Source organism: Lepidochelys kempii, chromosome 5, assembly GCF_965140285.1.
Source record: "Lepidochelys kempii isolate rLepKem1 chromosome 5, rLepKem1.hap1, whole genome shotgun sequence".
Classification (NCBI taxonomy): Eukaryota; Metazoa; Chordata; order Testudines; family Cheloniidae; genus Lepidochelys; species Lepidochelys kempii.
In genome coordinates, this window is record NC_136384.1 from 109,593,161 (window position 1) to 110,169,876 (window position 576,716).

At 41.3% G+C, this 576,716-nt stretch overlaps 5 protein-coding genes and 1 long non-coding RNA gene across 23 annotated transcripts in view; 3 read left to right on the forward strand and 3 right to left on the reverse strand.

The window, feature by feature from the left end:
• The first annotated feature begins 21,210 nt into the window (after positions 1-21,210).
• LOC140912105 (uncharacterized) lies at positions 21,211-27,638 on the forward strand. Its single transcript, XM_073346262.2, has 2 exons — positions 21,211-21,470; positions 26,915-27,638. The coding sequence occupies exons 1-2, from the start codon at positions 21,251-21,253 to the stop codon at positions 27,514-27,516; spliced, it is 822 nt and encodes a 273-aa protein (XP_073202363.1). The 5' UTR covers positions 21,211-21,250; the 3' UTR covers positions 27,517-27,638.
• Positions 27,639-40,555: 12,917 nt separating this feature from the next.
• TTC39B (tetratricopeptide repeat domain 39B) lies at positions 40,556-221,823 on the reverse strand. Of its 8 annotated transcripts, XM_073345443.2 has the most exons (22): positions 221,356-221,823; positions 208,612-208,765; positions 190,056-190,289; positions 131,704-131,738; positions 87,873-87,977; positions 86,222-86,350; positions 82,821-82,952; positions 80,033-80,109; positions 77,517-77,584; positions 75,533-75,597; positions 75,276-75,381; positions 73,736-73,801; positions 71,722-71,830; positions 69,584-69,651; positions 69,430-69,489; positions 68,336-68,497; positions 67,090-67,181; positions 66,301-66,421; positions 65,210-65,321; positions 54,004-54,121; positions 46,576-46,692; positions 40,556-45,372 (listed from the first exon to the last, which is right to left on the reverse strand). In XM_073345443.2, exons 5-22 carry the CDS (start codon positions 87,965-87,967, stop codon positions 45,276-45,278), a joined length of 1,794 nt encoding a protein of 597 aa, XP_073201544.1. In that variant the 5' UTR covers positions 87,968-87,977; positions 131,704-131,738; positions 190,056-190,289; positions 208,612-208,765; positions 221,356-221,823; the 3' UTR covers positions 40,556-45,275. The 8 variants fall into 8 exon arrangements, with proteins under 8 accessions (XP_073201544.1, XP_073201545.1, XP_073201543.1 ...); XM_073345444.2 differs by lacking the exon at positions 208,612-208,765; XM_073345442.2 differs by lacking the exons at positions 190,056-190,289; positions 208,612-208,765; positions 221,356-221,823 and adding an exon at positions 182,488-182,728.
• LOC144930567 (uncharacterized) lies at positions 174,040-179,022 on the reverse strand. Its single transcript, XR_013635847.1, has 2 exons — positions 176,506-179,022; positions 174,040-175,468 (listed from the first exon to the last, which is right to left on the reverse strand). It is a non-coding gene; the product is annotated as an uncharacterized LOC144930567 (long non-coding RNA).
• Positions 221,533-262,674, forward strand: SNAPC3 (small nuclear RNA activating complex polypeptide 3). The gene is made up of 9 exons (XM_073345461.2): positions 221,533-221,802; positions 234,659-234,736; positions 237,428-237,512; positions 238,887-238,991; positions 239,650-239,799; positions 241,900-241,982; positions 243,528-243,692; positions 244,475-244,582; positions 247,098-262,674. The coding sequence occupies exons 1-9, from the start codon at positions 221,573-221,575 to the stop codon at positions 247,243-247,245; spliced, it is 1,152 nt and encodes a 383-aa protein (XP_073201562.1). The 5' UTR covers positions 221,533-221,572; the 3' UTR covers positions 247,246-262,674.
• Positions 262,675-266,720: 4,046 nt separating this feature from the next.
• PSIP1 (PC4 and SRSF1 interacting protein 1) lies at positions 266,721-332,321 on the reverse strand. Of its 10 annotated transcripts, none has more exons than XM_073345451.2 (17): positions 332,222-332,321; positions 331,244-331,385; positions 329,689-329,765; positions 322,809-322,947; positions 311,644-311,760; positions 306,802-306,906; positions 304,524-304,586; positions 296,905-297,028; positions 293,249-293,324; positions 291,690-291,918; positions 290,901-291,019; positions 287,694-287,749; positions 285,205-285,275; positions 277,903-278,004; positions 277,404-277,623; positions 274,301-274,412; positions 266,729-267,652 (listed from the first exon to the last, which is right to left on the reverse strand). In XM_073345451.2, the coding sequence occupies exons 2-17, from the start codon at positions 331,313-331,315 to the stop codon at positions 267,589-267,591; spliced, it is 1,746 nt and encodes a 581-aa protein (XP_073201552.2). In that variant the 5' UTR covers positions 331,316-331,385; positions 332,222-332,321; the 3' UTR covers positions 266,729-267,588. The 10 variants fall into 10 exon arrangements, with proteins under 10 accessions (XP_073201561.2, XP_073201556.1, XP_073201558.2 ...); XM_073345452.2 differs by having other exon boundaries at positions 332,167-332,272; XM_073345454.2 differs by lacking the exon at positions 266,729-267,652 and adding an exon at positions 269,003-269,027.
• Positions 332,322-342,205: 9,884 nt separating this feature from the next.
• Positions 342,206-576,716, forward strand: part of CCDC171 (coiled-coil domain containing 171) — a 235,024-nt gene continuing 513 nt past the window's right edge. The window contains exons 1-28 of one of the 2 annotated variants that reach the window (XM_073345441.1): positions 342,206-342,336; positions 343,335-343,459; positions 349,085-349,262; positions 359,891-360,029; positions 364,180-364,354; positions 370,824-371,014; positions 382,829-382,975; positions 396,349-396,441; positions 397,664-397,824; positions 403,503-403,641; positions 413,672-413,774; positions 423,106-423,212; positions 423,686-423,718; positions 428,532-428,621; positions 431,401-431,601; positions 441,154-441,321; positions 443,189-443,377; positions 449,391-449,895; positions 453,150-453,266; positions 471,883-472,109; positions 472,743-472,925; positions 474,826-475,011; positions 495,255-495,400; positions 496,710-496,764; positions 514,119-514,250; positions 541,224-541,376; positions 572,352-572,464; positions 573,445-576,716. The exon at positions 573,445-576,716 is cut by the window's right edge and continues 513 nt beyond it. In XM_073345441.1, coding sequence (XP_073201542.1) covers positions 349,216-349,262; positions 359,891-360,029; positions 364,180-364,354; positions 370,824-371,014; positions 382,829-382,975; positions 396,349-396,441; positions 397,664-397,824; positions 403,503-403,641; positions 413,672-413,774; positions 423,106-423,212; positions 423,686-423,718; positions 428,532-428,621; positions 431,401-431,601; positions 441,154-441,321; positions 443,189-443,377; positions 449,391-449,895; positions 453,150-453,266; positions 471,883-472,109; positions 472,743-472,925; positions 474,826-475,011; positions 495,255-495,400; positions 496,710-496,764; positions 514,119-514,250; positions 541,224-541,376; positions 572,352-572,464; positions 573,445-573,457 — 3,813 coding nt within the window. In that variant the 5' untranslated portion in view covers positions 342,206-342,336; positions 343,335-343,459; positions 349,085-349,215 and the 3' untranslated portion in view covers positions 573,458-576,716. Of the gene's footprint in view, positions 342,337-343,334; positions 343,460-349,084; positions 349,263-359,890; positions 360,030-364,179; positions 364,355-370,823; positions 371,015-382,828; positions 382,976-396,348; positions 396,442-397,663; positions 397,825-403,502; positions 403,642-413,671; positions 413,775-423,105; positions 423,213-423,685; positions 423,719-428,531; positions 428,622-431,400; positions 431,602-441,153; positions 441,322-443,188; positions 443,378-449,390; positions 449,896-453,149; positions 453,267-471,882; positions 472,110-472,742; positions 472,926-474,825; positions 475,012-495,254; positions 495,401-496,709; positions 496,765-514,118; positions 514,251-541,223; positions 541,377-572,351 lie in introns of both variants that reach the window. The other variant, XM_073345440.1, reaches the window with a different exon arrangement.

Below are 576,716 nucleotides of genomic sequence, written 5' to 3' on the forward strand. Positions count from 1 at the left end.
GGGCAAGCATTCTTGGATGACTAAAGCACAGCCAGACAAAGGAACTTTCATTACTTTCTGCTTGCTGACGTGCCCATAAAAATCCTGGATACCTTGACTTGACCTGGAAAGCCCCATTTGCGACTGAAAATGAGAACTGGTTTCCTTCCTTTGTAAAATTGCAGAAGAAATGAATGATTTGCCTTCTGTATTCCTCCTTTTCATTCCATCATGTTAGGTCCAGCTCATATGGCCAGTCAGGAGGAATGCACTGGGTTAAATATGTTAATGTGTCCCCACCCCATCCGCAGGCCTTGCAACAGCCATATTTTCTTCACAGAAAACCAAATGTGAGATCTAGGTAGTCCTTGGACAATCACCTTAAAAAGTTTTTCTTTGCCTGACCCTAAACTAACCTATTCTATTTAGTAATTTATACTGTACCATCTAATTGCTTTGGAAACAACATTTGGTACTAGACCTTTGTTAGGAGATAGACACAATTAACTATGAATAGTCCTGGGTAGATCATTACTAAATAAATCCTACAGTTCTGTTACTTCAGTGATCTATCTCAAATCCAACCAACTGATAAAGTTCTTACATTAAATCATTGCTTCTCTTTTGCTTCACAGCTCATACAAACATCAAGGGCTAAATGCAGCGGAGCAACACCAGGGGAGAAACTGTCTTTATGTATTTACTCTCTGCCTATAGTAGATCCTACCGATACATCCGTGCAGGCCAAGTACTAATACAATGAAATATGTCAAATACAATTTCAACATCAACCCAACTAATATTACTTGTAAAAATACAAGCAAAAAGTCAATACACAAGAAATATAAAGTTCTTTTTTATGAGAAGTGTATCTTATTTTTGCAAGCAATGAGGCCATGAGCTCAACAGAGACACCTGCAGGCACATTCCACAAACCCTAAACTATGCCAAGAAACAATGATGACACAACTGGAGATTATAAGGGATGGACATCAGGGCCATCCCAGCCTTACTGTCAGCTGCAATTATAGCCTGCTTTCTCTTAATTGTTATAATCAGGGAAGCCTGGAAATATCAGCAAAGTTGATGATCAAGTAGAACTTTTTTTAAGAAACACATTTCTGGGATGGAGGGGTTGTTTCTTTTTTGTTTTAAAAAAGAGTTAGTGTTGGTGAGAGAAGAATGACCTTATTTCAATGTACCTCAACCCTCACATGAAAGGACAAAAGCATAGCTCAATCTCCATGTCAATTCAAAATCTTCAGTTTCTCTATAAGGTTTCCAATTAAAATCAGTTAAGGTGGTGGTGAGTTTTGCCCCCCAAAGCTCTTCTAGCTCAGGGAATATTGATCCTTTCAGTTATTGTGAAACCTGGAGCTTTAGACACAAAACTCCCAAACTTATTTGGATGAATGAGCAAATGGTGTAAATAAATTATTAAATAAAGACATGAAGCCCAATTCCCGATTACACTGTTGTTTATGCTGATGTAGGTCCATTTACTTCAGTGAAGTTACACTGATGTAAAACCAGCAGAGCATCAGGCCTGTCACTGTATAAAAGCGCAAATGAAGGAATGAGTGGTACAAGTTTTACATAGAGTTGCTCTTTACAGCTTGAACATCAGTTCATCATGATTTATATTATTAAAGAAATGTTTTTCTTCATAGATTAAATGGGATCTCCTTCTAACCTGACTAACATTCAGGCAGAAGAGCAGGTGGCTGCATTCAGACAGAAAAATATTTGGGGTAACAAAAATCATTAATCTCTTTATTTTGAATTCAACTGCAGGCAGATATTTTCCATTTTGCCAAGCACAGTAAAATAAAAACCTAAAATAAAAACAAAACAGTTGACCTTGATACACAAGCACAAACCTGCTTGTTATGGCCTTCAAATTCTTGTAATATTATGATCCAAGTGTGTCAAATGCACCAAACAAATTCAGCCTCACCACCTGTTCCGGAAAAATATGCACATACCAAATTAAAAAAAGAAATGTGCAGAGATTCTCAGTATGGATTACATGGGATTCTTTTCAAACATGTTTCATATTACACATGGATTGAATCAAAGACCATAAAAAGTCCCCCTGCGCTACTACCAGAATTTCCTGTTTCCAGTTTCTGTTCAGCCCAGGTTAAGCCTGATGGTCTTTATAAACCCTTAAAGATTTGTAGGGAGAGATCCAGTTAGATTATAGGCAACATATGCAACCGGCAATTTGTTAAACTCAAACTTTCTTTAATCTCTGCCAAAAACTAGGGTTTGCATTTGCAAACCAATGTGGCTTATCTGAGTTCACATGCAACTCACAAAGAGATTCCATTGTGTACAGGGATAATGCAGATTACCTCAATTTGTTGCAGTTACATACACAAATGTAAGGAGATGAGGAAACTGAACTCAAACATTTTATTTTTTAAAAGACAATCATAGAAAGGTATTGCTTAGTATGAGAGGACCCTTAGCAAAGTACAGGTCTTCATCAGCTTCATGGAGGGTAGGTCCATCAATGGCTATTAGCCAGGATGGGCAGGGATGGTGTCCCTAGCCTCTGTTTGCCAGAAGCTGGGAATGAGTGACGGGGAATGGATCACTTGATGATTACCTGTTCTGTCCATTCCCTCCGGGGCACCTGCATTGGCCACTGTCGGAAGACAGGATACTGGGCTAGATGGACCTTTGGCCTGGCCCAGTATGGCCGTTCTTATGTTGCAGGTTCTTATGTCCTTATGCTGCAGGTTTGGGCAATAAAGCAGAGCTCACTGGCATGGCTCTAGACCAGGGGTGGGCAAACTTTTTGGCCTGAGGGCCACATCGGGGTTCCAAAACTGTATGGAGGGCTGGGTAGGGAAGGCTGTGCCTCCCCAAACAGCCTGGCCCCTGCCCCCTATCTGCCCCCTCTCACTTCCCACCCCCGACTGCCCCCCTCAGAACTCCCGACCCATCCACACACACCCCGCCGCTCTTTGTCCCCTGACCGCCCCCTCCCGGGACCCCCCACCCCTAACCACCCCCTGGGACCCCACCCCTCGTCCAACCCCCCCTGCTCCCTGTCACCTGACTGCCCTGACCCCTATCTGCACCCCTACCCCCTGACAGGCCCCTCCAGGACTCCAACACCTATCCAACCCCCCTGTTCCCCATTCCCTGACCACCACCACCCCCCCCACCCAGAACCTCCACCCCATCCAACCGTGGCCTGCTCCCTGTCCCCTGGGACCCCCTGCCCCTTATCCAACCCTCCCGCTCCCCACCTCCTTACCATGCTGCTCATAAGCAGGAGCTCACAGCCGCACCGCCCGGCCAGAGCCAGCCCCACCGCCACACTGCCCGGCAGGAGCTCGCAGCCCCGCTGCCCAGAGAGCTGGTGGCACAGCGAGCTGAGGCTGCAGGGGACGGGGGACAGTCGGGGAGGAGCCGGGGGCTAGCCTCCCCGGCTGGGAGCTCAAGGGCCAGGCAGGAAGGTCCTGCAGGCCGGATGTGGGTCTACTCTAGTCCCTGGCTGTTGCCTTTAGAAAATGTATAAAATATCCATCTGCTATAAATAAAACCAATAAAAACCTGTTAATTCATAAATTCTTATTATTTGTATTATGGTGGTGCCTAGAAGTCCTAGCTGAGCTTAGGACCTCATTGTGCTAGGCACTGTATAAACATACAGTAAGAAACAGTCCCTGCCTTGAAGTCTAAGTAGAGAAGACGGACAAAGGAATTATTATCATCATTCCCATTTTACAAAAGGAGGAAACGGCCCAAGGTCACACAGGAACCCTATGTCAGACCAAGGAATTGAACCCTTGTTCAATGTATCCCAGTCCAGTGCTATAACCACAAGATTATCATCCATAAACTGATACTATTTGAACTTTGCCCTTATGCAGCAATTAAATTTTTGATGCAATAAATGTTTCAGTGGCTGAATTTTAGAGCAAGTTAAACCAGTAGATCATGTTATTGCTATAAAAGAGAATTAACCCAATAGTCTTAACCTGCTCATTTCATTAAAATGGTTAGTTGGACTAGACAAGACATAATTGACAGACAAAATCATACAGTCATATGCAAGGGAAGAAGATGAAGTTCACATTAAGACAATGCAGCCTCTCTATTTTGTTGTACATAATATTTAAATTTAAAATAATTTGCCTGACTTTTATGTCAATAAACCATATATTTAATAGGGTTTTTGAAAAAGGTTGAAGGCATTTTTCTTGAGATGATGGCCTCATGGTTAAAAGGAGCATTTTTTGTAGTTGATTCACTTATCAGCTGGGTTGAGTTGAATTAATGTGTGCCTGTTCAATGTTTGTTTTTTTAATGCTGCTGAGTGTATTAAACCATTGGAAGATTAAGTAAATGTCAGAGAGTCTAGGGAGCTTATACAAACATTTTCTATTACTTAAATCTAAGGAAATAAAATTAATAATAAATGCATAGCAAATGTTTAACTCTTAATATATAGATTTCTACACAATTTTAAGATTTCTTCCTTATTAAGAATGTTTTTAAACCCTCGCTCTCTCCTTTCTGTTTGTTTTCTATATCCCTGTGAAACACATCGCTCAGATCTCTCCAGTACTTTAGGCATCTCTCAGATACTTAACCTGGGTTGATTCCCAACTCGCACTCCCTTTTTTAAACCACAATCTTGTTTTCACATCTTGCTATGTATTTCAGCACCAGCCTGCCCCCTCCTAGGCATCTTCAGTGACCCCTTGCCTCTCAGGAAGACACACTGATTGTTTCCCTAATCCTCCAGAATACATGTACTGTATTACTCAAATAACTGAACAATGCAGAAGCTATTACAGTGAACTCATATCTGGGCTCAGACTTTTGTGCCTCACTTGGGGAAGCGGACAAAGGGCCGGCCCATCCTTCATTCAGCAAGGGCTCTGAGTCATCGGCTTCATAACAGAATACTTTTAAAACAACACAATAATCTCAGAGAAGGATTTCTACTTTCTTCTTCCCCCCTCCAAGACTTTTCCTTTGAAGTTCTTTTAGAACCGCTTCCATTAAGGGATGGGACTGAATTAAAACCCTAGATTTTCAAATACTCCCACAGTTCGGAGAATTTTAGAGCCAGCTCTGGATTCTATACACGTGGCACAGACATTTCTCTACCCCTGTTGGAAGACAGTGTTATCTAATAGCAATTAAAGCAGGGACCGAGGACTCCTGGGTTCTATTCCTGAGTGCCACTAACTCCACTCTATGACCATAGGCAGGCCTTGCCGTTTCTTTGTGCCGTAATATATCCATTTTGTACAGGTACAAAGCTGAACAGCTTCAGCACCAGCTGTGCAGCATAATGCGAGAGAGTGTGAGAGTGATGGACGAGCCAGTGCAGCACTGAAATCCATCAGAGGTGGCAAAGTCTGTGAGAGGGAGCGGTGCCAGCAGTGAGTGGAGCAGACCTTATTCGTGATGAACAAAAGGAAAGAACCAAGATGCAAGCACTTTCTATTGAAGGTGCATGCTTATGTAACAGTATTTAGATGTACACACAGATAAATATATGTGTGTGCCCTCTCTCCCCCTTCAAAGTGCACTAGTTTCCATCTCTTTCGTCTCACATGCTACCTTTTCCCCCTCAATCACACTGTATCGCTAATGCACACTAATGGGTGGGACCATAGGTCTTGGACCTGGGTGCTCAGACCACAGCCAGCAGCTCACCTGAATAACTATTGAAGGTGGTCAGCAAAGGTCTAACTTGCAAAGGACCCCACCTACAAAGATCCTGACTGGGGAAGGTGTCCAGCCCCACCAATTAGCTGGAAAGCTGTTTAAACCAGAAAGAGGCACAGAAACTTGTCCAAGCAAGTAGAGGAATCCTTAGATGGCTGATAATATAGACCTGCCTGCCTCCTGAGCACTGCCTTCCTGCCTGTTCCTCCTGTCCTCCTTATCCCAGACCCCTGCCTGTTCCCATTTCCTGCCTCGCTCCAGATCCCAGCTCCTATGCCCTACCCATGATGCTGAGATTGGCTTTGACCCCTGGCTTGGCATCTTCCACTGGCTCTGACCTCAGCTCCAGACACCTGACTCTAACCACTAGACCTGACTAACCATGCCCCAGTTCCTACAGCTACCCGTTCCTCCCTTGGAGTTGCCAGAGTCCTCATCCTTCAGCCATATATTTGCTGTGCCACTTTTCTTTCTTCTCCACCCCCTCCCGTACCCTCTCCCCAGTGACAGATATGGTTATTTCCAGCAGTATCCTTGAAAGACCTTCTTGTATTAAGTTTGGTATTATTGTGGGCCAGGATTATATGTAATCTCTCTAGGGGAGGAGATGTGACAGATGTGAAATTTGGGAATTTAAAAGATTATACTGAAAATGTGCCAGACAAATATGGTCTTTTGAGACAATGAGCGTTAAGTGGATTTCCCAGAGAATATCTAGGGAGAAGTTAATGCAAGTTCCCCCAGTGACAGCTATGCAAAACCCCAGCCTTTTGAAGCTATGTTCTGAGGAGAGAGTCATTGTCTGCTGATTATCTGTTACAGAAGGCCAAGATCAAGGGCCTGAGCTGTATAAAAAAGTGGCTGAGATGCCCAGCTATTGTTCTGGTTCTGGATCTTAGACAGACATGAACTTTTAACCACAGGGAACGCCTAGTTGTGGGTTTTGAAGAACTAAACCTACCAGAGCTCCAGGTTGTAGTTGGGGGTGACCTCTGGTAAACTTTCTTCAATGCGCGTAAGAACTTTTATTGTTTTCTCTTTGTTTTCTCTGTAATGCGTCTACTATAAGAATAAATGTGCTTGCTTAGAAGGAGCTGGTAGTAACTTATAACTGGCAATACACTAGTCATAGCCCTCAAAGAGAAAGCAAAGCATAGAAAATGTCCTTTTAGGGTACATGTGCACTTCAATAGAAAACCCACAGCACAGCTGCAGGGGGCTTCAGTCAGCTGATTTCCCCTTTTGCAGGGTCTCAGAGCTCAAGCCTCAGCCCAAGCAAGAATATCTACACTTCAGTTTTTAGCCCCACAAGCCTGAGTCCATTGATCCAGGCTCTGAGGCTTGCTGCAATAGAGATGGGATGATTTAACTGGGAATTGGTCCTGCTTCGAGCAGGGGGTTGGACTAGATGACCTTCTGGGGTCCCTTCCAACCTGATATTCTATGATTCTATGTACCCTTAGGCAATCTGGCTTGCTGGGGGTATCAAACTGTAAGACAAGGAGCTGTCCAGCTTTAAAATCCCTGGTCAAGAGGGAGTGAGATGTTGGTCTCTGCCTAAGAGATGCAGCAGCTGGGAGTCAGAATTCTAAAGTGGGAGCCCTTGGTGAACCATGGAGGGGTATTGTGATGTTTTCTGATTAAAATATGACCATATAGATCATTGTTGCAACCACTGGTATATATTTACAGCAAATCTTGTAGAAAGGTTGTCAAGTGAGGTGTCTATGAAAAAGTTATGATTTGCTCGTTATAATTATGCTGTGTGCATGTATCCTTTTTGTATCTGAAGTTATAAGTATTGGCTCTATACCTGGATTTCAAATGTTTGCTCCTGGGGTAACGCCCACAAGGTAGTTAGCCAGCATATCTTGGAGGGACTATTCAATTGAGTGGCCCATCAAAAGAACATTTAACTGATAATGGACCCTGGGAGACGCCCATCTACACTTAATGGAATTTCCTGCTGTGACTCTGGAATACAGCCACATGTGACTTGCCCATGTGACTCCAGACTCCATCTTGTTGCTGTGATTTTCCACAGTAAGAACAATGGGATGCCCTCCACAGGGCAAAAGCTATAAAAGGCCCTGGAAACCCCTCCATTTTGTCTTCAGTCCTGCTTCTTACCTCTGGAGGAACTTTGCTACAAACTGAAGCTCTGAACAAAGGACTGAATGACCCATCCAAGCTGTGGCTGTATTCCAGAGACTTGACTTAAGCCAGCAGTTTATTTCATCACTGCTATAAGCCTGAACCAAGAACTTTGCAATTACTGTATGTTTTTGATTCTTTTAACCAATTTTAACTCTCACCTTTCTTTCTTTCTTAAACCTTTAGATTTTAGATACTAAAGGATTGGCATCAGCATGATTTTTGGGTAAGATCTAAGTTTTGGGTTGTGTTTGCCCTATTTCTCAGCAGTTTGTCTTGAATTTGGCATCCTAGGTTGTGACCCACTAAGGCACGGTTACAGGAATACTTGTGCAATTGCCCTGAACTGTGACAACCCCGTCCACCCTTCTTTGCAGTTTTCTTTCCTATAGCCTTTCTTCAGCCCTTCTGGCCTTGCTGGCTACTTCACCCACATCCCCTGGCTGTTTCAGCTCTTGCCTTGCTGGCTGCTTCAGCTCTCACTTGCACCTGTTAGCAGCTATCCTAGCAGGAAACTGAGGCAGCAGGAAACTGTGGGGAACAGCAGGAAGGCTGTAGAGGCACAGGAGGGCACTGAGGTGGGGCAGTACTGCCTGAGGAAGTGCTGGGAGATGTGGGGGTCAGAGAAGCCTGAGGAGGATACAAGGGATTTGGGCACAGAGAGGGGGTCTTTGAGGTTAAGGATAACATGTGGGATTGGAAGCAATTAAGAGGAACATAAAGAGCAGGGATTGTAGGGGAATGTGCAGAGTAGGAAAGAGGCTGAAGAGGTGCAGGAGACAAGCAAATAGGGAATGGCAGAGGGAGAATATGAGGATAGAATACAGGGAAAAGGAGGGGAAATGTGGGGTGCAGGTGATCAAAGGGAGCAGGGTGGGGACAATTGACTTTGGGAGATCATGGACTGTGAGTGGAGAAGGCGATAGGCAAGGGAAAGAGATGGGACAGCGATGGGGAGGAGATGGAAAGGGATGGAATAACCTCCCCAAGCTCGGGGTCTAGGTTAAGATTAGGAGAGTCCCCCTCTGAACAGACTATTGGGAGGTTTGAATTTTGCATGAGCATTTCAGGTGGAATTTAGAACCTGAGATGATCACATACATATGGGGCAGGGGGAGGCAGATATCCCCATTATGGCTCAAAACTTAGACAATAAATTGAAAGATTCCATGTCTTATTTTGTTAAGATCTCATGATTTTTGGACTCTAAGGGTTGGCAATACTGGTAAACTGAGGCACAGGGTGATTAATGACTTGCCTATGGACATACAGCATGTCAGAAATAGAACATGCCTCAAATTGTAATTCCCAATCATTGTTCTAACCTATAGACCACGCTGCCTTGGAAGTCAAACTATCCTTAAAACTTTCCCTCTTGGTCTGCTTACACTACACTAGTAAGTAAGCAATTCTTCTCTCACACACCCAGTAATGTTCCCTCACAGGGTTTACTTAGCCTGCCCTAGAGAGGCTTTGACCTTTGTCTAAAACTAAATAAATTCAAAATTAATCCCTAACAGCTGCAATAACTGTAACAGCAGCTGAGTTCTCCTCCCCACTTCTATAGCTCACCACTACCTTTAAATTCTAGTCTTAAAATACTTCTCGTACCATTTGCCTCGGCCGCTTCATTTCCCTGTGCTCCTGTTATTTTTTAAACTGTGAGAAGTATTTTGGGATATAACATATATAAAAGATGCTATATAAAATAAAGTTACTATGTATTATACTGTGTAATAACAAACATTTCCAGAACATCTGGTTATATTTTTATCATCCTACCACATCCCCATAAGCCTGGAACGTTCGCATTTATTGGCTTCACAGAAAAACTAACTCAATTTAAGAAAAATGTTGTCATCCACCCAGGAAAGTGAAAAGAAAACAAAAAATTCCCAAGACACAATCTTTCACATTGATATTTATGTTGCTTCTCTGCTTGGAGCTTGGTTCTGCAAACGCTTAGACACATGCGTTATTTTACTTATGTGAGAGTTCTTGCAGGAGTGGGCCTTTAGGCTGAGTCTTAAAGACTGTTTTTCTGTGGTTTGACCAGTGCCAAGAATACAGTCAGCACTTAGCAAATGATAAAATAAATAAATAACATTCTAGAGGCTAGTTTTATACAGAAAAAAATAGAATTTTCTTAGCTTATGTTTTAATTAGGAATTATTCTGTAATATCACAAACAAAAGCAGAGTTTCAGGAATCCGGTCTCAGTGGCTTGTTAGTAAAGAACAAAATATTATCTGTTATTTTCTTAACAGCCTCAAAGAGCACAGCATAGGAAAAAGTAAACAAGTCAAGTGTGTGGTTATTTAAAAAGGGCACATTTTATATGGCAGCATAGAAAAGAAAATGATGGAATCAGGGGCAATAATGGTTCTTTTTGTAAGCAAAAGAAAACAGTATTAGGAGCTAGTCCATGTTGAGTTTTTGGAGCATGCACTGTTTTAACTGGGGATGGAGATTCTGCAAAGTAAAACAGCCCAGCTAGAGCTTGTGAAGCTTGCCATCTACTGAGGAAAGCACAGCATAGCAACATCTGAGACAAACAACAGGAAAAGTCCCAGAAAACGTAGTGGAAGTGTCGTACTCCATAGCCCTGTTGAGTTTTTGGAGATTGTGGCCATGCAAACCTCTGAGCTGCGTCAGACAGCTGCCAACTGTTTTTAAATCACCCAGCCACAGAAATGTTTCTCTCTCCCCTTCCCCGCTCCCCCAGATGCAAAACTTCCTTCCAACATAACACTGTGCTCAGAGCACGACACCTTGCACAAACCACTGGCACGACTGAGCTGGTTCAAAAGACTATTTGTATCACCACCTTCTCCCCCTCCCCCCCAGTAATGAGCACCCAGCAGCAGACATTGGACTGCCCTTGGTTTTTGAAAAGTCTATGCCTAGCAATATACTCTGTTAGCAGTATCTGTGCTCCATGAAATTTACAGTATATAGAGAACACGGAGTGCACCTTTCTAAGTGAAAGTGATGCCTCAGGGTAGAATGGAACCTGGGACCTCTGGATCTGAACAGGGGGTTCTCTACTGCCTGATCTGAAAGTCCCAGCTTTGTTAGCCCAAAGGCTGTATAAAGGCAGATTCATGAACCTCTGTGTGGTCCAGAAGGCCACCCAAGTGGCATAGGAAGGTGCACTATGTGTTTGGCAGATATAAAATCTAGATTTGACTTAAGCAAAATAAGAATGGAAATGTTTTAAACAATAAATAGTTCTTATTAGTAAAAGATGCTGTGGATGGAATACAGAACTCAGTCCAAGTTACTAGGACTACTTTATATTTTTTTATATTTTATTAGCTCAGCAAATAGACTGATTAGCCACACAAAATCTGATGGCAATTTCACACCACCTTCCATGCAGAAGGTATTATTTCCTCCGTATGCTTAGTTTCCCCAAACCTTTCCCTCAAATTCTTTCTTTCCCCTGCAAACAATATTTACCAATTTCTTTGTTAGTGTTGTCAGTTAACAGCCTGTGTAGGTTGCAAACAGAATGTGGCTTTGGTTCTCCCTACATTCTATTAGCACATGTACAGCAGCTATTCATATTCTGTTCTGTTTGGGAGCAAGCCAGTTTGTGAAAGTTCAGCACGTGCCTGCTTCTCCTTTCTTTACTGTAAGGGCTTTCATATGCCTCCCTTCCTGTTAGTGTTCTTAAAGGAACCCTTTATTTCACCCTTACTGAACGGGCCTTTCCTATGTTTAAGCTGAAATTCTAGATTGCATCCTTGATTTGGGTGAAATCTACAGCTGGATTTGTAGAGGGTCTGCTCAAGGCCACCTGTTCCATTTGAGCCTTGTGGTGAGCCTGGGTGATATGCATATTACTTGGCTGCACACTAGGTCCTTCACGCTCCCTACATGTCATAGATGGAGGGCTCCATATTACCTCAGAATAGATCAGTGCAGAAGCGATAACGTGGGTCAGAGTCGCATGGGCCCACAGGATCTGCATGTACATGAAACAAGTAGACCAAAACACTCTCACAGGGAGTGCAAATGGACAGTGGCTGGTGCACAGACTGGAAGAGTGGTTGTAGCCAAGTTACTATTGAGTTACTCCCAGTCAAGCAAGATTTACTCCTACAGTAAGAGCTGATATACCTGCTGCTTGGTACCCAGTTTGCAATGGTTTATTAAGGCCCTATTTACTGAAAACCTGTCTGAGCAAATCCTTTTAAGATCAGCCCCTAATCTAATAGCAGTGGTCTTTAAAAGATGATAGTCAGTGCTAAGTAATTAGATAGATTTGTACACAGTGTAATTATTTGGCTTTTTTCCTGATGGGCTAAATCAAATCAAGGAAAAATATATTATGTTTCTAAAGTGAATTTTCAAACAAACAATCTAAAATTGGAAGTAATTTGTCACTGAATGTTCTATAAAAACAGGCACTTCTCCAGCTGGTCTAGTGCTTCATTACATCATATTTTATTTGCAGGCCATTTTTTTATTTCTTCTTTCTAAAACAACTTTGCTAATTCCCTTCAATCTTGTAGGAGGCAGCCAGATGCAGTGCACAGAGCAGTTGTCCTAAAGTCAAGACAGACAAATTCTTTTCTTGCTCCTACCATTGATTCACTCTATCACTATGGTCAAGTCACTAAAGACAAATTTTCCAAAGTAGCCCCTAATTCTAAGTCCTGTTTTTGAGTGCTCAACTTGAAACACCTGGTGTAAGGACTGATTTTCAGAGGTACTTGCAAATGCAGCTTTCTATTTTGAGGGCTTGAGTGGGACTTATGTGGTGCAGACCCTCTCCACAGGGGTGAATTTCACACTCCATGTGTCCCACTTCAAGCTACCCCTAAATGGCCGTATTCTAAGTAGAGATGGATCCTAACTGGAATGCCAGATCTAGAGCTGCTGAATAATTGAAAAAAAAATCAGACTATTTTTTGAAAATAAATATCACAAAATTCATCAGAAATTATTTTGCAGCTATTATTCAACCAGCTCTACCCATATTTGAAATTACTCCCTCCGCTGTCTCTTCTGCCTCCCCCCGACACCCTTCCCAGCCTTTGGGGAAGTTCAGCCAGATCCAGATACGTATTTTGTGTGTTGGTTCTGCTTCTATAAGAAACCTGAACCAGGATCCAAAATCTGAACTTGTGGAAAGTTCAGACCCAATCTTGACATCTCAAGTCTCTCTCTCATAATACATAGAAAACTCCATGTACTAGAGATTAGTTTGCTTTTAATAGTCTCTAGATTAATGGGCATCTTTGTACCATACATATAATGCTCTCCGTTCATGTAATTGCTAATATTTTCTACAATATCCTGCCCTCACACTGGATGTTGCTGCTTGTAGCAGGCTGATGCCCTTAAGCCAGCTTCTCTCAGTTAGCCCCTTTAAATTAGCTGTACTCAAGCGAGCAGGGAAGTCTTTCAAGCAGAACATAACTCAAACACACATGGATAACAAAGTCCTTTCCTCTCAGGCATCCCTGCTGGGGTGCAGTCTCTTAGGGTTCACCTACACGGCAATAAAGGACCTACAGCACGGTCATCGCTGGCCCGGACCAACTGACTTGAACTTGCGGGGCTGTAACATTGCGGCGTGTACATTTCCCCACCCCCCAGAGCCCAGTGCCACATTGAACTCCTCCAATACAATTTTATAGCCTTGCAGCCTTCAGCCCTGTGAGCCTGAGCTGGCTGCCCTTGGCTTGGAGACCCAGTGCCACCGATTTTTTAAATCACAGCGTAGATGTACCATCAATCTTCCCCTCCACTATCTGGAAGCAAAGAGTCAAACCCCCTCAGTCAAGATTGGATTTTTATTTTAAAAAAAAATTAAGAGATTCAATTCATTAGTTCAAAAGGAATTATTTGAGGGCAGCTCAATGGTGTTGTGCAGGAAGTCAAACTAGATGATCACTTTATATGCTTCACTTCATCCCACACCTTGTCCACGTGAGCTGAAAGAAAGGGGAGTCTTGTACTATTCTGCACTGCACCACCAGGCCTCTCCTCTCCTGTACTAAAATAAAACAAACAAAACAGTAACCTGGGTTTTTCCAGCTACTAACTATTACCCCAGGACCACTTCCACTCTCACATTACCTGCCTCTAACTGTTGTCCATCCCTCCCCCCTATTTCTCCCTAGGGTTGCCAATTTTGGTTGGACGTATTCCTGGAGATTTCATCACATGACATAATCTTTAATTAAAGACTCATCTTTAATTCCTGGAGAACCCAGGGCAATCCTGGAGGATTGGCAATCCTATTTCTCCCCCACCAAATCCCTTCTATATGCAGCCAGGAAGACAATAAAAATTTTGCAGCTGGACAGCTTTCGTAATCAGTTATTTGCTCTTTTCTGTATGGGTACAATTTCTCTACAACATGGAGTACTCTGGATTCCCCAGTTAATCAGAACATATTCTCAGTAGCACTGACATGTTTCTCTACTTCAGTTATTCTTTCATATCCTACATAAGAACATAAGAATGGCCTTGCTGGGTCAGTCCAAGGGTCCATATAGCCAAGCATCCTGTCTTCCGACAGTGGCCAGTACCAGGTGCCCCAGAGGGAATGAACAGAACAAGTAATCAAGTGATCCATCCCCTGTTGCTCATTCCCAGCTTCTGACAAACAGAGGCTAGGGACACCATCCCTGCTCATCTTGGGTTAATAGCCATTGATGGACCTATCCTCCATGAGTTTATCTAGTTCTTTTTTGAACCCTGTTATACTCTTGACCTTCACAACATCCTATGGCAAGCAATTCCACAGGTTGATTGTGTGTTGTATGAAGAAATGCTTCCTTTTATTTGTTTTAAACCTGCTGCCTATTAATTTCATTTGGTGACCCCTAGTTCTAGTTCTTGAGAAGTAGTAAATAACACTTCCTTATCTAATTTCACTACACCAGTCATGATTTTATAGACCTCTATCATATCTCCCCAAAGCCATCTCTTTTCCAAGCTGAAAAGTCACAGTCTTATTAATCTCTCCACGTATGGAAGCCATTCTATACCCCTAATCATTTTTGTTGCCCTTCTCTGAACCTTTTCCAATTCCAATATATCTTTTTTGAGATGGGGCGACCACATTTGCACACAGTATTCAAGATGTGGGCATACCATGGATTTATATAGAGGCAACATGATATTTTCTGTCCTATTATATATTCCTTTCTTAATTATTCCCAGCATTCTGTTCGCTTTTTTGACTGCCACTGCACATTGAGTGGATGTTTCAGAGAACTATCCACAATGACTCCAAGATCTCTTTAGAATCTTAGAATATCAGGGTTGGAAGGGACCTCAGGAGGTCAACTAGTGCAACCCCCTGCTCAAAGCAGGACTGATCCCCAATTAAATCATCCTAGCCAGGGCTTTGTCAAGCCTGACCTTAAAAACTTCTAAGGAAGGAGATTCCACCACCTCCCTAGGTAACGCATTCCAGTGTTTCACCACCCTCCTAGTGAAAAAGTTTTTCCTAATATCCAACCTAAATCCCCCCCACTGCAACTTGAGACCATTACTCCTTGTCCTGTCATCCGCTACCACTGAGAATAGTCTAGATCCATCTTCTTTGGAACCACCTTTCAAGTAGTTGAAAGCAGCTATCAAATCTCCCCTCATTCTTCTCTTCTGTAGACTAAACAATCCCAGTTCCCTCAGCCTCTCCTCGTAAGTCATGTGTTCCAGTCCCCTAATCATTTTTGTTGCCCTCCGCTGGACTCTCTCCAATTTATCCACATCCTTCCTGTAATATGGGGCCCAAAACTGGACACAGTACTCCAGATGAGGCCTCATCAATGTCGAATAGAGGGGAACGATCACGTCCCTCGATCTGCTGGCAATGCCCCTACTTATACATCCCAAAATGCCATTGGCCTTCTTGGCTACAAGGGCACACTGTTGACTCATATCCAGCTTCTTGTCCACTTTAACTCCTTTTCTGCAGAACTGCTGCCTAGCCATTCGGTCCCTAGTCTGTAGCGGTGCATGGGATTCTTGCGTCCTAAGTGCAGGACTCTGCACTTGTCCTTGTTGGACCTCATCAGATTTCTTTTGGCCCAATCCTCCAATTTGTCTAGGTCCCTCTGTATCCTATCCCTACCCTCCAGCGTATCTACCACTCCTCCCAGTTTAATGTCGTCTGCAAACTTGCTGAGGGTGCAATCCACACCATCCTCCAGATCATTAATGAAGATATTGAACAAAACCAGCCCCAGGACCGACCCTTGGGGCACTTCGCTTGATACTGGCTGCCAACTAGACATGGAGCCATTGATCACTACCCGTTGAGCCCGACAATCTAGCCAATTTTCTATCCACCTTATAGTGCATTCATCCAGCCCATACTTCTTTAACTTGCTGACAAGAATACTGTGGGAGACAGTGTCAAAAGCTTTGCTAAAGTCAAGAAACACCACGTCCACTGCTTTCCCTTCATCCACAAAACCAGTTATCTTTCTTGAGTGGTAAGAGCTAATTTAGACCCCATCATTTTATATGTATAGTTGGGATTATGCTTTCCAATGTGCATTACTTTGCATTTATCAACATTAAATTTCATCTGCCATTTTGTTGCCCAGTCACCCAGTTTTGAGAGATCCTTTTGTAGCTCTTCGCAGTCTGACCGTGTCTTAACTATCTTTAGCAATTTTGTATCATCTGCAAATTTTACCACCTCACTGTTTACCCCTTTTTCCAGACCATTTATGAATATGTTGAATAGGACTGGTCCCAGAACAGACCCCTGCGGGACACCACTATTCACCTCTCTCCATTCTGAAAACTGACCATTTATACCTATCCTTTGTTTTTTATCTTTTAACCAGTTACCAATCCATAAGAGCACCTTCCCTCTTATCCCGTGGCAGCTTACTTTGTGTAAGAGCCTTTGGTGAGGGACCTTGTCAAAGGCTTTCTAAAAATCTAAGTACACTATATCCACTGGATCCCCTTGGTCCACATGCTTGTTGATCCCTCAAAGAATTCTAGTAGATTGGTGAGGCATGATTTCCCTTTACTAAAACCATGTTGACTCTTCCTCAACAAATTAGGTTCATCTATGTGTCTGACAATATTGTTCTTTATTATAGTTTCAACCAGTTTGCCCAGTACTGAAGTCAGGTTTACAGGCCTGTAATTGCTGGGATCACCTCTGGAGCCCTTTTTAAAAATTGGTGTCACATTAGCTATCCTCCAGTCATCTGGTACAGAAGTTGATTTAAATCAGGGGTCGGCAACCTTTGGCACCCAGCCCATCAGGGTAAAGCCACTGGCGGGCCGGGCCAGTTTGTTTATCTGGAGCATCCGCTCTTTTTTGGTTCTCTCACTATGTTTTTTAATTTGGGGTATACATTTAAGTTGAGCCTCTATTATGATGTCTTTAAAAAGTTTCCACACAGCTTGCAGAGATTTCACTTTTGACACTGTACCCTTTAATTTATGTTTAACTAACCTCCTCATTTTTGTGTAGTTCCCCTTTCTGAAATTAAATGCTACAGCGTTGGGCCGCTGTGGTGTTTTTCCTGCCACAGGGATATTAAATTTAACTCTATTATGGTCACTATTACCAAGTGGTCCAGCTATATTCACTTCTTGGACCAGATCCTGTGCTCCACTTAGGACTAAATCAAGAATTTTCTCTCCTCTGGTGGGTTCCAGGGCCAGCTGCTCCAAGAAGCAGTCACTGAAGGTGTCAAGAAACTTTATCTCTGCATCCCGTCCTGAGGTGACATGTACCCAGTCAATGTAGGGATAATTGAAATCCCCCATTATTATTATTGAGTTTTTTATTTTAATAGCATCTCTAATCTCCCTGAGCATTTCACAGGTGATTGGTAATATATCCCTACCGCTATATTCTTATTATTAGAGCATGGAATTTCTATCCATAGAGAGTCTATAGTACAAAGTTTGATTCATTTAAGATTTTTACTTCCTTTGATTCTACGCTTTCTTTCACAGATAATGCCACTCCCCCACTAACATGGCCTGTTCTGTCCTTCAAATATATTTTGTACCCTGGAATTACTGTGTCGCATTGATGATCCTCATTCCACCAAGTTTCTGTGATGCCTATTTTATCAATATCCTCATTTAATACGAGGCACCCCAGTTCACCCATTTTATTATTTAGACTTCTAGCACTGGTATGTAAGCACTTTAAAAACTTGTCTCCTTTTAGCTGTCTGCCATCACACAATGTAATTGAATGGGACTCTTTTTTATTTGACTGTTTCTCATCAGACCCTGACTGTATTTTAGCATTTTCTTGTCCTCACTAGGACATAAAGATATCCTGAGAGATAACTCCTACAGCATTTAGTGTTAGTATCCCCAGTTTCATTTCACAAAGAACAAAATTCTTTTTTCTCTGGGATTTCACAGTTCTCCTTTGTTGTTTGTTGATAAGGCGAGGAGAGGTCCTGGCAGCCATCAGTATTCCCTGGAGTGCAGAGTCATTCTTTTCCATGAAATGTTGTTTTGATTGTGGAGTTTTCTGCATTGCTTTCCTCTCCTTCCTGTCCTTCTTTGTAAACAACTTAACATTTTTATACACATACACACACTTTATAAAGAACTTCATGTCCTACAACCCATCCAGATTTCTTAAGTCTTTCAAAAGGCTGCAGATGTTACTCTCAGTAATTGAGAGATGAGAGTTCAAAGCTCAGTACATTGCCAGATTAAAAGCTACTTTAAATTGGAGTTAAATTATTGATTTGTTCTCAATCTAAGGGCAAAAACATTACAGGGATGTTGTAAATTATCCCCCAAAAAAGCCGTACAAATCCTGGATATTTAGATTTAAGCTTCCACTTAAAAGAGAGTGGTTTTGGCCCCAGGTTAGATTAAATTGATTTTTAAAGACAAGTTAGATTTTTTTTCCTGCTTTGTTTCTCTTATCACTCCAGAGTGGTGTTACAGTTTGCTGTGCATTTCCAAGTCTTAACGTGTTTGGATTTCTTTTAACTTCAGCTCTGAATTCTTGAATTTAGAATGCTTGTTTAGTTCAACACTTTAAAAAAAAATTGGATCAATGGTAATTTTTTGCAGTTATTCTTCATAGCTGAAAGTTTCTTCTTCAAAGATGAAACTGAAAGGACTAAAGAATAATGTTCTTCAGCAGAGAATTCCATGAAGAACTGCTCCTCTAGCAAAATTGCTGCCAAGTCTCAATGAGACTTGTTACAGGTAAACAGATCATGAGAGGGATACTTCTATGGACAGCAAAGAGAAGTTGTCAGACTACCCAGGGAAGGGTCAGATTGGGGACTTTATTTCTAGAGGTATGAGATTTTCCTTTCTCTATTCCTAAGAAAAGGAAAGCCTGCTTCATTGGGCTTTGGAAAGGATTTAATTAAGGTATGTTATGCAAACCATTTATTGTGTTTTTACGACTATTCTCTTTCTCTTTGTAATACATCTTGTTTTCAAGACAATTGCTGTTGTACTGTGTGACTCCATGCAGAAATCTACAAGAGATGAGAATCCCAGAAACGGGTAAGAGATGTGGAGCATGACCTCCCTCCCCCATTTTCTCAGTCAGAGGGGGCATGCCAAGGTGTTCTTTCTCATTAAATTTACCACAAAGGGCTGCAGGTGGTGAATACAAGAGAGAAGCCTAAAGACCCAGGAGGAGACATGTGTGGACAGGGGTGAGGGTGACACCTATACAAAGAATCTTCAATGAGAGATTCTCTAACATCTCCTCCAACATTCTGTTTGATTTAAGGATACTTTTTAAATCCTTGGTCAGTTTTTGAATACCATGAAGAAATGGCCAATGACTAGACCCCTGAGATAGTATGAACTCCTACCTTGTGGTCATTCTGCAAAAGGCCTACAAAGTATTAAACCTTATTTTTACTACTGTCAAAATGGCTGACTTACAAGAGCTTCAAAAAAAAGTCAGTGAAATTGAAATCTGAATTTTTAGTCATAGAGGTTTTCACTATGTTCCCTTCTCTTCTGTGTTTGCTTTTCACAAAGATTCAGGAATGACCGCATAAGCAACCAATTTTAAGTCAACGTTGCAGACTATTAATAAAAAGCTAAAGCTAGTTTTGTAGATGCAAATATTTGCACCAGACGTCCGATTCTAAATTATGGTCATCCAGTCAAAGAGCAGAAGTGTATTACATGCCCTAGACATCTAATCAAAACAGCTCAGTTTGAATTTCAGATCTGGAATATTTACAAAAACTGCTCATGAATAAGCCAGCCGCAGACCAAGAATTTGTTTCAGAAATTATTTGGCAAATTATTTTGAACAGCAAATAACTTTGAAATAATGAAGAAAATCATGGACAATATGGAAACAGAAAAAGCCACAAAATGCATCTGTTTGATTTATCGCTCCAGGAGATGCCCCCAAGGTGTGTGTGCTGACTTACTGTTTGTGAACAAGTCGCACCAATTGTGAAAAGTGAAATTCTCATTTAAAAAAATCCTCTTAAATGTTTAATCTAGGTTGTTAGCAAAACAGTTAAATACATGTGGTTTGATGGTGCAACTGCTACTTTTGAAGTTTATTGTTCAAAATTCTTTGGCCCGTCCATTCCCCCCAACCCTCCCCGCCAAAAAAGCCTAAGAGAAAAGTTATGTTATACTGAAACTAGAGGAGAGTAAACAGGGAACTGAATGATTCAGGGACTAAGTCAAAGGCCTTTTACTTTTGTGACAATAATTAAGAGTCCCAGCTCTAGTACAAAGTGAAATCGATTGAGTGGTCTGAGGTTCTGACCCCCGGTGGGTAGCAGCTAGCTGTACAAACAATGCATAATATTCTGGAAGGATTTAGGACAACTGGCAGTTTGTGCTCACTAAAGACATGGCACTGAGGTGGAATGCAGAATAAACCACCTCTCATGTGTGCAGAGGGTGGTCTTCCCAAGTCAAGGTTAATGGCATTCATGCAGGGAGTGTGGGAAAGCATGCATTACTGCTACCGTTGCCACAAATGGCCTGTGAATAGATTAAGGGACTTCCGTTTCCATAACAACGAGTCACTTAATCTAAATGAACAAAACTGTATTTAAAAAACAGAAACAAAAATTCTATACATCATCTTAACAACATACAAAATGCTTTTGTCCCAACAGCAAACCAGGGAGAAAGAAAGAGAGGGAATGTGTGTATGTAGTAAACACACATCCTCCAAATGAAGTCTTCTAGGGCTTTCTGTTTACCAGTAATTAGTTTTCAGGACAGTGCCAATGGCACCAAGTCCTTGCAAGTAATTAACTGCAGTTTTCTGGCTGAGTATTATTACCCCTCTGCAATTATAGCTAGAAGACAAAACACAAGGAGCCAGCAAAAGGCTACATTCTGTTTTTTCGCTAAAACTTTGTTTACTCACAGACCCACCATGAGCATTGTTTCTCTGTTTTTAGGACTCATCTGTGGATTGCTGTTGATGTTTTGTTCTTACTTCCCAGGGGCAGGGAAATGCCAGTTTATCTGGGGAAGAGATGAACAGTTAAGCAAGGCCATCCTGGAAATGCTACATATCAATAAGTTATCCATACCTCTCAGGACCAAACCTCACCACTACATGAAGTTAGTCTATCATCTACGAAATCCACCAGCCTTAAACAGTGAAGGGACTCTTGTGCAGAGTTTCAGGAGAATCCAAGGTAGGAAACTGACCACTATTTATTTGTGATTTACATCATATATTGAATAACTTTAAACATTACCATGATAAACAATTCCTAAGCGGAAAAAAATATTGCCATTTTGAAATGCTTTCCTTTTAAAAACAGGGTTATCCAATAGATTTTCTTTTTTTTTTTCCTTCTTCTTCATATCATTAATGACATTGCTTTTATAAACCTATTACTTTACAATTTCAATATCTGCTTTATATATTTTATAAGACACAGCATTTGTTTTGAAGGATCTTTCTGCAGTCTCCAAGGCCAGAGTTAAATAAAAAGGGCTAGGGCATCATTTTCTTTCAAGTGACTGCTTTGAGGAAAGAGCAGTTAAGAAATGAGATGCTACCTTAACTCCCAACCAGCTAAACTTCCGTCACCAGTTGAAATTACCTGCACATGTCAGTCTTATGGAGCACTATTTATCTATTGCCAAGACAAACCACATCAAAAAAAGTCCTTACTCACATTACTAACAACAGTTGATATTTTAAAAAACGAGTTTTTAAAAATCTCATTTACTTGTCACTATTTATCCAGTTTGTTTACTTTGTGCTTGTCATGTTGCTTGGGCAGTGAAACCAGAACGGCATGTGTATGTTGAGAATATAACTATTAAGGCTGATGGTTCAGAAGTCTGGAGATTTTATGCAAGTAACTTAACACCCTAATTTGCACACTTGATGACTATATCTAATCTTGTTACATGGAAGACAGCAAATGGCATGATTACCAGACAGAAGCCTGGCAAGGTTACAGCATAAAAAAAAGTTTCAGGAATACAGAAATCGCTTCAGAGTGGTTCTGGCATCTCCCTGGGTCCGTGTCTAGATAATTCTGGGGCTTATTTGGCTACTTCTTGTCCTGGGCCAAGTAAAGGTCTGTGGTTGGAGTTACCACTACCCCTTGGTCCTGGCTGTTGCTTGCCCTGTGCTGGAACTAGATGCTTTCTGCCATCAACTGGGGGATGCTCTGGTTGGGATGCTGGCCCTCAGCTGAGTCTCACTCTTGCTGCTCTTTGTCCCTTGCTTCCTGGCTATAGGGCGTGGAGGGTGGCTCAAGCCCTGGCTGTGGCTCCTGCTTCCTGTGACAGCTTACAGGCCCCTGTACTCGGAGATACTGGGCAGTGCTCTACCCACCTATTTCTCTAGCTATAAGTCTATGGCCATGGTGGATTATGCTGTAGAGTACGTTTCTAGGGTTAGAGCCCTGGAGGACTCCAGACAGAAATCCCATGCAGAGAAGCCCTAACCAAAGAGACACGGCTAAGAGTGTCTCCTCAGGTCTCTAAATTAGGATTGACCTCCTGGGCTAAATACAAACATAGTGCTACCTGGAACGGGTAGGCTGGAGTGGGGCTAGCTCCCACACTACAAGTGCCAATGTCCCAAAAGGGCACGGACATCTGGCGTGGAGGTAGGGGTAGGCTCCAGGTCTCCTGCACACATGCTGTTGTCAGCAGTGGGTGGCAGGAGACAGCAAGCACTGCTCCATTTTAGAGCAGCTGTTAAAAGCACCGCTGAGCATCCTATGCCTCATTGTTCTGGGGTATTGTGCTCTGAACCAGTAAGGGCCCTCAGGCACCCTAGGTAAATAAATGCTGTAGAGATGAGATCTGAGTGAATAATCTAAGACAGGTGGGAACCATCTGAACTTAACCTGAGTCATAGCATACCTGGGAAAAGAGAAATGGGATATTTACAGTGCCACATGTCTTGGGCTTCCACACGGATGGGTGAATGACATGGATGAGGGAAGAAGGTGAATTATCTGGCAAGGAGAGTCACACATCATCCACAGTCTTCCACATAGTGATTGGTGTGGGCCCTCTTCAGTTTTGGACCTGGCCAAACTGACTAGTCTGGGTCCAGATAGTGCATCAGTCCTAGAAACTGGGTGGGCTTCTTCTAATCTATGGTATCAGATTGGACTCTGATGACCTATAAAAGGACATCCTTTGTGCTGGTGAGGCGGAACATAGTGTCTACAGTGTAAGACTAAGGTCCTGTCCACACCAGGAGCAGAACTGTGCTCTGAAGCTATTTATTTCCTACAAACTCTCTTCCATTCCTGCTGTTGTATCCTAGAAGTTAACTAACTAATGCTCCAACAGTCCATCCCCATCCTGCTCAGGGTCCAGTGCACTGGTTAGTCCTGGGAGAATGCATTTTAAGTAGGGCTATCGCGCGATAAAAAAAATTAATCGCGATTAATCGTGTGATTAACAGTGCAATTAATCGCAATTAATTTTTTTAAACGACACTAGAATACCATTTATTTTAAATATTTTGGATGTTTACTACATTTTCAAATATATTAATTTCAATTACAACACAGAATCCAAAGTGTACAGTGCTCACTTTTTATTTATTTTTGATTACAAATATTTGCACTGTAAAAAACAAAAGAAATAGTATTTTTCAGTTCACCTAATACAAGTACTGTAGTGAAATCTCTTTATCATGAAAGTTGAACTTACAAATGTAGAATTATGTACAAAAAAACTGCATTCAAAAATAAAACAATGTAAAACTTTAGAGCCTACAACTACACTCAGTCCTACTTCTTGTTCAGCCAGTCTCAAAGAGAAACAAGTTTGGTTACAATTTACAGGAAATAATGCTGCCTGCTTCTTGTTTACAATGTCACCTGAAAGTGAGAACAGGCGTTCTCAAGGCACTGTTGTATCCAGCATTGCAAGATATTTGCGTGCCAAATGCGCTAAAGATTCATATGTCCCTTCATTCTTCAACTGCCATTCCAGAAGACATGCATCCATGCTGATGATGGGTTCTGCTTGATAACGATCCAAAGCAGCGTGGACTGATGCATGCTGATTTTCATCATCTGAGTCAGGTGCCATTCACATCGGTACCTTCTTTGCGTTTTGTCAAATCTGCTGTGAAAGTGTTCTTAAAATGAACAACATGTGCTGGGTCACCATATTTACAACATGAAATATATGTCAGAATGTGGGTGAAACAGAGCAGGAGGCATACAATTCTCCCCCAAGGAGTACAGTCACAAATTTCACTGACGCATTATTTTTTTACGAGCTTCATCAGCCTGGAAGCATGTCCTCTGGAATGGTGGCCAAAGCATGGAAGGGGCATACGAATGTTTAGTATATCTGGCATGTAAATACCTTGCAACACTGGCTACAAAAGTGCCATGTGAACGCCTGTTCTCACTTTCAGATGACATTGTAAATAAGAAGCAGGCAGCAGTATCTCCCGTCAATGGAAACAAACTTGTTTGTCTTAGCGATTGGCAGAATAAGAAGTAGGACTGAGTGGACTGGTAGGCTCTAAAGTTTTACATTGTTTTGTTTTGAGTGCAGTTATGTAACCAAAAAAAATCTGCATTGGTAAGTTACACTTTCAAGATAAAGAGATTGCACTTCAGTACTTGTATGAGGTGAACTGAAGGTGGGAGGAGGTATTGTTTCATATTCTCTGTGTATATATAAAGTCTGCTGCAGTTTCCACGGTATGCATCCGATGAGGTGAGCTGTAGCTCATGAAAGCTTATGCTCAAATAAATTGGTTAGTCTCTAAGGTGCCACAAGTCCTCCTTTTCTTTTTGCGAATACAGACTAACACGGCTGTTACTCTGAAACCTGTCACTATTTCTTTTGTTTATCATTTTTACAGTGCATATATTTGTAATAAAAATAATAACAAAGTGAGCTCTGTGCACTTTGTATTCTGTGTTGTAATTGAAATCAATATTGAAAATGTAGAAAAACATCCACAAATATTTAATAAATTTCAGTCGGTATTCTATTGTTATAAGTGCGATTAATTGTGATTAATTTTTTGAGTTAATCGCATGAGTTAACTGCGATTAATTGACAGCCCTAATTTTAAGCAATGTGTCCTTTGACTTTCCATGCCCAACTGACAATAAGATGCTACTTTTAATTGGCGATCAGATAAGAAACAAATATTCTCCCCCATCTGGGACGATTTAGCAGATTTATTTAGAGCCAAACTCAGCCTGCAGATGTGTGTGCCAGTTGTACTGATCTTGATGGAGCTGGCGTGCATATAGCTGAGTGTGGAATTTGGTTCTCAGGAACCTAAGGCACAGATATAACAGCCAGTTTGTACGAAACAAGATCATCTTAGCTTATCTTAAACAAATAAGCATATGAAATAAAACAGAGAAGAAAAACTATTAGCGAGCAAGAGAGTTGCAGGGAAAACAGACAGAAGAGTTTAGTGAAACCCACTCGGGACCTTAGACCTTGGCTGACATCCAAAGTACTGTCTTAAATGAAATAAAAATTAGGCATACACTGACGTGGTTGGAAATCTCTGTTAAAAAATAATAATAAAAGGAATAAATCTGAGGAATAAAAGGAATAAATCTGAGCTGGCAGCAAAACCAGGCTGCACATCTCTCTCCAGAACGGTTGAACCAGTGAGATCATTAGCAAGGTAAGACCATTACAGCAATGCCATGTTTCATTAAGAGCCTGTAAACATTTCTGTTTTATCAATTGAGTGTCAGGGAGGTACAATTCAGCCATTAAAAACAAACAAAATATGTTGCAAGTTGAAACTTAAGCCCATGCAAACAAATTTGTGACTTCAAACAATTCTTTTAATAGACGTGTTTACAAATATTCACAAAGGTCATACTAAAGTTACTAAAAAGAAATAAAATATCGTCTGGAAATTTACTGATTTCAAGGTCATAGCATGTTTCTAAATAAATACAGATTTTTTTATTTGAAGTTACATTTTGAATCAATATTTTTAAAGTTTTACAAGGGTCAGGCCAGATTCACTGGTACACCCTGACTTTAAGCCACTCGAGTGCCTTAAAATAGGTTTGTGGTGACTTACTGTCATGAGATCAGTGCAAATCAACCAGAGCATACTTGGGTACCTGGCCCTTGGATTTCATAATATAGTTTTACTCTGTTCCCGCACGCTTCAATAATTAATTGGTTTTGTAAAATGCACCTACTGAGAATTTCTAGGTACACACACAGAAAGAAAATCACAGTTTAAAGTAAGTGAACTGACACAACGTCAACAACAAAAATCTCATGATACAACAAAACTCAGTCCTCTCTCCCTTAAACAAGAAACTCATCTCCCCTCCCTGCTCTTTCTCAAAAGACAAAGTTTCTCTTTCAACAAATCAGCCTCTTAGTGAAGCAAAACACAAATAGGTCTTTCACAATGCCCTGAATATCAACAAACTTGGGTTCTGTTGAATTATTGGGGAAAGAAAATTCCAGAGCCAAGGGCCCTCATCCTCTCCTTCATCTCCCTCCTTGCCCTCCTGTCTACCCACCCTCTCTGCTCCACTGAAACCACTACCACCACCACTGCCTCAGTTTCCCCTTTAGCTTCCTTATCTACATGTTCCATGAATGAAATAAAATTTTACATTTATTGTTCTCCTAGATCCAGATTTTGGCATTCCAGGATGGCTGTGGTTTAATATTTCTTACCTGAAACCTTCCATGAGGCTTGCAGAATTAGTTCTTCTCCGGAAGACTCTACACCCAGAATCGCTGACAGTCAATGTTACTGTGCACAGTATCTCCGTGGTCCAGGGAAATATCACAGAAAGCAAAGCCTTAGATGAAAAAGTGCTGATGTTAGATGAGCTACCACCATCTGGTTATGATGTCTTTAACATTTCAGCCATTTTGAATGAGACCACCTCAGATGTCATAGGCTTTCGGCTACGATTTACGGATGACAGTGGCAGCTTGGTTCTCCATGAAGCTCTGACTAAGAGCCTGTACTGTTTGAACAGATGCACCCAGAGTGAGCCCTTACTGGTGGCTTATCGCTTCCTGGTGACCGAGCTATATGGTGGAACTAAACAGCAGGCCACTAGAGAATGCCAACACTGCGCTACAGAGAGAAGGAGAAACTTGCCAGAAGATTCCAGGCTACAACAGTGCAGCCGTCAACAACACTATGTGAACTTTCAGACAATGCAACTGAGCCACTGGATTCTGGAGCCTCCTGGCTTCTTCACAAGTTTTTGCAAGTAGCCACTTTTTAAATCTCTTCAATGAAGTAGGAACGTGCAAGAGTTCCAGTAACTGTTGGCTATGGGAAGTCCACTCAAATGATTGGAAAGTCAGTGTGTACCAGGTATGTCCAGCAGCACATTTGCTGGATATACCTGTTACATTTGGCATTTAGAGTAGGAATTGGGGGTTAAAATGCCACATCTTTTCACCTTGAGAGAACTGGGTTCAGATTTGGTCACAACAGTTCAGTAATATGCTCTCAGTGTGGGGCCAAATGGGCAAATATAGATGTCTTAATGAACCCACTGTTTAGCAGAGTTGTCAGTGTTTAGAAACCAAACACTGGAACAGCATGGGTGTGACAGCAGTGAAGTTCTGATCCGGCTTTAGTCAAGCATCCACCTACTAGCTGAAACACAGAGTACATGGTATGATTTACTCAAGCGGCATAATTTCTGAGATATAGTGGTTAATGTAGCCACAAAGTGACATGGTTTATAGAGTGACTGGACATACCAGTTTTGTCTTTACTTTTCTGCAGTAAATCTGTTAAAACTCTTACCTAGGCACATGCATTGTCCTGCAGTAGCGAAAGGGATCAATGAGGTCTAATACTAATCCTATTCATTGCACTCACTTACTGGAAGATAAGAAAAGCAGAAGCTGCCTCTCAGATTTAACGAGAGTATCACAGACTATGCTTAAGCACCTAAATATAGTTCCATTTTATCTGTCCTTAGTCAAAAGACCAAGTGAGTTCACTTCTCTTAACCCAGAATGTTTTAGCTGTCCTTATGTATCTAATCCTAGGTCAATATATGAGCAATGTAGTATAGTTTGTCATAACTGAAACTCTATATTTTTGTGAGGCAAATTCTTCCACTTCAAGGCAGCTGGGGAGAGGGAGGGAGGGAGGGTATGAGGTTCAAGTCACTGGTCAGTCCAATGGAAAGAATTTGACTTTAGGGATGAATGTGAGCCTTTAGTCTACACTTTCAAAAAGTTATTCTCTTGCCCTTACAAATGCTATTTATAAGACTACTTCAGTAAGACAATAATGTCCTCCATTTGGTATATTGGCTAAAACCCTTGAATCATATTATTGAATCTCATGTTATAAAAATACATTCAGCTGCAGCAGAAACTAATATGACTTTTAAAAAACTAACTATGTATTTGTGGATAATCTAAGCACTATACCCAGATGTACAGACACTCTTTCCCCAACCTATGTATTATATATATATTTTTAATACTAGCTTTGATAAAATGTTTAAATCTTTTTTTTAAGAGGAGAATGCTCTTACGAAGAATCTGAAGAGCTCTCTGAAGCACATCGGGGTGTAATAAATAAAACAGAAAATTGGATGAGGTAATACATTAAATAGGACATAGATACCTATAGCCTTAATAAAAACAACACGTAGCCCAATTCTACAGCTGCTGCGTGGAAGCACGTCTCAATGAAATTAAGAATTGGGTTTATGACATTTACAAATACCAGTCTGCTTGAATAACAGTAGCACAACACAGGGAGAAAAAGTGTTAACTGGCCCCAGAAATAGCTTTAACCTCTAGCTGGAATTTTCAAAGGGGCTCAAGACAGACAAGTGCCCAACTCCTATTGAAAGTTAATTGAAGCTGGACACCTAACACCCATAGTTCCTTTTCAAAAACCAGGCTTCAATATTGATCATTCAGAAAATAATTGACATGTGTTTGGACAAACATTACTGAGAGCTGGTAAGAACCAGCAAAGCAACTGGATTTTTTTTTAAAGTAAAGTAATGAGAAACATGTGGGCTTTCCTTAAGTGAAGTGCCATTCACAGTAGAAATGGACACAAACTTCTCAAAGTTTGCGGGGATTCAGTCCACATTTTGGGGTGTGTGGATCTGGAGGGGTTTGTTCAGGTTCAGTTCTAATTCATACATAGGAACCGACTTCCGATTTTCCGGGGTGGGGTGCTCTCTACCAAAACCCGCCCCCACTCCACCCTTTCCCCCAAGGCCCCACCCCGTCCCACCTCTTCCCGCCCCCTCCCCCTGAGGATGCCCCATAGAGAACTGGTGCCTTCCCATACTGGGGGGTATGATCTAAAGGAGAAGTCATGTGTTCCCCCCACATGTTCCACCACTCTCCCTGGGGCCACCATGCTCTCCCCACCATGTTACCTGCAGGGATGGGCGCTCTGTCCTTCGGCTGTGCCTGCCCACCCCCGCCTCTCTCCCTGGCAGGGGAGAGCCACTTCTAATGCCTCCCAGTCACTGCTCTGCAGCCCGGCAGCTGCTTGAGAGAGCAGGGATGGGGAGGTGGCTTCCACTCCCTGCCCAGGCTCAGCTGCCCAGGACCGCGGCTGAGCATGCCAGAAACCTTCCCCGGGCGGGGGTGGGTGGGGTGGTTCCAACTCGCCAGGCTGTGATCTGGGGTTTTGGGGGGTGGGAGGGAGCAGGGGAACGATTCATAACTTTCCTTGCTTCTCCAACTGGCAGACCTTTTTTTTTTTTTTTAAGTAGGTCCTGTAGTGTACAGTAATGTGTGGAAGTAGCAACAGAAATTTCAGGCGAGCTCCTCAGCTAGTGTAACTGGCATAATGCCACTGATGGAATTACACCAATTTAGAGGCCAGATTTTTAGCTGGTGTAATTGCTTGTTTCAGCTCTATAATTTGATATGGCAAATTTGGATCAATATAGTATCTTGAGATTATTTCCCCTCAAAGAAAACTAATTTCAGATGTGTTTGGTTTTTTGCTTGCAGTTCCCACTGTGTGCCCCAGAAGCGATCCTCCATTAACGTGATGTACTTATCTCATTCAGAAGACCTTGTGATTGAAAGGCTGAAGGATCTGCGAGTAGAAAGTTGTGCATGTAATCAGATGTTTTGATAAAGTCTAGGTCTCTAGTCATCCCTAAAGATTTGAAGTCTTTGTCACTACAGAACGGGAACTTTATAGTTTCAGGGTGCTAAAATGGAACCCTATAATCTTTGAGATGCCCTGTTCCTCTGTAAAGAGCCAGTTAGATGTGTAGATATCATAGTCTGTACAGCAGATGATACCCAACAAACTAAATGTATCAAAGAATGGCTTGAGATTGCATATAAATTACAGCTAAATGGTTTAACCAAGGAGACCTTCAAATTCACAATACAACATTGTCACTACATCATATTGAGATTACCTTTTGCCTGGATTACTGTGGCATGCCATTGAGAATAAATATATTCCTGGTGACCTTTATCAGTATTTGTTCCAGGTGGAAGAAAAGGACCATGTTCAGGCTTTTTCCACATTAAATTTGAAAACCTCATTATGTATGGGGGAGTAACCACTATCCCATGAATAACTGAAAGAGGACAGGGTACAGCATGTTTTAATATAAAGTGTCATTGTTAAAGTACATCCTTACCACAGGGCCCCCTTTGCAGTGTTGTGCCTTGCAGCAGCCACTTAGCTTCAGTTTCCCAGCTGATCTGCTGCTCCACCCAACCTACCCCATCTTCTGTATCAAAAAGGCTTAGCCCTGAGGCAAGGTCACTTACAGTTCTGACCCTTCTGGCAAACAAGCATGAGCAACACAAACTTTTAAAAACTCTTCCCTTTTCTCCAGGGGAATCTGCTAAACCCTATTCTCCCCTGTCCCCAGCCCACCTTCTCTCCCACAGCAAAAGCAGCAGCCACCTCCTTTCCCTCCTACCGTCTAGCCCTAACTACTCTCCTCTGCTACAGGTGCCTTCATTTAGGCTGATTGAGCTTTCAGTAGCCCATTAATTCTGTCCAGTGATTTACATGTACAGATTCCCCAGACTATAGGGCCTGATACTGCATCACTTAACACATTGGGAACTCTTCCTATGAATTGAGTCTATTCCTTGCTAGGCAACTCGTTATTAACTCAATTGGGAACTCTGCTTTTCTATGGTCGATTTTCATAACTAAACTGTGACATGTCTGAGATGTGTTAACAATGTATACTGTGTATCAGACTTTGTTTAGATGAAATACCTTAAGAGGTATTAAGAAAAAGGAGTGGATTTTTTTTCTGGTGGGGGGTGTCACTTAACTCTGAATATCAGGATAATGTTCCTGTTCATTCCAGAGTTCACTGTAATCCTTTGTAATTACTTACACATAATATTTTTACAAAAACAGGAACAAAACCCAGGGACAATGTGGCTGATGTTTTTCCTTTGTCATAGCTGTAGCTCCTCTGACAACAGAAAGGTATTTTTTAAATTAAAGGTTGATTTAGAAAACAAATATAGTCTGATTGGTGTCTGTGCAAGACTGCAAATGACATTTTAGAGATTTGAATGCTGAAGAACCAGGCAGACTTTTAAAAACAAAAACATTCAACTTGTAAACCAGAAGTTAATCTTTTTCAGGAGTATAATAAGATGGTTAAAATGAATGCAGCCATAATAAAATAATTTTATATTTATATAGTGCCTTTCATCCTAAAGGATTCACTAACAGTTTATAAACTATGGGTCTATCCTGACAACACGTAAGCACAAAAGTAATTTTTACTCACATGTGCAATATCATTGAAGTCAATTGACCAAACAACAAAAGGCACAAGGGCCCCCTTCCTTTGTTAGATGCTATAAGCAAATTTAAAAAACATGAAAACTCATTCACACTGACCTATAAATCTGAATGTTTAGATTGATAGAGAGATATGATTTACAATAACATTCAAACAAAATACTGCTTTTTGGAATGGAGACAATTTATTACATGTTAAACTTTAAAAATACAATTTACTGTAATTACATCAGCTTGTATAGGTGTATTCAAGTTAAAAATAAAAGCTACTGGAGACTAGAATAAAAGTTAAATGTCAAGACCCAAATAGGTAGTTCTTTACAGATGACAGATACAATTTAACAGAAAGTGAGTTCGAAGTACTGTGGATATAAACAGCATAATAAATGTAAAACATGACTAATGTTTTATGCTAATATTTGTAGGAGACTCTTATTTGATTGCTGTCCTGAACTGATAGAATATTCTAACATCAACCTATCTCTAGTTTTTGCTACTGGATTAAGAGATTTTTCTATTTAAATTGCTGCTAGTGACATCCATATACTAAAACATACATATTTTAAAATAACTAAATGGCTTTAATTTTTCTAGCAATTTTGTTTAATTCTGCAAATCTTATTCATTTTTTGGTAAGAGGGTGGAGCATAGAAAGGAGAAAAGCACAGGATAAGGTGTTTAATGTTCCATGACTGTGTTACAAAGGCCACTTCCTAAGGGGCCATTTACACTGGAGAGATGTATACTGGCTGTGATTGGTGCTTATAAAAATCACATTGATTAGGCCCGCTCTGAGCAGGATTACATGATAATGTTAAAAATGCCAGTTGCAGTCAGCAGCCCATCTACATTAAGACTCCCAATATAGCTAAAATCAGTGAAGCTGAGCCAATGTGAGCAAGTGGGAAAATTTATCCACTGTAGATGGCCCGTATTTGCAGATCTAGATTTTACAGGGAGGGTGACAGGCAAGCGATAGGGTGGGGCTTACTGTGTACATTAATCTGCATGCATAGGTCCCAATCCACAGCCTGAACTAAACAAGACATCTTTTAAAAAATAAACATGCCAATTCCTGCCAAAAATATAATCGTTACCAACAAATAGTAAAGAAAATTGTTTTTAAATTAAACTTTTTCATTTTAATTAGAGAAAAACTAAAATCATTTCTAATTATAATTTTCTTAAAATATTTTTCTGAAAGAGGAACTGTCTCTTTCTGCGAACTCTTCCTCTTTGTGCTCCGGGTGGCTTAGTGAGAAGTCTTCTCACCTGGTGGGGTCTTTAGAGTTCCTTGTGCTCAGATGAGTTTAGGGAACCTTTAAAGGCCCATCACATGTTTAGCCCTGATTTTACAAGTAGGTCCACACAGGCAGAGAGGTCTGCTCAGGCTGAACTCCTTGCAGGCCTTAGAGGGACAATAAAATAGCCCTTCAGTAAATCCTAAATCCTTGTTCTCACCCTAGTTGGAAATCCCAGTAGAGAAGAGTCAAGCTTACCTATCAACCACCATCAAAGCCCCACCACCCTTTCCCCACAGTTGTCAAGAGACAACTCTCAAAACAAGTTAGGACTCTGTGAGCTTTTAGACTCCATAACACATTTTGGTTGCTTTTAGATTATTTTAATGGCATAAGTACCACAGCAGCTGTTCTTGTTTTCCTTTCATTTGTCCCCTATAGAAGCACAATCCTGTTATTCACAAACCCCTCCCTGTACAACAGGCCATGGCTTCCCCAATCTAGCTGTGCTGGTAGAAGACCTACTTTCATCTGCTGTTTTTAAGAGGCAGGAGGTAGACACCTGCTTTCCTCTTTGAGTTGCATCTTTTCCTCTTGCCCAGATACCCACTACTCTCCTCTCTCATTTCTCTTTTATGTCCCTCTTCTCCTTCCCTTCTGAGGTTTTTCCCATCCTTTGTCACCATTCCCTTTGGCCCCATGTGCCGAGGTTCTACCAGCTCTCACTTCCTGACATCAGTGCCTGGGTGTTATAGTAACATCTACCCAAATATTTGCTCCCTTCTGTTTCAGCCCCCCTCATTTCTCTCTACTTCCACCCCACTTCCTTTCACCACTTGTCCTCATTTTTTCCCTTTTTTTTTCCTGCCCCCTCTACAGTGTTCCCTTTCTTCCCTCCTAAATTGGGCTAACTGCTGCAGCTGGCAAGGACCAATGGACGGTTCCCTCTGCCACTGCAGCGAGGCATAAAAGCCAACAGTGGACAGTGAGAGCTAGGAAGAGGATGAGACATCTGAAGCCTCCAGTACAGCCTTGCAAGCAGACACTGAAGTTCTGAATACTCAGAACAAAGAGGCAGATAACTGGGACTCTGTCAAAACTCAGGGGAGTTCCAGCCAAATTGAGGCAGGTAGCAAATATGCTTCTCTGGAGAAGGGAACTCAGGTGATGGCCATTTCTTTCCCCGCTATCCCTGAGCCACTTGGCCAAAAAGCTCAGTGGCAACTCATTTATTTCCACTGACTTTTAACTCTCCTGGGGAGAGCCAGCAATGGGTTGTTTATCTCTCCTCTCATCCCTTTTCTTGGGCAGCAGGTGTAGAACTCAAGCACCGAATTAGGGAGAGCAAGGACAGCGCTGGTGGCCTCCACAGCTGTCTAGAGCATTCGCTATTGTTCTCAAATATCAATTGAGTATCAAAAGTATCTCAGGAGCAGCTTTTATGAATAGAGTCGTTAAACTCATGCATTCAGTGGGTATCCAGGAGAAGAATATATTTTAGGAGTGGAGGAAGAAATTCAAAGAAATTTTGAATGGGTTTGGAGTCATTTTAAGGAAATAAGTACATTACATTTGCATATATTCAAAATCTACAAAGCACTACTGGGCTATGATTGACCCAGGCTTTGTATTGGGACACCAGGCCATTCTCTAGAGGCGAATGACTCTTAACCATGCAACTCAAGAAGGAGGCAGGCAAATATGAACCAATGGAGCAAGGCAGGCAAATATGGACCAATGGAGCAAGGCAGCCTTTTAAGCTTTGTCTGCATGAGGAAATGTTACCCCCCAAAAATTACTACTAGCAGTTGAACTGGTGTTAACACCTGCACACAGCCTTAGACTCTCCTTTTGTATTTGAAATATATCTAAAGCATCAATTAAATGTGCAGGCAGGCTTCCCTTCAAAATCAATGGGAGCTGTGTACATACATCCAAAGGCAGGAGAGGTAATTGGCATAATCGTTGTGGTGTCAGCATTGAGCAGAAAGGATTTGAGGTCTATTATAGAGTGAACACGAAAACATTAACATCAGTATCACATGCTCTGCTACAAGACGTATATCAAATAGTTCTTAAAATAAATCACAGGCTTAATTCAGGTTGGTTTGAAAAAAAGTGCATTCTTCACACAAAAATATAAAAGTCAGAATAAACGGACACTTTCACCTAATAAATTTACCTAAAGCATCACAGTTGGTATGTGCACGGAGTGTGATGACACGTGGCCAGATTCTGATTGGCATGGATCCAGAAATGCCACTTATTTCAATGCAGCTATTCCTCATTTACACAAATGTAACTGAGATGTGAAGCCAGTCTATTTATTAGAAATATCCCGAGTCTTTATGTCACTAACTTCTCTTCCAAAGACCCCCAAAGTCGCTGCTGTTCAGCAACAATACTCACTATACCTGTTATAGATTCTTCTGCTCACAAACAAACATCAATGAATAAATAGATTTCTAGCAAATTTGTTGTCCTGTCTCCCCAAGTAAATTGACTAGACGGTTGATTATAAAGTCTCAGTCATAGATAATTGCATAATACAGTATTTCATTGCTTGTTTCTCCATCCACTTTGTCTAAAATCTGTTTATTTGAATTGCCATTAAGAATCAAGTCAGAAAGTATACTATTTATTAGTCTATTAAATAGTGCCCTTTTTTACAAATTACTATCAGTTGTAGATATTGCCCCATTAATCCCAGTACAAATGTAACTTCATTCAGCCTTCCTCTCTCCACATAACTCTGATTAAGAATACAGTTTAAACACCTACTGTATGGAAGACTAGCATCAAAAGCCCCTTATGTTATGAGAATAATCCTATTTTATTATCAATTCGACAATCATGCAAGTGATGTTTATAGAGGTAAACCCCAAAACTACAGAATCCTTGTGAAACAGAAAAGTGAAAAGAGAACTTGCTTGGAAAATGGAAAACTTAATAGGCTGTCTGCAAAATACAAGGGAAAACACTTTCCCCTTTGGCTTTCACAGGAATCAGTACTTGAACTTTATTTACATGTCAATTTGTATTCTACGCATAGAGATCAAATGTAAACAATTTTTAAATTCCCCCTCTGACCAAACCAATGGAATAATGGATACTTCATGAAAAATAAAACCCCTGAGATCTATTTCTGAAGTGAAGGGTGGCAAGGGGAAATGGAAGTTTTTAATATTATCACATACAAAAAGAATGCAAATTGAATTAGACCATAAAAAGTTTGGATAAGGCCTTTTACAACAACTGCTCTGTCAAAAAAATAAATCTGGATATGGAATTTTTACATAATCTACTTTAAACCATGCATAGGCACCTCTGCACTAGGATGAACGTTATCCATAGAAAAATGGCATATTTTTAATTGAAGCTGAGGTCTACACATACCAATGAATGATCACTGCACTGAAATTTTTATCCTGTTTTTACGAGAACATTCCCTTTAAAATTTTTTGAAACCTTTTTTGGCTAGGGGAGACATGTACCGGCTCATCTTTTTAAAAATATGAATGTGTTAAAGGAACACGGCAATTGTATGAATAATAATATAATTCTTTGCTCTTCTATAGCACCTTTAATTCCTAGCATCTCACAGTGCTTTAAAAACATCACTCAATTAAGCCTCAACAAGTAAACTCAACCCCGTTTTACAGACAGGGAGCTATCTGACTCCCATCCCATAGCATCTTAGCATCTTACAATCTTTAATGTATTTATTCTCACAACATTCCTGTGTAATAGGGAAATGCTATTACTCCTATTTTACAGATGAGGAGCTGAGGCACCGAGAGACTCAGTGATTTGGCCAAGGTCACACAGGAAGCCTGTGGCAAAGCAATGACTTATAAATAAATAGCTTCCAAGAGAATGAGGGATCATTTTGATCTAGTCTGAACTTCTGTATAACACGGGCCACAGAACTTCCTCAAAATAATTCCTGCGGTATATCTTTTAGAAAAACATCCAATATTGATTTTAAAATTGCCAGTGATGGAGAATCCAACCAACCCTTGCTAAACTGTTCCAATGGTTAACTACCCTCACTGTTAAAAATTTATTCCTTATTTCCAGTCTGCACTTGTCTAGCTCCAACCTACAGCCATTGCATTATGTTATACTCGTCTCTGCTAGACTGAAGAGTTCATTATTAAATATTTGTTCCCTGCTTAGGTATTTATAGACTATTAAGCAAGTCACCCCTTATCCTTCTCTTTGTTACACTAAATTGATTGAGCTCCTGGAGTCTTTCACTATAAGCTGTGTTTTCTAATTGTTTAACCATTCTTGTGGCTTTTCTCTGAACCCTCTCCAATTTACTTACATCCATCTTGAACCAGTATTCCAGCATTGGTGCACCAGTGCCAAATACAGAGGTAAAATAACCTCTCTATTCGTACTTAAGATTCTCATTTATGCATCCAAAGATAGCATTGCTCATTTGCCCACAGCATTGCATTGGGAGTTAATGTTTAGCTGATTATCCATCATAACTGCCACCTCTTTTTTCGGAGACATTGTTTCCCAGGATAGAGTTCCCCATCCTGTAAATATGGCCTACATTCTTTGTTCCTAGATGTATACATTTACATTTAGCTGTATTGTTTGTTTGTGCCCAGTTCATCAAGTGATCCAGATCCCTCGCTCTGAATCAGTGACCTGTCCTCTTCATTATTTACCATCTCCCAATTTTGTGTCATCTGCAACTTATATTAGTGATGTTTTTATGCTTTCTTCAAGATCATTGATGAATATTGTAAAAGTGAAGGGCCAAGAACTGATCCCTGTGGTACTCCACTGGAAACACATCCACTCACTAATTCTCCATTTATGATTACATGTTGAGATCTATCAGTTAGCCAGCTTTTAGTCCTTTTAATGTGTGGTATGTAGGGCTGTCAAGCAATTAAAAATTAATTTCTATTAATTGCATGATTAAAAATTGTGATTAATTGCACTGTTAAACAATAATAAAATATCATTATTTAAATATTTTTGGCTGTTTTCTACATTTTCAAATATATTGATTTCAATTACAATACAGAATACAAAGTGTACAGTGCGCACTGTACAAAAGAAACAAGAAATAGTATTTTTCAGTTCATCTACTACAACTACTGTAGTGCAATCTCTTTATCATGCAAGTTGAATTTACAAATGTAGAATTATGTACAAAAATAACTGCACTCAAAAATAAAACATGTAAAACTTTAGAGCCTACAACTCCACTCAGTCCTATTTCGTGGTCAGCCAATCGCTCAAATAAGTTTGTATACATTTCCAGGAGTTAAATTAGCTGCCCACTTCCTGTTTACAATGTCATCTGAAAGATAGAACAGGAGTTTGCATGACAATGTTGTAGCTGCCGTCAAAAGTTATTTATGTGCCAGATGTGCTAAAGATTGATATGTTCCTTCATGCTTCAACCACTATTCCAGAGGACATGCGGCCATGCTGATGACAGGTTCTGCTTGATAACAATCCAAAGAAGTGCAGAGCGATGCATTTTCATTATCTGATTCAGATGCCACCAGCAGATGGTTGATTTCTTTTGGAGTGGTTCGGGTTCTGTAGTTTCCACATTGGAGTGTTGCTCTTTTAAGACTTCTTAAAGTATGCTCCACAACTCGTCCATCTCAGATTTTGGAAGGCACTTCAGATTCTTAAAACTTGGGTTGAATGCTGTAGCTATCTTTAGAAATCTCACATTGGTACCTTCTTTGAGTTTTATCAGATCTGCAGTGAAAGTGTTCTTAAAACAAACAACATATGCTGGGTCATCATCCGAGACTGCTATAACGTGAAATATATGGCAGAATGCGAGTAAAACAGAGCGGAAGACATACAATTCTCCGTTAAGGTGTTCAGTCACAAATTTAATTAATAGAATATTTTTAATGAGCATCATCAGCATGGAAGCACGTCCTCTGGAATGGTGGCCAAAGCATGAAGGGACATACTAATGTTTAGCATATCTGGCACATAAATACCTTGCAATGCCAGCTACAAAAGTGCCATGAAAATGCGTGTTCTCACCTTCAGGAGACACTGTAAATAAGAAGCAGCAGCATTATCTCCCATAAATGTAATCAAACTTGTTTGTCTTAGCGATTGGCTGAACAAGAAGTAGGACTGAATGGACTTGTAGGCTCTAAAGTTTTACATTGTTTTGTTTTTGAGTGCAGTTATGTCACAAAAAAAAATCTACATTTGTAAATTGCACTTTCACGATAAAGAAATTATTAGGTTTTTTTGAGTTAATTATGTGAGTTCACTGCGATTAATCGACAGCCCTAGTGCTATGTTACCTTTATATAGTTCTAGTTTTTTAATCAAAATGTTGTGCGGTACTAAGTTAAACACCTTCCAGAAGTCTAAACATATTACATCAACTCTAATATTTTTATCAACCAAACTTGTCATCTAATCAAAAAGGATATCAAGTTGATTTTGCAGGATCTTTTTCCATAAGTGTATGTTGATTGACATTAATTATATTACCCTAGTTTAATTTTTTATTAACTGAGTCCTGTATCAGCTGCTCCATTATCTTGCCAGGGATCAGTGTAACACGAGCAGGCTTATAATTACCCAATCATCCTGTTTATCTTTTTTTTAGGTTTTGGCACAACATTAGCTTTCTTCCAGTCTTCTGGAACTTCCCCAGTGTTCTAAGAGTTATTGAAAAAGATTCTCCTCAGCCAGCTCTTTTAACACTCTTGGACCTGTTGATTTTAAGAAGTCTAACTTTAGTACCTACTGTTTAACATTCTCCTGATATACTAGTGTAATGGAAAGTGTGTTATAATCATCATAGGCTATGACTACATCATTTGTTTTCCCCCCAAATACAGACCCAAATGAAGGTGTCCTGAGTCTCAGGTTAGTGCCCTAACCATTGGACCATCCTTCCTCCCTCTGAGGCACAGTATGCTGAGATGTTGTAATGACTGATGTTCTATCAATGAAAACAGATTAGAGAGATACATATGACATCAGTTGCACGTGTGGCAAAGCTAGAAAGTAAACCCAGATCTGATTCCTAATTTTTATGCCTTAATCATTTTATGATGCTTCCTCTCTTCCTTTCAATGTAATATAAAAGATTACAAGGAGTAAATCATGTCAAAAATATCTTAAACATAAAAAGGAACATATAACAGTAGCTGCCATCTTGACACTCTGCTAAGTTAACAAACAAAAATTCTGAAAACTAATAGAACTTTACTTGTCTGAAAGTCTCCCGCCTTTCTCTTGCATCCAGATACTGAGTAACATTTCTTATGACTCAGGGACTACCTGCTGGGAAGTATCATTAAAATCATAGCTGTCACTGAAACACCAGCATTTTGCATAGTTATGGAGATAATGAACCACACTATGTATAATTTAAAACTTTTGAACATTTATTTTTCTAAAAATATATATTGTCGAAGCCAAATTCTGATTCCATATGTGTGTGAAAAAGGTAGAATTTGGCTATTGTTTTATAAGGCAAGGACCTAAAGGAGTCCGGTGCCTAATTCTTATTGAATTTAAGCTCCTTTGAAGATCCTAGCCTAAATTATTTAGCTATCTAAACTATTATCATTAATCAGTAAAGTTTTCCCTTAATTGCACATTTCATAGGAATTCTTTGAAATCTAAATCTACAGTAACTGACGGATTAAGTCTTTTTAAAGAAGCACTTTGGTTTTTTTTTACATTCAATATCTCCTCTCCTAAACATGTTTTTTCTCTAGAACATGCACCTTAGTAGGTAGTGTTGGTAAGTAGGAGTTGTGAGCCTGAATTGATGTTTTCAGTGTTGTCTCTGTGCATCAATTTTCTATACTGCCAACGCCCAGCTGTTAGTTTCTAATGCACAACTAATGTCCTGGGCCAAATTCTGCTCTCTGTTACATCAATATGAATCTTGAATAACTCCACAGAAGTCAGAATATGACCTACTATGTCAGCGTGAATTAGTTTATTTCTATATATTTTCAATACCAAAGATACTTCACCTTCTTTCACCATTCTTGTTCAAACATCTTGAACATGTGCAAACCCCAATATTTTCAAAAGCAAATAAAGAGCACCACCAGTGCAAATATAAACAATCTTTGTTGAACTATGAAGTATAAGAGTTTACAGTAACAAATTACATTAACAGTCAAGACCAGTAGAAAAATAGATGCACTGCATAATTTGGATTTCTGTTACATATATAGGAAATTATTATTTTTATCTTTATGCTTGAGTTGGCAAAATGTTCTGAAAACATGCAACAAAATTAATTTTTATATATTTTTCTGGCCATGAGGTATAAATACAGTTGCTGCCCACATACATTACAGCAACATATATAAACATAATTCCTTAATAAGCTTTTTGCTAAAATGTATTTTCTCTTCTTACAGTTTCCATTTAAAAAGTGGTAATCCAGTGCTTAAAAATTATAATACAATATATATAAACAACCCTTCACCGACAGAACGAACACTCAAACAGAAAGCGTAAACACAGTATTTTCACTAATAATTTCAATGCGAAAAATTCCCTACTGAGGTGAAACTTTACCTTATTATTTTGCTCATGCTGACGAACTCTCTCTTCTTTAAAAAAAAAAATCACACATCTGCTGTCCCTTTAAGGATGAAGATTACTTTATTCATAATGTTACCATTAATGCTGAGCCCTGCTGTCTAAACGTAGGGCCTAATTGTGTTCTAGGATGTGAGTATATATCTCCTACTGTGAATGGAAGCTGTGTCTTTGGAATACATCTCAACTTTGCTCAGAGACATTAAAGTCCCAAATTACTATTCAAGAATACCATTGGCATGAGCATTTGAGGGGAAGATCTTGAAAATAATGAGACTAAAACAGTATTATAATTAAGGCCCCACACAGACTTTTCATCATGATTCTCTTATAAATGAACCTCATAGCCTAATTTGGGGAAAATGTACTTAATAACAATGGAATCACAATGGCCTGCATAGTGCCAACTCAACTGGAAGCATTTACGTTTTCTACTATCAATGGGTAAAAATGAACTGTCTAAAATGAAGCTAGGAAGACCTGCTCCTTCAAGATTCTAAAACAACAAGCTAAGAATTTAGCAAGCGACAATATGTAAATGGCAGTTGTATTAGAGACTAAGGGCATCAAAAAGTACAAAATTGTCTTTATATGCCTATTCTGTGTGTGCATGCAATATGGCTGCCTCCAACAAGAGACTATTAAAAAAAGAAGCTATTTTAATCAAAAACATCATAATCATAATTACAGTGGTGGAAAAAATCTTTTGGTCATGTTGACTTTGGAAGGCTTCACTGAAGAAACTGGGGAAGCTTTCTTGTATTCCTGCAACTGATATTATTACTAATGGGACGTTTGTGCCTAATGTTCTGGAACAGGATATCATCATATTATACACTAAACATTTCAAGAAATGTCCTCCTTCCTGATGTAGCACACTTTTTGATAATTGCAACTTCTGACCTGGGCAACAGCACCAAGGATTACACTATGTTCAATGTAAATTCTCCATAAACTGTACCTATTGAAAACTTCCCAATCTCCATCCTGAGATGCCGTACTCACTTTGCGCAGTTCTCTTTAGTTAGCTATCTAATTGGTTTGCCATAAAGAACATGCCCATGCTTTCCCAGCATTGTTCTCACTTTCAAACAAAAGTTAAGAGATCATGCTTGTCTGAGACTGTTCTGTAGTGCAAATTAAATTGCAGATAATAATGTATAAGCAGCTTGCAGTTCTTTTAAAATGGATTGTCTTATTCTAATTTCCCATCACTTTTGCAGCTGATTGTGAAAAATCACGAGTGTAAATGAGGTATGGTAAATGAGAGTAGGGGAATAGAGGTTCAGTTAACAGCCATTATGAATACTCTCAATCTGAGTTGTTAATAAGTAGCAGAATTTAGCCCTGGTGTAATTTAGCTGAAATCAACAGAGTTACACAGCAATGACCGTGGTACAGTATGTTTCAAGGTAACAGAATGCATTCTGGTAGTAACTACCATTACCATTTTTGGGGTATGATCTGAAAACACCTACATGCATAGTTTTACTAAATTCATACATGTGAATAAAGTTACTCATGTTTACAGGTTCAGACTCTAAGGGCCTGAACCGAAGAGTCCACTGAAGTCAATGGAAGTCTTTCCATTCACTGATTTCAAAAGGCTTTGGATCAGGCCTCACATCTAAGGCCAAGCTCTTAGAGCCACGCTATTTGCTCAGATAGAGGATTCTTTACTGTTGCTGCAGCTCTGAAAATTCCTTTGTAAAGAATACATACATTTATGTTTAACTAAAACTTTACTAACACCCTTAGTTCTTTTAAGAAGGTCTACGAGGAGAAAACTACATCTTAAAAAAATCTTCTATTAAGTCTAACTATAAAATTTATATTAATTACTTACTTTTAATTAAACTTCTAAATGAATCTTTCATTGCCATTAAAAACCACTAACTGAAGAGGTGTAAATTTGAAAAAAGTCTTTTCACCTTGGTTATTTTCTTTCTTCTCCCTAACATTAAGTCACATACAGTGACTTTATTTGTGTATTCATATACTTTGACTGAAACCCAACAAGAGTGGGAAGGACTCCCTGCAATCACTTATTTGGAATGAAACACAGTATTGCAAGGCAACCATAACTGTGGCTGTGCCTAATTTTGTCTTGAAGGAGATTTGTAAAAATATTTCACTGAAGACAAAATTAGTGTTCTTGAGGTGAATTTAAGTCCTTCATAGTTATTTGACTAAAATTATTGTTTCTTTGATACACACATTTCCGTTCCAGATGCTTGCCCAATATGTGACTGAGGCTACTAGTAAGCCAACAAATTTGTTCCAAGGGCACAAAGGTCCTAATAAGTGCATTGCAGAAAATCAAGTTCCCATGGAATGCTGAAACTATGACATAAAATCATCAAACAGCTTCACTGCAGAAACAACATTAGTTTTCACATTAAAAAAATAAAGTGTTTGAATTAGACTTTATTGCACCAGCAACTGGCTTTTAAAATATACCCCATTCAAGTTAAACATTAAATTATTTTATCAAACAAAATATAAGATCTTTCTTTAACGTATCACACAGAGATAAGATATATGCACCTTAAGTAAGGCTAAGTTTTTGTCATGGATATTTTTAGTAAAAGTCAAGGACAGGTCACGGGCAATAAACAAAAATTAATGGAAGCCCGTGACCTGTCCCTGACTTTCACTAAAAATATCCCTGACAAAAGCGGTAGGTGGGTTTAGTATCCACCCCTGCTGGGGCTCCTGGGTCCTGCACTGATGCAGTAAGTGGGAGCTCTGGGATCCCCCGCCACTGTGGGGAGTGGGAGCTGCAGGGTCCCCTCACCCCGGGGCAGCTGGGTGCTCATGGGGTCCTCTGCCACCCATCATGGCTGGGAGATGCAGGGTCCCCCAGCCGCTCACCATGGCTGGGCAGCTTCGGGGGGTCTCCTGCCGCCCACCACAGCTGGGTAGCTGCAGGGTCTGCGGGCCGCCAACCGCAGCTGGGCAGCTGCTGGGAGTCCCCCACTACCTGCCACAGCTGGGCAGCTGCATGGTCGGCTGGCTGAGGAGTCCCCGCTGCCTGCTGTGGCTGGGCAGCTGCTGGGAGTCTCCGCTGCCCGCGGCTGGGCAACCGCAGAGTGCCCCCACCAGTTCGGGAGCTGGGGGGGAGGGGGCTGGGAGCTCCAACCCGGGGCAGAAAATATCAGAGATAAATGGAAGTCATGGATTCTGTGACTTCCATAACCTCCATGATATAATCGTAGCTTTAACCATAAGAAAAAACAGCCTAAAAGGACGACAAACATCAAATCACAGATGATAGAAAATATAATAATTAGTTGTTTCTTTTTCATTCTGTCATTTACATGATTTTTTAAAAACATTCAACCAAGATCATGTAGACACTTGAATTCATGGAAAAAGATCACCCTTCAGCTAAGTCAAGGCGTTGAAGCTGGAGTCACTTTCAGGCTGTCAAGTGCTGCATGAATCCTGAAGTGTAACCTGGACTCCATGGAGTATTCTTTGTAGTTGTTTCTGCAAACACCAAAATTACTTCATCAGCCAAAAAAAAAAAAAAAAAGAACAATAACCCCTCACCATAAAACCCCATCCATCATTTAATCTCTCAGTTCTCTGCTGTCTTCCCTTCACTTTATATTATCCTTTACAACAGCTCTCAGGCCTTTAGAAAAGATGAGTCATGCCCAACACGAAGATGTGAACAAAAAAAACGTATGGAAAAATAGCATATTAGTACACCACTGTCAGCTGAAAAAAAAGTGTGGCCAGCCTCAAAACACAGCACTCAAAGTGTCAGTGTAATTGTACAGAAACCAATCCAAAGTACCCAGCAGGGTACAGGAAATGGCATTATGGGAATCCAAAACCTTTTTAGCTAATGGTGAAATTGATCTTTAGGTCTGAAAGGTTTTTAGGAGGCTGCCATTGACATATACAGTACTTCCAATACCATTTAGACACCGTTAACTTTTTTATAAAAATGTTAAGGGGCAAGTGCTGCCCTCAGCCTACAGACTGAGTGAATGGGCTGTGCTCTGAGAAGATCTGCTCTCTACCTCCCTGCTCTGGGGGATTCCTGGGGAGTGGGGAGGTAGTGGGGAGAAGAGGAAATCGGCAGTGGATAGATAGATACACGTAGCCACAGATCCCGTAGCTGCTCCACCCCATCCTCACTCAGCCCATGAACTCTTCCACTGCACCATATAGGGAGGCTCATTAAGCTGTTCTTTGTGTCACACAGGAGGTACGGATTACATACACTGGCTCTCCAACTCTCCCCGCCCTCCATGCAGCAAAGTCACACCTTTTTTTTGCTTTCTCTAGGGCCCTCAGCACCCATAAAAGTTTGAGTGGGAAGGAGACAGGATTTGCCCTTAATACTGTACCCCAGCCAGTGTGGTTCAATTCAGCATACCATGTGTGAAACATATGGCAGAGTAGAAGTACTATATCAAAGAACTGGTACACTTTAAAAATTCAACTCTATTGAAAAACATTTTCTAAGTCTTGAATATAGAGTTATAATAAATAGTTTATCATTTTGCCAAGTTGCTAGTGCAGTTGTGTAGAAACTGTAATGTTGCTTCAGCTGAATTTTGTAAAATTATTTAAAAAGAGATAGAGAGAGGAAGAATGAGAGATTCCTTTATTGCTCGGAGTGCCTCAGTTACTCTGAGTCTTAACGAGTGCACAGAGACAAACATGAACTCTACTTACTTTGCAGTTTCTATATATCTTATTGCTTTCTCTCTCTGGTCCTGCTGTTTGTATAGAAGTCCCAACTCATACAGAGTGAATGGCACCAAATAGTTATCATATTTTATCTGCTTCTCACTAAGAAAACAGAGAGATATGAAATTGGTTAAATATAACAAACATATGTTTTCCTGAAGTCATATGATTATTAATTTAAATGCAGAGCATACGCCTACCTAAATTCATATTTGACCACTTGCCTGATTTCCAAAAGTGACGAGCATTGAATAGCTTCCATTGACTTCAGTAGGAGTTTCAGTATTTTTTAATATCAGGCAAGCACCTAATAATGGTTTTAGAAATCTAAATTTAGGCTTTAGTTTTGAAAACCAAGGCCCTAGTGGCTAAAAATTTTTCTGTGGCTTAGTCAAGACAGTACAGATAGTAGATTCCTCCTCACTCAATCTGATAGGCAAGAAGACAACCAATCGTCATTTAGGACTACAATCACCCATCAATGAATTGATCCCTCCAACTGGATCAATCCAAAGATCACCAGGGTTCACCAGCAAATTACGTCAATTAAAACACACAGGCAGAAAACTAGAACATTAGTGGCACAAAATCCTCTTCACATCTGTGACGGGGTGTACTGGCCCCATACTGGAGCGGAAGGGGATAAAGCAGCTGCAGTGTAAAAGGGAACGCCTAGCTCAGTCTGGGCTGGCTGCCGAGGAGGAAGGATGCACCTTGCTGGCTCCAGCCAAGGATCAGCCAGGATCCCAGACCGCGGGAGCAGGAGACGCCGAAGCCCAGGTACTTGCGGATGCCCCAGGGAGATTGCAGTCGCCATCTGAGGAATCCAGAGACTCCGAAGACACCCTGACTTCAACTGCAGGAGTCATGGTAGGAGGTAGCCCTGGGAGGGACTAGCCAGTGTCCTGGCAGCAGTCGGCGTGTTTCGGGTGAATTCTCTGCCAACTTAGTGGTGAACCCATTTGCCACTACCAGGGCCCTAGGCTGGGACCCAGTGGAGCAAGGAGGGCCAAGGTCCCCCTACCTGGACACCTCCTTTGGAAGGCAGCCCACGGAACCACCTCCCACTGACTCTGGCCATTAGGCCGTGCTTCCCTGCAGTGCAGTGGAATCCTATTGACTCTGGCCAGTGGGCCGTGCTTCCCCGCAGCCAAGGGGAGCCCTATTGACTCTGGCCATTAGGCCATACTTCCCTGCAGTCCCTGGGAATCATATTAGCTTTAACGGTGGACCTGCCCCACCCTTGCTCTGGTGTACTGGCCCTGCAACAACATCTATCTTTCAATAACAAAAGAATTTTTATTTGACTACTCTACTGCAATACAAGAAGCAGCGAGAACCCTCTACTCCACTGCCACCATCAAAGCTGGCTGACAAAATCATGGCTGGCAGAGCTTTTTGGTGTAGTGAACTGGCTAAATTAACCTAAACTGCATACTGCATACTCTGGACCCAAGGACTGAACCCTGGGACAATTCTCACCCTATGTTGCAACTCCCATCTTCTCATGTACTGTAATATTTATACTGCTTTCTATATTTTTCACTCCATGCATCTCATGAAGTGGGTTTTAGCCCATGAAAGCTTATGCCCAAATACATTTGTTAGTCTCTAAGGTGCCACAAGGACTCCTCATTGTTTTCACTGACAGAAGAAACCTGGAAATGGACCAGATGGCACTGATCACTCCTCCAATCCTGACAAAGCTCAGACCCGGAACAGACAATGAAATACTACAAGCCTAAGGAATATTCCAGATACTACTGGTGAAACACAAAAGTGCCCCTCTGTCACAGTCTGGCTGGCCCTTTAAGGGAAGAAGGGATCAACTTTGTGCATATAATGGAGACTTAATTAGAATGACCTACCCCAATTGCAGGGGATTGGAACGATGATTTAAAAAAGCCAAACTGTGAACTCAGTCTGGGGAGAAGCCCCAGGAGAGAGGGGCAATTGGAGTTTACCTTCTCTGGGAAGTGTTTGGTAAAGGCAGGATGGAGAGAACCACAGGGAGCAGACCAGGCTCCTGTGGAGGGCCTTAGGATATGACCAGTAAGAAGCCAGGGAGATCCCTGAAGGAAGCTGCTGGAGTCCCCAAGGAAGGTAGGCAGTGGAGAAACCTTCTGGGAAGAAGCAGCCTACAAGAACACTGCAGGGCCCAGGAGTAAGAGCAGAGAACTTCAGGGTAGCACAAGAGGGGTAGAAGAATTATTGGTTTGGATGTTTATTTCCATTTACAGTTAGATTTTTGTTAGCTCAAAAGGTGACTGACCTTAAGAGGTGGCCTGGCCACGGAAGATGCAGACAGAAACAAGACAGCACAGGGCCGAAGAAGTGGTCAATAGGGGGCATTAGAGCTGAAGCTTCCTGCAATGCCCCACACTGACACCAGGGAGTATACCTGTGTGAGTACAACTGCTTATACCCTGCTGGTTGGTGAAAGCCAGCAAAGGACAACTGTGCCCACTACTAATGGAAATCATCAACATTTCCTTACTAAAAAAAGGTTTTGTATTCATCAAAAATACATTTATTGAAACAACAGAAGAAACCTGAGAATTAATCCCTCAAACCCTTTTAAAGTATCTCTCGGAGGAGAGGTTAATGGTCTCCTGGCAAGGTTATGCAACCACTCGATAATGTATTGATCCATTTCTGGGAGGAAAAAATTGGGGTACCTCTTCCTCAGAGTCCAAAGCTGCCTCGAGAAAATCCTCTTTCCCCATGGGAGAGCGTCTCTCCCTTGATGGGGTGTGGTTTTGCTTTTCACAGCCCCGGAGTCCATCTCAGCTATTCTTTAATTTTGCTGTTGCTTTGGTGAGAGCCTCTGCCTATATGACAGGTTTCAGAGTAACAGCCGTGTTAGTCTGTATTTGCAAAAAGAAAAGGAGTACTTGTGGCACCTTAGAGACTAACCAATTTATTTGAGCATGAGCTTTCGTGAGCTACAGCTCACTTCATCCGATGAAGTGAGCTGTAGCTCACGAAAGCTCATGCTCAAATAAACTGGTTAGTCTCTAAGGTGCCACAAGTACTCCTTTTCTTTCTGCCTATATGGATGACCTTCACTTTCCCTTTAGGCAAGTTAAACAGCTGTTTGACAGTCAACACTTCAGAAATGGTTTCAACTACTGCCTTGCTCTGCTAAGGTTGTGGAAATTTCCTCTCCGTGAGAGCAGTAAGAGACCACAAGGACCACACTGGAAAGGTCTACTTCAAGAGATACAACTGATGTGTATGGGTGTGTCCCTTTCATTTTTTCCCTTTCTTTTTCTTCTGACTTCTCTGGATGAGAGACAAACAACATCCTGACATCGCCATGGAGGTTGCTGTGAGCTAGGCAGCAATCAAATGGAAGAAGCAAAGGAGGGAGCCCTAAAGAATGGGAAAATCCTGGACAGAGACTGGTTATCGGCAAGTGAAGAGAAACCCAGTGTCCTTGCTGTTGTAAACTTAACCACAGAACCAGATGCATTATTGTCTGGGTAATTCAAATGTTTAAGAAAATTAATTTCTTTTTCATAATGGATGAAGATGATCCGTAAAGACACATCAGTTAATCATCATAACACTCCTTTAAGGTATCCAACATATCTAAAGGGCACCAGATAAGTGCAAATTATTATGATTAGCTCACTAAGTCATAGAAAATTATAAAATGGCTTTAGAACTGTCCTTCTAGATTAATGTATTTTAAAAACAGCTGCTAATTGCTCTTTGGACTTTATATATTACCAATATGTTCACACTAAAATCACCACTACCACACAAATTCTAAATTCATTTTCCACAGCTTTGATTTATTTTGTACATCTTTACAAAGCAAGCAACATAACTGAAAAAAGGAAATCAAATGTACATTCCTCTCCCCCCTTTAACTAACCACATTTTATTTTATGGAGACTGTTAGGAGATGCTGCAGATCAGTGGTTCTCAAGCTTTCTGGACTACTGTACCCCTTTCAGGAGTCTGATTTGTCTTGCATACCCCCAACTTATACCTCACTTAAAAATTACTTGCTTACAAAATCAGACATAAAAATACAAAAGTGTCACAGCCACACTATTGCTGAAAAATTGCTTATTTTCTAACATATGTGATGAAGCGGGACTGTTCTTAATGTTTCCTCTGAATAGTGTGGAGGTGCCTCAGTTTCCCCTATGCAGTTCTTAAGTATCTAGGTGGTGGGATAAGGGTGTATGATCGTTGAAGAGCCCTAGAGGGCAGGTATGCACAGGGGTCTGGACACAGAGAATGGCCAACACCCTGTTTCCTGGCAACTGATGGCCTGGGCCCTTCCTCCTGCAAGTTGAGAGCTAAAGGGTTGGAGAACAAAGGAATCAGGTGACCTCCTGGCCCGGAAAGGGACAAAGCCCAGAGGAGGAGGGGCTGAGAAGGAAGCAGTTTGGGGCTGGCTGGGGACATGGAGTGAAGTGCAGACGTGGTTGTCTGGCTCACTGCCCCCCAAAATGGACCCAGCTGTTCTCTGTACCTACAAGCTCTGTGTTAGACCATGTTCCTGTCAGCTAATAAACCTCTGTTTTACTGGCTGGCTGAGAGTCATGTCTGACTGCGGAGTTGGGATGCAGGACCCTCTGTCTTCCCCAGGACCCCACCTGGGTGGACTCGCTGTGGGAAGCGCATGGAGGGGCAGAGAGGATGCTGAATGCTCTGAGGTTAGACCTAGGAAGCTGGAAGCTGTGTGAGCTGTGTGTCCTGCAGACAGTCTGCTCACAGAAAGGAGACTTCCTCAGAATCCTGACTGGCTTCGTAGGGAGCAGTTCCAGTGCCTCGCCCGGGGACAAAAATTACTTGCTTACAAAATCAGACATAAAAGTACGAAAGTGTCACAGCCACACTATTGCTGAAAAATTGCATATATTCTTATTTTTTACCATATAATTATAAAATAAATCAATTGGAATATAAATAGTGTATTTGCATTTCAGTGTATAGTATATAGAGCAGTATAAACAAGTCATTGTATGAAATTTTAGTTTGTACTAACTTTGCTTGTGCTTTTTATGTAGTTTGTTGTAAAACTAGGCAAATATCTAAATGAGTTGATGTACCCCCAGGAAGACCTCTGTGTACCCGCCCCCCCACGGGGTACACATATCCCTGGTTGAGAACCACTGCTGATGATTAGAGAGGTCTGAACTTTATAATTAATGTATTGCACATGGGGTTAGGTTCCTATCCAACTTACCAGTTTCCTCGAACTGACCTTCATTGTGTTACATCAGTGGCTTAAACTCAAAGCAAAAAATGTTGTGGGAGAACTGTATTTCCAAACAGTTGAATATCACACTTTGTACCTAGCTTTTTCTTAGATGACTGCTATCACCGTATCAAGAGAAGTGCACCTAGAGTGGAACACGGAGAGGGACTAGAGAAGTGTCCAGACAGCAGTCACCTGTCTCTGGGCAGGGATCCTTGTCCCATTTCTTCTAACTGGGGATTTTAAGGCTGCATAGCACCCTGCTGTACACTGTGGTATCTCCAACAAACCAGTCTGCCTAAAGTCCAGTGCCTGTGCTTTGATTTCTCTCCATGGTGTTTTGCCAGCAGTTACCAGTTACCACACAGATCTTTCTAAGTTAACACACCTATCACTCTTATAGGGCCTTATTAGGCCAAAAGTCTTTCCAACTCTTCTGCAAGAGTTGGAGGCCTCCCTTGAACAGAAGGTCCTGTTTGTTTGCTGGATTAGAAAGAAGGACCAGAGTCAGTTCAAGATCACCTTTTTATACCAAAAGCCCTTTCTTTGTCTCATAGTCTCTATAAAACCCAGCTTGAACCAGTATATGCAAACCGTTCCACCAACATCGATCTTTTCCTGCAGAACATTATTTTATTTCAATGAAACCCCATTTTCCAAAGGGAAACTGCTTAAAATTTTTCAACCAGTCCTAGTCCTAGTCCTAAATCCTGACAGTATGCCACAAACACTGCACCCAAGAGAGAATTTTAAAGACTACATTCCTTGAAATTGGTTACAGCCTAGAGACAATTACGGTACACCTTACATACTCTCTGTCTGAGATATGGTAGCAGAAGGCCGTATTCTGAGATATGGTAGTAGAAGGCCAGATATCACAGAGAAAGGTGGCAGAGATATTAGAAGCAAACTTATTCATTGTTCCTTTCTTAAATGTGATTATTTTTCAATCATCATTTGATCTTTGATCTTTATTAATTAGAACTGAACAACAAAGATATTTTCTATTTCTGAAAGTATATGTGGGTTTTCAAAACTACTCCTCTACAGCATGATACATCTCTTTGGGTGAAATCTCTCTACCCCACACACCCTCCTTGAGGAATTCTATTTCATGAAGGAAATGCCATGAGTTTTCTGAAGAGACAGAACTGACTCATCTCCCCAAGTAGTAAGTAGGCCATGGAGTTACATATGTAGCCACTCCATAGCTTCAGCCAGCACTCCTCCATGTCCTTTTGGGGAGCATTTGGACACTAGATCTGCATAAGAGGAACCTTTGTAGGCACTCGCTGGCTTGTCTTCAACTGCCCTCTCTATACTGACCTATTCAGGACCTACACAGAGCTCACATCTATCCCACACAATGGGTGAAGTGGATCGCAGTAGAGTTTAAGTGGGGTAAAAGCCCTTGTGTGGGCCCTGTACATGTGGGTGAATTTCATCATGAGGCCTTTTAGATGAGGTAATAAAGTAATTAATGTAGTTTAAAAGATGATCTGATATCCTGTTGTTGGATTTCTCATTCTTCCGGTTATTATTTGCATTACAGTAGAATCAGTGCCACATGTTCTCGGTACTGTACCAATATGTACCAAGGAGCATACAATCTAGCCTAATGATAACACACAAAAGGTGAAAGGAACAGGCTAAGGGGTGTGAGGGAGCAGATGAGGTAACAGTAAAATGAGCCTGTTTTACACAATCAGCACTAACAGTTCCCCACCTGCCTAGCCTTGTGGAAAGAGATAACACTGCTTTAAAAGCCTATTTCTATTCCACAAATTTATTTTTGAGTTTTATTGTTATTTGAAACTCTAACTGAATTTGCAGTTAGCACCTGTGCATTTGTACTCAGTGGGCTAAATTCAGCTCTAGGTGTAAATGAGTATACCTCCATTGGATTTGACTGGGGTTTGTCTTCCTACACCAGGAATGAGAGCTATTCTGTAGATTAAGATTTCTTAAAGTTGCTACCACTTTCACTGGCAAAATTAAGAATCCAATGTTTTCTTCATTTTACTAACTACTATGAATGTCAGCTCAACGCTTATCCAGACAGATTTTCTTTAATTTATAACATTAACAATCAACTGCTTATCATTTGTTACTGCTAGCCCATCAGTATTTTATTGTTAACGGTATATAAAGCTAAAATATAAGGTTACTATAGCTTTGTTTTATTTTTTTACCTTTGGATAACTTGATTAAAACACAGTTCAGCTTGCAAGAGTCTTCCTAGGTGTTTCAAACAAAGGCCTTTTAGTAACTGCAGCAAGCACAAGTCATCTATAAAATATTCAGTGTGACCTTTAAAACAAAAAAACAGACAAATTTCAGAGATACATGGAAATAGAAAGGAAAAGGCTACAGGGATTAGCAGTGAGGGATATATCCAAACTTCAAAAGTTTTGCCTATCAAATTTTGCAGCCAAACAAGAACATACATAATCCTCTAAACAAATTTTGAATAGTGCCTAATAAAGAATTGAAGAGCAAATTCCAAGCATATCAATAGACTGATTCTTGAAAATAAGAAATTGAAACAGTGGTCCTGATTCTCCACGGTCCTCCATGTTGTGAAGTCATTTAAATCTATGCAAAGTAAACACAAACTCTTATCTAATCAAAACGGAAGCATTTTACACAAACTTTATATTGGGTACAAGAAACTGCAGAATCAGCCCCACAGTTAATAAATCTGAGACTCTGCACACACCACAAGTTACTATGCAGGAATCCAAGGTATCAATCTATTGAACAGCAGACTGCTGTACTGTAATGTACCATAAAGAAAAGGAGGACTTGTGGCACCTTAGAGACTAACCAATTTATTAGAGCATAAGCTTTCGTGAGCTACAGCTCACTTCCTCAGATGCATATCGTGGAAACTGCAGCAGGCTTTATATATACACAGAGAATATGAAACAATACCTATTCCCACCCCACTGTCCTGCTGGTAATAGCTTATCTAAAGTGATTTCCAGCACAAATCCAGCACCTGGATTTGTGCTGGAAATCACTTTAGATAAGCTATTACCAGCAGGACAGTGGGGTGGGAATAGGTATTGTTTCATATTCTCTGTGTATATATAAAGCCTGCTGCAGTTTCCACGATATGCATCTGAGGAAGTGAGCTGTAGCTCACGAAAGCTTATGCTCTAATAAATTGGTTAGTCTCTAAGGTGCCACAAGTCCTCCTTTTCTTTTTGCGAATACAGACTAACACGGCTGTTACTCTGAAACCTGTAATGTACCATGTGAACACTGCTACAGTGCAGTGAAAGTCTATGGGTGCAGCCTAACATAGAATCATAGGACTGGAAGGAATCTCGAGAAGTCATCTAGTCAGTCCCCTGCACTCATAGCAGGACTATTACCTAGACCATCTCCAACAGGTGTTCGTCCAACCTGCTCTTAAAAATCTTTAATGATGGAGATTCCACAACACCCCTAGGCAATTTATTCCAGTGCTTAACCACCCTGTCAGTTAGGAAGTTTTGCCTAATGTCCAATCTTAACTGCCCTTGCTGCAATTTAAGCCCATTACTTCTTGTCCTATCCTCAGAGGTTAAGGAGAACAATTTTTCTCCCCCTCCTTGTAACAACCTTTTATGTATTTGAAAACTGTTAGCATGTCCCTCCTCGGTCTTCTCTTCTCCAGACTAAAAAAAACCCAATTGTTTCAATCTTCCCTCATAGGTTATGTTTTCTAGACCTTTAATCATTTTGTTGCTCTTCTCTGGACCTTCTCCAATTTGTCCACATCTTTCCTGAAATGTGGCGCCTAGAACTGGACACAATACTCCATTTGACGCCTAATCAGCACAGAGTAGAGAGGAAGAATTCCTTCTTGTATCTTGCTTACAATACTCCTGCTAATACATCCCAGAATGTTTTGGGTTTTTTGCAACAGTGTTACACTGTTGACTCATATTTAGCTTGTGGTCCACTATGACCCCCAGATCCCTTTCTGCAGTACTCTTTCTTAGGCAGTCATATCCCATTTTGTATGTGTGCAATTAATTGTTCCTTCCTAAGTGGAGTACTTTGCATTTGTCCTTATTGAATTTCATTCCATTTACTTCAGACCATTTCTCCAGTTTGTCCGGATCATTTTAAATTTTAATCTTATCCTCCAAAGCACCTGCAATTCCTCCCAGCTTGGTATCGTCTGCTAACTTTATAAGTGTACTCTTTATGCCATTATCGAAATCACTGATGAAGATATTGAACAGAACCAGACCCAGAACTGATCCCTGTGAGACCATATTAGATATACCTTTCCAGCTTGACTGTGAACCACTGATTACTACACTGAGAGAATGGTTTTCCAGCCAGTTATGCACCCACCTTATAGTAGTTCCATCTAAGGTTGTATTTCCTTAGTTTGTTTATGAAAAGGTCATGTGAGACAGTATCAAAAGCCTTACTAAAGTCAAGATATACCACATCTACCACTTCCTTCCTCTCCATAAGGCTTGTTTCCCTATCAAAGAAAGCTATTAGGTTGGTTTGTCATGATTTGTTCTTGACAAATCCATGTTGACTGTTACTTATCACCTTAATATCTTCCAGGTGTTTCCAAACTGATTGCTTAATTATTTGCTCCACTATCTTTCTGGGTACTGAAGTTAAGATGACGGGTCTGTAATTCCCCAAGTTGTCCTCATTTCCCGTTTTTATAGATTGGCACTATATTTACCCATTTCTAGTCCTCTGGAATCTCTCCCATCTTCCATGACTTTCAAAGATAATTGCTAATGGCTCAGATATCGTCTCGGTCAACTTCTTGAGTATTCTAGGATGTATTTAATCAGGCCCTGGTGACTTGAAGACATATAACTTGTCTAAGTAATTTTTAGCTTGTTCTTTTCCTATTTTAGCCTCTTATCCTATGTCATTTTCACTGGCATTCACTATGTTAGATGTCCAATTGCTATTAACCTTTTTGGTGAAAAAATGTAACATACTACTACTTCAAAGCTCAGCATGCTATGCTAACCCACACTCCAGGACATTCACTGTGCTGTAGCTGGGTCCACATGAATTGGTACTGTGTGTCCAGTAGATTCACACCCTGGCTTGCTGCGCAGTAATTCACCACGTGGATACGTTTTTTCTTAAAATCTCTCACCATTCCAAACTATTGGTGCAACTCTACCAGAGCCAACAACAGGAGTGTTTGTGTATATTGGCTGCCATTGTTTTTACTATCCGCTCCTCTAGAATTCTAAGCAGGGTGACAAGATATGGTAGTTAAAATGATGGAAGCCATTATTAGTGCTCCCACCATTACCACCACTGGAGGAGCTGCATTAGCAGAACTCCAACAGCGAGTAAATTTAACAAAGAAGATTTATGCAGACGCAGCATCTGTGCAACAGGACCAAAGACATCACATGAAGGAGTTTTGTGAAGTGTTTCATAAGTAAAGTAATAACAAGTGCAGTCCCCTTTCTTGTTGCCTTGGCTTATAATATTTGTTGGCTGCAGTGAAGAAAAGGAAAGAAAACACACATATGGACAAACAGATGGCTGCACATACATCAATAATTCAGGAGACAAAACACACTCCTTTCAGATCATCTTGTTTACAAATAATTACCAATTCTCTGAGGTTACATCAATTTTTTAAAAATGGTCTGCCAAATAAAACTATACAAACAGTTCTGAAAACATGGAAGACAAAAGCAACTTGAAATAAAATATTTTGCACTGTAAGATTTTTTGTCTGCTTTTAAATATTAGTTTTGATTCCTTTATATAATGATGCAAAAGTCCATGTTTTTCACTAGCAGGTACATGTAGGTATGGTGAGGTGAGTTGGCTATTTTGCATTCCTTTGAAAAACTGAGCAGTGATCAAATGTCAAAATCAGGTCAATGTCTCCTACAGGGACTGATTTCTTGCAGTTGCTGGGGGCAGATACTGACTGCTGTCAGTCTTCACTGTCTTTATTTCAACTGCTCTGTTCCTGAAATTTCCTCCCAGAGATAAAAACTAGTAAGTCAAAGTGCTACCATTATAATATCACTTAAAGATTACATTAAGTTAATACCGACAGTATGGCAATAAATGGAAGACAGAACCTTCTTGCAGTCTGGCTGTATCTATGTGAATTCTATTCTGAGTATATAATAAAGCTGCAAGACCATCACCCAAAATATTTCAGATTTTCTTTTAAATTATGAATACATTATTTTCATTTGGGAAAGAATACATGGGAATGATGGTGGATTGGTAGAATGTCTCTGCAAGCCATTTCACAACTTCAGAAATTATATTTTCTTTTTCTCTGTCTGCTCCTTCCTATGAATTTTAGTAAAGTTTCGTTGTGCAAACAGAACTGCATACAAATATCCAAATAAAACTTTTATATATGATATGAAACAAAGTACTCTGACAGACCATATGCTTTTCTTTTCAAGAGACACGTTCTCTAATTCAACTGATTATGAGGGACACATCTGGTCTTATAGCTTAGTGTCCAGGTCTGGATAGTGAACAAAAAGATTGTACAAAAGAACTCATCATATTAACATCATTTTATCTGCAAATGTCTGTCTTAAATGTATTTGCATTTTGGTTGTAAAGTGGCATGCAACAGTAAATAAATCACTTAAGATCTGAGTGGTACGAGACTGAATTGGTAGAAGATGAACGTTTTGACAATGGATGAAGGCGTAACAGTGGGCCACATTCAGACTGGGTGTAGTCAAGTCAAAAAACTATATTTACTAGATTTTATTGTTGAAACTTACTAAGCATGTTTTTAATCTTTAAATTATATACATTTAATAGCTATATTAATTTCCTAATGGTTACAAATTATGAACTTTCATGTCACACTAGCAGATTTATGGAAAGTATCGCATTTGTCTACAATATGCAGAGGGTTCTATTACCCACTGAATGATTCAGGTGACTATACATATAAAACAATCCAGGCTATCTGTGTGATTTGCCTGCTTGTCCTTCACCCCATCCTTCACTGGTCAGAGCCCTGCTGAGAGCTGGATGCCAGCCCTTGCCTTTCACCTACACAACTCTTACTTCATAGATAACATCCTAGGCTGAGCCAAGACAATGGGTAAAGGGTGTCATGCTAAGTGCTTCCAGGAGAAAGAGAAGAGACTGAGGCATAATGTTATAAAGTAAGCAATACAGGAGGCAGTTTACCTGGAGAGAAGGCTCAACACAGAGAAGGAACACCTCAGCTCAGGGAGAGAAAGACATTTTAAAATAGTAAGATGCAACTGAAAAACCACAGAAATTGGCAGGAGGACTCAAGGACAGGTGTAAGACTTGAAATTTCTTTTAAATCTTTAATTGTCCATTTCTAGGTGACAAGGTCCCTTTATACACTAACATACAGTCTACATTTCAAATGTGGGCAAGTCATAACTGGAGACTCTTGAGTCATAACTCTGAAAGACTTTGGGGAAGCAAAAAAATAAAATTATAGTTTCATATTTGCCATGCTAAATCCGTAAGGTTTATGGTAGAATTCCAAATTTTAGGGGTTTATGTCAGTAAAAGAAAAAAACAGAGCACAGGATCATAGAAAAGTAGAGCTGAAAGGGACTTTGAGAAGTCATCCTGTCCAGCCCCTTGTGCTGAGGCAGGACCAAGAAAGCCTAGACCATTCCTTGCTGTATGCAGTGTTGTTGTAGTTGCATTAGTCCCAGATATTAAAAAGAGACAAGGTGGGTGAGGTAATATCTTTTATTGGACCAACTTCTGAGAGAGAGAAGTGCTTGAGCTTACACAGAGCTCTTCTTCAGGTCTGGGAATTGTACCCAGAGTGCCATACCAAAATACAAGATGGAACAGATCGTTTAGCAGAAGTTAACATGTATTTCAAGGGACGCTTCAAGGTGAAGTGGCCCGTTAACACCCCTCCAGTCATAAACCATAAATCCAGTGTCTCTGTTCAGTCCATAATTTTTAATGTCTAGCAAAGTTATTAATTTAAGCTCACAGGCTCATCACCTGTGGGTGAACACTTTTCACTAAGCAATAACTCTATATCAGTCCTCATCCCCAAAGGAAATCTGTACAACACTTTCAAAAGACAAGCCTGTGAGCTTAAATTCATAACTTTATTAGACGCTAAAAATCATGGACTGCAGAAAGACACTGGATTTATGAGTTAATACAACAATCTATAACTCACTAACAACAACCCCAGCTGCCTTTCCCCGCTGTGACTGGAGGGGTGTTAACAGCCACTTCATCTTGAATGATCCCTTGAAATATGTGCTACGATCTGGTCCACCTTGCATTTAGCTGTGATTCTCTGAGTATGTTTCCCAGACCAGAAGAAGAGCTTTGTAAGCTTGAAAACTTGTCTCTCTCACCAGCAGAAGTTGGTCCAATAAAAGATATTTCGTCCTGCACCTTGTCTCTCTATTGTAGACCATCCCTGACAGATGTCTGTCCAACCTTTTCTTAAACCTGGAACCTCCCCTGGAAGCCTATTTCAGTGCTTAACTATGCTTATAGTTAGAAAGATTTTCCTAATAAATAACCTAAATTTCCCTTGCTGCAGTTTAAGCCCATTACTTCTTGTCCTACTGTCAGTGGACATGGAAAACAATAGATCACAGTCCTCTTTAAATCAGCTCCTAACTTATTTGAAGATTGTTATTAGGTCCCCCCTTTGTCTTCTTTTCTCCAGACTAAACATGCCCAGTTTTTTTAACCTTTCCCCACAGATCAGGTTTTCTAAACCTTTTATTATTTTTATTGCTCTCCTCTGGCCTCTCTCCAATTTATACACATCTTTCCTAAAGCATGGTGCCCAGAATAGGACACAGTACTCCAGCGGAGGCCTCAACAGTGCCAAGTAGAGCAGAACAATTACCTCCTGTGTCTTACATACTACACTCCAGTAAATGCACCCTAGAATGACATTAGGCTTTTTTTGCAATTGCATCACACTGTTGACTCATTCAGATTGTGATCCACTAAACTGCCAAGATCCTTTTCAGCAGTACTACCACTTAGCCAGTTATTCCATATTTTGTAGTTGTGCATTTCATTTTTCCTTCCTAAGTGTAATACTTTGAATTTGTCTTTATTGACTTTCACCTTGTTGATTTCAGACAAGCTTCCCAATTTGTCAAGGTCATTTTGAATTCTAATACTGTCCTCCAAAGTGCTTGCAACCAGTCCCACCTTGGTGTCATCTGCAAATTTTTATAAGCATACTCTCCACTCCATTATCCAAGTCATTGATGAAAATATAGAATACAACCGGACACAGGACTGACCCTTGTGGGACCCCACTACATACATCCTCCCAGTTTGACAGCAAACCATTGATAACTATTCTTTCAGTAGAGCCTTTCAACAAGTTTTGCACCCATCTTACAGTAATTTCATCTAGACCACATTTTCCTAATTTGCTTAAGAGAATGTCATGTGGGACTGCAAGAAAAGGCCTACTAAAATGAAGATATATCATGTCTACTGCTTCCCCCATATCTTTAACCCTATCAAAGAAGAAATTAGGTTGGGTTGGGCATGATTTGCTCTTGAGGAATGCATGCTAGCTATTCTTTATAGCCCTATTATCCTCTAGGTGCTTACACATTTAAAGTTTAATAATTTGTTCCAGTATCTTTCTAGGTATCAAAGTTAGACTGACTGTTCTATAATTCTCCAGGTCCTCTTGTTCCCCTTTTTAAAGATAGGTACTAAGTTTGCCCTTCTCTAGTCCTCTGGGACCTCACCTGTTCTCCATGAGTTCTCAAAGATAATTGCTAATGGTGCTGAGATTGCTTCAGCTAGTTCCTTACGTACCCTAAGATGAATTTCATCAGGCCCTACCTATTTGAATACATCTAACTTATCTAAATATTCTTTATCCTCTTCTTTCCCTATTTTGGCTTGCATTCCTTCCCCTTGCTGTTAATACTAATTGTGTTGAATATCTGGTACCCATTAACTCTTTTAGAAAAGACTCAAGCAAAATAGGCATTAAGCACCTCAGCCTTACAGATCATTAGTTATTATCTCTCCTTCCCCACTAGAAGATGTACATTTTCCCGTGTCTTTCTCTTGCTCTTAATGTATTTAAATAGCCTCTTCTTATTGCATTTTATGTCCCTTGCTAGGTATATTGCTAGGTATAACTCATTTTGTGACTTCGTCTTTCTGATTTTGTCCGTACATACTTGTGCTATTCATTTGTACTCTTCTTTAGCAATTTGTTCATGTTTCCACTTTTTGTGGGATTCCTTTTTGATTTTCACTTCGTTAAAGAGCTCCTGTTGGAACCATATTCTTCCTATTTTTCCTTCACATTAGGAGAGTCTGCACTTGTACATTTAATATGGTCTCCTCTAGAAACTGCCAGCTGTTCTGAACTCCTTTATCCCTTACATTTTCTTCCCAGGGGACTTATGTAACACTTCTCTGAGTTTGTTAAAGTCTGCTTTTTGAAGTCTATTGCCCTTATTCTGTTACTCTCACTTCTTCCTTTCCTTAGAATCATTTAATCTATAATTTCATGATCACTGTCACCCAAATTGCCTTCAACCTTCAGATTTGCAACCATGGTGATGGGTACTTCCTCCACTGCATTAGAGTTATTTTGTTGAAAATACAGTATGATATTTAGGGACGGAAACTAGAAAAAAAATCAATTCTCAGGCAGAAAGTCAATGCTTTACTTTGGTTAAACTCAGTGAGAGAGAGGCATGTTTGGGTTTGCTTTGTCTGAAAGAGAAGTATTTAGAGATGGGATAGTGGACTTGCCTTTAATATTGATTTCTGACCTGTTGTAGATGGATTTTTGTTTGGGTGTCTTTTCTCTATTCATTAGGGATTAAAATCTCATAGGAACAGGTGGTGTAATTATTGATACCATTATTTAGAGTATAATTAGAATTTGGGTTCACATGCTGTCCACTTACCTCTTTGGTTTTCTTTACTACCCAGGATATTACATTCCTTCCATTTCCTGCTTTCAGACTGTTTTGCCATCTCTCCCTGGCTATTACCTGTAGCCCAGAGTTCAAAGGACTGTTTATAGTTCTACAGGTTAGCTTCTCCAGGTTGGGGCTTCAATGCTTTTGGCTGCTTTACTAAAGCCTTGGCCTGGCTGAAATTTTATACCTTAAGGTGGAGGTATTTTGGCATTATTTTTTTTAAATGTAGGGGATTTTATTACTAGCAGCAATTAGAATGGGCTTATACGATAACTGAGGATCCTGAACACCTCTGAACTCTTGAGGGTTTTACGGTTCAGGTACAAACTTTGTGACCCTATGTCTAATAATATTATTAGTTAGCACATCTATAGTGCTTTGTATTTTCAAAACACTGTGCACACATTAACTAATGATATATTACTTAATCACAGACATTTTTATCTGGGGGTGGATGGGGGATTTCTATTATAAATGACTGGAAAAAGTGTGGTTAAAATATTGGTGTTAAACAAGGGTTTTTTAAAATAGAACATTAATGAAGAAATAAACAAACTTTTTATTTGTTTGAGTAGCTAAGGTTCATGAGAAAACTGATGTGGGGTACTTATATTCTCCATACAATTCATTTTAATACTAGAACTCAGTAGAAAGGTGTACTGCTGAGGCAAAACAGCAATGGGTGAAGCTGTGTTGCTTGCCTAACAGGCAAAAGTGTCCATCGGAGAAAACATGAGTCAGGGAAAGTGAATACAGCCATTAGCTTTTGAAGTGCATGTGTTATTTTTATATGCCTTTCTTTTCATCTTATATAATTATTATTAATTTATGAACCAGCTGTTTGAGTCTGAAAGTATTTATTTTGAATATTCACACTTCCAAGAGCCACAAACTCTCTCTACAGTCAATAGCTAAATTTTATTGTCTTTTAGTACTCATTGCAATACTACTATTTTTAGCTTTCTTGTGGGTGTGGCAGGTGACTCCATTGATACTGCCATGTCATTTACTATTAGTCAAGTTCCACTCATCATCCATCAGTGTCCTCCACAATGCAGTTACACTATGGAAGAATGTCTTGAATATGAGTTAAATATTTTCAGACTTTTCCAGGAAGATCAATTTGGTTCCTTTTCTAGAGATCACTCCTCAGAGATAGAATTCTCTCTCTGAGACCCAACATCATCTTGCCAAAATATACCCAAGTTCCTCGGTTTTCCATGCTCTCCTTTTGGAGTCAACCTGATTTTGAAAAAAGAAAAGGAGTACTTGTGGCACCTTAGAGACTAACCAATTTATTTGAGCATGAGCTTTCGTGAGCTACAGCTCACTTCATCAGATGCATGCCGTGGAAACTGCACCAGACTTTATATATACACAGAGAATATGAAAAAATACCTCCTCCCACCCCATTGTCCAGCTGGTAATAGCTTATCTAAAGTGATCATCAGGTGGGCCATTTCCAGCACAAATCCAGGTTTTCTCACCCTCCACCCCCCCACACAAATTCACTCTCCTGCTGGTGATAGCCCATCCAAAGTGACAACTCTTTACACAATGTGCATGATAATAAAGTTGGGCCATTTCCTGCACAAATCCAGGTTCTCTCACCCCCTCACCCCCCTCCCAAAAACCACACACACAAACTCACTATCCTGCTGGTAATAGCTCATCCAAAGTGACCATTCTCCCTACAATGTGCATAATTAAGGTGGGCCATTTCCAGCACAAATCCAGGTTTTCTCACATCCCCCCCACCCCCATACACACACAAACTCACTCTCCTGCTGGTAATAGCTCATCCAAACTGACCACTCTCCAAGTTTAAATCCAAGTTAAACCAGAACATCTGGGGGGTGGGGGGGGGGTAGGAAAAAACAAGAGGAAATAGGCTACCTTGCATAATGACTTAGCCACTCCCAGTCTCTATTTAAGCCTAAATTAATAGTATCCAATTTGCAAATGAATTCCAATTCAGCAGTTTCTCACTGGAGTCTGGATTTGAAGTTTTTTTGTTTTAAGATAGCGACCTTCATGTCTGTGATTGCGTGACCAGAGAGATTGAAGTGTTCTCCGACTGGTTTATGAATGTTATAAAGTCTGGTGCAGTTTCCACGGCATGCATCTGATGAAGTGAGCTGTAGCTCACGAAAGCTCATGCTCAAATAAATTGGTTAGTCTCTAAGGTGCCACAAGTATTCCTTTTCTTTTTGCGAATACAGACTAACACGGCTGTTACTCTGAAACCTGATTTTGAAAGACATTTTAGAAGTACCAGTAAGTAAAGATACTACTGTGAACCATAATTACAGCAAATATTACATTCCATGAGATCAGCCGGGGAGTTTATATCCAGAGCCAGTTCTTTCCTTGCAAGACACATGAACATGGTACAAAAAACTTAACTGACAAGGTTTCTGAATAGCTTTTTACTTTCTTACCCTAAATGACTACTTACTAGTTTGATTCTGTAAAGCAGTTTCTTCTTTCTCAATTGTTATCAGTAAACTTTCTGTGAGGTCAGCCCTTTTGCCTACAATTGCAAATCCATTCCAGACATACATCATTTCCTGACAAAAGAAACAAGAACAATCCCTTGGATCAATATCTACATTTAGCCAACAGTATAATTTGGATGGCTGCTAATGATGTCTTTTTCAGCACACATGCCCACACTATATATATAATTGTAAAGTTAATAAGTGCCAGAATTAAGGTTGCCTGGACACATCGTAAATATGGAAAAAATAGTATATGATCATGTAATTAAAGACTTTATCATAACACATACACACAAGAGAGGCAAATCAAGGTTGCACAGGCAACCTTAATTCTGGCAGTTCCTAAGTTATGAGTGCTTGACATTGCAACCTTAACAATGTTAACACAGTTTGTGTGTGTTGTTCCCTAGATTTTTTTTTTAAAAGGAAAACTAAAAACCCAGAAATTCCATCATTTGGGATCATATGAACACCCAGATGATTCATCAGCAGTGTCAGAACCCGTAGATTCACCATGCAGATTTCCCCTCAATTTGGCTCTTGTTCCCTCTGTATTTGAATCAGTCAGCTTCCTCATCCACAGTGAGTGTGTGCTAGCAGAGGGTCGCTGAGAGCGACTGTCTGTGCTCTCAGTTCCAGTGACCAGCCTGGAGCAGTTATGTGGGGATGGAACATGCTCAGTCCAGTCAGACATGGAAGTTGTGAGGGACTAGAGTGTGCCCAGTTAGGGTGGAATCTTCAGAGGTTTTAGATGCTGAATTCTAAGAAGTCACTACTGAACATATTTGAACTGAGATTTTTCAAAGGTTTATAATTTGGCCAGTTTTTGGTGGATTTTCACATGGATGGCAATGGCCACCCCCACAGCCAAATGTGAAATCCTTTCTCCATATGATGATGGTGCCAAAGGTTCTCAAGAGAAAAGGTAACCAGAATTTTAACAACACTGAAAAACAACACTTTCCCTGAAAGTTTGTTCTTTTTCCTATTTGATATAAGTACTTATTCTGTTATTTAAACCAAACTGAAAGAAGGCAGCTTTCAATACCAGGGCAGGTAATATGAGCTTCACCGGCTGAGCACCAGTATAGCGTCGAGCTTTCCTCACTGCTAACTTTTCTGTTGGGATAGATTTTCCTGCAATTCTTTGTCTTAGACCATCCACTTGTCTGTATGGGGAAAAATAGATAACAAACAAAGTAATAATTATAACATGTTTCTCTATTTATAAAATAGAAACACTCCAATTCAACACATGAAGTAGTTTCTATTCCCGTGTCTTTGACAAGTGGTTCCCAGCCAATGATCAGGATTACTATGGTAAAAGTGTCTCACCTAGAAAGCAACATCCAAAAAAAGTCGTAAAACATATAAATTAAACAAAATAAAATATATGTAAATAAAAATGCAAGAACACGAGTGATAATCACTTCATTTAATCTTTAGTTGATCTTTACTTCTTTTCACTAGATTTGCTAACTTTTGTATTAAAAGTTTAAGCATAAACCTTTACACCAAGGTTTACACCACTTAACCAACAGATGCTGGCTAAATGTTTGCTAATATTATCCCAATTAAACAGCTGTCATTCGTATTCACTATGATTGAGAAAAATCAGTTCCTCAAAAGGTGTTCCAGTTAAACTGATTTCCCAAATAAATGAATCCTGATTAAGCCCATCATACTATATTAGCCCAGAGCTTCAGCCTTTTGTCACTGGTTTTCTAGGCCTTCCACACCTTAACAATGAGCATCCACATGGGACCACACTATGGCACTCAGTGTTGCTATATATGTCCAGCTGCTCTACCCGTTTAGTAAGAATATAAAAGTTTACCTGAACAAAGATACAATATCTTCTCCAGTTGTTTTCACATCCTCATCTGGAAGCATACACAAAATTGCAGCTTTCTGGAATACATATATTGCCTACCCAAAACAAACAAATCCCACCCCAACATTATATTAGGAAATGATTTGCAATATTAGATCAGAGCATTGGTTTATCAAGCGTGGCATCCTTCCTTCAGCAGTGAGGCAAGAGAACAATTGTAACACACACCCACACACACCACGCCGCAGGTTTCCTTTTTCTTTTGATTTATACCAAATTCCATTTTCAACAAATTCATCAATGATTAATATTGACAAATTAAAATAAAATATTTTAAGAGAGCTTTTTCTTCCAAACATGTAAATTAAAATTTATTATGTAAACTCATAAATTAAAGAAAACAGCCTCACTCCACAGATGACAGACCAGCCTATTCCATAGTTTGGGGGTGTTTTGATTCAAGGATTTTGTTAGGCCCATCTCTCAACATACTCCCATGAACCCATATCCAAGCAGGTTGTCTGTCTAAGGAACTTCACTGGAAAGAGCAGTAAGTGGAATTTGCAATGAAACTTGTGGAAATTCATAAGTCTCCTATTCACTTTCAAAGGATGAAACTTGTAAGCTTCACTTAAGTATCAACTGGATATAGTATTCTCTTCATTTTTCTTGGCAAAAGCAAGACAGACACCCCAAGCAGAAGATAGTATTCAGTTTTGACAAAAATAAAAGACGTATGTTCAAGTATTTTCTGAATGTTGGCTTCATTTTTGGTTTTCATTTTGAGGTGTCTATTTGCAAGGAAAAGGGTAAGAGACTTTTTTTTTCTTTTTTTGTGCTGGAGCTTCTTATTTTAAGCTCATTGACGCTGACTAGCTGTTTGGATAGTACTATTTGATTAACTTTTTAGTAACTTTTAAAATAGGAGTTTAATCAACTAACTTTTGTTCTTGTACATTAGATCTTGATTAAATTAATCCAGTGAACTTTGTTTTTCCCTCTCTCTTTTTTTGGTCTCTGGTGAACATCTCAATTTATATGGTGTTGAAATTCACAAACTCGTTGTTTACTAGTTTACTTCAAATTTGAGAGCAAAAGTCTACCTCTGCCACACACTGAACCTAATATTTTTAAGGCCAATGTTCTTTTGTTTATGGATTTAAATTGGGCTCATTATGGAAACTGAAATTCACCCTTAACTACGGAGTGGCTACCGCCATGTCATCATAATGTCCACCTGCCCATTTACCTTAGACCACCTGCTCTCTTTGCAGAGCAGGTCTGCATACCGATATGCTTGAAGCCATTTCTGCTGGAATGAGTAGCACCACATCAGTTCCCAATAACAGAGGTGATGAATCTGTTTCCACTCTTGCTGAGCAGCAACGCATTCTTGAAATTTTGACTGTGCCTACAGTTCATTTCAGTAAAATAGAATAATGACAGAGGGAAATGATAATTTTACTAATTACAGTACAACATGAGAACTATAGCTACTTAGCTAACTAATGAGCCAAATCCTCTCCCCAACATCTTGGGCAAATAAATGGGCTAGATACTAGAGAAGTCACAAAGGCAAGGCAAATTCATTCATCACCCAGACTGTAAAAAGAATACAGACCTAAAAGTGGCAATTATTCAACAAAAAAACTTCAAAAACAGACTTCAACGAGAGACTGCTGAATTGGAATTAATTTGCAAACTGGATACAATTAACTTAGGTTTGAATAAAGTCTAGGAGTGGATGTGTCATTACACAAAGTAAAACTATTTCCCCTTGTTTATTTCTCCTCCTACTGTTCTTGTAAAGTGTTGGAAATGGCCCACCTTGATTATCACTATAAAAGGTTCCCCACACACACACACACCCCTGCTGGTAATAGCTCACCTTTCCTGATCACTCTTGTTACAGTCTGTATGGTAACATCCATTGTTTCATGTTCTCTGTGTATATAAAATCTCCCCACTATATTTTCCACTGTATGCATCCGATGAAGTGAGCTGTAGCTCACGAAAGCTTATGCGCTAATAGATTTGTTAGCCCCTAAGGTTCCACAAGTACTCCTTTTCTTTTTACAGATACAAACTAACATGGCTGCTACTCTGAAACCTGTCACCCAGACTGTGAAACTGTTCCACCTCAAGGGCTGGAATAAACTCTATTGTACCATCGTTTCCCAAACCCAAATGGAGAGAAAACCAGAGAGATCTATCCAATTAAAATCAATGGGACGACTAAGCTGAGCAAGGCAAGCACTGAATTTATCCCAAAGTCTTACACAGTACACAAATCTAGAACTACGATAATAAAAAATTAATAATAAATGAATAACAATTAATTACCTTTTCAAAATTTCCTTTCAGTATATCTATTCTGGCATCATAAAACAAAATGATGGAACCCTTGAGAGGAAAAGAAAAAACAAATAAATAATCCCTACTTTAATCATGGGAGTATTTATTACTTGTTTTTGTAAAATATATCAAGAGTACGCACATTTGGAAACTTCTGGAGGTAGGGTTCAAGAAGAGTCTCTGCTTCCTGAAGGTTGGCTTCCCCTATACCTACAATCATCACAAAAGAAGCTCAGTCTCACCAGAGCAAAGCAGATTTTTACAGATTAATCTCCAAATTACATTACAGTTTGACTAGAAGATTCGTGAACAGTCTTTGGCTATATAAAAGGGGAAATTATTATTTTATTATATTGAGTTTCACTAAAAAACAAAATCACATCCTCGAACCATTAATCACCTTTAGGGTAATAAATGTCCCCAGTACAAATGGAGCAGAATAAACAAACAAACTGTCTTAAAATGAATTTCTTCATTAGGGCTTTTTTTTTTTTTAATACAAACAACAATCCTAGTTTAATCTTGTCAGAAAGTTAGGAAAAACTTCTTCATTCCACTCACTTCCTAATTTTCATCTCAATAATCAACAGCAGATGGTACTGGGGCAAAATGACAAATTTCTAAATTTCCTGACAAGTCTAGAAAAATGGGAGGAATATTCACAAGTTCAAAGATGCAAATATACATCGGGAACACAGGTAAACCTAATTGTGACTTTAAACCTAAGTGACCTGACCAATTTTATAGGAGCCTGAAGTTCTAAGGGCTTCATACCACATACATTCCTGACCTTCTAGCTAGAGTACCGTCCCAAATTCCCAGTCTCTGGTCTCATCAGGCTCTGCCTTTTGGTTCAGCATCTGGCTTGTATGCCCCAGCAATCTTTGTGAAATGTGTGTGTTTGACAGGTATGAGCTTGAAGATATACTTCATGGGGGGCAGGGGGAGCGAATACAAATAAAAGGTAATCATCTTTGTGGTTCTTTCTCTCCATCCCTCCTGTATTTTCCCTTCAGATCTAGGGTTATGTTGGATCATATTAAAGAAGTTCTGTATTAAAATCACAAATGAGTTTGATTCCCCAGAGTTTAAATTCCAGGGTATTACTAATTAAGAGGTCTCTTGGTTTTTGGTACTGTTTCTCTCCCTCTATGTGTGAAACTTGCAAGCTGCTAACTGTGTTAGTACATTCTAAGACAGAGTCTATTCTCAAAGCAATTCACAAGAGAGAGAGACTCAAAGCAATACTCTAACAACAGAAACAGCACCCAGAGACTCCCCACCCTTTTGTTGTATTAACAATTGTGATTAAAATAGAGATAGAGGATGTATGTGGATGGATGCTTGGTGTGGATAATAACTGAATGATCAGGGAGGTGCCAGCCTAAGAATCCAGTGTCCATCGGCTGAAGAAGGCATCAAGTGGAAATAACCAGACGACCCCCCCCGGAGGGCAGACTGGAATCCACCCAACAGCCTCAAGGATGGGAGAACCAAAGAACAAGATAACATCTTGGAGCCGTCAGGAATGTGCTATCTGCTGATTGATTCAGCAACAGCATGATGAAGCAATTCCCATAGACTGGCATAGGAAGAAATTCCTATAAAAATAGACTCTAAAAAGTGAGAACTTTGGGGTCTGATTCTGCAAACCAACTTCCAGGAGCATCAGATGAGCATCTGACAAGGCCCTGCTCCCTCCTCATGTCCAGGCCACCTGGCCAGTGGCTTGGCATGAGCAACTCTAAGGCTGGTAACTATGATAACAACCTTGCAGAACCTGTGTGTGTGGGTGTGTATGTGTGTGTGTTTGTATGAATGAATGTGTGAATAAATCTGAGATTGAATGGAATGTTATAGCTATAACTAACTGCTTACTATGATTCTTTCTGTATTCACAATAAATGTGGTATTTTGCCTTTTTCCCTTTAATAAGATCCTGCTGGTTTTTATTTTATTGGTATAACATAGGGAGGCCTATAAACAGACAAAAGTATACACATATACACAAATATGTATACATGTGTGTGTACACACACACACAGAGAAAGAGGCAAGCAGATAAATAAATGTTTAATATAGTAGTACACATTTGTTCCCCTACTTATTTTCAATATTTTCAGCATTAAACTATGTAATGTCCTAATATAAATTTAATAATCCCATTATTCCAGTTTTTTTTCTAAACAGTGAGTCAATAAAAATTTACAAAAGAGTATGAAATATTTCACAATATGTTTACAATGTCACATAATCCAGGAACTATATTCCAGTTCTTACCAAGGATTAAAGAGACGTAAGTATGATATACCAGCAGGGTAAAAGTACATAGTATGGCCCTCAAACTGGTACCGGAGGCACCTTCCCGCAGCTGATGGAGGCCCAAGTTCTATAGAAATCACAAATATGTAGAGATTTAGTTATCAAATAGATTAAAGGTGATAATTTAATAAAAATGATATAATTTTAAGCAGTCAAATTTCAACAGAAATTTCAATCATTTCATTTTTCCTTTTAGGTATACTGATCTCTTAATTTATTACCTGGCACAAATCCTGAATGACCCACTCTCCCAATGGGAGGAACAATGGGATAAATCAATGGGACTAGTCCCCTTCTTAAAATTAAGAATGTGCTTAAATCCACTAGTAGAATGGGAACAGAGCACTCAGTGCCTTGCAGGATCAAGCCCTTGGTGTCCTTTTCCTTTCTCGGCCCCATCCACTGGCTGGGGACCTCCCCCAACATTCCCATTCACACCTGTAGCCCATATGCATTCAGATAGGAATCCCACACACAATGAAATACTCCCTCTTTTCACCTCTAGGCAGAAACCTTCCACTCATGTTCACCTTTCTCACTGACACACTTTGGCAGAGACCCTCCTCCTATCCACCCTTTTGCAGCAGCTCCTCCACAGACCCCTGAAATATTCAACCCTCTTCCACCATCAGATAATATTTTGGGAGGCCCTCACTGAACTGCTTTCCCAATAGATTACACCCCACCCCCACTTCTATGCTCCATTTGCAGCAACTCCCAATGTCCTGTGAATGCTGAAGAGAAGTATTATAATCTATGGAGACCTTGTCAGGGAGGTAGGGAGCTCATTTATATAAAGTCTCTGCCCCACCCGCAGTTTACATGGTTCTGACTGTAAAGAGTCTGAGCAGCTGCTCCCTGCCCATTCCATGCCTGCTCAACTCTCTTTAGGAGCAGTCAGGCTAGCTCAGGGCTTTTCCATACAATAAAGGGCTCTTAGAATATGAAATCCAGCATCCGTGTGCACAAATTTGATTTTAACAATTTTGCTTTTTGAACTGGTGTTCGTTTAAAAGGAGTTCTAAACATCTAATGTTTAGATGCTTGGTACAGTGCCTAAATTTGTTCTGTAGCTTAACAAGTTGTGATGATAATATCTCAAAAGGTTTCAGCTTTGATTCCTTCTGGATTATCAATTAATTAATTAATTAATATTATTCTGATAGGACCCTAGGGTGTACTTTGTCTTTTTATCTGTTGTTGTAAAAACCAATTACCAGTCATGAATAGCTTACATTCTCATTTTACATATCACAAGCAATAGCTGTGGGAAAGGTAACAGTAATACAATCCTACAGTGACTCAGCTGTGTCCCATGCACATTTCAAAATTTAGCTACCTGATATTTTTTATATTGTTTATTTAACCCATTTCTTGTAGGTAGCAAGGCAGAAGGGAGTTTTAAAAGGAATGTACATGAGGAGAGGATACGTACATAAAGGGCTAGATGATGACTTGGAGTACTCTCCCACATGGGGGGAAAGGAGTAAGAACCTTCCTTATGCCTCTGAGTAGGCCCCATACTCTTGGGATTGGGCACACATGAGTAAGGTAGAGCTGTGCACTCACAAATCTTTCCTCCCAGAGCAAGAGGGATGGGAAATAGACAGGGCCTGGGCTACACTTCTAATGGCTGGTGGGGAAGATGTAGGAATTTGCTGCTAGTTTAGGCCAGCAGAAAATTACTACCCTCTCCTTGAGGCAATGGGGAAGTAGGAAGGAAACTGTGCCTCAAAGGCAACGTCTCCCAGGGCTAGTCCTGGAGTGGTGGAATTTATGCACCATCATTTGTTCAGTGTGTACCTAAAGGAACAATTTTTACCTATCATTAATATTTTTGATGGGCATTTAAAAGACCAAACGTAAAAAAGCTGACTTAAATGTACCGTACCTTTCACTTTACACATTTAAAATTAAATCCTTCCACACTCCACCAGAGAAAGCACTAACATTTTAAAATCAAATTTAATACCCTATTGCCAGAAAACCCAATAAATTCCAGAAGTCGGAGAATCCTTCCTGGTAAAAGGGACAGCATCTGCAATATCAAACAAAGAGAAAAAAATGAGAGTTTAATCAAATATACAAACCTTATGTGCAATATTAAAAAGAAAACAAATTCTAAAAACTGCTATAAATCCACAACCATTTCAACAGCGTGAAAAATATCAAAATACAAATATAAATACACTTTTAAAAAAATCTTGAAGTACACATGCATGATCAGGCATTGTGCAACCACTTTACATGTGTGACACCATTTCAGCTCCCACTTGGTCTTGCATCATGGAAGCCACAAGACCACACCACACCGTGCTTTCTCAAGATGATGACTTCTTATTTCAGGCTGATTTGCAATGTCAATAAATTGTGGGTTAATTTGGGTGAGGGTGAAATATTTTAATATTGACTATAGTGCCTATATTATTCTTTCTATTGTGGTAGCACCAGCATCTAAATAGTCTTTTTTTTCATTCCTCCTTTAAAAAACATTTTTAGCATTTCCAATCAGATAATTTAACACTGTCACCTTGGAAAGTTCTCATTGTGCCTATTTTGTAAGGATGGAACTAGTTGTCCATCTTTGCCCCACATGGAATACAATGGAAAACTTTTAAGGTTAGCAAACAACTTTTTAATAAACATATCAAAAGGAAGGTCTGGTTGATGACCAGTGTTGGAGAGGATCAGTTCAGTTTAGTTTAGTTTATAATTGGTCTGTTTGTCTAGATAAGACTTTTTTTTCCCCTTCAAATTTCCTACTGGGGAACCTCCACTGATGGTAGCAACAAGGAATGCTAGTATAATCAGGCTGCCACTGGTTTCTTGTATTTTAGGACTATATTGTCTAGTCCTGCTTTAAATAGCATTAAATGACATAGTGATTAACATGAGAGCAACTAGTCTACATTAGTACTCTCACTGTTATTACCATGAGTGGTAATGCAATGATCAGACATTTGAAATAAATTACTAGTGCAGACACCTAGATTTATAGATTGTAAGGCCAGAAGGGACCATTGTGATCACTGCTTAACTCAAAAGGAGGGCATCTAAGGACAGGATACAACAATAAAAATATTAAAATACAGATGTCCATATTAGCTTATCTAGTGATGGCTGCAGTATATTGCTTTTATATATTGTCAGAAACAGTATTTTTTCTTTAACAGTAGCTTCAGCACACAATGCAGACACCGGAGTTTCTATGTTCAATATGTTTTTTTTAAAATAGGTTAGGAAGTTGTAAAAAAATAGCAGGCATGCAAGAAGAAGTCACCACCTACTACTGCCACTTTGAATAAAGGTTCTACAAGGTCACCACATGAGCCTGCAAAATCCACCCACTCTGCACTACAAGACTGTCTCATTTATAAAGTGATGGCACTTTAGACTAAACTTTCATTTCCGCAAAGTAAGTAACCTAATATAGAACATTATGTCCACATAAACTCCAGTAAATTAGATTCTACCTAATGGTCTTTTTACAGTTTCAAATTCTAAAAACATACCAAATTGAATGCTCCTATTCCAAGTTTTACTCCTCCTTCAAACTGATGGTAGGTTTCATTTTTTTTTTTATTGCCCTGAGTCATCTGTAGCACCTGATGGCATTCTCTTAATTCAGAGAAGAAAAAGAAAATACAAGTGAGAGGTGATGACAACAAAAATTAGACCAATGTAATTTTTTAAAAAGAATATGGCACTAATGAAATTGCACCTGCTTACCCCAGGGCTAAATGTGACCACACGTATTGTAACAACTTACTTGTATATTTGATAACTTGTCCTAATTTTGAGGCCACCTTTGATAAAGTTGATCATATTTTCATCCTGGAAAAAACAATTTGTGTGTGCAAAATGTGCAATTTGTTTTCCATTATGAAGTTGTACACAACATATTTCTAAGAAATTGTTTCCTTTTAACTAAATCTTTCTTTTGACAACTAATAAAGATAATAATAAATATATAAAAATAAATAATAAATATATAAAATTTAAAAAACAAAAAAACATTTTTCAGTAATTAACTTTAGTCTTACAAATGATTACACAGTATATGCTGAATTGTCCAGGAGACATTTTTCTGTGTATTTTGAATGACATGCTTTAAATAAAAAACAAGTTAAAAAGAAGTGAAAATCAACAAAAAATAGGGCTAAGAGAGAAGAAAGCACTTCAGCAACATATTGCCTGAAATAAGAAATTCTCCACCAGATGGTGCTACAGGAACTTTTTAGAAAGAGTTTCTAAAGTGTGCGCTCTAAAATATGTATACATGAGCAGAGAACAATACAGAGGAGATCCCAAAGCGTCCCCAACCAGATGAATTCCACGGGCTGATCAGTAGCAACTCCAACTTGCCTTGGGTTGCTGTAGGACAGCAAACAATAGATATTTCCCAAAACATTATATGTTACTTTCTGTAGAAATGTAACTATACCTACTCTTTATTTTGAATTTTCCCACAGAAAAATTTCATTCTATAAAGGCTTAACATCCAAACTCATTTAGCTTTTTAAGTTTCACTCTTCAGTTAAATCCACTGATGGGTTGCTGGGTGTTTTGGTTTAGTTTTATCTTTTTCTCCTTAATTAATATTTATTTTAAGACCTTGAGCCTGCTAACAGTAATCCCATTGGAGTTGGGGGAAATGGGGCAAATAGGCTAATGGAGAAAATGTGAGAATTTTAAATCGCTCCCTCCCCTTAAATGTGTGGCCCTTTCAGCCAACTTAACTCATTTTCTAGTGCAAAAACTATATTAGTACAAACTAATTTATATTAAACAAAGCTAATTAATGTTGGCTTCTGGGTGAAAAAATTGCTTCTGAAATAGCTGCTGAGCTTTCGGAGAAGGGCTAGGGGTCCAAATGGAACCCGATGACGTTTAAAAAAAAAAGAGAGAGAGAGAGATGCATCTACCCACACCCAAATATATTCAAAATAGTAAAAAGAAGGTATTTACAACCTCTCCCTTATTATTTTCTCATCATTTTACTAGGAATTGCTTTTCATTATGGAAAGATAGAACCTAAAAGTGTTTTTTACAAAAGACTTATGAGCCATTTTCTAACAGTTATAAACCACTTCAGGGTGGGCATTAGTAGACTAGTGATGCAAATTGCAGTTGGTGAAGACACTTGGCTTCAGGATATACACCTCATAATAAACCCAACATGAACACAACTAGCTTATGATTGTAATACATTCCTATAAGGTAGCTAGCACTGTTTCAGCTGTATATGAACCAGAGAACAAAAAAGGAAATGCTGCTATGTGATCAGCATCAACTGAAATACTGCTAGTCAGAAAGGAAGTTCCCATCTGCTTCATCTATGTGCAGCAATGCACTGTTGATAGGTGAATCACAGGAATGCTCCACCCTCCTGATACTCATGATTAGTGACCAGTGTCCAGTGACCAGTATACTTAACGATGGTCCATCAGTGTCATGAACTGATATAACAACATGTCTTAGACCACAGGACAAAGGGATATGAGGTGAGCAGATATATTATTTAAAATATATCTATGTATCTAAATGGAAAACAAATTGTAGGGTAGGATAGCATGTTGAATTTTCATTTATTTCCTATTAAATAAACAAACAGTTATTCACTGTATAGCCTTTCTTTCCCCGCAAAAATATTACATCTTTTGTGAGTGGAGTGCTCTTGTTGGATGATTACTAGCATCTTTCTGCTAACCTGCACATTCACAGAGAGATCTGAAGTGAAGAACAGACATTACCTGTACAAATGTGAGTGCTGCTTTCTGTAGCAAACATTCAGCATAACAGATTTCTGCATGCATTTCCTCTATTAAAAACAGAAAGAAAAGGAACAAAGGAAGCCTCAAATTATTTATTGCAGATACAGTATTTTTGTTCACATTCAAATGCAGTATTTGTCAATCACTAAAACAATTTTGACAACAAAATAATTGGTTTTGTTGTAAATTTTCAAGCCACTCAAACACCTGTCAAGAAAATTAGATGAAAAACTAGCTAAAATTAGTCTTCTATGTCACCTCTCTTCAGCCAACAACCTAGACCCCTTCCAATCAGGCTTCAGTACAGGTCACAGTATTCAGACATCACTCTTTGCTTTGATATGGTATGGTACCACTGCAAGGTAAGTATGTCCATTCTCATCCTGCAGCATTCGATACTGTTCAGCAAATAGTCTTGTACTCCCTTCAGGGACTGCAGGTTGGGGTGGGCTGGCGGGGTGCTGAAGGAGAGGGAGGCTGAGGAGCCCCACGGATGGACTATGAGGGGCTGGAGGGGAAAGGAAGATTGAGGGGACCCTACGGGTGGAGGGATAGACTCTGGGGAGATAGAGTCCACTATTTCAGCAGTGGACTTGCCCTGTGTGGCAACTGCAGACTTGTACTGCAGTAGTGAGCTGTAGAAAAATTGCATCCTTAAAAACTAGGAGACCATCATGTTCATTTTCATGTATAATGTCTGCCAGCAATCACAATTTGAGCCCACTTCTTCATCATCATTACACCAACTAGCGCATTAAATGGAAAGCAAGTGGGCATGAATAAAGAAAGATTCAATAATTAGAAGTCCCTTATCTTACTTAAAATCTGATTACAAGACAGACATATCATAAAATTAAATTTTAAACAGTATGAAAGTATTGAAAGAAGCAAAATTCTTACACATGCACTTAGATCCCATGGTAGTAGATGCCTTAGAAAGGCAACAAACAGAGATACTACACTGCAGTATGTGTACTCCACTTATTATATAAATGAAAAATAATAAATCTCTATTTGTCTCTATTCAATATTTTATTATACTGCAATAATTATATCATCAAAAATTACAAAAACACTTCCTATAATATTCTGAAGCTCAGAATATTTCATAAATCAGAACTTTTCTTTTAAAATACTATTCCTTGTAAATCCTGTACATTTATGATCATATATAAATTTCTCCTTTTATGATACAATTTTTAATTTGTTCAGGGAAATAAACAAGGCAGCTGGGATTTTAAATGAACGTAACATCTACCAAATGGTGAGTGCTGTATTATATGCTGAATCTTTGGAAGCTAAACTCAAAACAGGCTCTACTTCAAGCAATTAGGTATTTAAGAATGTAAACCAAAATTACAGTGAGGAAAATTAAATAATGTATTGAAGCTACACACTGAGTTCACACACTATTATTTTGATTAAGTGACAATTTGGCTTTTAGTGATATTCAAAACCCATACACCAGGCATGAAACTCAACATGGACTTTTTATTGGTGTATGGAGACCTAGGGCCATCTGTTTCCTTTAACAGTCAAAATTCATACTTCAGAGGTAAATCTCAAGCCTATTGAAAGTTCAGGGGTATTTGAGTCAACACAATTTCTATGATAATGTGTATTTAAAAGGCTAAGAGATTGTAAACCATCTACCAGAAAAATGAGCTGTACAAGTTGAATTGCATGACATTTATTTCTATGAAAAAACTGTTGCAACCAGCAAAGGACAGGATACAAATATCCATAACAAGCGGCCAAAAAAACCTAACACCTTCCTGTGTTGAGGATCACTGAGATATTACATATATAGCTTTTTTAGCAGAGGGCCACAGCTTTTAGCCAAGGACAATGCTTAAATTAAGTTTGCGCAGCCTGAGATAAAGCCCCCACTCAATGGGGGAGTGTGATTAAGAAAGTTGTTACAGTGCATGCAATTAAACATTTCCAGGATGATCACATGATTTGCTGAAGTACCATCTTCCCAAAGCAATACTTCTGGGAATGATGAAAAGCAACAGGACCACAATATTACAATTGCTGCTAATACACACACATATTAAAAACTCAAACTCATAACCCTTGAAGATTATCAGATGTTATTCCAAAACTTTTGAAAATTGAACCCCACTTCAGGAAAATTAAAATAATCACTTTCCCCTTCTACCCTACCATATATTGTAAAAGGCAGATCCATCTTAATTTATGCACCTCCAGGGCCTCTCCAGTAGAATCATTAGCACCCCCCACCCACCCTCATTTTGTGAAATGCTGCATTAGAGGAACATGTGTATATCAAAATATCCACCTTGAATGAGTAACTTTGTTATTAGAGGTGTCCCCAATATTTGGATATGAGGGGGGAAAACTTCACCTTTTCTACTTTTTTTTTTTATAGAAGGTGACTTAAATCACAAAACTGCATCTATTTGTATGTTGTTTTTCACAAAATGGTTATTCATATATGTTTTTCAGAAAATGTCTCTCATTTCTCTTACCTTCACTCAGCTGTTCCATTGACTGTTTGGAAACCAGACTGGACAAAGACTCTACCACAGTGCTTCTTTTCCTGAATCTATGTCAGCCAGCCATGGGAGAAAAACAACAACATAGGATAAGTGAATTTCAACAGGCATTCACATTTATCTAAATACACTGTGATTATTAACACCCCCAAACTTTAGAGAGAGATTTTATAGTCATTCTTTAAAAAAAGGAATGTTACTTACTACCAGGACTACAGTTTTAGTATATATTCCCATTCTTGACATACACAGAAGCCTAGGAGTCCATGCAACCTTAATTTGCCCCCATTGTGTATATGCATTATGATACAGTCTTTAATGACATGATCACACACATTTTTTTCCACAGGACCCCCTCCTTCTTCAATACAAAGAACTGAAAATGCTCTGGGGATGAATCAGGGTGTTGTAATAGAGATTTTAATTTTGCATGCCTCAGTTTCTGAGTGCCCAATCTGAGATACCAATATGGGCCTGATTTTCAGACGTGCTGAGCACATGTAGCCCCCAATGAATTCATCTGGAAGGGTGGACACTGAACACATTTGAAAAACAGGTATTAGGTATCTAAAGCTGGGAACTCCAAACTGTGAACCTTTGAAAATTAAGGCCTACTTGCACAACGTGACGTAAGTGCTGACACACATAACAGAAAGCAGACTCCTTCCTTGACAATTCTTGCTTCTTACTATTTTTCCCCAATGAAGACTGCCTTCTTATGGGAACACATTTCTCATCATGCCTTTCTATGGGTTTGCCCTTTAAATTTGGCAAAGACAAGAAGCTGCAGCCCTAGACTGGATGTTTTGCAGCTAGCTGTTGTAAATGTAAACCTATGTTTCTCTCAGTTTTCTTTTTCTTATTGCTGAGAGGAGTAAACACTGTTACACACCAAGCTGACAAATCAGGTCCATGGCAGAGGCAGAAACAGAGGCTACATTTCTTGATTGTTAGTCCTATACCCTAACTATAGGGCCACAATGTCTCCATAGGTTCAGCGAAGAACATAAATTCAGAAGTTTTTTAATCTGAAGATGTATCAACCTCTTGTCTAGATATTTTGCAAAATCCACCTCCCGTGAAAAAACTCCAGTACAGTAACTCCTTACTTAAAGTCATCCCAGTGAACGTTGTTTCGTTGTTACATTGCTGATCGATTAGGGAACATGATCGTTTAAGTTGTGCAATGCTCCTTTATAACGTCATTTGGCAGCCGCCTGCTTTGTCCACTGCTTGCAGGAAGAGCAGCCTGTTGCAGCTAGCTCGTGGGGGCTTGGAACTAGGGTGGACCAGCAGCCCCCCTATCAGCCCCCCGCTCCCCTAAGTTCCCTGTGTAGCAGCCACCCAGCAGGCTATCAATTGCTGGCAGTTCAGCTGTCATGTGCTGCTCCTGCCCTCTGCCTTGGAGCTGCTCCCTGAGCCCCCTGCTTGCTGTGCGGGGGATGGGGGGTGGCTCATGTCAGGGTGTCCCCCTCCCCCTTGCTCCTGCACCCTGCTTACCATCTCCACAAAGCAGGGGGGACACACATGACATGACAGGGCTCAGGATGGAGGGAGCTTCCTGGCAGCAGATGTGGTCTCACCTTGCTGATTAACTTAACAAGGCAGTGTACTTAAGAGTGCGTCAGCGTACTTAAAGGGGAAATGCGCATCTCTCTCTCTCTCACACACACACACTCACTGTGTGTCTCTGTCTGTCTGCCATGCTGTCTCCCCTCCCTCCATTCCTGCTGCCTTGTAGAGTGTGAGGCTACATTAACAACAGGTTAACCCTTGAGGGCTCAGCCAATTACTAGTTCGTTATTTAGCAGTAAGGCAATCCCTGGGAAATATCCCAGCCTCTGACTTCACCACCTCAACCAAGATCCACAATAATCATTGCTGTGTACAGTATTCAATTGTTTGTTTAAAACTTATACTCTGTATGTGTGTGTGTGTATAATTAATATAGTCTTTTGTCTGGCAAAAAAAAAGTTTCACTGGAACCTAACCCCCGCATTTACATTAATTCTTATGGGGAAATTGGATTCGCTTAACATTCTTTTGCTTAAAGTCGCATTTTCGCATTTTGCTTAAAGTCGCATTTTTCAGGAACATAACGACAACGTTCAGTGAGGAGTTACTGTAGAGGACAGCTTTGCTCAGGTTACTTCAGTCCTCCCACTTCCAGTCAAAACCAGGAAGCAAAGAAAGGCACAAAATAGTTAACTGGAGGGGGACGGTGCACGTATGTTTACTGTAAAGGAAATTAAATGTTTGAAATTTCAAGACCAAAAAGGTGAGTTCATTTCTGGGTGAAGGTTCAGGTCAGCTCTTAATTTTTCAAAATATATGGTCCATCTATGAACACAACAATACAAGAGGACAGAATTTCCATAATGACACCAGGAAAAACACTCAATACCATATTTTCAAACAATCAGAAAATAAGGGCTGCACGAAATCCTGTGCCCAAAATGCGTACAGAATTACTGTAACTGCATGTAGAAACTGCCTATTTGCTTGTCTACATGGCTAGTTAGATACTTAATTAACATTTGAGTCTACAAATACCCGATCTCGATTGAGTCTTCAGGATTTACCAGAATACCTAGTTCCATAATATGCTTTGTTCTGTCATACCCAACTTAATCTCCCATCATGCTTGCTCCATTCTGGAACGGTGGTCAAGTACTGATTTGTGCTGACAAAGTAGAAGCTTGACATATACGAATGCCTATTTTATTTAATATCTGTCAAAATGTAAATTGCTTAGGCTTACCTTTGGCAGGTGTGTAAAGCTTCCTTCATTGTAGAAATCCCCATTTGGATATCCTGGTGCTCGAAGGTCATAGCAGCCTGCATAACTAAAATAGTGCTGTAGCCAAGGGCATGGTACATGCTGTCTTTAGACCTGGGGCAAACATACAAATCTTATGCATTTTAGCCAAACAAACAAATTAAAAAAAATACATCATATTCTTCAGCACCAAAAAGCAAAGTTAAGTTTGCTCAATGGTGTCTTGTGTCCTTCCGGAACATTGTGACCATCAAAACAACCTCTGAAAACCAGGAAACACATAGTAAACACAACTTTAACTCTGGCCTACCTGGAGATGGCAAATGCCATCCACCTGCATCAACTGGTGGGGGAACTTGATGGGGCAGTGAAAGAGGACAGTCCAGTAGCAAGTGAGGGAGACACTTGCCAAGGGATAATAGGTAGCTGCTCCCCTGCAAGTCTCTGGCACCCACCGGCTGGCTGGGGAAGAAGAGTGTTGATTGGCTAGCATTTTCCAGCTCCCAAGATTTTCCTCAGCGTAGGAGCCATGTGGAGCCTCTTTTGGCTCTGTTCCAGCAGCCCATCCTACCCACCCAAACTAGGAGTGGGAACCCAGTCTGATAGATGCTGAGGATCTAGCAGATCACCTGTTTAGAGCGTCAGGAAGGAATTTTTTCTCCCATGAGTCAAATGGCAGAGGACCAGAGAATTATTTGCCTTCCGCACAGCACTTTCAAGCCACAGCAAATTAAGTAGGAATGCACTTGGGACCTAACTAAGGTGCTGGGGTGGTGTTTATTTGTCGCAACTGCAGCCGGTTTCCAGTGCAGTTCAGAAAATCAAATGAACAGTTCTCAGAGGTAAAAGACCTGGGATGTTGATGATGGGCTGTGGGCTCATGTGATAGGCTGAGCCTTGTGGGCCAAGGTCGGACCTTGTGGCCCTTGCAGTACAAGGTCTGTACCCTGATGTACCCTCTGATCCTCATTGGGATCATCATAGTGTGTGCTAGAACTCAGAGAGAGCTGAGTCCTGAAGGTAGGCTAAGGAGAGCGTACCCTGCATTATGGATTATACAGTAAGGAGCCCTGTAGCCCTGGCTCTAGTTATGAGTTATATGGTAAGGAGCCCTATAACCACTGCATTGGAACCAATTAAATACCTGGTATAGGAGAGTATGGGTGATGGATAGGTAGCATCCCTCTCCTGTGATAAAATGTAATAAAAGTTGCAGCCTGCTGTTTAGTTCCATGCATGTGTCTGTCCTCATTTTGCAGCTGTATCCACATCAATAGCCACTGGGAACTATCAGTGTGCATTCCACCTGCATTAATTGTGTTAAATATAGCTGTACTGGATAGAAGCATTCATTCGGAGAAGTTTGGCAGAGCTGAGATTGTGATATCTGGGGGACCCTTCTTCTCGGGGGGGAGGGGATCTGAGAGCCTCATTGCCCTCCTGTGTGTGAACAAAGGGAAGAGGTGTATGCATACCTGGAGAGATCCAGTATGCCTCAATTCAGCACTGAGTGCTGTTATATCAGTAGCATTGTACAGGAACCTCTTTGCCATGCAGATTATTACCAGTGAGATGGGATATGAGAGTACTCTCTGGGTTTAATGTTGGGTAAATTAAAATATATTGTCACATGTAATTCTGTGGTAAGAGTGAAGAGGCTATAAAAGGGGATGAAAAGGTTGTAATATGTAGCAAGTTAGTTTCTGTGGGGCTGGCTCACTGTTTGAGTGTAGGACAGGTGTTTGTAGCTTCTGTTCAGAACAGCTCACCTAAACATAAGTTTTGCCTTAGCAAAGACAGGGCATTAAATTCTGTGCTATTGTGGTCATATACCCTATTTCCTGAGTAATTTGTACTATCTGAAAGTGTGAGAATGTGTGTTACGGGCGTATTAGGGCATTGCTCAAAGAGGGCTCAGTTAAGGCTGTGTTGGTATCTCTAGTGGGATGGCTACCCCAGTCCAGGAGAAAATGGGTTAAAGTAGGCCAGAGAGGCTGCACAGATGGGCAGCCAATCAGGGCCAGGCTGAGCTCTATATAAAGGCTGCAACACAGAGGCAAGGGGAGTCTCCCCCTGACCAGCAAGGGAGGAGGACTGGCTCTTGGGAGAAGGAGCAACCAGCAGATGGTGCCACAGTGGTGAGCACAACCCATTACAGTATCTAAATTAACTCTATTTCCTGGTTTTCAGAAGTTTGAGTTTTGCTGAACATGAAGCTCTGGAAGGGCACAAGACAAACAGGCAAATTTACCTCTGCTTTAACAAAGTTTTTTGCCAGTGAATCTCCCACTGTTTTGAAGTTTGGAGTTTTTGTTCATCTGGTGTTACTTTTGTAGGAGTTAGGCTGTTTTAGTCTAAAGCTAAAGAATGATATGTGATTCCTAAGCATTCCTCCCTACTCCTGTACAGTTTGCTCCTGTGGAAGGGTGATGATGGTTATGCTTTGAAATGTTTGGAGTTGCCAAGGGAACAGGGAGAGAAATCACAGACATGACTATTACCCAAAATCTTGGCAGTTTTATTCCACATTGGTTACAGTAATGGGTCTCAATCTTTCCAGACTACTGTCCCCCTTGATTTGTCTTATATACCCCCAAACTTACACCTCCCTTAAAAACTACTTGCTTACAAAATCAGACATAAAAATACAAAAAAGTGTCACAGCACACTATTACTGAAAAATTGCTTATTTTTCTCATTTTTGCCATATAATTGTAAATCAATTGAAATATAAATATTGTACTTACATTTCAGTGTATAGTGGATATAGAGCAGTATAAACAAGTCATTGTCTATATGAAATTTTGTTTGCATTGGTTTCGCTAGTGCTTTTTCTATAGCCTGTGGTAAAACTAGGCAAATAACTAGATGAGTTGATGTACCCCCGGAAGACCTCTCAGTACCACTGGTTTACAGTAACTAAGCATGTGAGATAAGACCAGTGTATCTCTCTTCTTCTTTATCTCCTTCCCTCACTATCCTCTGCAACATATAGGTGACACACCAATATTTTCATAACACTCCCTTTCCCATCCTATTAAGCCATTAGCCCAAAAAAGTTGTTCCTTGGGCCGAGCACCTTCTGCTGTTGCATACATATATCACAGGCTGCAACTTATTAGGGAGTCACACACTTCTTTGGTTATAAAGGTTGAGCTATACATCCAGCCAGTGCCCTCACTGTTCTCCCCAGCAGACCCTTCCCCTATTCTGGCCAGGCCTCCGCAGTCATGCCCTTAGCCCACCCAGTCCTCCCTGACTCCAAGCCAGCCCCCACCCACTCCACCACACATAAGGGCAGCATGTACTTTCAGTTTGTATTTTCTAGTTTTTGGATGTTTAAATCTGTGTTACTTTCAGGAGCCTCTCAGATCGCAGCTCACATGGGGGAGGGTGAGTAGGGCTCAGAGTCCCCCTTGAAGGACAGAGATGCCCAGATCCTGGAACACATACAGGGAGAATGGCTCAGATTCTCTCCCATAGAGCCAGGGCACACCCAGAACCTGGCTTCCCTGTGGGGAGAGGGAAGAGAGAGGGACTCAAGTAGCAACATGCCCAGGAATCACTCATATATCTGCACAGAGCATGTGTAATTTATTATCTTTCAGAAAACAGTTACCTATACCTGTTAGCTGTACAAATTAGCAGGGCACATTTCCAGAAAACAAAACAAAAAAACCCTTGAGAGAGGTCAATTGTTGACATGTGCATACATTCAATCTCTGATTCCTAAGGATAGGATTCAAATTTACAGTGCAGGGGCAACTCAGCGTCAGTGACCACAGTATGTTGCACTGGACCACCAAATTATTGTGACAACTGGCTGCCTGCAAACCCTCTTGTATAGTCTTGCTACACATGTACATCCAATCGCTTTGGGGTGAGAGTGTTTGGTACATACCATTCTAGAGAGCTAAACTCTTTCTTTAATAAGGTTTTAAATATTGCTTTCCCAAAAGGGGCAACGAGTGCCATGCACTAACTAAGATAAATCTCAAGCAACTGAGATCAGTTGGAGGACAAAGTCATGGGTTGAGCCCTAGCTATGTGCAAAAATTTACAAGAACTCGTTGATTTTGTAAAATACTGCTTTTTGCCGGGGGCTGTATCTCAGGAACCCCTTGGTCAGATGACTCCAAATTTGGATCACCAATCCTATCTGTACCCTCATTGGGTGCAGCAAATTTCAAGATAACTGAGTAAGCTTGCAGATTTTAGAGCCCTCAAGAATCATCCTTTAAACAGGAAGCATTCCCAACTTCAAGTATATTTTACATGCATGCACTCACTCACTCATATATAAACAAAAGCATCCCCATTTCTTTCAGATATTCCTTTCTAGTCAAAAGATTGTTCCTATTATCGTTAAAGGAGGACCCATGTGGTAAATCATCATACTACAGGAATAGATTTATTTAATAGAGAAAATCTTTCTACTAAATTAAGCCTTTATAATTGTACTTTCATGCTGATTTTCTTGATGGGTGGAGGTGGCAGGGAGGAACAGGGAGAACTAGAAGGAAAACAAGTTTTTCAAAAGTCTGAGTTAAAACTAAATCCTGCCAACTGCTGTGCTGTAAAGGGAGAAGAGCAGCTCATCTCCAACTTCCAGGTAACACATATACCGCCATCACGGAAGTATCAAAGTGCACTCCACAGCATTCCTCTATCCTGGCCTATTTTTTGAAAAACAGCCATATTTTGCAACAAGTCTTTTGTAACACATACAAGATGACAGAATTTCTGCTCTCCCCCCTTCCTTCACTGCATCTGCAAGGACTTGATTTAGGCCTTAGAATTACGACTAAAATAAAACAAAGTCCCTGGGTTGACTGACAGGGCTTGTAACTTCAGTATGTTTAAACAGAAACAGTATATACTGGGGAAGCAATGCAGAATTGCTTTGGTCAGGAGAGATAAAATGGAAGTAATGAAAGCTACTATATTCAGAGGTCTTAGATTAGTGCTCAGCAACCAGATGGCATGCCTTACAGTATCTGTCCTCATTAATTCTAACAAACAAAATGAACTCACCATGGCCGAAGTAATTCCAGGGCTTCAGAAAATTTATTATTTAGAAATAAGTTCAGTGCCATTGAACATTCTTCCAGCGCACACTTGAGATCCATCTTGGATGCCCTAATAAAAACATACAAATATTAAAAAAAGGGGAAAGGATAAGTATTCGAAACTGTATTCAATAGTAATCTTTGCTTTCAGAGCTGAACACAAACTGCATCACAGCCCAACTGTTCCCTAATCTTTTATGCTTAGTTTGTTACTTTAAATTCCTAAACAGCTGTTTAGGATGTAAGTTGCTGCAGAACTGTTTGCATTAACAGATTTCTCTAACCCTTTTTTAAAATGAGAAATAATCAAAGGATAGAAATTAGTTAATTTCAGAAACTAATTAATAGCTTCTTTCCTTTAGATTTACAGTATGTGTTCCAAAAGCCATGTAGGTAGCTATTTTATAGTGTTTTTTTTAAAAAAACCTATTTATAATAATTGACTCTTACAAAAATGTTTTGTATCAGTTTTCTAACAGCCATTGCTTTTATTCTGTGGGTTTGTTTTCCTGCTGTAAGGATGCTGATGATCTTCTTTGTTTACTATGACATATGTCATGCCTTCCTGGAATTAGCAGTCAATATGAAACGCAATCTTTTATCAATTACTATTTATACAATACTGTAAATACACAAAATACTTAACTAGTCCAAGCTCTGAAGAGTTTGTAGTCTAACTCAGGAGAAATACAATACATAGCACCAGATTCTATATTGACTGCCATGTCTATGAAGGTATGATTTTTTTTGTTAGACAGACGGACTGAAATCCCTATCAACTGACAAAGTCTAAAGGAGTTTGGTCTGAGTAAGGACACCAGATTGGGCATTACAGTGGGCTTCACCTGAGTAAAAGAGGTTAAGCAAAAGAGAAGGCAGCAATCATGTCAGTGAGATTAACTTCCAAGCAGTAAACAGAAAAAGAGGACCTTATGGAGGAATTCAAAAAAGAGATTTCTTGGTGCACATGAATTGTGTAACTGTTATAAATATAGGCATACAATGTATGGATCAGGAGAAATACAAAGGTGAAATGTTTTTTGTTTTTTTTTACATATCTCCCTACCTGAAAATCCAGGTGTTCTTACTTACCATGAGTCTAACTGTGAAGGAAGGAAACCTACTTACTTCTAATAATGGATGAAAGTAGTTAAGAATCTAATGATTTTTAATTGTCTTATCCCAGCCCCTTTTAGGGCTATGACCAAGTATTGGGTCCCATTGGGAAGTCGCAAATTTCCCCTTTCTGCTGATTAAATCTCCCATTTCTTTTACTGGAAGGTCACAGGACAGTTTAAAACTGACATCTTTATTAAAATAAAACCTGTATCTGCTCAAAGGCCAATTCCTACCTATTCTGGGTCTTGGATCCAGTGTGATATCCAAGTGTTATAGTTTTTGAGCCATGTGCAAAAATTTTCAAGAACAGTGTGGCCAGTGTTATATTTTTCTGAGTGAAATTCTGTTTATGAAGAAAAGAAGGAAATGTACAATTCTTTGACTGGTTTTTAAAAAAATATTAACAATTTGAAGATGTTCAGATGTTTGGAATGTTAGAATAAATTGCGGGGATATGGATTAATGAGCAGAGCACAGATCTAGTTGTTAAAAGGTACAAGATTAATTTATCATATGGCTCTGCAATTTATTATATAAATATCCCTTTCATGTGTGTGCACTTAAATATTCTACCAAATTATTAAATTTCAATTGAATAAGGTAATAGTTCTCCAATACAATTAAGAGAACTATGAAAGAAAATAAATACAGAGAACTGACAGGAGGGAATTAAGCTAACAAATAGATAAGATATAGTATAAACAACTTTAGCAGAAGTACTCCTCTGATTCAACTGTTCCAAGAATCAAAGCCTGCTGTAGTCCAAGGCTCTTATTGACTTCAATGAACTTTAAATCAGTTTGACATTATGCTTTGACATTATGCTGTTGGAAATACCTTATGTAGCAATACAAGTTATCTCCTTGGCAACATGTTGTGTGATTTTACACATTATATGGTGTTACCCTCACAAATAACTTGAGACATCTACCACATTGTTCACAAATTCTGAAAATGTTATTTCCCAAGGAGGCCTGTGATATTAAACATTCTACCTTTAACTGTACGTCTGACTTTAAAGGAAAATTGATACAATTTTCTTCATGAATCATGCTTTCCTCTTTCAAAATATGGTCAGTTTGAGCTCCCAGCTACATGCTTCTCAGATGCATCCTAGAACTACTATTTTCCCCCCACTATCAGTTGACAAATATCATACAGATGACTTTCATATATTATGATCATCCTCCAATCTTTTCCCCAAGTCTTTTATTCTCTTGTGATGTCGTTATTTTAATTAACTGTATTAAAATTCTGCATAATGACTGCACGGCTTCTATATTCTACCCCTCAGAAGCCAAATTTTCCTCTCAATTATATCAGTATATTGAAATTGCTCTGGGTATAAAAGAGTTTGGGTATAAGAGGTAAAGGGTATAAAAGAGTTTGGCCCTATGTATATTTGTATGTAATACATATATATGTATATATCCCCTGTCACAGGAGGAATGGAACAAGGTTTGAAGGAAAAGAGGAAGAATTGTAGACTGCACTGATTGGTATAAATTATGCTTCCCACTCTACTGCTATTATATCAGTCATTATGGACCCAGTATTACAGACCACAATCATTAAAAAATCACAAGGCCATCCCCCTAAAAATCATGAGATCAGCTTAAAAGTCATGAGATTTAAAAAAATTAATAAATCTATTCTAGTTATCTAATGTACTTATATGACCTCCATTTCCATAGTATCTGAGCACCTCTTAAACTTTAAGGTACTTCTCCTCACAACACCCCTTTCAGGTATGGAAATGCTATTATCCCCATTTTTCAGATGGGGAACTGAGGCACAGAGAAATTCAGAGTATATCTACACTGCAATAGAATACCCATGGGATGGCCCCGGCTGACCCAGATCAGCTGACTTGGGCTCACACGGCTTGGGCTGCAGGGCTCTAAAATTGCAGGGTCTAAGAGCTCAGGCTCCAACCAGAGCCAGAATCTTTATACTGCAATTTTAGCTCTGCAGCCTGAGCCCTGCAAACCCATGTTAGCTGACCCGCGCTCTGAGGTTCAATGCCGTGGGTTTTTTATCAGTGTACACATTGACTTGCTCAAGGTCATGCAGCTAGCCTGTGGCAGAGCAGAGAACTTAACCCTAGTCTCCCAAATGGCAAGCTTAGTACTCTACCCATTGGATAATCCTCCCTCTCACTTTTTCTTTGCCTTCTGGCTTTTTAGCCTTTAGGGTGATCTCACTTCACTTTTTCAAGCTTTTGTTCAGCAACCAGGAGGATTAGGAACTTATTTTTTAAAATGAAAGTTGGAATTCCAACTACTCCATGATTCCAGCTCCTTGGGCTTTAAGAAAAACACTAAATTACTAGATGCATGATAAAAATAATGCGTTAGCAACACTGTGGGCTCCAATCATGATCCCCAAGCTAGACTATGTGATAATACTTGTTGTCGTCGTCAGTTGGAAAATGGTACCATCATTCTAGCAACCCTGAGAGTCTCAGGCAATTTGGGATTTACTATAAATAGCCATCAAAATAATCATTCAGAATTGGAAGAATACTTCAAAAATTCAGATAAATTATTTTATTCATTCCATTTTCTTGCCTCATAAATTTGGGATGTTATGCTCTTAAAACAGATGTTCTTTATCTTCTGGAGTTACAGTAGATCAGCCTCTACCTCCACAATAAACTGGGGTACGATCATTATTCTCCTGGTCCTCACTGGAAAAAGAGAATGGGAGGGAGCTGAGACCCAGAATGGTCCCTCTGCCCCTCTCTTTCTCCTTCCTATGAAGAAAGAAAAGAGGAGGGAGATGACTATCCACTCTCTCTGCTGAAAGCTGATAGGCTATGTGGACAGGCACTGAGCTGCAGCATTGGGAGCACAGAAACCATTGTGGTGCCATGTACAGCATAGGAAGTTCTTGCTGCTGCTCAGAAGGCCTAGCCACAACTTTGCATACTTTGAAATAGAAGACAGTAAGGGTAGGTTTACACTGCAGCTAGAGCATGCCTCTCAGCCCAGACATGCTAAAAACAGCAGGATGGACGTTGCAGCACGGATGGCAGCTCAGATTAGCTGCCCGAATCCAAGACGGCCTAATCCCCTTTGTCCAAGTTTGGATGGCTAGCCTAAGCCACCACCCATGCCACAATATCCACGCTGCTATTTTTAGCACACTAGCTCAAACAGAGCTAGCATAAGTCTGTCTAACTGGACTGGGAGGTATGGTTTGAGCTGCAGCGTAGACATACCCTAAATTTGCAACACAAAAGGATCTTCGAGTCTAAGAGCACAATTCTGCAAGTCATTGCCCACACAAGTAGAGTGCAAGGAAAATTATTTATGTGACTAAGGGCTACTAATGTGAGGGAAAAAGTGGCAGAATTGGAGACTAAATTAAACAAAATAAGGGTAGATTTTCAAAAGCGCAGGGCCAGATTTCAACATCCTCAATTAGGGCCAGTTTTGAACAGAGCCCAGCTCCCATTTAAACACACAAATTAGAGCCACATTTCCCAAATGCTAAGCCAACAGCCATTCTCATTATGACAATTAAGGCTAGATTTTCAGAATTGCTCAGTACTTCTGAAAATCTGGTCACTTATTTTGGTGTCTAAACAGGAGCTAAGCTCTTCTGAAAACCAAGTCCCAATTATGGGTGTCAAGCTCTTCTAATAGCCTGACTCATAAAGGAAGAGTGAAAATAACAATATAATGTGAATATGCATTGCTATAGTTTGGCATCTAATAGTTCCAGAATTTACTGTTTTTGGTATGCTCTGTTCAAGAATTATGCTTAACCTACAGTCTTAAATAGAGTATTTGGTTTTACAACAGAATTTCTTCAGTGTTAATCATGAGTGTGAGGGCGCATCTCTCTCTCTCTGAATTCAGTGGGAGATTTGCACAATTAAGGGCTGCAGGAGCAGACCTCAGTTTAGGCATGACAGCAGGCTGCCTATAGTTCCATTCAAAGAACTGCTGCTCCCATTTAAATTAGTAAGTGTTTTACCATTCCCTTCAATAAGAGCCCGATGGACAGTCTCGGTGACTGGCCTCCATTGATGGCCTGATGCTGAAAGAGATTGAGTGCCTTCAATTCCAATTCAGTTCAAAAGTACTTACAATGTTGTATTAAATATAAAAAAAAGAGTGTTCACTGCATTTCATCTTTATTGCTTTCCCCTTTAATTTTTATTTGGAAACTTCTTTATTAAGACAAAACAAGAATTTCATACTTATTTAAAACTTTGCTAACCACTTACCACCACCTAAGTGCACGACATAAACTAATACTGTTTCACGATTAGCAGCAGCAATTACAATTCATCATTAGACTGAAAACAGATCTACTGGAAACATCCCAATCAAGAGACTATCCCATTTAAGTGCAGTTAAGTAGGGCATCATGCTTTCCATGGTGCTTGAATATGGAATCACAATTTTCCTATTCTGCATAGAAGCATGAGACTCTCACTATTAGGCAGTCCAGAGAAATCTTGCTAGTTAGTGTTTTGTTCCCTCTGCTAACAGACCTTTCCCAGTATGGGCTGATAGATGTGCTAAAGCTGCCAGATCTCAGAAATGTTCTCCTTCTGTAGCAGTCAGAATTAAGGAAATCAAAAAACATTTCAAAACTTGGATGTTATTGATCCATAGAGTATAATGAACTCCAGAAAAAACAGTGTCTTACTCAGCACTGTTTTATTCAGTGTAAATCCATTAAAAGACTCAGGCCCATAATAGTTGTTGTATTATTCATTGCACTATTTAAATAAAAACCTGTGTTTTGGAATATTTTTCCATGTACAGAACTCATGTTGCAATATTTGTCCATATACTACTGAAATCTGGAAGGGTTGACAAATTGATGTACAGAAAGCTAAAAGATGCATGAAGACTGCCCATTGCATGTATTGCACATATGGTAGTATGGACATTTAATGAAGTATCGTTTTGTAACACAATAGCGGGGCAGAGTTAAAGCTGCTGTTAGTAATCTACATCAAGAATCTGAGTACTTTCATTGCATAATTCATTAGAATTAATAAATTGGAGTTTGCATCTGAAAAGTTATTAATTCATGAAGGAACACACTATACTAAACAGAGTGAAGAAGGCTTTGCAGTCTAATATTTATCTTTCATTATCATTAGATGGTCACCATAAAGAGCAAACTTTGATGGTAGTTTAAACTTCAAGTATTTAGTTTTTTCTTGGCTTTTCAAAAAGTTTATTATCCCATTTCATTATTATTTATGGCATTTTTTAGAAAGAGCCTAAACTATTCCATAAACGTCTTCTCTTGCTAATTAAAATATACAAAGCAGAGACTTTGTTTAGTTTACACAATAATTTAAATTTCAAATAACATATTCACTTCCCTGGGCTTACTCCGGAGTTACACGAGTTTAACAGATATCAGAACTAGCTCTTTTGTTTTGGTTTAGTATATTTACCGTTACAATACACATACACTTTCTTAGAACATTACATAAACTCCCAGATAAAAACTGGTTGGGGTACATATCATTAATTTACAGTGAGAAATCTATAGAGATGTTATAATTACCCCAGAAAATGTAATAAACCCAGGATATTCAAAGTTAAGTTTAAATTTAAAATAAATCTAAGCACATTAAGGTTTATCAATTCAGTGAAGGCACCCAAATAACCTTAATTCTGCCTGTGACACACTGGCACCCCACTACTCACCGTTGTCATGTAATTAGGATATGTTTTGTACAAAGTAGGCCTTGTGAGGTATCATTCTAAAAGTCTTGATCTGCTTGACATTAATATCTCATTGGATTGTATGTGCTATCATCATATGTGAAGTTAACAAGTTTGGCTATTTATGTGTTACGGAAACATGTTGTGAGGTTGAAAACACCCACAGGCAGCCTTTCAGGTACAACAATAAAAAGGCCAAACAATGTTAATGGCTTATTGAGGAAATACACATAAGCACAATGATTACTCAAGGAACTGTGTACAATGTAAACCTCTCAGATAGCACTACACAATGGGAACTGTTTCATAGAATATTAGGGTTGGAAGAGACCCCAAGAGGTCAGCTAGTCCAATCCCCTGCTCAAAGCAGGACCAACCCCAACTAAATCATCCCAGCCAAAGCTCTTGCCAAGCCAGGCCTTAAAAATCTCTAAGGGTGGAGATTCCACCACCTCCCTAGGAGGAAAGTTGCAACAGAAGTGGTTACACCTTAATACTTCCTTCCTGTATTTTACATGCTAACCAATACCCTTTCTATAAATTATTTATCATTTTAATATATCTTAGTATTTAGAAAGACTTGTAGCTTTCTTTCTTTTTTGGTCTGAAAGGCGGATATTGGGCCAAAACTGCTTTAGACATGTGCCCTTGTCAGATTATAAGGATAAACAAATACATTTGTTCGCTATGGATTTTAGTGGTTTTGCATTGTGAGGTATTGTCTTACTGCTTTTAAAAAGCTGTGGCTTGTACAAAAGGTGACACTAAGGAGAAGTATACTCTCTTATCTCTGTGTTCATACGTTCAATACAGAAGAATAGAGGGATTTTCAAAAATTCTCCTATAGGAGGTAAACCTCAATGATGCAAAAATAATAAAATTATCATAATATATGCTAATGTTAGGTTAGAACATGCTTGCCTGCACCTTTACTAAATTTTAGTAAATATTTACCTTTACTTTCATACACAAGGCTTGAAATAAAGTTGCTCACATGCTTATATTTTTGCTTAATTATATGAACTATTCAATTATATGATCCTTAGGAATTCTGTCTTCTGTCAGCGTGACAGGCTTCCCAAGGATCAAGGAAAATAACATGTTTGTTATCCCCAAGAGTGTTTACAGAAACTCTGCAGCTTTATAACTTTTATTTCACTTTAATATTCTAGACTATTTTCTTTTATAATATATTTTGAATGAAGTACATAAGTGTTATTCTGATTACTACTTTGTATAAAATCTATGATAGGAGTCTAATTGCAAATCGTAAATGTACTGCAATTAGTGAAGAACTTTTGATCAGAAAGGCAAATAACCAACAAGACTATTGTACCAAAGACCAAGGGTCCTCCCTCTAATATGAGATACCAGTTTGGTATAATAAAACTTTGTAGTGTATATACATAGCCTAAGTTATAAAAATGAGGTTTTTCACCCTTTCTGCTCTCCATAGAGAAAAGCCTCAGTTTCAAACTCCTCCACATGCCATAAAGAATTATAGAAACATTGAAATTATTATAGGTACTCTAAAGTATAACATTTATAGTTGGGAAATGTTTTGACCACATCTAACCCCCATGTTTCCACTTGCAGGTGAAAACCTTTGTTTGTTCCTTAAATATTTGAGATGCCATACTTTTTTTGAGATGTATATTTGCAAATACTTTATATCCAAATGCAAGCTTCATCTAACTGTCTGATACCATTACTATGTGAATAGTAATATGTTTTATGTACAAGCAAAACAAGATCATTTGATGCTATCACTGTTCACCAATATAAGAAAACACATAACCATAAAAATGATTGATGTTAATTGGAGAATTAGTTATCTAACAATGCTTTAGCCACCTCTTACTAAACACAAAAAAAACAAACTACCTTTCCAAAAAAGGAGAGACTGAGCCTTCTATAATGACCATTCAAGTTTAAAGATTGTCTTTAAGAATCATAGAGAGACAAGGTGGGTGAGGTAGTATCTTTTATTGGACCAACTTCTGTGGGTGAGACAGACAAGCTTTCAAGCCACCCAGAGCTCTTCAGGTGTGGGAAAGGTACTCCAAGCATCACAGCTAAATGCAAGGTAGAACAGATTCATTAGCATAAGTAATGAGCTCGTATTCTAAGAGAACATCTTCACTGGCAGCAGCACTTTCATGTGGCTTGTGTAGTTGCAGCATAGTGCTGGGAGAGGGCTCTCCCAGTGCTCTAAAAAAAAAACCCACCTCCACAAGGGGCGCAGCTCCTAGCACTGGTGCACTGTCTACGCTGCCATGTTACAGAGCTGAAACTTCTAGCGCTCACAGGTGTGTTTTTTCATACCCCTTAGTGAGAAAGTTGCAGTGCTGTAAAGTGCCAGTGTAGACAAGCCCTCAAGAACCATTCAAGGACTTTCCCAGACCTGAAGACGACCTTGGTGAGCTGGAAACAACAAAAGTTGGTCCAATAAAAGATATTATCTCACCCTCCTTTTCTCTTTTATGTCCTGGGACTGACAGGGCTACAACTATATTTCATTTAAGAATCATGTTGTTTGCAGTGTTATTGTAGCCATGTTGGTCCCAGGACATAAAAGAGAAAAGGTGGGTGAGGTAATATCTTTTATTGGACAAACTTCAGTTGTGAAAGTGATAAGTTTTTGAGCTTCACAGAGCTCTTCTTCAGATCTGGAGAAGGTATCCAGAATGTCTGAGCTAAATACAAGTTGGGACAGATTGTTAAGCATAAGCATACATGCTGTAGATGACCATTTAAAATGAAGTGGGCAATTAACACTTAGCAGGCATTAAGGTGTGTTCTAAATTGTTGTAATGAGCCACGAAACCAGTGTCTGTTTACTCCATGATTTTTGATGTCTAGCAGAGTAGTGAATTTAAGTTTCCAAGCTCATCTTTTGAAGGTTTTGTGCAGGTTTCCTTTGAGGATTAGGACTGAGAGGTCTGATCTGGAGTGTTTTGTTTTGTGAAAAAGTGGTCACACATGGGTCATATCGTGGTTTTGTCTTTCATCAATTTCTATGAAAGTTCATTTGAGAGCACAGTGATTGTCTGGTTTCACCCACATACTTGTTGTTGGGGCATTTGATGCATATTTCACACCCAGTTTTTTTCATGGCACAAAAACTGTAATGATCCAGTGGGTGGTTTCATTCACTGGGGGATATCCAGTCATATGATTCTTTTTTCTTACAACTGTTGGTGAGAGTTGTGGGTGGTATCATCTTTGTTGTGACAGACTTCCTTATGGTGGAGTTGGTGCAAGGATATTTCTAGTTCTCCAAATATTAGTATGGTATCAGGTTCTGTGGTGGGCAGACGTTCAGTTCCTGGGAGAGTGCAGATACTGCAGTTCAACTGAAATGCTCAACAAACATTACATCCACCACAATTTCTCTTCCACTGAAAGGACAGTGATACAGTCCCTGAAATTCAACCACCAGATAGCGATCAAACCAGCAGACAAAGGGGGTGCCATTGTAGTCCTTTATCATCATGACTTCATCAATGAGGCCAACAGACAACAGTCTGATACCACCTACCATGAAGAAATCAAAGACTGCACACCACAATTCATACAGGAATTTAGTGATACCATCAAATCATTCCCCAAACAATTCCAAGAAAAAACTTTGCAACCTCATCTTCTACGAACGCAACCCAGGGATAGCTACATGCTTTCCAAAGTACACAAACAAGGGAAACCAGGCAGATCCATCATATCTGGCCATGGCACACTTGTCAGGACTCATAGAAACCATTCTCAGACCACTCACCACATAAAGGGCCAGCCTCCTCAAAGACACTACCGACTTCCCCCAGAAACTCTGAATCATCATCAACCTCTCCCAGAGTACCATGCTTGCCACCTCCCTACACACCAACAAGCCTCACTATGACGGCATTGCTGCCTGCCTCAAATACCTATAAGATAATACACAATGCTAGGAAATCCACCCTAAACACATTGCCAAACTCATCTAGTTCTTCCTGACCCACAATAACTTTACATTCAACAACACTTTGTCCAAATCATGGGAACAGCCATGGGTACTAAAATGGCTCCCCAATATGCCAATCTCTTCATGGGCCACCTCAAGAAAGAAATTCTGGAAAAATGCACCATGAAACCAATAATTTACTTGAGATACATTAATGATTTTCAACCTTAGGACCGATGACCTAAACTCCCTCAGATTTCTACCATGACTTCAACAACCACCACAAATTCATGAAACTCTCTAGAACACTCCCAAACCAGCATCAACTTCCTGAACACCACAGTCAGCTGCAACAATGGATCCCTACAAACTACATACAAGAAACCCACAGATAACCACCCGCGACGCCAAGAAATCTGTTATCTACAGCCAAGCACTCAGATACCACAGAATTTGCTCCAAAGAGAAAGTGGGGGATAACCATCTTCACTAAACAAGAACACGCCAGCAGAGAAGTAGATCGCATCATGGCACAAGCCAAATACCCCAGGAGAACCTACTTTAACACTGGAGGGATAGACGGGGACAAAACCACCACTGATTGCACATCCCTACTTGTCACCTACCATCCTATACTGGAACTCAGGTGGAATATCATCAAAGAAACCATTACAACCCATGGGACCACATCCTGAAATAAATCTCTCTAACACCCTCTTCTGGCCTTCAGAAAACTCTCCCACTTTGCCAAGCTCATCATCAGAAGCAAGCTCCCCACAGACCAGGACACACTAACTCAAAGCAGCCCCAGACCCTGACAGAACAACAGACATAAAACATGCTGACATATCTCCATTGTTATGATGATCAATACTCCTCACAACACACCTTTCAAGACCCATGGTTCCTACACATGCCTATCACAACATGTCGAATACCGTAACCAGTGCCCCAAATGCCCCAGCATCAACAATGTGGGTGAAACTAGATACCACTACACTCTCAAATGAACTCACAAAGAGAAATGTTAGACATATGACCCATGGGCAACCACTTTTCTCAAAGTGATCACACTATTTCTGGTTTCAGAGTAACAGCCGTGTTAGTCTGTATTCGCAAAAAGAAAAGGAGTACTTGTGGCACCTTAGAGACTAACCAATTTATTTGAGCATGAGCTTTCGTGAGCTACAGCTCACTTCATCAGACACTATTTCACTTCACTATTTCTGACATCTCATCCTCAAAGGAAACCTGTACCATTATTTCAAAAGATGAGCTTGGAAACTTAATTTCATGACTCTGCTAGATGCTAAAAATCATGGACTAAACAGACACTGGTGTTACGGCTTATTATAAAAATGTGTCACACGCCCTATCGCCGGCAAAGCCTTAAGTGTTCTTGTACAGTATGTATGAACCCCTTGTGCTTAACCATTTGTTCCTTCCACCAACAGAAGTGGTCCAATGAAAGATATTACCTCACCTACCTTGTCCCTTTAAGAATAACTTAAGTTTTAAAAGACTATTTTGAGAGCCGGAAGACCATTATATGGAAATACAGTAAGCATGTTTAGATTCATCTGAAGCAGAACTTCAACTTCTATAAACAGTTTTAGTTATCTAGGATACACAGAGACAGGATTCCTACTAACTTGGAAGAATAATATACTTTGGTCTTAACTTACCTAGAGAAGAATGGTCCCACCAGAGGCAGGCCCACTCTAAGGTGCAAACTTTGTTGAACACTGTCCACAGAAGAGTGTGGCATATAGAAGAGACTGTAACTGAAGTAACCATTGTTCATTGCTTGTTTGTGTTTCGTTTTGTTTTTCCTTTCTTTAATAATAGTCAGCCAATAATTATGATATTTTACTTGTCTTTAATTGTAGAGTCCCCTAAGAAATGCCTAAAATAATGTGTCACATCCGTGAACTGTCATTAGAAGAGACAATTAAGATTTAGCCTAGCATTTCTTGTTTTTCTAGCCTCCAAAATTTTAGAAATATGGAGTATAAAGTTCTTGAGACTCAACAATGTAAAAATACCCCTTTCTACTACACACTCATTTAAATCATGTGAGTCAACATGTTAAAAACGAACGTACTTCTTTGGTTATACCTAGTAAGAAGTACAATTTTATCTTTAACACTTTGTATTTAAGAGGTACAACTTTTGTGAAGTTAATATCTTCAAGATCTAAAATTTTTTTTAGAGATTGGTCTAAAGTAACTGCTTTCGCTCTGGCTCACAGACTCAGTTGACGTCGGCCCTTTATCCTCAATCTTCTGCAGGTGATGAGAACAAAACTGATTTCTACAGAACACAATAGTCCAATTTTTTCAACAATAATTTATTTATAATTTACAATTATTATAAACAAAAATGAAGGGCCCAATTCTTCTCCCACTGAGGTCAACTGCAAAGCTCCCATTGACTTCAATGGGAACACAATTTGGTCATATAGTTACAAACAAAATCCAAAGGCAAAAAAATTAACAGCACAAAGTAAATTTTGAAAAAGCCAAATTTCCCAGAATTCTTTGATAAAACTTGCTGTACAGATTCACGTCTGCACTTTTAAACAAAAACACTTTCCCCTTGTAGATTTTAAAGGAAGACTGACACCTGTCATAGTTCTGTGTCTCTAAAATCAACAAAATTCCTTCCTTCCTACCCCTCTGCAGTGCTCTTGAATTCTGCTGGTTCTGAATAAAAAGCAAGGAACTGGAAAAATAAGCAGAAGTAACTATAATGTAAGGTGGGTTTACTTCCTTATATGGGGAGAGTCTAGTTTTTCACAGTACCACACAACTGCAGATCAATACCAAATAAACATACCAGATGTGGAACTAAACCAAATGCGTTAAAATGTATGTTTTTGTGAGAGAGAGCATGCCAAAACAATAAAGACTTACACTGATTCCCTTTAAGACTCTGAGTATGAGTCAGCACTTCAACAGAAATCCAAGCAACTGTGCAATGACTACGGTCTCTATATATGAAGTGTCACTCTCCCCATCTAGGCATTCTTGTTATGTGTACACAAAGAAGATTCCCAGAGCTGATAAAAACCCCCACCTATTTTATCATCACTAGTAAGTGAGTTCCCAGAGTCTTCTCTCATTTTTACTGGTGTAAATCCAAACGAACCATTAATGTCAATGGAATTAACCAGGATTTACACCAGTATAAATGAGAGCACAATTCAATCCTGAATAGTAAAAGGAAAGAGAAAAAGAAAGATACTATATTCAGATTCTCAGTACGTAGGTGGCATTCCTTCTATAAAATGCTACTATGCAAGTGTCCAGTTACTTTAAGGATGACAACTTTAGAAATTTGTGTAACAATAAAAATATAGCTTCCTCCTTCAATTATTTCAAAATCTTCTGAATATTGAATAAACGTGTGTGTTTTGAATGATCCTAATTGATATGTTTCGGGCCTGAGCTATGTACATTTCCTTAGAAGTAAGTGATTTTTTTCATTAATAAGAAACTGATCTGAACTTCAGTGCAAGTAGCAGTTTTAGTAAGATGCTATAGTCAGGTACTTTTCAGTCTGTCTTTATATTGCAAGTTTAGGTGAGTTTGGTCTGATTTCTGTTACATGTAGCAGAATATTCAATTATTGACTTACAGTAAAATGACAATCCTGACATAAAAGCTTGAGCATTGAGACAAATAATTAAAATACTTTGCAAGTTAACCCCTTCTACTTTTTACAAAAGACTTAAAAGGAATTAAGCTTTGCAACCATAACAGAGGACTGTTAGCATAAAGTAAGCTTCAGAAATGCAAATGAAACGGTGTTCATTGGAACACTTCCTCAGAACACTGCTGGAAATTCTTTCAGGGGAAACAGTTACTCAGAGTCCTAGTACTTCCCACAATACACAGTGACCTTTCATCCGTATAGTTCAGATATGAGAGAACTCTGTTAAAAGGCAGGTTGTACTTCACTACAGTTAAATATAAATGTGGAAGACTAGGCTATACCAAAACTAAATGTTTGTGGGAAATTTAGGCAACATCTCATGCAATTATCCTTCCCCCACAACCAACCAACCAGTTCTGCTCAGAAGAGAGGGAAACTCAAGTAGGAAGATTTTGTGCAAGTCTCCTTTTATTTTCATTTTATTGCTCAGCATTTTAGCTGAATAAAGCTAAATCTGAATTTTAAAGACCAGATTCTGCAACCTTTGTTCACTGAAGTTAATGAGACTCATAAGTACTACTTAACATGAGTAAGGATAACAGAATCTAGCCATTATACTTTTATTAGAACACAGACTTTCTAAGAAATTAGTTATCAGCTGCTTTACCACATAACCATAATTACCACTATTCAGATCAACAGCATTTAGTTGTCTTGTGGTGGGCAGTTGACAGGGCTTTTCCTAGTTACACTAGAAACTGTTTTGGGATACTTCATTTCAAGGACTAGTGTACAACATTAAAAGATACCAGAATCTGCCCCATAACTATTTTGGTTTGTGAATCATTACAATGAATCTTACAAATTTTGTCCTCAGGGGCAGGATGCTCACCTGAAAAAAATCAAGGGTTTCACAAGTTCTATTCATAACATGTTTTCTACAACATATAATAGACATTTACAGATATTCCCCTATAAACCCCAAATTTAACTTAGTGCTCACAAGCTAAGCAAGTATGGGCCTGGTTGTATACAGATGAAAGACCTCCAAAGAAAACACAATATACTACAGGAAATGTTTCTTCTTGTCATTAATAAAGTATTGTTCCAGCTGGCATTGTGCTTCTGAAGGTGATGTCTTTAGAAGAACTCATAAAAATTAAGTCCTAGCCATTGAATACTTTTCCTACAAATGCTCTATAAGAAAATTACCTCCTAACTACAAAAATTCACTTCCTGTTCTCAACTGCAGTATTGCTCGGCACTTATACACTGCTGTCACCCTCAACTCAGGTTATTGTATTCTGGGAGAATGGTAGTGTGAAATGACTGATAGGGGGTGTGTACATATCCTACACACACAATGTATTTCTTACCTGCACATCTATTTTCCATTGCAAATTCTGTATTGAGTCAGCATATGTAAATTCCCTTTTATGTATATGGGGATTTCAGACACACAAAATGCATGTAGAAAATATAAACAGAGGTCTGCAGTGCATATTCAAAAAGAGGAATTTTATCCATCATTTAAATGCTTTGGTCCTGGAAGGTGCTATCACAATGTATGACATTATTAACAAATCATAAACCAAATTTTGAAATGTAGTTATTTTTTTCTCTTAAATATATGAAAAAGCACGGCTTGGAGTGAGCCCACACTGTTTCAGCACTTCACTGGTAGCCTCAGCAGTTTCTTCCTATTTTAAACTTTCACTTATCAAAAATGAGATTCTAGCTCTCATAGTTGTGAAGATAATATTCCAAATGTGAACCAAATCAGTGCTTTCTTTCCAAGTCTGCAGACAGGCAAACAATAGATCTGAAACGGTATAAAACTGTGCCCCATTCAACCCTTTGGGTGTTGTGTTATCTACAAAGCCTAATGACAATTTAAGTCTCAACATTGTTATCTATTTCACCAGTGGTTATTTTAGCAGAAATGTCACGCTAATGTTTTCATCCTCTGTGGTTGCATAATACAAAAGTTAAATCATATTATCCATCCTCTGGAGCTACTGCAGGAGTTTTCTCATCAGTGTTTTAGCCAGTCCATTTTTCAGATGTCCCACAAGCCTAGTCTACACTATGAGTTTGTTGGATTTAGCAGCGTTAAATCGAATTAACCCTGCACCCATCCACACAAAGCCATTTTTTTGACATAAAGGGCTCTTAAAACCGATTTCTGTAGTCCTCCCCAACAAGGGGATTAGCGCTGAAATTGACATTGCTGTTTTGAATTAAGGTTAGTGTGGACGCAATTCAAAGGTATTGGCCTCCGGGAGCTATCCCACAGTGCACCACTGTGACCGCTCTGGACAGCACTCTGAACTCGGATGCACTGGCCAGGTGTACAGGAAAAGCCCCAGGAACTTTTGAATCTCATTTCCTGTTTGGCCAGGCGAGCTCATCAGCACAGGTGACCATGCAGTCCCAGAATAGAAAAAGAGCTCCAGCATGGACCGAACAGGAGGTACTGGATCTGATAGCACGGATTCCTCTCCCCATACAGCAATCAGAACTATGTTCCAAAAGATGAAATGCCAAAACATTTCAAAAAATCTCCAAGACTATGAGGGACAGAGGCTACAGCATAGACGCCACACAGTGCTGTGTGAAACTTAAGCTCAGACAGAAAGCATACCAGAAAACCAAAGAATCAAACGGATGCTCCAGGACACAGCCCCAGACATGCCGCTTCTACGCTAAGCTGCATGCAATTCTAGGGGGGGCCGGCACCACTATCTCACCCCTGTCCGTGGACTCCAATAATGGGGTGCTCTCTGCCATGCCTGAGGATTTTGCGGACAGGGCAGATGATGCTGATGAGGATGAGCTTGAGGTGAGCACATAGCACACCGTTCTCCCTGACAGCCATGATCTTTTTATCACCCTGACTAAAATACCCTCCCAACCAAACCAGAGAAGGGACCTCTGCTGAGTGTACCTTTTTAAATATAATACATGTTATAAAAGCAAGTGTTTTTTAATTATTAAAGTAGCCCTGCAGACTTGAGATGCATTCATGGCCAGTACAGATACTGGAAAAGTCTGTTAACGTGTCTGGGGATGGAGCAGAAATCCTCCAGGGACATCTCCATGAAGCTCTCCTGGAGGTACTCTAAAAGCCTTTGCAGAAGGTTTCTGGGGAGAGCAGCCTCATTCTGTCCTCCATGGTAGGACACTTTACCGCGCCATGCTAGTAGCAAGTAATCTGGTATCATTGCATGACCAAGCCTGGCAGCGTATGGTCTCGGTGTTTGCTGGCATTCAAGCAACATCCATTCTTTACCTCTCTGTGTTATCCTCAGGAGAGTGATATCGTTCATGGTAACCTGGTTGAAATACGGGAATTTAAGGGGACATTCAGAGGTGGCCGTTCCTACCGGGCTGTTTGCCTGTGGCTGAAAAGAAATCCTCCCTGCAGTTAGCCACACGGTGGGGGGGCGGGGCGGGGGCATTGGCGTTGAGCTGTTCACGTTAGGCTAGCAGGGGTCTTCCCTGATATCAGCCATGCGTGGGGTGAGGAGTAAAGCAATCATCCCAGAGAACTGGATGGTGGGGGGGGGTGGTTAGTTTGGTTTCTGCTGCTGCCCGTTAACAGGAAAACCACAGCACTAAATGGCCAACTCAACGTGCTTTGCTTGGTATGGGAGAGGCTGCTGTTATGAAGGTTGCAGAAGCCGAAAGACTATGGCTTACCATGGCTGCCTGCAAGCCAAATTCTGTCGCCAGGCACTGCGTGTGTGATCTCTTTAACACCAAAGCCCCAGGCACTCAATATAAGATGCGAAGTGTGACCTTGTACCAAAAATCACATGTGCTATGTAATATGAATAGTGTTGTTCACCATGAAAGAGTATAGCCATTGCTCTGTAAAATGTATCTTTTTAAATACTTCACTCCCTTTTTTTCCTCCTGCAGCTGCAAATGTTTCAAGCCTCCCTCCTCCATCCCAAAGGCTATCCCAGATAAGGTGGCGAAAAAAAATGCACGCACGATGAAATGTTTTCTGAGCTCATGCAGTCATCCGGTACTGACAGAGCTCAGCAGAACGTGTGAAGGAACACAACAGCAGAGTACAGAAAAGCAGCCGATGAACATGAGGAGAGATGGCAGCAGGAAGATCAGAGGAGGCATGAGGAAACAGGGCTACTGAGGGATCAAACGGACATGCTCTGGCGTCTGGTGGAGGTTCATGAACTGCAGCAGGATCACAGACTGCCGCTGCAGCCCGTTTAACCACCCTCTCTCCTCCCCAAGTTCCCCAGCCTCCTCACCCAGACACCCAAGAACGCCAGGGGGGAGGCTCCAGGCACCCAACCACTCCACCCCAGTGGACAGCCCAAGCAACAGTAGGTTGTCATTCAACAAGTTTTGAAGCAGCTTTTTCCTACCCTCCTCCCACACCCCACCCAGGCTACTTTGTGAGTTATCTCCCTATTTGTATACTCAATTAATAAAGAATACATGGTTTTTAAACGACAGTGACTTTATTTCCTTTGCAAGCAAGCTGTGATCGAAGGGGGGGAGGGCGGGTGGCTTACAGGGAATTTAGAGTCAACCAAGGGGGTGGGTTTTCATCAAGGAGAAACAAACAGAAGTGTCACACAGTACCCTGGCCAGTCATGAAACTGGTTTTCAAAGCTTCTCTGATGCACAACGCTTCCTGCTGTGCTCTTCTAACCGCCCTGGTGTCTGGCTGTGCATATTCAGCAGCGAGGTGATTTGCCTCAACCTCCCACCCCGCCATAAACGTCTCCCCCTTACTCTCGCAGAGATTGTGGAGCACACAGCAAGCAGCAATAACAATGATTTCGCTGAGGTCTGAGAGAGTCAGTAAACTGCACCAGCGACCCTTTAAATGTCCAAATGCACACTCTACCACCATTCTGCACTTGCTCAGCCTATAGTTGAACAGCTCCTTACTACTGTCCAGGGTGCCTGTGTACAGCTTCATGAGCCAGGGCATTAAGGGGTACGCTGGGCCTCCAAGGATAACTATAGACATTTCAACAACCCCAACAGTTATTTTCTGGTCTGGGAAGTAAATCCCTCCCTGCAGCTGTTTAAACAGACCAGAGTTCCTGAAGACGCGTGCATCCTGAACCTTTCCCGGCCATCCCACGTTGATGTTGGTGAAACATCCCTTGTGATCCACCAGTGCTTGCAGCACCATTGAAAAGTACCCCTTGCAGTTTATGTACTGGCTGCCCTGGTGATCCGGCCCCAATATAGGGATATGCGTTCTATCTATAGCCCCACCACAGTTAGGGAATCCCATTGCAGCAAAGCCATCTAGTATGACCTGCACATTTCCCAGAGTCACTACCTTTGATAGCAGCAGCTCAGTGATTGCGTTGGCTACTTGCATCACAGCAACCCCCACAGGAGATTTGCCCACTCCAAATTGATTACCAACTGATCGGTAGCTGTCTGGCTTTGCAAGCTTCTACAGGCTATTGCCACTCACTTCTCAACTGTAAGGGCTGCTTTCACCTTGGTATTCTTGCGTTTCAGGGCAGGAGAAAGCAAGTCACAAAGTTCCATGAAAGTGCCCTTACGCATGCAAAAGTTTCAGAGCCACTGGGAACCATCTCAAACCTGCAACACCATGCTGTCCCACCACTATGTGCTTGTTTCCCGGGCCCAGAATTGGCGTTCCACGGCATGAGCCTGCCCCGGTAACACCATGATCTCCAAATTGCTGAGGACCACTGTTTTAGAGAAATCTGCGTCCGTGTCCTCATCACCACGCTGCCATTGCCTCATTGCCTGGTGTTTCAGGTACTGGTTCTGCATAAACTGCACAATAATGAGTGAGGGGTTTACAATGGTCATAACTGCTGTGGGGAGCTGAACAGGCTCCATGCTTGCTATGCTATGGTGTCTGCTTGGGCAATCCAGGGAAAAGGGCGCAAAATGATTGTCTGCTGTTGCTTTCACAGAGGGAAGAAGGGAGGGTTGACTGACTACATTTACCCACAACCACCCATGACAAATTTTTGGCCCCATCAGGCATTGGGAGCTCAGCCCAGAATTCCAATGGGCAGCAGGGACTGCAGGAACTATGGGATAGCTACCCACAGTGCACCACTCAATGTCGACACTTGCCACGGTACTGTGGATGCGCACCGCCAAATTAATGTGCTTAGTGTGGTCGCATGCACTCAACTTTATGCAATCTGTTCCCAAAAATCAACTTCTGTAAAAATCGGAGTACTTTTGTAGTGTAGACATGGCAATACAATAGGACTTTCAATGCTCCTCTGGTGAGAATGTTCCACAGTCTAATAGATCTAACCATTAGGAAGTTTTTCCGAAATCTTTGGGACTAATTTTTTCTTTTAAAATCCCTCCCCCCCTTATCTTTACTTGTCTACCACTGCTGCAAGACAGACATCAGAGAAAAATGAGAAAGAGGGCCAATAGTGACCAGAGGAGGGAAGGAGAGAGGAAGCATCCATAAAGAAAAACAAAACAGAATAGCAGAGAGGGAGCCCTCAAAAGAAGATGGAAGCATGAAAAATGGGAGCAGGGAAGGAACAGCTGCCATCAGGGGAAACAATAAGGGAACAGAAATAGAGCAGGAAGAGGAAGGGGTAGCACCCTCCCAGGGACAGAAGAAGGGGAGACGGGGCAGCACACTACAGCAATAAGGGAGGGAGCCAACTAGAGAATGGGAAGATGAGAGGAGATTACCATTCTCTGTCCCCTGCAAACTTCAAGCCTTACAATAAAGTATCAACAATATTAGTGAAGGTTCGGTTGTTACAATACGTAAGAAAGCAAGGGAAACAGTCTATCTGGATCACAGTTCCTTCTGCTCCCTCTCCAACTTCGTTTCCTTCACCCACAAATCCCACTGTGCTTTCTCCCACATTATCTCTTATGCTGGGAATACCCGTCCAAAATCCATCCAACAAATCTCTCCCCATCACCACATTCAAATCACTTCTAAAATCCCACTCTGGCAGGGCTGTGAATTCAACAAAAAGTGAATGCACTTGTATGATGCAAAATAAGATTAAATAAAACTTGAACCACCAAGACATAGGAATGCCTAAAACGAGCAACTGTATACTATATTTATAATGTGTGCCCTTTGCCCCTCACTTATTTGCCTGTCAAATAATTGAGACTGTCAGTTCTTTGGTACACTGGCTTGTCTTCAATATGTTTTTGCCAAGTGCCTAGCACACTTGGGGACATTATGAAATAACATAACAATACAAGACTGAAAATACAACAAATCTGTGCCATTAATTAAGATCTAAAATATTGCCTATTTAAAACACAATTACCAGTCACAGCACATCACAAATAAAGATTGTAGCTGGAATTTCCATACCTAAAGTTAGGCTCCTCCAGGAAAAATTAAGCATCTAAACAGAAGGGGGGTGGTTTTCAAAGATGCTGAGTAACCACAACTATAGCTATCTTCAATAGGATCTGTTGATGCTGAGCACTTTAATGAAGTGCCTAATTATGGATTAGGTTCCTAACCAGAAGTGTGTGGAAACTGGAATTTCTATTTCCAAAGCACAACGAAAGCAAAATTTTGAAAATTCCTATAGAATAATGTCATTTTAAGTCATCTGAAACAGTCCATTCAGATTTTGGCTTTTTAAAATTTTTATATTTATAATTAAGGCTACGTTTTAGTCACAGGTATTTTTAGTAAAAGTCAAGGACAGGTCATGGGCAGTAAATAAAAATTCATGGCCCATGACCTGTCCATGACTTGTACTATACACCCTTAACTAAAACTTAGACCAGGGGGCCATGGGTGCTCTGGGGGAGTGACCCCGCTGGTGCAGGGGGTGTGTGCGGGGAGTGGCACCTGCTGCGGGAGCAGCACGTGAAGCGCCTGGCCCCTCCACCTAGGAGCTCAGGGACATACTGGCTGCTTCTGCAGAGCCTTCCCAGTCCCTCACTCTGGCACCCTGTCCCAACCTTGAGCACCCTCTCACACACAAACTTCCCCAGCAGCAGTCAGTGCTTCTGGACCAGGGGCTGCCTGATCTGCTCAGGCAGCCCTGGAGCCAGCCGCACTGGCCCCTGCCGAAGTCACGGAATCCATGATTTCCGTGATAGACACGCAGCCTTATTTATAATATATAAAATAAAATTTTTAAAAAGTAATTTTGAAACAAAAAGGTCAAAACGTTCCATTCCAATGAAGTAGAAACGGGTCATTTTGACTGTGTCAAAATACTTCATTTTGATTTTTTTTCAAACTGAAATTTCACCAAAATCGATATGTTCATGTGAAAAATTTTGATTCTCATGGAATGAATTTCCCATCGAAAAAAAAAACAACTCAACAAGCTCAATTCCTTACACAAAAGGCACCTTGGTATGGAGAAAAAAAAATTATTTCAGGATTCAGTTATTCCCCCAGTGGCACCCCCACAAATATTTCCCATGACACACACTGTCCATCCCTGTGGAACCATTTCCACTGCTGCTACTGGCCTCAGGGCCTTACCCACCAAGTCTGCACCACGCTCAACCCCCACCTTCTACCCCAAACCACCCAGATGGAGTGTCACTCCCTGAGAGGGGACATGGGCAGCTGGAAGTAGGGAGAGGCCAGGCAGGCACCCAGGGTGGAGCTCTAGTGCAAGAGCTGGCTCCATGGCAGTAGCAAGGAGGAGCAGCACTGGCCATCCCATCGCTCTGTGACAGAGGAGCGACAGAGCAAAAACTAAGTGAGCGACATTACAACCTGGTGCACTGGAGTCATAGTAGCACCACTCAGGTTTGGACCCAGGCTCCCCCTATTCATGACAGAGGGCCAGCTGGGCCAAACCTGAGTGGACAGTGGTGCAGCCAGTGCTGCTACTCCTCCACAACACTCAGCACATATGGCTGTGGTTCCCATTGCCATGGGCTGTCTGCTGCAAAGCAGGAAGAGGAGTGTAGCTGTGTTTATAGCATTGCCTGCTTCCCTACTGGGCTCTGACAGGGCAGGCCAGCAGCTTGACTGGTCCTGTTTCAGCCTATGGGAGCTCCTGGCTAAAATGGCTCCTCTCTTTTGCAAGGGACTTACAGGTGGTTTCAGCTCTCTTCTACCTACTGAGTGGTGCCCACAGGGCAGAAGAGGATAGACAATTTCCCTGAAATAATATATTCCATCCTCGTGTCCAAAAGTTTGACACCACTAATACACATCTCTTCTCCTTTATTTTTTTAAGATCTTAATTCTCTCTCTTCTGTATTTTAACCTAAAAGTGCCATGATTTTCACCCAAGGATGGTGTCTTCATTTCAGAAGTTAGTATTATACATACCAATAGAAGTACTAATTGTTCTAATGTAAAATTATTATAAAATATATCTTTGCTGAAATATAACTTTGGACACTTCTTTTGCGTATGAAGATGACAATCCAGGGGAATCTACTTTCTTCGATGGCCCCCTCATGACAGTATGTGAACATCTTCATAATATTAATGAATTTATCATCACTACCTCTCTTACTCTGGGGGCATTCTGTGCCAAAAAATTAAAAATTCTGTGCACAATATTTTAAAATTCTGCAAATTTTATTTGTCAAAATAACACAAAATAATCACACCAGTTTCAATTATTTTGGTAATTATTTCAAAATATCTGTCAACAAGCATGTCTATAACAATACAGACACATAAAAAATTTGCCCATGAACAGAGAGTTAAAGAAACCCTTACGACAAACCAGTTCCTGTTTCTCTACCCCCTTTCCCACAGAGCCCAGCTGTTGGCCAGATACTCACACCCCCTCCCCGCAGAGGCCAACTGTGGAGCCTCCCCCGGCCCAGAAACTCACCCCCACACCCCCTGCAATGACCAGCCCAGACGCTCTTCCTCCCCCAAACCCTCAGCCCACACACTTGCATCTCCTACCCCACCAGGCCAGCTGCGAGGCCAGCTATAGGTCAGCTGCGGGGCCTTTACCGCCCAGATACTCACACCCGCTACCCTCCCAGAGCCCAGGGTTCCAGAGGCAGAAACAGTCTGAGGCTGGGTCCCAGGCTTGCATGGAGTTTCCTGTGCACTGCTGCCTCCTTCTTTCAGGGCATGCTGGAAACTGCAGCTGCTGGGAACCCTCCAGTTCCCTCCCCCTCCCTCCCCCTTGTCTTCTATTTGTGAGCTGGGCTCTGCTGGGTCCAGCAGCCCATAATGGTGGACAGCAGCATGACAGCCCATTTCTGTGGGGGAAGAAAATAAATTCTGCATGTAGGACATTAATTTCTGCAACATTCTGTGTGGCTCAGAATTCCCCCAGGAGTAAGACTCTCTGCAAAGTAGGGGAGTATCAGTAGCCTCATTTTAGAGATAGCAAACTGAGGCACAGAGAGACAAGTGATAAGGTCACACAGGAAGTCAGTGACAGAGGTGGGAATTAAACCCAGGTCTCCCAAATGCCTTAACAAGAATAACCTCTTTCAGGAGAGAAACTAACATCACAAGATAATGAGAATCTCCCAGCATTCTGGAAACTGGAAGATAGCTATCTGAGCAAAATGGAAGTGCTGCAGCACTTTGGTTGCTGATTGGCTGGAGAGGAGCTCCGTGAGCCAACAATGAAGTCATTCTATCAGTCGGGGTGCTAAAACTGTTAAATGAGACTATCATCACTTTCTTCAGAAGTCAAGTGCAAAAAGTCTTATAGGCTTAGTACTAAACATGCACAATAAGCAGGATCCAAAATTTTCCATTAATGAATCAGCCATATAGTGAGAAAAATCAAAACATGACAAGTATATGGATAACTATTTACTTATGTAAAACACCACATGCATATTTCATCCCTGGTGTAAGTCAGTGGAAGTTATGGAGTAATTTTATTGAAGTCAATTCACTTACACCAGGGATGAATTTGGCTCATTATCTTTAATTCAATGGTATAGCTAGAAGTTACATCAGGCATTTCAGGGCTTCATATTTAGTAGCTAAATTCAGATTAGCAGTACTTAAAAATGACCCACTATTCAAGAGAAGAAAATAAAATAAAAACCATGACAGGTGTTTATCTGCAGGTGGGAGAAAAATCTGTTTTACACTGCTGGAAACTAATAAAAATGCTAGCATGAAAAACCTGTCAGGATGCATGATAGTCCAGTACAAAATAACAGAAGGCTACTGTTATCAGGTTTGTTTGGTAATCAGAAAGGTCAGTAATTTGATTTATTAAAATATCTGCAAAAAGAAAAGGAGGACCTGTGGCACCTTAGAGACTAACAAATTTATTTGAGCATAAGCTTTCGTGAGCTACAGCTCACTAAAGCTGTAGCTCACGAAAGCTTATGCTCAAATAAATTTGTTAGTCTCTAAGGTGCCACAGGTCCTCCTTTTCTTTTTGCGGATACAGACTAACACGGCTGCTACTCTGAAACCTGTCATTAAAATATCTGTGTCCAGTAGTGTTAATCAGTCTTTACAGTTTAAAAAATACCAAACATATAATTTAATATAAGAATTTCCATAATCCTGAAGGCTGAGGTCCAGATTTTTATATCCTCACTTACACATAGAGATACCTTACTCCATGCGTAGTCAGACTGAAATCAAGGTTAGGTGCTACTCAGTGTAAGAAAGCGTATCAGAATCTGGCGAAGAGCAATAAGCAATCCCAAATTACTGCCTAATCTTTTCACATATATAAGACAAATTTGTTAATATGTACTTTACAGAAAGAGTTTGCATAAATATAAGATGGCTACTGAAAAGCAATAAAGTTGAAAACAGAAATCCTTCTAAAATAAAGTTAAACTACAGTTTAAACTGTACATAGTTAAAAATATGGTAGTTCACTGATAAAGTTCTAACAAAATAAAGCAAAATTCATTTTAAAATTTCTCTAGGAAAAAAAATCGAATCATCCAGCACGTAGGACAGCAAATAAGGCCAGATGTTTATGGTACTATGACTGCGTCACACAGATGCTGGCTCTAATCCAAACACACAATTAGAACTGAGTGGTTCCTACTGTTAAAACCATTTTTCTTAACTTCACAACAATTTATTGGGATGTGTTATACTGAGAGCTGATATATTTAATGTTGCAGATCTTAGATTACTGAGCAGCCTCTAAAATCTAAAAATATTCTGCATAAGGTTTGGTCATTTAAAATACATTGTTATAGTTAAGCCAAACATATAGTAGTAGAAATGGTTAAATGATAACAGCTGCCAGGACAGGGAAAAATATCAGCAAATGCAATAAGCCACCATAACACTGATGATATCTTTATCTTGCCAATTTCAAAAGGAGCATCCCAAAATGCACACCTTGCAGTATTCTGCAACCTACAGCATTCTAGCTGATTAATCATTGACATCAGCAGGGAAACTCATACTCACTAGAAGCAATGTTCACCACTGCTAAGTACGGAGGAAAAACAATTACTTCATAAATCATTCTGAATACATTTTCCCCCTTTGAACGTACAGTCAGCATGTAGAACAAACTCCATCTAAGCTATAGATGTTTTCAATAGAGTACATTTCTACAAAGGCAGGTTTCCCCAGATAAACACCCACAAATATGATTACTGCAATCATGATTTCCAGGATTACTATACGGAGTCAATGTACTTACAGGATGAAATCAGCAGATAACTTCAGGTGAATAAATGTAGTCCTCCCAATGTAAGGATAAGTCTCTCTTTTCTACCAGACAGAAAAGCTAGCAAATAGCTAGCAAAAAAGCACAGAGAATATTCAATTTTCTCTGTTTTATTTCTCGGTACCCATGAGGTTCTCATTAATTAGTTATCAAGCAAAAGAAAAAAAAGATAAAGTTCACAAGACAGCAGCTGGCATCACAGGAGCTCTCCATATCAGAATTTAAAAGAAATGTCAATTAGAGTGGCAGCAGCTACAGTCAATGCTAGTTGCTGATGCCTCTGCAGGAAGAGGATGCTGGGAGATTTTCCCAATCTGTACTGCAGCCTAATTCTAATCCATCACTGCCTAACTGCAAGGAGAAAATGGAAACAAGAGAAATACAAAAGGATTTACATTTAAAGGGACCAAAAAAAAAGTTACCTCAGTGTTTCTCACTTGAACAACTAGGTACCTTAAAAAGTGACCTTAAAACACACATTAAAAAGGTTTCCTTAAAAAAAGAACTAGACAAAAAGGAAGTACACCAATGCAAAAGCAGTCTGCATTTGCTTTTAGTAAAATGTACAAGACAGCCTGTAGGAATTTACAGTTTGACTAACAGTAACAGGCTTCATATTTTATTTTGCCCTATTCTACATGGCCCTAAAACAAACAAAATCACTCTGAGGTTATAAAATATACAGTATATATTACTCTGAATTTTTCTCAAAAATCTGATGTGATGATAACAACTCCTCCTCATATGGCCAAAAACTAAAGACAAAAACAAAACAACAAACCAATAGCACACACAGAGACGGGTAAAATATACTAGATCAGACATCATTACTGATGTCCTAACAAGGTCAATGAAAGACAGTAGCAGTCAGCAGCAAGAAAACCAGAAAAGAACAAAAAACAAAACAAAAAACTTGCAGCTCTTTGGGAGCTCATCTCAAGAGGCTGGTTCCCTGTCAGAGCAGACCAGTACCAGCTGAAAAAAACCCTCTGAAATCTCTTCAGTTGGGTTGAGTGTGGCTAATCCTACACACACACTGAAGACCACTACTCTTGTGACAGGTGAATAACTTTGGAACTTTCTTCAAAAGAATCGTTCTTAGGGCATGGTGGAAGGCACAGGACCCTCCTCTGACCAAATTCCTGCCAATAAGGGAGGAAAGACTGCTTTCTCATGGAAAGGCTAAATCCCAGAGACCAATTCACTTCTTAACTACTGCTCTTGACAGATAGGGGCTTTGGTGCTCTCTCTCTCTTTCTTGCAAAGACTATTTCTTTGAAAAAGGAGAACACGCCACAGAGCTCTCCGCCATGTAGTAATATGATTCTCGCAGTGAAAGCAAAAAAAAAAAAAATCTAACAGATTAACACAATTCTCAGCAACTGTCTTCAGGGACAATGCCAGTTTGGAAAAAAAAGTGCGCTCCAACTTTAGACAATACACTATTGTGGAAGGGTTGGCCTCTGGGGTGTTCCTTTGCAGCCCAACATGGCACTACTCATCCTATCCTGGGTTTCTGAAGGCGATCACCACCTCTAGCGAAGTCTGGCGCTGGAGAGCCTTAGCTTTCTGGCTAAGACACTCTCCAGTTCATTCCTTCCAGGGTATCAAAGTCCCGAAACGCAAGGGAAAAAAAAAAAAAAAGAGGGTTGTCTGACAAGCCTTCAGCAGGACCTTGCCCTTTCCTTCAAGGCCTGTCTTCAAATAAATGGTCAGCCAGGCAGTCTCCCGACACTCAGTTTTTCCATCCACCGGGAGGCCGACCAAGCTAACAAGCTGTCTCAGGTTCCTGGCTGCAACCACTTTTAGCTCTGTGAAAGAAGCCAGGAGGTCTCCTCTCCTTCTGAATCAGCCACCAAGCAATCTAACTACTCTCTCCACTCCTGACACCTACTGCAGATAAACTGGGGTGGGTTGATTGGGCCCACAAGCCCCTGTTAACCCACTCTTGCTCAGCAGGGGATTTGTCTAAGCCATCACACAACCTCCCACTCAGGATCATGCCTGGGGTACTAGTCGATCAGCTCCCATCTCAGGAGGAAAAAAACAGGTACCACTGCATGAACCATGGGTTGGTGTCCTTCATGGTGCTCAGCCACTACAGGGCATGATCCATGACCAGGGTAAACACATTCTGAAGAAGGGAGTATCAGAGCACATCTACAGCCATTTTGCCACCAAGCCTTTTTTCGAAACCAAATACACTATCTCTCAAGGGAACAGTTTTCAGCTAAGGTGGAGGACTGGGTACTCCCTCCATTGACAAACTATGATGAGACAGCTCCCAATCAGAGTTTAGAGGCAGCAGTTTGGAGGATAAATTCCTTGGTGAAGTATGGGCTGTACAGAATAGATTCCCCACATAGTTGGGACTTAAGAGTCTGGAAGGATTTTTCACAGGCCCTCATCCAATGAACCTTTCTAGATCCGCTGTCCTTAAGCAGATCCATGAGTGGCTGGAATGAAAGATAACCATGGTACAAATCTACAATAGTATTCTGCCAGCCCCAGGAATGTTGTACCTGTTTCTTCAAGGACGGGGCAAGATAGGCTCTCAAGGCCTGGACCTTATCCACAAGTGATCAAAACTTGGCCTTTCACCAACACAGGCACCTCATCCCATGCTTGCTTAAGCAGCACTTTTTAGGGATTGCTGTTAATCCAGCATCTTCTAAGAACTGGAGGATGGCAGCTACCTGTTTCAGGTGGTACTACCAACCCCAATCATAAATAACTACATCATCCAGGGAGGCCGTGGCATAATGGCCCAGGGGATGGAGGACCCAGTCCGTCAGCCATTGAAAAGTCACAGAGGGCCCATGAAAACAGCATGATTCAGCACTGATACAGTCTGTAGGGAGTGGCAAAAAGCTGTTTTTTTCCACTGGGTCTCCAATGTGATATGCCAATATCCCTTTGTAAGATCCAGCATGAGATGGTCCCCAACAGATACAGATCTTGTAGAGGGGGTTCTGGATATCTGCAGCCCTAGCTCTGGTTCTGGAGAATATGCAGCAATGAACAAAACCTCTGGTGACTTCTATGGCTTTAAGAAATTAACATGATACATTTGTTAGTTTTCTTCTTGGTAAATTGCCTAATCTTGTAATTTACCAGTCCTACTTGGTATGTAATTTCATAGGGCTCACTGTCAGGCCAAAAGTTTGGACTCCATTTGAGAGAGTAATATGAGCACCTGATCTGCAGGGTTAAACACTCAGCAGTGGGCCCCTTTGTTATATGCATGGTGCTGGGCCCACTGGGCATTAAGAAGATTTTCCCTTAAGCATGTGGGCTTTGAGCCTTTCTTTAAGGGTAGGCACATACTGTAGAACATTTTAGTCTCAGAGACCCTATAAGTAGTAGTAGTAGTTCTGTAGTACCTAGGAGCCCCATCAAGAACCAGGGCCCCACTGTACTAGGAGCTGTACAAATACAGAACAAAAAGACAGTCCCTTCTCTTTCCACATCCTCTGCACTAGGATCAAAATCGGCACAGTTGCTTCAAGAGTTCAAAAGGGGAGAGGCCTATGGATGACTGGGATACCTCCTACACCACAAATGGCCTGAGTGTGGTTTGTCTACCAGATCACAGCTACAGACCAGTATTTCCCAAAAGTGTGAAGAGTGCCCAAATGGTGGGACACAAAGTACAGGCCAAGGGACATGGACAGATCTCCAAATCATTCCCCCTAGTCTCAGCTTTCATTTTTTAAAGAGATTGACTAACTGTTATGGCTGCAAAGAAAACTTCAAAACATAAAGTGAGGGCATGGCTACACTAGAGCTCTCTAAGGCTATGTCTGTACTATGGACCTTACAGTAGCACAGCTGTACCACTGCAACTGTGCCGTTGTAAGGTCTCCTGTGTAGAGCTCTCCCGCTGGCATAATTAAACCACCCCTAACGAGCGGCGGTAGCTATGTTGGCAGGAAAGCGTCTCCCTCCAGCATAGCACTGTCCACCCCAGCGCTTTTATCGGTGAAACTTTTGTCAGTCAGGCATGTGGCTTTTTCACAGCCCTAACCGACAAAAGTTTTACCGACAAAAGTGCTAGTGTAGACAGAGCCTACAGTAGCCACTCTAAGATGATGGGAGAGATGGGACATAACACTGTCCATACCAGCACTTATGTCGGTGTGATTTTTGTCACTCTGGGGGATGGTTTATTCACACCCCTGAGCAACATAAATTATGCAGGCAAACTGCAGTGTAGACATAGCCTGAGTATCACCAATGCTCTTTAAGTTTGCAGAGAGTCAGCCAGACACTAAAGCTCTGAGGTGTAAACTTCCTCATTCATTTCAGTGGTTGCTAACTTTAATGCCAATGACAATATTTTAAAAGTAAATAATTATTTTGCTGTTCAAAACACATAAGAAGAGAGAGAACATAGCTATAAAGGTCTACACAAACATTTCCCGAAGTGGTGGAGGGCTCATTGGAAAAAGTCAGAGGCCAGGTAGAGCAGTGTGTAAAATGTATAAATTAAGGCACGTAAGCCTTTAACATATGGCAGGGCTATGCAGTGAAGGGGGAATGAGCAACTGGTTTCATCTTCCTGAAGAGGGCACTCAGCTTTTAAAAGTTTGGGGATAGCATCTATAGACAATCTCGGGAATATTTCCTTACAATAGTTTCCTAATCTTGCCTTCAGAGCCAAGTCAACAACTTACCAAAAGCTGTTAATAATTTGCTATTTTAAAATCAAGATTGGACTTTTTTTAAAAGTCAATTTTGCTCTGGTTCAAAAGAAATTATTTTGGGGAAGTTCTATGGCTTGTGTTATACAGGAGGTCAGACTAGTTGATCAAAATGGTCCCTCTGGCCTTAGCAGCTATAAGCCAGACAACTGACTTGATTCTACAATCCTTATATTTGAAAATGTAGAAAAACATCCAAAAATATTTAATAAATTTCAATTGGTATTCTATTGTTTAACAGTGCAATTAATCACAATTAATTTTTGAGTTAATTGCATGAGTTAACTGCAATTAATCAACAGCCCTAAATATTATGTATCATTTTCCCCAAAACAACAGTCTCCAGGCCCAAACTGGGCCACTTCACCATTTCCCTGACTAACTGGCTCCTCAGACTGACCGATTGCAGGGCCATTCAGCACCTAGTCCAGTGGTTCTCAAACTTTTGTATTGGTGACCCCTTTCACATAGCAAGCCTCTGAGTGTGACACCCCCTAATCAATTAAAAACACTTTTTTGTATATTTAACACCATTATAAATGCTGAAGGTAAAGTGGGGTTTGGGGTGGAGGCTGACAGCTCGCGACCCCCAGGTAATAACCTCACAACCCCCAGAGGGGTCCCAACCGCCAGTTTTAGAACCCCTGATTAGTCCCTGTGCAAATGCATTGATGCACTGTTTGGAAGTGATAAGTGAAGGCTTCTTTAGACTGCTGATGGTGATCTGACTCACTGCAGTACACAATGCAGCCATCTGCTGTCAGCTGCTTTACGCTACAATCCAGGGTCTCCAGTCAACCACAGCCCTGCTTGCTAGCTCAGATTTGATTCTTCTCCAGTCAAGCAACCAGCAAAGGAAGCATGGGACCGCTATGAGAGGACACAGACAGGTGAAGCCTCCTGAGCTCAGGATGGACCTGCAACAGGCAGTGGGTAATGAGGAAGTTTTGTTGAGTAACTGAGTCTGCTCCACTCCAGAAACTAGCAGCAATTTGCCAACCTTCCATGCTTCTTCTCTGGCCAGAAGCCCAACCTGCCACTCCAATCCAATCCAAGTCAGAAAAGAGACTCCCTCAGACATGGAATCTTGGTGGTGAGAAGCCAGAAATGCAAGATGGAATTGCTGGGTAAAACCAAGAGTGGAAGTCTGGCAAGAGCAGCTGGGGAAAACAAGAATGATTTGGGAAGGAGTAATCTAATGTTTTGGGGAAGGGGAGAAACTATGGGCTTGTCTACACTTACAATGATGCAGCTGCACCGCTGTAGTGCTCTAGTGAAGAAACTATCTATGCTGATAGGAAGGTTTCTTCCGAGAGAGGCAGTAGCTACGTCAACAGAAGCCCTCCCGTTGATATAGCGCTGTCTACACCTGGAATTAGATCACTATAACTACATCGCTCAGGGGTGTGGAGTGACGTAGTTATACGGACATAAATTCCTAGTACAGACCAAGCCTGAGTCTATTTTAGGAGAAATAGGGGAAAGAGAACTTGGTTCATAAAGATATTCCTGAAGAGCTTTTTATTAAACTTTAGATCCCTCCGTATTACAGCAATTGCCAGGTGCTTAAAAAATACTAGTAAGGGAGGTATGCCTCCAGAACCTTCTTACAAAGGCCTTATACACTCTGCAAACACATCTGGACCACCTACCCTTGACTCATTTTCCATCTCTTCCCCAATTACTAAAAATTACTCCATTCTGAGACCGCTCCCATGAAATGCTGAGGATTTCCTGCAAAATAATTAAATTATCGGAACTTTGATTTGATTGGAAATTGTACTTTATTAACTATGAGGAAACATGATTTCCCTCCAAAAAGAAAGGAATGTCACCAGGACAAAGAAGAATTAAATCCTCTTAATCTTCCTCTTCTGAGGCACCTTTAATGCTGCACAAATAGACTTTTATATTTTTTTTTTTTTGCTAAGATCAACAGGGAAATTGTTGACAATTTAAATGTTAATATTGGCTATTTTTATATTTTAGAGAGAACACCATAACAAGATAAGGAAAATTCAATTTACTGAGGTGTGATATCCTCTTTCAGTGTGCCTCCAGATTCTAGAAGTTTAAGTCTACATTGGTTTGCCCTTTTCATAATTAAAATTCCAGTCTCTGCCCCAAGAAGAAAAGACAGGCCTAGCTAAAATCCAGAGATAACAAAACATCCATCAGCTCTTTCTCCTCTGTGGTACTCCAGAGCAGATGGGGAGGAATGAGTTCAAGAAGAGTACTTAGGAGAAGTGAAAGGGCAAGGAAAGGAGAGCCTACCCAAACACCTTCTGCTCCCTATAGATCTCCCAGTCTGCCGAATCGTTCCTGAAATAAAAAATCTCTTACAGCCTATTTCCTGTAGGTCAAATTATTGCTCCTCATTCACCCCCTGGACTACTTCTCACAGAATTCACAGGTTTGAAGTGGTAAGGTCCATACCAGACATGCTGGGCTGAACATATGCCCAAAGGACCTAGCACCCTCTTTCAGAGAAATTTAAGATGGGAAAAAAAGGAAATAAAAAGTTAATTAAAGGAAAAACTGAAACACCAAGAGAAACAGAAAGGCAGATGGTAGGAGAAATGAAAACAGGGAAGTGAATTAAAGAATTAATAAGAAAAGAAAACTCAGGAGACATAGCAAGTAAAGATATCTGTTTAGAAAGTTCAGTGTCAAAATATTACAATGAAACACACACTAATGTTTGATTTAAAATTCAGAGGATAAAATAGTGGAAGGAGAAGCTAGAGACATCTAATTTTGGAATGGAGATGAGCACAGGAGCTCCATATTCTTAGGCACATGGGAAGGGTGACGCGCTTTGATATTTTTAAAATTTAACCATCTAGTAGTGGTATTTGGCATGTTTGATGTGCATCTCTGATGGAAGTTAACAAATGTGGTCGGTGCTTTCGTGCACATTTAAAAAAAAAAAAAAAGGCAACAAAAACAGAGACAGACCAAAGTTAAATGGCAGATAAGTTAATACTTGTGTGAGTGTCTAAACCTCTCTCCTCAAAGATCTTCATCTTCCAACATTCAGGAAATTGCATGGGGTATTTTGATATTTTCCAGGGAAGATCCCCCAGGCATATATAGTTTTTACTCCAAAACAGACTCTTCATATTGATCAAGTTTAAATAAAACCTGTTATATAAAAGGTGCTCCCCATTGCAAAGGATGAACAAAGCTCCTCACTTGCACATGCACAAGTACTTTGTTATGTCTGATTGTGAGCATGCCTCAATGCATGCAGTCCTTTCAGATGCATTTCTTCTCTTGGGGTATGCCTATACTACACGCCGGATCAACGGGCAGCAATCGATCCAGCGGGGGTCAATTTATCGCGTCTCCCATCGACTCCTGTACTCCACCGCCGCGAGAAGTGCAGACAGAGTCGACGTGGGAGCAGCAGCAGTCGACTCACCATAGTGAAGACACAGTGGTGAGTAGGTCTAAGTACGTTCACTTCAGCTACGTTATTCACGTAGTTGAAGTTGCATAACTTAGATCGATCCCCAACCCCAGTGCAGACCAGGCCTTGAACTGGTTTTTTCCCCTTGTGGCAGCCTGACACCACAAAATGATACTATGCTGAATAAAACATAGGCCCTATCAAAGTTTGGATTGTGAACTCTGGGATTATAAAACTTTGTTCTGTGTGTTTCTGCACATTTCACTGTTATTTTACAGAAGCCGCACACACACACACTATTTTTAAATAGGTACCTATTTTAGGGGCAAGTTTATAGCCAAGATATAGGAAAATTTTATGGCTGTCAAGCAATTAAAAAAATTAAGCATGATTAATCGCACTGTTAAACAATAGAATACCATTTATTTAAATATTTTTGGATATTTTCTTCATTTTCAAATATATTGATTTCATTTACAACACAGAATACAACGTGTAAAGTGCCCACTTTATATTTATTTTTGATTACAAGTATTTGCATTGTAAAAACCAAAAGAAATAGTATTTTTCAATTCACCTCATACAAGTACTGTAGTGCAATCTCTTTGTTGTGAAAGTGCAATTTACAAATGTCGAATTTTTTTTGTTACATAACTGCACTCAAAAACAAAATAATGTAAAACTTCAGAGCCTACAAGGTCACTCAGTCCTACTTCAGCCAATCGTTCAAACAAACTTGTTTACATTTGCAGGAGATAATGCTGCCCGCTTCTTGTTTACAATGTCACCTGAAAGTGAGAACAGGCTTGCACATGGCATTGTTGTAGCCAGTGTCGCAAGATATTTACGTGCCAGATGCGCTAAAGATTCATATGTCCTTCATTCTTCAACTACCGTTCCAGGGGACAAATGTCCATGCTGATGACAGGTTCTACTCAATAACAATCCAAAGCAGCTTTCTTTTTTGGTGGTTTGGGTTCTGTTGTTTCCACATCAGAGTGTTGCTTTTAAGACTTCTGAGAGCATGCTCCACACCTCATGCCTCTCAGATTTTGGAAGGTACTTCAGATTCTTAAACCTTGGGTTGAGTGCTGTAGCTATCTTTAGAAATCTCACATTGGTACCTTTGTGTTTTGTCAAATCTGCAGTGAAAGTGTTCTTAAAATGAACAACATGTGCTGAGTCATCATCCAAGACTGCTATAATATGAAATATGTGGCAGAATGCGGGTAAAACAGAGCAGGGGACATACAATTCTCCCCTAAGGATTTCAATCACAAATTTAATTAACAGATTTTTTTAAACGAGCATCATCATCATGTCCTCTAGAATGATAGCTGAAGCATGAAGGAGTTTGCGCATGTTTAGCATATCTGGCATGTAAATACCATGCTACAAATAGCCAGCTACAGAAGTGCCATGCAAATGCTTGTTTTCACTTTCTGGTGACACTGTAATTAAGAAGAGTGCAGCATTATCTCTGTAAATGTAAACTTGTTTGTCTTAGCGATTGGCTGAACAAATAGGACTGAGTGGCCTTGTAGGCTCTGAAGTTGTACATTATTTCGTTTTTGAGTGCAGTTATGTAACAAAAAAAATTCTACATTTGTATATTGCACTTTCACAACAAAGAGATTGCACTACAATATTTGTATGAGGTGAATTGAAAAATACCATTTATTTTGTTTACAATTTATATGCAAATATTTAGATTAAAAATAGTATACACTTTGATTTCAGTTACAATACAATATATATGAAAATGTAGAAAAACATCCAAAATATTTAATAAATTTCAATTGGTATTCTATTGTTTAAGAGTGCGATTAAAACCGCAATTATCACGATTAATTTTTTCAGTTAATTGCTTGTGTTAACTGCGATTAATCGACAGCCCTAAAAATTTTTCTTAGTAGATGAAGCAACAAGCATATCTTTTGTGCAATTGTTCTTTTAAAAAAAAAATGCAGAAAGCTCAAATGGTATAACTTCAGACATAAATAAGGCCAGCTTAAATTGTTTATTTTTCGAATTGTTTAACTTGGTTCCTCTTTTAGGATTCATGAGCCAAATATGGTTTCTTTGAATTGGACAAAAGTCCAAGCCAGCTGTCATTTTCTAATGTGCTTATTTAGTTAGATATCACTTCCTTTTAAAACTTTACTTATAAACTTGACTTTCATGGACTTGTAATGTTTTAAAATGTCTTCTTAATGATTGATTTTCTACTTGACCGTGAACAGTCCAGGTACCAAACATAAGAAAAAGCTTAAACTGCTTACAGGTATGCTTGACAATCTACTTTTGCAGCACCCCCTGGGAAAGTTTGAGGATTCCCCCTCCCAGCAGGCATGGACTTTCCTAAGTATCTTAGACAAGACCTGTATTTAGGGTCTTCCCCGTCCCCCTCATCTCCAGCTGCTTCCCAGTGCTTTACCCACTGACAGATAAACACAAGTGCAGGTATAACTGAAACATTAACCACACTTCTGAGATTACAAGGATAACCTTCTAACTTCTTTAAACACTTCTGGCCTTTAATCTATTACTCCAGTAATACCGTTCAGAGCAGCTTTGGTAGGATCACGGATTAGTAATATCCAGCTTTGGGTGGGGAAAGGAGAGACAAAAGAGGGACAATAACTGATACCAGTAAATTATGTTTCTCCCTACTGGCACCTCTAAAATTAAGAGCCACTGACAAATTTAAGAATTCTTTTCAAAATCCTTTACTAAAATTCATATCATTTTAAGTCTTCCTTTCCCACTTTTTCCTTTCTGATCATTGTTTCAGATAATTTAAAAACTAAACCACCCTACATTTTTGACATTCAACTATGCCACAACCCAGTGTTTCATATCACAAATTGCTATAGAAAACTAATGATTAGGGAACTTTCTCTATGGGTATGGCTTATTTCTAAGAGGTTGGATTCTAGACATGCATGCTACTGTACTTCCTCCCAAAGACAATCTAAAGGTAATCTACAGGGTATTTTTATGGCCATACGTTTAGGTGAAACTGAGGGAATGGTACATAGGATGAGAGACAGATAATATTACTATAATTAAAGAGAATTCTGTACAAGCTCCTAAAGGAGGAGGACTGGGGGGTGAGAGGTGGAAGGGGGAATCAAGGCCAGCTGTATGTGCTAGTCTATATCAGGCTTTGGCTCAAATTTGGGTGGGACCATGAGATTTGACTTTTCCGCAATTTTTAATTTAATCTAATTTTCATAATAATTAAAAACCAAGAGCTTCCAAGTTTCCAGAGAAAATTCATTTGAATCTGGGAGTAAAAGACATGGATCTCTAACTGCCCTAGAGAAAGGGGAAAAAAGTTTGTCAATGATTCAAGAACTGTTCAGCTCAAGGAAAAGCGAAGATGATGGCAAAGCATATGAATGAGGGTCAAAACTGCAGATGTTAAAGGTTAATTTTACTAGATAATGAAAACATAGAAGATAGACTAGGTTTTCATAAAGTTATAAGAAAAGTGAAGCTTTCGGTCAAGAATCAGTAATATAGACATAAGGTAAATGTGTTGCATTCTTTTATTTCAGTCCTTTGTCTGAATTATGTCTATTTACATTGAGATTTCTTTGAGATAGAGGACAATATTATGTTTGTACAGCACTCATTATGTTTTTGGAAAATATTAAGTGCAAAGATCTTAAATTGTCAATGGCTAAATGTACTGTGGAAAAAGACATTGGAAAAAGACAAAAAACTGCACCGTAAGGGGCAGAGACTTAACTGCATGGAGTCACAAGCAGGGAGTTGTCTTCTTCTGTGTGGAAAAGGGTTGGGAAGAAGTAATCTGTAATGTCCTGAGCTCATGCTGAATTTAGTAACAGTCAGAGGCTTGAATTTTCGAAGAAAAAGGAAGATTAAACTCCAGTCACAAGTGAGTAACTGGTCATCTTTGCAGTTACACCCTTGGAACATGGTGACTCTTGATAGTTGTGTTTACAACAAGTGAAGTTGTGATGATTAGGATCACATACATGCCCCTTTTCAAATTTGAACATTTGCGTCCTCCTGGCTATATAAGGAAATGTGTCGGTCTTTCCACTCAAAGTAACAAGAAATGAGCTTGATGCAAGAGTCACTTAGAGAAATTCTATGACTTGAGTTATGCAGGAGGGTCAGACTATGATGATCATAATGGTCCCTTCTGGTTTTAAAATATATCTAGAGAGCTGTATAATGACAGTCCCTTAAAATGCCTATGAAGGAGACATTTCGGGCATGCCATAAACACAGCTTTATGTCTGACTGACTAAACCTTTCGCCCCTGTGGTACTGAAATCTATAAAAGATCCTTATACAAGAATCTGGATACAAAATCTATTTAATCCATTTAGCCAATCTGAACAGAGATTGGCTTCCCCTTGGACTTGTCCTCAAACACCACAGCGAGCCCTGGAGATTTAGGGAAGGATTTTACCCTCTTAGATAACTTATCACCCATTTAGCATCTAACATATGCAACCTGGTTTCTCCTAGTAAGCTCTGACGTTTAGTGAATAATGCCAGATAAAGAGGAACTTGTTTTGTTGGAAACTCTCCTGATAGAAACTAGTGGTGTGAACACCAAGGCAGTTTATCCTAACAGAACACTGTATATGCAGGATAAACCACCAGGCCTGATCTCATTCATTCTCTTCAGGCTTGCACACCTGAGAAAGTTGCACCAGTATAATTTTAATCAGCTTTTAAACTGATCTAGTTAAACTGACTAAAACTAGGTGCAAAAGACTATGTGGACACTTATTTTGATATGAGTGTCTTATAGAAGTTTAGTTAAACCTGTTCCTAAATGACTTAGGCCTGGTCTACACTACGTGGGGGGATCGATCTAAGTTACACAACTTCAGTTACGTGAATAATATAGCCGAAGTCGATGTACTTAGACCTACTCATGTGGTGTCTTCACTACTGCTGCTGCTCCCCCGTTGACTCTGCCTGTGCCTCTCGCAGCGGTGGAGTACAGGAGTCGACAGGAGAGTGCTCGGGGATCGATCTATCAAGTCTAGACTAGACGCAATAAATCAATCCCTGCTAAATTGATCGCTGCCCACCGATCCGGTGGGTAGTATAGACATACCCTTAAACTAAACCAAAATAAGACATTCTTATTCTGAAATAAGAGTGTCCATGCAGCTTTTTCCACCAGTTTAACAAGATCAGTTTAAAATTTATATTTTAAGTTATACCAATGCAAATTCCTCATGTAGAGAAGCCCTTACTGCATGTTATGACCACCAGTGACAGTTGAGGAACTGGATACATAGGAAACATTTCTCAGAGACACACGCACAATAGCTCAAAGGATGCCCCTACTAATCTTAATATTAGGTTTAGTTGTTAGGAAGGGAGAGGCTCTAGTACATGTGAGTAGACATATCATTCATTGAAAGAATCTTTTACAGTTAGTATATTCAAAAACTAAGCACTTATGTTCTATACGGAAGATGATATGCATCTATGGCTTCCAAATGTTTCCTTAATGACCCAGAATTTCAAATATTTCCTGTGTACTACTTGATCATGTTGCAGTTCTTTGCATTCCAGGTCAAGAGTCTTGACTCAGTCCTATAGATTGAGGAATGATGAATTCCAAAGTCACCATATGGAGCCTAAAACTTGCATAAAATTCAGATGCAAATTGGCATGAAAATCTTCTCTTTTTGGCTACTGGAAATATCAGCAATAAAATCAGTTTTTCATAAGAGGGCCCCTTAAAAAGGGATGAGAAGAGAGAGAGGACTGGCAGCAGCATGAAACTGAACTGTTTAACTATTCCACTATTTCAGGCAAACCACAGTTCCAAATTCCTTCTACTCCATGACACAAAGAGTCTCAAGAGACTATCCCTACAGGGCAAAGGGAAAGAATGACAATCCCTACAGGGTGAAGAGAAAGAACAGCAGCGTTCCATTAGATTAAGAGAAGGGTCCCCTCTGGTGCCCCATCAAATTTGCTGTTTGAAAGCTGAAATCAAAGATAGTACTAGGGAAGCTGAGACTGAAGACTTAAGTAAACACTTTCTTTGTCAGCGGGGCTTTTGGGTACAACTGGTATTAGACAGATAAATGCATCCAGAGTGTCTGAAGGACTTCTCATCCTGGAAGACGGATTATAGAAGCCCAAGGATCTTGAACCTCTCTACCATGAATCGGAGATCATCTTGCTGAATGGATCCAGGCTCACCTCCTCTCTCAAATTCTCCAAAAGGTGGCTGAACAAATGAAAGAGCCTGCCCCAGACACAGAACTTATATCTACCCACAATTGCCTTGAAGTTGTCTAAGCAGAGAGCAAGTTGCCAATGAGTATGCCTTCAGCTCAGATGACCCCATTTATTTTTATTGCTCTATTGTCCATAAACTGAACAGAATAGCTTCCATCTTTTATCTTTACCAGCCATGGTCAATGCTGATAGAGAACCCAGAAAAGTGTAGCTATTCAAATACTCAGTCTCCTGCCACAGCTGTCAATATAATCAATTGGCTCTGAATCCTAGCAGGAAGAGGACAGAGTACACCACTAATAATTTTCAGGGTCTAGCAGACATTCATCAAGGACCACTTTCCCATTCTGCCTCACCTCCAAACACATTGTAGAGCTTATGGGCTCTCTCATGTATGGTTGACATGATGATATTTAAGGCCTATACAAAATTCACCTACCAGTTGGAATGGTCTGAAATAGTCTAGTAATGATAGCAAGATAGCAGTAATGGTGTCACTGGTAAAAAACAGATAGCTTCCACAGCCCTGCGATAATGAAACATCCTGATACTCATTTGTGCCAATAGCTGGTTCTGTAAGACAGGCCTTCAAGATTAGCATGTTAGACCCAGATGCTCAGTGGTATTTAGGATCCTTTGAGGATCTGGACCTTAGTCCGTAATTCAATTAATGCTTAGGATGTGTCTGTGTCATATGCCATTCATCTGATTGGTAAAATGAACCTGAAGAAAAAAAAAATCCAAGATTACTTGCTATAAATCATGTGACAGGAGTGCCACCTGAAACTCCAACTTTTGCAGCATTCTCTTATGCGGTATCAAACTCTAGGTCCACAGCTACACCAACAGTTTTTAAACACTGTCTCCTGTGGGATCAGTAACTTATCTGGTGTAGAAGTTCTCTAAACTGAAGAGCGGATGTCTCACATATGAGGCCTGTCAATGGATTTATGAACTTGAATCATGAGCCTGGATCCTCTCACTGAGTCTTTGATGTTGAGGAAGCTGCAATAACATTGGTCTGAGCATCCTTCAGTCCTGCTTGAATGCCAAGAAACACAAGAGGCTGTGGATCCGGATGTGAACTGTAGTTAAATGGGACACCAAGTCTGAGGAATGACAATGTGGACGATTGCTTAATTCTGTGCATATCTGTTCACTTAGAAGACAATGGTGGGGCCAGTCAGTGAGTTCAGTACAACAGTTACTCAAACTGCATTCTCCTAAGCTTAGTATATAGTAGCTCTTCCTCCTTGGTTCTGAGTAGTGCAGCCTTATCTATCACTCGCTTCAGAAGGCATTATACTCTTCTGGAGAGCTCAGACCCATGAAGGATGGGATCAGAGGCTCATCCTGTGAGCTCTCAGATTTGTGCATTGCCTAACAAAGTTGGCTTTAGGATTAAGGCACCTGCCTAGTTCAGGTCTGATTCTCCTGAAACCATCGATACAGACTTCCATGATTGGTATCAGAATTTAAGAGCTTTACCGTCTTAAGTCTCTTCTCCAGTGTAAAGGTGGCCTCTGCACTGCCCCAGTCCTCATCCCTTTCTGCGATGGACTGTTCCCCCAGTATAACTTAGAGCAGCCTTAAGACTGGGCTAGGTCATGCTTCTTCCACCACTCCAGCTTCACCGTCTACACTAGTAGCAGGGCTGGAGGGTGGTATAGAGGCCATAATTCCAGCTCTTTAGCACTGGAACTTCCACCTACAGTCCTCTCAGGGATGGCTATGCCAGAATCTGTTGACAGTGCAGTTGCATAGTAAGAGAGATCATCAAATGTGCTATTGCAACACTATTTAATACAGCAACAAGAAATGTTAACTCTTATGTAGTTCCCATACAGTTGGAGGGGAACTGATCACTTTTCTTTATGTGCAATTTTGTGCCACTACTGCATGTAACCTCACTTCCATTAATGCATGGAGAGGGTAAGTCTGCACACAGTCATGCATGGGTGGAACAATCCCTGCTCAAGGTCTTTTGCTTGGCCAAATATGATAAAGAAAGATAGGGCCTGAAAGTAATTTCCATCAGAAGACTATCTAATGGTAACTTTTCCACTGTTCATACTGCACCTCTTCATGAGATTCTCCAGAGCTGTCAGTATGGCACTGAACTACTTTGCCAACAAATATGAAAATTATAAAGGAGGAGTGTAAGGAAACACCAAATGCTTTACAATCACACATACACCAAGGCTGAGGCATCCTTTAAGAGCATCATTGGTTTTGGAAATATAAATGGTCACTATACATGTGTACAAGTGAACAATAGCTGATTTTACCAACACACAGAAATGTGTGGTGCATATTAGGCAACAATAATTTAGCACTCTGTATGACTCTATATTTAAAAATGGAAAATATAAATAGTAAAATTGCACTTACACTGGGATGCTTTCAAAGGCATCTTCAAAGTTTTCCTGCAAAAAAATAAGCCAAGAATGACTTTTCAATAAATAGAAAGGGTGCATGTGTGTTGTTTTTTAATGAAGTGATGCCAAAAAGCCACACAGCTACAGAATCAGATTGATTTTATTCTACCACTAGAGAAATAACTCACAATTGGGTATTTATTAGTAAGCTACTGGTGCATGCTTTGGTTACAACTTTAGCCTATTAACCAACACCTACCATAGTTTATTGCCATTAGAATATGGAGTTGAACTAGTGAGACCTCCCATCACACCCCACAAGCAGAGCTGTCCTTTCAGCTGAAGTTTATGGTCCAGTGGTCACCTTAGGCTCACACCTTCTATTATAAAAACTATACTTGGGATAAATAATATATTTAAGATAATAACTATAAAAGCTTCACTGGAAATACTTAATAGAAAATTGGATCTAAAAGTGGCCTACAGGGCAACTGGATTCGTTAACTAGTGAAGAGGCAATTTAAAACTTGTACTCTCCCCATCAGTCTTTTCTCCATTCTTTCCCACAGTCACTTCCTCCTCCTCTTCCCCAGTCCTTTAAATCAAGCAATCATAGAAACGTAGGACTGGAAAGGACCTCAGTAGGTCATCTAGTCTAGTCCCCTGTATTCAAGTCAGGACTATGTAATAATTAGACCATGACGGACAGGTGTTTGTCTAACCTGTTCTTAAAAACCTCCAATGATGGAGGTCCCACAACCTCACTTGGCAATTTGCTCTAGTGCTTAACGACCTTGACAGTTAGGAGCCTGCCTTAGCCCTGCTGCCATCCCGGAGCCACTCAAGGTAAGCGATGACGGGATGGAGCCTGCACCCCGAACCCCTGTCCTGAGCCCCCTGCTGCACCCCGCACCCAACCTCCTGCCCTGAGCCCCCTCCTGCACCCTGCACCCCTCCTGCACCCCAACCCCCTTCCCTGATCCCCTGCTGCACACCACACCCCTCCTGTACCCCAAACCCCTGACCTGAGCCCTCTGCTGCACCCTGCAACCCTCCTGCCCCACCCCGCACCCCTCCGGCACCTCAACCCCCTGCCCTGAAACCCCTCTCATACTCCACACCCCTCCCTGTACCTCAACCCCCTGCCGAGCCCCCTCATACACCGTGCACCCCTCCTGTGTCACAACCCCTTGCCCTGAGCCCCTTCCAGCACACCGCACTCCCTCCCACACCCTGCACTCCCTCCTGCACCCTAACCTCCTGCCCCAGCCCTTCATTCATGGCCCTGCATGCAGTTTCCTCACCTAGATGTGGCCCTTGGACCAAACAGTTTGCCCACCCCTGATCTAGGCTGTATTTCCCTAACTTGTTTATGAGAAGGTCATGCGAGACAGTATCAAAAGCCTTACTAAAGTCAAGATATACCACACCTACCTCTTCCCGACTACCCACAAGGCTTGTTATCCTGTCCAAAAAAGCCCCTATTAGGTTGGTTTGATACAATTTGTTCTTGATAAATCATGCTGACTGTTACTTATCACCTTATTATCTACTAGATGTCTGCAAATTGATTGCTTATTTGTTCCATTATCTTTCTGGATACTGAAGTTAAGCTGACTGGTCTGTAATTCCCTGGGTTGTCCTTATTATAGGCACTTATGATTGGCACTACAGATTCCCTCTTCCAGTCCTCTGGAATCTCTCCTATCTTCCATGCATTTTCAAAGATAATCACTAATGACTCAGATATCTCCTCAGTCAGCTCCTTGCGTATTCTAGGATGCATTTCATCAGGCCCTGCCGACTTGAAGACACCTAATTTGCCTGAGTAAGTTTTAACTTGTTCTTTCTCTATTTTAGTCTCAGATCCTACCTCATTTTCACCCATGTTCACTATATTATACGTCCAATCGCTACTAACCTTTTTGGTGAAAATTGAAACAAAAATGTCATTTATCACTTCTACTATTTGCACATTTTCTGCTATTGTCTTTCTCCCACCTCATTGAGAAATGGGACTACCCTGTCCTTGATCTTCCTCTTGCTTCTAATGTATTTGTAGAATGTCCCAGTCTCAAGCCGAGCTACCGATCCAGTAGCTTCCTATAGTCAGAAACCATTCTAAGCCAGTGGTGCAGAGATGCTGAATGAGGAAGTATCCTTTTCCCTCTGAAGTGCCACTAGAAACATGTCATAAGGAAGTAGTTCAAAGAGGACCTAAGGGAAAAGACTGCTGTTATAATTGGAGAAACAGCAATCAGAGGAAGCAGCCTGGGCACTACAGCAATTAAAGTCTTCCTTCATCATGGTTTCTGAGAAGCTGCCAATGTCAGCAGTCTGGCTGTAAATGGGTCATGACCCCTTAAATTAGCAGCCCCATGAATGTCTCTGTTGCACCCTTCCCAAACACACTCATTGCCAAGGCCTTAATGGAAGAGAAATAATACCCAACTTTTCACACTGATCTGAGTGGACAAAAGCAAATTTGCCTCAGAGATGGCACAGTACTTGTGAGAAATAAACTGTCAGATGAAAATAAACCAGCTACCCAAAGTTCAACCCAAGTCAGACAGATGGAATAGTGGTAAAAAAGAAGCAACTTGAGAAATTTGTTAAACCCATGACTGCATGAAGATATCCACCCATCCAAGCTTCCCCACCTCCCAGTTGTCAAAGTAATGCAAAACCTTGGAATATTACCAGGGTTTTTTTGTTTTTGGGTGGAGTATAGATAGCATTTTAGATGTATACTACTGTGCATAAGCATGTCATCATGTGACTGAAGTTATCATACAGTAACAATCCAGGAAGTTGGGCCTTTATTGTATGAACTTTTGATTTCTTAGTGAATGCTTATTAGAAATGTATCTGACAAGTAACTTCAAATGCTATAATAAATTGCTAGGTACTAATTTTAACTGCCACATGATAACTTTGATTTGCCTTTGAGTAATAAATTACACTAAAGTCCTCCACTGTGATGTTAACACATGCAAATGCCCAAATATGTTATTTTCCTTTAAGTAAAAAATGTAAGTTATTTTCCATTCAGGAAAGACAAAATTTCAAGTAAGGAAACTAATTTTATCATTTGGTATCAGCGGAATCTTCTGCTCCATCAAGCTTCACATTACTGAGAGAGTTGGAACCAGTGAAACACTATCCTCCAATCACTGGGAGTAAACAGATGAATGCAATTAAAATTGAGGTTTTATTGATGGATCATTTGGAATCTACTATTTTCTCAAGAGAACCAGCTGGCTGCCATAATCCTGGAACTGGAGAAGCAGAGAAAGACCAGAACAGAAAAAGACAAACAGCCAAGGACTTGGTCACGACAAGCCCCTAAAACAGAGGCTGGGGCGAACTACAGCCCACATCCAGCCCATGGTACTGTCCTGACAGGCCCTTGAGCTCCCGGCTGGGGAGGCCATCTCCCAGCCCCTCCCCTGCTGTCCTCTCTCCCCCCTGTAGCCTCAGCTCGCTGTGCCACCAGCCCTCTGGGCAGCGGGGCTGCGAGCTCCTGCCAGGCAGCACAGCGGTGGGGCTGCTGCTCTGAGTGGCATGGTAAGGGGGCGGGGAGCAGGGGGGTTGGATAAGGGGCAAAGGGTTCAGGGGATGGGGATATAGTTGGATGGGGGGGTCCAGAGGGGGGAAGTTGGGGATAAGGAGCAGGGGCGGTTGGATGGGTCGAAGGTTCTGAGGGGGGCAGTCACAGGGAGGGAAGTGTGAAGGGGTGGATAGGGGGCGGGGGTCAGGCTGTTTGGGGAGGCACAACCTTCCCTACCTGGCCCTCCATACAATTTCAGAACCCCGACGTGGCCCTCAGGCCAAAAAGTTTGCCCACCCCTGCCATAAAATAACGTAGTTGAGCTGAGATAGCAGGCTGCTACACATGGAGCTGAACACACGAATATAAATCCTTTGATGTTGTTACCTGGGCCTCACTGAATTGCTGGGGGGGGGGGGGGGGGAGGGAGAGGGCTCTACTACTGAAGCTAAAAGTCCCCAGGCTTCCCTGAACACCCTCTCTTTGTCAGACTGAGGTCAAGCTAGAGAAAGAAGAAAATGGCAAAATAGCTTAAGAAAAGAACACTCTTTGAGAGCTTATTGAGGAAACCTCTGCTATAGTGTAGAAATAAGCCTGGTGAGCAAGACTCATGCAGTTTACTAGGTACCTGTAAGAAGGTGCTGTCAGAAAGTCTGTACCAAGATGGGAAAGTCCAAAAGAGGAACCTCTTGCCTACTTCTAACACTTGTAAAAGACAGAAAAACCCAGAAGTCCCAACCCTGACAGACTAGCAGATTCCAATGATAGGTGAAATGAATTTTTAAAAAATTAGAATACCTTTGTCTAGCTCCTGCTTCTGTCTGGCTGCCACTGGGTTTTGCTCCATTCTGTTCATTCTGGCTGAGCTAAGCACATGCATATGCATTTGCAAGATCAGGACCCAAAGTATAGTGCTATCATTTTTGCCCTCTGTCTACACTCATGGATAAATTGCACAATCAGGACCTTTATGGAGAGATTATATAGCTCCATATAGCTGGTGTTCATAAGGAAGTTACATTCAAGAAGGTAAAAGTGAACTTTTGTACTATGATTGAAAAAGCATATTTTGTTTGTATAACATTCTCAAGGTCTTTCTGATATATATCACTTTGTATATGAACATATTAGAGGGTTTTCAGTTTGACTCTTACTGTCCTCAATTGACTGTTCTTTATGAACAACAGTCACAGAGCAAAGGAAATAAAAAACTTGTTCTTGTTTCTATTATTTAAAACTATAAGATAAGAATGAACAGCAGTCAAGGGAAACAAGAGTGAATTATACATATACATGCCCCACATGTGCTAACAATATCAATGATAAATATAATTTAACATATGCTTTTGGCCACCACTCATCAACTCTAATTCGAACAGGAATTATTTTAGGAAAGTCCTTATGGCCTGTGTTCTGGCTTTGGAATCTATGGAACTGTGTCCACTAACCGAGCTCCCCATCTACATGTAACATTCTAAACTTCAGAGTAACTCCAAACAGCCATCATTAAAAAAATAAAATAAAGCCTGCCACAGAATGTTCTCCTTTCCCACCATAATTATACTGTCTATGGTACAAGGACAGGCAATTTTCAGCCCAGAACCAGAAACAGGTTTAAGACAGATAATATCATGACCCTGCAGAGATACAAATGGAAGCTTTATACAGTACTATTAAAACAAGTTGAGTCCCCAGATTGCCAATGAGACATACAGCTCTTCCTTCTCACCCTAAGAAGTTGTGTGAGAGAGATTTGACTCCATAAATCATAACATTTGATTGGCTATACAAGAAGAGGAAAAGCACCTGAATATTTTTTTAAAAAAATCTAAAATAGTACTTCTGTAATATATGTAGCATATTCCAACTGATACATGATATTATGTGAAGTATAAATTTTATTGGCATTCATTTGGGGTGACACAGCTCCTGAATGATATGTGGCTATTACAAAATCACAGTGATTAAAATGTTAAGCTACATTAACAGTGTTTCTACACACATATAGACATAGGACTTGCACTGTTTACGTACTATCTACTAGTCAGAAGACCAGCATATGGCCAGAAGTGGAATTGAAAGGGAAAGAGCATTGTTTCCCCTGTGGGCACCAAGAGAGGAAAAGGGAGCGACTTCAAAAAGCCTTTTCACTGCTGCAGGTCAGTGTACACCAGGCCCATTCTATCCTCTGCACAAATGAGATTTCAATGAGATATCCCATGAACCACCAAAAATAGTGGGGGAAGAGGGGGGGTCCACAGCATGTGTGGGGAAGTTGGTTGGGTTTGATTTCTGGTTTTAATTTGTTGATTTCTGGATTTTTTGTTTGGTTTGTTTCATTTCATATGGGAGAAAGGAGACACACAAAAGGGACGGCAGGTCCTTCAGCTCCTAGGGACCCTGGCTGATAGACCCTCTTTGTGAATTAGTAGCACACAAAGTCCAGCAGGTGATGTCCACCAAATATCTTTATTGCTGTTTATGGGTTACGTACATCAAAACATAGCAGCGTTTTATACTGCTTGGTTTATTCTCAGAGCTATTCTGCTGGTGAGCTAATTACCTGATTAACTCATCAGGCTCCCTATAAGTGCAAGTGATCCTTTCTACCCTTCCAAACCCAAACTACTTTAAGTCCCTTCTACTCTAACTACACTCAGTGCCCTGGGTGTTTTAAGTGACATGGGTGCTGGCTTCCAAAAGGCTCACATTATAGCAACTATCAGCACCCTTTCACAGTGTGGTTAGTTACTACAATGTCACCCAGAAGCCCCCTCCCCACACACACACACACCAAAGAAAGTGAAAAAGCAGTAAGAGTAGCAAAGTAGTTTTCTGCCCCAGCCCTGGACCATGACAGTAAAGATACCTATCCCACATTAAACTATCAGGAAAGGGAGTGATAGTGGGGGAATCCAAAATAACTCTTTCCAGATCAGATTTAGGGTTTCTTCACATCTCTGCCTGATTATGCATAGTTTTTTTTAAAATGCTTTGAGGCGCATTTATATTACATCTTTCTTCAAGTATTAAGTCAGTTATCATTTACCATCAACTGAAGTCCTGTTCAATAGGTGGCAAAATTAAAAGTGAAGTGTTATATAACAGATACAATTCAATTTGAAGCTTTAAGGCAATCAGCAGATAATCATATTACAATTTTTGCTAACATCTTCACATTACATACAATTCAATGTGAAAGATAAAAGTTGAACAGTCAGGTACATTGAAATAATAAAATCCATACATCCCCAAAATCATCCAGCTATTTTAAATGCATAGGGCAACACAATCATGAAATGTTATTATAAATACAAGTGCCATGTGAAACATAAGGTCTGAAAATGAGAATGCTCAGTACATGATTTTAGTTTATGTTGCGACCCACAGATTTTCATTGGTTCTTATTTGGAGAAGAGCTCAACTCAAGAATTTAAATTTAGAAAAGGATAGTTGTCATAAATATAAAGGGAATGGTAACCACCTTTCTGTATACAGTGCTATAAAATCTCTCCTGGCCAGAGGCAAAACCCTTTCACCTGTAAAGGGTTTAGAAGCCAAGGTAACCTCGCTGGCACCTGACCCAAAATGACCAATGAGGGGACAAGACACTTTCAAATCTGGAGGGGAGGGACAAAGGGTTTTTGTCTGTCTGTGTGATACCTTTGTCAGGAACAGATCAAGGATGCAAGTTCTCCAACTCCTGTAAAAAGAAAAGGAGTACTTGTGGCACCTTAGAGACTAACCAATTTATCTGAGCATAAGCTTTCGTGAGCTACAGCTCACTTCATCGGATGCATACTGTGGAAAGTACAAAAGATCTTTTTATACATACAAACCATGAAAAAATGGGTGTTTACCACTACAAAAGGTTTTCTCTCCCCCCACCCCACTCTCCTGCTGGTAATAGCTTATTACCTTTTGTAATGGTAAACACCCATTTTTTCATGGTTTGTGTGTATAAAAAGATCTTCTGTACTTTCCACAGTATGCATCCGATGAAGTGAGCTGTAGCTCACGAAAGCTTATGCTCAGATAAATTGGTTAGTCTCTAAAGGTGCCACAAGTACTCCTTTTCTTTTTGCGAATACAGACTAACACGGCTGTTACTAACTTTACAGGAGTTAGAGAGTAAGTAATCTAGCTAGAAAATGCGTTAGGTTTTCTTTGTTTAATGGCTTGTAAATTCGCTGTGCTGGAGGGATTGTGTATTCCTGTTTTTGTGTCTTTTTGTAACTTAACGTTTTGCCAAGATGGATTCTCTGTGTTTTGAATCTGATTACCCTGTAAAGTATTTACCATCCTCATTTTACAGAGGTGATTCTTTTACCTTTTCTTTAAGTAAAATTCTTCTTTAAAGAAGCTGATTGATTTTTCATTGTTCTTAAGATCCAAGGGTTTGGGTCTGTGTTCACCTGTACCAATTAGTGAGAATCAAGACTTCTCTTGGGAAGAGGGTGTAGGGCTTGGGGGAATATTTTGGGAGAACAGGATTCCAAGTGGTCCTTTCCCTGTTCTTTGTCTACAACACTTGGTGGTGGCAGCGTTTTACCTAATCCAAGGGCAAAGACTTTGTGCCTTGGGGAAGTTTTAACCTAACCTGTTGGAAATAAGTTTAGGGGGTCTTTCATGCCGGTCCCCAAATCTGTACCTTAGAGTTCAGAGTGGGGAAGGAACCTTGACAGAGTAAATAAAGCAGCCTCTAAAGGGCATGGCAAAGACATTCATCTATGAATCCTTCCACAACAACAAAGTGGCACAAGACAAGATTAAAGGTGTCTCAGAGATTTTTTTTTTTATTATACAATCACATTAAGTGTGGTATGCAAATAAAGTTTCCAACAGGTGATAGCAGTAAACGAATTATATTCTGAAGTTATAACATTTCATTTGGACGCTGGAAGAAGAGATTTGTTGGAAGAGAAGTGGATATAAAAGAAAATTTTAGATGAGTTCACCAAGCTGGTACAAGTGTAAAATTACATCAGACACCACAATGACAGACAGTGTAAGAACAAAAATAAAACAGATTAGAATCCCACTATCTTGGTAGTGAGGGAGAAATTTACACCAGAAAAAAAAGGCGGGGGGGGTGGGGCAAGGAATGATACTGCTATTCACCCTCAGGATTTTCTGGCACTTTTGGGACTGCACTAGGATCAGATTTCACTTCTGCTTTCAGGTCAACTGAAGTTGGCATAAAACCATGCTGAATAAGTTTTTAAAGTAGTCTGGCTAAGAAGGAGAAGTTTAATTACAAAGTGTCCATTAAAACATTAATCAAATCAAGAGGTAGAAGAGACCTATCCAAATCCAGCCAGTATGACAAGTATATTCTTCACTACTGTACATTTACTAGTATTTTGTTCAGTACAGTTTTAGTGTGCCAAACTTCCACTATTTGCCTTGGTTGTTACACAGGAAACTTTCCTAAAACCAGCTCTTAACCTTTTTTAAAATTCCATCTCATATTTAAATTGTAAGCTCTTTGAGGCAGGGACCGTTTACTACTCCACATTTGTAGAGTGCCTAGCACAATGGGGCTTCATTCTTCACTGGCCCATCAGCAAAACAGTAGTAAACATGAATAATAATTATTATTCCTCATTATAGCCCATTAACCTATATTTAAAAAGGTTTGTGTTTATATCTTTGAACCCCTTAGCTGATGTCTTCAACATAGTTTCTGCTTGGCTACAACATACATATTTAACTCTTTTACTCTTTCCTCTTAAGTCAGATTTGTGGGCTTTGTGCTGCCTAGGATGTAGCATCCTAGATGTAGATCTCTAATAAAGTATTCTTTAAACCTGTCCTGGTTATTCTAGGAGCCTTTGACAAAACGCAAAAAACCTAGGATAGCTTCAAACCCACTAGCAGCTCTCAACAGAACTCCCATAAATCACTTGCATCACTTTTGCCCATGCCCTGTCTTTCCCTGAAGGGGTTAAGGAGAACATTTTTTCTCCCTCCTCCTTGTAGTAATCTTTTATGTACTTGAACATTGTTATGTCCCCTCTCAGTCTTCTCTTCTCCAGACGAAATCAACCCAATTTTTTCAATCTTTCTTCATAGCTCATGTTTTCTAGACCTTTAATCATTTTTGTTGTTCTCCTCTGGACTTTCTCCAGTTTGTCAACATGGTTCCTGAAATGTAGCACCCAGCACTGTACACAATGCTCCAGCTGGGGTCTTATCAATGCAGAGTAGAGCAGAAGAATTACTTCTTGTGTCTTGCTTACAACACTCCTACATTCCAGAATGTTTGCTTTTTTTTGCAACAGTGTTACATGGTTGACTCATATTTATCTTGTGAACCACTCTAACTCCTAGATCCCTTTCCACTGTACTCCTTCCTAGGCAGGCATTTCCCATTTTGTACATGTGCAATTGATTGTTCATTCCTAAATGGAGTACTTTATATTTGTTCTTACTGAATTTCATCCTATTTACTTCAGACCATTTCTCCAGTTCGTCTAGATCATTTTGAATTTTAATCCTATCCTCCAAAGCACTTGTAACTCCTCCCAGCGTGGTATCATCCACAAACTTTATAAATGTACTCTCTATGCCATTATCTAAATCGTTGATAAAGATATTGAACAGAAGTGGACCCAGAACTGATCCTTGAGGGACCCCACTTGATATGCCCTTCCAGCTTGACTGTGAACCACTAATAACTACTCTTTGGAAATGGTTTTCCAACCAGTTATACACCCACCTTATAGTAGCTCCATGTAGGCTGTATTTCCCTAATTTGTTTAGGAGAAGGTCATGTGAGACAGCATCAAAAGCCGTACTAAAGTCAAGATATACCACATCTACCGCTTTCTTACTACCCACAACGTTTGTTATCCTGTCAAAGAAAACTATTAGGTTGGTTTTGTCAAGACTAAATTGTGTCGAACCATGTTGACTGTTACTTATCACTTTATTATCTTCTAGATGTCTGCAAATTGATTCCTCAATTATTTGCTCTATTATCTTAGATAATATCTAGAGCTATTCCAGGTACTGAATTTAAGTTGACTGGTCTGTAATTCCCTGGGTTGTCCTTATTTCCCATTTTTATAGATTGGCATGAAATATGCCTTTCCAATCTTCCAGTTTTGTTATTTTCTGGCCAAATTTCTATTCTGTATAGGTATATTTGTATTAGTTCTTTGTTCCTTCTGGTGTTGGAAATTATTTAGTGAAACGCTATCAGATGCTTTACAATCAACTGTTCCTTCATCCACTTATTTTGCAGGTCTATCAAAACAAAACTGATATTTGCTGAGACAAATCGGCTTTTTATGAACTCTTTATTGTTCTTGTACTGTTGGTGTTCAGTGAGTACACTTGTAACATTTTACTGCAGAGTTTAGATTTACAGGTTGGTGAATGGTAGGATAAGCCTTCATTTGCACTACAAAAAAAAAGAGAAAATTGTGAGTTTCCATTGCATGGTGTGCGTGGGAGGAAGCACTATCAACAAGGCAGTTGGATGTTACCTTTGAAAGAGAAAGCACTACCTGTACTCTGTTGCAGTGCTTGCTGACTCCTTCCCACCTACTACTCCGCTTTCCATACTGCTTTCCTAGTTATGAAATACTTTGTACTTCCACGGTTTCATCAACAGCTTTTGATTCTACCTTTTTAAGATCCTGACTGAAGAGGAAGAGAGAGTGCATACATGAGCCAAGAAAGCACTACTGCAAAGAAGGAATAACTAGGTATGAGTAAACAGGGAAGAAAGTTGCTTTTAAATCCCTAGTCTACAGGCTCTTGAGCAGTTGCTCACATGGACCAACAACAGAAATCCAAGGAGACTGTAAAAAACTGCTGAACCCTATGGGAGGATGTAGGGGGGGAGGGGACGAGAGCGAAGAAAAAAGAAGAAAAAGAAAAGCAGGATAATAGCTTAAAAGACAGATCAAGTAGTTTCTTGTGAATTTTTAAACACTTAAGTTATCTATTGATTTTTAGTATTATTGTCTTCTCTCCTTCCATTACTATTTTCCACAATGAACATATATTTAAGAGAATCCTTTTTAATTTTTTTTTAAATCTGATTTTCATAGAACTGTATGAAGGAATGGCAGAACATGTTTCACTGGTCTATTACTACTGGTCTTTACTAGTTGGAGGCCTATGGCATAGAGCCTTGTGCCTAATAAAACACCAGAGTTGCATGGCAATGGGCCAATAAGACATCCCCTGGAGTGTATTAGTGCGATAAGATTAACTGAATGTTAAGTTTTGCCCTGGATGCATAAGATAACCACAGTTTTAACAGTAATAAAAATGGTTTGCTATTAGTAAAAATGGCTAACTAAAAAAAATTATTAGCAGCACAAAACAGGTATCATTTTTAAAGTTGCATTCAAGTGAATCTAAGTGTGTCTGATAGCGTGGTTTTGTGAATGGAGAGAAACTATTTTTACAGCAGTTCTGAGGAGTAAAGAAATAAAATAGGTAAGAGAAAATTCTCCTGACGTACTTCTTCACTATCACTTCTCCCCAGTAAGAAAGAGGACACCAATGAGGGAATAAATGAATGCAACAATACCTTTCAGTAGAATACTGTTAGCAAAGATTTGGGGTCTGGTAGGTTGTTTCAGTTACGGGGAGAAACAGATGATGGAATCAGATTTTTTTTTTAAATGTAATCCTGTTTATTTACAAAGTCCCTGAACACAGTAGAAATTAGACAACTAGAGACAGTTTTTTCTCACAATTCCAAGACCCTTTCCCATCAACACTTTGCCCAAAAGCGCTCTCTCAGTTTTTCCCAGGGTCAAGCTACAAGTGCTTTTCTGTCATTGGTGCCTTCTTGCTGCCTTCTTAGTCAGCTTCTCTGGGTTTTCTGCTGTTTCTCCCTCTCACACATGCACTTCTCCATCAAACAATACCCATCTGCCTACATTTGCATCCTGTGAAGACTCCTTCCACAAAGCTCAGATTCCTGACTGGTGTACGTGGACCTGTGTTTTGCATCATGGCTCTTAATGTTTTAGCTATCTTATTCCATGTTTCTTATGCTTATTCTGAATGAGGGACAGCTGTTAAGCCCACCAGCCTCAACAAGGTTTCACCCAAACCGCAACACAACACATCATTTGAAGTTAATAATGTACACTAAGAATCAATGTCAGACCACAAGAAAGCTTGAATGTATGCTGAAAAGTCATATTTACTTTATAGTGTTCGTTTAAAGTAGGGATGTCAATTAAGTGCAATTAACTCATGTGATTAACTCAAGAAAAATTCATTACGATTAATCATACTGTCAAACAACAGAATACCAATTGAAATATTTAAAATATTTTTGGATGTTTTTCTGTGTTTCTCTAAAAATATACTGATTTCTATTACAACATAATACAAAGTGTACAGTGCTCACTTTATATTATTTTTTATTACAAATATTTGCATGTAAAAATTATAAACAAAAGAAATAGTATTTTTCAATTCACCTCATACAGGTACTGTAGTGAAATCTCTATTGTGAAAGTGTAACTTACAAGTGTAGTTTTGTTTTTGTTTTTTGGTTTTTTTTTTTTTTTAACATAACCGCGCTCAAAAACAAAAGAATGTAAAACTTTAGAGCATACAAATCCATTCAATTCTACTTCTTGTTCAGCCAATCGCTAAGACAAACAAGTTTGTTTACATTTCCAGGAGATATTGCTGCCTGCTTCTTATTTAAAATGTCACCTGAAAGTGAGAACAGGTGTTCACATGGCACTTTTGTAGTTGGTGCTGCAAGGTATTTACCTGCCAGATATGCTAAACATTCGCATGCCCCTTCATGCTTCGGTCACCATTCCAAAGGACATACTTCCACGCTGATGATGCTCATCAAAAAAATGTGACTGAACTCCTTGGGGGAGAATTGTGTATCTCCTGTTCTGTTTTACCCACATTCTGCCACATATTTCATGTTATAGCAGTCTCGGATGAGGAGTCAGCACATGTTCTTTTTAAGAACACTTTCGCAGCAGATCTGACAAAATGCAAAGAAGGTACCAATGTGAGATTTCTAAAAATACTACAGCACTCGACCCAAGGTTTAAGAATCTGAAGTGCCATCCAAAATCTGGGACGAGATGTGGAGCATGCTTGCGGAAGTCTTAAAAGAGAAACAGTCCGACGCGGAAACTACAGAAGCCGAACCATCAAAAAAGAAAATCAACATACTGCTGGTGGCATCTGACTCAGATGATGAAAATGAACATGGGTCAGTCCGTTCTGCTCTGGATCATTTTCTTGCAGAACCAGTTATCAGCATGGACACATGCCGTCTGGAATGGAGGTTGAAGCATGAAGGGACATATGAATCTTTAGTGCACCTGGCATGTAAATATTGTGACGCTGGCTACATCAATGCCATGAGAATGCCTGCTCTCACTTTCAGGTGACATTGTAAACAAGCGGGTAGCATTATCTCCTGCAAATTGTAACCAGACTTGTTTATCTGGGCGATTGTCTGAACAAGAAGTAAGACTGAGTGGACTTGTAGGCTTTAGAGCTTTACATTGTTTTATTTTTGAATGCAGTTTTTTTTGTACATAATTCTACATGTGTAAGTTCAACTTTCATGATAAAGTGATTGCACTATGGTACTTGTATTAGGTGAATGGAAAAATACTATTTTATTTTTTACAGTGCGAATATTTTAAATCAAAAATATAAAGTGAGCACTGTATACTTTGCATTCCGTGTTGTAATTGAAATCAATATATTTGAAAGTGTAGAAAACATCCAAAAATATATAAATAAATGGTATTCTATTATTAACAGCACAATTAATCACAATTTTTTTTTTTTATTGCTTGACAGCCCTAGTTTAAAGTATTTATCCCAAGGACAGGACTTCAAAGAAGAGCCTAAAGCAGGCTCTAAATCTGTCCTAGAAGCTTCAAGAGCTTGACTCTGTCCAGGGATGATGGAAAAAATCACGGGTGATAGTAGTAAATTTTAGTAAACTGCAGATTAAACTACATTTACTGGGTAAATGCTTTTCATCTAAGCAGCAAATAAATCAGATATAGAGATCTGTTAGACACCTTACCCACAACAAAGAGGGCAGGTTTGAAATCCAGCTTTCTTCCAGGGCTCTGCCAGCCCAGTAGAAAACAAATCCCAAAAATTTAATTTTGGGGAGAACTTAAGTTTTAACTACAATAAAAAGCCTCCTGACAAAGAAAGGAAAACAGACAAGAAAATGACTGACAAACAGGGAAGTCAAGAAAATGCACGGGGTTTCAACTTGCTGCTTCAGCAGCCAAAAGTGTCAGAGTGGGTGCTTGAAATACAGTTGAAACCACCCGCAAAGCCCAAAATCTTTGAAGAGGGCTCTGGGATGTGGTACCCTTTCGTACACCATGAGTGTGGGAATCTGTACTGAAGTGTAAATTATATAATTATGGAAGTACCCTACGAGTGACTTAAGTTAGGGCTAAATTCTAAAAACGGACTTAAAGGGTGGCATATAACCTTAGTTGTCTTTAAAAATACATGGCCTTTTGGTGTAATTTTTCATGCATGGCTTTTTAGTTCCTTTAAATTTTCTATAGAGCTTCAGTTGGTTTCTGTTCTGATATTTTTAATAGAAAGACTGAATTTTGGCTCTAAACAAACATTTTTCCTTTGGAGGCCATCCTTCCACTGAATCGTAGATTAGTGCTGGAACAGACCTCAGGAGGTCATCTCGTCCAACCCCCGGCTCAAAGCTTATTGCTCATTGTTTATCTAGAAAAAGTTTGTCAGAGAGGTGTATCTTGAGTAGATTTGGTGCAAACAAGGAGTTTTTATTTTTTTTAATTGGATTTCAGATCATTTTTTCCAGTTGTTTGACATCTGTAGTTGCTGATGAGTAAGGTTTTTTTGCTCTATTTGAGAGAGTGTTTTTATTACAGCTCCTGACACATAAGTTGTGCAAAAGCTGCTAGTGCATAAAGTTGTCTTCATCAGCTGTTGCACTTACATCCACCCTACAGGTCTACCCCTCCCCCCACCTTTGTGCAGTGTCAAACTTCAACCTAAGCATTAAGGAACAAGGAAATTAATATACGAAGATCTTAATTGTGAAGCACTTTTGGTTACTACACACCTAACATACCCAACACAAACCCACAAAAAACAAAACTCTATTGTGACTCAATCTCATAACCTTAACTGTGCCCTTCTAGGCATGCCAGTCTTCCATCAAACCCCTTTACCAAACTATCCCTTCACAGAACACTACCACATCAAACATCCAGAGCAATAGGAAAGAGTAGTTTGGGAAATAAGTATATGGAGAAAGGAATGCTGAAGAGGGCAGAGTTATGGTTGTGATGTCTATGGTATACAGTAGTTAATGTTAAGCTGTGTGCCTGTGGTTGAAGATATTATGTCCTGGCCCGTTAGATGACTTACTTTTCATTCCCTTGCTTTTGTGGGTTTGGATCAGGTATTGTGCATATAGTTACCGTAACTGCCCCACACAGTTTTGTATATTATTTTATTACCACCTTATATTTCAGCATCAATTTTTATTGTTTAAGCCAAACTTGAAGATGTTAGAGAAAACTATAAAATTAGTCATTTTAAAACTAGCTTACTGTGGTATTATTAAAAGCAACAAGAGAGCCTTCAAGTAGTTTGTATCACAATGACTAAGTAGACAGCATATCTTTTGTATAAGGAGGATTAAAAATGTGAGCAAAGAAGCCTGCATTATATTCTACATCAGGGGTTGGCAACCTATGGCACGCGTGCCAAAGACGGCACATGAGCCAATTTTTAATGGCATGCTGCTGTCTGCTGGACCCTGGCAGACAGCACCGTGCCATTAAAATTCCTGCCCGGCCCAGCCCACTCTTTTCTGCCCCCCGCCCTCTGGCTGGCAGGAGCCGCTCAGCCCACTGCCGGTCTGGGGTTCTGGCTACCAGCCCCTTGCCAGCCGGGGTCCTGGCCACAGGCCCCGCTCAGCCCGCTGGCGGCCTAGGTGAACAGAACCCCAGGCCGGCAACAGGCTGAGCGGGCCGGCGATGTAAGATCAGCATTTTAATTTAAATTTTAAATGAAGCTTCTTAAACATTTTGAAAACCTTGTTTACATACGACAATAGTTTAGTTATATAATATATAGAGTTATAGAGCGAGACCTTCTAAAAAATGTTAAAATGTATTATTGGGACGCGAAACCTTAAATTAAAGTGAATAAATGAAGACTCGGCACACCACTTCTAAAAGGTTGCCGACCCATGTTCTACATAGTTATATTTTTGCATATCTGCTGCTTAAAGAGTGTCAAAGATGCTTTCATGTTGCACTAAAAGTGACTCCCTTTCTGTGAAAGGCAGGCATTGAAAACCTGTGGTCAGGTATGGAAGGACAGATCTTGAGAATGTCCAAGACAATCAAACTTCCATGAACACCAAAAGGACACAAGTGGTCAAATTAACACCTTGCACTTACATACCACATCTTTCTTCCAACTGCTATAGTAATATGAACCAATTATTCTTTACTTTTAGCCAATTCTTTAGTCAAATCAAAGGAAATAGTTTAGAAGAGATGTGCTTGTAGTTTATTGGATGTTTGAAGTTGGAGAAGGAAAGTTTAATGCTGCTTGGCAAAGAAATACGAAGATAAGCACACAGGCCTAAGCTGGGATTTGTTTTCATTTTAAATGTGAGAAATACGATAATGTGTCTACAGATTACTGGGACTCTATTTAACTTCTTATGAACATAGGATTAACTTCTTATGAACATAAGCTGTTACCGACTAAAAAAAGAAAAGCAATTTGAGAACTTGACCTGTGAAACATAATCGTTATGGACACCTTTTGTCTATGTGCTAACAATCCAATGATTGGGTCACACAAGGACAGAAGTCAACTGTTACTTAAATGGGCAGTGACAGGAAAACACAGCTATTTCTGACTGCTAGTTTTACTTATTAAAAACAAGTGTTAAGAAAGGGTGTGACTCATATGACCATGGTTTTCAAATGTCCCATTTTATTTTGGAATGGAATAGTTTGCATCCTAATTTTCCTTTGTTAAAAAAAATATATAAAAAAAATTTTTTGGTACTATCCCACTTTTCTGAATATCACTCAGAATATCAGGCTCCAATACTTCTGATGCAAAGCGTCCAAGATAAAAACTGAAATGTATTTTGAAGGGCTGTTTTACTTCATTTGGTTGAATATATAGCCAGCAAAAGTTTATCAGGCAAAAGTGAGTAGGTTTATCTAGATGCTAATTCTTGATTTTCCACTTTAAAACAAGCAGAAGGAGGAAGAATCTGGACACAAAAAAGCCCGCATCTGGATTGGCTACTTATTGCCCGAGTGTTGTGACAAACGAGAGAAGATACATCCCAGTGTTGCCATGCCATGGAAAACAAAGAAGAAAAATTATGTCAAGCTCCAACATGATATAGACTCTGATTAGCAAAGTCCAGCCCAGGGATGGGACCACACACTAAATACTTACGCCGAAGTGAAAGGGAGCAAGAAACAATATAAAAGTAAGGGAAACAGGAAGAAAACTATTCCCTCCTCCCAAAAATAGCAGCAGCCCTAGGACTATTCTGAGCACTCTCTGCCCAAATACTGTTTCACCCAGTGCAATTATATCTAGATGCAATAGCTCAGCAAGAACATAGCTGCTCTACAGAGTTGGTCAGAGATTTCACCACAGGGCCCAGGAAGTAGCAAATGCTTTAGTGGAACAGCCCTAATGATTTAAACTGGTATGGGAAAACCAGTAGAGAGACATAAACAGACTAGCACATCAGCACTACTCCAACTCACTGAGTTTCAACTGAGAAATCTCATCATCTCCCATACCCCAAAGCTACTTAACCAGTACATTTTGCATCATTTTTTTCAGAGTTTAGAATTACCATTACCAGAGCACTGATATTTTTTTAGAATTCAAGTTTCCTGCTGAAGCCTTTGCAAGATGTGTCTGAGGCAGTGGAAGATATTTTAACAGTTCATGTGGAGAGCCAAAGATGGAGATGTGCAGCTCACAGAGTTGATCATACAGCAATCATAGACCCTCACTCTAGTTGACTTGTGCATTGAACTGGGATCTTTAGCAAGTGGAATACCACTTTGTGATCTGGACTAACACAAGACTAGTAGGACCAAGCTGTACTAGAGATTTATGATAGGTAATGGTAAAAAATGTTACCATTTTACCATATCAAGCACCAGTGCCAGAAAATTTTCTGTAGTAGTACCTATTGGGGTAGCACTGCGTATCATCAAGCTCCAAAGCAAGGGCATAAATGACAGAGTCAACCCTCCCCTCCTTTGCTCTCTTTGCACCAGAAACCATGATAGACTCCGATGAATCAGGGAAGGAGAGTGGGTCATGCAATGGACACATGCAATACTTCTCAAATAGTTACAAGAAGGCAAGTAATCATTTTCTCTTTGAGGGGGTGCATATGTCCATTTCAATGTAGGTGACTACCAAGCTGTTATGTCCTGGGGCAGGGCTCAGAGTTTCATTGGAAGAGGGACTGTAGGACAGCCTTGCCTACATTTGCATCCTCTCTTGATTCCGCAGATAGTGCATGATGTCTGGCAAAAGTATGACTCAAAGACCATGTTGCTGCTCTACAGATGTCAATTATTGGGACATGTGCCACAAAAGCTGCCAAGGTCAAATGCGCTTTGGTCAAGTGCCCTGTGACTCAGTCAGGAAGCGTTACTCCTTTGATAGTATAATATATTGTAATACAGCTAATGATCTACTCAGAGTCTATGAGTTGCGATTGGATGACCTCTCATACATTCTCCATAAGAAATGAAGAGCTGGGAAGAAACCGCAACGGGTCACATAGAGGTTAAAAGCCAATGCTTTAATGTCTAGGGAAGGGAGTCTTCACTCATCCTTGTGCATATGTGGCCTTGTGAAGAAAACTGACAGGTAGACAGACTGGTTCAGGTGGAAATCAGACACCACTTGCAGGAGAAAAAAAACCCCACACCTTAGGGTGGTCTAAGCCAGTGGTTGCCAAGTGGGGTCTAGTCATCATCAGATGGGGTTGCAGTGATCCCAAGTGTGTGGAGAATGCCATTTTGCGCTACAAAATAGCATCCTCCATGTGGTGTGACCTAGCATATATGAGGTCATGCTGTGAGGAGGACATCATTTTGCACCTCAAAATGATGTCTTCCATGCTGTCTGGTGTCCAACAGGAAATACGACATTAAAATGGGGTAGTGCTGGCAAAAGTTTGGGAACCCTTAGTCTAAACTGAATCTTGTCTTTGCAGAAAGCTGTATATGGTGGATCAGTGACCAATGAATTCAGCTCTCCCACCCTCCTGGCAGAGGGGATGGCCACTAAAAGGCTACCTTTGCTGACAGGTGTAGAAACAAGCATGATGCCAAAAGGCTTAAAAGGAGGGTCCATATGCACATACCATACCAAATTCAAATCCCAGGAAGGCAATGGGTATTTGACAGGTTATTTCCACCTGTCAAATACCCATCTAGACCTTTGAGGAAACTGGTCATGATATGGTGAAAAAAGCTGTTTTACCATTTATGGAAGGGTGAAACACTGTGATGGCCACCAGATGTACCCTAATGGAACTCAGTGCTAGACCTGACTTCTTAGAGTGAAAAATATAGTCCACGAATGTTTAAATAGTAGCCTGAATTGGGGACACATTGTGGGAGGCCACCCAGATGGAAAAAAGCTTCCACTTACTTAAGCAAGTAGCTCTTGTGGAAGGTTTTCTGTTAAGAACATTCTGGACTGCCACTGAGCAATGTGCCTCCTCGGCATTCAACACTAACAAACCATGCTTTCAGATGCAACATTTAAGGATTCGGGCGCAGCCAACCACGGTTCTGTATCATGAGGTCTCTGGTTAATGGTATCAATTAGGGATCCCGAGTGAACAGTTTGGGAAGATCTAAATACCATGTCTGTCTCAGCCAGGCTGGAGCCATAAGAATCATTCTGCCATGATCTTGCTTGAGCATGACCCAGGGAATGAGGGGCACTGGAGGGTATGCTCAGAGCAGGTCATTGCCCCATGGAAACTGGAAAACATCTGATATTGGTCTGGGGCTGAACCCACCCTGGAACAGAACTGGGGACCTTTCCTGTTCTGCTGAGCTGCAAACAGGTCCATGATTGGAAAAAACCCTATGCAGAACACCATGCTAGAATGTTTATGTTTAAGGACCATGTGTGGTCCAAAGTGAAAAATCTGCTAAGATGATTTGCCTGGCTATTTTGAACCCCTGGCAGGAGAGACGCTGGTGAGTGACCAAGCTCTGACTGCACAAATTCCACAATTTGACTGCATCCTGACAGAGGCTGTCTGAGCTTGCTTGTTCACATAAAAGACCACTGTTGTAATGTTTGTGAGCACATGAACAGTTTTGCCCTGAATGTGAGGCAGGAACTGCTGACATGCAAGGAACATTGTATGCAATTCAACCACATTTATGTGTAGCTTGGCTTCATGGGCAGTCCACAAACTTTGAGCTTGAAGGTTGCTCATATGCCCTCCCCACCCCGGGACCGAGGCATCCGTTACCAAAGTCATGGTAGAAAGAGGAGGGGAAAAAGGGAACACCCTTGCACAGGCTGTCTTGGCTTATCCATCAAGTCAGACATGACAATACCCTGTCTGGGATGCATACTGGCTTATCTAGATGGTGAATCTGAAGACGATAGGCTGACCAGAGCCATGCCTGCAAAGGTCTGAGGTACCACCTGGTGTGAGGAGTGAAATATCTACATTCTATCATGTGACCCAGGAGCTTAAGATAATTCTTTACAGTGGTCGGAGGATGATCCTTGAACGCACAGAGGCCCCTATAGTCTGAAATCTGGAAAACAGGAAGAAAGGTCCTGGCCAAGGTTGAATAAGAACTGCCCTGATGAATTCTATCCTTTGTAGAGGCAATGATGTCTGTTCTTTGTTTAACTTCAAGACAAGGGCACCAAACTGACACAGGGCTGGATGGACAGAGGCCTGTACCTCATGTCTGGAGTGACCCCAAACAAGCCAGTTGTCCAGAGAAGGTTAAACATGAATGTCTCTCTTGTGGAAGTAAGTGGCCACTACTGCCATCTGCTTGGTAAAGACCCTTGGTGATTATGATAGGCTGAAAGGCAGGACAGTGAAATGATAATTGTCTTCTCCTATGAAGGGTCTCAGGAACCTCCTGGGGTCAGGATGCATTGCCACATGGAAGTATGCATCCTGTAAGTCAAGGTCAGCACATCAGTCACCCCAATCTAGGGGAGAGATAATTGTAGCCAGGGAGACCATGCAGAACTTTATCTTCATGATGTACTTGTTTAAGTTTCGAAGATCAAGGACGGGTCTGTGGTCTCTTCTGGTTTTGAGTATTACAAAATATTGGGAATAAAATCCCTGCCTCTATAGAAGGGGCAACTCTTCTATGGCTCCCAAAGTATGTAGGGGCTGCACTTCTTGTCTTAGTACAGATTTGTGAGAGATCCCTGAAAATGTGGTGGGGGTAGAAAGAAACTGAGGATATATTCCAATTCCACCATGTTTAGCACTCACTTGTCCAAGGTAATGAACTGCCAAGCATGTAGGAAATGAGACAACCAGTCTTGGAAAGGTGGGAAAGTGCCAGTGAGATCCAGGCTGAGTGGTTTGTTGTCGCTGACTTAATAGTCAATCGGCCACTTCTACACCTGAGGCCACCAAGATGAAGAGACTCTGTAGGAGAAATAACTCCTTAACCTTTGTCTTCTCTGGACCGATCTGCCTGACAGAAAGGGTACTATTGTTGCCTAGGCTGGTTTTGAGGATGACATTTTGTCTTCTTCAGCACTGGAGTATAGAGACCCAAGGACCTCAAAGCTGCTCTCAAAACATATGCAAAACTTCATCTGGTTTAGACAAGAACAAAGCCCATCCTTTGAAAGGGAGGGCCTCTGTTGTACGTCCCCAGGAATTGCAGAAGATTGCAACCAGAAGAATCTGTGCATAGTCACTACAATCACCCTGACCCTGGCTGTGGAATCTGCCACATGCAAAGAAGCCTGTAGGGCTGACTGAGAAAGGAGGCATACCTCAGCAATGAGCAACTGGAATTGCTCTCTGGAATCCTCTAGCAGCTTACTCGCAAACTGAGATGCCTCCCAGATAGAAAATTTGTATCTTGACAACAGATCATTGTGATTGGCAATGTGAAATTGTAAACTTGTCATTGACTGAGTTTTCCTACAAAAAAGGCAGAGTTTTTTGGCATCTTTATCCTTGGGAGAGTAACCCTGCCCCAGTAGCTCCTCTCATTTACTGCAGCCTCAGCTAACAACCAAGTGTGGGATGTAAATAAAACTGTTCAAACCCTTGAGATGGAACCTGATATTTACATTTTGTTCTTTTGGGTACAGGTGAAATGGAGGAAATGGTTTACCACATTGTTTTGGCCAGCTGCATAACAGCCTCATTCATGGACCGGCCAACCTTCCCTACCATCATGGGATGCAGGACGTCAAATCAGCTTGTGGGTATTTTCCTCCACTAGCACCACTTGAATACTCAGGGAGGCCGTCGTTCTCCTTAGTGGTTCCTGATACACCTTGAAGTCATCCAATACCAGGGAGGATGACTCTGGCACAAGGGCCTCCTCAGGTAATGAGAAGGAGGCATGCAGGGAGGGCAAAGGTAAAAGCTCCTGAGGCTGCTCTTGTGGTACCAGGACAGGTTGTGGCTCCAGAATAGCTGAGTGTGTTGTAACAACTGCAACAAGTCTATCAGTACCAGCAGGAGAAGGCTTCATCTTGAAGATTGACTTGTATGAAGGATTAGCAAAGTAGATCTGGAGGCTCGAGGCACCCATTAGGGCCAGTGAGGTGGCTGGTATGGTATGGGTCCCACATATGTCTGACCCAAGCATCCCAATCCTTGACTGAAGTCTTCTCAAATCCATATCAGTTATGAGAATGGGATCAGGGGAAAGCTCTGGACTCATGGTACCAAGATACCCAAGACCCAACCTTGAAGACTGATAAGGAGATCCAAGTATTCTTAGAGGCAGGGTGGAGCAGTACAGGGAGAGGTCCTCCACTGATATCTATATATTTGCATCAAGGACACAGCATTGGGGGAAGGAAGGATGGCTTTGTAGCTACCAGGAATGCACAGCATGGAAGAGCTGGTACCAGCTCTGGAGATAGGATGCAGTACTAAGTCTGACGGTGTTGGTGCCAGAGCAGACAGTTCCAGTGCTGATGGTCTCAAACAGCCACACCAGGCCCAGCTGAGAGTCCTCAGCATGAAGCAAGGGTAATGGCAGTGCCAAGAGGCACAGCAAATGCATCCAGTTGCAGCAGAAGCCTCGATCATAGATGGAAGAGACATAGATGGAAGACATCTGCAGTAATCAGGGATGACTGCTCCATAGCAACTGAAGGGATAGCCAGTCTTAACAGACCCTGTAAGGGCACCAGAGTTGACGGATGTCTGTCTGTCTGTATGAGCTGGTATAAGGGGGCAGTAAGCCAAAGGGTGTGTTCTACCATCAGGACTAGACCAACCTTTTATAGAGGAGTCCCCCAAACTGCGCACACTGAAGGACCTGATACATTTTGAAGGACCTGACACAGAGAGTGCTCTGAAGTCCTGGGCCTTGAAGACGACGGGCTGGTGACAGGGATCTTACTTCAGCCCAGCCCAGGTCTGCTGACAATGCTTGGGGAGCACTTTGGGAGGGAGTCGTTAAAGAACTTGCCTTAGATGACAGAGGGGATTCCAACACAGATCCTAGATAAGGCAACAGAGACCTTCCTCCCTCAGTTTCTTTGTCCTGGGCTTGAAATCACAACAAATGGCATACCTGCCTCTAATGTGCTCCTCACCCAAACAATGGAGACTTCATGAACGTGGGTCACTAACAGGCATAGGCCTTTTGCAACCCACAAGGTCTGAAGTCTGGTGACCTTGCCATAGGCTCCCCTGATAGTTTCCTGAGTTTAAAAAAAAAAAAAACCTACTAAAATTTATTTTTTAAATAAGAAGCATGACCAAATAGCTAGTGAGCCAAAGATTTGTCACGATTTTAAATAACTGGAGTTCCTGAACCATGCATGATAAACCACTATGTCAATTCTGTGCCCCTTCCTGCCCTAATAAGCCCAGGAATACATTAACAGATGGAATTGCTACTCAATGATGATGCAAATCTTACTGGATCATCGTGGGGGAGTAATAAATATGTGTATACGACAGCAAAGCAAAGTGCAGGATTCTAGAATTTTCGAAGATTGGAGTTCTGAACAGCAGGCGGGGCATACTCCATTTGCAATGAACTAAATTGACACTCATTGGCATTCCTCCCGAAGAGAAAGTTAAGGGGTGCCTTTAGTACAGTCTGTTAGTAGCATCATGGTCTAGCAGTGGAAGTTGAAGCTACACAGATTCAGACTGAAAATAAGATGTACATTTTTAACAAAAATTAACCAACCCTTGGAACACTTTACCGAGGGTCATGGTTGCTTTTCCATCTCTGACAATTTTTAAAAGATATGCTGTAGGAATTATTTTGGGGAAGTTCTATGATCTGTGTTATGCAGGAGGTCAAACTAGATGATCACAATGGTCCTTTCTGGCCTTGGAGTCTATGAAATGTGACTGGGCATTTTTGCCCTGGGTGATAAAGCCTTTTCCTTACAACCCAAATCTTGAGATAAGCAGACTGAGTAATATAATCTGCAGGTGCAGCATGGTGGAATGCCTATTTGGAAGACTGAAAGCAACATATAGAGGTTAGTTGGACAGCAACAACTCTTCAGTGAATAAAAATTGTATCGCAGACAGCATTTTGAATATATGAAACCAAAGGCAAAATTTTCAATTTATAGTAGAATGTCAAGGGAGTCAGATTGATATTAACCAACATGCAGCATGGAAAATATTTCTCCCTATGTTTGCTAACACAGCTTGCAGTCAAATTAGCAATGCTCTGTGCACATTTTCAAACTGATTTTAATGGGATATTAATTGTTGGGTCTTAAAGTACCCTGTGTGTCCTGCTAGTAGTCATGACATAGTTGCAGGATTGCAAGACGAGCAGGACCTGGGGAAACAGACGCAATCCCTTACATTTGTGATTCCTTCCCAGGAGTCATGCGGTTGTTTATTGACAATGGCTTGTTCATCAGACGGAATTCTCCAGGGGGAGGCAGAACATATCCATGCGAGTATATCCTGGTGAAGAGCTGTGCTGAGAAGGTTACAGGATTTGAGAATGAGGGTTGGTTCCTGGCTGAGGATTCGTGGATGGTGCCGTATCTTCAGGACAGGGCTTTGGCCTTCCTGTTTTTGGTTCCAAGGAGATATGTGATGATATCAAATCATGAGAAAAATAGGGTCCACCAGAGTTGCCACTGGTCTAAGGCTTTTGCCCTATATAGATACTCCAGATTTTTATGATCAATGAATACGTGGACTAGATGGTGAGCTCCTTCCAGGTAGAGCTGCCATTATGCAAAGGCAGTCTTTATTGCCAGGAATTCTTTGTCCAGTATTTCTTAGTTTAGTTTTGAGGGGGTAAGCTTCCTTGAATAATAAGCACATGGGTGTAATACTTGTTCTGGACCAAGTCGATGGAGAGGAGAGCCTTGATCTCTGTACTGGAGGCATCAGCTTCTACAATGAAGGCTTGCATGACATTTGGCGGGCCAATATGGGCATGGTGGTGAAGGCATGTTTTAGTTGAATGCATGTTGGGCCTCAGGAGACAAGTGGAACTGGACATTTTTGCAGAGGAAAGTGGTGACGGGCTTGATTGGTTTAAAAAAATTTGGGATGAATCGTTGATAAAAGTTAGTGATGGGCAACAAGCATCATAAGTCATGCACCAAATGGAGATTCAGCCACTCTTGGATGGCCTGGACTTTGCATGGGCCCATCTGGATCCTTTCTGGGGTAAGAATTCCATGGAGGCCTGATCAGAGGAACACTTCTCGAGTTTGGCATAAAGTCATGCTGTCACAAAAAAGCTTCTGAACATGAATGGCATGCTGTCCAGGGTAGTTGGAGAAGACGAATGTGCCATCCAGATAAATTACTACATACTGGTCTAAAGTGTCTTAGAACACATCATTTATAAAACGTTGGAAGGTGGCCAAGGAATGGGTCACCCTGAAGCACATTACCAGATATTCATAGTGACCATATCAGGTTCGCAAGGCAGTTTTCCACTCATCCCCCACACGGTGGTACACCCCTAGAGGTCCAATTTAGTGAATACACAGGCAGCCCCCAGGGGTAGTGATTCCTGATGGTTATCTGATTCAATCCACGATAGTCAATGCAGAGCCAGAGACTACCATCTTTCTTCTTGATGCAAAGAACTGGTGTGCTGGCCAGTGAGGTTGACGTATGGATGAACCCTTGGACCAGGTTCTCCTAGAGGATTCTCAGAACACTTGTCAACTTGGGTTCTGACATAGCATAAATTCGTCCAAAATATATTTTTGCTCCTGGCTGAAGTTCCATTGGCCAGTCACAGTCCTGAGGTGGAGACATGGTTTCTGCCTTCCTTTTCTCAAAAACAGCAAAGTAGTCTTGGTATTTCAAGAAGAGTTCTGATGCAACTTCAATGGAAGGTTCTGCCTGGATGGCTGCCCCCACCTGAACCTCTTGGATTTTGGACATTGGGGCAGGATTGTTGACAAAACTCCAATGGAAAACAGACTTTCTGCACTTGCCATCAAATGAGTGTGATGTGAAGGTCAGCCAGGAAATACAAAGGATCGGGGGAAATGTGGGGAGTGAATCATGCTGAATTGTAACATTTTTCACTGTCCCTGAATCACAGCCTCCAGGAGAGTTGTTTCTTCTGTTACTGGAGCAGAGGAAAAAGGGGAAACCATCAATAGTCTCTATGAGGTCAGGAGTGGCCTTGTGTTGCAGGGGAATCTGAAGGATCCAGGCCACCACTGCATTTATAAAGCAGTCAGCTGTGCCCGAGTCAATAAGGGCCGGTAGGACAGGAATTTGCAGGGTCATCCCAGGTATGTACAACTGGACTTGCACCCATAAGCAGGGAACCCCAAGCAGAGTTCAGGGTGTGTTCTGGTCAAGACCAAGGAGTGGGGCAGCTCTCTTCTTCCAGGACTCAAGTTGATCCCCCTTAACATACCTTGGCCAGCTTGTTTCATACAGAGAAGCAGTGACCTAACTCACCACACTGCCAGCACCATCTCTGCTTTTAATGTAATCCCTACTTTATGGGGGTGAGCCATCCACAGTCCATATCCACCTGCTTTGGCTCAGTGGAAGGTATTGGTGAACAGTAATAGTATGTAGACTGGGGAGTTGCAGGATTCCCCTCTTCTCCTCCCTTCATTCCTATAATAAATTGTCTATACAGATGTTGAGATCCACAAGGGTATCTAGGCCAATTCATCTTTAATTACTTCTCAAAGACCCCACTGAACTGATACAGCTGCACCACCTACTTTCAGTCTGTATCAGCGGTGAGGCAGCAGAAACATGCTGCATAGGAGGCTATGGTTAGAGCTTTCTTAGGGAAGCCTCCACTATTCAAGTTTGGTTCAGATCATCAAACAGAACTGACAAGGCTTGGAGGAAGGCTTCTCAGTTTGACAGCACCAGGCTCTCGCACTCCAGGAAGGGGGAGGGCCATTCTAGTGCTTCTCCTGACAGAAGGATGATAACCAGGCTCACCTTTGCATGATCAGTAATATAGGACTGAGGAGAGGAACAGGAGGTGACACTGGGTTAATAAAAGCCCAGAATCACAGGCAAGTATTGTCAAACCATTCAGGCAAATGTAACGGGGAACAGGGCTCCGTGGGCAGCGAATGGAGTGCAGCATTTTCTCCACACAGCTGTCTTACTTGCTCCTGCAATAGCTGGATGACATGGGCCTGTAGGGTTGGTTGTCGACCTGAAAGCTGCAGTTGGGGAGCTGGATCCCTTCTGCCATCACCGGGACCACTCCTTTTGCCTATGTGGTCCATGCAAACTGTCATGAATGGGAAGTGGGTGGTTAGAACAAGAGTTGGAAGCCAGGAGGCTGGCAGGTTCAGGTTACCACGAGGTCAGAGTCAGGCAGCAGGGGAGGAGCAGGTAGCGCAGGGGAAGCAGTCCTAAGCAGGGGAAACCCAGTTGCATGGATGACTCCATGTTCCTCTGCTTGGTTGAAATAGACCCCAGGGAACAAATCAAGACCCCTGGAATTCCACCAGTCAGATCCCAGGACTGCACTTCTCTGTCAGAGTTGTGCTTTGAGTTCTGGTGACTTAACAGGTCACTGGGCGGCAGTTTGGAATATACTGCATCCTCTGAGCCTGTGGACCAGGGTTCGTGATCCATGACTCCTGACACAAGTAAGAGTCAATTCACTTAACTGTTCGCCTGATAGATACCATACAATACAAGTGCAGGGATAAGAGCAGTCATTTCTTATTCTTTTAAATAAAAAATAAAACAAGCAGTTCCCACAGGAACAGTCTGTTCTTCCCACACATACCACTTTCATTCCCTTATCCTTCTTCTATTTGCACATACTTTGCTTTACATTGCTTAGAGGGATTTCACAGAAACAGAATGGATCTAGTCAGGATGTTTACATACATTAAGCAAACTGACTGAAGTAGAATTATTACTTCTGCGCTTTAATCCAGCAAATGGGTCAGCAGACAAAACATAACAAATACTTTGGTAGAATCCTTGATGAAGTTTCTTGCAATAAAGTTATTTACATTGTATTATGAAGTCTACCTTCTGCACCTGCTTGTCCCTTATTTTGGGTTTGACCAAGTAGCATGAATCAGAACAGCTACTCTGTCTACCTAGTCAGGCATTTCCATCCGGATCAAGAACAGCAGCAAGCCAAAAGACTCCTCTTACCCACCCAAAGGGAAATGCCAAGGCTTGAGAACTGCAAGAAAAATCAAACCAGGAGTGACAGGAATGGAATCAGCAACTGTTGCTGCTCATGCTGTAATGGTGAAATAAAAGCCCAGAATCACCAGCCCAGAATGGTGAAAAGAGGAAGGAAAATGCCAGACACAGAAGGGCCTGTGGGCAGACCAAGGGAGAAGAGATGTATCTGCCTTTTAAAAATGCTAACATATAATTTATTCCCCAAGCCTCAACCCTACAGGGGTTAGCCCCTATTATTACACTTTACTATAAAAACCTGCTATTTTCTGGAAAAAAAAAGTGTCCCTTATCACCAGATTCCTCCTCCTAAATCAGCTCAGCTGCTGACTGCACAGCAGTGTTGCAATACTGAATGACTCCTCCCAAAGAGACCTTCCAATCCCAGCAATTTATCTCCAGGTCCAGCTCCACATCTGATCTGCCCAGCTCACAGATAGAGGTTTCCTAATCATCATCACTCCAAGTTACAAACCACAAGGCACTACCATGTTATCTAACAGGACATTAGGCTGCACGAAAGGGCAAGTCCTCAGGATTCAGCCCAGCTCCTCATAAAACTGGCATGTTTTACCAATCAGAACCAGGATTGGTTGCGCTGTAGCTGCATACCCAAACAATCCAAATCAAATATGTATGCTGATGAATGGACTAGTCCAATACTAGAAGATATATAGGTCATGAGTACTAAGCCAAGATATTTCCTCTCTGCAACCTTTCCCTAGAGCCTTGCTAAGGAACTTCAAGACTGATATGCAGTACTTCTCTGTACAGCCTCGCTAGCAGAGAAACCACCCATTTTATTGTGGAAATAAACTGATTATTTGAAGACCAGACCAGTGCTTGATAGGAACTAGGGTGTCTTGTAATCTTAGTACAATAGAACCTCAGAGTTACGAACACCAAAGATACGAACTGACCAGTCAACCACACTCCTCATTTGGAACCGAAAGTATGTAATCAGGAGGCAGCAGAGACAAAAATAAAAAAGCCATAGGGTACAGTAGTGTGTTAAACATAAACTACTAAAAAAATAAAGGGAAAGCAGCATTTTTCTTCTGCATAGTAAAGTTTTAAAGCTGTATTAAGTCAGTTTATTTGTAAACTTTTGATACAACCACCATAACATTTTATTGAAAGTTACCAATATTTCTGAGTTATGAACGACCTCCATCCCCGAGATGTTCGTAACTGAGGTTCTACTGTACATTAATCCCCTATGCTACCTCCACCCTCTCCACACACTACAGCCTTGATTCTGAGCTGCATCCAACCTGCAAGGAGGCAGAGGACAAAGGTGGCTATATACAGAATCACTTCATCCATCCCTCGTATAAAACCTGGCTGTTTAAATAGGCTACTTGTAGTTGCATTTACTGGTGGAGAAACTAGCTAATCAGGCACAAGTATTTTTCAAAATTACTGCTGCATTCAATTTCTCTCTATTAGAACAGTTCTACCTAACAGCAGGTAATTGTGTAAAGGAGTTTCATGAGAGATCACTTATATGGCATGGTATAGATAATGAAACAGTTGGAGAACCAGCTTATTAGAACTTGCTCTTCAGCCTTTAGTTTAAGGTACCAGGTTCAACTAGTCTGACATAATTACAGTTAGTAATCAGGCCACAGTTTGTCACTTTCAATCCTCCCATCTGTGCCAAGGAAGCACTTGTTGGTAAAGTTTTTTTAAACATATCCTATTGTACATTAAACTTCTGATTTTTTAAGCATTGCTTGTTAATACAACTGCTTTGTAGCCCCCCAAAATGTTGCTGTGCTTCTATTACTAATTACTAATGTTAACTTGGTCACAAGTCACCAAGTATGAAAAAAGGAGTTTTAATTTTTAATCGTTAATTCCTGGTAGTTGCATCAGGTGGTGCACTGTATCAATTAACCTACACAGAAGCAAGTTACATAGAAAAGAAAGCTACTACATCACATTATGTGAGAATGATTTCAAGAAATGTCACCTAGGCATACAACGAGGAGGGATAAGGAGATGGTGGTTTGAGTTATGTCTTTTGCAACTCTGAATTGAAAACCTGATTTGTAGCATGACTACAAAGGAGGGAGTAGGTAAAGCTGACAGACTACTTCTTGGCAAAAGAAAAGGAGGGTAGAATATAAATAGCTGAGGTGAGGAGCTCATTGCCTGTCCTGAACTTTACACCAGTTAACCAATTACAGATGCTCACAGTTTCTTTAGATTTCTAAAGCTACCAAGAAAAACAGTAGAAATTACTTAACTGCTGTACATGTGCATCTTGGGCTAAATCTATAGCAACACAAATACCAAGCACCCACAATGACTTTATTTCTCCTTCATGTGATGTATTTGAACACACAAATTTCCTACAGTGCAACCAGCTGGCATTAGAAACTCAGGTCTCCTTTTTAAGTGTACATATGAAAAGACATTTGAGCAAAAAATGTCAGTTTATCATTTTTATTAATACTTTTCAGAGGTAACTGCCAAACAAGAGGATAAACTGACTTAATATGCTACAAGTGTGATTCAGAAAGGATGCCTTTGCTCACGACTGGCAGAAACAAATTGAAAAATCAAGTATGAAAAGAACATTAACATTACTAGCTTAGGTATTGGCGGTCTCCTGTCAAACACAGGAGGCAGAAATAGAAAACTAAGCCATTTTGTTGATACATGTATCCACAAAAATGCTCTAGCTATATTATTCATCACATATTTAGTACCACTTAGCAGTGGGAAATTCCAGTTCATGGTGCTCAATGGTTTAAACGTTTTTATCCCAGCAATTTTAATTCCTTTAAAAGAAAGGCTTGTCATGATGTAATTCTTGCTGCAATCCTAGTATGTGATAACGATGTCACCATTATGGAGCTTTAAAGTGTCTCTGTAGACTACTTTTTTCTGACCAGCTAACAGTATTGCCTGCAATATTGAAACAGCAACATGCTTAGAAGCTAAAGTTCTGTACAATTAGAGAAGCTCCTTCTAATAAGGGATTAACGTGACATTTGTCCTGAGCCAACCTGTTTACAACAAGATGAAATAAAACCCTAAAATAACTCTCCTAGAAATGCATAATTAACCTCCACAATGCCACTGGACACTCGAGATTTTATTGGTGGGGTTCAAAACCCATTTTAAAATCAAATTGACACAGCCAATTTTCATAGCGGTAAGGAAAATAATGATTTTATAATCTATATGTACACCTTTTAGAGTGTGTCTTTTCAAGATGCTATTAGAGAAGAATGCCTAATATCAAAAAGGTACCATTTAGAATATGTAGTTGGTTAAGAGAAGAACCAATTCTTGAGTAACAGAAGCAATCAGCCCAGGCAATAACTTTAGAGCAGAAGCATGGAGAGAATAAAAACCCTGTAAGTCCTGCAGACATCCATCACAGAAGTGTTTTTCAAGTGGCATGTAGTTTTAATCAGAAGCATTCCAAAGGCATATGTAGTCATATAGATATTGTGTTTAATAACTTATGTTATCAACTTACAAAAATCTATTAACATAATTTTTATGAGCTCCTGATTTGTTATTCCTGTCCCCTTCACTTCAATTCTTCACCAACTGTGCCCCCAAACAGCATAATACATGATGATGCCCCCTCTCTTGGAAAAATACCTTTCATTAAACTGTCACTGATAGCAATTCCTGTTATAGTAAAGATCAAAACATCAGAAATAAATTCTGTGGATTTTCAGATTATGTATCCGCTTTGATTTCATCAGCTCTGTGCATTTAGCTCTGGTAAAGTTAGGGATCTGTGAAACAATCTAGTGTATTTTCTTTTGGCAGGTTTTTAATGCATTTGCTCCCAGGCCCTCTTGCTTCTCCATCCACGTAATGGGCAATTCATGTGAGCTTCGGAATCCTTGTTTGAAGTACAATGAACAAAATCAGAAGATATACAAAATTAGTTGCTATCAGATTCTTCATTATATCCTTGCCATACTCAAAACTAGTCTGGTGTGCTAACAACATGATTAGGGCTATGTGATTACTTAGATAGAAAATATAACTGTTTGGAAGTTTGCTTTCTTTGTGTTTTTACTGCAACAATAGGTTAAGACTTCTGTGACTGTCATATTTTAAAGACGCCAGAGTATCCTCACAGAGCTGCTGCCTAAATCCTCTATGTTTTTCCTCTAGTTGAAGAAGAGAATGGACAGAGTAGATTTGGCCCAGTGGAGGTAGGAAACAATCAGCAGACCTTCTAAAAAATAAGGGTTTTTAAGTCTGAAGATGAAATTTGGGGACTTCATGTCACTGGTAGCAACAGGAGACTCTAACCATCAATAGCCTGCATCATATCAATCCTTTTAGGAGTGCTGTATCACTCCTATCTGGGTCATAATAATAGTTGATACAAAACCTCATGAAGTCCCTGCACCTTTGGACAAAAGTGAACTAGGGGATTAAGGGGGAAGACTGATATGTCCATCAGCCAGCTGTTGACAATGGGACAGGGAGGGAGTGAGCACTTTTGAAATCATCTTTGGCTCTTCCTAAATAACAAGGACCTGTTACAGACCAGAGAAACAATACAGTGTAAAACAGAAGAAATTGGTATATGCAAACAAGCACAGTTCTTAAAACAGGAAGGAGGAGAAGTAACCTTAAGTTTAAAGGGTGATTAGAGATAAAAAGGAAACCAAGAGTGAGACACCACTACTTAATGTCTATCAAACATTTCTAGTGTGCCTAGCACTACATCATCTAAGCACCAAATAGTTGAACAATTAAAGATTCAGGCTATTTGTGCAGTAATTTATATGTCATCTGCAGCAATATGTCTACAAGAAGCAATATCATTGTCAAATTCCTACCTGGCAAATATAAGTTTACTCCTTCCCCTCGCTCACCTCGATTTTTTTTTAGGTATGGTGATCATGCAGACATTTAATTGTATTAATAATGTAACTGTAGCTTAGAAATGAACTGCTCAATATGCTGGTAATGCTGATCAAGTTTATTAGCCTGGACGACTAAAACAGTTATTGAACCGTTTCCCAGCACACAATCCTATGGTAAACTGAAGCAGAGTAGAAGATGGATTAGCCAGAAATTTCGAAGTGATTTTATAACGACTGGATTTGTTTACCACATTTGTCCTGCCCTTACACTCAAAGACAGTAAGGCAATTCAGAACTATAATACAATTCTTGGACTTAAAAGAACATTGTACAGAGCAAAAAAAGACTTACAAAAAGTATTTTACAATGCAACAAAGATCTGAGGCAAGAGTTAACAGTCCTACCTTGGATTTCAGTTATATTTTTGAAAAGTTTTCTATATGAAATTTTTAAAATTAAATAAGTTCAGTAGATATGTGTCATGGTATACAGTATCCATTGTATTCAGCATGTCTTGCATTCATTACAGCCATATTATTTTAGATTTGTCATCCTGCTGCTACTTCTGCCAAACTGTCAAACTAACTGCCCTGTGGCCAGTCTATTTTAGAAGAGACAACAGCCATCCTGTATTTTCTACTGATTAAAGCAAGCTGTGGCCATATATAGCTCTTTAATCCAAATTACATTAAAAAAAAAACAGACACTGAGCTGCTACTAAATCTTTCTTTCTCAAGGTTTTAGACAGACTTTGTTTAAGCTCAGTAGAACACAGCTTAATAGTGCCAGCTACTTCAGTGTTAAGTGTCAATTAGCAGCACACAGGCAGATATGTTTAACTGGATTTTTCAGAGTTGCATGTTTTTCATGCTGGAGACCTTCCACCTGGACAAGGGATATTTAAACATAGTATACAACAATTTGTTTTGACAGGTGTGTGGGGGTTTTTTATTAGTACTCAATGTAAGCTTTATGTTTTCTTAACAATAATTTTGTAGCTCATAACACTGAATTACTATAACACTGCAGTTATGTAAACTTCTGCTTGACTTCTCAAATGTGTGGTTTTTAATGTAGCTTCTAAACTTCCCTGAAAAATCTGATGCAACCTTAAGACAGAGCACGATTCTGGAGTTTAAAAGTGTTATTTTACTAAAGTTCACAATTACTTCAAAGCCTTCAAATTCTCTTTTTTTCTCGGAGGAGACAGTGCTATTGGCCATATTCCTTAAGGTTTCTAACAGCTGATCTCAGATATGAAAGTTGTTTGATGTCTTATAGCCTTTTACTTTTTAAATGCTTTTTTCATATTCAAATGCTGAAGTCTGCCTTATTATGCTTTTTTCTTGAGCAGGCAGAAAAAGAAACTTGACAGTTAGTCATCATAATCCTCCTGAAATTCTGCAAGAATCTTTCGCGAAGTAATGTTAATAATATCCATTAAGAGAAGCAGCTCTAGAATTTTGCAGTGTGTTGTAACCCTCAGTCTTGGGAATGATTTAACAAATGTTTATTTGTAACACTTTTGCAATACAAAAAGGAATACTCATACAGTTTGTGCCAGCCCACCTCTAGTTTAAAAAAAGAGGGGGGGGGGGGGCTGGCTTGCTCAGATTATGCAGAGTCTCTCAGATGATTGTTTCTTTGGATATCCTTGTGCTGAGCTGAAAGAGAATGCATGCTTGTAAATGTTACTCCTTTCAAATATTGAGGATACCTTGTGTCTGGTCATTTTTTGTTATAAAAAATATATACGTAGATAAAGTATCCTGCCTGGGGATGGCTAATCTTCTATAATGTTTATTCATTAGAATTTATGGTTTGTCTTCTCAGCTTGGGTACTTGGCTAGAGGTAGAGAGGAAGTCAGTACTCCGAACAGCTCCACCGTCTGACCATATATTGTGAAGCTAAAGAGGGTTTAAAAAAAAAAAAAAAGAGCCAGTGGAGCCTCTGTGTTTGAAAATGAGGAGGAATAACCCAGCTATACTGTATCACGATTCACCACATGCCCACTTCCAAGATGGAAAAGTTACATATGTGTAAGTAAATTTTACTTCTGTCTCTCTGTTCCAACCCTACAGAATTTACTTTTCTTCTCCACTCCGCCCCACGGACAGCGGGAGATATGGGGCACGCTCTCCCTATCTACCTCTCTCCACTGTAGTGCTGCAGTGAGACAGGGAGACTTCAGAAGGGGTCAAACAAAACAAGCAGCAGGATAAATAGGCTAAAGCAGTCTCAAATCTCTTCAGACTACTGTACCCCTTTCAGGAGTCTGGTTTGCCTTGCGTACCTACCCCCAAGTTTCTCCTCACTTAAAAACTACTTCCTTACAAAATCAGACCTAAAAATACAAAAGTGTGACAGCACACTATTACTGAAAAATTGCTTACTTTCTCATTTTACCATATAATTAAAAACTAAATCAATTGGAATATAAATACTGTACTTACATTTCAGTGCATTGTATATAGAGCAATATAAACAAGTCATTGTCTGTATGAAATTTTAGTTTGTACTGACTTTGGTAATGCTTTTTACGTAGCCTCTTATAAAACTAGGCAAGTATCTAGATGAGTTAATGTACCCTCTGGAAAACCTCTGTGTACCCCCATGCATACCTGTGGTTAAGAACCACTGGGCTAAAGCACAACCTTGAGACCAGCCTCCGCTGGTACGAGTTCAGCACTACAAGTGAGAAAAAGTCCAAGTTTCTCCAGTTAAGCAGGGCCTGAAACTCACTACAAAAATTCTGCACCAGTCCAATCCAAGTCAGGAGCATTAGTGAAAGCATTCCCACACACTTCCCCTCGTGGGAAAAAGCTCAAGTGGCACTTGTTTCTCTCTCAGCATACAGGCCCTAAAAACCTCTCTTTCCCACAGTGACTTGTTTCTCGCTTCTCCGACCCACTGGGGAGGGAATCCCAGCAGTGGTTATTCTCTCTCCCATCACTTTTCTGGGTTAGGGCTAAGCAAGCAAATTACTTGTGCCTGCCTTCCTATGAGTATAAAGAAGAGAAATCCTAGCACGTAGGATTCTACCGCTACACTTTAAATTATTGTGGAGAACAAGGATTGTAACCAGACTCTAAAGTATCTGCTACTGCATCCAGCCAATGGATAAATTGGCATGCTTTTTGCTTAATTGTTTAGCTAAATGCAATCAGTGTCCGTCCACATTTAAGTTATCATTGTGCTCTGGTGGTCACCAACAAAACGAATGGAGCTGTTCACTCTTTAGCTAGGTCTACACTGTGAGCTAGGGTTGCAATTCCTTTGCTTGTGTACACATTCACACTAGCTCTCATCAAGCTAGCATAAGTATAAGTAGCAGTGTAGCCATGGTAGCACAGATAGTGGCAAGAGAGGCATGGGTGAGCCACGCCGAGTACAATACCCACCTGATTCAGGAGCAAATATGTGTACATGAGCAATGGAATCACACCCCTAGATGCCAGTGTAGACGCCACCTCTCAGAGCCAGTCCATATAGCATGTTTTATCACGCACCAACATGCTCATACCCTGCTCCACTTGGACATGTTACACCAACATCCCCTGAAAAAGGCAAAATTTGCTATGTAGATGAACTCTTAGAACTAGAGACAGATTAATTGAACAGGCCAAGCTGTGTTTAGCACAAGTCTGGGGCCTAAGAGACGTGTCCGTAAGCCACTTTTACAGCTCACCACTCAGTCCTTAAAAGTGAATGTCTATGGCCATAAAAGGTCATTATAGTAGCCAGGCACTTCTTGACCACACTCCTTTTTGGATGGGCACATTTCCTACATAAAGGCCAATGGGAGGTGGCATAGGTGCCCACACATCCTGCTATAGAAAAGGAATCTCCAAGTAACTAGTTAAGTTGGCTTTAAGTCTTCTTTGTAATGCCAGGGCAGCACAGAGTAAACTTAATGGTAGGCAAATCTGACCCACTGTTCTAAGCTCTGTCTGGGCAACAGAAAAAAACTTCAAGGTTTACGTGCAACTTTCCAAGTGAGAGAGATTTTCATTTTAAAAAAATATTATCTAATTTCTAAAGATTATCCAACTTCTCTTCTCAGAGAAGTGCTTAAACTATCCCTTCAATATTATATTTTCCATTTTTCATATAGGAGTGTCCAATGTTAAGGTCCCTTGCAGTCTTATGATTCTATGTTTTAGTGGAAAACAGTATACAACATGTTCTCTTACAAGTTCACATATATACAGATGTCTCATGCAGATGTATACTTTCATCTACAGATCTCTTTTCCAAGTTGTTACACTAGTGAAATCACAACCTAAAAGAAGACCAAATTCCGAATGCTTGGACTTCCAAACACCAGCTGCTGTGTCCAGAAGTCTTACACTTGAGTTCTGGAGTGCTACACATACTTTCCAATATTAGTGTAGTTTTTAATCCAGCCATCTAGCTTCTTGAAAGCCTCTAAAAGACGGGCTTCAAAACCATAAAAACATCAGCTTCAGGAACATATAATTATTATGTTTTTGAGATAACAGCTAAAATACTAAGCGTTTCCTCACTATTTAGCAGCACCAGAAGTATCATCGCCTTTTATATGCCTGCTTCCAAACCATGTCAAGGAAGAGACTGGAGCATGTAGGAAGCAAAGTTGTGAGGAACTGGTGCCTGGTATCTTCCTGCTTCCTGCATATATGGCACCCGAAGAAAATCTTGCATTAGATTTACCCTGGACTAGAGTAGGGAGAAGACATCTGCATTTTATACCTGGTCCTTAAAGTAGAACTTTCTCCTGTCAAAGCTTATTTAAGTTAGAATAGGCGGATGCTTCCTGTTGGTTAAAAAAAAACAAAAAAACCCATATCCTGGGCTAATAATTTAGAGATGCAATAGAGCATCCTCAAGTTACTAGGAAATTAAATACAATAAGCTCTGTTCACACAGTATTAAAGACACACAGTTTATTATTAAAGAGAGTCAGGAAACTTAACATATGACTCGAATCCTACAGCACTACAAGTCTGTCACATTCCACAAATAGTTATAGTTCACACCCCAAAGACTTTCCAACATACTTCTCTGGAAATTAACTATTTACATTTGGGAAATAGCTGCAAACACATATCTAAGGTGGCCACTGTGTATTTAATTTAGGCAGGCTGCATATCACTCCCTTCAAGCTGGTAAGTACTCAAGTCCTGCATGTCTTCCTTCTTATTTTTGAGAAGGGGACATCTTCATCCACCCTGTTGAACAGAGAGGTGAAGCAGACTAGGCAGGAGAAAAATCCACAAACTTTTGCTGTTATTATCTAGATTATAGACTTTCATCAGTACTGGGTTTATAGAACAGCAACACAACTGTTTATGTTGCTATCAACCTATTTTTGCAACTGTAAAATAAATTCCAGGTACTTATTTATAGAAAGCAGCAGAAGTTGTGGAGAGGGATTCAGGATAAAGAATATGCAAGTGGGGAAAGTAATTCTAATATCAACATAACTCCATTTTTAAAGTTTGCAGTTGATTCTCTGTAACTGAGTTAATTTTTGCAAGCTTTTTTCCTCTTTTAGATTTAAAGCCTCTCAGTGATTGATAGGTGCCTTTGCATCCTTTAACAAAAAACAAAAATCTCTTTCACAACGTTTCTGGGCATATATCACAGCTTTAGATAACATTTTCTCATCCTTACGTATGAAAGTAAGTTTTGTACACAGACCCCAATATTATGAATTTTGAGACTATTAACATCCACCATTTTCTCAATAAAAAGTTTGTGGGGAAATAGGAAAATGATTGTGTTGTTTGCTCTTCACTAACATATTTACAGTCTGACTCCTACAAACTGTTGAAGCAGCAATCCCCATGCTTGTCAAACTAAGCCCTGGTCTACACTAGGAGTTGAGGTCGAATTTAGCAGCATTAAATCGATTTAACCCTGCACCCGTCCACACAACGACGCCCTTTTTTTCGACTTAAAGGGCTCTTAAAATCGATTTCCTTACTCCACCCCTGACAAGGGGATTAGCGCTGAAATCGGCCTTGCTGGGTCGAATTTGGGGTACTGTGGACGCAATTAGACGGTATTGGCCTCTGGGAGCTATCCCAGAGTGCTCCATTGTGACCACTCTGGATAGCACTCTCAACTCAGATGCACTGGCCAGGTAGACAAGAAAAGGCCCGCGAACTTTTGAATTTCAATTTCCTGTTTGGCCAGCGTGGCAAGCTGCAAGTGACCATGCAGAGCTCATCAGCAGAAGTGACCATGATGGAGTCCCAGAATCGCAAAAGAGCTCCAGCATGGACCGAATGGGAGAAACGGGATCTGATCACTGTATGGGGAGAGGAATCCGTGCTATCAGAACTCTGTTCCAAAAGACAAAATGCCAAAACATTTCAAAAAATCTCCGAGGCCATGAGGGACAGAGGCTACAGCATGGACGCAACACGGTGCTGCGTGAAACTTAAGCTCAGACAGAAAGCTTACCAGAAAACCAGAGAGGCGAACGGCCGCTCCAGGTCCGAGCCCCAAACATGCTGCTTCTATGATGAGCTGCATGCCATTTTAGGGGGTTCAGCCACCACTACCCCAGTTGTGTTGTTTAACTTCTTCAATGGAGGCAACACGGCAGCAGGTTTTGGGGATGAGGAAGATGATGAGGAGGAGGAGGTTGTAGATAGCTCACAGCAAGCAAGCGGAGAAACTGGTTTTCCTGACAGCCAGGAACTGTTTCTCACCCTGGACCTGGAGCCAGTACCCCCCGAACCCACCCAAGGCTGCCTCCTGGACCCGCCAGGCAGAGAAGGGACCTCTGGTGAGTGTACCTTTTAAAATAATATACATGGTTTAAAAGCAAGCACGTTTAATGATTAATTTGCCCTGGCATTCATGGCTCTCCTGGATATACTCCCAAAGCCTTTGCAAAAGGTTTCTGGGGAGGGCAGTCTTATTCCATCCACCATGGTAGGACACTTTACCACTGCAGGCCAGTAGCACATACTCGGGAATCATTGTAGAACAAAGCACTGCAGTGTATGTTTGCTGGTGTTCAAACAACATCCGTTCTTTATCTCTTTGTGTTATCCTCAGGAGAGTGATATCATTCATGGTTACCTGGTTGAAATAGGGTGCTTTTCTTAAGGGGACATTCAGAGGTGCCCGTTCCTGCTGGCCTGTTTGCCTGTGGCTGAACAGAAATGTTCCCCGCTGTTAGCCACGCGGAGGGGAAAAGGGCAGGGGCTAGCCACGCGCTGGGGGGAGGCAAAATGCAACCTTGGAACGAAAGCACATGTGTTATGTATGTAATGTTAACAGCAAGGTTTACTGTGAAAGGGTGTACCCATTGTTCTATAAAATGGGTCTTTTTAAACACCATTGTCCCTTTTTTTTTCCTCCACCAGCTGCATGCGTTTTAAGGATCACAGGATCTTCTCCTTCCCAGAGGCTAGCAAAGATTAGAAGGTGAAAAAAAAAGCACTCGCAACGAAATGTTCTCTGAGCTCATGCTGTCCCTCCCACACTGACAGAGCACAGACGAATGCATGGAGGCAGACAATGTCAGAGTGCAGGAAAGCACAAAATGACTGGGAGGAGAGGTGGAGAGCTGAAGAGAGTAAGTGGCGGGTTGAAGAGAGGGCTGAAGCTGAAAGGTGGTGGCAGCGTGATGAGAGGAGGCAGGATTCAATGCTGAGGCTGCTGGAGGATCAAACTCTCATGCTGCAGTGTATGGTTGAGCTTCAGGAAAGGCAGCAGGAGCACAGACTGCTGCTACAGCCCCTGTGTAACCAACCGCCCTCCTCCCCAAGTTCCATAGCTTCCTCACCCAGATGCCCAAGAACACGGTGGGGGAGCCTCCAGCCTCCCAGCGACTCCACCCCAGAGAATTGCCCAAGCAACAGAGGGCTGGCATTCAATAAGTTTTAAACTTTTGAAGTGCTGTGTGGCCTTGTCCTTCCCTCCTCCACCACCCCTCCTGGTGCTTCTCTCCTCCATCACTCCTCCCAGGCTACCTTGGTAGTTATCCCCCTATTTGTGTGATGAATTAATAAAGAACGCATGAATGTGAAGCAACAATGACTTTATTGCCTCTGCAAGCAGTGACTGAAGGGAAGAGGGGGAGGGTGGTTAGCTTACAGGGAAGTAGAGTGAACCAAGGGCAGGGGGTTTCATCAAGGAGAAACAAAACAGAACTTTCACACCGTAGCCTGGCCAGTCATGAAACTGGTTTCCAAAACTTCTCTGATGCGCACCGCACCCTCCTGTGCTCTTCTAACCGTCCTGGTGTCTGGCTGTGCGTAACCAGCAGCCAGGCAATTTGCCTCAACCTCCCACCCTGCCATAAACGTCTCCCCCTTACTCTCACAGATACTGTGGAGCGCACAGCAAGCAGAAATAACAGTGGGAATATTGGTTTCGCTGAGGTCTAACCAAGTCAGTGAACTGCGCCAGCGCGCTTTTAAATGTCCAAATGCACATTGTACCACCATTCTGCACTTGCTCAGCTATAGTTGAACAACTCCTGACTACTGTCCAGGCTGCCTGTGTATGGCTTCATGAGCTGTGGCATTAAAGGGTAGGCTGGGTCCTCAAGGATAACTATAGGCATTTCAACATCCCCAACGGTTATTTTCTGGTCTGGGAATAAAGTCCCTTCCTGCAACTTTTGAAACAGAGTTCCTGAAGATGCGAACATCATGTACCTTTCCCGGCCATCCCACGTTGATGTTTGTGAAATGTCCCTTGTGATCCACCAGTGCTTGCATCACTATTGAAAAGTACCCATTGCGGTTTATGTACTCGCCGGCTTGGTGCTCCGGTGCCAAGATAGGGATATGGGTTCCGTCTATGGCCCCACCACAGTTAGGGAATCCCATTGCAGCAAAGCCATCCACTATGACCTGCACATTTCCCAGGGTCACGACCCTTGATATCAGCAGATCTTTGATTGCGTTGGCTACTTTCATCACAGCAGCCCCCACAGTAGATTTGCCCACTCCAAACTGATTACCGACTGACCGGTAGCTGTCTGGCGTTGCAAGCTTCCACAGGGCTATTGCCACTCACTTCTCAACTGAGAGGGCTGTTCTCACCTTGGTATTCTTGCGCCTCAGCTCAGGGGAAAGCAAGTCACAAAGTTCCATGAAAGTGCCCTTACGCATGCGAAAGTTTCGCAGCCACTGGGAATCATCCCAGACCTGAAACACTATGAGGTCCCACCAGTCTGTGCTTGTTTCCCAAGCCCAGAATCAGCGTTCCATATGAACCTGCCCCATTAGCACCATGATGCCCACATTGGCAGGGTCCGTGCTTTGAGAGAAGTCTGTGTCCATGTCCTCATCACTCACATCACCACGCTGATGCCGCCTACTCGCCCGGTATCGCTTTGCCAGGTTCCGGTGCTGCATATACTGCTGGATAATGCGTGTAGTGTTTCATGTGCTCCTAATTGCCAAAGTGATCTGATGCTCCGTGCTTGCCATGGTATGGTGTCTGCACAGAAAAAAGGCACGGAACGATTGTCTGCCATTGCCCTGATGGAGGGAGGGGCAACTGACGACATGGCTTACAGGGTTGGCTTACAGGGAATTAAAATCAACAAAGGGGGTGGCTTTGTGAGAAACTGAATGGCCCCCTCAGGGATAGAACTCAAAACAGAACTCAAAACTGGGTTTAGCAGGCCATTGGATTTCACAGAGGGAAGGAGGGAGGGAGGAGAAAATGAATACAAAATGAATCTGGTCTATTTCTTGTTTTGAGCCACTTCATCTATCTTTATACATCTTGCTGGCAGCAGACTGTGCAGTACGACTGCTAGCCATCGTTATCTCCTGGGTGCTCGGCATAAGACGGTGCAATATGACTACTGGCCATCATCTTCTGCTAGCTGCAGATTAAAAGACAGTGTACTGCCCATAGGACTGAATCGCCACGAGACAAAACAAGGGACATGACCTGGCTGAGTCACTCCCATGTTTGCCCAGGTTCCCAGTTAAAAGAGCACCCAGAACTACATTGACAATGGCTACCAGTCATACTGCACTGTCTGCTGCCAAAAGGCAATAAACTGCTGCTGTGTAGCAATGCAGTACCACATCTGCCAACACCCAGGAGACATACGGTGACAGCGAGCTGAGCGGGCTCCATGCTTGCCATGGTATGGTGTCTGCACAGGTAACAAGAAAAAAGGCGCAAAATGATTGTCTGCCCTTGCTTTCTCGGAGGGAGGGAGGGAACGGGGGCCTGACGATATGTACCCAGAACCACCCGCTACAATGTTTTAGCCCCATCAGGCACTGGGATTTCTACCCAGAATTTAAATGTGCGGCAGAGACTGCGGGAACTGTGGGATAGCCACCCACAGTGCAACGCTCCAGAAGTCGACGGTTGCCTCAGTACTGTGGACACACTCCGCCGACTACATGCACTTAGAGCATTTGTGTGGGGACACACACAATCAACTGTATAAAAACGCTTTCTACAAAACTGACTTCTATAAATTCAACCTAATTTTCATAGTGTAGACATACCCTAAGCAATGTGGTGGGGGTGGAATGAAGAGAATGGAAGACAAAAAGGGCACATTAGACTCTCCTATTAAAAACAAAACAAAAAACACTCATATGCATCTAACAACTTCTCAATTGCTTTATTATACAAACATCTTCCCTTCTCCTCCTCCCCCAATTTTGGTCAGACATAGTCCAGACAGATTCCTCATTGTATTCAGCAAAAACAATGAGTCCTTGTGGCACCTGAGCGATTAACAAATTTATTTTAGTCTAAGGTGCCACAAGGACTCCTCGTTGTTTTTGCTGATAGAAACTAACACGGCTACCACTCTGAAACCTATCATCGTATTCAGAGATTTCATAGTTTTCCTACTATTGCATTTTCAATGGGCAAAGATTTATTTTTCCACTTCAAGATTTATAGGGCTACCTGGATTTTCTTCAACTTTCACAAGATTCTTTGGTGGAGAACATACATTGAAAACTTCAGATCAACAGAAGCATTTGGAATTGTGTGCCACTGAATGCAGGATTCATCGAATGAAACTGTTTTGCAAACTTTAGCCTTCACTAACAAATAAGTCCAAAAACTCTGAAGTGCATTTTCCATCTGTATTCCTGAACTCTGAGGCCATGCCTACACTACAAAGTTTGGTTAATGCAAGTTCCGTCGGCATATAGCCACTGACTTTTAGATATTGCCTGGATGTGCGCGTACATTGGGCTGCTTGCATTGGCGCTACTGCACGAGTGGTTGGGTTGATGAAAACTGCAGAGCACATAGGGAGGTATCCCAAGGTGCTGCGCAACCCCATATGGTACAAAGTCTTATGGGATATTTTCCCATTGCTTTCTGGAAAACCAGCAATTTGCCCAGGGATTCCCACAATACTACTTTCAACATAGCATAGTGCTTGTTCTATCCCATAATTTTTGCATCTTTTTTAAAACTCCCACAGTACTGTATGTTGCTTTTTGGTCTCTGCCATTTCTCTAGCAGAAGCATGGACCTTGCACAGCTCAGCACAATTCTTATAACTGTTGTTAATACAGCATGTGTAATTCTATTGTACTTGCGTACCTTCAATGAGTATTACTACAACAGCGAGTGCGAGGAGGATGAAGAGGTGACGTTCAACCACAATGACTGGATACTAATGGACATAGTGAATAAAAATAGCATGTTGCTGCTGGCATTCCTGGAATAGCTATCCATGGTGGATTGTCACTTCTGGGCCCAAGATACAAGCACAGATAAATGGGATTGCACCATAGGGATCATAGCAATAGTGAAGAACTTTCAGATGAGAAAGGCCACATTCCTCAATCTGTGTTCTGTGCCCACCTCAGCATTCAGAGCAAGGAAACCAGATGGACAACTGCTTTGGCAGTGGAGAAGCAACTGGCAGTCACACAATGCTGGATTGCTATCGGTCAGAGGCTACTCACTTTGGAGTTCAAAAATCCAAGTGTGCAAGGCCATTAAGCATATCCTACTGCCCACGACTGAGACTTTAGGCAATGTGCAGGAAAGAGAAGATGGATTTTCAGCAATGGGGTGCCCAAACTGGGGCATAAACAGTACACACAGCCTTATTCTGGCACCATCCCACCTTGCTAGCAAGTACATAGATAGGTATTTTTCCATCGTTATGCAAGTCCTAGTGAATCAGTGAGGGTACTTCAATGACCATGTGGGCTAGTCAGGGAAAGTACATGATGCTTACATCTTTAAGAACACAGAACTTTTCCAAAAGCTGCAAGCAGAGATACTGTTCTTCCCCAACTGGTGCATTCCCATTGACAAGGCTGAAAGGTTGAAATAGTGATCCAGGGAACCCAGCCTACCCTTTGCTTCCCTGGCTCCTGAAGCTGTACACTCCCCATCTTCACAGCACTAAAGAAAGATTCAACTAGCAGCTGTTGAATGTACACAGCTCAGTTGGCCTGGAGACAATGAATGAGACAGATGTCTTTAGCCTTCTGTAGGACTGTGGACTAGACCCTGAGCTGAGACACCCTGCCCTTGGAGGAGGCTGAGAGGAGCTGCTGGGATTGCCGCACACCACTTACCCCAAGGACACTGAGGACCTGCAAGCTACAGACCCACACGAATGGACTAGAGTAGGAAGTAGCCCAGGGGAACCAGACCTTGGTCAGGTTGTGCTGTTGCAGTATGAGTCAATGTGTTTTGGCAGGATCCTTGCTGACCCAATGGTGGGATCCCCTGCCACTGACAGGGGCCCTGGGCTAGGACCTGGTGAAGTAGAGTGGGCTTGGATCCCCCTAACTCCTCCTGTCAACCCCAACCCAAGCCCCTAGACTGTATGTGCTGTCTGCCTTAGCCAGGAGGTGAGGCTACAGACTGCTTAATTGCCTACTTTTCTGCCCCACCTGGAAGGCCAGAACCATTGACTGTGTTTGCTGTCTGCCTTAGCCAGAAAGCTAGGCTAACAACTATCTGATTGCTATTGCTCTGTCCTGCCTGGAGGGCCAGAGCCATTGACTGAGAGTAAAAAGAAAAAGAGTACTTGTGGCACCTTAGAGACTAACACATTTATTTGAGGATAAGCTTTTGTGAGCTACAGCTCACTTCATCGGATGCATGCAGTGGAAAATACAGTGGGGAGATTTTATATACACAGAGAACATGAAACAATGGGTGTTACCATCACTCTTGTTACAGCGTGTATGGTAACACCCATTGTTTCATGTTCTCTAACAAGAGTGATGGTAACACCCATTGTTTCATGTTCTCTGTGTATATAAAATTTCCCCACTGTATTTTCCACTGCATGCATCCTATGAAGTGAACTGTAGCTCACAAAAGCTTATCCTCAAATAAATGTGTTAGTCTCTAAGGTGCCACAAGTACTCTTTCTTTTTGCGGATACAGACTAACATGGCTGCTACTCTGAAACCTGACTGAGTACTGTCCACCCTAGCCAGGAAGCCTGGGCTAGGGACTACAAATTAACTGTTAATTGCCTGACTCAGCAGGTCAGAGTGGCCCCTACATATGCAAAGAAACAGAGAACAGCACATGGTAAAAACATTTTAGCAGCACTTTAAAGGGGTGACGTACTTTAAAAACACCAAATAAACAAACATTCACATTTAGGTATTAAAAACATACTACGATGTTTCATTCATGTTACAAAACATGTTGTGCATTGTGGTTAATCCTGTGATAGCACAGTTCACAGCAGCACGCGTAGGGGAAAGTTCCCCTGCAACAGGAGAGAAACAAGGCCACCATTCCCAGAAATGTTTGGGAGAGGATTGCAGAGTACCTCCATGAAAGTTTCAGCAAGGTTGCTGAAGAGGATGAGAGGGACAGCCCTATTCAGGGGAACAAAGAACTCCAAGTGGTCCCAGCAGCCTAATCCAATGAGCCAAAGAATGGAAAAGTGGATGCCATCTTTCTTCCACCTCTATCGAAACTGAGGACACTGATCTTAAGTAGATTATGTAATTCTGACTATCCTACTATTTTTCTATATTGTGTGTTATAACTGTGTTGGTTCCAGGATATTAGACAAGGTGGGTTAGGTAATATCTTTTATTGGACCACTTTCTGTTGGTGAGAGAAGTTTTTGAGCTTACACACCTTTTGAAAGCTTGTCTCTCTCACCAACAGAAGTTGGTCCAATAAAAGATATTACCTCAACCACTTTGTCATACTAATTTTCTAACATTTTAAAACTTAAGCAAGCAGTTAAACATCAGTGCCTTTGTTTTCTAAACTTGCAGATGGGACAGATACCATTTTCAAATGGGGAAAGGAGGAAGAGGAGATCTTGGGCAATGAAATGTAAAAAATGCTTATAAGGAACAACATAGGTACACATTTACCCAAGCTCCCTTCCCCTTTATAAGAAGGCTCATCTGTGCTTCCCTAGCAGAACTGCCTTGAAATACTCATACCACAACAGTCACAAGGAAGTAGGCTGAGTACAAGGCAGGCAAGGGGTTGGGGGAGGACAAAGAGTATGGTTGAATGGCAAAAGTCAAGAGGTTACACTAGATAGGCATACTTCAGAAAATGAAAGTGAAGCCAATAGAAAGGAACATGAAGTATTATCAAAGTTTAAGCTGGAATTCAGGAGGACTGAAAGGAATTAACCACACAGAAAGCTAACTTGGGCACCCTTGTAGATAGTTCAGTTAAAGCTTTTGCTGAAAGTCAGTGGAAATCACAAAAAAGTAGTTAATATTGGAATGTTTAAAGACTGGAATAGAAAAATATTAGAAGAAAATGGCACATCCTCACCTGGAATAGTGTTTCATAATCTCAACAGAAGATACAGAAGACACAGAAGTCCAGAAACAGGAAATAAAGTAATCAGAACACTGGAGAGGCTGTCTGAAGAGTGTGAAAAAAATTCAGACTATTTAGTTGAGAGGTGGCTATCCAAAGAACAGTATAAACCATAGGAATAGAGTAGGGTACTCAATTAAATTGAAAGGCAATATGTTTAAAACTAACGCAAGAAAGTGCTTGTTTAAAAATACAACTCATAATTGGCCTGCCATGAAATATCATTGGACCAAAGAGCTTAGCAGAAATCAAAAAGTTAGACATTTATTTAGATGAGAACACCTAGTATCACACAAGATAAAATAAATTCCTCCTTACTTCAGGGCATGAGCCAACCACTGACTGACAGGGAGACTTAAGTAGTACTGCAAAAAGAAGGGAGAATAACAGAACCAAGGAGACAGAGTGCAAACCACAGCAAGACAGGAAACAAAAATTTGAAACAAAGGCTAAAAGCAGAGAAGTCCAAGGTGAGAATTCAGTGTCCGCCCCCCGTCACACCAAATCCACCCCTGGTTACAGAACTATGCTCTAGAACTTCAGTTTTGTGTTTGTTTTGAAGTTGTTTCTAGCCCTCAAAATGTGAGCCAAATGAAAACCAATGCAGCGCTGTCCTGAACCAGGAGATTCCAGCAGCTCCCTCAACACCTATTCTTATATGTTCATACTTCATGTTTTCACAAAAACAGCATGAACATTAAATTAGTAAACACTCTCTGATGAAAGACATAATACTCAGGATTAATAGGGAAGATCCCCACTCCCCTCTTATTTTCCCTGTACCCACTTAGTACCTTTAAAGAGTAAACAGACTAGACTGTAAGTTATAAAAGAGTTGAAAGCCGGTACTACAACTGTTATGGAGTAGCCCTGCCAATTGTTGCATTTATTTATTTCTTGGTTTGCAACGTTACTCTCTGTAGCTCCCAGATGCTCCGAAAACAGGAAAGTCTGTGCAAATTATCATTACTCTGAATAGTCAGTTTCACTAGCCAACAGACCTAAAAACAGGAGAGGAGGAAAGTTACCGCTTATAACAAAACTAGGTGCGTGACTCAGACAGAAGTGGTATTGTTTGCCCACGTCCCTCTCAGCCGCCTACAGAGAATGACAGGGGCAGCGAAACGCAGGTAGTGTCCGTTTCAGCATCAAGTTTCGTTTCCCCGACTCCCTCTCTCCGGCTCGCGCTCCCGCTTGACAGCGATTCTATGGCGCCGACCACGGCCACTGACAGAGGCGCCGACCCAGCCGCCGCCTCGTTACCCGCAGCGCCCTACGGAGCCGCCAGAGGAAGCGCCACATCCCCGGGGGGAGAGAGCAGGACGAACGCGGGGAGAGGGGAAGCGGCCGCAGGGATGGATAGAGGGAGGCGGACGGGGGAGACCGAGCGTCTTAACAGCCCCTCCGGAGCAGGGGCAGGTCGCGGAGCAGCGCCGCGCTCCCCCGGGGCTGCCAGCTCGCGGCTTCCCCGCTCAGGACTCCCCGGGCCAAAGGGGCCGCCGACGTCGGCGGGCCTCCCCCCGCCTCAGGGCGCCTCCTGCCCGCGCTCTCCCCACCTGTTGGCCGCGCCCTGCCCGCCGGCCGGCCGCCCAGGGCAGCGGCTGGGGGCGCGGGGCCGGACCCCGCTCGGGGCGGGGGGCGCGGAGCCCCGGGGAACCCTACTCGCCGGGCCGGGTTACCTCCTCGCCAGCGCCCTCCTCCGCTGCGCTGCCCGCGCACGCCATGTTCGCGCTGCCCGCGCGCGGGGCCGCCGGCTTCTCTCAACGGCCGGCCGGCTGGCTGGCTGGCGGCGGCGCCTCCCTCCGCGGCCGCTTCACTCTCGCGCCAGGCGCTGCCCGCTGCCCCCTTCCCTGCGATCGCCGGCGTAGAGTCCGCGGCCACCCTTCGCCGGCCCAGCGGGGAAGAGGGAGCCGCTCCCACGGCCCTGTCCCGCCCCCTCATTTGCATAGCCCACGCCCGGCAGCCTCCTGTGGCTTGGCCCCTCTCATGCCCTACCTTTGGGACCCGCCTCCTCATTTGCATGCCAAGTCCCTCCCACAGGGGGGACGCTGTTGCTTTGAGTACTTTGCTCCGCGGATGGAGCTTTCCCCCTGCGGGCGCCAGGTCGTTCCCCTCCCCCGCCCCGCGCCGGGCTTAGCCGCCAGCACCTGTCCCCGGAGGGCCACCCATGTCCCCACTTCAGCAGCCAGCCTGCAAATCACACAGCCCAGCCAGCCGCCACGGGCGAGCGCCTCGCCTCCCCGTGCTGCAGCTCTGTCCCCTGCGGCAACAACTGCAGCCACGCCGCCAGCTCGCCTGATTTTATCACCACGGGTCTGAGCCTCGGGGCGGTTTTTTAAGCCTCAGTCTGCAAGATACTGACGACTGCACGCCAAGTAGCTTTCGTTTTAAAATGAAAATGAAGTTGCTGGCGCTCATGATTGTAGCCCCCAAACTGTATCCGAAAGGGTCAGAAAGGTCAGGAGAAAAGAAAGATAAGCCAGGTTGAACAACATCGTCTATTTTAAAAAGCAGTTCCCTGTGAGGTAAAACAGCAGTTCAAGAAGGGATAACGGTAACATATTGCAATTTGCATACCGATAAAATGAGTTTGCATATTAGCGTATGCAGTGTTGTAGCAGTGTCCCTCCCAGGATCCTAGAAAGAAGAATTGGGTGAGGTAAGATCTTTCACTGGACCAACTTCTGCTGGTGAGAGACAAGCTTTCAAGCTTACACAGAGCTCTTACAACCCAAAGAATTTCTAAAGTCTGCCTTGTTTACTGGTGGAACTTCCCTGTGGACAATTAAAATAGACTAGCTCGTGATCATTCACTTTCAGGCACTTATTCACTCCTCCAATGATAAAATGTTTGGGATGCTTGTTTAAAATAAATCAGTGACTGCTGCTTCTATTAGAATATGGGGGGCGGAGGAGACGACAAACTAATGGAAGTATTTTTTACTGGTTTTGGGGATTGAAAACTCCCTCTTTCCATGGTCCAAAATTTTAATGTCCTTATTCAGACCCCAATCTTGCAGTGAACTCTAAGGGGCTGTGCACATGCAAGTAACATGTACATGTAAGTCTAGTATTGTCAACTCTTGGCAATCATGAGTCTTGGAGTATTTGGTGATTTTCTTATAACCAGGTAATTTCATGAGAATTTCACTCTTTAAAAAAAATTCTAGCTCTCATGATTGCAGAGAAAAGCTTTTAACTCTTACAGTTAAATAACCACAAGGCAAATAAGATTAAGTTGTTCTGAGTTTCATGTTGCTGCCTGACTCATGACTGAATGCTTGCTGTTAACCAAACCATATCTAAAATGGTTCATTAGCAGGACTACTTGGTAGACTCTCCCACAAGGGGCCAAATCTCAAGATGTTTTGAGCATCTGCAACTCCCTGCAGAGCAGACTGCAAGAGCAGACGTCCCTCAACCCTCTGTCAATGGGAACAGAGGATGTATGGAAAAGCCACTCACCACCCAGAAGGCTCAGGTCCTCAGCAGTCAAAAGTAGGCAGGCAGCAACATCCCAGAGAGATGAGATCTGTCTACTCCTAGCCCATCCCAAGCTAGATAAAGCAGAGTTCACAAAAAGTATTGGGGGAGAAGGGGTAGACAGAGAAGTACAGCCCTAAAATGAGCACTTCCCTGTTGCATGACCCCCCATCCCTGCCAGTTGGGCTTCAAAGAGTTCTGTTACCTTTTGTTTTCATAAGCAGTGGAGACCGTGGCTGTCATCTTCTCCCTTCCCCATCCCCCAATGCCTTTCAGATTTAACTATAATCTGATATCTTTTCTTAGATTCAGCTATACACAGGTATGACAGTATGGATGGATAAGTAAACTGCCAGCTGCTCTTATATAGTCTTCCGCAAGAAAGCTTTTGCATCAAGTTGCCAGTGAAAACCCATCTATACCAGTATAGCTCTCTAGGACAGATCTGAAAAACACAGAGTGCTATTTTACTCTATAGATGCAGTTTGCAGGCCCATACATGCCTTCCAGTTGAGTCAGTGCACACAACTTTTCAGCGCCATGTGCTAATTGGTAGGCCTTTCCCAGCTCCACCTAAACTTGTTACACTTCGTATGCAGAGTACTTTTTGCCTTTACATTAGTTACTTCTCATAACTAAACAATTTGTATCCCCTTTTTACAGATGGAGTAACCCCCTTACTCAAATGAGAAGAAGGGTTACAATCTAAAGGGCCAACAAAACACAGTTAGATACAGAAGGCCCATAGTTCACCCCTAATGGGGTAAGAATACTATCATGGAGAAAGAAAAGGAAGAAAACTGTAAGGAGGAACTGACTAAGTAATTACTACAAGCAGTATACCAGATCCCACAAGGCCATCTTCCCTCACTTCCCCACCCACAATGAATGAGTCCCCCTACAGAAGGGCCAACATAGTAGTTAGGATTACAGTATTTAATTACCCCATTTGGAAAAGAAGAGAGGGGTGCAGAAAACAAAAGCATATAGATCCCTTCAAAACCATCGGGTTTCTGCACAAGGAGGATTAAAAGTCTACACATGAGGATGCCTCAACATTACCCAGATTACTCATTGTTTCTTTTCTTCTTAAGAACTTGGCTCCTGCTCTAGCAAGGAGTATCTCTGGCCTAGCATTCTCATCTTTCCTCCTGCCCCACAAATTTTTCTAAGGGAGTATGCACAGTTTGGGGTGCCTGGTATGAGCAGAAACTGGCATTTACTGAGGATAAGCTGAGAGCTCTGGCTGAGCCCTCAATTTCCCCCCCAGGGTTCCCCATCTGAAGATTGGGAGAGTCAGCAACATTTTTCCCCTCAGTCTTTTACACCATCTCCCTTTTGGGGAAAAGATCCTTGGCTTTTTATTGGTTCAGAAGCTCTGACTTTTCCCAGCTTCCATGGGCTGCTTTCTGAGGAGGTGGGCTTTCATTGCTTTGGTTAGCCTGGGGTTATCCCTAAAGAACAAACAGAACCTGCTGATTATAAAAGCCTCCATTACCTTTTAAATCCTAAGACTAACTCATTCATGTTTCTACATTCACTTGCTTTAGCCTTGTAAATAATTCTGTAATTTTCTCTATTTAATAAATCTTCATATGATTTATTACAGGATTGGTTACAAGCTTTGTCCGTGGTGTGAGATCTAAGGCACAACTGACCTTTTAGGGCTAGGAGTAACCTGAATATTGCTGTGATTCCTTGTCTTAAGGGCCATCTATCACAGAGACTTGCATAGCAAGATAGATGGAGAATCCAAGGGGACTGTCTATGACTCTATGTTAAAGCTATTAAAGTGCCTGAGGAGTTTGCACTTGCTGCAGCTAGTTAGTGAAATTTTAGTTCAGGGCACAAATCTCAAATTGGTTGTGAGTTCTGCTTTTTTAAACAGTCTGCCCTGAGGTTGGTACTCACACTCTTGTGCCACTGTTGGGAGTGTCACATCCTGTTATTAATGTGCTGACTAGCATGAGCCTCCTTAGTGTTAGAATATTATTGCAGCTTCTGAATACAGTAGCTAGCATTTTTACCCATACAAACATGCATTCCCAGCTTGTGTGCATGCAAAGTTCTTGTGCAACCTACATTTTGAAAAGTAAATGATTTTGGGTAAGCAACCTGAGTGAACTTGAAAGGGGGCTTCTTTATAGTACCTCAGGTTAGTCACCTCAAGATTGACACACTCCAAGTCCCTAACTGTATTTGAAAACTTAGGCCTACACGTATACAAGGCAGCATCTCCCTCATTCAGTGCAAATGGTGCATTAGAACTACCTTGAAGCAAGGTCAGTCATCTTTTGATTAAGTCAATACCTAACACTGAACAACAGATCAAATTCTTAATAGGATAGCCAAGTTTTGAAGACATTGCTATTATTAGATCCAATAAATTGCAAGCTTGCATTAGTCATCACACTGCCCACATGTGCAGGTACTTTATCAGGAAATAGCTAACAGGAACCACAGAAAAACTCAATTTAGAACAAGATAGGAAAAAACTCCTGTCAAAATAGTACTCTTAGGGAATCAACAGAAGATCAGCACCTTAAGCTAGACAAAGTAGGGCATCAGTTTCAAAGGGACAAAAATTCTTACATTCCTAGACTTGCCCAATCCCTCAGGGATGTCTTAACAGTCTCTCACATTTACTAGGCTTGTATACAGTTCATAGGTCCCTAGCAGAAGAGGAGCGGGGGGGAATCAACCGATCTCTAGATTTTCCCTTGTCTTAGGGATACTGGCCAGTCTTCCCCATTACCAAGTCCCTTCACCTCCTGGAAGCCTCACTGATTCTCTCTCTTCCAGGAAGATTTTTATTTTCAAATACCTAATACATATCCTCCCAGGCATAACAAGAGAATTATCCCACCACTTAGTAAGCCTGCTCCTTCATTCTTATTTCTTTTTCCTTTGATTCTAGTGGGCAGGGATTGATTTCTAGCAGATGTTAAAGGGAGGAGTCTACCACAGCTCCTGTAGAGCATTAACCCCTTCCCTCCCTGACCCCATGTAAGGTTTGTACACACAATACACCATATCACTTCCCTCTTCAGTTTCCTCCAACCTTTCACACCAAGCACAACTCTACAGTCCTCTTTTTCCTCTGCTCTTTGTGCCTAGTCACCCCTTTTGTAGCTTCTCCCCACTCTCACCTCTGTGACTTCTTCCATGCTCTCACCTCATGCCTAGTCTCACTTGTTTTCCAATACTGGAGATGTTTACAAACTCCTCTTTCAAGTCTTGCCTCAAAACAGACTCTTTTCCCTGAAGCATTAGTAAGCCACACAAAGTACTAATATTTATTTAGAAATTAAACACTTCAAAAAACCCAGCACTGCACTAACGTGATAAACCTACCTTCTGCTGAAGTGTACGTTATGTCAGACTTTTATATTCTCTACTTCATGCTTCATTAATTTAATCACACAAATAATTCCATTGATTTCAGTGGGCCTACTTCCATGAGTCAGTGCTCCTCAATGTGAGTACAGAATCAGGCCCTTTGACTGTAAGAATTTTGGGGAAGGGACAGCCTTCCTCTATATTTTGTAAAAGATTGAGCAGACTGTTGCTGCTCAATAAATAATTTATGACCAGATATGGAAACTCTTTTTGAATCTGTATGGTGAAACAAGTATGATTTAGCATAGTAAAAATTGCTTGTAAAACTCATTTCAGGACATTTCAGCTGCATTTTCTAATGGTTGCCTGCTGGATAACTTTTAGTGTTATGCTCCTTTGTCCGCTACCTTCCTCTTTCAATAGTCTTCCCAAACATTTCCCATAAACTGGAAACACAAGTGATGTTTTGAAACATGGTAGCATTTGTAAACACCAATTAGGACTTACCTAGACAAAGACAATCTTCATCTGGGATTAACCACAACCAACCAACACCTTCATAGACACCATTGCCTTTGTCTACACTATGTGCTATGTGGTGTTTAAAAATGTGTCAAACAGAACATATTAGCTAACACATTTTAAAATGCTACAGCGGCATAACTATAGTGCCACAGTATGCTGCGGTATCCCTGTAGTGTAGACGCAGACTACAGCAATGGAAGAGATTTTCCGTTACTGTAGGAATTCCACCTCCCAAGTGACTGTAAGTAGCTTGACAGAAGCATTCTTCCATCGACCTAGCTGTGTCTACACTGGGGGTTAGATAAGCATAACTACAGTGTTCAGAGTGTGTGGATTTTTCACACTCCTGAGTGTCGAAGCTATGTTAACCTAAGTTTGAGTGTAGACAAGGCCTTATTTTCCCACTGTAAACAAACCCTTATACAAGGCTACCAAACTGGGAAGAATAAAGTGTGAAATTGTATTTCCTCGTTTATTTGCAAAGGGGAGTAATAGGCTGGGGCCAACATAAACAAATTAAAAATTTTGTCAAAATTGGCTTCAACTAGAACAAATGATCTTCTGTGAGTTATTTCACTGAGATTTCATTGTTGCTATAATGTATACTTCAATTAAGATCTATTCCATATGTTTAAAAATGATAGTTTACATGTGTGGAAAAAAGTGTCCCATACAATTGTTTCATTTCCTTCTTTATGATCATCAATACAATACAAATCAGATTTCAGTCCTAATGGAATGCTACGGGACATTAGTGTCTGTGAAAGTGCAGGAATACTACAGTCAAGCCGTTCTGTGGAGTAAATATTTCTTAATTACATAAAAGTAAAATTACACTGCCCATGCTGCCTTTTGAATTAATATTTGCAGCTAAGATACTGTCTCAAACACTATGACAAAGATAAGGTTAGTACACCACACACACAATTTGAGGACATGGTTGAGACTCAAACCCACCTCCACGAGGGGCGTACTTCCCAGCACTGTCTACACTGCCACGTTACAGCGCTCAGAGGAGTGTTTTTTCACACCCCTGAGCAAGAAAGTTGCAGCACTGTAAAATGCCAGTGTAGACAAGCCCTAACATTTCAAATTGTCTCATCGCCATTCTGCACAGGAATGAAAGACTACATAAAGCAAAAGGCAGCAGAGAATGAGAATCCCTTTGATTCCCACTAGAAACTAATACTGGCCTTTCTCATGTGATGTTTTTATTAGCTTCATAAAAGGGAGACGTTTATCTGCAAATTCTCTAGTGAGTGGAGTTGACAGGATCTTTAAAACAACATATTTATTTCACTAAATCCTTTTCAGGTATGTTTGTTGCTTGTTTTGTTGTACTGTTTGTATCCAAAGAAAATGAAATAAAGAAAAGGAAAACTAGGCTGACATCACCTGATGGAAATTTTCTGTATAGCACTTCAAAAAGTAAAAACAATAATAATAAAATGCTTGAGAGGAAATAGCTATTTCATCTCTGCCTCCTGGTTTTGTTTTGTCCTCTCTCATACAGTATGTTTTGAACAGAGCAATCTGAGAAGATGGATGCACAGTCTCCCACATCATCAAGGAATGAAAATGCCTGAATGGAAACAAGACAAAAACCAGACCCAAAATTTCACATGAATGAAAAAATGCTCCACTTTCCATAATGGAATTACCATTAATCTCTATGGATATAACTTCCATGCCACCAGTCAGGTGGCAATAGCATACAAACAGAGGATTTCTTGCCATAGGTTCTTAATTCATATTTTAGGAAGCCTGTTTCTTTTCATAACACTATTATTAATTTTTTAGGTGTTCCAAAATTCTCTGTTCAAATCTTATATATTTTGAACATAAGCTTCTTGTAGACAAAGAAAATCCTGCAGAATGGATGTGTGGGAGCATCTCTTACCTGATCATTTTGTTACCATTTTCAAAAGAGGCTCTCTTTGGTGACAGGCCTGATACCATCACATGCTCCTTGTGGGAGAGAGAGTAAAGACTCTGCCGCTGGAGAAATATAGCAGTATCTGTGCTCTGCAGCCTCTGACAAGACCCAACAATACAAGACTGCAGCAGGGGAACAGGATACAGCCCAGTGACTTAGATCCAAGGGTATGGAGCCAATCCAATGCATGTTCTCTGTCTGTACAAAGGATAACAATGAAAACTCTTGGTGCATGTGTACATTTCCACTCATTTCAATCTTTCATTTCAGCCAGTAGAATTAATGACTCTACTTAAGAATGGCTTGAGCTGTTGTACCAGCCCTGACTCATTATAACAGCTATAAACAACAATCATTGATAACTTTGCTTAATTACAACCTATTTTAAAATCACCTATTCAAATAATTTTCCATGAGTTTTAAATATATCCAGCCCTTTATTAGCTAGAAGGTCTGAAAAAACAAGAGACTCAAATACTAATTTATTTAAAAAGACTTAAAGGGCCCGTCGCAGTTCAGGGCAACTATACTTGTATTTTCCTTCCATGGTTCAGCGAGGGTGCCTACTATCCACTTCCATCTCCTCTAAGCTGTTGCCTTTCTGGACAGAGACATGCATTTCTCTCCCTTCTGACTGGGGTATTCCCAGGATAAACAGTTCCCTGCCTTCACTGTGTATTGCTCAGCAAAGATACTCTGCCTAAACAGACCTGCTTGCTTTCTCTTCACTTTCAGAGTCTGATAACAGTGTCATTGTTACAGATTAAAGTTATCACACAGTTCTTTCTAAGCAAGCTGACTTTATTCTTAAGGTAAAAAGCATTAAACATATTAAAAACAATAAAAGAACCCACATGCATCCTAATAACCTTACCAGGTACCACCCCACCCAAGTGGTTTCTTTTGCGGTTACAAGCTTCCACTCAGAACAAGCACACAATCTTATGAGGCCTCAGTAGCCCAAGTCCTTCCCCCATAAGAAGTGGGGTCCTCCCTGGACCAGGATTCCTTGTCCATTTGCTGGATCAGGAAGAAGGCCCTGTGTCAGGTAAAAACATCCAAAGTATTTTCTTTGCCTGTTGGTCTCTGGAGAATCCAGTTGGAACTAGTACATGCATATCTCCCCAAGAGGGTGGCTTCAAAGGCTAAAAACAGAGGAGGTTCATAAATGTCCCCCTTCTGTATTAGAGAAGGTACATGCAATGCCACAACACATACACATTTTACATTTTTAATACACTTTACCACAATGGCATTAACCCTAATTCAATAAGTTTTCACTTAATTCAATAAAGTTCAATGAGAACATAAGAATGACCATACTGGGTCAGACCTATGGTCCAGCTAGCCCAGCATTCTGTCTTCTGACAGTGGCTACTGCCAGATACTTCAGAGGGAATGAACAGAACAGGTCAATTATCAAGTGATCCATTCCCTGCCATCCAGTTCCAGCATCTGGCAGTCAGAGATTTAGGGACACCCAGAACATGGGATTGCATTCCTCACCATCTTGGCTAATAGCCACTGATGGACCTATCCTCCATGAACTTATCAAATTCTTTTTTGAACTGAGTTATACTTTTGATCTTCACAACGACCCCCTGGCAATGAGTTCCACAGATTGACTGTGTATTGTATGAGAAAGTACTTCTTCATGTTTGTTTTAAACCTGCTGCCTAATAACTTCATTGGGTGACCCTGTCATGCTGTCAACCATGAGTGCCAAATTCCGGGCAGACTGTCAAAAAGCAGGGCAGAAACCCCAAACTGGTTGCATGTTCTATAATTAGATTACAGTAACAAGTGTGAACTTTCTAAAGCACTAGAACGGACAATCCCTTTGGGCATTGCAGTCTATCTTTTCACCTAGGCCAGCTGGATAGATAGTCACCTTACACCAAAAATCACAACAATATTCAGGTTACTCCCAGTCCCAAAGGACCAGTCATTTATCCCAGCTCAATTGTTCTCAGATCTCAAACAAATACAATGCCTGTAGCCAATCCTGTAATAAACTAAGGCTATGTCTACACTACAACCCTTACAGCGGCACAGCTGTACTTCTGCAGCTGCAACACTGTAAGGTCTCCGTGTAGCTGCTTTATGCCAGGAGAGCTTTCCTGTCAGCATAATTAAACCACCCCCAATGAGTGGCAGTAGCTATGTCGGCAGAAGAGCATCTTCCGCTAACAGCACTGTCCACACCGGCATTTTAGTTGGTGAAACTTATGTTGGTCTGGGTTTTTTCCCACCCCGATCAACAAAAGTTTTACTGATAAAAGTGCTAATGTAGACAGTGTAAAGATTTATTAACTAAGAAAAGAAAAGAGAGTTATTTACAAGGAGAAAACAGGAAACATTCATATACAAATGAGTTATAGTCTTAGATTTAAAAAAGTATTATAAGCTTCTATAATAAGCAACTCCATTGGTCTTTTAGGGCTGACCCATGCCAAGCAGCATGAGGATCTCTTGCTTATGTTTAGGAATCTTTGCCCCTCAGAGTCCAGACTAACTGGGAAGGTGAGACAAGTTTCTAATGATATGGAGGAGTGTGATGATATGGTGTATAAGAAATATATACACCTTTTTTGTTTTCGTAAAGGGAAATCATGCCTCACCAATTTACTAGAATTTTTGAGGGGGTTGACAAGCGTGTGGACCAAGGGGGATCCAGTGGTTATAGTGTACTTAGATTTTCAGAAAGCCTTTGACAAGGTCCCTCACCAAAGGCTCTTAAGCAATATAGGCTGTCATGGAATAAGAGGGAAGGTCCTCTTGTGGATTGGTAACTGGTTAAAAGATAGGAAACAAAAGGGTAGGAATAAATGGTCAGTTTTCAGAATGGAGAGAAGTAAATAGTAGTGTCCTCCAGGGGTCTGTACTGGGCCCGGTCCTATTCAACATATTCATAAATGATCAGAAAAAGGGGTAAACAGCGAGGTGGCAAAATTTGCAGATGATACAAAACTACTCAAGATAGTTAAGTCCCAAATAGACTGAGAAGAGCTACAAAAGGATCTCTCAAAACTGGGTGACTGGACAACAAAATGGCAGATGAAATTCAATGTTGATAAATGCAAAGTAATGCACATTGGAAAACATAATCCCAACTATACATATAAAATGATGGGGTCTAAATTAGCTGTTACCACTCAAGAAAGAGATCTTGGAGTCGTTGTGGATAGTTCTCTGAAAACATCCACTCAATGTGCAGCAGCAGTGAAAAAAGCAAACAGAATGTTGGGAATCATTAAGAAAGGGATAGATAATAGGACAGAAAATATCATATTGCCTCTATATAAATCCATGGTACACCCATATCTTGAATACTGCGTGCAGATGTGGTCATCCCATCTCAAAAAAGATATATTGGAATTGGAAAAAAATAAAAAAAGGGCTACAAAATGATTAGGGGTATGGAACGGCTTCCATATGAGGAGAGATTAATAAGATTGTGACTTTTCAGCTTGGAAAAGAGATGACGAAGGGGAGATATAATAGAGGTCTATAAAATAATGAGTGGTGTGGAGAAAGTAAATAAGGAAGTGTTATTTACTCCTTCTCATAACACAAGAACTAGGGGTCACCAAATGAAATAGGCAGCAGGTTTAAAACAAACAAAAGGAAGTATTTCTTCACACAATGCACAGTCAACCTGTGGAACTCCTTGTCAGAGGATGTTGTGAAAGTCAAGACTATAACAGGGTTCAAAAAAGAACTAGATAAGTTCATGGAGGGTAGGTCCATCAATGGCTATTAGACAGGATGGGAAGGGATAGTATTCCTAGTTTGTTTGCTAGAAGCTGGGAAATGGGTGACAGGGGATGGTTCACTTGATGATTACCTATTCTGTTCATTCCCTCTGGACACCTGACATTGGCCATTGTCGGAAGACAGGATGCTGGGCTAGATGGACCTTTGGTCTGACCCAGTATGGCTGTTCTTATGTTCTTAAGTATTTAATGGAACACAGCAGACTTTGTAAAAGGATAGGGCACATAGTCTCTACTGTGATGAGGCAAAGGGAGCCTGGAATGGATGTTGCCTATTAGTACCTTGCAAATCAATCAGTCAGGGATGCCCAGAAATGTTATCCAGCTGACAAACAGGGAAAGCATTTTGGCATCTTAGAAGCGACTTTGATATGTTAATTTTCTGCTCTCTTTCAAAGTTTTCAATAAAGTATTGTGATAGAAATATTCCACGAGTTCTACATGCCAGAGAGTATTTACATTCTGATTTATCCTAAATAACTTCCATTGTTAATTTTTAAATGGCATTAACTCTCAGGATGAACATCCACAAGCCATTCAGCATCTTGTGATTATTTATGGCAAATTATTAACAAGACAAGATATTTCACACTCAAAAATATATTAGTTTAGCTACATTAACTGAAGTACCCCTAATATATAGTCTCCAAAGAACTGCACTCTTGGGGAAAATCCGACTGCATCCTGTCCCATCTCTCCCAAATCCATGGGTATTTTAAATACTGTTTACTTTATGTATATGATTTCCTGTGGTCCTTGTGACCATAGTATCTAAGCACTTTACATACTTTCATTCAGTGGTGGGCAACCTGCAGCAAGCAGGCTGCATGCGGCCCATGAGGGTAATCTGATTGCGGGCCGTGAGACATTTTGCTGACATTGACCATCCACAGGCTCCCAGTGGCCGCGGTTCAAAACCTCTGCGAGCAGAATTATTATTACCCCCATTTTACAGATAGGGAAAGTGAAGCACAGGTTACCAGTAAGGGAATTTGAGCAAGACACACAAGAAGTCTGTGACAGAGCAAGAAATAAAATCCCAATAATTCTGATGCCTAATCCAATGTCTTGACCATGGATACATGGAAGACCTGATAAGCAGGAGAACAAGTGCCATGAGAAGAAGCAGGCTGTGGGAAGCTAGTGCAGGGATCCTCAGGGTTCCTTGTGCACCGAAGAGGAGTAGAATAGATGTGGGACTTGCGGTTCCCATGACTGGCCCAATCCACCAACCAATCCCTCTTGCCACGGAGGATTGTGCAGAATCTATGAAGGTTACTGCACTTCCAAGACTGCAGTAGAAGTTGCAGAGATGCTCTGCTTCTGTAGCTTGAGGAGATGCAGGGATTCCCTAATTCTTGCAACTATCATGGAACTCCCATCCCCCTGTGCCAAGTCTATTTACCCTCGCTTGGTACAGGACCTGGGTTTGGCCCTGACAGGCTAGGCAGCAGTAAAAGTTTCACAGGAGGATGGCTGAGAAGTAACATTACTGGAAATACTGGGAGAGAATTTGTAGGGCCACTTTCCCAAAACAGGCATCCTCTCTACCCTCAGAATGTAAACAATAACACTGACTTTTACAGACTTATTGTATTGCCTTACAAACAGCAAACATTAGTATTAGAACAGTGCAGGGGCACTAGATTTGGTCTGCAGTTTCTATGGACACAGGCGCAGACTTTTCCTTGTCCCTGGGGGGGGGTGCTTAACCCCCACGTCAGCCAAGGACCCGCCCCCACTCCACCCCTTCCCCCAAGGCTCTGCCTTTACTCTGCCTCTTCCAGCTCCTGCTCTGCCCCTCCCCTAAGGCCCTGCCCTCACTCCACCCTGCCTTTGCTCCACCTCTTCCTGCCCCGACTCTACCCCCTCCACCTGCTGCTCTCCGTCCTCTCCCAGCTGCCAAACCGCTGTTGGGCGGTGGAGGCGGCAACCCCCCCCCCCATCAGCTGATGAGCCATGGCCAGTGAGTGCTGAGCACCCACTATTTTTTTCCATGGGTGCTCCAGCCCCGGAGCACCCACAGAGTCAACACCTATGTCTATGAATCAAAATCGGGGACTTCAACTGGCAACAGTTCACAAACCACAAATTGTGCTGTTCTTTGAGTTCTAGTTGCAATTTCAGATTTTTGTGAACAAAAATTCCAAATGAAACTGGCGCTAACCTGTGAAACTTGTCTGTTTTGTATTGAAACAGGTGAACTTCGAACCCCCTTTCTATAGCAGTATCTCTGTGCCCATGTGTCTTGTGAGACCCTTCCATTCCCCCTCAAACACAACTGCTTTCCTCTTCAGACCTTCTAAGACCATCCATGCTGCTTCTATCCCCACCTATCTCCCTGTCAGCTTCAACTATTGTGGTGATGGTGAGACAGATTAGACCAAGTCTTGTCCCAGTTCACTGAACCTTGACAAGTTTGGGGAAGTTTTGCTGGCATCATGTTTCAAAATGGAAGTTTTCCCACAATTCTAATTGGAACTTAACCAGAAATGCATTACAAGTTGGCCTGGTCCTAGGTAAATAGAATTAGAACCTTAAAGGTGATTGTATTTGTTCTAAGTACTAGCTAGAGCTAGTATCAATGCCCCAGTTTCTGTTGAGACACTTATAAATTTTTTCTGATGGGTCTGTCTTTAATGTTTTTTTCTTGCACGATCTCTATAACAGTTCTTTCCTATAAATTTTCTACATACATGGATGCTCAACTGGGTCTTTTATTGTCATGGAGACCTAGATCTTGGTAGGAGTAGCCGTGTCAAATGTGCTTTGCTAATATATTCCTGTTTTTCTCCCTTTTCATGCCCTCTTTTTTAAAATGATGAATTCCAGTTTCATATTATGCCAAAGAGAATGTCTTATTTTGTTTATTTTATATTAGCTATAAATTCATACAGATTTATGGTCCAGCAAAAATATAATTTATACTCGGAACAAGCTTGCAGGATTTATTTTTCCACAGTCACAAAGGGCTATTTTCTGATAACTTGGAATCGGCTGAGAGAGAGAAATAGAGAGGCACTGATTGCCAATATAGGAACGTATCACTTTATACGTCCAAGGAATTCATGATTTTGCTTATTTTTTACACTTGCTTTTTGCCTGGCTATTCATAGTCTGATAACGTAATCTCACTGGAGCAACAAAAGGTGTTTGAGTCAACTAATAAATACTGCCTTAGTAGCATATTTTCCACTGCAAATAATGCAAAGAAGGGTTTGAAATATTTGCTCAGAGGATACTGCCTAGTTGGTTAAACCTAAAATGTGAGCCACATAGACATTTATACCAAGAGTGAGTTCCCTTAAGGATGCAACTGATTTCTGTTGCTGGAGTGGGAAACAGATAAAATGCTTTGATTTTCAGTACATCTTACAGACTAACACATGTGGGTGAGTTCTTACTGTAAACACAGATGGCTGTGAGACACAATAGGTCACAGTGAAAAGTCAAGCATTTATGTGCTGGTTTCTTATTTTCCACTGAAGCAAGGATTATCCAGGGGAGAAATATATGCTTATGGTCCTTAAAAGAAGACCTTTTGGACTGGACCATTTTAAAAAATAGGTTGAATTTTAGGCCCAGCAAGGCAAATCTTAAGAGTGAGACTATGTCTGATCCCCTTACTCAGGGGTGGTGAGTTGTATGGGCCCGTGGTGCCCGGGGCTTCAGCAATGTTCAGGGCCCGGCGGCCTGGCTCCACCAATGTTTGGGGCCGGGTCTCTCCCCCGGCCCCTCCTGCAACCCCCCCGCACCTCCCCCAAGTGTCCCCGGCCCCCACTTGCTGCCCTCGTGCAGCTCCCCCGGCCCCCAGAGCATCCCTGCCTCTCCCCTGCAGCCCCACGCTGACTTGGCCCGGCTGGTTCCCAGCATCAACTGCTGCCGCAGGATCCTAGTGCCCCCCACCCATTAGTGGCAGGGCAGGCTGTCGTAACCCTGCTCTTCCACCTAGGACCCTTCCCTTTTCCAGTGGGACCCTCCACCAGCAAAGGGGGCCCCCTGCCTTCAGTCATCGCTCCTGCCCCATGCTGGAAAAGGGGCAGCCCCATCCCTCTCCCCCATTGAGGCTACAATGAGGGGCAGCAGCAGGGGAGGAAGGGCACATGTGATAGCAGCCCTCTCTCCCCCACCCCGGCACCCACCACGGGGGAGGCGAGGGGGCTTCCTGGACCTGAGAGGGGCCCATGGAGTATGTGCAGTGACAGTGGTGCAAGGTGAGTGTGCTGCCAGGGAGGAGAGGGGGGTCCCCCCAGAGCTCACTGCTGCCGGTGGGGAGAGGGCTGGGAGAGTCTTCATCTCTGGCCCCAGCCCCGGGGCAGCCTGCCTGCACCCCAAGCTCATCCCCAGCCCTGCCCCACCCCAGAGCCCACAGCTCCAGACAGAGCCCTCACCGCCCCCCCGCACCCATACCTTCTGCCCTAGCCCTGAGCCCCTCCCACACCCCAAGCCCCTTATCCCTGGCCCCAGCCAGAGCCCTCTTCCCCAACCCTTAGCCCCATCCTGCATCATGAACCCTAGACCCCCTCCCCTACCCAAACTCTCTCCCAGAGCCCAACCTCTCACCCCTTTTGCACCCAAACTCCCTCCCAGAGCCTGCACCCCTCCTGCACCCCACTCCCCTGCCCCAGCCCAGGGCCGGCACCCCAGGCCTCCTACCCCCACCCAAACTCCCTCCCAGAGCCTTAGGCAGGTGGGGGGAGGAGTTTGGGAGGGAGGGTTCTGGGCACCACCAAAATTTCTACAAACCTGCCACCCCTGCCCTTACTCACACCATTCATGCTTCCTCGCACAAGTAAGGGCTGCAGGATCTGCATCCTTTAAAGCTAGATGTCCCGATTTTAAGGGACAGTCCTGATATTCGGGGCTTTATCTTATATCGGCACTTATGATGTGCCACCGCCTGTCCCAATTTTTCACACTTGCTATCTGCTTACTGAATTTAAATCTTGTATTTAAATGAAGAACATTATGATAGAAACAAAAGGCCAGATTTAGTAAATGTGCAAATCTCTGTGGAAGATTTTATGCCTGTGTGGGCCAGCATAAGAGAGGTACCTATGGCAGAAAATAAGGCAGAAAACTACACTACAGCAGCACAAATGGACTCTAGAGGGGAAGGATGGTTGGTGGTTAGGATACTAGCTTCGGGCTTGAGAGATCTTGGTTTGATTCACTGTTTGGACTCCGTGCCTCAGTTTCCCCATCTGTAAAATGAGGACAACAAAACTTCCCCACCTCACAGAAGTGTTGTGAGGATAAATATATCAAAGGCTGTGATGTGCTCCATTAGTATGGTGGTGGGGGCCATGTAATACCTAAGGCCTTGTCTACACTTGCAAGTTAGAGTGCATTAAATCAGCCCCGGGCGCCCTAACTCCTGAGGTGTCCCCACTGGCACGGCATGTAGAGCGCCCGGACTCCGCAGCTGGAGTGCCCCTGGTAATCCACCTCTACGGGAAGCATAAAGCTTGCTGCGCCCCCGCTGGAGCACCGCAAACCAGTGTGGACGCCCTGGTCTATGAATGCGCTCTGATTGACCTCCAGAAGTGTCCCACAATGTCTGTTCTAGCTTCTCTGGTCATCATTTTGAACTCTACTGCCCTGCCCTCAGGTGACCAACCGTCAGACCCGCCTTTCAAATTCTCTGGGAATTTTGAAATTCCCCTTCCTGTTTCCTCAGCAAGGCATAGTGTGCTCTCAGTGCATCCAGGGCTGTCCCTAGGCATATGCAGAATACGCAGCTGCATAGGGCACCACGAAATTTGGGGCACCAAATTCCCGCAAATTTCATGGTGCCCTAGGCAGCTGTGTGCTGCCTACACAACAGCACCAGCTCAGTGGCCAGCCCTATCCCCCGGCTGGCCCCCCACCACGGCCTGCAAGGGGTAGGGCTGTCCCTAGGTGGGTGTGGGGCCCTGGACAACTCCCTCCATCCCACCTCTTACCCTTCCCCCCTGCTCCGCCCCTGGCCGGCCCCCATTCCACCTCTTCCCCCAGAGACCCCGCACTCACCAGCGGCGGCGGGAAGCGGAGCAATCCAACCCCAGCCCGCTCTACTCCACCAGCTCCCAGCCGCGTTGCTCCACTTCCTGCCACCGGTGAGTGCGGGGAGGTTGGGGAAAGGACACCCCCCACACCCACCGGTGGTGGGAACCGGAGTGACACAGCCCCAGCCCACTCCGCTTCCCTCGCCACCGCCCCAGCCGAATCGTTGGTGGGGGTGAGGAGGTGGGTTGGGGAAAGGACTGCCCCCCCGTGGGGGAAGCTGTGGTTAGAGCGAGGGAAGCAGAGTGGGCTGCTCCGGCCCCCCGCTAATCCCCCAGGCCACTCTGGGCCTGTGGGGCCCCCCAAAATGCCCCCCCCATTTCCTGCCTCCCGGCCCTACAGGCCCTTGAACACAGCCCAGACCCTGGCGGGGCGGGGGGAGGGGGAAAGCAGGGATGGCCCTGAGCTCATCTTTCTAGGTGACCATGCCTCCACCTGCCAGGCGATCCCCAGTATGGAGCAATGGCAAGGTGCTGGACCTCATCAGTGTTTTGGGGGAGGAAGCTGTCCAGTCCTAGCTGCACTCCAGCCATAGGAATTACGATACCTTCGGGTAGATATCAAGGGCCATGATGGAAAGGGGTCATGACCGGCATGCACTGCAGTGCAGGGTTAAAGTGAAGAAGCTGCGGAACGCCTACTACAAAGCCCGTGAGGCAAACCGCCGCTCCGGTGCTGCCCCCGCCACCTGCCGTTTCTACAAAGAGCTGGACGCGATACTTGGAGGCGACCCCACCTCTATTCCGAAGGCCACCATGGACACTTCAGAGGCCGTAGCAGCACAGAGTTCAACAAGGCAGGAGGAGGAAAGTGGGAGTGAGGGCGCTGAGGAGGAGGGGGGCCCAGAGCCAGAGGACGGCCCGGCATCCCTAGATGCATGCAGCCAGGAGCTGTTTTCAAGCCAGGAAGAAAGTAGCCAGTCACAGCGGACAGTGCTTGGTGAAGAACGAACAGCAGAGGAGGTGCCTGGTAAGTGGCTTTTATTTTGGGAAGGTAGTTGTTTGGTGCAGGCTCTTGGGGTGAGGAGAATTAGGGCTGTGGGCATGCCTAGATGCAGAATAGGGTGTTGATGTGCTCTCTCACATCGCAGTAATCTGCCTCAGTGATCTCTTCAAAGGTCTCATGCAGAAGCTGGGCAATCTGCTTGCGCAGGTTCCTTTGCAGAGCTACTGTGCTCCTTGTCCGAGTAAGGCTAACATGACCGCACCATGACGGGCGGGGGGACCATTGCTGCACACAGGCAAGCGGCATAAGGGCCAGGGCGGAAGTTGTATTGTAGTAGAAGACTTTCCGTTGCTTCCCAGGTCACCCTCAGCAGCGAGATATCTTCCAGGACGAACTCATACTGTGGAAAATGTGAGGATAGTGTTCAGTATAGGGGCTCCCTGCAGCTGTTGGCTCTCCCCAAGGCACAGAACCAACCCCAGAGGACACTATGGCCCTGAAACACTCAGTCTGCCTTGCCCCTGTGCTTACTCACCATTTTGGGGCTCCTGTGGTTTATGTGCACTCGTTTTGGGACCATCACTTTCTGCTATTGTGTACACTGTACTTGTCTTTAAGTGCAGCCGAATAATTACTCTGTCAAGTGTGAACAATGCTGCCTCTGTTAAGTGTTGCATTTTGGCTTTACAGATGCAACCTTGAGATCCCAGCCGTTCTTTTTATCAATGGCTGAAAGACTACAAAGAATCAGGAAGCGTACGTGAAGAACCAAAGAGGACAGTCCCTTACTGAAAATCAAAAAGTACAGGAGTGGCGGGAGACTGAAAGGAGGCTGCACCAGCAGAATGCGGATTGCGGGCACCAAAGCACGGAATGGCTCATAAGCATTATGGAGCGCCAAGTGGACTCGATACAGGCGCTCATAGCACTGCAGATGGAGCAGATCTGCTCCCGCCCCACCCCCACCATGAAGCCCTTGTCACTCCCCAACCCACTTCCCCCAACATCCGGTTTCTTACTGCCACCAGCTGCCTCCAACACCTATAGCTTCACCACCCAGCCCAGCAAACTATGACCCTTACCCACTGCACTCAACCCCCATCACCATGCATTTTAGCCAGCCTTAAGTGCAACACTCATTGCGCGGCACTCCAGACAGGAAGGCTGAATATGATAACAGGACAGACACAAATCTGTGATTGTCCTGTTCCCCACCCTGCCCCCTTCCCTCCTCCCACACAGCACAGCTGTGTCATGCCCTTTCTGCTTCCCCAACAGTTGTGTTTCTTTTCAATAAATGATTTTTTTGGCTTTGTAAACATTTTTTACTGCATTAAGTAAAAGATACCGTAGTCCAGGAAAGCAACAGGCACTGCAAGTCAGTGCATCATACGTAGCAAACACAGATACCTACTAGCATTGGAGCCACTGCACTTAACTCCCGTGCAGGGCACCAAAGGTTACTGGTGGCTTTCAGCATCGAATTGCTCCCTCAAGGCATCCCTAATCCTTACAGCCCCACGCTGGGCCCCTCTAACAGCCCTGGTCTCTGGCTGTTCAAATTCAGCCTCCAGGTGTTGAACCTCCATGGTGCAGGGCTGAGTGAAGCTTTCACCCTTCCCTTCACAAATGTTATGGAGGGTACAGCACGCAGCTATAACTGTGGGGATGCTGTAATCAGCCAGGTCCAGCTTCCCATACAGACAGCACCAGCAGCCCTTTAAATGGCTAAAAGCACACTCAACAGTCATTCTGCACCGACTCAGCCTGTTGTTGAACCACTCCTTGCTGCTGTCAAGGCTCCCTGTGTAGGGTTTCATGAGCCATGGCATTAAAGGGTAAGCGGGGTCTCCAAGGATAACAATGGGCATTTTCACTTCCCCTATGATGATCTTGTGGTCTGGGAAGAAAGTCCTGGCTTGCAGCTTCCTGAACAGACCTGTGTTCCGAAAGATGTGTGTGTCATGCACCTTTCTGGACCAGCCTGCGTTAATGTCCATGAAACGCCCTCGGTGATCCACAAGAGCTGGGGAACCATAGAGAAATACCCCTTCTGATTAATGTACTTGGAGGTTAGGTGGTCTGGGTGCCAGAATTGGAATATGCGTGCCATGATCGCCCCTCCGCAGTTAGGGAAACCCATTTGTGCAAAGCCAGCCACAATGTCACGCACGTTGCCCAGAGTCACGGTTCTTCTGAGCAGGATGCGATTAATGGCCCTGCAAACTTGCATGAACACGATTCCAACGGTCGACTTTTCCACTCCACACTGGTTAGCGACTGATCGGTAGCTGTCTAGAGTTGCCAGCTTCCAGATTGCAATAGCCACCTGCTTCTCCACCGGCAGGGCAGCTCTCAATCTCATGTCCTTGCGCCGCAGGGTTGGGGCGAGCTTAGCACACAGTCCCATGAAATGGCTTTCCTCATCTGAAAGTTCTGCAGCCACTGCTCATCATCCCAGACTTGCATGACGATGTGATCCCACCACTCAGTGCTTCTTTCCCGAGCCCAAAAGCAGCGTTCCACTGTGGTGAGCATGTCTGTGAATGCCACAGGCAATCTCGTGTCATATGCGTTATATGAGTCGACATCATCAACAGACTCCTCACTGTCAGTTTGTAGCTTAAGGACTAACTTGACTGCAATTCGCGACATGCTGGTGAGACCCATCAGCATGTTCCTCACAAGTTCAGGATCCATTCCCGCAGACCAAAAGGGAAGACAGAACGCGCAGTACAAAAAATGTTGGAAGATGGCGTCAAATGTGGATGGAAGCACAGGGGTTGCTGGGATGCGAAGCAATGCATCATGGGGCGTTGGGACAGGACCCAGAATGCCCTGCACTCTCCCCCCCACCTCCTTCACACAAGCCACAGCACCAGAATACAAAGAGGTGCTCTGTGGGATAGCTGCCCATAATGCACCGCTCCCAATGCCACTGCAACTTCTGCAAATGTGGACACGCCACTGCTCTTGCAGCTGACAGTGTGAACACATAGCAGCGCTTTCCCTGCTGCAGTCCCTGAGGGCTGGTTTAACTCAAAGCGCTCTACATCTGCAAGTGTAGCCATGACCTAAGAGAGATAGAAACTACTTATATGGCAGCTGTAAGGGGACAGCAGAGGCTGAAAAGTGGGAGGTCTTAGCAGCAGTGGGTTGAGGCCAGACAGTAGATTTAGTTATTCTGTTCCTGCAGCTGGAACTCCTACTGAGCCCTGGTCTATACCACAAACTTATGTCAGTATAACTACGTTGCTCAAGGGTGTGGATTTTCCACACCCGAGTGACGTAGTTATACTGACCCAACCCTTGTCTTAGACAGCGCTCTATCGATGGGGGGGTTTCTCCTGGGAACACAGCTACCGCCTCTCGGGGAGGTGGAGTATCTACGCCAACGGACCCAGCTGTACACTGCTGTATCGTAGGTAGCGTCTTCACTAAGTGCTACAGCAGCACAGCTGCATCGCTGCAGTGCTGTACGTGTCGACAAGCCCTAAATCCCAGCAAAGATTAAAGCTGCCCCACCACCACCCAGGAAAAAAATTGAGACACAGAGATGGAAACAGAACGAGGAGTACTTGTGGCACCTTAGAGACTACAAGTGCTCCTCGTTCTTTTTGCTGATACAGACTAACATGGCTACCACTCTGAGAGGAAACAACTGCTACTTCCCAAAGAGGTGACACCTCTGTGGATAGCCCACCTAAAAGAGAGGCATCATTTCCCATAGACCAAAGCTGTGTTGTCAGATGATGGGAAGTTAAGGAAACAGGGAGACAGCTGGCAATGCAGCAGCTGCTCAATTGTTTCCTCCCCTTCCCTTTCTGAATCTGGGCACTGACTCAGAGGAGGCATTGTTATATAAGGAGCCTTTGGTGACGCAGAACCAGTCAGGGAGCTAACTGCTGTACACAGGGCATGTTGCCATTGGGAACAGCAAGACAGATTCCAGAACGGAAGCAACCAGAGAGCTAGGAAGATCCAGACAGCCTGGGAGTCACAGATGACATTTTTCAGAGTAACAGCCGTGTTAGTCTGTATTCGCAAAAAGAAAAGGAGTACTTGTGACACCTTAGAGACTAACCAGTTTATTTGAGCATGAGCTTTCGTGAGCTACAGCTCACTTCATCGGATGCATGCCGTGGAAACTGATGCATCCGATGAAGTGAGCTGTAGCTCACGAAAGCTCATGCTCAAATAAATTGGTTAGTCTCTAAGGTGCCACAAGTACTCCTTTTCTTTTTACAGATGACATTATAATGATTCAGCCAAGGAGTCCAGGATTCTCAGGGCAGAATCAGAGCAGTTCCCTGAGGGCACAAACCCATCTGCCATCAAGGGAACAAATCCATCTGCAGTCCCCCAGAGCCTTACTCTGATTTCTCCAGCACTAAGGATGGGTTTTTAGCAGAACAGCCAGTGACATGAAGGCATCTACAAGGAATTCAACTAGCTGAGATCAGTTTAAAAGAACAATTCTTCATCAGAATTGTATGGTTCTACCATCGTTTCCATTATTTGACTTATTAAGATTCTGTTAGATTTAGTGGGCACATTAGTGAGGTGTGAAATCCCAACTGTACCCCTCTACGGAAATATAATGACATTTAACACCGCTTAAGTGTTGGGAATTTTTCTCAAGCTTATAAAAGTTAGTCATATATCCTATGGAAGTTAGGATACAAAGGGTACTGTCTAAGTATGTGCATCATTTGTGATGACTGTCTCAGCTATGGACCTGATCAATTCTTAATTCTCTGTGTGTGTTTTTTATGAGTATGAGCCTTTATTAATATTTAGTGTGAAATACTGTCCACAATAGTGTGTTGTCCAGGGACTCTATAACCTTTTCATTTTAAATAGGGGAAATGAGTAAGCTGTGTCTGTTGTCCTGCCCCCTACAGGTATTAGCAAACAAAGGGTACATGCAAAATGGCTTGGCTAGTGCAAGGGCAACCCTGGGATGTGTTTTGCACCGCTCTTCACAAGTTTTGATTAATTTGGCCCAAAGTTGGAATTTGTTGAAACACAAATTAAGAAAATGTTGAAAATCCACCACCTGAAAAACTTCAGACAATAAATGAATTTAATATGTTAGTGATCAAAAGGGTACATGTAGCTGGGTTCAGGGGAGAAATTCTCTGCTGGCAGGACCAGCACCAGAGTGACCATGCTATGCTTTTATTATTTACTACTACTCCGTTGAATAACAGTGTGACAGAGACCTACCACAAAAATCATAGGATCTACACCATGGTGGCTCATCTGCTCATGGGAGACAATCAGGGTCCAGCCATCCCAGAGGCAGAACAAGGGGTCTGAACCCCAAGAATAAGCAATTCAATCAACTGATTGTATACACAATTATTATACTATACTACTCCCCTATGATGAGCTGTTTCTATAACAACATCCTACCCTGTTGTCTGAAATGTCCCCCCTCGCCCCATTTTCTTGTCCACTGTCTAGGGTAACTGTGATATTACACCCCATATTCTTCATAGAAATATGGTTATGATATGCATACGGCATATCTAGGATATATTTTATGCAAAATGGCTCATGTAAGGTACCATTGGAAAGGTTATGATTTACTGAATGTGATTATCCAATTTGTATGCATGTATCATTTCTGTATCTAAAGTTAAGAATATTGACTATGTGTGTGTATTTGCAAGACACCCACCAGACAACCAGCCATCACAGCCTTGATGGGCTGTTAGGAAGAAACAATAAGACTGTGAAGATACTAATCTCTCTCCTTCCCCGAGATGCTTCCTGGGAGATAGCTGTGATACTACCAGATCAGGAGATAAGTTAACCTCATACAAAATATCACCTTGGACACTGCTGGTACTTTTCCTCTGTAGGGGATGGGGATCAAACAAAGGTTTCCTGCCTTAGGAAAATCCTTTTTAAGGCTGGGGAGGGGGTTAATCTGGACTCTCCTCCATTGCCTACCCAAGAAGAAAGACCGCTGAAAGTATCTGAAGGGACAAAGGAGCAAACCTGAAGAGAAAGGCCGGGGTGAGTCCAGACTGAGACAGGGGTCCAGTCAGTAAGAAGAAATAACTGGAACTCTGAACCTGCTTAATTCTACAGAACACTCTATAACCTGCTTAATTCAACATTTAGGATGAGAAATGACATTTTGTAACCTGAAAAAAGAAAAGGAGGACTTGTGGCACCTTAGAGACTAACCAATTTATTAGAGCATAAGCTTTCGTGAGCTACAGCTCACTTCCTCAGATGCATATCGTGGAAACTGAGAAAGCCTGCTGCAGTTTCCACGATATGCATCTGAGGAAGTGAGCTGTAGCTCACGAAAGCTTATGCTCTAATAAATTGGTTAGTCTCTAAGGTGCCACAAGTCCTCCTTTTCTTTTTGCGAATACAGACTAACACGGCTGTTACTCTGAAACCTGTCATTTTGTAACCTGTTTCTTTAGTGAATCAAACTTAGTTTGCATGTTTTGTTTTATTTGCTCAATAATTTGCTTTGTTCTGTTTGCTATCTCTTATAATCACTTAAAATCTGCCTTTTATAATTAATAAATTTATTTTGTTTATTATTAAACCCAGTTTGTGCAATTTCTAACTGGGGCGGGGGGGAAGAAGTTGTGCATATCTCTCTTCACATTGAGGGAGAGGGCGAATTTTTATGAGATTGCACTGTGCAGATCTTTCTATACAGTGCAAGACAATATTATTTTGGGTTTATTCCCCAAAAGGGGTGTGCACGTGCAGTGCCATCCCTAGTTATTCTGGGGCCCTACGCAGCCCCCCTGTGAGTGGGGGGGAAGGCCTCTGCAGGGGCGGGGGAGAGGAGCTGGCCCCAGGACTCCACGGGGGCGGCTGGTTTAGGGGGCAGGGGGGAACCGCCCCCCCAGCACTCACCGGCGGCACGGCTGGGTCTGGGTCGCTGCACTTGCTGCCACCAGTGAGTGCAGGCCTGGCCTTGCTGCAGTCCTCAGGGGCGGGAAGGGGCAGGACAGAGCAGGGCAGGGGCTTTGGGGAAGGGGTGGAGTGGGGGTGGGACTGGAACAGAGCAGGGCTGGAAGAGGGAGGGCTGGGGCAGAACAGGGGCTGGGGCCATGGGGAAGAGGCAGGGCAGGGACTGGAGCAGCACGCAGCTGTGCAGGGCACCAGGAAATTTGGCTTACGCCGCTGGGTACTTTGCGTATGGTGTCAAAGTTTGACTCAGACTCACAATTTATCAGACCACTCTGTTTTATTAGCAAAGCTGCTCTGCTAATACATTTAGAAGTGAGCCCCCCGAGTGGGGCTTGTGTCTTTTAATATATACAGTTTTTTGGAGAACAAGTTACAGAGGAGATACAGACAAAAGAAGAAAAAGATTTTAGTCACCACCCTTCGAGATCCCTGAGGCCAGTCACGTATCTTCAATTACCTGCCACCCTTAACAATCTCCTTTAACAGCTTCCAGTTAACTTAACTAATTGCCCTTCACACCTTCCATTCTGATGCCTGCTTCTTAGACGTGCTGGCTCTATCTTAATTGCTTCTCCATTCAAAGCTAACTGTCCCTACGTGTGCTCCCTCAGATACTTTGTAACATGTTTTGGCATGCCCTCTCATATACAATGTATCTAGCATGTCCCCTTATACAACGTTATACTTATACAATGTTATACTTCCACAATGGGTAGGGATGGCCCTGCACGTGAGTACTGTGTGAATCCTCTCACACAGAGCTGACTTCAGTCTGTGTCTGCAGCTTGGTGTGGCCTTACCTGTGTGTGTGTACTGCAAGAGGCCCAAGAGCCGAATTCAGCAAAACGGAGAGGCTGGTGGAACAGGAGGGGCTCAGTGTAACCTCCATGCATCAGGTGGCATCCCAAAACGGGGGTCCAACCCGTCACAGTAACAGTCCCTCAAACTGAAATTCTGGAAATCGAAAGGCAGTTTGGCAAAAAGAAAATGGATTAAACATTTGAGTAGGACCTGACTGAATATGTATTAGGGAATCAATACTGAAGGGTGACTAACACCTGGACAACACAGTCTGCCTAATCAGAGCACATCTTTAGTGAAAGGAAATCCTTAATCTATGAATCTCAGAAACAGTTCATACATCCTAACTGAGGGTTCTCACAATGCAACATCAGAGCGAAGTGTGTCCTGTGGCATCCAGCAGCTTCTTTCTACAGGTCACTGCAGAGTGAGTGCAAACATGAACAGCAGCACGGCTGGCGCAAGTACAAACAATAATCATGGTTATCTTTTTTTGTTTGTTTGTTTTTCCATTTAAATATTCAAGTCTGCATAAATTAGGTGTTGCAATCAGGACTCTGGCAAGTTACCAGTGCAGGCCTTAGTACTATAAGGTGTGTACACACATACTTCAACATATACTTAAGACTGACTAGGACTATCCCACATCTGAAAGAACAAAACAAATAAATCAACAATTGGGGCTCTCACTCTTGATTTGGAGATGGTCTGGAGTATGCATATTCTCATCGTCTTCTTTCCTTTACTTGTCTTTTTATGTTTTCCTGTTCTTGCTGAAGCTCTGTCTACTGTTTCAATAGCCAGGAGGAGCAAACATAGCAGTGAAACAGGAAGCTATGGAGAAAATTTAACCTCTATCTCCCAAGTATTTGTGATATGAAACTATTTGCTGTACTTCAAGGGTAGGTAGCCTCAATCTGTGTGTATGTGGGGCTCAGTACTGGAGAGACAAGGCCAGACTCTCAGCTGGTGTAATCAATATAGCTGGTTTGAAGACTTACATCAACTGACGATGTGGCCCATATGCCTATATCGACTTGTGTGTGCCATCTCCATTTAATTAAAACAGTGTTTTTTCCAGTGGAAGGAAAGAAGAAGCTAATTTAAACACACAATTGCCGATTTTGCATGCCTATGTGATCACCTGTACATGCAAATGTAAGATGTGCATGAATAATTTATGCAATCACTTTTGAAAATTGTTCCCATCCTGCTTAGATTTAAGACACTGAACATAATTAGGGCCTTCACATTAAGTCCCATGGATATCTTGTTCTAGGCCTGTTCCCTATTCCAATATCTTTAGGGAAGGATGACATCTTCACAGGGTACCATTCCCTCTTCTAATCCTCAGGGAGATGCACAGGGCTTTTCTCTTGAGGTCCCCCTCTCCCCTGTCTGTTGCTTACCTTTGGTCTCCTATTACCTTTCTGAGTCTCTTACTATAGTTCTTCTCTTATGTTTCTTCTTTTAACAAGCTGCACAATCTTTTATATCTGCTCATTTTTAGCATTTTCTAGCAGTGTTAAATCTGGTAAAGGACTTTTGCAACCCAGCTGCCAAAACAGGCCTTCGGGACGGCTGGTCAGGAGATCAGCCCACTCAGAGTAGCCTCAGAATTGGGCAGCGTGGACAGTTCAGTGCTCCGCACCCAGCTGCACCAAGTGCTCGTCAGTCACATGGACCCTTAGTGCTTTAAGCCACTTTTGCCACAGATTAGAGCCCTGCCTCCGTGACTGCTTGTTATTTATGTAACGGTTCAAAGGGACTTTGCAGTCGTGCAATGAATAGATGTCTGGTTCTAAATTATGATACAGAAGATAAGTGGAAAGCAAGAAGCTATAATTAAATTGAAATGTGCATGCTTGTGTGAAAGCACCAACCCTTCCTAGGAGCCTTCACCGACCCTCTCTCAGCCAGGAAGCCACTGCTAGTCCTTCCCCAGACCTTGGTTCTGTGATGCTACCCCATAAGAACGGCCATATTGGGTCCAACTAGCTCAGTATCCGGTCTTCCAACAGTGGCCAATGCCAGGTGCCTCAGAGGGAATGAACAGAGCAAGCAATCATCAAGTGATCCATCCCCTGTCCCCCATCACATTACTATCATGATCTAGATAAATGACATACAGATGAGACTAAGTCCAACTCCGCTCACTGGGTGAGATCAATCTGTGAAAGGATTTAAGTCAATCTCTAACTAATAGAAATTAGAAAGAGTCCTGTGGGGGACTATCCCACATCTTTCTACTGCCGGGTTTTTTGCTTCTCCCTCTAAAGTGCCTGATGTTGGCCATTGCTGGAGATAGGATACTAGACTGGACAGACAATGGGTCTGAACCAGTATGGCAATTCCTGTTATTTCCTCATTTTCACATATGGGGAACTGAGACTCAAGGAGATAAAGGACCTGATTCGAAGCCCATTGAAGGTCAGGAGAGTCCTTCTGCTTACTCAAAGGGTTTTGGATCAGGTCTTATGTAACTTGCTCACAATAACATGGAAAGATGGCAATGAATTTGTTCATTCCCCTTACATCTACAGTTAAAAAAATCTCAATCCATTTTCTTGGCACTGTTAGTTTGTATTGTGATTATATAAACAGAGCAATTGTGTATCTAATAAGAAAAATGCAAATCAGAGGCAGTAACAAGACACTCACGTGGCTTCTTGAGCTGTTGCCAGCCAACTCCTCACTTTAACTTTAGACTGAAAATGGTCTTATTCACAGTTCAAAGAAACTATGAGTTACAACATAAATAAAAGGAGTATTTCAGAAAATAATATATTTTGTCCACAGCCAATTAATTAAGCTTGTAATCATGTGGAATGTAACCATGCCAGGATATGCTTTTAAATAACTTTTACACATTTGGTAAATGTAAAATATTGTGACACAAAAAGAAGAGATTACATAAAAATATGGAAAGCAGTTGGAGAAGACTGGCAAAATCATAACAAAGAAAAATTAGGAAAGCTAAGGGACAAGAGAACAGTGAAAATTATTATACCAACATTCTTGTACACTTAATGATTTGGACTTCTTCCACCTGAGAATCACGAAACACATTACAATAATTAACTGATCCTCAAAACACTCCTCTAGAATGGGAAAATATCATTATACATAATTTATGGATGAGTAAACTGAGGCACAGAGGAGTTAAGTGACTTTTTCACAGTCACAGAGTAACTAAATCAGTGGTAGAGATGGGAATAAAACACATAGCTCCTGAATAGCTAAGCTGCATACTTTAACCATAAGACTGTTTCCTACTGTTAAAAAATAATCTTGTACACTCTGAAATATTCCTCCTTGCAATCCCTAACCGAAATATATATTTTAAAACCGCAAGAAATACTGGAATGAACAATAAGACATATTTATCAAACCATGAAGGAAAACTGGATTGCACACATCCATATTCTCACCTGTGACAGATAATATAGGTAATATTCTTCATCTGTGCTATAATTCAAGGTCAAAATAAGTAACCCAATACAGGACATTAAAAACTGTCTTCATTTTATTTAATGGTTTCTGAATATGCTGTGTGAGAACAGAACAGAAAGTGCTATGCTTTGGAAGCATTATCTTTTGGGGAGATGGAAGATAAAAGGTCCAGACCACTTGCGGCTATCAAAAATCATATACAACTTTTCACAAGGATCAGTGTTAACCCTGGTATCCTGCCTAAATTATATTTTGGTTACATATTTCCTACTTATTTTCCCCTACAGATTCAAATGGATGTTGTACTGTAACTGCCTGGGCCAAAGAGCCAACAATATAGTTTGTGCAGTGGGAGATCATAAAGAAAACAGAACCACATGTATGTAAGTTGTCACCACTAATACCTCTGTGTACAAATAGTTCTGCCAAATAACAAAGGCTTTGTGAAAAAGACTAAGGAAAAATATATAAATAGAATCCAAACAAATGAAAAATACACTGTTTTTATCAGTACACTGCTGGGCCTTGGGGTTGGATATGACAAGTTCACACAGCTAAACTTAGGAAAGCCATTTAACTTCTCAGTGCCTCAGCTTCCTCTTTCCTTCCTTGCACTGACTTTTAATGAAACTGACATTATCGGATTAAAATATGACTATAGATCATTGTTGCAATCACTATTTATATATTTGCAGAAAATATTGTACAATGGTTGTCAAGTAAGATGTCTATGAAAGAGTAATGATTTGCCAGTTATGATTATGCTATTTGTATGCATGTATCATTTTTGTATTTAAAGTTATAAGTATTGGCTCTATACCTGGATTTCAAATGTTTGCTTCTTGGGTAACACCCACGAAGTAATAATCCAGATATGCCAAGTAAGATATCTGCAAAGATGTCATAATTTGCCAGATATGATAATATTTTGTATGTTTGTATCACCTTTGTATTATGAGTTATAAATATGTATGTATGTCTGTATTTCAAAGTTGTGCTATGCTTCTGGGTGACATGCCCAGACAGTTTGGCATCAGCACTGCCCAGCCTACTTGATGGCCCATTAAGGACCATCAGCTATACAACTGAGAGAAGGCAGATACACCTTATGACTCAGCAACGCATGCTGGGAAATGCCTATGGAGAGAACTCTAAGGCTTCCAAGCCATGTGCTGGGCAGCTTGTGTTTGAAACAAAGGAAGCACAGGCCGCATGGCCAGAGACTATAAAAGGCAGCTGCATCTTCTCCATCTGGTCTTCAATCCTGCTTCTTACCTCTGGAGGAACCTTGCTAAAAACTGAAGCTCTGAACAATGGACTGAATGACCCATCCAAGCTGTGGATGTACTCCAGAGACTTGACTTAAGCAAGCAGTGTATTCCATCACTGCTACAAGCGTGAGCCAAGAACTTTGCCTTTACTGTATGTAACTGATTCCTTTAACCAATTTTAACTCTCACCTTTCTCTCTCTTTCTTTCTTTCTTTCTTTCTTTCTTTCTTTCTTTCTTTCTTTCTTTCTTTCTTTCTTTCTTTCTTTCTTTCTTTCTTTTTCTATAAATAAACCTTTAGATTTTAGTTATTAAGAATTGGCTGTAGCATGTATTTGGGTAAGATCTGAAACATTCATTAACCTGGGAGGTAATGTGTCCGATCCTTTGGGATTGGTAGAACCTTTTCTTTTATATGATGAAATAAGATTTACAAAAATTTTCATCATATTTGATGTGGGTACCTGGATGGAGGCCTGAGGCTGGATCACTTTAAGGGAACTGGGTTGTTTGGACTTCTGAGTAATGAGTAAGGTAATAAAGAAGCTGTTTTATGCTGGCTTGGTGAATCTAAGTATTGGAATATCCACCAGCTTTTGGGGGTTTGGCTGCCCCATTCTTTGCAGTTCACCCTAATTGAGTGACCATAGCTTGTCCCACTAGGACCCCGGTCACAGAAACTTATGAGAATATCAGAAGAGACTGCAACAAAAGACACACTCAGGGTATATGACAGACTTTCCAGAGTACTGGTAGAATGGGCTGGTGTGTTGCACATATGTGAAAACAGAGAAGGTGCAAACATTTGAGACAGGTGTTTGGGCTAATAAATCTGCTATAAATACCACCATTTGGGCTTTCAACAAAAAAAGAACAAAGTGTGAGACCTGCTGCCATTAGCTTGCATGTACATATCCCTGCCTTGACATGTAAAAGCCAAAAAAAAAAAAAGTTGTTTACACTACAGACTCAGGACTGAGTCAGTGAGCAAAGATGGAGTTGGTTGTTAACTTGCATACGAATAATAATGCTTTGCACTCCTAGAGTACCTTCTACCCTAGAATCTTAAGATGCTTTGTTACAAACATTAAACTAATATAGTTTCACAACACCCCTGTGAGCTATGCAAGTATTATACCCTCCCTTCACCAGCTGTAGCATGTCAGTGTGCTGGGGCTGTGTCTGTTATTATGATTAACGTTAAAGCAGTACCATGAAATGTGATGAAACGTAATAAATATGTACCTCAGAGGGTTAAATACCAGAGAGGAAGAGGAGTTAGTTAAGTTACACAAGAACAAGTTGACACAAGAACAAATGGATATAAACTGTCCATCAACAAGTTTAGGCTTGAAATTACACAAAGGTTTCTAACCATCAGAGGAGTGAAGTTCTGGAACAACCGTCCCAGGGGACCAGTGGGGACAAAAAAAACTAACTGGCTTCAAGAATGAACTTGATAAGTTTATGGTATGGTATGATGAGATTGCTCACAATGGCATATAGCCAATCTCCAACGGCCAGAGATGGGACTTTAGATGGGGAGGGCTCTGAGATACTATACAGAATTCTTTCCCAGGTGTCTGGCTGGTGGGTCTTGCCCATGCTCACGTCTAACTGGTCACCATATTTGGGGTCAAGAGGAAATTTTCCCCCCAGGTCAGACTGGCAGAGACTTCTGGGGGTTTTTCGCCTTCGTCTGAAGCATGGGGCATGGGTCACTTGCAGGTTTAAACTAGTGAAATGGTCAATTCTTTGTAACTTGAAGTCTTTAAATCATCATTTGAGGACTTCAGTAACTCAGCCAGGGGATAGGGGTCTATTGCAGGAGTCGGTGGGTGAGGTTCTATGGCCTGCAATGTGCAGGAGGTCAGACTAGATGATCCCTTCTGGCCTTAAAGTCTATATTTTTGAGGTCTTGTGTATCAACTGTGGAAGGATGGTCTTATGGTTAAGGCACTAGCCTGGAACTGAGGAGTTCAATTCCTATCTCTGCCATAAACATCCTGAGTGTTCTTGGGTCAGTCACTTGGGAGCTGGCTTATCAATGGCTGAGCACCCACAGCTTTCCTTAACTTCAGCTTGAGCTGTGGATGCTCAACAGCTCTGAAAATCAGATCCTTAATCTCTCAGCTTCCCCTCTGGAGAATGGTGCTAAATTTACCAGTGGCGCTAAATCAGATATTTCTTTGGAGGGAGGGGTGTTCCGGCTTCCTCCCCTGGCTGGGATCCCATTCTGGTACCTGGTCCACCTCCAGGGACTCCAGGTCTCCCTCATCTGGAAAGTATTCCCTCTTTCTTACTCACAAAGTGCATAAGCTAGTGCCACCAGCAGTAGAGTTCTCAGATCACAACATTACTTGGTCCAGCTGCCTTGGGTCAAATCTGGGTGGTGTTGAAACCCTGGGTGAGCCAGGTTGCAATGCTACTCACTGAAATTTGGCCTGGTTACACCTCCATCAGTACATTCCCACTGCCTCCCACCACACCTGGTTTTTAATTCTTTGCTGTTGATACTGGTATTTTGCAGCTCAGCTACTTCACTGGCCGAGACACAAAGAAACTCCACAATAAAAACAAGGTGGGGATGGAGACGGCTCCTAACACAGTGTATGACCTCATGGTCTCTTTCTTGGTGGGTTAGCACAAGCAGGCATGAGCCCAACAATGACTGAAGAGGGGACAAAGGCAGCTTCTCAACGGCTGCTGGGGCTGCTGACTCCAAAACACTTTCATTCACTTTCCCGGAGTAGGAAGCACCCTCTCCCCTAACCTTCCTCCCAGTGTTACTTCCTAAGAACTTCCCCTCTGGGAGGAGCTACACTCTTTGGAACGGTCTATGGATATGCCACGTGCACAGACCCAGTCAGCGCAATAACTTGGTTACAGTTAGGGTACCCGATAATCCTTTATTACAAGAGACGTGCCATATTTTTTCATCTCTGTACAACAAGATGGAGAGTTGCTGAGTGATACAAAAAGCAGCACAAAACACACCTGATGAATGTAGGCGAGCACTGCTTATTATTAATAACAACAACGATAATAAATAATGATAATAAATATGAATGAGAATGCCGGGAGGAGAGGTGGGGTCGGGGTGCTAAGAAAACAGTCCCTTATTTTTTAAATACAATGTTGGCAACCCTAATTACAAATCACTCAACTGAAACAACCCTCAAGGGAGCATTTCAACAGCAAGAACACTGGAGCACTACAGGCTTTAGCCACAGACCTCATGTCTGGAGAGCTCTGTGCCAACAGAGGAACCCCCTTGGTCTGGCAAATTCCTTGATGGCATTTCTCTTCACCTTAGGGTAGAATCCAGCCCACTGAGTTTCATACCTCTTACTGTGTTGGGTCTTTCGGAGAAGACCTTCAAAACCAATATCCTGCTTGCTCTGCATGGATTTTAAAGACCCAGGGAACTTTTTATAAATTTCCTTGGCCAAAATTTCCCCACTCTGCTTACCACAATATCGTGCTATGTGTTGGTTTTATGCCAGACCACCATCCTCCATCCCAAAGGTGGTTATGTTTCAGCGGTGCTGTGTTTTCAGTATGTAGATTACATTATTATTCATGTAGTGCTGGTGATGTACAATGGGCAATGTGTGTTCAGCAGATAAAAGTGATCTGCATCAAAGAGAGGTTACTACACAATAAAGAACAAAGAGTGAGGTGTGGTTTTTGAAACTGGATGAATGACTCATGAAACATCAGTTTTTTGGGGGGGCGTTTTAACCAGGAGGAGAAAGAGGTAACCTTTAATCAAGAGGCTGTTGCAAGCCTAAAGAGGGGCAAGAGCAGGTGAGTGATGCAACAGGAGCAGTCAAAAAGAAATGATGAGCTATGAACACAGCATAGAAAAATAGGAGGTAAAAGATGTAGGTGGGAATAGAATTTTGCAAAGCCTCAACAATGAAGAGAGGCAAGAGAAGAGTCTTCTTCATGTGGCTGATATAAATGTAGAGCAGCAAACATTTAGATGGTTAACCAAGATAATTACGACTGAAGTAGCAGAGTATATTACTGTGATGCCTCCTTTGTATTTGTGAATTGGGCACTGAGTTGTTATATGTTCCATAGTCTGTTTTGGGTGACCACTGTCAAGACATTGGAGAATCTTTAAAATTTTCATTTATGCAGCAAGTATCCACCTCTGCCAGGATTTGTGTGGATATGGTTTAGGGCTGCCCATGAGCTTTGTGGGTGATCGAAGCCAGGGATCTTCTGCGTTGGGTCTTTCACAAGGTGTTTATATTGACTTCTTGTGAACTCCATTCGGCTTTCTAAGCTCTTTGGGGTTGAAGTTGCATTGATGAAGGTTAAATACGTGGGTCCAAAAGGGCTTACGTGACTTCAAGCAGTGGTAAGGGACGTTTTTAAGGTCCTGGTGGATGGGAAGATGTTCATTTTCCACAATCCTATGGAATTCCCAAATGGTTGTGGCATGGCAGCAAATGGATGTGGGAGCACTGGCAGAACAGGTGTTGGGATTGACTTGAGGGTTCCAGTGATGCACTGCATTGCAGTGTTCAGTTGGACATCAACAAGTCGAGTATGGCTACTTCTGGTCCATACTGGTACACAGTACTCAACTATGGAGTACACAAAGACCATCACTGATGTCCATAACACTGATGCTCTCCAGCTTGTGCTTGCCAGTTTCTGGACCAGGTTGACCCTTGCCTTCATCTTGGCAGCTACCTTCTTCAGATGTTCATGGAAGGTTAGTGTGTGATCCTTCTTCACTCTGAGATAGTTTGGAGTGGGGTCATGTCACACAGTATTGCTGCAGAAGATCACTTTTAGGGTGCGCTTAGCGTTCCTGTTATCAAGATGGAATGCAGTGATTTTTGTTTTGTGAGGATTTGGTTTGAGCCTCCATTTCTGGAAATATTTCTCCCTGGTGGTTCCTGTTCATGGTGGAGTCGATGTTGCTGAAGGTGCTACTTGAGTTGCCAGGGCAAGATCATCCACATATGCAAATTTGTGTGACTTCATTGGCGGCATGTCGCTGGTATAAACACTGAAAAGCATCTGTGTGAGTACTAGCCTTGTGGCAATCCATTGCTGAGGAACCGGGGCAAACTGACTTCATTGCCCAAGTGGACATGTAGCCACGTATTGCTCAGCATCAAAATCACGACTAATGCCACCAACCCGGTGACCAAACATCGATCAACAGTCTACCGGTCTTCAGAATAACAACTCAAGCCACCATAATAGTCCTCTTCATGGCCAATTGAATGCCAGATAGGTTCTGGAACAAGGATCCCCCAACTTAACAATTGAGGGACTTTCCCGGGCAAAGTCCGAGTATCTTGCAAACATGCTGAAGATGCATAACATTGACGTCCTTACGCACCAAGAAACCCACGTCACCAATCACCAACAGGCTAGCCGCTATCGTATCCATGGTTACAACCTCACGTCTAGCCACTATTATCCAAAATATAGCCTGGCCATTTATGTGAAGAACACCATCATAGATTTTGATGTTTTCCCCTGCAACTGAAAAAAGAAGCCACCGACACCATTGCCATCAGGATAGGGGAGCTGCATATTAACATGTATAAAGTCCCTAATTCAAAATGGTCAAGGCCAGCATTCCCAACTGCACCAATCCCAGCCACCACACATCCAGTCAGCATCAAAATCCCTGTGATTCTGTCAAAATGAATCCCACGGTGGAACCTGGCCAGAGTTGACTGGTATTGCTAATAGGGAATCCATCAAAAAAGTGGTGATTCAAATCCCCATGACACCAGAATGTTATCAGATATGTTGACTTCCTTACCGCTGCTGCAAGAAGAGTATCCCCCAGGGCTTCCAGAAAGCATATACTCCCTGCTGGACAAAAGAGATCCAGGACCTGCACCAGCAGTACAACCAGTCAGGCACCCTACAGGTTGTGAAGGCCCTGTTAAGAATCTCTAGATTCAGCCAGATGCCAGAGGTGGATTGAACGCACTGAAGGTCTGAACTTCACACACTCAAGTCTCCTGGGCCTTACTACGACGTCTCGGAGCTGCTAATCTGACAGAATACCAAACATTAAAAGTCCAGCCCAACTTCATAGCCTCCAAATTGGGGAGAGCATAAAAGGACCACTCAACAAAAACACCAAGCGAAAGATCCATTGTCAACTACATCGGACAATGACCTCAAACCCTCCACAAGACCCCATTGCCATCAGTACAGATGAAGCGAAAGACAGTTTAGCCACAATGAGGAAAGGAAAGATGGCCAGCAGAGATGGTATCTCCCTGGAATTTCTTCATCAACTAGGCCCCAGGAGAGTCAATGGCTGGCAAAACTGTACACCAAAACCATGGAATCCGGATGCATCCCAAAAGCCTGGCTCGAGGCGATAGTTATTGCCATACTCAAACCAGGCAAGTGCACTGACAACCCAGGAAGTTATAGGCTGATATCACTCCCGTGCACTACCTACAAACTCCTGGAATGTATCATTCTCTGGAGAGTCAGTCCTCTCGTCGAGTCAGTGATCCCCCGAAGAACAAGCTGGATTCCAGACTACATGCAGTTGTTGCAACCAAGTTTTGGCCCTTGTACACGCATTGAGGCCAGATTCTGGAAGAAATTTAAGACTGGAGCAGTCTTTGTAGACCAATCATCAACCATCAATACAGTCTGGATTAAAGGCCTGATGCGGAAACTTGCAAGATCCTGCCGCAAAACACTTCGCCTGCTATGAAGAGAAGAGTAGAAGCCAGTGAAGGAATTGAGCACTGCTGTATAGTTTATAAAGGTGGGTTTTTTTTCTGTCCTTCCTTTGTAGCCTCTTCCCTTTCCCAAAGCTGCAGGACAAACCTCATTGTGTGTCTCCCGCATTCCATTCCTTGCCCCTTTCACGTAGTAGTCTCTGTATGGACCCGTTTTCCTGACTCCTTTTGGTCATATACGCTCCTCTTTCAAGCTGCACTCTAAAATATACTCTTTTCAAAAGGCCTCTAGTTCCTAGTCTTTTTCTCACAGAAGTACTTAGAGTGGTTTGGTGTACCATTCTGATGGAAGCTTGGAAGAAACTTCCTCTATAGGCAGATTATTCCATAATTGTCCACTATGGGCTTTCATGCACCTTCCTCTGAAGCATCTGCTATTAGACCACTGATCTCATATGGTAACACCTAGGTTGCGAGGATGAGGGCGGAAGAGGTCAATAGAGAAAAATAGGCATTAGATTTTTTTTTTAAATCTTTGCTAGTTTAACTGCTCAGTCATTTGCTATTGTATCTCATCATTGGTTTTTGTCTGCTAGGGCACCAACCCTAAACAGTAGGGGCTGGGCAAAAATGCCAAATATAACATTTTCATTTTGTTCAAAATTTTCATGTAATTTTTCACCAAGATAAAACAAAATGATTAATTGTGCCAATAAATACAGAGAATTTTCAAAGGAAATTAAAGTATTGTGTGAAATTTCCTTCGAAACTTTATTTTGACGAACTCTAGTAAACCCATGCAACTGGGAATAAATTTACTACTGTGAGCGGTCCCATTTGTACAGCCTGCTCTGAGGGCTGCAATCCTGCAATATGAGCCTCACAGCTGGACCCTCACACTTGTGTGGTGTCCCACCGAAGTCCGTGGGGCTCTGCATGGGCATGAGAGTCCACCCACACAGATCAGGTTGCAGTTTGAGGATTTTAGATTGTAACCTCTTCTCTCTCTAACTCTCTGAAAAGCACCTCACTCACTTTAGAAGCTAGCAAAACACACAGACTAATAATAAGTGTTTTGGGATCAAAGGCGTTTTAATAGAGGGAAGCTATTAAACCTGCGAGTAGTTTTCTTAAAAACTATTCACGTATGCAGCGTTGGCTTGACATCCCACATCAGGGCACATGAGAGCCCCCTGCTAGCAGCATTGTGGTTGTATGGAGAGCCTGCAATTAGTGCTGTGCTCATCGTTACCGTTTTTATTAGGTAAGCAAAGAACCTTTTAAGAAAGAGACAAATATTAAGTAGTTAAAAAGAAGTTAGTTTCTTACCAGACTAATATCACAAAGGTTTTGGCCGGAGAGCTGTGCTCAGCTGGCGGGGGCTGCAGGCCGTGCGCTCCAGTGCAAGGGCACCCCCAGGCTGGGTTTCCAGGACCGAAGCCTTTGAATTGCGGAGAGACAGGAGACTGGGAAACTACAAAGCCCAGAATGCCGCGGGGGCTCAGGCGGCCTGTTTCCCGGCGGCCCCGCCCGGGGGGCCGGGAACATGGCTGGAAGCAGCGGCGGGGCTGGCGGCGCGGTGCCGGAGTACGAGGTGCCCGAGTTGCACACTCGCGTGTTTCACGTGGGTTCCTTCGGCGCGCTCTGGAAGCGGAGCCTGCCCGGGGCGGAGCTGGCCGTGCAGGGGGCGGCGGCGGCAGAGGACGGGGCTGCCGCCGTGGCGGAGGAGTTGGGCTGCGGGCTGGAGACCGCGGCAGAGCTCAGGGCTGTGTGCAGGTAACTGCAACCAGAGCATGGCGGCGGGGGGGGGGGGGGCGAATCCTGATGGCCCGCCACACGCTCCCTTACGAGGCGGGTCCTCCGGGGGAAGCCAAAGCCTTGGTGCTGCACGCCAGGCAGGAGGCCCTGCGAGAGAGGAAGGAGGGGGCCTGCGTGCTGCGGCGCTGACCCAGAGCGGTGGGAGGCGTTTGTTCAGCCGCAGCTCATGTCCTTAGGGCGAGTCATGTCCTTAAAAGCTTTGCTGGCACAGCTGTGTCGGGGGGGGGGGGGGGCTTTGCTTTTCTGTACCCCCAACTCCTGTCTCAGGGAGCGGTGCCCTGCAAAAGCTCTAGTGTGGGTGCGGTTATGCTGGCGAGGAAGTTGGCTTGTGGCTCTGACTTACTCTGCCTGGGGGACCTGGTTTAAGCTAGACTTGGTGGTACCAGTTGTGTATCCGTTAGGGAGGGCGAGCAGGTATCGCCCCCCCCCCCCCCCGCAGACGCTTTCAAGGGTAGACATGGTCTTAAAGTGCTTTTGTCCGTGTAGCTTACTAAATAAACTGCGCTGGCGAGAGTGAGTTTTTGTTTTTGTAACAACAGTTCTACCCGCACTAGGGCTCTGTTTGGTATGAAAATGTCATTAAAAAAAATCACCTCTAACCGATAGTACGGGAGTGGCAAAAGTTTTAAGTATAGACTTGGCCTTAGTCTGCCTTGCATGCGGGGCTGGCTTTCAGCACGAGCTGACTCTTTGTGGCCCCTGCATAGACTTGCAATGTGGGTGTGAGGGACAGTCTTACTTTCCCATCTCCATTGTTAAGACTGGTGAGGAGGCATCTTGTAATAAACTAGTTTAGCGTCACTCCTTTGGGAGCCTCATGCCTGCCTGCAGACCAGTAAATTTTAAGGCTGGGCCCTAGTATCCGGGGAGAGAGTTGTCTAGTGGCCAAAGCAACAGACTTGGAGTGAAAAGTTAATGGATTTTTTAAGCCCAGAAAGCACCATTATTGTGATTTTGTAATCTATCCTCCTGCATAAGAAAGGTCACAGAGTTTCACCCACTCATTCTTGCAGGAAGCCCAACAACTTTTGGTGAGCTAGAGTATATTTTTTAGAAGCGCAGCTGAGTTCTGTATCTAGCTCTGTTACTGACTCAATGTGTGGCCTTGGGCAAATTTTGTGCCTCAGTTTCTCTACTTGGCAGAGGAAAAGCTGCTGGAGTGGGGTGGCAAGAACATCTCTTGTTGCAGTTTGAAGACAGGAGATAGTAACGATGAATATAGGGGGAAACTATGGAGTGCTCATTTAAGTGTCCGATCCATGCATCAGGTATAAGTAAGCATTATCTAAGGGCTTGTCTACATTACCCACTGGATCGAGAGGCAGCAATCGATCCAGCGGGGGTCGATTTATCGCGTCTAGTCTAGATGCAATAAATAGATTGCCAAGCACTCTCCGGTCGACTCTGGTACTCCATCAGGGCGAGAGGTGGAGTCAACGGGAGAGCGACAGCCATCGACTTAGTGCAGTGAAGACACCATGGTAAGTACATCCAAGTACATCTAAGTATGTTGCCTTCAGCTATGTTATTAACGTAGTTGAAGTTGCATAACTTATATTGATCCTCCCCCAATGTAGACCAGGCCTAAACATTAGAGCTTAGTAAGCCATTGAGGAAGGCAGGCCTGCAAGGGTCATTCAGATGCTGCAGGAAGGAGTGTCTCTGATTCAGTAGGTGGGGCTCTTCAATCTTGTCTTCACTGGAAAAACATACCAAAAATTCCTACCATTCTCTCACCAGTTGAACTGAACTGGTGTTTGCGCTGCTGGGTGCTCTAATGTAGACGAGTTTCCAGTGCTAAAATAATTTTTCTACTGTTTTGATTGGACTTGGTTTATTGAAATAGAGAAAAGGAGCTCAGATCATTGGAACCTTGCCTATGTTAGGGCTCCTGCTGGTTTTAATACTGACTTAGCAGAACCAGAGGGAATTCTTTCATAAGCCTTCCCAGTGTAGATACAGCCTCTGAGGTTATGTCTACACAGCAAAGAAAAACCCATGGCTAGCCTGTGCTAGCCAACTCAGGCTTGCGGGGATCGGGCTGATGGGCTATTTCATTGCTGTGTAGATATCTGGACTTGAGCTGGAGCCCAAACTCTGGGACCCTCCCACTCCATAAGTTCCTTGAGCCTGGGCTCCAGTCTGAGCCTGGAGGTCTTCTTAGCAGTGAAACAGCCCTGCAGCCCAAGCCCCACAAACCTGAGTTGGGTGGCACGGGCCAGTCATAGGGGTTTTTTTGCCGTATAGACATACCCTGTGTCACAGCATTGTGCTAGGTGGCACTATGCTACTAGAATTGTGATCTTCTGGATAAGACATGCAGTGGACGTAGCTTGTAGTTAACTTTAACAGAAGTAGAGTGTCCCTGGCCAAATTTCAGTTTGCCATATTCTGCCTACCTAACATGCCCTGTGTAGTTTCAACTGGACATAGTATTCTTCACTTCCTGTCTTAACTAGATAGTGTGTCTTTGTGCTGTCAAATAGCTTTTGTTTTTCATCCCAGGAGTGGCTGTGCTACGGTTTATATTTTGTCATGTGTTTTGGGATCTGTCAGAATGAGAGGAGCTTGTCTGTATATTCAGTATATATTTCATCGCAAGGAAAATTGATAAATGCTTGCTACTGCTATGACCACTAAAGAAGAAACGGATCATGGCGTTACACTAGATTATCTGAACTCCGACAGCCAAGAATGATGGCCATGCACATTTTGACCAGAGTGAAATATTTATGGAGGCTGAGATCACAATGGCCTGTGCATGCAGGAATTGAAGACAGGAGTGCTGGGGGTAATGGCAGGACGGTAATCCTTGGGTTGGTGACAAAGACAACGTTATTTGCTCCAGACCGTACTTCTCCATACACTCCTATGTGAAATTGTTCATGTAATCTCACCCTGATATGATGATGAACTCTAATGATTGGGTCTTGACAAGCAGGTTAGGTGAGGGATAGAGGCATCTTCTCTGCAGGTTGGGGAGAGGCTGTCAGGTTCACCAGGAATGGTCAGTAAGGAGACTTGACATCTAGAGATAAGATTTTTATTTTCTTTGTCTACCACTCCAATGTTACAGAACAGCATTCACTTCATGTTGTCTTGTGCAGCGCAGAGAGCCGTGAACTCTAATGCCATCTAGGAGACAGGAGTGGGAGAGAACGTGGGGAGGCAGAAGCTGTCTGGGGTAGAGAACAAGTCACCTGATAGCAGCCCATTGGTCTTGTAGCAGAAGGAAGGCAAGTGTGCATACCCGGGAATGGTCTGGCACTGCTGCAAATTGGCTCCCAAATCTCTAATGTTGTTGTTCTCCTCTCCAAATTAAACAGTCCTAGTTTTCTGAATCTCACCTGATACAGGCCTTCCCAACACCCAAGACTGCCTCTGATTACTTTCAATTCCTTTCCTTGTATTTTTTCTGTCCCTCTTTCTTTGGGATGAGGTGACAACTTGAATGCATTCTTCAGTCTGTATTAGAGAGAAGCAACAGGCTAAATTCATCCATCTTGTAACCCTGACTTCACAGGACTTCTACTTGAAGCAGATGCATCCTGGATTTAATCAATTTTGGTTTTATCTACAATTACTGTTCTCGTAAATGAAAGTGATTTCAATTAAAAAGCGAATTTATCCCCCATTACGCTAATATGTGAGGGAAAAAGGGAGAAATACTCCTCCCTTATCCCCTTTAAATAGCAACAAAAAAGATAATGAAAGCAGCCTGTTTATAATGGGCTGAAGGAACTTTCTGAAAAAGAATTCATAGTTAAAACTTTATAATTTCCATAGTTAAATCCTGTTAAAATACATGACATGGTCAAATGTCTATTCTTGACAATCTACCTTATGAAATTATCTGATATTAAGAAACAATCAAATAATATTTAACTTGGTGCATGTTCTAGCATCCTATGCCTATACTAAATCTCTTAAAAGACCTATTAAAGCAGACAAATTAGGGTATCCAGTTTCCACACATGTCTGGTTTTGATTTGGATATCAGTCAAATTTCACTTGCCTACCTACTAATCTTATCAGGTTATATGTGGAACTGATCTTTATAGATCCTTCAGTTTCTCCTGGATTATAAATTAACTCGTATAAAAAGCTATACTTATCCTACAGATGTCATGGGCAATTATTGTTTTGCTTAGATAACCATTGTGGGTTGCTGTTCATGTACTTTGGTGGCGATGTTCCAACTTCTAAGTGTTAAGAAATTAATTTAGAGATTAAATAGTTAATGTTGGTCAAGTGCTTTGAAGATGGAAAGTACTAAGCTTCATTATTCTAGTTTACCTGCTGAATTATTCTTTGTGTAAGTGTACAGCAGGCTTAGACTCAAAGATCAGTGTGGATTTTAGGTAGGTCAGGGGAGGTGTGATTGCAGGTACCTTATTTCACTGCAGCCCCAATTAACCTTCTTGTTTTATTAGGAGGTGTAGTTGTAAGTATTTCCAGGTATGTGTTATAAAGCTGTATTAAGCTAGTATTAGTGTCTTAAAGTGTTAGTACTTAGTGTCATTAGTATTAGTGTCTCAAAGGTGATAAAAGTACTGTCTTTACCCTTTATATTACATATCTTTTCTTAATTATTCAATTACAAGGAATAAATCAGATAAAATATTAAAACATGTTCTAAATAACTTAAAAAATTAACAAGCGGAGTTTGCTGCGGTGGTTATCCAATGTAAGTAAGGTCACGGTGAAGGGATGGCTTAGTGGTTGTCTATTTCCAGGGACCACAGGTCCAACTTTGTGCAAGTTTGACTCAGCTTTTTATCTCTGGTATTATTTATACCACTCTAGAGTATCTTTCCAGAGGAGAGCAATTGATTTCCTGTCACAGACCTAGTCAGATGCCTCCTCTTGGGCACTTAAACTGCTGTGAGTGGGTGTGAGTGGGAATCACTGGGTGCTTTAAGACTCCAGCATCTGAACAGACACTACCCTGTCTTAGGGCCCAGACCCTCTGTCTAGCACTCCCCTTTGAGAGCTGGATACCGAATCCCCAGACACCGAACAAAGCTTAAACACATGCTCTCCCAAAACCGGGTGGGTGTTCTGGGTCCACTCCACAGGCTGACTCTTCAAGGGCATGGGGTAGGTGTAACACAAAACACAGAGACAGACTGCACAGGATTCTAAACCACCGTTGCTCTGTCCTTACCATTGCACAAATACACAGATCTGTACAAAAATAATATACCCTACATCAGTGGTGAGCTGGAGCCAGTTCGCACCGGTTCATGCGATCTGGTTGTTAAATTTTGAACCAGTTTTAGAACCAGTTGTTAAAAATTGTTACGGTTCCCTGAGCTCCTGGCCGGGGAGGCTCCCCCGGCCCCTCCCTCCCTCCTCTCGCAGAGCCTCAGCGTGCCGCGCTGCCGTGCTCTGGACCGCTCCTGGGCAGCTCTGCAGCTCCTGCTGCTTTAAGCAGCATGGTAAGGGGGTGGGGCTGAGAGTTCCCGTGGGCCGCGCAGTATCCATACACGCTGCCCTGAGCAGCATGGTAAGGGGGCCAGGCCGGGGCTGGGAGGAGGGGTTGGACAAGGGGCAGGGAGCGGTGGGAAGGGGCGGAGGTTCTGGGGGGGGGCAGTCAGGGAATGGGTGTAGGGGGGTGGTTAGGCGTGGGAGTTCCGGCGGGGTCTGTCGGGCAGGGCTGGTGCAACCACTAGGCAGCCGCCTAGGGCGCCAAGTCATTGGGGGCGCCAAAAAGCAGTGCCCCCAATTGTTTTTAAACAGCGGAGCACAAGGCTGCTGCTGCTCCCCGCCTCCCAGCTCCAGAGGGGCCACCCGCGGCACGGCCAGTCCCTCCCCCCGGGGGAGCAGCAGGCGGCAGAGCTCCCCGCTGCCCCCAGGGCTCTCAGCAGCTAGCTGCCACAGAGAGCCCCGGGGTGGTGCGGAGCCCGGCTCGGGTGCGGGGGGCCTGCCTGCGCCGCCGCTGAGAGCTCCGGGGGCGGCGGGGAGCCCGGCTCAGCCTACAGCGCGGGGAAAAAGGCGCCGTTTCACTTTGGGTTTCATGCGTTAGCCCTTGAACAAACAAGGAGAGTGCTATATTATACAACATCTCACAGATACTTTCTATAGTTTTAAGATCATACATTCTGAACTCTGCAGACTTCATACACAGCAAACAAAACAACAACTAACATCCTTAGCCTAGCAGAGTTTCAGTACTGGAGGACTGGATAGCATGGAGATCCGTAATGGAATATGCTTCTAAGATACTGACTCAAATCTGATCCATGTTAGCAGTGACAGAGAGCCTTTGCTGTAAGACAGCTGTTCATTGGCCTATGTAAAACTTTGTGCCCACCAAAAGAAACGGCCCATAATAGTTATCCTCCTTTGCTGCGTCTACACTAGACCTTTTTTTTAATGTACCCCCTTTTTCCCCACAGCTGTAGTTCCATCAGTGTGGCAATGGTGGGAAAACTGTCAAGTGGCTGTCAGTATTTTAACTACCATGTTGTCTGTCTATGCATGGAGCAGGTCAGTGCACCTGGTGGTTGCATTTCCAGTCGCCACTTTTGGCTAGCACCTGTGGTGGGTGGGAAATTTTTAGGACAGGGTGTATAGACTAGACCAGAGGTCGGCAACCTTTCAGAAGTGGTGTGCCAAGTTTTAATTTTATTCACTTTAATTTAAGGTTTCACGTGCCAGTAATATATTATGTTTTTTAGAAGGTCTCTCTCTCTCTCTATAAGTCTATATGTTATACAACTAAACTATTCTTGTATTGTAAAATAAACAAGGTTTTCAAAATGTTTAAGAAGCTTCATTTAAAATTAAATTAAAATGTTCATCTTATGCCGCCGGCCCGCTCAGCCCGCTGCTGGTCTGGGGTTCCGTTCACCTAGGCTGGCAGTGGGCTGAGCAGGGCCTGCGGCCGGGACTCCAGCTGGCAAGGGGCCGGCAGCCAGAACCCCAGACCGGCAGTGGGCTGGGCTGAGCGGCTCAGCCCACTGCCGCTCAGGGGTTCCATCCGCCAGCTCCTGCCAGCCGGGATCCCAGCTGCTGGTCTGGGGTCCCGGCCCTGCCCACATAGCGTGGGTACCTATCTTCTCCCTGGTTCTGGCCATTCTCTTCCTCTCTGCACTGAGCTGAGGGTGGGAGTGCACTGAGCACAGGGCTGGGGGTGAAGGAGCAGGTTGGGGCGTAGGGTCCGGCCAGGAGCTAGAATGAGGGAGGGGGCTCAGGGTTGGGGCAGGAGGTTTGGGTGTGGAGCGCTTACCTGGCAGCTCCCATTTGGTGGGAGGGGTGCAGATGGGCATGGTGTGTGTGGGGGGGGAGGTGCAGGAGCTCCCGTTTGGTGCTCAGGGTGGGGATGGGGATGTAGGGGTTCAAGAGTCAGGATGTGGGGGGTGCATGGGGTGTGGGGGGGGGTGGGTATGTGGGGGGGTGCAAGAGTCAGGGCTGGGGTTGTGGGGAGGTGAAGGAGTCAAGCCGAGGGCTGGGTGTGCGTGCACGGGGCTGCGTACAGGGCTCAGGGCAGGGCCTTGGGGGGTGTGCGGGGCTGCAGGGCAGAGGGCTGGGTGTGTGTGTGGGGGGTCAGGGCAGAGGGCTGGGGTCGTGGGGTGCTCACGACAGGGGACTGGAGGGGATATGCCCCGCTTCCCCAAGGCCCTGCTCCCGCTTCTTCTCTGCCTCCCTCCGTGCAGACTCGGCTCCTCTCCCACCCCCTCCCTTGCAAGGGCTGGCAGGGAGGGAAGGAAGAAGAAGAGGAGGAGGAGGGGCAGGAACTCAGAACGCTGTGGGAAGAGGTAGGGGAGCTGGCAGGACCAAGCTTCTGCCCCTTGCCCCCTCCCCCCGTGGGCGGGGAGCGGAGAAGAGCGGGCCGGGCTGGGCCAGGCCGGATTTTTAATGGCACGCTGCTGCCTGCCAGGACTCCGGCAGGCAGCAGTGTGCCATTAAAAATGGGCTCGCGTGCCATAGGTTGCCGACCCCTGGACTAGACCAATTATTGCCAGTTTTTGCAGAGGCACCAAAGGTTGAATGGTAATGAAAACTGAATTACTTTTTCCCTCTTAGAGATGACTGCTTCTAGTCAAGTTTGAGGCATGATAACAGTATAGGAAAACTTGCACTGTGACTACTGTACCTACTGTATGGGTAGAGAGCTACGTACTCCTTCATGTGTCAACCTGAGGAGTACGAGAATAGTTCCTGAGCATAAAAGGCTCTTATTAACTAAGAGACCATAAAGTGTAATGCTTTTAGCGAATAATAATAATGACAGTGGTGAATCCACCAGAAAATTCCTACAAGTGTCTTGCACCCGCATGTGCTTGAGCACTTAAACATTTTGAAAGGCAACTTCCAGTGATATTTTTATTCAGAAGAGTCTGCATCATCCTTATCTTCACTGCTTATTAGCCTTAGGGTGTGTCTACACTGGCAGAGTTTCTTCACCAGCAGTTACATCGGCTCTCAGAGAGCACTGAAGGGAAACCGCTGCTGTGTGTTCGCACTGTCAGCTGCCTGTGCAATAGCATGTTCACACTTGTGGCACTTGCATCGGTATTCGGAGCAGTGCACTCTGGGCAGCTATCCCACAGAATATCTCTTCCTCTTCTGCCACTAAGTGTTGTGGGAAGGCGGAGGGGGTTGCCGGGTATCCTGGGTCCTGTCCAGTGCCGCGCGAGGCATTGTTTTGCATTCCAGCAATCCCTGTGCTTCCGTCCACATTTGGCACCATCTTTCAATGGTTTGTGTACTGCGCGTCCTGCCTCTTCGGTCTGCAGGAATGGATCCTGCACTGTTGACCAATATGCTGCTCGTTCTCACTAACACATCAGGAGTGGCAGTGGAGTTATTCCTTAAACTATAAGGCAAGATGAGGAAAGCCCACTTTCATGGGACTGTGTGATGAGCTCATGCCAGCCCTGCGGTACAAGGACACAAGAATGAGAGCTGCCCCATTGTTGGAGAAGCATCTGGCAATTGCGCTGTGGAAGCTGGCTACTCCAGACTGCTACCAATCAGTCGCTAACCAGTTCGGAGCGAGAAAAGTCTGTTGGACTCATGTTGACAGCAGTGTGCAGGGCCATTAATCGCGTCCTGCTCCGGAAGACTGTGACTTTGGGCAACGTGCATGACATTGGGGATGGCTTTGCACAAATGGGCTTCCCTAGCTGCAGAGGGGCGATAGATGGCACGCACATTCCAATTCTGGCACCAGACTACCTAGCCACCGAGTACATTAATCGGAAGGGATATTTTTCGATGGTTCTCCAGGTGCTTGTGGATCACTATGGGCATTTCATGGACATTAACGCAGGCTGGTCCAGAAAGGTGCATGAAGCACACATCTTTTGGAACACTGGCCTGTTCAGCAAGCTGCAAGCAGGGACTTTCTTCCCAGACCAGAAGATCACTGTAGGGGAAGTCGAAATACTCCTTGTGATCCTGGGAGACCCTGCCTACCCCTTAATGCCATGGCTTACGAATCCATACATGGGGAACCTTGAAAGCAGCAAGGAGCGGTTCAACAACAGGCTGAGCAAGTGCAGAATGACTGTTGAGTGTGCTTTTGGCCATTTAAAGGCCCGTTGGCGCTCCCTATATGGGAGGCTGGACTTTGCCGATGACAATAGTCCTATGGTTTTAGCCATGTGCTGTACGGTCCATAATATTTGTGAAGGGAAGGGTGAAAGCTTCACTCAGAGCTGGACCGCTGAGGCTCAGTGCCTGGAGGCTGAATTTGAATAGTCAGAGATCAGGGTTATTAGAGGGGCGCAGCGCAGGGCCATAAGGATCAGGGATGCCTTGAGGCAGCAATTTGAAGCTGAAAGCCACTAATATTTGTTGCTATGCTCAGGAGTGCAGTGCTTGTAATGCTAGGAGGTGATTGTGATTGGTGCAGACGATGCACTGTGAAGGTTTAGGAAAATTGCCTGTTGCTTTGCAGGGCTATCTTTTCTTTCAGTTAATAGAATAAAGATTGTTTTCAAACCAAAACAACTCTTTTATTAAAAAAACACAACTGGAGGGGAGAAACAGACAAACAAAAAAAAAACATCAGCACTGCGGGGGTTGGTGGAAGGGAGCCTCACAGGAGGAGGTGGGGTTCTGGGACGATTAAAGATTTGTGTATGTCCAGGTATCGTATGCAACCATGTCCTTTGGAGTACAGTGCAGCGGGTGCTGTACTTCAGCAGGGCTAAACTGCAGAGGGATGGGTGTTGAGTGCAGTGGGTACTGGGAGTTCGCAGGGCTGGACTGTGACGGGGCAGGAGTGGAATGCAGCGGGTACTGACTGGAGCAAGGATGTTGACAAGAATGTGTTGGTGGTGTGTGGGGGGTGCATGGGAAAGAGTTTTGCGACAGCGGCTGCAGGGGAGGGTGGGTGCGGAGCGGCTCGGTTTGCAGTGCTAGGAGTGCCTGAAGCATGTCCGCTTGGCACTCCATAACGTTTAAGAACCGCTCCTTGACTTCGTTCTGGCATGTCACATTCTCCTTTCGGTCCCTCTTCTCGCTGTCCCACCACTCCTTCAGTTCTTGTTTTTCTGCTGCAGAGTGCAGCATGCAGAAGGTCCTCTCTACTTTTTTCGTGGCCACTTCCTAATCCTGAGCAGCTGTTCAGCTGGCAATAACAAAGAGGGAGGGTTGGCTCCCAAGACCATATCTGTGAAGCCAAAATGCAACATATTACAGAAGCACTATTGTTTGCAACACACAGACCACTGTATCAGTGTTTTAAAACACAACCACTATTCACATACCTGTCACTAACTGGCTGACCCCAGGCAAGCACACGAGACACAAGTCCCCCAAAATGGTGAGTAGCTGCAGGGGCATGCAAATTCAGTGTTTCAGGACAGTACTGGGCATGTGGCTTTTGGGGAAAGCCAGCACTGTGGGGGGAGGGGGGGGGGATTTAAAATCATTACTGTCCCCACATTTTCCACAGGCTATATTCATTAATGAAGATATCTCGCTGCTGAGGGTGATCAGAGAATTAAGGGAGGGTCTTCTCCAACAGTGCCACTTCCGCCCTGGCCCTTACAAAGCTCGCCTGTGTGCGGCAATGGTCCCCTCCCCAGTGATGGCAGAGTGGCGTGGGAAAGTTACCCTTAATTGGGCAAAAAACAAAGCAGCTCTGCCAAAGAACGTGTGGCAGCAGATTGCTCAGTGTCTCCATGACAGCTTCCTGGAGATCTCTGAGGCAGATTCCCATGAAGTGAGGGAGTCAATCAACACCCTGTTCCACTGCTATGACTAGGCATGTAATGTACGTGCATCATACAGACACAAGCCTGCCTTCTGCAAATCCCTCCGTGCAAGCTCAGCACACAGAAAACAAGACGGCCTTCTGCAACCCTCCTTTCTCCAACAACTTGCTTCAGCGATTCCCAAAATCAGAGCCACTTACCAGGGGCCGCCTCCTCCTGTTATCCGCTTTGCCAAGCTCCAACTGCTGTGTCTGGCTAGCCACTTCCGGGCTAAAGAAGTGCTCCACTTCAGTGCACCACTGAGTATTGCATCCAGCTCTTTGTAGAACCGGCAGCTCGTGGGTGCAGCACCGGAACGGCAGTTTGCCTCTCGCACCTTGTGGTAGGCCTTCCGCAGTTCCTTCAGTTTGGCCCTGCACTGCATTGTGTCCTGGTCATGGCCCCTTTCTGTCATGCATCGTGAAATCTGTCCATAGGTATCATAATTGGTACAGCTGGAGCACAGCTGGGACTGGACAGCCTCCTCTCTCCAAATACTGATAAAGTCCAGCAGCTCGGCATTGCTCCAAGCGGGGGATCGCCTGGTGTGCGGAGCAGCCATGGGCACCTGGAAAGATGTGCTGAGACCATGGCATGCATTGCGAGCAAACAGGAAGGGGACTTACAAAATTCCCAAGGAATTTAAAGGGTGGTGTTGATGGCTGGTCACCTGAGGGCAGAATAGTAGACTTCAAACCGCTGCCTGTTCTCACCTCTCTGGTCATTGGTTTGAAGTCTACTACTCTGCCCTCAGGTGACCAGCCATCAACACCACCCTTTAAATTCCTTGGGAATTTTGTAAGTCCCCTTCCTGTTTGCTCGCAATGCATGCCATGGTCTCAGCACATCTCAGCACATCTGGCACCGCAGCGCTGTTGCCCCGGCGCAGAAAGCTGTACACCTCTCGTCAGGGTGGCTTTTTTTACAGCACTGCAACTGTGCAGTTTTTGCGCACAAAGTGGCTTCCCAGTGTGTAAACCTCGGGAGTTTCATCGCAGAAAGCTGCATTACTACACAAAAACTTGCCAGTGTAGACGAGGCCTTAATGTTGTTCAAATGTTTGCACAGATTTCCTGTCTCAAAACAGGGAGGTTTTATCATTTATACTTGGTTCATAATTTAGTAAACTTTTGGAAGACTAACCTGGGGTTCAGGAGAGCTAGGTTCTTTCCAGTATTCTACAACTGACTCAGAGTGGCTTTAACTCAATCACCTGTGTAAATCACTAAGAGATCCTCTGACGAAAGGCACAAAACCAAAGTAATATTTATTTTCACTTCCATTTCAACAAAAACTTAGAAGGAAAGCAGGAAACTGGTTGATTTGGCTAGGCATGACTCTAAAACAAATACTAAGGAACTACTATGAACTAATAATTCTTTGGACTTCCTTAGACTTTTTCCTCCCAGGAGCTCAAAACACTTCATAAAGAGTAACACATTTACCTTTGCAACATGCCTGTAAGATAGGTAAGTAGTACGTCCCTTAGTTTACAGATTGGGAAACTGAGGCATAGATTATACAACTTGATTACAGCGTAATTGATTTTTTATTATGAAAGAAGAATGAAAAAAATATGTAACCACTGTTCTTATTTTCAGTATTGACATGTTAAAGTCCCCTGATAAAGAAGAAGATCCAGAGATTATTTCTGAAGACAGCAGCCTAGTAACTCTTCGGTATGTTGGATTTTGATGCCCTTATCAGAACCTGGATAAGATAAATTCTTTAACCGCTGTAGTACCACAATGTGTGTGGTGTTCAGGCAGTGGTGTAACTGCTGGGCAGTTTCTAGTAATACATTAAAGATCTGGAAACCATTTTAGGGGTGCATAGGTTGCACCAACCCACTGCTTTATGTGCTTTATGTCTTACCTATGTCTGGGGCAAAAAAATAGAGATTTTTTTCATGCCATCTGCATTGAAGGATCTCATTCAATAAAGACTATCAGTTATAGTACACGAGATTCTGATATGGCTGCTGAGCTCGAACACCAGATGCTTTTGGACTGACTTTTAGAGATTCTTAGAGTATTAGGCCAGAAAGGACCATCAAATCATCTAGACTGACTTTCTCATATCACAGGTCACCAACACCACCCAGCAATCACATACTAAACCTAACCGCTAAAATTAGACCAAAATATTATAGGCCTCAGGAGGCTAAATTATTGTGTGCCATAGAGAGAGAACAGGGGCGACTGAGATGTGACATTGCCTGAGGACCCTTCAATGGCCCGGAAATTAAGTGAGATATTCCCAGATGATCCTGGCAAGCGATCTGCACACCACCCTGAAGAGGAAGGCAAAAAACCCTAAGGTCACTGCCAGTCTCACCAGTTAGAGCCTGGGGCCTGGGCTACACTTGGGAGTTGGGGGGTTGAACTAAGATACACAACTTCCGCTATGCTATTCGTGTAGCTGAAGTCGAAGTATCTTAGTTCAACTTACCTGGCCGTCCTCATGGCGGCGAGTCGACCGTCGACTCCGCCTGCCGAGGTGGAGTACAGGCATCGATTAGGGGATTGATTTATCGCGTCTAGATGAGATGCGGTAAATCGATCCCCAATAGATCGATCACTACCCGTTGGACCGGCGGGTAGTGAAGACATACCCTGAGCGTGTGAGCAAGAACCAGCCAACCAAGCACTGAAGAGAGAGAATCCCCAGTACCACCTCAGAGTACTGGCTTATTCTGTCCAGGGTTCAATCGACAACTGTGGCCATCTCTAATGCTACAGAGAAAAACAAACCACACCTATAGTGGGGGTCGAGGGGTAAACAATCCCTTTCTGACTCCTGCAGGTGACCAGCTGAAGCATGAGATTTTATAGATTCATAGATACTAAGGTCAGAAGGGACCATTGTGATCATCTAGTCTGACCTCCTGCACAACGCAGGCCACAGAATTTCACCCACCCACTCCTGCAAAAAACCTCTCACCTATGTCTGAGCTACTGAAGTCCTCAAATCATGGTTTAAAGACTTCAAGGAGCAGAGAATTCTCCAGCAAGTGACCCGTGCCCTATGCTACGGAGTACGGCGAAAAACCTCCAGGGCCTCTTCCGATCTGCCCTGGAGGAAAATTCCTTCACAACCCCAAATATGGTGATCAGCTAAACCCTGAGCATATGGGCAAGATTCACCTGCCAGATACTACAGAAAATTCTTTCCTGGGTAACTCAGATCCCACCCCATCTAACATCCCATCAGGCCTATTTACCATGAATATTTAATTACCAAAATCATGTTATCTCATCATACCATCTCCTCCATAAACTTATCGAGTTTAATCTTAAAGCCAGATAGATCTTTTGCCTCCACTGCTTCCCTTGGAAGGCTATTCCAAAACTTCACTCCTCTGATGGTTAGAAACCTTCGTCTAATTTCAAGTCTAAACTTCGTGGTGGCCAGTTTATATCCATTTGTTCTTGTGTCCACATTGGTACTGAGCTTAAATAATTCCTCTCCCTTTCCGGTATTTATCCCTCTGATATATTTATAGAGAGCATCTAAGTCACCTCACTCAAGGCAGCGGGTTCCCATTCGTGGATCACTAGGAGGGCTAGGTATCTTCTTGCAGCCTGGATTTAGGTGTCTATCCCCAAGAGAGGGACAGGGTTTAGTACATGCCCCTGTTGTCAGCATCGCTCTTCAGCTAGCTTTGGTGGCTCCTTGCCTAGCATGCTGGCTTTTGTGGATTGCATTTGTAGGCACCTGTCTCTTCCCTTTTTATTGTATAGGGAGCCTAGGTACTTAATTTGGCCTTGTGGACCACAGTGGTGGTGGTTTGATTTTCTAGGTGTCTGAAAGTTATGCACTGTGATGCTCAGCATTGCAACACTGGACTCCCTTCATGGATTCCACCCTGGATTTTAACCCATTTAATATTCTTTGTAAACTTCCATGTACGTTGATGGTTTGATATACAAAGATATACATCCATACAGTGTTTGGCTGAAATCTTCTAGAACAATCTAGATGTTGAACTTTCAGTTAGTTCAGTGAGTTTTTCTGAACAGGTGGCATTAGCATGAAGTAAAATGAGTGATCAAGACACTTATATAGGCTTGCTACACCATGATGTAATCAAAAAGATAGGCTTCTGCCTACATTGGAACATTATTTCTGGAATATTTGACCATGGTCAAATAACAGGTGGTCAAATGACTGGTCAGCTGACATTATTCAACTGGTCAGTTGACCAGCTGGCCAAGCCTCATCTCTCTGGAAGTGTTCAGTTTATTCCATTTTAAACCAGCATTGCAGTTCCCATGTCGTTTTAAAATCTGTCTAGTTACAATAAACAGCAGGCTTTGTAATGCCATTTTGCCTTGTATCTCTCTCTTGTTGACCCCAACCCTATCAAGAATTAGAAAGAAGGCCCTGGAGAGGCGAGAAGAAACCATAATTGTAGATCGCACTTGCAGACAAGAAACATTTACTTATGAGATGGTAAGATTCCCCCCTCTTCTCCTTCCAGATTCTGAAGACAATCAAACAATGTCAAGAAAACAGCTCACAAGGGCTTCGTTTGCTTTTTGTTTTTGCTTTGCTGGTGAAGCCACGTATATCACCACACTATTGTACTATGAGTTTGCAAACAGTGACTAAGATGACATATGCTCCTATAAGAGGGTAGCCTACACTGCAACACTTTTGGGGAAGGGACGGTCTCTCACTGTGTTTGTAGAGTCCTTAACACAATGGGATTCCAATCTTGGCTGGGGCTTCTAAGCATGAACATAATATTACTGATAACATGAATACTGTTCTGTATAGGTGCCCCAATGTGCTGTACAGACATGTAATATGATCAAGGCATAGGCGCTATAGCCATGCCGAGAGCTCAGGAGTCATGGGATGGGGTCACAACCTCATCTTTAATTTAAAACAAAAATATCCACAACCATAAGGGACAGACTTTTTTTTTAAAAATGAAAGGTGAAATCCCTAAATTTCCAGCTCCTGGAATCAATTGGCTATACAAGAAAAACACCAGACATGATGAAAGTTAAGAATTTCCCTGTGTGGCCCTCCTTATATGCGCTTAACGCTGCTGCCTCCCCTTGCCTTGTCCTGTGTGTGTGTTTTAACATTGTGTAGTATACATAAGAAACAAATCAAAACCAAATGGGGGGTAAGGAGTTGACACAGATATTTTCTAGAAAACAGTAGGAGCTACTTAGCAGTCCTGTGAGCCAAGCTCTTTAAAAAGAAGGCACATGTCCGGCAATTGATGCTCTAATACGGCAATGTCAGTAGTTGCAATGGAATCTATTATTGTAAGTAAAACATACTAGACAGTCTGAGTTTTGCTTACATTAGCAAAAGAGACTCCAGTGATAGTCCAATTAGCTTTCACTTCAAGGACTAGCACTTATCTCTGCATGGGGCTACAGCAGCAGCAAGCATCTCTGCTCTTAAAGCTAAAGAGCACTTTGTGGTGGCCAGATTGCAGTGAAATCCTTTTTCAGCCAGAAGTCTGTTTTTGTTTGGGGCAACGTTCCCCAACTGTTAGAAAAGGGAGAAATTACCTCCCTTACTCTGTTTGACAGCTGGGGGTTCATCTTAAGGAAAGAGCATAACAAAAATGCTTTCAGCTCATATCCAGAACATGCTAGTTTGTACTTATAGGAGGATGAGAGGCATGGTAGTGCTGGCGTCTTGGCTTGGATTTGCTTGACATTTGGGTTGAGTAAAGTAAATGTACATCATTAGCACTAGTCTCTTGTTTTCGCTCACTTCTCCCATGTTTAGTTTCTAATCCATTGTACAGTTTGCAACAGAATGCACTCAGACATGTGTATTAACATTTTCTCTTCCTAGGAGTCTCATGCAATTGGAAAGAGGCCAAAAGATCCAGCAGATCTAATTGAGGAAGGAGAACTTTTCCTAACTCTGAACATCTTCTATCCTGTCATATTTCAGAAGGTTGGTATTAAAAACTCTCTGGGTCAGATTCTGATGCTTTTTCCCACCTTGAATAGTTCTCACTCCACAAGCAGTCTCACTGAAATCACTTCTTCTTTATCAGTTAACCTGTAGGTGCTACTACAATTTATCCGAATTGCGGGTCCACTGTGTGAGACACTGTATAAGCGTACCATAAATCACACTCAAAGGCTGCTAGAGACTGGCTTTCTGTGATTCTAGGTGGTAGTTGTAAAAGTTTCAGTCTTTTCTTAATGGTTCAGTAGTAAATTCATAGTTTTACTGTAGATCAGAATGTGTAGCATGTAGAACTAAGGTGAGCTCTGTGGGGCTGGCCAACAGTTGTACTCAAGTTACTTGTAGGGTTGCCAACTTTGGTTGGACATATTCCTGGAGATTTCATCACATGACTTAATCTTTCATTCCTAGTTATTTGCAGCCATGAAAAACTTTGAGTCTTGTGCTTCAAATTAGTTCCTTGCTCTAAAAACTGGCTGCAGCTTTAGAGGGGCTGTGGAAAGCTGATGTCAGCCTTTTATGGGGAGGAGTTAGGCCTTGTGCTGCTAATGACTCCAATTAGTCATTCTGTAGCCGTGCTGGTGGTAAAGACATTCTGGCCCTGTTGTGAACTGAAGGCTGCTCACTGTTTCTTTTGTAGCATAAAGATCACAAACCTTATCAGACAGTGCTTGTGTTGGGGAGTCAAAAACTCACTGAGCTCAGAGACTCCATTTCCTGTGTCAGCGACCTTCAGATGGGTGGTGAGTTCAGCAGCCACCCTGACCAGGCACCAGAGCACATTAGCAAGGTACAGTCATCTAATGTAAAGGGGTTGAGTGTGTATGTGTTTGTGCTTTGTTTCCGCCCCCGCCCCCTCCCCCTCCCCAACAGTAAAATGTAATGGTGAAGTTAGATTACATACTTGTTAGTATCCAGATATCATGGTGGGAGGCCAAATTTAATACCAAGATACATCTGTAATCTGAGAGAGATTTACTGATCTTTGCAGAATGCTTTTTGAGCTACATGGATAGAAGATGCGCTAGCATAACTTTCAGAATGCTTTGAAGATAAAAAATGAGTGTTTATCTATTATTAGGGTCTATGAAATGCCTCACATGTTTCTGAGCACTAGAACATAACCATTACAGCTAAAGTTAGTTGCCAGAAGTCACCAGATGCCTGTCAAAGTGAGACATCAGCTCTTCTGTTTTCCTTGGCAATTAAAATATGGAAAAATCTTTTGCACACTCTGCACTTATTGTGACTTCTTAAAATTACTGTTAAACTTTGTAAACACATGCATGTACATACGAAGTATATATACTAATTGTATTTTATAGCTATGCACAATTACACATATAACATATATGTAAAACTTTCCTAAATTACAACAAAATTATTTGAAGAGCTACATTCTTAAAATATGTTTCTATATAGAGTCCGGCTAACATCCCAAAGCAGCCTTCAGCTTTCTTTACAGAATTTTACTTTTGTAAATTAAAAAGTTATTAATCTGAGAATGAATAGATCAGTGCTTAAAGTTTTTTGAATGGCGATAAAAGACTACCTTTCTCTGTCCCCATTTAAATGATTATTTAAAAAATAACCCCAGGTTCTCCAAAAAGTAATCTATAATTTACTGTGGGATGCTCCTGAGGGGAAATTGGCATCTGCCTTACTTATGCAATGGTTCCCGCTGTTCCTTAATAATATATATATATATATATATAAACTTCTCTATAGAGAGAGAGACCTTGTGGAGGCTCTTCACTTACTTTCAGCTATATATTTGTGAGGTTAATCTATTTCCTTTTGTGTACCTTTCTATTGTTTTAAGTTCCCAAACCCATAATAAAAAAAATGCTTTATGGTATGACTGCATTTTCTATTCATATAAATACTACTTGCTGCTAATTTTAGCCTGTCCACGTGTACAGCTCTCCATGTATTGTAAAGCGCAGCTGATTAACAGAATAACACATGGTTATTTTGCCAGATAGTTTTTTCCTCTTTTTTTATTTGTTCCTGCCTAGTTGATATGAATAGAGTTTAGCAAAGGAGCTCACTCTTTTATATAAGAGTTAATCTACACAGCCTTGTCACAGAACTTGTGTAAATAGTGGATACTCATTAGCTAGCTTCAATAATTTCTAGTGATGCAGAATTCTATGAGCCCTGTTAATGCCGATATGAATGGCATAAAACATTAATTATCCTCTGTGAGAAAATGTGTGGTACAAATGGCCTATCTCTGACAAATTGTGTAATTAAGAGAGCATTTTGTGGGATGCTGGATCTCTTCAGAGCACCCAAAAGGGGGATGATTTGACCTTCCAAATGTTTATGGAGGTGTGAGTAGTCACTATTGCCACATGGCTACCTTTTAATATATGTGTTTTGTCTGCAGGATTGCAGTAGAGTTGATGACTTGGCATCCTGGGGAACAGCGGGCCTTGTGGCACAGCCTGCTCTGACCTTGCTAGTTTTCAGCACCTGGAGAGTTGTGCCTAAATTCTGTAAATGATGCTCATGGGTTTTTAGAAATCTGTGAGTAGCAGAATGGGGAAATAATAAGAAAAGAAACATTATTACAGCATGATCAGTTTGCCGTCAACAGAATAACTCTGCCCTAAATTTTAGTTCTGTATTGTTTGCAAAAAATCACACACTGTAGCCAGTGACTATGCAACAAGCCATATTTTGACATCAATATTTAAGCTGAACTCCCCAGTGAAACCAATGGGAAGCTCTGCTTAAACACTGACAGAATGATACAGCCAAATATAATGTACATCCATAAAGAGTACCACAAATAAGCTTAATTTTGCAAGGTTTCTGTTGTTTAATCTATTGTTTTGTAGTACAGTACTAATGTTGTGTCTCTCTCTCTCTCTCTTTGTCCAAGGATCTCTACAAATCTGCTTTCTTTTATTTTGAAGGCGTTTTTTACAATGATAGAAGGCACTCAGAGTGCAGAGATCTCAGCAGGTATAGTATGCACAGTCCCTTAGTGGGAGGAGACCCTTAGAGAAGAGAAATTTGACTGATTCTGCTGCTGCTATGTGATGTTTCTAGGAACAGGAACTTTTAATGCCTATGTGGAGCTAAAATAATTCCCCAGTTAGTACATTTTAAAGCTTATCCTCCTTGCCTGCCCTATTCTTTGTACTCACCTTTTCTCTCCTTCTTGGAAAACCCCCTAATTTCTCTCCCCTTCCATAGCCATCCCCAGCACTGAACTGATCTTCCTGAAGATCTAAAACTGCTTCCTCTGTATGAGCTGGGTCCATTTATTTGTTGGGAACAAGTTCTATGAAGGGGAAAGGACTGGCAGCTGCAGTTTTGCCTGGACTAGACTTTAAAATGCCCTGGCTATTTACAAAGGGCTTGTCTACACAGTGCCGTAAGGTGTTCTACAGGGGTGTGAATTGTAGCGCGGGCTACCTGCCCCATGTAGACCCTGCCAGTGCAAACTAAAAGGTGTGCATTGATGTAATCCCATTTCAAACAGGACTATGTCAGTGCGCACTAGGTAAGTTTTAGTTTATGCCAACGTGGTCTATGTGGGGCAATCAGAGTGCTCTGTATTTCATGCCCATGTAGAGACTACTATGGTGCCATGTAGACAAACCCAAAGACTGCTAAAGGGTGCCTCAAAAAAGAAAAAAAAAGAAAAGGGGAAATTGGCAGCTCAGCCACAAATTAAAAATGTGCTGTTTTTGTGAATCTAGCAACCCCTAGTCTCTTCCTCCCATTACTGAGCATACATTGAATACTTTCTACACAAGTGCTTCCTGGAGTTGGCAGAGAGAAGTTACGTGATCAGCCCTGAGAAAGGAGAGGGGTCGAGCTATGGTGGCAGGTGTCTTTGAAACCATTTCAAACTGTGGTTCAATTTTGAAAACTTACTGAATTAACCAGTCAATACCTGTTTATATGAAGGCCCTACTGCCTTTGTCGGGAGCTGCACTATTATGGTGGTCAGTATAGAAAACCCTCACAGCTGGATTTGGTTCCTTACTGTGCCACAGACTTGCTGTGCAATGTTGGGCAAGACGTATGATCTCTGTGCCTCACTTCTCTGCTCACAAAATGAGGATGGTCAAACTTTCCTAGCTCAGAGAAGTGTGAATAAATGCTACTTAGCGACGAGCATGTTCTAGAAAATCCAATAAATGTGAGCTGAGCTCAGAAATAACCATGCAAAAGGTGATGGAGGCTTGGCATGCTACACATCACATGACTTCCATGCATGGCCAGGAAAGTCCTCAACTTTACTTGGATTTCTTTAGAAAAACGATTGGCATTGGATTCTGGGCAGTCTCAAGGCACAGTGTATAACTCTGTGGAAACGTGGTGTTCAGCAAATCCCGACACACACATATATAAGAAATGTTGGTAACTTTTTTTTTTGTAATCAGTGACCTGATGAAGAGTTTGACTCACCTAAAATACTAGGTGCATAGCTAACTTTCATACGTTTTCAGCTTCTAATATAGCAATCCTAACTATGGTCTGTCCATGAAATTTCAGAACAATTATTGAGTGGTCAGAATCTCATGACCGAGGCTATGGGAACCTTCAGACTGCTAAAATGGAGGACTACACGTTTAATGACTTGTCCATCAAAGTTGGTTTTCCATACCTCTTCTGTCACCAAGGAGATTGTGAGCATATCATTATCATCACAGACATAAGGTAAATTATTACTATTTGGGAATGCTCATGCAGTTACTATAAGTGCTTTGCTTTCTCTCTTGATGTCAGAGAGTGCTTGATAAACACTAATATCAACACTACTTCAGAAAGCTGAAGTAGAATAATTTCTACAGTATAATAGTGTAATTTTTATGCAGAATTGGCTTAGTAAAAAGATTTTATTCTGTATGCACCTAATCCTCTGCAGCAAGGAAGGAGATAAACAGAAGGGAAATGATAGACCATCATGTAGTAAAACAGCCATAAAACTAATACTGGATTGGCCCAGGTCCTGCACTCCTTTGCCTTTTGTTAACAGCCTGCTCCTGCAAGATACTCAGTGTCTCCCATGATTTGGTGAGCATTCCTGTTGTCCTCAGTAGGAATGCTCAATGTATGGCAGGCAGGAATACTCCTTCAGTTCTCTCACTTATAGAGGAAGCCAAAAAGCTTTTGTTCCCATAAGCCTGCTATACCTAGGGTTTACACTGAGCGTCTCTTAGGTGGCACTTGACATCTCCCAGGATAGGGCATTACATGTCTAATGGAGATCAGCTTTACCACTGACCCATACGAGTGAGTCTGTGATATGATGCGACTAGTATTCATGTCTTAAGATTTATGTCTGTGTGCCACAATTCTGAATGTGACTTTCCCTAGTCTGCACTGGCCTCTAAATTGTGAACAGCATTGTCCTCTAACCTGCCTGTCCGTGACGGTGTTCAGACACAATAAAATGATGCAATGTAGCCAAGCCCTTATTCTGTTCCTCTCTGTGCAAGGCTTGTTCATCAGGATGACTGCCTGGATAGGACCCTGTATCCCTTGCAAATCAAGAAGCATTGGTTATGGACTAGAAAATGCTTTGTATGCAAAATGTATACAGCCAGGTAAGTGGCCAGTGCTATTTGGTTAGTGTGGTTTCTTCATCCATCTATGACTTCTGTTAACAGAAATCTTTCTAGGTGTCTTTTTTTTTTTTTTTTTTTAAATCAACATCCTCTGTCCTTGTACTCCAGGTGTTTGTGTCCATATAGAACTAATTCAAATTATTAGCAAGGCACAACACACTTTTTTGTTATACACAAATCCTCAGTTACTGTCTCATTTTCTGAAGAATGTCCCTGTCGTGCCCATCCTACAGATTATTGAACGATAGGGGAAACTCTTGTAGGATAACCAAAAGAGAGTGGAAAAGAGGGTGGTAAACTTTTGGACAGCTCTCTTATGTTTGACACTTAGAATATGAGCCCAGAGCCCAGATGTATTTATTTTAAGGTTTTTATAGAGCAAAATGCTAGATTAAAACAATGATTATAACAAGACTAAATCAGAGTCTCTTTTTCAGGAGTCCATGTGTTGTATCTGTTTTAAAAAACAGTGTCTGCATTAAAGTATAGATAGTAGAGGAATAGGAGTAAAGCTAACACCCTGATTTTACTATACAGCTTTAAGTATTTCAATGCAGTAATTTTAAAGGTTAAAAAGACAAAAAATGTAGCTTTTCTCCTCAGCAGTTTACTAGGTCATCCCCCCCCCCCCCCCCGTCTCTTTAGGCTGTGTATGCAGAAAAATACATCTGTGGCCATTTGTGCTAATCCACACACAGGCTTTGCTAGCTGTTTGTTCTAATTAGAAAGAACTGTGAGCAAACCCTCTGTCCCCTGCAATATTTTACATTCCATTCATCTGGTCTTACGAAAAGCCCATCCTCAGGCACAGTAGAAATATCTGTATCAGGAAAGTAAACCAGTCCCAAAGGCTAGATATGACACCCTGGTGTTTTATCGAGTTTTGTCTAGGTCACTTCAAAACCAAGTTTTGGCTGGTTGCTCTAAGTGAGCGTTCATGCCCCTTATCCCAGTCTGATACATGGATTGTGCTCCTTTATCTTCAGTATTTTGTCATTGGATCACTCAAAGATAATCAGGCAGAATGCTGTTGGGACAGCCCATCTTGGTGTTCTTAGCAAGTCCCCTGGATGCTATCAGACGTGGCCATAATCCATCTGAGGAGTCTGACCATAAGGGCAGGTGGAGCCAAAGGATCAATGTCGGGGAAAGACAGGGTGGGGAATGCATTACCAGAGGTGATGTTCTCTAACTCCATTATATTAAAACCAGGATTAAGCGGGGAGATGCTGAGCCCCAGCTGGCCAGAACAGCTTTGGCTGGACATCTCTGCATGTTCTAATCTGTGCTGGATAGCATCTTCAGTCACTGGTTTTTTAATGAGTAGCAAAGGCCTTGTCTACAATGCAAGTATTTGCACCAGTGTAGCTATAGTTCACTAGTGCAAACCCCCTAGTGTAAATGTGCTGCACGGGTGCAAATAGTGACTGGTAACAGTACAGCTTACCTTTCTCTTTTGCAAGTCATTTCTTACATTAGTGCAGCCCATCTACACTCCGGGTTTCTACTATGTTTATATAATACCTCAGTACACTGGGTGTGGGTGTCTTTGATCTGTGACAGGTTCTCTAAGTGCTACCATATAATTATTTCGCTGCGCGTCTACCGTTCCTCATCTTGACATCTGTATTGATGATAACTTCACCTCTGTTGAGAGGTATAGAGCAGCACCCTCCCTATTTAACCCAGTCTCCCCTGCCTCATTCAAGCTTATGACTGAAAGGAAAATATTGTGCGTCCATATATGTAGATGCACATGTGTAAACAAAATTTCACAAGTGACCAAACTGCATCAAAAACAATGCAAGCTCTTAATATATAATTAAAACTGCCACTTGTCAGCTAATTGACAACAGTAAGTAAGAGAACTTAGATTAAAAATTCAATTCTAACGACCGTGAGGAAAAGCACTAGACTTTGGATGGCAGTGTTCAGTGTCAATCCCAATTATCTCAACCTCGGTTTCTAACAAAGCGTGTCTCCCCATTCAGTTGATTCCCAATTCTCTGAACAGGTTTGGTTGTTGCTCAAGCAGTTTGCATAATTGGGGAAGCTATTGTACATCTACATTCCTCCCCCTCCCCAGGCAAATAGTTTTAATTTGTATTAAGTTGCCAGGCAATGAATGGGAGCTTCATACTGTATTTTAATTTGAGTACCCAAAAGTTTGCTAAGAGCTTCACAGAACAAGTAAGGACACAGCCCATGCTAGATGCTGCTGCTGTAGCAGCAAGTTCGTGGACGTGATTAAAGGAATGTGGTTCTTGGCAAACAGGTTTGGGAAGGAGCTGCCTCTGCTGGGAAATGGAGTAAGATGGCAAGGATAAGACTCACCACAGTGGGTTATGGTATCTTTCATATTTCACTGCATGTACAGGTGTTCACTGCATGTACAGGTCTAACGAATCTAAGAATAAGATTTTGATGGGGGTGTGTCCTATACACATTAAATGTGTCAGTCTAAAGTGAAACACCTGTGTTTTAAAACCTGCAGGTGGGTGACTAATGAGGACAGTCTCGCTCCAGAGGACCCCTGTTTCTTCTGTGACGTTTGTTTTCGAATGCTCCATTATGATGCAGAAGGCAATAAACTGGGAGAGTTCCTTGCTTACCCTTACGTTGACCCAGGGACTTTCAACTAAGGCTTCAACGAGAACGAATTCAGTGAACTGGAACCGTGAATCTGCTGCAGTGGCGGTTGGGTGGTTCTGAACAGATGTTGTCTGAAATACTGCTGGGGTTTGGGATAGGCCATCATTCCTTTGTTCAGAAGGGGAGGTTCCTGCGCCCATCAAGTTTTTGAATCTTGTTGGTAATCCAGAAAGGGAGCATTTACTTTTACACAGTGGATTAGTGTGGAGGAAACCGCCTCAGCCACGCTTTGTTTTAACTATAAAAATGTAAAAAAGCGCTGCTTGCTTTTTTTTTTTTGAAGTGCCTGTCGTACATTAAGTGTGGAACTATAGACTTCTAGGCAGAGAGACTCACACTTATAAATCTGGGTGTCCAAAACTAGGGTCCTGAATAAAAGAAATCTGATCTTTAAAAGCTGAGCACCCCTGGCTTCCATTAACTTCAGAGGATACTCCATTTGACTTGTAGGCACCCTGGTTTGAAAATTCTGGCCATAGTCTCCTCTGAACAAGGGCAGATGACTTTCATTAACTCTGATGGCAGTAATCCAAACCAATCAAGAGGAGAGAATACATCCTAAGAAACCAGTCACAGAGTGCTAGTTTATTTCCAGGTCTCTTGCTTCAAGCAATGGCTGCTTGTTCATCTCAACACATTCTCCTTTCTTCTTTCTCTCTCTGAAGGAATAGGCATTTGTGAAGAGTAAAATATGTTGCATTTAGCAGTGCACAGTGCCCTACATTTCAAATGAATTTCATGTTTATTTCAATTCCTGTGCTCCTGAGTTTATCATTTATAGTTCGTAATGGGCATTATTGGTTGCAAGTGCATTTTTGCTATTTTAATATTACTTGACTTCTCTATATTGAAACTTAATAAAGTCCTATAATCTAATTAAAATGTGACCTGTCAGCCAACTTTATTTTGCTCATGCAGTATTACGTAAGTAAGAGTACCTCTGCTTGCCAAGATATATTTCAATCTTCCAGGGAGCCTAGATGTAGAGTTTGTTTTTGTTTTTTAGTAATCTGAAATTCTGGGAAGTTGAACAGAACAGACCTCTGCTGTTTGGTAAGAGTAATAGCATGAATTGCTCTTCTCTTGTAAATTTCAAAAGTCCATCAGCTTTCAAAAAAAAAAAAAAATCTGCTTTGCTCAGCATGGAATTGCCTTCTCCCTGTGTAAAAATGAAAAAGGTTTGTCAGAACGGATTCTGTATTATTCAGGTTTTTATATGCCTCAGTCCTGCCAACACTTGCACATATGCTTAACTTCACTATTGTGTGTAATCCCACTGACTTAAAAAATTAAGTATCTGTGTAAGTGTTGGCAGAGGATTGGGGTCACACTGTGTCCATCACTTTTGTATCTGAATGCCTTCCTGTGGCACGTTAAGCATTGTGACTAGGATCAGTCAGTGGTGCTTTCTCCCTTCCTCTACTGTGAGAAGAATTATGTGAGGTTTATTTTTATTTTACTCTTATATCTGCTGTGGTGTATGTCCTTTGAAAATAAGGTCAAAGAAGTGCACCTTCCACTTGGGATGGAAGGTGGGGAGATTTGTGGTAGGTCTCAGTGTCTAAGTGCAAGTGTGTGGTACATTTAGTGGTGATTGATCCACCAAACTCAAACCATCATTATCTTAGACTGAGTATTAATGGGGGAGAAGCCAGTTAGGTGAAAGCAAGACTATAGGAAACATTTCACCAGTATTCCAGCTCTGCAATTCATCCAATTTTTTTCCTTAAAAGGTCTTAATAGAGGCAGAGCTATTTCATGGCTGGTATCTAGAATGTGGATGGGTGTGAGTAAAAAACGCATTTGAAATATGCATGCTCTTGAGCCCTACCTAGTGTTCTGTCTCTTTTCACAGTAGGCTGGTTTGTGCTGCTATAAAGGTTTTTCTAAAAATTCCCTTTGGAATGCAACTCTTATTGCAACTTTCATGTTTCCTTCAAAGAGTAGCATTCCAAGAGTGATGCTTAGCCCCTCTTCTTTGGCTGCCTTCTATTAACATATGGGCTTTCCAGTCCTCTTTAGCACTGCAACTGTGATTAGATAGACAGCTGGTGTAATTTCTAAAGCTACTGTTTTGTTGTGTGACAGCTTATCTATCTGAATTCTAAGAGGCCAATCAGTACAAGTTTTCTTACTAAAAAGAATAGAAGAAAAATTCTGAGATGAGGAAACCAAAAATTTAAGTTTGATCTATAGTTTTAATAATAAAAACTCTTTTCTATCCTGTTTGCTCTAAATAACCTGGCTAATTTACCACTTCACCCTCTCACCTCTGCAAGGCAAAGTCTTAGACAAACTTATCTTAAAATGACTGTTTTATATAGGTTTAAAAAAAAACAAAACAAAAACAACTTGCTAGAGCCAGTCCTCTATTTATCTGATAATGCTCAGAGATACAAGTTACAGCTCTGGTTGTGAGAATTCGCTATATTTATGTATTTTCACAGGGGAGATAGAGAAGTGCTACTTATGTTGTATGTGTTGTACTCTGGCCCTATCACATGCCAAATGAAGTGACTTGAATGCTACATTGAGTAAAAAGATCACACGAAATTATAGTTTGAAAAATCCTTTAATTCCTTGAGTCCCAGGAGCTGTCACAGGACAGCTGTGTCTGGTTTTTGGTTTAGTGTTCTCTTCTGAATGAGCCCGCTGAGTCAAACCCAGTAACGGCCCCAGCTGTCCATTTATAATTAAATTTGTAAGATACCGGCCGGGTTTTTGTGTTTTGGCTACTTGTTTAATGATGTTAGCATTTAAATGATCACAACTTCAACGTCTGTTTCACACCCCATGAAGATAAATGAGAAAAGATCATACCTTTTTATATTTTCTGGCTTGCTCTGCTTTTCTTGATGAGTGACTGACATTCTGAGAGGGAATGAAGCTGACTTGTGGCTGTAGTGTAGACGTAGCCTTACAGCAGCACCGCTGTAGCTACACTGCTGTAGCACGGTGCTCTAGACGCTTGCTGCAGTGCTGAAAGGGGTTTTTCCATCACTGTGGTAAATCCACCCCTTTCCCCCCCCCCCCCCCCCAAGAGGCGGGAGCTAGGTTGACAGAAGAATTTTTCCATCCACCTAGCTGCACCTGCAGTGGGGTTACTGTAGATGTACGAGTTGTGAAATTTTCGTAGCCCTGAATGAAGTAGCTAGGTCAACCTAAGTTGTACATGTAGACCAGGCCTTAGTACCTAGTCTATGTACCTAGTGTTTTTAACAAATACTTTGTTTCTTATGAATACCTATTATATGAAAAAATGTTACACGGTTGGCACTAATTGCACTAGGGGCAGGAAATGCAGAATTAACCTCAATTGTGTCCTCTTGGCACCTAAGCATTACAATAGGGCTTTTATTACTTGATAACGTAACATACGTCCAGTGATGCATATAAGCATCTAAAGCTTCCCATCAAAGTACAGACAAGTTCTTAAAGCCTATATTGTTATAGATGCAGGCTTGTGACTTTTTTGGATGGTTGTATTAACTGAAGCCCTGGGTCCTCAGAAAATAAACGCAAGAATTGAAAGCAGGGCTCTTGCACAACATTGAAAAGCACTACCGCCACGTGAGCATGCAAGAAATGCACGGGTCTCTGATCCAAAAGGCTTACGGACTAAAGAGAGTAGGTGAGCAAAGCCTGGAACTGGAAAAAGAGGCACAGACTTGCTCAAGGTCACACAGCAAGTCAGCTGAATAGCTGTGTAGAGAATTCAGCTCTCCTGAGTCCCCTTCCAATGCCCAATCCACTGGACTGCAGCGTTAATTTTTTTATATATATTTTTTAAAATTATTTTTTAAATCTCCACCTGATACCAGTAGCTGTTGCCATGACAGAGATGTAAAAACGAGGCATTGTCAGGGTGGCATGCATCTAGACACACAGCCTCACTCCTACTCAATGTCTAAAATTAGACCAAATTGGGCCTCTTCAAAACAATAGTCATCTGCTTTCAAGCATCAGTCACTGCCCCTGATATTACATGTAGCTGTGACTCCTGCATCGTGTGCATCTTAAATCACCTTCCACATATCTGTGCCTCGGTTTAGGTTTGTTAGAGTTTTAGAACATAAGCTATGAACAAGTATGAGCTCTGCACGTAGGTGACAAAGGGCAACTTCAGGGCTTGTGGTTGAGCAATGGCCGTCCTACCTAAAGCATTCAGAGTCTGGAGAGCCACTTACTCTAGGAGATCAGGAATAGAGAGCGTGCATGTACAAGAGAGCTCTTGCAACTAGTTCTGCCTGGGATCAACCAGGGCAGTGGCTCTCAACCTTTCCAGACTACTGTACCCCTTTCAGAAATCTGATGTCTTGCATATCCCCAAGTTTCACCCCACTTAAAAGTTACTTGCTGACAAAATCAGACATAAAAATAGTGTTGGCCACACTATTACTGAAAAACTGCTTACTGTCTCATTTTTACCGTATAATTATAAAATCAATTGGAATACAAATATTGTACTTACATTTCAGTGGACCTGGACACATTTTGGGGAAGAGACCCCTCGTGGTGACCTGCAAAAGACCTGCTCAGGCAGTCTGCCAGAGTATTTTGAACTCCCAGAAGGAGTTACATTTCAGTGTATAATATACAGAGCAGTATAAACAAGTCATTGTCTGGATGAAATTTTAGTTTGTACTGACTTTGCTAGTGCTTTTTATGTAGCCTGTTGTAAAACTAGGCAAATATCTAAATGAGTTGATGAACCCCCTGAAAGATCTGTGCCTACCCCCCACAGGTACACATACCCCTGGTTGAGAACCACTAGAAATTCATCAGGGATGCTTTTTTTAGCCTCTGAAGTTTTTTTAGAAAAAAAGAAAAAATCCACTAACAACATTCTTGTTGCTAGATCTCATGAATAAATCTCTAAATAGGTAAAACTTGTCTTACCTCTAACAAAGTAGTCAAATGGGAATACAAACTTGACCGTCTGCTGCCAAGCAGAATCCATTTGTATGTAATGGAAATTGCAGACCAGAGATTGTGACATTTGCTAATGGTAATGTTCCCAAGTGGGCTTAGTGGCCACTAGAATGCCTTGGAGCAGGATCAGAGAGGATTTCTTGTCCTCAGAGACATGACCCATGCTCATCTTTCTACTATAGACCAGCTATGACCATCTCGCACGGGCCTGTCCAACTGTCCCCTATGTTCCATGCTGCTGGTTTCTGAGGGAGAAGGAGGTGCACACTGAAAGAGCAGAAAGAATAAGATGAGAGCTGGGAGTGGATCCTTGCCAAGAGGCTGGTTGCTATGTTGGCAGAAGCCTGTGAGAAGCATGAGGCTTTTCATGTCTTAGAAGAGGGGTGAAGCCCTCTGCTTCTCAGTGGCCCAGGGAAGGGCAAATGGGTCTGGTGAAAAAATAGATTTAAGGCACCCACTTCTTGGCACATACAAACTTGCCGTCTCAGTCCTACTGTGCATCAGACTTCAGTTCCTGCAGGGAAATGCATGTGCTATGAAAATGGGGCACTGAGCCCAGGTATGGTACTGATACAGTGACAGAGACTGCTAAAAAGTATTTAGAATGATGTTCACCTTTTATCCATGTACTCCAGTTTTCTTTAAGGAAAAGAATATTTTGTGCTGATACATCATGTTTCACCCTGAGCTTCTCAAGCACTTCACAAGCGTGAATTAATTAAAACCTGCACATTGATGCAGGTAAGTTCTAAAGGAGCAAACTAATGACCAAAGCAGCTGACCTCATTGGCCAGGTAGCAAAACCTAGCTACAGAATCCAGTTATCTTAAATCTCAGTTCCTAGCTTTGAGTGTTGTAAGGAAGAGGAAGTGGTTAATCTGTTAAACACGAATAATAATTATTTCTAAACCAAGTATTTTCAACCTTGCCAAATCTTTGGGCATTTACCACCCCATAATATTTAGCACTTTGCCAGCACAATGGTGAGGTAGACCTTTGCTTCTCACTTTGAGGGAAAGCTGGAAACCTAGTACACCTTAGTTCCTCATACTACTGGTGTACAATCTTACAGTAAAAATTGACTTGAACAGAGAAACATTGCTTTCTAATCCTGCTCAGGCACTTGAGTTTACATCACAACAGCACCATTTTGCTTTACAAAACATCTAGTTATATTGCCCAATTGCATGAACCCTAGTAAACTTGTGGTTTGAAAAGTAAAGCTGTAACTAAACTTATTCTGTATTCAATTTCACAAGTATAATTTGTGAGAAATCAAGAGTTCTTCTCACCTCTGTTAGAAGAGTTTGGCATCCTGACAGTGCCTTGATTATCTAACCTCCATTTCATGAAAAGGATTTGGAAATAGTTTGTTCCTGGGAGAATAATAGAAGGTTGATGTCTTTCACCCAATTCCCCTGAGTTCCCGGAATGCATTTTCAAATCTCCCACAAGATGCTTCTGGAGGGAGTTGTTCTTGGGAAAAAATGGTTACTTATCTTTCCATAACTGTTGTTCTTTGAGATCTCTTGCAAATGTACATTCTATTGTACGTGTGTGCGCACACCTCATACACAGTTGGAGATTTTCCCCTCAGCAGTACCTGTCAGGGTAGTGTGATTGGTCTCAATAGAGGACCATGCTGCCTCCAACCCTTGTCTGTTCCTTTCTAAGGAAGACTTCTGGAAGGAGGGTAGGTTGTGGAATGGGAATGTGCAACACCTCTCGCAGAATGACAGTTATGGAAAGGGAGGTAACTGCTGCTGTTCTTTGAATGATTGCACATGTCCATTCCATTGTAAGTGACTCACAAGCACTTTGAACTGGAGGTGGGTTCAGCGTCTACTTATACAGTGATTGTAAAACCACCTGTCGAAATCTGGCATCATCTCTAGATTGATGAGAGATGGCATAGTGAGAGAAAAAGGTACGGACCGATGATCACATCGCCGTCTTACAAATCTCCAAGATGGACACATGAGCCGGAAAAGCTCAAAAGCTGCCCGCGACCTAGCTGAGTGAGCTACAACTTTACTTGGAGGAGCAATATCAGCCAATCAGTAGCATAAATGAATATAGCTGGAAATCCAAGCAGAGATCCTCTGAGTGGCTACTGGGTGGCCCTTTACTCTGTCTGAAACTGCAATGAAGAGCTGAAACAGAAACCTGAATGGCCTAGTCTGATCTAGGTAAAAAGCCAAAGCTCTTCCAACATTTAGAGTATGGAGTTTTTCTTCCCATGTACTCAAATGAGGCTTTGGAAAGAAAGTTGGTAAGTAAATTTCTCTATTAATATGAAAATCAGAATCCACTTTAGTCAGGAATTTTGGGTGAGGTCCAAGGAAAACCTTCTCTAAAGAAAATTTTATAGGGAGGCTCTGATACTAAAGCTCGTATCTCCCCTACTGTCCTGACTGAAATTATAACTACCAAGAGAGTCACCCTTATAGATAGGTGTAATAGAACAAGTTGCTAGCAGCTCACAGGAGGAACCCATCAACTTTACTAGAACTAAATTTAAACTCCACTGTGGAACTGGGCTGTGAACTGAGAGTATAATCAGTGCAAACCCTTTAGAAATAAGATTTGGAAAAACAGACTGGTTATCCATGGGAGGGTGGAATAGTTGCCTGGTGGACTTGGATGAAACTAAGAGAGAGCTCTTGTTGTTTCAGAAACAAACTATAGTCCAAGGTATGGTAAACTGGAGGTTGAACTGCGGTGACACCTTTGTGTAGACCCAACAGAGAATCTATTCCATTTTGCAAGGTAAGTAGACCTAGTTGAAGGCTTCCTGCTACTCAGCAGAACTTTCTGCACTCCCTTAGAGCAATCTCATTCTGAGTTGGCGCATCGACACTGTCTCAGGTGCAGGGCCTGAAGGCTGGGATGAAGGAGGTGGCGTAGTCCCGGGAGATCACATCTCTCAGGAGCAACAGTGGAGGTTTGACTAGTAGAGTCAAAAAACAATATTGACTGGGCCATGCTGCGGGTACTAGAATAAGGTGAGAGGAATTTTGCTTGACTTTGGACAAGATTTGGGGTAGGAGCAGAACTGGAGGGAAGGCATACAACAGGCCTTTTGACCAGGGTAGGAGGAAAGCACCTGTCAGTGAACCCAGGCTGTGATTTGCTCAAGAACAAAACATGACATTTTGTTTGCTCTTATTGCAAAGAGGTCTACTCAGGAAGTTCCCCACTGCTGGAAAATGGACCTGGACATATTTGGGGGAAGAGACCGCTCATGGTGACCTGAAAAAGACCTGCTCAAGTAGTCTGCCAGAGTGTTTTGAACTCCCAGAAGGAAGCAGCTTTCAGGACAGAACTGGCAACGCAAAATTTCCAAAGGATCGCCTCCTGGCATAACTTCATCAATTGAGCCCTCCTTGTTTGTCTACATAGAACAGGGCTGCTGTGTTGTCTGTGAACAACAAGAAATTCCACCCCAATATATTGAAGGAACATCAGGCAGGCTAACAGATGGCCTGAAGCTCCCTGATATTTATGTGGAGGCTTAGATTCTGTGGAGACCAAAGCCCCTGAGTCTGAAGAGGACCTAAGTGACCTCCCCAACCTAGATTCAATGCATCTGTGACTGCAGTGTGTCTCTGCTGTGGAGGGTCAAAGGGAACTCCCATGCATACATTCAAGGGTTTTATCCACTAGTGTGGGAGGACGAGACCAGAGCACGTTTTTGAACCACTATGTCCATATGATGATGGGTCAGTGAACAAACAGACAAACCAACTCTACAGTTCTCTGAGGTGCAGTCTGGCATGCTGCACCATGTAAGTGTATGCCTCATGTGACGTAGAAGTTTGAGGTAGAACCATAGTGACAAGGTGCACTATTAGGTCTAGAGCAGTGACCTGCCTTGTTTGTAATCTCTGCTCCCAGTAGGAAAGCCCTGACCTTTGTAGAGTCCGGGACAGCGCAATGAATTCTGTTCTTTGAACCGGAGTCAGGATAGATTTCTTTGTATTGAGTAGGAGACCCTTTGCATCAAAAATGGACTGAATAGTCAATACGCTGGAGAATAACTGAGACCTGGATTGGCCTCTTACTAGCTAGTTGTCTAGGTAATGGAATACGTGGACTCCCAACCTTTGCAGGAATGCTGCAATTACAGTCATGCATTTTGTAAATATGCAAGGGGCTGCCAACAGTCTGAAAGGCTGTACTTCAAATTGGGAGTAGGATCCATGAACCATGAAACTTTCTGATGAATTGCTATATGAAAATAAGTATCCTTTAAGTCAAGAGCCAAATACCAGTCCCCAGTAGCTAAGGAAGGGATAATAGATGCTGGAATAGAATTTTGTTTTCTTTAGAAACTTATTTAGCTGCTTTAAATCTAAAATAGGCCTGAAACCCCACCTTTGCCTTCAGGATTAGGAAGAAATGGGAGTAAAATCCCTTCTGTCTGAATGACACAGGGACTTGGTGTATGGCCCCCACGAGAAGGAGAGACTACATCTCATGAAAAGGCACACTTGTGAAAGTGGCCTGTGAAGAGGGGCTAGAAAGGCGGATGAAAAGGGGGAACAGAAATAAATTGAAGGGTGTATCCCTGTTCGACTGTGATTAACACCCACTGATCCATAGTGATGTAGGTCCAAACACTCAGGAAGTGGGATAGACAGTTGGTCAAAATTGGGCTGAATAAAAATAGTACTCTGGGAAGTGGTAAACTGCTCTCAACCAACAGGTCAAAATGATTGTTTAGAAGACCCAGTTTTCCTAGAACAACTGGCAGGTGCAGAAGAAGGGGGGAAATGGAGGGTGCCTCTTGTAACTTCTCTCTCTCTTTTTGCACAAGTCCTTGGTGTGTGGCAAGAAGGGATGAAACCGCTGGGACTGCTGTGGGTGAAACTTTTTTTTTTTTTTACCAGTGTATAAATCGCTAGAGATTTAAGGGTCACCCTCGAATTCTTAAGTCTATAAAGCCTCTCATCCGTTTTATCAGAAAAGAGCAAGAGGCCTTCAAATGGGAGGTCTTCAGTGATCTGTTGCATCTCATGAATGAGGCCAAGATGAATGCCGCATAGTGAGAGCAGAAGCTATAGCTTGAGCAACAGAGTCTGCCCCATCCAGGCTCGCTTGCAATGCTGTTTTGATAACTAATTTGCCCTCCTCCTCCATCGCAATGAACTTCTGCTTTATCTCATCTGGAAGTTTCTTTGAAATTTGAACAGGATATTATCCCAAAGGCTAAAATTGTAATGAGGCAGGAGAGCCTGCTGGTTCATGATCCTAAACTGTAAACTTTCAATGGAATTAAGCTTTCTGCTGATCTGGTCTTTTTCTTTCAGAGTTGAGGCCTGTCTCTCTTTTTTTGTTAGCACCAGCAACTGCCAGGGTGCCTGGAGGAACATGTGCAGAAGTGCTCAAATCCAGGTGAAGGGACATAGTATCTTCTCTCTACCCTTTTTAGCAGTGGGGAACAGGGAGGTCAAGGTCTGCCATAACATCTTGACAGGTTCCAGGATGGCCTCATTAATAGGAAGAGCTACCTTTAGAGGGTCCTGCACAGGCTAAAATGTCCATGAGCCTGTGTCCTTTCTTGCACATCTTCTGGTTGGATATCTAGAGCTACAGCCACCCTCCTTAGCCAGTCTTGATGAGTTCTGAAATTATGAGAAGGGGGCAACATAGACTCAGTCACTACTGCTTCAGAAGGAGACGAAGAAGAGAAGGCTGTGGGTTGTTGAGGCGGTCCCTCTCCAGTCCTCCACAGGAGAGTCCTCAGCCCGCTCCTTCCCCTGCATGGTACTGATGCCTGCACTAGGGAGGGAAAGCAGTAACCCTGCTGCAGATGCTCCTGGCACCTAGCAGATGTAGAAGGGCGGAATGGGAGCGGAGAGGCTCTAGAATGTGGAGGGAAGCCACAAGGGGTCTAGAAGGGCCACTGATGTGGTGGTAGGATCCAGATATACAGGCCATAGATCCTTAGAGAGCCGAGACATAGTGAACAGGTATCCCACTGGGGTTACTAGGTATGCTCAATACAAGACACATTTGGTCTGATAAGTCCTCAGACCACAGGGAAGCTGACCCCGTCAGTACCAGGAAGACCGGCTTTGAGACTGGAGGTGGGGGTACTGCCAAGATTATCACTGGCTTCCTTCTGGAGAGAACCCAACAGAGAGGTTCAGCAACTCTAGAAGTCACCAGTACCAAATGGTACTCTGGAGCTGGGACTGTAGGGGCATGCTCTAATCTCAGTACAGGTGAGATTCCTGAACACTGAGGGAAGCAGGCACCAGTAGGTTAAGCAACTTTGTGGCTGCCTCGAAAGACTTGGGTGTAGACAGCACCAGAAAGGGCTCTTGAGTCTCCCATAATAAAAGGTGCACTGGCCCTTCAGAAACTGGTCTGAACAGCTCCTTCCTGGGCTTCAGAGTCAGCAATCCCTCCTGATTTACAGACTGCCTCTTTGAGCTTACCTTCGCTCAGTGCCTTCACCGTAGATTTCAAAGGCACCTTTAGCCAATCTTTGGAAGACTTATGTAGCCTCTTCTTAGGTACCACCACTGAGGATCTGCCTCTTGACTCAGTTGGATCAGGGGAGCACTCCTAACAGATGTGAACATACACAGATTCCATAAGCAGGTACTTGAGTGTGGCAGCCCTGTCTTTTTTATTTTTGATTGGGGTTTGAACCTTGTACAGATGAGACACTGGTCACTCACATGCACCTCTCCCAGACACTTAAGGCAGCTGAGGTGTGGGTTGCTCACTGGCATTGATTTGTTACATGAGCGACAGGCCTTGAAGCCTGGAGGAGATGGCATTAGTCTGGTACCCAATTGGGAACTGGTAATGCCCCTCTAGAAAAATACTCTAAATTTATTCTTATATCTAACTACGTACGAATACAATAGACTGAAAACTAATACTCTAGGTACTATGTACACTGAAAGAGGGAAGACTAGCAAATGAAAGGATTGCAGCTCCAACAACAGTCACTGGCAGTAGGAAGGGGCAGTGTGGCCCTTTATACCTGTGTGCAGTGGTGCGAGGTACCAGAGGGCACTCACACTGCCCCCATGGGTACCATGGAGGGAAAAATCTGACAACTGTGCACAAGATATGCACACACCTACAGTGAAAGGGACATGTGCAGTTGCTTGAAGCTGAACTGTAGGATCAGTACCTAGAACACAGTGCAGTATAGAACAGGTATAGGGACACATTGCAAAATTCCGTGGGTAGACTGAAAAATATGTTTTCTTCAAAAAAAATTTTCCTGAGCAATACAACACACTTTCTGACCAGCTCTAAGCATGTGGATGGTGTACAAATCCCAGTGTAAAGCAACCATCTGCATGTATAAAGTGAGTAAGGTTTTTTTTTGTTTGCAGATTTAGCTGCACAGCCATGCCTCTGTCCCATCAACATTTGACTGTTTTAATGCACTCTACACAAGGCTACATTTTGAGATCACATAGAAACTGAATGTGGTGACAGTTTGCTAATAGCGCATCTGCACATAGAGTGATTCCAGAATAGCTGCTCCTGACGAACTCCATGTGTTGCTTCTCTTACTCCAGAGTAAGAGTGCCTTATTCTGAATTAGTTTAATCCACTTTGGAAAAAAACAAGTGGAAATAATAACTTAGGAGAACCATGACTGTCTTTCATGTCCATGAAAGACAGATTAGAATGCAGTACAAGATGACTGACGAGGGAAGGATTTATACCTTCCCAGACTCTAGCCCTGTCATTCAAGCAAAAGAAAATGTGAGAGAATCATAGGACTAGAAGGGATCTCAAGAGATTATCTAGTTCACTCTCCTACACTCACAGCAGGACTAAGTATTAGCTAGATCATCCCTGACAGGTGTTTGTCTAACCTGCTCTTAAAAATCTCCAGTGATGGAGATTCTTCAACCTCCTTAGGCAATTTATTCTGGTGCTTAACCACCCTGACAGGAAGTTTTTCCTAATGTCCAACCTAAACCGTCCTTGCTGCAATTTAAGTCCATTGCTTCTTGTTCTATCCTCAGAGAACAATTTTTTCCCCTCCTCCTTGTAACAACCTTTTGTGTACTTGAACTTAAACAACTTTTATAACTAAACTCTTACAGGTTTCTAATAAAGTACAGAATCCCAAATTTTCATATGTACACAATAGATTTTAGGCTGCAAAGAAGCCATTTGCAGCTCCCATGTTGGGGTTGATTGAAAGCTTCCTGCATGCTGTAGTTTAGTGTTACTCTACCCAGCTGCCTGTGACCCCAAAGAGCCAGAATTTAAGCCAGGGATTGCTGGAGCACAGTGATGGTCCAGACACTGCCACTATGCTCTCTATTCTGAGGGCCAGGTGGACAATGGCACAGGAGCTTGACCAACGGTCCACACTGGTATCTGCGTGGAGTCCCTGTCGATTGGTTTAGAAACAAGTGAACTCCTAACCATCTCCCTTAATGCATTTGGCCAACTGTACAGTGTATACATTTCATAGGAGGAAAATCTGTTTTAAATTCTCACCTTACCTTATTCTGGATTAATTTTGATGTGTAGACAGTTGAGGGTTATATTGGGAGCAGCAGTGGCTACTGTTGAATTTGGAGGTGGAATTCAAGGTGGTGTTTTTAATATCCTGTAAGGAAGACATTTTATTTTGCTACACCTAATACATAACTTTTAATAGAATTAAAATATAAAATTAAGTATACAAAGATCAATGATCAATTCTGCAAATTGAGGGATTGTTTAGTTTCTTAATCACTCAGTGCAAACAGTATGGATGCAAATTGTGTTTTCTATATATTTCTGGTTAAGGGACAAAAACTGCTCATGCACAGGAGCTAAATCTATGGATGCACTAAAATTCAGTGCTTAATAGCAAGTTACACTGAGTGGGTCCATGGTCCAATTATGCAGCTTAATCTGCAGGACTGGGGCCTTTGAGTGTAGGTTTCTCAAGGCAAGGCTATAACCTCTCTTGTAAAGGGTCATGCACAGCAATGGAACTATATCATTAATAAAAATGTGAAGCATAATAGACATGGTGTTATCCACCTGCACAACAGAAATGCTAAATTTAAACTCTAATACTTAAGGCTAAATATTAGTTCGACTATATAGTACCTATATCCAGGTTTAAATAGAAAGACCCATCTACACTATGAAAACAGTAGAGTCTAGGGACCCACTTACATTTATCATGAGACACAACTTAATTGTGTTGTATCAGGGTCAGGTAACTGGGCTAAAGATTCACAACCCTGCCTGTCCCCACTGCAAATTTTAACTGTCTCCTTGAGGGCTAGTCCTTTTATGGTACTAAGTATTTTCTAAAAGTTGAGATGGGGCATTCAGGAACCCTCTCTACTTTACTTGTTCTAAACTCCTGATTAGGAAAATAGTGGAGACCTTCCCTAGATATTATATATAGCTATCCCTGTTTTGGTTGAAGGGGATTAGGGGACCTAGGGAAAGACACTGCATATGTATTATTTTTGGTGCTTTATTACTTAGTCTTCATGAATACTGTTAGAGCATAAAAATTATAAGGAAAACTACTAATGTAAAAGTTAAATTTTTATGTGTAATAGATATGCGTGACAATACAGACATAGATATCTCCATCAATACACATACAGCTAACCACTTAAAATAAACATTGAGCTACCTAGGGACTCAATTTTAGTTCACGTTAATTCAGATAATGTATAGGGAGTTTTTTCCTTAAACATGTAGGAAAATAAACAAATCCTTGCATCTATAGTTTTGACACTGTGCAATTGAGAAATTTAAAAAATGGAGCCTAAGTTTATAGAACTGTATGTTAACTAATTTGTAACAATTAATATTAAGTGCTAATTTAGAAAAATGTCTCACTTACAAGATGCAATAAAACTGAGTGATTCTTAAACTTTCCATCTATGCCCTACAGCCAGCTAAGAAAAAAACTGCAGTGCTCTTGGTCTTCACATTAATACACCCTACACTGCTACTGTTATGAAGAATGACAAGAAGTTTGTTCCAAAAAGCTAAGTTTAGTATAAGCACTGAAAAATTCGCAAAAAGAAAAGGAGTACTTGTGGCACCTTAGAGACTAACCAATTTATTTGAGCATGAGCTTTCGTGAGCTACAGCTCACTTCATCAGATGTTTACCGTGGAAACTGCAGCAGACTTTATATACACACAGAAATCATGAAACAATACCTCCTCCCACCCCACTGTCCTGCTGGTAATAGCTTATCTAAAGTGATCAACAGGTGGGCCATTTCCAGCACAAATCCAGGTTTTCTCACCCTCCACGCCCCCACACAAATTCACTCTCCTGCTGGTGCTAGCCCATCCAAAGTGACAACTCTTTACATAATCAAGTCGGGCTATTTCCTGCATAGATCAAGGTTTTCTCACATCCCCCCCACCCCCATACACACACAAACTCACTCTCCTGCTGGTAATAGCTCATCTAAACTGACCATTCTCCAGGTTTAAATCCAAGTTAAACCAGAGCATCTGGGGGGGGGGGGTAGGAAAAAACAAGAGGAAACAGGCTACCTTGCATAATGACTTAGCCACTCCCAGTCTCTATTTAAGCCTAAATTAATAGTATCCAATTTGCAAATGAATTCCAATTCAGCAGTTTCTCGCTGGAGTCTGGATTTGAAGTTTTTTTGTTTTAAGATAGCGACCTTCATGTCTGTGATTGCGTGACCAGAGAGATTGAAGTGTTCTCCGACTGGTTTATGAATGTTATAATTCTTGACATCTGATTTGTGTCCATTTATTCTTTTACGTAGAGACTGTCCAGTTTGACCAATGTACATGGCAGAGGGGCATTGCTGGCACATGATGGCATAGATCACATTGGTGGATGTGCAGGTGAACGAGCCTCTGATAGTGTGGCTGATGTTATTAGGCCCTGTGATGGTGTCCCCTGAATAGATATGTGGGCACAATTGGCAACGGGCTTTGTTGCAAGGATAAGTTCCTGGGTTAGTGGTTCTGTTGTGTGGTATGTGGTTGTTGGTGAGTATTTGCTTCAGGTTGCGGGGCTGTCTGTAGGCAAGGACTGGCCTGTCTCCCAAGACTTGTGAGAGTGTTGGGTCATCCTTTAGGATAGGTTGTAGATCCTTAATAATGCGTTGGAGGGGTTTTAGTTGGGGGCTGAAGGTGACGGCTAGTGGCGTTCTGTTATTTTCTTTGTTAGGCCTGTCCTGTAGTAGGTAACTTCTGGGAACTCTTCTGGCTCTATCAATCTGTTTCTTTACTTCTGCAGGTGGGTATTGTAGTTGTAAGAAAGCTTGACAGAGATCTTGTAGGTGTTTGTCTCTGTCTGAGGGGTTGGAGCAAATGCGGTTGTATCGCAGAGCTTGGCTGTAGACGATGGATCGTGTGGTGTGGTCAGGGTGAAAGCTGGAGGCATGCAGGTAGGAATAGCGGTCAGTAGGTTTACGGTATAGGGTGGTGTTTATGTGGCCATTGTTTATTAGCACTGTAGTGTCCAGGAAGTGGATCTCTTGTGTGGACTGGACCAGGCTGAGGTTGGTGGTGGGATGGAAATTGTTGAAATCATGGTGGAATTCCTCAAGGGCTTCTTTTCCATGGGTCCAGATGATGAAGATGTCATCAATATAGCGCAAGTAGAGTAGGGGCTTTAGGGGACGAGAGCTGAGGAAGCGTTGTTCTAAATCAGCCATAAAAATGTTGGCATACTGTGGGGCCATGCGGGTACCCATAGCAGTGCCGCTGATCTGAAGATATACATTGTCCCCAAATGTGAAATAGTTATGGGTAAGGACAAAGTCACAAAGTTCAGCTACCAGGTTAGCCGTGACATTATCGGGGATAGTATTCTGTTGGTTAAGTTGTCTTCACAGGCACATGGTACTCTATATATTTTGTTAGGTAAGCAAGCAGTTGGCCAAGAGGATTTATTTTTGATAAGTGTAATGCAAGTTTTTTGCCACACCAATGAGAGAGTTTACCTAGACATTGTTATTGACCTGCACTACAGAGATGGCCAACTAGAACGTATATTAAATGATCTTAAACTTTTTCTTCACGGCACTGTGTTAGTATCATTTCTATAGTGTTGCATTTGAAGCCTGGCTGAAGGATCATGTTCAAGTTGTGGGTTGTTGTAGAAGGAACGCATGGTTCTAGCAATGTACAATGCACACAAGACAAGAAAAATAAACCATGCCCCATCAGGTTTAACTACTAGTTTTGCCCAAAGCCCACAGGTCATTCTAAGATGCTGAAATGATTTAGCAAACAAAATATTTTTAGTCAACAAAGTCCTGTGAAGAGATAACATAACAAGGAAGTAAGTTAGTTTACATAAGACTCCCATTCTAATGAACCTCAGGGGCTCAACTATGTAAGGCATTCTCCCCTCCCCAACCCCCCCCAATCAGTCACTCTTTTAGCCCTTCTCCTGAGCACCTGTGCAAGTAGAGGCAGAGACTGAGCAAGAGTTATAACCAGGCAGATTTACCACTTTCATTTCAGGATCTGATCAGCAGCTGATTTTTAGTTCTTTGCAGAATGCAAGAAAATAGTGCCTAAGGGGCCAAGACCTTATAAGAACCTTTTACTTGAGGGTACATATACATTAGAGCTGGAAAGTATAAATTCCATCTTGAGGAGACATACCCATGCTAGTGCTGATCAAGGTAGCACACTAAAAAGGGAAGTGTAGCTGTGGTGGTGTGAAGGGAGGGACTAGCTACCCCCCCAGTACAATCCAGTCTAAGACCATAAATACATACTTAGGGAGGAGAGGAGGGATAGCCGCTCCCTGCCATCATGGTTACATTTCTATTTTTAGCATGCTAGCTTGTTTAGAATTAGCATGGCTGTGTCTCATGCCTGAATTTACACATTCCAGCTTCAATGTAGACATACCAGGCCCTGATCCTTGCTTGGGGGGGAAAAAAAGAGAATGGTTAGTTTGAAATTAGATCATTTTGGTGCTTGATTTCTGCATAGAAATGCTCTAACTGCAGAGCATATCTGCCCTTTCTGGAAGACCCTCCTATTCTAAATAATTCTGAAGATGGGCTGTGCTATTTTAGATGAATATGAATGCTAAAACTCTTATCTGAGACACTTTCCTATTGCTCCTCTATTGATATGGTAAATAAAGTGGTGTGTAGTATTTAAATTGTATCTTTCCCCTCCAACAATGGAGGCATATGTAGTTGCTTTTTTCTTAGAGTGGAAGGTTTTGTGATGATGTAACAAAAGATGCTGTTGTAATAGATACAGATAATGAGGCAAGAGGGGTAAGGCCACTGTCTTAAATCTCAAATATGATTTTGCATTTGTGATTTCTTTTCCCTACATACAGACTAAGCTGTACTGAGACTAACAGTGTAGAATATCAATGCAACAGTATGATTTGATATTGTATTGCTCCTGCAATTGTTAGAAAATATTTTCATACAATATCCACAGTCAAATTAATTTAAGGGTTGGTAAAAGACGCATGAAGAGTCAGGGAACATGGAATTAATCTCATCAAATTCAGTGATGAGACCAGTGCATCTGGATACAGAAACTCAAAACACCAATGATAGCTGTAGCATCTGCCTAACTGGATCAGTATGTATGTATATGTACACAGTTATATAAATATCTTTGATTAGATTCACTCAAGTTTGAAATGTTAGTGTCAATAATGCAATCACTATGCTATTAAAAATGAATACTATAAGAAAACAATTCTGTACAACAAACTTCCTAAATGTTATTTGCCCCAGCATCTGTTTTTATTTTTGGGGGGGCTGGCCAAGTAAAAATTCCCTTCACCTGAACACCATAGTGGTTGGCAGGCAAGTTCTGCCCCTGCTGGTAAACTTTCACAGTTTTGCAAAGACTGTTTCACAACAGTAAACAATTTTAACTTTCCAATACTAGAAACAACCTTCTGATAAAGTACTAATGGAACAGAATATCAATACTTCCCTTTTCTCTTAGTGATTTTGATGATAGGGAACCACCTGCTGCCTTCACACCTACATTTGTCTATCTAGCAGCATTTGATATGGAAAAACATGACTGAATATTGGGTAAAAACACTGCAATATATGAAGTAATTGGACACTATATACAGAACAAATCCCTGACACCTAAACATTTTCAGCCTCCCACAGATGATATATAATTATCAATCTGATGGGACACTGGCAGGTGTAATGCTGAGCTTGGATTTCTAAATTCACCATCCTATCTGTCAAAGGAGTGCTACATTCATTTTCTTAAATTCAGTCTCACAAAGATACATTCAAGTTCTGCAGAACTTTGAAAATCTCAACTGTCTAGGTCTACCTCCTGAAATAAGTTTTAAAATAAGACACAGGGAAGGTATGTTAATCTTTGTATTTCATGAAAAAAGGAGAGAAAAGGGGATATTTTCAAGGACACAAAGGAGAGTTCAATAGGAGTTGGGTGCTTTGTCCCCTTTGTGGCTTTGAAAGTCTTCCTTATAGTGTTTCCTTGATATAAAGAAACTTAGGTCTTGTAGCCTAAACTAATTCCAAGACAAACTCTTGGATCAATCTTCTTTCTTGTTCCTTTAGATTTTCAAAATTAGACCTGGGGTTGGCAATGATACTTCTGAATCATATGAACAGGTGTTAATTTAAGCAACTCCCAACACAAAAAAAATATGCACAGTCACTTGCTTCTGTATCCATTTAAATTCTTTACTTTTTATAAATTGTTCAAGACTATCTTTACTGATCTATGTGCATCAATAGGTACAATAGAAATATCAGGTCATTTTTTTTCCTAGTATGACATCTATAATACCAAAAACATACCACGGAAGGTCACATAGCATTATATATTGGCACAATGAGGTTGCAAGAACAAAACTAAACTTTTGTTTAAAAAAATGAGTAATTGAGTATACTTATACATTAACATTTTAATTGCTATAAAAATGCTGTCAACTCCTACAAAACACAGTGAAAAGACAAATCTGACAAACATCAGAGTTTTGAAAACTATGCACAAACAGGTCAGTATTTTAGGAAGAGAATAGGTTTATACAAATGAAGCAGTCTAGCAGTTTTAAAAAGTTGTTTATACTTTTTCCTGCTATTAACTAGACATTAACATACAGCAGTCAGATAAAAATATACTACAGCTCTAACTCCTGTGACATACAAGCATTTTTTCAGTTTCCTAAATGGACTTTCTTTTCACATTTGAACTGTGTATAGCCTGTATAATACTGGACAAAACTACCAGCAAGAATGTTTAAATACTTTTAAAACCAAGGTTAAAGGGGACTTTTATTCCACAAAATTTTTAACATTAAAATACTATGCTTATAAAATTATTTAAAACTTTCAGCAGTCTGCATTTGAAATCCAAAACTTAAACAATCCTCTTATTTATACTTTAAAAAAAATTCCAGTGGTATCATTTATTTTCAAAGGAAGAGTCCTTTGATGTTTTTTCAAGCTCTCTTTCTTCATCAGATGTTCTAGAGAAATAATAAAGCAGAAAGAGGTTAATACTCCCCTCACGCCAAACGTGAAGTTCCCCATGCAATAAGTAAAGATTACTAGACCCAGAGTAGTTTTATAGACTAAAAGCCTCAATGTTATTCACCCTTCCCAGCTAGTCATGCTCATTTAGTAACTAATCCTCTTTGAACAATTTGCTAATAGACCTTGAGACTTCTCTCGTGTGAACACGTTAAAGTAATGTGATGCATCATAAATTACTAGTTGTAACTTAATATTGTTCCAGTGCACTAATTATTCAACATGTGTCCAGATTTTTTACAAGATATTTTAGTTAAATGGTAAGCATGCCTATTAAGTCAAACAGAAAGGAGGGGGAGGGGGGAAAAGGGTCCTTCTTAACCTGTCCCTATTGAACATATCTGGGAAAGATGTAACTCTCCACTGTTTTCTCAAGCTATTATAATATATCTTCAAAAGTTATGAAAATACAGATTTTTCTAGCTAGCAGATGGGTTAAAGATGCATCTGTGATTACTTTGTGCAGTAGTACAGAACTGTTTACATGAGCACTATTGTCCATTAGACTGCAGTGTAAATTTAGAAACAAGTTTATGGACTGTTTGCTCAGATAACCTTAGGGTGTTTTGTATAAAAGAATGAGGAAATAAAACATATGAATACAGTAAACCAGGTGAATAGAAACAGATTAGTAAAGGAGGTTAATGTAAATGTTAAGTGATATGGTGCATAACACAATTCATTCAGCTATATTATTGTGAAAAAACTGACAGTAAGAAAATTTCACTTCACAGCTGGAGACGCAGCCTATTTGGTTGACAAGATTGTATTGCATAAGTTTAAGGCTGGTTTTAAGACATCTAACCTGGGAATGTCAGTTTTATCATGGAAAAGAATCAAGTTTGTAGTCTAAGGGCTTCTCTACACGAGAAAGTTGTGCCAATTTAACAAAAGTTGTGAATTTAAGAACTGATTTAGTCTAATTCTAATCCTAAACTGATGCAAATGGATGTGTAGACTCTTATTTTGGTTTAAACCAGGCTTATTTCAGTTTAGCATAAATTGTTTGGGAACAGGCTTAAAGCAAAATCAAAATAAGTTGTTCCAGTTGCTCTTATTTCTTACAAGTATCCACACATGGGTTTGCACTGGTTTAACTAAATCAGCTAAAAATTAGAAATTGTTATCTTCTTAACTTGAATGTGTGTAGATAAGGCAAAGATCTCCCTCTGCTAACCACAGTTTACAAAGTTTCAGCCAACACTCCCAGGATAACCAGTTTAATTCCTCTTCTCTACTCCTTACTTTTTTTTCTTTCATCAATGGGAATGCAGGTGTGTGCTGAAATAGTCATTCCACTCTTACGGGACTCTTCCCATATATTACAGAGAGATACAGAAAACATGAGAACCATGTGAAACTCAAATGCCAAGAGCTAAGAATCTACATTCGAGAAAGTTAGCTTATTTTTACAAGCAGATACTTGCTTTCTCTCGTTTGAGTTTTAAAAAGGGACATTAGTGAAATATTAAAACTGCACCAACAAGTTTAAGTGCAAATGCCAAATAGCAAGGATAAGAAACTGTTACTTACCTAAAGGTAACTGTGGTTCTTCCACATGTGTTGGACATATATATTCCATTGTTGGTACACAGGTGCCCAATGAACTCAAGTTCAGATTCTTCTGGCCAGCAGTGTCCATTGGAGGGTGGGGCCTCCAAAGTATCCTTATTTCTTCAAAGGCATAAAGGGCAGGGCCAACCACCCCTTAGTTCCTTCACCAATACCAAAGCCAGGTGTTAGACTCCGAAGTAGCAGGGAAGGGAGGCCAGTCATGGAATATATATGGAAAATACATCTCAAAGAACCACAGTTACTGCAAGGTTAGTAACAGTTTTTTCTTCTTCTTCGAGTGTTTGTGCATACGTATTCTACTGTTGGTGGCACTTAAACAGTGACCTAGCTTACAGGAGGAGGGTGCTAGGAGTCTACCTTAATAGTTGTAGGACAGACCTATCAAAATTAGCTTCAGATATTGATGCTTCCACTATGGTGAAACGCTGGGGCAAACATGTCCACTCAACCCCAAGTAGGTGCCCTACATATCTCCAGCATGGAACATTTCTCAAAAAAGCAAAATAGAATGAGCTGGGTCTACACTGGTCAATTCATAGCATATCTTAAGAAAAGGAGAAATTCAATCTCTGTTGAAATTGCCTGGTCTTTCACCCTGTCTCTATAGGCTGTGAACAGTCTCAGTACACTGTAATTGACTTGGTTATATCTATGAAGAAAGAGCACCCGTAGAACATTTAGGGTGTGAAGCTTAGTCTTGCCTTTGTCTGAAAGTAGTTTTAGGAAAAAGCACATATGGGTGTATAACCCAATTTAAAAGAAATGCAGAGATTACTTTCAGTAAAATCTTAAGACACCATGTCTTAAATGAGAAGACCTACATGGAGGCCCTGCCACTAGCACTTGCATTTCTCCTATCTTTCTGGTCGATGTCATTACCACTAGCAAGGCTGTTCTGATGGAACGATGAAATAGGAACATGCAGTTAAATAGCTAGAAAGGTGGGCCATTAACCCTGTCAATACAAATATTTAAATCCCAAGAAGATGGAGGTTCTTTAATTGGGAGATATACTTTTACAAGGCCTTTTAGGAATCCGGCCACCATAAGTGTGAAGGTATGTAGTACCCCTAAATTTGAGGTAGTGGGAATTGCCCACTTGATGTCTCAGATACCTTCTATGGCAAAGGTGAATTGCTATATGGAAAATATGGTCTTGGAAGTAGAGAGCTGTGTGTCAGTCATGTGGATCTAAGGTTGGGACTAATGATACTGGAGTCACCATCTGAACTTCAGCTTGCAAATGAAAGTGTTCAGCTGTCTCAAGTCCAGAACAGGATTACACCACCCGCCTTCTTTTTTGGAAACAGAAAATAAGTAAAACCCCTTTCCCCTATGATCTTGAGGAACTACTCTACTGCTCTGAGATTCAGAAGTGATTCCATCTCCTGAAGTAGCATACTTTCAGGAGAGGGGATGGAGATCTGGAACTGAATGCATTAGACCATCTCCACAATTTCCAGGATGTCATGATCCGTAATGGTGGTGCTCCAGATCCTCCCCAAAATTTAAAAACATGATTCCCAAATGGAGAGGATACAATAGGAGGATCCTACAGAATTTTTACGTTGCTCCCATCAAGAAATCATATCTGCTTCCTTGAGGACAATGAGGGCTGATAAGCAACAGGGTGGTGAATAAAGTTGACTTCTGTCTAGGGAATTTTTGGCACTTCTTAAGTAGATCAGGTTGCCTGTATTCGGTGTAAAAATATTGACTTTGCTGTGCTTGAGGCTTGAGATACTTACCCTTGGTCTACTTTCCTGCACCAAAGAATCTCAACATAGCATGGGAGTTCTTCAGAGAGTGTAAGGCCTCAGTTGTTTTAGCACTGAAAAGCTCACATCTCTCAAGAAGATCCGCAGTTGTAATTTGTTCTTTAGAAATCCCTGGTGACTGGAGTCATGACGACTTCCTCATATCAACTGAGAATTTCTAGATCTATGGCTGTATCTGCAGCATCAAGGGCTGCTTGGAAGAATTTATGCACCTTTGCCTATCAGCAACAAACTCCTCCAAATTGTGTTGAGGAAGTTTGTCTGCAAAAGCAGATATGCAGTCCCAATTAAAATAATCATATTTCACCAGCATGACCTGGTAAATTGGAAATTCTAATTTGGAGATGATGTAGAATAGTTTTTACATCCAAGTAAATCTTTTTTTTTTTTGAGGGGGGGAAAGAGTTCTTGTCTTTTGATTGGCTCTGTCCTGATCTCTCATACACCGTAGTAAATCACTTAAGACCTGGGTGTGGAACAAATATAAAAAGAAGTCTCGAAACCCTCTGAAGGCACTTGGTAGTGACATTCTGCTCTCTTTGATGTTGCAGGCATCTGCCAGAGCAACTTAGCCAGCTCTAAAACGGTTTAATTGAGGAGCATTTCAAGAATTACTAGTACCGAGAGTCACAGGATGTCCAGGAACTTGTGTGGTTTTTTTTACTGGACCACCTCAGCTGAAATTGTCAGAGTGTCAGCCATTCTGTGTAACAAGTGTGGAATATGTTGTAACCATCTGGGGTTGAGGTAAAGGAACCACCTCATCCAGGGATGACAAATGAGCTGGAACAGGATGGTCCTCTGCTTGTGACTACTAATCAGAGCTGTAACTAGTCTGTTCAGCAGGCTGTAAGGCTCTCAAGTGAGGTGAAGGGGGATCTAGCCCTAGATTCGGATGCAGACACTGGCGTTCTAGCATGATAGATTCCCCAGAGAGTCCAATAAGGCCAACGAGGAGGATACTAGGGAGTACTATCTCTTCTACAGCTTCTAGGTTTACGGTAATAAGACAGCTCTTGACGCTCTCTTTATCAAGTGTATACTGGCCTGAATACCTATACCCCATGGAATTAGCCAATGAAACTTCCCTTCGATCCTGAGGAGAAGCAACTGTACCAGCTAGGCTACAGGCAGCACCCCCAGACTCTGCTCTGGTCAGTATTGCTGACACACTCAATAGTGGTGTAGGAGCAGCAGTCAGAACCAGAGAGACACCTTCATGACTGCTAATAGTGGGGAGCCCAGTACTGAAGAAACATGTACAGGCCTTTGGTACCAAATACACTGGTACAAGGCAGACAACTACATGTCAGAACCAAGGTAGACGGTACTGTAGACATCAGTACTAGAGGCTTCATCCTAAGAGGTCAGTACTAGGTATTTTATGCAGTACCGAGGAAGCTGGTCAAAGGCACAGTGACCAGTGCCTGACTGGGTGCCAGAGACACCTTTTTTAGGCCTCATGCTACCCTTTTTGTCTGAGGCTTGAGAGGGGGATCTGGTGAAGGATCCCTAAATCTCCTCTTTCTGTGAAGTTGGCGCTCCTTCTTCCCCCTGGCCTTGGAGATTTTGCCAAGCATCTTTAGAAACACGAACTTCAGCTCCACGCATAGAGGAGCCATCAGGAGAATTTTTAGATGACAAGTGCTCAAAAGTTTCTGACTCAGGCATCCCAGACTCTGATGAGGGATTCCTTAACTTCACTCAAAGGAACAATTTCAAACAAGACTATCTCCCCAGTTCTCTGGGTTCTTTTAGAAAAACATTTACAGATGACATTCTGTAAAGTGCCCCTTATCCAGACTCAACAAGCATCTGGTATGCCACAACTGAGAGGCATTACAACCCCACACAAAAAGCAATTTTTAAAGCCTGGAGATTTGCATTCAGTCATAATGACCAATTCCCAGTATTAGTGCTAACTCTTAGGCAAAAAAACAAACAAGTGAGTCTTCTTCTGAAGAAAGAAAAACTATCAAACAAAACCTCTAGCACTAGTCCTAAAGCCAAACTAATGACCAAGCACCTTACTCTCTACAACTATTTACATAAGAAGAAGCTGCATAGGAAGCAAAGGTTTCCTGCCTCTACAAATTTAAACTTATAGCCGCAGGCAATGAAATGGAAATGAGGAGCACAAGACACTCAGGTCACAGACACGGCCCCCCCAACATGAGTCACTAAAAGAATATGAACTCAAGTGCACTGGGCACATTCACCACTAGCAGAACATAGTATATGGACAAGCACCCGAAGGAGGAGGTTTCAGCAAACAAGTGATTTAAAGTTTCTTTCATCTTTTAAAACCCCATAATATAGCCAGTCTACTCCCCGCACACAAGGTACTGCTGTCCCAGCACACAACATACTGCTGCCATCCTTGTCTATATGGCACCACATTGACAGACAATGTTGTGGAGGAGGTTTGGAGTGATATGTATTAATTGTTTTCCACCTAAGTGATTTTACAAAGCTTTCCTTTTAAATATTTAGACCATTAAGGAACACAAACAAGCAGAAAACAGCTTGATCAGAACACAACACCTGAACCTCTCAAAACATTTAATAAATCTGCCCCCCTTCACCACAGTATTTTGAGATTTCATAGTAAAACAGTTTGAATAAACTGATTGTATTTTGAGAATTTTATAATTAAAATTCGCAATTTAACATGTTTATTAATCAGTGGATGTTACATGAATTACAGATATTTTGTAAAAAAGTTTGATGGTAGAAATACAGCAGTTTCACATCATTTTCTATGTCATATTTTCCCCTTAACCTGGGCTGCCTTTGCTTCCAAATTTAAAACAGTTTCCACCTGTGGTTGTATTAGACAGTCTGAAATCTAGTAAATCAGGACTGTTTATTGCAGTGTCGTTTTCACACCTGAAACTCTGAAATGGTCTGTCCTCTACCATTACTTTTTGTAAAATCAGCCCCTGACCTTCTAGAGTAAGAAATATCAAAGTAAGAGTCTGAAGCATTTATTTTTATCCTACAGTTTTTTCCTCACTTTTAGTTTGAACGTTGAGACAAATATTGACTTGGCATTGTTTTTCCCTACAATCCTTAGGAAAAACCTTGTAAAATATCAGTCAAGTACCCAAAACATGACTAAAGTAGTAACTTAACAATATTGCTAAGTTTTATTACTCTTTTTTTAAAAAAGCCTTCTAAAACAGAGGAACAAGTATAATTCATTGTTACAAAGATTAAAACTACCCTCACTTTTTCTTAGTGCCAACTTCATGCTTGTCTCTTTTTTCTTCAGTGCTGTCTCCATTATGGTGTGACTGGTTACTGTCTTGAGCATCAGGCCCTCCATTCAGTATCTTTGAACCTTTGAAATTACAAAGCAAAAAAGACTCTACAATGTCGGCATAGTGCATTAAGTAGGCAAAAAGCAAAACTAAGCTACCACAGGATCCTTTTGTGGCGAGTATCAACTTCCGTGTTGTACAAGTTTGTCACACTTAGTCCTGAAACTTTAAACTGAAATAGTATCTAAAAAGCAAAAGCTGGTATTGTGACATTTTTCGTTAGGTTTTGGCCTATTTTATATACCCAATTCAGCCTCATAACTTCCTTGAATATTTAAATAAAAACCGCAAGCATTCCCCATTTTATAAAGAATATCTAAAATATCATAAACATTAAGTATTGTGACAAATTGCTGGCACTACTTTGATGAGTCTCACGCTCTCTCTTCTTGGGGAGGTTTCAGGGCACCGTTTCTTGCCCCTGAACTGGGGTATTAACTGCCCCACTAGTGTCCTAGAGGAGGGGCGTGGAGAGGGAGGGACCCGGGCCCGCCCTCTACTCCAGGTCCCAGCATAGGGCCCTAGGGATAGCGGTAAACCACTTGAACTCGCCGTTCCTTCCCCTGGGCTACTTCCCTCTCCTGCCCTTCAGCTTGTGGGGCTTCCTGCCCTCCCTCTGCACAAACCAGGTGTCCCTTTACCTAGGGTCTTGGTCTTCTTAGCCCACCGCAGCACTTCTCCAAACTCTCCTCTGCTTCCCTTCAAACTGCTCTCTGCTCCAACATCAATCCACACTGCTTCAACTCCTCCAAACTGCTCTCTGCTCCAACACCAATCCACTCTGCTTCAACTCCTTTCCTTGTCTGATTGAAGCAGGGGGGTTTTATCAGGTGACTGGCTTCAGGTGCTCTAACTGGCTTCAGGTGCTTTAATTAATCTATAGCAAACTTTCTTCCCTCTACAGGGAATAAGGCTCCGTTCTAACACTCTCCTGCTGCCCTCTGGCAATGCTGTATCACAGTATAAAAATTATTGCTAAAAACTACTGCTTTCATGGTAATCTTTGTTCTTGTCCTTCACAACACACATTCCCAAACAAAAACTCAAGGAGGTTTGGAAAAGTCTCTAAGTTCAGAAGTACTAGGTTTACAAAAGTTACGTTGGAAATATCAAGAGAACAATGTGAAGAGAACAATCTTATTGGTTTTGGCCAGACTGGAGATACCAAGGACAACTATTTTTACTATGGAATTGCAGTAGGCTCCCTCTCCACTTGAAAGGGAGGACAGTTTCTACAGGAGGGACAGGTATGTGGAGAGGCTGCAGTGAGGAAGAAGAGTATGACGCTGATTTACTGATGAAATTTCAAATATTATTAAATTGTGTCAGCCTGAGAATCCTCTAAATAGTCTGTTGCTCCAGTATTTTGCTGGAAATTATGAGAAAGCAGAAATAAAAAGGTAAGCATGATAAAGAAACCAAGTACTGCTTTAGTGTTCATTATTAGGATTGGTGGCCTAAACAGTGAGAATGTTAAGTACCACCTGTGACTGGGTCAAATGGTATTGACAGTACCTACTAATGAGAAAGATGGACATCTGTTCCAAAAGTTTTGCCGCAATCTGACTAAGTGGACAGTATCAACCTAGTTGGTATTACTGAACTGGGGGGTGGGTGGGGGGTAGGGGGAGAGAAACGGGACGGACGACAACACAACACATGACCCTATGACACACCCTGGAAGCCGCCTTTTTGAATAAATTCCTGGTATCAGCTTGCTTACTTGTCTTCTTCCTCTTTTGCATAAAAGTAGAATGTGCAATCCTCCTGGGCAGTATGTTAGTCCCGGTTATTAGACTGAAGATTTGTATTGGGAGATGTCAGTAATGCCGGTTAATAGAGCTTTCCAGCTGATAAAGTGCCGAACAACACAGCTTTTACTGTATTGTACACAATAGTTTCCTAATCAAAAAAGTGTTGAATCCGACATGGGGGAATTCTGTATTAGATCTTATTTTGAGGGATAAAAAAGAATTGATCACACAATTAAAAATTAGTGGTGGCTTAGGTACAAGTTATCATGACTTGATTGTACTTTTTTGCGTGTGCCCAGAATAAAGTCCAAACCAGTAGTAAACGTAACTGGTGCTTTAAAATGGCCAATGGCTCAAAGCTGAAAACAATTATGAGCCAAATCAGTTAGGAGAAAGAATTTAAATGGTAAAATGTGAATAATAACTGGGAACTGCTGAAGAACATTTACTACATGCTCAAAAAGCAACAATCCCAATATCAAGAAGGAAGTTTAAAAACAACATGGCTTAGAGAGAAAGTGAAAGCAAATTTTCACACACCCACTCACCTACCCCCTGCTCCACATGGAAGAAAGGGGAAGTTAATAGTATGGATATAAATCAGAAGTTAGATATTTATTTTCTACAATTCCTCTCTATGCCCAGCAAATTTAAAGAAAATAAGGAATATTTGAAATATATTAGGAACAAAACGAATTCTAACAATAATATTGGCCCATTACTAGATGGAACTGGCAGAATTGTCCATAACAATGCAGAAAAAGTAGAAGCATGCAATAAATATTACTGTTCTGTATTTGGGAAAGAGCCAGATGATGTAATCATATCATCATGATGATGAAATACTTTCCATTTCACTAGTAACTTAGAACATTAAACAAGCTATTAAAGCTAGACATTTTTAATTCAGCAGGTCCAGATACCTGCATCCAAGAGTTTTGAAAGTGCTGGCTGCTGGTAGATTTTCACTAAGTATTGGAATACCAGGGAAGTTCCAGAGGACTGGAAGAAATCTACTGAGCCAAAATTTAAAAAGGGTAAATGGGATGACCTGGCTAATTATAGATCTGTCAGCAATCCTGGGCTAATGGATTAATATGGGACTTGATTAATAAAAGAGTTAAAGAAGGGAAATATTAATTAATGCCAATCAACATGGGTTTATGGAAAATAGAAACTATTTCCATGTACCAGTTGACTGTCTAGGGTAATGTAGTTAAGCTGTCCAGGGGGAAGTTTGAGGACACCACCACATACCTGTTTGCTCTTTTTCTTTTTCCATTTTCTTGTTTTGTCCTTTCTTCCACTGTTCTTTGGTTTTATTTGCTTCCTCATGCTGTTTTTGCTCAGCAAGTGATTTATTCAGCACTTGTGAGAGGACAGAATCTCCTTCCCCAACCAGAAACATGGTCTTGAACTTGTTGTACAGCATAGTGGATTTCTCCATGATAACCTGGCTAACTTTGAACTTCCGTATCTGAAGATACATGCGTAAGATGTAACATACTTGTGCACATCCTATATTTAAATATTTTTAAACAAATATTTGCTCATCCTTCATATTAAACTAAGTGCAATTAAAATGCTTAACCCACTAACTATAATCAAACTTCTAAAGAAACAAAACAGGAACTTTCACAAGGTCCAATGAATTGAATCCGCTTAAATGATAACTCAAAAGGACAGACAATACATTATACTTTCAGGATAAAGATGCAATATATTATGCTGCTTAGGATGAAGTTGCAAACCTTACTTTCTTTAGTGTCAAGATCATCTCTGTGTGCTTTTGAGCTTGTTGCATTGTGACCTGAAGCGAAGAAAGCTCATCTAGGGCCTCAATACATCTATTCACATCCTGTTAAACAAGAAGCCAATTTCAAGTGTCAACTTGAACTTAACTTTAGCTTTTTATTTTTTGTTTAAAATGTATAAGCCTTGGTTTCTGATATTACTTATCCGCAGTACTAGAATATATATACACAGAATATTAGTTACTGTCTTATCAGTAGATTGGAATTTATAACAATGTACATAAATGCAAACTCCTTAACTTTGTATACTAAAAAAAAAAAATGTACAAATGAGAAAATTAATGTTTGACACAAACTAAATTCCAAACTTTTCCCACCAAAGAGTACTTCACACGTTCATAGTACAAGAACGTATAGTAAAGTCTAACTCAAACTTAACCACTTGTTTCAACACAAAGCAGTTCGTGTCTCAAATAGAACTTTTTAGGAAAAAAAGTTAGATGTATCTTGGTACTATGAAAGTACTAAAATCAAAACTTCACCCTATACTTCTGTTGCTTCCATGAATGTAATACTTCAATGCCTAAGTATGAAAATTTTGACCTAAAGTTTCTCCCCAAGTTCAGCTTGTACTAAAGCTTCCCTGCAGGATCCCTGTGTCAGCCCTTTGTTTCCTTTTCCTCAGAGAGACACTCCAACATTTTATATCTGGGTTAGAACTAACAAGATCCATCTGCCAGCATAAGTTATTGATAATATTCTGCATCTTAATGCAGACTCTTAGCACCTGTGCTGAGGGTGAAGAGTCTATTACGGGCTACTCCATGTTATGGAGAAGGGATTCACCTCCCAGGTGAGTGTCCAAACGTATTAGGGCTATAGGATAGTCTTGGGTGGGTCTTTCTCAATCTCTCTCTGTTGAAGCCACCCACTTCGTATGAATTACTTGAATAGTCAATGGAGGAAGGGAGAGAAAGAAGAAAAGAATGGATTTATCGCCTGTTGGTTAGGGCACTCAGACAGGAGTTCATGTCCCTACTCCAATGAACTATATGATCAAACAGCTTCAACAGACTGAGAAAGAGCCACACTAGAATAGCCCACGGGATAGGGCACTCTCCTGCAATGTGGGTGACCACTGCATTCTCTAGCCATTTTGTGACTAGCACCTAAGCTCCCCCCCAAAAAATAGTGCGTGCCAAAAGTATTCAGCAAATTCACATCAGTCGAAACTGCATTTTTTGGCAAATAAGCTATCTATCCAAAAACTTCTGTCCAGCTCTAGCTGGGAGGGAAAAAGTCAGGACTATTGTCTCTGCACAATATACTATATTTCCCCATGTTTGCTTAACGATAAACATGATCAGTTAGATTATTATTATTCTACAATCAACTTTCCTTGTCCTGATAAGAACATTGCCACAAAAAAGGTTAAGAAAAAAGCCAGTTCAAGTTTAACTCAATAATAAAAAGTCTCTGAAAATGTTGAATATTTTTTATTGATTTGGAGTCAAGTCAATCGTCTGCAGAATAAACCAAAGACTTAGATTTTCTAGAACTGGACATATTTTTTATAAACCTAGTATCAGTGGAAGTATTTTAATTATTTTTATCTCAGTTTCAATTAAAAATAGTTACTTACCTTCTTGTAACTGTTGTTCTTCGAGATGTGTTGCATATGTCCATTACAACTGTAGACCATGTGTGTGTCCAGTGTACCTGTGCTGTGGAGTTTTCTTAACAGTACCATGGGTGCAGCTTGGCCCACCTCCTGGCTCCTCCTGCACAGAATGCGGGCGCAGCTGCTCTGCCCTTCCTTTAGTTCCTTTGCAAGGAAGCCAATGATAGACTCCATCAGGGAAGAACGGCAGATCATGTAATGGACATATGCAATGTATCTTGAACAGTTATGAGAAGGTGTGTAACCATTTTTCTTCGAGTGCTTGCATATGTCCATTACACTGTAGGTGACTCCCAAGCTGGTAACCCCAGGTTATGGGGTTTAAAGTCTCATCAGAAGATGGACCACAGAACTGCTTTTCCTACATTTGCATCCTCCCATGATGCAGTGGGCAACCGTATGTCCGGTTAACGTATGAATGGAAGACCACATCAGTGCCTTCCATACGTCCACAATAGGGACATGTGCCACAAATGTTGCTGAGACTGAAAGCACTCTGGTTGAGCATGCTGTCAGCTTGTCTAGAGGTGCTACACCTTTGGCAGTATAATATATAGCAATGAGGCTGCTGATCCATTTTGAGAGTCTCTGTGTTGTTACTGATTTGCTCTGCAAATGAAACAAAAAGCTGTGAAGAAATCTAAAAGGCTCTGTCTTGTTTAGATAAAAATCTGAAGCTCAACAAACATCTAGGGTGTGGAGCGCCTTCGCTTGTCCTTATCAGCAAGAAGGCTGGCTTAAGCTGAACCTTTTTTTGTAAAAAAAAAACTGCGTAAGGCAGATCTGTGACTACCGCATTCAGCTCTCGCGCTCACCTAGTGGGGATGAGGGCCAATAAGAAAGCCACTTTCACTGGAACGCATATAAATGAGCATGACACTAAAGGCTTGAAAGGAGGATCCATTAGAGCCAACACTACTGAATTCAAATCTCAAGTTAGTGCAGATCTCTGACAGACTGAAAATCTAGTTAGGCCTTTCAGAAACTTGGTCATGATAGCGTGAATGAAAACTGTCTTACCAATAATCTAAAGATAACATGTTGAGATGATGGCACTCTAATGGAGCTGGGCAACAGATGTTACTCCTTAAGATACAAGAGGTAGTCTAGGATTGAGTGTATCTTTGCCTAAATAGGCAGCACATTACCTGAGGCCAGCCAGCTGAAGAACATTTCCACTTATTCAGGTAAGCAACTTTTGTGGAAGGTTTCCTATGATGGAGGACATTCTGAACTGCTGCTGACAGACCCTCTCCTGTGCATTTAACCACTGATGTACCATGCTGTGAGGTACAGCATCTGAGGATTTGGGTGAAGTACCTAGCCATGGTTCTGTGCAATGAGGTCTCTGGTTATTGGTAACAGCCAGGGCTCTCAAGTGGAAAGCCTTTGAAGGCTGGAATACAATGGTTGCCCCAGGCTTGGCCAGGCTGGAACTTTTAAGTATTAGTCTGCCATGATCTTGTTTTAGCTTGAGAATGACCCTCGGAATCAGGGGGAATTAGTGGATATGGATATAACAGGTCCTTCTGCCATGGGAATAGAAATGTGTCTGAAGTTACCTGGGGCTATGGCCCACACTGTAACAGAATTGGGGAAAGAGACTGACTGATGAAAGACCCTCTACGTGGAATACTGAAGATAGAATGGTTGTGTTGAGAGACCATTCATGGTCTAAACTGAAGGACTGGTGTAGGTGTTCTGCCAAGCTGTTCTGAACCCCTGGCAAGTAAGATGCCTTCAGAATGATCAAGCTCCGAATGCAGATATTCCGCAACTTGACAGCTTCCTGACAGACGCTGTCTGACCTGGCATCTCCTCGTTTGTTTACATAAAACACTGCTGTGGTGCTGTGGGTTAGACCTTGGGAAAGTTTTTCCCCTGAATATGAGGCAGGAACCACTGACATGCACAAAAAAAGTTTGCAATTCGAGAATGTTTATATATAACCTGGGCCTTGTGGGCAGCCCGCAATCCTTGGGCCTAAAGATTGCCCAGAAGTGTTCCCCAGACCATGGTTGAAGCATCCATTACCAGAGTCATAGAGGGGAGAGGTGGAGCAAAGGAAACTCCCCTCCAGATTTTGTCTGGACTTACCCACCACTTCAGAGATGACAAAACCCCATCCAGGATGCACATACACTTGTCCAAGTGGTGAATGTGAGGGAAATATACTGATCTGAGCCATGCATGTAGCACTCTGAGGTGCAGACTGGTGTGAGGGATCATACTGGGTATGTCTTCACTGCAATTAAGAACCTGCAGCTGGCTCAGGCTCAGACTAAGGGGCTGTTAAATTGCAGTGTAGACGTTTGGGCTCAGAAAGAAAAGGTTCCCTAGAACTTTCCGGCAGTTGGTTCGCAAACTGTCTCCCCCAGTTGGAATACTTTTACCTTGACAACAATGCCTGGAGACTGGCAATGTAGAGCTGTAAATTCACCATAGAATAAATCTTTTTACCAAAAAGGTCAAGATTATCGGCATCACCTTCTTTAGGGAAAGCTTTAGCCCAGGCTTGATGACCCCTTTCATTCACCACAGCCACTACTAGTGAGTTTGGCATAGGGTGTAAATAAAACTGCTCAAAACCCTGGGACAGAACCTGATATTTATGTTTCATTCATTTGGCCACAGGTGGGATGGAAGAAGGGATTTGACGCCATGTTTTACAAAGCAGCCTTACTGCATCATTTATAGGCAGGGGTACCTTTTGCACAAGGGTGTGATGTAGAATTTCAGCTCCTACATTAATTCCATCTGAATGCCAAGAGAAACTGCCATTCTCCTAAGGTGATCTAGACCTATGTCATGAATGCAGTGCCGAATGTCTTGGATGTCTTCCTAGCCGCAGTAACATGCGCCATGGAGGAGCTGTTACCGGTACTGATGAGATTGAAGAGGGTGGCACCTGGCTTGTAGCCAATGAGTACAAAATAAAGAGTTCTGATGCAGACAACATCAGCACCTGCACTGACACTGGCCGACAGTCCTCACCCTAACGTAACAGCAACAGTGGTAACGATAAACGTAAGTCCCTTGCTTTGCCATAAGCCTTATACGTTGTTGGTACCGACATGGGGGGTTGTCCCGCTGTGATCAGAGAAGTCTGATCTGTCTCAGCCAAAGAAATAGCCCATTTCAATGGCCCAGGGAGGGCACCAGAGTCAATGGTTCAAGTCCCGCTGTATGAGCCGGTACTAGGGAGCAGAGAGTGCACTCTGCCATCTGTACTGGACCAGCCTTCTCTGAAGGAATTCCAATTCCCGATCTTTGAGGAACCTGATGCCAACTTATTTTTGTTTCTGAGGCAGGAAACACTCAAGTCCTCAGCCTAGAGGAAGACAAGTCCCAGTGATGGGGACCTCATGTGGCCCCTATGTATAGACACATCTGGGGGAGTGCTCTGGGAAGGAATCGTGGAACAGCTTCCCTTGGGGTTTCAAGATGGTTTTGATGCCAGGCTAAGTGCCACCTCCATTAGGATGTAATGAAAGAATTATTTCCTCAGCGTTTTCATCTTGGTCTTGAAACTGCAACAAATGGTGCACCTATCTCTCAAGCAGATTTTGCCTAAGCACTTGATATAGTGTTAATGAGGGTCTCTGTTAGACATGGGCTTCCGACAACCTGAGCAAAGTGCCAAGATCTGGGGATCTTGGCATAGGCTTACCCAGCACTGGGTGAGGCCTGAAGACATGGTGGATTGAAAAAATTCGAACTAAAACAAAATTAGAATAAAGAAAAATCAAATGATGGGAAAAAAAACAAAAAGTAACATTAGATAAGTGACCAAGCAGCAGTAAGTTTGTTCACTGGGAACAAGATGGTCCAACCACTGTCCATGGACCGTAAGAATGAACTGAAGGAGCGGCAGGGCAACTATGCCCTTCCTGCCCTTGTATGGAGCACAAGGAGCTAAGAAGTGGGTGGGGCCACCCCTACACGTACCACTAAGGAAAACGCTCCAGCATCAGTGTGTGGGACATGCACACACCTACAGCGTAATGGACATATGCAAGCACTTGAAGCAGCACCATTTATTTGGATTTCATGGTTGCCAATTCTTGAGATATTTTCATAAATCTTGTGATTTAAGACTATTTTTACTTGTCTCTTGCAAAAAAAATTCTGGCAGCCCAGGATTTCTGATTGAGCTGAAATTCATGCTGCATTTGTGGCTTCGAGCACTAGATACCAATGTTGGCAGACTGAACTACAAATGCTGTACTGGAACTCAGACTGCCACTAGCAGAGGCCACTGCAGTGGTCACTGCGGAGTCAGCTTCTCCAGACTGCAAGTCAGTGGTGGGCAACCTGCGGCCTGTCAGGGTAATCTGCTGGTGGGCCGCCAGACAGTTTGTTTACATTTGCACGGAAAGCAGCAACCAGCGTATCCCTGCAGCCCGCGCCACTTCCCGCAGCTCCCATTGGCTGGGAATGGCGAACCTTGGCCACTGGGAGCTGCAGGTGGTCATGCAAATGTAAACAAACTGTCTGGCGGCTCACTAGTGGATTACCCTGACAGGCCACAGGTTGCCCACTGCTGCAGATTGTTCACGTGGAGCAGACAGATCAATGAGGAGCAGGCACTGGGCCAGAGGCAACACCAGCTCTCCTACCCTTTCCCTTAATTCCCCAGATAGTGCTATGAGGAGCAATGACGAAAGGGCAGAGAAGAAAGGACCCCAAACCAACGTGCCCACTCTCTAGCTCAACTGCACTCTTCCCTCTCCCCTCCACCCCCGCTGCTGGAATATATAGTGACAACAGAAGGCGCACAGACAGTGTCTAGTGAGAAGGCAGTGGGGAAGCAACCTTCCGCATCAGTCACAAGAAGTCAAAGGAAGTTACACAAAGGGACAGACTTTGGAAGGAAAGAAATGGGACAGAAGAAATCAAAGTCTAACATGGCTGACAAAAATCATTGGTTCAAATATATATAAAGGATGAATGAAGAGCACCTGCACCTGTGAAGATAGCACGGCAGGAGAGGGAGGTAGTGGAGAGACCATGAGGAAAGCTGAGAATGCAATGGATGGATTGCTTCAAGAAAGAGAGTAAGCAGTGGACCTTAGTGCCACTTTGGACAGATCAAGATACATTCTTGCATGAGAACCCAACCTCAGGCGATAGGATAAAAGGATGTAGTAGTAATTAATATAAAATTTTTGTTATGGTTTTCACCCACCTCCCCCTGTCTCATAATTTATGAACTTGCAAGTTGGTGACAGTAGGATTTAAACATCCCCTTGCATTCTGTGCAACCCAAATTTCACAGCATTATCCTGTACAACTTCACAGTGCACCAGTTCCAGAAAGTGGACTAGAAGTGGACAGATAATAGAAAAATGTGAAAACAGGCTAGGTTTCTTTGTACAAGGTAAGTGAAGAGCATATTTTAAGAATTTAGATAAAATATTGAAAAGTAAGTTAGAATTTTAGAATTCAGTTTGAAAAATCTATTAGTATTAATCTTAAAGTCAAAGTTTCTTTATTTAAGATGCAAGTTTATCTGATGGCATACCTTTAAATGCAACAATCTGTGTAATCTTTCAGAGCATTCCAAAACATTTTAGCTGACTGCACTGTACATATACACCTGTTATTAACACAACATACTTACAAGATTGTCAATTTTGAGCGAATTTTTAATTTCTGCATGTATCCTTTGAAGCCGAGAATCCATTGATGTTTCTAAAGATTAAAAATAATTATATTTGAATGATGTAGTGACTATCAAATCTATTAATGCAGGATATCTTTCAGAACAAGATTTCTACAAACATGAATTCCTGATTGAATGAAGAAAAAAATGTATGTATGGATAAGCAGCCATATCAGCTAACCATAAAGTACTCTATTTTGATCAAAACCATTAGTGTATCGGGTGGTTACATATTACAACAATTTTCCATACCTATGTCCAATTGTCAACTTTGAAATACAATATATTTGTTAACCCAGGCAAAACAAGTCCGGATAATAAGATATAAGTATTTGAACAGCCTTTAAATAAGGTGCCTGGGACCCCACAGAGTGGAGGAAAAGAGGTGGCCAGACCCTTCTCCTGCAAGAATCGGTGCTTCTAGGAACTTGGGAGTAACCTGTCACTTAAAATAGTAGCTCAAATTTGTCAAATAAGATGGCTGGCAAGCCATGACAAGTTTATTAGTGACAAAATGAAACAAAGAGGTTGGTTCTTTTACTAATTCATACGTGCTGAACTATCATCCATACTTTCTTCAGTTAGTAAATGGTGTGTGTTTGGGATATACTACAGACAAATGGAAAATTTGTTCTCTCTCACTTTTCTAGGTCTCCCATCTCCCCCAATTCATAGATTTCCAGGCCAGAAGTGGCCACTGTGATCATCTGATCTTCTATATACACAGGTCACAGAACTTCCAAAAAATAATTTCTAGAGTCTAGATTTTAGAAGAAGAACTAATTATGATTTTAAAAAATTGCTAGTGATGGAGAATTCAATACTACCCTTGGTGAGTTGTTACAACAGTTCATTACTCTCACCATTAAAAATGTACACCTTATTTCCAGTCTGAATTGTCTAGCTTCAACTTCCAGACATTGGATCATGTTATACCTTTCTCTGCTAGACTGAAGAGCCCATTATTAAGTATTTGTTCCCCATGTAGGTACTTATAAACAAATAAAGGTACCCCTTAACCTTCTCTTTGTTAAGCTAAATAGATTGAGCCCCTTGAGTCTATCACAATAAGGCATGTTTTCCAATCCTTTAATCATTCTTGTGGCTCTTCTCCAAACCCTCTTCAATTTATCAACATCCTTCTTAAATTGTGGACACCAGAACTTGATCTACTATTCCAACAGCGGTCACACCAGTGCCAAACACAGAAGTAAAGTAACTCTTCTTTTACTTAAGATTCACGTTTATGCATCCGAGGGTCGCATTAGCCCTTTTGGCCACAGCACTGCATTTTGAGCTCCTGTTCAGCTGATTATCCACCACGACCCCCAAATCTTTTTCAGAGTCACCGCTTCCCAGGAGAGAGTCCCCCTTCCTGTAAGTATGTTCTACATTCTTTGGTCTTATATGTATATATTTATATTGAGACACATTTGGACAAAACAGCTTCCTATAAAATACTAGAGGAATCTCAGATTTGTCTTAGCCTATGCAACATCTCCACGCTCAAACCAGTACTTCCAAAGTGGTCTTGAAACACATTATTTTTGTTAAAAGAAGACCTTTAAACAGTAAAGCCTCACTCATCTGTATTAAGGGATCTTGAAGGGGTTACTGTATGGCATTGAAAGGCTTCTCAGGGGGTGGAGGTGTAGAAGAGTACAAGTGCAGGGGACCAATTCTAGAAAGGAAATAACGTGACTAGTTTTCCATTATGGATTCTGAGCCCTTCTCTAATCTTAAACAAATCAGGAGGTAGCAAATATTAAAGAATTTTACTAAGGTGGGAGGGGAGATATTTGGAATGGCCCCCAATAATTTCTTTTCTATGAAGACAGCCAACTTTGCTGAGCCCCGAGGAATGAAAAGGAATGACTTTCCCTTGCAAAGGTATCCCTAGAGGAGTCTGGGTCAGTGTACAAGGATGTGGAGGCCCCAGTAAGCTGTCAAGAGCCAACCCCTTCCCTTGGCAGGACAAATGTCTGTGACTAGTTGTGATAGGGCTCCTGAGTGTCGTCTTAAAGATTGAAACAGCTTGTCAACTGCTCTACTATGATGGGGCAGAAGAGAAAAAACAAATGGAGCACAGGAACTTCCTGAGTAGTCCTGTTCAGGGTGCAGAGAATCAGACAGTTCTCCCAAGAGATGGGTAACTCCCGGTTACTCACATAAACAGCTTTAAAAATGGAATGACAATGGATAAACCGGGAGTACTGGAGAGTGGCTTTCTTTGCACTGCTGAAGGCAGAGAAGCACATGGGAGGTAGCAAAAGACTTGGAACAAAAATGCACTGCCTAAAGTACTTGCAAGAAGCAGAGTCTCAGCCCAAAAAATCTTGGATTGTTTTGGTCCAGAAACCCCTCACTAATGAAATTTCAGTTTATAGATATGTTTTATTTAAAATTAAAGAGACTAAAAATATTCTGTATAGCTTCATTAAACTAACCTCGCTTCTTCTCCATCTTCTTTACTTCTGGTTTCTTGTTTTCCTCTTTACTCTGCCTATTAAAAATGTTAAACATTTTACAACGTTTGTCTTCTTTTAAAATCTGTAATTTCAACTTTTTTAAATGAGATCTGCTATTTCATGACTAAGGCAGTAACTCAAAACTTAGCACAAAAAAAGGACAAACACTGATCTGCAATAATGAAGTAGATTATGATTAATTTAACAACAGCACGGATAGCAGAATCTCCCAGATTAACAAATTGGTTTCAATAGCAATTGGCATTTACACATAGCAAACGATTAAAGGAAGGATAAACAAATTAATCAAGTCACAAGGAATCGTACAGATTTATAAATTTTATTCTCTGTGCTTCTGTCACAAGTGAAAGTTAAAAAGAAAAATGCACAGTATGAAAGATTCACACAACAGAATATTTTATGACTTCAAGAACACTTTAATGGCTCACATCAGACTTTAAAAGTGGCATTTAGTTCTACCTCAGCTACACACAGTAATAGAGGTGGGGGATTCTAACAGTTCCTATCATATGGCACCTTCCCCCCCTGCAAAAAAAACAACAAAACCACACAAACCCTGCCCCCGCCCCCCACACACCAAACAGTCAGCAGTGGAGGAGAGAAATCTACAGAAAACCTTAAGTGCCCTAATACAAATCGCCATATTATATATTAATCACATTGAAACACCTTAATAAGCACAGAAGTGTAATGAATTTAACCCCCCCCACCCTCTTTACAGTATTTTTACAAATCTCAAGGCTCTTTCCCTTAGGATGAGTGAAAATACAATACAATAAAATGAAAACAAGGATTTAAAGGAAAAAACTTCAGGATAATGGCGTGGCCACCCTCCAGTCACAAGAGGAGGACAGAAGACATTACAAAGTCTCAGTGTCTTATTTTGGAACAAAATAGAAGTTTTGAACTCTCAACTACATGGTTCAGGAACCACTATAAATCCTTTTTTATCAAGTCTTTAGACCAGTGGTGAGCAACCTGCGGCCCATGGGCCGCACGTGGCCTGTCAGGGTAATCCGCTGGCGGGCCACGAGACAGTTTGTTTACATTGACCGTCCACAGGCACGGCCACTCGCAGCTCCGAGCGGCCAAATTTCACCAATTCCAGCCAATGGGAGCTGTGGGAAGCGGAAACCAGCATGTCCCTGCGGCCTGGGTGCTTCCCGCAGCACCCACTGGCCAGGCAAGGCGAACCGCGGCCACTGGAAGCTGCGGGCAGCCGTGCCTGTGGACGGTCAACGTAAACAAACTGTCTTGCAGCCTGCCAGCGGATTACCCTGACAGGCCGCGTGCAGCCCATGGGCCGCAGGTCACCCACCACTGCTTTAGACTGTATTATAGTTGGTACTACTTCTACAAAGCCTTATTTTACGTTTGGCAAATCCTAACATGCAGTGGGACCACATTTTCTGCAATGCATTTTTAGTATATTTTTGATGCAGCTGACAACAGATATCAAAAACTAACCAAAAAAATCCATTTAAAAATAATATCAGTCCTTAAGCATATCCTGGATATTCCTCTCATTCTAACCAATTACAGGTTCACAGATTTACAGGAACACAAAACAAATTTCATAGTGCATCTTTCATGACACTGGCAGCCCAGAACAAAATACAGTTTTAAATATAAAGGAATAATACAGAGGCATAATAGACCAAATTTAAGATGCATAAGCAAGACTGTTCCATCTGTTTAGACTATTAGGTCTGTGAGGAATAACAGACTTCCTTCTGTATCAATGTGCAGGCAGAAGATACTGCAGAAGTAAAGAGCACATTTTAAATATTTTTTGGTTCTGGGTTTAGTGTTAACATGAGTCACTAGCTATAATAAAGGCCTGCATATTCCATGACATACGTATCCCAAGGCTGAAGCAAATGCTCTCCTCCTACCTATAATAATTTAAATGCAACCGTTTCTAGCTCTTCAGAAGCATGAAAGTAAACTTGAAAGATATTTAAAATGAGTTTATTTCATTAATATTAAAATGAATAACCAAATCAATACATTACAATTAGTTGCAGAATTAAAAGTGTAGCACAGAATCAAGCATTAACAATACATTCAGACTAGTTGTTGAGGAATGGTAGGGGCAGAGTTTAATATCTTTGGGAGCTGGAGATGCTTGCAATTTGGCAGCTAGCGAAAGGGAATGAATTTAGGCCGCCAAGAAAGGGTGGTTGAGGAGGACAGAAAGATAGAGTCTGGGTTCTTGTTACTAGGCATGGAAAGGTTAGAGGGGAACTGGTACGTGTTAGACTTTGTCATTATGTGGAGAGGGAGGGACGGTTTTCTCATGTCATTTTCTCCCAGAGTTTTGTTACCTTGTTCTCCCTTTCTTCCTCCCTCCCACCAACTGTGGGGATGGGGACATCATGATCTCCTGGTGATTCCTTCTTCACCCATTCCTGGAATTGCTCTCCAGAACAGGACAGAGATTTCTTCCCAGTGTGCCCCCCCCTCCAACCCCCAAGTTTCTGGCAGCATCTTCTCTCCATGCTGATGCTTGGTTCTTTTGTGATAGTTTCTCTTCTGAGTGCAGATTGCTCTTGAAATCACTCAACTGGCTTTGCAGAGCCAGAGTAGCATAAGCCAGAACCTTTTCCTTGTTCTGTCTGACGGTGTGGGCTCCAGCTGCCAGACAGAGAAGGAAATGTTTTCCAGGGAACCCTATTGCATTCCATAACCTGATCAGAATTCCACAGCCATGGATTTAATGAGCCCTAGCACTCTTTCAGCCTCATATATTCAAGATTTAAGACATGGTACATGGATCAGAGTTAAGTTCTCTTTCTTCATAAAGGTAAGCTTGAATACAGGAAGCATTCATAGTCACGATAATTCTAGACAGAACCTGCTGACTCTACCCTGATATTGGGAAGGCTAAGATACTGCAAGATTGACAATACTTTTTATATTCTCTGAAGTCCAATTTTCTCCCACCGTCCCCCAAATTATATTGATCCCTTATATTAATTTATAGTAACATATCCTCAATTTACATAGAAGTTAGAAAAAAATATCACTAGAAAAAGGGAAACCACCACCAGATATTTCAGACTGATCGCTAAAGGAATTTTTCTTCAGATTTTTTCTCTTTATGTTATCCTCAGCCACTACTATCAGCTTGCACAACCACTACATATTAAAGAATATACTCACGGCTCAGATTCTATCGGCTCTTCTTGCTTGCGTTTTCTTTCTCCAACATCTCGCTCATGTTGGCCTTTTAGCATGTTCCTCCTATGAGCACCCTGAAAGTTTCTTCCTCCTTTTTTCTTCTGTTTCATTTAACAGAGTTTAGAGATTGGGTGGGAAGAGAGGAATACTTAGATTACTACAAATCAAAAAAAACGTCAGCAGTTAAAATTTCAGAACTACATCACTACATCTGGTGCTCATTTTCTTCTCTCAGATGGAGCAAATCATCTGTTATCCCACATACAGGGAAAAAAAAAAAAAAAAAAAAAAGAGCCACAAAATCCATACAAGGAATCGAGTCTGAAAGGATCAGAGCATTCTAGCTTTTTTTTCCTTTCAAAATACATCTCACAATACCCTTCGTATGCTCTCAAAAAGCAATTATAGAAAAATCCCCATGCATTCAAGGTTCTATTACACTTGCCTAAATGGAATTTTTTCATATTAAAAGATGCTACTTGCCCAAGGGTAGATTTAAATTAAAGCCACTTAAAAAAATTAGTTAATGCCAAGGATTACTGAAATGGCCTTTTGGAAGAGAGTTCTGCAACTTCTCATTCCATACCATGTCTCTGTATGGGAGTCAGAACACTTAGCTGCAACTGTTAATGCCCAGGATTGAAGACCTGGAATTAGCTTCAGGGCATATCTTCACTAAACCATTGTTTTCAGTGGATGTTTCCCCCAGTTTAGAAGATTAAATAAATCAATAGCCAAGATATAAACTAATCAAAGAAACATATACCTTACCTTATCACCTTCCTGCTCTTCTCCATCCTCTTCAGAATCAGAGGCTGATGTAGAACCCACTTTAGTGGTACTTTTTCTTTTTGGTTCGGTCTCTCTTTTTCCTTCCTTTTTCTCAATATCTTTCCTTGGTTTGTCTTCTTCCTTCTGATTCTCCTCATCTTTTTTCAGCTGTTTTTTTGGTTGTTTTTCTTCTGGTACTTTTTTCTTGGTCTTATCCTCCTCATGAACACTAAAATGCAATAAAAATTAGTTGTCTTTTAGTCAGAGTCCATGCTTAGGCTTTGTAATCCTTATCTATACTGAGTGTTAAATGGAGCCAAGTACTCTCAATAGCCAAAGGAGAAATGAATGTTTACATAAATGGCTTTATTAGAAAGAGTGCTTCATCACTTCATAGTTCATCTTTACAAAAAAATATGTCAATTCCCACTTTCTAAAGGATATCTTCGTAATCAAAAGGGTTTGGGTTTATCCCCTGTTTCTGAATTTACAGAGACAAATAATAGTAATGTTCAGTACTTGGGCCCAGCAAACACTTATGCATGTGCTTAATAGTATGCATACATGTAGACCTACTGGAGTTAGTGCAAGGAGTCAGTGAGACTATTCACGTGCATAAAGTTAAAACATGTGCTTAAGTATTTGTAAGTTTAGGGCTCAGGAGATGTAAACTCCCTCTTCTCAGTTTAACTGACTTAGACCCCAATCCTGCAAACCCTTGCTCCCATGATTAGCTTTAAACATGCAAGCAGTACCAATTACTTCAATGGACTGGCTTACATACTTAATGCTAAAAGAAAAGGAGTACTTGTGGCACCTTAGAGACTAACAAATTTATTTGAGCATAAGCTTTCGTGAGCTACAGCTCACTTCATCGGATGCAATGCTAAGCACATGTATGTTTGCAGTAAATGCTAACCTTTTTAATCAATTACACCAAGACATTTATTTAAGGCACATATCTAATGTAGATGCACATATGTCCTATAAACCTTCTAAAGACAGCTACGTAAGTTTAGAATATACAAATAGTTGACTATTCCTTCAATTATTAGGATGGTTAAGAGCTAGCATGACCCTAATATAGGGTGAAAGGGACGTGTACATAGCACTATCACATTTCAAACAGCACTTCGATTCCATGGTGTTCACTTGTGGGATTCTGGGGGTTTTATTACAAACCTCAATAAAGCAGCTGTAAAAGGCTAGTACAGGTTTTTTGCATGATCCTCCCTGTTTCTTCATCACAAAAATGAATATCTGGTATTAAGATATAAATGTACAGACAAACTTAACAGAAAATAAGGCTCTTTGAAGAAATTTTTCAAATTAGGGAGAAAAAGATTTCTATCATGCCTGAGTCTGAGCTACCTTGTCATTCTTACAGCTGATTTAAGTCTTTAGTAACTGCTTCATCTACCAAAGCAAGCAACCACCTATACCAAGTACCCCACGGAAAACAGTGCTCAGGCACTCAGTGACACAGTTATGCTAGTTTATTGAAAACAGCCATTTGATTTACAATATGTAAAGAGATTATATATTAAAATCCAACTCACATGTCACTTTCTGAAGGACAAGGTGGTTTCACCAATTTGGGTCGTCCTCTTGGTTTTGGAACCTTAGCTTCTGTAGCTAATGTTCACAGAAAGATCAGGTTAGTCTACAGCTTCTACCTGTTTCTTATTTAAAATAGACTATTCTCATAGCAACATCAACTGATAAAACAACAGCAGAGGGCTGGATATTGAATGGGATTGATATGCTGACCTGTGGCCTTTTCAGAGATTAGGTTAATAAATGAAATGGGTGTGGTGGTCTTATCCTGCAGTATAGAAGATGATTTTCCTCATTATAGGCTATCAGCAGGGCTAACTGCTATAGAACCATCAGGATGTTGTAAACAACAGATAAGGTGGGTTGGTAAAGTAATACGGGAGGCTTACACAACATGTACTTGTTATGCATGGCTATTGCCAGAGCCGTCAGTCATACATTTAATGCGAATATCAATTCACAATGTGTGTGACTATAATTATACAGCTATAGATATGTCTTGTGCAATTGTGGAGACTTTGGCACTCACATATGTTTAAGTTACAGAGAATGAATTTTTATAATAGCAAAGTAGTGCAAAATGTCTGTATTATGGAATTTTCAAAACTTCACTTGGGAGACTATTTCATACTGTACTGATCACTGTCAGGAAACTCCATTATCCACCCAGAGCTATACAGCGCACAGTTTTCTTAATTTCACCATATGTTTATAATATGCTAAACAATTTCTCTACCTCTTTGGCACTTCTATCCTAAGTAGTGTAAGATGAAAATATTGTGCACAGTACCACTTTAGATTAAATCTGCAGGAGATGCTAGCCTGCTACCCCCACTGAGCATGTTGCTAGGAAATGTACAGCATTGCTAAACAATACATGCACATGACACACTAATGCCAGGGTATGCTGTGTTGCATATTGCCTAGAGATATGTTCCCCAAAGAAGGCCAGAAGGGTGCATTTAATTCCATCTGGCTTTTATATTCACTCCTTGTATTACTTACATTCTGTGTATAAACGTGAGAGATAATATCTCCTCTTATATGGGTGTTTTAAACATTTTACAATCCATTTTAAGTTGCTAAAATTGTATGTTTTGCTAGGAGAGATTGTGCGGATGACTTAAAAAAATTAATTCGAAGTCAAATATAAACTTCCTAGCTTCCATGCCAAAAAAACTCTAAGATCAGTTAAGCTATGGCTGCATTTAAAAAAAAAAACACACCGAAACAGAACTTATTTACACCTGCTGGCGTTATGAAAACATGAGTATCAGAAGCAACTTATCTGTTGTCCACACTACAGGCTACTATGGTTTACATAATTGCTCAAAAAACTATTTTCTCATGCAGTAGTATTAAACAGTGAATTTTAAAGAGCTTTTACTTACACGTATATTTACACAGTACTTATGACTTTTCACAAATTAAAAACTACAGTACATTACATCTTGCTATTTTCAAAAACAGAGCAGAATTGTTGGCAATATTTTTCATATTACATACATTTCATATATAGTTCTGTTCTCCCTTTCACTTGTTTACCAACTTTTCACAACATTCACTGCTTTCAATCTTCCTCAAAAAAAATCCCTCCAGTCCCTCAATTGTTTTCTTACTCTTCTCTGAGCTCCCTACAGGTTTTCTTGTGTTCAGGTGTCCAGAAATGAATGCTTTATTCCAGGAACATTCTTATCAAAGCTGCACAAAGAAATTACCACCTACATAATGAAAAGATAAAGCTTGTCTGTGAAGGAGACAGAGCTTTCTCAAGGGCTTGCCCAACACCACAGAATGAACTCCCATAGGAACAAAGGACCATCACAAATTTCAACAACTTCTGATCTTAGTACAAGGCACATTTGCTTGACTTTGCTTTCCCTAACATATAGCAATCTGTGTGTGCGTGCACATTATAAAAAAAAATTCAAAATAAAAACCAAACACTTCATTTCATCTACTTCTCCTTTGGGAGAGAAAATGAGAGACCACATTCATGACAGATAATTAGTCACGCTGCCTTAATTCACTACTCAAAGATGCTCAGACACTATGATTATGAGTGTGCTATAACAACCTATACAGAACAGAATTACACATGCAGCGCCCTACTATGTCTGAGATGCTTTTGCACATCACTCTTCCTTATCTCCTAACCTTTATTTTTGATTCCCCATCTTTGGTTTGTTTCAGTTTTGTCTCTGAAAACCTTTACTATAAATATAAATGTATCTTTACTGATGGCAACTGACAAGTCCTAAGTATTCATTCATACTGTTTTATGTATTTTTTTTCAGTTTGGTAATTTATAACATTTAAGATATAATACAAGTGTTCCTTTTTCCAAGCATAATAAAGCCCGGTGAACTTTAATGAAAGGTGAAATATATCTAGCAGCCACAAATATACATGCTTTGATTAATAGCATCAGTGGTTTGAGCATTGGCCTTCTAAACCCAGGGTTGTGAGTTCAATCCTTGAGGGGGTCATTTAGGGATCTGGGGCAAAAATTGGGGATTGGTCCTGCACTGAGCAGGGGGTTGGACTAGATGACATCCTGAGGTCCCTTTCAACCCTGATATTCTATGAATAGGCATATTAAAGAATCTGCAGTAATAACATTAGAAACATTTGCTTGCTGTCCTCTATAATAATACCTATCTCTTATATAGCATTTTTCATAAGTAGCTATTAAAGCACTTCACAATCTTTAGTATATTTATCCTCAGAGTGGCGCATGATATGAAACAATTGTACTATTGCACTGATGGCAAATCATTCCAGGTAGATATTTAGTTTGTTACACGTCTTCTTCTGGAGTCATAGAGACACCAGATCCTGCTCCAAGTGGCACCTCAGTATACCTTATGCTAGTACTCTCACAACTGAACACAGATCCCCAATCTTATTTTTTTTAACTAGCTCATAAGTATGTTTTTGCAACAGGTTTTTAAAGTATCAGGTTTATAATCTTCGTGATAACATATAAATCTTTGTAGCGCTATGCCACATGGCAATAACTAGCTCTTACCATATACTCTATAGACAAGCAGGGTCCTGCAATAGTTATGACATCAACAGCATGGTGAGGGTGATATTTGTATCACAATATAATAAAAATATTAATTCAGAGGACATGTCAGAAAGTTTAATAGTTGAAACTCTTACATGCTGACCACGTCACAGTTTGATATTTGGGACATTCAGCACACAACCCTACAACTAAGCTGTTTTATACTTTGAGGTCACCTTTAGCATTAGGCTAGGTCTACATTAACACTTACGTTGCTCAGTGGCGTGAATATTTCAACCTCTTCCCCCCGCCCCAAGTGACATAAATTATGCTAGCATAAGCGGTAGTGTGCACAGTGCTATGTCGAATGGAGAGCTTCTCCCGCCAACACAGTTTATCACTCTGCTCTTTGGGGGTGGATTACTTATGTCAACGGGAGAGCACTCTCCTTTGAGCCTAGAGTGGATACATGAGAGATCTTACAGCGGTGCAGCTGCACTGGTACAGCTGTATGCTCTAGTGTAGACATAGCCTTAGAGAGCAAATGCGTTGTAATACTTGGTGTCTAGAGAAGTAAATTCTTTCATTCTCCATTTAAAAAAATTAAATGAGAAAAAAATTAAGTCAGACTCATGGTGAAGTTACCTGCTGGTCTTCCTCTTTTAGGGCTTACTTTAGGAGCCACAACTACTGCAGTTGTTGCTGCTGCCACTGTTGTAGCTGTTGCCACTGCTACTGCTGCCTCCTCAGATTCTGCTTGTTTTTCAGACTGTTTTAAAGGATACAATTCATATAATTAAAAATGATAATCTCCCTTCACCCCTGTTCTTCCAACTCCGTCTCAGGGCTTGTTTATAGTTATGGCTAAATTGACACTGCTGCGATCGATGCAGGGGTGTCCATTTAGCGGGTCTGGTGAAGACAAGCTAAGTCAATAGCTGAACACTCTCTGGTCGAGGGCTCTACTCCCCCTCCCCAAGAAGCAGAAGGTAAACTGACACAGCACAGTGTAAACACCGCTGTAAATCGACCTAAGTTATGTAAATGAAGTCAACATAACTTAAGTAGCTAACCTACATCAACTTACAGCTTCCGTGTAGACCAGCCCTCGTTTCTGTGCAGACATAATATATACCCGCCACTCAAAGAAGCTACAAATGCAGAAACTGTTAATGTTATTTCAACTATGACACACATGCACAAACTGGGTATCATGTGAAAACACTTTATTATAAGTTTTAACAATTGAGGCTACACTTAAAATAGTTACCAGACCACGCAACAACCATTTTCAGATTTAAACAAAAGCTACACATGTATGCACACACACAGAACATTAGCCACTGTATCACACATGCTCAGATAATTTCAGAGCAACTGAACTGTTCTGGAAAAAGAAACTAGGCTCAATCTGTAAAAATTAAGTCTTTGAAAGATTATTTACAATATACATTCTTTTACAGTTAAAGACTGCTTTTGGAACTCAGAAGAAAAAATTATGGGTAGGTATCTGAACTTTACCTCTTATTCTTCTCTGAAGTGGGTACCCAGTGCTCTGTGATCCATTACAACTCTGTAATTAATTCTCCCTTAAATGCCTCCCTAGTTCCCCAACAGCCCAAATTGAGAAGATAATCTATAAATTTGGATTAATAAACATCAATGTATCCTGCCTTGATATGGTGAATCTATCTACTTATTAATTATATAAAACAAATGAAAATAAAGATTTATGGCAAAGGAAGATCCTAATATAAGGGAAACCCAGGATTTCTCCATCTCTCTCTGCGCAAATGCCCCATAAAGATAAAAAAGACAAAGGGAATACCCCCTCCAGCTGGAACTTAATGCAAGTTAAGATGCCCTGGATGGAGTCTCAGGGAGCACAAGGAGTCCATTTCAGAGGAAGAAAGTTACAGATAGGTAGGTAGATTTTACTTTTCTCCTTTGTGGAAACCTGGTGCTCTATAATCCATTTACAGCTAGGATGTAATCAGTTGTAAAACAAATCTCCACAAATAGGAAGGAAACTTAAAATAGCAAGAAAACAGAACCAAGAGGAAGAACAACCTCAAATAAGAGTTGTTTGTTCGTTCTAAAGGCCACATGCCTGACTAAGTGAGCCCTCACAGAAGGAAGGAAATCTCTGATGAACAATTTATAGAGCTGAGAAATTCCTCAATGTATCCATCTGGAAATAGTGGATAGGGACGCATTGTAACCTTCTTAGGTCAACCACCTAATCTTAAAATTGTACCTGATTTTCTTCAAAGATTAGTTTTGTGTAAAACAATGGTCAGTCATGACTATATCTAAGTTTGCAACCTATCTCCTTGCATGGAAGGGCTTAAAATACAAGGAAGACGAACACCACAACACAACACCAGAACAGCAGGTCACCTAATGAAACTAATAGGCAGCAGGTTTAAAAAAACATAAGGAAGTACTTCTTCACACAATGCACAACGTGTAGAACTTGTTGCCAGGGGATGTTGTGAAAGCCAGAAGTATAACTGGGTTTTAAAAAGAATTTGATACATTCATGGAGGATAGGTACATTAATTGCTATTAGCCAAGATGGTCAGAGATGCAACCTTATGCTCTGGGTGTCCATAAACAACTGACCTCCAGAAGCTAGCACTGGATGATAGGAGATGGGTAACTCAATAATTGCCTTGTTCTGTTCATTCCTCACTATCAGAAGACATTGGGCTAGATGGACTATTTGTCTGACTCAGTTTAGCCATTCTTATGTTTAAATAAATTGGTTCAAATTTAAACCATAATTTTGGGAGAGAGAAAATTTTGGAGAAGGCCTAAGAATCACATCTGGAAAAAGTTGCATGTAAGGATTCCAGATGAATAAGGCCTTCAAATTTATTAACGCTCCTCACTGATGTAACTACTAATAGAAAAACATTTTAACAGGAAATATGGGGAAGACTCCACCATATATTAAAAAAACAAGTTCAGCGATTATTTGAAACATCAAATACAAATAGACTCCAGATGTTATCTCTGAAGAGATGCAGGTTTAAAGGATTAGGAAGTGTGAGGCTAGAAGTGAAAGGAATATACCACAAAGCTGCTAAACAGTGAGACTTGGACTTTCAGGAAGGTAGGACTCATATCCAATCAAGAGCCCCGTCTAGAAGAAACTCCAGGTTATATAGCTCTGGCTGTCAGAAACAATTGCATTTTTGTTCTTTCAAATGCATCAAGAGTACCACGTTCTCAGAATGGATTTATGGACAGTTTCAAAATATGAGTAATAAGTCTATTCATTCTCTAGAAAGCAAAATATCCCAGGTTCCAGGCCAAGTGCCCCAGGTGCTGTAGGTCTGGGAATTTGAGGGGCTCCTGGACTAGAAGTTCCCCCGAGACCAAGAGGTTCAAGAATGCTCCAAAGACAGCTGCAGGAATCAGAGACACTCTCCGTGTTTAGACCACTTCATTTCTGTTAACTACTTTTGGACTCAATGATTTAGTTTTTATTCTTATGAGTCCAATCACCATGTGTTTAATCATTGGATACAAAGGCTGATTTTCTGCTTAAACATAAAGCATCTAATGATTAAAACCACTTATGTTGCAAGCTCCTTACATAAGGGACTGCACCTAATGAGGGCTTGGAAAGCACCCAGTAGACACTACTGAAAGCATACAGTAGGTAATCTACAAAACTTCCCGCTCCAGTAGCAAGAGAGCTTCCCTTACTTTATTCAGGATTTTTAACTTTACTTTTTTGTTCCAGCCTGAAGTGTCAGTATGCCACAGAAATCCAATTGTTGCTTTTCAAGTAAACAGCAGCTAAATCCAGAGGGAGTCTTAAGAAGAGAAAGTTAGAACCACCTTCTTAAGGGTTTGTAATTCTAGGAAGTTGCTGTGATTAACTTCATGGGACAACCATTTGCCTGACCTAAATGGGGCCTATCTGAGTTTTTTCAGGTGATACAGAAGATAATCTGCTTCCTGATTCTGGAAAGTCCATTACTAAACAGGAAAATTTGGAGAGAAGTGCATCCCCACCATAGAAAAGTTTCTACTTCTGGTCACAGTCATACAAAGTGAATGGAACCACTAGAGCAGTCCCAATCAGAAAAAGAAATTGTGAAACCTTTCCCTGGGCAACTAGAATCATGAATGTCTAATAGAATACCCAGAGGGAGAACACATCCTGTGGAGGTACTAAGGAGCTCCTCTGAAAATAGATGAGGCAGCTGTGGAACTCGAGCAGTGGGAAGTATCTTTACATATTGACAGGTTATATCTCAGATGGGTACCAACAAGTCACCTGTTGTAGGTGGGTCTTCAGAGTTACCAGAAGAGTTGTGAGAAAATGAGGATCATGAGAGAAGCAAACAGTACTACTAGGAACTGGTAATGCAATGTTGCAAAGTGTATGTAGCATTGGCGGTCCAGGCAAACTGGTGCATGGAGATGGGTAGGACAATGAAAATTCTGAGGAAAATTGTTTGAGACATCTCTGTATCAGAAAGGCCTGGGCTCCATGAAGAAATGGGCCTTGCACACTGTTAATCAGCCTAGACAAAACCGGCACTGGCACAAACTAGTCTGTTCTCTTTCATACCAAGAAGACTCTTGAATGAAGATCTAAAAAAGAATTTCTCAGGAAAAAGGAGCAATGTTTTCTGGTGAACTAAGACTGGCAATGCTATCCTTCAGTGCTTTTCTTTTCTTTTTTTAAACTGGTTCAGAGGAAGCATGGGTGACAGGATGGAAGATGATAGGGGAACTTGAAAACTTATGAAAAGACCCTCATGCTTTTGTGAGCCCATCTGTCTGATGTGAGGTTTTTTAGGTTGATTTGGAAGGCTTAAACTTTGGAAGAAAGCTCTGTTCTCAGTCCTCCTTTTTTCTGTCTTCCTCTTTTGGAGGGCTTCTCTGGTCACAATACACAAAGGCATATTACTGAAGACAAACTAACAACCTCAGAAATGACAGAGCATCCTTCAATCTATTGGGCTACATAGCCTCACAGATGTAAAGACACTGCTGCTACAGTTTTTTGCTCCTGACCCAGTTTGCGATCTGCCCCTTTGAAGAGACAGGGAAGTGCCTTTTAAAAACACTGATAGAGACAAGGAATAATAAGGAGCAGAGGAAAACAGAGCTAGTCATAAGCACTCATGACTGAAGCTCCCTGCTTGTGCAGTAATGCTCTTTCAGGTTTAAGCCCTTATTTAAGTAGTTTTACAGCTGTACCACAAAATCGCGCACTCAAAGACTCTATCTATATTGCAGATAAAACGTGTTCTCAACTTCAATTAGCTACATGAGTTAGATAACTTGGATTAAAATAGCAAAGATGACACAAACTACGTTAAAAGCCAAGTTGTTAACAGTTCAAGTTAAAGCCGGAGTTAAAAGCAGAGTTGCCATGTCTTCACTGCTATTATAACCTGAGTTAAGAATATACTTTTTTTTTTGGCGCGCATTGGAGAAATACCCTAAGAAGAGACACTCGCACAGACAACCTTAATTATGCGATATAACTTTTGAGGGCCTGACTTAATACAACCTTAAATACACTTTTAAAAAGTCGGGAATGTAATTTCCCAGGTTTGTTTTTTTCAGGAACAAAAGTTTTATAATAGACAGTATTATACAACTAGTGTTATACTCGACCCGTATAAAGAATAAAAAAATAGAGCATTTGCAGAACTAACTGAAAATATTATTTTCATTACTGTAACCCTTCACTGTCTAAAGTTAGATGGTAAGGAAATTGACAGTGTGTTGTGTGAAGTGCCTACCACATTTTTGGCACTGTAAACATTTTTACCTTCCTGTTCTTGGTTACTCCACACATGCAATAGAGCCGAACTTCTAAAAATCAAATTGGATACAGCTTACACCAGGGGTGGCCAACCTGTGGCTCCGGAGCCGCATGTGGCTCTTCAGAGGTTAATATGTGGCTCTTTGCACAGGAGCTGAAGCTACAGATGCTAACTTTCCAATGTGCCGGGGGATGCTCACTGCTCAACCCCTTGCCCTGCCCCCAACTCTACCCCTTCCTCAAGGCCCCTGCCCTTTCTCCCGAGCATGCTATGCCCTCAATCCTCAGCCTCCCGCCTCGCCTCCTGCACATGTGAAACAGCTGATTGCGGTATGCAGAAGGCATGGGGAGGGAGGAGCTGAGGGCCCGGGGGGGGGACGGGGACAGGCAGGGAAGGGACTGATGGGGGGCTGCTGACATATTACTGTGGCTCTTTGGCAACGTACACTGGTAAATTCTGGCTCCTTCTCAGGCTTAGGTTGGCCACCCCTGGCTTATACTATGCAGAATTAAAGCACAAAACTGCTCAACAACCTGTTTTGAACAGCGAAGTTCAAAATCCTCAATTTACAAAGACTGTAAACATGTCAACAAGCACCTACCGCATAGAACAGACACTCTTTTATGGAATAACTTAAATCTTTAAAAGCATGACAGATCAGTTAATTTGTGAAAGAGAGAGTAGAGAAATGGCACCTACTTACATGAAGCTATTAAGTATTAGCATCAGAACAATCTTTGGTGAAACACAGATGAAGAAAACAGTAAAATAGGGGAGGAGATTTCAGAGAAATTAGTGGCATTCCATCACGTAAGAACAAAAATTGTGAGGCTCAAGTTTTCAACCAGATTGTCAAACCCTTCCTTTTATTGGTGACTGCTCACTGCTCATTGACTTTATCTGGACTATCTGTACAAATAAATGCTCACCAATATGAATTCTAATGACAAAAAACTATATTAATGCATTTAACACAGAGTTAAAGTTGCTTCGTGGTATGTTGTCCCCTTGTAGAACATTGAGTTGAGTAAAACTCATCCTTCTGAAAACCAGGAAATGCAGTTAAGGTTGCCCATACAAACTGAACTCTGTCCTCTTTCAGTAATGCCCAATTAACACACATACTGATATTCTGCCAACCCTGCAGCTGCTGAAACGTACAAGCTCTTCCCCACCTTTTACAATCCATTCACTCTCACTCATAGGATTCCATCTTTCCACTTCACATTATTAAAGGAGCAAAAAAAAAAAGGATTGCCCATGCCCTCTTTCAGCAATGCCTAATATGCACATACTCATGTAAGATCAGGAGGTTCCAGATCCTAGCATACACTCACACACTTAGCCAACTCCCCAGAAAAAATACCATGTATACAATTTAAGACCTAATTCACAGACTTTTACAGCTCCCTTAACACTTATAGGATACCATCTCAACCTACACTTTCACTTAACCATCTTTAAAACATTAGAATTCTTCCACATTCCACCTAATTGTTGACAATATCCTTTGTAATAAAAGCCTTATGCCCTGCTACTAACATAACCTACACAGTTCTGCACAGAAATAATGCCTAATGCATCTTGAAGGTACACATGCATCTCTTCCTTTTCCTCCCATAAGACTAAAAACATCAGTGGCAGTGTGTTCATCAAGGAAAACAGCATCAACACAATCCCTCCAACTACCCACGCAAGCATAAAGTGGCTGCACAGACACCCTCTCATTTATTTTCTCTTTGTTGGCAAGTGTGCACTGTAATTCTTCCAGGGCAAGCAAATATGTGAACACATTCTTCAATACTGTTCACAATTTGGGTTCCCCAAAGACTTAGTTGATCAGTTTTTATCAAAGGTAGTGCATGGCACTCACTGAGAGCATTTAGACATTTTGATTGTTAGCTTTACGCAAAAAAAAGGCCCACTAGAAACTTTCTGAAAAATGGCTGGTACCTCTGGACTTGTATCTCCACAATTCCTGGCTCAAATGACCCCAAATTTGGGTTGCTAACCCTAATCCAGAAGTCATGACGCAACCTTAACCACAGTAGCACTGCCATGCCACTATAATAAAGATGCCACAATGTAGCAAAAGATTAGTCAGTCTCATCTCTCTTGCTTTCTCTGATCTATGTCAATTTCAGAGAGATAATCATATTGAAGACATTTCCTAGTTCTAAAACACTTGAATTTGGTACACTGTTTTTGTGTAAGGTTCCAATGAAAGTGGGCTTTTCTGCACTATGGGATTTACTGGCATTTTCATTGTATTCAAAAGGGATTTATTAAGTGAATGAATGAATTGTTGATATACTGCAGCGCAGTTCTGAATTTATTCAAAAATCAAATGAAGATTAATTGTGATTGGAGTATAATTTGTTGCTGAAAAAATGTGAGAATCAAATAGGAAAGCCACCATCACAAAATGATTGATAAGGTAAAGAAAAGTAAGTATATTGTTACCTTTCTTTTTCTCCCTCTTCTAGCAACTTTAGGAACAGGTACATCATTAGCTTTCACCACACCCTGAAAAAGTAATACTTAGAATGTTAACAAAACATAAGAGTTAGTTTAAGTTATTATGATGCTTGAAGGACAATTTTATCATAGCTTTTAATATATATTTTAGCAAAAGACTATGCACACATGAAGGTATCTGTTATCAAGTATCAGTATTAGGCAATTGAAGTTTCTTTCTAAAACTGTAGTAGAGGATTAAGAATCAGTGACACTTCTTCAAAGAGACAGATAAAGGTATAATAGCTTGTTCTGGACTTTAGTAAATTGCAAATTAAATACTAATTAGTATTTTGTTTAATACATATAGCCATATTTTATTGAACTCATCAAGTCACATCTAGTATATGCAGTTTCTAATGAGTTTGTTTCCCAATGTGTATTAAGTGAGATACATACACTAGCTTAATTAACTTTATCCAATTTGTACAGGTGGCTTGATATTTACTCTAATAATTAAGGGCCAAAGTTTGCGCTCAGATACACGTTCTGAACTCCCAGTGACTTCAAACCAGTTATATAAACATTTAAGCAGAACTTGACCTTATATTTTAAGCCACTCCCGAGACATGGTCAGATGATTATTGTTAGTGACTGCAACAGATTTAGAATATTTGCATTTAGACTTATCAATATATCTTTGTAGTACAGTATTAAATTGTTGACTTTCTTCAGAATTTAGTATTCTCAAACTGTGGTACACATACTACTGCACTTGTTAAGCCAAAAACTTTAAAAAAAAAAAGTCTCAGTTTTAAACCAACAGTCATCACATTATCTGCAGGGAGTCAGAAAATGACCAAGGAACAAAATACAATCTCCTAGCCACTTTCAGCCATAATGGTGAATAACATTTGGCTGACGATGCCAGCACTGTAGTTTTATTTAGCAATGTGTTGTGTCACTGTATTCATTTAGTATACAGCTGGCTTTCTGATATGCCTAGCTTTCAGCTTGTGCTGAGCTGCACAAGTGAGGTGAATATGCAAGGTTTCATACCACACCACCAGAGCTCATTTCTTCTGAAAAGACACACACGATTCACAGTAGCTGCAAAACCTGCAGCCACAAGGAGCCCAGCAGGGGGATCCATGTGCAGTTTGCCCACAACTGCAGCCATCCACAGGCCAGAGCTGCTGAGTAAAAAGAAGCCTCCTGGGGCTAAAGCTGCCTGATGATCAGGAAAAGCCCTGCACTTCCAGTCAAGACCCCTCACCGCTGCCACGGCCCTCTGAACCCCCTCCTGCCCTTTGACACACATGCATCTCTCACATTTCCTCCACGAGCTACTCAAAACATTTTGTATTTTTCTTGATTTAAATTTTGTAAAAAAAAAAAAAAAAAAATTGTAAACAAATAAAAAAGCAAAGTGAACTTCAGCTCGTGTTCAATAATAATCCAGATAAGAATGAGCAGGAACTCTGAATTTAAATTTAACAGGTTAAAAAAATCAAGTTACTGAATATATTTCATCAGTACATCAAAATATATCAAGACCTCATTTATGACATGTTTGTTCCTTGTAATCTGAGCATCACAAAAGACAAATAATAATGGCTGCTTCATTGTGTTTCTTTTTGATGTATTCACTAAAAACGTGAGATGTTTAAAAAGGATGCCATAATTACAGCTGGCCAGGAACTTTTCAATTAAGTGGTTTTTTTGGAAAATATCGATTTGTCCAAACAGAAATTTCGAAAGCAGCTTATGTTTTGATGAAAGTTTTACCAGGAAGATTTCTCAGACCCCCATATGAAATTTCTGGTCAAATCAAGGCCTCAAAACAGCTGACAGCCTAGTGGACTGCAGGAGAACCAGGTTCAAATCCCAAATCAGAAGGAGCGGGAACTTCAACGTGGATGTCCCACATCCCAGGTGAGTGCCCTAGCCATCTGACTACTGGCTATTCTGAAGTGATATATGTGTGAGTCTCTCTCTCTCTCTGTTTTTTTCATGAAGTATTTCAAGAGGTCTTGGTTTCCTTCTGTACTGAAACAAAACTAAACATTAAAACCTCAATTTTTTGTAAAATGGAATTCCTGTTTTCAAAGCAGCACTAGTTACAAATGAATATTTTAGTTTCCTTATTCATTTATTTTACTATAGACTCTGGAAATATTTAAGCCTGTATTAGGGCCTAAAATAAATGTGTATGAAGAAGGAAAAATTTGCATGTAGTATTTCAAACATCTGCTTGAGGCAGAAAGAAAAACATCCCACATACTTCACTACTGGGTTTTTCTGAAGGGACATCTTCTTCCTCTGCAGCATCCATCTCTTTTTCTTCTGTTTCAACTTCAGTGGGTAAATTATCCTGTTTAGCAGATAACTGAATAGAAAAACCAAAGTCGCTAAATTTCACAATTTATATTAACTGAGATCTAAAAGAACCCGACAGGAGATGAACTGCAACAGACTCATTGCTATCAAATTGCTTTCCACCTTTAGTTGAAATAATTTAATAACTGGGTCAGTTTAATCTGTATGTAACAGTCTTCCATTTTTGAAGCATACCCCAAAGCTGTTTGTTAATATTGCTCTCCATCATTCCTTACAGAGGCAGTGGGGAAGGAAGGGGGTGTGGAACAGGGAGAGGCATCTGAGAGAGAGGGGAGGGGAAGGGAAGGGAGTAGTGTGAAAGGGGGATGAGATGGGGAAGAAAAAGGAACAGGGGAACCATGGGGGGGAAGTAGGAGCCAGGCATGCAGCATCCTCTTGGCAGCAGCTGGGACTCCCCCGTTAAGCAGGCCCATCAAACCCTCACTCTGACAAGCCCTACCCTCAGACCCCTGCCAAACCGAGCCCCATCTCCCCACACCCAGATACCCCCCCAACCACCTTCACCTGGATCCCCTGCAGAGTCCCATTGCCCCTGTCCCCAGAACCCCCCCAATGAGCCCCTGTGCATCCAGATCTCCCACTGAGCCACCCACACCCAGATTGCCCCACACAGAAACTTCTCACCCTACACCTGGATCCCCCCACACTAAGATCCTCCACACTTGGATCCTGCTGGACTGAGCCTGCCCGCGCACCCACCCACACCTGGTGCAGAGGGGCAGATCCAGCCCTTGCACTATGTCAGGGTCAGGTGCAGCCTCACTGCTGAGTCCCTGTACTGGGGAAGATGGGAGCTTCAGGGTGATCTCCCACCTCAGTGCAGCCAGTAGCCTGTACTCCCCACTGCCATGCTGGACCCACATTTATTTATTGACAAATAAAATTTGCAGAATTTTAAAATATTGTGCACATAATTTTAATCTTTTTGGTGCATAATTCCCTCAGGAGTATGGATCTGAAAGTGGCCAGCATCAGATTCCTCAGAGGGAAGTGTAAAAATCCCACAGTATGCAGATGTAGGTTAATCTACCACCGACTTTAAGGTCAGGCCTACACTACCACTTATGTCAGCAAAACTTGTGTCGTTCAGGGGTATGAAAAACCCCCCACCCCAGTGACATACGTTTTGCCAGCATAAAAGGTAGTGCGCACAGCGCTATGTCGGTGGGAGAGCTTCTCCTGCAGACATAACTGCCGCCACCCATTGGAGGTCGTTTAGTTGTGTCGCTGGGAGAGCTCTCTCCCATTGGCACAGAGCAGCTACACGAGAGATCTTACAGTGGAGCAGCTGCATTGGTAAAGCTGTGCCACTGTAAGGTCTCTAATGTAGACATAACCTACCTCTCATCTTGAGATAACAGAGACAGGCTTAAGCCCTGAAGCATGAGATTTAGTATCTATATCCTTTCCAAAATTCGTTTTAGCATTAACCATAAGAACTCTGGATATTTCTGTTATCTACCTAAATGTCTAATATCTTTTTGAATCTAAGTTTTTGACCTCAATGACAGCCTGTGGTAATATGCGCGTTAATCAACATACTTGTGTGGGAAAAACTATTTCCTTTCATCAGTTGTGAATTTCCCACCTTTTAATTTAACTCAATTATCCTTTGTTCTTGTGTTATGTGACAGGAAGAACAAGCTCCTGATTTACCTTCTCTATTCTGTTGTATACTTTTATCATGTTCCATTTTATTCATGTCCCTTTTTTAAAGTATGAAATCCCAATCCCAATCTTTTCAATCCCTCTTCATATTAGAGATTTCCATGCATCTAATTGTTCCTGCCCTTCTCTGAGCTGCCTCTAATTCTGCCATATTTTTGAGATGTGGTGACTGGTACTGCACACAGTATGTTTCAGCTTTACACTGAGCAGAGTTCTTCACTGAACAATCCACAATAATGTTCAGGTTCCTTTCCTGAGTTAATACAGCTAAATTTAGAACCTTGTAAGGTGAAAGAGTAGTTTAAGATTTTGCCTCCAGTATGCAACACTACTATGCATTTACTGACACTGAACTTCATTTACCTCCATGTTGCCCAGTCATCTAACTTAAAATTTAGGTCTTTTCAGAGTGCCTCACAGTCCTCTCTGGTCTTTCTAACCTAAGTAACTCAATTACCTCCAAATGTTGCTACCTCACTAGCAATCATTTCCATATTAACAATAATATATTAACCACCACTGGACTTGGAATGTAACTGTGAAAAAAGCAGGTATTAAATTTTTTCCCCCATGATTAAAGCTGACCAGTCCTATTGCTTTCTATCCAATTTTTGATCCATAATACTTTGCTTCTGACCCCCATGACCACTTAATTTCTTTAGTAGTGGCTTGTCAAGGGCCTTTTGAAAGTCTAAAATTATGTCAACCAACTCCTATATCCATTATTTTACTGATTCATTCAACTAATTCTAAACAGATTAGCAAGAGAATTTTCCTTTGTAGAAACCATGCTGTTAGACCCTATAATATCATGATCTTCCACATGTTTTATTATTCTAGTTTTAATTATCATTTCCAGCAATTTGCCAGACACAGGTGTACAATTTACTTCTCTATAAGTTCCACTTCTCTGTAATTCCTCAGGTCACCACCAAAGCTTTTTTTAAAAATAGAGTTACAGCATTTAATACCCTTAAAATCCCTCAAAAATGCAATAGAGATTGCATATTTAAGCTCTTTTAGAACTCCTGAATATATAGTCTGGGCCTCGTGATTTATGATTAATTTATTCCAGCATCTCTGACACTGCAATCTGATAGCATGCCATCATTATTACTAGAAAGAAGCAGGTAACTTCACTACATAGGATGTTGGAAGACGAAAGGAAATAATTTAGCTTCTCAGTAATGTCTCGGTTTTTCTTAATTGCTCCCTTTAAATCCAGAGATTCAGCAGATCACTGCTTCTTTTGCAGGCTTTCTGCTTCCAATATATTTGTGCACAATTACTATTCTTATGAATGTAAATCGGGTACCTACATTGATGTATATGGCCCTAACTATGTAGGTCTGGCCCACAGACCACAATTAAAATTTGGAGCCAGATTCTTATCTAAGTGCATCAAGATCACTCCTACCTGAGGCACATTTGTTAGGTCTTCAACATAAAGGATTTCTACAGTTGCAACTAAACAGTAAAATACATCGGGGTGCTTTTTTTTTTTTTTTTTTAAACGAACAAACAATACTGCTTTTCTCAGACAGCCTGTCTATCCTTTGTTTAATTAGAATTCAGAAGGTGAAATTAAGATTTCAAAATCATTAAAATTATATCTTTAAATTTAGTCATTTCCAGGAATTAAAAATAATTCAGTTGTTACATCAACTATTCCTGCCTAATTTTGTGGTTTTACAATCATTCACCCCACCCCCTCATTTTTTAATTTTATTTTTTTAAAAGGTAACCTCTCCCTTTCTTCCACATGAAACATTCACACAAACAAAGGAGACCAAACTTGACTATACAGGAGTGTGATGGGGTGCCTACTCCACAAGACCTGGAGGAGTTAAAGTGGCTAGGCAGGCTAATTAACTGCCCAGGCTACTCCTGGGCCACTAACTGGAAATGGGCTTAGCTGGGCAGGAACAGGAAGGGCCCAGGAGTTGTCAGCAGCAGGATACTGCAAGGCAGCAGTCTACAATCACTCCCTATGAGGAGGGAGCTTGGGCTACCAAACCCAGAAAGAGGGGGAAACCAGATAGGTCGGAAGAAGCCCAGAAAAACAGCAGCAAGGGGTAGGACCATACAGACCATGGCTGCTTATTATTGGCTGGAACCCAGTGTAGAGGGCATGCCTGGGGTCCCTTGCCAGCCACTGGGAAGTGGCGCAGTGTGTTGGAGAGATCAGCAGACAGCTGGTTTGAACTCCCCAGAAGGGGAGGAATTTAATGACACAGGCGGAGGGCCAAGGCACAAACAGGAAGCTACAGCTCTTTGAGTGACAGAGGGTTGTAGTGTGAAAGAAACAATGGGTAGAGACACGGCCAGAGGAGAGTGGTGCCTGGCAAGAGCTAATCCCCAGAGCTGCCAGGAGGAGGCGCCACGTGCAGTGAGTGGATCCCGTGACAAGGGGATACAACAAAACTGACTACACAAGTGATGTCAAATCCACAAAGTAAATGAAGTAGAAAACACTAATAGTTTTCCTCCTCAATCTTAGACATTATTTATAGCAGCAATTAAAAAAATAGAGATTTCAGAAAGAAAAGTGAAGTGTATCCCTCTAAAAATCTAGTCAGTCAACTTGCGTCATTTATACTCTTATCCTTACATGCCAAAAATGAAGCCTCATCTATACTAGAAACTATACTATATTACTGAGAGTAACATTGATACAAAGTAAATTGATATAAGAAAGAGTTTAGTCAGTCTATACTCACCCACATTAGGGGTTTGCACTGGTTTAACTAGACAAACTTTTTAAACAGACATAGGTCTTGACAATCATTTCTCCTTCCACTTATCTGATATGTATTTCCAATATCTGACTTGTTTAAGTGTATATTATTTTTAAAAAATTAAGTCTTTGTAGTTGTAAGAAATTGTTTCAAATTTATATATAACGGCTTAATAGATAATAGTAATTACATAAGGACAAATTTCTGTTTTCAGGAATGAACACTGACGACAGTCACAACACCTATGCACTGTTCATTTAAACTAAATATGTAAGATTTCCAATACAGATACCAAACAGTTAATTTACATAGTCACTTACTTTGGGGACTGTAGACTTTCTCCTTTTGGTTCCTACTTTTTCTTCACTTCCCTCAGTAGGCTCTTGACAGCTTTCTTCAACAGTCTCTTTATCGGTGTTGTTAACAGTTGGATGCGACTTTAAGACAAAAACATTACCACATTTATGAAGTCAAATAATTTACTGAAGTAATGAATAATAATTACATTAAAGTTGCACGGTTGGGTTTAAAATTAAAAATCAAATTTTCTTTACCTGTATTATAAGTGATTTTTTTTTAATTTAGTTTTTTCCACTATAGCCGATTTTAAAATTTCTCTCAACTGAGACAATGAAAATAACATTCAAATTTAACGTTCACAGTTCCCATGCACTACCAGTAAGTTGTGTTTAGACAACAAGCATTGCAAGGGAAGATTTACTTAAAAAGTTTCCATTAACATTTGATTAAAGACTGGAAAACTTTTGAGCCACGTACAACTGAGTAATATCCTTAGCACACCAAAACTCAATTCCACCATAATGTAACATTTCCTATCCCCTACTGAACACAAAGCATACTCCAGAAGCATTTCCTTGCACATCCCTATATGTGTGATTGTGCCATTTAGTAATCCTCAACCGATGCAAGAAACTGACAACCATTATTTAAAACTTCTTGGGCTATATGAAGGGGCATTAGATAAAAGTTTGTAGTTTGGCTACAACCTGATCCACTTCTAAGACTGGCTATCAATAGTAGATGAATTATAAGCTAATGATTATTTTCAGGAAAAGCATATGGATCAAAAATATTCTTTGATGCAATGAAGGTGGAAAGGATAGCACTAGAACTATGGAAATAAACAGAGAAGGGAAAATCACGTACCTTTAATTCTGCTTCTCTATAGATAATATTGTGCATAAGTCTCACTCCTAGGACTTATATCCTCTGTACAAGGATAGAATGCCCCTCTTAATTTTTTTCCCTCTTGAGGGAAGTGGTTTTGGATTAGAGCCCAAAGCCTCCATACTAGCAGCTGGAAGCTATCCCCAGCAAAGTATAAATGCTGCCCTCTGAACATTCAAGCCAGTTCCTTCAGTTGTAGCAGAGTAACAAAACTCTGCTATAGTTAAGGTTAAGACTGGCTTTCTGCTTAAAACTCAGCTCTGTGCTCTAAAATCCTATGGTTGCTTAGATTGCCTTGAAATTTACTGTGCCTCAAAGGAGGTGTGGGATTGATCAAACCAGGGCTCAGACCACTGCACCATGGTCTCAAATGCTCGAAGTTACCCCCAACAGAATTTGTGGTCCTTTGAGGGAAACCAAGTTACAATGATATTCCAAAAAAGAGTTTCTCTCTCCACTTTAGGTGCTTGTGAAGACTCACGGGCCTGTTTGTAGGATCAATAGATTAATCTGAGCACATTCAGACAAAGGCTAACTAACTGGAAAATTAACCTTTTAATTACAGGACCTGGGAGGCTCTGAGGGAATAGCATAATCCTTGAATCCAAATACCACCCCACGCACACAGCTCAAATCCAGCCTAACGCAGAAATCTGAAGTAAAAAAGCAGGCATAATGCTCCAATCTACCTCTAGCAAAGGGGATTTTAAAGGTGGAGGGAGAGGGATGTGATTTGAGTACAGCAGAAAAGTCAGAAAACCTTGAACCTATTGTTTGAAAATACACTACACAAGAAAATTGTCACTGGGGAGGGTGATGAGCAGTGAAAAGTAGGTGTGAATAGGAGGAGAGGGTTTGGGGGAGGTCATGGTGACTAGAGGAAAGGTGAGAGACACTGGGAAGAGGGATATGGGAGTGAATGACAGGAGGACTGGGGGAGAACAGGGGCAAGGGAGCCTGTCAGCTCCACTTTCCCCTTGTGTGTGTGCACCACAACCTGAGGCCCCTACTCATCTATGGTGGTCTGCCCTCCCTCATGTGAGCCAGGTTCTGGAGGTAGCTTTTCTGTGGGTGTCTGAGCCATGCTCCTTAATCCCTTCCTGTGATCCAGGGGTAACTGCTGACATAGCGGAGTGAGAGCCCTGCTAACCGCCCACAAAGGGAAGTGAGAGCCCTGCTCCCTGCCTTCAATGTGTGCCTGCCAGGATCTGGGGGTCCCTGCCCATTTATGGGAGTCTGACACCCACATCCCTGTTCCCCTCTCATGACAGCCAGGTGGCAGAGCTTGCCTTTGATGGTGTCTGAGCCCCTCTCCCTACCCCCCTGTGAGCTGTAGAAGCCCTACCCTATCCCCACTGCTGAAACTGAGGTGAGGAGCTGAGAATGGGCGTTTGACACACATCAGAAACTTTCCAGTACTGAGGTGTGGGGAAGGGAACATTCACTGACTTTTGATGCAGTTCAAACTTCTCAGAGCTATTATTTCATGCTGTATTCATCTCCAGTGGGTATTCTCTTTCATCTGAGAACATATCATTGAAATTAATGAGCCAATTAAAACCTCTCTGAGACTTCAGGTTTTAAAGTTTGAAACCTACTCTGGCAGAAATCTGAGAATGAACTGTAAACTACAGGGAAAAATCTACTTCCTCACAGTTTGTTTGTGGTTTGTTTTTTAAATGAGTACAGAAAAATATTCTGAAAGTGCTGAAACTTTTTGAAAAGAAAATAAATTACACGAGTGGTCACTGGGAGGCAAGGAGTTATTGGAGTACAGTATTAGGTGGTAATAAGGGAAAAAGGGGTTTGGTCTGCAGCAAGGGATGAGGGATAAATGGGAATAGGTGTAGGGGAAGGAAGAAGATACGAGGGATTGGGAAATATAAGGGCTAGTAGAGGAAGTTGGGGGTTTATGAATGGAAAGGCCTGTCACCCCTGAATTCTCCTCTTCTACGTATGTGCTAGGATCTAGTGGAGCCCTACCCTTTGCAGGGGTCTGATTCTTCTCCCCCTCTTGATGCAGCAGTTCTCCTCCAGGGGTCTGCGGCCCACTAGGGATCTGAGTGCTGTTTCAGGGGCTTGGCCAAGCAAGGCCGATCAGAGTCCCGAAGGGGCTGGAGCCCCTGTGCCCCGGCAGAAGATGCCATGTTGGGCTGAAGCCCAGCACTCCCCAGCCCTATGGGATGAAAGCCCTGAGCTACCTCCCCCTCCCCACCTCAAGGGGCAGAAGCCTTGAGCTCCCTTGCTCATCGGGCTCCCAAGGCTCTTTCCCAGACCTGCAGGGCAGAAGCTCTCTCTCCTCCACACAGCTGAAGCATGTTGGGGGGGCCTCTGAAAGATAAAGGTTGAGACCTCATCTTGATGTGTTTGAGCCCTTCTCTGCCATGAGCCTGAATGGGGGAGGGGGGAGGAAGGGGGAGACGCAAAAATTTAAACATCTAGAAATCCAGAAAAAAAAATTAAGATACACATCACCTCAAAGTGGGGACTGCCGGGGGGGGAGAGCTTGGAGTGGACCCAGTGGACCTGGGGCATGGCTAGGAAAGCCTGGCTGAAGCAAGGGCAGGAGTCCCAGCTCGAGGTGAGTGGTAGGAATGAAGGGTCCATCTGAATATGCAGGTTCGGCTACATAACCAAGGTAGCATGCAGCCCTCCAATAAGCCATGGCCTGTGATGTGTGTGCAGAAGCAGAAAGAAGGGAGCAAAATCTTACACTGTTTCTACAGTGCCAATTAATGGCTTAATACAGGGGTTCTCAAACCGGGGGTTGTGAGGTTTGTATGTGGGGGTCGTGAGCTGTCAGCCTCCACCCCAAACCCTGCTTCGCCTCCAGCATTTATAATAGTGTTAAATATATATATAAAAAATTGTTTTTCATTTATAAGGAGGGGGTGCATTCAGAGGCTTGCTGTGTGAAAGGGGTCACCAATAAAAAAGTTTGAGAACCACTGGCTTAATGGGATGGGAAGGGGAGTGAGGAGCTGGAAAAGAGCAAATATAGTGACAGACTATAAAAAAGGAAATAAGGACAACCCAGGGAATTACAGACCAGTCAGCTTAACATCTGTTAATGGAGCAAATAATTAAGCAGTCAATTTGCAAACATCCAGAAGATAATAAGGTGATAAGTAACAGTCAGCATGGATTTGTCAAGAACCAATCATGTCAAACTAACCTGATAGCTTTCTTTGACAGGGTAAAAAGAAAAGGGGTACTTGTGGCACCTTAGAGACTAACCAATTTATTTGAGCATAAGCTTTCGTGAGCTACAGCTCACTTCATTGGATGCATACTGTGGAAAGTGTAGAAGATCTTTTTATACACACAAAGCATGAAAAAACACCTCCCCCCCATCTCCTGCTGGTAATAGCTTATCTGAAGTGATCACTCTCCTTACAATGTGTATAGTAACCTGGATTTGTGCTGGAAATGGCCCAACTTGATTATCATACACATTATAAGGAGAGTGGTCACTTTAGATAAGCTATTACCAGCAGGAGATTGGGGGAGGGGAGAAGAGATCTTTTCATGCTTTGTGTGTATAAAAAGATCTTCTACACTTTCCACAGTATGCATCCGATGAAGTGAGCTGTAGCTCATGAAAGCTTATGCTCAAATAAATTGGTTAGTCTCTAAGGTGCCACAAGTACTCCTTTTCTTTTTGCGAATACAGACTAACACGGCTGTTACTCTGAAATTTGACAGGGTAACAAGCCTTGTTGGCGGGGGGAGGGGGGAGAAGCAGTAGATGTGGTATATCTTGACTTTAGTAAAGCTTTTGACACTGACTCGCATGACCTTCTCATAAACAAACTAGGAAAATGCAACCTAGATGGAGTCACTATAAGGTGGGTGCATAACCGGTTGGAAAACCATTCCCAGAGAGTCGTTCTCTGTGGTTCACAGTCATGCTGGAAGGACATAACAAGTGGGGTCCCGCAGGGATTAGTTCTGGGTCTGGTTCTGTTCAATAACTTCATCAATGATTTAGATAATGGCATAATGAGTACACTTATAAAGTTTGCAAATGATACCAAGCTGGGAGAGGTTGCAAGTGCTTTGGAGGATAAGATTAAAATTCAAAATGATCTGGACCAACTAGAGAAATGGTCTGAAGTAAATAGGATGAAATTCACTAAGGACAAATGCATAGTATTCCACTTAGGAAGGAACAATCAGTTGCACACATACAAAATGAGAAATGACTGCCTTGGAAGGAGTACTGGGGAAAGGGATTTGGGGTCATAGTGGACCACAAGCTAAATATGAGTCAACAGTGTAACGCTGTTGCAAAAAAACAAAAAAACATCCATCCATCATTCTGGGATGTATTAGCAGGAGTGTTGTAAGCAAGACATGAGAAGTAATTCTTCTGCTCTAATCTGCACTGATTAGGCCTCAACAGGAATACTGTGTCCAGTTGTGGGCACCACATTTCAGGAAAGATGTGGACAAATTGGAGAGAGTCCAGAGAAGAGTAACAAAAATTATTGAAGGTCTAGAAAACATGACCTATGAGGGAAGATTGAAAAAATTGGGTTTGTATAGCCTGGAAAAGAGAACACTGAGAGGGGACACAATAACAGTTTTCATGTACGTAAAAGGTTGTTACAAGGAGGAGGGAGAAAAATTGTTTTTCTTAACCTGAGGACAGGACAAGAAGCAATGGGCTTAAAATTGCAGCAAGGGAGGTTTAAGTTGGACATTATGAAAAACTTCCTGCCAGGGTGGTTAAGCACTGGAATAAATTGACTAGGGAGATTGTGGAATCTCCATCACTGGAGATTTTTAAGAGCACATTAGACAAACATCAAGAATGATCAAGATAATACTTAGTCCTGCCAGGAGTGCAGGGGACTGGACTAGATGATCTCTCAAGGTCCCTTCCAGTCCTACAAATCAAAGAAATGTTGGCAGGGGAGCTACACGTTACAGGGAATGGTGGGGCAGAGGGTAGAAAAGGAATCTTCTCATATGCTTAAAGTTCCTGCAAAAACTGTTTAGTAAAACTGTCAAGGTTTTGGGCCATGAACCATGGATGAGATTTCTCACTTGCCCTGTCAGCAACTACATACTGCAAATATTTTAAAGCATGACTATTCCATTCCACTATAACAAAATATACATTGAGAGAGGAGCACTGAGGAATCACATAGCAACCGTGTGGCCTACTAAAAAGAATACTGGACTGAGACTATTCCTAGCTATACCATTGGCCTGCTGAATGACTGCAAGCACGCCACTTCACTCTCTGTGCCTCAGTTTCCTATCTGTAAAAGGGGGATAATGCAAAACTTTTTGAGATCTACTAATGAAAAGCACTATATAAAAGCTAGATCTTTTGATCATTACCTAGCCATGGGAGCACAACAGTTACAAACTTAGCTGAGAACCACAATTGCCTAAATGACCACTAAACATTTAAACTAAATATTTATAAACTAAATAATAAATGTTTATAAACTAAAATATTTTTCTGTTTTAAAAAAACCTAGGAAATTATGAGGCAAAAAACTTGATTAATGCAGAATTACAGTTGCCTAGTGATAGTTTGCGCCCTTCCAGAGCATCAAGTACAGCAAAATTCAAACCTCTGAAAATCAGGAAATACGGAGATCAAATAAAGGTCCATACAACATACATTCTTGCACTCTGCCTTTTTACTATAATGGACAGGAATTACTTCACTTGCCCTACACTCAAACACCGAGTCCACTCCCTTGACAGAATACCACATTTGTAAAATTTAACAATTTCATACCTTTTTACGGCCCCTTCACACTTGCCCACAGGATGCTACCTAACCCTATACTTTCTCCTATTCATCATTAAATCCACATATCACTACTGACAATACCCATGGCAAGAAGATCCCAGTGCCCTGCTACTGACACAATCTACACAATTCTGTCTTGAAATGATGGAGACTGGAATCTCAAGGTGCATCTCTCTCTTTCCTTTGATAAACACATGGGGAGAATCCAATGCAGATCTCCTCCTATCACAATCACAGCTTTTTCAAGCTATTCCAAGTTATTCCACCACCATTCAGCACAGTTAAACTTAACAGTGAAAACAGCTGGAATGCATGCTGCTCCAGTGGCTACTGGGGGACAGAATTAAGGTTCCACAGGCATTTACCTTAACTCTATTTCCTTGTTTTAAGAAGTCTGAGTTTTGCTGAACTTGATATTCTGGAAGGGTAAGAAGCTATCACCTGGCAACTTGAACTCTGCATTAAGTTTTCTGCCGTTTAGTACAGCACAAAGTGAAGCTTCCAGGGGAAAAAAAGCTAATCAAGGGGGAAAAAAAATGTACCTCAAGTAAAAGGACAGAGACCTCTCTGAACAACAAATAAATTCAGCTATCATCTCTGTGACGACAACTCACAGATCAGCCTTGTTACTCTGTACTCATCTCTCCAAACTAAAATCTCAGTCTTTCGGATATCTCTTTCTGGATGTCTGTCATCTTAAGCTCACCATGACCAAAGCAGAGTACTTAATACCCCTGTCCTCCATGCCTAACCCTTTCCCACACCTTGTTAGTAAGAGTGGACACCACAACAACCAACAATCTCCCTGTCTTAGACCTGTAACCTGGGTGTCATTTTTGACTTGGCCCTCTAGATCCTCACATCCAGGCCATATCTAAAACTTGCTGATTTTTCCTGGTTAACGTCTTTTAAGATCCTTCCTCTCCATCCATACAGCTAAAACTCTCATTCACTCCCTCATTTCCTCACATCTTGACTACGGCAATATCATATCTAGCCTTGACAAATGCAGTCTTACCCCACTTCAGAATCATTTTCCTGGCTGGTCATTTTGACCATATCACCTCTCTTTGCATCTCTCCACTGGCTCCCCATTATCTCAAATACAAACTACGTGCGTCTTCATTTCAAGGCCCTTCACTGCCTATCCGCACCCTGAATATCATCGCTCATAAGCTATTGAGAGCTCACCACCCACCTCTGTTTCCAGCCTTCAACACCCACTTGTAAAATTTTCAAACAAGTACTTTCATGCTTTCTCCTGTCTCTCTCCTAAAGCATGGGAAGGGCACTACATAAACATCAGCAAAGCCACCTAATAATTCCCTTTCAATTCCTACCCTAAAATTCTCTTCTGCCAAGATGCCTACAAAAAAACCCTTAACATTAGGCAGTTGGTGTGCTGAAACCACTGACTTCCAGCTTTGTACTCCCCCATTAGTATGTATCTAGCTATTGTCAATTATCTCAGATTGTAGATGTTTGTATTATGTGCTTGTAGCAGAATGGGGCCCTAGTCCTTAACTGCTCTCCTAGGTGCTACCACAAGACAAATGAAAATAAAAAATGAATTTTGCATGGGTAAATGGCCAAATGAGTATCCAATCAGATGATCTCAGAGAATCAGGATTACAGGGTAACGGCTTTTTCTTTACTAAAGATACCATCTGCACAGGATTTTCACTCTTTTAGAGTAATCTAGAGCAGCGATGCTCAAACTGTGGGTTGTGACCCCAAAGTGGGACACAATCCCATTTTAATGGGGTCACCAGGGCAGGCTTTAGACTCGCTAGGGCCCAAGTCTGGGGCTGAAGCTAAAGCCTGAGGGCTTCAGCCTTGAGCAGCTGGGCTCAGGCTTTGGCTTCAGGCCCAGGTGATGGGGCTCGGGCTTTGGCTTCAGCCCCGCATGGGGTCCTGTAGTATTTTTTGTTATCAAAAAGGGGTCGCAGTGCAATGAATTTTAAGAACCGCTGAGCTAGAGGAACATCCTCAAAAGGGATAACTGCTGCAATGTGATGCAACTAAGCCAATACCAAGTGTTAGCAGAGAAGCATATATAAACAGATCCAAGGTACCTCTGTAGGCTCATCGTGCACAGCACGTCATCCAGCTGAATGATCCCAGAACCAGAGAAACAACAACATGCAGAAACTGATCAACAAACAATGAGCACATACTGAAGTTAAAAAACCGCTCTTTTTGTAGAGTGAAAGAATCCAGTCTCCTCCATCTTGCAAATGAGTTCTGGAGTATGGAGAGATCAACACAGAATTCCCTCCTGGAGGTTGAATCCAAGCAAGAGTGCTTTGTGAAAATGTGAAGGACAACATGGTTGCTTTGTAAATGTCTACAATGGAAATGTGAAATCAAACACAAGACTGCAAAATCTACAGGAAGGAATACACAGCAGGAGGCTGTCCAGTTTATGAAGATATATCAAAATAGTCCCTTGATCTATCAGAAGTTGCAAAGAGAGAGACAGTATTTTTTATATAGGGGACAAGCTGGCAGTGTGTTTCGTTGAAGGAAACAAGGATCACAGCCAGGCCTGGCTGAAAGATGCTGGAAGTTCTGTGGGATGAACTTTGCTTTATAAGACATGAAATTATTAAAGTTTAAGTACTAGAATGCATATTATGATTTTATTGTATATGTAACCATTTGTTCCCTATATTTCTATTTACTATCATTTGAATCTCCCCTCATTTTTAAAAAATAAAACAAAAACAATTTTTGTTTTTACTATATCAAACACATCTAAGTGCTGTGTATTAAATGGAGCAGTGATCAGAGGCTAATCTAGTAAGCTGGAGTGTACAACTTCTTTGGGAACAGTGGATCTGTGAATATTGGGAGTGTCCAATGGAACGGGGCCGGACGCTCAAGTAGATGCTCAGAGGCTGGAGTGTTACTATTGCTAGCCTACAGAAGGAGAGCGGAGCCTGCGCAGACTGAGGGAAGTGCTTGTGTTTCATGAATAGTGGAGTCAGGGACCAACCCATGTCAGGCACAGACAAGGCTTCTTCACATTAAGAGGAGGTGGTAGTGAGGTGCCTCACAACCTGGGTACCTCCAGGAAGCATCACAATATCCCATGTTAAAAAGGGCTTTTCAATTACCTAATTTTGTGGGAGTGGGAAGGAGTGATATAAGGGTATCTAGTCCCATGTAATACAGATGGCAAAGGCCTACAAAGACAGTGGTTGGCCTTGGACCAGTTCATGAAAGCTAAAACAGCTATTAAAACGTACCCTGATGCACTAAGTCTTTAAGACATATGCCGGAAGATGCATATAGGAAGTTTCGTACAGGGCAAGTAAAGGAGTCCAGATGTCCCGACTACACTAAACTTCAGGTCTTTCCATTTGGAATTGTCGGCCTTTCAGGAAGGTTGTCTGAGATGCTAAGTGGGTGGAACATTTTCTCAAAGTCACCACACCTCTGGTCAGAAGACCAGGAAGGGAAGAGTTCCTGGTTTGGCACTATCAAAGGCCAGACCCCCAACCTCTCTTCAGTCATGTTCTTCTTCCTTGCCAGACATATACAATCAGGAGATGTCTTGTGGGGCAGAGCCCACTCCCACATGTGCAGGGCTTCCTGATGTAGGAAGTGGCAAGCTAGTGCTTCCCTGCTTGCTTGTTTGAAAATTGTTTCACAATAGTACCTAAGGGTTCCAATTATGGCTCATTGTCCTAGGCACTGTCCACACAGACAGAAGATGGTGCCTGCTCCTCACAGCTTACAAGTGATATATTTGGATATAAACTAACCCTGTATCGGCTTCCAATCCCAGCCTTGTCACAATTTGGACAGCAGAAGTTTGTACAGGAGGCCAAGAGATGAGGAATCTCTGATACATACAAGGGACTATATCAGTAGGCTTATGTGATGGCTTTTGGAAGACAGAGGCAGGGATAAGTGGGAGATGCCACATTGCTCCCAGCCACTGGAGCAGGAGGACAACACAAGGTAATAAGGTAAAGGAAAATTTGTGCCAAGAGATCACTTGTTGAAATGTTAAGATAATATCTGTAGATCAAAAGTGCTTGGACATACAAACTGACTTATGTAAATGGAAAGAAGGGCAGTAAGCTAAGTTTCCATCAGATCACTGAAGATACCATGAAGCTTAATTCTTAAAAATTAATAAATTTAAAAGCTGAGACCTGCAACATTACCCTGATAACAATCACTAGAAAACTTATAAAAATCATTGTTTTCACAATACCCATGAAACCATTACCAAGTCTTCTAAAAGTTTACCATAGTAAACAGAAATCACTGATCATACCAAAAAATTTCCTCACTCCTACTTATTACTGAAAACCTTAAGACCAATTCTAAACTATAACATTACTGTCCGTCTGACCTGCAATTGAATGAAACTGAGCCATCTATGTCATCTGAGCTATCACTCTACTTTTTCACAACAGCAGGACAATGCAAGGTATTTGACCAGATTAGATTAGAACATCAATAATGCTTACAAGTTTGTAAGCAATACGTACAAAGATCACTTACCTGTTGATGAGAGAATTTTACTTTGGGGTTGTTGTCAATTTCCCATAATCCTTCATTAAAGCCTTTTCTTTTATTTGGTTTACCGTATTTATCTTTATTTTCAGAATATGGGAATATGTCCTTTGGTCCCAAAAATGCCCTGTAAGAAGTGAAAAAGGAAAAATTAACAGGTACATTTTTCTACGCCAACAATTCATTTTAAATTCTTAATACTGCCATATATGAGAAAGAGGGAGAAGGAGACGCGATTGGTTGAAACCCAACTCAGTACTTAAGCATCTGAAGTGATGGAAGAAGTAAGGAAGTAAAGAATAAGAAAGAAAAAAAAAAAAGGAAATAAGGGAAGAGTCCTTAAATCTTGAAAATGTCTTGAGATAGTACAGGAGATTATGGCTTCAGGCTAAAGAAACTATCTTGCAACAAGAAGTTTCTGCTGTAAAAAAAAATGTAATTAAAGACTCATGATATATAAGATACACATACTGCTTTCAGTGTATTCTGTTGTAGTTGTCTTAATTATATTACACAGACAGTCCATATATAATTTCCACTGTGTGTGCATTTTGCACTAGTATAACCCTCTTTCAGTACATACAGGCAAAGAAAGAGATTTTAATTTGTGCTAACTTAAAATGCGTAAAGAAAGTATGTTCTCAACACCTCTGCCTTTAGTGCATAATACATCTGCAGAACAGGAAGCTTATCTAGGAAAATCAAAATGAAAAACAAGGTTGCAAGATCATTATGCTTTTAAGAAGGATGAAAAGCTTTTTTACTTTTAAATGATAGTAGCTCAGACAAGTCAGAGTACGGGGCTATAAAAAGATACAAGTTAACTGATGTACTCATATTCCGTCCAGTCAGTAAACTTTTCTACTATGTCCAGAAATACTTACTCAGATTTTACCAGAGCCAATAGTGATTTCCTTAGTCAGCAGCTGAATGTTGAACTGCTTCTTTCCAGCAAAAAAATTAAAGTGAGACCAAAACAAATCAGTATTTCCTCACTATCTACCTCTCAGTATTTGTTGTTTTAAAATATTTTTTCAGTCATGTAGCTTTTTGTCATCTCTAAGAACTGGCCCCCTCGGAGTTAACCAGCAAATACAAAGGGCATTAGAAGTGGCCTCTTCAGAGGTAGACATCAAATATAAAGGGCATTATTAGTGCTTCAGATGCACAACTACATCTCCTTTTCCTTTTAGCACCTTTCCCGTTATATCAAAATCATAGTATCTACAGTGTTCCTTTTTCTATGCAGTACCTGGGAGAACAAGATTTAAAAATAAATACTCAATACTAGTTTTCATTTGACATTGCAGAACACTAAGACACAGTAAATGTCTCCTTGTATTCCTATGTTTCCATGTTAGAATTTCATCGTGCCAATGCATTTGTTGATAATTGCACAATTTGAGAACTCAGTGGTATTTTCTCATGTTCAAACCTGTGCCTGCAATCAGCTCAGTTCAAAGTATAAGCCCAAGACCAAATCATTAAAAAAAAAAAAAAAAAGGTATCGCCTTGTTTTATGAAGCAGTGGTTCATGCCAAGGTTCAATACATAAATTCCAATAAGCTCCACTTTCTCTCTTTTCCACCATCTATAACAAGATCTCTTTGACATGGATGTCCTATTCATGTAGGAAACAAAAGGAGAAGAGTTACAGATCATTTAGGCGACTTTTACATTCATAGATTCCAAAGCCAGAAGGGACAACTGTGATCATCTAGTCTGACTGCTTGTTCAACACAGACCATAGAACTTCAAAGTAATTCCTACAGCATATCTTTTAGAATATCCAATCTTGATTTAAAAATTGGAAGTGATGGAGAATCCAACACGATCCTTGTAAATTGTTCCAATGGTTAATTATTCTGTTAAAAATTTACACCTTATTTCCAACCTGAATTTGTCTAGTTTCAACTTCTAGCCATTGGATCATTATACCTTTCTCTGGTAGACTGAAGAGCCATTATTAAATATTTTCCCCAATGTAGATACTTATAGATTAATCAAGTCACCCCTTAACCATCTCTTTATTAAACCAAAGTAGATACAGTCAAGGAGCTCAATCACGATAAGGCACATTTTCTAATCCTTTAAATTATTCTCATAGCTTTTCTCTGAATCCCTCCAATTTATCAGCATCCTCTCTGAATCATGGGCACCAGAACTGGACACAGTATTCCAACCGTGGGCACATCATACGCGCATTTAACTTATGCAAATTCAACTACACACGCTCGGCAAGAAAAGTGACAAGATACCTGTAAATAGTGCAGGCTATTCCGCCCACCATTCCACTCAACGAGTGTATGCCCTGGAGTGAGCGTGAGATGGGAGACGTAAATCTGCTGTTCCCTCAGTGCCTCTCATAGTGTGAGCAACTCGCCGCGCTGAGTGTGATTCTAGTGTTTAAAGATACTGTACGTATTTTTCATACATGGTTCCTAAACGCAAGCCAACTACTTCATCTGGTGCTCAACCGAAGAAACAGTGATCTGTTCCAATGCTGGAGGAAAAATTGGATGTGTTGGACTTATTGAGAGATGGTATGTTAGTCTCCAAAATGGTGCGTAAATATGGCTGCAACGAATCTAGCATCCGTGCCATCAAGATTCAAGAGAGAGAAATTCGTCAAGCCGTGGCATCAAGTGCTCCAGTAACTGCTAAGGTGACAAGCCAGGTGCGTGATAAGACTTTAGTGCAGACTGAAAAGGCATTAAACTTATGGCTGGAAGACATGATCTGCAAACGTGTACTTATCTATGGCTACACGTTGTGAGAAAAGGCTCTTATGCGTTGTTCAAACCTCCTGCTGAAGAGGGACTGCCTCCTGATGAGGAGGAATTCAAAGCCAGCCAAGGTGGGCTTAATAGTTTTAGGAACCCCTTTAACCTCAAAAACGTGCAGACTACTGGTGAAGCTGCATCTGCCAATGAACAGGCAGCAAAAGCCTACCCCGAACAATTAAAGAAAATCATAGAAGAAAAGGGCGATCTTCCGGAACAAGTTTTTAATGCTGAAGAGACTGGGCTCTTCTGGAAAAAAATGCCCAACCGCACTTACACTTTGAAACCAGAAAGACAAGCCCCTGGCTTCAAAGCAGCTAAAGACCGTGTGACTGTTGTTTTGCGGTAATGCAGCTGCGTATTTAATAAAGCCGGGCTTGCTCTACAGGACTGCAAATCCCCGTGCTCTAAAAGGCAAGAACAAAAATCTCCTGCCTGTGTTCTGGCAATCAAATAAAAAGGTTTGGGTGACGGCAGCATTATTTCTGGATTGGTTCCACAAGTTTTTCATTCTGGAGGTCAAATGGTACCTTGAAGAGAAAGGACTTGACTTTGCAGCGTTGCTGATCGTAGACAATGCTCCTGGCCACCCTGTGGCACTCCAGTTTGCACATAATGACGTTGAAGTCATCTTTCTCCCCCCCAATACCACCTCCATCCTCTCAACCAAGGCAGTTTCAAGGCCACGTACACGAGGCTTACGTTCTCACGGATATGTAGCACTATAGATGGTGATCCCAATCTTAATGTGATGGAGTGTTGGAAGTCCTTCAACATTGCCAATTGTATCACGTATATTAAACAGGCAACGGATGCAATCAAGCCTGAAACAGTCAATGCATGTTGGTGAGACCTATGGGAAGAATGTGTGAATGATTTTAAGGGTTTCCTGACCACTGACAAAGAAGTGAGACGCATTGTTCAGGTGGCCGGCCAAGTGGGTGGTGACAGCTTCATCGACATCCTTGAGGAAGAAACTGAAGAATTAATTGACAGCCACAGAGAAACATTCACTAACGAAGAGTTAGAGGAACTGATAAAATTGTCTACAGAAGACGAAGATGATAATGACGAACAGGAAGAGCCAGCAAGTTGGAATCTTCATAAATTTGCTGAAGTGTTCCAAGCAGCGAAACACTTGAATTATTTAATTTCTGAATACGATCCCTCTATGGAACAAAGCCTCAAAATCACATGTAGTATTACGGACTATTTGAGACCATATCAAGAAATGTTTGAGCAGCTCAAGAGACAACAGCGATAGCTGTCGATCACCATGTTTTTCACGGAAAAACAACCAGCAGCAGATGAGCCTACGCAATCAAATTCTCGAGTTGAACCAGTTGAACTCGAGTTGAACTCACTCTCCATCACCCAAGCTCTCCATCGCCTCCGTCTCCCGGATTGACATCAAGCCCTGACGACCCCCTGTAAATACCCCCCTGTAATTAAAAATACAGTACTGTAAAATCATATTTTGCCTATGTACTCTTTATTATATACTCTACATTACTGTATACATTATACATATTACTGTACAGGGTTGTATACACAAAACCATGTACAGTATACTGTACTTTATGGGCGATTTAAGGGATTTTCAAGGGTAATTTTGACTATACGTGATTTTCGCCTTACGCGCTGACTTTAGAACCTAACCTCCACGTAAGATGCGACTCCACTGTATATATTTCCTACTCCAACTGTACATATGCGGTCCACAAAAAGTTTCAAGTGTTAATTTTATGGAATTTCTTAAAGTCAGAAACTTTTGTCTATGACTAATCACACACACACACAAAAAATCTGTTTTTTTGGACTAATATAACAAAAAAATATTAACAAATTTCCACCAGCAAAGATGGACAAAACAAAAACTAAGAATATCAATATGTTTCTTATTATTTTGCTTCTAAAGGTACTACACTGGATTGCTATACGGGAAGGAATCCAAAGATGAGAAGATTAACAACGATCACTTCCCATTCACTGCAAACCAGGAGACACTCAAACCTAGAGTTGCATGAAATTTATCATGCAAATTCATACTAATGGTTAGTAAACTGCAAACCACTACTATGTTACATAAAAGTTAGGAAATAATTGTTTGAGGTTTTTTTCTGGTTTTGTGTGGTGGTTCTTCCCCAATCCTGGCCAGAGAGAAATGCACAAGAGCGCTTTGGAGCCAGGAAACCATCACTCCTTATGTATTCCAGAAAGATTGTTTTGCATGACAAAGCTAATGCTTGATGGCCTGGAAAGCAGGGGACTTGAACTTCAAAGCAGTGGACTGCCTTCAGTTTTATAAAATGTAGAGCAATATATTACATTAGTGCAGTCCTGTGAAAACTGTGAAGGTGTATCTTGTGGAGTTCTTCATAGGCACAGGGGTCAGCATGCTGCAGAATCAAGGCCAAAGTGTATAAAATTATTTAATTGAAAATGTACAGAAAATTGTTAGCTCCAACTATTATATGATGAACCACTGATTTTCCACCTACTGCTGTATAGATTACATAGCTCAAATCTAATTTTTGTTTGACATGCCCCATAATTAGTATACTCCCATACTGGTGGATCTACTCTTTCTGATGGTTATTCAATGCCCTCTGCACTTGCCGCTAATGAAATGTTCAGGAGTAGGAATGAAGAACTCTGGGTTAGGAATAAAGGTTAGAAGGAGAGAAATGCTGGGGAGCGGGGAAACATATTGCACATTGCAACACTGTAAGGTATGAGAGCCTATGAGAAATCTGTAATAATGTAACAGTGAATTTACCACACTACCAAACATAGGGTTGACCATATTTTAATTCTGTAGCAGTAACTTTTTAAAAAAGCATCTAAGTTAGGAGCCTAAATCATATTGGAAGATGGAACTTGAGCTTTTGAAAATTTTGCCCAAGATCTTTGAATGTTATTTATGTGGGCTCATGTAGATTTCTTACTGCTCTACATGCCCCTAAAAATCAATATGCAGGTGCATTCTGGAATACTAATAAAAAGCAGCAAGTGGTGGAATCAAGAATGGCATTTAATCAGTGAGGGAAGGAACAGACAGGTGGTATTCTTATTCATATTGCTGTAGTGCCAAAACAAACCAAAAAAGGTTGAGCTCCATTGTATAGAACTTAGCTCACACACATAGGAAGACCTGGTCCCTTCCCTGAAGAGCTTTTAATCAAATTTAAGACAAGATACAATAAGTGTAAACAAACCTGATCCTGCAGAGATCTGTGAGGGAGGATAGGATAGTGATAGGAATTGGACAACATGAACCAAATGTGCACACAACAGTTCTTTTTTTTTTAAATTAGTATAAAGTGGAAACCTAGTCAGTGGGGATTGCTGCCATTTTTGTTTATGTAGATCCTATAATTTAATAACTACAACTTTCTTTTCTTTTCTTTGAGAACAAAATAAAAGACGATGCTCAAGGCCAAAATTAGTACTATAGTTCAGCGGTTCTCAAACTTTGGGTCGGGATCCCAAAGTGGGTCACAACCCCATTTTAATGGGGACGCTGGGGCTGGTCTGGCTTAAACTTGCTGGGACCCGGGGCCAAAGCCCACGGGCCTCAGCCCTGGGCAACAGGACTCAGGTTACAGGTCCCCTGCTTGGGGCTGAAGCCCTTGGACTTTGACTTTGGCCCTCCCGCCTGGGGAGACGGGGCTTGCGTGGGCTCAAGCTTCAGTTACCCCTCCTGGTGTCCTGTTGTTATTTTTGTTTTCAGAAGGGCGGGTCACATTGCAATGAAGTTTGAGAACCCCTGCTATAGTGAAAACAAAACAGAATAGGGGGCAGTCTAGTCATAATAACCCTTTGTTTTTATTGACTAGGAAAAGAGCTCCCTGACATCTCATGGAATGGTTACAGTCGAGAGCTCCCCTCAGTATTTCATGGTAGATGTGAAGACCAAGCAGCCTTCTTTTAAGCTGCCTATCTTTCTGATAAAGTTTAGGTGAGGAAAAGTTTGCCTATTTCTGAATATTATTTGTGAATGCCTCCCATACAGGTAGGCTGTGAAATTACTTTTAAGATATTCTGCAATGAAAATGACGTGCTCTTTAGTCTAAAAAACTTACGTCTCATGTGTTCCAAAAAAGAAAATAGGCATTTTATTTGTAGGAGGTTTCACTGCTCCATCAGGAACTTCATCCACCTAAGGGAAAAAAATTACATTATGATAATTAAAATATTTAGTAACAACCAAAAACAATGTGGGGGGACATTTTAAAATGTCATTAAATCTGAAAAATACAATCAGGTGGTCCACGCTTTTATATCACGCTTTTATCCAAAGCGCTTTACAATAGTTAGCTAACGCTACAAACAACATTTGGAAAGATCATTAAGTGGTCCACTTAGGAATTTTCAAGTGGTCCGCAAAAAAAAAAAAAGTTTGAGAACCACTGCCTAATGTAACAAAAAAAGTCCAATAAAGGTCAATATACCTCAAAACTAATGTTTGCTTAAAAAAAAAAGTACTGGTTAGAAGCAGTATTGGCTCCCTTAGACACGGTATCTGCTCCTCCAACTGCCACCTCTTCCACAACCACAGCAATGCTTCTCACCCTGTCGAACTGATTACCTGCACTGGCACAACGCATTACATTTAAGAAATAGATAGGACACTAAAAATATTTTACAATTCTTAATCCAGTACTGCATTAATATAAATTATACACTAATCTTTCATCTGTAATCTCAAAACCACCAATTGAAGTACACCAGTCTCTGAAACTTCCAACACTTTAAAGGCTTCTATTAAGGCTGGTGGAGAAAGCAGATTGGCTTACTGTTCAAAAATGAACAGAATACTTAGTGGTACTGTTGCTCCTGCAGGTTTCAGAGCAGGACGCATACCTTCACAGCAATAATGTTTTGTCAAATAAGGCCCCAGGTATTTGGGAAGAGTACTTTGTGTTGTCCACACCCTTGAATACTCCCACAACTTGTTACACTACCATACTATAGTCCTCATTACTAACATCTAACTTGAGGGTCACCTACTTAATACAATGCAGTGCCACTTGATCACGCTAAAATGGTAAAAAAATGGAATACTTTGTTTTATCTGTAAATATCTGCACTCTTTCCACCCCCCAAAAAAATGCTATGTAGAAAAAGTTTTAGGTGACTGAATGTGACGCTGTAGGAAGTTCACTGAGAGATTTTTGCTGCTTCAACACCTGCTTTCAGTAAACTATATTTCAAAATTGGTGTATCACAGAAAATCTCCCATTGGACTTTGGCAAAAAGTCACAGAAAGCTAGAGAAACCAATGAGAGCTGATGAAAATGCTGCCATTTCAGTGTGTGTGTCACAAGCAGAGAGGCTTAAAAAACAAAGAGTAAAACACAGTGTGTGGGTTACTTCCAGCAGCACCACCAGGCCCACCCCTGCACGAGGGAAACCTGCTCATGTGCTATACATCTACAGATACGCACCCCTTAAGATGGGAAACAAAAACTGCACCACCCAAAGAGACAGTCTGCTATGAACGAACGTTTATCTGCCATGGAGCGATAGACTGGACTGAGGATGGAGGGACAGGCAGGGAAATGCAGCAGGAGAAAGCGCAGGTGAGCGGAGGAGGCGGCAGCAATGGGGGGGGGGGGCGGCGGGGGGGGGGCTTACCCTGGCCGGCCAATGGGGGTAACCTTTCATCTTGGCAAAGATCAAGTCTCCCGGTTTGAAATCTCGGCTCATGTTTTCGGACAAATGTGGCGGCTGTGGCTGAGGCGAATGGCACGGGCGCTCCCCGCCGGCTGAGATCCCGCTGCGGAGGTGGACACGGCGAGTCAAGGGAGCTCTGCCTCCCCTCAGGGCAGTCCCGCTGCCCGGCGGGGGTGCTTAGAGGGACCTGCCTGCCAAACCACCCCACTCCCCCCCACCGCCCGGCTGCCCCCTCCCCGGGGCGCTCAGAGCCCCCTCCCTTCCCAAGCGCGCATTTTCCCCCCCCCCCCGCCCTCGCGCGCAGCCCACCTTCCCAAGCGCGCATTTCCCCCCCCCCGCCCTCGCGCGCAGCCCACCTTCCCAAGCGCGCATTTCCCCCCCCCCGCCCTCGCGCGCAGCCCACCTTCCCAAGCGCGCATTTCCCCCCCCCGCCCTCGCGCGCAGCCCACCTTCCCAAGCGCGCATTTCCCCCCCCCGCCCTCGCGCGCAGCCCACCTTCCCAAGCGCGCATTTCCCCCCCCCGCCCTCGCGCGCAGCCCACCTTCCCAAGCGCGCATTTCCCCCCCCGCCCTCGCGCGCAGCCCACCTTCCCAAGCGCGCATTTCCCCCCCCCGCCCTCGCGCGCAGCCCACCTTCCCAAGCGCGCATTTCCCCCCCCCCGCCCTCGCGCGCAGCCCACCTTCCCAAGCGCGCATTTCCCCCCCCCGCCCTCGCGCGCAAGCCCCTTCCCCTGCGCAGCGCCCCCTCCCCGACTTCGCCTCCCCGCTCCCCTCCGCGCAGCCCTCCCCTCGACACCCCCCCCTCTCCGGCTGCCCCAGGCCAGCGCTGCTCCCCCGCCAGTCCCAGGCCCCGCGCGCGCGGCAGAAAATCCGCCTCTATCTCACCAGCCGCTCGGGGGGGGGGGGGGGGCGCGCGAAACGGCCGCTCCCGCCCTCTTACCTGGCGCGGCCCCGCAGCCCGCTTCCTCCAGCCTACAGCGACCGCCGCGCTGCCTCCCGCTACCCCGGCCCACACCAACTGACACGGACAGGAGGGGACGCGGAGTCCTCAATCTCGGGATGGGGGAGAAACGACAGAATTGGTTCAACCCCACCCGTGTGAGAGGAGAGACGGGGGAAGCGAGAGCCCAACCACCCCTCTTGGGAACGGACCCCGACAAGCGAGGCAGCGGGGGCTGGGGGACGCTAACGCACCTACCGCCCCCTCCCCGCGGCCGAGAAATGGTGCGCTCCTCCCGCGGCGGCTGCTGCTGCTCGTAGGTAGGGAGGCGGAGCTTGGGGGTGGCGGGGGGGGGGGCGGGGTATGGGGCTGCTGGAGCTCACCCAGTGACTGGAGGAAGGGCGGGGGGGCCGGCCTGACGGGGATGCGGGGTCTCTGCTGCTGCTCCCTGGGGAGAGTGGTCTGGTCCCTGATGTACAGGGAGCGGCTGGCACAGGTGGGCAGCAGGCCCCAGGCTCTGCAGTGTTCGCCCTGAACGCTGCCCTCGTGCAGATCCTGTACCGTGGCTGAGCACCTCTTATGTAAGAAGACGCAGCCTTCGCACACGAAGAGAATGACAAAAACGACAGGAGATCAAGGGCCGCTGATAGGAGCCAGGGCCCTCTCTTGGGATATCTCATAGCAGAGCCCCTCTTTCCCAATCAAGTCATTTATGCCAATTAAATCATAAACTATTTAAAATAGCTCAGGTACTAAGCAATCAATTTGCACACAAGCAGATTTTATTTTAGGAATGACTGGCACACAGTAGGGAACATAAAGATGCCTACCACATGCTGCAGATAAACTCAAAACCAGCTGTGATTATAATCTGTTACTATAACAGGCTGTCAATTAATGGCAGTGAACTCAGGCAATTAACTCAAAAGTAATTGTGATAAAAAAATCACAATCACAGTTTTATTCGCACTGTTAAACAATAGAATACCAATTGAACTTTATTAAATATTTTTGGATGTTTTTCTACATTTTAAAATATATTGATTTCAATTGCAACACAGAATACAAAGTGTACACTGGTCACATTATCTTACTATTTTTATTACAAATATTTGCACTGTAAAAATAAACAAAAGAAATAGTAATTTTCAGTTCACCTCATACAAGTACAGCAGCACAATCTCTTTATTGTGAAAGTGTAACTTACCAATGTTGATTTTTTTTGTTACATAACTTCACTCAAAAACAAAACAATGCAAAACGTTAGAGCCTACAACTCCACTCAGTCCTACTTCTTGTTCAGCCAATCACTAAGACAAACAAGTTTGTCTACATTTATGGGAGATAATGCTGCCCACTTCTTATTTACAGTATCACCAGACAGAGAGAACAGGCGTTCGCATGGGACTTTTGTAGCTGGCATTACAAAGTATTTACATGCCAGATATGCTAAACATTTATATGTCCCTTCATACTTCAGCCGCTATTCCAGAGGACTCGGTTCCATGCTGATGATGCTCGTTAAAAAAAGTAATGTGTTAGTTAAATTTGTGACTGAACTCCTTGGGGGAGAATTGTGTGTCTCTGGCTCTGTTTTACTCACAGTCTGCCATATATTTAATGTTATAGTAGTCTCAGATCATGACTCAGCACATGTTGTTCGAACACTTTCACTGCAGATTTGACAAAATGCAAAGGTTTCGACCCAAGGGTTAAGAATCTGAAGTGTCTTCCAAAATTTGAGAGGGATGAAGTGTGGAGCATGCTTTCAGAAGTCTTAAAAGAGTAACACTCCAATGCGGAAACTACAGAACGCGAACCGCCAAAAAGGAAAATCAACCTTCTGTTGGTGGCATCTGACTCCCAGGATGAAAATGAACATACATCGGTCCGCACTGCTTTGGATTATTATCGAGCAGAACCTGTCATTGGTATGGACACATGTCCTCTGGAATGGTGGTTGAAGCATGAAAGGACATATGAATTTGTAGCGCATCTGGCACGTAAATATCTTGCGACACCAGGTACAACAGTGCCATGTGAATGCCTGTTCTCACTTTCAGGTGACATTGTGAACAAGAAGTGGGCAGCATTATCTCCTGCACATGTAAACAAACTTGTTTGTCTGAGTGATTTGGCTGAACAAAAAATAGGACTGACTGGACTTGTAGGATCTAGTTTTACATTGTTTTGTTTTTGAATGCAGTTACATTTTTGTGTGCATAATTCTACATTTGTAAGTTCAACTTTCATGATAAAGAGATTGCGCTACAGTACTGGTATTAGGTGAATTGAAAAATACTACTTCTTTTGTTTTTTACAGTGCAAACATTTGTAATAAAAATAAATATAAAGTGAGCACTGTACACTTTGTATTTTGTGTTGTAATTGAAATCAATATATTTGACAATGTAGAAAACATCCAAAAATATTTAAGTAAACGGTATTCTATTATTGTTTAACAGTGCGATTAATCACATGATTAATTGCAATTAATTTTTTTAATCACTTGACAGCGCTAAATATAACATTTAGGAGACAGGAGTGAGGGCATTTAATTATGCTTGGACATTTGGCAGTTACAATTCTGGGCCTGATTTTCAACAGGTCCTTAAGTGAACAAGTATGTACACTTCTAGATGTGCTTGCTAACACCTTAGATTCTCACGCATATAGCTAGGAAGATAATGTGGAAGTTACATCCATTAGGTCCAGACCTTTCAGTGCTTCCTACTCTTTTCACAGCATGTCTCTCTACTCCATTATCTAACAATCAAGATCAATTTGTTCAGGAGCCACATTATATGCATTGTCTGGTAGGAGACATGTGAAATGCTATATCAGAACAAAGTAATGTTCTCCTAGTCCAGTGTTGCATCTCACAGTGACTGATACCAGGTGCTCCAGAGAAAAGTGCAAAATCTACGTAGTTTAAACAAACAAAGGTGGAAGAATTAAGGTGTCATCTTCAATCTTGACTTTGGAATTACTTGATACTTGAATGTTTAACTCTTCAGCCTTAACATTCACATAATAAGACAATGCACTTTTATAGCACTCAAAGTGCTACACCTGGGGGAATTCTGTACCATTGCACGTGTGCAGAATTCATGTCCCCTGCAGATTTCTTTGCTTCCCCGCAGAAAAATGACTTTCTGACAGGGAAGCAAAGGGAAGCAGCAAGAGCAGTTACACACCACTCCCTAGCTGTGCAGGTACATCGTTTCAGGCACCCACAGCAGTTGGCAGAGAGGTAAATCACCACAGGCTTGCGACACCCCAGCTAGTGACTCCTACCCTGAGCCGGGATCAGCTGCTAGTCCTGGCTGGGCTGGAGGAAGGAGAGGACAGGACTTCCTCTTCCCCAGCAAGGAGTGGCTGGGGCTGTGTCAGACCCACTCCCAAAAACCTCCCCCAGCTGCAGGAAGCTCAGCATCCTCCCCTGCTTCCTGCCCCTATACCTCATCAACTGCAGGGGGAGGGTCACTGTATGGGGAGGTGCTCCCCCATCCACCCAACCCCCATGCATCTGGAGCTCCTATACCCAGACACCCTGGCCAAACCTCAGCCCATACATCCAGAACCCACCTAGCCAGGGGTGAAAGTAACTTAAAGGATTTACCGGTACACTGGAGTCCTGAGCGGGGGCGTGGCCTCAATCGGAAGAGGCAGGGCCTTTAAATCAAGATTTAAAGGCCCCGGGGCTCCTGCTGTGGCTGGGAGCCCCAGGGCTCCGTCAGCGGGGCTCAGGAGGTGATTTAAAGGGCCTGAGGCTCCGGCTGCTGTAGGGAGCTCTGGGCCCTTTAAATCGCCAGCCTGGGGAAGCCCCGGGCCCTTTAAATCGCCAGCCTGGGGAAGCTGGCACACCGGCTCTTGCTGGTACTCTGTACCGGCCCGGACTGGCTTACTTACACCTCTGCACCTAGCCTTCCATACCCGAACCCCACCCCATTGAACTACAACCCCTGCATCTGGAGTCCTCTGCACCCAGACCCCCTGCCTCTAGACCCCCATCCCTGCACACAGATCACCCCGCACTGAACTCCCTGCACTCAAACCCCCACCCTGATGAGCCCCACCCCCACGCACCACAATGAGCCCCCACATCCAGACCCACACACCACTGATCCCAAACTAGCTTCACCCAGACGCCAACCCCACCAAGCCCCACTCCCCCAGCACCCAGACCCCCCTGCTGAGCGCCAACCATTTTCACCTGGAAGCCCCTGCAGAGTCCCATTGCCCCTGCACCTGGAACTCCCCCAAATGAGCCTCTGTGCATCCAGATCCCCGCTGCACCTAGACCCACCACTGAGCTGCCTGCACCCAGATTGTCCCACACAGAATCTTCTCATACCACGCCTGGATCCCTCCACACTTGGATCCTGCCTGGTTGAGCCTGCCTGCCCGCCTCATACCGGTGGGCCTGGAACAGAGGGGCAGGGTCCCAGGGTGTTTCTGGGGCAGGTCCAGGCCTTGTGCTGTGTCAGGGCCAGGTGCAGCCTCACCACTGAGGCTGTGTCCCAGGGGTGGGGAGGCTGCAGGGTGATCTCCCACTTTCATACAGCCAGTGGTCTGTGTTCCCCACTGCCATGGTGGAGCCTCTGCATTTATTTATTGACAAATAAAACTGGCAGAATTTTGCCGAATTTTAAAATATTGTGTGCCAAATTTTTAATTTTTAGGTGCAGAATGTCCTCAGGAATAACTAAGTTCACTACAATTCAGGTGAAATGGCTAGCCGAAGGCTATGCACCACTTAACTCATTTAATCATTGAAAACAGGTCTTAAGCAGTCTATAGGCTTTATACTGGTACTCTACACAGAGATGAATATCACTCATTCATGAAACAAAAGTAGGTAATTATCAATATCCCTGTTTTACAGGTGGGAAAACTGGAGCAGAGGGATTAAGTGTCTAACCTAAAGTCACAGAGTAAGTGTGGGCCGGAGCTAGGAATGGAACTCAGATCTCATACATTCAGAAGTAGATATAGAACAATAAGAGTCAAGTGTCCTCCTCTTCACATCTGAAAACAGCAGAGGTGAAAGTAAGCCGGTCCGGTCCGCAAGAGCCGGTATGGCACCAGCCAGACCAGTTTCCCCAAGCCAGCGATTTAAAGGGCCCAGGGCTCCCTGCAGAAGCTGAGCCCCGGGCCCTTTGAATCGCCACTCGAGGCCCGCTGCCAGAGCTTTGGGGTAGCGGCGGCAGTGCTCCGGCGGTGATTTAAAGGGCCAGGGACTCCTGGCCGCCACTACCACAGCGGAGCCCCGGGCCTTTAAATCTCCATCTGAACCCTGGGGTAGCAGCGGCAGCTGGGAGCCCCTGGGGCTCCGTTGGCAATTTAAAGGGCCCAGGGTTCTGCTGCAGTAGTGGTGGCTGGAGCTCCGAGCCCTTTAAATTGCACTTGAGTCCCGGGGCTCCCAGCCGCCTCTGCAGCTGGTTGCTCTGGGAGTGATTTAAAGGGCCCGGGGCTCCCAGCTGCCGCTACCACAGCTGGAGCCCTGCGGCCTTTAAATCTTGATTTAAAGGGCATGGGTATTTAAAGGCCCCGCCTCTTCTGGTTGAGGCCATGCCCCCTGCTCAGGACTCCGGTGTACCAGTAAATCCTTTAAGTTACTTTCACCCCTGGAAAACACCCTCGATCGTCATACAAACAAAAGAACATTAAGGTTGCAAAATCAAGCACTGAAAAGCTAGGAAATGTCAGAATTTAAGGTTGCCTGTGAAACCTTAATTTGGCCTTTTTGAACATATAACTTAATATAGTCTCCTTGCTGGGCCAGCCAGTCCAATTCTTGCCCCTCCCAGTCCCAGCTTTCCTCTCCCCACTACAAGCCTCCCAATTCCAGTCACCCATGTCCCAGATTCCTTATCCCAATCTAATCCCCTACCTCCAACTTTCATCTCCTCTGGAATTTTGAATCAGGCAGTTTCCTCCTCCATGCTGCCTTGGCCCAGCTGTGGAAGCACTGACAGCGCAGGAGAGAAAGGATCCCTGTTCTCAGTTCTGGTGCCCAGATCCAGCCAGGTCCACAGCAGCCCAGAACTACAACTGCAGGAAAGTCCTTCTCTCATACAACACCATTTTCTGGGATTTTTAGCTCTTAGACTCTAGGAAGTCTTTACTAAGCATGTGCAAACTGCAAGATACATAGGCTTATAATATGGCCAAATTTGGATGGATTTTCCCGGAGACAGCAAAAGGCACATCCCTGATGCAAAGGCTATCTCTCTGCCAAATTTCAAGTCCCTTCTCCAAACATGGGGGTAGAAGTGGCCCCTAAACAACAAATGTCACCAAAGTTTTTTAACATGGACAAAACAGTGTATTTTCATAGCCCATTCTTTCAAAATGGCTGACCTGTTTGGCTGAAATAATAATAATAATAATAATTAATAATTCAGCCAGAGGCAAACACCCAAATTGTTAAAATGTGACAAATCTATAAGCAATTGGAAACAGAGTCTTATAATTGGAAGTGTCAGGCCATCATAGTTGGTGGAGTTATCAGCCCTGCCTATAATATTCAATTCTGTTATATCCATTCTTAGGTTTTATTTTTGTGCTTTGGGTCATTCCCACCATACATGGATAAAGGTACTTTTTATTCCTCCCTCCCCAACACTAATTCAAGCTATTGTCATAGATTTTTTTTAAAGGAAGTAACACAAAATCACATATGAAAGATTATGTTGTCGTACACTATGTAAGGGTTCAATATTCATGGGGAATTTCCTTGGCTAAACCTTTTTTCTACTTAATCATATAACTACATTTGTCTTCCATATCTGATTTACTAAGTTCACTTCTTAGTTTTGACATCATGTTTTTGGGGTCCCTAGAAAAGCGGTTCTCAACTCGCAGCCCGCATGCAACCCAATTAGCACACAGCTGGGGTCCAGCTCAGCTGTGTGCTAAAGGTTCCGGGCTCCGGGCTGCCCTGACACATGGTGGGCTCCGGACTGCTGGCAGCTCCACGCAGCAGGGTCCGGGCTACCGCCCCGCCCCACCCAACAGGCTCGGGGTTCAGGCTGCTGGCTGGCCTTTGCACGGTGGGGTCCAGGGTTGCAGTGGGGTTGGGGGACAGGGTCCTGGCTGACCCGCAGCCCTGCCCCCTGCCGGGCTCTTCACTCCTGGCCCCACTCTGTGCACAGGTCTCTGGGTGGAGGGTGCTGGGCACAGGGGTTTGTGGGGGAGTTTACGTGAGGGGCACTGTGGTTCTCAACCTGCATATGCAGTCCACAATGATAAATAGGCTGAGAACCACTGCTCTAGAGAACATTACCGCTTTCTCAGTCTTTGGAAGTAGTCTTCTGAAATCTGTCATCTCTTAGAAACTTGAATTATAGGACTTATTCTCTACAACCTTGTGCCTTGTGTAGTTGTTCATAGCTGTACAAATTTAGCACAGAGTGGATATTTCTGACTAAAAAACTGACTAGACATATTTCAGTTGCAGGCAAAGTGTCTTCAAAAGGGTTCAAAAGCCGAGTTATTTTAAAAGTGAAAACATCAAATATTTCTTGGCATTTGAAAGGGTTAAAGAATTTGTTTTTGTCTGTAAAGGAGCTCACAATTTAGTTGTTAATTAAAGTTGGTAAGCCATTCAAAATGAGTTCAGCTATTATGTCTAGAGTATCATATTTATGCTTTCTTAGGTAAATAAAATAAAAAGGGACACAAACACGTTACAACATTATTCTAATATAGCCAGAGTTAACAGTTCCATATACTATACTGAGCCAAATAGATGTATATATCCCACAAGGCAATTATCATATTTTAAACTCCTATGTGCACTATAAAAAACTCTTTAAAGAGCACACGCCCCAAAAGAAAATTAGTATTGCAATTCAGCATTCATTATAAACTTATTTTCATTTGATTCTGTCTTTCTCAAAGAAATCTCTGTTTGGGCTGAAGGATTCCTTGAACCAGCACAGCAAGCTCCTGCAAAGGGCTTTTCTACAGGGGAATGTCCCCCGCCATAATTATACAGGTGTACTAAATTGAAGGAGCTATTCTCGATATCTTGAGGAGTGGAATGCTATGGGAACTGTCTATCCTTTGAAGTCAGGAGAGCATAAAGTGTCTCCCAGTATCCTGTGTTCACAACTGGCTACTGCATGGGGTTAAGCTGGTGTGTTATATGTAAGGCTAAAATTTTGACACGGATATTTTTAGTAAAAGTCAGGGACAGGTCACAGGCAAAAAAGGAAATCTGTCCCTGACTTTTACTAAACATATACCTGACAAAATGGGGATCTGCAGATCTCCACACCACCTGAAGCAGTTTGGAGCCCCTAGGAGCCACCTGCAGCCTCTGGGGGCTGCAGGGTACCCCCGCCATCTGCAGATCCAGGGATCCCTTGCTGCTCTTCGGGGCCGGGAGCCGTGGAGTGCCGCCGCCTCCCATGTCGGCTGGGAGCTGCGGGGTACCCGCGACAGCAGTGGCTGGGAGCTGTGGGCCATGGCCTAGGGCTCGGGGATTCCCCCGCTGCAGCCAGCAGCTGGGGGCTCTGGAGTTTCCACACTCAGGGCTTGGGCGTCCTCTGCCAGGCAGGGCCTCAGGGATTCCCCTGTCACTGGTGGCTGGAGGCTCGGGGATTCCCCCGCCATGGTGGCTGGGGGCTTGGAGGTTCCAGGGCTCAGGGTAGGGTGACCAGATAGCAAGTGTGAAAAATCAGGACAGAGTGTGGGGGGTAATGGGCACCTATATCGGAAAAAGCCCTGAATATCAGGACTGTCCCTATAAAATTGGGACATCTGGTCACCCTAGCTCAGGGGTGCTCTGCTGGCAGGGGCTCGGGGATTTCCCCATCACCCGTGGCAGAAGGGAGCTCGGGAGTTCCATAGCTGCTGCCAGCAGCTGGGGGCTCGGGGTTTCCCTTGTCCTTGGCTGGGGCACAGGGGTCCTCTGCCAGCAAGGGCTTGGGGATTCCCCCGTCGCAGCCAGGGTTTGGGGGGTCCTCTTCTGGCAGGGGTTCGGGGATTCCCCTGCTGCCACCAGTAGCGAGAGGGGGGCTCGGGGATTCCCCCACCAGCAGCTAGGAGGTTCTGCAGTTTAGGGCTTGGGGGTTCCTCCACCACCCACAACATCCTGGAGCTGCAGGGTACGTTGTCCCCAAAGCAGCTTGGAGCTCCGGGTGCTGGCAACGGGGGGACCCCGCAGCTCCCTGCCCCCGCTGGCAGTCCCGACCACCGAACACTGAAGTCATGGATTCCATGACTTCTGTGACCTCACTGACTAAATTGTAGCCTTAGTTATATGTGAGCACAGTACAACAGTGTTCTCCAGACATCTTATCCAGGGGTGCTGGAAATTTTTGCATAATGGGCGTGCTGATGATGTATTTGGTGTGTGCTATTACTACTTCAGTTGGGGGTGCCTCAGCACCCCTAATTCCAACACCACTGAACTTATCTGCTTCTGCGTCATGTCAATATCCTTTTCTGTAGTGTCCTTTCTTTGTCCAATGGCTTCACTCTCTCCCTTGACAATAGCTCAGCATTTTCCCTTCCTCCTCTCTCTCATTCTTCTCCTACAACTTGACTCCCTCCTTTGCCATGTGCTGAGACTAATGCACGAAGCCAGCAAACATCTACTCCTTGTCCTCTTGCTGCCCCGTCTCGCCAAGCGAGCGGGAATTACAGGACTCAGCGCGGGAGAAGAATTCACCCCCTCCCAGCCGGGCCACCCTCCCTTATATTCTCCCTGACTGCACCCAGTGCGCATGCCCTCTTTCCACCTCTTATTTCCCCAGGCCCGCAATAGATACCTTATTGCGCATGCGTACTTCTATCCGGTCGGGCCGAATCCAAGGCCGTTCGTTCTGTTTCCGGCCATTGGGAGCGTGATGTGTCACAATGCTCTGTCCTTCCAATCGGAAGCACGGCTCTTGGGCAGGGAGGTGGGACCAGGTCGCCGCGGTGTTGTTACCGGAAGTGGCCGTTGTAAATTTCTCCGTGAGCGGAGGGAGGGGTGGCGTGGGTTTTTGGGTCCCCTCTGGGTCCTAACGCCCAGGGAGTCACTAGTCCAGATTCTGCTCTCACTGCCTGCCGGCCTGGTGCTGCCAGCCGCTGCTCGGGGCCAGGGCTACCCCGCGGAGGTGGGAGGGAGACTGGGGAGGGACTGGGTGATGGAGCTGGGTCGGGAGGCAGATGGGGCAGGAGGAGAAGGGGGCTGATGGGAGAGGTGGGGCTGAGGGGCCGGGAGCTTATGGGGGGGGGGGGTGCAAGGGATTAATGGGGCCAGATGGAGCAGGGGGCAAGGACATATGCGGCAGCAGAGGGGAGCATCATTATTATCTATGAACATGCAATTTCCTTTTAATTTCTTTGTGGCTGGGGATCCTGCTCCCCAGAGCCTCTTTTTCTCACCAAAAACATGTAGGATTTGGTAACATTTTAGACGTAGACAGCACCTCTCATCCTGAGTAATTCCAGAGCGCTTTGCTAGCTGTAAACATATTGCCCTGTTTAAATGCAGCTATTTCTGGGGTGGGAGGCAACAAGTTGGTGCATAGTGCAGTGAAGGAAGCAGAAAAGGGTGTGGGTGAACTTGTCTTTTCAGGGAGTTGTGGTTTGGGATTCTAATGCTTTGACTACTGAGCACTAAAATGGAGATTTCTCTGGAGGGAAGGCAGTTTGTAATTGGATTATAAACAAAATCAGTAAAATGCTGGATGTGTATTACTTCGGAACTTGTTTTCCTAAAATGTTATATACACAATAGAAAACAAAATAGCTAGTTCTAATCAATGTAGAACCAGGACCTGCTTCTTGTGGTGGGTTTTGTATACACAACAAATATTCCTTAAAAAAATCATGAAAAAAGAAAAGGAGTACTTGTGGCACCTTAGAGACTAACCAATTTATTTGAGCATGAGCTTTCGTGAGCTACAGCTGATGAAGTGAGCTGTAGCTCACGAAAGCTCATGCTCAAATAAATTGGTTAGTCTATAAGGTGCCACAAGTACTCCTTTTCTGTTGGCGAATACAGACTAACACGGCTGTTACTCTGAAAAAAATCATGGTAATTCTTAGAATGTTCGCTGCATATTTGTAGAGCACTAATGTTCTCATTTTGTATGATTTTGTATCCTAGTGCTTGCTGATCAGGCTATCTGAGGCTCAGAAAATGGCAAGGCAGAGCTGACCTACAGGTGTGACATTGATATGCTCTTGCTCAAGTATACACAGAAGTAGGAAGAGAGCTTCATTCATTTATATGTATGTTTGGTTAAAAAAATTGGGTAGTTCTGATTTTTATTATGTTGTACGTAGATATTGATGATGTGGCATTTTGAACAATTTCTAAAGTCATTTTCCTTTATTTAAAGGGATGCTGTCAACATCATATCAAAAAATTCCTTACCTTTGTCACTTACCTTTGGATTATTAACAGATCAATTTAAATAATATTTCAGTAAGATATATAACTGCAGTGAAAGGATAACCAGCCTCCTTTATAGATTTCATTGCGAATTATGATTTGCAATAATAAAAGTCTATCAATAGTTTTGGCACAATCTGCTGATTGGATGTTCGTTTGTAATTTAAATATACTATTAACACCTATTCCAATATTATAAGGCTGCAATCCTGCAAAGATTTGAGCACATGCTTAACTTTATGCACTGCAAATAGGCTCACTGATTTCAGAAAAGTTAAGTATATGCATAAGTCTTTGCAGGATCGGGACCTAGTACTGTATACAGATTGTAAATCACAAGAAAAATTAATCATAGATGTATATTAACTTATTAAATTGAACTTTCTTGTTGCTGTTGCTACGTGAACATGTTTTTTACTGGAATCCCATGAGATTCCAACAGTTCATGCTGCCATCAATTAAATACCATATTTGTTTGTTTATTTTATTTTTGCTGTGTGGTAGTAAACCAGTCAGTTATTTAAATAAATTAAAGAATACTGCATATTCAAAACTAGTAGCTTTCTACTGAAACATACTTTATGCTTCCTCGTTACTTCATTTCAAACTAAGTTCAGGAACATTTTCTCACTGCCTCATCTGGACAATGTGAATGGGACAAAATGTGTTAGAACCAAACTTAAGTCTGCCTGAGGTTCTGGCTTGAACTAGCATGTTGCCTAAGCCCTAGTTCAATAGTTGTTTGGTGATGGTATGTGACTCTATGCTTGAGAAAAAGCAGTTCTGGTTGGGAGCCATTTAGTACTATTATTATTTATGTGTAGGGCCTAGGACCAGGGTTCCCTCTAATTTTTTATGTCCATGTGCAGAATGAATTTTGTTATGTGCACCAATATGGAGGTGATGTGTGGTGGGGGTGGGGCTGAGGAGTTTGGAGAGTGGAAGGGAGCTCAGGGCTGGGGCAGAGGGTTGGAGTGTGGAGGTTGAGGGCTCTGGTTGGGGGTGTGAGCTCTGGGGTGGGGCTAGGGATGAGGGGTTTGGGGTGCAGTCTGCCTTGCGGCTGCAGCAGGGAAAGAGGACACCCCCAGCCCTCTCTTGCAGCAGCAGCTCGGGGTCGGGGGGAGAGGTGCCTCTCCCCAGCCGTGGCAGGGAGGGGCTGGGCTGGGTGAGGGGGCTGGGGCAGTGCTTCCCCAGCTGCAGCAGCTCCGGCTGGGCTGGGCTGGGCCTGGTCAGGGGAGGGATGCCTCTCTCCTGCCACAGCAACTCTGGCTGGGCTGGCTTGGGATGGGGCAGGGGTGTCTCTCCCTAGCTGCGGCAGCTCCGGACTGGGATGCCTCTCCCCGCCTCCGTGACCCTTGATAGCTTACTGTATGTCCGTGCAGCTTAGAGGGAACTTAGTCTAGGACTCTTTAGTGGTAGGTGCTGTACAAACCCAGAACAAAAAGATGGTTCCTGCCCCCAAAGGGCATACAAACTAATTATAAGACAAGAGACAACAGATGAATATAGACAGATGGGGGAGTACAAGTAAACAATGAGACAATATTGGTCAGCATCATATGCAGTCATCTCAGGACACCAGCAGTCTAACTGTTGTAAAAATTTTGTGTTGGCATCCTTGCCGAGGAGGAATTTGAAAGTGGATAATGAGGTTGATAATATGGACGTTTATGGGGAACTCATATTTGGGCGGTGTGGGACAATGCACAAAGGTCTTTGTTTGAAAATATAATAAGTGGGCTATGGAGGCTAGCCTCATTGGCCAATCAGAGGCAGGAGTTGACAGCTTGAGAGCAAATAAGAGAGGATAAGTAGGATGGGAATTGATTATGAGCTGTCTTGTAAGTGAACACAAGCATCTTATGTTTGATTTGATAAAGATGTGGAGCTAGTGGAGGAAGTGAAAGAGAAGGGTGACATGGTCAAAGTGACAGGCTAGGAAAATAGTCTTAGCAGTAGCATTCTGAAGGGATATGAGTGGAACAAGATTGTATTTGACAAAGCCAAAGTGAAGGATGTTGCAGTAATTGAGATGATGAGAGCTTGGATGAGAGTTTGAGCTGTGGAGATGTTTACAAAAGTCGGTATCTTACTGGAGCAGAAATAATTTGCAAGATTTAGACATAGCCTGAATATGAGGACCTAGAGAGAGGTCAAAACCAAAGATGATGCCCAGGTTACAGGCCTGAATGACAGGCAGGATGGTGGTAGAGAGTGATAGATAAAAGATGCAGTGGAAGGTATTGGAGTGGGAGGGGGAAGATTAGGAGTCATGTTTAGTACTACTATTTCTGAGTTCCCTAAGTAGTTCAGGATGGTAGCTTTGACTTCAGAGTTGGTTGAACATCCTGATACAGGGCCCAAGAAGCAGTTTGTGCCTCTGATGTTGTAAAAGATGCTAACTAGGCAATTTAAGAGGACTTATTCCACTGAGCAGTCATGACCACCCACTTGAAGGTGACCAAATGATTAGCCTGATGTCTATCTTGAATGGAGAAGAAACAGTACTTGATAGCAACCTGGGCAGTATTCCTAGGTCGACAAACCCCTGAACTGTGTTTGCAAGGAGCAGATGGAGGCAGGAAACCCATCTTCCATGCACTGGCCAGTGTTGTTGGCTGGATGTGGGGTGTTGTCTAAAAAGGTGATTTAGTATATGCCCTTTTCCTCCCTGAAGCAATATAAAGGGAACGCTGCAGGGAATGTGCCTCTTTATATCAGGGCTGTGTCTTAAGGGCTAGTTTGCACTTTAATAAGGGCCTAGTTTCTCAAACACTTACTACTGCTTACTATGAGAAGCAATCCTGTTGACTTCACTGGGACTACTTCTGTTATTTAGCATTACGCTTGGTAATATATTTTTGAAGGATTGAACACTAACACAACTTTACAAGGTTCAGAGTCAAGTGTCTCAATGACCTTATCTATACTGCAGTTGCTAATGTAACACATTTTGTGTTTTAACAACTGTCTAGCAACTATATCATAGTGTGTTATAGTTTTAAAAACATGTATTACATATTTAGCTATTTTTTCAGGTGGGATGGAAAGATGGCTTTAATCTGTAGGAGGAGCCTTCTTGTCAGTAAAAGCACGGAGTCCGGTGGCACCTTAAAGACTAACAGATTTATTTGGGCATAACGTTTCGTGGGTAAAAAACAACTTCTTGAGGTGCATGGAGTGAAAATTACAGATGCAGGCATTATTGTACTGACACATGAAGAGAAGGGAGTTGCCTCACAAGTGGAGAATCCGTGTTGACAGGGCCAATTCAATCAGGGTGGATGTGGTCCACTCTCAATAATTGAGGAGGAGGTGTCAATTCCAGGAGTGGGAAAGTTGCTTTTGTAGTGAGCCAGCCACTCCCAGTTCATATTCAAGCCCAAATTAATGGTGTTAAATTTGCAAATGAATTTTAGTTCTGCAGTTTCTCTTTGAAGTCTGCTTCTAAAGTTTTTTTGTTCAAGTATGGCTAATTTTAAATCTGTTATAGAATGTCCAGGAAGATTGAAGTGTTCTCCTAGTGGCTTTTGTATGTTACCATTCCTGATGTCTGATTTGCGTCCATTTATTCTTTTACGTAGAGACTGTGCAGTTTGGCCAACGTACATGACAGAGGGGCATTGCTGGCACATGATGGCATATATCACATTAGTAGATGTGCAGGTGAATGAGTCCCTGATGGTGTGGCTGATGTGGTTGGATCCTCTGATGGTGTCACTAGAGTAGATATGGGGACAGAGTAGACAATGAGGTTTGTTACAGGGATTGGTTCTTGGGTTAGTTTTTCTGTGGTGTGGTATATAGTTGCTGTTGAGTATTTGCTTCAGGTTGGGGGGCTGGCTTATTTGGGTTTTTGAGTTTTAAATGCAAGTACATGCTTAGAAATTTTTGTGGGCACAAAATAATGAATCACAAATAAATAAACTAATATAGCTTGAAATGTTTGATAAAACAACTGGAGCCAAATGAATAAAGGAAAAACCAATTTCTGTTCTCATTTCCTTTAGATTTACACCCAAGTAATTACAATGAATTTAACTTAGTTACTTTAGATTGGCCTTAAATTATTATTAATCAATATAATAAAGAATGAATAAATAAAGGTAATAGGATTTTTTTTCGGGCGGGAGGAGTAGATTCTGTTTTCTGGAGACAAACTGCAGAATGTGATTGAATTAAAAATAAAGACAAGAAAACATGTACAGTTTTTAAAAAGCTTCAGACCTAGTATAACAAAAGTGGACTATTCAGTCACTTTATTAGAGCTCAGAGGAACAGCCGTGTTAGTCTGTATTCGCAAAAAGAAAAGGAGTACTTGTGGCACCTTAGAGACTAACCAATTTATTTGAGCATGAGCTTTCGTGAGCTACAGCTCACTTCATCAGATGATGAAGTGAGCTGTAGCTCACGAAAGCTCATGCTCAAATAAATTGGTTAGTCTCTAAGGTGCCACAAGTACTCCTTTTCTTTTTATTAGAGCTGAAGACTTCTGCGTTAGGTTAGATGGAAATAGATTATGGCAGACACGTGGCTGCAACATTTAGATGTAAAGATGGCTTGCAGGCTAGGTCATAGGCATGGGAGTCCATCTATAATGGCATGTAGAAGAAAATCTTCATGGTTAATTAATCTTTTTGCTGAATCTAGCCTGTGCTGACCATTTTATCTCAGGCTGTCTTGTAATGATTTGCCAAGAGAACTATAAATGAATTTATTCTTCAACCTGAAATAAGTGTTGGCTTTTTCAGATTGGTTGATGATATTTTAATACTTGTTTTCTAAATATGCTTGATGTATTAAGTGTTTCTAATGTTGCTATACTGTATATGAGAGAATAAACATGGATTTCTTCTATGCACAATTTTTGCTAAAGGAGTCTTCATGTTAATCAAATTTATGTGTGATGCTATAATCCATGATAATTTATAGTGATTAATGACCTCAGCACAATAATCGGTAGAAAATTTTAGGTTTCTGTTATCCTCCAGTAATTGCAGGAGGACTTGCTAGTTAAGGGCCACTGTTGCACAGTGAAGTCCCAAATATTGACCTACTCTTAAAATTGTTCTGTCATGGGGCCTATTGTCTGTATTGTGACTTTAAAAACAAAAACACTCAAAACCCACAGATGAATGCGTCATCAGGGAAATGGAGGGATACAACCTACAAAGAAACAATTTTGTGTGTTTCACTCTCCTTCTATTGTAAATTTAGAATCAAATATTCTCCTCAAAAATATGCATTTTCGGGGTTAAGGGCCTGATCCTACAAATGCTTGCTAGGAGGTGTAGTTCTTTCTGCTGTCTCCGATTGGCTTCAGTGGAGCTATGTCTGGTAGTAAGTGTGAACATATCTGAGCCTAAAGCTTACATTGTTTGTTTAATAAATATCTGAGAGTAAATACAATTGATTCCTTCTGTTACAATGAGAAATAAACTGCCCTTTTTATGTTGTTATAGGTTTTAATGTATCCATATGATGAAAAGAGAAGAGTAATCTTTGAAGTGTCTCAGTTTCTGTAAAAGAATATAATTGAAGATTATGTTCTTTATCCAGACACTATAGATTAAAAAGTTGGAGATTCGTCATCATGAATTCTACCCCTCCAATCAGTTACACGATTCCTGAAATCAAACGGTGAGCTTCCGTTCCTTATTTTAAAATCCAGTAACTTATATTGTCTTTTTGTGAGAATTTTTCATTGTTTTGGAGGTTTGACAGTAGGTCATTCTAAGAAAACAAAACTTAATCAATACATATAATTTGTGTTAATCTGATACAACTTGTTTGACAACAGCTAGGCCAGAGGGCATGAATGATATCTCCAATTAAGTGCAAGAAATCCTTGGAAAGCACAGAAGGTATTTAAAAAGAAAAAAGGCAATAAGACAGAAGGGGTAATCAAATACAGTTAGGAGCATTTTGCACTGAGTTACAGAAGTCTTTCCTTTGCCAGACAAGATGGCATTTGGTTACACTTTCTATAACTTGTTCTGTTGTAAGACTCGTCCTAGATACTTGGGGACTGGGAAGAATCTGTCAGGGAGATTGTGTATTAAACTGAAACTTTGACTGTCTTTCTTAAAACCTTGAGGCATGTCCCCTGGGACTGATGGTCCTCAAATTCAGACAAGAAATTCTGTCAGCGTCCTTGCTGTGGACTGTTATGCAGGGGAGAGAATCAAATTGTTGGCATAAAAGCCCTTTGTGTTGAAAAATTAGGGTAGGGTATATCTGTCATTTTGTTGTTTGTACCTAGACAGACTTTGGACCGAATTTTCAGAAGTAACGAGCACCACCTCTGAAAATTTCTGCCTTTAGTTTATAGTTAAGTAAATTATGTAGATTAGCCTCTGGAAACCAAATAGTTTAGTGGTTTCTCAAGTATTTCCAGTTGGTTTATTAGAACAGGTGGTATGCATAATCACATTTTTTTAATGCACACCATGGAAGGGAGAGAGGAAGGATACATTTGCAGACTTATGGTCATGGATATGGCCCTTATCATTCACATCAATGTTTTTGTTTTGTTGAGTATACAATGTCTTGAAACAATAGCACCATTAGCGAGAACCTTGATTCATTCTAATAATATTGGTCCGAAGTAATATTGTTGCCATTTAAATCATCATACAACTGGACTCCTAACTGCTTTGGCAGTAGTAGCAGAGTTCTGTGATAGACCCTTTTTCCTTGAAACATGATCTTTTAGGATAGATATGCAGAATCCCCCTTTGGCTATAAGAGTTTAGAAAAATCCCATAGCTAATTAACAAGTGGAAGAAAAATCAGTCTCTTAGTTGCAACACAGATATAATTACACTACTTTTTGTCAGGTGTGAAGAAAAACCCCTAAGACAACTTTTACAATATTGTAACTAATATGATTGCTGTACACAACTGAACTTTAAAGTCAACTTATTGATTTGCTGAGTTGCCCATGTTAAATTTTCATTACCCTGCAACATAGTATTCAATAGCTATTTCATTTGCTCTTGTTTTTCTTAAAGAATTTTAGAGAAGTTGTGAAGGATGGCATTTTGTATATGATTTTGGTAAAAGCATATTTTCTAAATATGATTATCCATCAGGAATATTAAATAATGCAAGAACACTTTGAACAAGGCTATACAATCATCTCACAATTACTTTTATGATGATAGAAACAAAGAGCTTCTTTGTTCTTATAAAAATCCATTTGTGTGCATGTGTGTATTCGTTCAGCCTTACCACTTACATTTGCTTTAATTGTCTCCTCTAGTTATCATTGTCATTGCTTTAGTTAGAATCCTCTGTTCATCATATATATGTATGTATATACAATAGCTACCACACGGTGCATGGAATGTGTAAAATATCAGCAAGTCTTGTGTGTTGGAACTCTGCCATTGTTCTTGTGATTTATTGCATATCTGAGGCATATGCTCTTCTGTATCTACACAACTTCTCCTGTTACTCTATTTTAAAAAAATCCATTTTAGTGTTAATAGGTTGTTTGACTTCTTTATTACACTTTGAGTATAAGTACGCAATCTAAAATGTCTAATTTAAATTACATTAATTTTAATTCATTTTATAATATTAGAAGTTGCTATTCTAATGCCTTAGTTGTTTTGCTGAAACCCTCTGCTTTGAAGTGAAGGCAGCTCAGCCTAAAGCCATTCTGAAGGGGCAAAAGCTATTAATATTTTTGCTAATGTTTTGATTTTCATGGCAATCAACCTAAATTTCACTATGGAAGAGCTCATTGTTGGATGGTCATTTCAGAGGCAACGTAGCAAATACCGTAAATAAAAAATCAGTATATTTGCTTTATGCTGCTGTTTTCGTTTTTATAGTACTTTCAAAACTTTATTCCATAGCTATAATGTCCAAACATGAAATATACAATCTTGCCACACTGGTCTGACTCTGGGGGATTTTTTTGTTTTTGTTTTTTCTCTTTGTGTGTTTAGGCCCCAATTCATCAAGACACGTAACCATGTAATTAAGTCTTTTGCTGAATCCGAGCCTGGCAGTGTAGATATGTTGACTGTTCTAGACAACCTCTTCTTCATCTGCTGCTGGCTGGTGGGAGGTTTGGGGGAAAATGGTTTTCCCAAAAGCTGATGGCATAAGCCTTTTTGATGACTTCAAAGTTGTAAAATAATACTGAGTTTTTTTAATTTACTTTTTTTAGCGTGCTCTCCCTGTAGGCAGCTCTACAGTACCTCCCCGGTAGAAAACTAAAACTAAAAACTGAAACATTAATAATGTCATAAAAATGTAGAAGCCTTGACAGGCAGCGTCCCAAATCCCAAACTGGTATAAACTGGTTTGCTCCATTTGATCTGGGCTATACTATGAAAACATAAACTTAAATATATAATACAGGAAAACTTTTCTATTCTACATAGACACCTTGGGGTTCTGATTATGTGGCTACCATGTTATCAGAACTTCATGTAACCTCTGGATCTAAAAGCAGGAACTTTGACGGCTTAGGCTAAAGCAAGTTTCTTAAACTCAAAGGCTGTAGCCCGTTCAACATCTATTCATGGACTAGCCATTAGAGCGAGCAGAGAGCCACACTGTAAATGTGAATTCAGTTAATTTTTCTCTCTCTCCATTCTTGCCAGGAGAGCTCCCTTCCTTTGAAGGTGAGAGAGGAATAGCTTCACTACTTTTCTTCTTCCCCTTACAAATGTCTTGGCTACTCATTCCCCTCCACTCTTCATCATCTCAGGGCACTTTACACTCCTCACACCAGTATGTAGTGTATATACACTACATGGCCCCCTAACATGGGTATAGAGAAGTAGCAGTATAGAGAGCAAGGCACTGCTTAAGTGAGTAAAGACACTCCAGAAACTTAGGCTATGTACCCTACGCTGCTCTCTGCACACCCAAGCAGGGCCTCCTCTGTCTACACTGCTATCTTAGCCTTTCCCTGCTGCAGAGAAAGACTGCAGCACCAGGGAAAGTCTGTGAGACACATACCCTACATGTTGCTGCTGCCATGAGGGCGCAGTGTAGACATCTCTTCAGAAGTACAGGGTGCTTCACGTCCTGTATGTGCAATGATTACTTCACTTTGAAACAGTATACATGGCTAATAATGCAGCCTGACGTTCCTGCTACTAACAGCCGTGTCTCAATGCTTCATTTGGATTCTATACCCACCTGTGGCATCTTGCCACTGGATTATAAAGTCTTCGGGGGCAGGAATGAATGATTCCCTGACACAGACTGGGGCCTCTAGCCCTGTTGTAATACAATTAATGACTCTTCGTACACACACACCAATGATTCCACTGACCCCTCGTGGTAGAGTGAGCCTCTACAGCATACCCTTGTTGCACTATTGAGCGTGCCTCACGTTCCCCTTTCCCAGGGAAACTCTCCCAACAGTTCTCTCTCTCTTGGCACCTCCCAGCAAGGTGCTAGTTATAAACTTAGAGAGTAGTCTCAAATGCAACATAAAAAGGGCCTTCTGCCCTCTGGTTCAGCTCTCATTTCTTTCCTGCTCTCCTACAGAACTCTAACTCATAAGGCTTTTTCCATCGGGGGTGTCTCCCTTCTTCCAGGAGCCAGCATTTCTCCTCCAAGCTCTCTACCTGAGAGTTATCCTTCTCTAGGGCCTATCTTTCCCACCAGTAGTCTTGCAGCCCTTTGTAGAAATCCCATGATCCAAACCCAGCTGGGTCTAATAATTAAACAAGACCATCTGGTCCCCTTCACATCAGGATCAGCTAGGGAGGAGATTTGGGAGGGGAAGGTGATCCATCACAGGTGAGTCTGAACCAGACTTGCCTTAAAGGGCCAGCCAGCTTTTGACACCCTTTCTGTAAGATTTCTGCTGGAGTCACATCCATGTCAGTATTTTCTACAAAATCATTCTCCTCATCTTCAGAGCTCTTAGAGCCATGCTCTTAGCTAACTTGTTGCCCCTTATACCATACTTTTCTATCTTCCTCCATTTTCTGGTCTCCTCCCAGTCCAACACTCCCTCTTTTTCTGAGTTGGAAGCTGATCCCTTGTGCTGCTGCCCCAGAGATGGTCTGCCTCTCTACCATCTCTGATTTTTCCCATCCATTTTAGAAACCTCAAAAGCCCAACTTTTCTATGCTGCCTACAACCATCAAGGTTTTGTAGCGTTCCTCCCTGTAGCTCTTACTAATTCTAGCCCTTCGTACCCTCCTTACCTCTATTTGATTTTCCTCCACACTTCTAGCTTCTTGTTGTAATGGCTGTGAAATGTGAGATACTTGTGTATAATACATTATATTTTAAGTTAACATAAGAATGGCCATACTGGGTCAGACCAAAGGTCCATCTAGCCCAGTATCCTGTCTACCAACAGTGGCCAATGCCAGGTGCCCCAGAGGGAGTGAACCTAACAGGTAATGATCTAGTGATCTCTCTTCTGCCATCCATCTCCACCCTCTGACAAACAGAGGCTAGGGACACCATTCCTTACCCATCCTGGCTAATAGCCATTAATGGACTTAACCTCCATGAATTTATCCAGTTCTCTTTTAAACCCTGTTATAGTCCTAGCCTTCACAACCTCCTCAGGCAAGGAGTTCCACAGGTTGACTGTGCACTGAGTGAAGAAGAATTTTCTTTTATTTGTTTTTAACCTGCTACGCATTCATTTCATTTGGTGGCCCCTAGTTCTTATATTATGGGAACAAGTAAATAACTTTTCCTTATTCACTTTCTCCACACCACTCATGATTTTATATACCTCTATCATATCCCCCCTTAGTTTTCTCTTTTCCAAGCTGAAAAGTCCTAGCCTTTTCATCTCTCCTTATATGGGACCGGTTCCAAACCCCTTTAGTTGTCCTTTTCTGAACCTTTTCTAATGCCAGTACATCTTTTTTGAGATAAGGACCACATCTGTACGCAGTATTCAAGATGTGGGCGTACCATGCATTTATATAAGGGCAATAAGATATTCTCCATCTTTTATAATTAAATCATTAAAAAAAGGATAGAGAATAAGTTATTTCATTTTTAGCTATATTATGAATTTCTTGTCACTGTGCTTTTGCCTCTTAACTAATTTTTACTCCTCCTCTCTGTTGATTCCTTTGGGTATAGCTCTCATAGTAACACTATATAGCTGTTGTGATTCTGCTGCACTGAATCCAGGTGCAGTTTTGCAAATGTTCATTAAGTACATTTCACCCTGAGGAATAATTATCTGTGACACAAACAATTGGCCTGCTTTCATATGAAATCAATGGACACTGTGATATGAAAGTAGCACAGTATAAATATAGATCTTAAAATATATATGGGACACCATCGAGACAATGAGTTGCTTAAAGTAATAGATTTTTGCCTAAATTACTAGTAACACCTTGAAACAACTAAAGTTGACAACGTTTTAAAAAACAAACTTAGTGTTTACCTATTATGCTGGTTTGTTGTCCAATCTGAGAACATGAAAAACATACATTAGATCAGTAAATATCTCTTTCTGGTTCTCATTCCTTGGAAACTGTAGTAGTGTTTGGTAAACAGGATAATGTTTATTTTTATATTTAAAACTACAGCAGTTTTTGGTGATACTTCTAATACTTCGTTTAGGCCAAAATATACAAAACATCAGTGTTGCTACTTGTATGGAAAATCATGCAAACTTTTGTAGGTTACTTAGGGTTGCCAACTTCCTAATCGTACAAAGTCGAACACCCCTTCACCGCCCCTTCTCCAAGGCCCCATCCCTGCTCACTCCATCCCCCCGCCATCACTTACTTTTCCCCACCCTCACTCAATTTCACAGGGCTGGGGTTGGGGTGCAGGAGGGGGGTGAGGGCTCCGGCTGGGGGTGCAGGCTCTGGGGTGGGGCTGTGGATGAGGGGTTAGGGGTGCGGGAGAGGGCTCCAGACTGGGGCAGGGTGTCGGTGTGTGGGGGAGGTATGGGCTCTGGGCTGGGAGTGCGGGCTCCAGGAGAATCATAGAATCATAGAATATCAGGGTTGGAAGGGACCTCAGGAGGTCATCTAGTCCAACCCCCTGCTCAAAAGCAGGACCAATCCCCAATTAAATCATCCCAGCCAAGGCTTTGTGAAGCCTGACCTTAAAAACTTCTAAGGAAGGAGATTCCACCACCTCCCTAGGTAACGCATTCCAGTGTTTCACCACCCTCCTAGTGAAAAAGTTTTTCCTACTATCCAACCTAAACCTCCCCCACTGCAACTTGAGACCATTACTCCTTGTCCTGTCCTCTTCCACCACTGAGAATAGTCTAGAACCATCCTCTCTGGAACTACCGCTCAGGTAGTTGAAAGCAGCTATCAAATCCCCCCTCATTCTTCTCTTCTGCAGACTAAACAATCCCAGTTCCCTCAGCCTCTCCTCATAAGTCATGTGTTCCAGACCCCTAATCATTTTTGTTGCCCTTCGCTGGACTCTCTCCAATTTATCCATATCCTTCTTGTAGTGTAGGGCCCAAAACTGGACACAGTACTCCAGATGAGGCCTCACCAATGTCTAATAGAGGGGGACGATCACGTCCCTCGATCTGCTCGCTATGCCCCTACTTATACATCCCAAAATGCCATTGGCCTTCTTGGCAACAAGGGCACACTGCTGACTCATCCAGCTTCTCGTCCACTGTCACCCCTAGGTCTTTTTCCGCAGAACTGCTGCCTAGCCATTCAGTCCCTCGTCTGTAGCTGTGCATTGGGTTCTTCCGTCCTAAGTGCAGGACCCTGCACTTATCCTTATTGAACCTCATCAGATTTCTTTTGGCGCAGTCCTCCAATTTGTCTAGGTCCCTCTGTATCCTATCCCTGCCCTCCAGCGTATCTACCACTCCTCCCAGTTGAGTATCATCCGCAAATTTGCTGAGAGTGCAATCCACACCATCCTCCAGATCATTTATGAAGATATTGAACAAAACCGGCCCCAGGACCGACCCCTGGGGCACTCCACTTGACACCGGCTGCCAACTAGACATGGAGCCGTTGATCACTACCCATTGAGCCCGACAATCTAGCCAACTTTCTACCCACCTTATAGTGCATTCATCCAGCCCATACTTCTTTAACTTGCTGACAAGAATACTGTGGGAGACCGTGTCAAAAGCTTTGCTAAAGTCAAGAAACAATACATCCACTGCTTTCCCTTCATCCACAGAACCAGTAATCTCATCATAGAAGGCGATTAGATTAGTCAGGCATGGCCTTCCCTTGGTGAATCCATGCGGACTGTTCCTGATCACTTTCCTCTCATGTAAGTGCTTCAGGATTGATTCTTTGCGGACCTGCTCCATGATTTTTCCGGGGACTGAAGTGAGGCTGACTGGCCTGTAGTTCCCAGGATCTTCCTTCTTCCCTTTTTTAAAGATTAGCACTACATTAGCCTTTTTCCAGTCATCCGGGACTTCCCCCGTTCGCCACGAGTTTTCAAAGATCATGGCCAATGGCTCTGCAATCACAGCCGCCAGTTCCTTTAGCCGCCAGTTCCGGCCCCATGGACTTGTGCACGTCCAGCTTTTCTAAATAGTCCCTAACCACCTCTTTCTCCACAGAGGGCTGGCCATCTACTCCCCATGTTGTGATGCCCAGCACAGCAGTCTGGGAGCTGACCTTGTTTTTGAAGACAGAGGCAAAAAAAGCATTGAGTACATTAGCTTTTTCCACATCCTCTGTCACTAGGTTGCCTCCCTCATTCATTAAGGGGCCCACACTTTCCTTGGCTTTCTTCTTGTTGCCAGCATACCTGAAGAAACCCTTCTTGTTACTCTTGACATCTCTCGCTAGCTGCAGCTCCAGGTGCGATTTGGCCCTCCTAATTTCATTCCTACATGCCCGAGCAATATTTTTATACTCTTCCCTGGTCATATGTCCAACCTTCCACTTCTTGTAAGCTTCTTTTTTATGCTTAAGATCTGCTAGGATTTCACCGTTAAGCCAAGCTGGTCGCCTGCCATATTTACTATTCTTTCGACACATCGGGATGGTTTGTCCCTGTAACCTCAACAGGGATTCCTTGAAATACAGCCAGCTCTCCTGGACTCCTTTCCCCTTCATGTTAGTCCCCCAGGGGATCCTACCCATCCGTTCCCTGAGGGAGTCGAAGTCTGCTTTCCTGAAGTCCAGGGTCCGTATCCTGCTGCTTACCTTTCTTCCCTGTGTCAGGATCCTGAACTCAACCAACTCACGGTCACTGCCTCCCAGATTCCCATCCACTTTTGTTTCCCCCACTAATTCTTCCCAGTTTGTGAGCAGCAGGTCAAGAAAAGCTCCCCCCAGTTGGCTCCTCTAGCACTTGCACCAGGAAATTGTCCCCTATGCCTTCCCAAAACTTCCTGGATTGTCTATGCACTGCTGTATTGCTCTCCCAGCAGATATCAGGAAAATTAAAGTCACCCATGAGAACCAGGGCATGCGATTTAGTAGCTTCTGCGAGCTGCCGGAAGAAAGCCTCATCCACCTCATCCCCCTGGTCCGGTGGTCTATAGCAGACTCCCACCACTACATCAGTCTTGTTGCTCACACTTCTAAACTTAATCCAGAGACACTCAGGTTTTTCTGCAGTTTCGTACCGGAGCTCTGAGCAGTCATACTGCTCCCTTACATACAGTGCTACTCCCCCACCTTTTCTGCCCTGCCTCTCCTTCCTGAACAGTTTATAACCATCCATGACAGTACTCCAGTCATGTGAGTTATCCCACCAAGTCTCTGTTATTCCAATCACGTCATAATTCCTTGACATCACCAGGACCTCCAGTTCTCCCTACTTGTTTCCAAGGCTTTGTGCATTCGTATATAAGCACTTTAGATAACCTGCCAGAGGGGTTAGGAGGGGCCAGAAATGAGGGGTTCAGGGTGTGGGAGATGGCTCCAGGCTGAGACGGAGGGTGGGAGGGGGTGGGCTCTTGCTGGGGGTGTGGGCTTTGGGGTGGGGCTGAGGAGTTTGGGGTGCAGGAGGGGGTTCTGGGTTGGGGCAGGGGGTTGGGATGTGGGGGCGGGTGAGGGTTTCAGCTAGGGGTGTGGGCTCGGGTTGGGCCGGGGATGAGGGGTTTGGAGTACAAAAGGGGACTCAGGGCTGGGGTTGGGGGGGGTCTGGGCTCCAGCAGGGAGTTTAGGTGCAGGACGAGACTCTGGGCTGGGGCAGGGGGTGGGGGTGCTGGGTCCCAGAAGCGGCTACCAGGTCCTTGCGGCTCCTAGGTACATGGGCAGCCAGGGAGGTGCCGCCTGCTGCCCTCACGCCTGCAGGTGCTGCCCCCACAGCTCCCATTGGTTGCAGTTCGTGGCCAATGGGAGCTGCGGAGCTGGCACTCAGGGCAGGGGCAGCGCGCAGCGCCTCCCTGGCCACCTATGCACCTAGGGGCTGCAAGGACCTGGCTGCCACTTTCAGGAGCCATGTGGAACTAGGGAAGGCAGGGAGGCTGCCTTATCCCTGGGCCTCTGTTGCGCTGCTGACTAGACTTTTAACAGTTTGGTCCGCGGTGGCAACTGGAGGAACCAGGGTCCCTTTTCGATTGGGTGTTCCGGTAAAAAATCGGACACCTGGCAACCCTAAAGTCACTTTGGGGGAAACAATTTTTTTTCATATGTGCTATGGCCTTATTTCCATTTAAAGTGTATTTTATTTGTCTTGGTTATTTTATCTTTTTTGTGGGAGCAGTTAACTATAGACAAGACAGTGTGTATATACAAAAGCCATACCTATTTAACTGTCAGTTTTAAACTGATTTAAAAGTTAAAATCAGTGTCTAGATTGCCACATGAGGAAATTGTACAGATTTAATGGAATGAGTTTCTAAACCAGTTTAGTTAAAATCCATTTCTAAACTGATTTTAGTTAAATTGGTACAGTGTGTAGATAAAGCCTTAGTCACTAAGCTCTTGATCCTGCTCTGTGCTTAATGATCTTCATTTCCACAGAAGTAACAGGGAGTTGAGTATTCACAATGTACCAAGATTGCACCTTAAACCTGTATCTTTTTTGTGGGAATGCAAGTATGCAAAATACCCCTCCCCGCCCTTAAAAGGAAGAACCACAGAAGGGAATGATGGTTGCAAATGTGTGGTGTAGTATGATGTAACCAACATTTTGTAGTTGGTGATATAGTATTGTATGGTAAACAAAAAAATAAGTTTGAATCTCAGGGAGACAAAATAATGGAGATCTGCTAGACATCTTTTTAAATGGTAGGGTTTATGTCTTTGCAGTGTCCTAACATTTAATCGAATCAGTAACAATGAAGATTGATATAATCAGGGAAGCAATGATAGTTAAAATATACTTCTGTTTTGCAGCCTACACTATATCCAGAGTGAGATGAGGCTACTGCAAAATAGTAGTCAGTCAGAGCTGGATGTTACTGAAGATCTGAGAAGGAAACTTCATCAAGCCAAAAAAGAAAAACTGGACATAACCACTAAACATAACCAAGATGTAAGTTTTTAATACTAGAAAAAAAATCAATATTTAAAATACTCTAAGCACTACAGCCTGTACTTTAGAGACTTCATGGACTTGTTTTAAAAAAAAAAAAAAAAAAAAAAGCGCCAAGGGACATTACGTAGTAGTGCCCACTTCCTGCCTCTTGAACATTTGATCCTGATTCTGCATGTGCTGACATGGAACCTCACTGATTTCAGAGGACTTTTGTGTGTGTGTGTATGTGTGTGTATGTGTTCAGGGGCTTACACACATGGAGTTTATTGCAGTACTGACATGTAAGTGAGGAAATCTTATTTAACTAGTAAGGGATCACTCCTTTCTCCTCCTCAGTCCCCCTTGCTGTGTGGTATTGTTGATCTGCTTTGTTTTGTGCTTTGCTGGTAGTTCAAGCAAAGTGAATTGTGGAGACCTGATGGAGCGTGATGCTGAAACATATGAGGTTTGAGCCATGCACCCAGAAAACATGTACACCTAAAGCAGGGTGATGCTGATTGGTGTGGAAAGCCTGAAACCTTTCAGCTTGCTCCCAGTGCCAACCCTCTGTTTCAAGTTTAAATGGTACGATTATCTACTGTAGATAAGGCTTTGGCCAGATCAGTGCAACCTGGTGAAATTAGAAGCACCTGGGCAACAAAATAATCACAATGGAATGAAATGCTGACTACATGAATTGTCGTTTTGTATGAAAATGCATCCTGAAGAAAACCCTTACTGGAATCAGAGGAAATTGTTGTTTACCTATATCCACCAACCCTGTATGGAATGTCTCACTTTATTTAATAACAGCTCTGACAACAGCTGTTATGGTTAGTAATAAGTGGCATCAAACGAAGTGTCACTTTCCTGGTAGAGGATTGCTGCCTCCATTAATAATTCAATGACTGGGATTGCCTAATAGTGTACATGATTACAAGATACAACTCAAGTCAGTCATCTTAATGAGCTATTTTTTATTTTACAGGCCATGAGGATTTGAATGCAGGTTATGTTTTTAATCCATCTGGAAGTCAATTGTAACTTGTAAATTAAGTTGGTGCAAAAACCAAAACGTCCAAATTGGACACACCTTAAAATGCTTTCAGCTGCTCAGCTTGTGTAATTTTGAAATTCCACATAACTAATATTTTAATAAAATGTATAGAAGAATATTGTTAACTCACTTGCATCTGTTGTTTAATGAATATTTCCTTTCAGACTGATTTCACTTTTATCGTATCTTAAAGTCTTATGCTTGAAAAATGTTTTACAATCTAAGTATTGAAATAAAGGAACACTAGAGAAATCAAGAGAAGATTTAAAAAAAATCTATTAAAGTGGACTTGAACATCAAGCTTAGCAGTATAAAGCATGTATATTAAAAGTAAGCTTGACAGAGAGTATAGAAAAAGTGGTAATCAACTTTGGACCCGTCTACACTAAAACCATTTTCTAAGTGTCCCACTATTGCTATGACTTAGTTCAGCCCCCAAAATGGTTGGAATGTAGGGAATCCCAGTAAACCTGTTAGCAGCTGCCAGTGGTCTGTTGGTTGACTAGCTTTGCTCAGAAGTTTGTGCTACTTTTTTGAAAACCTTGGTGATGGCTAGCAACCCATCTATTTTGGGATTTCCAATGTTGCTAATGCTAGTATAGGTGAAGTGGTGTTAGGAATGGTGGGAAATACTTGTGAAATTTCTCCAGGGTTCATAAGTATATCCCCTGCCTCCCAAACTTTTTTTTTTTTTTTTTACACACACAAAATATCTCAGTATGAAAGGAATTCCAAGGAAGTTGTATGGGCGGTTACAGTGATGAACTGTTTAAGGTGTAGGTCACAATGACTATGAAGCTCCCAAAGGCCTAAGACTTTCTTACCTCAGAGACTGCTCCTTTCCCTGTGATGTACTGCAATAGTTGTAGGATTGCCAGGTGTCCGGTTTTTGACTGAGACGCCTGGGGCCGGGTCGGTAGCACAGCCTGCTATGACTCTGTGCGGCTCATGGAAGCAACAGCATGTCCCCCCTCCAACTCCTATGTGCAGGGGCAGTCGGCGGCTCTGGACGCTGCACCCACCCCAGGCGCCGGCTCTGCAGCTCTGAGAACCGTGGTCAGTGGGAGCTGCGGGGGCAGCGCCTGTAGACGGGGTAGCGCACAGAGCTGCCTGGCCACGCCTCCACATAGGAGCCGGAGGGGCATGCCGCTGCTTCCAGGAGCTGCTTGAGGTAAGCACTGCCTGGAGCCTGCACCCCTGACCCCCTCCTGCACCCCTGCCCCAGACCTGATTCCCCCTCCCGTCCTCCATACACCTCAGTCCCAGCACGGAGCACCCTCCTGCACTCCAAACCCCTCATCCCCTGCCCTACCCCAGAGCCCTCACTCCTCCCTCCCGTGCCCCAACCCCCTGCCCCTGCGCCAGCCCAGAGCCCCCTCCGCACGCTGAATACCTCAGCCCCAGCCTGGAGCCCCCTCCTACAACCCAAACCCCTCATCCCTGGCCCTGCCCCTGCTCCAGAGCTCTCACCCCCTCCCACATCCCAACCTCCTGACCCAGCCTGGTAAAAATGAGCAAGTGCACAAGGGTGGGGAGAGCGAGTGACAGAGGAAGGGGGGATGGAGTGAGTGAGGGGCGGGGCCTCAGAAAGAGCAAGGCAAGGCAATTCGGTTCTGTGTGAGTAGAAAGTTGGCAAGCCTACATAGTTGCTGGAACCTTTTTGTTGTAAAAGAGGGAGCTGCTGATGGCATTTTCCAGGAGGACCCTGGGACTCCAGAATTTGCCCCTACCCTCCCCCAGTCTGAAATTGATTACTTTCTTGGCACCCCACAAAACCATTAGTTTGATAGGATTTGGTGGGTGACATGGGGGAAGGGAAGGATTAATGCACATTCCTATGTGAGTTGCAGGCCAAAGGATTTTCTGAAGTGTTTCCCTGTGGGGCCCCCCCCCCTTTTTTTTTTAATTTGTCATCTGACTGAGTTAAATTGTTGTTTCCATTTGATTATTTAATGTTGATCAAGTTAATTATATATTAGTATTTATGCTGCTGGGTGGTTATTAGTCTGATTATTGTCCGCATACTCATTTAACAAACTGAAAAAAATGCTGATGCAAAAGCTCTAGTAAATACACCTGCAAACTGCCACTTGGATGCAATGTCTACCTCATTTGCAGCCATTTATTTAAAGGGAGGAGAGAACAATATTATAAAATTACAGATTTTTTTTTCAGATACTCTGCATGATTTTTAGAAGAAAAGGAATGTTAGTATTTATATTTGCTTTACAAAACGTTATTGGATGAGTTCATTTTTAAAACAAATAAATAAAACCCCTTGATTGTGATGTCTGGACTAGTATCCATTGACGTTCATTGCCATATCTTAGGGTATGTTTACACAGCAGTTGAAGGTGTGATGGCATACCCGCATGAGCATTAATCTAGTACAGCTAAAACTAGCAGTGAAGACATTACATCACATGTTTCAGTATGGCCTAGCAACACAGGTTCATACCCAGGACCCTTGGGGAGCTTATACAGCCCATTCTGTCAGATCTTCACTGACATATTTAGCTGTACTAGATTGATTTCAGTATTGGTTTACTCTTTAATCTCACCTCCAACCTCAGTGTTTACAATACCCTTAGGGACCAACCCTGCACCAGTGAAGCCAAGGAGTGTTTTTGTCTTTGACTTAAATGAAAATAAAAATCTAGAAACTTTTAAAATCTTCTGGCCATAAACTCTGATTCTAGAAGGGACCAGCAGATCATCTAGTGTGACCTGTAGATCACAGGCCACCAACACCACCCACACAATAAACCCAACAATGGAAATTAGCCCAAAGTACTACAGCCCACAGGAGACTAGACTGTTATTTGCTACAGGGAGAGAATAGGAGGGAGAAAGGTGTACCAATGCCTGAGGACCCAGCAATGGCAGGGAATTGATTAAGTGAGATATTCCCAGATAATTCTGGTAAGTGACCTGCACCCACCCACTGCAAAGACAGACAAGCCCTCCTTTTACCCCTCCTCCCCATGGTCACTACCAATCTGATCTGGGGGGAAAAAATCCCCCTTTATTAGTGTTTCTTTGAAAAGTTAATACATAATTATAATTAATGATAGATACATTAATAGTTTCTTAAACTAATTCCTCTTCTAGCTGTCCAACTATGAAAGCCAGATTGCCAGGTTGCGATCTGAAGTTGAGAAAGGAGAGGCCATTCGACAAAGTCTGGAATATGAACTTGTCATTGCCAGAAAAGATGCTGGTCTTGAAAGATACTCTGCAGAGGAAAAGTTATGTGAAGCTAGCACTCGATTTCAGCAGCTGCAAGGTATGTTTCAAAAACGTCAAACACCCAACAGCGACTAAGTTTGTTAGTCCAGAACCTCTGTATTATGAGTCAAGTAGACAAAAGATGTAGTGACTTAATTTGGTTTTCTAGTCATCCCTGGGTTGGGTTGGTTTTAGCTCTACCTCATATTTCCAGCCTCCTCTCCAACTCCCTTTGTGAAACTATCCTGGATAGCCCATTGCCAAATTAAGACAAACATACTAAACCTCCCATCTCCTCTCCTTCAGCTCTCCATTCCCCACTCACGAACAACTCTTCTCTTGGTCTATCCTTTATATCAGAATCAAATTCCAAATATCGTCCTTGTTGTTCAGGTACATATCCTTGGTGGTATTTGACTCCTTTGTTCTTTTCTCCTCACATCTATGTTGTTACTATATCTTGTATATTTTATATAACTTGTAGTTCTTCCTTTTTTCTCCATTTCTATTGTAGAAACCTTTGCCTATGCCTGGTCACTTCTCATCTGGTCATTTCTCTAGTCTACTTTCATAGAAGAGTTAGAAATGAGATATAACTGCTTCTCTTTCTTCCCTGCAACTCTGATAATGTGTTACAGTTCTAGTAAAGTTCCTCCAGGTAAACAACTTGAAGAGTGTTTAAGTCCCACCATGCTAAGCCTGTGTGTTGCGAGTTCCTGAGCCTGAATAGGCTCCAGACTGGTTTCAGAGTGGCCTATAGCATACTTCCTGAGCACAGGTTGTCACCCCTTCACGGAAGTGGGACCTCACAGTGCACTTGCCCTAATCTCTCAGAACTAGTGCTGACTCCTCCATGGGCCACCCAGTGCCTTAAACACTCCCAGAGCTCCAATTTTGTGGGCACCATAGGTTACAGTTTACTTCTCCAATGACACCTAATAGTTGAAGCACACAACACAGAGACATCGTAAGAGATTCAAAAACTAATCATTCTTTACTTTAGATAGCACAGAATATATACATATCTACACAAAACAATAAAATGCCTTTTTGTATTTCCCTGCCTCAGTTTCCTCACCACATTTGAGATGTTGTTTGGGATTAGGTCAGTCTTTTAAGGAGTCCTGGATCCTCTCTCTCCCTTTCCCACCTGCACATGGCTTCTCTTCTGGAATACGGAGTCTAGACTAGCCATCAGCATCATTATCTCCTTCTCCCCACACTTTGAAATGGCTGATAAGAGATTTTTTTTTATTACCTCCTGTCCCCTTTGTCAGGTGACCCATTGATCAGCTTCATCAGATGACCGTAGTCTCCCAGCAAGTGATCCATTCCTTGTTACCAGCCCACCTGGAGTTCAGACTTGAAAAAATAGTTTACTCTGGGCGATAACCATTTTAACGGGGTGCATTCACCACTCTAGCACCTCCTGCTGGCTGTCTTGGGAATTAACTCTGCACGTTAGCACACCCTCTTCAGGTAGTGCCTCACCACCCTCACTCCTGTTCTAGGACCCACATCTCTCTAAGGATCGCTGCATCCTCTTCAGCAACACAATCCTCCGGCTATGCCGCATGCTGTGCTTCCCCCCCCATTTTGGGGGACCTGCAGTCCGCTGTTCAGCCACTTTCCTTAGTGGCTACTGCATCAAATTGTCTGGCCACCTCCTTGTGGCCCCAGCATCCTCTTTGCCCTTACCTCAGGGTCTCCACTTGCAAACCCCAGCAACTGGCTAGGAGCTGTCTCTTGCTCCCCCAGTCCCTGCTCTGTCCAGGGGGCTGGCAGTTCTTTCAGCCCTCCAGAGACCCAGTCCTTCCTCCTTGGGCTTCCTGCAGAGAACTGCCTTCCTCTATCCTGCAGTTCCCTTTTTATATGGGCCTGCATGGCCCTGATTGGGCGCTCCCTTCAGCCCTTCTCTTATTAGCTGCCTCCTGCGCAGCCTCTCTAGGGCTCTGTTAACCCCTTAGAGCCCAGTGTGGGGCAGATGCCCCATCACAGCCATCTTTTTGCCTAAGAGTGCTCTATTTCGGGGGTTCTCAACCTTTTTCTGTCTTAGGCCCCTGCAACATGCTTTAAAAACTCCGTGGCCCACCTGTGCCACAACAACTGCTTTTCTGCATATAAAAGCCAGGGGCGACGTTAGAGGTAGCAAATAGGGCAGTTGCCCAGGGCCCCATGTCACAGGGGGCCCCCCCAAGGCTACATTGTTCAGGCTTCAGCTTCAACCCCAAGTGATGGGGTTCAGGGCCCTGGGCTTCAGACCCATGCAGTGGGGCTTCAGCTTTCCACCCTGAGCCCCAGTGAGTCTAATGCTGGCCCTGCTTGGCAGACCCCCGAAGCCTGCTCACAGCCCTCCAGGGGGCTCAGACCCCTGGCTGAGAACCACTGCTCTATTTGAATGGATCATCATCGAGACTTAGCTCCATTTTTAGCCTGGTGTAACCACCCCTTGGACTTTCATCCAAAGATGGAGGTAAAAAACAGCAGAGAAAGCACAGACTAGCCGTACCATGAAAATGGAGTTTGTAATTTGATATAGATATCATAATATCTAATTAATTGTAATCATAATTAATCTAATTAATGTAATTTGATATAGATATCAGAGTTCATAATATCAAACATCCTCTGTATATAGATTTCCCAAAGCATCACATAACACTGTCCTCTTTGAATCTTTCTTCTGACTTCTGCAAGAAGTTTAAGCTGCTTTTGCTCAACTGTCTGCCTCTCAGCCATCATTTTCAACTTCTTTTTGTCCCATTCTTTGTTCTCCTTCCATGCAACGTTCCTTACATTACAGTCACATGCAAAGTTTAAAAAAAAAACTGGGGTTTGTGCTTTTTTTCTTTACTTGTCATGTGTGAAAGAGGACTTGAGAGTGGTGTGTGGGTGTTGTTTTTAATGAAGCTTTTTTTCTACTTGTCTTTTATATGGCCTAATATACTCTGAAAGACTGAGTGGATAATTGGCAGGTTTGTGATTGAAAAGGGAAGTGATTTGTTATTGTTAAAATACACCACCTTTTTAGCTTAAATAGTTAGGATAAAATATATCTGTGTTTAGGATTCAGCAACCCCACTCATTCAATTAAGGGGCTAGAATGCTCTTAATTCATATTTTTGAGCTTTCCAAGAAAGAACACTAGATTTGACATGGCAATTACCTTAGAAATACCAGCCAAGTTGTTTTTTTTTCTACTTCCTTGAAATTAAAAATCCTTTGGCTTTCAGGGGTGCCGTATACATTGCAAGGAGAAGTGGGGGGGAAAAGGCACAAATTCAATGTGGTTTCTTTTGCAAGCCATCATTAAACACTGCAGGCTAAAGACTTAGTTGTTAGTTTCCTATTTATAGAGAAGTTCTCTATGTTCCTTCCTATACCTACTAATCATAGCATTCTTTTATCAGCTTTTCAGCATCTCCAATTTAATCATTTGAGCATTGTAAGACACAATCTACCTAAAGTGCCAGCTGTCAAAATCTTGTTTTGTGACTATTTCTAGGTTTAATGAACTAATTAGCCGATGAAAAGAGTCCAGTCAGGATTATGTTGCTTCTCTGTTCTCTATCAGTTTATGGCTGAACGTTCATTCTCCCCAGTGGATTGGAGCCTTCTCCAGTCTTTTCTTGATTGCTTGCTGCTTAATGGCCCTTGTCTCAATGGTTTAATGCTTTATTAGATGGGCCCCTCTATGAGCTTGCAGTCTTCTTAGGGTTGCCAGGTGTCTGGTTTTTGACCGGAACACCCTGTCGAAAACGGACCTTGGCAGCTCCGTCCAGCACTGCTGACCGGGCTGTTAAGTCGCGTTGGTACAAGGCTGGCAGACTCTATACCTGGCTCATCAAGGCTCCCCAGAAATGGTGACATGTGCCTTGGCTCCTAGGCAGAGGTTCAGCCAGGGCGGCTCCGCACCCTGCCCCGAGTGCCAGCTCTGCAGCTGTGGGCGGAGGTAGTGTGTAGAGCCACCTGGCCGCACCTCCACCTAGGAGCTGAGGGACATGTTGACGCTTCCAGGAGCTGCCTGAAGTAAGCACCACCTGCGCCCTACACCCCTTTCCCAATCCTTTGACCCAGCCCTGAGCCCTGTTCCACACCTAAACTCCCTCCATACCCCGAATCCCCTCCTGTGCTCCAACACATTACTCCAGTTCTGAACCCGCTCCTGCACACCAAAACTCTTGGCCCCAGCCCGGAGCCCCCCTCATGTACTCCAAATTCCTCATCCCCGGTCCTACCCCAGAGCCCACACTCCAACCCCCTGCCTCAGCGTGGAGCCCCCTCCCACACTCTGAACTCCTTGGTCCCAGCCTGGAGCCTCATCCTGCACCCCAAACCCCTCATCCATGGTCCCACCCAGAGCCCTCACCCCCTCCCGTGCCCCAACCCCTTGCCCTAGCCTGAGCCCCCTCCTGCACCCTGAACCCCTCATTTCTGGCCCCACCTTGAAGCCTGCATCCTCAGCGGGAGCCCTCACAGTCCCCCCCGCCCCCAACCTCAACCTCCTGCCCCAACCTGGTGAAAGTGAGCGAGGGTAGTGGGGAGCGAGCAACAGAGTGGGGGGGATGGAGTGAGCAGGGGGAGGGGACTCTGAGAAGGGAAGAGGCCTTAGGGAAGTGGGTGGGGCAAGGGTGTTTGGTTTTGTGCGGTTAGAAAGTTGGCAACCCTAAGTCTTCCAGTCTTTTCTGTGGATTCTTCTTTCTCCTCTGGCAACCTTTGGTTTGTGCCATTAATTATCTTTTTCCCCTTAGTTTATCCTGTCTGTAACCCATTTTAGAAAATCTTTTTTCTTTTTTGCACTTTTAAAATTTAGAAGAAATGAGAAAATGATCGTGGAAGGGAGGAACTTGTGAAGATCTCTGCATTTGAAAGTTGTGCTCAGTTACCTCTCAGTACCACACTGTGTATTAAGTAAAATGAGAAACTCAAATAATGTAAAGTTAGCTTAATATGAAATCCACATCTGAAAAATGAACCACTACTTTGTAGCTGATCAACCATATACATAAAATAGTAATAGTAACACGGGTTTCAACAGACCATACTGGCAGCATCTTTAGTTTAGTTTAGGGCAGGGGTACAAACACAAATACATACAATCTTGACTCTATAATATACCATCCTATCCTGAATGGGATTTCCTGTCATGGAGGTTGAGCTTCCTTTAACAACAGAGAGTTTCTTTGGAAAATTTATTCCTTTTCTGTCCAGTCTAACTTATATTTCAGGATCTTCTATAGCTCCTGCACATGTATACCCCAGTGCGAATCTTCACTGAAGTCAGTGAGGCTCTGGGTCAGTGTAAAGGGGCCCAATCACTTGCATGCAGTTGTAGAGTTGGAGTCTAAATGTTTCCTGCAGAGTAAGAGGATTTTTAAAGAGGCTAAGTTAGGTCAGGCTGCATATGGGGCAACAAGGAAGCCCAGAATAATTTAGGATTTGTTGTTTTATTTTTTTTTTTAAAGGATTAAGAGTTAGTCGGGTAGAAGAGTTGGGTCCTGTAATGGGATTTGAAGAAAATCAAGTGAAATATAGAGAGGCTGTTCACAAGTATGGGAAGGCAGTGAGTGAGAGAGATCCCCCAATTTGGAGGGGTTGGGGAAAGAGACAGAAGGAAGTCTGGTATTCAGAGAGTATATAGAATTGTTAGAAAAGGGAGTTGAGATTAGGTAAGGGAATTGAACCTTCAATTAATTGTATACTGGATTTTGAACTAAATGAGAAACTAATTGAGATTTGGGGATACAGAGACTGTGTTCCCCCTATTGGACATAGTGATCTTTAGAGAGCTGGGAATTACAGTAGTTGGAGACAGGAGAAATCAGTATGAATCATGGTTGAAAGGAAGAGTACTAGAGTATTGGGCGGGGCAGTGTTACAGTTATACATGTGACAGACGGCAGATGTGGTGAGTTCCTAGCTTCTAGATGGTATGTAATGGATACCAGGATAACCTATATAGAAGGGAGAAGTAGTTGGTAGAGCTTTTGTCGAAGGATGCTCTTATCTGTTAGCAGACTATCAATATTGAATTGGGCTGAAGGAAGTTAAGGTGAAGACAGGAGTTGAAGCTGAAGAAAGAAAGCCAAGTAAAAAGACACCTAGTGAAGGAGATACAGAAAGTGATATCTGTGTACAAGTGATACCCAAAACAAAACATGGAAATCAGTTGGGCAAGGGGAACGAACTATATGGAAATATGAAGTTAACCACTCCAAGTTTCAGTCTCTCCATTTTACAAATGGAGTTAATTCTTAACTATTCATAGGGATGTTGTGAGGTTCAATTTATTAAAGTCTGTAAAGCATTTTGAGATCTCTTATGAAAGATGCTACAGAAATGCAAACTATTGATATTATTGCTGCAGTATAATATCAAAAGTAATCTACAGCTCCAGAATCATTACTATTCTAACCTTTTTTCTGTTACATGCTTAAAGGATCTGAATACATAGTAGAGCTAACACTACTTTTACCTTCTTTAAAAAAAATTAACTTAGCAGACGATGTTTCTCTTTTAAATAATAGGCATGAATGCAGAGCTTCAACAGAAATTGGCTGAGACCGAGAAAGTGTTTCATATTTCTCAGCAGAATTGGAAGGAACAGCAGCAAAGACTTACAAGTGACTTAGAAGAGAAAGATAACATCCTCAAGACCTGTAATAGTGAATATGAGTTACTTCTGAAGGAGAGGACTAAACTGGAAAATGTTATACAGGTATAAAGTTTAAATACAAGTAATGAATGGAGTGACATAATAATGTCTGGACTTTTTATTTGTGCATGAATAATTTTTTTCTGAACAAAAGAAAAAAGTCAGACAATGTTCCATAGAATGTGAAATATTTCAGCACAGACTTACAAAAGTACACTCTTTCTTCCTTTTGAGGGTTATACTGTAGCAATATACAACTCCTGAGTCACTGATTCTTATATAAAAAAGTCTCCAAACTTACTACTTTTAAAAAAACAAATTTTGTATATGGCCTGTGTGAAATGGAGAGAAGCTCCACTGATGGTTACAGTGGAAACATTAGTGTAGATAGGGCTGCAGTTAGTTGCTGGTGTTCTAAACACTCAGAACAGGGTGACACAGTGATGACTTTCAGTGCCTAGTCTAAGCTAGCATTTCTGCAGGTGGTGCTGAACTGTTGGTGCCAAAATTTTCTGCCATTTGGCAAAAATGCCTCGTACATCAAGACAGATTGTCAGGCTTCTTCTTATATTGCAGTTGCATGCTGCTCTTCAGATAAGTCTTTGCGTTAATTTGTATTCCAAAACAACAACAAAATTAAGGCACCCAAACAACTTTATTGTGCCCTGTGGTGACATCTTGCACTAACTATGCAAGAGGGTACATCTCCATTTGAACTGGAGCTGTAAGTCCCAGCTTGTGTAGATATACCGACACTAGGTCGTCTCAAGCTAGTGTGCTAAAAATAGCAGTGTAGCTGGGTTAACACAGGTGGCAGCTCAGCTAAATCATACCTCCCAGCTCAAATGTAGATATGCCTGATGAGAAGTGACTGTCCACAAACATGACAGAGAGAAAAAGAACAGATCACTCCTTTAGAGCCCATCTTCATGTATTTAGACAAGGGGGGAGATTCTTGGATATTCCCGTTTTCCTCTTTTATTTCTCCTTTTAAGACTTCACATTGAGCTGAGAACAGTTGGACATGTTTTCTTCCAATCCAATCAACTCCATTCCTGTGCTAGCCTCAAGGAGTTCTGAGAAGTAACATGAAGCGTTCTAGGTCTTGGGTAGCCTAGAAGCTAAATCCCAATCCGTGCAAGCCTACGGGTAGGACGCTAGTCATGGAAGTGATTTTTTAAATACACTTTCAGCCCAGATCTACATGTCTGTAAGACTAGACAGCAAGGATTAAATGGTTCTTTGAGGCACAGTAGATTTGATATTATTATATGTAACACTTTTTTAAATAGGATTTTGTAACTTCTTATGAGTTTTAATAATAAAACAAGACTGTCTGCATCAAGGAGACTCTGGAGCATCACAAGGAGCAGAGGAATATGCTGGAATCGCAAATCAGAGAGACAGCATTAAAGGAGTTTAGGTTTCAGTTAGAGCAGTGTGAAGCAGAAAGAAGAGAGTTCCAGTTTATGTTGCAGGTATTTTATTTATAATAAAGCACTAACTAAAAAAAAATGCCTATTATGTACATAGGATAAGCCAAGCATCATACCATCGCTTAATTCATTTTATTAATAGATCATTTAATAGCTGTCAACACTTTAATTAATTTTAAAAATCTTGTGAATATAGTAATTGTGAAAGGTGTTGACCTATTTGATCCCTGGAGATTGAACTACACTATTTATCCACAGAGCAGGGAAGAATGGGCAGCAGTAGCTTTTTAAAAAATCAATGTCTCTTTTTTCTGTGCAGGGGAAAGTCCACAGATCCAGTACCGTTGGTCTTCCCCTTTAAAGAGAAGGCAATTAATTTTTCATCTCCATTTGAACCCAGGCCATTCTTCTAAGACTGTCAGCAAGCATGCCAGTTGTGTAATTGACTTTGAAGTGGACATTGTCTCTAACCACTAAAATTATTTTGCACAGGTCACTGAAGATAAATCTTGGTCACTACTGACCTGAGCTGAATATAAATCAGTTAAGCTAATGGTGAAAAGTTCAGTCATGTCACTAAATCACTGGTCCCCCAAACATTCAGACCCCTATTTTTGAGGCTTTAGTTATGATAACAGATAGTTACACATTATATTATACATTTAACAAATGTCTGCAGTGTCCTGATGGAACAATTACTGTGTCTCTATTTGTATCAGAAGATGTATTAAGAATTGTTCTGGTTCAACAAGTAGGAGGACTACAAAAGCCAGTCTGAGTAGTTACATTAGACAAATGCTTGATGAAACACCCCATAATGAAACTTTATTTTCTCTATCTCTACATTTATTAAAAATGCTGAATCTTCTCCTGTGTAACTTTAGAACATGTTATTGATCCATTCCACTCTTTGTAAATAAGTCCACAAGTATATGTCAGGTGCTATTTTTGTTTTTTGTTTTTAATTTACCTCAACCCCCCCATACTCTTTTAACTAAATGGTTTAAATTTAGATCCTGGGTCAGATTTTTGCTGTGACTTTAGGAGCAATGTATAGAGAACGGAGCAGGGAGAATCACTCCCTGTATTTTGATTCCAAGAGCAATCTTTACGTTCTGTTTGAAGGTAGGACCTAGTAATGATGCTGTGCTGGTGAAATGATGAGCAGAAATCAAGTAGTAGGCTGGTGCTGTGTGCAGTGTATGTGTGTCTTTCCTTTTTTCTTTTTCCCCCTTTTTTTTTTTAAAACTGCTGAAGGTCCTGTATTATTAGAGGCTGTCCATAAGTTACATAACACATTTTTGTGGATTTTCTGTCCCTTGTAAAACTTTCTAATACTGAACAAACACACACAATTAAGGACCCACCTACCCCTTAATGTGTTATATAATTTATGGATAGCCCCTTAGTAATAGTAGTAGTAGTAGTAATAGCAGTAGGAGCGTGGACACTGGTGATGGACCAGGACCTGTGATGGGGTGTTCGTTTACCCCATACAAGAGTGGAAGGGGTTAATGGAGGCCTCATGGGCCTTCCGCACTCTGTCCCATAAAAGCTGGATGAATGCACTATAAGGTGGATAGAAAGTTGGCTAGACTGTCGGGTTCAACGGGTAGTGATCAATGGCTCCATGTCTAGTTGGCAGCCGGTATCAAGCGGAGTGCCCCAAGGGTCGGTCCTCGGGCTGGTTTTGTTCAATATCTTCATAAATGATCTGGAGGATGGCGTGGATTGCACCCTCAGCAAGTTTGCAGATGACACTAAACTGGGAGGAGAGGTAGATACGCTGGAGGGCAGGGATAGGATACAGAGGGCCTAGACAAATTAGAGGATTGGGCCAAAAGAAATCTGATGAGGTTCAACAAGGACAAATGCAGAGTCCTGCACTTAGGACGGAAGAATCCCATACACCGCTACAGACTAGGGACCAAATGGCTAGGCAGCAGTTCTGCAGAAAAGGACCTAGGGGTTACAGTGGACGAGAAGCTGGATATGAGTCAACAGCGTGCCCTTGTTGCCAAGAAGGCCAATGGCATTTTGGGATGTATATGTAGGGGCATGGCCAGCAGATCGAGGGACATGTTCCCCTCTATTCGACATTGTGAGGCCTCATCTGGAGTACTGTGTCCAGTTTTGGGCCTCACCTACAAGAAGGATGTGGAAAAATTGGAAAGTCCAGCGGAGGGCAACAAAAATGATTAGGGGTCTGGAACACATGACTTATGAGGAGAGGCTGAGGGAACTGGGATTGTTTAGTCTGCGGAAGTGAAGAATGAGGGGGGATTTGATAGCTGCTTTCAACTACCTGAAAGGTGGTTCCAAAGAGGATGGATTTAGACTGTTCTCAGTGGTAGCTGATGACAGAACAAGGAGTAATGGTCTGAAGTTGCAGTGGGGGAGGTTTAGGTTGGATAATAGGAAAAACATTTTCACTAGGAGGGTGGTGAAACACTGGAATGCGTTACCTAGGGAGGTGGTGGAATCTCCTTCCTTAGAAGTGTTTAAGGTCAGGCTTGACAAAGCCCTGGCTGGGATGCTTTAGTTGGGGATTGGTCCTGCTTTGAGCAGGGGGTTGGACTAGATGGGCTCCTGAGGTCCCTTCCAACCCTGATATTCTATGAAAGAGCAGTGGAAGTGAGTCCTCCAAGCAGCCTAGAGAGGCTGTGCTGGAAGCAGCCAATAGAAGAGAGGCTGTATGGAGCAGATAATCAGGGCCCAGCGGGCTAGTACAAAAGGAGCTACAGGGTGGAGCAAGAGTCAGTTGCAGCTGGGAGCCCAAGGAGTGAGGACTGTGTTCTTGGCAAGCTGCAGCAAGGATAGCACCTTGGACAGAGCAGTTGCTGGCTGACTGCTGGGACTTGCTAGCTGAAAGCCCTGAGGGGTGAAGGAGGTGCTACTGCTATGGGAAAGTGGCCTAGGGAATTGAAGCAGCATTGAAGGAAGTTAAGGAGACTCAGCAGGAGGCTACTATCTACAGGGTCCCTGCGCTGGGACCTGGAGTAGTGGGTGGGCCTGGGTCTCCCATTAGCTATGGGGGAAGTGGCTGGAATAATTGGCTGAACCCTGGAAGGGGAAAATACAGATGATGATGATTGGCCTGAGGGCTGAGTCATGAAGAGGATGCTGAAGTACTTGGATTGAGGCTGGTCTGCAGGTGTAGATGATGATGGGAGAGGCAGTACCAGGAGGGGGCGCACTGGCAGAGCTAATCCCTGTGACAGCCACCAGGAAGTGCCACCATGATGATCAGACCCTGTGGTAGGACCCGATTGGGCTAAGTGCTGTACGAACACAGAACAAAACGGTCCATACCCCAAAGAGCTTACCAGCTAAATATAAGATAAGAGACAGCATTTGAAGTCAGACAGATGGGTGAGTACAAGCAGACAATGAAATGATATTTGTCAGCGTAGAGGCAGTGGTATTGGTGCATCAGTGACCCAACTGTTATGTATTTTGTTTTTTTGTTTGTTTTTTTTGTAGGCATCTTGGCAAAGGAGAGTTTTAAGGAAGAGTTTTAAAAAAGATGATGCCCGGGTTATGGCCTGAATGACTGGCAGGATTGTGGTGTTGTCCACAGTGATTGAGAAAGGAAGTAATAAGGAGGAAGGAGATTAGGAGCTTTGTTTTAGTGATATTGAGCTTGCGCTCATGGCTAGATATCCATGACTTGATGTCACAGAGAGAGAGAGACAGGTGGGGACAGAAAGAAACAGGTCTGGAGTAGAGAGGTAGATTTGTAAGTCATTGGCATGGAGATGGTGGTTGAATTTGAGATTGAGATTACCTTAAATTGCAGAGGGAGAAGATAAAGAGACCAAGGATAGAGCCCTGTGGACTCCCCTCCGCCTTCCACAGAAAGATTGAGGCAGATGAGGAGGAGCCTCCACAGGATATGCAGAAGAAATAATTAGAGAGGTGAAAGAGAACCAGGACAGGTCAGAGTTATGGAAGTGAAGGCAGGATGAGATTTCAAGAGGAGCATGGTTGACTGTGCCAGAGGGGCTGACGGGTCAAGAAGGATGAGGATGGAGTACTGGTTCTGAGCTTTGTATAGGAAAAGTGGTCATCGGAGACTATAGTAAGAGCAGTTACAGTCAAGTGCAAGGGGTAGAAATCTGATTGGAGAAGGTCTAAGATGGAATTGGAGGAGAGGAACTCTGAACATGCCATCTATAATTGCTGTCCAATTAGTTTAAAGTTGAAAGGGATTTGGTGGAATAAAGATATGGGGCTGTTTGGGGGGGGTCCCCCATATTAAATTTACAGAGGTCAAGGAAGTAGGGTTGCTGATAGCTCCTTATTCCTAGAATAGCCGTGAGATGGGATCACTGCTCTGAGCTTCAGTGTCTTTACCCAGTAGCAGCAGCAGCCTCCTTTCCTCACAGGGTGGCTGCACTCTGCCCTTATTACTCCTCTGCTTTGATTTGAATCTGCATTTTCCCTCATGGGCTTTCTATTCTTCCTAAGATACCATGTAAATATGGATTTTTATTAAATATATACTGACTGTCTCAATCACTAGTTGATAGTAATTATCTGTGGTTTAGTTTTAAATTCTGTTTTGTTTGATAGCCAGATTTGACGTGTGAGTAAAAAATCAGCAAGCAGCCACAATCATGGAAGTTGAATGCAAAAGTGTGCCAGTCTCTCTGACATTGAGCACTTACAGCTACATTTAAAATACTGACCTCTAGTTGTGTACTCAGTTATATTTGGGTGTGAAATTGAAGGACAAGTTGAGGTTTCTTTTAAAAATGTGGGCCTTAATCTGTATTTTGAAAGCTAGAGGAACAGTGTAGTGCATAAACTCTTGAAGACAGGCTTGGAGTTAATGTTCATAACAGGATACAGAATTGAATCCAGCTTAAACTATTGAAGTGTGTCTTTAGGAGACAGAGGGAAAATAATCTGCTTTCTAACACACTGCAGTGTGGCTCTCCCTAGTGTGCTTGGAATGCTAGCTGGTTTACAACTAAGAGGCATAAATTCAGTAATAAATGCAATAGCATCACCTTGTGGTTAACCTAGAAAATACTTTCCTGGTGAGTACTATGGGTTTTTTTGTGTGTAAGCATGCCTGCACCTCTTACACAGTGAAAGGCAATTATCCTTGTACCTTTTGAGTATACATGATACCATTGCTCATTTAGGAGTTGATTAGGTGTGGAGCCCTCCTGTGAGCTACTGAGAGCCCTGAACTCCCACTAACTTCAATGGGAACCGGCAGGAGAGCTCAGTACCCTTCAGGACCAAGTCCATAATGTGTGAATAAAAAAATCACTATACTTATGGCTCTTGCGCTAGAATATTCTTAAAATAACATTGTAATTGAACTTTCCATCCCACTTCCCTCCTCCTTAGTGTTCTCTGTACTATATTGTGAATATAAGGGATGTTTGTTCAAAGGGAACAATATAATATCTTCCCCATAGTGGAGATAATACTATCTATTAGTTTATGCACAGCTAATGTAGACCCAGCACAAGTTCAGATATCAGCTTTCCTCCATTTCTCATTATTACCTGCTCCAAAAAGCATCTGCTAACATACTGATAAACACACAGTTGCTAACTTCAGTGTCACAAGAGTAGAAAATAGGATTTTAGCTCAGACTTTCTCTAGTGTAGTGTTTGGATTATTTTTAGCAGTGCCATAATACCTTTTCCAATTGCCCATATTTTTTCACATACATTTTACACTAGTGGTCATCTTTCCAGGAGACACCAATGAAACCATGGCGTGCTGCCTATGAATAACCTAACTGAAAGAGACTCTAAACCTATTTTTGGTTGTTAGTAGCTCACTATATTTGGTGGATCTCGATCTTTTATATAGCATCTGATAGGTCATGATAAAATCATTGTATTTCTGTTACGTTCTCGTGGCTCAACTTTTTTACTTTTTTTACTGAGGTTTCTAAAACACTCAGTTGGAGCTGGTTTCAGGAAATCCATTTTAAGCTTTAGCAAGGGCTTGTGTTTCCTCAACCGTTGCACATGGGTAAGGTCTTGTCAGACTTCACTTTCTGCTAAATGCTTGTGTGAATAGTTCTCTCTCTCTCTCTCTCCCCCTCCCCACTTTGGAGATGCCCAATGATTAGTAATTTCTAGGAATAAGTGTACATGACATAGCAGTAGTAGCAGAATTTGAAGACCAAATGCATATCTCTCTGGTAATACTTTTTTATTACCAGAAGGAGGGTTTATTGCAGTCATGCTATTTTCTGCACAGAAAACCGTTTTGAAAAATTGTGTCTTTAAAGATCCTCTGTCTAAATCACTGGATTTATGTCTTGCTTCTGATACTAGTTATGGAAAAGCTTAGAGCTGTCCACCAAACCACAGCTATTCTTTCTGGAACATTTGGGAGCTCCTGCTTAACTATGTGCTCGGGATATTGGGGGCTCAATACTTGTATGGTCTTTTTTATCATCTATGGTTTTTGTGGGTTCTATAGATGTAATTACACGGAACTGCTGGGTGTCTGCAGATAGATTAATAATGATCCCAGTGGTGGTTTAGCTTGATAGTGCATCCACCATACATGGACATTTACACAAGGACAGCTTATAGTACCATAAACAATGTATAGCACTATAAACTTTAATTATTTATAGTTCATCTAGACTGTTTTGTAAAATAGTTCAATCAGTTTCTAAACAGAAAACTATTCCTACTCAAAATCTCCAGAAACCTGAATTATTTACAGCCTGTGGAGACAATGTTTATAAAAACAGTTGAAGCAGTTTCCAGTAGAAATATTTTTTTCCTTTCCAGTCTCACCAGTTGGGATTTAGAGAAACACCACATGCTGTTCACATAGGAAATTATTTCAAATTTCAGATAAACTCTTATCTTATTCTTTATTAAATATATAAATGAATATCCCAGAGTAGACCGACCTTTTACAATTTTTCTAGCTGTACCCCAGCAGAATATTTGCTCAGTATGATCCACTTGTTGCTGCCTTAAAAGGCCGTTTAGGGAAAAAAAAAGTCTGCCTCCAGACTATAGGTGAAATTCTGCCTCTTGCTCCAAGCTTATCTTGACACAGGAGGAAAGGAAATGAAGAGGTACCATCAGGAAGCTGGTTATAGCTCCCTGAGTCTCAGGTTGCCCCAACTCAGATGTACAAAAGCATAGAACAGCTAGCTAGGGGCCCTAAAGAGGGAAGAGTTCTCCACCTGTGTCATTACCCCCTTCTCACTTCCCCTAACTATACTTCCTTAAGCTGGTGGGGAGAGGAGGCTGGCTTAGGAGCAGCTCTGCAAGCTTTACACATTTTGAGAATTCCCCTCTAACTGGGAGACTGGATTTGTCTTGGAATGTGTGTAAAAGATTATTGTTTTGCATGATACTGTGTTAGAAATGTGTGTATGTCTTCATTTGATTTAAACTTACTTACTAATCTTACCTAGTTTTGTATAACGTTTGTTCAGTCTCTGTCTAGATAAAGTGGTTATCAGAACAACAAATGTGTAACAGATTTTGGGGACATGGAAACAATACTTAGGAAGAGTCATCTTGTTTCTTGACCAATTTGGAAACAGGTGGAAGTAAGGAAATTGAACAGAAGAATAAATTCTGCAATTTAGACTCTTCTGTAAAAGGATAAACTGTTTGTTAAACCTTGATGAAGTAAATTTGATTTGTGCATTTACTTCTTGCAATACTTTGAAGTCTGTTTTGAGGCAGAAGGATAGGTATAGAGAATGAATATGGCAAATTAGGCAGCTATTTTAGCACAATTATTCTCACCATTTACTAGCTCATGACCCCATATCCCCAGTATCCATCTTAAATTTTGCTTGCGGAGGGGCGCAGGAGACGGGAGTAGCAGAAAAGACAAATACTACTTCCCTACTCATATTGGTTTGTCTTGGTTTTTGTGTTACAGTATCACAAGTATTCAACATAGTATTATTTTGTACGTTTGTCTTGTGCTGTATTGTGATACATATATTGTGATTTTTTTTTATTATTATTATTTTTTTCATAAAACATGCTCACTTCAACTTTTCTGGCTCCGTTTTTCCCCTCCTCTCACTTTACAGCATCTCTTTCCATCCAGCCAGCCAAGTTTCTCACACTCCTATCTAGGGAGCTACCTGAGCATAAGGAAAAGGTGGCCTAAAAAGGAGCTACAACACTGGGTACTGGGCAGGGGGAGGAGCTGAAAGGAGGTACCTCTCTAGGTGCTGAGTGAGCCCTGTTGGCTGAAGAGAAGTTCTGTGTGATGAAGTGGAGGTCAAATTCCCTGCATCAATGGAGAAGCTGGTGGGAGAGTAAAGGCTTGGGGAGTTAGTGTAGCAGCTCAGCACTGACAGGAAGAGAGCCAATTTTATCTTCTTTTTAAAGATTCATTCTGGTCATGACCCCACAACAACTCCTTCTTGACCCATCTTGAGCTTATGACATATCCGTTGAGAAACAGGGATGTAGCAAAAATGACACCAATTAGCAGATACTAAGCACAGTTTTAAATATCCTGAACTTGCAGCTGAATGTTGTCAAGCAAACTAGCTAATCAGTCCTCTTCTCACAGAGGAGCTGTATGCGTTTGTTACAAAACACCTTTAGAAATGAATGAAGGAAAAAGCCTTATATAGGACAGTTGAATTACAGCAATAATCACACACAGAGGTCACGTTAGCTGAAATAACAAAGCAGCGTGCTGTGCACACTTTCAAATCTAATGTGCAATAATCAGTTTTCTAAATTGATTGTAATATGCAATAGTCATTTACCTTTATAATAACTTGCCGATCTGAAACTGTTCTCCAGAAAATCTAAAATCACACAAGGGTTTTAGGTTTTTTTAGTACAAACTTGGGTCTCGAATTGCACTCTCCACCCACGTTGTGGGGGAGGAGAAAATGGTAGAAGGCAAAGTAGTATTTACACTGCGCGCTCCCTGACAGAGGCAGGGTTTAAAGTGCGAGTCTACTTTGAAGAGTCACTTTGTAAAAAAGGGTGCCTTTTTACCCCACACATCTGTATTGCTTGACTTCAGTGACAAAATAAACTTTTGCTGCTCTTCACTCTGTTAGCCCTACAGAGGCAAGACAACTACAGGAGACTAAGGTGGAGTCTGTTCCTTTTTATTTATCATAAACCAAATTGTTTACTAGATTTCAATCAGTTCTACTTCCACTAACCAGTGAAGAGGTGCACAGGAATCAATGAGGAAATAATTTTGCCATCAGAACCTTTTGTCATTGGTGGTATGTGAAAAGTCCAGTCTGACTTTCAGATCTTAGAGTGAGTTTTCAGGGCTGGAAGTTAGAAAAAAATACCTTTTGTCACAGTTCAGGGCAACTGCATTTATATTCTCCCTCTATGGTCCAGCAAGGGCACCCACACTAGGCTTCTGGGTCTCAAGAGATTTTCCCTAAGCAGGCCTGCTTGCTTTCTCTTCAGAGACTAATAACTGAGTAAGGTACCACACAGCACCTCCTGTGCAAGCCTGCTTTATTCAGAAGGTAAGAAGCACTACAGAGAAAATATATTAAAAAACGGTAAGAGACTCTATGTGCATGCTAATAAGCATACCAGAGATCATCCCAACCCTAACATGGGCTCTGGCAGGAGCAATCCTTCAGAACCCCCATCCCAAAGGGTTTTTTTGTGGTTCTAAGTTCATCAGAGCTTCAGCTCAGAACAAGCACAAAGTTTAATCCATCCTTTATACCGTCTAGGGATCTTGGATCTAATTACCTACTACTGGAAATTCCAGTAAGCAATGGGCCTCTCCCCAGGGTTTACCTTCTTCCGACTATCTCCTAGGAAACCCGTTTCACATATATTGTGAAACAGTTATTTGAAATTCCTAACATTAGTCACATCCCTAGAAAAATTACAAACAATCTACAATAATACATTGCTTTTTTTTTTTTTTTAAATACATGCAAACCAAAGGTATTAAACTTGACTGAATTAGGCTGATGTTACTTCCATAAGGTTTGTCCAGGATACTATCAGTCCCGCCCTTTACTTGTAAACTGAGCAAATTTGAGCTTCTGCCGGTGAAAGACAAACCTGGAACCTTTTGCAGTAACTTTTCAGAATAGAACCACACTTTAACTTACAACTGGGATTCTATAGGAGCTCCACCATTGGAGTCTACCTTGGTGATGTGCTGAATTAGCCCATATTCCAGGTGCCCTGTCCATGACTTTCTCTAACTAGCACCACTTTTTGGACAGTGGTGATCATTTCCAGATCCTCTGGTTGATCACGGTGTTGTGGCAGCTTGCATCACTGGTATCCTTCTCCTCTGCTTCAGGTGGACTTCTTGCCATTGGGGGCCTATACAGAGACTCCCGCTGGCAGAACCTGGAAGCAAATGTATCCATCAGTCTCTACCTCCTATGGTACTTCTCTTTGTTAACTGTGCTTACTGAAATAAAGTAGGGTAGTAAAATGCACATTGTTTTCAGGAGCGAAACAATGCACTGCAGAATATGCATAAGAAAATACAAGATCTGGAACTGGAACATAATAACTGCACTGACATTCTCCGGCGACAGGCCAGTGAACTTGAATACAGTACTGAACGAGAGGAGAGACTTAAAAAAGATCTTGAGGTAAGTACTTTTTATCTGTTCAGATTCAGTGGTGTTTTGTGTGTGTGTTCTTCATTTCATGAGATTACAGTAATCCTGGAATTCTATACAGGGGCAATTTCTCGAGTTAATGTTATGTCATTTTGAATAATTTGTGAATTGTTCATGCTTGACTTTCATTTAAGATGGAACATGACCTACCTGTTTTGTAACTTATTGAAAAGCTGAGTAAACCAACGCAACTAACTTGTTGCATAGTCAGAGTCTTATCTGCTGTGGAGCTGGAACCCTGGATGGAAAAGGGCTCAAAGAGGTGTAAGGAATGAGCTTGGTGCACCAAATAATAAAAAATAATTTTTGGTGGTATTTAGTTATTTTAAGAAAAGCGTGCAAATGTTGTTCACCCACTGATGGCTCTAACTCGCACAATATCTTGCTGACCCTTATCGCCATTATAATTACAGAAATAGTGGGCTGTTGAACTATTTCTATAACGTATTGAGGGAGAGGTGGTAAGAGTTTCCAGGGGCTGTGACAGACCACTGGTTAAGGAACTCAGTAAGGGGAAGCAAAGTGCCAACTGTGCCAGATGGCTCCATGGAGGTGAAGGCTTCAGGCTTGGAGCCTTTTGCTGGCTTGGATGGTAGAGGAGCAGCATCAGTGGTTCTGTAGGACTCTGACTTGGACAAAGGCAATGGTAATGAGGAGTACTTGTGGCACCTTAGAGACTAACAAATTTATTTGAGCATAAGCTTTCATGGGCTAAAACCCACTTCATCGGATGCATGCAGTGGAAAATACAGTAGGAAGATATATATACACACAGAGAACATGAAAAAATGAGTGTTGCCATATACACTATAATGAGAGGCAATAGTGTATTTCTTCCACTTCCTCTTTCCCCTTCAAGCTAACAAGTGCCCCAATCCTGTTTCTTCTTCTCCAAGCAATTAACTAAAGGGTCTACAAGCCCATCCGCCTCTTCCTATGTACAAACTAATAAAAATAGCACCCCTCCTCCAGCTTTATCCGATATTAGTGTTCCAGCATCAGGCTAAAACACTTGCTTTATTATGCCTGCCCAAATTCTTGCCCTCTTATATGGAGTGGAGTCGTCTTATCCACCATTAGCAAAAAGAAAGGGATCCTGCTTTGTAGCCAGAAGTGAAGCAGGGACCTGTGAAGAAAGAAATCAGAGAGAAATTTAGATTAGAACTTGGAAGATCAACGTAGGCTATTATATGTAATACAATAAAAGTATAGGAGGAGCTGGGTAGTGATACTGATATTTTGGTTTTTTCCATTATAAAAGTTTCTTGTGACCTTTTCTAGAGACACTGTAATGCCGTCATTGTTTGCAGCAAGCATTTGAAATTCATAAAGAAGTGCCTTTCTTTGTCCCATGAAATTCCATTTCAGTTCAGATGAGATAAAAGCTTTTGCAAATTGCTACCTCCCTTCTGTCACCAGTGTTAGCAAAATTTTGGCAGCATACCAAAAATGTTCATATTCTGTTGCTATTCTAATTAGGGCTGTCAAACAATTAAAAAATTAATAGCAATTAATAATGAGATAAAGTTATTAATTGCACTGTTAAACAATAATATAATGCCATTTATTTAAATATATTTGGGTGTTTTCTACATTTTCAAATTGATTTCAATTAAACACAGAATACAAAGAGTACAGTGCTCCTTTATATTATTTTGTATTACAAATAGCTGCACTGTGTAAAAAAAAAAAAAAGTAAACAAAAGAAATACTATTTTTCAATTCACCTCATACAAGTACTGTAGTGCAATCTCTTTATCGTGAAAGTGCATCTTACAACTGTAAAATTTTTTTGTTACATAACTGCACTCAAAAACAAAACAATGTAAAACTTTAGCGCCTACCAGTCTACTCAGTCCTACTTCTTGTTCAGCCAATCGCTAAGATGAACACGATTGTTTACTTTTTTGGGAGATACTGCTGCCTGCTTATTTACAATGTCACCTGAAAGTGAAAACAGGAGTTCACATGGCACTTTTGTCGCCAGCATTGCAAGGTATTTACGTGCCAGATATGCTAAACATTCGTACGTCCTTTCATGCTTCGGCCACTATTCCAGAGGACATGCTTTCATGCTGATGATGCTTGTTAAAATAATGCATTAATTAAATTTGTAACTGAACTCCTTGGAGGAGAATTGTATATCTCCTGCTCCGTGGTTTTATTTGCATTCTGCCATATATTGTGTGCTATGGCAATCTTGGATGATTACCCAGTATATGTTCTTTGATTTAAGAACACTTTCATTGCAGAGCTGACAAAATGCAAAGGAAGTACCAGTATGAGATTTCTAAAGATAGCAACAGCACTCAATCCAAGGTTTAAGAATCTGAAGTGCCTTCTAAAATCTGAGATGGACGTGGTGTGGAACATGCTGTCAGAGGTCTTAAGAGCAACACTCCAATTCGGAAAGTAAAGGACCCGAACCACCAAAAAAAAAATCAGCCTTCTGTTGGTGGCATCTGAATGATATGATGAAAATAAACGTGTGTGAATCCACACTGTTTTGGATTGTTATTGAGCAGAACATGTCATCAGCATGGAAGGTGTTCTCACTTTCCAGTGACACTGTATATAAGAAGCGGGCAGCATTATCTCCTGTAACTGTAAACAGATTTGTGTCTCTTAGGAATTGGTTGAACAAGAAGTAGGACTGAGTGGACTTGTAGGCTCTAAAGTTTTATGTTGTTTGTTTGTTTTTTGAGTGCATTTATGTAACACAAAATATCTACATTTGTAAATTGCATTTTCACGATAGAGATTGCACTACCGTATTTGTATGAGGTGAATTGAAAAATTCTATTTCCTTTTTACAGTGCAAATATTTGTAATAGAAAATAATATAAAGGAGCATTGTACATGTTGTATTCTGTGTTATAATTGTAATCAATATAATTGAAAATGTAGGAAAAACATCCAAAAATATTTATAATAAATTTAAATTAGTATTTTATTATTGTTTAACAGTGGGATTAAAATTACAATTTTTTAATCAAGTTAACTCAAGCAATTAAAAACAGAAAATTAACTGATTTAATTGAAATCCTAATTCTAATCTAAGGCTGGGCCAAGGCCACTGTCAGAGCAGCATCAGCATCCCTCACTGCAGTGAGAATGTCCTCCCACTTTTTGCCAGCCATCAGGGCAAATGAGGGGGTGGGGGAGAGTGGGTGGAGAAGAGCAAGTGCGGGGGCAGGGGTTCAGGGGAAGAGACAGTGCGAGGGTGAAGCATCAGGAAAGGGATGACGCAGGTGGCTGGGACCATGGTTCTGGTGCCAGTGCCCCCTCCACCACCCCACTTGTAGGAAGCTTCCACCGCTCCTGCATCAAAACCCATGCCTAACCCTGTAGACACCTAAATTCCCGCCTCTCGGTTTGTACATTATTATGTAAGTTCTGATGTCTAGAAGCCCAGCTCTCACCTAAGCCCTAGAGGGATCCTAAAACTAGGTGTTAGTCTGTCTATATTGCCTGTTAATTTAGGCATCTCCCCAGTTCGCCTTGCTGGCTTCTGTGAATCCCATTCTTAGGATACTAACTTTCCCAGGCCAATGGCATTTTGGGATGTATAAGTAGGGGCATAGCGATCAGATCGAGGGACGTGATCGTTCCCCTCTATTTGACATTGGTGAGGCCTCATCTGGAGTACTGTGTCCAGTTTTGGGCCCCACACTACAAGAAGGATGTGGATAAATTGGAGAGAGTCCAGCGAAGGGCAACAAAAATGATTAGGGGTCTAGAACACATGACTTATGAGGAGAGGCTGAGGGAGCTGGGATTGTTTAGCCTGCAGAAGAGAAGAATGAGGGGGGATTTGATAGCTGCTTTCAACTACCTGAAAGGGGGTTCCAAAGAGGATGGCTCTAGACTATTCTCAATGGTAGCAGATGACAGAACGAGGAGTAATGGTCTCAAGTTGCAGTGGGGGAGGTTTAGATTGGATATTAGGAAAAACTTTTTCACTAAGAGGGTGGTGAAACACTGGAATATGTTACCTAGGGAGGTGGTAGAATCTCCTTCCTTAGAAGTTTTTAAGGTCAGGCTTGACAAAGCCCTGGCTGGGATGATTTAACTGGGAATTGGTCCTGCTTTGAGCAGGGGGTTGGACTAGATGACCTTCAGGGGTCCCTTCCAACCCTGATATTCTATGATCCCCATGCACTGTATAGGGAACCTGGGTGCCAAACTCAGGGCCGTGGATTCCTCTAGGCAGCAGGGTGCCTGGACGTTAGGTGTCGGAATGCTGAGTTGAAGTTCTCATTTTGGATCTACCCCTAAGAGCTTGTCTGCAGACAATTTCTGTACTGCTTTAACTATGTCAGTTTGGAAACCTTAAATGTATGAGAATAAGCTACACCAGTATAGAGCACCTTTATACTGGTAAAACTGCATTCACACTGGGAGCTGTACTAGTTTAAGTATTTTGGCTTAAAAAAAAATCACTCATATAACCAAAATAGTTACATTGGTTCACAAACTGTGGATCTTAGGTCTGCTGTCTACCCACATAAGCATATCACTGTACCCTTGTGGAGCCCCCAGTGACTTCAGTGCTCCAAGCAGAGATATCTGCTGGTGCATATCTCATGGCTGGATTGAAACCTAAGTTACAAATGGAAGCAATAGAGCTCAGAAAGAGGGGAAATCAGTCTTGGTTTCCACATATTACTTTAACTAGTCTGTTGCTTCTTCATCTGTATTCAGTGATTCTTCATTTCATAAAAGTTACTGTGATTTTTTTTTCTTCTTCCAGAAAGTGAATTATGGTATCTCTGAATGAATTAAACAAGAGGGACTAGTTTGTTCATAAATGCAAGAGCAATTATTTACTTACAGATCTTTGTAATTTGCAATGATGTTGAAGGAAATGAAAGAAATAAAGAGAAATACCTCATTTTAACGAGCATTTGGCAAGTTGTATATTTGAGGGGAAAAGGCCTGATTATGGCAGTAGCTTTTTAAATTGCTTTTATATAGTGGCTTAAAATGTAAATAAGAGAGAATTTAAACCTATTGCTATAATTTTATGTTTGGAATGCCGTGAGGAACTTTTTTTTTTTTTTTTTTTGGATTGCATGAGTGTTCCTTTAGTGCCCTCTGCTGGGTATGTGGCAAACAGTCATTAGTTTGAATATAGCAAGAATAATCTAACAGACAACTTTGCAATTATTTTTGAAGTTTCAGCTTAAAAACAAAACTTTTTTTTTCCTATTTGTGGTATACATTTTTGCTGTAATGATTCATTTTTCATTTAAATGATAGATTACATGGAATTTAGTGTTTTTTAATCAATTTGTTATATTGCTAAAGACTTTAAGGTCAGAAGGGGCCATCGTGATCATCTCGTCTGATTTCCTGCACATTGCGGGCCAGAGACTCTCACCGATCCATTCCTGAAATAGATCCCTAACCTCTGGCTGAGTTACTGAATAACAGAGAATTCACCACTTACATCAGTTTAAACCCATGCTTCACAGGAAGGTGAAACCCCGACAGGGTCTCTGCCAATCTGACCTGGAGGAAAATTCCTTTTTGACCCCAGATATGGCAGTCAGTTAGACCCTGAGCATGTGGGCAAGACCCACCAGGCAGATACATAGGAAAGAATTTTCTGTAGTAACTTAGAGTCCTCCCCATCTAGCGTCCCCTCTCTGGCCGTTGGGGATTTTTGCTACTGGCAGTCACGGATGGGCCATATGCCATTGTAGGCAGTCCCATCATACCATCCCCTCCATAAACTTACCAAGCTCAGTCTTGAAGCCAGTTAGGTTTTTTGCCCCCACTGCTCCAGAACTTCACTCCTCTGATGGTTAGAAACCTTTGCCTAATTTTGAGCCTAAACCAGTTTATATCCATTTGTTCTTGTGTTCACATTGGCACTTAACTTAAACACCTCATTTCCCTCCCTGGTATTTATCCCTCTGATGAATTTATAGAGAGTAATTGTATCTCTCCTTAGTCTTCTTTTGGTTAGGCTAAACAAACCAAGCTCTTTGAGTCTCCTCTCATAAGGTAGGTTTTCCATTCCTTGGATCATCCTAGTAGCCCTTCTCCACACTCATTCCAGTTTAAATCCATCTTTCTGAAATATCGGAGACCAGAACAGTATTCAGAGGTCTCACCAGTGCCTTGTATAATGGTTCTAACACTTCCCTTTTTCTACTGGAAATACCCCTTCTGATGCATTCTAGGACTGCATTAGTCTTTTTCATGGCCGTATCACAATGACAGTTCATAGCTATCCTGTGATCAACCAATACACCCAGGTCTTTCTCCTCCTCCTCTGTCGTTTCCCACTGATAAATCCCCAGCGTATAGCAAAATTCTTGTTGTTAGTCCCTAAATATATGACTTCACACTATTAAATTTCATCCCATTTCTATTACTCCAGTTTACAAGGTCATCAAGATCTTCTTGTATGATATTCCAGTCCTCCTCTGTATTAACAATACCTCCCAACTTTGTGTCGTCTGCAAATTTTATTAGTGCATTCTCATTTTGTGTGCCAAGGTTCGTAATAAAAACGTTAAATAAGTTTGGTCCCAGGACTGATGCCTGAAGAACTGCACTAGTAATCTCCCTCCAACCTGACAGTTCACCTTTCAGTATGATCTGTGGTAGTTGCCACTTTAACCAGTTCATCCTCCACCTTTCAATTCTCATATTAATCCCCATCTTCTCTAATTTACTAATAATTTCCCATGTGGAATTATATCAAATGCCTTAATGAAATCCAGGTAGATTAGATCTACTCCATTTCCTTTGTCTAAACAATCGGTTATCTTCTCAACGGAGATCAGGTTGGTCAGGCAGAATCTACCTTTTAAAACCATGTTGTATTTTATCCCAGTTACTGTTCACCTCTATGTCCTTAACTACTTTCTCTTTCAAAATTTGTTCCAAGATCTTGCATACAATTGAAGTCAAACTAACAGGCCTGTAGTTTCCTGGATCATTTTTTTCTCTTTCTTAAAAATAGGAAGTATATTAGCAATTCTCCAGTCATAGGATACGACCCTTGAATTTACAGATTCATTAAAAATCCTTGCTATTGGACTTGCAATTTCATGTGTCACTTCCTTTAATATTCTCAGATGGAGATTATCTGGGGCCCTTGATTTAGTCCCATTAAGCTATTTGAGTTTTACTTCCCCCTTGGATGTGGTAATTTCTAAATGGGATTTCAACTATGGGATTTCTAAATGGGATTTCAATAGCCATGTTTTAAACATGATTCTAAAACAGAGGTGCCTCATTCTGTGGAGATGGCCTAATTATATATATTTTTAATTGTAGTTCATGGGCAGGGATGACAAAATGAGATCTTCTACTAAAAACAAAGGAAAGATTGTAGAGGATCAATGATAAAAAATAGCCCTTTATATAGAACTGCATTTTTAGGCCCCTACCCTGAAATGAGTTTTGTGTGGAGGATCTTTGCACCTACCTGGAGTCCTACTGAAGTCAAGTGCGTGAAGTGGCCACCAAAAATTGAAATAGAAAACTTGGCTGATCCTCATTTCTATTCTAAAATTTCTGTATATTTTGAGACACACTGTGATCTCATGCCTGGGATAGGCCACACTGAAAATGTCACACTCAGGGAAGACTGCAAGAAATAGGGAAGACAATCCCCCAAACTGGTGATTTTATTCCGTAATTAGATTCACCAATCCAGTAACAGTATAGCTTCTGCAGTACCACACTGAACCAGAAGCCAAAATCAGTCCCCCTTAGGCATTCCAGCCCTTGGTTCCCATCTAGGCAACCCAATCTAATATAGGTTTCAGAGTATCAGCTGTGTTAGTCTGTATTCGCAAAAAGAAAAGGAGTACTTGTGGATGCACTGAATCCGATGAAGTGAGCCGTAGCTCACGAAAGCTTATGCTCAAATAAATTTGTTAGTCTCTAAGGTGCCCCAAGTCGTCCTTTTCTTTTTGCAATCTAATATAGTGATAGGTTATTGAAAATCTATTTCACCATATGTGAGGTTCTTTCTAATCCCAAGGGATCAGACACATTTCCACAGGTCAATATATATTTCAGATCTTACCCAAATATCACAGTCAGCCAATCCCCCCATAAACTAACTAAAGATTTATTAATAAAAGAAGAGAGTTATAAATGGTTAAGGAATCATATACATACAAGTGATTTGCAAAGTGCTTATATCAGGTTTGTAGGAGTGATGGAATAAACTGTTAGTTTGGAAAAGTCTCTGTGGAATCACCCAAACTCCATGTTTAAAGCTTCCTTGTTAGAAATCTGGTCCAGAGCAATGAAGCAGAAAATGAAGACAAAATGGAGATGTTTCAGGTGCCTTCTTATATCCTCTGCCATGTGCATGGAAATTTACTGTCCCAAACAAAGCCCACAGCCCATGTCCATTGACAGATACTGTCCCAAGATGGAATCCAGGGTCACATGAGTATGGAAAATTACTGGGAGAAGATGTGACCTGAGACTCCATGTCCTCATCATATGTCCTTACACCCTTTGCTGACTATTAGGGGCAGCCACTGGTACCTGGCTGTCTGAGGCATCCTCAGGAAGGGCTATCTGGACCAATGGGCCATAGAATCATAGAATATCAGGGTTGGAAGGGACCCCAGAAGGTCATCTAGTCCAACCCCCTGCTCGAAGCAGGACCAATTCCCAGTTAAATCATCCCAGCCAGGGCTTTGTCAAGCCTGACCTTAAAAACCTCTAAGGAAGGAGATTCTACCACCTCCCTAGGTAACGCATTCCAGTGTTTCACCACCCTCTTAGTGAAAAAGTTTTTCCTAATATCCAATCTAAACCTCCCCCACTGCAACTTGAGACCATTACTCCTCGTTCTGTCATCTGCTACCATTGAGAACAGTCTAGAGCCATCCTCTTTGGAACCCCCTTTCAGGTAGTTGAAAGCAGCTATCAAATCCCCCCTCATTCTTCTCTTCTGCAGGCTAAACAATCCCAGCTCCCTCAGCCTCTCCTCATAACTCATGTGTTCCAGTCCCCTAATCATTTTTGTTGCCCTTCAATTTATCCACATCCTTCTTGAAGTGTGGGGCCCAAAACTGGACACAGTACTCCAGATGAGGCCTCACCAATGTCGAATAGAGGGGAATATATTATGGGACCATTATGCGAGCTGAGTGTCTTTGATGGGCCATCAACACATAGCTGTCTAGCCTTGATGTAAATCCTGTCTCCAGGGTGCCGCTCAGGAATACATCATATGTGTAAGGTACAAGTACATAGCCAATATTCATAACTTCAGTACAAAGATGATACATGCATATAAACCAGATAAACATACTTAGCAAATCATAAATTTTCCATTGACACCTTACATGACAGACTTTGTACAAGATTCGTTGTAATTGTGGTATCAATAATGATACAAATAGTGATTCTTATACATAGCATCACACACACATTAGGCAAATTAATTACACCAGGGATCTATTTGGCCCAGAAAGATTTTCTGGAATTGTTGTGCCTTTTGTTGCTGTTTCGCCTTAGCAGTGTTTGGTCCGGAAAGGAGATTTCTTGGGAAATAAACAGCAGTCTGTGTATAAAGTCTTGTGATGTGTACAGGTGCTAAAAAACTGGGTGGGAATACTGTTTAACAAACAGTCGTGGTGGGAAATGTGTATTTACTCTTCTTGTATGAGAAACAGAATTGTCAGTTCATAAATTTCGGGATATTTGTTTTTTTTACAATAAAGTATGGTGAATCCCCAATATTTCATGTGTTGGAGGCTGCCAAATCATAGTTAGCTGAAGCCCAGGGTCTCTTATAAGGTTAAAAAAGTGTCTCATGACTTGGCCATTAGATGCTGAGACTCCTCAAGGAGTATGGGCCGTTAATGGAAATACCCCTCCAGCTTTCATGATTTTTTTTTTTTTTTAAATCTGGTCTAATTACATTGACTTTTATGTATCCTATCAAATGGATTATCATGCATTGGCTTGGCAGGCTTGATACCCTGTGGGGATCCTGAAGCAAGCTTTCACAGTGGTGCCTTGCAACCCTCATCTTGTCTTTCTAGAAGCCCTATATCATCAAGTGAGATAAGTTACTGAAGTTCCCATGTTGTCCTTCACTAGTGATTCATTGTGAATCAAAGTGCAGTATGACACTCAGCAACTGTCGCTGCATACTGAAGCCTCAATGAACTTGTTTAAACAAGAGGTTTACCACTCCACTGGTAGAAGGGTTGTTTTTTTGTAGGATGGGTTTGATTTAAATCAATTTGATTTAAATCATGATTTAAATCAATTTGATTTAAATCATGATTTAAATCAATAGTCAGGAAGTCTCAATTTAATCATGGTTTTCTACATAAAAGTGCTTTCTTGTTGGTTGGTATAACCTCAATACGTATTCTTCACAACTCAGAGATGATGTAGGTTTCATTTTTAGAAGGTACACATTATACATTTTTAAAGAGTGATTTATTTTGAAAAAATTTCAAATTAGTTTTACAGCTATACCAGAAAATGAATGAATGGTTATTTCATTTACCAAAGGTAATTGAAGCAGATATTTAGAAGTCACTGGGAGGTGAACTATCTCCAATTCAACAGGTTAATCAGTAATATTTGGGGGATTTTCTTGCCATCCTCTGTTAGGAGGAGAACATCACCAGACAGACATTTAAATTGTTTTATTTAACTAAAACAACAATGTTAAGTATTCTGGACTTTTTTCTTCAACAGCAAACATATAGTAATATTTTAACAAAACAAGCATGTGTCCCTTGCTTCTCACATTTATCTCCAGACTTCTTCTCCTTGTCCAGATCTATTCCAGCCGCAACAATCTTTTATTAATTGAACATTTTGAAACTTTGCACTTTTAGAGAGAGGTAAGGGATTGACTCTGTGAACACATATTTGCAGAGGGACAATAGAGTTGAGGTCTGTTATTTCTCACCTCTATTATTTAAAAAAAATAGATTTGCTGTTAACAAGCATGTTACCTCTGGAGAGACAAATCCACAGTCTGAGAACTGCCAAACTAAGCATCTCTCATAAATATCAGGGTTGGAAGGGACCTCAGGAGGTCATCTAGTCCAACCCCCTGCTCAAAGCAGGACCAATCCCCAATTTTTGCCCCAGATCCCTAAATAGCCCCCTCAAGGATTGAACTCACAACCGTGGTTTTAGCAGGCCAATGCCCAAACCACTGAGCTATCCCTCCCCCCATGGTATCTTCTAGACTGAGCACAGAGTCCCACTGGGTAGATAGAAAGATTAACCTAAATAATCTATACAAAGCCTGTGGAACCCCATAAGATTGGATCCCTAATCCATGAACTATTGGAACTCATTTACAAAACTTTTTTCTTAAACATTACATGAATATATTGTCTCGTACTATAGAATTAGAATTTATAATCCCTATTCCATGATGAGAGATCGTTGTGCTATAATATATATTAATTAAAACTATCTTAAACTACATTTTTTCCTCAAAAAGCATTTTATCAAAAATATTAGATTTAAATTTTAAATATATATATATATATATATTTTTAAATCTTTGATTTTTATCCACTCTGCTAGGCACCAACTTCAGAACTTTGTCTCTCTGGTTTTCTGTGTCCTCCAAGGAATCAATAATACACAAATATGAAGTAGTCAAAAAAATTTCACTTGCTCCGAGGGGCTTCTGTAAAATACTAATTAATTTTTCAATTTCTTCTGACAATCCTAAATATTCTGAATCCAGAAAAAGCCAAAAATATTTGCTATTTTGTCTTATCTTTCCAAAATCACTAACAGTGAATACTTCCTGTGTGACTTCCTGTCTGGTTAGATTAAAACCTAGTCCTCCAACATTCTCTTTCTTCTCTTGATTCCACTAGGTGTGAAGAAGGAAATTTGAGACCAGCTAGTGGTAGAAGGAGTTTTTGACAGTTGTGCTGAACTTGAGGCCACAAAATAGTTGTAGGATTTGTTCCTTCACTGGACTCAATCATCCATCCAAGTGAAAGACCCCAATAGTGGTAGAAAACAATATACTTAAATTTGCAAATCAGTTTCCATTATACCAAGTCTTCAGTCATTTATTTTCTAAAATATTAATCTATTCAGCTGAATTTCTTCAAGCTTGGTCTCTGCCTGAATGTCAATGATTATTTCATTTTGTTTTTATTTAATGATGATGATTTTGAGAGAGAATTCTTCAGGTTTTTTTTCTTCTTTATTTTTATATGTGTCTTTTTTGAGTCACACAAAGGTTACAAGTATATGTAAAATACACATTGCCTCTTCCTCCCGGGTATGTATGTATGTTCCTTTTCAAGGTCAATTTCCCCACCCCCCTCGGAACAAGCTACATAAATTTGCAAGTAGATGGACATAGTTCATAATGAGTTGTAAGTGCCTTGATACATATAGGGGGGAAATTGATTAGAAATAAAGTTGTGAACGTTTGCAAATGTACTCAGGCACAAGTGCAATAGAAAATCCCATGAACACTTGAACTATAATATTCACCATAGATGTACTGCACATGTGTGCACAGGTTCAATTGCGAAGTGAGACAGCTAATTCCAGTAGCTTTAAACCAGCCAGGATATTTATTAAAGAGGTTATCCACTTCCTGTTCTCCCCACTAAAGCCTAGGAGAATGATCATAGGACAAGGACCCAAGCCTTAATAATACTTTACAATTAGATAGGACTTTAGAAATATTATATAGGTTTCGTAACATCCTGAGGCAAAGAAGTTATGTGACTCAGTAATCACATAGCAGTTTATTTAGAGCCTCTTGATTAGAACCGAAGTCTGTCTGCGGACCCAGACATTAACTGTAGTCCCTCCCAAACAAATCATAGTGCCTTAACTATCTCATTACTGAAATGAAGATTGTGCATTCTATACTGCAATTCTCTGTCAGGATGTATGATTCTGGACTGTATTATATTGTGTTCAATTGGCAATTTCTTAGTAGTACAGAATGTTGAGCTTTCAGTCTTATCTGCTCATTATTTGACTTCTGAGTGCCTCATTTCTCAATATTAATATTGCATTAATAGATTTTTTTTTATGGAACATGGTAATTAAATAGAAAAATAATTGATCAGTACTGGGTTTTTTAGTTGTTTTTGGTGAATTTAGCTAAATTCCATTCTTTTGATATGTGTATATATTTTTTTAAAATAACCATGTAGCAGGGATAAAAACCAAAATAGCCTAGCAACAGCAGGGAGTGTGGATTCCTAGTCATCTGAACTAGTATAATAAAATAGTGTTATCCTACACCTTGAAAATCCTTTTGAAAAATCATAGTCCTATTTAAGTTAATATCTTTCTTTTGGGAATGTAAATATTTTTCATATTTTTAGGCAGCTACTGTGAGAGTGAAGAAATTGGAAGAAAATATTGAGGCAGAGAGAGCAGCTCATCTGGAATCCAAATTTAATTCTGAAATTATCCAGGTAAACCAGTGTCAAATATTTGTGGAATTTCCACAGTATATGATGGACCAGCTAGTAGAACTGTAAGACCCCAATCCTGAAAAGATTTATGCCTGTGTTTAAATTTATATATGTGAGTAGTCCCAATTCAGTAGGATTATGCACGCTGGCAGCCTGTGGAGAAGTTTTTGCAGAAACAGGGCCTAAACGCATACTAGTTATTGCATGACTGTAGGGGAAATTTTTTTAAATTTTAAAAATTGTGGCAAAACTGTCAAAAGGAAATGTCCTACTGTTAAAACATTCCTTTACTGTTAAAATACCCAATAATTATACTTTTGCCAGGATTGCTGATGGAACTGAATGGAGATTTAAAGTACATATGTAACTGTTTCATGGGAGCAACAAACTATGTAACTTAGTCGGTAGTTCTCTTTGAAACTACTGTTTTAAATATGATTTTCAGTGAACAGATTTTAACTTAAAACAAGATGATAGTACAGTATTGGCAGATAACAAACGTGACTGTGTCAGCTTGCTCTAGATGGTCTTTCAAATAAAGTGTTAATCACAGTTTACTTTAAAGAACAAACAAGAAAACTTAAGGTGCTGAAATCATTTTCAAAATTTATGCTTTTCATTATTTGTGCTCTTTTTGCATTCGGACTAACTAGTGTCATTTTGTAGCCCATTATATTTTCTGGTTCTTGTGCTCACTAGTTCTCACTGCAAACACTTTTCTAAATGACCATTATACTAATACAAAAAAGAATAAAGAAAAATATATTTAATTTTCCTCCTTTACGTAATATAACTGAATTGGGAGGGCAAATTTCTTTGGTGTTAGAGGATCTGTTTTACAAACAGAAGACTGGTAAGCTTTTCTGTTAGTAGTCAATGTACATGGAGTTGTCACATTTCTGCTCTCCATTGTATGCAACTCTAACCTTCACCATTAATTCTATGCTTTAATGGGACAAAAAATAGAAAATCTCTGAGAAAACTTACCAGTGTACTTAAATTAATTAATAAAAATCTAAATTCCACCAAAGTATAGTAGTCTGAGTAAAAGCATCTTATATCTTTTTTTTATTTTTCTCTGCTCTTTATAGTGTGTATTCATATCCCTTTGTGCGCTCAGTGCTCCCTCACTCTCACACAGACACAGCAAAAGAGAACACTACTGAAGATTAATGATAAGCTTTCCCTAACTTGCTTTAATTGCTTTCTTATCATTTGATAGTTAAGGATTCGAGACCTTGAAGGAGCTTTGCAGGTAGAAAAAGCCAGCCAAGCAGAAGCTCTTTCTGATTTGGAAATGATCAAGAAAGAGTTCAAAGAGGTGGAAAATGCATATGAGAGAGAGAAACATAATGCCCAAGAGAGCTTGGAAAAACTCAATATGTAAGTTTATTTATCTACTAAATGTATTGTAAGCCAGCAGTAACAGCATTTGTAGTATTATAATTACATCCTTCTTAGGTTGCAGTTACTAGAAGATGACATGATCACACACACTTGAACAGGCCTGACATTCCATCAGTGCTGGTACATATACACACTGTGGGAAGATAGAGAAATGTAACCTATTTTATATGGATCATATGCAAAACATTCATACTGGGATGCTTGCTAGCAGCGTTGCATGTGACAACATTTTTTTTTCTTCTTAGCAAGTTAATATGGATTTATTTTTGTTAAGGGAAACTCTTAATTTACAGATTTTCAGAGAAGCTGCAGATTATTCAGGATGAGGAATGCCTCTTAGCTTTCGTATGCAGTGTTATAGCCGTGTTGATTCCAGGATATTAGAGAGACTAGGTGGGTGAGGTAATATCTTTTATTGGAACAGCTTCTGTTTGGGTGAGAGAGAAGCTGTTGAGCTTACATGGAGCTCAGATCTGGGAAAATTGAAGCAGGTTTTCTAAGGGTATTTGGGTGGCTCATTCCATGATGCAATCTGCTTCTCTCACGGAGTGTTCTTGTTTGGTAAAAGTGGTTTTGAGTGAGTTAAGGTGTATATCCCAGAGCATATTCTGTGGTATCTGAGTGCCTGGCTGTAGATAAGAGATTTTTTTGGTGTGTTCGGGGTGATTATTGGTTCTGCAAAAATAGGCGCCTCTCCCTCAGGCCCCAGCCCAGCCCGGATCTGCCGCGGCTCTCTTCTCTTCCTTTATGAGAGAACACATTTATATACATATGTCACTGCTTTAGTCAAAGCTTATGTTAATTAGTTTATCTGTCAGTGCTACTTTGCTCTTACTCTCCCCATTAATTTATCCTTGTACGTGGTATCAAATCTGTGAATCCAACTCTTAGATTATTTCATTCAAGATCTTGGAATCAACCAAGAAAGTGATTTTAAGGCTGGAGATTGGTGGGGCTACATGGCAGAGACTTTAGGCTCTTAAAGTTTTAACTTGAATAATTCATCTTCCAGTCCTCCTCCCTTTTGGTACCTAGAACACTGTAGAATCCACTGAAGTCCACTAAACTTAGTAAACCAATTATCTCTTATTCTTTTAGCTGTCCTAATATGACTGTTAAAGGAAAATATTTTACTGCTTTAGTAAAATTTCCAGAGGCTTTCTCTTTCCACTATCCTTTCCTTAAGTATGTTTTACTTCCTCCAGGAAATATTTACTCTTTCAATACAGTTTTCCTAGCAGCTTTGTCCTGTTCTCTTTTCTTTAAAATGTCATACTCTTCTAGTACACACTTCCCCCCCCCAGCTGTTTTCAAACTGCACAAATATTGTGTTTTGATCAGAGGTTCTTAAGCTGTGATCTATGGAACGCTTGCAGGTGTTCACATACATCTTGTTGTTCACATACATCTTGTTCCTTTTCCATGCTTTCATTTGCTAAATCTTATGAAAAGATATCTAAAAATACATACATATTTTTTTCATTTAAGAAATGGCTGTAATTGCAACAGGGATCTTATGTAATTATCGATGTGTAGGGAGGTGGTTCATGCAACTGTCTCATGAAGCTCCTTTCTCCCATTCACAGCCTTTTTATATAAACGTGGTCCCCACCATGAAAGTTTGTGGTTTTTTGTGGTAATCAGTAGGTCCGGATTTATCAAAAGGGAATGTTTAGAAAGCAAAGTAGTACCCTTGCATTAGAATGCTCTTTAATTATCCCATAAGAGTCTAATTTGTTTCTATCAGGTTTGCCCACTGACTGTGGTCATCTGTTTTGTTTTGTTTTTTTCCCCTCTCCATGCTACAATTCTTCTGTTTTTTGGTTTGTCCTCTCCACCATTGCATTTTACATCAGAAGTCTATTGAGACCAAGCAAACATCCAAAAGTAAAACAAAATGCTTTCCTCTGGAATGTTTCCTAATCTTGGACTCTGGCAAGACTTCAGAAGGGGATGAGATGGTAGAAAAAGGACTCTGTAACCCTGGCTTCCTCAGCATGCTTCCCTGCAAAGAGAAGGAAAAAGAGAAGGCCAGTATCTGATCTAGGTCATTTGAAAGAGGTCCCATCCGATATTTGATATACCTCTGTTTTTTCTCTTCACATTTAGTGTTCCAAACTGTCAGATCTCTTGCGTTAAAACAGGATGCAAAAAAAAAAAATATATATGGTAAAGCAAGGTCCATTACTAATCTGGAAGCAAAAGTTGGATGATGGAAAAATTTCACAGGCGCTTTTATTTTTTAAACGAAAAAGAGGTTAAGATCGCCTAAATTATTCCACATATAAAATTGAGTGGTGAGAATAAAACAAGAAGTGGCTTGGATTCAGTACTATTTGACTTTCCATTACTTTTGTTTTATTAAAATAACTCTAAGTTCTGCCTTGGCTGTTATTGTTAGTAGGGACATGCCACTTGCAAAGTGCTGTGCACACTCAACTCCTGTTGTCTTTAGTGGGACCTGAGGCATCTCAGAGCCTTGCAAGATCAGACCATATACGTGTATGTTAATAGTTTTTTGTGGACATAGTACATTAGCATTATTTGATTGTATATGAATATGGAAAGTTGATTACAGTGATTACAGCATGGGGCTTGACATTCAAAGACTGGGTTTTATTGACTTTCTCCGTGGCCTTGGGCAGTCACTTAACTTGTCTGTGCCTCTATTTACACCTTTATGAAATGGAAATAGCACATACCAATGTAACAGTGATGTTGAGTCTTAATGTTTTAGTTGATTTGATATTTGAATGTGCTCTGGCAACAAAAATTATAATAACGATTTAAGAATAAAAATTAAACCGTATAGAATTAGATCATGTTTTCACAATTGTTTGAACATCTGTTTGAAATTTTGCAAATTGTTCAAACTGTACAACACACAATTTAGATTAGCACACAACTAGAGTTAATATATACTATATAAGTAGTTTGGGTGCTACTGTTTAATAATGGTTAAAACCGGCAAGACTTCATTCAGTCTTGAAGCAACTTCAGAGCTAATGGAAGTGGTGAATTTTTTGTTTGTTAAATGCAATCTACTCCACACCAAGGCCAAACTTATTTTTAAATTTATAATTTACGCTAAATCATAATTCAAAATGTTGACAAAAATTAAAAATAATTCATAACCATGTTTTAGCTAATAAGTCTTTCAAAATATCTCTAGAAAAAACAGACTTACAAAATCTCAGTGTCTGTTGTATTGTAATTGTTCATATTAGCATAAGAATAATTAAATTAATATTAAATTGCATTCAACTGTCTCAGATCTAATAATCTGTTGGATCAATATCAGAATCACTATCTGGATTAAGAGACATGCTTTTCTTTGAATTGAAAAATAAAGGTTTTTACATAACCATAACAAAAGTATAATATTTTTTGGTCTTAAACCTAAGCTTGGAAAGAGAAGAGAAAAACAGGAAAAAATGAATAGCCAATTTTGCCTTAGGGAGCAGCAATTGTTTATGTCTAGAATTACTTTTAGAAATATTTGGAAATATATTTTGAGTATGGCAACTTATTTTGATAAACTAACACTGGATTGTGAGAGGACATAACTGTTAGATACGGTACCACTAGAATTTGAGATATTGATTTATAGATTTAAGTACTAAACCTTTATTAATTATATGTTTAAATTTTTAAAAACAAAACAAAACCAAACAAACCTACTGGGAGGATTGAAAAATTAGAAAACCAAAATAAAATAGCCAGATACAAATGGCAGACCCATTTTATAGCTTAATTAACATGCTTGGTTAGTACATTAGACATGGAGAAAGGATTATCAACTCTGGCATCAGAACTTAACAGTAGCGTTCTACTGTTTCCCCTCAATTGTTGATCTGGGCGATTTTATTAGCTGGTGTATCAACACGACTTTTGCCAATTGAGTATTTTACAAACAAAAACAGCCCTCCCTCGGGTTGGGAAGGTGAGTTCTTCCTCCAGAGAACCCAAACACTCTCCAGAGAAGTGCCAGTTTACAGTCAAACAGACAAACTGAAAGTCTTGTAATAAAGTTTTAAAAGAAACAGAAACAGACCCTCACCAGAGTTCCTTCCTCCCAACTATTCCTGAGTTTTCAGACTCTCCCCAAATATGTGGTGATTAAAGTCTAAAGCAAACAAGTAGAGTTCTCCCTGACTCAGAGGGGCTGTTAGCATCTTCAACCTCCCTCTGACAAGGGAGAAGATGACTGCTACTATCTTGCCACCCCCTTTCCCATTATGCTTTGCTGTGGAGGCCTACAAATCTTGTCATCCTCTGGCACTTGGAACTGCATTTCCCAGGATTCCCTCTGACCAAAAGTGCAGAGAGCCCTGACTCTCTCACACTTCAAGGCTGTGGTCCTCTGCCTTAGACCGATTCAACAGTCTGTGTTCTCTCCCAAGCCACAAACTGCCACCATGGAACAACTTCCCTTCTCTCAGTGATGATTTCCCTTGTCCCACAAGTCTGTCTTGGATGGCTCATAAAGCATAAACATTCTTTACAGCAAATAGACAAACAAATAAATTCGAGGGAAGATCCCACTGTTAAAATTCTAAAAGCAAGGAATAGGATGGGATTTTTCACTCTGAGCTCTTGGACATAGTTTCCAGATACAGTGAGTAATGAGGGTAATAATGTCCCTAGCATTTAGAGTTAAACCATTGTTTAGATGATTGTTTGAACAACTTTTTGGCATTAAAATCCTGTGCCACACAATTTAGAATAGAACATAACCAGATTTCATATTGACACTGTGGGTGCTACTAAAAAGAAAAGGAGTACTTGTGATACCTTAGAGACTAACAAATTTATTTGAGCATAAGCTTTCGAGAGCTACAGCTCACTTCAGCGGATGCATGTAGTGGAAAATACAGTGGGGAAATTTTATATACACAGAGAACATGAAACAATGGGTGTTACCATACACACTATAACAAGAGTGATCAGGTAAGGTGAGCTATTACCAGCAGGAGAGAGGTGGTGGTGGTGGGGGAAACGGGACCTTTTGTAGTGATAATCAAGGTGGGCCATTTCTAGCAGTTGACAAGAACGTCTGAGGAACGGGGGGGCGAGGGGGGAATAGTTTTACTTTGTGTAATGACACATCCACTCCCAGTCTTTATTCAAGCCTAAGTTAATTGTATCCAGTTTGCAAACTAATTCCAATGCAGCAGTCTCTCGTTGGAGTCTGTTTTTGGAGTTTTTTTGTTGAAGAATCGCCACTTTTACGTCTGTAATCGAGTGACCAAAGAGATTGAAGTGTGGGTGCTACTGTTACGTTTTAATTCAAAGCTTGTTAGGCAAGACTTGCCTGGAGAGTGAATAAGAGTCAATTTCTGAGGTAATTGAACTGTGGTGAATTTTGTTCATTAAATGTAATCTAGAGGCCACATCAAGACCACTAAACCTATTTTACTTATGACTGCAGGCATAGTACAAACACCTGGTTATCTTAAGGGGAGGTACTATTTCTTTAAAGCCTTTCATTTAAGGAGTGGATTTTTTTTATGAAAAAAAGTAAAGGCAAGTTTTAAAGCCTTATGGCATGAAAACACGATATATAGTACATCTGTCAATTGTACTTAAAAGTATATAATGTTGGTTGACAAAAGTATATTTGAAAAACTTGTTCTAACACTGAAACTTTTCAGATTCGAAAGAGAGTATTTTTCCACAAACAAGCAACTAAATGAAGAGATCGAGGAAAAGAAGAAAGTAATTACAGACCTCTCTGAGAGACTCCAGGATAATGAAAAAAGTTGCAGAGAATTACAGGAGGAACTTGCAAAGGTAAGAGAGAAGCCCTGTGGCACTTGCTTTATTGGGCTAGTAGATGACATTATATATTTTACTATATAAAAAGCTGAAGAATGTTATGAAAATGATTTGATTGCACTGTAGGTCTAATCTAAGGGTATGTCTACATTTAAACTGCTACAGAGGCACAGCTGCAATGGTGCAGCTGCCTGGCTATAGCACTTCACTGTGGGTGCTACCTACACCTACAGGAGGGATTCCCCCATCAGCATAGTTAATCCACCTTCCCCAGAGGTAGGTCAACAGAAGAACTCTTCCATCATCCTAGTGCTGTCAAGAGCAGAAGTTAGGTTGACATAGCTATGTGTCTCAGGAGAGTGGATTTTTCACACCCTAAGAGATGTAGGTATGCCGATTGTAAGTTCCCCAGTATAGACCAGCTCTAAAGCTCTGCCACGGGTCTTGCTAATGTGGCTTTGGGCAAGTTACTTCACCTCTGTGCCTTAAGCTATGTCTACACTACACATAGTCATGAAGGCATAGTCCCCCAAGTGTACATATAGGCTGACAGAAGGAGTTTTTCTGCTGGTATAGGAACATCACCTTCCCAAATGAGGTTAGCTATGCTCTTTACTCCTGGGGAAATTCTGAACCCTGCAGGGGGGGCGCAGAATTCATACCTTCTGCAGATTTCTTGGCTCAGATTTCTTTTTGCAGAAAAATGGGGGAGCAAAGAAATCTGTGGGGAACACACGCCTCTTCCGCGGCAGCCCAGGCAAGTCTGCTGGGAGCAGCTGGCAGCAGAGAGCAGATCACTGTGGGGAGGGGAAGGGAGGAGAGAGGCTAGGTGTGTGTGCACGCATCTGTGAAGACCTTAAGGGGCCAGGGTTGGGTGCCTGCCTGCATAAGAAGGAGTGAGAGAGACTCACTCAGTCCTTCTCCTTGCTGTTGCTGCATCCTGGGCTTGGAGGCATAGGGCTGTGTGAAGCAGGCTCTGTACCTGAGGCACAGCAGAAATGTAACAACTAAGCAGGCAGGCTGCTCATGTACCCATTGTTAGTTAATTGTTCCCATTCTTAGTCAATTAAGGCTCCTTTACCTTGCCAGTGTGTTGTAAAAGAGCCTTATTGTAAATGACAGTAATGGAATCCTCAGCTAATAAGGTCTATGTGCTTTCTCCCTTTTTTCCCCTGTGCCAGGGAGGCACAATGGGCTTAGATTACAGCTGAGGAACTGTTTTACTTATTCATTGTAAAAAAAAAAAAAAAAAATGCAGGACAATGATTAGCAAAACTGTATGACTTTCATGTGTGAAAGTCTGAGCAATTTAAAGTGACAGTCTACTTTACAAAAAGAAAAGGAGTACTTGTGGCACCCTAGAGCCTAACAAATTTATTTGAGCATAAGCTTTCATGAGCTGCAGCTCACTTCATCGGATGCGTGTAATGGAAAATACAGTGGGGAAATTTTATATACACAGAGAACATGAAACAATGGGTGTTACCATACACACTGTAACAAGAGTGATCAGGTAAGATGAACTATTACCAGCAGGAGAGCTGGCGGCGGGGGTGGGGCGGGACCTTTTATAGTGATAATCAAGGTAGTCCATTTCCAGCCGTTGACAAGAACGTCTGAGGAACAGGAGTGGTGGGGGGAAGGGAATAAACATGAGGATATAGTTTTACTTTGTGTAATGACACATCCACTCCCAGTCTTTATTCAAGCCCAAGTTCATTGTATCCAGTTTGCAAATTAATTCCAATTCAGCAGTCTCTCGTTGGAGTCTGTTTTTGAAGTTATTTTGTTGAAGAATTGCCACTTTTAGGTCTGTAATCAAGTGACCAGAGAGATTGAAGTGTTCTCCGACTGGTTTTTGAATGTTATAATTCTTGACGTCTGATTTGTGTCATTTATTCTTTTACGTAGAGACTGTCCAGTTTGGCCAATGTACATGGCAGAGGGGCATTGATAGATGTGCGTGTGAACGAGTCTCTGATAGTGTGGCTGATGTGATTAGGCCCTATGATGGTGTTCCCTGAATAGATATGTGGACACAGTTGGCAACGGGCTTTCTTGCAGGGGTAGGTTCCTGGGTTAGTGGTTCTGTTGTGTGGTGTGTGTGGTTGCTGGTGAGTATTTGCTTCAGGTTGGGGGGCTGTCTGTAAGCAAGGACTGGCCTGTCTCCCAAGATCTGTGAGAGTGATGGGTCGTCCTTCAGGATAGATTGTAGATCCTTGAAGATGCGTTGGAGAGGTTTTAGTTGGGGGCTGAAGGTGATGGCTATTGGCGTTCTGTTATTTTCTTTGTTGGGCCTGTCCTGCAGTAGGTAACTTCTGGGTACTCTTCTGGCTCTGTCAATCTGTTTCTGCACTTCAGCAGGTGGGTATTATAGTTGTAAGAACGCTTGATAGAGATCTTGTAGGTGTTTGTCTCTGTCTGAGGGGTTGGAGCAAATGAAGTTGTATCGCAGAGCTTGACTGTAGACAATGGATTGTGTGGTGTGGTCTGGATGAAAGCTGGAGGCATGTAGGTAAGCATAGCGGTCAGTAGGTTTCCGGTATAGGGTGGTGTTTATGTGACCATCGCTTATTAGCACCGTAGTGTCCAGGAAGTGGATCTCTTGTGTGGACTGGTCCAGGCAAATACTTACCAGCAACCACACACCACACAACAAAAACACTAACCCAGGAACCTATCCCTGCAACAAAGCCCGTTGCCAACTGTGTCCACATATCTATTCAGGGGACACCATCATAGGGCCTAATCACATCAGCCACACTGTCAGAGGCTCGTTCGCCTGCACATCTACCAATGTGATCATGTGCCAGCAATACCCCTCTGCCATGTACATTGGCCAAACTGGACAGTCTCTACGTAAAAGAATAAATAGACACAAATCAGAAGTCTAGAATTATAACATTCAAAAACCAGTCGGAGAACACTTCAGTCTCTTTGGTCATTCGATTACAGACCTAAAAGTGGCAATTCTTCAACAAAAAAACTTCCAACGAGAGACTGCTGAATTGGAATTAATTTGCAAACTGGATATAATTAACTTAGGCTTGAATAAAAACTGGGAGTGGATGTGTCATTACACACAGTAAAACTATATCCTCATGTTTATCCCCCCCACCCTACTGTTCCTCAGACGTTCTTGTCAGCTGCTGGAAATGACCCACCTTGATTATCACTATAAAAGGTCCCGCCCCCCACCACTCTCCTCCTGGTAATAGCTCACCTTACCTGATCACTCTTGTTACAGTGTGTATGGTAACACCCATTGTTTCATGTTCTCTGTGTATATAAAATCTCCTCACTGTATTTTCCACTACATGCATCCGCTGAAGTGAGCTGTAGCTCACGAAAGCTTATGCTCAGATAAATTTGTTAGTCTCTAAGGTGCCACAAGTACTCCTTTTCTTTTTGCGGATACAGACTAACACGGCTGCTACTCTGAAACCAGTCTACTTTACAGAACACCAAACACCAAAATAAAAGTAATGTAATTTAAATGAAAATCCAGGATTATAACTGGAATGCAGGGCCTTGATTACCAAGTATTTGTAACTTAACTTTCATGTGTTTAGGAAATGCTGAACAGTTATTGTGATTTATTTTTTCCTGTATGGTAGTTTAAATATATTACCAAAAATGAAAGTGATATGATTATATTGCATTATATTGACAAATAAAATATGCAGAATTTTGGATTTTGGGGCATGGAATTCCCCCAGGAGTAACTGTTCAGTCAGTATGGTTGTCTCTACACTGAGGGTTTTGTGAGCATAGCTGTGTTCTCAGGGGTATGGTTTTTTAGCTATGCTGGTATACATTTTAAGTGTAGACCAGACCGTAGTTCTCTCCTCTGTAAAATGGGGATAAACAGCTCTAACTCACAGGGTGTGATAGAGAAATCCATTTTGAAAATGTATCTTAGTTTCATTATAAATGTTCAGTTTTTAAATAATTCTTTTGTTAGTAAGTGTTAGCTGTTACAATAACCTCCCCTTCCTCCTCCCCTTCTTTTTTTAAACAGATCTTGTTAGTTATGAGTTGTAAGTGGCATGTCATAAAGATTGTAGGGAGAAAGGAGGAGAATTTGTATGCTGTTAAGAATTCTGCTTACGATGTATTTTCAGTGTCCAATTCAATTACCTCACTCATAGGCGCCGACTTGGTGGGTGCTCCCGGGGCTGGAGCACCCATGGCGAAAAATCGGTGGGTGCTCTGCACCCATCGGCAGCCGAGCTCCCCACCTCTGCTCCACCTCCTTCCCTGAGCGTGCTGCATCCCCGCTTCTCCTCCTAGCTCCCAGCACTTGCCGCCACAAAACAGTTGTTTCGCGGCAGCAAGTGCTGGGAGGAACTGGGGAGGAGTGGGAATGCGGCACACTAGTCAGTGAGCTACAGTAAGTATCTGCATCAGAAGGATCAGCACGCCTGTTGCAGTCAAGAAAAGAAACTTTAATTACTTTCCTCACCCCAGCTTTTATGCTCATGTCTTTTCGAGCATAAAGTCATAGAACAGGACTTCCACCACTCATGCAAATCTTTGGATTTCTTGCATTGCTCTCTTGGCTGCTCATTCCAATTTTTAATACTTTACTTCTGTTGTTACTTCTCCTTTGTCTTTCTCCCACTTGTCTCAAAACTGTATTTGTTAGCCACTGCAGGTACAACTGCAAGAGCTCATAAGGGGACAGGAGCTCATCATTTCACTGTTATCAAACCCCAGCAAACAAACTGGTCACAAGTGTTTTTTGTTTGTTTGTTTGTTTGTTTTTTAAATAAACCAAATGGTTGATGATCCCTGGGTTTGTATTTATTTAGACTTTTTAATGACTCAAATAAAACATAGTACTGCTGAGTCATATTTCTTATTCAGACTTCTAACAATTCCCCTTCAAAAGCTGGTAAGCTAATAAACCTGTTTCAGCAAAAACTTTAGCCTGTACCCTCTTGGACTGGCTGTTTCCAATGGAGTGTTTCTTCCCAGCTCCTCTCTTTTCTGAGAAGAGACCAACTTCTTCCATAGAATCTCAGGGTTGGAAGGGACCTCAGGAGGTCATCTAGTCCAACCCCCTGCTCAAAGCAGGACCAATCCCCAATTATTGCCCCTGATCCCTAAATGGCCCCTTCAAGGATTGAACTCACAACCCTGGGTTTAGCAGGCCAATGCTCAAACCACTGATACTAAGGGACACTTGCTCTAAATTAAGCCATCCTCTCTAAACCCCACAGAACCAGTAAGACAGGAATACGACAGTGCCTCCTTGACCATTGCCAATAGCTGGCTGATGTTTATCAGTGTAAAATTAGAGACGGTAAGCTGCCGGCTGTGATGATTCTCTCTGGAACCTGGATGAGTACATACACTCGCCATGTCATATCTCTCTCTTGCTCTTTTTTCCTCCTCCTATCTCCCTTTTTTTTTTTGCTTTGCTTAGGAGGGTTAAATTACACATATGTGCTTTTTGCCACTTGAGAGGTTAAGACTTAGGAAGAAAATCCTGAATATAGTTTATGGTAAAGCAGAATGGAGCCCTCAAAACCTTCATGCCCGCAGGTAATAAAATATTGCGGATTCCGGCCAATGGGAGCTTCGGAGCCAGCTCTGGGGGCGGGGGCAGCGGGCAGAGCCTCCCTGGCCACTCATGTGCCTAGGGGCCAGGGAGACCAGTGGCTCCTTCCGGGACCCACACGGAACCAGGGCAGGTCGGGAGCTTGCCTTAGCCCTGGGCTCCCGCTACACCACCGCCTGGACTTTTAATGGTCCGGTCGGTGGTGCCAACTGGAGCCACAGTGGCATTCTTTTTGACCGGGCATTGTGGTCGTAAACTGGATGCCTGGCAACCCTACTTGCAGACTCAGCACTCAGAAAAATATCTTTACAAGCATAAGGACCAGAAACATTTTTAAAAATATAAATGAAGGCTTAGATCCTGCAAAAATTGGTGGGGGCACCAGGAACACACCGGGCCTGACCTCTACTATAGAACCTTACTCATTCTTATTAAGTACATGCATTAGGAAACTGAGAAACCTTTTGGTATATTCTCTGCAGTGCACATTCACACCTATGCTTAGGTTTTCCACTTTGCAAATTTAAGGAAAAAAATCATACGCTGCAATAATGGGGGAGAGGGAACTGGAACAGGAGTTAGAAAGGAAGGAAACTAAATTGTTTGTGGGTAAAATATAGAAGATCTGGCCAGCTTTAAGGAATTTCCTTCTGATCTTTACTGCAATTGAAAAATAGATACTGAAATTGGTATGGAGACTTATGGACATAGTCAGCAAATGTGAGTACAGAGAAACGATGAAGGCCAAATAAACTAGAATGTACTGACTAAAATGTGGTGAATTTAAAAAAAAAAAAAAAAAAGGAAGGCTGAGGGGGAAAAAAAGTACATTTGCTTAGGCGTGCTTATATAAGACGTTTCTGTGGGATAGATTCAGTATGACCGTGTCTGTACTAGTGTGGCTTACATTAAAAAGAAAGCCTTTCTTTTACTGTGATATTGACCATACTGTTATATTTTCCTATTTGATAGTATGCACTGAAAGGTCAACCCTTCTAATGTATTTTCATCCTATGGAAAAGATAATACTTTAAAATATATTTGTGCTGGTGCTCTGCAAATACAAGCAATTGTGTATATATGGATTTCAGCAGTGTTGGAAATTCTTTGTGAAGTATAGTACAAACTATCACATAGGGAAACCCATGTAAATGCTACAAGGGATCTAACACTGAAATACATGAATAATATATTAGTAGATATACAGCACATATAATTAAAATTGCAGCAGTAAAACACATTTTATAAAATATTTAAACTGAATAGCGGAGAACACAGCAGAAAATTGCATATGTTTGTCCTTGTTTGCCAATGATATGCTATCAGCTCATAAGAGCTTTTGGGGAGATAGCGTTTCCCACATTGGAAAAACTGGTTGGATCCTTGGATAAGCAGTGGTATGTTGGTCTGTATGTAATAGACAATATAGTAGAATTTTCTTGGGGCTATGGAGAGTAAACTTCCTGTGCTATGATCAAATAGGAAGAAAAATTTATTCAAATAGTGAATCATAATTTTAGAACAGAAGATAAATAATGAGTAACTGGTCAGGATCAGAAATAGGAGATATGGACCTTCTTTCTCCACCACGCCTCCATTACAAGGATGTTGTGAAAAGTGTACTTTTAATTATTGCTTACTTCTTACTTAATCCTTTCCCACTTGTTGTCCAGACAGATGTCATTTTTTGACTATGGACTTCTTTAATTGTAAACTCTTTGGCAGAGACCATGTCTATATATTCATTTGGACAGGGACTAGCACAATGGCCCCACTCCTGCTGGGGACTCTGGGTGCTACCATAATATAAATATTTGATTATAGTAATCTGGAAGCTTCAGTAGCTTCCTTTCAGTAGTATTCTTGTGCACCTGATACTCCCATTGGATACATCTACACTGCAATAAAAGACCTGCAGCATAGCCACAGCTAGCCTGGGTCAATTGCCTGCGGCTTGGGTGCTGAGGCTATAAAATTGCAATGTAGAGGCTCGGGCTGGAGCCTGAGGTCTGAGACCCTCCTCCCTTGTGGAGTCTCAGAGCCTGGGCTTGGGCTGAAGTCCAGGTGCTGACCCAGCACCTGTGTCAGCTGACTCAGGCTCTGAGACTTGGTGCCACAGGTTATTTTTATCACACTGTAGATATATCCATTGTTTCTCACATAGGACTGAGCTCTTAAATGCTACTATATGCATATGTAGCATATGTTTTAAAAATTAAATAACTAAAGTTAGAGGGTTCCTTTGGCAGATTAATATTAAACAGAATACTAATATAATATACTCAGGGAATGTCTACATTACAGAGACTTGACTGGTATAACAATGCTGAGAGAGCCCCCTAGTGTGGAAAACAGCTTGAGCCAACAGGAGTTCTTCTGCCCGCAAAGCTAAACCACTTCTCCAAAGAACACTAGCTATGTCAACAGAAGCACTCTTACGTTGGCATAGTTGCATCTATGAAATCGGGGGGTTTGTCAGCATAGCTGTGTCAGCTAGCGGTGTGATTTTCCCCCTTCCCCCTCAGCACTCCTCGCTTACATAGCTATGCCAGCAAAGCTATGCCAGCCTTCTATTCTATTGAATCTGGATGTACCAGAGCAAAGTAAGTGAGATGTGCTTAAAGTTAAGTGCCTCCTCAAATGCTTTGCTGGATTGAGGCCTTAGTATTCTGGTGAATATCCCAATATAGCCTAATGACAATGAATGGCAATGGCTGTTGCTTAACTTGTTTTAATGAAATTAAGCTTAATTGTTAGAGATCAGGATGTGGGCAGTCATGCCTAGTGGTTGGAGCAGGAGTCAGTAGCCAGGAATAGGAGTCCAGGGTCAGAGCCAGAGTCAGAGTCCAAATGCCAGAGCCGAGGGTCAGAGCCAAAATCAGAATTCCGGAATTTGAGTTGAGGGTTAGGGCTGGGTTACCTTGAGTGAGACAAAGCAGGGGTAGACCTCAAGATAAGGTCTGAGGCAAGGATAGGTCTAGCTCAGAATTAGAAGTAGGAGAGCAGTGGGACTGGAACAAGATGGGAGCAAGGCTGGGACAAGCAGGAGCTATCACAGCCATGTGCAAATGCTTTGCGCAGCTGCTGAACTGTTGTTGCTGGGCTTAAGAGCTGGTCTGGCTTAAGAGGTGGACTCTTCCCACCAGTGAGGTGGTGCAGCCAAGCAAGCAGCCTATGACAGGGCAGCTACACTTGTTAAGCTGCCCAGAGACTTGCTGTGCTGCAGGCTCTGAATCATTCCTGACATTAATGAGTGCATATTTGGCCAGTGTCAAGTGCTTAATATGCTCCTGAGCTAAGTGTGAAATATTAAGCTCATGTTTTGTTAATAGCCTTTAAAATATTTTTCATATGAAAAGAAAACATGTCATATGCTACCTCAATTTTCGTAACTACATACTAAGCTTACTTATCTAAAACTCTTGCAATTACAAATCTAGCCCCTCCTTCATGACTGCAGGGTCTGCTGCACAGAGGAGGGAAAAGTGTGATGTGAGGTGTGGATGGAGTGTGTGGCCACAGAACCTACTGCTATGCTGATCCTCCCACTCTACCCCTGTGATAGTGGAGTATGGAGCTAATCAGCTGATCGGCGGAAGCAGCCTTTGTGGATTGTCTGTGCAACTATTAGACTGGCTTGTGGGAAGGGTGTCTCTCCCCTTGATCTGACCACTGCTCAGCCCGTCTACTCAAGTTGGTTGTTGGGCTGGCCTTTGAAGAAGAAACAATAATTGATGTAACATAACTATTATTTAAAATTTTATTTCATTCTAAATCTTTTCAGATACTTTAATATTAAACTGGCCCTCGAAATAAGACCAGCCCCATAGTTTGAACAACTGCCTACCTACAAGGTCCCCCAGTGAAAAGCTTATTGAAAGAAAATCCAGTGCTGGGGGTTGATGTGTTCTCCATTATTCCGTTGCTTCTGGGACATTAACTAGAAAGCAGAGTTTCTGAGATTGAGGAAACCACTATCTAGTATGGAAAATATAGCTAACAATTGCACTTGGCAGGTTGCAACTACAGTAGGAATGGGCTTTTCCAGAGCAGCATATCCTTGATTTCCATCCCATCTGGTCAGAAGCATTGTGCCTTTCCAGATGTCCTTGCAGGGTGCAAAAATTAACGTTGTTGTTTGTGTACATACGCGCAGATGACTATTTTTATGGCGGAAGAGAAAATTACTATACTCTTGGAAACTTTACTAATTCGGACTGCTTGAAGGGCCCATGTGCTGCTCCCCCCGCCCCCTCCGGTTTTTATCCCAAATGCATGTTAAGTCCACAATGAAACACTGTTTTAGCTCTTTGTACTGTCACATTGGACCCGCTTGGTTTCAGGGAAAAGTGATGATGTGCAATGTACCTTTTTACATAATTTGTTCTACAGTAAAAATGTTAATTGTAACATGAGTCTTTTTTTGTTTACCACTTTAATATTTTTTTTCCTTTCACCCATCCCCTCTGTGAAATAAAGGCCAAGAAACGCCAGGCCTTCCTAACAGAGACGTGTGAAAACAACGTGAGAGAACTGGAGTTACTCTTGGACAGCTTTACTATGTCAAGCCAGTGGACAGCAGGTTAGTTGAAGGTATAAAATGACAGATGCATCTGTCAATGTTCCAAAGTTACTACATTGTGGGAATTCTGCAGATGCCTCTTGCATTCCCTCTTCTCAACATGCTTTGATTTGATGACATGATAAGAGCAGCTCTCACAGCAGTCAAGTGGCCTCGCTAGCTGAGAAAGGGTGACGGAATGTGGACCTGCTGTTGTCAGCCCAGAACTTGATTTACAAGTGCTGGGATCTATCTGATCGGTCAGAAAAGGGCTCACTTGCTGTGCTCTAAATCCAACTGAGAAAAAAGTCCTTACAGTCTACCTGCAAGGGGAACAGATGTTTTGACTGAACTGAGCCAAATTCTGAGGCAACCTTCAGCAACTTAAAGGTCACATATTCAAAAAGGTTATGTAGGACGCAGGATGCAACACAGTTCTCTTTATAGCATTACTTTGTGCTCTAACTATGTTACATTCATTTAATTTCAAACAACATACATATTTTTCTGATTAGTATACAAATATGAAATTGAAGATTTAGTGTCACTCTACCATATACATTATATGGTATTATCTGTAAGTGTTGTATCAAATGGAACATACTACTCTACAACTGAGATGGGGATTGAGATAAACAGGAATTATTGAGAGACACCATTAATTTGAAATCTAGTAAATTTATTTTTAAAAAGGGGGTAAAAGTAGTTTTAGGTACTACAGCAGACCGTTATTTCCCCTGCCAGGGAATGTTCTTATTTTTAAAAAAATGTTCTTCTTTCTGGTTGGTGCATGGAACATGCACATACCTGTACAAGGGAACCAGTCAAACAAAATATTCATAAAGTGCTGACAAACACACACAGTAAATGAACTGAATAAATAAAGAAATATTTTACTCTAATCTTTGTTATAATAATCTTAGGAATTACTTTTTACAAAAGTAGGTAAAACATGTTCAGAAAAGGGGTTGGTTTGTTTTTGAGTTCATGTTAAACCTAATGTGTTATGTGGTGCTATATTAATTATATCCGCATTTCTGCAATATCAAGCAACAAGATACATTGAGGGATGATGTGGCAGCCTTTCATCGATTATTTTTTTCTTTACTTTCTCTGCATTTTTGGCCAAATAACATTGTGACAGGCTGATAATATCCTGAATAAACTTTACTGAATTAACTTAAACCTTAATGAATTCGTTTTAACATCTTCGGAGTTCACTCTATTAAAAATGCAATTGTGCATACATTATTGTGGAATGAATTAACTGTGTGTATTTCCACGTGAAGGGTAAATGTGAGAACAACAGGGTGATAAGGCAAATTGACTCAAGTTGTAACATCTTCAAAGAGCCACCCCCATAGAAAGGTGTGCATATACTATTTCGAAGTGGATTCTCCAGGAACCACCGATTAAGAAAGGGATTTTTAGATAAATAGCCTGGCTTTAAACTAGCATATGGCCTTCTTCCTGATCCAGCAAATCCCTGGTCCACAGAGGGCCCCAATCCATAGGGTAAGGCTGAAAGGACTGGGCCAGACAGAATCCATGTTTTGGTTATGATTAATTCTAGTAATCTTATTAGCATGTGTGTAGGTTCTTTTATTGTTTTTAGTGTTTTCTCTGTAATGCTTTTTACCTTAAGAATGAAGTAGGCTTGCATAGAAATCTGTATGGTAATTTATATCTGTAGTAGTTACACTTGTATCCATGTCTAAAGAGAAAGCAAGCAGGTGTCCTTGGGCAACCTGTCTGTGCTGCGAAATGCACAGTGAAGGCAGGGAACTGTGCAGCCTAGAAATACGCCAGTCAGAAAGGAGAGAAACATGTATTTCCACCGAGAAGGGCAATGGCTGGGGATCTGGAATCCCTGAGAGTGAGTGCCCTTGCTGAACCACTATGGGGAAATACAGGTGCAGTTGTCCTGAACTGTGCCAAACGTCATTCCAGATAAAAAGCTTTGGACAGGCAAAGTTGAGTGGAAGAGCACTAGACCCCTCTCTGATATTTCTGGGTATTCCCCAGTTTTCCCATAAAAGCATGGCTTCATCTGGAACTCTGATGCTATGACCTCCTCACCTGCACTTGGGCCAAATAAATCCTCACAGTCAGTTTTCAGGTGCATAGTGGGAACTGGTAAGAATTAATGCTGAAAGCGTCAACATTAATGGGTATTTCCCCAGAGATTCACTGGGATTTTGTGCCATTTAGAGCAGCCTTTCCCAGTCTCCTTTCAAGCCTATGGTGCCTCTCTTGCACAAAGGAGCTTTTGCAGGGTTAAAGGGAGGGGGTCTGCTGCTGCTGCTGCGAAGGGACAGTTCCTAAGCAATTTATAGTACTTGGAACAGGTTTTCCATTCTTCTCATGCCCTTGATGGTAAGTATCACAAGGAGTGAACTGATCCCATGTTTCCCTCTTAGTGGGAATTCAGTAGTTTGTTTTTAATGCGCTTTATTTACTCCCACCTTTAAAAATAAGACATCTAAAAATAAAATTCTTTAAAGCTTCAAAAGCAGCTGTAGAGAGTTGCTCCTCTGCAGAATAAGTCTGATTTGCTGCTGCAAGTGGGTCCTCATAGCAAACACTGAAACCTCAGAAGCGTTGTTCTAGTTTGAGGGGAGACAAACAGTAAAATTCTACAGTTTGTCTTGCAGGTTCGCCGCACTTTTCAGTTGAGCATATTGTAGTATTTTCAAAGATATTTTGCTTTCTTCCTACCTGCTTTTTCTTCTTGTATTTGTTTTTGTCTAATATTGCTGTTTCTATTAGTTCTTTCATGCCCACAAAGAGAGACTATTGCTCTGTGAATTGGACTTGCAGAAAATCTAGGACCAATACAAATAAAAAAGTTGGAGCTTTTAATACTTCCTTATGATCTAACTTAGAAACAAACTGGAAATTAGGAGAACTAGCACCATGTTATCTGCCTACTCTGCACAAATCCACAGCAAGTGCTGCATGGGCCACCAGTGATCCATGGATCACATTTTGGGAACTGCAGCATAACATCAACAAGTATTGAAGAACAAAGTCCTCAAGGCCGTAGGTGCTGGAACTAGGGGTGCTCCGGGTCTGTCACACCCCCTGGCTTGAAGTGGTTTCCATTATATACAGGGCTTACAGTTTGGTTCAAGGCCCTCAGCATCACCACTATAAAAATTGTTCCAGCACCTCTGCTCAAGGATTGAGAGTTGGCATAGTCCTATTAGATGTTCCTAGTGGCCAGTTACATAGCAGGGAAGGAGAATTAACTGCAGACCCACTCAGCTGATGATAAACTCCCAATGGTTGACTCCTGGAAGTGGTGCATCAGAACTTTCTCACATGGGCCATACCTGAGAGAGACTGATCTATCACATTTCAGCACCAGCTATTGCTGCTCTGTGTGAGAAGATGAGAAAAAACTGATGCTGGAATGGATGCTTGCTCTTTTAAAGATGACCTGTGAAGGGGAAAAGAATGTGTACTTTCTTTATGATATAAAAAGAAAGGCCTCAAGGAATTTTGGTTTTTAAAGGGTATTTTGAAGACCACTTTTTAACAATATAAAAATGTCAAACACTGAGTTCTCTCTTTGTATTGGAGAACTTAAGAAGCAGTGGGGTTCTGACCTATTGAAGCCTGAACAGAAGGGAAGAGAGTCTTAAGCTTTGTCTGCCTGGCAAAGTTTTACCAGTTCTACAGGTATAGTTATCCCAGCATAACCACCCATGTGGACACTTACTCCACTATAAGAGTAATTTTTTTGTTTAACTTACCCCCCTTCCAAGCGACATAACTGTAATATAAATAATAATAATAATCAGTTTAAATTCAGACCTTATCTTATACTAATATAACTTACCTGTGAAGACAAACTGTTTTAAAATGTCTTTTTTGTTTTGTTTTTAAACATCTGTTTAATTCAAACATCTGTCAAATAGTTGAAAGAAGTGCTGTTTTGTTAAAGGTTCAACAGTCCTGTCCTTTCACTTAAGGGCTGAGATGAGAGATCTTTCAGTCTCTTTGGGTTCTTCAGGGGACTTCTCTAGCAAAACGAGGCGATTTGACACTCCTGATATTTCTAAGGGCATGGCTACACTGGAAACTTCAAAGCGCTGTCGCGGGAGTGCTCCCATGGCAGCACTTTGAAGTGCGAGTGTGGTCGTGCGTGAGCGCTGGGAGAGAGGTCTCCGAGCATTCCTGGTAGTCCACCTCCAGGAGGGGATTAGCTCTGAGCGCTTGGAGCCTGTTTACACTAGCACTTTAAAGCACTCTGACTTGCTGCGCTCGGGGGGTGATTTTTCACACCCTGAGCCAGCAAGTTGGAGCGTTATAAAAGGTAAGTGTAGCCAAGCCCTAAAATAAAAACAAGCAGGAAAAATGTAAACAATTTTTTATAAAGCAAAAAAAGTCACAAACCCAATTCCCCTTCCCCCCTTAGATCATTTTTAAAGCCAGGAAATTTAGCTGATACCTTTTCATCAATTCATCTTGTTATACTTGTACCATGTGTGGGATACTTAGAGAGATTCTGTGATTTCAGTCACAGAATTGTACTCCAGAATATCAGCTTTCGTTTAAAAATAATTTCTAGCCCATAAGGTTTTGGAGATGAACTTGTGTAGCCTGATCTATAGATTATGTATTAATTATATTGATTAATTAAAAATTCCCAGTTATCACTTCGAGGGTTGGCATGAACCAAGTGTAAACTCATGGAGTATTGCCCACCTGAGTCAGCAGAGAGCCTGAAACGATAGATTTACGTGGGGTGAACTGACCCATTCATCTCAATAAGAGCGCTGTGGAATTTGGTATTTTTCTAAGATGTCATAGTATTCCACATTTTGCAGCAGTCAGGCCCCTGATTTTATTTTCTGTCTCATGGCCCAACTGGGACCTGCCTGCAGCTTTCCCCACAAAGAGGTGATTATTGGTTTATGTTGCGTGCTCCCTGCACTGTTCCCACAGCCCCCATTGGCCTGAAACGGTGAACGGCCGAACCTGCGGATGCTGCAGGTAAACAAACCGTCCCTGCCTGCCAGCAGATTTCCCCTATGGGCCGCATGCCAAAGGTTGCCAATCCCTGGTTCAGCTTGTAGTTAGAGGGAATCGGGTTTGTAGGCTGATAGGCTGGGCTGCCTGGAGAAGAGTGCAGCAGCCAAGGCTGCAGAAGCCAGGGTGATGAGTTTCTGAAGCTGGCTACAAACTGCTGTTTCCAAGGCTTATGTGGTAGAGAAGGCAGTTCTGAGAGACTGGCCTCTTAAACAGTACTGCAGGGTCTGAAGCTTGGAGAGTGGAGTTGGATCACCTGGAAAACTCAGCAAAAAACCCATCACCCAAAATAATTAACAGATGAAAATATTGTGAGCCATAGTTTTTTATGAGTTCTTGTAGTGGTGGGAGGGATGAGCATGAACAATATTTAATGGCTATGCAAGTATTAATGTTGCTGTAGAATGTAGTGATATTGTGGAATTTAGGAGTGCTTGCCAAGTGATCCGGGCTGTGCAATACAAAGGGACTTGAATACTCTGTAATTTTCTCCAATACTGGGATTTTACATTATTTAAGCACGGTTGGAAAATTTAAGGATGGGACGTCTTTCTTAAATCTAAATAAAATCTAACCTTATCATGTATAGTCAGATTCTTCTACCCTTACTTATGTTGATTAATACCCTTTGTCACAAGAACTCAGTGGGCCAGCTTGTGCAGTATTTGTGTACTCCAGAAGACACAGTTTAGTCCAGGGCTAGGGCACTGGGCTGGGACTCAGGAGATTTGATTTCTGTTCCCACTTCTGCTATTGACCTGCTATGTGACTCTGAGCAGTCACTTCTCCTCTCTGTCCCTCTGGTTCACCATCACCCTCTGTCTGTCTTAACTATTTAATTTATAAATGCTGTGGGGCAGAGATTATATCCTAGAACAGTGGGGCCCTGATTTTAGTTGAGGTGGCCTCTGGGTGTTACAGTAATACAAATAATAAAGCAAGGATGGCATATCTAGTCCATAATTTATTTTTAGTGTAATTTTTTTCTTATTGTTGAAAAAGTGACCAAAATAGACTGTGATAACGATAACCTTAGAACAGAATTATGCCCTGGGTAATGCATGCACAGTTCCCAACTCATTGAATTAACTGGAAAATTTTTGTGTTGATCATTATGCAGTATTTGGCCCTAGGATAGCATTCTCACCAACTTCTGGAAACAGAGGATAAAGCAATTTGCACTCTAAGCCCTAATGCAAATCAGCATTTGTTTTAACAAAAAGTGTGACTATGGTAATAAAGATGGGCTAAGAAATAAAAGTGAAAAGTTAAGGTATGTCTTCACTACCCGCCGGATCGGTGGGCAGCGATCGATCCAGCGAGGTTCAATCTATCGCGTCTAGTCTAGATGCGATAAATCAAACTTAAGTGGTCAAGTTGCAGTGGGGGAGGTTTAGATTGGATATTAGGAAAAACTTTTTCACTAGGAGGGTGGTGAAACACTGGAATGCGTTACCTAGGGAGGTGGTTGTCAAGGTTCCTCCCCCACTCTGAACTCTAGGGTACAGATGTGGGGACCTGCATGAAAAACCTCCTAAGCTTATCTTTACCAGCTTAGGTCAAAACTTCCCCAAGGTACAAAATATTACCCCCGTTATCCTTGGAATGGCCGCTACCACCACCAAACTAATACTGGTTACTGGGGAAGAGCTGTTTGGACGCGTCCTTCCCCCCAAAATACTTCCCAAAACCTTGCACCCCACTTCCTGGACAAGGTTTGGTAAAAAGCCTCACCAATTTGCCTAGGTGACTACAGACCCAGACCCTTGGATCTTAAGAACACTGAACAATCCTCCCAACACTTGCACCCCCCCTTTCCTGGGAAATGTTGGATAAAAAGCCTCACCAATTTGCATAGGTGACCACAGACCCAAACCCTTGGATCTGAGAACAATGAAAAAGCATTCAGTGTTTTACAAGAAGACTTTTAATAAAAAATAGAAGTAAATAGAAATAAAGAAATCCCCCCTGTAAAATCAGGATGGTAGATATCTTACAGGGTAATTAGATTCAAAAACATAGAGAACCCCTCTAGGCAAAACCTTAAGTTACAAAAAAGATACACAGACAGAAATAGTTATTCTATTCAGCACAATTCTTTTCTCAGCCATTTAAAGAAATCATAATCTAACACATACCTAGCTAGATTACTTACTAAAAGTTCTAAGACTCCATTCGTGTTCTGTCCCCGGCCAAGACGACTACAGACAGAGACAGACCCTTTGTTTCTCTCCCTCCTCCCAGCTTTTGAAAGTATCTTGTCTCCTCATTGGTCATTTTGGTCAGGTGCCAGCGAGGTTACCTTTAGCTTCTTAACCCTTTACAGGTGAGAGGAGCTTTCCCCTGGCCAGGAGGGATTTCAAAGGGGTTTACCCTTCCCTTTATATTTATGACAGTGGTAGAATCTCCTTCCTTAGAGGTTTTTAAGGTCAGGCTTGACAAAGCCCTGGCTGGGATGATTTAACTGGGAATTGGTCCTGCTTCGAGCAGGGGGTTGGACTAGATGACCTTCTGGGGTCCCTTCCAACCCTGATATTCTATGATTCTATGACCCCCGAATGCTCTTCTGTCGACTCCTGTACTCCACCGCCACGGCACAGGCAGAGTTGACGGGGGAGCAGCAGCAGTCGACTCACCATGATGAAGACACCATGGTAAGTCGATATAAGTACGTCGACTCAGCTACATTATTCACGTAGCTGAAGTTGCGTAACTTAGATCGATTTTCCCCCCTCCTCCCACAAGTGTAGACCAGGGCTTAGTGTGTCCAAGAGTGAAATGCCTCTTAAAGTCCTATTCTGTACTTCCTGAAATGATTAAAAGAGGGAAATTACTCTGCAAATTTCAATTTTAAAGTGGTTGTGGGCAATATTCTGATTCTGCATGCATTTGTGATGTTTCCATTGACTGCAGTTGGTGCCCCACGTGGGTATCTAAAGCCAGGCTTTCTTTAATGTTTCACAGTTGGTTAAGTGACACTTACCCTTCCATTTTTTATTAGAAAAAAATAAACTAAGATTTAAAATAGTAAAAAGTTTAGATGGGGTGCTCCTGCAACTATAGTTTTATAGAAAGTTGTGGCTGGTCTAATGGATAGGTTTAGCATACAAGACACAGTCTGTGTCCTGACTTGCTGTGTTATCCTGGAAAAGTTGCTCGGGGTCTGATTTTTTTTTTTTTTTCAGACATGCTGACAACTGTAGCTTCTGTTGACTGCAGTGGGTGTTGTGGGTGCTTAGCATCTCTGAAAATCATGTTCTTTAACTTCTTTGCTTCTAAGTTTCTCCTTCTGTAAAAGAAGGACACTACTAGGGATTGAGGGCTAGTTCGTGTTTGTGAACTCAAAGGGAGTTTAGATCGCTGGAAAGAGGTGATATGCAAATGATATAATTATTATTGTTGCTGTTATTCATTATAAAATGTGCTTATAAATATTACACTATTTTGTAGGCAGTGCTGAGGAAAACATATTTGTCAATCTGCCATTTTGTATAACACTAGAAAGATGGGAGAAATTTAGTATCAATTGGCAACTTATAAATACGTGATCAATATAAAATTGTTCTTGTTTTCAGAAATCATTTTGAAGGCAATAATGCAAACCACTTTTGTGCATATGATCCTAGTTAAGTCAACTAGAGCAGAAGTTATAGCTTAAGGGTTTAATAAATACGTATAATATACATATAATGGATATATCAGCTTTAAGATTTGTAATTGAAACATTATGTAGGAATGCACAGACAGATAATAAAAAATCTGTGTTGTTTCCTTTTGGACTGGAATTCAAGAACATTTAAAGAGTTTTAAGACCCTTCCAAGCATAACAACATCATGTGATCTTTGGCTCAGCAAAGGTTTGTTGAATAAGTGATGTATTACTGCATTACAAAATGTATGCTTGGTCAGAAGATGCCAAAATAATGCAGGAAAAGTGCAATCTACTTAACTTAATACAATATGTTTTTACAAAGTGTGTCCCTGTGCAGTGTAAATGGTGATCTGACTGAATGACCTATAGACTTAATAATCACTAAACTATATACCTAAAACTGGATATAGACTTCATTAGTTGGATGATAACTGTGAGTATTAACTGGAGATTGCAACTTTGTTGTACAACAGCTCTCATACAAGCAGTTATTTAGCTATATTTGACATGAAACCGTATGCTGTGGGGAGAACAAGGCTGCTGTTCAGTGTTCTGTATTGTCACTGTGCAGCCCTAACTAATTTTAATATCTTCCACTTTGAGTAGTTCTCTGTCTCTCTGTGACTTTAAGGGCTTTATTTTCATTCTGTAATTTTTCTTCAGGCAGTCGCAAGGACAAAGATAAACCTCCAAGCCTCTCTGTTGTCCTTGAGACTTTGAGGAATACCTTGACAGATTACCAGAACAAGCTGGAAGATACATCTAATGAGGTAACATTTGCACTGTTTGGCTCCATACATATAGCCTTCGGCCTGCAACAGTATGTATTCCTCACTTGTTACAAAGGTCAAAAGATTGGGAATGTTGAGTTGACAGCTACAGATACTAAAAAGAAATAATCTCTGTCACTGCTCTTCCTCTAAACTTGTCCTATAGTAGTGTTCCACTTAAATATAAAAAATATATAATCTATTTTTATTTTGAGCTGTTGAACTTCTAATTGTTTTCAGTAAACTTACACAGAAATATGACACTTTCCATTCTTCATCTAGGGCTTTAGGTAAAAGGTGACACAAGTATTTTAAAAATGCAATGTAGTACTTGAATTTTAACATTCATTGGTATCAGATGTGTAAATGTGAGTGCTCCCACAAGAAAAGTGAGATTATTTTCAGAGATCAGTTGTGTTCTTGATGAAGATTGGTAAATTTCATGGTTTGGGTTTTTTTTTTTTGTCATACAGAGGAAGAGATATCTGCATAATACTTTTCTAAAGGTAAAAAAGAAGAGTAACAAACATTTCTATTTTTTTTAAAAAAATGTATTTTTCATGCACTCCTAGAGGCTTTTAGTCACTGGCTGAAAAGTCTATCTTGTATTTATTTTCTTATTTATATTGCTAATGTGATTTGTTTAATCCTCTTGGGTTTAAAATGTTTTATGAATTTGTAGGTTTAAATACTGTAGAGAGCAGTTAACTACAACTTTTCAAAGTCCTTTAATTGTACATAAAATTGGCAAAGCACTGAAACGTGTCAGTATTTTATTTTTTTTTCTATTCCTAAGTTTTGTCTTTTGTTTGATAAACTTATTGTTTATCCAGTCACTCATTACATTTGAAATAAATCGTATTAACTTGGCTGTTTTTATTGGGGAAAAATAGTCTCCTTCAAGTCCTCTGAGATTTGTTCAAGGAGCTCAAGAATAAGTAACCACAGAAACAATTAAACTTCTCTAAACAGCAAACACTGTTAAGTCTCTGCAGTGAGATAAGATAACCAATGTGTTTAGTAGTTTATGAATCTCTTCTGAGGCCCAGGTCTGGAAGCTGAAGAATAACTAGGAGCACATTACCCACAGCGAATTGTTACTTGGGAGGATGAATGTCACATGATTCTCAGCACAGTTGAAAAGTCTACTCAGCAGGCTTTGGCTTACTAACGTGCTTTGTTGGGAAACAGTGCCAGAGACAGCAGTGGGGAGGCTAAGGGGGTGGCTGCTAAGAAAGCAAAGAGTACTCTGACAGAAAGAAGAATGAACTGTCAAGGAAAATAAATTGCAAGCTGATGACCTGCCATAAGACTTCCCAGTAGGACTGCATGTGACAGGCCCTGAAGTTGTCATGCGGAGCTAGAGACCACTGAATGCCCTCATGGTACACAGAAAGGGCAGTGTTCTCTCCTCCTTGATTTTCCCCATAGATGTCGCTACTTCTGGCTTTTTGTGCATTTTGTCCTTAGACATGTTTCGTAATAAAACTCTTTTAATATTACAATAAAACTCTCAGGGATTATCAAGGGCACCATCCAATAAAAAAAACAAACAAACTTGCTTTTGTATGTTGCGCAAAGATTTTAGGCTTGTTTAATTCTGTTAAGTTTTTTAGGATATAGACTTATGACAGGACCCCACACATACATGGATGTAACTAATTATTTGGCTTTACAATATATGTCTGGACCTGTTTGGTGAACTTGTGACATTATATTAGTTCTAATTTACTAAATACACATAAGAGCTAATAACTCTTAATTTCTGTAGAGCTAGTGAATATTAAAATTAGAGCATTCACTTTCACATGTCTCTATGAGTTTGGAGGTTGAGTAGATGAGGTCTGGCTGGCTGAAACACAATGTGGAAAATATAGAAATAATTTTGGTAGATTGGGGAAAGCAACTAACAGAGTTGGCAAGGATTATATCAGCACCCCGATTGAGGGAGATGTGTGGCGGCCATTTGTGAAGTGTTTACAATTTAGATGTGCTACAGAGTTCTGAAAAAAGATGTAGCTCACGAAAGCTTATGCTCAAATAAATTGGTTAGTCTCTAAGGTGCCAAAAGTACTCCTTTTCTTTTTGCGAATACAGACTAACACGGCTGTTACTCTGAAACCTATAGAGTTCTGAGCAACTCCTGGCTGGTCAGGTAGCAGCAATGACCAAGATTGCTATATTCTGCCTATACCTGATTAGAGAAGCATGGCATTTGCTTTCACATACAGACTTGGCTACTATTATTTGTGCCTTTTGACACTCAAGATTAGATTACTGTTAGACTGCTATGTCGGTCTCTACAGTGAAACTGGAAAATGAAGCTAGCACATATTGTGGCCACCTGTTTATCTGGAAGAGGGCCCATAACTCCAGTGCTCCAAGATCATCAGTAGCTGCTTGTAATGCCCTGACTAGTTTGGGATTAAGTGACTTGAGAGACTATGCTTCTCCTTGAGTTATGCTCTGCTGTTGCAATGAGCAAAAATCCGTGAGCTGGAGTCCCCTCAGTTTAAGAGGGAGGATGCTGCATGTAGGACATTTTCTGGGAGGGACCATTGACTATGAAACTTGCTTCCTGAAAGTCACTGGGAGCTCGATTTCTTAAATTTTCTGGCACACTTCAAAGACTCCCCCCAGCCCCGACCGACGTTTGAGAGTTCATGGGCAAAAGCAATAGTGAATTTGGTTTGGGGTTATTACTGCTATTATTTATTTGTAATATCATTATTAATATTTAATATATCAAACTTGTTTAGTGGTAATCTGTTAAATTGTTTACAGCTGATGTCTGAGGAGTTTTCTAATACATTCTGGTTTTACATTTCTATAGGAAATATTAATTTATGTTTAAGTACCTACATAGAATCATAGAATGCCAGGGTTGGAAGGGACCTCAGGAGGTCATCTAGTCCAACCCCCTGCTCGAAGCAGGACCAATCCCCAATTAAATCATCCCAGCCAGGGCTTTGTCAAGCCTGACCTTAAAAACTTCTAAGGAAGGAGATTCCACCACCTCCCTAGGTAACGCATTCCAGTGTTTCACCACCCTCTTAGTGAAAAAGTTTTTCCTAATATCCAATCTAAACCTCCCCCACTGCAACTTGAGACCATTACTCCTTGTCCTGTCCTCTTCTACCACTGAGAATAGTCTAGAACCATCCTCTCTGGAACCACCTCTCAGGTAGTTGAAAGCAGCTATCAAATCCCCCCTCATTCTTCTCTTCTGCAGACTAAACAATCCCAGTTCCCTCAGCCTCTCCTCATAAGTCATGTGTTCCACACCCCTAATCATTTTTGTTGCCCTTCGCTGGACTCTCTCCAATTTATCCACATCCTTCTTGTAGTGTGGGGCCCAAAACTGGACACAGTACTCCAGATGAGGCCTCACCAATGTCGAATAGAGGGGGACGATCACGTCCCTCGATCTGCTCGCTATGCCCCTACTTATACATCCCAAAATGCCATTGGCCTTCTTGGCAACAAGGGCACACTGCTGACTCATATCCAGCTTCTCGTCCACTGTCACCCCTAGGTCCTTTTCCGCAGAACTGCTGCCTAGCCATTCACTCCCTAGTCTGTAGCGGTGCATTGGGTTCTTCCGTCCTAAGTGCAGGACCCTGCACTTATCCTTATTGAACCTCATCAGATTTCTTTTGGCCCAATCCTCCAATTTGTCTAGGTCCCTCTGTATCCTATCCCTGCCCTCCAGCGTATCTACCACTCCTCCCAGTTTAGTATCATCCGCAAATTTGCTGAGAGTGCAATCCACACCATCCTCCAGATCATTTATGAAGATATTGAACAAAACCGGCCCCAGGACCGACCCCTGGGGCACTCCACTTGACACCGGCTGCCAACTAGACATGGAGCCATTGATCACTACCCATTGAGCCCGACAATCTAGCCAACTTTCTACCCACCTTATAGTGCATTCATCCAGCCCATGCTTCTTTAACTTGCTGACAAGAATACTGTGGGAGACCGTGTCAAAAGCTTTGCTGAAGTCAAGAAACAATACATCCACTGCTTTCCCTTCATCCACAGAACCAGTAATCTCATCATAGAAGGCGATTAGATTAGTCAGGCATGACCTTCCCTTGGTGAATCCATGCTGACTGTTCCTGATCACTTTCCTCTCATGTAAGTGCTTCAGGACTGATTCTTTGAGGACCTGCTCCATGATTTTTCTGGGGACTGAGGTGAGGCTGACTGGCCTGTAGTTCCCAGGATCCTCCTTCTTCCCTTTTTTAAAGATTGGCACTACATTAGCCTTTTTCCAGTCATCTGGGACTTCCCCCGTTCGCCACGAGTTTTCAAAGATAATGGCCAATGGCTCTGCAATCACAGCCGCCAATTCCTTTAGCACTCTCGGATGCAACTCGTCCGGCCCCATGGACTTGTGCACGTCCAGCTTTTCTAAATAGTCCCTAACCACTTCTTTCTCCACAGAGGGCTGGCCATCTATTCCCCATGTTGTGATACCCAGCGCAGCAGTCTGGGAGCTGACCTTGTTCGTGAAGACAGAGGCAAAAAAAGCATTGAGTACATTAGCTTTTTCCATATCCTCTGTCACTAGGTTGCCTCCCTCATTCATTAAGGGGCCCACACTTTCCTTGGCTTTCTTCTTGTTGCCAACATACCTGAAGAAACCCTTCTTGTTACTCTTGACAGCTCTCCTTGACTCCTTTCCCCGTCATGTTAGTCCCCCAGGGGATCCTACCCATCCGTTCCCTGAGGGAGTCGAAGTCTGCTTTCCTGAAGTCCAGGGTCCGTATCCTGCTGCTTACCTTTCTTCCCTGTGTCAGGATCCTGAACTCAACCAACTCATGGTCACTGCTTCCCAGATTCCCATCCACTTTTGCTTCCCCTACTAATTCTTCCCGGTTTGTGAGCAGCAGGTCAAGAAAAGTTCCCCCCCCGGTTGGCTCCTCTAGCACTTGCACCAGGAAATTGTCCCCTACGCTTTCCAAAAACTTCCTGGATTGTCTATGCACTGCTGTATTGCTCTCCCAGCAGATATCAGGAAAATTAAAGTCACCCATGAGAACCAGGGCATGTGATCTAGTAGCTTCTGCGAGCTGCCGGAAGAAAGCCTCATCCACCTCATCCCCCTGGTCCGGTGGTCTATAGCAGACTCCCACCACTACATCAGTCTTGTTGCTCACACTTCTAAACTTAATCCAGAGACACTCAGGTTTTTCTGCAGTTTCATACCGGAGCTCTGAGCAGTCATACTGCTCCCTTACATACAGTGCTACTCCCCCACATAGTCTCCCCAACTCCCAATTGTTTTTTCTTTTCTTTTTTTCCCCCAAGCTAAAGAAAACGAAAGCTTCATGTGAGAAGATGACGAAAGAAATTGACTCATCCAAACAAAAAATACGGTCTCAAAGTCAAGACCTTAAGGTATGGTTTTATGAACTGTAACTTCTTATCATAATACAATATTTCTGGTATGTCTCACTTAGATTGTATCTGCATCATAATATGTTATCTCTGTTATCTCAAAATAAGTGTGTGTATCACTTCTCTCTATTGAGTGGAATGTCAAACCTCACATTTGTGCAAGGACATATTTCCTTATAGTGGTTGCAGCCTACAGATGACATAAGTCTACCTATGTGAACATTTCAAAGGTTACATTATTGAAGTAATATCGGTTTAAACAGATGATCTGTTCCTTGAGTAGTCCTCTTACTTCATCATTTTGTGCTTGTTTGTTCGACAAGCATAGCTTTTCTGTGTTGATGTCATCCTCAACATCTTTTTCTGCTAGATTCTTGTTCTTTATGCATAAAATGTGCATATGAAATTTATCCTCAGACACATTTTTCAGCTTAACTGTCAATTTTTCATATTTGTCACTTAATTACTCATTCACTTATTTATAAAAATACAATTCAGTTTTAAAATATTAACTTTTCTTTTTCATGTATTGGTCAGATTATTTGCTACAGAATAAAGTTTTCTAGTATTACTGGGGAAAATACAGTGTTTCACCCACATGTTAAAAAACTAGCAGACAAACAGGAGTGAGAATGTATTAATTCCACAACCTCATTGAGGGGGATAGAAACAGATCAATAGAAAGCTGAGGATGGACCTCTGTTCATCTCAGTGGCTGCACCTGTGGGAAATTTGATCACGTACGTTTAGATTATATATATAGATCTCAGCTGAAAGCATTTGGAAGATTTCAGTTACAGAACTGTAAAGTTTAACGTCACGATATGAAATGTGCAAAACTTACAGTAAAGAAAGATATCAGTGAAATGTTTATGGATATTATGGCCAAACTTTGTGTATAATCCTCCAAACATTAGGTAATCCCTGACATTTGGAGAGATCTATAGGCCTAAAATACTGCTAATAAGAAATTGCTGATTGGTAAGCCAAGCACTTCTCATGGATAGCCGAAGTTCTGATTTTATAGTCTTTTTCAAATTAGAATTTGTTTTTGTCTCTCTTTTTGGGGGCTGACATCACTTTTGTAATGTGTCGTGTCTCGGTACATCAGTGACCAAGGCGCCAAAGGAAGTCCTGAGGTCACTGTTCAACTCTGTCTTCCAGCTGGCAGTGTTTTTGTAGTACTGCCAAATTTGAGTGTGGCCACTCCCAAGGTTTCTCAAATTGTTTTAGTGGAGATACACTGTTTCAATTTATTATTGAGTGACTGTGTTAGCATTCATTGGTAGTAACACAGTGGCCGTCCATTTTATGAACTGAACTCGTCCAACATTAATTAATTTAGATTCAGAACACCCCTGTGAAGTAAAGTACTACTTTCCTGATTTGAGTAGAGGAGGATACTAATGAACAATAAGATTCTGTGAGGTGCTGAGTACCAACTTCTCCCCTTGAAGTCATTAGAAGTTGAGAATGCTCAGCGCCTGAGAGGATCAGGGCCCAAATGACTTGCCGTGGGATACACAGGAAATTGGTGACAGACCTGACAATCGAGCCCTGATTTCTGCCTCCTAGACTTTTGCTTCAGCCACAATACTTTTTTTTTTTTAAAGCATCCTAAAAATTCTGCAGATTTTTTTTATAATGCAAATGTCTACTGTACATGAGACAGTTATTCTACCAACTTTTTTTTTTTCTCCTATTAGGCACTCTTTTGATATAGTGAACCAGGTTCTGTGCTGAGTTACAAGGTGTAAATCTGTAGAAACTCAGTTTAATGTGCAACTCAGCACAGAACCTGGCCTAGTATTTCTTCATGATAGAGCGTGCTTAAAGAAAGATGCCCAATTCTTGGATTTGAATATTTGTATTAAGAAAGTATATGAAAATACAATTGTGATGAGCACCTTAGTAAACAACTGATTCTGTACTTCACAATTAGACAAACATGATTTTATGATCTAAAAATCTATAGGCAAACATTTCAACTAAATGCTTTCAATATTCAGTATTAAGTTGATTTGGTCATATGAATTTGGTGGTTTCAAAAGGTGTCAGATTTCCAGCCCTGGAAGTAGAAGTTCTCTGTTCACAGAAGAGGTAGAGCATGTGTCTCTGTTCTCACCTAGCAGGCTACCTGTTAGTGTAAAAGTCTGCTGAGATTTTGTGCTGGTTGGTACATTCGTACCAACTGGTACCATTTCTGATTGTGATTTCTGTGATATGGGCACCTGTCCACTGGGAATTGAACTGAAAACACCAAAATCATTTCACATTGACCACTAAACATGAAACAAGATGATAACAGCCCTTGGTTGCTACCAGTCTGGGCTGTATTGGAACCAGTGATCTACAGAAGAAAAGTACGGTATCCTTTTACCAGAGCCACCCAGTTTCTTATGTCTACAGGAGGTCATATCTTTACATTGTCAGATTTTCAACTGATGGATCACTGTGTACTCTCTGTAAAGAGACAAACCCAGCCCCAAAAGGAAGTAAGTTGTAACATGGAGATTTTGACTTTGGAGATGGATTAAAAAGGGAGAAAAAGGAATAATCCTGTAGGACTTGTCTTTTTGCTCTACACTTTTCCTCTACTCCCAGAGGAAAACAGTGTCAACTTTTAATTTCAGTCTATCATTAGAAGTAAGCAGATGGTTGTTTTGACAATATATCTCCATATAGACTTTTGCTTCCAAGGATACTGAACATTAGCTGAGATAATGCTATATGGGATAAAACTGTTACCAACCTTTCAGTTTGTGTATCTATTCTGTAGGAAGTTCAGGATAACCTGGCTGATGCCAATGAAGAGTTAAATCATCTACGCACTAAGTGTGCAGACAGAGAGGCTTTAACAGGCACTTTAAAAATGGAACTACAGAATGTACTCCACTGCTGGGAGAAAGAGAAAGTCCGTGCCACGGAATCGGAAAATGAAATCCAGAAGCTTACCAGGGCTTACCAGAAGGATACTGAGGTATTACCAGAGACAAGATGACTGTCAAAAACAGCCTTTATTTAATCTTAGCTTTGTACATTTACATACATCAGATGGTTGCTTTATGTCTTACCATATGTATCAGCAAAATATGATTTTTAAGATACATATTTTGAAATGTGTATTTAGTATCTACAAAATTTTCAAGTGTCTTAATTCTCTTTCATTCCATTTTATAAAATGAGTTAACAGTTTAACCCTTCTGGTCATTTACATTTTAAAATATCTGTCTCTTAGCAAGCATTGTTTAGGGCAAATGAATTTATTTAAAGAATCATGCCTGGGGTGTACTGGGTTTTTTTTGTTACTTAGTTGAAAGTAAATATGTACATTTTGTATTTGGAATATCTTGGTGTTAATTACTGATTCAAATAGCAACCCCTCCCCACTCCAAAAATAGCAAACGTGGAATTGAGGTCATTTTGTTCCCCACTACCAAACTAGTGTTTCCTGTGCTTCTTTGGAGTGATTGCACCTGTACATTTCATTTCAGGTGTGTGTGTGCCCAGTGCCTGAGGGCCAGAGACTTTCTCTTAGCAGTACGGATTAGGGAGGCGCATTCATCCTTAGCACTTTTGCACCACTGCACAAGGATATAAAGGGGAGATGCTTAGTCCTCCCCCTTAATTCCGTCTTATCACCCATGATCGGTAGTTGGAATGCGGCAGACTGTAGTCAGAGTTCTCCCACTTCGTGGATTTTTATCTTCCTCCTGTAAATAGTAGTACTTGTTAGTGTATGTTTTCTTTATTTTCTATTACAACTTTGAGCATCTGATTCCTAGTATACAAAGGGAACTGGTACTGGGATATTTTTCGGTCTCTGGGCTACAAGTCTTGTGTCAGCTTCAAAAAATCTGAGCTGGTGAGTGACCCGCATTCCAGGTATCTAAGGTGCCTTGAAGAGGGTCACATTTGAGTTCATTGCAAGGTCTGCAGACACTTCAGATCCCAGACCAAAAAAACAAAAAAAAAAGACTGAGATGAGACTGCATTACCTCCTTATGGAGGCCACCTGCATCCACCTTCTGAACCTTTCCTCTTGGGGCAGGCTCTGAGTACTTCTACCTCTGTTAGGAGTGCCCCTCTGGACACTGCATCAGATAATAGGCACTATTACCCTTCTCTGGTGCTGAAGAAGAAGCACAGAGCATCAAAGCAGCATTCCCTGAAGAAGCCAAGCTCCTCTAGAAGTTTGAGGTTCCCTGTACTGTCCACTAGTAAACCACTGGGAGATAGAGTATCTTCTGGAAAGAGGTACTCCCTGATACTGATTTTCTTCGCAAGAATTGTCAACTTCAGCTCATCGAGGATTGTCAACCTCCACTGCAGTTCTCACCCCTTTGATGCAATAACAGCATCATCATGGAAATATCTTGGTATGGAAGGCACTGGAATTATATATAGCACCATGGGACCTGCTCTTCCTCGTGACGCTGGATTCTCCAGTAGTACAGGAGACAAAACAGGTAGTAACAGCTGGTCCTCGGGCCCTGTCTGAGACAAGTTCAGTCTTCAGTGCCATGGCGACATCTTCATACTATCCAGTGATTCCTCATCCAGTATAGTCCAGAGGTAAACCCATCATGTTGTTCCCTGTACTGACATCTCTGGAGAGACATCTTAGCACCTTGGCACCATCTGATACAATATCTCCATGGTCAGACAGCTCAGGGTCCTTCTTGGAGTCTAAGATCCTAGTTCGTATGGCCCTAGCTCCTGGGAGAGAAGGAGACACCTTTCTTGTGAGGATTCCACTTCTGATACCCCCTGGATTTTCTGAGACTCCTATCCTTGGGATGGTCATGACTGGGGTTCTATGGCTGACTGAAACCCATTGGGCTTGCCTCCCGACACCAGATCCTCCCCGGTACCTTCTTCATATAGATCCCCAAGCAGACACAAGGTTAGCTCCCATGAAGAGGCCCATGATGTTATCCCCAGTATACCAAGCCAGAACCTCAAGACCAGCCTCAGATTTTAGAACCTCAATCTTCTTTGCACTTTTCTTCATCACCTGACAAGGGTGTGGAGTCTGAGGTTTCTTCACCTGTTCAGGATCACTACAGGGCCTACCTAAAGAGAGTAGCTGCCTTGATATTCAGGAGAATTCCCATAAGCTGGTGGACATACAGGGTTGGCTCTACCTATAAACAGAGCCATTCTAGAATCTACAGAATATTTGTGGCAACTGCCATCCTCTCTGTCTCTGACAGCTAAGAAGACAGAGGGAAGGTACTATGTCCCTTCTCAAGGTATGCACATTTTTACACCCATCCTTCTCCAGGCTCCTTAGTTGTCTTGGTAGTGAATGAAAGAGTGCATCAGGAATTGCCTTCTATCACAAAGGACAAAGATGCAAAGAGACTAGACCTTTTCGGTAGAAAGATTTATTCCACAGCTGGCCTACAGTTTTTTTAATGCTAAGTAGCAAAATACTGGCCAAATACAACTTCTCTTTCTGGGACAATGAAATGAAGTTCTAAGACAAATTGCCAGATGATGCCAGGCAGGAATTCTAGGTTATTTTAGAAGAGGGAAAACTGGTGGCTAGGACCTCTCTGCAAGCTGCCTTTCATGGGGCAGATTCAGCAGCCAGAGCATGGCATCTACAGTAACTATGCACAGATGTTCATGGTTTCAATTGTCTGTGCTCCCGCAGGAGGTCCAGCAGACTATCCAGCATCTCCCCTTTGAAGGTCCTGCCCTGTTCTCATAGAAGACAGATGATAAGCTCCACAAACTCTAGGATTTGAGGGCGATGCTGAAATCATTGGGAATTTATACTCCTTTCCTTAAAAGAAAGCAAATTCTATCCTCCGTCTCTCCAGAGGTACCCGCTTGTCCTGCCTAAACAGCCTGACCATTCTGGGAAAAGGGAGGAAAAACCAGAGGAGGAGATGCCCACCACCTCAGTTTTCTTCTACTGCAGGTTCTTTGAGACAGTTGGGAAATCCCCAAGCAGTCTGTTTGAGTTTCTTGTCAGGGACAGAGTGCCAGATCATTATGTGCCAGTTTCTCCCTCCTCGAAGATTATCCCACTTTCATACATGCTCAGACCCATATTATTATGGATAGATGGGTTCTAAGTACTTGGGGTCAGGGATACACTTTGCAGTTTATTTCTAACCCTACCTCCCATCCCCCTTCCCTATCCGTCTGAGGGACCAGTCTCACGAGGCTGTCCTCCTCCAGGAAGTCCAGTCTCTCCTTGATTTGGCAGCTATGGAAGAGGTTCCCCCTTTCCATGGAGGGAAAGGCTTCTGTTCACATTACTTCGTGATTCAAAAGGCGGTCTCAGAACTATCCTAGACTTGCAAAATTTTAAACAAATATATACAGAAAATAATTTTTTCATGGTCAACCTAACCTCCATCATCACCCTGGATCCTGACAACTGGGTACACTGCTCTCAATCTGAACGATGCACATTTCCATGTTGCTATCCATTTAAGCCACAGGAGACTCCTAAGACTTCTGGTCAACAACATCCATTATCAGTTTATGGTCCTGCCCTTTGGCCTGGCTGCTGCCCCATGAGTATTTACAAAATGCATGGCAGTCGTGGCTTCATTCTTACGGAAAGCAGACATGCAAGTATTTCCTTACTTGGACAACTTGATGGTAAGAGCAAAAACAAAAGGAGAAGGAGTACTTGTGGCACCTTAGAGACTAACCAATTTATTTGAGCATAAGCTTTCGTGAGCTACAACTCACTTCATCGGATGCATACTGTGGAAAGTGTAGAAGATCTTTTTATATACACACACACAAAGCATGAAAAAATACCTCCTCCCCCCCCCCACTCTCCTGCTGGTAATAGCTTATCTAAAGTGATCACTCTCCTTACAATGTGTATGATAATCAAGGTGGGCCATTTCCAGCACAAATCCAGGGTTTAACAAGAACGTCTGGGGAGGGGGGGGCGGGTAGGAAAAAACAAGGGGAAATAGGTTACCTTGCATAATGATTTAGCCACTCCCAGTCTCTATTCAAGCCTAAGTTAATTGTATCCAATTTGCAAATGAATTCCAATTCAACAGTTTCTCGCTGGAGTCTGGATTTGAAGTTTTTTTTGTTTTAAGATAGCGACCTTCATGTCTGTGATTGCGTGACCAGAGAGATTGAAGTGTTCTCTGACTGGTTTATGAATGTTATAATTCTTGACATCTGATTTGTGTCCATTTATTCTTTTACGTAGAGACTGTCCAGTTTGACCAATGTACATGGCAGAGGGGCATTGCTGGCACATGATGGCATATATCACATTGGTGGATGTGCAGGTGAACGAGCCTCTGATAGTGTGGCTTATGTTATTAGGCCCTGTGATGGTGTCCCCTGAATAGATATGTAGTCACAGTTGGCAACGGGCTTTGTTGCAAGGATAGGTTCCTGGGTTAGTGGTTCTGTTGTGTGGTATGTGGTTGCTGCTGAGTATTTGCTTCAGGTTGGGGGGCTGTCTGTAGGCAAGGACTGGCCTGTCTCCCAAGATTTGTGAGAGTGTTGGGTCATCCTTCAGGATAGGTTGTAGATCCTTAATACTGGGAGTGGCTAAGTCATTATGCAAGGTAACCTATTTCCCCTTGTTTTTTCCTACCCTTCCCCCCCCCCCAGACGTTCTTGTTAAACCCTGGATTTGTGCTGGAAATGGCCCACCTTGATTATCATACACATTGTAAGGAGAGTGATCACTTTAGATAAGCTATTACCAGCAGGAGAGTGGGGTGGGGGGAGGTATTTTTTCATGCTTTGTGTGTATATAAAATGATCATCTACACTTTCCACAGTATGCATCTGATGAAGTGAGCTGTAGCTCACAAAAGCTTATGCTCAAATAAATTGGTTAGTCTCTAAGGTGCCACAAGTACTCCTTTTCTTTTTGCGAATACAGACTAACACGGTTGTTACTCTGAAACCTGTCATGGATGGTAAGAGGTTGATCCAAGCTCCAAATAAAACTCAGTCTATACATCCAGTCCGTCTTCAATGTTCTGAGCCTGTTGTTCAACGAGGACAAGTCTGTCTACTTCCCAGTTCAGAGCAATCCTGGATTCTATAGTAGCTGGTTGTTCCTACCTCAAGCCATTTCCACACAATATTAAACTTTTCTACAGATCTCAAAGCCCATACAGTCACTACAGTAAGAAGCTGCCTCAGGCTACTGGGACACATGGCCACCTGCATGTATGTGTTTCAGCATGCCAGACATTGTCTCAGAAAGCTGCAGAGCTGATGAAAATCCGTGTACTCTCTGGCTCGTCACCTATTGGACATGCTGATTTGAGTACCTGCAGGAGTACAAGCCTCATTGGTCTGGTGGATAGGTCCCTCTCTTACCCACATTGATTGTGATTACAGATGCTTCTTCTCTAAGCTGGGGAGCTCACTTAGGAAACTTAGAAACTCAAGGTCTGTGGTCTCATCAAGATTTGGCTGGCCACATAAACCGTGGGCATTGTGGGCTATTCATTGTGGGCTATTCATTGTGGTGTGTTGAGCTTTTCTCCTTCATGTCAAGGGAGAGACCCAAGTCCTCCTGGACAACACTGGCGATGTATTGTGCAACAGGGAGGGGCCAGTCAGACCGCCTCTGTGAAGAGGCGATAGATCTTTGGAAGTTTTGTGTCACTAGTGCAATACATCTCTAAGCCTCCCATGTTCCTGGTGCTCAGAACTGTCTGGCAGATCACCTGAACAGTTCATTCAGCAGAGATCACAAGTTGTCTCTCAGGTTGGATATTGTCAGATACCTTTTAAAAATGAATGTGGAGGGGTCCCTGACATAGACCTGTTTGCTGCTCGTCTCAACAGAAAGTGCCAATTCTTTTGTTCCAGGGCAGGTCATGGGCAGGGCTCTCTGACAAAATTCTGTATGCCTACCCTTCCATTCCGCCCCACAATCCATGTGCGGGAAATCCCCCTTCTTGTGTCTTGGTCGTCCGCACTGCCAGCAGACAACTGGTCTGGACCCTGTGGGAGCCCCTTGGGTGTCCTCCCATTTGTTCCCTGAGCCCTTCCCAGGCAGGTTTTCCCTGGGCCTTCTCCTGGTCTCCATGTCCCTGCTCGACCACCCCTCCTTCCTGGGGAAGTCTGCCTCTGCATACTCCTCCATAAGCTTTATAGCCGACTCAACCGTATTCAGTTCGTGTCTCCTCACTCACACCTTTATGTTCTCATGGAGACTCTGTAAAAACTGCGTTAGGACAAGTGTGTCCATAATCTCCCCCACTGTCTGGGCATCTGGCCTCAGCAGGTGGCCCAGTCCATTAACTTTTGGGTGAATGCCCGGGGCCACAACCCCCGCATCCACCTCGCCGACCAGAACTTTTGGCGGTACTTCTCCAAGGACAGCCCCACCCGATCCAGTCTGGCTGCCTTTACCACTTCAAAATTCTTGGCCTGCTCTTCACTTAGGGCCATGTAGGCTGCTTGGGCTTCGCTGGCTAGGTAGGGAGCCAGTCACAGGGCTCAGGTTGCCCTGTCCCATCCAGCCCCAGCAGCTACCCGCTCAAATGTGCCTAGAAAGGCTTTGGGGTCATCTGTCAGGCCCACTTTACATAGTCCTAGACCTGGCACCTGCCACTCCCTCCCATGGGACTCACCACTTTCTGCAGGAGTTTCTGTTGGATGACAGCCTGCTCCCGAATGAATTCCTGCAGTCTCTTCTGCTGTTCTGCCTGCCAGGTGAGCAAGGCCTGTCTCTCCAGCTGGTGGGCTTGCTGAAGACTCCGCATTGCTTTCTGCACCACCTCCTGCTGCTTGACCAGCCATTGCAGGGTTTCCTTCATCTCCGGGCGGCCAAACACTTGCTCTGGCACAAGATCCTGGCCAAGCCCCCACATGTAGCGGAGTGCAGCAGGGCCCCCGTGGCTCCTGCCTCTGCTCAGTCCACAGAGTCACTCAGACTTCTGGGGTTAGTAACCACTGGTGCAGTTTATTCACAGACTTGTTACCACCACCGTTTCACCATGTACAGTTGGCCTTTCACCATCTGCAGGCAGGAGGGAGGGAAGCACTACCTCCCTGCTTCCACTCCCTGCCTTTTCACTTTCTTTCTGCTCTCCCCTCTCCCGGCGTCCTTCCTCTGAAGCATTTATACAGCCCCAGGCTAATCAGGCGGCAGCTGTCTCTGCTTCCCCAATTAGGGCCAGGTTACCTCTATCCAGCTCTAATTTATTGCCCTAAATGGGAGCTGGAGTGACAGAAGGCTGACTCAGCAAGCCTTTGCCCAGCACCTTGTCGCACTGGAATATTAGTTCTTCAATCCTTGTTCTGAAACTCACCTCCAATTTGAACTGCTTGTGAGTCACATGGCATGGAACGGACATGTGCAATCAGTTGAAGAAAAATGGTTATTAATCTCTTCTGTAACTGTTGTTGTTCAAGATGTGTTGCACGCATCCATTCTGTGACCCACCCTCCTTTCCCTCTATATTGGACAGGGCCAGCTCTACTGTTTTTGCTGCCCGAAGCAGCGCGCTGAATTGCCGCCACGGGCGGCTGAAGATAGAGGTTGCCGCAGAATTGCCGCTGCCGCGGAAACGCCCTAACGGCACACGGGCTGCTGCCCCTTGCAGATTGTCACCCCAAGCACCTGCTTAGAACGTTGGTGCCTGGAGCCGGCCCTGATATTGGAGTTTCTATGCAGTCAGATGGAATTGAGGAGGGTTGAGGGAGGCCTCACCCCTTTTTTACCATCATGCAGCAGTGTGAAAGTCCTTTGGGCTCATGTGCTGCCCCAATAGGTATCACTAAGGAAAAAAATCTCTGATTCTGGTTCACTGGGCACGCACACATCTGAAGTGGAGTGGACATGTGCAACGTATCTTGAAGAACAACAGTTACAGAACAGATTAGTAACTGTTTGTTTTTTCTTTGTGTATTGTGTATTTTCTTTGTGATTGTGGTATGCTATATGTGGTAATTGCTTCATGAAGCTTTACTTCAAAACTAGATTTCCTCATATGGTTGTTTACTGATCTTAATAAGTGCTTCCTTTTAATTTTCTCCACATAAAATAGTTCTGCATTAGCTGTATCAATCATATTCTTTATCTCAATTGTTCTGCATATTGAGCTCATTAATCCAGCAAATATGGTCACAATTGCCAAACTGAGTAAAAAGGAAACATTCTTTCCACCCTTCTTACAGTCTGGGATTTAAATTGCGTCCACATGAAGCAGTTGGAACTGTTCTACACATCAGATAGTGATTAAAGGAAAGGAAACTAGAAGCCTGCCTGTATTGTAAAGTCAGCATGTCTACTTGTGGTTGAGATCAAGATGTGAGAGTTGATTCTAAGTCTTGGGATTTCTTTTTCTCACCAAAGGGATGATTATCATGCTTGGTGTATCACAGCCCAAACAAAAAGGAAACAATGGTGACATGGTTAAACTATTCCCAGGGAAGTAGAAGATTAGGTTGTAACATTTTATAAAATGTTTTGTTGCTTAAAAATCTTACAAACAAACAACAAAATATACCCAAATGTAGTTGGAGAAGACACAGTAATAATTGCTGTTGCTCTGGGGGTGGGGTTAGGGGAAGATGCGGAGAGTCCTGAATACCTTTATGAAGTCTCATGATTTCTTGACTTAGTACCTGATCCAATACCCATTGCTTTCATTGTGCATTGTTCCATTGGCTAAATGGGCTTTGGATTAGAGCCCTAGTTGTGGTGTTGGAACCATCTTTGATTTGTCTTAATTTTAAGATGCTAAACTTCATAGATGGACTAAATAGATGCACAAAAAGATTCTGATCACACCCTGGTGTGAATAAGTACTAACACTACCGGTGTCAATTCAGTATGCTATAGTGTAAAATCCAATGTAAATGAAATCAGGATCAGGCTTGTAGAGTTTAACTGCTGCTCATAAAAACCTGTTTTGTACAGTTATGTGTTCACATATAATCCATGTATAGAACAAACATCAAATCAAATTATTTCTAAAACAGAAGCACATTTTTAAAATAACCTAATTTGGTGTTTGTATAATCAAATTTTGTGCTGCCATACTAATTAAATTTTTGTTCGAGTATATACTGTACATGTTATGTTATGCTATGTACTGGAAGCAGGTATAATCTGTACGGAACTTCAATCCAGTGGAATAAGTGTGTGTGGTGGTGGGGAGAGATGTTAAACATTAGTAAAATGACCAGTAATTTCATATACTTAGTTAAAGAAATGAAGGAATCAATTCTGCAAATATTTATTACAGGTCATGGTATTTACTATTATGAGGATTTTAGGGCAATATGTATTTATACATTATATCTGGTTAAACTCAGTTTACAAAATCTTCTTTTTCTCTTCTGATTTTTGTAAGTGCATTTGGGCACATATTAAGAATAGTTCTATTTAAATTGAAATAGAATTTCAGAATATGAGTAATTATGTCTTTTCAGATCTGTACAGAACACACAAGATTTGTGTGCATGATGTATCTCTATAGAGTCTAATATTTAGGGTCTAGAGCTAGTCGAATATTTATATACAACAGTGATTTTTTCTTTTTTTGTCTCACAGGAGAAGCTAACCTTCCTCCATACTTTATATCAGCATTTGGTAGCAGGCTGTGTGCTTATAAAACAACCAGAAGGCATCCTGGATAAATTCTCCTGGCCTGAGCTTTGTGCAATCTTGCAGGAGAATGTTGATGCCCTGATCTTAGACCTCAGCAGGGCTAATGAGAAGGTAACTGTCCTTAGGCGCCAGATACCTCTATTAAATTCAGTGACATTTGTCCACATCACAGTATCATTAAAAGGGACTGACATTCATCTTATTTCAAAAAGAATTTGGACTTTAATAATTCAATACCATTAATTATGGCTTGTCTACAACTCAGTTTGATGCCATTGCTGTGGGCATGTAAATGTGACTGAAGTCTCTAAGCTCCACTTTCTGTGCAGGACATGCTAATACTACTAGCCAGTATTAACCACAGGGACCTAATTAAAAGAAAATAAATTAATCTTACTGATGAAGCAATTCAAAGAACTTAGTCATTTATACTAATAAACCAACACTTTATCTTAGCATAAAAGAGAAACAAAATACAGGGGCATCATCTTAAAACCATTTGCTTGTGAATCAAAATCCTGTTTTTAGAAAAATGTAATTATTTGGTTATGGCATTTATAGTCTGAAATATAATTATTTAGGAACCACCATTATGAATTTAAAAATTATAAATATTTGTTTTGGGGGACACAGGATACTTTTATGGGTGATTTCATAAAGCTAAGTCTGTTCAAAAGAAACATATTTTTCAGAAATCTGTTTTGTTACAATAAATTAAACTGGCTCAGCAGACTAACATATGCTGCTCCTAAGGATTTCCATTCATGTTCTGGTTCCATTGATCGGGTCAGCACTATGTTTCTGTGGTCTAGAAGAAAGATTCCAGATCTTGGCTATGCTGACATTTGCTCTTGAGGGACAAGAAGGGGAAAACTTTCATGAGTTTCTCATCTGTTGGAGTTATGAACACTCTCTTGGCTCAAATTCAAGAACAGGGTTGCTTACAGTTAATCATTTTGACTCTGCCTCTATTAGTAAATATCCCAGCAGTCAATGGAAAACATTAACAGGGTTTGGTTAGACAATGATGTGGATCATGCAGATTAGACATGGAGGAAACACCTCCCTTCTCCTTTCAGAGGAAAGAGAAAAACAACAAAATTACTGGTAGTTTTTAAGTACAGTAGTTGAGATGGGCCAGCAAGTGTTTTCAGTGATATTTCAGGGACATCAGTTTCTTAGAATTTAACAGACAGTGTTGTCTGCTGCATTAGAACTGCTCATCTCTTAACAGAGATTTTTCACCTGCAATTCTCTAAAATGTATAGAAAAGAATATTGACCATATGTTTAGATTTAGTATTGAAAAATGCAGGCATGCCTATTTGAGATAATTCGTAAATGAAAACACAGTTCCATTTAGCTTTAATAGAAGTTGCACGGCTAAAGCCTTGATCGCTAAATTATACCCCTTAATCTGCTCATTGAAATGCATCATAAAATTAACAAGCTTGCCTGTGAAAAGAGGCATCATGTGTACTGTAAAGCTCTCTTAAATTGTATTAATGCTCAGAAAATACAAGTAATGCTTTGGTTTTCAAATAAAACATTACATAAAAATGCAACCTCTGATTTTCATTATCACTTAACTTGCTGTATGATTATTGTGCTAGGATTATTAATTATATAGCACCATAATTGTTCTCTGCACATTTCAAAACAAATAAGATAAGGTTCCTGTCTAGAAGAATTCTGACATGGACCCACATGAAACCTGGGCATCTGTTCAGCTACAGGAGTGTATAGAGATGACAACATTGATGAGATCAGCATAGATTGGATTTTTGGAAGAAGTGGGTTTTAAAGACAGATTTGAAGCAAGAGATCTGTGACATGCTTATCTTTTTAATTCTGTGCTGTCTGAAGAAAATGCAATCAAGGTCTTCTACCAAAAGAATCTCTCTTTAAAGTAGGATTTAAAACAAACGCGAAGGTGCATTTTTGTTTAATTAATCTTTTTTAAAATATCTTTGATGCAGATATCTCATCTAGAATATATTTGCAAGAACAAGTCTGATACCATGAGGGAACTTCAACAGACCCAGGAAGACACTTTTAACAAAGTGGCTGAGCAGATGAAAGCACAGGAAAGCTGTTGGCAGAAACAGAAAAAGGGGTTGGAGCAGCAGTACTCTGGACTCCTTGGGGAAGTTCATGCAAGGGCACAGGTACTGTACTTGTTCCAGAAAGCTCTAAATGACTAATTTTTTTCTTTAAATATTTAGTATATTATTTCAGTATTTTGAGTTTCAAACCAGTTTAAAGTTGCTTAGGAATTTGAGTATATATTTTTTTATTTTAAGTATTTTTTATTAACAACTTTTACTTACTTTAGGAAATGAATTACTTTCTGTTAAAACATTCCTGAAATGCATTGCTTAATTAGATCCTGCAGTTGGATTCCCCCCATCCCCTTCCCCCCCCAGCTTTTTTTTTTTTTTTTTTTTTTTGAAGAGGTTAAAGCTATACAGTGAAAAGATATATTTCTTTGTAGAATTACATAGAGCCCCACTTGCTTTTTCCAATATGGACCTCCCCCTCCTTCTGAGAGTTTGTAGAATAAAAGTGATTTGAATTCACTGTGTAATGGAATTAGGTATATAAATTCTGAACCCAGGAGCAAATTAGTAGTTGCGGTAACAATGTTAAATAGTGTAATAGTCCCTTTTGTTTCATGCACTACAGTGAAACAAATAACTGTGACTTGAGTTATGTGCACTGAGCTTGAAGTTTAATGTTTTTATGAAAGGTTGAAGACTGTCAGCTCTGGAAACTGAAGTTCTCTCTGGGCAGATAAAAGCTACACACGCTGACATGCCAGTGTGCCTCAACCGTCACCAGGATGGTCCACTTCATGTTGAGATGGTTCTTTGATCTTTTAGCTTTTTACTTCTCTATTGAGACTGAAATGTTAGGTTTTTTCTCCTCTTTCTTTACCAAGTTGGATGGGACTCAGGTCAGTTACTTGAAGGTAGAGGTCCCAGTATCTCAGTGCCAATGCAGTCCGTCACCTTCCTCTCAACTGTCCTGCTGTTGTGGTATGACTGAAACTTTCCTGAGAGGGAGTTCAGCTTTTAAAAGTTTGGGAAATGCTGTGTTATGCCAAATTCAGGATGACTTCTTCCTGTTTATGAATAGGACCCTACGAAATTCACAGCAATGAAAAACGCGTCGCGGACTGTGAAATCTGGTCTTTTGTGTGCTTTTACCCTGCACTACACAGATTTCACAGGGGAGACCAGGGTTTCTCAAATTGGGGGCCCTAACCCAAAGGGAGTTGCAGGCGGGTCACAAGGTTATTTTAGGGGGTTTGTGGTATTGCCACCCTGACTTCTATGCTGCCTGCAGGGCTGGGTGGCTGGAGAGCAGCAGCTGTTGGCTGGTGCTCAGCTCTGAAGGCAGCGCCTCACCAGCAGCAGCGCAGAAGTAAGGGTGGCAGTACCATACCACGTCGCCCTTACTTCTACACTGCTGCCTTCAGAGCTGGGCGGCCGGAGAGCGGCAGCTGCTGACTGAGGGCCCACCTCTGCAGGTAGCAGCACAGAAGTAAGGGTGGCAATACCATACCGTGCTGTCCTTACTTCTGCGCGGCTGCTGGAGGTGGCCCTGCCTTCAGAGCTGGTCTCCTGGCCAGCAGCCACCCCTCTCCAGCTGCCCCCTCTACAATAACCTTGATGCACCCCCTCCCCCAGCACTCCTTTTTGGGTCAGGACCCCTACAACTACAACACCATGAAATTTCAGATTTAAATAGCTGAAATAATGAAATTTACTATTTTTAAAATCCTATTACCGTGAAATTGACCAAAATGGATTGTGAATTTGATAGGGCTCTATCTATGAATGAGCAGGACAAGAGGTAAATGCAGGGTGTGAATTCTTGTTCCTGAGCCCAAGGTGCCTGTATTTCCTTCTACTCCATCCTGTGTAGTCACACCTATCTGGAGTGGGTTTAAATCTCTGTCATGGCAGTATGGTTGCTTATTTTACACACACTTTGCACAGATATAAATGACTACAAGCTGCAAGGCAGTAGAGAATCAGGCCATGTTCTACACTCCTCAGGGTTCTCCGTGACTGTATCCTTGAACATTGACGATGGGGGGTTGCTCTTAGCCCTGTTTTTGCACCATTGCTTTTGCTGTCATTTTTAAGGAAGTTGGTGCTGGACCTGAATTTGACGCAACATGTTTGGGAATCAGGCCTTTTAAAATATGATTTTATATATATTCTACTGTGTATCTTAGTGATGAATGCTAGACACTTAACATTTTCTTTTGCATGGAGAAAGATGACTGTTTTGATTTATTTTTTCTAGTAAAGAAATAAACGCTGTTAAGTAGTAATGGCACAAAATGAGAATACTGCTGACACCAGCAGAAGAATATAATAATATTTTGCACTTGTATAGTGTCTTCCACCCCAGGATCTCAAAGTGTATGACAAAAGTTAATGAATTAAGCCTTGCAAGACCACTTTGAGATACAAAATTATTATTAAGCTAATTTGATATTCACCCTGCTTCCTTCCAAACATTCACTGCTGAAGATTGCGTAAAAGTTTAAATAAGGGACTTACAAGCTGTGTTTAATTTTGCAGGCAGTCGTCAGTGTTAGTATAGAACATTGAGAACTGTCTCTGCACAGAGGTACACCTTGGAAATCTTTTGATGAGGTCATCAGATTAATTGACAGCTGTGGCTGTATAGCAGCATGAATAATGCTACTTTGAGACTGTTGGGTGGTTAGTATTGCATTGGTGCAGTAAGCCTTCCAAAGTGCAATGTAAGATTTCAATACCTGGCTTTTTACTATTAAAATATAACCGTTCAATTTGGAAGCTTTGTGCCAGTATTGTAAGACACCTGGCAGTCCTGCTGTCTTCAGCCTGTAGCATTCAGGGCCCCGATCACAAATAGGGTCTTTGGGTGCTGCTAGATAATACTCTACAACAGGGGTTCTCAAACTGGGGGTTGGGACCCCTCAGGGGATCACGAGGTTGTTACATGGGGGGTTGCGAGCTGTCAGCCTCCACCCCAAACCCCGCTTTGCATCCAGCATTTATAATGGTGTTAAATATATAAAAAAGTATTTTTAATGTATAAGGAGGGTCACAGTCAGAGGCCTGCTATGTGAAAGGGGTCACCAGTAAAAAAGTTTGAGAACTACTGGTCTACAACTGTTGCTCTCAGTTAATTAGATGACCTAATTAGAAAGCAGGTTAGGGTTGCCAATTTTCTACTCACACAAAACCGAACACCCCTGCCCCACCCCTGCTCTGAGGCCCCACCCCCCGCTCACTCCATCCCCCCTCCCTCTGTTGCTTGCTCTCTCCATCCTCACTTGCTCATTTTCACCGGACTGGGGAAGGGGGTTGGGGTGCAGGAGGGAGTGAGGGCTTTGGCTGGGGTTGCAGGCTCTGGGGTGGGGCCAGGGATGAGGGGTTTGGGGTGCAGGAGGGTGCTTTGGGCTGGGGGGGTGGAGCCAAGGGGTTCAGAGAATGGGAGGAGGCTCTGGGCTGAGGCAGAAGGTTGGGGTGTGGGAGGGGTCTGGGCTGGGGGTGCAGGTTCCGGGGTGAGGCCAGAAATGAGGAGTTCAGGCTGGGGAAGGGGATCGGGGTGCAGAAGGGGGGAGGGCTCCAGCTCGGGGTGTGAGCTCTGATGCAGAGCCAGGGATGAGGGGCCTGGGGTGTAGCAGGGTGCTCCGGGCTGGGATCGAGGGGTTTGGAGGGCTGGAGGGGGATCAGGGGGTTGGGGCGCTGGAGGGAGTCAGGGGTGTAGGCGCCGGGTGGCGCTTGCCTCAAGCAGCTCCCAGAAGCAGCAGCATGTCCCCTCTCTGGCTCCTATGCAGAGGCGCAGACAGGCGGCTCTATGTGCTGCCCCATTGCAGGCACCACCCCCGCAGCTCCGATTGGCTACCGTTCCCAGCCAATGGGAGCTGCAGGGGCAGCACCTGTGGACGAGATGGTACGCAGAGCCTCCTGGCTGCCCCTAGGCATAGGAGCTGGAGCAGGGACATGCCACTGCTTCCGGGAGCTGCACAGAGCCACAACAGGCAGGGAGTCTGCCTTAGCCCCGCTGCGCCATGGATTGGACTTTTAATGGCCTGGTGAGCGGTTCTGACCCGAGCCACCAGGGTCCCTTTTTGACCAGGTGTTTCGATCAAAAACCGGACGCCTGGCAACCCTAAAGAAGTGTCAGTGTTCTTCTGTGGTGGAGAACCTCTCAAACTGGACTTGTCACAGATTACTAGCAAACAGAGATGGCTATAGATGTGTTAGAGGATGCGGGGATCCTCATTGGCAGCTGGGCTTAAAATGAATGTAACTTCCAGTGCTTTTGTGGGAAAAGTAACATCCTCCATTTTGATGTTCATAGAGTCACCTCTGACCTTGAGCAGGGTCTGCCAATAAATTCCTTTAATCTGAAATAAAAATATACATTTGGAAATGTCTGTTTTGAGAAACCTAACAAATATATGGAATGTACTCCCTTGTCTCAGACATGTCATTTCTTCAGATTGTGTGCAGACTTGTAGGAAATATCCTGTGATTTCCAAATATCCATTACTGTGAGTAATTAAAAAAAACAAAAGCAAAAACAGTTTTCACCATTTTAGTGGGCTACATTAAAACTAATATATGTTGTGGCTTTAGCTGCATTGATATCTGCGAAGATACTGGGATAGAAACAAAAACCTAAAGCTATTAACAAAAAGAGGGATGTTAGTTTCAGCTCTATTAGAAATATAACAAGGTTTGCAAAATAGGAAAGGAAAAAAATCTCTAGGGAGAGAAAATATTTCCTTGTTGATTTGGCATTTATTAAGAAGCAGTGCTTTTTACAGAAGAAGCAGGTGAACCAGCTGAGGACTTTGGTATGTTGCAATTGTATCAAAGGTCACTTATGTAAGATATAAAAATAAAATAGTGGAAATACAGTGAAACCTTTTGAAGTCCAAGTGTCATTAAGTCTCTAGTTTGCAATCTGTCTTCTTGCCAACATAAAGGATAAGGACCCAGCAAGAAATAGGATAAAATAGAGTTCTACTCTCCGGGGGAGTATCTAATTTTTGTTAATGAACTTGAAGTTCACAGAGTTCTTTAACACAGTAGGGCATCCCTCAAAGCTCATATGTTCCAGGAAGTCAGCCCGCCACTCTTAAAGGAGCTAACCCTGCTATCTCTTTCAAAAAAATATACTTTTAAGTTTCTAAGACGATATTAGAAACAATGCAGAGTAAGATACAAACAATTAAAAATTATTGTAAAAGTGAAAACAGATGCAGCTTCATTTTTTTTAAACCTGTGTTTATGGTTAAATAATAATTTATATACCTCTACAATATATTTGAAAGATTTTAGGTTTTGTTCATTTTCTCATCTTGCAAATTTTTAAAAATAAGCATTAAACAGAGTACAGGATGCCAGTGCTGGTATTTCATAGACCTATAGGGATTGCACTTTAAATGTGCTTACTTAAATGCTGGCCTGTCAGCTCTGAGGGTTAGGAACCATAAATTGGTTTCCAAATCCAAATGACCTTTTTAGTGCCTTCCCGACACACTATCAGATAGTATTTGGTTCTTGCAGAATAAGGCCTGTAAATAATGCAGTAGTCCCAAAAGACTTTGTAGATGAACAAATTTCCTTTTAAAGTAGAGTACTGATGCAATAAATCCTGTAAATTAAATTAATCCACTTAATGCATTTCTACATAGTAGAAATACTAAAATAGAAGCGTTTCTTCAAATTTAACTTGTCTTCTACTTTGAAGAGCAACATAGTTGTTCTTTCTAAAAATTGTACCTGGTGTTGCTTGCAGATAAGCTGATTGAGGATACTATGCTATCTTCTATCACAATAATAAGAATTAAAAATTGGAGTCCATATTCTTGTTGGAGTAGCATGGTAAGTCATTGCTATAACACTGTTGTGCTTCCATAGTTTCGGAATGATTGTCCTCCAAAGATTAAAAAAAAGTTAAACTAATTCTGTTGACATACCTGAATATGATGATTTCTATTGTGATTCTTTTATTTAAATCACTGCCATATTTGATCTGACCAGAAGAGGAAAAAAATGGAATAAATAAACCTTTTATCTTTAGTTAGTGAAGAGTTCAGGAGATATTTCTTTATTTTGAAAATTATGCTCTAGTTTAAATCCACGTTTGTCTTTACAGAAATATCAAGAAATTGCAGAAAAAGCCAAGGAAAGATGTTCTGTCATTGAAAAAGCACGAGAGCAGCTGGTCCATGAAAATTCACAATTGAAAAGTATATTAATGCAGACACAAAAGGAACATGCATCTCTGCTGGCAGCCTGTGCACTAATGGGTGGTGCCTTATATCCTCTATACAGCCGATTATGTGCCTTGTCTACACAAAGAGACTTTCTCCAGGATCAGGTCCACACCTATGAAGTACTCAAACAGGAAATTAGGACTCTGGTCAATGCTTTGTCTGATGTAGAGGGAAAGAGGCAAGATGAAGTGAAGATAAAGAAAAAGCATTTCAAAGGCATGATACGTGTGTTCCGGAAAGGTGTTATTGCAGTTCTGGCAGCTCACAGACTTCAAATTTTGGGACGGTCAAGTAGCTCTCTTTTCTCCTGGGTAGATGGTTTCAAAGAAGGCATAGGAATCCTAGTTTGCATAGGAGAGTCCAAGGGGAAACGTAATCTATCAAGTAAGATAATTGATATGTTATTTTATAATGTTATATCAGATTACACTGTTGGTTTGTTTGTTTATTTATTAATAATGTGTAAAGACAAATATAATGGTGACTTGACTTGAGAAGATATTTGTATGCACATATTGGATCTGAGACTCCCCCAAATACTAATATTTTCTATCTGTTTATTGAATAGCTGAAAAAGAAGGTGGTGCTGTGTGTGTATATAATATCATCAGATATCTGTGATAGATTTTTATTACCTTTCCAGAACAAGAGGTTTCAAACATTTCAGTATTGTGCTACCTGGTTCACTGCCCTATGAAGTCTCCAAACAAATGGAGATCCAGAGAAAAGGTCCTAATTAAAAAGCCAAAGTGCTAATCTATGTTATATGTAAAAAGAAAAGGAGTACTTGTGGCACCTTAGAGACTAACCAATTTATTTGAGCATGAGCTTTCGTGAGCTACAGCTCACTTCATCAGATGTTTACTGTGGAAACTGCAGCAGACTTTATATACACACAGAAATCATGAAACAATACCTCCTCCCACCCCACTGTCCTGCTGGTAATAGCTTATCTAAAGTGATCAACAGGTGGGCCATTTCCAGCACAAATCCAGGTTTTCTCACCCTCCACCCCCCCACACAAATTCACTCTCCTGCTGGTGCTAGCCCATCCAAAGTGACAACTCTTTACATAATCAAGTCGGGCTATTTCCTGCATAGATCAAGGTTTTCTCACATCCCCCCCACCCCCATACACACACAAACTCACTCTCCTGCTGGTAATAGCTCATCTAAACTGACCATTCTCCAGGTTTAAATCCAAGTTAAACCAGAACATCTGGGGGGGGGGGGGGTAGGAAAAAACAAGAGGACACAGGCTACCTTGCATAATGACTTAGCCACTCCCAGTCTCTATTTAAGCCTAAATTAATAGTATCCAATTTGCAAATGAATTCCAATTCAGCAGTTTCTCGCTGGAGTCTGGATTTGAAGTTTTTTTGTTTTAAGATAGCGACCTTCATGTCTGTGATTGCGTGACCAGAGAGATTGAAGTGTTCTCCGACTGGTTTATGAATGTTATAATTCTTGACATCTGATTTGTGTCCATTTATTCTTTTACGTAGAGACTGTCCAGTTTGACCAATGTACATGGCAGAGGGGCATTGCTGGCACATGATGGCATAGATCACATTGGTGGATGTGCAGGTGAACGAGCCTCTGATAGTGTGGCTGATGTTATTAGGCCCTGTGATGGTGTCCCCTGAATAGATATGTGGGCACAATTGGCAACGGGCTTTGTTGCAAGGATAAGTTCCTGGGTTAGTGGTTCTGTTGTGTGGTATGTGGTTGTTGGTGAGTATTTGCTTCAGGTTGCGGGGCTGTCTGTAGGCAAGGACTGGCCTGTCTCCCAAGACTTGTGAGAGTGTTGGGTCATCCTTTAGGATAGGTTGTAGATCCTTAATAATGCGTTGGAGGGGTTTTAGTTGGGGGCTGAAGGTGACGGCTAGTGGCGTTCTGTTATTTTCTTTGTTAGGCCTGTCCTGTAGTAGGTAACTTCTGGGAACTCTTCTGGCTCTATCAATCTGTTTCTTTACTTCTGCAGGTGGGTATTGTAGTTGTAAGAAAGCTTGACAGAGATCTTGTAGGTGTTTGTCTCTGTCTGAGGGGTTGGAGCAAATGCGGTTGTATCGCAGAGCTTGGCTGTAGACGATGGATCGTGTGGTGTGGTCAGGGTGAAAGCTGGAGGCATGCAGGTAGGAATAGCGGTCAGTAGGTTTACGGTATAGGGTGGTGTTTATGTGGCCATTGTTTATTAGCACTGTAGTGTCCAGGAAGTGGATCTCTTGTGTGGACTGGACCAGGCTGAGGTTGGTGGTGGGATGGAAATTGTTGAAATCATGGTGGAATTCCTCAAGGGCTTCTTTTCCATGGGTCCAGATGATGAAGATGTCATCAATATAGCGCAAGTAGAGTAGGGGCTTTAGGGGACGAGAGCTGAGGAAGCGTTGTTCTAAATCAGCCATAAAAATGTTGGCATACTGTGGGGCCATGCGGGTACCCATAGCAGTGCCGCTGATCTGAAGGTATACATTGTCCCCAAATGTGAAATAGTTATGGGTAAGGACAAAGTCACAAAGTTCAGCCACCAGGTTAGCCGTGACATTATCGGGGATAGTGTTCTTGACGGCTTGTAGTCCATCTTTGTGTGGAATGTTGGTGTAGAGGGCTTCTACATCCATAGTAGCCAGGATGGTGTTATCAGGAAGATCACCGATGGATTGAAGTTTCCTCAGGAAGTCAGTGGTGTCTCGAAGGTAGCTGGGAGTGCTGGTAGCGTAGGGCCTGAGGAGGGAGTCTACATAGCCAGACAATCCTGCTGTCAGGGTGCCCCCCCCCCCAGATGTTCTGGTTTAACTTGGATTTAAACCTGGAGAATGGTCAGTTTAGATGAGCTATTACCAGCAGGAGAGTGAGTTTGTGTGTGTATGGGGGTGGGGGGGATGTGAGAAAACCTTGATCTATGCAGGAAATAGCCCGACTTGATTATGTAAAGAGTTGTCACTTTGGATGGGCTAGCACCAGCAGGAGAGTGAATTTGTGTGGGGGGGTGGAGGGTGAGAAAACCTGGATTTGTGCTGGAAATGGCCCACCTGTTGATCACTTTAGATAAGCTATTACCAGCAGGACAGTGGGGTGGGAGGAGGTATTGTTTCATGATTTCTGTGTGTATATAAAGTCTGCTGCAGTTTCCACAGTAAACATCTGATGAAGTGAGCTGTAGCTCACGAAAGCTCATGCTCAAATAAATTGGTTAGTCTCTAAGGTGCCACAAGTACTCCTTTTCTTTTTGCGAATACAGACTAACACGGCTGTTCCTCTGAAACCTATGTTATATGTATTTCATACTAAAAATAAAATAGTATTTGTATGGGATTATTAAACCTTCGTTTGCAGAGTACAGTAACTGTAAAGATATTGTACATTTATTGAAGTATGAAAGTAAACAAAAACATATTTACTCATTTTATGGTTTCTCCAAGTAAGAGGAAGTGATAAAAGAACAAGTAATTATTTTCCCCTTTAACAGCTGAAGGTGGCATAGTGCATGTCAACACCATCTAAAATTTCTTGAAAGAAAAGTAGAATCCTGGCATGAATTTTGTGTAAACTTTATTTTGATCAATTTCTTAAACTGAAGATTATAGTTTACCATATATCTCATCCAATGTTACTTTTTATTACATTTTGTTTCACAGAACACCAAAAGGAACAAATCCAATGTCTTCAAGCACTCAGCTGGTTTACTAGTTCTGACCTTCTTGCTGCAATAATCAGTTCGGTGGCTGAATTACAGGAAGTTGTTAGCAAAACAGGTAATTTTTAAATATATTGTTGCAGTAGAGAATATAAAAAGTGGCATGTTATGTGATTTCCTGTTTCTGGATTTTGTATTTTCAAATGTCTTTTCTTCTAGCTTAAATTTCTGGAGGTGGAAAGTTGTTTGGGGAGTCTAATTTTCTTAATCTTTATTGGTAGTTGTACTTGTTTTTTCTCTTTTGGATGCTTTTGTATATATATAACCACACCACCCACACATGGTCACATGTGGTAGTATGTAAATAATAACCCTATGCCACATGTGGTCAGTACTTCTGAATACTTAATAGCAAAAGCAGTAGTTACTTAAGATTGTATCACAAAATGAAGTGGTGAATATGATAGGGTTAACTTTGACATATAATGCATGTTTAATGTTTACTGTCATTTTAGCATTAGTTTATATCTCGCTTCTGTATTTTTTGTTTGTTAGCCTAACAGTTCAGTAATCGCTTACTTACCTGATTTCCAACATGGGTTGCAAAATATACCCTTTTATTCTTTCCCTCCATGCTCTTACAATTTTCCCACATCTCTCTCTATTTAGAGGTTTTCTTATTTAGTGATGTATAGATCGTCATCTTTATTGTTATTTCTTGTAACTCTCATAAGGTCCCAATCAGGATTAGGGCCCCATTATGCTGTATAAACAGCATCTGTAACTACCTGCATGGCAGATTGCATTGATTTCTAGAGAGTGGTAAACAAATATTTGATTCCCTAAATCCCAATACATCTGACCATAAAGGGAAATTAAAGCTTAGCCATTTTAATGAACCATATCTGGATGGTGATTGCCTCCATCTTCCAGTTCAAGATTCATAAAACTTACTTTTAACTTCTCTGTAAATCTAGCCCAGCATGGTCAGCCCTATTCAGATTAGGGATATCTAGTAGTTTTGAAATTCTTTCTGTAATATTAAAGAGATGAAGTGACCACTTACCCTAATATTCGTGAGGTACAGTGCATGAGACTCACAAGCAGTAGCTTGCTGCTTTGGTAGCTGCTCTCAACTGCACTAAACATTTGTTAATTACAAATTATTGTAAGACAACTCCTTAAATCTCATTAATTGTAGAATGGCCAAAAGCAGCCAAAGTTTACTGCTGGCCCATTTAGAGAAACTAATCTTGTGTATTGAAAGCCAGTAATTCGTGAGTTCAATTCCACTTCTTCCACTTACTCAGAGTGTGGCTTTGGGCAAGTTACTTCACCTTCCTTCCTGTGCCTCATCTATCTGTGTACATGGAAATAACAACGTTTCACAGTCTCATAAGAGGGTTCTGAAAATTAATTTGATTGTGTGTAAACTACTTTTAAGAAGTTCGCAAAAAGAAAAGGAGTTCTTGTGGCACCTTAGAGACTATCAAATTTATTTGAGCATAAGCTTTCATGAGCTACAGCTTTATGCATCCGATGAAGTGAGCTGTAGCTTATGCTCAAATAAATTGGTTCGTCTCTAAGGTGCCACAAGTACTCCTTTTCTTTTTGCGAATACAGACTAACATGGCTGCTACTCTGAAACCTTTTAAGAAGTTGTAGATCTAGCCTGATAGTCTGGGAGCAAATCTCATTCCGTGGACAGCTAGTTATAGAAAGGTCATTTGATTTGTAAAAATCTACAGAATCATAATTTCAATGGTGTTCACCCTCTGTGGCATGGCAAGAGGGGACTTGCTGCCACCCCAGCACCGGGTCTTCTGGTTGGTGGACATTTTGATGATACATGATTGGAAATGGGTCAGGTTAGGTATTATCCAAAAGCCTGGTCTCCCATGGCCACAATGGTAGCAAACATGACAAACCTGAAACAATTATGAAGATATATGTTTGAGAGCATGTTTAAAAATCAGGTTTGTTTTTTTTTAAATCATACTTGAACACAGATGCATTGTTACATTAAAAAAAAGACATTGATCTTTGGTAATCCTACATAAGTTGCCGTTGACATATACGACTGAAAACAGAAACCACTGCTAGACATAATGTCACACTGATCCTCATCTGTGCCCCAGTAGCACATCTTCATACAAGGCAGGTTGCTGGCCAAATATTTTCAGGGTGATGAGCATCTGGTCTTTGCACAGAAACATTTGGTTGGCTAAAGGATTGATTTGGGAGCTCATGGTATTTCACACATAACTAGTGCAATTGGTCCATCCTCCAAGACCCATCCATGCTCAACAGGGGAAGGTAGGTTTGGATGTGCTCAATCACCCTGAGCCATTCCATTACTTGATAGTTTTCCCTCTTGAGACCAGGTATAAATGTCCCCCTTGTCAGTGGTAAGTTTTCTGTCTGTTTCTTGGAAAATATCCACGAACATAGCTCTGCAAGCTTCTTAATGTTGTCTTCTAATGATGGACTCTCCATACAAACATCTCCAGTGCATTTGTACCCTCATCAGTGACTATCTCAGCCATTCCAAGCACTTTCAGAGTGAGGAAATAGTCTTTAGAGGCTGAATTAAATGCCTTCCAGGTAAGATAATTTGGCCTTTTCAGCCAACATTCCAGCAGTGTCACATTCTGAACAGGGGTGCTGGAACAGTTTGTATAGTGGGAGTGCTGAGAGCCACTGAACCAAACTGTAAACCCTGTGTATAATGGAAACTACTCCAAGCCAGGGGGTGCTGCTGCACCCCCAACATCTGTAGTTCCAGCATCTATGATCCTGAAAGGACATGGATTCCTAATAGGTTTTAATGGTCTGAATGATAGGAATACATCTCTGAGGGATATACAAGTGATTCTGTTCCCCAGTAGCAGGCACAAAACCAGAATCTTGCAGATGTCTTGGATCGCACCACACAGAGAACACTAGAACCTCTGTGTTTTGTGCAAAAATCTGGAGTTTAATAGACCCTCTCTCTGTAGCATTGATGGCATGCAAAATAATTTTAGTGTCAGTCTCCTCATGAAAACTACTGAGAAACTCCACTGAACAGTGTGAGGCAGCAGCTCTATGAAGCCATGCGACAACAAAATTCTTTTGAGTTCATATGCTGGAGCATTTTTCCTGCAAGGTATGTGATTAACTCATCCTTCGTGTGAGTATGAGACATTGTGATGTTGGAGATGTTTGTGGAATCAGTGATTTTTGTATTGGACAGGTGCAATACCGTGGAGTCTCTTCTTCTAGTAATATTTTAATTAATTTCTGTGCATACATGTAAAACACAAGGTGGACTTTATATAGGTCCAGTATTTATTTTCTCTGTAGCCTCATAATGAAGCATTCAGCCAAGTCTCTGCAGGTGTTAATAGTTTTTGGTTTGTTGAGAGCTTGTACCTCAGCCATACAATCTGTGATTGCTACATTGAAAGGCCTCTGCTGGCATAAGTACCAGTCATGTTGTCAGTGGTGCTGGCTTAGAAGACCACGCAAGATGTGCATAAGTTAGCTTTTCGCCTGGCACATAATTGTTCCGTCGCATTCGAACATCAATCATGGTACTACGGAGAAGACGTACTTATTCAAAGTCTCACTTAGATTAACATCACGCTGAGAGCTGGACACAACTAAGAGACAAGCAAACAATGACCTGTCTTTGCTTACCTCTGTAATATACCCTGCCACCTTTTCTCTGACTTTCTTCTTTACATTCAAGCATAGCTTCATTCTGTTTTTCTTGATTGAAGCCCATAGATTGATGGAGCCTTGGATAGTTCTTTGGGTTCTGAAGGCTTCATACAGGTCATGACCCAAAGTATCCATTCAACTGACATCTTTAGCTATCTCATCACTGAAGACTGCTTTCATCATGATATTAATGAGCTCCAGTCTGTTATGTGCACATTGGTTACCAGTGCAAGTAAGCTTACTCTGCAGATGGGGTTACTGGGGTTACAGATGTTACTTCTTGGGAAATCATCCTAGCACTGTTTAATGTTTTGTTTTGAAATTCAATGGAGTTCTGGGTTTGTCAGGAAAACTAAGAGCATTTGGATGCTATGTTATGCCCACCAAACACCCCAATGAATTTCATTGCTCTGTTTTTGTGTTCAACGGCTCTACCTCAACCAAGTGCACAGAATTTCCATTTCAAAATTCCTCCCATGTGTCAAAGTCAGACTTTTCTACACCTCCTATTTCAGTGAGGTACTAGGCAATCATTGCAGAATAGCTGGTTAAATCTAAAGCAAAAGTGGTGCAAGGTGCAAATTCCAGTTAGCAGATTGAATAAAGTGCAGTAAAGACTTTTCCACAGAGCTGGCACTTGCCCTGGCATTTTTAACTTTTTCCTGGTGCCTGATGTACTTCTTTTCCAACCTTGCCAAATTCAGCTTATAGGTGCACTGCTTATAGCAGTTATAAGGCCCCTGGACGATCGAGGTACAAAAGGAGCACTTAAAGACGTTAAAGTCATTGCAGAGAAACTAAATGAATTCTTTGCTTCAGTCTTCATGGCTGAGGTTGTTAGGGAGATTCCCAAACTTGAGCCGTCCTTTGTAGGTGACAAATCTGAAGAATTGTCACAGATTGAAGTGTCATTAGAGGAGGTTTTGGAATTAATTGAGAAACTTAACAGTAACAAGTCACCGGGATCAGATGGCATTCGCCCAAGAATTCTGAAAGAACTCAAATGTGAAATTGCAGAACTATTAATTATGGTTTATAACCTGTCCTTTAAATCAGCTTCTGTACCCAATGACTGGAAGATAGCTAATGTAGCGCCAATATTTAAGAAGAGCTCTAGAGGTGATCCCAGCAATTACAGACCGGTAAGTCTAATGTCAGTACCGGGCAAATTAGTTGAAACAAGATTAAGAATGGTTTCAGAGTAACAGCCGTGTTAGTCTGTATTCGCAAAAAGAAAAGGAGTACTTGTGGCACCTTAGAGACTAACCAATTTATTTGAGCATAAGCTTTCGTGAGCTACAGCTCACTTCATCGGATGCATACTGTGGAAAGTGTAGAAGATCTTTTTATATACACACAAAGCATGAAAAAATACCTCCTCCCACCCCACTCTCCTGCTGGTAATAGCTTATCTAAAGTGATCACTCTCCTTACAATGTGTATGATAATCAAGGTGGGCCATTTCCAGCACAAATCCAGGGTTTAACAAGAACGTCTGGGGGGGTGGGTAGGAAAAAACAAGGGGAAATAGGTTACCTTGCATAATGACTTAGCCACTCCCAGTCTCTATTCAAGCCTAAGTTAATTGTATCCAATTTGCAAATGAATTCCAATTCAACAGTTTCTCGCTGGAGTCTGGATTTGAAGTTTTTTTGTTGTAATATAGCAACTTTCATGTCTGTAATCGTGTGACCAGAGAGATTGAAGTGTTCTCCGACTGGTTTATGAATGTTATAATTCTTGACATCTGATTTGTGTGTATATAAAAAGATCTTCTACACTTTCCACAGTATGCATCCGAAGAAGTGAGCTGTAGCTCACGAAAGCTTATGCTCAGATAAATTGGTTAGTCTCTAAGGTGCCACAAGATTAAGAATAAAATTGTCAGACTCATAGAAGAACATAAATTGTTGGGCAAAAGTCAACATGGCTTCTGTAAAGGAAAATCATGTTTTACTAATCTATTAGAGTTCTTTGAAGGGGTCAACAAACTTGTGGACAAGGGGGATCCAGTGGATATAGTGTACTTAGATTTCCAGAAAGCCTTTGACAAGGTCTCTCACCAAAGGCTCTTACGTAAATTAGGTTGTCATGGGATAAGAGGGAAGATCCTTTCATGGACTAAGAACTAGTTAGAAGACAGGGAACAAAGCTTAGGAATAAATGGTAAATTTTCAGAATGGAGAGGGGTAACTAGTGGTGTTCCCCAAGGGTCAGTCCTCGGACCAATCCTATTCAATTTATTTATAAATGATCTGGAGAAAGGGGTAAACAGTGAGGTGGTAAAGTTTGCAGATGATACGAAACTGCTCAAGATAGTTAAGACCAAAGCAGACTGTGAAAAACTTCAAAAAGATCTCACAAAACTAAGTGATTGGGCAACAAAATGGCAAATGAAATTTAATTTGCATAAATGTAAAGTAATGCACATGGAAAAAATAGCCCCAACTATATATACAATATGATGGGGGCTAATTTAGCTACAACTAATCAGGAGAAAGATCTTGGAGTCATTGTGGATAGTTCTCTGAAGACGTCCACGCAGTGTGCAGTGACAGTGAAAAAAGCAAACAGGATGTGAGGGATCATTAAAAAAGGGATAGAGAATAAAATGGAGAATATCTTATTGCCCTTATATAAATCCATGGCACGCCCACATCTTGAATACTGCGTACAGATGTGGTCTCCTCATCTCAAAAAAGATATACTGGCATTAGAAAAGGTTCAGAAAAGGGCAACTAAAATGATTAGGGTTTTGGAACGGGTCCCATATGAGGAGAGATGAAAGAGGCTAGGACTTTCCAGCTTGGAAAAGAGAAGACTAAGGGGGGATATGATAGAGGTATATAAAATCATGAGTGGTGTGGAAAAAGTGAATAAGGAAAAGTTATTTATTTGTTCCCATAATATAAGAACTAGGGGCCACCAAATGAAATAAATGGGTAGCAGGTTTAAAACAAATAAAAGGAAGTTCTTCACACAACGCACAGTCAACCTGTGGAACTCCTTGCCTGAGGAGGTTGTAAAGGCTAGGACTATAATAGGGTTTAAAAGAGACATAGATAAATTCATGGAGGTTAAGTCCATTAATGGCTATTAGCCAGGATGGGTAAGGAATGGTGTCCCTAGCCTCTGTTTGTCAGAGGGTGGAGATGGATGGCAGGAGAGAGATCACTAGATCATTACCTATTAGGTTCACTCCCTCTGGGGCACCTGGCATTGCCTACTGTCAGCAGACAGAATACTGGGCTGGATGAACCTTTGGTCGGACCCAGTATGGCCATTTGTATGTTCTTATGTAAGAATTATCAGACACATAAAGGAACACGATATGTTGGGGAAGTTTCAACACAGCTTTTGTAAAGGAAATCATGCCTCCCCAATCTATTAGAAGTCTTTGATGGTGTCAACAAGCATGTGAACAAGAGTGACCCAGATGATACAGTGTACATGGACTTTCAGAAAGCATTTGACTAGGTCTTATACCAAAGGCTCGTAAAGAAAGTAAGTATCCTAGTCCTGGGATAAGAGGGAAGGTGGTCTCATGGATCAGTAACTGGTTAAGACAGGAAACAAATAAGAAAAACTGGTCCATTTTCACACTGGAAAGTGGTAAATGGTGTCCTGCAAGGATCTGTACTGGGACTAGTGCTGTTCCACTATTCATAAATGATCTGGAAAAGGGGTAAACGGTGAGGTGGCAAAGTTTGCAGATGACACAAAATTATTCAAGATAGTTAAGTCAAAGCTGACTGCAAAGCGATCTCACAAAACTGGGTGACTGGACAACAAAATGGCAAATGAAATTCAATGTTGATAAATGCAAAGTAATGCACTTTGGAAAACATAATCCCAACTATACATACAAAATGATTGGGTCTAAATTAGCTGTTGCAACTTATGAAAGAGATCTTGGAGTCATTGTGGATAGTTCTCTGAAAGCATCTACTCAATGTGCAGCGGCAGTCAAAAAAGCTAACAGAATGTTAGGAACCACTAGGAAAGGGATAAAAAGACAGAAAATATCATAATGCTACTTTATAAATCCATGGGTAGCCTATACCTTGAATACTGCATGCAGTTCGGGTCACCTCATCTCAAAAAAAAAAGAAAAAAAAAGATACATTAGAATTGGAAAAAGTACAGAGAAGAGCAGCATAAATGATTTGGGGTTTGGAACAGCTTCCATTTGAGGAGAGATTAAAAAAACTGGGACTGTTCACTTTAGAAAGAAGACAACTAATGAGAAATATGATAGAGTACTATAAAATATGATAGAGTACTATAAAATCTTGAATGGTGTGGAGAAAGTGAATAAGGAAGGAATTTATGCCTCTCATAACACAAAAACCAGAGATCACTAAATGAAATTAATAGGCAGCAGGTTTAAAACTAACATAAGAAAGTACTTTTGCATTGCAAGGGGATGTTGTGAAGACCAAAAATATAACTGGGTTCAAAAGGGAATTAGGTAAATTCATGGAGGATAGGTCCATCAATGGCTGTTAGGCAACTAGTCAGAGATGCAACCCCATGCTCTGGGTGTCCCTAAACTCTTACTGCAAGAAGCTGGGACTTGATAACAGGATGGATCATTGGATAGTTGCCCTGTTCTGTTCATTCCCTCTGAAGCATTTGGCACTGGCCACTGTCAGAAGACAAGATATTGGGCTAGGTGGTCATTGGTCTGACCCAGTATGGCCATTATTATGCTAACATGTAACGTGCCACCGAGCATTCTTTTTAACCAAGTCCTTTGTGGTGGTATTCTCAAAAGATTCAGCTACTAGTTGGTACTTTTCATCTTGCAATTTTTGCCTAAACATTATCAAGACTAAAGTAAAAACAAAGATTTTTTTTTAAATAAATTACTTTTGATTACGTATAATTACGTTATGTAATGCATGTTGTGTAACTATGTGCATACTGTTTGCAGATGGAGTCCATTAATTTCTGGCTGGATGCTGACATCTTAACTGGTGCCTCATTGCAACTCTTTTGGCATAATAAAGCTGATAATCCATACCACTGAACCACTTATGTTTTACTAATGATGGCAAAATCAACTTGAAGCACTCTTTCTATAGATACCATCAGATTAGGCCTGAATGAAGACTGGTTGGGTCATTACAAAACCTAAACTTAATTTCCCCAATACTAATTTCTCCCTACTGTTACTCACACCTTCTTGTCAACTGTAATGGGCCGCTCTCTTACCACTTCAGAAGCTATTTCTCCTCCCTTGGTATCCTGCTGTTAATTGATTTATCTTGGTAGACTGACCTAACACTTGGTAAAGCAACCCACATCCTTTCATGTCTTTGTACCTGCTCCTGTATCTTTTACTTCATACATCTGATGAAGTGGGTTCTAGCCCACGGAAGCTTATGCCCAAATAAATTTGTTAGTCTCTAAGGTGCCATAAGGACTCCTTGTTTTCTTTCTCTAGTATTCTGTAACATTAAAAAATCTGGTATTATCTACTATTAACTGGTAACACAGTACTATCACAACTTAACTTTGTGAGGGCTTGGTGTTAGACCTGTCTGTGTTAAAGTATAATATAAAAATTATGTTTTTAAGCATTTTCTTGAATATATATCTACATAATTGTTCTAGGTTTGTCATGTTTGATACCATTGTGTTTGTGGGAGAAAGGGCTTTCGAATGACACCAACTGACATTTTGTTATCAAAATTTCCACCAGCTGCAAGATTTGGAGCCGAGACAGCAGCAAGTCCCCCCTGCCATGCCACAGCAGGTGATACCATTGAAATTACAATTCTGGAGAGTTTTACAAATCAAGTAACACCTCCCTTCCCTTACTATCATTAACTTGCCCATGGAATTACACATGGTCCAGACTATGATTTGATTCATTGCTAGCCAGAAAGACAGTAAAAGCTTTTACTTGCGAGTTTGGAATATCCAAAACATCCAGATTCAGAGTGCTGGTTTGTGTACTCATATGTTGGTCAAAAACATCAAATAAGGTATCCAGTCAACATTTCAAGGCTTCAGGTAGTTGTTCCTTAATGAACATGGGAAATCTTTTGTTTCATTATCCGTTTCCCATCTAGTGGAAAACCTGATTATTCTCAACATACTGAAAACTCTCTTTAACTGCTCTTATGTCTGAAATGTTCAGAGCACACCCTGAATGAACACCTAATTCTTCCTGAATGCTCTAACCCGGGGTCGGCAACCTTTCAGAAGTGGTGTGCCGAGTCTTCATTTATTCACTTTAATTTAAGGTTTCGCGTGCCAGTAATACATTTTAACGTTTTTCAGAAGGTCTCTTTCTATAAGTCTATATATTCTATAACTAAACAATTGTTGTATGTAAAGTAAACAAGGTTTTCAAAATGTTTAAGAAGCGTCATTTAAAATTAAATTAAAATGCTGATCTTACGCCGCCAACCTGCTTAGCCCGCTGCCAGTCTGGGGTTCCGTCTGCCGGCTCCTGCCAGCCAGGGTCCCGGCTGCTGGCCTGGGATCCCAGCCCTGCCCACATAGAGTGGGTACCTACTTCCTCCCTGGTTCTAGCTCATTCTCTTCCTCTCTCTCTGCACTGAGCTGAGGGTGGGAGTGCACTGAGCACAGGGCTGGGGGTGAAGGAGCAGGCTGGGGTTGGGGTGCAGGATCTGGCCAGGAGCTAGAATGAGGGAGGGGGCTCAGGGTTGGGGTAGGAGGTTTGGATGTGGAGCGCTTACCCGGGCAGCTCCCATTTGGTGCGAGGGGTGCAGGTAGGAATGGGGGGGTGCAGGAGCTCCCGTTTGGTGCTCACTGTGGAGGTGAGAATGGGGGGGGTACAAGAGTCAGGGCATGAGGTGTGGGGGGGATGGATATGTGTGGGGGTACAGGAGTCAGGGCAGGGGGCTGGGGGTGTTTGAGGAAGGTATAGGAGTCAGGGCATAGAGTGTGGGAGGCTGGGTATGTGTGGGGGTGCTGGAGTTAAGGCTGCGGTAGTGGAGGGTGCAGGGGTCAGGGCAGGAGGCTGAGGTGTGTGAGGGGTGCAGAGATCAGGGCAGAGTGCTGAGTGTGTGTGAGGGGGGTGCAAGGTTCATGGCAGAGGCCTGGGGTGTGTGTGAGGGGGGTGCAGGGGTCAGGGCAGAGGGCTGGGGGTGTGGGCTGGGGTTGTGGGGGTGCTCCCAGCCCCCTGCCCAGAGCGGCTCACGGCAGGGGGCTGGAGGGAATATGCCCTGATTCCACACCCCGTCCCCAAGGCCCCATCCCCACCTTCTCCCCGGAGCTGTGAGCACACTGCGGCTCCACTTCTCCCGCTCCCTCGCAAGGGCCATGTCAAGGTTCCTCCCCCACTCTGAACTCTAGGGTACAGATGTGGGGACCTGCATGAAAAACCTCCTAAGCTTATCTTTACCAGCTTAGGTCAAAACTTCCCCAAGATACAAAATATTACACCTTGGACAGGCCGCTACCACCACCAAACTAATACTGGTTACTGGGGAAGAGCTGTTTGGACGCGTCCTTCCCCCCAAAATACTTCCCAAAACCTTGCACCCCACTTCCTGGACAAGGTTTGGTAAAAAGCCTCACCAATTTGCCTAGGTGACTACAGACCCAGACCCTTGGATCTTAAGAACACTGAACAATCCTCCCAACACTTGCACCCCCCCTTTCCTGGGAAATGTTGGATAAAAAGCCTCACCAATTTGCATAGGTGACCACAGACCCAAACCCTTGGATCTGAGAACAATGAAAAAGCATTCAGTGTTTTACAAGAAGACTTTTAATAAAAAATAGAAGTAAATAGAAATAAAGAAATCCCCCCTGTAAAATCAGGATGGTAGATATCTTACAGGGTAATTAGATTCAAAAACATAGAGAACCCCTCTAGGCAAAACCTTAAGTTACAAAAAAGATACACAGACAGAAATAGTTATTCTATTCAGCACAATTCTTTTCTCAGCCATTTAAAGAAATCATAATCTAACACATACCTAGCTAGATTACTTACTAAAAGTTCTAAGACTCCATTCCTGTTCTGTCCCTGGCCAAGACGACTACAGACAGACACAGACCCTTTGTTTCTCTCCCTCCTCCCAGCTTTTGAAAGTATCTTGTCTCCTCATTGGTCATTTTGGTCAGGTGCCAGCGAGGTTACCTTTAGCTTCTTAACCCTTTACAGGTGAGAGGAGCTTTCCCCTGGCCAGGAGGGATTTCAAAGGGGTTTACCCTTCCCTTTATATTTATGACACGCCCCCCAAATCTCAGCTAGGGTGAAACACTGGCTGGGATTTCTTCCTGGAGCTCTAGGAAAACAGAGTTAATAAGACACATGCATCTCTAAATATACTACCAAGTACATAAAGACTAACAATATTTTCCACATCTCAAGGACGATTTTAACCAGTTGATTCTGGGAAACTTTCACGGGAGAGTGCATCAGCCACTTTGTTAGAAGCTCCTGAGATGTGTTGGATGTCGAAATCAAAATCTTGGAGAGCTAAACTCCACCGAAGAAGTTTTTTGTTAGTTTCTTTGACGGTGTGAAGCCATTTTAGTGCAGCATGGTCGGTTTGCAGGTGGAAACGCCGTCCCCAAACATATGGGCGTAGCTTTTCCAGAGCGTAGACAATGGCATAACATTCTTTTTCAGTGACTGACCAGTTGCTTTCCCTCTCAGACAGTTTTTTGCTGAGAAACAGTACAGGGTGGAATTCTTGATCAGGTCCTTTCTGCATTAAAACTGCTCCCACACCACGCTCGGATGCATCTGTGGTTACTAGGAACGGTTTGTCAAAGTCTGGGGCCCTTAGTACAGGGTCAGACATGAGTGTCGCTTTAAGCTTGTTAAAGGCCTTCTGACACTTTCCGGTCCACTGAACAGCATTTGGCTGTTTCTTTTTGGTTAGGTCTGTCAGTGGGGCAGCGATTTGGCTGTAGTGCGGTACAAATCGTCTGTAATAACCGGCCAAGCCTAAGAAGGATTGAACCTGTTTCTTTGACTTTGGGACAGGCCACTTTTGGATAGCATCCACTTTGGCCTGTAGGGGGCTGATAGTTCCTTGACCCACCTGGTGTCCAAGGTAAGTCACTCTGTTTAGGCCTATTTGACACTTCTTAGCCTTAACAGTTAGTCCTGCCTCCCTTATGCGCTCAAGGACTTTTTGTAGATGTTCCAGGTGGTCTGCCCAGGAATCCGAAAATATGGCCACATCGTCAAGGTAGGCGACTGCATATTCTCCTAATCCCGCTAGGAGACCATCTACAAGTCTTTGGAAAGTGGCGGGTGCATTTCGCAGCCCGAAAGGGAGTACATTAAATTCATACAGCCCGAGATGTGTGATGAAGGCTGACCTTTCCTTGGCAGATTCATCTAGCGGTACCTGCCAGTACCCCTTGGTTAAGTCCAAGGTAGAGATGAACTGGGCCCTTCCCAGTTTCTCTAATAGTTCATCTGTGCGTGGCATGGGATAGTTGTCTGGGCGAGTTACAGCATTTAGCTTACGGTAGTCCACGCAAAAACGTATTTCCCCATCTGGTTTGGGAACTAGAACCACGGGAGATGCCCATGCACTTTCAGAGGGGCGGATTACACCCATCTGTAACATATCCTGGATCTCCCGTTCTATAGCAGTTTTAGCTTGAGGAGACACCCGGTAAGGTTGGACCCTAATTGGGTGAGCATTACCTGTGTCAATGGAGTGGTATGCCCGTTCAGTCAGTCCTGGGGTGGCTGAGAACGTTGGCGCGTAGCTAGTGCACAGCTCCTGGATCTGCTGTCGCTGCATACGCCCAAGGGTCATGGAGAGGTTCACCTCTTCCACACCACCAGCACATTTCCCTTCGTAGTAGACACCTTTGGGCCACTCAGCGTCGTCTCCTCCCTGGGCTGTAAACTGACAAACCTTTAATTCTCTGGAATAAAAGGGCTTTAGAGAATTAATATGGTACACCTTAGGCTTCCGGTTGGAGGTGGGGAAAGCTATGAGATAATTAACAGCTCCCAGGCGCTCCTGGACCGTGAATGGCCCTTCCCACGATGCTTCCATTTTATGGGCCTGGAGCGCCCTTAAGACCATGACCTGGTCCCCTACTTTGAAGGAACGCTCTCTGGCATGTTTATCATACCAGGCTTTTTGCTCTTTTTGAGCATCCTGTAAGTTTTCTCTAGCAAGGGCTAAAGAGGTTCGGAGGGTGTTTTGTAGGTTGGTTACAAAGTCCAGAATGTTAGTTCCTGGAGAAGGTGTAAATCCCTCCCATTGCTGCTTCACCAACTGCAATGGCCCCTTAACCTCACGGCCATATACAAGTTCAAATGGGGAAAAGCCTAAACTGGGATGTGGTACAGCTCTGTAGGCAAAGAGCAACTGCTGCAATACTAGGTCCCAATCATTGGAGTGCTCATTTACGAATTTACGTATCATGGCCCCCAAAGTTCCATTAAACTTCTCCACCATGCCATTTGTTTGATGATGGTAAGGAGTGGCAACCAAGTGATTTACCCCATGAGCTTCCCAAAGGTTTTTCATAGTTCCTGCCAGGAAATTAGTCCCTGCATCTGTGAGGATGTCGGAGGGCCAACCTACCCTGGCAAAAATGTCTGCTAGTGCCTGGCACACACTTTTAGCCCTGGTGTTGCTTAGAGCTACTGCTTCCGGCCATCGGGTGGCAAAATCCATGAAAGTCAGTATGTACTGCTTTCCTCTGGGTGTCTTTTTCGGAAAAGGACCCAGAATATCCACAGCTACTCGCTGAAATGGAACTTCAATGATGGGGAGTGGCTGGAGAGGAGCTTTGACCTGGTCTTGGGGTTTTCCCACTCTTTGGCACACCTCACAAGACTGGACATAGGTAGAAACATCCTTGCCCATTCCCTCCCAGTGGAATGACCCCCCCAAACGGTCTTTGGTCCTGTTCACCCCAGCATGGCCACTAGGGTGATCATGGGCTAAGCTCAAGAGCTTGGCCCGGTATTTAGTTGGAACTACCAACTGTCTCTGAGGATGCCAGTCTTCCTGGTGTCCCCCAGAAAGAGTTTCCTTGTATAAAAGTCCTCTTTCTACAACAAACCTGGATCGATTAGAAGAGCTGAGAGGCGGTGGGTTGCTCCGTGCCGCCGTCCAAGCTCTCTGGAGGCTTTCATCTGCTTCCTGTTCGGTCTGGAACTGTTCCCTTGATGCTGGAGACATCAGTTCCTCATATGCAAGGCAGCATTTGACTCTTTGCAATGTTCTTATGATCCTTCATTGCTCTTTGCTCCCTGGTATTCCTATAGCCACAAATATTCTAACAGAAATTAAATATATCAGAAGTGAGGAAGCAGGACTGCAAGAAAGTAAAGAAAATTGAGGAGTAGAGACACTGTGATATACCCAAGATCAAACAGCAAATGGGCTCCAGAAAGCCAGGAACAGAACCAAGTCTCCTCACTTCCATTTCCATGCCCTGGCCACCAGATCATCCTGATATCCAGTAACTCAAATTCACATCCCAACACTGCCAATTCAAGCCTTTTGGAACAATGTTTGCACTGTATGTCAAAATGCATAGGAGCCAGTTACACAGGAGTGCATGCATTCCTGTATCTGGACAAGTGGCTGATCAATGACAGCACTTCAAAAAGGATTTCAAAGATAAGTCATATCAGCATTGAGGTGCTGAAATCACTAACTTTCTTATACTACTCAGATCCCCAAGTTGTTTTGCTGATACTAGAGTATATAGGAGTCCTGCTAGCCATTGTTTAGATGAAATCCTTGTTGTTTAAGAGTCAGACACTGTAGAATTCATGGTCAGAATAAAAGAGGCATGAGAGGCCTCAGGAAGTCATGTAGTTTTATATAGGGTTGGAATGGTTTATCTTTAGATTTACTTTAAAAGACCTTTTAAAGTGTATTTTTTCTTTTGTTTTTTTTTTAAAATACAAATTGTACTTCATTAGCACTCAGAGAAACCAATCAATGAATACAGATATTGTCTGCTGTAACATAAACTGAATTTCTGAAGCTTTGTATGAATATTTTAGTTCCTCTGTAGTATTAATCAGTTTATTCTTTCCCTTCATTCTGTTTCACTCAAAACAAAACAGAATTCTCCCTCCACCTGTCACAAGAGGAAGGTTTGTCACTTTTCATTGCCTTTTGCTTCATTTGTTTAATAAAGAATTGATTGCTCTTTGTACTGTAACTTTATTTGTGTAAGCCATTTCTTACATGCTCATCATAACATAAATTATTGCTTTTATTGTAATTCCCTGATAGTCTGTGGCCAGGTACTTAAAGTGTATATGTTCTTTTTCCACTTCTTATAGATATAGAAGGATACGGTACCTTATGGAATTACACTGTATTCTCATTTCACCTTGCAAAGCAGTCAGTAAATCACACCAACAAATTTCTGTGTTTTAGTCAAAACCATTATTCATTAAAAATTAACTAGAGGTGATTGTGATGGGTTGGACCCCTTGGAAGCCACCTGATGTGCTGAGGTACCACTGAGTCTACCTGTTCTGCTAACATGGGCCCTCCTTTAACCTGTCTTGCTGAGCCAGGCTCTTAAAACCTCCTCTAACACACACACAGGCAGGGCCACTCCCAGCTGCAGATGAGCTCCGGGAGGACTCGGCTTCAGGGACTTGCTCCAACACTCAGATGTCCACCTCCCTTGGAGTGCAGATCCAAAGATATATCATGAAATTTGCCCCTTCCCTCAATATGGAGAGAGGTGCACACTTCTTACCCCCCCCCCCACACACACCCGTTAATAATTACAGAAACTGGGTTTAATAATAAAACAATTTTTTTTAACTGTAAAAGGCAGATTTTAAGTGGTAAAAGGGATAACAAACAGAACAAAGAAGACTACTAAGCAAATGAAATCAAACACGCAAACTAAGCTAGTTTCACTAAAGAAATTGGTTACAGTTAGTATTTCTCACTCTAGATATTGTTGCAGGCAGTTTGCAAAGTTTCTGTGGTTTAGAGTTCCAGTTATATTCCTTTTCAGACTAGACCCTTGTTTCAGTCTGGACTCCCCCCGCCTTCCCTTTTGCAGTCTTTCTTCTTGGGCAGATAGGCCACGGAGAGGAGAAGTACTGTTAGCCTTCCTTCCCACCCTTAAATAGGATTTACATGAGGCAGGAATCCTTTGTGTCCCAAACTTGACCTCCCTTCCCTTACATTGGAAAGTTACAGGAAGTCTCAGGTAATGTTTTAGTATCAGGAGACAAGACCACCTGACTCTGTAGGATCACCACGTCCATGAGTCAGTGGCAGTATGAAGCGTCCACAGGAAGGCCAAGCTTTTCACAGTCTATCGTCCTCGCTGATGGGCCATCTGCCCTGTCTGGCTTTTCCATTGTTGTACCTGTAGTGTTAGCAGTGGGTGTCACCCAAAGTAGCATAGTTGAAATACAGATATATAGTTAATATTGCTAACTTCAGATACAGAAAGGTTACAGGCATACAAATTGAATAATCACATTCAGTAAATCATAACCTTTCCAATGATACCTCACATGAGCAATCTTGCATAAAGTATATTTCAGTTATGTCATATTCATATCATAAGTATATTTTTATAAAGGATATGGAATAGCACATCAGTGATGCTTTGATTTTATGCTCCCCAACCTATCAAAGTTTATCTCTATGCTAATCTTCAAAATCAAAAGTCTACATATTCTGTCTGGTGGCATACAAAATCTCTCTCTTTTTTAGTGAAACCATAATTTCAAATTGCTACAATACAAGTGACAAAATATGGTGCAATGTAGATGCATTGTCATGCAAAGAGTATTTTGATTTGATCATGTGCTATAATATTCTTTGTTCACTTATGATTGATTCTACCTGTATAATTTCGATAATGCTCTGGTACCCATTGTAAAGAATGCTCTTTAAGTCTTCATGTTCCATTTGTTTGAACCTTTTGATTTTATCCTTTTAGCGTAAAGAAGAATTCTTTGTTTTAAAGAAACTGTCTTGTTTTTTCTGCTTGCGCTTGAAAGAAAATATTTTAATTCACTACAGCAACAGGAGATCTGGTGTACTACTGAATGTAAATAAGTTCCTGCATACTTGTCGTCTTACACTGATAGTATCATAAGACAAGTAATGACAGATTAAGACCTGCCTAGCAGAGGGAAAACTAAATTACAAGACTTTTATTAAGGCATAAATAAACCTATTAACCATTATCTGGAATACCAATTAGTAGAAGGAGCACTGACAATTTTATTTATCAACATTAAACACAATTATTAATTACAGACCTGACGAATCTAGCAGTAAGCAGGACATGTTGGGTGTGCTGGGGCCTTAAGTCCATTATATGAGAAGGATGATTACCAAAATCCTGTGGGAAAATAAGTAATTGTAGCTGTAAAATTTTAATTGCCTTGGAATAAGGTAAATTATATTCTCTTGTCTCAGAATATAAATAGTATGGCATTAAGGTACCAAGCCTCACTAGTTTTAAACAGCAAATTATTTAGACAACTATGCTGGAAAAAAAGAAGAAAAACAGTTCTAAATTTGCATTTTAAATATTGCAATAAAGTGATTTACCTTCTGCTGTCAAATGTGTGAACACATACAAAGATATTTGTCATACAGTATATAGTTTGCGTCCATCAGAAACGTTTGCATTTTATTAATCCAAAGGTTGGACTATACAAGAAAAAGGACTTAAAATACAGTATTGGAGGAGAACACAGAATTATTTGGTAAAAAATTATATATTAACAAAATAATTATTTTTATTGGGTCAAATTCTGCCCTCATGTTTGTACATGTAGCTCCAGTGGTAGTCAGTAGAAGCAGCGTGTTCTAGCTGAAGGTAGAATTTGGCCCAAATTCTCTACTTGGGGAGGGCTCCTTTTGATTGGAATAGGAGCATTGGCTGAGTAAGGACTTCAGGATCAAGCCCAGTGAGTTCAGTCTTCCTCTCTTAGTTCAATGGCAACATTCCCAACAATCTTATTCAGACATATGTCCGTTTTTGTAAAATGAGAATAAGAAAGAACCTACTTTTTAAATCTGTATTTCTTTTTTTTCTTTAAGATCCAAATTCCTGGCTTTGTGGACACTTCCTCATAAGTGCCGCCAGGAATTCTTTTTCAAAACTCATGGACAAACTTAATGTATTAATGGAGACTATAGCAGTGGATTGCAGCAGGACCATCACATATGCAGAGAAGGACTCCTTGGTTCACAGACTGGCTCGTGGACTTCATAAAATAAATGCACAGGCACTAAAATCTGGACTAGGTGATAGAATACCCATTACAGTACGTATATTTCTTGCTAATTTATATATATATAAAATTCTACAGAATAATTATAGTAGAGCTTTCAAAATAGTTATGATGCTAATTTCATTTTCAGGTTGTGCTTCACAGCTGACTTTTAATTTAATCACCATTTAATTTTGTATACAAGTTAGTTTACACCTGAAAAGATTGGGCCCTGAATCAGTTACGTCTTTTAATATGGTATTAAAGAATTGCAAGGCAAGAGATTTGGTTGTATTAAGCTTGAAATAATTTTTCTCTTCTAAATTCTGTCAAAATTTAAGTTTCTTCATAAGAACATCCTGTAACCCCTTTTGAAGTTAAGATTAATGATTTTGTTCAATTTTTTTTTTCACCTTCTCTTCTTCCAGTGTACTTTGGTAATGCAAAATACATGTTGTTTTTGCAAAAACTCAGTTAAACTTCTTCTCTCCAAATATCTACTCTATGCATTTATTTAGGAATTTTTCAATGACCCACAACAGCAGGTGAAAAGGTGCTCTTTGTGTGCGTTGGTGGATGTGTGCAGAATGAAAACTTCATTTAATTTGCTTGGGTATTAAATGCTATTGATTTATTGCTAAAATAGCACATTTTATAGCACATAAAATTGTTTCCGTTTACTAACAGAAAAGCATAGCATCCTTGCAGACGCAAATATTTGAATTTACACAAAGGCTGCATACAGCAGAAGTGGAACGCCGTTCACTACGCTTAGAACTCTCAGAATTCAAACGGAATTTGAATGAGATGAAAAAAGAGGCTGACAAAGCCCAGAGCCTGCAAGAGCAATTAAATGCATTTAAGCAATCTGTAAGTATATTTAATTTAGAAAAGACTGGCTTAAAGGAAAGCCTCCTTCTACATGTTTTTGATTTGTGTTCTTTAGAAAAATAAGTATAAATCCAATTATTAACAGAATTTTCCAGAAAACTTGCCCCGTGAATGTCACCAAGCTGCAAGCCAGATGTATTAAAAGGTGACTCTTTTCCATAGGAGTTTCTCTTTATTTTGCAGAATGAGATATTGTGGGTGAATTACACTTTTGCTCTTTGACAGACCCAGTTTTTCTTTCATATGCTGAAAATGTTCTTTTCTGATTTACACACCATAAAGGACTTATATATGTTCCCTCAAATAGGGCAGTCAGGCATATTTAATAAGTACATTCATGACAATATTGCACAGCATAAACACAATATTTTAAGCTCTGTTTTACCCTTGCTCCATATTCTGACGCACCTCTTTACTGTATCTTTTGTTATGGGTCAAGTCCTGAAGCTAGTTTGTGTCAATAAGTGCAATCTTGAAAATAGTTTCTCTTGTGGATTTATGCAGATGATTTTAAACACATCCCCAGCAGCCTGTATTTGGCAAACCCTCTCTCTGTGCTTCTTCCTGGAGCCATTGGATTTACTACAGCCGTAAGGCTGCGTTGGTCACTGTACAGCTACAGTTGATAGAGATGAAAGGAAGGGACTAAAAACAGGTCCCCCTATCTTTTTAAAAAAACCCAAACTCTCTTGCACCGGATCAATGGAATTACTTCAAGGGCTGTATCCTCCATTGTCTCTTGACTGTGCAGGGAGTGGAGGTTTTTTTCAGACTGATGCGTCCTCATTGCAGATCAGAAGCTGTTCTCCATTGTATCCGTGTGACAGACCCTCCAGAGCTGTCAGGGAGTAATTCATTCTCCTCTAGGAGGTTGGAGATGCACTGGGCATCTTCACTGCCTCCCCTAACAAAATGCTGAGCTCATTTCTGTAGGGAGCGTTCAGATCAAGTCAATCTTCACCCAGGAAAAGGGACTGAACAGTCATACGAGTGCTCTGCAGCTTCTCTGGTGTGTGTAGAAACATCCTCTTTTTGGGATGTGTAGTAGCTTCCACAAATTGTGATGGATTTATTTTCTGAGGACTCATCGACACCTAACAACCATGTGCACCAGAGGGGTATGATTTCTTAGTGCACGACATGTTGGTGTGCTTAACTGGGCCGTGTGGACCCTGCTGTCGTGAACTAAAAGTTCCCTGTTGTGTGTTAGTCGTGCTGCATCAAACAGTGGAGATACAGGACACTTTGATCTGCTAACTTAATTTTCCCACATCAAGGGTCTGTCCATTGTGGTTACTGTCTCCAGCAGGTAGGACAGCTGAACAAGGGTATCTCATGTCTTCAGTTTTATTTTTAACAAGCTTTTTTCCCTTACGCTTTCTTAAATTGTCAGATTACATTGTCACTTTTTAGATTGTCAGTCAAGTGCTATCCCTCAGGAGACACTTCCTTTCTTTGTCTTCTGGAGCGCTCTGTGAGAAGCAGGTCCACACAGGAATTTGTAAGGGTTCAACAGGCTGTGTACTGAAAAGCAGAAATACTCACCTGCAAATTCCCTACTTTAGTAAACACGACTTTTTTTTTTTTTTAACAATTGAGATATGTCCTCTTGGATCTGTTTTGGAATCAAGAAAAAATTTTCAGTATACTTTGTAAATACACTACAGATTTCCTTGAGAAAATACAACAAATAAAGTAATTTAACATTAATGTTTTGCAATGATCTTCACTTTAGGAAAAAAAGGTCTCATTGGGCAGATATTGAGTATTTAAAAACTTTTTGCATTAGAAAGTTGTGTCTTAGCAAGTGGAATTCTAAAAGTGAAGTGTATAAACATGAGTTATTCCATGATAGAACACAATTTATTTCCTTTATCAGAAATTGATCACCCATGAGAGGTTTGAAAGTGCATGTGAAGAACTGAATAATGCATTACATCGAGAGCAGGAAGCACAAATGCTTTTGAATGAGCAGTCACAGCAGTTACAGGAGTTAAATTATAAACTGGAATTACACTCAAGTGAAGAAGCGGACAAAAACCAAACCCTAAGTGAAGCTGTAAAGGTAGGACAATATTGCTTCTAAATAGAGAACAGAAGTTGTTTCCCTCTCAAGTGCATGGGCCCACATTGGCAGCCCTCACAAGTACTCTCAGAATAATCCCATGGAAGTAAATTGGACTGTTTGCAGGAATAAGGATTTCTCTGTCCAATGAGAGTTGAGGGTGATCAGGAGATACTTATTACCTTTTACGATGAGGTCTTGTAAGGTGTAGCGTCCATTTTTAATATTGGGAGTGGCATACGTGCACTGGAAAATATCACTATTTATATGTTGTTAGGATTAGGATTTAGAAGCTGTCCCTTTCATAAGGGATAACAAGGAGGAAAGGAAATGCAGTGAACGTCAAGACTACAATTTTGTCAAAATGAAGGAGTGGAAAGGAATATGATCAGAAATCAGAATAATTAATAGATTAAAGCCAGAAAAGACCATTTTGATGATCTAATCTGATCACCTGCATATCACAAACCATAACCTTTCTCCAAATAATTCCCGCATCAAGCCCAATAGCTTGTGGTCAAACTAGATCATATTTTTTAGAATGGGATCCATTCTTGATTTAAATGTGACGGAGAATTTACCACTTCCATATATTGTATGTAGGCTAGAATGGAGCTGAACAGGTATTTTAAGGTAAGGGTGTGACGCTTAAACTTGATGTGAACTAGTAAGAGCCAGTAGAGGTATTTAGAGAAGTGTCATAATCTATAATTTTTGCAATTACATTTTGGATAAGCCAAAAGGTAGCAGATCATGGACAACTATTGTACCTTAAGGTCAGAAAGAAAGGGTTGGTTCTTCAATACATTGTGGAGAACGAAGTGGCACAATGTTGCAAATGTGAGTGGTAGGGAAAATAGGGGTGTCACTTGTAACTGAGTGATGAAATGGGAAAGGATAACAGAGCTCAGTGTTGGATATGTTAATCTTGAGCTGACAGCAGACTAGCCAGGATATTTTGCAGAGATGGTTAGGTTTTTAAAACTGATAAAAGAAGATGGGTAAGGTATTAAGATATAGATTTGAGAGTCATTGGCATAATGAGTGTGTGATTAACCATGAAATTGATCAGTGATAAGGTGAAAAGGAGGGGGCCAACAACAGAGAATTGTGAGAATCCAACAGAGCGGGGAAGAAGATGAACTGTGAAAGAAGAGAAGTCAAGAGGTTGGAAGAAAACCAAGAATATAGGCTACAAAAACCAATAGAATACAGGGCACCAACGAGAGAGTAATCAACAATATCAGAGTATTAAAGGGGTCAAGGAGGATGAAGATGGAACAGAGGGCATAAGCTTTTGGTCAGAAAGAAGTCAGTGGAGTGGAGTGGAAAGTGAAGAGGATTTATTGGATTATAGCCTGAAGTGAGTTAGAAGAAAATAAGTTAAAGGCACTTTAAATATCATATTGTAAACAAATTTCTTTACTTCTACGTTACTAAAAACACATTAGATTATTAAAGGAGAAATTGAAAATTTCAGTTGAAAAGTGGCCATTGAAAATTCCAATTTGTTTGATACTATTTACTTGGTCTGCACTTGGTCTAGACAATGAAAATTAGTGAAGTGTATTCTCTCTTCTGTTTAGTCACCTTCACTTTCAGATTTTTAGTGCTGCAGTATTTTTGTTTCAAACACAGCAGGGGTATGTTTTATACTGTTTTCACTGGATTTTTTATATATTTATATTCTCTATGAAAACCCTTCTGTTGCTCTTGGGCTTTATAAAGGCTTTAAAAAAATTGGACCAAATATAAATAGATAATGTAATTTAAAGCAGCAGTTCTAAATGGCCTAGTCAAGAGCTTAGAGGTGAAAGAGGGGAATGGAGATGGTAGTTAGGGAGAGGTATGAGGTCAAGAATGTGGGGTTTTCTTTAGAATGGTGGATGCTAGGGAAGGGGCCAAAAGAGAAGTAGTAGTTCACAGTAGGAGATAGTAACTATTATAATTTGAAGTCTTCATCAGAATTAGTTGCAAGTTGCCTTTATATACTCCTACATGTAACCAAACTTAATAGATAACTCCCTAGCTTTTTATAGTAAGAAAGCAATTAAAATGTCTCTTTCTAAGATCTGTTTGTTCACTACAATGGAGAATTTTGTTTTCTAGTCTTCAGAAATGAAGATGAACCTTTCCTTTAGAATAATGTATTATATTAGTTGGAGGATACCACTTCTTATTTTCGAGCTTGTTTTTTTTATTGAACAAAAAGTCATATAGCCCTTTCCACTGTAGTATACCTTATTGTCATAATTTTGCGGTTTACACCTCCAACAGTTGTTGGCTATTGGGATATTATGGTTTATTCTGGCTAGATTGCATAAATGTAATCCACTGGAACAGGCTGAGATTTTACCCTCTCATGATAGGGTGAAATCCAAGAATGTGGAGGAAATAGATATTTGAAAGATTGCATGCCACATTTCACATTTGTATTAATAGTTCACTTGTCTTTTGAGAAACTATGCAGAAAATAGAATGGACAACATCCTCAAATCTGACAGTGTTGATATTTTCTTTGGTTTCTTTGGCCCAAGGACAACTACAGCGCTCAAAACTCATCCATTGATAACTTTTTTGAAGGGAATACGGCCAACTAGGTGCCCAGCCTTGACTATTTAGTCCTTTTTAGTTTTGGCTACTGAGATTATTTTAGAACCACTGAAGGAAGAGAATTTTTTAAAAATCAACAAAGTAGTGGGGTAGCATACATGTTAATGTTCACCAGTCTTTTCTTAACCTCTGGCTTTGTTTGAATCTATAAAATATTATATTTTATTTACAAATCATCCTCTACTCTACCCCTTGCTCTTTTCTTTCCTATTGCTTTCACTCCTCTTCAGATTATTGTTCTGAAAGTCAATAAAACAATCCAAATAATAACTGCAAATTTAAATATTTCTTGGATTTGGGGAGTAAGAATTTTTCATGCAGGATGATACAGGACTATTGCGGTAACAAGTGATAGAAATATTTTGTATTAAGAACTCATGTTACTTTTCAGATTTTTAAAAATTATATAACTATTTTGTTTATCACAAGTTTTTTTTGCTAGTTGCCTGAATCCTACATCTATTCAGGATTAATGTCAAAGGCAGAAAAATAATTTGCACTTGTGTCCCACATATTTTAACTAGCAGGTAGTCTCTTCTTCAGCTGTTTAGATTCAGACAATGCCTTTTTTGTGAGCTGCAAGATCATTCTTTTCATTAAAGATATATAACTGAAGAATCATGTCCCGTCACACACTCTAAATCATTTATAAATGAACCCAACACAAAAGCATGTACAAAATTAGAGAGTAGCACATTGTATAAAAAGTGAGCTGTAGCTCACGAAAGCTTATGCTCAAATAAATTTGTTAAGGTGCCACAAGTCCTCCTTTTCTTTTTACGTTTTAAGATGAATTTTTAACTGAATTTGACAAAGGAATGATCTTGATGAAATTTTAACAACTGAAGCTAAAATAGTACACATTGAAATCTTTTTAAAAAACATGATTACCTTAAAATATCAATTTGTCATAATTTTTTAACAAAAAGAATAAAACGAAGAAATTGTTCAGCAATTTGAAATTTGATTCCCTGGTTTGAAATTTATACACACTTCAGTAGTAATCAGTAAGGAGATATCTCAGCTTTCACCTACTTTCATAAAGTAGGTTTATTAAAGAGGTGTTGCTTAATTTCTTAGCCTTATCAATTTAGATTTTAATCCCATATATTTTTATCTTCTTAATGGCATTTACCACTGAGACACACATGGTAGCCAATTACATTTCAAGGTCAGATAGGACTAAGCAACAATTCTAATGAAACAAGTGGTGTAAGATTAGGTAAGTTACTAGCTCTGATCCCAACTGTCTGTGTAAGAAAAGAAAGAGCTTTTGTGCTTGCTAACCAGGTATCCAAAGCACAAAGTAAAGAATTTTACTTATGCTAAAACCATGTGTTCATTCCAAACAGTAAAATCCTCATTTTACCTACCTACAGGCACTATATATATATATCCAATTCATTTTAGAGATGCATGTTAATACTATAAAATATAATTAAAGAATTTTACTACACAGTAATTTATGAAAGGATTCCTTGTAAATTGATAATGAACAGGGCAATATCTTGCATACATCTTTTGTTCTGAGTATGCCATGTTGTGTCCTGTAACTTATTACTGACCTGGTCCAAAAGCATTAAACAATATTTGAAGGGGAATAACTTTTGGGGCTAGATTCTGATCTCATTTACACTGTCATTAACACTGAGTGGCTCTGTTGAGTTCAATGAAGTTACTCTTGATTTATAGCTGTGCGAGAGCAGAGTTCAGTCCTGGAGTTTTGAGAATGTATTTACTGTAGCAGTCCCTTCTAGATCGGAGTTGAGATGAGCCGTTCGGTTTTTTAGATAGCCATAACTATACCCTCCTTTTAAAAAGTGTAGTGTTCTTTAACTAAATTGAAACATATAGAGCTGAATTTACATCTGCTGGAGAGGAAATTGCAGGTACCTTGTGCCATTGGAATTGTACCCGTTCCCTGTCAGGCTCTCTGCTGCTGGAGTCCTTTAGTGGTACACACCTTACAGTGAACCTTTGTTGCTTAGGTTGGATGGTTTTGTTGTTTTGTACTAATAGTGTAAATGTTTTAATTAGAAAATTATTTTAATTATTTGTTTTATGTTATTTGCATTGTTGCACGGACTTTGAGAATGCCAAGTCGTTTTGATACATGGCAAAGGCAGTTTCTGTAGATGATAGTGTTTTAACTTTTACAGAGGGGAAAAAAAAAGTCACCCATCATATTCAATGGGAGACTTTGTATACGACAGCCTCCTCAAAGAGAATCACTAAGGATACACTCACTATAAAAACAGAAAATTAATTTTTTGAGTTTTTGTTTTTTAATCACTTCCCATGAGCTTTGTTACTGGAGTGACAGTCAAGCATTAGGATGTTCTCTGGGATGCAGTTGATTCCCAGTAACTTGTATGTCACATCAGCAAGAAGGGGCAGTTAAAAGCTGTTCATTAAAGAATGTAATGTAGCTGATTATTCATTAGTGTACAACTTAACAGGAAACTGTATTAATCAAATTTAGCATGTTAAAGAGAGAGTGTGTTCCCTTCTGAATTGGTTGGAGAGTAAAATTCATAATTCATTAATTAGTTAAATGTTTTAGTTGTTTAAAAGTTTCTATATATTGTATGTTTTCAGCACCTAAATAATTTATAAAGTAGCTAAGAATAGATTTTAAATTAGGTTGCCACCTGTCCTATTCTCAGTAGGGAAAGTCATGGATTTTTTTTCCCCCATGCCATAATGAGCCACATGTTAGACACTCTGTCCTGTATTTAAATTCTTCATTATTATCATTACCTTTGTTCACCAGTAAAATAAGGCAGGTAAATTATAGAAAAAGCACGTGGTACCTCCACTGATCCTCCTCTTTCCCCCTCATCCAGTCTCGACAACAGACTATTTTCTAGATGGTCTTGCTTCGAAAGCTTATGTGAGCCAAAGACCCACCCCCTAGTCTTGCCCTTCTGCCTCAGCCCATCCACGTCCCTGCATCATAGAACACCCTCTGTGGGATCCACAGGAAGAGAGGGCTGCTGCCACAGAGGCAGATGACCTCCCTTCCATGTGGCAGGGATATCCATACATTTTACACGGTTCTGTGGGGCCACACACCTTCCTCCTTGAATATTTGTGATAGGAAGTAGATTGCATTCCACCTCTTCATCTTTGTTTGCCATTGTAGCGGTATCAACACAGTGTCTCTCAAAACATGAATGTGAGTCAATTAAAAAATGTAATTTAAATGTAAGTTTCAACTTTCATCTTTGAACTGTTATAGGCTGTCCATAAAATATTCATTGTTACTAATGTTTTAGAAAATTACAAACACATACAAACAATAACGTTTGTCTTTTCAAGAATTGTAGTTATACAGTATATAGTAACTCTATTCAGCATCTGTAAAAACAACTGTTAATTATATTATACTGCCTCAACTAAGAATAGGGGTTTCTGTCAAAAAAGGAAGAAAAAAAAGGTGGGGGGCAAGAAGTAACGGATTAAGAGCTCAATTGTGCATAGTGCTGAGCATTCTGGCCCCATCCAGCAAAGTACTTCACGTACACACTTAACTTCAAGCATACGCATAATCTTACTACTCACATCCATAAATGTGCTTAAATCCTTTGGTGGATTGGGGTTGAACTCTCAGCACCTTGAAGGATTGAACCCGAAAGAAGGCTGGCTACGAAGAGAGGTATTCCATGAAAGTGCCTAGGAAGGCTGGGGCATGTTTGCAAAGAACAGCTGCATGAGAGTCAATAGTTTAGGCTGCAATTTTAGCTCTGAGTAGCTGAGTAAAAGGTCAGAACTCTATTGCACTTCTTATTACATCAGTTAATGATTGGCACATGCATATAAAGCATTCTGATTTTATCATCGTTAAAATAGGGTGATATTACTTATCTACTTCACAGAATGCTTGGGCGTTTTTGTTCACTGCACTCTACTGTTAAATAAATAAATATGTTGACTTTGAATATAAAGATTAAATAAAAACAGAATTTGAAAGAATAACACTTTAACAAATAGATGACATGAAAACAATTAGTGTTTTATAGTCTTTTTTTAAAAAGTACAAAAATCACATTGGATGCTTGCTTAATCTTCTGCTTCTAGGATCTTAAAAAAATAAAAAACTGGAACTGAAGGCTCAATGGTATTATTGCTACATTGTAATTATACTAATAAACACCTCTATCCATGACCTTGGAATTTATAGTGCAGTGGGAAAGATTTATTGACATGTACTTTGGAAGAAAAATGGGATTATTGCATAAGTATAATGCCTAGTTGTTTAGCACATGTACTTGCATACCATTTATCCCAGTTAGTTTAAAGCTTTAGACGATCTTTAAGTTTTCATTCAAAAATACAGGAAGGCTTTTTGTTAAATCCAGAGTCCTGAGAGATCTTTGTTGTAGTATTGAATTAACTACAAAGTAACCATGTTACTACCTTGAGATGTGCAGAGGGAATCAATAGACCTATAAAACTGCATATGATTTTTTTTTTAATGTTCTAAACCCCATTTTTTCTAGTAGCTTGAATATCAATGCATAGGACTTTTCTGGTACTCCTGATATACAAGTCCCTTATTCTTAGTCTTTTTTTTTTTTTTTTAACCTAAGGAATGCTACTTGTAGGACGTATCCTGAGGGTGTCTTTATTTTTCACCTTAATCAACTTTTCCCATGATCTCCCTTTCCTTTTATGTGAAGTTTAAGGATATAAAGATTCTTTTTTTATCTTATGGTTGTGAAACCCATAGATAAACCGATGCTGAAATGGCTGTTCTAGTGGAATTTGTAATTCATATCTCATTGGCATGAAGTAAGAGAGAAATTCCATCCTACCTCCATTTGACCTTGCTCAACTAAGCAAATGTTTGCATCTGTGACCAGCTTTGTTTGTGGTTTTCCAATAACTTTTCTTTCTTGCAGATAATTTCTTGACTGTTTTTCTACTTGATGTTAGTTGTTTTCAAGGGTATCGTATTTCAAACTTGTACCAATCCCAGCCTACAGAAACTATGTCAGGATTTTTACCATTAAATAATATGGTCATACACAGGATAACCAATGGAAAAGAGAAATTTCAATTTCCCAAGGACAGGTTGTATGAGGAACACTTCCTGATAAGTCTTATGATAAAATGGCTTAAGTCTGTCTGTCTAATTTTGACAGCAAGATTGCCCTGTGTTTGGGGGTATTAGACGTACACAGACAAGAACTCGTTTTTTAAAAATTGCCTGCCAAAACATCTGTTTTAACTTGCATCCACGCATAAAGTAGTACCTATAATCCATGTATCAGAAAAATGTTATGTTTGGGATTCTGAAGCTCTAAGATCTCTAGAAGTTATATTTGTAAATCATATATTTTCACTGAGAATCGTGAGCACTCATACGCTTGCCAAAATAAATTATACAACTATGTAGCTAGCTATGCTGAAAGTTTTTATCTTCATGTTGGATCATTGGTGGTATCACTGGTTTTATGGCCTCACCAAAGTCTGTTGAATGTAGTATATCACTTGTTGTTGCTATAGTTGAGTTAGCATCATTGGGGTAAAAAAGCCGATAAAATCCCAATGTACTTAGTGCCGATTTATCTTGCCCTACTAGGAGAAACGTATTTACTCACTAATCTCATTTTACACCTTAGGTCTAACAGCTGCAGTGATTCATTGCTTTCAGTGATTTTAACATGTCTGCTTCAGGACCAAGTAGTGCCATGACCAGAACATGTGCTTGCCAAACTCTGTGTTGGCATTTGGTATGCCACAAAGCACATCCAGAGGGAAGGGAGATGCTTAGTCAATATGCCTTTATAGCCTTTTGATCTCCCTGTAGAATGCTGGCATGTAATGCAGCTCTGAAAATTCTTCTGTAGGATGAGTTAGACATTCATTGCTTCTTAGACTAGTTAAATTTTGTTTCACTGTGTTTGCACCTTGTGCCGAAAAGATTACACTGTCCAGTCTTAATTTAATATAAGGAATAGTATTAACCTGCATAGAAGCGGAGTGGCTGAAACTTTAAAGTACAAAACATATTTATCAAATTATTCTTTTATTTGCTTTAAAGAGAGTAAAAGAGGGAATAAAAATATGTATGCATATCCCCCCCCCCCGGAGATATTTAATGCGGCAAGATGTGGTTGGCAAAGTATTAAACTAAAATATGAATGCACTAAACAGAATTTTGGGCAGACTTTGGAAGCAAATGTACCTGAATACAAGTTTTATATTTGGTCAGCACTATTCTCTGTAAGTAGGAGAACTCAGTGTTAGAATGTAGAGAGTAAACCAGTAAAACAACCTAAGCCCAGGGCCAGTGCAATCACTAGGAGAACTAGGCGGTCGCCTAGGGTGCCAAGTGGTTGGGGGTGGCGGTGGAGCGGAGGTGAGCTGGGGCAGGGGGACGTGGGGAGGGCCGCCTGCAGCAAGTAACAGGGGGCAGCGCACAGGGGAGCTGCTCCCCGCCCCAGCTCACCTCTGCTCCGCCTCCTCCCCTGAGCACCGCCCTGCTCTGCTTCTCTCCCTCCCAGGCTTGCGCGCCAAACAGCTGATTGGCGCCACAAGCCTGAGAGGCGGGAGAAGCGGCGGCGTGCTCGGGAAGGAGGCGGAGCAGAGGTAAGCTGGGGTGGGGAGCTGCCGCACGTGGCTCCCTGGGCAGAGGGGAGGGAGGGGGCAGTGGGGAGCTGCTGCGGGGGGGGGGGGGGGCCTGGCCTGAAGAGGGGCACCTCAGGGTGGAGGAGGTCGGCGGGGAGCTGCTGCAGGGTTCCTGGGGAGGGCAGGGGGTGGGCGCAAGGTGGAAGTTTCACCTAGGGCACAAAACATCCTTGCACCGGCCCTGCCTAAGCCTGCTTTAATACAGAGTAATATTCAGAAGATTCCTCATGTTCTGTATTCAATAAAATTGATAAACTGATAAAGGTAATATTGAAGCAGGGTGGAAAGTCTGGGACAGATACTCCACTCATGTGAACTGACATAGCTGGATCTGTCCTTGACTTCAACTGGCTTCTCATATTACAGTGTGTCACTGTTCAGCAAGATGGCTGCCAGGAAGAGGCTCAGAAATGGCAAATCAAACATGACAGCTGTATATTTTTACACTAAAAATCAATGGAATTCAATAGTAGCATTATTTAAAGTTCCATTTTAAACATACTGTTCAGTAGTAAATTGACATACAGTAAAAACTTTGTTATCTGGCATGTTGGGGGAAATGGGGGGTGCCAGTTAATCAAATATTCTGGTTAAGGAAGAGTTATACTTACCAATGGAATACCAATGTTCAGAGAATTAGACTACGATAAAATGAATAAAGTATGAAATAGTATACAGGTACTCACTAATGCAGTAATAGTACTGCACTGCAGAGTGATTGGTTTCTTGAAGCACTGAGGTGTATACAGGTAAAGTTTTCTATACAGTGGGTTATCTTATGACACTACATACAGCTTTTACTATATTATTTAGGAGACAGATTCAATCTATTTAACACAAGAATGCTAACACGCATACAAAGTTGGAATTAAATCTTCATTATTTCATTACTTCATTATTAGTGAGGACTTTATCAACCTTGACAGTTCTGAACCAGTGACTTGAAGGTGAAAAGACTCTATGCCAGAGGTGGGCAGACTACAGTCCGCGGGCCACTTCCGGCCCACGGGACCGTCCTGCCCAGCCCCTGAGCTCCTGGCTGCGGGCTCCCGGTCCCTCCCCTGATGTCCCCCCACCCCGCAGCCTCAGTGCTATGTGCCTCCAGCACTCTGGCTCGCCGCTGCTGCCGGGCAGTGCGGGTGGTGTTGCTGGCTCTGGCATGGTAAGGGGGTGGGGGGTCCCGAGGGGCAGACAAGGAGCAGGGGGTGGTTGGATGGGGCAAAGGTTCGGGGCAGGGGGGGGGGGGGCTGGATACGGCATGGGAGTCCCGGGGGGCCTGTCAGGGGGCTGGGGTGTGGATATGGGTCGGGGCAGTCAGGGGACAAGGAGCAGTGGGGGTTGGATGGGTCGTGCATTCTTGGGGAGGCAGTCGGGACAGGGAGTGGTTGGATGGGGCAGAGGTTTTGTGGGGGGCGGTCAGGGGATGGGGAACAGGCAGAGTTGGATAAGCATGGGAGTCCCAGGGGGTCTATCAGGGGTCGGGGGTGTGGATGGGGGTCGGGGCAGTCAGGGGACAGGGAGAAGGGGGGGTTAGATGGGTCGGAGATTCTGAGGAGGGCAGTCAGGGGGAGGGAAGTGCGAGGGGGCAGATAGGGGGCAGGGGCCAGGCTGTTCGGGAAGGCACAGCCTTCCCTACCCCGCCCTCCATATAGTTTTGCAACCCCGATGTGGTCCTCGGGCCAAAAAGTTTGCCCACTCCTGCTCTCTGCAATAGCCGCCTTGTTCTAATACTGATTCCCTAAACATCCAATATTCTATTTTCGAGCCCAATTCTATTCCCATTGAAATATATGGCAAACTCTCACTGACTTCAAGTGAAAGAAGGATCAGACCCTTATTCAGTATTCCTTTTAAAGTAGTGATAGGATTAAAATTGTTGCTTTTTCCACTTCGTGTTTCAAAATAATTAGTAGAATTTATTTGGTATTTTTCTTTTGTGCTGGATTATCCCTATTCCCCTGCCCGAAACTCAGAATTACTGGAATGAGCCATCATATCTCAGAAGTATCCCAGCCAAATCAACAAGTGACTCAAGTGTTGGTCTGTCCTGTGACTTGGAGATGTCACTGATAATGCTAGAACAGTCCAATGAAATCCTTTTGATTAATTTATCTTCCAGGGAAGGAGAATATCATCAAATAGTTTGCACCCCATTTAAATCAAATTTATCAAATGTTAGAATAAACCGTGAGAGATGGATTAGTGGGAAGAGAATAGGTGAAGTGGTCAAAGGTGAATGAGAACTAAACCGATAATATAGCTATGTCATTTTTCATATTATTCCAGTAGTTTGTGTGTATTTACACATGTACGTTCACAGTGATTGCTCCTAAAAACTTCCTAATTTTGCTTTGACTAGTTTATATTACTGTGATATTATCTCTAATTAGTATTTAATATTCCTCAAGTTTTCCCTATGTTATGAATACTATCCTAATGTTATCTACTTACCAAAGACAGATAGCTTTTAGGGTACTGTGGATGTGTGTATTTTACACACTATGTATGTAATAATAAAATGATTTCTCAGAACAATTTCTTGACATACTGCTCACTCATTTATAACTGTGTAGGGCTGGAGTCTCACTCAATAAGGCTATTCTTGACAGTCAAAAAGGGCATGTTCTTCAATTGAGTTAGCTCAACATGATTGAAAAACCCTTTTTAGTGCTACAATACTGCTAGTTAACTTGCTCTTAAACATGTTAGCCTCTGTCTTAACGAACATTTAGAATGTTTTTCTGTCATGTAAAGCTAACTCATTTGAGCTTAAACCAATTTTTGCTCATTAAAACAGGGCCATAGTGCAGACATTTTGCTGTTACTTTAATCAGATTAGATTTCCTGCTGGGAAGTATGTTAAGACCTAGGAAATGAAGTTCACTTTTGAAATGTAGAAGAGGAAGGACCAAGTAGACTAGACCATCCCTGACAGATGTTTGTCTAATTGGTTCATAAAAACCTCCAATGATGGGGATTCCACAACCTCTCTTGGTAATCTGTTCCAGTCCTTACCTATTCTTATAGTTAGAAAGTGTTTCCTCATATCTAACCTAAATCTCCCTTGCTTCAGATTAAGCTGGTTACTTCTTGTACTTGGCCCGACATGGAGAACAAACTGATCACCGTCCTCTTTATAAAATCCCTTAACATATTTGAAGAGTGTTATTAGGTCTTCTCTGAGTATTCTTTTCTCAAAACTATGCATGCCTAGTTTTTTTAACCTTTCATCATAGGTTACATTTGCTAAACCGTCTATCATTTTTGTTGCTCTCCTTTGGACTCTCCAATTTGTCCACATCTTTCTTAAAGAGTGGCATCCAGAACTGGATATAATACTCTAGCTGAGGCCTCACCAGTACTGAATAGTGTAGAACAACTACCTCCTGTGTTTTACATATGACACAGCAACTAATACACCCCAGAATGATGCAATTCTCTTTTCTTTTTGGAGTGCTTGCTCATGTCCATTCCATGCTAGGTGTGTGCATGCCATGTGCATAGTTGCCAGAGATTTTCCCCTCAGTGATATCTGTAGGACTGACTCTAGTGTCCTCTTGTATGCACTGGTACAAGGAGTGCTGCCAGTCCCGCTCCCTCTTCTTTTCTTCTTACAGCCCATGACGGTTGCCTGGAACAATCCTCCTTGCTCTTGCAAGGCTTCTTTCCCAGTTTGGACATTTCTGTCATATATTGTATAGTTATTGTAGTTAATGTGTATAATTCTTAATGTTAGTGTATATAGTAGTGTAAATAGGTATCCCTGTCATGGAGTGACTTGCACCCCAGGGGCTGGGCATGCCTCAGTCTCTGGGCTTCAAGCTATGTACCTCCTGCAGAAAGCCAATGCCAGTGAGTGACCTTCACTCTAGCTGTATCAGTGCCTCAGGGAAACTCACATTAAAGAGACATGCCAGATATGCAGCGCTTCAGACCGCGCACTCAAAAGGAGAGGGACATTCATCTGGAGGCCTTTCTCATGGAGGCAGCCCTCAGACCAGTCTCAATGCTGAGCGCTTTGGCTTCCATCCGAAGTGTTCCACCGGTACCATGCTCTGCTCAACGCTGTTCTCCATCCCTGGTGCCAAGGAGGAAGCATATGGCAGTCTCCTCCTTCTGTGCCCCCACCTCAAGAGGGCAGAAAAGAAGTACTATGTCCCAGCCAGTGGGTTTGAGTACCTTTACTCATACCCTCCCATGGGGGTCCCTGATAGAGTTGACACCAAATGAACAGGACCGACAGGGGCAGTTGAATGTTACCCCCAAAAATAAAGAGACCAGGAGACTGGACCTATTCAGAAACAAGGTTTATTCAACAGGCAGCCTCCAGTTGTGTCTCCAATCAGCATACCGTGCTGGGAAAGTATGATTTTAACCTGTGGGATTCATTGTCTAAATTCAAGGATTCCCTACTGCAGGAGTCGAGGCAGGAATTCACGGCCATCCTAGAGGAGGGCAAGGGGTTGGCCATGACCTCCCTCCAGGCAGCCCTGGGTATGGCTGACTCAGCAGCCAGGACTATGGCACCAGCGGTCACCATGAGGCGCTGTGCGTGGCTCCAATAATCGGGCCTCCCTCACAAAGTGCAGCAGTCCATCCAGGACCTCTCCTTCGAGGGTACCTTCTCCAAGCTTCATGGCCTCAAGGACTCAAGGGCCACCCTTCACTCCACTCCTCGGGCCTGCCTCCAGGAAGCATTTTAGGCCCCAGCAGCCTCCCAGGTTCACTGCGCCTCCCAGGCAGGATCCCTACAAGAGAAAGGGGAAGGGTTATAAGCGATGGCAACCCATACCTTCTACCTCAGCCTCCCAGTTGGGCTCACCTAGATATCCTGGCAGGGCCAGGCAGGCCTTTTGAGGGTATGCTTGAGGACGGTATGTCAGTCTTGATGCCAGATCCGCACCTTTTGTTTTGGACCGCCTGTTGCCTTTAGCCCAGCATGGCCATATATAACATCGGACTGGTGGGTACTCAGCACCTTAACAGTCAGTTACACCCTCCAATTTTCATCCACCCTTTGCTCTCACCACTGACCACATTCATCTTCAGGGACCCTTCTCACAAGCAGCTTCTCATCCAGGAGGTGCAAGCCTTCCTCTGGATGGGGGCCATAGAGGAGGTTCCTTGAGACTTGAGAGGGAATGGATTTTGCTCTCAATATTTCCTAATCCTGAAGGCCAAGGAGGGGTCCAAGGCCCATCCTGGATCTGCATCGCCTAAACAAATATCTATAGAAACTGAGGTTCTGCATGGTCTCCCTGGCCTCCATTATTTCTTTCCCAGATCCAGGAGACTGGTATGCTGCCCTCAATAAGGACACTTATTTCCACATCTCCATCATCCATGATCTCACGGGATTTCTTAGGTTTGTGGTGGGTCAATGCCACTACCAATTCACTGCACTTCCCTTCAGCCTGTCAGCAGTCCCACAGACTGATCAAATGTTGCTTGAAGGCTCAGGTCCAGCACAGCACTGGTACAGTAAGGGCCACCTTTCAGGCACTAGGTCTGTTGATAAACTTGCAGAAGTCAACTCTGGTCCAGGTTCAGAGGATAGAGTTCATTGGGGCAGTGCTCGACTCAACTCAGGCCAACGCCTACCTACTGGAGACCAGATTCTGAGCTATGTCAGATCTGATCTCCAGGATCAAGACCATCCACTAACAACTGCTCCGGTCTGCTTCAAACTGTTGGGTCATATGGCGCATGTACCTACATAGGGCTGTATGCAAGGCTACGTCTCGGACCTCTACAGGTGTGGCTGGCGTCAGTCTACTCCCCAAGCAGACACCATTTGGACTAGACACTCAAGATTCCACCTCAGGTCCTCGCTTCACTGACCTGGTGGAGAGACCCAGGATCTGTAATGAAAGAGGTACCCTTTGCTGCCCCTCATCCGTTGGTAACTGTAGTCTTGGATGCATCAGATCTGGGGTGGGGAGCCCCCTTCAACAGACTCAGGGCCTCTGGTCCCAGGAAGAACTCTCCTTGCATATAACTCAGGAAACTCAGGACAGTATGCTTGGCTTGCCAGGTGTTCCTTCCCCAGTTCTCAGGCAAACTGGTGGACAAAATTGCATCAGTGTTTTACATCAACAAGCAGGAAGGGCTCAATCTTCAGTCCTATGCCAGCAGGCCCTGGCTATTAGCTATTCTGGGCCTCTCTCACACTCTCTTGTTGGAGCTCCTGTTGTTTGTATGAATAATTAAATATTGATTGGGCCAGAGAGCAAAAGAGTGAGTGACTCTATAGCCTAGTGGTTAAGCCACTTACTCTGAGGTTGAATAAAGTTCTTTCCCACATGTAGGATAGCAGAGTTAAACTTTGATTTCTGTTCACAACTTCTTATAAAAAGTTTCCTAACTACAAAGAACCTAAGCTGTGTAGGAACAAAATTATGCACGGATCTTCTAACTCAGTGTACGTGCTGCCCAAGAGATTTTTCTCCTATGCAATTACTTAGTTTGCTGTTTCCTCCAGCAAATTGCTGTTCATGCTCCTCTTACGGGGAAAAACAGCTAGATTCAAGTACCTTCCTCTGCGGAATCTGATGGAAACTCTCAGTTTATGTATGAGATTTTTGGTGGTCTACAGATGAATGAACATGATTGTGTGGTGAATGAGCATAAGAATACCTAAACATCTAAACTAATTAGATCAAATGACTGCTTATTAAATGTAAACAAAATGGAGTTCAGTTTTTAAAAGTTGGTTTGTTCCTTTGTTCTTGAAACTGAAAACTCAGCATCTTTGTAAAACTATGTGCAGGCATAGTGGTGGTTTTTTTTTTTTAATCTTTCTTTCTTTTTATCATATTTAGCCTTCACTTTCTAAAAATTGAAATCGTCCACAGCAACATTTCAAGATAAATGCACTATCAGTCTTGGAAATTTTCTTTTTTTTGTAAACATTAAGACCCAGGGAACAAAATAAGGGCTATAGTGTGGATTAAGTGAAATATATCAAGGCTGTGCTTTTCTGATAACTGAACCTGAAGTGACCTTTCTCAGACACAATTACAGAGCTGTATGTTTTTCCTTTAATTTCATCAGGGGTTTAATTAGTATACAAATAAAACTTCCCTTATCTTCCTTTCTACCTAATTGGCTTGTCTTAGCTTATATATGAAATATGTGAAAGTGGGCTGTAATTAGGGTGACCGTGTTAACCTTTTTTTCTCAAATGTACTGTTGCCTAAAGGCCTCAAGGCCTAGAAACAGTGCTTGGATTATTGCTTTGCAATCACTATGGCTGTCCCATAGGTTTTCTCATGAGCAGAAGGGCTTTGGGTGCTGCAGGTTCCCACTGCTTAACGGGATCTTCATTCTTCTCCCCACTAAATGTTTATTGATTATCTCACTGTTCCACACTCAGCCTCCAACAACTTAATATCAGGTGACAGTCAGGAGAGTTCTCCAAGTAATTAGAGTTGAGCATTGGGGGAACAATTAGGAGCAGAGTTATTAAACTTGATTTATCCTATTCTCTCCTGAACAGTTTCTCGGATATCTGAACATCACACTTTCACAATCTACCCTGGTTGAGAAATTAGTGGCTCACCTGCTGCTTATCATTGTTGCCTTGCTGCCTTGAGGCACACCCTCTAGGTTTCAGTCACTCAGCTGAAAATATTAGAGTCCATAAAGTTTATCAAGGGTTTTAATTAGATCAATCTGAAGAAAGGGGAAAAAAGGCTTAGCAGCTCTTCCTTTAAAGCAGTATAAACGGTGTTCAAACAATTTAAAAGGTTTGACTTTAATCCACAATGGCAAGGAATTTCAAGCATAAGGCTGAAACTTTTGTCTTTAAATCACCCATTGTGCCTAAGCATGGGAGCTTTTGTGGCAAATACAATTGGTGAATGTTTGAAGGCCTCTGCAGATTGTTCCCCAACTGTTTAAAATAATAAAGCAACCGAGCGTTAAGAGCTTTCACTTTGCCATGTTTATTTGCACATTGTCACCTGTTAGTAAAGGTTGTACATGATGGTACCACCTGTCACGATCGGGACTAGCTGCCCCTTTGTCCCTCTTATGGTCTCTTCTGAGTGCACCTCTTGAGCCTTCACCTCTCCCAGGAAGAATCCTGCCATTCTGCCACTCTTAGACTGGACCCAAGGGTATAGTACCCTTTGTACCAGCTGTGATTACTCAGCAGGTTTAAATGGGTTTGGCTACTACCCTTTGGGAGTTGTGACCAGCAGTGAATACATTTACCCAAAACAGCCTTTTTAAAACAAAATATCATTTATCTTACCTAAAGACTGAAGCCTATCTTACCTAAAACACTCTAACCTCTGAACTCTGGGGGAGGGGTCAATCTACTCCCCAACAGTGTCATTCTCTGCTTCCCCCTTAACCCTCTAACATTGTCATAAGAGAGTCTGTGTCGTTAAACCCCTCTGAGGCTTTTGATCCTTTTCTCCACCCCCACACAGAGGCTGAGCCCTCCTGTGGAAAACATTCCTAACAAGCCCTGTAGGGGGCTGAGAGGATGGCATCACTAGAAAGAAAAACCTGCAGCACCAAGTCTCAGAGCCCAGGTCGGTTGACTTGAACTCAAGCTACTGGGCTAAAAATAGCTGTGCAGACATTCCCACTCAGGTTGGAGCCTGGGCTATGAGACCAAATGAGGGTCTCCCCTACTCTATAAAGAATTCCATGGGATTTTTAATAACCACAAGTGATCTGAGCTTGGAATCTATATCTTACGTAAAAGAGGGCTTCTCTGGCAATGCAATACATTTTGGCTCAATGCTGAAACATGGGCTTGGTAGTGCTGACTTTGAGAGAAGGTTTCATAAAACAGAGTAGCAGATTCTACAGTACCTAAGCATTGACAAAATTAAACAGATTTGGTGTGACATTTTAGTTTTAAATGCTGAATTTCATTTCTTTTGGGTGGACATTATTTCAATATAGTTTTATATTCTTTAATTTCCTTTCTTTGGGACAATTGTGTCTGGCTGTATTTAGAAAGATATAAGTGCTATTGACTTTTAGCAAGCCTGAGGTATCTTCAGATTGGTTATATTCTCAGTGCCCTGTCAATGTTTACCAGACTTTTGTGTATACTTTTCTTAACACACAGTCATAGTATGCTATGAATGCATGTTCGTGGCACTCTACATTCAATATTATGGATCCAGAATATAAACTATACAGAACATTCTTAATATGAAGTTACAAAATATACTCAGAAGCCCTTTTGAAAAGTTTGCAAGGTATGGATCATTATTATTAAATGTTTAGTTAACATTATATTTGAAAGATGAATATTCTACACGTGTAGTAGCAATTTTTAAAACCCCTCTATCTTGGCCAATGTACATGATTCCTTTTTTAATTTCAAAAGGGATTAGTCTACAATGGAGGGAAAAGACATAAAACATTTCTTTTTTAAATGAATGATTACCTTCCAGAAATTCAAAAATAGAACTCTAGAGCAATACATTTGTCCTTTTATTTATTTATTTTATTTATTGATCAGGAAGATATTCTTCTAACTTGAAGATCAAACCATTCGACTAAGCAGATTTTCTTTTTTAGGAGAAGCAAAATCTTACTATTTACAGGCATCAGAAGATCTAGGTTCTGCTCCCAGCTCTGCTACAGATTTGCTAACCTTAACCTCTCTGATCCTCAGCTTCCCATCTGTAAGATGAAAGTTGCCTACTTTCCCATATATCTGAGGCCTGATTGTCAGAGGTGCTGAGTGTCCCCAGTTCCCACTGACTTTAGCTGGAATTGTGGGTGCTCAGTGATTCTGAAAAGCAGACCCTTAACTCATTAAAGTTTCTAGAATGTTGAAAGTCTTAGACAGAAGTAACTATGGAAATGTAATTTACTATACAAATATAAAAACTCCTGGCTCCAGAGCTGAGAATGTATCCCCTAAATTTGCAAAGCCAGCATGCAAGGACTTAGCTCTGCAACTGCACAGCTAAATCCCACTACATTGTTTTGAAAAATTTGTGGCAAACTTTCTATTTAACATAAAAGTAAGCTTATAGCCAACTCTTTTTTAATTTGTTTTTACATACTGAAGAGACAAAATAGATGGTCATAAGCAAAAATACAGAAACAACATATTACCAAAATGTAAACATATTGCTAACACTCCTGTTTGTAACCTTAAAGATCCCTCCTAACAAAAGGAAGAAGGAGAATTGGAGCAATGAATTGAAAGGTGTTATGATCACTATATTACATTATAACAGAAACAGTGAAAAAACCTTGACTGCAGTTTTGCTAGTCAGGTTTCTTATTGTTCAATTTACAGTGCTAGTTGACATCTATTGACTTAATCTGAATTAATTTTGAACACTAGGCTTTAATGCTAAGTAAGAGAGTTGGGTACACATTAGGGAACAGAAACCTGTAAAATATGTTGGAGATCATAAAATAGAGAAAAGTCATAAAATAGTTGATGTACTATAATGTGATGTGTTAGACATAACCTGCAGTTTAGTGAACACTGATTTTGCACACTAGAAAAACTGTTGGATGGTTCTTTATTTTTATGTTGGACTCTCTCCTTTCTGTTGATTTCCGTGAGGTGGGTAATACTGATCAATATTTAAACGAACAATACTTTGCATTTTTCTTTTTCTTTTATCCGTAAATTGCTTTAGTATGAAGTATTTTTACTTAATATTTATTTGGGTTTTTTAAAAAGATGATATTCCTGATATTTTCATGTGCCCAGAATATGGTGTCTAAGTATTGTACCTGTAGCATCTGTCTTCAATTCAGCAGATCATTTTGTCTGTTTATAAAACATTTATAAATGTATGATGCACTAAAAAAATTAGATTTCTGTAGTGTTGGTAAATAAATAATACTTTTGGTAGAAAAATTGTAAAACCTTGGTTTGTAATGGCCCAAATCTACTTCACAGTCAGTCTGTATTCCTCTTTGTTTAATAGCCTATGGCATAAATTGAAGTTAATTATCAGGGCTGACAAGTAACTCTGCTTTCTGTCTGCTGGCAGAGTCTCTCCGAGGCAAAGATGGAGCTGAGAAGAAAAGATCAATCTCTGCGTCAGCTCAATAAACATCTTACCCAGCTGGAGCAGGACAAGCGTCGACTGGAAGAGAGTATCCACGATGCAGAGAGTGCCCTCCGCATGGCAGCAAAGTGAGCACTGGGACCTTAGGGAGATCACTTAAAACAGACAAAAGATCAATTCTTACTTTCATGCGCAGGGTTTTGGCTCTAGATAAAGCAGTGGTAGAAAACAAAAGTACAGTGCTCTCTCTCTTTGAAATTCAGTGATATATCCTCTAAAAAGAAAACTCTTAGTTCAGCCTACTAAGTGTATATTTTATATAATAATCCGAGACAAGTGCTCCACTATCTGTAATAACATGAGCATTTTTGTTTGCCTGTTACAAATCGGAGAATGTATCTTCTTCTTCAAGTAGTGTCCCTATGGATGCTCCACTTCAGTGCATGTGCACCCCTGCACCTTTGATGGAAGATTTTCAGTAGCGGTGCCTGTTTGGCCTGTGAATGCGCCCTATACATCCTCATGCCCCGTACTGAGGTTATACAGAACTGCGTGGGCGACCTACCCTCAGTTCCTTCTCTACTGTGTTTGGCCTGAGATAAAGTGTTGAGCATGCTCGCTTACTCAAGCCTAGCTTCTAGTGTAGTTAGTGTTAGTTTAGCTTATTAGTAGTTTGTTGGGGTCATTATTTTTCCTTCTTTTTCATTTTCCCCCAATTGAGGGGTTATTCTAGACTTCTGTTTTGGGGTATTCCAGGATCCCGAGGCTTTAAGAGGTGTCTTTCCTATTGGGAAGATACGTGCATCAGTGGTGGACGTTCTCAGTATCTCCACTCTTTAGGAGACGCTCATGTCCCCAGTATGTGTAAGAGCTGCACTTCCTTCAAAAGCAGATCTCGAAAAAACAGGATATCAAATTTGCGTTACTGATGATGGAGCAACCCTAAGACTTTGAAAAAAAGATTTGGTATTGAGGACCTCTTTGGACAGCTGTACCGAGCTAGTAAAGGTTCTGCCTCGAAGAGGTCTGTGCCACTGGACCTTGCTGTATCCCTGGTACCTATACTATCATCTCTTATCTCTGCATTGATACCAACAGAGTCAGACCCTGGACATTCTCATATCTAGTGATTGGTATCTGTGGCATCAGTGCTGAAGCTGGCCTTCACAGGATCTCATCTAATTCCAGTCTATGTACTTCCGGTACTGCATGAGTTTAGACACTCAAAAGACCTCCTTGTCTCCAATGAGCCAGAATCCCCGTTTCTTTATTTTGGGGGTTAAAAGGTCGGGAGGAATCTAAGAATAATACTTTCTGGGTTGTTTAAAAAATTTATAACATGAAATTGTTGATAAGATATTGGGATTGGCAGAAAATTAGCCTGTCTTTACTAAAGCCTCTGTTTTACTAAGGCTTAATTTTTCCTTCTTTTAATAGAGATAAAGAATTCATTGCCAGTCATATGAAATCTGTGGAAGCCACCCTACAGAAGGTGATGTATTTAGCACTTTCATCTCAGTTGTATTTGTATTTCAAGTCATGCTAAGCTTTTGGAATTGTTTATTTTCAGGAAGGCTGATGGTGGGAGTGGTTAAAATGGTACAAAGACTTATTCATAATTTTAATTAAAGTATAAAAAGATCTCCCCCTTCAACTCCTATTGCCTCCAGAAAGCATTCAGAACAGGAGTACTTGTGGCACCTTAGAGACTATAAGGTGCCACAAGTACTCCTGTTCTTTTTGCGGATACAGACTAACACGGCTGCTACTCTGAAACCTGTCAGAAAGCATTCAGTTCAGCAAGCCAAATGTCGTAATATTGTTGTTGACAGGTATGTTCCTTTTATTTTTTTTAATGTGAAAGTTGTTACAAACCCTTCCCTCTGAGTACTCTTTATGCTTGCTAAAGTAAATTAGGATGCTACTGATCATCCCAAACTGTGTGTAATTGCTCTTGAATGATCTGTGTATTCACTGAGTGAGGCAGAGGTCATTCAACAAGGGCCCATATCAAGTGGTCATAAAGCGTTTGACTTGCTCTACTTTAATCCTTGGTAATCATTAAATAGAATTAGAAAAAAGGGTAAACTCTGATGCACAATCTAAAACATAACAGTGATTTTAAACCACTTTTTAAATTGAATAGCAATCTAAAGTGGACCCTTTGGCTTGTATTATTTTGCTGCATTGCAGTGTCATCTTGAATACCAGCAAGACTGAATGTATTGAGTATATCTCATTTTTTAAAATTACAAATGCTATTGACAGTTTGTGGGTGTTTTTCCTTATGACACAGTGGAAATCAGATATATTTCTACTATCTTAAGATGTTAGTTTTCCTCGTCACAAAATGCAAACCCCAAGGAGCAACATACACCCTCCTTAAAATTTTATTTTTTGAAACAACCAGAATATTCAAAAGCTGCTGTTTACTTATTTTTCATTTAAAATAAATTACTCTCTCCAGAGAGAATTGCCTCTGAATATCTCCAGTCTTGGGAGTTTGTTTCTACACCACAAGACCCAACAACTAGGAAGCGTGCAATGTGCCCATTCTTTCATGGTTCCAAATTTTTGGTGCAGGATGCATAAGTGATATGCTTTCATATGCCTTCAGTTCTTTTCCTGATGCTATAGAAAACAGGTCTTGGAACCATGGCTTCTCTTTGAGGAGAGAAGTAGCAGTACCTTTTCTTATTTCTTTCCTGTTATGTTAGTTATAGTTGTATACAACTTAGCTAGCAGGTCATTGTGCTTTGCACCACAGGAGAAAAAGAAGTTAAACTTCTGCTGCTGCTTGACCTCCTAAATTCCTAATTATCAAGTAGTAATAGGTTTCTTCCCCTTCTGGGCCACCTGCCTGATAGAGTAGAAAGAAATCATGGGTGTCCTGATGAAGACTGAGAATCAGTGAGAACGTTACTAGTTTATGATGTATCGGTCACAACAGCAAATCATAGTAATGGCTGTAAATAATTCATAATCTAAGTCCTTTGGCCTGTCCCAGAAAACCCAAGCCAAAGTATTGGACCTATCTCTGGAAGTCTGTGAAATGTAGTAGCCCTCATCACTGTGATGTCTGAACATCTCACAAACATTAATGAATTTATCTGTACAGCATACCCCTGAGGTGTATAAATGTTTATCCCAATTTTGCAGATGAAGAAATGAAGCAGACATAGAATACAAATCAAGCTACAGAAGCAAGCAGTTCTTTTATTCCTGTTATTATCAGGGCACTCAAAAGGGCGTTCTTTTACAAGTAGAGGAAAAATGTGAAATAGCACTAGTGAGAGGTGGTCTCTCTTCTCTGCACATGTCCACCCATCTCTCCTCCAGGGAATGATGCAGGGTTTCAGACCTGCTTTCTCTGTTCAATACACCATTACCTTACCTCTTGATCAAGCAGGACCTTCTAACCCATGGAGATACTAATTGTTTCCAGACACCCACTTATGCAACAGCCACAGATCTACATGTTCCAAAAATTTTTTTTTGATGCACGGAACAGAAAATCTAGAAAATCATGTATCTATGGGCTTGTCTACACTTACCAGAGGATTGACGCTGTGGCGATCAATACATTGGCGGTTGATTTAGCGGGTCTAGTGAAGACCCGCTAAATCGACCACTGATCGCTCTCCCGTCGACTCCTGCACTCTACCTGATCTAGAAGAGTAAAGGGAGTTGACGGGAGAGTGTTTCCCATCGACATTGCATAGCATGAACCTCGCGGCAAGTAAATCTAAGCTACGTTCATTTGAGTTACACTATTCACGTAACTCAAATTGTGTAGCTTAGATCGACTTTTCCCTTTACTATAAACAAGGCCTCAGACACCTAGATTTTCTGCAAGGTGGAGTAGGTGTGGACCTGAGTCCAGTAATGTTGATTTAAGCATGCATGGTTCAGCCATCAAGTGTTCAGTATTCAGGCTCCAAATTGTCACTAATTGATCACTCACAAGGGTTGAACTCGTAGGTCTAGTTTCTGGATGAGCTAGCCTATTTTTCTTAAAGGGGAACTCTTAATAGTTCTGTAGGCACTAATTGAACTTATACCTAATTATTAGGGTTGCCAGGTGCCTGGTTTTTGACCAGAACACCTGGTCGAAAAGGGACCCTGGTGGCTCTGGTCAGCATTGCTGACTGGGCCATTAAAAGTTTGGTCGGTGGTGCAGCGGGGCTAAGGTAGGCTCCCTACGTGGCTCCAGTTGGCTCCCCAGAAGCAGCGACATGTCCCCCTCGTCTCCTAGGTGGAGGTGTGGCATGGGGGGGCTCCATGCACTGCCCCCACCCCAAGTCCTGGCTCCGCAGCTGCCATTGGCCGGGAACCACAGCCAGTGGGAGCTGTGGGGCCGGTGCCTGTGGGTGGAGGCAACGTGCACCGTGCAGAGCCTCCTGGTCGTGCCTCCACCTCAGAGCCGAGGGAAATGGCGCCTCTTCCGGGGAGCTGCCCAAGGTAATTGCCTTCTGAAGCCCGAACTCCAAACCCCTTCCTGCCCCAGTCCTGAGCTCCCTTCCACACCCAAATTCGCTTCAGGAACCCACGCCCCCTCCCATGCTCCAACCCCTTGCCCCAGCCCAGAGCCCCCTTCCGCACCCTGAACCCCTCATTTCTGGCCCCATCCCGGAGCCTACAGCCCCCATCAGAGCCCTCACCCAACCCCTGCCCCAGCCCAGTGAAAATGATCATGAAAGTGAGGGTGGGGAAGAGTAAGTGACAGATGGAGGGGGAATGGAGTGAGTGGGGGTGGGGCAGGGGCGAAGCCTTGGGGAAGGGTGCGGGGCAAGGGTGTTCGGTTTTGTGCACTTAAAGTTGGCAACCCTACTAATTATACACAGACATCCCTATGTTAAGAGAATGTTGTTATGATTGGAAAGTCAAGCACTCAAAAGTTAGGAAACAACAGAATTAAGGTTTTGGCCCCCTTGTGTATAAGCATTAGGACAGCCTATGTTTACATTGTCACATATTATTTTTCACAGGATTTCTGCCTCTATCAGTATGCAGTTTTGCATTATCCTCACTGTTCACTGTGTGGCCCCATTTCTTATTTTCTGCACACTATTCAGTCCCTGCTCTGAAGATAGAATTATAAATTTCCTCATGGGCTTTTCTATGGCACTCACCACAATAGTACCTTAAAAAAAAACATTAATTCATTATTACAATGCTCCTCTAAGGTGAGCGGGGGCAGCATTATTATCCCCATTTTACGGATGGGGAGCTGAGGCACAGAGAATAAGGTGTGATGGGGCAAGGCCAGATGGCTATAGAAAAGTAGTGGGAGATAGATATATTAACTCCAGGCTAAACAAATCCCTGGTACCAGGATAAGTGAAATGGCAGCTGCTCCAGGTCAATTAAGACACCTGGTGCCAATTAAGAACTTTCCAGAAGGCAGGGAAAATGCTAGGTTGATTGGGACACCTGAAGCCAATCGGGGCTGGCTGAAACTAGTTAAAAGCCTCCCAGTTAGTCAGGTGAGGGGCGCATGTCAGGAGCTGTGGGAGGAAGTTGTGCTGTTGGAGAGGCTGAGTAGTACACACCATATCAGGCACAAGGAAGGAGGCCCTGAGGTAAGGGTGAAGTGGAGCTTGAGGAAGTGAGGGCTGCTGTGAGGGAAGTAGCCCAGGGAATTGTACATGTCATGTTTCTAAAAAGTCAGCTACCATAGCTGATACTATTAGGATCCCTGGGCTGCAGCTCGGAGTAGAGGGTGGGCCTAGGCTCCCCCCCTCCCCATTTGCCCCCTGATTAATCACTGAGACTGGGAGACAACAGAGACTGTGCAAGGAAGGATAACTTCTCCTCACCTCCCTCGCTGGCTTATGATGAAAATGGCTCAGTAGGCTGTGACCCTTGTCCCTAGAGAGAGAAGGGTTAAATAGAGGGTCACAGTGAGCCTCTGAGGCTAGCAAAATCCGCCAGGAAACACAGGACCCATGGAGGCAAGGACAGAGCTTTGGCACAAAGGTTAAAAGTTTCCACTAATTTTGGATGCCTAATTTGAGACACCTAGGACCTGATTTTTTTAAAGTGCTGAGCATTATACAGCACTTTATATGTTCAAATCGTAGTTCCTGTTTGACTCCATTTGCAGCTGTGAATACTCAGGACCTCTGCAAATCAGACCCCAGTTAGTTATCAAGTTAGTTGCAGAACTCCTGGTATCATAGTCCACACAACAGTGAGGAGGGGGCTCTGTTGAAGTGATATACTCTGAAAGATTACTTAGGTGGAAAGTGATCTTTCTTTCTTTCAACAAATCCTAAAATATTAGTATTATTGATATCCGGACAGATAAGATGGACCTTCCTCTATCCTTCATTTAGATGTTAAGAACCTTTGTCATTTTTGCTGTCAACACATGTTGAAAATTCTTCATATAGAATTTTGGGTTCCTTCTGAACTATAGTTTTTAAATATGCATTGGTGGGCTTTGTTTACTAGATAAATCTATCTTTTAAAAAAATCTAAAATTGTATAATCTGAAAGTCCCCCTGCCCTCCTTCTCCAGGTTAGGAGGTATCTTTTGAGGCTCTGGATAAGTCTGCTTTTATTAGGTTGGTGTTTGGTCTGAAGTGCAGTTTTCTGTTCATCCTCCCAGTGGAAGGCAAATTATTTGGAGGGTCGGGAAATGGGTTAGAGTTTTTGAGCTTTGTGGACTGGTTTCTTTGTGTGGATTATGGTTGGTTGGCTGGCTACTGTTTGTGTCTGTGTTGGTTTACATTTTTAATTATTTGTCAAGGCACCCCGAGTTTGAGGTAGCTGTTCTTTTATGTGTCATACATTGTTTGTTTTTATTTATACTGGATAACAACTGTCTTGCACGGTTGATTGGAAAATTTATAACAGAATCATCTTTGTTTAATCTAAAATATTAGTGGCATATTATACTGTTTGTTTTTTCAATTACATAAAAAAACTTTCTTGTGTCCATAATAAGGACTGATCCTTTTTGACTGGAGTGTCACAAGAAAGTGGAAGAGCCAGAGAATTTACCCTAAAGTCAATGTTGCCATCTCTCATAAGTTTACTATGTGACTTGTGATATTTGCTGTTTTTCTTTAAACTCCCACTTGTGGACTGGAATCAAGTGAGTTACATGATAATCTTGGGTTTCCTTTAAAAAAAAAAAAAGCAATTTTTTAACCCTCGTGCATGTGGAAAAAAGTTTGAAAACATGGCTTGAGTGTACCCCAAACATATGAAAAGCAGAAAGCAAATAAAAAGAAGCTCTTTTTTAAAATCTCATGATTTTAAGCCAACCACATGACTTTAAGGCCTGACTCATAATTTTTGAATGCTTGGGACTGGAAATACTGTAAGACGTTCCATACTGGGAACAAAATAGCATTAACCACAACTGTATTTACAGTGGTCATCTATACCAGGGCATGATTAACCCATTTTTCATTTAAATAAATAAACTATAGGAAAATGTGACTAGCACAGTTTTTAAAAAAAAATATTTAACTGCACTGATCAGCAAAATTCTCCTAAACTCTAATTTCAACTTCAATTCATTGGTGTAAAAGTTAATACCAGAGTGAAGTGTATGCTATAATAATCAAGTTTTTCATAGGTTATACTTAACACTTGCTCTTCTCTTCAAATGTAATTGTTCATACTTTTCTTGACAAACTTTTTAAAGAAGTTTGTTTAAAAATCTACCGTATATTAAAAATTGTATTATGAAAAACTTGAAAAATTCTCAAACATTTCCCCCTCAAAAGATCATAAATATTTTAGCATAAATGTGTGTGTTGTATTTAAGTTGACAAACCGTATTTCATTAATACTTTATATATTTCCTAGTAATAGGACATTACTGCACATGCTAAACCTGTTCTTTTTACTGACTAACTTTATAAACACAGTACTTGAATTACCAGTTATAATCATAAAACCAGCCAAAGCAATAGCTGAGCTCCAACTCTGCTGAAATCCTCAGCCTTGATTTCACATCTCCTCTCCACGTGACTGTTGTAACTCCCTTCTCTGAGGCCTCTCTAAATCCCGGCTTTCCACACTTCATGTGCACAATCCTGCCATGGCAAATCATCCCAATGAGTCCATTCATGGCCATAAAGTTGTGAACACTACCCCTATACTCTTAACTGTTTTTAACCCAGATGCACCTTGTAAGTTGGTGGTGTTCTGACCCTCATCCAACATCACTTGCTATTGGCAGCGTGGGCTCAAAAACTTGCCCTCTTCTTGATGTTTAGCTTTGTTAATGAATTAACACAAAATAAACAACTCATGCTCAAGCCCAGACCCTAGGTTTCTCTGTCCAGAGAAGCCACTCCTTTAGTCCTGATGGGTTAATGAGCTGCACCTGTCACAGTGAGTTAGCAGAAATCATTTAGCATCTCCCAGCAAGGTTCTTACACCTGTTAACAGAGTAACCCAGCTGCCCTTCCTAAAGTGGCATGTTGAGAACAGTTCAGAGATCAAACACGGGTCACCAGTGCGAACAAGGGAACGCGGGGAGTTAGGCTGGAAGCAACTCATCCATATCTATAGAGCAGTTCACAGGTTTAATAAAGTTCTGCTTGTTCAACTTAACCTGCATTCAGCTTCACCCTGTGCTAATGAAACACTCAGGAGCAATTCTCCTCCCACACCAAAATCCCTTTTTGCATTACATTTTCAATTCATAATCACATTCATACACATTTCTTCTTAAAACAGTCATATTCAAGTGTCACATGTAAGAACCAAAGGACCGTTGTTGGAACCCCCTGCTCTATACCCATCAACTGTCTTTTTTTCAAATCTCTCTTGAAAACATCTCTCCTCACCTTGTCCTCTATTCCTAATTTCACTTTCCCTTTGCTAGTTTTTTATTTTAACTTTAACTGTATTTATTTTTATAATGCATATGGGGGATACAATTTGTCTGAAAGAATGGTTAAAAAAAGTAGCAGCTATTCTGTACAACTGGTGTGTATTTTTATGTATATGGAAAGTAGATTAGTTTAAATATTAACAGGATATTTTTTCTTGTGATTCCTTACATTTGTAGTTTAGTGTGTAAAAGTGTACTGTTGTCTAAAGATTAAAGGTCTCTAGATGAGAACTTATAGAGAAGACTAAATGACAAATATATTGGCTTACTGGGCTGTTTCACATAAGCGTAACTGAGAACAAGCTTTGACCCTTCGGCTGTAATAATTTTTTTTTAAAAAATCATTGTTAAAGTTGGGACGCTCGAATTAACCCTTTTTTGTTTTTCTCCTCAGAAAATCAATGCAACTATGTGTGTGCAGGGGTGAGATTCTACTATATGTTTTAATGCTAAATTATTTTTTTGAATATAGAACAATGGGATAGGAGGAGTTGAGGTGGGACTGTGAATAGCTTTAAGAATTACTAATGTGATAGCAAGTCTTGAACCCTCAATGCTAGGCTGCTACCTTGGGTGTAGTCTGTAGTGAAAAATTCATTTACTTTATGGCGGTTGTTTTATGGCCTGTAAGAAATCCAGTTTACAGCAAGGTTTCAATCCAGCTCACAGTGTCCATTTCACTAACACCCATTGCAAGTGACACTCACTGGCATTGTCTGGGTGTACCGAAAGAAGGACAGGAGACACCTGATATGGATTTTAATCAGGCCGCAACTTTGTTATATAGATGTCTGGGAGTACCTGGCAGATAAAGTGTACAGTGCAGGCAAATCCATGTTTGTTCAAATCATTACCCGGGGCTTTCACCAGCCCCCCTTCATTTTCCATCCAGGTCCCCCCAGCCAACCCATGGCTTGGACCTTACTATCCACCCCCCTCGTAGGAGGGTTAAGTGGGCTCCCTGCTGTACCAATCATAGGAGTCCCCAACCCTCCCCCCAGACCCCCATTCTATTCCTTTATCCAGCACCTCCTTTTAAGTACTTTACCAGGCCATTTATCTGGTCACTGGATACCTTCCCTATGGAGTACCTGCACTGGACATCCAACACAAGGAGGTGCCAGCAATTTGCTTGGCTGCCTCTCCCCAACTCAGTTGGGTTCCCAGACATCTCCCTATGGCCTCTTTTATAGCAGCCCCAATAGGTGAAGCCCCATTCTCCCGAAAGATCACATTGTCCCTTGTACCATGCCAGGATGGTCAATGGGAACGAGCAGCTGGGTTGTCCTTGACCAGGTACCGCAACAACCACCCTTTGCGGTGGGCAGTATAGGTGACCAGCACTCTGGATCCTTAAATTGAAAGAACTCATTAAAAAACAACTTCTTGCATAGCTCAACTGTGTGCCCGGAGCCAAGAATCTCCATGCCACCGACTACATCATATGCCGAGGTTTCCATAGAGCCAGCGGCATCTGCTTGGGTTCATTGCTAGCTCCTGGTGCAAGCTCACGAAATCTGTCAAACTGGAAACGAGACAAGGCGTCTGCTATGCGTGGAACAAAGGGCCTTCCCACGGCCAGGGCTTGCACCTTTATAGCCTTCAGACCTCACATTACTGGGGGGGGTGTCACCGTTCACCCTTTGCAGCGGTCTCTGACCTCATTTCTCCCCTCCCCCGGCCATAAAGCACAGCTGCCCTCATTTGGCAAGCCCAGCCAACATTTGCCCCGTTTCAGATATGGTGCAGTCAGTCTCACCAGTTAGACCGAGGATTGACTGGGCCAGAAAACAAAGGCCAACATTTCCAAACTTGAGTGCCTATAGCTAGGCTCCCTAATCTATATTTGGCTTCTAAATAAAAGTGGCCTGATGTTCAGAAGAGCTTCAGCACACCATCTCCCTCTGACTTAAATGAAATCCATGGTGCTTAGCACATCTGGAAATCAGCCACATTATTTAGAAGTCTAAGTATTGATTTGGGTCTCTAATTTTAGGAATTCAAGTTTCAAAATTTTTGCCTTAACTAACTTCACCCCCCAGAGGTAGTTCTTTCTGGACAGGGTTGAGAGACACTGGCAGGAAAATGTGGGGAAACAGGAACTGCGACTGTGGGTGCAGTGTCTGTTCTTTACTTCAGTCTCCTGTATTGTTCATCTGACACCTATTGCAAATGAGTGTGCATGTGAAACAAACAAATTACAAAGGAAATAGATTAAATTTTAAAGCTTCCAAATGGCTTTGGAAAGGAATTCTAGTAAGAAACAAGCAATCCTATTTTGTATCTGTTCATATTAAATACGAAATATTATTTTCTTCTCTTTCCCCTTTCTTCAAATTAGCACCTCTCCCCCTTAATTTTAACATTTTGTAAATTGCTTTTGTTTTCCCTCCCTACTAATCTGTCTGTCTTGATCCTTGTTCCTAAAGATCAGTTGTGCAGGACATACAGGTGTTAGCACAGCTGGTTTGCTGATGACAACTCTGTCCATATAGCTGTCTAGTGTGTCATCATTCATATTGTTCAGTGTCATTCTGACCTAGCCAAGCTAAAAATGGTACTCCAGCTCAAGAGGGATTTAAAAACCTTGACAAACTAAAGATAAGACATTGCAGAATGTCATATCCATGTGCTTAACTGTTTTCAGTTTAGACTTATCTAAATCACCAATTCCAGAGCTCGACTGTCTTCATTCTTTTGGAAGTCTGAAGATTTTTTGTGTAGTTTGCCTTAAGTAAGGAAATATCCTTGTGTGGAGGACTGTGAAATTAGTTAATGCGTTAGCCATTATTTTCTCCAGACATGGGTTCATTTCCAGCCCAAGGTCATTGAAATCTGTTCATAGGGGACATATTATAGTACACAGCCCACAACTACAGCATAGCTTTGGCACAATGGTTAGTGTTTGCTAAAGAGGGTCTGGATCAAATTAACATCTTATCCAACAGAGCATGGATTTTTTGTGGGGTAGTGTGCACTATAATTCTAGTTAAGCACAGGATTGTACTCTTTCACTCTGACAATTAATCCTATGACTTTGCCTAGCTTTTAAAAAAATCCATCAGTTTTATATGAGCCATGTCTCATCACATAACTACTGTTTATCCAGCAATTCATGTTGTTTAAATAATAACTTGTAAGATTTGCTTTAATATTGTATTGTGACTATGTGTTTGGAAGAGTAGTTTGTGCATGGCAATAACATGAAAAAGAGCCTCTTAATGTGCATAATATACAGCAATTTTTAACAAGTTTTTCAGTTAAGAAGTTATTTGTTTCCAGATGTTAATTTGGAAATTATGGTGTTCTTTTAACAGATATCAAAGATATCAAATTACTATAATTCTCCTCTGAGTATTCTCAGTGGGGCCCCTACTTCAGGGGATATGCATGCACCCTCTATGCCAAGTCAAAAATCTCCAGAAACCAGCCCCTCTTGGAGCTGTGCACACACTCCTTCATTTGAGTGGTTGTGTAAGAAGATAGCGTTGTGATAATAAATACCCAAATACCTGTAGCAGTGAGATCGGAACCATCTTCCTCTTTCTCCCTATTGTGTGGCACCATTTCGTCAAGTTAGGATTTCTTGCATTTTAGTGTAGTTTATTTCGTTAGGCTCTGTGCCACTGTGTAGCTTGGCTGGCTCCATTCCCAACACCAGTTCCAATCTGATTAGCTCCCTTTACCTGTTGTTCATCTTCAGCTCCCTGATGGTGATTTAAGATTTAAGAAGTGGAGGCCTGTCATAGGCAGTCCCAGCTGATTGCCTCAGCACCAGCAGCTACCTTATCAGCCTCTGCACACACAGGTGTTGAGGGAAGTTGCTCAGATCTGTCATAAGGTCTGATCTAATATCTGCATTGAAGAAGCAAATGGAAAAAGGGGGTTACTGACTGTCTGGGCTTGGAAGATCTGAAGGCTGTATGGCATCAAGGGAAGAGGGAGCACAGCTGATGCAAATAATCTTTCTATTCTCATTCAACTGTGAAGACTCAGAGTAGGCATGAATTCAGGGAGGAGTTTGCACCAAGATGAGTCTGGAAGTCTTAGTGCTGCTGCACAGACAGGAGACTTAGAGTTGCTGAGGATTCCCGTTGTAGACAGTTCTATGCTCCCCACCCCAGTGCGGGGCTGGGGCATGGAAGGGACAGTGTTTGCCTAGCTGGTGAGCTTGCCCAGCACAGCAGCTCCTTGGAATTGTCTAACCAGTGGCTCAAGTTAGAGCAGATCTGGAGCTGGTTTGGCCCCCAGCAGCAGTCCGAATTGGAGATGTGTGGAAAGGTGTCATAAAGCACATTTGGAACCTGTGTAGATTCAAACAGAGGATTTTGTACAACCCTAATTCATTATGTGTCTATGGGTGTTTTTTTTTTCTCTCTTGCAGCTTTGGCATCTTCAAGCTGCAGATCTTCCTCAAATGTGAGATTAATTTCTCAAGGTCAATCTCATTATCAGGGCTGAAGTGCAAAGTTATTTCTGAGGGCTCTTCCCGAAGCTGTCTTTATGTATAGACTATATTAGGGCATCATAGATATCTCCTGTGCCATTGGGCTCAGCCTGCTGTGCTGCCAGATTATACTTATGTATTCTTTGCCTGAACCTGATGGGGGTGAAAGGAGTAGTTTTAAGTTGTTGGATGCCAAGTAATTTTGTTGTAAAAGTTACTTAAAATATTTAGTTTGGAGAAACAAGAAATGGTAGGCCAGCTCTGACTGACTGTTTCTCGTACTACCAACTTGGAAGTGTGGCTCTCACTGTTCAGTCATGAGTACTTTTACATGCCTTAGGGGACATCGTCATCAAGACCAAGCGAAAATAATCACAATTATTAACCCTCGCTATTTTATTATTAAAGAAAGGAAAAGAAAACATGAAACGACACAAATGATAAACTGACAACGTCTGTTACAATCTCTTCTGTATGTCTCTGTGCTTTTAATAGGGATTATACTCCTAAATGGGAACACCTCTGATGTGTGCGTTCGTCTTGGTAAATTAAGACCTAAGTATATTGTTTCCCCAAATTATTGTGAATGCCAAAGAAAACGTTCATATAAACTTAACTCTGTCCACCGATCCATGTACATGATAATATCCTCGTTAATTGCATGATTACTTGCTATTCCTCAAATAATATATATGTATATTTTCGAACCTTAAGTGTATGCATAGAATCTTCTAGTATTGTGTGTATGCTAAATACACATTCAAGTCATTTATAAGCAAGACATACGATGAGTAAAGCAATGACTCCATACACAATACAGTATCCACAGTAAATGAAGTGGGCTTGTCCCACACAATGTGCATCTCATTCAGTGCGGACTTTGGGAGATGTGGGCATTCCCCCATGCAGCTAAATTGATTGTATGGTTGTGAATGCTGCTGTTAAGGTTTAGATTTTTTTTTTTAATTTAAATGCCACTTGCTATTTTAAAAAGTGTCAAGAAATGTTTGTTTATATGTCATGTACAGAAGACACGATGTGGTATAACTTTTTTCTTGGCACTTATTTGGAATGACTTGCACAACTCTCTCATTGCTTCCTAACTACTGAGTAACATGAGCATCTTAGTCACACAGATAAGATCTTTACACTAGACCATATTACGGTTTTCTCTCCCTTGATTTGTAGGTATCACGTACAATATGCTATGAAGATCTATACAATTAATTGAAAACAAAATAGAGAACGAAAAGTTTTACAGCACACTGGCATTACTTGTAAACATTGAAGGTGAATTAGTATTTATAAAAGGACTGTTCTGCAGGCCTTATGCAGAGTAGCACTTACACCTGTAAGAAAGTGTTGACGAATCAGGCCAAAAGTAAGGGACTCAAATCTTTAATTTGCCGTATTTACTGAGTGGCACTAAAGCCCACAGACAGACAAGTGCACCTTAACCTTGACTTTAAACACCCTTGAATGTAGTTCTGTGTCTGTCTTGAGCAGGTATTGCTTGTTATGTCAGATTGTGTGGTGGGGAGACAAGGGTGTTAGTGATGTAGGTAAATAGGAACTAGGATGCAGCCAAAACTATTTCCACTTGTGACCAGCACAATATTTTAACCACTACTTCTAGACATGAATGATTAGTGCATTAAACTCTGTTTCATCTACACACACAACCTAACTTTTAATTGCATATTATGTTCTTGGTATTACCTTTGATCTGAATTCATCAGTGCTTTATTGATTTAAAATTGAGTGGGTATAGTATTTACACTGAGTTTTTCCAACTCTTCCAATTCATTAAAAAGTTAATCAGACTGTCGTAAATCCTTATTTTTCACTGTTTAAAAATGTTTTCATGGTCTGTTGTTTTCATGGAGCTTTATGGATCCATTAAGTTTTAACCCATTTTCCGGCACCATTTTTTAAAAAAAAATCCCAGATCCTGCAAAATTACACATGTACTTAACTTACCCACTCTGTCAGTGGGAATCTTCACAGTACATAAAGTTAAGCATGTCTAAGTCTTAGCAGGATCCACATTTATGACACTGTTTTTTTAGAACCAGAAACCTGTCCAAAGTTCCTGCAGCAATCTAGCATACGTGTATATGAGTATTTTTGCTTTTGAGGTCTCCCTCTCTAAATTCCTTTCCTTGTATAGGATGGTGAAAGCAGTTTTGCACACTGTTAGTCATTGTAATAAATCTATTTGTGTGGACTTCTTTGTTGTTTTTTTAAGGACTCAGTGCTACAGTTCTTTCTCAGGCAAAACATCCATACCTGTGGTTACACTTACAGATCCAAGTCAGCTGTCATGTGTTTTGTGATACTTTTGCTATGAAACAGTCTATACAAAAATATATTGTATACTATTTGCTTTTCCTCTGCTGCAGTCTGTGAGTAAAAATATCTTTTGTTTTATACAATTTTGTATCAACACAGTTTATTCCACAATTTTTGTTTTTCTTAACTTAAAGTTTCACTTTGCAAACATTCTACTGACTTCCTCAGAGCAATAAAATAAAACACCTCCTCCTGAGTACAGATCCATCATTCTAGCACTCAAAAAAGTCTTCAAGGTTTAGAAAACAGTTTTTACTTTCAACTTAAAATCTTGAAAGTCAGTGGGATTAGACATAAATGCATAAAATTTTAGCTGTGTGGATCCTTCTACAGAATTGGGGCCATAATGACTTCCCACACCTTGAATGGGTGGTCAATTGAAAGACTGTGCTGACTTTATTGGTGAAGCAGCATAAGGATGTTTGCATCGTATGTGGTCTGTAAATAAATAAGACTTCAGTTTTCTGCATTTCAATTATACCATGACAAATACAATATATACAACTCTCGACTTCTCAAAAGGAAAGCTCTACATATCCTATCTAAGCAAAGCGTCCAAGCGAATTGAAAATAAGATGCATCCTTTTCTATCTAAAAGATTTAAAAAATTATGAAATATTTCAATTGGGAATCTTGGTATCAGGAGTCATACATTTAAGGAACTAATACATTCCTTTCTGATGTTGTGGTGTTAATGATTTACTACATTTTTTAAAAATTGCTTGTTTTATTGTCCAGTGAGTGTCAGGCCCCAGTAGTGAAACTCAGCACCTGACACTAATAGGGTTAAAAGGATCTACGCTATGCGTACTATGCTGTGCATTATACCTACATTGTTACATATTATACATTGTTCCTTCCCCCCCCCCCCCGCCCTCTTTCCCCAGTATTAGCAATCTGCTTTTGTACTTTGACATCAGGGATTTCCCTAGTGAATTTTGTCACAGAAAAAAGAGAATCATCAATATCGCAGTTAAACTTGACTTTCAAAGCTAATAGTATCTCATTTGAGGGCTCAAATTTAATAAATTTTCTTTGATTCTGGGTGAGTTTTTAAACATCAAACAATGAATTGGCCAGGGTGCAGTAAAATATTTAGATCTATTGACTATGGTTCAGAAGGGTAGCAGGCAAAACACTGGGGTGGTTTGATGTTGATAAATTCTTGGTACCTTAATCCACATTTAATGTTTTCTTTTATCTGTGTGCATATTAACAACTAAAAGAGCCTGAAAAGCTGATATATAAACTATAAAAATTTAAATCAAATATATATTTAAAATAAGATGTTTGTGTTCTATTAAGCACAGTTAGTGTCTGAACAGCATTACACATTCTGACAGAAGACCCTGGAGAATTTATTTGTTCCACAGGACTGTATATTCTGAACCTAGTACACTATGTGTGAAACGTGTGGCCTATACTGTTGTTAAAATTGCATTATAGTGCATATGTTTGGCAGCCACAGGTATTGACAGGAATTCTTTAGGTCTGCCTGGGAAATGTAGGGCTCCCTTCTCCTATATACGATAGCAGAGAATGGAGGGGGGAAAAAGTATTTCTAGCCCTGTGTATCTATAAAATTACACACACAAACACACTTGTTTTAATCACAGTATATTTCAAATGTTGTGACACTCACGGAGTATGTTCTTCAGTATAATCAACAGCATTTTAAAAAGTAGAAGTAGTTAAAAGGAGACAAATGTCATCTAGAATTTTAAATCAGTTGGAATATCTTTTAATTTAGGACGGATTGGATATTTTTGAAAGGTTTGGCTCTAAATAAGAGAAGCTGTCCAAATTTATATTTGTAAATTGTGTTGGTAAATGGTATGTTCTGTCATTTTATTAGTCCCTTCTAAAACTATGCATTGACAATAAAAGTCAGTAATGATCTTTGCCATGGTAGCTAACCTTATGTAACAGACTAATATGATATACATTCTATAATATAATTCAATTTGGTTTAACTACTGGAATTTTATTTTGTAAGATCCAAAAATAGTGCAAGATTAGGAAAAGGGCATATTAATAATTACCTTTTGTATCAAATAAAAATGGGAAAATAGGGTGTGTACAGTTTTTACATATGTGGTGTATGTGTAATCAAGTACAGTATATATTACACACCGATATACACTTACAAAATAAAATCTTTCAGTATGTGGGGGAAAAGCTGTTTTTAGTTAATAATGAAAGTATTTCATATTAATGTGACACAGTAACATGTTTGGGTATTTAAAGGGGAAAATATTCATCATATTTATATAGCTGAGAGTTCTACTTATGTATTTTTATCATTTTCACGGCATATACGTTTATATAATGTATTAAAAGCAGCTTTTTGCTTAGCCAGCAGATGGCAGTGTGATACCAACTGCATATGGTTACGTTTGTCAACATAAGTAGGACTCTTTCACATGTATATTTGGGTGGGGGGGGATGGTTGGTTATTTTGTTTAATTTTTACCTTTCGCAATCCTTAATCAAACTATGTAGACTTTGTACAAATACTACTGGTTTCGGTTTCCTTTTCCTTGTTTAGAAGGTGTACAGCTAAGTTAGCTAATACTAATATGTATTAGTTCCTTTATGTGAATCTGCCATTAGAAATCTAACAGGCTGTGCAATTAACAGAAGAGAAAAATCCTGCTACAGGTAGATTTTTATTTCTGTTTTAGGAAGGATTTTAAATTTTGTTCTGGAGCTTAATTGAATTTGTACTATTGAACCCCTCTACAATGTGAATGATTTCTATGCAGCAGTCAAAACTCATTTATCATCTCTGTTCTTATGTGTTGTTGCACAGTACTTTATTAATAGTTGATGATTGTTGGATGGAAAGTGTAATTATTGCCTACAATTTGTTTTCTTTTGTGTTAGATGTTTTAGGAGGGATAGATCTGTAAAATTTGTCCACCAGTTGGAGTGAAGCCCTCAGTGACTCTTCTTCCCTTCTCATTTCAGTCCAGAGGAGGATGCTTTTTCTTCTTAGCATTCTCTCCCAGCACTCTGAATTAGAGATTTATTTGCAACGAAAAATCAATTAGTCCTAAATTTATTCATGGATTTCAGGTCCAGCGATCAATGCAAGTCCACTCAGTGGGCTCAAGGGGACCCAGTTCATCCCAGTTAATGTGTCTGAAGGGGAATTACCATTGATGCTGGGTTTTTTTCCCTTTAGGTCAGAGATCAGATCTCGCTGTCACGGACTGCGGCAACCAGGAATGACTTCACCCTGCAGCTACCCAAACTGCACCTGGAGACCTTTGCAATGGAAGGGCTGAAGGGCGGGCCAGAGGTTGTAGCATTTCAGGTTAGAGTCTAAATAACCGTTTTTTTGCAACTGAGATGTAGAGAGAAACAAACTGCTTTATGTGGAGAGAACAAAAGCTTCAAAAATGTTGTAGTCAACAGCTAAAAAGAGAAAGTAATTTCCTTACATATCTTTTGAATGATATAATTCAGTGACTGTTAGGAGCTTTTAATATTGGAGGTGAAATATTAAATAATTGGAAAAAAAACCAAATGCCACAGAAAAAGATGTAAAATGTTATATTTGAAAAGTAGTGTTGGGAAAAGCTGCTTTCCTATTTAATTTAACCTGAGCATGACAGAAGAATAAAAAAAATAAACTATTTCTCCCTGCTTCTTATAACCGGTTTAAGAATTTTTCTCTCTAAAAATTAAGAGATTACTAAAGACTTAAACTGTCAAAAAATCAACATTTTTAGAGCAGTACTAATTTATGTAGAATTGCAGTTTAGAATAATCAAGCACAGAAAATATTTTGTTCTTGTAATCCCTGGTTTTAAAGAATGGAATGTTTCCATGTCTACAGAGTATTTATTCATTGGAGGGGAGCAGTGGGGGAAAAATTGGTTTGAACTAAAGAAGGACCCCATATTCAACTCAAAAAATGGACTGTGATTTTAGCTTTTGTCTATTTATGCACACATTATCCCTTACTCTTTTTATAGCCATTCAAAATGACTTCATTCTTGTGCCACAGTACTGCTAAGGGCAGAATATTTTTTGTTTTTGATTCAGAGAATGGAGAGGACAGTGAATAAATATTTTTCACTGTGCTCTTGCTATGTACAGAAAACAGAAATGTGTTAATTTGTGTGCAAATTGTAGGGATTTTCACTTCATATGTCGCACAGTGGATGTACACTTCCATTTTATTCATTTTTAAAGCAAAATGAACTGTGTATTCCGTAAAAGGTATGCGACTGAAGTGTGAGGGTTGCACACCTAATCAAATACATTCAGGAACCACAGAATTAAAGTTAAACGCTCATTCTAATATCTGTCCTCTTGCACACATGCATGAAATGATGCATTTATTAATCATGCAAAATATAATTTTTTTTGAATAATACAGTGCAATATGATACACTTTGAATTTAACTTTGTAAAAAATCCTAATTGATATGTATCTACTCATTGGAAGGAGGTGGGGAGAGGATAGAGCTGTAGAATAATCTCTCCCTAACTCAGTGGTGGTCATTCTTATTCACTCCTATGGCTAGGAGTGAGATTCCACAGGTAATGTTTCCTAGAAGAGAAAGCCACATAAAAACAAAACAGCAAGGTTGCTGCCTTTCTAAAGTTGCTTCCTCATGCCTTTCTAATCTGGTAGCCTGGTGTGAGGCCACCTGTCTTTTCCTTTTCCATCCTGTGGCCCTGGTAATGTTGCAGAAGCTCTTGCAAGACAGGCCTGTCCCTTCGTCCTCTTTAGGGGATGAGGATGAATAGGAATATAAGAAACTCTATTTCAGGACTTCACTGAACACCAGGGAACTGGACTAGTGCACAACATGGCTGAGTTCCCTGAGTGGCTAACTTGTGGTGTGATTGCACACATGTACGTTGCTTCTGCCCTTGACAGCAGCAGTAGCATCTGGTTACTTTGCATATAGGTAAACAGCAGACAGGGTCTACAGTTTATCTAAGCATGAATTTCCGAGGATTTTCTTTGTTGTGTTTTTTGTTGTACATTCTGAAACAACTACTTATAGCAGTACTTGTATAGAGCATATTATCAATTATATGCTCTAGATTTTCACTTTATTTAAGCATTTCTTTCTTTTTTTATGGTGTGTGCCTGTTTAGCTTAGTTTTAATTATATCATATGGAGTAAATGTATGCGAAATATGGATCTAAGGAACCTGTCCTACGGTCTTGAATTATGAAGTAGCTTTACTCATGCAAGTAGTTCTATATGGTATTAAAATCAATGGGATTATTTGCATGAGTTAAAATTTCATGATTGGTCCGTATCACTATTATAAATTTATTTTACATTGTATTATTAGGTAAATATCATGCAATCGTGTAACTAAAGAGCACATTATAGGCAAATGTTAAAAATGAGCATTCAGCCCCAACTCTAAATGCATTGGTTTTTGTGCGTTTAATTTCTTGCACAGAATTTTCATTTTTCTTTTAAATTCAAAACAGGAAAAAAAAAACAGAAATGGGTGACAGGTATAGCAGTAGCCATTGGAATCAGTGAATACTGACCCGTTATGTGATGGGGAACTAAAATTTTATAAATCTGATCTATATCAAGTGACTGTGATCCATAAATAATGTTCAGCTTCTAGACAGCACTTCAGTTGGCCCCTATATTACATGTTGTTGTGAGAAGAAAACAAAATCTTTGCAATGAAGTAGCAAATGAGTACACCTGTAAGGGAACCTGACCGAGAGCTAGGGGAGTTGGTCATAGTGCTTCCAAATTTTGCTGAAAGCGAGTGGTACTGCAGAGGAATTGGAGAGGATGAAATCCTCCATGCTTGATCTATGTGGTGGGCCCAGAGGCATTAGAGATCTATAATGCATTCCAGTTGGAGTATGAAATAATTGCAAATGCTAGACAGTCATTCAGAAATTTCCAGAATACTGTGCACATATGAACGTCATTTGGAAAAGGTACATTTTCTTTACAAGAAATCAACTGCCAGGTGAGACACTCAAGCATTATGTTACATGCCTACATAGTAAAGCTATTCAAGTTACTTGAATTTGAACAGTTAACTAGGTTTCTAATTAGTTCGTCAGTTATTTCTGGCATAACTGATAACCAAGTCAAAACCAGAAGAAATTTCTTGAAAGAAAATGGTCTGAGCTTGCAAAGAACAATGGATATTTACAGGGCTAATGAAAATCTGTGTTTCCCAGCTGAAAGTGGTGTTAAAGTGTGTGAGAACTGAAGCGCATCTAATAAAAAATGCATACCATGGCGTAAAGACAAAATCCATGGGTAAACAAACATCAGCAACCAAAGGGCCCGTCTTCCTCACCCCGAGACTACATGAAATGATTAGTGAATTGTAAAAATACATTGTAAATGTGCAAGCTTAACAAGGAGCTTCTTACACTTGTCATGTTTTCTAGAATACCCAAAACAAGGGAAAATAAGGTGATACATTAAGAGGAGTCTGCAGTAATTATGGCCACCCATTTCTCAAACAAAACTTGGCAAGCTGAAACAGGAATGACAGAATGAACCCATCATTACAACAGCTTTTGGAGAGGTATTCAAGATGCATAGTCAGTGGGAAAACCCCAGTTACTTCAAAGAATACAACATTTTTGGGGCTTTATAGTTAAAATTGCTGCATATGATGTGATTCACTACAAAGGTGGTTGTGTCACAATATCACTCTGCCTAAGGTTGGAAATGCTAAGTATAATTCATAGTGCCCTTGTGGGCACAGAGATATGTGAGAGCAGAGCCAGAGGTGTCCTTTCTGGCCAGGCATGAATACAGCCATGGAAGATAAGAAGAGATCGAAATGTGAATCCTGCAATGAATACAGGAAACAAGATGCAAAAGACCCATTGAAATAACCTGATAGCCCTCGCCAAGACTTTATGAAGGTTTATTTGAATTAAACTGGAAAGATAATCTTTTGCTAGGCTCTACTACTCACTTTTTAAAAAAACAAAATAAAAATTGAGCTGTTGCCCTACACATCAAGTAGCAATGTAATAACCTATCATAAATCACAGTTTCCTGAGTTAATAACACACATTGGCCCACAATGAAAAGTGACTCATTTCACCAGTTTTCTGATGGATCAGTTCAAGCATACCATATGCAGGTGTTAATATGCAGAGTCAGTTCTAAGAGCATGACCTTGATTTTAGAAAATCAAAACCATCCTTGTCACATCAAAGGAATACATGTATAGCATTGTCTCAGCACATCTCACAATACTTCATTATGATCATGAGGTCAGAAACTCACATGCAGAAGGACAGAGCCAATATCAAACAAACATCTTGAACCAAAGTCAGTTAGTCCAGACAGTTAGAAAACAGCTGTATGCCAACAAGGTAGCACAGGAGAAATACAACAAGAATGTCAAACATTTCCTCCCACTCACAATGAGGATAAGCATTAGATCCCAAATAGAAAGTGCCTGGCATTTTACCAAATTAATAGCTTTGCCACATTGAAGTTATATGTCCTAGCCAACCTTAGAGATGGTCCCTACCAGAGGAATACAGTATATTTAAACAAAACCAAGGAGGATTGTGGCTCTGTTTATTGAGAACATCCTGAATGCTAATGACACTGTTCCTCTGCAGACCAAAATAAAACGTGTTCACCCAGTCACTGACAACAAACATGGACTTAAGATCCACCTTAACTGCCAAAAACTCCACTGAAGAAGAAACTAGTGGTATATGGCCATGTGGTTCAGAGAATGGTAGTTGCTGACAGATGGGCAATTAGAGACAGAATAATCCTCTCATCTGTCAGGGGATCTATGTTGACCTCCATCTTAGAAGTCAGCATGTGCATGTTTTTCTAATTGGTTCTATTAATTTGTGGCTGTTTTTATTTGGCATTATATTTTATTTGCATTTTGATTTTTTTTTAAAAGAAGTGTCATTGGCCACTGAAGTCAGATACTGCTGTCTGTCATGTCATAGTGGCAGTAGCTTTTTGTAACCCTAACTCATGCTAAGTGATTAGGTCTAGGAAATACAGTTCAATCTCTTATGACTCCTATGTGTAACTCTTATTACATTGAGAGTAAAAATATTAGGGAAATGAAGAAAATGTGGTGCATGCACGAATGCTCCCATATAGACATGTGCAGTCTGTGTCTACTGTGTGGTGTGACTAAGCTTGAATGATTGTGTGTGGTGTGCGTGCACAGGTCAGTTGGAGTGTGGTTAACTAGGTGTATCATCTGTGTCTGAATTGGAGGCTCTGAATGTGCGGGCTTTATGTGGGGCTTGAATGAGTACGTGCATGTTTGAAACGATTTCACAGTGTGTGTGAAAAGATATGGTATGTAAGGTTGAGACAGGCTTCTATGAGAGGATGAAGTATATATTTCAGTGTGTGTCTGAGTTTAAATATAGAGCGTGTGTGTGTGTGTATACAGATGAGTGAATTCTTCTTTGATTCATTATCGAACCATTCCCTGTATGGTGTTGGGGGATACTGCTGCTTCGTGCTACCTTTTCAAATGAGACCTAAAACTGACCCTGAACAGCTCTGAGCATTAAAATCCCATTGCATTTTTCACAAACATTAGTGTTGTTAGCTTTGGTGCCCTGAGTAAACTTAAATTTGGATATCTATATTCTGCATCACTAAGTCCCCCCATATGTTGGGTAAAAGGTGTGTAGTGTTGGTATGTGCTGCTAAGTGTTCACTGTGTTCTATTTGAAAAGGTTGTCATGGGTTTCATGTTCTGCATATGCATTTAGGATGTGTGCTTGCCCTTTTTCTCTTTAGCTTTCCCTCCAACCTCAGACCGATCTACATGTGTGCACGCGCATGCACGCACAGATTTGGATATTTAGATTTACTATATATAATTTATATACATTTTATAGTTTCCAAAGTACTATGAAGTTCCTTGGAATGAAAAGTGCTGTATAAACACAATGTTGTATTATAGTTATTAGTAATATAGTTGAGTACTGACATCTATTCTCAATGATAGAGTATAGTCATTATAAATTTATAAGAAAATTATGTCCTTCCATTTATTTTATGTAAATTATGCATCCATGTATGATGTAGTCATGGCTTATCATACTGTATAGTAGGCAGAAGTAAAACTCATTTTTTTAATCAATTGGGCAAACAAATGTAGTTTAAATGTTTTTTTCACTTTCCTGCTTTTCCAATAGATTTAGATTAATTTCTGAATAAATTAGAAGCTAAGATTTTACATAAAAATTAGGTTTATTGTATTCATCAAACAATAAAAACATTGTTTTCTTTCACACATTTCTGTTTGGTTGCTGATGATGTTGTGGTCAGACATTTAGTTGCTGATGAAGTTGTGGTCAAACTGAAACAAGCAAATGATTTCAAAGTAAACACTGAGTGTTCATCCTTCCAATCATCCTGCTGTGCCAAGTCATTGCAGTGTATACATAGTACAGAAAATCACACCCTGTATGAGTTAAGTGTACAATAGTAGTTTGAGCTTTGAATCTCTTGGCCTTATAAATTTGTATGATTTTTTCTTTTTGGTTCTTAGTAACATTTGAAGCACAGAGAAGGATGTTCTAGGTGCTCATGTGCACACATACTCTCCCCCCTCAATAACCAGCATTGCAGGGACCAACCATTTTGTCAAGAATGCCTGAGTGCAGCTCCCTTGAGAATCTGTGACTGGATTGAACTGCTCCATTGGGGATATGGTGGTCCTTCAAACAACATGAAGCATTCCCTTCAGGAGTTCCGCATGTTGTCTCAAGAGCATTCCCACCCCAAAAACGTAAGATGAGCTCTCAACCTGAACTCTCATCACCCACTTAGCAGCATTTAGTGCTTGTGCTGGACTGAGTGCTTTTTAATATAGCTTTTGAAGAGCATTATTTTAATAATTCTTTATAATAATACTTTGCTCTTCCACCTTGAACTGAATTTGTTCATAAGTAAATATATTAATGTTCATTAAACTGGAATAACTTCCCCAAGATGCTGAATTTCCAGTGCAAACCAGACCTGATGCAAACTTAAATTTACCAAAAATACACATTGGTGCAGGGCTACAGAAACAATATTGACCAGTTATATAAAAATCTGGATGAGCATCAAGAAGACCTTTACTGAATTTTATCAGAATTACTTGCCTCGTTCTGTTCCAAGCACCCAGCCTTGGATCTAACCTCCCATATTACTTACCTTTTCCGGTTTGCTCCCACAGACTGCCATGTGCATCTAGTTCTGACCACTGGGGGAAGTTCAGAGCCTTTAACAGCTCTGAAAATCAGCCCCTGAGTATTTCAAGTTGGGCACTCAGAAAAGAAAGCATCTAAGATGAGAAGATGAGTTTGAAAATTTTGGCTTAAATATCTTATCCTAGGTTATATGGCAAGTATATAGTATATTCACCAAGGGAAGGTCATGCCTGACTAATCTAATCGCCTTCTATGATGAGATTACTGGTTCTGTGGATGAAGGGAAAGCAGTGGATGTATTGTTTCTTGACTTTAGCAAAGCTTTTGACACTGTCTCCCACAGTATTCTTGTCAGCAAGTTAAAGAAGTACGGGCTGGATGAATGCACTATAAGGTGGGTAGAAAGTTGGCTAGATTGTCGGGCTCAACGGGTAGTGATCAACGGCTCCATGTCTAGTTGGCAGCCGGTGTCAAGTGGAGTGCCCCAGGGGTCGGTCCTGGGGCCGGTTTTGTTCAATATCTTCATAAATGATCTGGAGGATGGTGTGGATTGCACTCTCAGCAAATTTGCGGATGATACTAAACTGGGAGGAGTGGTAGATACGCTGGAGGGCAGGGATAGGATACAGAGGGACCTAGACAAATTGGAGGATTGGGCCAAAAGAAATCTGATGAGGTTCAATAAGGATAAGTGCAGGGTCCTGCACTTAGGATGGAAGAACCCAATGCACAGCTACAGACTAGGGAGTGAATGGCTAGGCAGCAGTTCTGCGGAAAAGGACCTAGGGGTGACCGTGGATGAGAAGCTGGATATGAGTCAGCAGTGTGCCCTTGTTGCCAAGAGGGCCAATGGCATTTTGGGATGTATAAGTAGGGGCATAGCGAGCAGATCGAGGGATGTGATCGTCCCCCTCTATTAGACATTGGTGAGGCCTCATCTGGAGTACTGTGTCCAGTTTTGGGCCCCACACCACAAGAAGGATGTGGATAAATTGGAAAGAGTCCAGCGAAGGGCAACAAAAACTATTAGGGGTGTGGAACACATGACTTATGAGGAGAGGCTGAGGGAACTGGGATTGTTTAGTCTGCAGAAGAGAAGAATGAGGGGGGATTTGATAGCTGCTTTCAACTACCTGAGAGGTGGTTCCAGAGAGGATGGTTCTAGACTATTCTCAGTGGTAGAAGAGGACAGGACAAGGAGTAATGGTCTCAAGTGCAGTGGGGGAGGTTTAGGTTGGATATTAGGAAAAACTTTTTCACTAGGAGGGTGGTGAAACACTGGAATGAGTTGCCTAGGGAGGTGGTGGAATCTCCTTCCTTAGAAGTTTTTAAGGTCAGGCTTGACAAAGCCCTGGCTGGGATGATTTAATTGGGGATTGGTCCTGCTTTTGAGCAGGGGGTTGGACTAGATGACCTCCTGAGGTCCCTTCCAACCCTGATATTCTATGATTCTAAGTCTATAGCAGTTCTGGAAATAGAGCCTGTGACAGAACGCACATGTGTTTTGCACTGTCCAACCCTCTCCTGGAGGGTCCTGATATATTGAGTGTTGCCCCTCTAAGGCAAGGGCATCAGCATACAGTCTGCTACCTTAAGTGAAGTTACCCAAACAATTCACAGCACTGGATTAGTTTTAATTAAAGAATAAAACAAGTTCATTTAACTATAAAGAGATATTTTAAGCAAGTACATTGAAGGCATTGAAGTCAGAAATTGTTACAAGAGAAATAAAGATTAAAAGCTTTCTAAACTTAAACTAGATTTGGTTCAAGGTGAAATTCTTACCACTTGCTTCCAGCAACATGGCTGACCAAATTTCAGGTTAGGATCGGATCCCAAAGTCCCTAGGCTGTTTCTCTTGTCATCTTAGGTGGAAAAGAGAGATGTATAAGGAGAGATAACTGGGGGTATTTTTGCCCCTCACTTTTATAGTTCAGTTACCCTTTGAAATGCATTTTTCTGAGGGTTACCCTTAGTTAAAGTTCATTCACAGTAAAGAAGGCTGGTGGTGAAAGAAGTTCTGTGTTCTTCTCACCTCTGTTTGCTGAAAGGCAGATTTTCCTTGTCTCCTGTCTTCCCCTTCTTGCTGTCTGATAATAATGTACATGTAAATTTACATGTAATTTACATGCTGTTTATAATTTACATTTAAATTGAGGAACACACACATTCCTTTGTTTTGAGACCTGCTTGACCAGTTCTGGCTAATTGGGACTAAATGGGTTTGAACATGTGCCACCAAAATCATTCGAGAGGGAAGTCATAACTGTACATATGTTGCTACATACATTCAACCATGATATTGACCAGCACATTATTAGTTTTCAAATGATACCTTACAAGGCATATTTTATACAAAGATTACAATAATGTGTAGGGTATGAATACTCTTAAAATATAGTAATCCGTGCAAGTCCAGTTTTCAGAATGGAGAGAGGTAAATAGTGGTGTCCACCAGAGCTCTGTACTGGGCCCAGTCCTATTCAACATATTCATAATGATCTGGAAAAAATGGGTAAACAGTGAGGTGGCAAAATTTACAAATGATGATGATACAAAACTAGTTAAATCTCAAGCAGACTGCAAAGAGCTACAAAAGGATCTCACTAAACTGGGTGACTGGGTAATAAAATGGCAGATGAAATTCAGTGTTGATAAATGCAAAGTAATGCACTTTGGAAAACACAATCCCAACTCTACAGATAAGATGATGGGGTATAAATAAGCTGTTACCACTCAAGAAAGAGAGCTAGAAGTCATTGTGGGTAGTTCTCTGGAAACATTCACTCAATGTGCAGCAGCAGGCAAAAAAGCAAACAGAATGTTGGGCATCTCTAGGGGGGTGGGACTCACCCCTGCAGCGCCTCCTGCTGGTCATCCAGGGAATTAGCATTTCCAGCCTCCTGAGCGCCCTCTGCAGGCCAGTGTCCCACTTGCTGCTGGGCCCTGAGTCCCTCCCGGACTCCGGTGCCCCTTTCAAGATGGAGTGCTGCCCCCTGGCAGTACCCCCACAGATCTGGGTCTCCCCCCCACTCTGGGGAACTCTCACCCTCTATCCTCACCTTGCCTCAGTCTTTGGCTACTGCCAGTCACCACCTAGCCCCCGCTCCCTGGGGCAGACTGCAGTATAATTGCCGCTCATCATCGGCAAGGAGGGGCTGAACCTACTACTTCTGCCTACCCTTGGGCTGCCCTCTGCAACCCCAGTACCCTTTTCCTAGGCCTTCATCAAGGCTTGCAGCCTGAGGGTTTCTCCGGCCGGAGCTCCCTAGCTCCTCTGGCCTTTCCCTAGCCCTGCTCCACTTTAGATTACCCTGCTCAGCTCCCAGCAGTCAGGCTCCTCCCTCTCAACATCTAGAGAGAGATTGTCCTCCTGGCCCACTGCCCTCCTATAAAGGCCAGCTGGGCCCTGATTGGGGTGTGGCCACAACTGTGGTTGTTTCCCCAATCAGCCAAGCAGCAGCCCTCTGGTAGCCTCAGTCCTCTCCCAGGGCTGATTTCAAGCCCTTCAGGGCAGGAGCTGGTGACCACCCCACTACAGCATCATTAAGAAAGGGATAGATAATAAGACAGAAAATATCGTATTGCCTCTATATAAATCCATGGTACGCCCACATCTTGACTACTGCATGCAGATGTGGTCACCCCATCTCTAAAAAGATATATTGGAATTGGAAAAAGTTCAGAAAAGGGCAACAAAATTGATTAGAGGTATGGAACAGCTTCTATCTGAGGAGAGATTAATAAGACTGGGACTTTTCAGCTTGGAAAACAGACGACTAAGCTGGGATATGATAGAGGTCGATAAAATCATGACTGGTGTGAAGAAAGTAAATAAGGAAGTGTTATTTATTCCTCTTCATAACACACAAACTAGGGGTCACCAAGTGAAATTAATAGGCAGCAGGTTTAAAATAAACAAAAGGAAGTATTTTTTCACACAATGCATAGTCAACCTGTAGAACTCCTTGCCAGAGAATTTTGTGAAGGCCAAGGCTCTAACAGGGCTCAAAAAAGAACTGGATACATTCATGGAGGATAGGTCCATCAATGGCAGTTAGCCAGAATGGGCAGGGATGGTGTCCCTAGCCTCTGTTTGTCAGAAGCTGGGCGATGGGATGGATCACTTGATGATTACCTGTTCTGTTCATTCCCTCTGGGGCACATGGCATTGGCCACTGTAGGAAGACAGGATATTGGGCTAGATGGACCTTTGGTCTGACCCAGTATGCCTGTTCTTATGTTCTTAAGTTGTTATAGCTGGTTGTGTAGTTACATACTTCTGAAATATTCATGCCACTGACCTGGGTAGAAAGTAAAGGTGGTTCTTTGAGTGTTGGTCTCTTTGTGTTTTCCACACATGGGTACACATGTGCTGCATGCACCTGAGACTGGAGATTTCTAGCAAATAGTGTCCATTGGTCTGTACCCGCACATTTACCTTGTGCTCTGAACTGAGGATGCAAGCGGTGGCACAGACCAATGCCTCTCCAATTCCTTCTTATTGATGTATGGCCTGTGTCGGAATCCCCTCTGTCCATAGCTACCTCCGTGTTTCTTCTTCAGAACCTGGACATATAATTGTTCATAGTTTTTAGTGTAGTTAGTTAGAATTTTAGTGTCATAATATAACTTAGTATAGCTTAATTTCTCTCCATCTTGGGGAGCCTCTCCCCAAGGATTATACCCAGATTCCCAAGGTTTAAGAACTCTATCTCTTGCCTCCGCTTTTTCTCCATGAGCGAAGAAAATCAGTGCTACTTCGATTGCCTTGGAGAGGTTCACATATCTGCTAAGTACACGCATCTGCCGTTCCTTCCCTCCTTGAACTCATGAGGGACAAGAGCTCACACTGAAGAAATGTCTCATAGCCTTCTCAGTTCCAGGCCAGGGAGACCCCCTGTACAGCAGCCTCAGGCAATGAGCAGCACCCCCCTGAGAATGAGCTCAGGAGCTGAGGCCAGAGCTTCTAAGCCCAAGGAATCATTAACTAAGGCTTTTCATGAGAATAAGCATCACTCTCACAAATGCAAGGACAGATCTCTCCTTCCACATCTGCCTTTAAAAAAAGGGATCCCTCCCCGACTCCATCCACATCAGGTGAGTCCTTGTGCATGGATCCTAAGGATTTAGGTCTGCTACCTGAACATGAGAGTAAGACACGAAGGAGAAAGGATCCACCAGTACCTATTAAGGCTCTGGTTCACAAGCCAAAGGATCGGCACCAATGGTTGCCATGTAAGAACTGCAGGCTAGAACTGCAGGCTCTTCTACAGTACGGAACCACCCCCCAGAAGGATCCACCATGACCATGGATGTGACGGATGCATGGGTCCAGACCACTGGAACACCTTGCACTCTGAGATGAACTGAAACCTGTACCTCCTCCCCAGGGGATATCTTCAGCCATCCCTACCCTCAAGCTCCTCTCCTTTCAGACCAACCCTCCTGAGGGACATATTGGCACTGGAGGAAGAAACCACCTTAAGGAGCTAGGGATGTCCTCTCCTGTTCATAATCCAGAGCACATGTGGTCCCTATCTGTATTCCACTACCTGACCTCCTCCATCTCTGCTTCAGCTCTTTCTGATTCGTCGTAAGAGGAGGAACTGGAGAGGCGTTGGTCTGCACTTCCCCTTATGCCCTCGGTTTGGAGCACAAGGAGGGCAGTTGTGGAGGTGAGGACCAATGGGCACTACTTGCTAGAAATCCCTGGGCTCAGATGCCTGAAGCATGTGTACTCACGTGTGGAATACAGATAGAGACCATGAATCTTAAAGAACCTCCAGGTACATATAAGTAACCATTTCTTTGGATGTTCATACTTATTTCAGGGATTTATTAAAATGGTAATAAGTAATCCTTTTTGGATTATGATTTATTTTATAAACTGGTAATATGAGATTCTCGCATATGGCATATGCTGAGCTACCTTCCAGGCTCTTGATTGGCACATCATCGGCAATAGATCTGAATGTTCTTTTAATTTTTAAGCGGTATTTTTGTGAGGGCAGCTGTAGAAACTGTTGTTTGAGAGTTACCTTCCTTCCTTTGTCTTCCTGACTCCCTTTCACCTATTTGCTCACCCTTCCTGCCATTTTCCCTCCACTCCCCACACGCCAAATAAATAAATACTGGAATACAGTTAAGAAAAGAACTGGCTCTTGCAAGCTGTATGTCCATCATCCTGCCAATCATTCTGCTTGTACAGCATACTCCTGTACCCGTAGCCCATTTTTTTGGTCAGTTTAGCTTGTAAGCCTTTTTTGGGTAACATTGTGGGGCACCAATCCTGTTTAGGGTTTAGTCATAGTCCATAAAACACGAAAGACCCCCCCGCCCCCCCCAAAAAAATTCCACACTTTTTCAGCCTTGTATTTTTGGACGGTCAAGGAGATCAGAGTGGGCATGGAAGGGGTTGCTGCCTCTTTGGTTCATCAAGTCATCAGTTTCTGGAAAGAGAAACTATGCCTACCTTCACGCCTCCAGCTTCCATCCCGGACACACTACACAATCCATTGCCTACAGCCAAGCACTGAGGTACAACCACATTTGCTCCAACCCCTCAGACAGAGACCAACACCTACAAGATTTTCACCAAGCATTCTCAAAACTATGATACCTACATGAGGAAATAAGGAAACAGATCAACAGAGCCAGACGTGTACCCAGAAGCCTCCTGCTGCAAGACAAGCCCAAGAAAGAAACCAGCAGAACTCCACTGGCCATCACATACAGTCCTCAGCTAAAACCTCTCCAACGCATCATCGGTGATCTATAACCCATCCTGGACAATGATCCCTCACTTTCACAGGGCTTGGGAGGCAGGTCAGTCCTCGCCCACAGATAACCCGCCAACCTGAAGCATATTCTCACCAGCAACTACACATCTCACCATAGTAACTCTAACTCAGGAACCAATCCATGCAACAAACCTCGATGCCAACTCTGCTCACATATCTACATCAGCAACACCATCACAGGACCTAACCAGATCAGCCACGCCATCACCGGTTCATTCACCTGCATGTCCACCAATGTAATACATGCCATCATGTGCCAGCAATGCTACGTACGTCAGCAAAACTGGACAGTCCCTACGTAAAAGGATAAATGGACACAAATCGGATATTAGGAATGGCAATATACAAAAACCTGTAGGAGAACACTTCAACCTCCCTGGACACACAATAGCAGCTTTAAAGGTAGCCATCCTGCAGCAAAAAAACCTTCAGGACCAGACTTCAAAGAGAAACTGCTGAGCTTCAGTTCATTTTCAAATTTGACACCATCAGCTCAGGATTAAACAAAGACTGTGAATGGCTAGCCAACTACAAAAGCCATTTCTTTTCCCTTGGTGTTCACACCTCAACTGCTAGAAGAGGGCCTCATCCTCCCTGATTGAACTAATCTCATTATCCCTAGCCTGATTCTTGCTTGCATATTTATATCTGTCTCTGGAAATTTCCACTACATGCCTCTGACGAAGTGGGTATTCACCCACGAAAGCTTATGCTCCAATACGTCTGTTAGTCTTTAAGGTGCTACAGGACCCTTTGCTGCTTGAAAAGAGAATCTCAATCAAAATAGGGAGTTATGTTCTGTCCTTGTATTGTGCAAAGAAGGGAGAGGGGATTGGACCCTGCCCTCTTTTTTTTGTTTTGTTTTTGTTTTTAGTTTGTGATTTCTTGTGTGTCAAGGTTCTTTCCCCACTCTGAACGCTAGGGTACAGATGTGGGGACCTGCATGAAAAACCTCCTAAGCTTATCTTTACCAGCTTAGGTCAAAACTTCCCCAAGGTACAAAATATTCCACCCTTTGTCCTTGGATTGGCCGCTACCACCACCAAACAAATACTGGTTACTGGGGAAGAGCTGTTTGGAAACGTCTTTCCCCCCAAAATACTTCCCAAAACCTTGCACCCCACTTCCTGGACAAGGTTTGGTAAAAAGCCTCACTTTGCCCAGGTGACTACAGACCCAGACCCTTGGATCATAAGAACAATGAACAATCCTCCCAACACTTGCACCCCCTTTTCCTGGGAAATGTTGGATAAAAAGCCTCACGAATTTGCATAGGTGACCACAGACCCAAACCCTTGGATCTGAGAACAATGAAAAAGCATTCAGTTTTCTTACAAGAAGACTTTTTTAATAGAAATAGAAGTAAATAGAAGTAAAGAAATCACCTCTGTAAAATCAGAATGGTAGATACCTTACAGGGTAATTAGATTCAAAACATAGAGAATCCCTCTAGGCAAAACCTTAAGTTACAAAAAAGATACACAGACAGAAATAGTTATTCTATTCAGCACAATTCTTTTCTCAGCCATTTAAAGAAATCATAATCTAACACATACCTAGCTAGATTACTTACTAAAAGTTCTAAGACTCCATTCCTGGTCTATCCCTGGCAGAAACAGCATATAGACAGAGACCCTTTGTTTCTCTCCCTCCTCCCAGCTTTTGAAAGTATCTTGTCTCCTCACTGGTCATTTTGGTCAGGTGCCAGTGAGGTTACCTTTAGCTTCTTAACCCTTTACAGGTGAGAGGAGTTTTACTCTGGCCAGGAGGGATTTTAAAGGGGTTTACCCTTCCCTGTATATTTATGACATGGTGACTTTCAATTTCATTAGTTTGGCTTCTGCTTGCAATTCTGCTTTCTTCTTGTAGTTTTCAGCTTGTCGCCAACAAGGATATATGCTCAGGAGCCAGCAGGAAGTATCAGTATTATTTCATAGTAATTATTCCTTTGGTAAGATGAGACTTGTAGTGTTAGATTGAGCTTTTCATATATGCCATTGCTACAAGAGGAAAATGTCTGGTGGTAGGAAAATATCCAAACAGTGTAAGGATTTCTTGGCACTTCCTGTGTTAGTAGTCTCCTTTTTCAATTGGAGAAATCCTTTCCCTTTAAGGGCTGGTCTACATTACCGCTTAAGTCGATGTAACTTATATCGCTCCGTGATGTGATAAGACCCACATCAACCTCAGCACTGTCCACGCCGGTGCTATGTCGGCGTGAGACGCTTTCCTGCCAACATAGCTTCTGCCTCTCACAGAGGTGAAGTAATTACACTGATTGGAAAGTGCTCCCCCGTTGGCATAGCTTGTCTTTACCAGATGTGCTACAGCAACGCAGCTGTACCAAGGTAGCCCTTGAGTGTAGACTTTCCATTGCTGGTCAGGGAATCTATGTAGTATCTTTTGGAAAGAAGTTGTTTTATCAATTCTTTCTCCCTCCCTAGCTTGAGTGTGCTGTGATCTTTTTCCTATTGTTTCATATTGCTGTATGCAGCCTATAATACCAATTTGTGGATGAGCCCATTCAGGAGATTAGATATTTATGCTATTGAGGGCTATATGAGTACCTAAATAAATGGATAGACTCATGAATAACGCAGTATAAAGTGAAAGGTCAGAGAAGCTGAAGCTCTGGTGTCTGCTTTGTGGTGCTGGTTCTTTTAATTTCAAAACAAAGCAATAAAAGTAGAAGAATGTTGAGTGAGTGAATCTGTTGAATAGCAGAGAAAAACTGTACTGGGCTTTATCATACTGTGGTTGAAGTCTGAGAGTATTCCCAGTGACTTCATTGGGAGCAGGAGCAAGTCCTATTCAATTTTTAGCCACATGATTAGTAGTCAACTTAAAAAGTCCTATCCAAATCTTAAATCTTTTGTTTTTCATTTAGGAGCCTACTATTTCATCATTATAAACAAACCTGATTTATCTTTGCTTATCCTTATTGATAATGTGAAAGTAATGAGAATTTAAGAAGTTTTACATTATATTATTGCTAAGATTTTGTAACAGAATTGATGGGATTTTTGGTCAAAGGCAGCATTTGATGGGCTGTTTAGGTAAAGGCCTGGAAAAGGAAGGGTTATCTACAATTTGAGCGAGTTTATTATGGCTTAGTGATTTGCTGATTGATTTCGTTTGCTGTCAGTTAAGGCTCTCTTAATGTCAGTTTTCTTTGCATAATGCCTTGAAATAAAGACTGATGAAGTTTCTCTGATTGATGCCGCTTACATAAACTGACCCCGATTTGCCCTGTTCTGCATGACAATTTAAGTGACAGCAGTTGGAGGAAATATAGCAATGAATATGCAACTTAAGGATTAAGGAAAACTCAAGTAAGCCTTTCAGAATATAAAACTAGGCGTAAAAATGAAGCTGTTCTGTTAATTCCACAGTTGTCTTGTGTTTAAGAAGTAGGCTGATATTGTGTCCCAAGTGGTGTACTGATGAAGTGAAATTGAAAAAGAAAAGTTTAGGACAGATTGAAAATTAAATGATATATTTTTGAGTTATACTAAATCTTCTCTTATCTTTATCCTATTTGAGAGTGCAGTTCTAAAGTGTATGTTTTGTAAATATGTGAATTTCAGATGCATGAAGTCTTACAATTTGAAATGCATCTGTTCTCTTTTGTACTCCCATATTGCATGTGTAAGTTAACTGTCACCTTGGTTATTGAGTGTGACATATCGGGATAAAATCCAGACCAATGGGGGGCTGTCACCTTTGCCCTGTAACCTGGGATGCTCTGTAATGCCTTGCTGTTGTAGCCTCCAACCTGGACTGCTCATAACCAGCATTCAGGTCACTTCCGGACGTGTTTGTGTTTAACTGCAGCCTGCAGGCTTTCACGAGCCTTGGTTATACTGCAGGGTGATCCCAACACACTCCAAATTTCCCCCCAGAAATGTTTGTCTTGTATTGCCCAGCCATCTCCTGGACTGTACAAACATATTAAGACCATTATTCCTTTAAGTGCTTGTTATCCTAAATAGAGTTATCCAGCTACTTTAACTTAAACACACTGGGTTAGATAAAACAATAAAACAAGTTCATTAACCACAGAGAGATTTTAAGCAAGTACAAATAATAAAGTATAAAAGTCAGAGATGGTTACAAGAAAAGTAAATATAAAATGCTTACTGGTACCTCACGTAACAAACTATATTAGAATCAAGCAAAGTTTCACACCACATGCTTCTAGCAGCATTACTAACCAAACTCTTTAGTTCAGGACCTCCTCTGGCCCACCAGAGTCCAACAGCTGTTTCCTTTGTCTTCTCAGGTGCAGCAAATGAAGTCAGCGAGGTAACAGAGAGGGGTGTCTTGGGGTATTTGCCCCTCTTTTTTATAGTTTCAGTTCCTAATTGAAAAGCATTTCCAGCTAAGAACCAAGAGACATAGGGTCTGGTGAACGAAGGAGACCTTATGCTGTTTCTTTGCTAAGATGCTGATCTCTTTGTCCGTGCCTCCCTTTCTTGCCAAAGAATGGCCACTTGATGACTCTGTTTACTGCTTAAATGTAAATTAAGGCACACACATTACTTTGTTTAGGACAGACCTGAGCAGGGCTGTGGGTTTGGAACACATGTTGTTAACATCATACAGGGGAATCTTATAACGTCACATATAAAGTTGCTACCTATATTTCACCATAACAATACTGACCTGCAAGTTGTCAGTTTTTAAATGATGCCTCGCAAGGCATACCTTGTACAAAGATTATTACAATAGTGTATAGGGTGTGAACACAGGATTGCATGTGTATGTTGAACCTATTGTCTTGGTTATTGGGTTACCAAGTTGATTAATGTATAGTGGAACATGCTGCTAAAGAGTTACAATAGTCAAGTCCAAACGCTGTTTACTGGGTTGAAAACAGCATCCGTTTTTAGGGTTCAAAATTTCCATTGCTTTTCAGGGCAAATATATTTGGAGTAGGGCACTTACTTTTGAAATGTATGGGTGTGGTACCTGAGTTTGTGACATTGATAGAGAAAGACAAGGGTGAAAGTCAAAGGAGAAACCACCAAGATTGGAAAGGAGGTGGGAAGGGAAAGAGAAGAAACATCTAACAGATGGGTGGATGAATGGAATAATTTTGTGAGTCTGAATGATTAGGGATGCGTATCAAATATCAAGTTGGCCTGTGGATGGGTGGGACTTTCATAGGTTCAGATAAACATTCAATCCAAACCTCCCTCCTTTTTTGTCCTGGGAAACTGACAAACCCCATCTCAAAGTAGAAAAATGTTTAAGAACATTTTTCAAAAACTCTTTCAAGAGATAGGTGACCTGTCCACACTAGCTAGATGCTGCCAGAACAAAAACATTGACTAGAACCCTTTTTAAACTGGTTGTCTAAAACTGTTTCAGAATAAAGTCAGTTTCCCAGGGAGAAATTTTTCTGCTTGAGACATATAACGTGTGTTAGACAATGCAACAGAATGAAAACTGTTTATATAATTCCATTTAAAAATACATTGAATAAATAAAGGTTGCATGATTAAGTATTCAAAGTACTTAATTCTGGCCCATTCATTGTATGTGTGTGCTTTATGGTAGGCTCTTTAACTATTCTATGGTAGAATAGAATAGAACTATGGTAGGTCACATTCTGTAATCTCAAATAAATACAATATCATATTTTTTCCTACATTAGATACACATGTAACACCTTGTACCTTTTTTCTTTCTTTTCTGTTTATACAAACTGCTTTGTCAAAATAATCCTGATTAAACTTGAATTAGAGTTTTATGTAAGATCTCTGTGGTATTTATGTAAATAATTTTGTCAGCCTCCTTATTCTTGTAATTTTTTTGAGCCATCAGCACAGTTTTTCTTTGGCACTGCAGTCTGAGTTGGATCAGGCTCTAAACTACTAAGCTAATGTACCTGTGCACACATGCATACTGCTGTATTTCTTAGGTGTACATGACTTAACCATGAAGCTACCTTAATGGCAAAGTAACATACCCCCAGTACCTTGAGGTTCTTATGGAGTCTTGCTGCTCCTTCCCCCACGATATCTTGGAAATCTAATATTAATTTCCCCATTTTGCTCCCCTCTGATCATTCGAAAACATAGTCTCTAAAATTATCTTCCTTGGCAGTTCATCAGGCAATATCCCTCCCTCTTCAATTCACTTCATTAGCTTTCCCTTCCCCACTATATCAAGTTTAATCATCTCATCTGTCCCTTAAAAGCCCAGCCTAAATCTCAGATGTAGTTTCTTATTTTGTTCCCTCAGTGGTGGTAGTCTTGGTGCCTGTCTCCTCCCTTTCCATCTTCATGCCCTTTTCATGATGCCCTCCGATTCATGGAATGACTTTCTAGTACCGGTGCCCCTCTTTTGCTGACACACAAACCCTCAAAAGACTCCCTTTCTCCTCGAGACCCACAAATACTAACCCACAATAAAATTACCAATGTTGTTTAGGAGGAAAAGAGAGAGAAAATGGGAGAGAGGAGGGAGGGAATAGTTTCAGCATCTTCTTCTGTGTCTGTTGCTTAAACTGTAAGCTATCTGGGGCAATGACTGCCTTTATTTTTCATCTTGTACACTACCAAGCCTGTCAGCATGTAATAAATAATGAAAGTAATATTCCATGCATCAGCGAGATCCTCCTTCTTAAATGGTAGCTTGGTTCAATAGTTAGAAGAAAGTTCTGACTCCCCAGAGTCTTAGGTAGCCACTTTATTATGAAACTCTCAGTACCTGAGCTTATAAACAAACTCCCCACCTAATGGTCTTAATTTATAGATTATTTTCCATAGAATCAATATTATTCTTGAGCATCTTATTCTTTATAATAATTTCCATGACTATTGTTTTATGCCCATTTGCTGTGGTTTCCAGAAGAAGCACTTTCCCTTCAGTCTCTGTCAATTTCAATGCTCTCTTTTCAGTTTTCTTGTAGGAAGTCATGTCATTACCTCTGACAGAGAATCTAGCCTTTTATTTCAAGCTTCCTTTCCTTGGGCTATCCTCTGAGACCTTTGGGGGGAACATAATTGTTATCGGAACAAAGGGGATGGAGTTAGGCCCCAAGTATGGCCCTGAGTCAGGTTTGGTTGAAAAAAGTTGTAACAGGACTGGTTTGATTTTTGGCACATTTAAATTGTACGTGCCACGGTTGAATGGACCCAACAAAAAGTTTACTGTTGAAACAAGATACCAGGAGAACAGATCATTAAAAAAGTGCCAAACAGCTGCAAAAGTGCAATTTTGCTGAATGTTGTCTCCCATGTGGCCTTTTCTGATGCCTGAGAGGCTGCTATATTTACATCCTCTACTGATGTTGCCACTAGACATTTTGGGCGATGGGACAAGGCAGCCAGAGTGAATTTTCAAATGCTAAAATGAAGGGGGAAATTAATCCCTCTACCCACAAAAGCAGCCTCCACAGACTTCTAATAAATATCATAAAATCACTCGGGGTTGGCCTTCTCAAAGCCAAAATTAATTGGTTGGTATATGTTTGTTTTTTGTGAACCTGTTAAACTAATCTTATTTATGTAATGTTAGGGCCAGACATAAACTAGGGTTGCAGTAATAAAAGGCATACTGTACATTCTCTATTAAACACACACAACTCCAATCTTTTGGGTTTTATTTTCATGCTGATTGCTTTTGCCCATATCACACGTCAGCCAAACTTCATACTATACATAAAATTCTTAGTCTCTTCAGATTTTTATCTAAGTGCTTTGTTATACTAAAGTTAAGCTCTCATTCTTCTGTAGTCCATTTATTATTCTTTCTCTTGTTCTTTTTATCTCTTTGTATATATTGCCCTTAGGTACATTTTACTACCTACTAATATTCTTTTTAGTTCAGAATTTCCTGAAGGGGGAAACCTAAATTTTGATTTTTCTTCTTTTTCATACTTTAAAAATAAAAGTGTAGTGTGAAGTAGTTGGTTCTTGAATTTTCTGACTGCTGTATCATACGCTACACATTTGAGGCTTATGTTGTCTGTCTGGTCTGTTTATTACACGTTCTTTGATTTGCATTAGCTCATAATAGGTTGCCTGTGGTTATTTATTTCCTTCCCTTTCCTTTCTTCTAAATAGGAGCTAAAATTATCTCTAGGTGTGTAATTGCTGTACTCTCAGGATCAGATTCTCAGCTGGTGTAAATGAAATGAAAGTCAGTAGCACTACGTTGATTTACAAGCTGAGGATCTGGTCCTTAATGCAATTTGTTTTACATTTGGTATTTATTAGCAGCTTTGGAAACAATGTAAAGCTATGAAGGCATTAGATAATATTTTAATCTTTTGTTATCTGCAAATCAAAACACAGAAAGTAAAATTGCAGAAAAAAATTAAAGTTCTTATTGGATTGTATTTACTCTAACTAGGTTACATGAATCTAATTATTGGGAAAGGGGTATCCCACTGATAGAGTATTTCCACATGGAATAAATAACTGATTTTCCTTTCCTCATGAAGTATAATAAACACATTGACAAGAAATCATTTAATAATTTGTGCACTCTGAATGTTTCCTAAAATATTTTTCCACTGAAGTTTTTAACTTGGTAATACTTTGAGTGACCTTTGATCTAGTTAATTAAATTTAAAGGATATGCTTTAGCCCTCATTTTGTACTTTAATCTTCATGTCTCTTGAACACTGTTGCATAATTTACCAGTGCCAGCTATCAGAATGCCATATTTTACTATACTTTATAAAAAAAATATCTCCAAAGATTAAAGTCTTCTCGCTGACAAATTTATAGGCAATAGTATAATGTAAAAGATATTTACAAGCATAATGTTACACTGCACATCTTAGAATTGCTGTTTCTGAATAAGACTGAGCACATAAAGATGATCAGTCAGTCATATCACTGAAGGGAGGGAATATTTGTATTTATTAATTATTATTATTATTATTAATTATTATTATTGCATGTGCTGTAGAAAGGGGCCTCCTGTGAAAACTCTTGTTCTATTCTAAAGTTGATTGGAGGGGGACAGTATGATAATTTTAAAATTACACTTTTGCTCCATAGTTCATTGTGTTATTAAAAAAATCATATAAGCCTTGAAGTCGTTTGCCTCACTGGAAATTTGTTAGAGTAAGATGCTCAACTTCATAGATACGGGGCCCAAACCAGAACTATTTGTGAGAAATTCTGTAATACAAATAGGCCATCCTCAAACTTAGTACTTTTTGAGCAGGGTTCAGCTTACCTATTACGTTAAATAGATTTTTCTTGTTCTTGTTTTTCCAGTGTTTTGTTATGCTTTTAACTAATCCTTACCTTTTTCTGTTTTAGTTTAAAAAAGATAGTGTCACCTTTCAATGTCCATTTTATCCTTCCACTTTTTAAATGTTGGTTAAGTACTATCTTATCTATCTACCCACTCACAGTACCTCCATCATCATAGTAACTGAGTGCATCACAGACATTAACACATTGATTCTCACAATGCCCCCTTTTACTGATTGGGAATAGAGACAAAAATCAATTAAGATTAACATATTCAAAGGTACCTACGTTCCATTTTCAAAAGTAATTTAGGGCCAGGTGTTTAAAAGTGTTTAAAAGGCATCTAGAGATGCAGATAGGCACCTCAGCATCTAACTTTTCAAAATACCTCGGCACCTAACTCCCTTTGCAATCAATGAGAGTTAGGCACCCAGACACTTCTGAAAATCCCACTAGCCATCCACCAGCATCTTTAAGCACCTAAAGACATTTAAAAATCTGGCCTTTAGGCTCTTAAATTTCATTGAAAATCACATCTTAAAATGGGATTTAAGTACTTCTTAACATTTACCCCAGTCCAGCACCTTAATTGTAAGACCTTCCTTTCTCCATGCTACTGTCTTCAGTACCCTTTTTGTGTCATTAGTTGTAGCCAGTTCAGCATGTTGCCCTTCCATTTTCATGAAGCTGACAGTGTCTTGAGCAGTAGTGTTGGAACATGGGTATGTTCTCACAGTGACAACTCCTTTTGACATTATAATATGCTTCTGCCATGTCAATAGCATTATAAAATGTATGATTTTAAACAAATAACATCTCTTATGAAATGGAGGCATAGGAAGGGGACTCTCACTACTTACTCTGAATTAACTAAAAAAAGGAATTCATTACCTTTTCTGCTCTAAAATTGGCAGCACTATGCAAGTTTCACCCTTTATTAACTCACATCCCATATTCCATACTTCAGCTGGCTTTTTTAATGTTTAAAATTAACATTCTTCAGCCCTCAGAATTGCTGTGGCCTCTTTAGCTAAGTCTGCTGCCCCACTGACATTCCTACAATATTCGTCAGTCTGAAAGGGGTTTTAGCTTTTAAAGTGAATGTGTGAAAATATATGTCTGGGTTGCAAAAATTGCTTCCTATAATGTTCAGGGATCACTATGACTGACTTTTCTGAATGAAAATCAATGTCTAATATGTATTTTAAAAATCATTCTTATTTGTCATGAAAGATGATTTGTTACTTGTTTCAGATGTTCTATTCCCAGTTTGCATGTCACGCTATTACCAGTGTATTCAAAAAAACAGAAGGGCTCACTAAAATGTGGTTCCTACAGACATGTCTGAATGTCAAATTTAGTGCTATAAAAATATATCCGGAAGGCTACAAAAGTATCTGTACTTGTCGTTGTTGTATCTGTTTTTTTAAAAATCTGGCATGCTGGTGGAAGCGGGGGGGCTGTTAAGCTTTGTTTCTGGAAGATACCTGATCTCCAATTCTATTAACAAACACTGTTGATCAGTGAATAAACCTTCTTTCTAGAGCGATGCAGATGTTATATCTGTAATATACAAATAAGGATTAAAACAAAAAATGTTAAATTCCAATAGAAACCAGTGAAATCACTGTTTGACAAAACTTTAAAATGACCAAATAGGAAAGATTTCTCCCTCCCCCACTGATGATTCAAATAAGGGAAGCTTAGGTACTGTAGGAAGCGATGCTGGGGACTCTCCATGTGATTTTCTTCATGTTGACTCAACAATAAATCAGTGTCTTGACTTGATGCTAAGCACATTTTACTGCTAGGGGTGCTGTCTTCCAGATTAGATTTACAACTGAAGTTCTGGGTATTCGTTATTGAGGATCTCCTGGTGCCTTTTGGAGGCGTAGAGGATGTTGACCCCCATGTCCTGGCTGATTTCAAATCTAGGTTGGCCTGTCAAAATTCCTCTGGGACTTTAAACCTCCTTAAGGTTGCATAAATGTTTCTATTCCAGCTACTTGTTTTGTTAATAACTTTGTGAAACTTCTGCCTTTCATCTGGATGTTATTTTTTCCCCCCTGAAAATTTGAGCATAGGAAGAGTTGGGAGAAAAATACACTGTCTTTCCAACCTTTTAAAACTATTCTGAAAATGAAACAGCTGGGGTTAGAAAGTTCATGGTTGATAGGGAAGTGGTGAAATGGGGTGCACAACACCCTTTTCAGTAGGAGCTTCAGTAACACCTTGATTCTACAACTTCCTATACATGGGCAGAGCCCTGTTCTCACTACTGGGACTGCATTGGCACAAAGGTGCACCTGCACATGCAAGCTAGCAGGATCAGGGCCTCAGTTCAAAGAGTGGGCAGCTAAGAAAAGTCAGTCTCCACATTTTAATTTAAGCTGTGACCTTAAATGTGTACCATAGGTTTGCATGCTTGCAAGTCACATATTGATAGTAGCCCTAAATAGTTACAGAAATCTAGTTTTATTTCAAAGAAAAGTCAGCAAATGCCATAGTTCAAATTGCACCTACAGCCTAAATTCTGTTCCCCTCTGTGTAAGTTACACAACAGCATCCAATTTCTCAAATAATAGAGTGGGGCAAGATTTTCTCCCTACATCTTGAGATCCACACGTTTAGCATCTTGAAATATATTTTCAATTTGGTATACTTAACCTTATTGTCATTACTGTAAAAGTTGAGAATACAATATAATGAAGGACTCTATCTTAATACTTATATAGAAGGGGTCAGAGTTAAGGTGGCCATGTAACCTGAGCTTTGACATTTCCTGATTTGAGTGCTCAGTCACAGGCCCTGATGCATCAAGGAACTTCAGCACATGCCTAGCTTTAAGCCCCTGAGCAGTCTCACTGAGGTGAAGCATCATACTGTTTTGTATGGAACATGCTATTCTTTGTTTTGTTCTAAACCCTTTTGAAATATTTTTGTAAATGGCTGCCACATTCTACTCAAGACAGATGCATTTGGTAGGTATCAACAAAGGCAAGCCCTTACACTGGCTTGATATCTTTCCTGGATTGGGGCCATAATGTGTAAAACACTTTGGGATTCTTCTTACTGAGAATAGCCACCATATATGTGATGTAAGTAATTTGCTAGTATTATTTGGCCGTATTCACCCCTGGTGTAATAGATTTCACTTCAGCCCTGTTACTTTTATTTTATTTGCACAAACAGTAGAAAATGTATAAAACAAAGAAAAACTTGAGAAGATCTTGGGAGTTTCCTTTAGTGCTAGTGAATTTATTTTAGCCTCCACTAAGTGTTATATTCAGAAGGCAGATTTCATATTAGCCTTAAAGATGTTCTTACGTTAGAAAACTCACTACAGGTCACTTCAGAAGAGAAAACTATAACCTATAAACTGTGATTAACCTGATGTAAAGAAGACCAATAATCCCAACAGTGTTCTATTATTTAGGGTAGATATAAAGTTACTAAAGTCACTAGGACTGCCAAATCATTTATATTCTCTTTTGCTGTTAACTTTATTATCAGTCTGATCAATATTACACAGCTGGAACATTCTTCTGTTATATACACAAGCACAATTATATTTTCCCAACTATATTGTAAACTGGTTATTTACTTTAAGAGGTCTGGAAGTTTACTTGATTTCTTTTGTTGCATGCCAAATTAAATCTGTGGGTTTTTTTTAAAATCTGAGCTGAGAGAGTTTGTGTGTCAGTTCAATTTGGAAAATGTGTATTTTTGAGGTAAACTTCCCGGTAGATAGAAATTGACCTTCCACTGAAACTTGTATTTAAGTACAGTGAAAAATAGTGTCAGCTCTTGAATGCAGTAATCCATGTTTGAAAATATCTCCTAATTTAAGTGCAGGGTTGTGTGCTTTCTGTAATGCTATTAGCCATTTACAATATTGGTAGGGTTACATAAACCTTTGCTATGTCTTTTAATTGTTAAATAATACTGCTGAACTTTAGAAAATCTTCCAACCTTTGTTTTCTTTATTAATAAAAGTTAGCTAGTGTGATTCTATAATGACTTTGGCTGTATGCAACCTGGCATTTATGTAAGGTCCACGTGGTATTGATTATTTATTTTACTTTTTAAAGGCTCTGATTATAAGTTTTATGGATGTCTACCAACTCGCAAGCTCCAGAGTTGCTACATTAGAGAGAGAAATAGCATCTCATCGACATCACATTGCAGCCCTGAAATCAGAACTCCAAACAGCTTGTCTTCGTGAAAATGAAAGCTTACAATCAGTAAGTCTGCTTTCCATAATTTAATTTGCTTGTATAATTTGGATATTCAGATTACTAGGCTGTATCTACTCTCATATTGTGTAGTTCTGATAGGAATGTGTGATCATATTTCTTCAATATAGCTAATTTCATATCACAGTTTAGCACAGTAATACAAAATTACCAGTACAAAAATGCTATTGTGATTCTTGATACGTGGCCAAAGGGAGGGTGGTAGATGAAAGCAATGAGAGGATTAATTTTACCACAATATCTTGTATAAAGATTTGTTCAATGTTGCCAAAGTTAAAAACACAGCATCGTAGCTTCTTTGTCTTTGGCAGTTCAGATGACAGTTAGATTTTGGACCTGAAGCATGCAACTGTCTATAGTTGCAGCATGTCCTATTAAGCCAGAATGTTATTAATTATGCGTATAACCAAAATGGTAATTAGAACATGTGATTATTCTCCATAGGCAACTATACTTATTCATAATACATGCCTAGTGAAAGAGAAATAGTATGATTAATCATCTATAAAGTTAAAATCCTATTTCAAGAATCATTTGATGTCTAAAATATTGTTGTCCACGATTAAATTTGGGTTAATTTAAGGCTAATAAGGTGATATTCCAGATCTGAGAACTGTCTTTAGAATCATAGAATATCAGGGTTGGAAGGGACCTCAGGAGGTCAATCTAGTCGGGCCAATCCCCAATTTTTGCCCCAGATCCCTAAATGGCCCCCTCAAGGATTGAACTCATGACCCTGGGTTTAGCAGGCCAGTGCTCAAACCACTGAGCTAGCCCTCCCTAGGGGGATTATTGAATGCAGATATATTTGTGTCACACAGGCATCAGGCAGATGTATAAACTGTCACAAATATGTAGCTAAATATGTCTTTAGTGAGATTGTGTAGATAAGTTACATATAATTAATAAATTTTCCCAATTCTTTCTTCCTTTTTCCTTATTGTATAAAGGGATGAGCTTTTTTTTTTGTCTTGGTTTTTTTTCTCTCTCTCCTTTCACTCTGGATAAAGCAAAGGACAGTAAGGAAAACAGAGACATTGAGTGTCAAGTAGGAAGAGAGGAATTGTTGAAACAAACCAAGTAAGCATATCAGCAACCCGTTATTCAGGGACTGTGCTTGTGACTTTGGTTGCCTGCATAAGAGCTTGCATTAATTTCTCATTGACTCATTTCTACATTGGATCAGCACAGAGGGAGATATTTCCCTCAGTGCTGAACTTAAACTTTAAGATCTTTGGATGAAAGGTTGAATGTGTGAGCTAATGATATCACATAAGCGCAAAGCTTTATTGATACATTTGTGACTCTAGACAACCTAAGAGGCCTATTGAAATTGTTTCTTTTCTTCTCCAACCAATTTTCCTTTATCTTTTGGGTTCCTCTAGGTTTACATGTGTACTGCTGAGCTACTTCAGTCTTACTAGGTTTGCTTTGTTGTCTTTTTATTGTTGAGGGTTTCAGTCAAGATGACCACTTGTGTAGCTAAGAGTGGGCAGCCTTCCAAGCTTACTGTAGTGAGGTTTGCTTGCCTTTGGATATAGAAAGTTTTTAGCTAAGATTATGCTATTAGTCTTTGAAGTGCTATTCCATGGTTTGATATGGCACTATAAAAAGCAATGATGCCTGTGATTAAACTTAACACTTATTGAAAACTATATAATTCTATAAACATCATCAATGCAAAAACTATGTTGTTGTTGGTTGTTATGTGTACAGCAGTATCATCTGTGGGCTCCAATCACAGATCAGGACCTTATTATGCTAGGTGCTACACAAACAAACAAACAATCCCTCTCCCCAGGGGTTTGCAGTCTACTTACAGCCTAAGTATAAGTCTTAATGCAAAATTATGGTTTAGAATTTAAACACAGCAAAGACAGAATATTCAAAGTTATTTTTCCTAAAACAGCTTAACTCCACTCACTTGTATGTCTGTAGTATTTTGTTATATTTGAATATTTTGTAAGCTCTATCCATTAATATATGCAGTGATTTCAGAAAGCCTGAATTTTAACAAAGTAGGATTTTTCCTGCTGCATTCCTGCATGCGCCTTCTCTTGGCCAGAGCTGCCTGCAGAGCAGACTCCATATTGGCCACGAGGGTGCTAAAGTTACAGAATTGAATGTGTGATCTAATGATATTTCCCCCACCCCCTTCCCAAAACCTTAAGATAGGAGGGCTTTATCCAGAGAGATTATTCAGTGCATTTGCCCAGAAAAACTGGTCTAGCTCAATTAGTTGACACAGTTTTTCAGTGTGCAGAGCTTTCATATGTGCTTGCCATGTACATGTATGTCAGTCTGGAACACCAAATCATAATTTATTGCTAAAAATAATTGTCTTGGAAGTACACAGTCTGTGTATGCCTAGTATTTACTTAAACCTTGATAATTACTAAATCAGATTTCTGTTCTCCGTTCTTCTTTCTACCATCCCCTGAGTTGTTCCAAACTGATGTTGATTATAACTTCATCGTATTTTTGGTAGTTATCTTCTTTTGCTTACTACCCTCTGGCTGTCTCTTTCACCTGTTGGTGTACCTCTGTTCTCACCTCCAGTTTCATTTTCTCAGACATTTTCCATTGTAACTTAGTTTGATCCTCTTTCTTCCACACTGTTTTCTCACATGCTTAAGCAATGTTACTTCTATGATAGACTTCTTCTAAAACCTGCTACTCAGGCCCCATCTTCCCCCCCACCTCCCCTCTCTTTCTCTCTCTGCGCCGAAGATTTTGCTGATTACTGCAAAAACAAAACTGACACTTTATGGCAAGATCCGTTTGTTCTCACTTTTCCTTTCCATCTTCTCATTTTTCAACTTAGCCTCTGAATCAACATCTCCATTCTCCACTCCACTCCCAGTCCTGCTACTTTTCCTCTTGGCAATGGGACACATGGTTATCCTATTTATTTAGTTACATCCAGAGACTGTGTTGTTCATTCACATTCATGCAGGGTGGAATGTGATCAAGGTAGATAAGAGTCAGCTATAAATATTTGTTTTGTGGAGGATAATGAGGGAGGAGTCAATTATTTGGTGGGGGTGGGAGAAGGGAACATCAGTGGCAGAATGGTTCGCAGGCCTGACAAAAAATACAAAGTCTGGTCCTGTCTACTAGTCCTTAAAATGTCTTAATCTTTTTCCCCCTTTCTTTCTCCCTCTGTACTGTCTCCCATGGTGATCTCATTTCCTCCCAGGGTTTTTTTATCTCACGTCTATGTTGATGATTCACAAATATATTTCTCAGTCCTGGCCATTCTCCCTTTGTGCAGCCCTGCATCTCTGCCTTTCTCTAATGTATTTTTCATTCTTGCAACCACCTAAGACTCAGTATGGCTAAAACAGTGCTTATTATTTTTCCATCTAGATGTCTCTTCTTACACCTTTTTCTGGCATCCTTACTTCCACTGTTCTGCTTGTCTCCGGTGCTTGCAAGCTTGATTTTAATTTTTGAGTCCTCTCTGTCCATCTCCCATCTTATCTATGCTCTCTCCAAATTCGGCTGCACCTTCCTTTATCAACTTTTTTTCTTGCCCTCCAACTCTGGTACCAAAACATTTTGAAATAGTGTAGTAATAGTATAGTAACTACTGCCGTTTCCAAGATGTAGGCCTCCCCTCCTGGTTCCCACCACCCAAAATGTAGCTGTCAAGACTCTGTTCCTTTCTTCAACACTATCAAGGTTGTCGCACCTGCTGGAATAACTTAGCCATCTCTGGATCTGGCCATCAGGTTTTAATAGATCCATTGACTTTTAAGAACAGAAGAGACCACTATGCTCGTCTAGTCCATCCTTCTGCATAACACAGGCTAGAAAATTTCACCCAGTTATTTCTGCTTTGAACATCTTCCAAGGACTGCATGCCACATTCCTGCCACAGTCTCCTCCATGAAGTTCAAAGTTCAATATCTCATTTACAAAGTTCTCCGTAATTCCTCCCTGTCTTCTGCCCTTATCTCTTGTTATACCTCACCCACTCCCTTTAAGAAAGTTTAGTGCCTCTGAAAATATGTGCTTTACAATGAAAGTATCCCAATCAATGATAACTAATATAATGCACATTGGAAAACATAATCCCAACTATACATATAAAATGATGAGGTCTAAATTAGCAGTTACCACTCAAGAAAGAGATCTTGGAATCATTGTGAATAGTTCTCTGGAAACATCCACTCAATGTACAGTGGCAGTCAAAAAAGTGAACAGAATGTTGGAAATCATTAAGAAAGGGATCGATAATAAGACAAAAAATATCATATTGCCGCTATATAAATCCATGGTACACCCACATCTTGAATATTGCGTGCCGATCTGATCGCCCTATCTCAAAAAAGATCTATTGGAATTGGAAAAGGTTCAGAAAAGGGCTACAAAAATGATTAGGGGAATGGAATGGCTTCCGTATGAGGAGCGATTAATAAGAATGTGACTTTTCAGCTTGGAAAAGAGACGACTAAGGGGGGATATGATTGAGATCTAAAAAACCATGACTGGTGTGGAGAAAGTAAATAAGGGTTATTTACTCCTTCTCATAACACAAGAACTAGGGGTCACCAAATGAAATTAATAGGCAGCAGGTTTAAAACAAACAAAAGGAAGTATTGTTCACACAACGCACAGTCAACCTGTGGAACTCTGCCCAAGGATGTTGTAAAGGCCAAGACTATAACAGGGTTCAAAAAAGAAATAGATAAATTCATGGAGGATAGGTCCATCAGTGGCTATTAGCCAGGGTTGGTGTCTCTAGCCTCTGTTTTCCAGAAGCTGGGAATGGGCGACAGGGGATGGATCGCTTGGTGATTACGTGTTCTGTTCGCTCCCTCTGGGGCACCTGGCATTGGCCACCGTCGGAAGGCAGGATACTGGGCTAGATGGACCTTTGTTCTGACCCAGTATGGCCATTCTTATGTTTCTGTGTTCTTATAACTGTATAACATAATTTGTGACTCTGTAATGGTTTATATATTAAGACTCTGACTAAGGCATACAACTAGAAAAGGTATAATTTAAAATGTATTTATACAGAGTCTCATTACTTGCTTATTTCTTGTTCAGCAATATCTAGCTGTAATACCAGAGTTTGGACTTTGCTTCAAGGTTTCCCATTAAATGAACTCTTGTCAGTTACTTTAACAGTAGAGGGATATGCTTCTTTGATCCATTTTACTCCACCTTCAAACACATTAGCTTACTACAGTACTTGCACTTTTATTCTGAGTTACAGTTAACAGTATGCTTTGAACTGAGAGGTTTTGAGTGCTGTACAATACAGTAGTGCAGTCATAAGCAAGTACTTTTTGAGTCTTTGGGGCAGGAGCAACCATAGGTTTGGGCAACACTTAGCAACATAAATGCCCATGGCAAGCATGTGAATCCATGGTACATCTACTGCCAAATGAAAATCTCTTGTGAGTCCAGTATTGCAGTGAGCTGTTCTAATGACATGGCATTTTCCACTGTGCTTTCAAACACATTCTAGAAAGTGAGAAAAAGCAATTCAGAGCAAAGTTTGCGTTACCTGTAAAGGGTGGTATGTTTATTCATATGATGTCAGTTCTCCAGAGCCTCTGACCTTCATAGCTTCCAGCCTTGTGCTTTTTGCACTGATGTCGGCATCCCGTGTTTTGTAGAAGTGTTGAATATTTGAAAAATTTTGATAGTGGTGACAGACATTGGGAGCCACAGTTGTGCTGGGCCAGGTGATTGAGTGTTTCTCTGAACCTGAATGTGCTCACTGCACTCTGTGGCTTGCTCTGTTCTGCTGCATGGTTCAGGATAGGGCAAGTCAGTATAGGGGAGGAGATGGGCATCTAGTGCAGCACCACAGTGCATCTACCTGGCTGGGGGCAGAAGCATTGAGTAGGTGGCGGTGGTTATCCCTGCTCCTCCTCCATCCCTTTGGAGTACAAATTATAGTGGGAAGGGAAGGAGACAAAAAGGGTAGAGACAGAGAGTAATGGAAAGAGAAGATAGAGAAATAAGGACCTCATGAGTGCAAAGTAAATAGAAATTTGGTGGGGATAAAAGGTGAGTCGTAAGGAGCTCAGCATATTCAGTTTTTCAGAGAGAAGGTTGAGAGTTGACTTGACACATGGAAAAGACACCTGATAGTGTAGAAACTTTTCAGCCTTGCTGACAAAGTATATACAAAGGTAAACAACATCCAGTGGCTGGAATATGAAATTAGACAAATTTAGCCTTGAAATAAAATACAGTTTTCTTGCTGTGAGGGTAATTAAACATTAGAGCAGCTTACCAAGGAGAGGAGATGGACTCACCGTCACTTGAAGTCTTTAAGACAAGATTAGATATCATTTTAAAAGATATGTTTTAATCCAGCTTCAGGGAGAAATTCTGCAGTCTATGGAGGTGGAATGGGGCTGGTGATCATGATGGTTCCTTCTGGCCTTGGTTTGAGTCAGTGGGTCCTCCTGTTCTTTCCCTTCATTCATGGGCATATGGGGAATGGGATTCCCTGCATAACTCTCAACAGGCACATAACATGTGCAGCTTTGCAGCAAGATAATGACTAGAATCAAACCTCATGCTTCAGCTGATTGCCTACAGGGGTCAGGAAGGATTTTTTCCCTAATGCACAATTGGCTAGATGCATTCAGTGGAGTGGGAGGTGTTTTGCCTTTTTCTGAAGCATCATAGATTGGCCAGACTTGAAGATGGGACACTGGATAAGATGGACCAGTGCTGTGAGGGGTACAGAGAATCCTTTTTTTAGATGCCTGGTTCATGAGTCTTGCCCCTGATGCCCAGAGTCTTACTGATTGGGGTTAGGGGAAGGAATTTCCCCCAAGTTAGAGTGGCAAGAACCTTGGGGTTTTTTGCTTTCCTCTGTAGCATGGGGCATTGTTTACCTGCTGAGATCTTCTGGGTATAGCTCACCTAATCAGTTCCCTGCCATTGCAGGAGCCTTGGTGTCACCTTGGTCTCTGCCTATGGCACACAGTTTAGTTTCCTGATGACTGAAATGTTTTTGTCTAACTAAATTATTTGAACTTAATATGTGAGTATCTAGATGAAATTTAATGGCCTGTTACATACAGGTGGTCACACTCAGTGATCTGATGGTCCCTTCTGGCCTTGAACTCACCTCAGAGATTCACGGCAGCCCTCAGTTTGGCCACTTTTGCTAGTGGCTCAAATCTGCCGTTCACGCAGTTAACCTCATCACTGGCCAGCATGGGGAAAAGGAAGGAGAACAATCCCCACCATCTCTGCTGGTCCACCTAGTGGGTCAGGGGACAGGCCAGGGACCTTCCTCTCTGGTGTGACCACAATCCAGGTCAACACCTCCTGAATCCAATAGGGAGTTGGGGGATGGGGGGGAACCCGGGCCCGCCCTCTACTCCGGGTTCCAGCCCAGGGCCTGTGGATCACAGCTGTCTACAGTGTTTCATGTAACACCTGTGTGACAGCTACAACTCCCTGAGCTACTTCCCCATGACCTCCTCCCAACACCTTCTGTATTCTTACCACAGGACCTTCATCCTGATGCCAGATAGCATTTGTACTCCTCAGTCCTCCAGCAGCACACCCTCTCACTCTCAGCTCCTTGCACGCCCCTCACTGACTGAAGTTAGGTCCTTTTTAAACCAGGTGCCCTGATTAGTCTGCCTGTCTTAATTGGTTCCAGCAAGTTCCTGATTGTTCTGGAACTTCCCCTGTTACCTTACCCAGGGGAAAGGGACCTGCTTAAGCTGGGGCTAATTATCTGTCTTCTATCACTGTCCTGTAGCCATTTGGCCAGACCCTATCACACCTTGAAAACAATAAGAGCTGTTGGTTTTGGATGTTTATACTAACTGATGTTGAAACCCAAATCACTTAGGATTCCACCAACTTGCTGTTATTGTGGTTCTGTGTTATCTATAATTAATTAACTAACTTATTTATTTATTTAGCACTGTTTGGGTGGTGGTGGTGTGTTAAGTTTTTGCAATGATGGGCCAACATTATGAAACATCACATAGTGATGCAATATTCAGGGCAGAGAATACAGGAGTCAGAGGGTTTTTGATCAAGCAGGAGATGCAAGTTTGAAGAAGAGTCTTGTCTAACATCTATCCTTTTTTAAGACTCTGATAAATGAGAGATGCTTACTTTAAAAAATAAGCTAAATTTCAGTAGACTATTCACTCAGTTTTTCCATTTAGTGGACCAGCAGCCAGTTCCCAGACCCACCCTGCTTATAAGCAAAACCTTCCTTAAAAACATTCAAAATATTGTATAATGAAAATGTATCATGTAGCCTCAGGACAACCACTTTCTTTACACTCCAGTCTAGCTGCTTACGGGCAGAATGTGTGCATGTATGTGTGTTTGTCTCTCTTGTTCTCTCCTTCACCCTCACCTCACCTGAATCAGTCAGTGTATCAGGATTATGGGACCTGGAGCTGCCAGTGCATGAATGGACATAATGGATCCCTTATTCTTGCAGTCCTTTTTTGGCACTAGTCCAGGACTAAATATACTATTTCATTCCCTGCTATTAATGACCATTATACTGTTCTTTATAGTAGAGAATAGAAGAATATTTTTAAAGTAATAGAAAAAGAAAAGAATTTGATGAGCCCACAAGGGTTCCATATTATTCAGGTATGCTGTATACATGCAGGACTAAATATCAGTATGGGCAGGACTAAATAATACTTTGAAAAGAAATTATATCTAAAAAGCAATAGCACCATTCAAAAAGTGAAGTTTTACTGAAATACTTGTATTTTGTAGGTAATTAGAAGGAATTGGCCATCAGCTTAGTGCCTTACAACACACCTGTGGCATGCAGGCATCCTAATCTAAACACACGCCTTGTCATGTGGTGTTGCTTATATAAGTAATAGTCATAACCAAACAGTATAAATCATGTCCTTTAAACTGTTTGGTTATTATACAGCACTAATAACAAGTATAATAATATGAAAACAGTATTATAAATCACATAACATGACTTGGGGCAAGGTGTGCAAAAAAGTTTGAGTAATCCAACCATATATATTTGCCTTTTTGTAAAAAACACTTCCTTTTCTGTGGAAAGCTTTTTTGATATTCAATATGCTAAGTATGTGAACTTTTAACTTGTTAAACTATTGTAACATATTTGAAAATTATAGTAATTTGATTATAATGTTGCCTATAAGGCAAAAGGTTCAGTTAATAGAATCCATATGTAATTAAAATGCAGAACTAAATATAATCAGACCCAAGTGACTATTGCCGTCGTATTGATAGTTTTACAATGGCCTCTGGGGTTGAAAGTTTATGTTAAAGTTACCAAATGCAGCAGAGCTACAGAAAGTGAGCAAGATGACAGTTTATCCATTTTAAATTCAACAACATAGTTAAGTGATAGGCATACAATAACAAGTCTCTGGATCCTCAGAGTTTTAGGAATAGCTCCCATTGGCAGGTGGTAGACACAAGGGACGTGTGTGCTAGTTGAAGATCTGCACTCAGCAGCAGTACTGTTATATAAACACCTGAGATGAAGGGTCCTTTAAAAAAAAAAAAGATAATTTGGTAACTTAATTTGTATGAATTCATGTTTGAATCATCTGAAAGTTATAGACACAACACTATGTACCAAGCCACAAAAAAAGTTTAAAAAAATTTCCTGAACTTAAAAAAAAAAATTATTTTCTCTGGACAGTTTTAAGAGTCGACATCCTGTGTTAGAGTTCTCTAATCATCACCAGCACAATTTACAATCAGAACACACAGAGAGCCAGTTCAGACCAGCTCATCTGTTGACTTTGGCAGAGGCCCTTAATCTCACTTGTGTGCAGCTGCCACTGGAGAGATGGGGACTCGGCAGAGAGCCGAAGGAGGGTGGGATACAAGGTTGGTCAAGGCATGAACACATAGGCCTGCTTCATTTCAACAGTCATACACTGCCTTTTTTATAGTCTTTTCGTTTTACTGCTTTTTTTTTTTAAACCTGAAATTAAATGAGGACCTCTCATGAGCCACTGCGCTCCAGGCATAAGAAATTGTAATGTCTGGCTTCCAGAAACTGTCCCGTCAAAATGTGCTTCTGATTAGGTGGCTTAATTACAGCTGTGAAAACAATGTTGATTTAGGCCTCAAGATTCCAGTGCATGTCACCCGTTATTAGCTAGCCTTGGACTGAAGCCACCATTTTAAAACTCTTTACCACTAAAGTCACACACTGCCTGACAACTTTTTATTTAGGCAGAAAGGTTGCCAGAAGCAACACATTTTATGCAAAATATTTTTCATTGTGCAAATTTCCAATGTGACACTCTTGATAGACACAAAGTGGATAGTTACGATTGAGCTTCACCAAGTCCAAAGCCCAAACTTTTGCAGGAAAACTGTTTAAAATAGTTTTTACAAAGTTTGACTGACATAATGCTTAATTTTAATTCCTTTAATTCAGTTTTATTCCAAATCCAGCATGTTGGTTTAACCACCCAATTTTATTGCATCTAAATTTTCCTGACAGTTTCATTTGCTGTCGGGAAATAAAATTGCCATTTTTGCAACATGGGAAATAATGGCTAGCTTCAAAACCAATATGTTTGAAACTTCCTTTGCCTGAAGCAGGTTAAGGCACACACTCAATTTACTTTAGGGGGAAAAAGCTCATTAAATAGTTTTTAATATTTTAATATAATTTAAGTAACCGCTTTCACAGTGGGAAAGCTTATTAGGCCCATGTATTTACATCTGTAGAGAAGTAAATGTTTGGATAATTAGATGGTTTCCAATACTGCCATTTTTCAGTACAGTTGTACAGTGAATGCTATGAATATGGTAAATGAACATGGTGCATTCATTGCATTTAGAGGTTACATTTCAAATGGCAATAGTTTGTTTTGAGTCACTTACACTTTTTTCTTAAGTATTGAAAATGTACTTTGTTTTGTCTGAGTTTAAAAATCTCCTTATTGAAATGAACTGTCTAGTAGGTGTATATGTTATCTCAAGGCAGACCTGTGCTTTTGGAAGAGTAGGATCTAAATTCTAATACCACTGTTGTCATGAAATTCCAAACGTGCATGCTGTGCTGCTTAATGGAAACCATGACTTTCCTCAATGGCCACAGGTCTGTTCCAATTATTAAACACAAAACAAATCTTTCAAGCTATTGGCTGATCTGCAAATGGGGAGGATTATGTTTTCAGGAAGCTAATTTGCCTCATCCTTTTTTGTTCATATTTTGCATTTCTCTGGCAGTAATTATTAGAGAGAAGTTTTTCTATTGAAGTATATGAACTGAGAGCTCAAAAACAAAGGTACTCAACTTTCCTTTAACTTGAGAAATCTGATTCCAAGATTAGAGATCAGACAGGCATTGAAGCCTCAAAATGTCTCTCTTCCTTCTGTCTTAAATGCTCAGGACAATCCAACAGTGGTATATCCAAGAGTAATTAATGGGAAACTACAGTTTGGAGAGAGAATTGATTTGGATGAGGGGATATGTCCAAAGTGTAGATTCAGTTTTGCCCCTTTGGGGAAAAACGTATCCACATGACTATACAGTGCATTAACAGAGGAAAAGCAAGTAAATGCATACACTACATGTTGTTCATCTACCTGAAGAGAATATAATCTAACCCTTTTCTCTGAAAAGTGGCACGTGGCATTACTGAAGTTTAACATTAAGGAAGGGCTCACTTTATGCTGAGAGCACCTCCATGTTATAAGGAAGTGGTTTTATGTTGTTCTCTTTGTCAGACATATTTGTGCTAATTTTACAAAATACAATCCCTGAATAATGTACGCTTAGTTTTATTCCAACCACAGCACAGCAGCATATATTTGCTTTCTGCCCCCAATATTCTTTGCTTCCTCTTTGCCCCTCATCCCTTTCCTCTTAAAGTTACATTGTCCATCACATCAGAATAGAAAGAATTTTTGTATATAACTAACAATACTGCCAACACTGTGGTAGGAATAAAAGCACTGTGAGTGTTTGACAGGCTGTTATTTTGATAACTGGATATTATAGACCAGGACACTTAACCCCCAAGTAAAAAAAATTTTTTTTACAAAAAGAATAGAGCCAGGGACTTAATTTTACTGGCTTTACAGAAGAAAAGAAATATTCTATACAAAGAAGCCAAATTCACTTCTTTCCAGATTCAGGGACTTTTATTCAGGCCAGGAGGTGCTTCCTCCTTCCTTTTGAAGAAGTTGTTTCAAGATGGAGGCTAGAAGTGTCTATTATTCTCTGCTAAACTGTGAGTAAAACATAAAGGGAAAGTGTGTTCATTCTGGGGCTATGAATCAGCCAAGAAATTTTTGGAGGGGATTAAAGAATAGCTGAGCCTGAATTACTCTGGCTCAGAGATTTAGATGGCACCTGAATTGAGTGACTCCAAACTGTCATTCTTCCTGTTGTTCCTTTGACATATTTAAGTAAGATCATGTTTCAGAGAAGCAGCTGTGTTAGTCTGTATTCGCAAAAGAAAAGGAGGACTTGTGACACCTTAGAGACTAACAAATTTATTTGAGCATAAGCTTTTGTGAGCTACAGCTCACTTCATCGGATGCATTCAGTGGATCATGTACAATATACTGTTTGTGAATCATGGTTTTCTTGTTCCTACGTTTGCTTTGTTTTCTGTTTCTGGGTATTTCTGGTTACAAATAAAATTATGGTAGCATTTATAATGATAAAATTCAGTAGTGATCATCCTTCATTTGTATATTTAGTAAGATGTTTTGCATATGCTTTTTTTTACCCAGCGGTTAAAGCAGATCAAAATAAAAGTGCTTTTGGTGGCTTTCATCATGTTTCTCAGTATTGCTTTGTGATGCCACTTTACATCTTACTGTGGTGATAGGATGCAGGAAGGACAAGAGGAAGAAAAAATGAAGAAATCCAAAATGTGTTCATGTCTCTAATCGTTCCTTAGACAGCCAGTCAAATACATAAGTGAGGAGCTGGTGCTTCTCACCCCTATTTATTTATATATATATATATATAAAGGCTGCTGTTTAGACTTGACTAGGATTGAGAATCTGTAAATTGATTAGAAACAGCTAAAAAAGGAGGATCATGTTTTTTCACCAGGGCATTGGAAACGCTTGATGCTATTTCTTGTACATTAGAAGATTTTAAGTCCTTTCAAAATATTTTTTTATGCAAAATCTCATGTATTATGATTATTTATTTGTCCTTCCCTCTGGATTGGAGTAGGGGGAACTGGTGATCTGATCTACTTGCTCTCTCCCCTTAGAGGAGAGTGGGGCTAGTAGGGTGTCAGATTTTCCTGTAGAGAGTGGTGGCTGGGCTACTTCTGCTTCTCCTGTCAGGTACTGCTGCTGCTACACCTGCTGGTGGGAGAAGGCTGGGAACCACAGAAACCCCCAGCTAGATATCATTGGCTAAGGTGGCTCCCACTTCAGATTCCCCTGTACTGCCTGCTGAGTCCTCACCTCACTAGGCAAGGAGCAGCAATTTGGGGTAGCAGCACTCCTCTGAGCCCAGGCGAGGAGATGAGTGGGAGCAAAAGAGAGAGAGAGCTGCACTTCCTAGCAGCTCCTCTTACTTTAGCTACAGGTGGAACCAGTAATGCTTTTTTGGATAGGGGTATATCCCCACAGTTTGAAGAGAAAAAGCCGCTTTGCTTTTTATGTTGCACCCTTGTAAAATGCAGTCCTTTACTTTGGTAGTTTTACTAAGGAGGAATATATTTATGCAGAAGACCTTTGTTAATATGCTTCAACTGCTTGATTGTTTGCATTTTATACTTTTTACTGAGCTTTACATTTTAAAGTATGTTAAAGTGTATGACATACACAGATAAAAGATAGGAAGTTCAAAATTAGGGCATAAAAACTTAACACTGTTCTTAACTCATAATTATGTTCCTTTTAACATTGACATTACTTAAGGTCATACTGTCAGCAAATAACATCTTAACATTTATTTTTATTGGGTGGTATACATTTAAGTCACACCTCTTTATATTAACAATGTATTTGATTTGGGGGTATTTTAATTAAATATATAACTGTTTTTCATAGAAAGCTGTGAAATCCACATCACTTAGTGATGATACAGCTGTTCCAGTTCATCTGGTAAAGACTTATTTACTCTATAGATCAGGAGGGCTCCCTGGAGTAATTCAGATCTGTTGAGTAAGTGGATATTTAAACAGGTTTTTAAAATATGGACCTTGTACCCAATAGACTTGATAGCTTCATTCTGTCAGAGGAAAAGATGTTGTCATGGTAATTTTCTTAATTTTAAAAAAATATTTACTACGGTGTACTATCCCTTAAAAGTAAAATCTGTTTCCTTGCCAGTGTTTTTCTTTCCTTCATCGTGCAGGCATTAGTTTGTTGTTACTGTAATTGGGTTGTTCAGGAGTGCTGGGTTGCTGACATCGGGTTTTTTGTTTTAAAAAAAGCCAAAGCATTTTTTTGTTTAGGAGGAAAGGTGGTTACCTTCCAGTGTGCAATAAGTATTTACACACAATTTTTAAATAACGAATTTTAGTACTGATAGCAGCTGGAGAACTGTTCTGCTCTGCTTAATACTGCTACAACTTTGAATATATACAAAGTGACACTAACATAGTTGCAAAAACAACAAGGAGTCCTTGTGGCACCTTTGAGACTAACAAATGTATTTGGGCATAAGCTTTCGTGGGCTAGAACCCACTTCATCAGATGCATTTAGTGGAAAATACCGTAGTAGGTATATTTATACATAGTACATGAAAAGATGGGAGTTGCCTTACCAGGTGGGCGGTCAGTCTAACGAGACAATTCAATTAACAATAGAATACCAAGGGAGGAAAAATCATTTTTGTAGTGGTAATGAGGGTGGCCCATTTCAAACAGCTGACAAGAAGGTGTGAGTAACAGTAGGGGGAAATTAGCATGGTAAAATTAGGTTTTGTAATAACTCATCTACTCCTAGTCTTTATTCAGGCCTAATTTGATGGTGTCCAGTTTGCAAATTAATTCCAGTTCTGCAGTTTCATATTGGAGTCTGTTTTTGAAGTTTTTTTTGTCGAAAAATGGCCACTTTTAAGTTTGTTATTGAGACTTAAAAGTGGCCATTCTTCAACAAAGGCAACTCCCATCTTTTCATGTACTATGTATAAATATACCTGCTACTGTATTTTCCACTCTATGCATCTGATGAAGTGGGTTCTTGCCCATGAAAGCTTAAGCCCAAATACATTTGTTAGTCTTTAAGGTGCCAGAAGGACTCCTCATTGTTTTTGCTGATACAGACTAACATGGCTACCACTCTGAACCCTAACATAGTTTCAGTGATTTCCAAGATCCCATTTCATCTCTTCAAATGGCACAATTGATCCAGTTGGTATACTCTGTTAGGTTTCAGAGTAACAGCCGTGTTAGTCTGTATTCGCAAAAAGAAAAGGAGTACTTGTGGCACCTTAGAGACTAACCAATTTATTTGAGCATGAGCTTTCGTGAGCTACAGCTCACTTCATCGGATGCATGAAGTGCATCCGATGAAGTGAGCTGTAGCTCACGAAAGCTCATGCTCAAATAAATTGGTTAGTCTCTAAGGTGCCACAAGTACTCCTTTTCTTTCTGTTAGATAGGGTCACTTGGAACCTTCAATGGCATGTATTGCTTTGGGGATCCAACACTTTTAAGTCTGAGAGCCAATATAGAACTGTGAAGTTTGGGTTCATAATAAGAACACTAGAACATACAGGTAATATCACAAAATGTCCTAGTGCTAAAACAAACGTGCTCACTCATCCATGCCACACACTGGTGTGGTTATTATAAATACAGTCAGATTGGTTAAGGAAGCAAGCCCTTGGTGGCCAGAGGCAGCACCATGGAAAAGTTTTAGAATGCTCACTGATTCTCCAATCTTTGGAACAGTGGTTTCTAGAACCTTGTTTGTCTTCCCAATTGCTGGCTTGGCTGATGTACACCATTGGACAGGGTCACCATCAGGCTTTCAAACTGTCTGGTTTCCAGGCTTCCTCACTTGGGATTTTGGAAACAAAGCACCCAAAAGTAATTGAAATTGAGCATATATTGTAATTTAACCAAGACTTTGCCACAGTCTTTGGTGCCAAATACCTACCAATGCCATATTTATTGGAGCAACTGAAAAATCTATCACTAACTATTACTAGCAGTAGTGGTTTATATTTAATTACTGATCCCTGTGAGCCAGAGGGATATGAACTTTATATTTGAAGTTTACTATCTTCTGTATGCAAAATATGACAATCAGGGTTTAAGTATATTGGCTGGGAGATGTGGAGAAGCCTCAAGTGTTGTACTTGTTCATTTTCCAGTGCTGCCAATTCAGGACTTCAAAAGCCCTAAATTCACCCAATAAATAATGTTTAAAAATCAGAATGCAAGATTGTTTGTTAAAGTAGAAGATCTAACTTGGAGTCCTGATTAATAACTTGAGATTGAAATTATGCCATTTCGAAACCAAAAGGACCCCAAATTACAGTATTGTCTCTTTGTAAAAAGCTAACAAAATATATCAAATATTTCACAACTTGTATGGTAAACAAAGCAAAAAGGTTATATACGAATATAGGAAAAATATATAGCAATTGCATTTATAATACGGAGATAACTGCATTTATTTATTATATCAAATTTTTCAGGGCTTTTAAAAATATTTTCCAGATCTCCTTACATGTTCCTTATGAAAATTTCTTCTGATAAAATTTTGCATGCCTGACTTCAGTCTGTAATGTTATATGGTTTTTAAAAACTCCACTGAGCTTTCAGAACACACATTTGGCTTATATACCAAAGGATGAAATTCCATTAACAATTTGTTTAAAATGTTGATTCACATAAGATGTGATTGGTATGCAAAAAATATTAGTTCCATTTGCTTAGCGGCATTCAAACTGAATGTTTAGCCTCATATAAAGTGATATTCCAGTACCTGAACTAACAGCTGAATTTAGAAATTGATTAAGCTCTTGAATCAAATAAGTATACAAAGTTCTGTTGAACTAATTATTAGGCTTTTATTTAATCACAGTCTGAAGTATAACTGTATATATGAACTGAGCCAAAAACAATAGAGACAGTAACCCTTGTTCACCCACACTCAAATTGTTTATAACTGATCAGCTTGGTTCCTTGCCCAGTTAGTATAATTTGGGTCTTGCATTTACAAAAGACCTACATGTTAGAGATCAAATGAAACTGAGCCTAAAACATATGACTATTTATTTTAAACTATTCAGATATTAACTGGTATTTTCTGAGCAATGTCTCAGAAAGGCCAGTTCTTTTCTTAGGCTAGTTTCTGATTTGAAGAACCCACAAGTGGCTGATTCTAATCTGACAGCAGGGTACATCAGGAATAACTGCATTAAAATCAGTGCCATTACCCTGGTATAGAACCAGTGCAAGTGAGATCAGGATCAAGCCCAGCTGTTTCATGCAACCCGCTTTTATGTTTGACAGCATTCTCAAATGTACAGTAATCTGCTAATAATGCAGTTTTCTTTCTTACTCTAAACCATCTCCTCAGACCTGAATGAAATCTTTTTACCGTTAGGCTTGTTCCACAGTCATCCTTCAGGTTATTTCATTTAGGTGTTTTCTTTCTTAAAAAATACTTGTTTTCTATGTTACCTGAACTATTCCCCTCCCAGCTATTCACTGAATATAAACTCTTTCAGATAAATAAGACTGTCCTTAAGTTATCTAGATAAAGCATTACAGGAGATGGGTGAAACTCAGAATGTTTAGTTTGGAGAAGCATGAAAAGTTTGCCTGGCTATATGAAGAATATCCTGAACCTTTTGGGATCCCACAAGGTACAGCTTCCTCCCTGATCCAACATGATCAATGCACTGCAACAACAAACAGTCCTCTCTCTAAGTCATGAAGACATGCTGCCTACAACAATAGTTAACTTGGAGAAGTACAGTATAATGTTTTTGTTCCTTCCTGTCTTCAAAAGGGTCTTTAGCAAGACAGTGTGGTTCTAAACTAAAAATCGTAGCTAAAATTAGCTCAGATGAGCTGAGTTACAGAGATGTATCTTAAAGCTAATGAAGTTGTCCTTCCTGTACATGCATGCATGTGTGTGTGCTCTGTACAGTGGACTAGAATTGGTCTATTCTTTAAGCATGCGCAGATAGATGCATTGCCCAAGACTGTAAAAGCTCCGTGGCCCAGATTCTCTTGGTTTCTCACAGCCCAACCCCCACCAGCAGTCTGTCATTGGATCCTAAAGACAATGGAATCTATCAATTTAGTATTTCCCTTCCTTTTTCAGGGTTAAGGATAACACTGTGATGGGGTTCCTGGAATGCAACCTGGATTATGGGACCGCTGAGCCCTCCAAACCCATCAACCTGGGTAGTCACTCACACTGTAATGCTAATGTCAAGCTACAAGCCTCTGACAGGCTCTGCACTTACACAGCTATCCACAGGCAGAGACACACCCAACTGGGTTACATGAATGATCTCCCAGCCACTCATGAACAAGCCAGTTCCCCCCAGCTCTTAGCCTTGCACCCCAGAACTTTACCGTCTTGCACTGCTCAAGGCTCCCTGGGGCAGTGCATGTTCATTAAGTATTTCACCACTCCCTCAGAGTGGAATGGACCTGCACCAGCCTTTGTAATCTGAGCTGAGATTTCCCAATCCCTTCAACCAAAACACACTGTTTTAGATAAAATATAAAACATATTTATTAACTACAGAAAGATAGAGTTTAAGTGATTGTAAGTAGAAGGCACAGAGATCAGAGTTAGTTACTTAAGAAACAAAAAAAAAAAATTGCAGTCTAAATTCTAACTTAGACTAATTAAGCAAGATTTGAATCAAGCAGCATCTCCCCTAGCACATGGTACAAGCAATTTACAGTTCCTCAATACACAGACTGGACCTCCTACCAGCCTGGGACAAACTCCCGAGTCCAAAGTCTTTGTCTTTTAGATGGTCTTCTGGGTGTTGAAAGGGGGGGTGGGTGGGAGAGGTCAAGTATTGATGTTGTCACTGTCTCTCTTTTTATACCTTCTTCCAGCTTCTAGAAAGATCCTTGCTGTGACGTGGGTTGGTTGGTCTCAGGGTATATGTGCCTTCTCTGAGAAGCCTCTGAGATAGTGGATTCTTTTTCTTGATGGGTCATCAATGCCCGTCTGGCCAGTGATGGGTGCTCCATTGTCCTTAGTGAAAGTGTGGCTGTGGGCATTTCCCAGCCTCACAAGATATTTCAGTAGCACATATAGCAATATTTCATAACTTCACATACAGTGATAATACATATAATCCAACAGGATATTAATGTTCAGCAGATAAAGACTTTTAAAATGATACCTCACAAGGTATACTTCGTACAAAACATATCATAAGTATATGACAGTGGTGAATATGGGAGTACCAGGGTGTTACTTTGAGGTACAGAGTGTTATAAACACTAATGTGTATTTTCACAACCAAGTAGAGGGAAAAGCCTTCTTTGCTCATCCAAAGAAAAAGAGTTTTTAGAAAGGCTTCTATCTATATCCTGCATTGAAGGCCCCCATGACGCCCTAGAATCTCACTGTAACTCTGAGTAATATTATTTCATTACCTGAAACTTTTAGGGAAATGTTTGTTACGTTTTCTTTCTTGAAAAGTAGCCATATTAGCAGCAATTAGCTCTACCAGAATTATGCAAGTACAGAGCTCTTACGGCTTACTCTTACCTTTACCATCTTTCATAAAGATGAGTTGGTTCTCTGTCCTTGCCATAAATTACAGTTGAAAGTGGTGTCCAGTTTCCACCTCAATCAGTACATTTCCCTTTTGGTTTTCTTCCCTCATCCTCATAATTCCCCGTGAAGCTCCAGCACTGCACAAGCTGGATGTCCAGTGCTCACTGCTTCCATCAGTAAAGAACAAAGACACTTTGTGAAAAATCTCTTGTCTTTTCATTGTTTATACAGGGAAAAAATCAAACAGGAGTCCATTTCCATTCAGCACCTGTCCAAATGGACTGTGGAATGTATCCAAACTTACTATAGTGAGGGATATGCTCAGGTGTTGGAAGGGCTCTTACCTTTCTCGAGTTGCTATAGCTTAAACCTGTAGGGCAGCTACACAGAATTCACTGCAGATATTCTCTTAGCTCCGTTGTCCAGATTCCCAGGCTAGCGTTCAGACTCTCTTTCTGGGGGGCTGTTCTACAGTCTTGCTTAAACGTACTGTTCCCCCATCCCTCCTGGAAAGTGTGTTATAATTAGAGAATCTTCAGAAATGAAGGGTTGGTAGAGATAATTTAACAAAAGGTAACTTGGTTTTCTCTGTCAGTAGCTGGAATTTACAGAATAAATTGCTTACACAGAGCCATACCTCCTCGCCTCTTTCCCTAATTTTTTCAATCACTAAAATACGATTAGATAGACAGACAGGAACTGAGAGAATTAGTATAAAAGATTCCAAGGACAGAACGGACCGTAATGATTATCTAGTCTGATTTCCTGTATAACACAGGCCATAGAACTTCCCCAAAATAATTCCTAGAGCAGATCTTTTAGAAAAACATCTACTCCTGATTTAAAAATTGCCAGTGATGGGAAAATCTACCACGACCATTGGTAAATTGTTCCAATGAATAATTACCTTCACTGTTATTTCCTGTCTAAATTTGTCTAGCTTCAACATTCAGACACTGGGTTGTATTATACCCTTCTCTGCTAAATTGAAGAGCCGATTATCAAATTGTTTGCTATGTGTGTACTGTGATAAGTCACCCTTAACCGCCTCTTTGTTAAGCTAATTAGATTGAGCTCCTTGAGTCTATCATTATAAAATGTGTTTTCTAATCCTTTAATCATTCATTTGGCTCTTCTCTGAACCTTCTCCATTTTATTAAGATCCTTATTGAATTGTGGACACCAGAACTGGAAACACTATTCCAACACTGGTCACCCCAATGCCAAATATAAAGATAAAACAACCTCCTAGATTCATGAGGCCCTTCATATCCTCAGTCTCAACACCTATCAACATACTTAATGCCCCATCCTAATCAAACTGCTTTCAACAGATATAGGCTCTGCACTGTAAGGCTCATGATTTGAAAAGTGTGTATCTATAGAGGCAATCAAAGGTGCTGAGCACCCACATGTACTGATTTTAAATAGGAGTTGAAAGGGCTCAGGACATTGCCAGGTTAGCACATACATTTAGTGAAAACCATTAGTGAGAAGTGGTAAGTAACCTGGATTTTTCTGAATTCATCCGTTTGCAAAAGAATGATAATTAAGTCCCAGACATATTCTCAGACTGAAAACAGGTGGAGAATGGACACTTAAAATCTTTTTAAGAAAAAGATTTACAATTCATTTGTTTTCTTGGATATATAGATTTATGGATACTAAATATTTTTACTTATAAGTATTACATACTTAACCAAAATATATAGAAAAGTTGATTTTCTAAATGTCTAAAGATTTTTATAATGCAAGAAAACTGAATCAGAAAGACACTTTAATTTGCTCCTAGTCATTTCTCCTTTACCTCATAAAATGTTAGTGAGAAATAATGACTTTTACCTTATTTTTCACTCTGTGTCCATCTTGCTAATACAATTTATCTTTATTAATTAGAAAGTGATCGAAACATTTTACTGAACCTCTGTAATTTTTTAACCAAAAGGCTCCTGGTAACTGGGTCCAAGGATCTGCTTTAAAATTAGACTTTTGTAAAAGATAGCTTAATGCACCACTGCCATATCTCAGCTTCCCTTGTCCAGTTTAGTAAATAGGATGACTAAATCGTAGTCGCACCAGTTCTGAGCAAACAGGCAAGAAGGAAGATAGTTAAACATCTTGCTGTGCGTGAGCAGTTAGAGGGCAGGCAGACACCATGCACCTTGACCACCTATTATGAAGCTTTTTGCTGCAATGTCAAGTGAAAGCGAGTTAATTGGGTGAAGCTGTAGAGCATGTTAGGGGCATGGTAAAGGGTTGCTGTCTGACAGTTGAATGTCAGCAAAAGCTAGTCAAGTGTGGCTGAGAGACAGAGACCTGTCACAAAGTTCATGTGGACTATAGCACAGTTAGGGAGCTGAAATGTGATTCAGTCTCACTTTCTCCCTCATTGCATTCAAGCACCTTAAGATTTCACACTGGATGTGTCAACCCTTGTTCTCTAAGCTGTTTTCTCCTAACCCTTCTGCATTCAAATGATTGAACAAAAGATGCTAATGTTTGGCAAAGTGAATGTAAATATACTTTTTTCCTCCTTTTCCGCTGGAGCGTCAATGTACATCCAACTCAAAAAGAAACTGTGAAGGGTTACAGCAAACAATTAGACTGCTTGGTAGTTCAGCTGATAGCTGAATACATTTCTCAAGAAGAGTAGGAGACTTGACAATTAAAGCTGTTGAATAGGCAATGCTTTCTTGCCAGTACAGGGAAAAACTGGGTCAGTGGCAAGGACTACTATATGGGCTTCTTGAGACTGAGTGTATTGCTGAGGTCACACACATTCAGTCTCCTCTCCTGTGCCCACTGACTTGAGATAAAATGCTGTGGAGGCAGCTATTAGAAGTACAGATAAAAGGAAGATAAACCGTGAAGAGTTGTAGGGAAAACTCACCTATGGGGGGGGAGGGGTGGCCTTGCCTGGAACTGAGGGAAGCAATCAATTACACATAGTAACAATATTATATACTGAAAAAATGTTCAGAGAAACAGCAAAACAGTTTAATAAGAGTACAGGGTGCCCCTAAGATTGTAAGTTTCAATACAGAACACAAAATAAATCAATAACAATTTAGGTTTGCTAGTCAGATAAAATAAAAAGTGCATTTACTTTTGAGAAGGTACAGGGACACTGATAAATAAATAGCATAAGTGAAAAGTCTCTTTCTATGATGAGAATGTATTCCACTAGTAAAGAATTAGAAATTTGGGTTTAAATGAATGCATGCTGAGTATTACACTGTGAAAATAGCACCTTTTGTGGTTAGCCTTAGGTTTCAATATCATTATAGAGCAGTGTAAAACAATGCAGTTTGAAAACTGGGATCTACTAGGATAACATGTGTACAGTGCTATGGCTCAGAAAGAATCTTGAAAGACAGTATAGATTGTGGATTTTACCTAAGCTATTTAGAAATTATTGAAATTAACAACGCAAAAGACCTAGACTATCTCCCTGCCTATAAGATATAGTCCACATATTGTGCATATTAGATATTAAACTGATAATCATGGTTCTGGTCCTACAGTTTCTTCATATGTACAAAAGTTTTGTAGATTGGCATAGGTATTCCTTAGGCTCTTAATATATTTCAGAAAAAAATTCCATTCAAGAGCTTTATAGGAAAATGTATGAAATATTTTGTCTACTAAAATATATTAAATCTTATTTTTGATTATTTTTTTAAGCAGAGCCTATAGTTGGTAATTCCACTCAGCATATAAAATGCTAGATCATGCTGGGGGTAGGATAATAATGATTGTTTCCAGATAATTACCTGATCATAAAAACTTCTGTAAGCGTAAAAGGAAATTCTCCAGTAATGGAAAATCTACTTGGAAACTATTGGCTAGCAGTTCCAAACGAAGAAAGTGTGATATGTAACCTTCTAATACTTAGTGAGTTGGTAGCTACTGAATTGTTGTCTCTGACAACAACTTGTTGTTGGAACCAGGAAGAAATGCTGACAATGATGATTTATACTGCATGTTACTACTTTGTTTGTTACAGAACACCAATTTGAGGCCTACTGCATCAGCATATAGAGTTGTGAAACCACTGACCTGGGAAAGAAACAGTTATTGTTGGCTAGTGTACTTTCTTGCTCTGGAAAAGTTTGCTAACTCTCATTACGTTACAGTGGCACCCAGTAGCAGAGCTTTCCCATTTTAAGTGCCAGATTTTAGACTTTTCATCACTTATGTTTTATGTATTTCATCCAGAGTGAAAATGGCTCCTTTAAGCTACTTCTAACAGCAAAGAGACCCATAGCAGCATCCTGGAAGCCTAGAGTGATTTCCATCATGTAGCAAATAAGCAACTCTATGCTGGAAACAGCTGTGTTTGAAAGTAGTTTTGCATGATCTAAAATCTTGGAACCTTTTAGCAGGGCCAAATTCTGCTTCTCCACAGAAATACTCCCAAAAAGGATTCACAAATAGGGACTGTCCACATTAGACTTTTCTCTCCCTTCTCTCTTCCTATACAAATTCCCATTGTTCCTACACGTGGTAGGAACAATGGCATAAATGCTAGTGAGACCTATCTCTCCAGTATTTTAACCACTATTTCACCTTTCTCAGACATTTTATTGACAACACTGTAGTTAAAATGCCAGTGAAAGCCACTACACTACCTTACACTAGTACTCCTGCTGTTTTTACCATCGGTGGAGCTGTCCATGATGGTAGCAAAAATGGAAAATCTCGAAGAGAAAATGTCCAGTGTAGATAAAACCAGACAGTGTGCTGCTAAAGTAGTGCTATTGTGTGTCATCCCCACACCAGAGTCTACCCAGTAATGGCCTGTCTCCCAATCTAGATTATTTCTCTGCATGGGGGTAGAATAAATCTAGTTGCCATTGCCAGGTCAAGCATCAACTGTGCACAAATATGTATACTATGTCCTATGACTCCTAGGCCCTGCCCTGTAGCACTCTGCTTTTCCTCCTGGTGTTGCAGCCTCTCCACAGATATTTGGAGAAGCTGGAATCAGCGCAAGAAGTTTATGCCCAGGGCTACCTCACTACCTTTGACTGTTTTCTGGCAGACACCTTTGTATCCCAGGCATCCCATAATTTGCACCTTAATCTCTTTCCAGGCAGATGTGACTCTATGGCTGAGCAAATTTCATAAAATCTACCTTGTGATTTAATGGTGGGCATATCAATTACATCTCCATCACTCACCTAGCACAGACAGGACCGGACCTTAACTAATTCTTATATTGTTACATGTACTTATAACTTTGGTATCGCTCTTCCCCCACCCCCCATCTCACTCCTAACTCTAACTCCAATCTTCTTTCTTTCTGCATGCCTTGGTCTCATTTGCGATCATTCCAGTGTTAAAGATAAATATTTTGATGACTTATCTTCTGAGTGGTCTGATGATATAATTATGTATTATGCACTTGCCTCGGACTTTAGAATTACTTACGCTGATGGTTGTGCATGCTGAGCTGTTAAAAATTTATTAACATGAAATAAAAACATTGTGTCTTATTTTCAGAGGAGCAGGGTAGTTGCATCTCCCATCAAACTCAGTCACAGCTGTGGGTGCTCAGAACCTTTGAAAATCAGGCCTGCTACTTACAATTCAGGAGTCCTAAATCATGGAGAATTGGGCAAACAGGATTTTTAATGGTGTTGTAGTATTCCTATTTTTATTGCATCTCATTACTAGATTGTAATTATTGCATTTTAAAAGAGAAAATTTTCTACAACAGTTTTGGACAGTGAAAATTAATGATACAAAATCAAATATTAGAAGGAAGTATTGGTGTAACACATTGCGCAAGAATGGAAAGAAATGAAAAAGTGCAGGGTGGTATAAAAGCAAAGCATAATGATGGGGATTGTGGTACAGTAAGATTATCCTTGCATAGACTTTGAAGGTTAAAACCATCCGGACTGATTTGTGAGCTCACTCTAGTTATACCACCGTGGCTTAACTACCATGTAAAAGAAGCACTGAGAGATAAAAAGGCATCTTTTAAAAAGTGGAAGTCAGATTCTAGTGAGGTAAATAGAAAGAAGCATAAACACTGTCAAATTAAATGTAAAAACTTAATATGAAAAGCAAAAAAGGAGTTTGAAGAACAGCTAGCCAAAAACTCAGAAGGTAATAACAAAATGTTTTTTAAGTACATCAGAAACAGGAAGCCTGCTAAACAACCAGTGGGGCCCCTGTACGATGGAGGTACAAAAGGAGCACGTAAAGATGATAGTCATCGCAGAGAAACTAAATGAATTCTTTGCTTTAGTCTTCACGGCTGAGGATGTTAGGGAGATTCCCAAACCTGAGCCGTCTTTTGTAGGTGACAAATCTAAGGAATTGTCACAGATTGAAGTATCACTAGAGGAGGTTTTGGAATTAATTGAGAAACTTAACAGTAACAAGTCACCGGGACCAGACGGCATTCACCCAAGAGTTCTGAAAGAACTCAAATGTGAAATTGCGGAACTATTAACTATGGTTAGTAACCTGTCCTTTAAATCAGCTTCTGTACCCAATGACTGGAAGATAGCTAATGTAACGCCAGTATTTAAGAAGGGCTCTAGAGGTGATCCTGGCAATTACAGACAGGTAAGTCTAACGTCAATACCGGGCAAATTAGTTGAAACAATAGTAAAGAATAAAATTGTCAGACACATAGAAGAGCATAAATTGTTGCGCAAAAGTCAAGATGGTTTTTGTAAAGGGAAATCATGTCTTACTAATCTATTAGAGATCTTTGAGGGAGTCAACAAACATGTGGACAAGGGGGATCCAGTGGACATAGTGTACTTAGATTTCCAGAAAGCCTTTGACAAGGTCCCTCACCAAAGGCTGTTATGTAAATTAAGTTGTTATAGGATAAGAGGGAAGGTCCTTTCATGGACTAAGAACTAGTTAGAAGAAGGGAACAAAGCTTAGGAATAAATAGTAAATTTTCAGAATGGAGAGGGGTAACTAGTGGTATTCCCCAAGGATCAGTCCTAGGACCAATCCTATTCAACTTATTCATAAATGATCTGGAGAAAGAGGTAAACAGTGAGGTGGTAAAGTTTGCAGACGATACTAAACTGCTCAGGGTAGTTAAGACCAAAGCAGACTGTGAAGAACTTCAAAAAGATCTCACAAAACTAAGTGATTGGGCAACAAAATGGCCAATGAAATTTAATGTGCATAAATGTAAATGCACATTGGAAAAAATAACCCCAACTATATATACAATATGGTGGGGGCTAACTTAGCTACTACTAATCAGGAGAAAGATCTTGGAGTCATCATGGATAGTTTTCTGAAGACGTCCACGCAGTGTGCAGCGGCAGTCAAAAAAGCAAACAGGATGTTAGGAATGATTAAAAAAGGGATAGAGAATAAGACAGAGAATATCTTATCGCCCTTATATAAATGCATGGTACGCCCACATCTTGAATACTGCATACAGATGTGGTCCTCTCATCTCAAAAAAGATATACTGGCATTAGAAAAGATTCAGAAAAGGGCAACTAAAATGATTAGGGGTTTGGAACGCGTCCTATATGAGGAGAAATGAAAGAGGCGAGGACTTTTCAGCTTGGAAAAGAGGAGACTAAGGGGGATTTGATAGTTATATAAAATCATGAGAGGTGTGAAGAAAGTGAATAAGGAAAAGTTATTTATTTGTTCCCATTATATAAGAACTAGGGGCCACCAAATGAAATGAATGGGTAGCAGGTTTAAAACAAATAAAAGGAAGTTGTTCTTCACTCAGCACACAGTCAACCTGTAGAACTCCTTGCCTGAGGAGGTTATGAAGGCTAGGACTGTAACAGGGTTTAAAAGAGAACTGGATAAATTTATGGGGGTTAAGTCCATTAATGGCTATTAGCCAGGATGGGTAAGGAATGCTATCCCTAGCCTCTGTTTGTCAGAGGGTGGAGATGGATGGCAGGAGAGAGATCACTAGATCATTACCTGTTAAATTCACTCCCTCTGGGGCACCTGGCACTGTCGGCAGACAGGATACTGGGCTGGATTGACCTTTGGTCTGACCCAGTATGGCCATTCTTATGTTTTTATAGATTTTACTGTTACAATTGAAAATAAAAAATATACTGTACAGCATGCTTCACTATGATGGTAGGTATTCTTTAGTTATCCATCTGTACCACCAACACATACATATACGCCACCAATCCCAAGTTGTGTGTATTATTCCACAAGTATTTAAATTTTAAAATCTGATGTCAGTGTGATGCCGTTGCATATGTTGACATCGCTAAATAATTTCATACATAAGGATGTCACACATGACAGTATTATCGTGTTCCCAGACAATGTCATATGTAGTAATATCAGTTTAGTAAAATTATTTTAAACATTGGGAAAATCAACTAATTTTTCATGGGGCGATCTCTAAAATAGGATCAAAGCCTAATCAGAGTGGAGTTATGAAAGATAATCAACTTAATGTCATTGTTTTAGAAGCCTGTTTGCTTGCGTATGACTAAAATATGGCTTTGATTTAAGTATAGTTTATAATGCAATCATTTCATAAAATGGACTAACATTTAATATTTTCTTGTTTGGAAGAACATATTTTAAGAAGTTAGGCTTTCAAATTTGGAAAAATGGCTCAGGAACATGCCTAATTACTATGTTTCAAAAGCATTTTGAATTAATATTTTTCTTAGGCACATTGTATCCTAAAAATATATTTACCTGACCGTGTGTGACATTTTAGATGGAATCATTTACAACTGATTGAGTAAATAAAAGTGCTATGCTAAAGATTTACCTGAATAGACCCCTTATTTCAGGTAAGTAATTCCCTTTCTAAAAATTAACTACACACATATTTACATGATAGATTATCATCATAGCTCCTGCCCAGCCATTTCAGTTTGTCATCTTAATAATACACAATTTTAAAAAGTGTCTAAATACATATAGACTGCAATGGTTTTGAAAGAGGTTTGTTGGGGAAATAACTTTAAATTTCATGCATTTGTACACTGTGCTATTTCATAATGGTTATAATTTATACCAGTTTAATTTTTTTTACAGTTTCATGAAATACTAGTTTTTTATTTGTTGTAAATTTATATAATAATATAGATTCAAACCAGTTCAATAGCAGTGAAGATTTTTTTACATCAGTCAAGCGACTATAAAATTTTATTTCCACCCTATTCTGTGAATATCATTCTGCACTAGCTTTGTATGAAGTGCAGCATAGGACCTGGATAACTAAAACAGATCTTCCCCCCCGCCAACACTGAAGCTTTTACTGTAACCTAGTCTATTGACTTGCTGCCAATCATTAAGTTGCATACATTTTTTGAGCATCTCTCAAAGGAAACCTGATTTCCCAACTCCTTACTTGGGATTTTGATCTTAAAAAAAAAAAAAAGTCTGGGGGAAAAAACAACTGTGAGAATACAATTGTAGCTAGTGATTTTTAATCAATATGATAGTTCCATTAATTGAGACATGGAAACCAGTGCATACTGATCTGTTAAACAGGCTGCTCTTCAATATTTGTCACCCATTGGGCAACTTGTTTACAGTTTATTTTTAGTGATTTCATTTCCTTAAACACAGAAAACAGTCTTTTCAGAATGATACAGTGTATTCTTATGCTTTGTATTGGCAAAAATGCTGTATCAAAACAAATAACAGAATCTCTGCAAACAGCATGAAGAATTCTGCTTTTGGATTTCATATACATTTTATTTTCTATTTTGATTTATTTTTAAGCTAATTAAAATAAACTTAAAATATAAAACTGCTAATTGGTACAATAGATTGAAATTAGACCTCCATAAAGGCATCAGATTGTTAGTTACAAATACAATAAAGTTTTATTATGGCTTCAGTCCTACAAAATGAGAGCAAAATGGGACTGAAATGCCAGGGGTGGTGCAGATCAGTATTTGCTAGTGCTATCGGTTAACTTCATAACCACAATAGTTTAGCAAAACATAAGGTACTACTTCATTTTAAATACCTTCTTGCAATTGAAGGAGATTTGAACCTCCTTCCATATTGGTTCTCCTTGAAGGTCCAGCATAAACCTTGCTGATTTCAGTCAGCCATAAGATAGCTTGTAGAGTATCAGGAAATCAAAAGAATCAACATCAAAGAAAATTGCTGAACTAGGTGTTAGATGCAACCATTGATTTTTCTTCAACAATAGTAATGGGGGGAGTGAGGGGGAGAGGGGAACCCTCTCTCTGTCTCATTATATATATATATAGAGAGAGGGGGGGGGAGGTTCCCCTCTCCCCCTCACTCCCCCCATTACTATTGTGTATATATATGTATATAATATGAAAAAATAAATCTCAGGACCAGAAAAAATTGTGCATCAGATTTTGAAAGCTTATGGATCAAGGAAGTATACTAACATTAACCATTAGAACTCTGGCATTTTTTCAAAATGCTAATCATGGATATTTAGAAGAACACAAACACCTTTTCCTAAAAGAAAAAAGTTAAGAAAACTCAACAGCATATTGCACTTTTGTCCCTTAATGGGCCATTTTAACCACTGCATATAATGCTGTGGACAGTGCAATGGCTAATTTCAGTATGCTTAAGCGTACCATACATGGAATCTTTGATGTGCAAAAATGGGAAGAGGGAAAATCACAAAAGTTGCTTTAAGGAAATATTTGGAATTCTACTGTTGTATACTACCGTTTATATCGATATGAATGAGCTCTGATGGTAACATTGCTATATATATATATATATTATAACATGAATCACATTCTCAAACATGAATCACATTTCCAAATAAGGCACTTTGAGCGTTTATTTTATGATGATTTTATGATCCAACAAATGTTAAAAGAAAAGTTTGATTAAGTTACAGTAAAATGTGGTTAAAAATGAAAAAGCACATGGACAAAAATGAGGATTCTTCCCAATACGGTGTCGGGGGAGAGTAAGTTTCAAGGTATTTATCAAGAAAAAAATACCTCTTAATGTCATTTCTAATGTAAGATTTCCAGCATTACAAATGGTAAATATGTACTGAACATGTGCAAAATTCTTTAGACTGTGGAAGCTGATGTTCCCTAACGATCAGTACTCGTGCAAAGTGCTTCATATGAAGCTCTCTGCTGCTGATTACCAAGGGTTGAAGTGCCTGGCAAAGTAATATGCATTTTTAATAAATTAATAAAACAAAGAAGAACTGGCACATAAATGTGTGAAGGACAAATTGAAATTATTTGTACTGTATTTATTGATTTTGATTGGTCCACAATAAGTGTGTGTGGTTTTTGTTTTTTTAAACTTTATTCCAGGAATCACGAGACAGTTCAAACATCCCCATGGCTTCAAGATCAGCACTTCAGCCTGACCAGAGCTGTATCCCAGATTTTTTGCCATTGCAAGCTGAGGCAGATACATCTTACAGGTCTATTCATAATAGATCCCATTCTCAGTCTTCATCCTATTCCTCTGCCCTCAACATCTCAGCCAGCACCAAAAGAACAATACAAAGTGGCTTTTAAGACTTTGTATTAACTTTATGAGGAAAAACTGTATAAATTTTAAATGATGCAATTAAAATGATATTTTATTGGGCTATCTTACCTTTGAATTGTGCTTTAACATGTGACACTAATTTTTACATTTGTTTGAAAACGGTGAGTTCATACATCCATGTTTCTGTACTTCTCACTCTGGTGTAGTGAAACAGTCCAGTTTTTTTGTTTGTTTTTTTTTAGTTTTATTTATCACAGTTGCTCATTTTTATGTAATATATTTTTAAATGTTAAAGAATGACACATTTTGGGTAATTTTCTTCAGACTTAAAAAAATCAATAAGCCATTTTAGTCTCTATCTATCAAAGTTGTTTCATACTTGTCTATTTTAAATCAGGACTGCAGTACTTTAATAGGATTGAGAGAGCTATTTGAAATGTATGCCAATGATTCCTGTCATTTCATGGCAGCCCTGCCATGGTTCACTGAGCCCCCTCTTCTCTCTTGTCAGCTCAACTGAAGACAAGCATTTAGTTGCAAACTTTAAGCAGGTTGTGCAAAACAGAAATGATGTGACTGCTTCTCCTCCTGCACAATAATGTCACTCCTGGTCAATGTGAGAAGGTCAGGTTGCTCCTACATGATACCACTTGCCCATTTGAACAAGTTAAGTTAACTGCTGAATCTGGTCCCTGCAGACGTTGAAAACTCATCCTTTTATCAAGTCTGCATTTGATGAGAAAGTAGAACAATTGTGCAGGGAGGATTTCTGATGACATGTTTATGTACTTTATAAGGACAGTTCCCAAACCAGTGTTGCAGGTAATATATTTAGTTTAAACTGAAATATTTTAAAGTAATGGCAGTTTTGACCTTCAAAATAGACTCCTTTTTTGTTGTTGTTGGTAGGACCCAAGAGTGACGCCCATCTTTGATGCTGACAGAATTTAAAGCAAAGCCATTGCCCTGCATTTTCTGCCTTGTAGCACACAAAAGTAAAATTGTATGTCAGGCCGAGATGTCGGGGAGCTGACAAGATGCCCCAGTGACATTTCAGCTGGAAAGAGCAAGTGTCTTGCAACCAAGTGGTCAAATATCAAATAATAGGTCAAGCAGGAAGGAGCTGAGTTCTAACCACAAAGAGGTTTCTGGTAACTTACTTGACAAGCTTTTGGGTGCTTTGTGGCTTGACAAAGTGATGTTCTGTTGGGTATCGCTCGACAGACTGTTCTTTATCGCCTTCAGAAGATCAGACATTGACATTGATTAAACTCTTTAACCCTTAAAGGTTACATTCTAGCACCTTGCATCATTGTGAGTGAAGAACAAAAGAAAATTTATAATATAGTATTTGTTTTTGTATTAATCACCAACTCCCTAGTGCTATTAACATTTGATGTGCTATGTAGTTTTTGACAAAGAGATTGAATGCAAAATCTATGTATTAGATTGTTTCTCCTTGTGGACCAGTGATACATTATAAAAATAACATGGAATTTTTCATTTCTTGTGCTATGTTAAAAGTAACATTTGATTCTAAGAATTCTGACTACTGAAATGTTCTTTATTATTTTGCCTGGAAGATATTTGCTACAAAATACACACATTGTAAGAAAAATCATGCAAATTCCCATTTTCTCTTCAACCGAGGACTCTACTAGGTTAGAGAACTTTGAAACCCACTAGCAAGTTTTCAAGTATTTTTGATTTTCAAGTCCCTTATTTACATGTGCATCTGCAGGCACTTTGAGGTAGATCCACACAAATATAATATCTGAGCTGTTTTTATTTTCAAAAATACTGATATAAAAAGTGTCTTTTCTTTACGATGTGTTTGGCTTAGATTGCTCTATTCACTTCGTAATACTCAGCTTCCCTCCTTCCTAACCATGACTATTCCGAGTAAAAGTATTGAAAATGCCTTACATTTTTCTTATATATGTAATGTCAAAGGTCTTTTATACTTGCGTGTAGAGTGACATAATACTTTTCACTGAGCATTTGTTATATCTATGGTTTATATGCGTATGCTTACTTTTAAAAATAGTACCATTTGAGAGGTGTCCATCTGAGATACACTGTGCATAAACTCTTCGGTACATGAACTCATTAATGACTCAATAATCAATAATCTGGATCATCAACAGGAAAATGCTGCTGCATTGCTCGTCAGGTTTATAAAAAAAGCTTTTGTGACCAAGTGAGAAATTCTAAAGGAGCAGAAAAGATCCTGCTTGGGCAGATCTCACCTAAGACGGTTGCAAAAAGAGAAGTTGCCTCCATGGCATTCCTTTCTTCCCCTTTCTGGGAACACTCTGGAACCCACTATGTTGGGACTCTATGCATTTGGAGGCAGTGAGAGGGGAAAAAACAAATTTCTCAAATACGTCTATCCATAGCCAATATCCTAGGTCTATAACAAGCTGATTGTAGGCCAGAATACAGGTCAGAAATGGCCCGGATAGTGGTGGATAAATGCTTGTTTGCCACCACAGATTTCATTTACAAGCTGTTACTATTTGATTCACTATTTACATGAAACTGCTAGGAGAGATTATGAGCCTGTGTGGTCTCAAATGCTAGCAATATGCAGATGACACCCCTCTCTGTTTGTTATTCGCATCATATGCAAACACCAACACTGCCCATTTATCCTGCAGCTGTGTGAGGAGGAGCTGGATGAAGCAAGGTGGAGGTTATGCTGGTAGGCACAGGGAAACATTTTAAAGTGCTTCTCATCACTGTTCATATTTCTTTCAGTTGAGGATGCCAACAATGCCCCTCTGCCATGTACATTGGCCAAACCGGACAGTCCCTACGTAAAAGAATAAATGGACACAAATCAGACATCAGGAATAGTAACATACAAAAGCCAGTAGGAGAGCACTTTAATCTTCCTGGACAGTCTATAACAGATTTGAAAGTAGCTCTACTTGAACAAAAAAACTTCAGTAACAGACTTCAAAGAGAAACAGCAGAACTAAAATTCATTTGCAAATTTAACACCCTGATCGAATTGGCTCAGTCAGCACTGGTTCTCCACTTGTGAGGTAACTCCCTTCTCTTTATGTGTCAGTATATTTATGTTTGCATTGGTAATTTTCACTCCATTCATCTGAAGAAATGGGGTTTTTACCCACGAAAGCTTATGCTCAAATAAATCTGTTAGTCTTTAAATTGCCAATTTCCTTTCTGTAAATTGTTAATGTACATTATGTATGTGTATTCTCTGGCAAGGTGCTCAGGTAGCATGATGATGGGTATGATGGTAGAACTGATCAGAAATATCTTCTGCACTCTAACCCCTCACATTTTGCAAATAATCCAGGTGAATGCTAATGACAGCATAGCTTCTGCAGCAGCCATGTGCCTATGGGGAGGAGCAGCACACATGGGCTGACATTTCCCTACCCAACATATTCCCAGGATCCGCTTGCTCCCAACCCATAAGAAGCAATTTGAAGGACACTCTGCAAGGCTCATCTCAGCGAATTTCACAGTCCATACAATTGGTTGCAGGTATTGCCCTAGAAAGATACAATTTCCCCCCAGGTGCTTCTATGCCATCTTTTTTCCTGGGTTTTTAGCCCCCTCCCCCCCTTGTATTTATTTATAAATGTACACTTGCAAGTTCAGCACAAGCTTTACTATTAGTCAAGATGATATATAATAATGGGAGTCCTCTCCAATGCTAGAAAAGACGTTGGAACTCTTCACCAAGTCAGATCCTTAAATAGTGAACTTGAGGTGACTCTCTTGTCTCAAGGGCTCTCAACTCTAAACTTTGTAATATGCAACCTCTTAATGAATTAGGTCAGTTTGTGCAGTTGATCACTTATATCAGCAGTTGATCATACTGCTATCCTGTCAGTGTTTACATTCTGTCTGTTTTCCATATGAACCTTTATGATCAATGGTATAACTTAGTTCACAGAAAATTATTTTATCTGACTTTTAAAGTATGAAGTTGCTTCATTGTTGTCAGTTATTTAGCTGTAAACAAGCCAGGTGTACTAGATTTTTTGCACTTTATGAGCACAGTTACTTCTGAATGTTGAAGCCTTTGTGAGATATTTCCATATAAAACTGAGGTTTTATTATACAAGAATCTGTCTGATACCATTTTAATACCCCAGCCTTGCAACAGGATCTGCACAAGGGAATCCTTGTAACTGAATGGA

What these genes read in the sequence shown, in the direction of transcription:
- LOC140912105 (XM_073346262.2), top strand. Translation starts at nt 21,251, where the DNA reads ATGTTTTGTTCTTACTTCCCAGGGGCAGGGAAATGCCAGTTTATCTGG. An exon ending in GAGTTTCAGGAGAATCCAAG is followed by an intron (nt 21,471 to 26,914) that starts GTAGGAAACTGA and finishes TTGTTCTCCTAG; the next exon opens with ATCCAGATTTTGGCATTCCA.
- TTC39B (XM_073345442.2), bottom strand. Translation starts at nt 182,532, where the DNA reads ATGGCGTGCGCGGGCAGCGCAGCGGAGGAGGGCGCTGGCGAGGAG. An exon ending in GCCTTTGAAAGCATCCCAGT is followed by an intron (nt 87,978 to 131,703) that starts GTAAGTGCAATT and finishes TGTTTTTATTAG; the next exon opens with GGCATCCAAGATGGATCTCA. An exon ending in CAGCACTCACATTTGTACAG is followed by an intron (nt 75,598 to 77,516) that starts GTAATGTCTGTT and finishes TGTTTTTTCCAG; the next exon opens with GATGAAAATATGATCAACTT.
- SNAPC3 (XM_073345461.2), top strand. Translation starts at nt 221,573, where the DNA reads ATGGCTGGAAGCAGCGGCGGGGCTGGCGGCGCGGTGCCGGAGTACGAG. An exon ending in GAGCTCAGGGCTGTGTGCAG is followed by an intron (nt 221,803 to 234,658) that starts GTAACTGCAACC and finishes TCTTATTTTCAG; the next exon opens with TATTGACATGTTAAAGTCCC. An exon ending in ATCCTGTCATATTTCAGAAG is followed by an intron (nt 238,992 to 239,649) that starts GTTGGTATTAAA and finishes TTTCTTTTGTAG; the next exon opens with CATAAAGATCACAAACCTTA.
- PSIP1 (XM_073345451.2), bottom strand. Translation starts at nt 331,315, where the DNA reads ATGAGCCGAGATTTCAAACCGGGAGACTTGATCTTTGCCAAGATGAAA. An exon ending in TTTTTTGGAACACATGAGAC is followed by an intron (nt 322,948 to 329,688) that starts GTAAGTTTTTTA and finishes CACTTCTTACAG; the next exon opens with GGCATTTTTGGGACCAAAGG. An exon ending in AAAAGAAAAAGAGCAAACAG is followed by an intron (nt 274,413 to 277,403) that starts GTATGTGGTGGT and finishes GTAATTTCAAAG; the next exon opens with GTTCAAAGATACTGAATGGA.